Here is a 576,716-nt window from a genome sequence, read left to right on the forward strand (position 1 = left end):
CAGGCAGGGATGTCAGTGAGCAGTTGGACAGACACATCTGGAATTCCCAAGAGATATCTTGGCTTCATAGCCATAAAGGACTCAGATTATTTCTTCTTCTATACTTTTTGGGAGCCATGTTATCCATTATTCAGAAGCATGTTCTGAATGTTCATGTCATTATGTTCATGTACCTAGAATCAGTAACAACTGATAATCAAAATGATGATCCCCAACTTCCTAAGATCCTCAGATACTTCTGATTGATCAATACAATAATACAGCTTTTGCTTTAGATAGGATGTCTGTTTTTGTTTAGATATGACAATTGATCTTTTAAACAAAGATTTCATTTTATTCTTGTGTATGTGCTCATGAGTCTCAGTGTATGTGTCTGTGAGTGAATATGTGCACATACATGGGGTGCCTTTGGAGATCAGAAGAGAGTTCCAGATTCTCTTGATGATGGAGTTACAGGGTTTGAGAGCTTCCCGACATGAGTGCTGTGATCTGTATTCTGGTTCTCATGATTGAGCAGCAAGTATTTTCCACCATTGAGACATCCCTACAGTCTCCAACTGAATATATTTCCACAGCTTAGATGGTAGATATAACCTGAAGGGTATGTACTTATTTTTAATTTGTGTGTGTGTGTGTGTGTGTGTGTGTGTGTGTGTACATGTATGCATGTTCAAAATCACATATTTGGGTGCTTGTAAAGGCCAGGAGTCAGGTTAGGTTGTATCCCTGGATCCCACTCCACCTTCTTTCTTCTTTTTCATTTTAAAGATAATCTCTCACTGAACGTGGCGTTTGATGGTCTGCCTGGATGGGCTGGCCAGCAAGCCCCGGGGATCCTCTTGTCTCAGTTTCCCCAGTGCTGGGATTACAGGCCTGCACCAGCGCAGCTGGCTTTTATGTGGGTGCCAGGGATTGACCTCAGGTCTTCATGCCTATGCAGTTTTTCCAACTGAATCATCTCCAGTCTCATATTTTTGTTTTTTTGTACATTCTGATCACATATATCTGGCAGGTACAGTGTAGCAATCCAGCACATATTCATTCATGAAGCATAGCGATCAAATCAGGGTAATTAGCAAAATGATCACCTCAAACATCAAGCTTTTCTTTGTGCTGGGAATATTTAAAATCCATGGCAGACATTTGAATTCACCATACCGTTCACCAATTTCATCTGCACATAAAGAAGGCACATATTTAGAACCAAACAGGCCTGAGCCCAAATCTCAGGGCTGGCATTTTTCTGTTGCGGCGTAGTTTAAGTTGTCCTCGTCCTCACATCTGGTCGGGAATCCTCACATGGTCCTTTGAAGTTATTGTGACATTGTCTTTCTCAGAAGTGGTCGCCTACCAAACATGCTCATTCTGCCTGCTCCTGCTTTCCCACAGCAGCGTGTTTAGACATAATAGTGTTTGATAGATGCTTATGGATTCATCACTTCGACTCTCATCAGAGTGGAAAGAGGGTCTGCCGTTTTGCTCTCCAACTTTTCCGATTTTGTATTTTCCCAGCATTTATCAAAAAAGGCATGGCATGATATTTGTCTTATGTGTGCATGTGTGTGTGGTATTTCATGTGTGTGTACATGTATATGTGAGTATATATGTATGCATGCCTATGGAGTACAGAGGTGGACAGCAAGTGTCTTATGCCATAGCTCTCTGTTTTATTCTTTTGAGATGGGTTCTCTTACTGAACCCAGTAATTTCTGATTTAGCTTGATAAGCTGGCTGCCCAGAGAGCTGAGGTAATCTGCCTTCCTCTCCCTCCGTACACAAACTCAGGCCCTCATGCAAGCACTTTACATTAATATGTTATCTTTTTATTTTCTGCTCTGAGATGACAGGAGCTTGCATTTTTCCTACTCCTTTATCCTTAATGTTTGGTACTGCTTTGGGTCATGGTAGTGTCTCGAGAACTGGCTATTCAACAATCAAGGAGCGAATGGATGATAGGAACCATGTCACATCATAAAGTGGAATTTTCAGGACCTTTACCCAAATCACCTAGAAAAATCTGCCATACAAAAGAAGGCAGACCTGACATTATTTCCAACAGTGAGGTTTTAGAAATTAATTGATTTTTCTGACTCAGTGTGAGCTTAAACCATTTATCTGAAGGCCCTACAATATATTCTTTGAATTATTTTAAAAGGAGAGGCAGGAAAGACGAAATAATGAGTCTGACAATCTAGCGCCTTGTTCCATGAGGTCGTCCTGTTTATCGCCTTTCAGCTCCTCTGCTTCTTAGAGGGAACAGTTTGGTGGTCCTTCCCCCACCCTAGCTCATTGGAGAAAACAGAAGCCCTGCTTGTTGGTGATGGTGACGTCACCTCCTTTTAGTTCAGCAGTTGCCTGCCAGACCTTCAAAGTCAAGTGGCCACCTTGTCCTCACCCTGATACCCCACCCGTCCCTGCAGCAGCAATATTTAATAATGGGAAGAATACAAAGACTGGCTGGATGAATCACCATGGTGAGTGGCCAGCCAAATTGAAATCTCCTTTAACAAGAAGGCCTTGAGCTACAGGAATAAAAACACATTTTCTTAATTTCCAGTTTTAATGGTCATGCTCTGCATTTTCAGGGGCAATGTCTGTACTTCGTTCTTCCTGTAGGATGTTGTAAAACACGCCCAGGGTCAAAATTGTTTCCTAACTCAGTGTTCTGCAAACTTTAAACTGCAAACTTTGTGTATCACATTGTGTGTGTGTGTGTGTGTGTGTGTGTGTGTGTGTGTGTGTGTTATGCCTGTGTATGTGTACTAGGAAGGTAGAAGTTGATATAATGTGTCTTCTTCAATTATTCTCTACCTATTAAAATTTTTTAGTGTGTGTGTGTGTGTGTGTGTGTGTGTGTGTGTGTGTGTGTGTGTGCCACAGTGTGCATGTGGAGGTCAGAGGACAACTTGCCCTAGTCAGTTTTCTGCTTCTACCACCTGGGTTCTGGGGATCAGTCTCAAGTTGTCAGGTTTGGTGACAACTGCCCTTAATCCAGGAGCCTTCTCGCTACCAACAAGGTATTGTTTGAGACAGCTAAACATGGGGCTCAATGCTTGGGCAACAGTGCTTGTGCAGGAAGTTCCAGGGAGTCTCCTGTCTCTGCCCCTGGATCACTGGGGTCCCAGGCTTGTGCTGCAGTGCCTGGCTTTTGTGTGTGGGTGCTAAGTACTGAACTCACGTCTTTGTGCTTGTCGGACAAGCCCTTGATCAATGACGCCAATGACGCGCTCCCCAGCCCCTTGGACGTCGGGATATTACCTTCCTTGGTTTCTTTGCCCTGTCCGCAACCACCTGTATTATATTTCATTTCTGTGTTTTCTCACTTTTATTACTCCCAGACATATTTCTATGCTCATATTCTGTAAAATTAATATCTCTGGCATGGGTAAAACTGCAGGGAAACAAGTTCTCAGTGAATGTCAGCAGCCTCTGCTGTCTGCTGATGATGCTAAGGCTAAGACTTTGTAGATAAGCGAGAGTGCCAGGTGTGATGTGGTAGACGAATGATGGATGCCAGCAGTGTCTTTCCTTTAGAATGAGTGAAGTGAATTCAAGGAAGGCTTAGCTGTGTCAAATACCTAAGAGAGCATCTTAAGGGGAGAAGGACTTATTGGACTCATGATTTCATAGGTTTTGGTCCATAGCTGGCTGGCCCCGTGGTGAGAATGAGGATTGTGGCAGAAAGAAGTCAGAGTGAAGCTAGTACCTGACAGAGGCTGAGGAGCAGACAGGATTCTTGAGCTGGTGGGCTCCTCCACTCCCCTCTTCTTCGTATCTAGGTATCGTTGGTACCACCCATATTCAGGGTGAGTTTTTGTCTAGAATCATCTCCCCAGACATACACATTATTGTGTTTCATTGATGTCCAAATTAAGTTGACAGCAAAGATAAACCATTTCAGAGCTCCTTTTTGGAGGAGGTCTGTTCTGTACTGGGTTTGTGTAGACAGTTACTTAAGATAGGAAACATGCATATATAGAGGAATCATACACACATACACATACCATGTACACACACACACACACACACACTCCCACACAGATAAATATCGAAGGTCATGAAACCTAAATATTGTACTACTTCATTTTCCTGAGTTTGATATGTCATTGCACTGTGTCAGATGTAAGCATTCAGCAGCGTGAAGGACAGAACTTTCTGTCCTATTTCTAGAGCAGCTTCCTAAGACCCACGTGACTTCAAAATAAAGTGTTGAAAAGGAGAGGACGCTGCCCACACTCACAGTGTAATCTGTGCCTGCACATCACCTAAAATCAACCTATGCACCCTTGCTTGCCTTGCACAAAGCTAAGCTTGTCAGTTTCCAGAGCTGTAAACTGGGAAGATTCACCTATCAGGCCAATGGGATTATAAAGGGCATGTATGGCCAGAGCCTGGCATCCGAGATTTGAATCTCACATTCATTTTCCCAGTACAGAGACATTGACTAAAGCCTTGGCCTCTCAGAGGCTGAGTGTTGGCTTAGAAAGGGAAGTTAGCATGAGGATGGGATATGGCATTTTCCAGAGGACTGCTCAATAATTCCTGGTCTCATTTTCCTCCTCCTTCTTCCATCTTTCTTCCTCTTCTTCATCATCACCATCCTCCTCCTCACATGATTTCTCCGGGTGCTCACTTGGCACCTGAGACTGTGACCATGTTTGGAAACAGGTTCTTTGAAGAAGTGAGATCACACTGGAGGGGGACTGGTACCTCTGTAACAGGACAGTGAGGGTGTCATGGAAATGGGGGCGCAGAGGAGGAGCACAGCAAGGACAGATTAGTGTTATCGCCCTCACAGAAGAGCACTGACTAGCAAGAGGGAAACAGCTTTGACCCAAAGAGCAGTTCTCTGGAGACTGACTCTGCCAATGCCTTGGCTCACCAGTCTTCAGAAAGAAATTTCTATAGTTTATAAGCCCAGTTCATGATACTTTGTGACAGACCCCCAAATGGACTGAGACATTCAAAGAATGACTGACTATTCCTGCTCAGCATAGAATTAAATTAGTCACCTCTGGGATTATAATGAAGTTCTCTTCACCACCCCATCTTAAAAACATCACCATCATTAAATCATGATACTGTAGCTGTTATGATCTCAGAGCCACTGTACTCCAAACACTTCCTGAAAGAACTGAAGTCCAAAGAGAAGTGATCTCCCCAGCTACAGCGCAATCCCACAAAATCTTACACCCCAACCACCCAGCAACACGAGTAAAATAATAAGTGCTGCTGCCCCCAGTGGCAGAGATCGGCATTACAAACTATCACAGCCCACATATTCCTGTTATTTTAAATAGATGGAAGATGACTCATTTTAAAATACAGACATTCCTGAAGTTAAATTCCTTAGGAGAAATAATAAACCACAAACTACATAACTTCTCAGAGGGAAAGTAAGGTTAATTCTTTAATATATTAGATTTAAGTTTATGATTAGTGTAACTTGGCTTTGGAACATTAATCACTAATGGGAACATATTTCTTTCAGCTGATTATACATACATATATGTATATTTTACTGGGTTAATGCAATAATATTGCACATTTACAGCTAATATTTTTCTACTGGATTTTAATACACTGTAAATATACTTAAATAAACCAAAAGTAATATATACACCAACAGAAACTTTAAAAGTCTCACTTCCAATACATATGTACAAAACACATCTGAAGTTTTCCCCAAAGATATAATTATAGTTTTGAGATCTATTTTTTATACTCACATAGCTATGTACCAGCAAAGTGATAGTAACCCAGAGCAACCATTTTTAATATGTCTCAGTGAGGAATCTTTACCTTTTTTCATCTTGCCCTGAACTTCATAGCCAATGCTCATGTAAATTTCAGCAATATTGGGATTAGAAAACAGGGTATTCAAACTCCCAGGCTCAGAGGTGTAGTTAATTGAGACATGGATTCAAGTGATCTGCTTTGGGGAATACCGTGGGGATGGAACCGATTTAAGATTCGTTTCTGGAGTGCTCATTAGCTGTGGCTCCTCAACTGCAGACAGGATTATCATGGCTTGTGCCATGTGCTTGTCAAATGTCACCAGAGACAAGCAGAGATCCAGCTACACTTTTCCTCCACCCAGCAACAGCAGGAAAATGCTCTTAGCCCAAAGGGAAGGACAAGTTCATATTGGTGCTGTTGTGTTTGTGTTCAAGAAGAGAGAGGCTGAAGACACCGATATCTCTATGCCAGGCAACTACTATGTTTACTGTATGTGTGTGTTGATGTGTGTGTGTGCGCGCACATGTAGATGTATGTGAGGATATGTGTTTATATGTGTATGCATGCATGCATATATGCAGTGATTTCTCATTGAAACACACTAACATGGCTGTTGAGGCAGTCACCAGAACATGATCGTCAAATCACCATGTAGAAAATTGGCTGCTGTTGGCAGAGTGCCAGCCTAGCATACAAGAAGCCCTGGGTTTCATTCTTAGCACCACATGAGCTGAGCATGGTGATGCATGCCTATAATTCTATACTTGGAAGAAGGAGGCAGAGAGGTCAGAAGTTCAAGATTATCCTCAGCTACAGAGAAAGCTGGAGGCCAACTAGAGGCTACATGAGACCCTGTCTCAAGGAGAGAGAGAGAGAGAGAGAGAGAGAGAGAGAGAGAGAATTGGCCGCTGAACGAATAGTCAAGGTCACACAATATGTAAGCAGAGAAAATGGAATTTGAACTGTGAACCACATGACTTATCTACACATCTAGCCTAGATTCTTATCTTCCACACTGTGTTTTTATTATTAATTAAACTTATTCATTTATTTTGCATCCCAACTGCAGTTTCCCTCCCTCTTTTCCTCCCATTCCCTTCCCCCATCCACTCCTCCTCTGTTTCTGTTCAGAAGGGGGCAGGCCTCCCATGGTTGTCAACAAAGCGGGCATATCAAGTTGAGGTAGGACTAAGCTCCTCTCCTTGTATTAAGGTGTTGTTTTTAATCCTTTTTATTTTTCAAAGAAGTTATGAGAAAACAAGTGAGACTTACATATACAAACACGCTTTCTCCATCTCCATCTTCATTACCAGTAGAGGCTTCTTGTCTCCCCCAACCAAGACATGGCAGGGGGTGGGGCAGTACAAAGGCATAGGGCAAGAATATAAACAAGACCATTGGGTGAGAAGAAGGACCCAGGGGCCCTGTAAAACACACAAGCCCGCGTCCACGTGTGTGTGTGTGTGTGTGTGTGTGTGTGTGTGTGTGTGTGTGTGTGTGTCCCAGCCTCGGGCACCCTCCCACTTTGAGGGAACAAAGCAGTTATATTTCTTTTCCTGCTTGATATTCGATCTTCCCTGACGTCAGTTCTGCTCAAACTCCCTAGACAACTGGCAGCAGTCCCTTTAGGGTGAGTGCTAAGACTGTTACCAAAAAGGAAGGGAAAAGAAAGAATCTGTTGAACAATTGTCTTCTGCCAAACTTCAAAAATACAAGGAACTAATTGCAGGTGACAGGATCCCAGTGCCTGAACCTCTTTAAGGAAAGGTCGCAGGTGTTGGGAGGGTTCTTGAGAGCCATCTAAAGGGGGAGAAGGTTGAGTCAGAATAAAAACAGAGCAGGGAACCTTCCCAGCTTCCATTGAGGGTGATAAGAGGCACAGTCTGCTAACAGCACCCCAGCTTCTCCAAGAGCAGGGGATGAGCTTATGTGTTAGTCTCCCATTGCTGCGGTGGCAAGTAAAGCCATGCAGATGGGCTGGAAGGTTCTGGAGGTCAGAGGTCTGACACTGCATGTGTTGGGCTAGGACCCCAGTCCATTTCTCATGTCTCCCTCTGATTCTCCTACTCTGCATCCCTCGTCTATTTATAAAGGCCTTTGAAAGCCTTCTGCTCCTGACACCCATGCCCTAATGAAGGCCACATGGTTAATAAGATATCACAGCATCCACAGTCTTCATCCCCCTTGCTACATGTTTATGCATAACATTCAGGGATTAGGGCATGGCTACCTTTGGGGTGGGCACTTGTTATCTTGCTACTCATGATGTGTTATGTTGATGGAAACTTGTCAGGATGTAAAATACTCTGGAGACAAATCTCTGGACATGTCTGTGATGGCTTTTCTACTTTAGGTTCATTGAGGTGGAAGTCCCACCCCACCTGTTGGACCAGTTAAACAGGTGGTCCAACATTCCCCTGTCTCTGCTGCCTGAGTGCAGATGCAATGCCATCAGCTGCGCCACGACTTTCCTGCCGTGACTGATGTACCCTGGAACTGTGAGCAACAGTAAAGGCTTCCCCAAGTTGTTTTTGTCAGGTATCTTATTGCAGTATCAGGCGCATAACTAACAGAGCTTCTGCAGAGGCATGCAGTTACATTAGTCAGTCAACAATTCCAGGTGCGGAGGGTGAGGAGAGATATTCCAGAAGAAACTGTTGGAAGGAGTGATGCATAATTCCAGGGGAGGGAAGGGCTGCCTAGCAGACACAGAAGCAGACTGCCAAGATCAGAGTTAAGGCCAAAGCTTTCTTTGATGATTCTTGCTGTCTACATGTTCCACCAGTTGGTGAGTAAGAAGCCTGAAGAAAGGAGAATAAAATGGATTTGTATTGGTGTGTGAATTACCCTGAAGTTTCCAAAGTCAGCTATTCCCCCATGGCTTTTCCCTTTGACAATGTAGTGTGGAATTCGTCCCATGGCTGGCTGAGAGCGCCATCACATTCACATTTCCTTGAAGACAGCGAACAACCTAAACTAAGTGCTCTCCATCCTTCAACATCTTGGGTGTCAAGCGTCTCACCTTCATGACAAAGGGACAAATGTGCTGACAGTTCCTGGCCAGAGAAAACACTTCATTCTGTGAGCTGGGCTCGGTGGCGAAGGTCTTTAATCTCACCAGAGGCAGCGGGATCTCTGTGAGTTCAAGACCAGCCTGATCTACATAGTAAAACTCTGTCTTGGTTAATTAATTAATTAAAAATAAATAAATACTGAGTTGTAGAATCTTTTCTCTCCTACCTTGGCTCATTCCCAGCAGTTAACTAAGAGTTACAGTTTTGTGTGCATGCTCTTCTACATTGTTTTTCATATGCCCATATGTAGGAAAATATATATGAAATTTCATTTTTTTTCCTCATAGTAATACATTCGGACACACAGCTTTACATGGTATTTGGAAAAGATCATTGCCAAAGCTTCTAAATATTTTGATAGGAGCCATAGGCTAAAGTTTCTGTGGAGAAAGTTCTGATCTTATACTTGTTTTTATTACTTCATGATGTTTTCACTGTGCTGGGGATCAATCCCAGTGCCTCATGTATGGGAGGCAAGTACTCTGCCACTGAGCAGTACCTCTGATCTATGCTTTCATCTTGTAAGTGTAGGAAACTAATTAGAAAAACACGTAGAAGCATGTAGTCATTAGTGAATGCCTGTGACTGGGTCCATCCTGTAGACTGCTGGTCTGAAACATGTACATGGGTGTACTGCTCATTGTCACACTCAAGCACAGAGCTGGAGAATCTACCAAGATCTGAAACAGATTCAGACAGCTGTGGCTGAGGTTATCATTGCTGATGCTACTGTTCCTTCCTAAGCACACAAAGGTGCTTGTAGCTTTCTTTTCACCAGGCAGGGCCACACGGGTAGCTCTGGTCGATGGACTGTGGGTAGTAGAGTCAGGTGTCATTATCAAGTTTGAGGACCCAATTGTTGGTGTGAATGCCCAGCTTTGCTCTTCCCCCAGCAATTGTAGAAGCAAATTCTAAGGCCACACCTCCAGCATTCTTAGCATCATAACCATATTTTTTTGAGACAGAGCCTCTTACTGGCTTGGAACTCGATGTTTAGGCTAGGCTAGCTAGCTGGCATGCCCTAGGGATCTGCTCAGTCTAAGATGGACGACTCATCAGTCTCAGCCAGTGCTACAGGTCTGGAAAGCTGCTGGAGAGACTACAGTATTGAGTCTAGATTGAATGACTGAAGAAGTTGGAGTCTGACATCCGGAGACAATGGCAGCAGTGATAATAAGTACTGCTTTATGAGAAGATGGAGCTTATGCACCTCTATATGCTGGCTTCTTCCTCCTCCAGTGTCCTCCCACCAAAGTCTCCAGCCCATTGGAAGGTACCACACACACTCAGGATGGTTGTTTACCACTCTCAACACACATCACTGTCCCACATGTTAATCCTCTCTAGAAAGGCCAGTCCTAGACATCATTTAATCCAGGCAAATTGACAACCTAGACCAGCCATTAATGTTATAGCCTTCCTCCTTCTCAAAGTCTGATAATGAAAGCTGAATTCCACCCCATCATCTTCACAGTTTTGGAGGTTATGCAAGCTGCATACACCATGGAGCTGTAGATTCTAACACGTGGGAAAGAAGAAAGTGTATGCATGGCTGAGATGGATCATGTGTTGCTCTATTTCTGTATGTGGAAGAATCAATCTGTCTTGTGATTGATGACTTGATCCATCCCTGGGAACCCTGATGCCAGAGAAAAAGGCACTAAATGGGAAAACTTTTCTATAAAAGTGTAAGTGTTCTAGTTCAACCCAGAATGTTTTTACAGTTGTCAAAAGAAAGCATGACATTTGAATGTTGAAAATACAGTCACATAGGAAATAATAAAACATGGAAAGTAAGCATTGGTAACCCGAGCATTTGGGAGCCCAGATAGGAGGACTGAGAATGCAAAGGCAGCCTAAGAAATGTAGAAGGACCTTGTCTCAACAACAACACAACAGCAAAGATAAGAGGAGATGAAAAGCGAAACAGTAGTTTGTGGACATGATATACTGTAAAGAAGGTTCACCGTAGTCGTCAAAGAGGTGGACAGATTTGAGGCTGATGCTGCAGGAAGCATGGCGTCCAGTCTGGGGATGGCTCAGCTGGGGAAGTGTCCACTGCACAAGCACAAGGAGCTGACTTTGATTCCACAGAGAAAAGCCAGGCGTGTGCACTTGGAATCCCAGTGCCAAGGAGGCAGAGACAGAAAGATCTTCTGGGAATCTCTGACCAACCGGCTTTCCTGAGTAGCCTTCCCCAGCCCCAATGGGAGATTGTCTCAAAAGAACAAAGTGGACCTCTCTTGAGTGACACTTGGGGTTTTCCTCTGTCCTCCACATGCATATGAACATACACACACACACACACACACACACACACACACGCACGCACGCACACACATGCACGTATGTGCATGCACACATGAACATGTGCATGCATACAGACACAGAGGGAGGAGACACAGAAATTGGAAGAGAGAGAGAGAGGATTTCACATGACTATTCTACATCCCTTTCTCTGGACAAGGAAAATACTTTGGCCTTGCTCAAACATGGTTCACAATTCAAATTAATTTCATTTGAGTCTGTGACTATAGACTGAACCATTCTGTCAAACGATCACTTAAAAAAAAAACACTTCCTGCAGCATATTCATTTATGTAGTGGGTTATAGGGTAAAAAACATTGGTATTAAAAATTGATGTTCACAAATTAGCATAATTTTTCAAGAACCATAATGGCAAAAATCAATCAATGATGGTAACATATACAATTAGGATCCAGTCTCAGAGTTCAAGTCTTAGGGACCCTTCAAAATATACAGGCTCACAGATGGTTTTGGTTGGTTTAAAAATCCCTCTTTTGGGGTCCAGCGCCTACTGCTGTTGCAGAGGATCTGGGTTCAGTTTCCTTTTTCCACGTGGCAGCTCCTTATGCTCTGTAACACCAGTTCCAGGCACTCTGATTCTCTCTGGCCTCCATGGGCACTGCACTGCATGCGTGTGTTACACATAAGCTCATGGAGGCTAAATACCTATACACATAAAATAAACAAATCTTTTTGAAAAATCTCTCTTTTGGGCAGGTGAGATGGCTAAATTGGTAAAGGTGGTTGCCACCAAGCCTGATGACTCATGGTCAATCTCCAGGACCCAAATGGTGGCAACTGCCAAACTTCCACCTACATACTGTGGTGTGTGTGTGTTTGTGCACGCGCGCATACATAAATTAATGTAATAGATATTTTAAAGATGATTTTTAAAATCGTCTTATTTTCCATAGTAAAACTGAAAATGGGCAAGAAAAAACAGCCAAAGAAAGAAATACTTGACACTGAGCAAAAATGACCCATTTAGAGGTCACCAATAATTAGGGTTCCTGGAAGAGTCTATCTTAAGAAATTAACAGAGAACCACAGTAGGCAGCAATTGGCTTTTATAAATCTAATCTTAAAAATAAAAGATCAAAGTTAAATGCTGTTTTCATATTTCAGGATAATGTTTTCTAAGCCACAAAATCATTATGAAGAAAATCAGCACAGATTAGTGGCAATGAAGATGTGTACCCTCCTCCAAGCCACCTCAATAGAAATGTTCCATTTTTATTACAGTACTCTATCGCTACTTTATACATGCCATGCAGGAACACTTCTGGGTCCTTAATGGAGTAGGTAGGCTGCAAACCTCAGATTTTCTTTGTTGTTTTGCCAAGTTAGGCTTCCATTTTAAACTCCTTGGGATGAAATAATCTTTGCCTAAAATGGACAAAAGAATATTCTTAGTAGAGTCCACTGACAGTTCAAGAGGAAAAAGTGCATCTTTGAGCAAATAGTTTATAAAATATACATTAAATATATTTTTTTGCATGTGAATGTTCATGTGTGCTAGTGGGGTGTGTGTGTGTGTGTAAGCTAGAAGAAAACTTTATTATTTTTCGGGCATGGTTTATCTTTGTTTTTGAGTCAGGGTCTCTCATTGTCTTAGAACTTGTTAAGTAGGCTAGTCTAGCAGTCCAGGGAGTCCCAAGGATCTGCCTGTCTCCACTCCCTGGCACTAGAATTACAAAATGCCCCCTGGCCTGGCTTTTCTTATGTGGTTTCTGGGGGAATTGAACTTAGGCCCTTGTGCTTGTAAGACAAGTGCTTTACTGACAGGTAAAGCAGCCCCCCTTTACTATGATGTTTATGGAAGACTGTCATGTGCTCTAGATGTAATCCAGAATTATTGACTGTGTTTTAATTCTGATATTTATTTTTCATGTGACTCTGAAGATTGACCAGGGTGCCTCATGCATGCTAGACAAACAGCTGTGCCAAGAGCTATAGCCCCACCCGCAGTTCTAATGCATATTTTGTTTATCATGCTCATAGATGGAATCTGTGTGCTGTCTGTATGGGGGAGACAGCAGAACCTTTCCCTTGCCTTCTCTTTCTATGTTTCACCTAGCTCATTTCTATGAAGACAAGACAGAGTCATGTGATGGATAAATCAGTATTTGACAGAAACTAAGACAAACAGCAGTTGTTTCAGGAGGAGCTCTGTTACGCAATCCCTTTGAACACACTCATTTTTATGGCTAATGCTGATTTAAGTATCTTGATTCCCCAAGGTCTTTTCAGGGCAATTGATAATGATCATCACTTTAGGACTTTTACCTAAAAGCAATGACAGATTGGGAAGCTTTTTGGTGTGACAACTCTAGTATGGAGTTTGGTGACAGGACCCCCCTAAGAAGGTCTGTCAATAGAGGTTTATTTCTTTTTCATATAAATTAAGTTAGAAGTAAGTAGTGCAGCGAAAGAATGACAGCATAGGTGGGGGCCGCCGTAGGCTCCTTTCACATTCCTTACGAGCTTTCGGTTCACTGTTCAAAGTGGTGCTGTTGCTCCAGCCAGCAGGACGGCCAAAGGGAAAATGAAGGAGCACAAAGAGCAGATGCCACCTCATATGAAGGTGTTCAGAAAACTGTTAGATGCCATTCTTCTACTTCAGGGTTTAATCCCATGGTCATATGTACTAGTCAGGGCCCTCTAGACAGAACTGAGAGAGTGAATATCTATCTATCGATCTATCTATCTATCTATCTATCTATCTATCTATCTATCTATCTATCTATCTATCTATCATCTATCTATCTATCTATCTATCTATCTATCTATCTATCTATCTATCAAGATTTTATTAGAGTGACTTTCAGGCTGTGGTCCAGCTAATACAACAAGGGCTGTGTACCTGCAGAAGGTCCAAGAATTCAGTAGTTGTCAGTCCACAAAGCTGGATGTCTGAACTGGTCTTCAGTATACGCCAGAATCCTGAAGAAGTAGGCTTTAATGCCAGCACATGAATGGACTTTCCAGATAGAACAAGAGTTGGAGCAAACAGACAAAGAGAGAAAAGCTTCCTTCTTCCATGTCTTTTATATAGGCTGCCAGCAGAAGGTGTGGCCCAGATTAATGGTGGGTCTTTGACCTCAAAAAGATTTGCATTAAAAGTGGGTGAGTCTTCCCACTTATAATGATTTAATTAAGAAAAAATCCTTCACAGTTGTAACCAGCAGCTTGAATTTTAGTTAATTTCAGATGTAGTCCAATTGACAACCAAGAATAGCCATCACAAGTCCATCCCTTGACAACTGGGCACACAATCATATCTCCTTAATTTTCAAATAGAAACAATAACCAGGTCATAATTATGCCTAAACATCTCTTGTACAACTGCCAATGTATTATAAATTTTAGGATAAGTGGCACTGTCTCTTAAGGGACATTCTTTTAGTATCTCAAAACTTAAATAAGAGAACCACTGATGTTCTCTTAGTTGATGTTACATCACATAAAAAGGAAATTGAGGAAAGAAAACACAAATATCTGTACAAACACATTCTTAACAAACTATGGCAGAAACACTCATGTCAGTTATAATCCTTGTTTCTCCAACCGCTCGTGGACTTAGCTGGTATTTGTAACCACCCTACTCTACTACCCATTCTGTATTTCCTCCACCCTCGGCAAGAACCTCAGCAGGTCTTGGCTCTTTTCCTGGAGGAGTAACCCATACCTTCATTCCTAAAGGGTGCTGTTGGTTGTTTCTGCTCTTTTTCTCTCTGGGGGGCGCTGTCCCCCAGCTCCCAAATAAATCACACAGGAGGCTTATTCTTTATTATAAATGCCCAGCCTTAGCTTGGCTTGTTTCTTGCCAGCTTTCCTTAACTTATCCTGTCTACCTTTTGCCTTTGAGCTTTTCCTATTCTCTTACTTCTGTAAATCTTACTCTTACTCCATGGCTTGCTTGTAGCTGGGTGGCTGGCCCCTGGAGTTCTCTTTCCTCTCTGGATACTTCCTCCTTCCTCCCAGAGTTTTCCTTCTATTTATTCTTTCTTCCTGTCAGCCCTGCCTATCCTTTCTCCTGCCTTGCCATTGGCCATTCAGCTCTTTATTAAACCATCATGTACTTTACACAGGCACAGTAACACAGCTTCACAGAGTTAAACAAATGCAACATAAACAAAAGTAACACACCTTAAAATGATATTCTACAACAGAAGGGTCTGTGCCTTATTTTAAAGTCCTGCCTGGATTAGGCTGTTGTAGTTTCCTGTTGACTTTAATCACAGGTCATGTTAGCACCAAGAGATGCCCTAGAGGATCTCCTGCACTCCAGACATAATCCTTCTTACCTCCATTGTAGAGAAGCGATCCAATTTCCCCATGGTAATCTGGATTAATCACCTCTCCTAACACTGTTATTCCTTTCTTAGCCTGTTGGTTTAAGGGCATCAGAAGCCCAAAGTGACCAGGGGGAAATCTGAGCTTTCAGTTCAATGGGATGTTTGTTCTGTCTTCTGGCAAGAGTGATCCCTGCTTTGAAACCAAAACTTCTAGGCCAACAGAACCCATTAAAGTCATGGGAATAGCAAACAAAAATTTTTCTAGTGGGTCATTAGTGATGATAGTGAGTGGAACCATTTCCTTTCCCACCCCTTGATTCCTGGACCCATAGATCCTGGCTTGAGGAGAAACTGTACCACATATTGGACACTGATTCAAAACATATAGCACCTTTTGGAGAATGCTGCCCTAGCCCTCCAGGCTGCTGATATTTAGTTGGTGCTGTAACTGCGTCTTCAAAATGCAATTATTCCTTTCTACCAGGCCAGTTGCTTCAGGATGGTAGGGAACATGGTAAGACCAATGGATACCGTGAACATGAGTCCATTGTTACCCTCTCTGGCAGTCATTGTTCTATTGCTGTGACAAGAAACCATGACCAAAGAAACAGAAACTCTTACAAAAGAAAGCATTTAATTGGGGCTTGCTTATAGTCTCAGAGGATTAGCCCATCATCTTTGGGTTGGCACACCTGGCACTGGGGCAGTAACTGAGAGATACATCCTGATTCACAGGCTGAGAAGGGGAGGAGGAGAAACGCTGGGACTAGTGTGAACTTTTTGAAATCTCCAAGGCCACTCCCAGCGACATATTTCCTGCAATAAGGCCACACCTCCAAATCCTTCTCAAATAGTGCCTCTTCCTGTTGGCAAAGCATTAAAATATATGAGACTATGAAGATCATTATTATTCAAACCACCACATCATACTTGCTCAGCAGAGACTGAGATATGTAATCTTTATTCTGCGTGGGTTTTCTCTCAGGCTAGAATTTGGGATGTCTTATCCTCATGAAAGAGAGGGAGAGATCTAGGTTTCTGTCACTGGTTCAAATGAGAATGGTTGTTGGGTTTGAGTGCAAAATGTCCCCTACAGGATCATATGTGACAGCCTGGGTCCCCAACTGGTGACACTATTAAGAGATTCTGGATTCTTTACAAGGTAGAACCAAACTGCAGAGAATAGGTAACTGGAGTCAAATCCTTAGGGATGTTTTGTCTCTGTCCCTTATCACTCTGTTATCTGTCACTCTGCCACACGCTACTGCCATGATGTCCTGTCTAAGCTCATGACATGGACCTTCTGAAACCGTTAGCCAAAATAATTTTCCTTCCTTGTTTTTTTTTTTTTTTTTTTTTTTTTTTTTTTTTTTTTTTTGTTTTTTGTTTTTTCGAGACAGGGTTTCTCTGTGTAGATTTGCGCCTTTCCTGGAGCTCACTTGGTAGCCCAGGCTGGCCTCGAACTCACAGCGATCCACCTGGCTCTGCCTCCCGAGTGCTGGGATTAAAGGCGTGCGCCACCAACGCCCGGCCCTTCCTTGTTTTTTAAGGAATTAAAAAAAGATTTATTTATTTTTATTTTATGTATATGGATGTTTTGCTTAATGAATGCATGTCTATGAACCATGTTTGTCCCTGGTGCCCATGGAAGCTGGAGGAGAACATTAGATCCCCAGGAACTGGAGTTACAGATGGTTATGAGCTGCCACATGGGTTCTGGAAACTGGACCTGAGTTCTCTGCAAGAGCAGCCAGTGCTCTTAATCACCGAGCCATTTCTCCAGTCCCCAGTCCTCCTCCTCCTTCTTCTTCTTTTTTTTTTTTTTTTTAAAAAAAACTTATTTACATCAGGTATTTTATTACAGCCATAGTCTTTGAAGCCAGGCACAAGTCTAGTACTTATGAATTATTTAACTTTACAAAAATCGCCTAAACCTGCATTTAAAAATCTCAAAGATGAGGGTGATACACAGAAACATCATGCTTGTTATACATGGTCCACAACTCCCACAAAGTCTTTCTGTACAACAGTACACTCTGAATCCTGGTATGGATGTCTTCAAAGATGATACATCCAAAAGACTTGAATATTCTAGGGGAAAAGTCTTCAGAGAATTCCTCCAGAGTCACTTAAATCTCATTAAGGTAGAATTGAGTGCAGAACACACTGTATTTGTTCAGTAAATGTGGATAGAAAGAATAAATATATTTAAAGAATACTCCCATGAACTCTTTCAAAGTATTGCATAATAGACATTAAATTGATAAAACATTAAATATAACTAGGTATGTTTTTTTCATTCTTCATTTAAAACTATTTTGAAGGCCCTGGGCTAGCTAGTTTTTGAGAGTTAGTTTTTAAGAGGAAAGCAAGGTCCCTGCTTGTATTGAATCAATTTTTAGTTTGTTGCAGGGAATCTGCTCTTTCCCAAATTTAAAGGTACAATATTTTCACTGTTTAGAATTCTGAAAGCTATGCATCCTGTCTCAAGAGTACACAATTGTGAAAGATGGGCATCTTATCTCAAGTGGGGATATTGAGAAAGCATGGACAGGCCTCCTCAGACTGAGTTAAGACACTGGGTGTGGGACCCCAGCTCCATCTGAGGATTGGAGCAAGTAAAAGAGGTCAAATGACTGTAGTCATGACTCACCAAGCTGGTCCAGAGAATAGGTGTAACAACCTGGATGAACTTGGAGAGCAGCTATGACACAGGTGGACAGAAGAGTCTGAAAGAATCTTGCCTGGCCATAGCGCCCACAGTGAATTTTTCCCATGGGTGTTCCACCTGGCATTAGGATTCTCTATCAAAATAGAGCACGAACACAGCATTCTTAGCTCAGTGATGTCAGGGTGCAGTTGTTGGTAGATCCATATATGCATTTATTTACCATCTATTCATACAATTATTTCTCAATCCACCTGCCCATCCACCCATCCACCCATCTGTCCATCCATTTACACACCAACTGGCACATTCATTCATCTGTTCATCCCTCCATGACCCCACTACTCCATCCACTCAGCTGTCTGTCAGCTCACCTATGCACCCATCCACCCATCCATTTGTTATTCATCTTCCCACTCTGTTGGGATAATCTTTTTTGTACACTGTGTGAAGATGTACCTATGTCCTTCCTCACTGTCTACGGCACCTTCTGATTGGTTTAATAAAGAGCTAAATGGTCAATAGCTAGGCAGGAGAGGATAGGTGGGACTTCCAGGCAGAGATAGGAACTCTGGGGAAAAAAAACTGAGGTGGAAGATTCACCAACAAGATGCAGAGGATTTCAGATATACAGTACTCAGGAGAGGTGATGAGTCATGTGGCAGATTGTAGATTGATATAATCAGGTTAATTTAAGTTTTAAGAGCTAGTTGGGAACAAGCCTAAGCTAAGGCCAAGCTTTCATAATTAATTAAAAGTTTCCGTGTCATTTATTTGGGAGCTGGCAGTCCTAAGAAAGTCTGACTATACCACCCACTAACTCATTGACCCACTAATCCATCCATCCATCCACCCATTTGTCCACTAACCCATCCTTCTATTCATCCATCCATTTATCCATCCATCCATTCCTCCCCTAATCCATCCACTCAGCCATCAGCCAGCCCACCTATTTACCCATCCATCCATCCATCCATCCATCCATCCATCCATCCATCCATCCATCTATTATTCATCTGTCCCTCACTTCAGTGATTTGAGCCATCTCCTCATCCCTACTATAGCTGAAATAAAAATTCTGAGTCCTATTCTCTTTGTCTTTTAAAGTTTATACATGTACTCACACATATACACTATCCATGTGATGTATCTGTATTTGTTTATAAAAGTTGACTTCATTCCTTTTCACTGTTGCCTACTTTTCCATAGGGTATTTGTAATGTAGGTTTCTTTTTTTATTTATGGGCGTTACAAAAGAGTGGGTTTCAGTGTTGTAAGTTTCTACTTACCTAGTATCTGTTTAGACCATGCCCAGTTTTTCACAAAAAAAAGCGTTCTAGGAGTATCCTTTTATAAATATTTTTGCTTATATCTGAGAAATTCCTAGAGGCAGAATTGCTTGGCCTGAAGAGATGCACATTAAACATAAAGACAGTGCCACCAGCAGGCACTTAACCAGTTCCTGCCCCACGGTCTGATGAGTATCTAAACGGAAGATAATACCCTCTGTTAGGTAGAGAAGTGAATCCTTCATGGTTTCAGAGTGCCATACCCACCTCTTCCTCCAGGGAACACAGGGGCTGTTGAAACATGTGATGGTCAACAATTGATAAGCAGGAGACAAAAGCCTTTTCTGTGTCTCCCAGAGCGTGCTGGCACCATCCAGATGGCAGAGATGTCATTGAAGTTGGCTCTAGAACAGTGGACAGCAGCCTGAGACCTATGCCGACTCTAACTGCTATTTCCTTTGTAGGGCCTGTGAACTACAGTGTTTCTGATATTTTAGCAAGACTAGAACAAAGCTAAAGATAGATTCAACATGAAAATAAAGTATTTGTATTTCAAACTTCTTAGGTTTTATTGGAACATGGACCACATTTATTTCTTTGCATATTGTTTAGGCAAACACATATTTACATATTATTTATATGTACTTACAGGTTTATGTTCTATTTGCATATATTTACATATTGTTTATGGTAGATTTGAAAATTTATAACAGAGACCCTATGGACTATAAATTGGATAATATTTGCTTTCTGGTCTTCTATAGAAAATACCTTCCAAGCATTCCTTTAGGACTAGGTTGTTATTTTTCTTTTGCATTAATTACATTTATTTCTTCTCCACATTTTTTTTTCTCTAAATCCTTGCAGTATTTCTTTTTCCCTTAACACTTTTCTAAAGGTAATATTGCAAATTATCAAGGCTTGCTTTAATAGTGAATTTCATTTTGCTACTTGCCAAGTTTCTGAAGGTAAAATATATTTTAAGGAAAATAAAGAATAATGTTTTTCCTCCTCTGGTTGGTCTAAAATTAATTTTGGTCACAATATTAATGCAAAACTAACGAAATTCAGAACTAAGGGAATTTAAAAAGAAAAGGAATAGAAAAATATAGCTCTTAATCTTTCTAGTCCTCCATTTCCCTAGCAAGACTCATTTCATTTTAGGATAGAAACCACAGGAACTGTGACTCCCTCTCATTTGGGATTCATTAAAAGAACAACAAAACATTAGCCTTTTTAAGTCTGAACTGGTCAGAGGCTGACCAGCTGCTAGAAAATTCTACCTCTGAGTTCAGGGATGCAGGAAAGGGCTTTTTACATTCTTTCACTGGCTGGGTCATCAGTTTCTTCAAGGTGAGACGTGAGAGATGATTTTTGTGGGCCACCATTTTTTAAAAAATAGAATGTCTTTATTTATTCTTTCACAATTTCATACATGTAAAACACCTATTTTGATCATATTTGTCTTTCTATTTCCCCCAGGCACAATATATCTCCCTTTCCTTTTATGTCCTCTTCCCAAACCAAAACAAAACAAATAAATAAACAGAAACTCCACTGAGTCCAGTCAGTTTTGCTTGTGGAATGTGGCCGAGCTTGCTGGCTTGATTTTGTGCAGGTAACCATAGCTGCTGTGAATTCATGAGTTCAGTGGCCATGTCATATCCAGAGGACAGCATCTCATGGCACTTGTGCCCCCTCTGGCTCTCACATTCTTTCTGCTCCCTCTTCCACAGTGTCCCCTGAGTCTTGGTAGGGGATGATATAGACATCCCATTTAGCACAAGAACTCAATAGTCACTTTTACTAGTTATTAGTCTCTGCATTAACTCTAGTGTTCTTTGTGTCTAGAGGTAATGTCTTGAGTCTATCTATCTTGAAAAGGATTTTCTGATTTTTTAAATTAGTGTGAATAAAACATGGTGGAGCCCCAGGAGGCTATGGGGTATGGGACAAACGGCCTTGAGCAATCTAGCCACCTTATAGCACCGAGCCCAGAACTTACCACCTGTAAGAAGTCTTTGAAGTTTCAACTTAGGCATTACTAAGATGGACATAATTATTGGCTGGGTTTCTATGCTCAGTACTGAGAAGGCACTGATATTTGAGTCTATTCACACGCTTGGGTGCTTGTCCTTTATGCGGCTCATGAGTAGGCACAACACAAATTATGATCCCATTTTCTTTTCTTTTCTTTCTTTTTTTTCTTTTCTTTTCTGTTCTTTCTTTCTTTTTTCTTTCTTCTTTTTTTTTTTTTTTGGTTTTTCGAGGCAGGGTTTCTCTGTGTAGCTTTGTGCCTTTCCTGGAACTCGCTTTGTAGACCAGGCTGGCCTTGAACTCACAGAGATCCATCTGCCTCTGCCTCCCAGGTGCTGGGATTAAAGGTGTGCGCCACCACTGCCCGACTATGATCCCATTTTCAAATGGGGAAAGAGAGGGTGGTAGATTCAGCCTCAACTCAACAATTCTCTAGGGTGCCTCTTTGTCCTGTACAACTGAGAAGCTAGCAAGGTCCAAATTGGCCAGACTCCCTTGCAGCTGGAGTTCTGATGGATCTGTAACAGCCCTTTACATGGGCTTACGAGTTTGATGTAGAGTCATATAGTAAGAAAGACCTGCACTGTGCCAAGAAACTTCAGCTGAGGAGTTAGACATGCTCCTATGTCTAACTCCATGGCTAAGAGGTGTGTTCCTGAAGGCAGACATCGGAGTGTGGGTTTCTGACTGTCCATCCTCCTCTTCCTGTGACCATCCAGTGCTCCCCTGAAAACCATCCCCAGAGAACAGCCAAGATCCTGTTCTTCCAGCCCTCACAATTGTCTCATTTCAACTGGATTCCATATGTTAAGGTTTTAACCTTTTGCCTAAAATAGAGATTTTTTTTCAGCTTAAGCTCAGATAACATGAGATGTTGAGAAGTTATATTGTTTGTCCCAATAAGAGTTGAAAGTTTATTACTCTTTGAATATTTTGTTTTCGAATCCCTACAGATAATGACTCCATGGGCTCCAGACTTCTCTACTTTGAGTTGTCTCCTTCTGAGCCTCCGTGTCTCATCTTTCAAACCTGGGGATGACCTTTGCTCTGCAAGGGCTGTGGTGAAGACTGAATGACGTCAGGGATACTTCACACTCAGGTCAGACAGGTGGCTTGCAAACGAAAATTTTCACCAGTATAAACCAGTTGTAGGAGAATATGCATCAGCAAGTATATGGGATGAAAAAAAGACATCCTCCGAGGCCATTCAGTGTCTTTTTTTTTTCCCTTTTATTTTATTTTACAATACCATTCAGTTCTACATATCAGCCACGGATTCCCTTGTTCTCCCCCCTCCTGCCCCCCTCCCCTTCCCCTATTCCATCCCCCATTCCCACCTCCTCCAGGGCAAAGCCTCCCCTGAGGTAGACTCAGTCCAGGCAGGTCCAGTCCCCTCCTCCCAGACTGAGCCAAGCGTCCCTGCATAAGCCCCAGGTTTCAAACAGCCAACTCATGCAAGGAGCACAGGACCCGGTCCCACTGCCTAGTTACCTCCCAAACAGATCAAGCCAATCAACTGTCTCACCTATTCAGAGGGCCTGATCCAGTTGGGGGCCCCTCAGCCTTTGGTTCATAGTTCATGTGTTTCCATTTGTTTGGCTATTTGTCCCTGTGTTTATCCAACCTTGGTCTCAACAATTCTCGCTCACATAAACCCTCCTCTTTCTTGCTAATTAGACTCCTGGAGCTCCACCTGGGATCAACGCCTTATATTTAAGGCAACTCCGTGCGCGCTGCTCTTAACATTCAGTGTCTTAAATTCCTCATTCGACTGTAGCATTTCTGTGGCTGGCAGTGGTACCAGTTTTGCTCCTCACAGTCACTCTGGGGTCTAGGATAATGTAACCATGCCCCTATCTCCTTTGTTGTTGTCTTTTCCTAGACAGGGTTTCTCTGGGTAACCCTGGCTGTCCTGGAACTCACTTGGTAGACCGGGCTGGCCTCAAACTTTGAGATCTGCCTGCCTCTGCCTCCCGAGTGCTGGGATTATTGGTGTGCACCACCACCGCCTGGGTAATGCCTCTCTTATATGCTCTTTGATCAGAGAAGCTCTGGCAGAATGGAGAAGAGGGTTATTCAGACATATATCTTAGCCATGATGAGCTGGTTGGATGGAGAGAACAAACAGAAGTCTGGAAATAATAGACATCCCTGCGCCTTGGTCTCTCTTACCTTCTTGTACCCATCTTCTCTCAGGGCTGGTGTACTCTACAGGAACATGAATTCACATCTGTTGTTTTCTCATTTATCCTCACTAGATACCAAAATTAGAGCACAGTTCTTACCATGATATCATGACTGTATTGGCTATTTACTGCCACATAACAAATAATCCTGGATGTGCCAGGAATCAAAACAGTACTTCGTGACCTGTTTCTGTGTTGATATTTGCATATCCTCTGTGGATGTGTACCTGTGGGCACACGTGCTTGTGGAGGGCAAAGGTGGACATTGAGCATCTTTCTTTATCACTTGCCACCTAAGGTCTCTCACTGAACTTAGAACTCACAGATTAGCTAGACTGGATGGCCAGGGAGCTCCAAGAATCCTTTGCTTCCCTGGTGTTGGGAGTATAGATTGTGTCACCATACTCACCTTTTAAAGCAGACGATGGGGTTCCAACTTCAGTTCCCCCTGCTTGTGCAGCAGCATGCCTCTTCTTTTGACCAGGAACTTGGGAGTGACTTAGCTGTTCACATCCTGTGAGGATTTGGTCAAGGAGATCAGTTGGTTGGGTCTTCTGAAGTGCTGGCTGTTGGTTGGAGACCCCAGTTACCTCCCATATTAACGTTCCTATGCATCTACTGGGGTGCCCTTCACACACGTGGCTGCATTTCCCTAGTGTGTGATCCATGGGAGCAAAAGGAGGCTGCAATGGTTCTCTTTGACTTTGACTCATGTTCTATGTTGCCATTGTCCCAATATTCTTGCTCATGGTCTGTGAAAGATTGTGACTACCAGGAGGTGGGGAACCCTGGAGTGGACTGGTGGGAGGCTGGCTACCACCACAACCTACTTATTTGGTTTTATTTCCTATGACTTCACAGGCTTCTTATCATACCCACCTTCCCTCTGTCCTGATTTGAGTGTGTTCCAAACCCAAGATCTTTGCTTCTCCTCTCTACCTTAATGCCCTTCCTTCACATAGAGCATTGCTTCCTCCACACATTCAGGGTTTCCTTCAAGTGTCTTTTAGTGATTGCCCCAACCTAATATCTAACATTGCTTTTCTCTGTGATCATTTCAGGCTGATGATTATCACTTTATTCTATACATTCTGCTCCCTCTCAGACACTGTCCTGGTTGCTTCTTGGTTTACTTGGTCTATGACCTCTTGGGCTCCTAGCTCCCTAAGAGTATCCTTCCCTATTGGCTTAGCCATCAAGAGCATCCCTAGCACCTTCAAGAAGGTCCCACCCAGGCCACAGCTCAGGAACCATCTCTAGATGCCTAGTGGGAGAATAGCTTCAGTCTCCACCTTGGGAAAACTCCTCAGATTTCTTTATATGGTTTTTCTTATAGTGGACTTGAACCAGAATCTGACTCCGGGTTGGCAGCAAGCTTCCTGCCACCCTGGGATTCTGCAAAGCAGACCTTGTCTCTCTTGAGAAGTGGATAAGGCAGTCCAGGTAGCAGGCTGGGAGGATACCTTGCTCCAGAGCTTGCCTGGAGCTATACCTCCACTCCCTTCTGCCCAGAGCCTTTTGGGTTCTGATGATGATTATTTGAAAGAGGCACTCTTAACTGCAAGGGCTGACAAGGCCTTCTTGGCAGGAGACCCATTAACACTGGCCTAAATGGGAATCACTTGGAGAGAGGGAAGCCCCAGGGACCACTCTGAAAGCTTTAGCAGAGCATGTGGCCTTCTGGGGTCTCTGTGGCTTCCCCAACAATTAAGTGGGCAGCAGGCAAGACTGCTCACTTAGCACTGTAGTCTCCTCTCGGAGCTGCCGTGGAAAAGACAAAACAAGCATCTGCCTACAAGGCTTCTTCACCTCTTCTCTAACCTCTTCTCTCTCCTCCCTCCCTCCCTCCCTCCCTCCCCCATTCCTTCTTTTCCCAGTTTTCTTTTATCCCTCCCTTTCTTTTTTCTCATCTATGGCAAAAGCAAAAGGTTTATGAATTTTCTAGCTCCTTAGCTATCATCTAGACTTCTGGCTCTGCCTACCATATCCTTTTCTTCTGTGCCTCTCCTGTCTCTAAAATATGAACAATCGAGCTGACCTACTTTCACTTCATAACCAGAGGCAGTGGAGCTGTGGGCTGGATGTAGAAGAGGAATAGGCAGAGGTGTCCAGCTGGAGACAGCTGTGGGAGCTCATAGGCTTACCTGGCCAGGCTGCTGGTGATTTCTTGTACATTTGGAGTTTCAAATGATGTGCACACTCTGAACATCATCACACGCCTGAAACTTTGGAGCCGGAGCATGCTCCAATAGCTCTTTTGATATGCATTGAGCAGGAAGTGCGATCTCTATACCCCAGGTGCTACTCTGGGCCTGGTGTTTACTGTTACCAGGAACTGTGCTGGGTCATGTAATAGCAGTAACCATTGTGAGAGCTTGACAGGGTGAGCACAGTGCACACATGTCCCTATCTGATTCCCCGGAGCTCCCGAGATGGGTGTTATTCATGACTGCTTTTCAGATGAGAGACCTGAAGCATAGACAAGTTAAATGGCTCAGGAAATCTGAAAGTTCCCACGTCATACTGCTTCTCAAGTTTAGTTCTTGCCAAAATTCTGTGAGGTGAGAATCCTTATCTTACACTTGAAAGCAGGGAAGGCGGTAAAGAACACACAGCCCAGCAGGAAGTGCACTCTTCAGTAATCCCTGTGTGTGTTATGCTGGGCTGGAATGTGAATGAAAAGAAGGAGAAGAGAAAATAAAAGAATAAAAAAGGGAAGGACATGCTTGAACCTAGGTATGGTGGAGGAGGAGTTTATTGTAGATGGAAGGGAGAGCATAGCCAGAGGCAGGGACCTCTGGGACAGTCCAGAGTGGACATGACTAGACTGAGCTGGGCCATGTGAGGAGAGGGGAAGGGAGAGAGAGAGAGAGAGAGGAGCCACCAACCAAGAGGGACAACCTGGGCCGAGAGAGGAAAGTGTAAACCAAAAGGCCAGGTGACCAAATGGCTGGATTATATAGGAAGGGCACCTGGGGGAAGGGCAGTCTAGCCCTTGAGCTGGAGAAGTTTAGGGTAGGGGGGTGGGTTATGCCAGCTAGGAGGGTCCTGTAACAGGTAGAGACTGAGGGGTGCTGAGAGAACCTGGCGGCCAGGTCCATTTTGACATGTTAATGGGCACCTCAACCATTTGTCCCAGGTTTGAGACCTAACAGAATGAAGACAAATGTGACACCATATAAAAACTTCTAAATTTATTTATTTTATAGGGGTATGGTAGTGTATGCGTATAATCCCAGCATTCAGCAGGCTGAGACAGGAGGATTACTACACAGCAAAATTTTGTCTCACAAGTAAACAAACAAACAAAACAAGCAAATACAACCACTGCCAGGAGACTCATTATCATCCCACAGTGGCCTCCCATGTATTTCACTGCTGCCTCCTTTTAGCCAGCCACACTTCTAAGATATAGATATGGCATGTCCCATCAAGATGAGAAGCCCAAGTCCCCACTCTGGAGTGTAGGGTGGCTTTGTGATGTAGCAAAAACCACAGCGATAGCCTAGAGCTAGGGAACCTGTGGTTTTGACTCTCTAGGAACCCCATGAGCTTCAGGTGGTGACCCTGAGCTGACCAGCCACATCAGAGATACAAGGCTCACCCAGTCGCTTAGCCAACCCCTAGAATGGCTGTGTGGCTCTAACTGTCCCACCTTAGAGGTTCAGAGCACTGGTTGCTCATCCAGAGGACCCAGGTTTGGTTCCTAGAACCTGTTGGTGGCTCCCAACAGTCTGTAGCTCTGTTCCAGGGCATCTGATGCCCTCTTCTGGTTTCTTTGGGTGCTGTATGCATATATAGATACATGTGGGCAAAACAGTCACACACTTAAACATTTTTTTGGTAAAGATATACTTGTAATCTTCCTTTGGGCCATAAGACTATTGAAACAATGGACCCCAAGTAATTGGAATTTCCTTAGGAACCTTGTGCTGGGAAAAAAAGGCTGAAATGAAGCCTGGCCAGCCAGAGAGGGAGCTTGTCTTCCAGGAAGAGATTTGTATACAGTTCTGACTGTGAGTCCACCTTGTTGGAAAGACTGGAACTGGGTAGTGATTATCGGAGGACCATACATGGAGCAGGTAGCAGGTGCATACATGGACCATACATGGGGTAGGTAGCTCTGGCTACCTCTGGTCCACTATTTAAAAATAAATCTCATGAAAGAGCACTAAAGATGGACTTAATGGGTGGGGAGTCAAGGGACTTGTTTGTTCCTATTCCCAGTGTGTCTCTGTTCTCTGCTTTTTACTAATAATTTGTTTCTTTAGTTGGTCTCTTGGGGCTAGGTGGCTGAATGTAGCTTGACAATGTTGCCAGAGCCCTGACTCTGATACTAACAACCTCTGGTAACATTCAATTGCCCCGGTGTAGATGCCTGGGTATAGATGTATGAGTGACATTCAGTCCCCTGGGTATAGATGCATGAGTGACATTCAGTCCCTTGGGTATAGATGCATGAGTGACCTCCAACCAAGATCCAGCCAACCCAGCTGAGTGAAGCCCAGAATGCTACAGCTGTGAGCGAAGCTGCTGATCCCCAGACTGTGCCCTAACCTAGCATTGGCTGTTAGGATGGGACAGAGGAGAAATGGGTTTCTCGGTGATTCTGATTCATGCTAAAGTTCAAGAACCACTAAATCCAATAATTGACGTTATTTAAAGCACTAAATTAGAAGATGGCTCATTACTCCATGGATGGGAGCTGACACAGATGTAGGAAATTAACTCAACAGTGCCCTTGAGATGCTTAAAGTTCATTAGGAGACATGACATGCCCTTCGACTTAAAGGGTTTCAATGTAAAAGGAGAGGCATTAAAAACCATCAACCAATATCAGATGGCATGATACTAAAGATTATGAATGCATATTTAAATAGGTGTTTACTGTGTGTATGGCTATGGATGCTGTGCATTTGTTATTTCACCTCGTTATCATAAGTGCCATTCAATGTGGGTGCTGTTTTTATGTTTACTTTTCAAATGAGGACACTGGGGCCTAAAGAGATAGGACCTTCATCTGAGGCATGAAAGCACCCCAGATTTTGGTCCAGGTGTCTATCAGACCCAGAAGCCAATGCTCTTTCATGACCCAGGATTAGAACCACAAAACCTGTGTTCTGGACATTTGGAGCAGTACCGTTCCAACTCCGGGATCTGTGAGAACTTTGATGAGAGAGAGTCCCACGGCACAAGTGTGAAGGCCACCTTGGGTGTCCATCCTCACCTTCTACCTTGTTTGAGACTGCATCTTTCACTTCTGCGTATACCAGGCTAGCAGACCGTGACTTCCAGGTATTCTTATCTGTCTCCCATTCTACTGTGGATGTGAGGACTATGGACATGTGTATTACTACTTCTGGAGTTCAGATGGTTTGGGGATCTGAACTCATGTCCTCAAGCTCAGATAGCAAGCCCTTTACCCCACTGAACCACCTCCTCAGCACCCACCTTGTTTTTTGAGACATGGTCTCTCGTTGGCCTGAAGTTGGACAAGTAGGTTACGCTGACTGGCAATGTTGCTTCAGGGAGTTGCTGCTCTACCACTATACCTGGCCTTAAAAAACCGTGGGCTCTGGAGACTGAACTCCAGTTTCTGTGCATGAAAGGTGAGTTTTTTATTAATTAAACTATTTCCCTAGCCTAAGGAAAGGATGGATGGAGACGAGTGCGTAAGCAGACTTAGGAGGAGCGGGCTGTTCCACGACAAGGGAGCATTTCAGGGGAAGATGGCGAAAGGCGTTTAAATTCAGAGCATTGGAAAGATCCAGCATTAATAATCTTGTCAGCAGAAAGGTGAGGAAAGGTTATTTGAAATATTAAATGATTAAACCCAGCAAAGGTCTCCTGAATTTTGGGTAATGTAGCCTGTACTGACTTTCTCCATGGTGTGACTGTAAATGGGTTGAATGCACTAGACTGGAAAGGCAGAGGAAATGTTTTGCTGTTGTCTTAATCTCTCCAAGTTTTTATTTAGATGTTATTTCTTAAAGCAGATTGGGAAAGCACAGTTTTTTCCTGTGGTCTTCTCTTTTCAGACCAATAGCGAGAGAAGGAATATGTCTGTGGGCATCTCCATTATGTGCTCAGCCTTTGTCCTGTCTGCTTCTGTCTCCACTGCTGAGGAATTTAGCAGTCCAGCTGGATGAGAATCTACCTGGCCTGAATTCTAAAGACCGTTGGTGATCAGGGAAGTGAAAAATCGGTGTAGGCTGGAGACAACAGGAGGACCTTTAGGGGTAAGTCATCACCAGCATAGGAAGAAAACATTCCAGTTTCTAACCAACAGTCTATTGTGACCAGCTTTAGTGACAACTAGGATATATCTTCATTCAATTTAGAAAAAAGTAAGGGAATAGCCATTGCCTAAACATTTCTTGGCACATCTTTGATAAGAAATGGCCCACACATTTCACCTCTTGGATCAATTCTGCCTGGAACACTTTCTTAAGGATTTTGAAGCTCTGGATCAGCGAATAATGTCTGCTACAGGCATGGGAGGAGTCAGGGGAACACCCTTTACATATAACTCCCCTCTTTGCATTTTTTTTCTCTGCAAATTATCACATAATCTGTTTTCATGTGCCCAAGTACTAAAACCTCTAACTGCTTTGATTGTTAAGACAGAAGCATATAAAAGGAGCAAACATAGCAAATGTTTAAAAAGAGAATTTTCTGGAGCATTTCTGTTCCTGGAATTCTAATCTAATGTCTTATACTTCATTTGGAGGCTTGTCTGTTGATTACTCTATAGCCTAATAGATGACAATGTGATATAGCAAAATACTGAATTCTTAATGACTCCATGTAAATGTCAAGCTATATTGGCTTGCATAGTATTGGCTGAGGGTCTATTTCAGCTAAAAAGGAAATGGTCATTGAAGGATGTGATTCCATTATGATAGCTATATTAGGTGATTCTAACATGCTCAATTCTAACTAACTTTTAGGCTTCAGGGGATGGAGACTGGGGGATGAGTGGATCTCATAGGGTATTTTTTCCCTTTCTTTAAAAAACATCTTTTATTTTTAATTATGCATACATATATGTTTCTGTATATGGGTATGTGCATGTGAGTGCAGTGCCTGTGGAGACCAGAAGGAGGCGTTTGATCACTTGGAGCTGGAGTTACAGGTGGTTGCAAGCCTTCTGACATGGGTTCTGGAAATCAAACTTGGGTCCTCTTTAAGAGCAGCATGTGTTCTTAGCTGCTGATACATCTCTCCAGCCCTGAGTTTGACAACACCAAGAAGAACAGAGGTAGAGGTGAACAGGGCTTCTGTACTGTGGAGCTCAAGGGGGTCTAGTTCTGTTAGGGTGATTTGGGGACAAAGTCTCACTATGTAGCCCAGGCCACTCTTGACCTCAAGATCCTCAGAGGCACCTTTTACAATACAGTCACCTGTAACAGTGCATGATGTCCTTAGCATTTTTTCTCTTCCACTGAGGCTCTTCTAGACTAAGCTAAGTTTATGTGTCAATTTTCATTCAGTTCAATGAAGACTATGAACAGTTACACCACAAGAAAGTCTCACCCAAGCACAAGTAGCTTCTCTAAACCCCAGTTGACTTTCCACATTCTAACACCTCCTTAGACCATGAGACCACATGCAGCTGGGGCAGAATTACAAATAGCTGGCGGAGGGTATAGGACAGAGAGGCTGAGATTTCAGGTGAGAGTCTGAGGAGCTTCCCTCCAACAGGCCTGATCATGAGGGTTTCTTTCAGGCAGTCACAGCTGTCATGAAAGACAGACGTTTACACACAACCTACCATCAATTTTGTGTATATGCATGCTTATTATGAAGAATCATCGAGACTGAGATGTCCCAAGATCTGGTGTTTACAAGCTGGTGACCCAGGAAAGTCAGTGTTATACTTCCAATTGGATGGCATGGAACAAAACAGCCCAAAGCCCCCAGTGTCCGAGTCAAACAGGTAGGCCTATAGAGACAACAAATCCCTCCTTTCTCTGACTTTAAGACTATTTGTGTGTAAATGTGTGAATGTAGGCATGCATGCTTCATGGTGCATGTGGAGTCAGATTGTGACCTCAAGCACCTTCATGTTCCCGCTGGAATAGCTCACTGTGTTCCCAGCACCATGTTTAATACTGGAAACAGAGATCAGTAAGAGTACTAGCACAGGGAGGAGGAAGACAGACAGTTATAAAGCGCCACGTGTAATGGGACCCATAAGAGTCCCTGGCATTTAGAAGGTGCAAGCAGAGGGCATCGGCCTGGATGAAGTTAGGGGCCCAGCAAGAAACAGGACTTCCCAGAGGGTTAAGCTGAGCCTTATAGGATGGTGATGTTTTATGCAGGAAACAAGATCCAAGAATGTTGTCCTAGGCAGAGAGCCAGCAGGGCTGAAGGGTGTGAAAAGCTGTGAGTCCTGGGACCTTGGAGCTCCATCGGTGTCACCAGATGGGGGAAGTAGGTCAGTGTGTCTGGCAAGTGGACTGGGGTACTCAAGAGGACTCTGGAAAACTATGAAAAACTTGGGACTTTATCCTGTGGGCACTGAGAGGTGACCAGAGGTTTCAAGCATGACTGACATTTTTCCTTTTAGCTAGTCTGTCCTCGTGAATGGTGTAGAAGATACAGATGAGTCACAGAGTTCCTTGCTCTTTTATGCAAAGAGATGAGGGGAAAGGAGAAAAGCTAGGGAAAATCCCTAGAGCATTGGCCTCATATAACACCGAAAGCTAAATCCTGGAGCCAGAGCAGAATTTTAGATGCATTCTGGAAAGTCTGTGACTGTAGCAAGATGATCAGACAGTGATTTATTCAGTGTTAAACACAGAGGCAGGGTCTCCCTACAGCCACCTTTCCTTCCCTTTCCTCCCTTCCCTTCTCTTTTCCTTCCCTTCTTCCCTTCCCCTCTTCTGTTCTCCCCCTCCTCCTTTTTTTGGAGAAAGTATCTCACTAAGTTACCTAGGCTCACTTTGAACTCACAACCTTCTAACCTTAGTCTCCTGAGTGCTGGCTTAAAGGCGTGCACCATTATGCTTAGCTCTCTGTAGTTCCTGAATGAATATTTGGTGAGTGAGACCCTAAAGAAACCTATTGAATATTTGTGCACATGGTCATCACTCAAAATATTCTCAAAGCAGAAACAGACTAAACATGCCTCATCAGTAGATTAGATAAATATATTGCACATACAATATTCGATACAAAATTCATACAACAGAATACTATGTAGCAGTGAAAGGATGTAGCAATGGGAAATAAATTAGCTGAATAAAATTCTAGTAAGCCAGGACTTTGTTATATCTCTAAACTACATTCAAAATTAGAAAACACGTTTGTTCATAATCAGTTCCTTTACCACTATAATCCTTCCTTAAGACTCGTTTAACACACACACACACACACACACACACACACACACACACACTCCACATCATATGTAGAACTGTGGCTTTACAACATGACCCAATTCTAAAGAGATCTGGACACCCTAGTAGCAACTGTTTGATTCCAGATGTGATGCTCAGGAATCTCTCAAGGAATGGTTCTTCACATTTCTATTGATGGTAGATGTCAGGGCCATAAAAGGAATTGAGTTAGTTTTTCCCAATGCCCCTGGGAGATGAGGGCATCATTAGCCCCTCTGGAGAACCACTGTCATAGAATAGGGCTATTCAAGAGCAGTAAAATGTGTATCGCATGCACAATTTAAAGTGCTCTAGGAGCTGCATTAAAAAGTAACAAGAAAATTGGTAGCATTTGTTTTAATACTGAATGTTATTTGGTCCAGTATCTTTAAAAACAGAACATTTCAACATGTCATTAATGTTAAAAACCAGAACATCTTACTTTCCCTTTTCAATATGATGTGTATTCTACACTGATGGCATTCATCAACTTTAACTTGCTGTTTCTCAAGTCTTCAGGAGCTGGTGGAGCCCACAGCTGCCACATTGGACCAGGTAGTGCTCAAACATGAATGAGATGCTGTGTGGGGTCTTTTGTCTCTCCGCAATGTTGCTGAATCTTCAGTGTGTAGCACACAGAACTCCTAGGGTTTGAATGATTGAGCGAAAATCTGATCTGTTCATAAGAGAGATGAAGAGTTTACACTAGATGGGGTGAGGCATTTTAACAGAAGTGAAGGCAAACCCGGGAACCTCAGAATAATTTATCACACTGGGTGAGGGCTTTAGTATACATGGCAGGATGCTATGAAACTGGCTGAAGAGGCCAGTATGCTGGTGGGTAGGTGAAGTGCCAGCCTAGAAACTTCCCAGTAAGGGCTGGAAATGGCTCAGTGAGTAAAGTGCTTGTCATACAAGTGTGAGGATCTGAGTTCAGATCCCCAGACCCAATGTAAAGGCAGATAGTAGCACATTTCTGTAACCCCAGCGATCCCACCATCCAGGAGAGATGCAGAGACAAGAGGGCCAGGTAGCCTGGTGCATAAAGAAGTGGACAGCAAGAGATGCTGTCGCAAGCAAGGTAGGAGGGGAGGATGGCATCTGAAGTGGTCCTCTGACCTTCATGCTTGCATGGTGACATGTTTGCCCATACTCACACTCACACAGTAACTTTCTCTCCCTCTCCCTCTCCCCCCCCCCCATACACACTGGTTCTTTTCAAAAGAAGCTAAACTTCCCGGTGAGACTTGGAGATTATTCCTCTATCACACCCCCTCCTCCGTGTGGTTTTGATGTTCAGATCATTGTTACATTTGTTGTAACTGTTTTCACCTAAGATACTGTGTCAAACTCCTGTCTGGCCTAAAAAGGAAACATTGCCTCCCTGTACCTGCATTTGTTATTACCCTTTTTAATTGGCAAACACCATGTTCTCCTGTGGATGCGTGGGCAGTTCAGTGTGTTATTAAAAGGAGATGGTGTTGTGCTTTTTACACACAACATGCTGATGTCAGCAAACTGGCATCAAAGGATGTAGTGGGGCCAATGCCCTACAACTTTCCTTGTCTCCCGGGGTCTTGATGGACTTTCCAAATTAGGCTCCAAGTCCTTTTGGGTCTGGCTCCATACTTTTCCCCGTTGTGAAGTCTGAACATTACAGGTCTGGGACAACTGTTTGCGGAGGATGACTCTGGCATTTTTCACAGACCCCTTCTTTTTCCACCCTCCCCAGAAACTATATAATCAGTTATCTAAAGATGAACTCATTTTTTTTCAGTCCAAGTAAAAAAATACTGTGCTCTGTTGACAAATACCAAGGGAGAGAGCTAACAGTCCTAACCAGAGCACACTTTCTCATCGAGAAATCATCTGTATTACAAGCGGCTCTTGCTTTCCACCAAGCCTGCCATTTGGCCCTGTTCCTGTCAGCACATCTGCTCAGTAGATGTTACACTAACCTGTTGTCTCCCCAGAGGATTAGCAGACATGTTCTTCTGAGGCTCTTTCTAATGTCAACCTTTTTGTTGTCTAGGAAGCAGTGACAAGCTGGGTTTGCATTATCAGGCCAACTCGGTGTGAGAAAGATTAACCCCAGCCATACCAAGAGGATCCACCCTCCCATCCTGCTCTGTCCCTTCACTTCATTCTGGCAGGAAACTCTCCAGCGAGGTCAGACCAGAGATGGCTGAGGCTTTCCAGCTTGGTTTAAATCAAAATCACTTCTGGGGGTTGACTTACCACACAACTGTTGTGCATTTCTGGGGAGGGAAAAAAGAAGGAAGGTGGCTTCTCAGATGAACAGTCACGTGTTCACCTCTAGAAGCAGAATGCACACCCAGTACTCCCTGATTAGTAGGAATTGTTTTCCTGCTGACCCATGGGCTCAGCCACAGGACTGGTAAAGGACATAGATTTTTGGATCTAGTGACCATAAAGTTCTCTAGTTTGCTTGACATGTGCTTGCAAAACATTCTTCTCTTCTGCTTGCAACAGATCCTCCCCCCCTTTCTCCTCCCTCCCTTCCTCCTGTCCCATCAGTACTGGGTATTGACCCTAGGGCAGTGATTCTCAACCTTCCTAATGCTGCAACCCTTAAATGCAGTTCCTCATGTTGTGGTGACCCCTAGCCATAAAATTATTTTCACTGATACTTCATAAGTGTAATTTTGCTGCTGTTATGAATTGTAATATAAATATCTGGTATGCAGGATATCTGATATGTGACCTCTGTGAGAGGATTGTTCAACCCTGCAATGGAGTCGAAACCCACAGGTTGAGAATTGCTGCTCAAGGGCTTTGAATGTGCTGGGCAAGTGCTCTCCCATTGAGCTGCATCCCCAGTCCTTCTTAGATTTTATTTTGAATAGGAACTCATAGTTGTTCAGGCTGGCTGGAGTTAGTTTTGTAGCCTAAGCTGGCCTTGTCCTCTTGCCTTGGCCTCCTATAGATCTTGGGTTACAAGGATAAGCTGCCATACCTGGCTCAGAATATTTGTTTCTTGGGGAGAGTCAATTTGCTTGATTTAGATGGAGCAGGTGCTGATATCCTTGCCATGGAAATTACATATCCCTCAGAAAGCATGTAGGGGCAGGGAGATGGCTCAGTTGGTCAAATGCCTATTGTGAAATGAGCAGCTGAGGTCAGACCATCCATGTAAAAATCTGGATGTGGTGACACAATGCCTGTGATTCTGTTGTTGGGGAGATAGAGGCAGGAGGCTTGCTAGATTGATGAAGCTTCTCAGCTAGCTAGTTTTGCTGTGTCGACAAGCTCCAGGTTCAGTGAAAATAAATTCTCTCAATCCAGAAAATAAAGTGGGAAGCGATGGAGGAAAACACTTGTCATTGATCTCTGGTCTCTATGTGCACACACACACACACACACACACACACACACACACACACACACACACACACCCCTTTTAAACATAAAAGAAAAAATGAAGTTCTCCTTGGATAACTAATGTTTGGGAGACAGTGAGACTCTGGGCTCTGTGAATTCTCACATCTGTCTGCTCTTGTTGCAAAGATGGAATTGCTGTTTTGTGGACAGACCACTCTGCAGTCATGAAGGGAAGTATCTCCCAAAGTCCTTCAGAAGGATTAAGTGAGGTAAATACATAGTCTTACTGAGAGGTGTGGCTCATACTAGGGCACTCCACCAGACAGTCACCTTCCTTCATATTAAAGCTGGGGACCAGAAGGATGTCCCAAATCAGTGACTTAAGATGTTAGACTTTTGTGAGGTATTTCCAGAATGCAGTACTGGGGTCCACTATCCTGTCTCAGAATCTGTGAGCAAGGGTCAAGAGTCAGCATTCTCTTTAAGTTCTTTGATTGAATCCCACACAGGCTAAGATTTATCATTCACTGGATTGATCCACTATTCTTCAAGTAAGGTGATTGTACGAAGATGGTGTGTTATTGAGTACTATTTCATTCTGATAACGTCAACTTAATCTAAGGGAACAAAGAGCAGCTTGGTATATTCCTTCATAAAACCCTAAATACAAGGTCAAGTCTGGTGCTGGCTGGAAGCAGGGAGTCAAAGATTCTCTCTCTGGTTTACATTTGTTATCCTGCCACTCATGAGGATGAGACATGCGGATTGCTGCAATTTAAAGGCCAGCCTGGGCTATGTAATGATTTCTAGGATAGCTAATGCTGTCTCAAAAACAAAAACAAAAACAAAACAACTTTCTATGTCTCCTTCATGTCCAGACTTATCTCCAACTTGGAGTCATCAATGGGCTTTCCAATGAATGACACTCAGAAACAGCTGTGTTCTTCCCTTGTCTTCATGCCAGTTATCCTCAAAGATAGGGCTGTCTCTTTTTCTTGACAGAAAAGGTCTTTGAATGATAGCATGTTGCTGCAGCTTAGGTCACATGCTGTTGTAGCACTCTAACCACTGAGCTTACAGCCATTATCTTCATAAGAGAAACTATGATGGCTTTGGAGAGACCCTGGACATCATGCCTGTGGACTGACGACTGTCTCTCATAGAAAAAAGAGCTGGGGAAGGTCACTGGATCTTCACCTGAGATTCTAGCCCCTCCATCTTCATCTCTTGTTGCATGTAATTCTACCATAATTACAAATGGCCTCATGGTCTTGGGAAGAGTTGGGGTATATAGGTGTGGAAAATTACAAAAGAGGAGGATGCCATCTGTGCAGCTGTGGGAAGTCATCATCCATGCTGGGTGCTACAACTGCTCTGAAGTCACCCATACTCCCCATCCCTCACCCGTGCTCCTTAAATGAGCCTAGTAAACTCACTGATTTCCCATGATGTACTTTGGTTTGTCGATGCTTTTGTGTAAGGACATCTATTTATTGTTCCCCAGAGAAAGTGTTCCTGCTTTACCTGCCCATCGTTGAACCAGAAGGATATAATTCTCTTACTGTTATTGACTGGACAAATAATTAGCATTTTTATGCACTTCATCAACTCACTGATGGACAGTTAGTGAATGACAGGTATTGGCTTCATCACATGATCTTGATATAATTTCACAACGAAAGATTAGGAGGCATCAAACATAGCAATTTTTTTTTTGCATCCCAAGAGTACATAAAATAGACATAGATTTGGCTGAATTTTTTTCTCATAAACATTTTCTCATTCCATAAAGTGAATAATTTAAGATGAAGAATACTTTCTTCAGGCTCCATCCACCTCTTTTTTTTTCTTCTTCATTTTTTCCCAGTTGTTGTTTGTTTTTGTAATTTTTAGAGACAGAGTCTCTTGCTTGGCCTGGAGCTCACCAATTAGGATAGCTGGATGGCCAGTGAGGCCAGAGATCTGCCTGTCTCCACTTCCACAGTGCTGGGATTACCAGAGTGTGCCACAAAACCAGGCTTTTTTCCATAGGCCCTGGAGGTTGAACAGCATGGCAAACACAGTACTAACTGAGCTGTCTCCCAGTTCTAGTCCTCTCTTTTCAAAGTGCATCATGCCTCCCCTTCTCCTCTGCAGACTCTTCTCCAAGAGCATTGTGATGGCGCTTGAAGCCCAGTGGGTAAGTTAGCCTGCTTTTTCCATTTTAGGAGCTTTAGCATTTTGTCTGTGAAGTCCCTTTTGCTGGGTAAAAGGTTTAAGGTTCCAGGGAATGAGATGTGTCTGTCAGGGGGCCAGTATTCACCCACTACTCTGCCTTTCTGCATCCAGGTCACCCAATTTCCAGCAGAACACCCTGTCTCTCCTAGTACAGTGCTATGGTTTGAATATGGTTTGTCCCCCACATATGCTGAATGTGCTGTCTGCATCTGGGGTGGAGCTTAGCTCAAGGAAGTAGGTCACTGGAGGCGAGACTTTGAAAGTAGCACCTGGTCCCCACTTCATTCTCTGCTTCCTATTTGCCATGAGGTGAAGGGTCTCCTCTGCCATGTGATTCTGCCACGATGATGTAGACACAAGTGCATGGGGACAAATAACCATGACCGGAACCCTCTGAAACAGTGAGCAAAATCCATCCGTCTTCCTTAAATTTGTTTGTGTACATGTTTGTGCACGTGCACGCATGCACCTGGAGTTGACATTAAGTACCTTCCTTAACTGGTCTGCACCTTAGTTTTTGAGATATTCAAGTTCACTGACTGGGCTAGATGAACTGACCAGCAAGCCTGAGAGATCTTTCTGCTTCTGCTTCCCCAGCACTGGGAATAAGGCATATATCTTCATGCCCACTTTTCTGTGGGTACTATGAATCCAAGCTCAGGTCCTCATGTGTAATGGGGATTTTACTCTACCCACTGACTCATCTCCCTGGCCCTTAATTTGTCTCTGTGAGACATCCTCTCACAATGGTGAGAAAGCTAACACACAGCATCCACTTCCTATAGTATAGTTGTCTCTCCTGGCGCAGGACTGGTTATATAGTCAACACTCTTCTTCCTCAGGGCATATGAGAAGACTACATTTTCAATTGTCCTTTTGTTTTCAGATTTGTGTATCGTGGCTGAGTTCAGGTAATGGAATATAATGCCTGAAGCCAAAGTGCTTCACTTGACCCTTTATTGCTCTTGATTTCTTCCACATGGTTTGAAGCAAGTGATTTTAGGATGGTGTAGTCATCATTTTCTGTGTTAAACCACTGAGAGTGTTTATCATAACACGTGACTTAAGTTGGCTAACACTTCTGGTTTGTATCTCATTACTACCTGATCTCCAATCCCTAGCATAGTACTTGGTGCTAAGTGAACAAACATTCAGTAAATGCTTGCTGAGTAAGTAAAAGGCAACTGGATTTTGGGATGTGAAAGGTGGGGATAATTAGAGTGAGGCTAGGGAGACAAAACTGTCATCAAGAGAATTGATGAGAGCTGGAACCATAGTAGAGAAAGGGGAAGAGAGGCCAGAGAATGGATGGTGATGAGAAGGAAGAGAAGGGAAAGGAAGGGAGGAGGAGAGAGCAGAGAGAAGAGGAGAGGAGAGGAGGGAAGTGGAGGGGAGGGGAGAGGACTGGAAGGAGTGGGGAGGTAAAGGAAACTGAAGTCTTGATAAATATCTACAGAGAATTAAATTAATTTGGTGATTGGAAGAAGTTAAAACACTGTGGCATCCAAGACCTCCCTATCTACTGCTAGGATGCATGCAAGTATATTAGTGCTTGGAATTTTCAAACACAGATAGACTCCACATATATGAGAAAACATGACAGTTGTCTTTCTGAGACTGGCTTACTTTGTTTAATATGGTAACTTCCAGGTCTGCCCATTTTCCTGTAAATGACAGAATCCCAGAGACCAGGCAGCCTTGGGAGTCTGAAGAGTATGTTTTGCAGTCGTAGGTATTGGTGGGATTTTGCCGTACAGAGGTTGATCCTAGTAACAGCTATAGTCATTCACACATATGCACACCTCCTTTGGTATAATTTTGTAGCTCTTCCATCAAGAGCTGTCTATTTCTGCACCCTTAGACTCTGAACAGGCAAAATGGCTTGCGTTGGCAAACAGAATGGGGCAGAAGTGAGGCAGGGCCTGTTCTAAGTTTGGGTCTCAACAGGACTTGTGCTCTTTCTCAAAAGCTGCCCAGCCACCATGGGACAAAGCTCCCCTGGATAAGAGGCTCATGGGATGGAGACAGGTTCTCCCAACTGAACACCACTCCAGGCCAACCAGTACCTGCCAGCCTGGCTCTCCACAGCAAATGCAGCAGTGAAAGGCAGCTTGGCAAGACCAACCCAAGGTCCTGCCTGAAGAACTGTCCATTCAATGGAAGTGAGCTTGCAAAGCTGTAAGCTTTGGGGGCGATTTGTTAAATGGTGGGAACTACTGGTGACCTGTCATGAGCCTGTGGGTGACACAGCTATGGGGATTTCATCTGAGCTTTTTCCTGGGGACACACACCATTATTTTAATGATCCCAAAACCTATTTCAGCTTCAGGGAACATCTGGAGGAACTTAAATTATTCAAATAATTGCTTCGATTTACTACTGTCAGGCCCTTAACATAGTAGTCAGGTTCAGCCTACAGTGAACAAAATTTGGGGACTTTCAACTCCAATTAACAGTTTTACTAACATTTCCATGTCAATATTTTTAAGGCTAGGCAAGTTAGACTAGCCTAATCCATGAGGTCTGGATCCCAGTATAAGACTCTGTCTTGAAAAACAAAGCAAGGGCCTAGGAGGACTCAGTGGTTAAAGTGCTAGCTACACAAATGTCAGGAGTGGAGTTTGGTTCCCCTGGTCCCACGTAAATGTGTGGCCTGACCATAGTTCTGACTTTTAGGGTGTAGAGAGAAAGGATCCCTAGAGCAAGCTGGCCAACCAGGCCAGCCAGATTGGGGAGCTCTGGGCTTAACCGTGAGACCAGACCTCAAATAATAAGGTAGAGAGAGACCTACACACACACACACACACACACACACACACACACACACACACACACAGAAAAAACAAACAACCCCAAGATGGACAGTACTTGAAGAGTGACACCCAACAGTGTCCTTTGGCCTCCTCATTCACGTACACATGGATGTTCACACCTGCACACACATGGATGTGCATGAAAACACATAAAAAGAATTTAAAAAGCACTCACATTTCTATACCAGCTCTGATAAACACTAGTTGCTGGAACTTTCACAGGTAGTGAACTGTAGCATGAATATAATGTGCAGCAACCCAAAGCAGGTACTTATGAGCACATTTCATTAGACTTATCTCAGTATTTTAGGGACCAGTGGAAAGCTCCCACATATCAGCAGTGTGCTTTTCGCTTGTGTCTAGTGCCATTGGTCTTGCTGTGCTCCTGTGAATGATGACATACATTAACTGATGGTTGCTTAGATGTCAACCTGAGAAGCCTCTCTCCTGTCTATTAGAGCTAAATATTCATTTTTTTAAAATAGTTTTTTAATAGCTTTTAAAAGCAGCATACAAATGGGTTCCAGGTCACGTCAATTTTTATTCCTGTTTTGGTTCTTGCTAATCCTCATCTCCACATGCTCTTTTCTACGTATCTGTAAACTCGACCCCATTTCTGCCTGAGTTCAGCTATACCATTGTACCCAGAGTAAAATGAAAGTGCTAGGCCTTTTGCTCAAAAATCACTCCGAAGCTGGGCATGTTGGTGTACATATGCAATCGTAGCCCTTGGGAGGCTGAATCATGAGGAAGCCTGCATTACAGTGGATCCCTCCTCACCCCCTCACTGCAAATTTCAAAGACATCTGCAGGGACTCAAACTAAATGTGGGGTCCCTTTGGGCACAGAGGTCCCACCTCAGGACGCCAGGCTCTGTACTGTCTACCTCCTCTCTAGAGACTATACAGTGCTGGAGGGGAAGGGCCAGTCTCCACCTCCTTGGGTTCTATGTAGGTCTGACATCTTACACCCTTAGTTTTAGAGAGCACTCCTTAAGAACTTCAGAGTCTCCCCCCTCACAGTGCCTGGCATTACACAAATCGTCCAGGGTCTGGCCATCCTTGGATATAGAGATCATTCTTTGTTTTCTCTTTATTTGGAAACACAGTCTTGCTATATAGTCTAGCCTGGCCTTGAACTCGGGACCCTGCTTCAGCCTTCTGAGTGCTCAGATTACATCCATGTGCCACCATCCTTACTCCCTATTTGGTAGAGGAGAAAATCAAACTTTGGAGAGATTAAGCAACTTTTTTTAGAAGCAGGAGTTTAAAGCCAGTCTGAGCTACATAATGAAACCTTGTCTCACTTGGTCCCCACATAAATCACTGCAAATTTCAAAAGACTTCCAGCCAGAAAGAGCCGGAATTTAAACATAAGCGCAACATCATGATTTTGGTCTTTAATTGGTTTTAATTTTGTCCTTCAGCAGACATTTGGCAATGTCCATCAAAAGTTTAGTTGTTACAGTGGGGTGAGGGCATGGTGCTATTGGCATTGAGTGGGTAGGGGCTAATGATACAGCCCAAAGTCCCACAGTGCACAGGATGCCCTCATGACACAGGTGTGCCCATTCCCAAATGATAGTAGTGCTGAGACCAGGAAAAGCAGTTTGAAACCAAAGTCCACCTCCCCAGCTTTAGCTTTCAGTATCAGACACTCCATCTCCTTTTCTTTGTTGTAAATACTACAGTGGGTTTATTTTTCTCAAATTGACTTTACATTAAAGAGTTTAGAAGAATCAACTACACTCTAACACTTCTACCTATGAATTCATTTGGCGGATGTGCTTTTTTCCCCCCCTCACACGTAATGAAACAAGTGAGACACTATTGACAAGTGAAATCTCCATGGTGGGGACCACCACCAGTGCAGGGAATCCACACTTCGACCTTCTTCTGTGAGGCTCCTTTACCTCTCCAGACACGGAGAGTAAAATCCATCAAATGTGTGCTCTGGAAGCACACAAGGCTTGCTAAATTTGCCTCTCTGTTATCTCTCCCCCCTTTCCCCTCAAGGCTAACAGTTGCTTGGAAACCTCTTTGAAACCGTAAAAGCCACCTGATGAGGAAGATTAACAAACAACTCATCCAGGCAGGGCCACAGTGCAGATCATTGAATCTGCTGCATGGCTTTTAAACACTGCTTTCAAGGCAGTCCCGGCAGCCTCCTCTGTCCGTCCCCTCTTGAATTGTTAGCGGGTACAATTGCATGCTTGTTGTAGTGGGTACTAGAGCCGAAAAATTGAGGCCAGAGCCAAAGATATTCTTTTTTAGATATCAAAAGGGCCTGTGCTGTAAAATTATGGCATCTTCATCTCTTTTTTAGAAAAGAAGACTTCATGAATCCTTGTGACGTGGTCACGTGGATTTGTTCCTGAAGTGGTTTTGGGGAGAAATTCGTTATAATTTTTCTTTGTCCATGAACTTGCCAGGTGCTTCAGTGAGCAACTTTATAACCCCCTGCCTCCACATAGAAGCCTTAAAAGAAATACCCTTTTAGTCATGTATGCCAAGCAATCATACCCCTATCAGGAGGTAGTGGCTATGCTTGCTAAGTTGACGTATCCAGTGAAAATGGGCATTTTCCCCTCTCTTTGAAGAGTGAAGAGAACAAAGATGATTCTCCCAAATATTTTTCAAAGGCTTGACACATAGGCTGGGGCAATTCCAGCAGGCACAGCCACTGCAGGGAGGGAGGGAACCGAGTCAGGAGAACACCCTGGGGAATTGGAGGAGGAGGCTTAGGTAGGGTTCTTCCAGGAAAGAGGCAGGCAGGGTGGATCTCAGGCTGCTTCCTTCTGAAGCACAGCTCCTGCAATTTTCTTGTTGCAAACAGGGGGCAGTCTCTATTAATTAAAGCTGGGAGCAGCAGCCAGCGAGTCCGAAGTCCTGAAGACAAGGCTTGTGCAGAAACTGGAGGCAGGTCCTGAAGTGGACTTTCCCATCCAGAGTTTGCCTAGGGTATTTAAAAATCATGTTTCAAAGTGTCTTAAAGCCCCCAAACCTTACAATAGTGTGTGTGTGTGTGTGTGTGTAAGGTGTGTGTGTGTGTGTGTGTGTGTGTGTGAACCTGCTTTTCTATGGGGTCATTGTAAAGGATGCCCTGATGCTGGTTGGCGAGCACCTAGGTGGTAGACAAGGTTGGGGACACCTAGGTGGTGGGCAAGGTCAGGGAGAGCAGAAGCCTATATTAGCAGCTAGGCAGCTTATTCCATTTTTGGCTTTACCACTTGCTGGACAGAGCTCACAACTTCTTAGATCCTAGTAAGCCTGTTGGAAGGTCCCTTCAAAATCTGAGAGTAGGCATCTCTCAGCCTTACAGAAGTCATGCTGGAAGAAACTATCATTCGTGTTTTGATTATTCCTTTCTCTTTAGGTCCCAGACAGAATGATTTCTCAAAGAACTTTGTCTTTCTCTCCGCTTCCACCCCGTGTGTGTGTGTGTGTGTGTGTGTGTGTGTGTGTGTGTGTGTGTGTATTCCTGTGGGTGCAGGTGTGTATATACATGTGTACCAGTGCATGTTGAGGACAAATAACAACCTTAAATGTCATTCCTCAAGAGCTTAATTTTTAAAAGATTTATCTTTTTATGTGTATGTGTTTGTCTGTCTGTGAATTTATGTGTACCAAGTATATGCAGTTTCTGTGGTGGCCAGAGAGTGTCACATACTCCAGTTGTAGGTGATGTAAGCCACTTGATGTGGGTCCTGAGGACCAAACCCGAGACCTCTATGAGAGCAGTAAGGGCTCTTAACTGCTCAGCCGTCTCTCCAGCCCCTCCATCTTGGTTTTTAGGACTGCTGTCTCTCTCACTGTCTGGAGATGCACAGCTAGGTCGGGTCAGCATGTCCCAGGGATCTTCCTGTCTCCCTTCTCCAGCACTGAGAGTGTATCCACTGTGCTCTGCTTTCTCATGTAGGCTCTAGGGACTGAACTCAGGCCCTCATGCCTTTGTAACAAGCACTCTCCTGATTCAGAACTTGTTAAAAATCTCAATTAACCAAAAAATTAGCTAACATAGCTCCTAAGTAACTTTTGTCTGTGTGCTGGGGAACACAGATAACCATGGCCCTTTTAGTCATGTTGTTTACATGGCAGTGCTTGGAGACATTAAACATACAAATATATAACAGAAGGTAGATTGAGTATCCATTAAGAAGGTACAGGAAGTGGCTAGGCCACAGGCTCTGGAAGCAGATTTTTTTTGAGTCAAATGTCAGTTCTAGCATTCACTCCACAAACTACCCTGGGATGCTTTTTTCATTGCTTTGTGGCTGAGTCAGTTTCTCCACTTTGCTGTTGGGAATATTAACCAAGAGGCAGAAAGTAAATGGGGCCACTGGGCCCAGTGATTGCTCCACAAGCCCCCAGGTTGTCTAGTACTCAGTTAGTTATTGATTTTTAATAAAAGTAAGCTGAGGGGCTATGCTGCAAGCCACAGATAAGTGTCCGTTGCCATCAGCTCTCACACCAACACTTGTGTTTGTGAGATGGACAAGATGGCAGGTGTGGGCACCTCCCACCCTGATTCTGAGATCTCACTGTGAGGAAGCTGACAGTCAGGAGTCTCACCCCTCTCCCACCTGGGGAATGGGCTGGAGTACATTCCACTGCAGTCAGTCTTGGCTCTAAGGCTGGCGTGGTCTACCAAGGTGGCCGGGTGTTGCTTCTGTAAATCTTATTCCAAACACCAAAAGGTGCAATTTATTCAAAGGAAGGGGGAGCTTAGCTAAACTCGTTGATTTGGAGAAAACTTGCTCCACAGTCCCAATAAACCCTCCCATAATTTTGCAATCAAGGGGATCCTAGCATACCATTTTATACGTGGCCCAACTTCTGGGTCCTTTGAAAATGTCACCAAAGAGTCCTGCAGCTGAAGTTAAACTGAGGAGAGGGCAGTGAAAACATTGTTTCCATGTGAATCACCAGCTGACAGCAAAGAGCATACTTAGTTAATACAATTAAAAAACAAACGCCAGGGAGTATGAGGATAGAAATTTAGCTTAGCAGCTTTGATGCAAATCCTGTTTTTAGGGGCTACTGAAGTCAAATTCAGACCAAGGACAGGAAGAAGTAGGAGAAACGGGAGAGGGCCTACAGCAGGCTGGGAGGAATCTGCCAGGAGAGAGAGAGAGAGAGAGAGAGAGAGAGAGAGAGAGAGAGAGAGAGAGAGAGAGAGAGAGAGAGAGAGAGAGAGAGAGAGAGAGAGAGAGAGAAGAGCAGATTTGGAAAGGCTGAGAAGAAATGCTGAGAGCTAAGGAAGCAAGCTCCGTGAGGATGTCGGGGAGGGGCCCCGTGGGGGACAAGGGACAGCCTGCTCTGGAGACAGTCGCGCTGGCTGCAGGAAAGACAGGATGGCTGAGGATGAGTGCCCAGGCCTTGCGCTGCGCCAAAACTGACAGCGCAGAGGCGCCGCCGCGGTGTGCCCTCCTGTGGAGCTCAGAGAACGCTGCGGGGGCGAAGAGGGACAGAAAGCTGCAGGTCCTAGGAGCTAGGCGAGTTCCGAGGAGACACCTTCCTGGACGAGCCTTGGCTTTGTCCGCTGGTCGCCTCCCCAGACCCCTAGGCTTCTTTAGTGAGTTCCCAAGCCCTTCTTCTGGGATGCTTATCACAGCCCAGGTCCTGGGCACTTCACCCACCTTCCCAGTTCAACCTCTGTCTTCTCTGTCAAGGGACTCGCGCCAGGCAGGAGGGCGCAACCACAGGAAGGGCAAGGCGGTCCCTGCCCTCCCGGGAGGCAGAGGACGATCCTGTCTACACTGCATCTAGTGTGTCTTGGAGTATGCAAGCCATCTAATCTGTCCCGATTCTCCCCGAGTCACCCCTTCCCTGATCGACAGATTGCAACCGCAGCTCCTGCGCACGCACCTTTGGGGTGGGGGGTGGGGTGTGGGGTGGGGGAGCCGCGGGCGGAGCCACCTCTAAGCCCTTGCTAGGGGTGAGCCGCACCTTTCTCCCCAGAGGGTGCCAGAGGTCCCGACCACGGTTCTCTCCACCTGCGGGGAAATCCTGGCTGCTCTTCCGAACCTGGCGGCTACGGAGCTCACTGCTTCTACTAGAGCACTCTCTGCACGCCCCCCCACTCGCCCCCGCCCGCCCGAGTCACCTCTCTCCGCGCCCCCGCCCCTTTCGAGCTCGCGCCCGCCCCCCCGCCCCCCCCCCCCCGCGCGCCTGCTTTACCCGCCCTCCTCCCCTTCCCCCTTTCCTCTGGCCCTCCCTTCATTCCACAAGTGTCGCTTCGCTCTCTCCAGCGCACTTGGCGAGCTGGAGAGGTGAAGAGCATCCTGCGAGCGAGCGGACGTGGGAGCCGAGTCCCGGGCGGCGGGCGGAGGGGAGTTACGGACACACCGACTCTCCCTGGTTCTCCGCCCCCGCCTCCCCCGGTGGCCCGCAGGACCTGCACCCCGCGCTGGCCTCCGCTCTTGCTTCGTCCCCGCCCGGCCTCGGCGCGCTCCTCCCCGGCCAGCCCCCTTCCTCGGCGCGCGTTGCGCTGGAGGCGAACGCAGGCTGAGCCGAGCGCAGTGGCCGCCGACCACTGAGCGCCCCGCGCCGCCTCCCTGCATGTGCGGCCAGCGGCGGCCCGCAGCCCCCGCCAGCAGCCTCGGCAGCTTCGGCCGCGCGTCCAGAGGCGGCGGCAGCGGCTCCAGCGGCGGCCGAGCGCTCCAGCCCGGGCTGGGAGACACGATGCGCCGAGTCCTCCGGCTGCTCCTCGGCTGCTTCCTCACCGAGCTGTGCGCCCGCGTGTGCCGGGCGCAGGAGAGAGCTGGGCACGGGCAGCTGGCGCAACTGGGCGGCATGTTGCTGCTCACAGGGGGCAACCGCTCCGGGGCCGCCTCCGGAGAGGCCGGCGAGGGCGTCGGGGGCTCGGACGCACCGCCGACTCGGGCGCCCACGCCGGACTCCTGTCGGGGCTACTTCGATGTCATGGGCCAGTGGGACCCGCCGTTCAACTGCAGCTCAGGCGACTTCATCTTCTGCTGCGGGACTTGTGGCTTCCGGTTCTGCTGCACGTTTAAGAAGCGGCGATTGAACCAGAGCACCTGTACCAACTACGACACACCGCTCTGGCTCAACACCGGCAAGCCCCCAGCGCGTAAGGATGACCCCCTGCACGACCCCACCAAGGACAAGACCAATCTGATCGTCTACATCATCTGCGGGGTGGTGGCTGTCATGGTGCTGGTGGGCATCTTCACCAAGCTGGGGCTGGAGAAAGCGCACCGGCCCCAAAGGGAACACATGTCCAGGTGGGCTGCCTCCCCTTCGCCCTCCTCTCGTGGTCTACTTTCCTTTCCCTCCCATCCCCAGCATCCCTAGCCATGGTCCCCCCCACCCCAACGTTTCCGATTGGGGGAATGTCACCCAGGACAACAACTTTCGCTTGCAGTATGGAACAGAGGCACTGGGCTCAGTACAGGTGGGGTTGAACGCCAAGTATGAAAGGGGAGGGTCTCTTTCTCTCTCGCCCACCTGCTGTTCCCTCTCACCAGAGATGGTGATGGGGCTTGAGACACACAGCCGGGTCTCCAAACTCTTGGGTTTTGGGGAAGAGGATCCATTGATTCTAGATGCTCCTCTCTAGGTAAACAGAGGCAGGCGAACTTGAAGCGCGGGGGGGGGGGGGCGTGTGTGATCCCTTGTGCGCGTGTGTGATGGAGGGAGGGAGGAAAGGAGTGCGTGCCTCCTGCAACTCGTACACTAGCGAAAATGAAGCGAAGCGAAGGAGAGGGAGCGTGGTGGAGGGGGTGAGAACAAAAGCCTCCTTGGAGCCGCTGTGCTTTCTCAGAGCTTTGATGGCCCTTGATTAGAACCTCATCTTTCCCCTTGGTCCTTTTCTCCTTCACCATCTATCTATCTTTCTGCTGCGGCCATCACAGCGCTGCGCCCCTTGCCTGGTTTGGAGCTGAATCCAAGGCCACGCTCCACCTTCCAAGCACCTTGATTCGTCAACTTTGCCTTTTGCTTTATTATGCAAGTCCCAACACTGGCAAAGTCGCAGCAGATGGGAGAGAAAGCATTTGGGAATTAATGGAGAGCTATTTGCCTTTTTGTTTAACCCCTTTCCCAAGTGTCTAAATTTATTCCCAGAACTCAGTAACTTTGGAGGAGAAGGATTCAGACTTGAGCCCAGAACCCGGGGAAAGATGAGGGGTTAGTGTGAGGTCTGGGCAAGAGAGATGAAAGGAGAATGACCACGGGCCAGCTAACAGCGGGATGGCTGGAGCAAAAGCCGACTTTGAGTCTGGGCATTGAAGTCACCATGTTCTCTTCACCCTCCAATCTACTCCCACCCCCACCCTGCACTGGGGTCATGTGTGTGTGTGTGTGTGTGTGTGTGTGTGTGTGTGTGTGTATGCGTGAGTGCGCACGTGCATGCGATCCATGTACATGCCTAAAAATCTGAACAAAGAGACCCACCAAAAATAGGCAAAGGAACATCACCACCTCACTAGTAATTATTTTCTATTTATATGTGGAAGAGTATCCAATGGATCTTCCTTTTCCCAGAGAGAAAGAATTTGGAGGGGAAGGTGGGGAAGTTCTGATCAGTTTGGGTTAATGGGGAGGTCTACTAGATGGTGAGGTTTTGGGGGCACAAAAGTACGCTCCCAGGAGGTCCAGGAAACCAGGGCTGACCAGACACTGACCCAGCCTACCTCCTGTTACCCCAAGGTGCCCTGTCAACTAAGCTTCCAGGTGGGTTCGCTTAAGGAGAGTACTATCCAGGGAAGTCTCCATGTCAGTGTTAGGGTGAGGGTGAGAATGGATGCAGGCAGGTCTGTGACAAGTGTATCGATATGTGGGGATTAGTACTCAGACACAGGTAGGCTGCCTGGCTGACACCTTAACTGGAACTGAAATCTCCACCATGCCTTTTTGCTAGGTTCTCAAGACTCCCTTTTTGGGATTTGGTGGCATATCTGTGGGAGAGATCTATGCTACAGCTTGAAGCTCCCTTAAATTGGGTGCTCTGGATAAACCAGTCCTCCACTGATACACCGGGCCTCAGTGGGGACCTCATTTCCCTGTCCTAACCCCCCCCCCCCCCCCCCCGGCAGCTCTTTTGGAGGAATTGACTGGAGTTTTCCTGCAAGTTCTTGGCAAGGTCTGTTTAGAGGCAACATCCAGGAGTACTCAGTGCTGGAATAGCAGCACCTTAACTCAGGCTCTCCCTGGAAACATTTTGGCTTCTAGAATGCAGTGAGTGCCTGGCTTTGGAAAGGGAGAAGACTTGATTATGTTCCTGGCAGCTTCTTAGGCGTGTTTTTCAAGCTTGCTGCTGTTTGAGACCACCTGTATTGCTTAACATTCCTGTTGTCCCCGGGGGCAACCTTTGACTTTAAATTAGAATATGGGATGCAAGCCAAGTACTATTGGGCTGGCAAAGTTCTCTAGGTGATTCTAATGCTCAGCCAAACACTCTGAAGGAAAAAGAATGAACATCTGCTGAGTACAGGGACTGTGAGGTGTGTGTGTGTGTGTGTGTGTGTGTGTGTGAAAACTCAGTTCTCACAGCTAGCCTATGAGACAGCTATTACTTTAATTCCATGTTCACATAGGAGAATGCACAGGTGAAGTGGCCTTGCTCAAAGTCACACAATTAGGAGAAAGTTGTGCCGTGCATAGTCATGCTGGGTCAAACTCACTTGCACCTGAGGCATATGTTTTAGGTCCAGTTTCAAAATCTGGGGAGCTTCCCAAGGTGCCGACTTTTAAGTTCTTGCTTTGGAGATTGGAAGTCAGAATGTTTGGAGTGGGACCCAGACATCTTCTTTAGCAGCCTCTTCAGTGAATATGAGATCCGGGAGAAATACTGGCCTTGAGTTTGGAAATATTTTACAAAGGTGGGAGGGGCAGAGTTAATCGAAGAGCAGAGCACAGTGTGGCTCTCTTTGCATCCTGTAGCTTGTTCTCTCTACTTGTGTAACCTTCCTATGGCACCAGGCTGCCCCAGGTCCCTCCGAATGCATCACATGCTGCTTATGTACTTAATCATTCGGAGCCCAGTGTGGCAATGGCTCATTAGCTTTTGCCTGATGGTGCTAAGAGATCCTCCAGCAGGGACCAGTGCACCAAGCTTAGTAACAAAGAGGCTGCTCTGAGGTGAGGCACATTCCAGGTGAAATTAGCCTGCCAGCCACAGCCTTTTAGTGTCTGTCAGGAGCTGCAGGATGCAGACATGGGTTTGTTCTCCTTTTGCCTGGGAAGCACCTTGCCAAGGACATTCAGGTGGTGGTGTCCTCTGCACACTTTATCCTGTGATGAGGAAACTTGTGTTTTTTAGGGAGGCCCCCCAGCATGTCAGAATGCACATTTGGAGTTCTTGACATATGGCCTGCTTCCCTCTGGGCAAGTGAGGGTGGAAAAGAAAGAGGACAGCCACCAGGAAGGGTGGGGAGAACCCATGCCATCTTGTAAGGACTGTACAAATGCAGGGACTAGGGAGGTGGTTCAGTGGGGAAGAGTGCTTGCTTTGCAAGCATGAGGACCTGGGTTCAAATCCCAGCACCCACACGAAAAGCCAAGCACTGTGGCGAATGTCTGTAACCCTAGCACTAAAGGTGGAGACAGGTGGATCCCAGGGCCTCGCTGCCTAGCCAGTCTAACCAGTTGGTGAGCTCCAGGTTCAGTGAGAGACCCTGTCCACAAATGTAAGATGCAGAGGGTATTCAGACATTCACCTCTGGCTTCCACATGCCCCCCAGTCAAGTGCACCCCTCTTCCCCAACAAACATACGGCACTCTAGAAGGGGAGAGGGAGGGAAGGCGGATGAGAACTGTGGACACAGCTCTGCAGCATCATGAGAGCAGCCACAGGCAGCCCCTGCTTCTGGAAGAAGTGACTGCAATGGTGGCTGGCTATGGCCTTTCAAAGCTCCTGGGGAGATATTGTTTGGTTTGCAGGGTGTTACTATTTATGCATCTTGAAAGTTTTCTGTGTATTGTTTCAAGACAGAGTCTGTGTGGCTCAAATTGGTCCCCAATTCATGGCCTTCTCACCCAAAATTCCCAGGGAATGGGTTTATAGGTGTGTGCCACCATAAGTTTCTACTATGAGAAAATTTAAACATTCAAAAACCTTGAGAATACAAGGAACTGTAGGGCATCCTTTGCTTGATCACAGCCTGTCACCCTTGGCACTATTTATCAGGGCTGGATAGGAACCCCTGTGGTGGGAACTGCCTTGCACATTGTAGAGTGTTTGGCAGCATCCTTGACCTCTACGTACTGAGTAGATGATACCCCCTACACATGCCATGATAATAAAAAATGTTACTAGACACTGTCAGGTGACATGGAGGAGTAAAATCCCCCACTGAAAACCACTACTCTTAATTATACTAGCTTTGCAGTTTTGTCAAATTTGCTTCATGTCATGCTTTCTATTTCTTTTTACCTTTATCCTCCTTCCATTCATCTCCCCACTTCTCTCCTCTTCCTCCCTCCCTCCTTTTCTTCCTTCTTCTTCCCTCCTGCCCTTCCTTCTCTCCCTTCCTCTCTTGTCCCCCTTCAGCTGAACCATTTGAAAATTAGTTGCAGACAGAGAATTCAGTCCCCACATACTTGCAGCATGGGTCTCCTCAGACCAAGAGCATTTCCCCACACAATTTCCCCGTGATCATAACTTAGAAAGAGAACAAAACTGCCACACTGTCATTATATGTCCAATCATATTAAAGTCTCCTTCTTATCCCAAACACCCTTCAGAGTTTGGCTTTAAGTCTGGATCTGGTAAAGAGGTGTTGTATTTGGCTGTGAAATCTCTTCAGCCCCTGATATTCATACTATTTTAAAACCAAGTCCAAGTCAGTAGCTAGTACTGAAAAGTGGGATTTCTCAGAGAATTCCAATTTCTAATTCCTTTGGCCACTTTGGAGATCTGGTAACACCATACCTGCAGTTTTCATGTAGCAGCTACTTTGGCTGGGTGGTGACTACTATCCCCTTTAGAGAGCCCTTCCAACTTACTTTATCATGTCACCTGTAAACCTGGGAGAATCAGAAGGCCTGTGTGAATGGCACGTGCTCCCAGCAGATCTAGTGAAGTCTCTTAATATTTGTGTGACCTTGAGAAGGTTGCATCACCTCTCTGAGACTCCAGTTCTTATCTGAAGGTTGAGAATTCACAGAGGAGCAGACAGTGATTAACAGAGAGCCTGTCTAGAGTCACTACCCAGCATCCTTCTAACTGGAATTCCTTCCCCTTGTCCACTGAAGGAGGTGACATTGCAGCTTGGACCACAGTGACCAGTCTGTATTCTGTGGCAGTGGCTAAGTCTCCTAATCTCTCTGGGTTTGCGTTTCCATCTGATCAGTGAATCTGGCAGCCTCTGAACAGGAGGGATGGCTTGTGTATGACTAGGTGAAATGTACTGCGAAGTGCTATCTGGGGGATGTCGAAGAACCCGTGTTAGATTTGCAATTTTGCCACAAGCTTATGTGTAAATTTTCATTTAATTTCACACCCCTCCCCCACAAGGTAGTTTCTATGCCAGTCTGCCGTTTACGGAGGCACAGATTGCTTTCCAAGAGGGTGAACAAGCACCCAGTGAGCTAGAGGAGTCTGACTTCAAACCCAGACAGTCTGAAGCAGGGGTCAGGTCCTTGGCTGCTAGGCTGCACTGCACTGGAGTACGGACCCGCGGGACCTCTAGTTTTCTCATATCCCAAAGAAATGCTCAATGACCCCCTACCCCCACCCCAAACAGCACCATGCACCAGGGCCTGTTCTGAGAGTCAGTTTGAGATTACATCTAGACAGGTTTATGTACCTGCCCAGGCAGGGTTAGACTTTTTGATGGAAATGTTGGGGAAGCAACCTTGAGGGCAGAAGTTTATATTTGACGCTCTCTCCTCTTGAAGTCAGTAGGAAATACATGTTGTTTTTCCCACCTTCAAACAATAAAAAATCCAAGCTAGAAAAAAATAAATCCATGTGGACAAATGACAAAGCAGTGTCCTGTGTGATTTTCAAAAATGGGTTAGAAGAGCCATGGTCCTTTACCAAGATATGACATCAAGTGGCAAATGCCCCCTTCTATTGGCCTTTCCTGTGGCCACACCCCTCCTACTTGCCCACCTTTCTGCACATCTGTGGTTATTTCAGTGCTTTCCAAGCTGGAGAAGCCCATGTGTGTTGACCACAGAAGTCTCTATTTTTCTTGCAGGACATGTTTGCTTCTCTTTTGGGACTGAAATCAGCTTTACAGAGCATAACTTACTTAGTCAAATGCACACATTTTAATTGTAGAGTTTGATAAGCTTTGATATTTGCATTGGTGTAACTACCACTCTAGAAACTTTGATTGTGACCATTGTCCTTGTGCTCTGAACAATGAATGAAGTTTCTTGGGCATGAGGTGGTGCTCAGGAAGCCCACTGATGTGTTTAAAACTCAGGACATGAGTTTGGACTATGGCTTTGTTGTTAGAACACTTGCCTAACATGCATAAGGCCCTGGTTGAGCCCCATCATTGCAGAAAACCAGGCATGGTAGTGCATAACTGTACTCTGGAGTGGGGTGGTGGTGGCAGGAGAACCAATGGTTCTGGGTCACCCTTAGCTACAGAGGAAATTTAGGGCCAGCCTCTAATTCATGAGACCTTGTCTCAAAACAAAATATACCAACCAAAACCAAACAAGCAAAGAACAAATCTTCTCCTAAGTTTTGACTTAGACTCCTGGAGGCTTTCAGGCAAGATACCAGGACTGGTTCTCTGTTTGGAAACATTGGCATCTTATATTTGCTTTCTTTTCAGAAAGAAAAGTGATATTATGTTTTCATTTTGTCCCACAGACAAGCCACCCTTATTCTCATCTTGGAGCTGTTTCTTTGGCTCACGTTCCTATTAGATCTCAAGTGGCATGTCCTCACCTTCAGGTTCCAGCTATGTATATTGCTTTCTCCAGGAAGCCCTCTGACCTCTCATGCTCAGCTTCCCCACTCTTCCACATACTCCAGCTCAGTGCTCAGTGTTGTTTTCTTCCCTTTGTAGCATGGTCTCAAAGCAAGTTACTGATTTATCAATTGATTGGTTTATTATCTGTCTCTTTTCATTATCATCCACAATAAAGAATGCAAGGACAAACATCCCATAACTTTGTCCCGAGTCCCTAATATAGAGAGTTCTGTTTCTGGCATTCTATTTTACATGGCATAACCCACCCCATCCATCCATCCATCCATCCATCCATCCATCCATCCATCCATTCATTCATCTGTCCATCCATACATTCATCTATCCATCCATCCATTCACCCAACCATCCATCCACCCATCTATCCATTTATCTATCCACCCATTCATTTATCTGTTCATCTATATATCACGCATCCATTTATCCATTCACCTATTCAAATATTCATGCATCCATCCATTTATCCATTTATTTATCCATCCATCTATTCATCTTTCTATCCATCTGTCCATTTATCCATCCATCCACCCATCCATCCATCCATTCATTATCCATTCATCTTTCCACCCACTCATTTATTAATCTATATATTCATCCATCCACCCATCCATACACACATACATACATATATTCGCCTTCCATACATCTACTTATATATTCATTCTCCATCCATCTAATAGATAACTTATTGAATCTCTACTTTCTGGCCAACAATGAGCTAGAACTATGAGAGGACAGTGACAGACACAGATGTAATTCTTTCCCTAACAGAGCTGTTAGTCACATATTGGAGGGACAGATCACACACAATGAAATGTACAAGAAAATTGATACTAAGCTGAAGCTTGAAAATTGCCAGTATTCAATCATTTTTCAACCTCAAAGACAATATGTCAACCCAACTGTTATGAACTTGGTTAAGAGTTTATATGTGTCAGGGGTAGGGAGGCAAAGTGTGGCTGCTTTTGTGAGGAACCCTAATGATACAGGATGATCCAGGAAACAGAATCAATATATCAAAAGTTTTATTATATAAAACTATCAAGTCCAAAATTTTCCAACCTGCTATCTCAGGTCAATCCTGAAGGCTGACAGAGAGGATGCTACAGAACCAGAAAGGACCAATGCTCAAGTTCCATGGCTGTCTGGCAGGAGAATTCTGTTAGTTGGGGGAGGATCAATTTTTTATTTAATTCAGACCCTCAAATAACTGAATAAGGCCTACCCACATTACAGTGGGAAATCTACCTACCTCACTTTACCAATTCCATGTTTATCTCATCCAAAAGCACTCTCTCAGAGGCACCCAGAAAACAGTTTTGTCAACATCATGACACAATGTAGCCAAATTACTAGAGTACTTATAGCATCAGTACCTGTAGCAGCTTGATGCTCATTGGCTGGTTTAAGGGCATTTATAATATTAGGTCATATCTTAGTTATTGAACCAGAATTTTCACTTTAACAAGATTTCCAGATAATCATGTGTCCTCTACAATCACACTGAAGCTGAACAGACACCAGAATCATGTGTCAAACCCTTAAGTGTTGGTTTGTTTTGTTGGGATGAATAGAAGGTCCTTTCCACTGATTCGTTATAGGTTTTGACACATCCATACTTAAAAATGTTTCAGTATGTAACCCATGATATGCTCATTTTGTTAATTAATATATGCCAGGACCCATGAACAAATATGAAGTGTATTGTAAAGCATGCATAAGAAAAGTTTTGTACTGTGTAGAAGGTGGGAAAATAAACATTACTTGAAGTCTGTAGTTAGTTGTGATGTCTTCCTGCTTCCACTAGCTACAATTCCAAGGCATTGTGTATACCAAGGATGATGTTCCTCACACACAAATAAATCCATGCTTTGAATGTTCTTCTTGAGAGTTTTGATTTTTTTTCTTTTTGGATGACTTTGTTTGGGTCTGATAGACCAATCCTGTTTTAACTTTATAAACAGCTAATGGAGAGTAGAGTTCTTTCCTCCTCCTCTTCCTTTTTCCCCCTCTTCTCTCCTCTCTATCTCCCTCTCCTTCCATCTCTGTTTCCATCTCATTCATCTTGTTTCCCTTCCCCCTCTCCTCCCATTCCCCTTCCCATCTTCCTTCTCTCTCTTCTCTCTTACCCTTTTCCCTGTTCTGTTTCTCATTGGGGATTCACTATGTAGCCTAGGCTGGCCTTGAACTCTGCCGTGTAACCCAGGGTAGCTTCACAGTTACCATATTCCTGCTTCAGCAGGAATGCCCATCGCTGGGTTACAGGTGTGCACCCCCACACCTGGCCTGCCATGTTGTTTCTGTTACTTGCTTTAGCAGCCCTGCCTTCAGCCTGTGCTTTTCTAGAGGAGAGCTCTTCATTTAGCCACATGCCTGCTTCATGATGATCAGCCTGATCTAATGTTTATAACTGATTGTTTATCTTCCCCTTGGGACACATATGGCTGCAGTAAGGGTCCTGGTGAGGGTGTCTCTGGTGGCTGCCTCCCCTGGTCTTTAGTCCCTGACTCCTGCCATCTGCTGTGTGGATCCAGTGCAGAGTGGCATCAACACACAGGATTGAATTGTTTTCTCATCTTAATGACTAAAAGCCATACATGGGCATTGTCTCTCTCACCCCAGACCATTTCATGCATTTCCTGCAGTGACCCAAGCATGCTGTTGATGCTCTTCATCCAGAATGTGGAGATCTCTAGGTTCTGGTCCCACTGCATGCCTTGGGAAGGACAGCTCTGGGAGACAGTTACCTTGCCACTCTGAGGCTGGAGTATCATAGTTCACAGTACCCAGAAGCTGCAGAGGGACCTGTGCCAGCCACGGTTAAGGTTGCCACTCCAAGCCCTTGCTTTGTTGATCCTGGAAAGCTTGACCATTTTGGTGCTTTGGGGGTGAACCTGTGGGGAATTTGATGAATGTTATGACTTCTTTGCTCAAGAAAAAAAAGGCACAAACAAATTTTCCATTCAATTCCAGAGGAATTCAGCGATCCTTTGAAGCCCAGGATGAAGAGCCCGTTTAGAAGTGAAAAAGGCAAGTTAGGTTTGCAAGGCCCTGTCCTCTGTCTCAGAACTCCCCTTCCCTGAAGCCTTCCTGAGTTTCAGACCATGCCTATTGCACAGGGGTAGGAAAGGGCGTGAAATTTGATTTCAGACATTCAGGACTGGGACTCCACTCACTCCTTTAGTGAGTAGCGGAGCTCATGTGGGCAGTTCCTTACCCTGCAAAATGGGTTGTGACAATCTTTCCCTTGTGATGTTCTTCCCTCCCCCATTTGCCCTGTTACAGCTTTATTAGCTTGCTTGCCTAGTCTTCTGTATGTCCTGCCTGATATGTTATTTCCACCACCTTCCTGTGAGCGAGCTAGCTTTCTGTTACTACAGCAAACATCTGAACTAATCAACTTACACAGAGAAAAGGTTCATTTTGGCTTACAGCCTTGGAGGTTTCAGGTCACACTCTGTTGACCTTGGCGATGAGGCATCATGTCTTAGCAGGAGCATGTGATGGAGCACAGCTGTGCAAACAGTGAGAAAGGAAGACACCAGGTCCCACAGTACTTTGAGGACATGCCACCAATGACCTGAAGACCTCCAACTATCTCTGACTCTTAAAGTCCCCGCCATCATCTACAGTGTCAGGATGGAAACTGAGCCTTTGACATGCATCTTTGAGTCCAGATCCAAGCTACAGCATCACATGACCAGCACATCTCTGCTCACTCAAGTCTCACCTCTTCATAGCATGTTGTCTTGGCATCTCTTCCCATTTCTCCCATTAATTTACTTCTGAGCCACTAAGTCTAATGAAGCACTAACTGCTTAGCAGTCAGTTCTCGCACAGACTCTGCAACCATGATTGTACCTTTTCTTTATGGATTTGTCTATTTGAGACATTTACTGTAAACAAAACCATAAAACCCAGGCCTTTTTGTGTTTGCTTTCTTTCACTGGCCATAAGATTTTCAAGTTTAATTCATGTTGGGGCTGGTGTCAGATCTCCCTTCTTCCTTTTCATGGCTGAGTCATATTCCATTTCATACACCACATTCTGCTTATTGGCTGATGGGCACTTGGACTGTTTCTACTTTTTGACTGTTAAGGAAAATGCTGTTTTGGCACCTGGCTCTGTTGGCTGCATCCTTCTTTGTTTGTTTATTTTAGTTCTTGCTTATTTTTATTTAACATATTTATTTTTATTCTCTCCCATAGAGTGTAAGCTCCAAGAAGTCCACGACCTCTTTCAGCTTGTGCAGTGCTGTACCCCCAGGGCCTCATGTCATGCATGGCACACTGTAGACAATAAACGTCTGTTGAATGAACAAATATGTGCGAGCTCTTGTTATTCTCCTGTCTTTTAATGAATTCCATCCTGGCCCCTGGCCCCCACAGGCCTCTGGCTTACTGCCCTGGGTCTCTCTCCCTTCAGACTGCTCCCTAGACTTGGTTCTCACCATAGCCTGTCACCACAATCAAACCTTTCTCATATCGCTTCCTCTTATCACTCTAGCACAAACATAAAATTGAACTTGAGCACATAGTAGTACATGGGGAGCTCTTTCAAAAGCACCTCCCATACACCCCAGCTCTGGGTTCCTAACCCTCTGCATTCCCATGGATCAAGATGGTTTAATCATGTTCCTGGGTGCTGCTAGCTGTGATCATCACTGCCGTGGCAGGGTTGACTTCAGCAGATAGGCTCTGCTGAGCTCCTGGGAATCTGCTTCCCCTTCCTCTGTCTCCTTTGATGTATATCTCGAGAGTCTACTTGGCTAGGAATGTCTGGGTGTATCCCCTAAAAACATGGTGACAGGGCTTGCAGGTGTGTGTCTCTTCCCGGCCCAAAAGTGGACTGATATGAAGATACCAACCAAAGTGTTGGTTCCTGGGATTTTCATAATAACAGATGCATCTACTAGTTTTCACAGAACACTTCTATGCTTGTAGTTGGCACCCCTGTGCCCAGTTGGTTCTTCTGCCTTACTAGTGTTGCATGTGGAGACAGCCATCCTTTCAGGTAAGTAGATACAGGACTGAAAACACTGGAGCACTCCTGTTTGCAAGATGTGAAATCAACTGACCTTAAGCATTCCCCTACGCTTGAACAAAGGGGAAGCCAGAAGGCGGTTCAAGAAGACCACATACGTGGAGGGATTCACATGCACACTCCTGTACTACACATGTTTAAGGGCATTTGTATATCTCTAAATACACATAAGAGGGGAGCTGTGTTGGTAGGTCTGACTTGAGGGTGTGACATCTGTTTGACTGTTATCTCTGCTCTGTTCTAACTGCAAACACAGCTTACATCTCATTGTGAAGGTCATCGATATCAGTTGGACTGTGTTCCCATCCTCTTAAAAAGAAAAAAAAATAAGTAAAAAGAAAAAGTTGACTGAAGTCTCTGTGCTGCACACTGGCTGTGTGACCTTGAGCAGGTTAACTCACCTCTCTGAGCTTTTGTTTTCTCTTCTGTAAAGGAGTAATACTTGTAAGCCCATGAAAAGGTCTATATTCTTTGGCTTTGGTAAGGGATGCCATCGCTTTCTGTGATTAACCTAGTGATTAGCTTATGGCAAAAACTGACACTAGGCCATTGCTAAGTAGGAAGTGTGGGGCATCTGTTTTAGGCATAAAGAGAGAACTCAGTCTCTGTGGTGGAGCTACACTGCATGAACTCTTCATGAACCCCCTCAGGTGCTCCATCGGGTAGACAACCAGTTACCTGTGCACAGAGTGACTTTGTAACCTCTGATTTATGCTTCTGTGTTTTCCTGTCTACCTCTAACTGGAATGGCAGCTCTCTGGAAGGGATGGCTTTGTCTTTTGTCCAATTGGGCAGTGCTGGGTACATGGCAGGTGCGTGCTGTCACATTGCAAATGAGCAGAGTCTGTTCTTTGTTCCTCTAGAGCCCTTGCGGATGTCATGAGGCCACAGGGCCACTGCAACACTGACCACATGGAGAGAGACCTTAACATTGTCGTCCACGTGCAGCATTATGAAAACATGGACACAAGAACCCCCATAAATAACCTCCGTAAGTACTGGTGCACGGGCCACTTCCAGTCCCACTAGGCAGCGGTAACATGGTGGGATTTTCTGGGGTGTATTTGGATCAGTGAAGAGCGACTCAAGGATGCGTTAAATTTTTCTGTTCGATGTGATGCTGAATTGGCACCTTAAGAGTTGACTTGGTTGTGTTCTCTGTTAAATAGTGATCCACTTAGTTGGTTTTCTATTAAGTACTAGATGTCTTGATTGGTTCATCGTGTTTGATCTATTGATCTATTTACCTGGAGATCATGTTTGATTTAGGTTGTTAGCCTGCTAATAATCCATCTTATTAGTTCATGTTGATTGGATTGTATGAACTACCTGTTCATCGTGACTGGGTCACTTGTTTACCAATTGTTTTGCCTTCAGAGGTTGACTAGATGTTACTTTTAGGTTTCATATTGCTTTCAATGAACAAGTTTGGAATTTTATCTTTTAAAACATAAAATGAGCTTCACAAAGACAACATATAACACCCCTCATATGTGTGTATAGTGGGGGATGTTGAGTCCTGGTCACTATGATTTGGGATGAATATGCATCCTTCTACAATAGTAAATTCAGTTCTCTTGTTCTCTCAGGAAAAAGGGGCAAGGTGCTTCTACCATTGTGTTTTAGTAGCTGTTCTTCCTGAAACAGAGTACTCTTGGGGATCCTGTTCTATTCCCATGGGTTTCCTTCCCTTCCAAAGCTCTGTATAGACAACACACACCATGGAACTAATGTTTTATTTAGGATTTGGGGAACAATGAAACTGGATTTTGACAAACGCACATTAGTATGGTGATCATTTCTAGAGTCAGGTTTTCAGGTCACTCTACCTCAAAGCAATGTGAAAATCATGGTTGAAAGCAACAGACACAGTCAGTCAGAAGGGTGCATCTAACCATAGTGGATGGGAGGTTCCCAAAGACAGCAGAAACTTTGGGGCCATGCACTTTCCCAGGATGGGCATCCTTTGCTGAAGCTCACCCACAAGCCACAAGGCTTGCTCATTTGCTGAGACATAGTTTCAAATTGCTAGGTGACATGAATTCTCTGATTTTATGATGATAATTTTTCATGGTTTTGGAAATTCTTGTACTGTGTTGGCAATATCAATTTGACATTGACATGGTTAGGAAAATGGGCCATCCAATGGGATGTTTCAGGTTTTATAATATTAAATAACTACATATTATTTACTTGTGAACTGGATTATAATATGGTATTAGAAATCACCCTACTGCAATGCAAAATACACAAGCATTTGAAACTTTATGTCCGAATCCCACAGACCCTGGAGATAAGCGGTAGCAACTGTGACAGAGCAGTTGCTGTGTCTGGTCCTGCTCTGGATGGAAGCGAACATATGCTCTTCCCAAGTCTGATGAATGTGAACCCCGAATGTAAGCAAATGGAGGCCATCAGAGCAAAGACCTGGGATGGAGCTTCTGGCCACAGAGGGTGGGTTAACAGGTTTTCACACAGAGTCTCTGTCTCAGAGGTGATTTTGAACCACACTGGAGTTGTTCATTGAACAACAAACTTACCCAGCTTTCCTTGCTTGATAGGCAAAAGGTCAGGGAAGGAATGCTAATTAGTTCTGCTTAAATAAGGGACTTTTGTTTAAAATTGTGCTGAAGGATAAGTGATTGCTGGGAGGTGTCTGTCCAGGGACTGGGTACTCAGGTGTCTGTGAGAGGCCACTTGGATGTATGTATGGTTCTTCTTTGGGTCTATATTTGTGCCTTGATGATCTTTTTGAACAGTAGGGCTGGGGTCTAGGCCAGCTTGGGTGGGATGGCATCACATCAGTGGCCACATTCCCACTCTTTTTCTTTCTTTTTTTGCTTTTTATTTGGAAAGCAGGATTTCACTTACTAATGCCGAGGGTACCCTTGAGATCTTCTGTAGCCTAGGCTTACATTGAACTCTAGATCTTCCTGTAGCTGGAATCCCAGGCCTCACAAGGCCTGGCTTTGTGGCCTTTGACATCAAAGAGAACAACGCAGGAGAATGTTCCTGGTAAATCCCAGTAGAGAATTCCACTAGTGCCATCACCAGCATTGTGTCCTTACAAGAATTGCTTTGGACATTGGTTTCATTTAATTCTGCCAGACTGACCCAATCCTTCTCCCCAAAACATTCTTGAGAACCTTTGACTAAGAACAATAGGGAGTATGTAGCCTTGTAAGTTGAATTCACATTAGAAAGATAAATTGTATGCAAAATAATAGTTATCAGTAAGAATGAACTTATTTGTAATGAATTATTTATCTTTTTATTGATTTATAGAAACTTTTTATATATTATAGTCACCTAAAATATGTATGTTCAGAAGATGGGGTGATTTTTGGAGTTCCCTGAGAAGTTAGAACTACATGATTGATATTAATTACTTACCAGGGCCTTAACAAGCTGAGCTGTTACAGAACTCATTTTGACTGATGGAGAAGAAACAGGAGAGGAATCTGTTCTGATCAATGGACAATTAGGCCAGCCCTTCATAGAATTAGGACCTACCTAACTGAATATAAAAATACTCCCTGGGCATTGTGGGAGCTCAGTGACTTAGCACTGTGAAATGAGAAGACAGATGTGTGCATTTGTGACCCAGGAAGGAGGGTCGGTGCATTTTTAGCTTGGTCTTCACTTAATATTCAAGTTGCTGGATTTGACTGTGGATTTGATAGTCTATCTACATGTTCTTTTCATCTCTGCTCAACAATGCTTCCAGAGAGAACTAATCTCTGAAGGGACCCTGGCCAGCTTGAGCATGGCAATCATGGCTCTGGCAGGCCTTGCCTTTCTCTCCCCCTTCCCTCTGCCTTGCTGAAAATGGTTAGATTACATTCCTAAAGCTAGACACCAAGGCCTATTCTCTTATTTGGCCACTTCCTTCTTCTGAGGCTGACTACCAAGGTCCAACTATCAAAGTATTGAAGTCCAGCAATCAATAGACCCCTTTGGCTCACCTAATTAACATGCCCAATCAATTAAACACCCATCCTAACACAGAGTTTCCCGTTTACCTTTATAAACTGCCATTTATATATGGGACACTTCAGTCTCCTTGCTATAAAGAGCAGTCCTTTGTCCCTTTGGGACAAATACTCCTTCTCCTTGTTCCCTTCCCCCTCTCCCTTGTCCTCTGTCTCCTGTCTTTGTCTCTTATTCCCTGCCCTTTGTCCCTTGTGCTCAGATTTGTCCCCAAGTGGTCTTGGCATGTCCTGAGCTAATACGGATGCCTTTGATTTCTATTTTTAATTCTCTCATCATCTCCCCTTCACCTCCCCCTTCTTCCCCCTTCTTCCTTCCTTCCTTCCTTCCTTCCTTCCTTCCTTCCTTCCTTCCTTCCTTCCTTCCTTTCTTCCTTCCTTCCTTCCTTCCTATCTATCTATCATCTATCTGTCTATCTATCATCTATTTGTCTGTCTATCTATCGTTTCTCTGTTACACGAGTTTGTGCAGATGTGCTTACCCATGTATCTGCATATAGAGGCCAGAAATCAACATTGGATGGCATCTTCTCTCTTCCTTCCTTATTTTTTGAGGCAGGGTGTCTCATTGAGTCTGGCCCTTTCCATTTTGGCTAGGCCAGTAATCCCCCGGGATCTTCCTTTTTCTACCCACCTGCACTGGTGTTAAAATCCTAAAGGTCCAGTTTTTACAGGGGTGCTGGGAATCTGAATTTGAATCCTTGTGCCTGTGCAGCAAGCATATTACCCACTGGGTCATCTCCCCAGCCCTACAACTACTGCTACTACTTATTATTTTTTACATCATAATCCAAGCAAGTGAGATTTCACCCAATACTGAGGACAAATAGTGACTTAATGTTTTAAAACATGGAATCCACAACAAAGAAAAGGCTCATGTTCTGGTTCTATCAAGCCTGCTTCCCAAATAGATTCCCAAACATCTCTCATAAACTAAGAAGCAGAGTCAGTGATGCTGGTCCCTGAGCCCACTCATTTGTCCATGTTCACCAAGGTTGTGGTGGGATGTCCTACCCTTGGCTTTTGGAAAACTTGGCATAGATGTTCTCAGCTTTTTGTAATATGTAGTGAGCAGGGGATTCCTCAGCCAGGGCAGGCAGAAGGTCGATCTAGACACCAGTGTTTAAGAGCTAAGTATATGTAGTACAGTGTTGAGTGACTCGGACAGATGGCAGTGTAAGTCCTCAAACTCATTGTCATTGTTAGGACAGGAAACTGAGGCTTAAAAGCTTTAATGATGGAACATTTGCATAATTATGAATGAATAGAACTGCACTTTTCTCCCCTAGTGCTGGGGGATTGAACGCATGTCATCACACATAGTAAGCAAGCCCTCTACAACTGAGAGCTTAGATCTCTCTGTCTTTCTCCCTCTCTCTCTTTTTGAGACAGGGTCTTGCCTAGCTGCCAAGGTTGGACTTAAACTCACTATGTAGCTCAGATAGTTGTCAAACTTGGGATCCTGCTGGCTCATCCTCCGTAGTAGCTAGGATTACTGGTCTGCACCACTGGGTCCCACTGAAATGGAGCCAGTGAGGCCCAAGGGCTGTGGTTAATACCGTTTGATCTCTCCTTGTTGCAGGTGTTTGCAAAACTTATGGGTGTCCCTCTAGGAAAGGGCCCTGTGAAGGGTGTGCTAAAGCTCCTTTGGTGCCTCAGGAAAGAGCCTCATCCAATTTGCCGTCTTGTAGTGAGGACTCCTTTAGAGTCCTTGACATTTACTGAGCACTTGCTGTGTGCCAGGCACTGTGTTAAGTACTGTGAATGTTAAGTTAACTCATTCGTACTCAGAACAACCCTCAGGTAGCCAAGCCCATCTGCCTCTGGCTCCTTGTCCCTGCTGTGCATTGTGCCGAAGCCTATTGTTCCTATGACTCCTCACTTGGCATGCCTGATTCTAAACTGTCTCCTCAGCAAGATCTTCTTGCTTATCTCTGGCCTCCAGTCATCGACTGCTCCCATCTCACCAGGATTTTCTTTATAATACATTGTTCTATCTGAAATTGTCTTGTTTTTTTATCCATCCGTCTCAAAACACAGAACAACTTCGAGGAAAGTACTGTGTGTGTCCACCGTCATCTTCCCAACACTGGACCATGTCTGCTTGCAGCAGGAGCTCTGTGAATGTCTGTCCAGTGTAGGTGGGCATTGCTATTCACGGTTTATGGGTTAGAAAACTGAGATGGAGGAAAGTTAAAGAATTCATTTAACATTTTGACTGACTGAGATTTTTAAATTCCAGAAAAATGGAAATTTGTGGAAGATGAAACAAAATTGGAAAAATACTGGAAGTCATTGTGTCTGGGTGACAAAATACCTGGAGTTTGTCCCTTTCTCACTATGTGTGTAAATGTGTAAATTAGGAGTTAATGTTAAAGCATCTGTCTGTGACATCGCAGTGACTAAACAGAGAAGCCAGGATTCACACCTGGGTATGTGCATGGTGTGAGCTGCCTCCTGGGGAGATTCAGGTGTCAGGAGTGGGGGCCGCATTAGTGACTTCTGCATATGTGTGACCAAAATACTGACAGAAGTGACTTAAGAGAGCCAATTTCTTTTCCTGTGGCTTCAGAGAGTTTCATCACTGTGCTGCAGGGAAAGCATGCAGAGAGGCTCAGTCCATGGTGACAGGAGCACACAGAGATGGTAGTGTATGGCAGCTGTCCACTGGGTGGAGGAGCAGGAAGCAGAGTGAGGCGGGAACAAGGGCAGGCATAGCCTTCAAAGGCCTTCTGACAGCTAGGCCAGTCCCCAAGGTTCCAGAGCCTCCCCAGATAGAGTCGCCATTTGGAGAGTGTTCAGATGTGAGCCTTAGGAGGACATTGTGCTAGCACGATAAGATCAACACCAGCTGCATTCTTGATGGGGGTACAGGGCACACAGATGTTGGTCTCTGGTTTGTGAATCTTCTGGGACCAGCAGTTTGACCAAGGTAGAGGGTATTCTTGGATCCTTTTAAGTGCCGGGTGGGACAGATTCTGCAAGCAGGAGCATGGGAATTAGAGGAGGAACAGGAATGCACTTGCTCAGGTTGTCTCTGTTTCCCTTGTATTTAAAAAATGTACTATGTTCATAGATACTTGCTGTATCAATGCATGTATAAGTGTCCAGCACAAGCTCAACAACAACCCCAGTGGAATGCACAATAAGGAGGACTCGTAGGATTTTAAGCTTTGAAGGAACTTGGCTTATTCCAACTCAGGTGAGGATTTAACTCTCTTATGATGTCACATACACAAACTTGTTCCTGAACTCTAAAAAATTTTCCTGCTATGGAAAGGCACAGTGCTTCCATCTGACTCCAATGGCCCTGGGACATGCACTGGTGTGAAATAGCTAATGAAAGTGATCTGTGCTAAATGTGTTCAAGTGGCTTTAGCTTGAGAAATGTACTTGTCTCTGGTGTCAGTACTGTTGATGAGTCTCCGACACTGGGAAGCTGCTTATCAAATATGTCTAGCATGACATGAGTATGAGGCAATGTAGTGAGAAAGTGGAGGGTCTGCACTTCAGAGAAGGAGAGCTAGAACCTGGGCTTTGTCTCATCACTTACCAGCTGTGCAAGCTTAGAAAAGTTAATAGAATTTTCTGAACCTCTTTTCTATTCTACAAAAGGAATAAAGTAATATCTACCACACAAGATTACTGTGAAGATTAAATTTATGAGCCCATATAAGGAGTGTAGCATGCCTGGATATATAAATATCAATTGTTGATATTATTTCTTGTACAATGAGTGACTATTGGTGCTACAATTATCTGTTCACTAGAGAGCAATGATGTGGACTGAGATGCATTCAGTGGACAGTTGTTCACATTGTTTCTATTCTCTGTGTTGGCTGACAGCACAATGTGTGTGTGTGTGTGTGTGTGTGTGTGTGTGAGAGAGAGAGAGAGAGAGAGAGAGAGAGAGAGAGAGAGAGAGAGAAAGAGAGAGAGAGAGAGAGAGAAAGAGAGAGAGAGAGAGAGATATGTTTGTTCATGTACATAGTATGTGCTATCAACAAAGAAACAGAGCCTGTACTAGCTAATTTTATCTTAACTAGACACAAGATAGAGTCATCCAAGGAGGGAGTCTCAACTGAGAAAATGCCCCCATAAGACCGGACTGTAGGCAAACATGTAGGGCATTTTCTTAACTAGTGATTGATGGTAGACAGTCCAGCCCATTGTGGGTGGGGCCATGCCTGGGCTGATGGTCCTGAGCTCTATAAGAAAGCAAGCTGAGCAAGTCATAAGGAACAAGCTAGTAAGCAGCTCGGTCCATGGCCTCTGAGTCACCTCATGCTTCCAGGTTCCTGCCCTGCTTGAGTTCCTGTCCTGACTTCCTTTGATGATGAACTGTGATGTAGAAGTGTAAGCCGAATAAACCCCTTCCTTCTCAGTTGCTTGGGCCGTGGCGTTTCATCACAACAATAGTAACCCTAACTAAGAGAGAGCCCTAAAAGGAAAACAAAAATCACCTTAAGTAAGTTCTTTTCAAAACTTTCTTCTCATGTGTCCACATATGCTGCCTGATCAGCTTTGCACTGCTTTCCCAACCAGCTATAAGACTGTAAAGAAAGCCCAAACCTGCTTGAGTTTCAAAGATGCCAAGTTTGTGCTCCTTGCATGCCCGGGAAAGCCTGTCCTTGGACACGATTCCTTTGTGAGAACATTTCTGTCCTCATGTTGGATGAAGGGAGGGGATACACTTACTGTGGGATTGACAGGCTCGAAAGAATCACAAGTGACACAAACACACTTGCGTGTCACCTACCAGGTGTGTTCATTTCAGCAACAAAGAATCAATGAAGAAACCAGCTTAGGGGCTTTGAGTGACCTGCCCCGGGTCATAGGGACACTCAGCAAGGAGTTTAGGCTCTGGACATAAACTCATACAGGGAGGTGCAAATCTTACACTCTGGCCACACCCTTTCTCATGCCTTTCCCAGGGGCCCTTGCTGCTCAGTTTATCAGGGTTATGTTTCTTTTCTCTTTCTTTACCTTACTGATTGATTCCCTCTAAGAATTGCAGCATTCAGTGATCCTTATCTTTGAAAAATAAACGCACTTAAATAAAGTCACCAATCTTGTTATGGAGCACCAAATATTTCTGACAGTTGTTTACTTCCTATAATTAATATTTCCTTTGAATCAACTTTCAACTGGCATTTAAAAAATTCCCTCTATGTATCAATGGGAGGTAGAGGTGTGGGTGAGGAGGCTTTCTGTATATCCTCACAGCTCTTACAGGACTCTGAGGGGGATAAAGCTATGGAAGTAATGATGGGGCTGCTGGAGGGTACCCTGGGAGCAAACAGGAGCCCCCACAGAACATGGGGCAACAGAGGAGCCAGGGCAGCTTCCCTGAGAAACTGATAAAATTTATTTATTCTGTAAGGAAAATACTCCCTAACAACTTTACAAGAAAACAGAGGGGTCAGGGAGTGGAACACTTTGGTATTGTTTGCCTTTGATTGAAGGGAGAACTTTGAGTCACAGAAAACTGTTTTTTGAAAGGATTTTATTTTTCTATTGCAAATTGTATAAAGAAAGGAGCTTTTATTTGATTAGGATCATAATAATTTTGGTAGAAAAATAAGAATAAGAATGCTAAGTCTGACAAAGGAAGCCTAGGTTTCAGAGTCAACTATCAAGCATTTAATCCAGACTATTTTCTGGTTTGAGGGCTCTCTTCAATCAATCAGCCTGGTGTTTCTCTCTAGAGGAGATTAATGTTGATCTTTTGCTTCTTGGAAATTAACAATCAACAAAAAATAAGTAATATACTTAATATCATGATACATACATTAAAATAATTTACAGTAAGGTTTGAGAAAACCTGCCTTAAAAATCCCTGTAAGCATTCTCAATAAAGTTAATTACAAGTTGAAAGGAAATCTCATTACATTAGCCTGAGAATTACAGTTAATGAAGCTGAGTGTAATCACAATCTGAATATTTCATTAAATGGAGATTCGGAGTCATTAATTCAGGTATTCAGCCTGGAGTCTTGAGCTTACATCGACAGTGCTGATGTATTGCTTGCATTTTATATATTTAAATCTGGATCCCTGGACCTGTGGAAACACACCCATCCCAGCCCCAGATCTGTCCCTGGTGCTGAACCTCTTGGCTGTAGTTAACCTATTCAAGCCACTCAGCCAAAAAACCTCTCTTGGGTGATTTTGGAGCTGAGGTGAACTTTAGTGTTGTCTTGCCTTTGCTGTGTTTCTGACTTCAGAGAGGTGAGGGAATTTACAGAGGAGGAGCCCCAGGGCTCTCACAATGTGCTAAGTTTACAATTTTTCCAGTAAAGGAAATTAAGAAGCAATTACTAAATGTTATCTTTATTGTGCCATAAAAGATGTGGACACTTAAATATCAAGCATTTAGGCAAGAGCTAGTTTTCATAACAAAAACCAAGCTTAAACTGGCCTTGGTGGCACCTGCCTTCAGTCCCAGCATTCTATAGGAGGACTGTAGGTTCAATGCCAACCTGTGCTAGGAAATAAGACTCTGCCTCAACACCCACCACTCCCACAAAACAAAAAGTAAACAAAAAACAAGCCACAAAGCCTAAACCAAGTGAAATTAGCATCCCATAAAACTTATGTTTCTATGAATTTACTACTCTTTTCCTTTTTATCTATCTATCTATCTATCTATCTATCTATCTATCTATCTATGTATCTATCATCTATCCATCAATCTTTTAATTAATTGAAAATGAGATGTGGGTTTGTGTTTTGCCTGTTTGATACTCATCATCAAATGAGTATTTGTTATTTACTAAATTCTAGGCATTATGACTTGGGGTTGGTTATATAAAAATTATCACTGTATTTCTACACTGTATCTATCTATTGTTGTGTGATATTTGTACACTATGTGAAGATATGTTGCTGTGATTGGTTTAATAAAGAGCTGAACAGCCAATAGCTAGGCAGAATGTATAGGTGGGACTTCTGGGATGGGAAATACATAGGGCATCTGGATCCTGTATGGTGTTTTGTTGACTCTGAATTTTTTTTTAGGAGGGGGCGAGCCCCCCACAGTGGGGTTCACAACCTCACTGTTCTTTTTTTTTTTTAAGAGATTTATTTATTTAAAGATTTATTTATTTATCATGCATACAATGTTCTGCCTGAATATGTCCCTGCAGGCCAGAAAAGGGCACCAGATCTCATTACAGATGGTTGTGAGCCATCATGTGGTTGCTGAGAATTGAACTCAGGACCTCTGGCAGAGCAGCCAGTGCTCTTAACCCCTGAGCCATCTCTCCAGCCCCCGACTCTGAATTTTTTAAATGCAAATGTACAAAAGCCACTGGCTACTGAGAGACACTAGATTATGGAAACTGCTAAATTAAACCAACCTATATATTAAAAAAAGGTCTTAACTTCAAAATGAAAGTCAGAAAATATGTTACATTAGGGGAGAAGTTATACCTTTGTTTCCACAGGAAACAAAAAGTTAGGATTCTCTTCAAAATTAATGAAGATCAACTTTGATTAGGGGAGACTTCCTGAAAATCTTGGTTACAGACATTAAAAAAAGAAACCAAGAAAGAATACAGGACAGATGATGTATATGCCAATCCCTCTACATGGGAACAGCTCCAAGACTGGTTCAGACATGATAAATCTTGTTGGCTACAGAGTCCTCATGACTTATTATTACATGCCATCCTTTCATATGGCATGGATAGAGGTTTGATTATACAGTCCAAATGGATTTATAAAGTTGACAGATGCCTTTTACCTACTCAAACACGGAAGAAAAAATTATCTTTAACTTACTTGTGCACACCACACATTTCATAATTGTGTTAGTGTACACACACACACACACACACACACACACATGTATGTATGTATATTACCTTTAAAAGTTGGTGTGTTTTCAGGGGAAAAAGGATAAGACACCAATAAAGATAAGTAACCCAGGTGATCCTGCCTCTCAGAATGCCTCTGTTGTAGTTTCCTCAAAATTTTGTATCCATAACAGCTTCAAAGCTGCTAGCTGAGATGGTCCAGCCTCACAAACTATCCAGCCAAGATTTCATATAAGCTCTACACTTTCCCATCAAACAGAGACTAAACAAAAAAATAATATAGTTAGCTCTACCAGGACTTGACAATTATTTCAATTTTCTTAGGGCCCCCTAAAGATATCATCATTCTAAGACAGCAGAAAACAGTTTAAGAGAACATGACACCCACATTCCAAAGAGGTGGGGTGGGTGGTTTTTAGTTATTCAGTAGGTTATTGATGTTTGTCATCATTTAGGGGATTGGTCACAAGTAGTTATTGGTTTTTAACTTTTTTTTGGGGGGGGGGGCAGGGTTTCTCTATGTCGTTTTGGTGCCTGTCCTGGATCTCACTTTGTGGACCAGGCTGGCCTGGAACTCACAGAAATCCACCTGCTTCCGCCTCCTGAGTACTGGGATTAAAGGCGTGCACCACCACCTAGCACAAGTAGTTATTGGTAATGGTCAAAAAAAAAAAAAAAAAAAAAAAAAAAAAAAAAAAAAGCTGAACAAAGGAAATTGGATTCAAGGATCTCTTTCTGAAGGGAAAAGGGGGGATATAGTATAGAAATGATGGGATAAAAGGGTAGAATGTTGAGTCTACATTTTAACAACCACTAGTCTCAAATATGCTATATTGGTATGGGTTTTTATATATTGATACAAATTTAAGGTTATTTTTTGTTATACTGTATATATGTTTCTACTCTTGTTTAAGGTATTATACCTATGTAGCTCATTTAAAAATGTAATGTAAAGTTCTAATCCTTTATTAGGTAATTAATAAAGGGTAATTAAGAAATGCAAGTTGGCAATTAGTCATCTATAACAATCAAACTTGTAATCATGTTGGTATGTTTTCAAGGTTAAACAAAGATATATTTTAGATAGGTTGATGATCTTCAAACACTTCAGAGATCTACAGAATATGGCGTTTAAAATGTTTTATTAACATAAAGCTTTTCATGACAGCAAGACATGTCTGCTCATGGCAGCACCAATTTACTTTAAAAAAAGGATGATGGGCACCAAAGAACCTTCTTATGGAGTTTGCCTTCAGTGTGGCAAAGCTAGCCACTGGGCAAGAAACTGCCCTTTCCTCAAACTGGACAAGCAGAGCACAAAAGAAGCTGACTGCAGAGCTTTGCCAAGACAAGGTAGGACAATCCTTCAAAATTCATGCTTCACAGAAAAGTCTGTCAGGTACTCTAAGCCTATAGTTCAAAGACAGATTCCCCAACATTACTGACTGTCCAGGCAGCCAGATGTCTCTGTCATTTCTATAGTTTTGGAAGTTGATTTCTCTGAACTTGCTGTTTACTCAGGTAATATTATATCCTTCTTGGGTCTCTGAAGGAGATTTAAGACTAGATAGTATGCAATTTTCCTTGTTACCAAATTCAGGAAAAAAAAAAACTTATGTAAGAGATATAAAGTTTATAAGGTTGAGAAACATGAAAGCTTAGATTGTTTACCTAAGAAGATGTTTTTAGGTTTAAAAGGCTATTTTCATGATGGTAATATAAATTATGGTTTATATATGGTATAAAACTTTAAATTCATCAAGAGAGTATTTTCTTCAAGTATGCCAAATACAAATGAACTGGACATTGTGAATATAATTCTTACCTGATAATTGTTCATATTGTATATAGTTTCACTATGTTAGAGTTAAAAACTTTTCCTTCTTATTTAGACAAAAGGGGGAAATGTTGTGAGATAGTTGTATACTGTGTGAAGATATATTGCTGTGATTGGTTTAATAAAGAGCTGAACAACCAATAGCTAGTCAGAAGGTATAGGCGGAGCTTCTAGACAGAGAATGGAAGTAGGAGAAGATGATTGAGGTGCACAGGAGATGCCAGGAGACACAGAGAGGAAACAGGATGCACAAGATGGAAGAGAGGTAACGCCATATACTAGAATGTAGATAAATATGAATGGGTTAATTTAAGTTATAAGAGGTAGTAGGACAAGCCTAAGCTAAAGCTGAGCTTTCATAATTAATAAGAATTCTCCATGTCATTATTTGAGAGCTGGCTGGCAGGACAGAGAAAGACTCATTGCAATCTTTGTATCTGGATAAATTTAATAATTAATCATTTATCAATCTATCTGGGTATAGTTAATAGATACATATACATATTAAACAAGATATGAGATCTTCTTAAAGTTACATGGCAAAATTTGTCTGGTCAATACTGCTTTTTAAAAATAGTTTTTGAATATTTAAGGTACAGTGAATGATCACAAATACATGCTGACTTGGCAGTTCCATGGGGATCTGGAAGTAAGGGTAGACATTTGCAGTGATGTGTACAGTGACTCACTTGTTGTTAGAAGGAAGCCCTTTGAGATATTCAAATAGTCAACATTTTAACAATGTACTGAATTACCGAGAGGCCTTGAGTTGGAAGTTGTGTGGAGGCAGAGTGGAACATTTACTGTTCACTGTTTCACTGTGAACACTTTTGGTCTGATGATAAATTAGAGGTGGCCAGGCCCAGATGCCAAGCTCTTAATTTAAATCATGCTTTAACTGTGCCAGAATTGCCTCCACCCAACGGGACTTACACTTGCTGTTCTCTTTTCTTGCTTCTCTGTGATCCTCCGAGGGCTGGCTCCTCCTCATTGTATTTCCGAAACCTTTGCTGTGGTTTGAATATAGAATCTACCCCTCTCCCCCAGGCTCATGTTGAAGTCTCAACACTCAATCTTCACCTTGTGGCTCTAGTTTGGACAGTTGTGGAACCTTCTGGAGGAGTGGTCTGGTGGTTTGAAAGAAAATGGCCCCCAGAGGGAGCAGCACTAATAAAAGGTGTGACCTTGTTAGAGGAAGTGTGTCACTGTGGAGGTGGGCTTTGAGGGATCATATATGGTCAAGCCACACCCAGTGAGACAGTTCACTTCCTGTGCCTGCAAGATGTAAAACTCTCAGCTCCAGCACCATGTCTGCCTACAGGCTGTCATGTCCCATAATGATGATAATGGATGAACCTCTGAACTGTGAGTGAACTATCCCAATTAAATGTTTTCCTTTATTAGAGTTGCCATGGTCATGGTGTCTCTTCACAGCAAAAGAAACCCTAACTAACATAAGCAGCTTAGCTGAAGGAAGTGATCTTGGAGGTTTAGGTGCGTTGCCACTTCCTATCTGCTCTGTGCTTCATATTCCATCAAGATATGAGTCTCAGCTGACCACTGTTGCCCCATGGAGCTGCCTGTGGCCCCCATTTCCCTTCAAGATAAATGGCATCCCTTCAAACTTTCTGGCCCAAAGAAACTCTCCCTTGAGTTGCTTCCAGCCCAGTGTGTTGCCACAGCAACATGAAAAGTAACAAACACCTGTCCTCTCTTAAAATGCCTGCTCTGTGCAAAGCCTCTGTGTAAGCTGCCTTGCAGGAACTTGCTCTGGGAATTTACCATTTACCTTCCTCACAGCTCATGTCACTGTCTAAATTCATCTCTCTTCCTTCTTCTTTCTCTCTCTTTCCACCAAGATGGCAGACACCAGGGTGCTTTGTCTGACTCATTCCCTACTGTATCCCCAGTACTTGGTGCACAGTAGGTGCTTCTAAATAATTGTTGGGTGAATAAATGTCATCAGATTACAGTACTAGGCGTATTTTATCAGATGCATTGCTCCTACTGTTTTTCTTTGTAAATCCTCTGGAGTTTTGCTCCTTGTGTACCACATTTTCACATTATATCTGAGTTTAGTAAATATTAAGTCTTGTGCCAAGAAAAGTTGTTGTGCACCTTGAAGAGCTCATGAGTCTGTATTCTGACATTGCTGGCAATTAGGAAATGTCACACAAAGGCAGTGTTTCCCAAGTTCAATCTGCTGATCCAATCACAATTGATTTTTTTCAGTAGTATTTCCCTCAATTTCATTTTGTTTCTCTGCCTCACGATGCTCTATCCATGCCAGTTCTCGATCACATTAGCGTCAAAGCAAACTAAAGAGGGAATTGGGTGTGTTTAATATTTATGAAATGACTATGTTGTGTTGATATGAATAATAAAAAAAACTTAGCTCTGGAGAGGCAAAGTAACCTTAATAATCCTCTACTTAGGATCATAATATTGATTTTAGTGTGTTACCAAACAGACTATCTGTGACAGCTATGTTTCACATTTAATTATTATAGTCTGCTGCAGGGAGGTGGTGGGTGCATACCTTTAGTCCCAGCACTCAGGAAGCAAAAGCAGGTGGATCTCTGACTTTGAGGCTAGTCTGGTGAGTTACGGGACAGCCAGGTTATACAGAGAGAGCCTGTCTTGAAAAACAACAAGAAAAGATTATTATAGTTTAAAGGAAGTTTAAAACTCAGAGGGTGAAGATGTATAGATGAAGGAAAATGAAAACCCACAGCATACACACAGGTCAATTCTGAATCTTTGACCAGATCATTGCCCAGTGGCAAGTCCTAAGCCCTGGTTAGCAGTAGTAAGAATAGAATGTTTAGCAAATGGCCTATATTGCTGTAGATCAATGGCTCTCAACCTCCCTAATGCTGTGACCCTTTGATACAGTTTCTCATGCTGTGGTGACCCCTAACCATAAAATTATTTTGTTGCTGCTTCATAACTGTAGTTTTGCTACTGTTATAAATTGTAATGTAAATATCTGATATGTAGGATATCTGATAAGTGATCTCAAAGGGGTCAAGACCCATAGGCTGAGACTCCCTGCCATAGATAGAGGGAGGGGAGAAAATCCTTCTTGAAGGAGTTTCCCTGTTTTGTTTTGTTTTTGAGTTTTGATTAGCACATACTAATTATACATATTTGTCTTGTAATGGCATTTTCTTACATATCTGTACTTCTTTGACCACGTTCACTGCCCCTTAACCTCTCTCCTCCCTGTCTCTCCTTCTGATTCCCTTCCTCTCCCTAGCTAGTCTCCTTTAATTTTCACATCTGTTTGAAAACCAATTAGTTTAATCAAGGTCACTTATAGGAGCATGGGTGAGAGGTTGTTCACGGGAACATGGGTGACTCTGCAGTGTCTACACCACCAAAGAAAACGTCTCTCTCTCAAGTAGAGACTTTCCTTGTGCTTTGATCTTTGATCTCTGTGTGTCCCATTGCAGCTGTTCATTTTTTTTAAATCAAGCAGCAGATGTATGTAAACCATCGTATAAGGTATACTCAGGTGGAAAGTGACCAACACTGATAATGCATATTGGTTAGCTGTGATATGCTAGGAGTTTCAATGTATTACCTCATTTATTCTTTTCAATGCTGCAAAATGGATGGGTTTACCCATATTTTAAAGATGTTTTAAGGATCTTTATGTTATATATAAGCAGACATAGACTCTATAGTTAATGTCCAGAGAGAGCAGGATTCAGGTACACTTTGGTCTGACTTCCAAGCCTGGATTCTTTCTTCCATCCGAAGTGGAATGGACGTTCCAGTATGAGTGCTGTCACTGATAACTGGTTATAACTGCCTGCAGTGAAATACTGAAAATGTATTTCAAGACTGTATTCAAACCAAGAGTGCATTGAGAGTTGTGATTGCTTAGTCATGCCTGCAGTGAGAGGGCATGAATGTTGTGATTGGTTAGTCATGCCTGCAGTGAGAGCAGGATAGGTTAGTTCTTATGTGCCATATATTTTTACTCTTATCTCTGTTACATATATGAGAAAAGACCCTCAAAGGACAAGCGATTTTGTAAACCAAGTGAGATACATAAGATATGGTACAGGGGAATATAAACCAAATTGATAGATCAAGAAGGCCTCAAGTGTGAAGTGCGTAACATATGGTGTTTGGATATATAGTAGGCAATTAGCATATCTTTGCTTAATGAATGAGTGAACATTCAACTGAATAGTTAAAAATCTGACAACTTCTGGTTCCTTGAGATCGTCAAGAGTTCTGCCATTTCGTCAAGTCCAAGTGCCTTAAACCATCCATCAACACTATTTCCTTAGTTTCTGATCAGAATGCTAATCTTGATTTATTTTCAAATCACAGTTGATGTAAGGGGAATTTCATCTCTTTGTAGTCTTGCAAAGCTGCTGTAGAAAAATGGAGAGTTCATACTGTTCTGTTGTAAAATTATTGCTGTGTGTGTATTGTGTGAGGAGCGAGTGTCCATGCTTCAGGGGATGTGCGCAGGCCACAGAATAGCTTTGTGGTGTCAGTTTTCTCCTCCCACCCTTTATATGGTGTTCTGGTTTGATTTCATTGCTGTGACAAACTCCATAACCAATGCAACTTAAGAGAGGAAAGGATTTATTTCATTTACACTTCATGGCTATAGTCCATTAGAGGGGAATCAGGGAAGAAATTAAATCAGGAACTGAGGCAAAATGTTGCTTGCTGACTCACTCACAGGATCATGTTCAGCTAACTTTCTTATATAGCCCAGGACCTCCTACCCAGGGAATGGTGCTGTCCACAGTGGGCTGGGTCCTCATGAATCAATTAGTAATCAAGACAATCCCCTAAAGACATGCCCATAGGCCAATTTGATTTAGGCAATTCTTTACTGAGGCTTTCCTCTTAGATGGCTCTATTCTGTGTCAAACTGACAAAGCTAACTAGGACACAGAGGTTCTGGGAATTGAACAGGTCACAAGACTTGTATGGCAAATGCCTTTATCCACTGAGCCACCTTGCCTCAGTATTCATTATATAGAGAATAACTTGTGTATTCCAAGTTTATTCATATCTTTTTATTGTATTATCTAAGATGCACTGTACTGATAAATTAAAAACAAACCATGTCTTTGACTTCTAGAACCTGTATTTCAGTAAGGGGAGACGGTCTGGTGGTTTGAAAGAAAAATGGCTCCCACAGGAAATAGCACTATTACAAGGTATGGCTTTGTTGGAGTAGGCATGGCCTTGTTGGAGGAAGTGTGTCACTGTGGGGGCGGGCTTTGAGGTCTCCTATGCTCAAGCTGTGCTCAGTGACACACAGTTCACTTCCTGTTGCCTGTGGATCAAGATGTAGACCTCTCAGCTTCTTCTTTGGCACCACATCTGCCTGCACACTGCCATGTCCCACCATGATGATAATGGACTAAACCTCTGAACTGTGAGCCACCCCAATTAAATGTTTTCTTTTATGAGAGTTGTCATAGTCATGGTGTCTCTTCATAGCAATAGACGCCCTAACTAAGGCACTCTCCAAAAGGCTAATAGATAAAAATAAATGAGAAATGATACTTAAGATAAATATGGGGTAAAATAAATGAAGTGATGTAGTTAAGCCTGGCAATATTCCTGTGATGAAGTGACAGTGAAGGACAGACTCAGGGGTGAATGGGAAGGGACAGCAAGGATGTGAAGAGTGGGTGGAGAGGTAATCCTAGTCAGAGACTGCAAATGAGCAAAGCTCCCATGGCAGGAACACAGTTCACATTCTTTGTTAAGTGGGACTGTAGTGTGATGAGGAAGGGAAAAGGTTCTATCAGTAAGTGTGGGAAATGCTACTCAAAACTGAGAACAGAGTAAAGTACCAGCCATAGGCCATAGGTGAATATTTAAAAAGTGTAGTGTGATTGTGTGTGTGCACATGCACATGCGTGTGTGTGTACGTATGCGTGCATGTGCATGCCACTGCATGTCTGTGGAGGTCAGAGGACACTTTTAGGAATCAGTTCTTGCCTTCCACTTCATTGAGGAAGGCTTTCACTGTGTCCTGCTGCTCCACTTCACCAAACGTGGCCTTGAGTGGCCTTGATGGTAAAACTTAGGCCTTCAGACTTGTGCGGCTGACTTCTTTTCCTGAGCCATCTATGTGTAATTTTTGAACCCCAACTAAGTCTTTCACTATTGGGTATCTACTGTGCCTACATGCTTGATCTCGTCATCACTTGCTTCCCAGTGGCTGTGACATTAAACACTACACCTTAGAAAAATTCTGCAAAACTAGAGCTCTTTGGGCAAATAAATGAGAGACTCTAAGAAAAAAAATGCAACAAAGCCATTTGTAAGTGTGCTTATTCTAGTTTTTCAAGCTGATATATCTATTAAACATCTGGTGTGGTAATTATTGATATCTGAGGGAAGTAATATTCTGAGAGCCAACTTTGAAGAATGTTCATGGATTAATGCTTACCTGGCCCTACTTAGTCACCTCCTATGGTGATAAACTCATTACGTCCCAAGGCAATCCATCCTGTTTCCAGGCTGATTTCATTGACAAGGAATTTGCCTTATGCCCATTCCAATATTCTCAGCCAAACCCCTTAAAACGGCTTCCAAAGGAAGCCAAAGCTAAAGCCATTGGTAAATCCCTTTCCTCTCCTCTCTGTTGCCCAGTAGCCTTTACCCTTTAAGGCTCAGAGTCACTAGTCCATGTCACAGTGTTGGGTTACAAGCAACAGGAATCAGTTCTACAAAAGGTGAGGGAAAAACCTAACATTTGGAAGAATGTGGGTTGGTTCATAGGACTAAGAAATATATGAGTGTCTCAGCTTGGGGAGGCAGGGACACAGGCACTACTTTCTGTCATTTGTCTTCTCCTGTCCTCTTTTTGAGATTGTTTTATTACTTAGCACAGACTGATTTTGAACTCACTATCCTCCTGTCTCAGCCTCTGGAGTACTAAGGTTACAGGATTACAGACATGCACTGTGCTATGGTTTGGACATAGAATGGTCTCTGCAGGTTCATGTGTTTGAACACTTGGTCCCTAGCTAGAGGCACTGGAGGTAAGAATGTAGAACCCCACCCAACCCTTGTTCTCTCACTGCTTCCTGACTTTCTGCTTCTGCTGCCATGATGGACTGTATCCCTTCAAGCTGTAAGTTAAAGAAGCCCTCCCTTAAGCCACTTCTTATCTACATGACCATGTTCAGCACCAGGTATTCTAACCATATTTGTTTTTCAGAGCTACCCTGAAAACATGAATCACTCCAATCATTTTTCTCTCTTTGTGTCCATTTAAGTTTAAGGGCCTAGAGAAGGGCCTCACTGCTCCACACTGAGTCACATCTTCAACCCTTGTCCTTGAGAGAGGTAGATGTTTTAGGTGTTAGTTTTGCTGCATATAAGGATGGAAGGAGAAGTCTATAGAAAGAAACCAAGGTGATGACCAGAAGAAGCAGAATATGGGCTTCTGGATACTTCAGGGGGAAGCCAGCAAAGCCCTTTCTCCTGAATATCTATTGTCTGGTATTAATTAGACTTTGACATCTCTCCAAGTCATTTCCATACCATTCAGTTTCACTAATATGACAATGCTGTCTGCATGGTTCCCACGGCATGTGCCTCAGCCCCTGGAGTGCTCTTGACAATGGGGATGTGTTTCCCTGGGGCTTTATTAGACAAGCATGAAACCTATGGCATGTCTCCAACAAAAACTGGCTTGCATGATCATGAGGATAGGTAGCCAAGTAATCATCAGGGAAGGATTGGCCGTGCAATATACTGAGAAGGAGGTGTGAGCCCACGGAGAAGCTTGTTTGCAGGAAGCTGCTAACAGATTGAAAGAACTTGCCTTGTTTGGCCAGAGGGGACTTTCATGGGATATGAGGACCTATGGAGAAAGATGTGTGGAAAGCCTCAAAGACAAAGTAGAAAAAGTCAGAACTGAGATTTGGGGAATTCTTGCCCCAAGTCTGACAACCCTTTCTAACAAGGGTCTTGTGAGATTGTTGGGGTGGTAAGGAAAAGAGACCTTTAAGATAATTTGGAGAAGTGCTCCAGCAAGCTTAAACACAGCTGTCACTACCTCACCCATAAAGTCTTTGTTCCAACCCTTCACCAGAGCCTTTTGAGGGTTGCTAGGAAACCAGGGATGCTTGAGCAGTTGTGATCTGATTACAATAATCTTCTAGGTTTCCATGGTTGGAGGAGGAGCCAGGCTGGCCTGGTGCTGTATTCTCTTACCTTACTATGGAGTACAGTGAGCCATACGTGTCTTTCAGTTATGTGAATTCAACTCTGTGATCTCAGTTCAGGGATGAGGAGAAGAGAATTGGTGGTGGGGGGAGTAAGAGTATGAGCTTGTAACATAAATAATTCAAGTGTTCCTGTCCCTCTTCCACACAATGAGCATATGCTAGAAGTGAGACGGGAGACATGCGTCTGCTTCTGCCTCAGACACATTCACTTCCCACGAGCTGCTCTAGAGTGTGATTCTAGCATTTAAAGATATGCATTTTTCATATAACTTGGCCCCCAAATACAAGTTAGTTACATCATCTGGTGCTTAACCAAGAAACAGACATCCCGAGGAATTTGAGCAGCTCATGACTGTAGCTGCCCCTTCTTACCTCAGCTCTCTGCCTAAGATGGGGCTCCCTGTCCTATTCTGTGATATCCTTTCTTGGTAGCCATGGGCGGTGCTTTTGCCCATTTGCAGACTTGCATGGTCTCTCTAGGAATCATCAAGGCTTACACATTTATTCTGTGCCTGAGTGTTTTCTCTTGACATCACAGAAAGTGCTCCCAGGTGCCTTCATCTAAATAGCAGACCCTCTGTGAATCACAGTCTTTTCAGTTTACCACTGACCTGTGTTCAGATTTGTTGGAGTTTTAGATGGTTTTTTGAGCTTAAAATTTCCCAGGATAGCTTCTCTTGGCTTTCAGGATTGTCTTTTGGCCAGTAGTTTGTTCATTTCTGTGTAATCCATCTTTAAAAATAAATGTATTTGAATAGGTCGATGTGTACACGCAGGAAAAAAAGTCAAGAATATAGGCCAAATGTTGAATGTCCTCCATCCTCCATACCCTACCTTTCTTCTCGAGAGCCACCAATGGGGATCAGTTTATGGGCTGGTCTTCCAGAGATAGCCTATGCATTTGTTAATGTTTATGAACATCCCTGCACCTTGTTTGACTTCACTCTGTAGGGAGCGTCTTACTTTGCTTGGACTTCCATAACTATGTACCACAGACTAGGTGGCTTAAGCATCAGAATATTTTTATGTAATGATCGTGGAGACTGGAAAGGCAAAACCAAGGTATTGGCAGGTGGGGTTCTGGTGAGGCTTCGTAGAGACAAGAGGAAGAAGGAGTTTTATTTCTTTCTTGTAGTTTCTCATTTAACTCACATCTGCTCACAATCCCTAAATACAGCAATGTTAGGTACTAGGCCTTCAATATATGAGTACGGAAGCAGGGTATAGACATTTAGTAGTAGACGATGGAGATGCTTATCTAGCCAGTAGGTTTAGGCAAAGATACATTATTACCTTTCCTGGAGACTGAACTGATGATGCTGGATGGCTGGTACTGGATAGAATGTTAGAAGAGGAGGGATGCAGAATCCAAATCTAATGGTGGATATCCTGGAGGATGCATGGGGACCTCTGTAGGTGGGCACTGCTGGTTCTCAGATTATGCTAAGTATGAAGAGTATGGACTTCATGAGCCTTTGACTTTTTGGGGGTGATTGTGAGGGGGACACCTGGGTTAAGATGTGGAGCTCCATGTAGGAAAGGGAAGGAGAAAGCTATCCTTGTTACAGTCTATACATTTTGGCAAGTCAGTTCTTGGTCTTTAGAATCCCAGGACCCCAGAGAACCCGAGGCCACAGTGGGGCTGTAGATGCTCTCTCACAGTTCACCTCTGGTATGTCCCCCTTTTAACACTGCCATCCCCTCCTTCCCTATCTTGAGACCTCAGGCATGGAACTGCTCAGCTTGTTCTCAGGCAATCTTTCTACCCAGGGTTCATTATTCCTTTTCAGTGTTCCATTCACTTCTGATCTCTCCACATTTGCTTATGGTCATCTAGTTCTCATTCTGCCCTTCGGTTTTGTGCCTTTTGACTCTCATGGGGATGTGTGTTTTTCTTTCTCACTAGAATGAAGACTCTATGAGGGTGCTAACCACTTCTAAGTGTTCCCCACCATGTCTAGCATGTACCACACTCTCTGAAAACACTGGGTGAATGCTCATTGGGAGAACACATTCTCTTGTGGCTTTGGGAAGAAGAATGCAAAAGAGAGGAGAGGCCCAGGATGTTTTCTTCTGAAGGTCATTCATTGTCCCAGCACATTTCCTCTCAGGTTTGTTGTTAGTGGGATGCACCTTGTGTTTGCACTGGGCATACTGTATGCTTGTCCCTTGGCACTCATTGGGAGTTGGTTGTCCTAGAAAATGAATGCTGCAAATGTTCAAATTTCTTATACACAAAATAGCAGAGCATCTGCATATATCCTGTGTAGGTTACTTATAGTACTTAATGACATGATTGCTACCATCTTAGCTAGAGAATAATGACAAAAAAAGCATTATATACAACTTTAATGTAGACACAACTCATGCCTCTCTCCAGTATTTGGTGGAATTGATTGACAGAATCTATACATGGGGAGAGCCACTGCACTTTGAATGGAATTCTGCAGTTGACCAATGATTGTCATTTACTTATTATAGCTCTCATTCACATAATCAGAGACGTTGTCACTGGTATAAATAGTTGTTTTGGGGATTTGAAATCCTAAACGTGTCTAGTTTGTGCTTTCTTCCTTTTATCCACTGTCTGCATGTCTCTGCCATTATTATGACAGTCAATGGAACATTCCAGAAATGATGATAAATATGTGGTACATAGCACTTACCCAATGTAGAATGGGGAACTATGAAAGTCCTTTTTTAATAGATGTTGCCACAGTAGAGCCCTGTTCTCTTTGGGCAGCAATAGAGGTCTGGAACTCAGGCTCTGCTGCTGCCCAAGCTGTGGCTGGAGCCCAGGCTGTGGCTAGAGCTCAGGCTTTGTTGATGCCAAGGCTATGGTTGGAGCCCAGGCTGTGGCTGGAGTTCAGGCTTCGCTGGTGCCAAAGCTATGGTTGGAGCCCAGGCTGTGGCTGGAGCCCAGGCTGTGGCTGGAACTCAGGCTTTGCTGGTGCCCTGGCTATGGTCGGAGCCCAGGCTGTGGCTGGAACTCAGGCTTTGCTGGTGCCCTGGCTATGGTTGGAGACCAGGCTGTGGTTGAAGGCTGTAATAGACACATGTTTATTAGGCTTAACTCCCTCCCATTTGATTCTGATGCAGATGGTCATGGGCAATAATTTGAGAGATGTTGCATTTCAAGTTCTATATGGCCAACTAATTCTTCCTATAGGGTAAGTAGTAGATAATTTTGGAGTTTTAAGAGTTGACCATCCTCAATATCATATTTTTGTAGTTCCAAGGATTGAACCAAATTGCATGCTAGACAAGTGATCTTCCCCTAAACTCTGTCCCCAAGACAAACCCAACACCACATATGGTTGGAGTCCTCTGTGGCCCTGCTGAGAAAATAAGGAAAGCTTGGTTAGATGAACTGAACCTGAATAGGGGATTCTGGCGAGGATGGGTCTGTGATACTCACTGTCAAGGTTATGAGGCAGAGGCTCATAAGACAAGGGGCTCTGGGATTGGAATCTCTGGGGTTGACTCTTTGCTGATGGAGTGACCTTGGGAAAGCTGTGTAGGGTTTCCCTCTTCCTATAGGAAATGGAGTTATTACTTAGTGCCTTAGATCACTGTGAAGACAAAAGAAAATAATGCATGTTAAACCCTTGGCACAGTTCCTAGGGTAGCTAAGACAAACAAACACACCAAAAGGAAAAACAAAACAAAGATCCTGTCTTCCCCAGTGCCATTGTAATAACATTGTGTCTGAAACCTGCCCTTGTCTGTGGAACTTAAGTGAGGCACGTTATTGGAATGGATTTTTATCAAGTATAAGGGCACAGTGCAATATTTTTTTTTGTTTGTTTGTAAGGACAAGTAGCTTGGAACAATCTGTTACTTGGGCTGGAGCCATCTGAGATACTCAGTGTGGTGACAGCCTGGTGGGAACGTGAGATTGAAACAGCTTAAATTAATCACAAGCAGGAGCTGAGAAACAGGGGCGCTACAGAGGACAGCCCCTAGAGTTTGCCGGTCTATCTGTATAACACTTCTCAGACCTGGAGGGCAGAAGGTTCCCAGCTTCTTGAGTTTCCCTCTGTGGTAGACAAGAGTAGACCATCCAGAAGTTGGTGCAAAGGGCTGAGAATTAGTAGCGGCTAGTGTGGGGGAGCAGTTCCTACAATGTTCAGTTGTAGAGAGACCCCCCCCCTACCGGAACATGTGTGCTCAGACCACATCATCTCTGTCTAACCCCACAGAATCAAGTGCTGGTTGGAGGTGAGTCCCTTGGCAACTCCAGCAGAATCTATCAACAGCAGCCTTGTAAGTCTTAGCAGATTTTCCAAAGGATGACCATCAGTGGGGTCACCATCCTTGCTGTGCTCAGCATTTTTCTTGTTGTTTTGATACAGAGCCTCATGTCACACAGGCTGTCCCTGAACTTACTCTGTAGGCAAGAATGCCCTTGAATCCATGATCCCCTACCTCCACCTCCTAAGTGCTGGGGTTATAGGCTTGTGCCACCATCGAAGTCAGTGATTCTTGAATTCTAAGCAAGCACTCTACCAACTGACCCACACCCTCAGTTCTCCACTCAGTGTTTCTCTCTACAAAGCCTACCATGCTTTGAGAAGTACATTCCGGGGAAAGAACTTCCTGAAGATTCTCAAATGTTCCTACCTCATGCTTCAGGAGTACAGTGTAATTGATCAATTTCCCACTCTGCTTGAAAGAACACATAGAAAATTGAAACTGCCGAGACCCTCATCTCTTGCTGCCCATTTGGCATCTTTCATGGATCTTGGACTATGTAGGACATGTACTTTGTCAGGAACTTGGAGTTCCTGGTGACAGAAACCTAATGTAAAGAAGAATGTGTTGGGCCACGTCTGACCTGTAGACACTGCTAGATCTCCACTGTTTCCAGGACTTTAATTTTGTCTCTTCATCTATAGATATTGATTTTGCATAAATTATGCATTTTCTCTTGACTTAATTTCTGGACAGTTATTTTTCTGAAATGGCCATGTCACTATTGGTAGCCAGAGATTGTGGTAATTTCTAGTGATCCAGAGATCCAGGGGAGGAAAGAGGATATTTCTTCACAGCTGCATTGAAAACCACAAAAAGTTTATGACTAGCCTGTGGGAAATAATATGCACCAAGGGAAGCAGTGCTCTGATTGGCTAGTTATGGGTGAGGTGGTGGAGCCATTTGCCCAAATCTCACAGGCAGAGCAGGGTCTCTATGTAACAGGGAGGTGGTGTGTGTGTGTGTGTGTGTGTGTGTGTGTGTGTCTGTCTGTCTGTCTGTCAGTGATATTTAAAGGGTAGATCTTCAGGAAGAGATTCTAACCAGACAACAATGACAAATACACACATACCTCTGTACTAATTTATATTTTTACTGTGTTCAATGTGTGATTGTTTATTTATATTTTGCTCTCTGCCTGAAATCCTTTGTGAAATGAGGTGGAATAAATAAATGATAAGATGTGTAAACAGACTGGATAAACAAGTCAGTGCATCGCTCCATACAAAAGGAAGGAGGGGTTGATTAAAGATGAGCAGAAGCTTCAGAATTTGCAGTGAGTTGACTCAGAAAATTTTCTCCAAAGACTCAGGTTTTAAAGCCTTGGTCCTTAATGCAAACTTCAAGCTGGGATTTTGTGGAAGTCATCATCAGAACTGTGATCCAGCAAATAGATCAGTCCATTGATGGATTTGTAATTTTTGGCATTGTTGGAAAGTGATAGAAAATAAGAGGTGTCTGGTTGCTGGAGGAAGTGGATTCCTAGTGAGGTGCCCTGGAAGGTTGTATCTTGTCTCTAGCTGCCTCCTTTCTCTCTTTCTCTCCTTCACTCCCCCACCCCCTTCCTGTTTCTTGACTATCAGATGAGTAACCTCCTCTACCATATGCTGCTGCTGCCATTACCATGATCTCCTGAATTTGCCTTAGGCTCAAAGCAATGAAAGTATATGACAACTGAAACCTCTGAAACTGTGAACCAAGCCAAACCTTTCTTATCAGTTGCTTTCTCAATCATTTCATCATAGTAACAGAATATATTTGATTAATGCAGAATATATGAAAGAAAGGCAGTTGTCTCTCGTTGCACACTGCACAGCCAGGACCTCTGCGATGAGCATGGCTGTTGTGAGCTCATACCTAGCATGGCGGCACATAATATCAGCACTAGAGAAACTGAGGCAGAAGGATCATAAATTCAAGTCTAATTGTTTCATTGTTATACAATGAAACACTAAAAAAGCTCCCCAAACCCCATCAAAGAAAAACAAGTGTATTCCTCCATTTGTAGATGTTTGGGATGGGGGTGGTTCATATTGTGTATCCCATGCAGTTCAATACCAAGAACTAAGAGGGAGACAATATCGTGGAGTTCATATCTTTCTCTGCCATACTGCCTGATACTTAATAGATGTTTAATAAAGGTCTTTGACTAAATGAACTGGCCCACTTTGAACTTCTTTATCTGTGCTTTCTTGTCCTCTAGACAACTACATTCTTAATGAGTGCACATGGGTGTGCACATGTGGATATGTGTGTGTACATACATGTGTGGGGGTGTGCAAGCAAGCATCATCTTCAGGCACTATCTGTTTTCTTTGTAGGCTTTCTTAATGGTTTGGAACTTGCCAAGTAGACCAGGCTGGCCAATGAGCCTCAGAGATCTGCCTGTCTCTGCCTACACAGTACCACGATTACAAATACATACCCCCAAATCAGGCTTTTAAAATGTGGGTTCTTGGATCAATCTCAGGTTCTTGTGCTTGCAAGGTAAACACTTTGTTGACTGAGGCATCTCTCCGTTCTCCAGTTTCTATTTAGGAGTATTAAACATAATTGTGTGGGCTTACTCTCAGATGCACACCAAGCACTTGCATGTCAGCTTTTGAAATCTCTATTATTTTTTCCAGGAATGCTGCTGAGCCCAAAGCAATGCTTTTTTTTTTAAATTTAAATTTGTAGTTCTGGGATATAAACGAGAGCCTTGTGCACACCAGGGAAGCCCTCTGCCCCTGTCTGTGAAAAGCCGCCCGTTTTGCGGAGCTGCCAGGGTAGACTAGACTGAAGCAAGTAGGGCCTGGGATGCTACAACAGACATGGGTTCGAAAGCCTCTCAGGGGGCAGATCTCTGTGAAAGCATCCTGTGGGTTTTCTTGGAGTCCAGTCTCCAGCCGGAAAGTAGCAAGGGACCCATGTGCTTTCTCTTTCCTTTTCTTTTTTATTTATTCTTCTGTCATATATTACAGCTGGACCTCAGTTTCCCCTCCCTCCTCTCCTCCTAGTCTCCCCCCACCCCCACCTCTACTCTCCCCCAGATCCACGCCTCCTCCTTCCCCTTCAGAAAAGCGCAGTCCTCCCAGGTATATCAACCAAACACGGCATATCAAGCCAACCGTGTGCTTTCTCACATCTTCTTGCTTCTTAGTATGCCTGGAAGAGTTTTTTTTTCAATGTCCACATGCTGGCAGGGCCACCTCAATTTAGTTCCCCCAGAAGCAGACAGAGTCTGAGACAAGGATTCGAGAAAAATTCCTTTATTTGGGAGGTGATCTCAGGAAGTACTATTAGTGGGGGTGTAAGTAATGGTGTGTTATCAGGGGATTACAACCATTGAGAGCTTGAGTTCTATACTGCTAGAGAACTATGGGGAGGGGCCAGAATCTATCCCCAGGGACAGGAAAGCAGGTATACCCGGAGGAGGTATAATAGCACATCAAGGGGACATGATGCGGGACAGACGCTTCTCTCTAAGGACTGGGTGGCTGTATCTGGGGGGTAACTAGTCTGTGGACAGAAGTTTCTCTCTAAGGACTGTGTGGCTGTATCTGGGGGTAACTAGTCTGTGGACAGAAGTTTCTCTCTAAGGACTGTGTGGCTGTATCTGGGGGGTAACTAGTCTGTGGACAGAAGTTTCTCTCTAAGGAGTGTGTGGCTGTATCTGGGGGTAACTAGTCTGTGGACAGAAGTTTCTCTCTAAGGACTGTGTGGCTGTATCTGGGGGTAACTAGTCTGTGGACAGACGCTTCTCTCTAAGGAGTGCGTGGCTGTATCTGGGGGTAACTAGTCTGTGGAAAGAGGCCCCTGGAGGCTCATTTGCAGGGAAAAATTGCATTTAGAGCCCCAAACTTTCTTCAGGGGAATGCACAGTCTGGGGTGTTTGAACAACAAACACATTCAAACGCAATTATTGGAACCATCGTAAACCAGTCTGGTCACTTCCGATAAAGATGTAAAGGACAGTTTCTGCCTTCACAGGAGCACCAGGAAGAGAAAAGGCCATTTCCATTCTGGATGCGGATGAACAGTAAGCAAGATATGATGTGATTGTTCCCAGGGACATTGAGATGATAGCTCTCACAATCTATAGACTATTTTAAAATTCAGTGTTAACTATCCAATGCCTTTAGGATAACTCATTGTCACTGGGCCAATTTAAGTCTCATTAATCACATGAAGGAAAGAACTTCCTGCCCCTTGAAGCTGGTAGTGACCAGCTGTGAGCTGGAGGGATGTTTCCCATAAATGAAACTCAAGTGGTCTAATTATGCAAAGATGGGAGCAAGAAAGATCCTCCTGAGTAGGGACATTATCTTGACTCACAGTTGTCAATCTCTGGCTTTGCTGCTGTGCTTAGGGCTACCTGAACTTGTAGAGCTGGAGGATTTTGAAGATCGTGGTGGGAATCTGTGGGTTGCTTTTGAGGACACATGAAGCTGACTAATGACCTTTAAGGTAACATAATCTAGTCTCTATTTATTGGTCTCTCATTTATTGAGAACATACTTTGTGCCAGACAGTAGACTGACCACTTTGAATACAAATTCATACTGTTTATAACACTTCCATGAGTTGTGGGTCCTTGTCCTTTTTATAGATATAAAAATTGAAGTTTGGAGACGTTAATGTTAAAGAGCTGTGATTGGGTCTGCTCATTTCCAAACCAAACCAAGCTCTTTAACTATTGTATGACAGTGTGTTCAGTTGATCCAAAGCTTATCAGTAAAGGGGCAGTTTTCTGATGTTGGAAAACAAGGATAAACAGAAGAAAACCAACAACCATCCATTCTAAATGCCCAAAGAAAGTTATTGATGATGCTATTATGGCATGCTGCTGACTTAGCATGTTTGGGCTGTTCTAAGTATAAACAACACAAGCCCACTTGACAGCAGTGAATGCTGACATGTCCAAGCTCTAGTGCCAGCATATTTGGTGTTGGGCAAGGCCTGCTTTCTCACAGATGGTGCCTTGTTGAGTTAGGCATGGTGGTGTGTGTCTGTGATCCCAGCACCTAAGAGGCAGAAGCAGAAGGACTGTGGGATTCAGGCCAGCATGGAGTATACCGTGAGACTGTAGACAAAAACGGTGTCTCCTCCTTATCCCGCCATTGTGGAAGGGAAATGCATGCTCCCTCAGACCTGCTTTATAAGGCTGTGAATGACATTCGTGAGGTTCTGCCCTCAGTGTCTAGGAACTTCCCAAAGGCCCCACCTTTTAATGTCGTCACTTAGAGGGTTAGGGTTTTAACAGATGAATGACAAAATCATTCATATCATAACTAAAATCCTTTTGGTATTAATTTTCATGGTCAGATTTGGAAAAAAATCCCATATCCACACTATGACTTTTGTCTTGTTTTTCCAAATGGATGTTATGCCTCAATCATTTCATTATTATTGCATATACTTGCAAATATTACTGAAAACTCTATAGTATGTTATTATACGGCTGTATATGCCTCTTCCCCTTCCCTCCCCTTCCTCCTTCTTTCCCACCCCTTCTCTCCTCTCTCCCTGCTTTCTGTGTTTTCCAACTCCTCCATTTCCCCCTTTCTGTTCTGTCTTCTCCCTTGCCCTCCTCTCTCTTCTTTTCTCTCCCACATCTCTCTCCTCAACACCCCTCTTACTTCTCTTTCTTCTCATCTTTTATTATTATTATTTTATTATTACTATTATTATTACTTGTGACTGAGAGATAGAATTTCACTATGTAGCTCAGCTAGCTTTACTCTCCAAATTCTCTTGCTCAGGAGTTCTGGGGCTGTAAGCATGCACCATCATGCCTGGCTGTTATGGTTTCTTTATATTTAAAATGTGGATAATATTTTCCACCTTATAACTTTGTAGAATAATAATAGTTAGCAAGTGTCTGACATATGCTAAATATTCAAAAAATATTTATTCCCTTATTTCTCTGAACCCAGACAAGTCCCTAGAATCAGAACCTGAAATGGGAATTCTTGTGCAAGACACTTCCTTGGGAGAGCTCTGGAAGGGAAGGATGGTAGTAAGAGAGCAGGTGGGGGACCAAAGAGGCAAGGTCTTCAATGGAGTTCAACCTCAGCCTGATCCATGGAGAGAGCTGAGTATGAACTTTACCAGTTACCAGTTTGTGGACTTATGCCTGTGGTCATCAGTTGTGGGTTCCTGATGAAGACAAGGATGCGAGACCTTTGCATAGGGTGAGACAACTTTTCTTTAACCATGGATGACTCAAGAGTGGATCTTTCCAATATGGCAGTCCAAAGCCTCTTGTGACAATGAAGGGGCTGTCTGAGTACAAATGTGCTTTTGATATAAAATACACATCAGATTGTGACGGCTTAGTATGAAAAAGTCAATGTGAACATCATTATTTTTGTGTGTATTTATATATGTGTGGGTATACATGTATGTATGCACATGTGGAGGTCACTAGACAATCTTAGGTGCCATATTTCATGTAATGTGAAAAAATTTTCTACTTTTTTTTGAGACAGGACCTTCCCCTGATCTTAACTTGACAATTAAGCCAAGATGTCTGGCCAGTGATCCCCAGGAAGCCTCGTGTCTCTGTTCCTTTAGCACTGGGGTTACAAGCGTGTGCCACCACACCAGAAAAAAACACACACAATGACAACTGTATCTTTCTTTTAAGGGAAACACACAGAAAAACATAAATTGAAAGTGGTAGATATAGAAGATGTGTAAAAGTAGCTACCAGACAAGCTGCCCAAATATGTGTGGCTCCTTGGGATAGAGGAGGGGTGTGGCCCTTAACTTCGTCTGCCTTCCTTCATCATGAGATCTTAGCTCTGTCAGGGCTGGGTCAAGTTTAGAAAAGGTTTGTATATTTTTTCAGGCTTCCAAGACAGAGAATGCAGTGTGGAGGAGAGAAATATATGATTGCTTTGTTTCCAGCACATTTTCTCAGTGCCTGAAGATTGTCTTCAGTATTTGATTTCAAAGAGATGAACTCCATGGCATAAGGGAAGCTTAGGCAGGAGTCTTCTGAGCAGTGAGGCCTTGCTGATGAGGAAGCAAACAGCATTGTACTAGGTGCAGAAGTTGCCCCATATGTAGAGTAGAACAGAAGAGATGCCGAGGAAACATGGGAAGAAGAAGCAGGAGTTCATCTGCTTCCCATGTGTTATAAACTGAGCTTCCCTTGGACAGGGGTTGCAGGGGGTGACCCTTTCACTGTATGTAGGAAGACACGCATTTTCAAGTTATGGATAATGTTGGTCAGGGTCCAGGCAATGGGTATGCAGAAGGAGGGGATGCTAAGTAGAATTGCCTGCAGCAGCTGGAACAAGATGCTGCAGGCCAGCAGGATGCCGAAGCCGGCAGGATGCTCTGGCTATTCATCACTCAAGTGCTGGGGTTTTCTTGTCTATATGCCTCTCCCCTCCACATTCATCCTTCCAGCTTCAGGACCCCATCTGGGTGGGGCTTGCCTTTATATCTGTGAGCTCTCCTAACCTTTTCCATGTGGGCTCTGGGGATGAAACTCAGGTCCTCACACTTGAAAGGCAAGTGACTGAGCGGCCTTCCCAGCCAAACCTCACTAATTTTTGTAAGTGGATTGTGTGTTGTCACAATAATACCTTGAATATACTGGGTTAAATAAAACATTTTATTAAAATTGACTTGTTTCATTTTGTCTAAATGTGGTTGATGGGAAATTTTGCTTCATGGCTCTCATATCTCTATTGGACAACATCACTCTAGAACAGGAGTGACAGGTCACAAGCTTTTTAATAAAAAATACTTCAGAGGGAGAGAGGGCAGCTTCTGTGGACTTGGCAAATCCTTTTGTCTCTGTAGTTCCTCAGCCCTACAGTCATGCAGAAGAATCAGACACAGATCAAACATAAACAAAAAGATATGGCTGCATGTCAATAAAACTTTATTTACAAAGTCACTGGATCTGGCCCCTAAGCTCTAGAAAATAAATTATGGAGCTCTGAGCAGTCTTGATATGGGCTCCTAGAGACCTGTCCCTGGCCCTGTGAGCTAGTCTGGTGGAAGAATCTAGGGGAGACATTAATAGTTCTTCTCACTTACCCAGTGGGTTAGGCTGGCTAGCTAGTGAGTCCCAGGACTCTACTTGTCTCTGTCTCCCTAGCTCTGAGATTCCAAGCATATGCTACTCTACTCAGCTTTCACACAGGGATAGAAATCAAGTCCTCATGCTTCATGGCTAGCACTTTGCAGACTGATCCATCGTCACAGCCCCAGAAGGCTTTTCCTAGTATTTCCTGTCTTTGCCTTTGACCCCTAGATACTTTGGTTAGCATTAGGAGGAGGAACCTTTAGTCCTGGTAGCTTGAACTATGAAATTCTCTTCAACAGAGGCTAAAGATAGGGAAATACACAGAAGGAAGGAAAACAAAACCAAACATTTACTCCCTTCTCAGAACTGGAGGGGAGGAACATATGTATGTCAATATGTCCCCTGAAGATGCTGCTTGGTATCCTGAAGGTCTGTGAGAGTGGTCTACTCTGGAAAATGGTGACATTGTCTTGAGGACTTAAATGATTTTTAAAAAATGACATATCCCTACAGCTTTTTGCTAACACAAACATAAACATGGAGTTTTTCAATTGAGAGCAATTAACATAGAATGCCTTAGGCCAGGAAATAATTAATACAAAATTCTGGAGAAACTGCAGCTCCATGGCTCATGTTTTTTCAAGGTGGAATTGCTTTATCGAGATGATTTGGTAGTGTCTAGAGAACTTTCTGTGGCTTTTAGGCTGAACTCAAATCTCTCCACTGGGTCTGTGTATCTCCTCTGGCTGTCCTGTGGCACTGTCCTTCCTTGTAGATGCAGAGAACTTCCCAGAGGGCCTTGCAGCAGTGCATGGTTAAGTCTTCTCTAGCTGTTACTCATGGTATTTTAGGATGGCCACCTTCACTGCCACTGTCCTCCTGTCAAAGTCTTTCTGTCCATTGAGTTGGAACTGACATCTCCTTCTTGCTTTTCACAAATGTTCACTGGACTCTTACCATGTGCTGAGCCTACATGGGTCACCCACAGTGCCCAACTTGTACACTGATGGACATGTGAGCCAGAAACAGTGCCCGACTTACATACTGGTGGACATGCGAGTCAGCCACAGTGCCCGACTTACACACTGGTGGAGAGTAACAGTGAACAGGTAAATAAAGTATGTAAGGTCAGGAGTGATAAGGGCTGTGAATAAAATAAAGATAGGAAGAGAAATATAGTGATGGTGTTTGTGGGGTGTTCCTCTCAGAAAAAGCAGGCAAAGAACTTCTGGAGGAGATGTCCTCTGAGGATGCTTGAAAAAAACACAGTGGAAGCAGCAGCTTCTACAGTGCCTCCCCTCCACTGCCTCTCTTTGGATCCTTCACAGACATTCACTTGTTAACGTCTTGATCATGCGGTGAAGCAGCCAAGACCTTCAGGCATAGTGAGATTCAGCCTTCTTCCCAAGGGCATCTAGGTCATCAGTGTCCAGATGGGATTGGAACCCAGGAGCCTGGCCTCAAGTGCTCTTAGTTAACTATAGACATAAGAGCTATGTTAGCTGTACTTCTTGTTATGGGAAAAGTTGGAGAGAAATGGCCCAGCACAGGGAAGCTTTATTTTGGCTCCTGATTTCGGGGTGAGGGAGATCAGTCCACATTTGGATGGCTCTGTATTTCCGGGTCTGGTGATATCAGGGGGGTCAGTCCACATTTGGCTGGCTCTGTATTTCTGCATCTGAATTGAGGCTGAGCATCATGGATTGAAGGGCATGACAGAACAGAGCTACTCAAATGTCTGCAGGAATGTAAAGAGAAGAAATAGGAAGGGGCCGGGGCGTGGCACTTCCTTCCACAAGTGTCCCCTGTGACCTACTTTCAGATAGACATGACTTCCGAATTTCCATCACTTTTCAAAAATGTCATCACATTATGAACCCACTGATGGCTTAATTAGTAACTGATGATTTCAGAGCCCTACGACCCAGCCATCTCTCAGTAGTGATACTCTGGGACAAAGCCTTCAACCTATGAGCACTTTGGGAGTAAATTTCACACTCAAACCATAACAAAGGCACGGCTTATTGAATATTTGATCTTTGACCTATTGTTATCTTTCACTCCTAGAGGGTCACAAATGATCAGGAAACACTGAGCATGTTTAAATAAGTCAAGTGAAGAAACCAAAAGGAAGGATCCCACCTACCTAAATACAGCTGGCAGTTTTGAGAACATTCCTCCTCTTTCTCCTCCTCCTCTTCCCTCTCCTCCTCCTCCTCCCTCCCCTCCCCCTCCTCCTCTCTCTAACTCTCTCCTTTTCCTCTCATTACAAGGTGGAATCACACAGCAATCCCTCCCTACCCTGTGATTTCTCTTTCAGGATTTATGCTTCTCCAGAAGTCTGTAAACGTCTTTCAGCAGCTCGTAAAGCCTTTCTCTGTTACAGTCACTAGAACCATTTCCTGAGAATTCTTAGTGTGCTTGGGCTTTGTCTCAGCCTGGTCAAGATGCTGTATCAAAACAGTGTAGACTGACATTTATTGATCACAGTTTTGGAGGCTGGAGTGCTGAGGTCCAGGAGCCAGTATAGTCAGGTTCTGGTCAGGACCCTCTTCCAGGTTGCAGGTTGGCAACTTCTCCAGTGGCAGAGAGCAGAGAGGCAAGCAAGCTGGCTGGTGTCTTTTTAAGGACACCCATTCCATCCATGAGAGTTTTACCCTTATGACCTCACTTAATCCTAATGACCTCCCCAAAGCCTCACCTCCAATATCATCACATAGGGATTTTGTGGAGACAAATAGCAGTTCACAGCAGACTGCTATAATGCAGGCCCATAGATTAGGGCTGAAATAGCAGGTGTTTATTATAGCTCTACCCTCCTTTAACATAATTGTCTCCAAAGCACCATCTTGAAGTACTGTCACATTGCAAAGTAGGGCTTGCATTAGTGACAGACACTGGGCACAAGTGACCTAAGGGAGGAGGGTTCTGTTCTGACCTGCAGTTCAGAGAGAATTTTGTCCATCCTGGTGGAGGCAGAGGTGGATCTTTCCAAGCTAGAGGGATCTTGGGGTGTGGGTTGCTCACAGCTTAGTGGATCAGGATTATACCAGAGTATAACCCTCAAGGCCAGCATCCTGGGTCTGACAGCTAGATCTGACTTCTCAGAGGTTCTACCTCTCCCTCAAATAGCACTATTACCTCAGCTCACACTGTCAGAGCTTCAGCATACACATTTTATGGAGTAGAGGGGAGCAGAGGCATTTGGTCCATAGTGCAAGTGCAATTTGAGATTCTCTTTGTTTTCTTAAGATTTGTTTTTATTTGTGCATGCATGTGTGTGTGAATGTGTGTGCAAGTGCATACATACATTCATACATGTGTTTGTGTGTGTGTGTGTGTGTGTATGTGTGTGTGTGCGTGTGTGTGTGCACGCTGGTGCCCGAAGGGGGTGTTAGATCCTCTGGAGGTGGGGTTAGTGGTGATTTTAAGTTATTTATTTGATGTAAGCTCTGGGAATCAAGCTTCCATCTTCTGCAGGAGTAGCAAGCGTTCTTAACCACTGAGCACTCTTAACCATCTCTCCAGCCCTGAGCATCTCTTTTGTTGAAGCTGGAGTAGAGGACCCACATTCTGCCCAGTACCTTTCTTTTCTCATCCAGATCCACTCCCGAATCACCTCTCTGAATCTATCAGTTCCCAAGAAGCATTATTTGCAAAAATTCTCTGATCTAACATGGTTGTACGAAGTGCTTTATGTAAGTGTCTTATCATTCTTCAGATGTATCTGGTACGCCACTGTTGGGCATACAGATTGCTTCCATTTTCCACCATTCTAACTAAATTACAACAGACCTCCCCGTACTGCAGTCTGTGTGGACCCATGATGGCTCCCCTCAGGTAAGAGCTCAGAAGTGAAAATGACTTTCGATTCCTGCCTTGTTGAAATCTGGGGACATGGTGAGCTTCATGGCAGATGTCCTGGGCTACACTGCTGAGGCATGCTCTGTTGCCAGGTCAAACCCGTGCTTTCTGATAATGCTATTTTATATTTTCAATCACTTTTTACAATCTTAAAAATCTTTTTCTTCTGTTGTCACACAGTCACAGCATGAAGTTAGTGGAGAAGAGATGAATATATCTTCAAAAAATTGTAAAAGCATTCTGAGGTTCAAAGAGGTTAAGTGACTTTCTGAAGATTTCGTATGTAGTAAATGGAAGTACTAGAACACTACAGTCAGCTATTAATGTCAACAGTGCTGCATAACAAATATCCCACCATCTTTGCAACTCCAGGAACAGGAAGGAGAGTTGTCCCTTGGCACTCAAGGGACATTAGTTTTAGAATACCCTTTCAATATTAACAAAAAGCACAGATGCTCAAGTCCCTCTAAAAGATGCTATAATGTTTGCATATAATCTATACAGTCCTCTTGTAAACTGAAATTGTCTCTGGATTACTTAAAGCATTTACCATAATCTAAATGCTATGGAGAGAGTTGTTATAGTTTATGGAATAACATAAGGGGAAAAAAAAACATATATTTTCAGTGCAGATAATTTTTCCCAAATACTTTAAAAAATAATATTTTTGTTTATTCTTGGAAAATTTGATACATATATACAGTGTATCTTGATCATATTCACCCCATCTGCTCCCTCTAACTTTCCCAGAATTCCTCCAACACATCTCTCTCCAAACTCTAATTAATTAATAGTCTACTGAGTCCCATTAGTGCTTCCCATATGGGTGCAGGGTCATCATGGGCAACCTACTTAAATTTTTATTACATTTTAAATTATTTTTTTATGTGCATTTATGTGTGGGCTTTCACATGCCATGGCACACATATGGAGGCCAGGGGTTCTCTCTTTCCTGTGGGTCAGCAATTAAACACATGCAATCAGCCTCACAGCAGGCACCACTACTGCGGAGCATCCCACTTGCCCACAACCTTCTCTTGGCTGAAGGCTGGATGCTTCTGAAGGTGAAGAATTTGAAGATAGGCAGGGCCTTCTGGAGTTTGCATCCTCCTGTGAGTTGGAGGACTGGCTTTACTTGGGATGATTTCAGACAGACCAGTATGGCCAGGCATAGAGGTCAGGGCAAGAGTGATACCAGCTGACATCAGCAAGGAAGAGCTGGGGCCACAGCCGACCCACCACAGTAAAGGAAATTGATGTCTATTTCAATGAGAAGGCATGAGAGAGCTTTATGTAGGAGAGACATGATCTGATTTGTGTTTTAAGAGCTTATTTGGGTTGTATGCTCAGCCCTGAATTCCTGTGATTGTTTATAAAAGAGATCCTATAAATGTTTTATTTAGTTAATAATGAATTTGGGCCCAATGATGAGCAGCACGGTGGGAGTCCTAGTCCGTCAGGGCGGTGCTGAGCCAAGTGCCTCTCTGAGTGAGATTCACTAGTTCATTGATTAAATCACAGAATGGTTCTACTCACTGAGAAAATACTTGCTGAGTACTTCCTTTTCGGATGGCAGTGGGAAGGACTGGGGAAGACAGGCTGCATATTCCCTGGAGCCATCACGTGGAACCCTGGTCTCAGTCTGAAACACAAATCCTATTTGGTCTTAAGAATAAAACCCAGAGCCAGATAGCGAGGTAAATGCTGAAAGATCAGTAAAGGAGCCAGCCACTAGAGAGACTTCTTACCTCTACCGAATCCTCAGCCTGACAATATCCTGTGTCCATCAATCCTCAGACTGAAATGCAATGAGTGCCCAGGCTCCTTGGTCTCTGTTTTCGGGTGTAATCACCAGGAAAGAAGGGAGCAATTGTTAGAGCCAGCCATCTTCCATGAGTTTCCTGAGCTCCATTGTGTAGAAGAGAAAACTGAGGTGTGGAGGACCTGGCTGGAGGACCTGGCTGACTTGTTTAGCCAGGTAGACCAGACCCCATCCATGCTTCATTCCCACACTCACCTAAATACAGGGTTTGGAAAAGAAAACTAATGATGCTTATTTTGAATTAAAAAATGCCCTTTTCACAATTAAAAACCAACCACATAAAGTGAATTTACATTGAAAATTAACTGTTCACGTGGAAAGGTTCCCCTTCAGGAGTAAGAATCATGGCTTCTAATTATATAGTAGTCAGTACTACATATTTATGGAATCTTTGCAGAACTGTGTTATAAATAGGTCAGGACAGGGCTTGCATTCCCTGTGTGTTTATTTGCCTGTGTGCCTGTTGGCATTTGGCCCTGATCTTGCTCAGCCTTGAACTCTAGTTATATTCTCTTATGCAAATGAATCATCTCGTCAGGCTGCAAGCGGATACTTTGTTTATTATTCTCTTCCTCTCTGTCCCGGTCTGAGGCAGTGCTGGGTGCAGGGCACTGGCTAATAGATCATTTGTTCTTCTCTCTCTTCTCTGTCCAGGACCTCTCCTCTGTCTCCTCCCTTTGCCACCCCTCCCCATCCTTCCTCCTTGTCTGCCCCTCTTCTTCCCCTCTCTTTTCCCACACGTTCTTTTTTTTTTTCTTACCTCCTTTCCCTCCACAAACATCTCTACAAAGCACTTAATGCTTTGTTGTCAGAGATTCAGTGACAAGTCCTGCTGAGACACTAGGTAGGTAAGAGCACATGGTATACAAGTGTGAGGACCTGAGTTCAAATCCTCAACACCCACAGAAAAAGCTAGGCATGGCTGTGTGTGTGCCTGTAATCCCCGCACTGTGGGAGGCCCAGTCAGGCCTCCCACACCAGTTGGGCTTGCAGACTGCCAGCCTACCTCCGGGTCCAATAAGAGACTCTGTCTCATGGAAATAAGGCAGGGAATTATGGAGCAGGACACCTGGCATTCTTTCCTGGCCTTCATATGTGTCATGAGAACATGCACACACCCTGCCCCCTGCAAAGATTCAGTGATGATTTAAATGGAGCATGGTTACCATTAGTAGTTCCCATCTATGATCATTTTCAATGCTCCTTAGTCTGATACCGATGGTGTGAGTGAGTGTGTGTGTGTGTGTGTGTGTGTGTGCATTCATGTATGTGTAGGTACGTATGCAGGTGTCCATATATTGAACAAGTGGCTTCAAGTAGTAGGCTCCTATATACATCTTGTCAAAACCATGACGCTAGTAACAGTATGCCGTCAGTGTCTTCAGACAGTTGTCTAGAAAGTTGTCTTAGTTGGAGGCTGAGGCTGACTTTACTGAGCACATGCTGTCTGCACGGTGCCAGCCATGCTCCCACACTGAGCATTTGTCCTCACAACAGCTTGTCCACATCGCGCTATGAGCAAGACAGTGGAGGCCAGGGAGGGGAGATGAACTCTTCAAGGTCACCTTTGGAGGACACCTGTGGAAAGCCATTTTTAATATGAATGCTACTGTGTGTGTCTGTGGGGACAGCAGAATGACCAAAAACAGGGTTGAGGAGTCCTGGGGGGGTCCTGGGAATAAATCTCTGAAGGCTAAACAAGTAGGTGAAGAGAGATGGAGGCTGAAGAAGGGGGTGAGTGGAGACCTCACAGACTTCAGAATTCTAATGAACAGAGTCCCACCCTCCTGCCTGAGAGCCACCTGGGAACCAGCCTCCAAAAGCACAGGAGTATACAGCACTAGAAGTTTCCCTTCCGTTGCTGCTCTCCGGTGAGCCTCGTGCCTCACAGGTTCAAGCTTCAGCTGAGCTTGACTGCTTGGGTCAGCTGTGACTGCATGCACTTGCCCAAGCTAGCCTTTCTTGGCCAGCAAATTCCATCTTCCAGCAAGGCGAAGACAGAACACCAAGAGGCCAGAGCCTTGGCCTGGGAAGAGTAATTAAAATAGGATCAGTGTGGTGAGGTTAGTGCAAAGCTCCCAGCGTGGAGGCCTCTGGCTGTGGCTGGACTTGTTTCCTGAGGCCTGGCACTCTGCCTGTCTGGCCTACATAGGCCAGGCTCTCTCTAGACAGATGGAGGGCAGTGCTATCCATCACCTGACTGCGGTGTGCTGGGGTCATACTGTTGTCATTTCATATACAAGGACACCAGTTTTCAAGGCAACATCCCTAGAAGACAGGTAGGGGAAAATGAGGCTAAAAGAGGCCCCATGAATAGTCAGACAGAGTAAAGCTCCTCCCCAAGTCTGTGGTCTCTGCTCCTCTGAGTTTTCTGAGGTTACTTGCTGTGGTGGTTTAAAAGAAAATGGCCCCCAAAGGGAGTGGCACTGTTGGAGATGTGGCTTTATTGCAGTAGGTGTGGTCTTGTTGGAGGAATTACATCACTGTGGAGGCAGACTTTGAGGTCTCATGTATGTTCAAGTCACAGCCAGTGAGACAGACTAACTCTCAGCTCCTTCTCTAGCACCATGTCTGCCTGCGTGCTGCCCTGCTTCCCACCATGACCATAATGGGCTAAACCTCTGCACTGTAAGCAAGCCACCACATTTTAATGTTTTCCTTTATAAGAGTTGCCATGGTTGTAGTCATGGTGTCTCTTCACAGAAATAGAATCACTAACTAAGATAGAAGTTGGTACAAGGAACTGGGGTATTGCTGTGATAGGCATGAACATGCTTTTGTTTGAAGGAATCTGGACGTTAGGACTGTGGATTAGAAAAGCAGTTGAATGCTTTAAGTGCTGCTTAATGGACCATCCTAGTAGGAGCATGGAAGACAGTGGTGCTGAGTGAGATTTGGACTGCAGGGGCCTGGATGAAGAGGTTTCAGAGCAGAAGAATGTTAGTATGTGACCTAGAGACTGGTCATGTGATATTTTGTTGAAGAAAGTGGCTACCTTTCGTCCTTGTCTGAAGTCTGCCTGAGGCTAAAGTGAAGAGTTTGAATTAATTCTCTTGGCAGAGGAAATCTCAAAACAGCTCACTATAGACTCTGTTGTGCTAACATTAGTGGTAACTCTAAGGAAGATTTCTAATGAAAAGGAGCAAGCTGAGTAGAGTAAATTACAAAATGTACAATTTGAGGAGAAAAGGGGCACCAGGAAGTGGAATGGAGCTAAGTCCTGTGTTCAAGGAAATAAACAGATTAAGAAATGGAATAATGGGAGTCATGACCTCAGGGCTCCCACCCTGCTAAGTTTCCAACTTGTGAAAAGGAATTAAAGAAAAGCTTAGAGCTGGGTGTGGTTGTGCATGCCTTTAATCCCAGCATGGGGGAGGCAGAGGAGGCTGGAGTATCTGAGTTTGAGGCCAGCCTGGTCTACAGAGCAAGTTCCATAATAGTCAAGCGTGGGCAGTAAAGGAAACCATCAAAAACATAAAGTTGATGAAGATATAATTGAATGAGGGGACTATGTTCCAGCCCCTGTAAGCAGCAGAACTTGGCAGCTTCAGCCACTGGTTCTGGAGTTAAGGATAGAAGAAAGGGGCTATGGAATTTGCTTCTGCAAATAAGGAAAGCCACTGAGGTCAGGCAGGTGTCAGGGGTGTCCCTAAATGGAGCCTCAGAGAGGCCATTGCATGAAGCTGTGAAAGTGAAGTCTGGATTGCCTTGGAGATCCCAAGATGCTGGAGATGCCAGAGTTGTCGGGTAACTGCCAAGGAGAGCTGCTAACAGAGAGTGTAACTGGCCTAAGAGAAAGAAGTGTGTTGTAGTCAACAAAGCTGAAAGGAGTTGGAGATCTGGAGAGAGTTTTGCCATCAGACATGGAGATGCAGAGTTTGGAGTTTGTCCAGCTGGTTTTCAGTCTTTCTTTGGTCCAGTATTTCCTCACCATCCTCCCTTTCCTCCCTTTTGGAATGGTAATGTGTATCCTGTGCCATTATATGTTGGAAGTATGTGATAAGCTCTTTGATTTTGATTTTATAGGGGATTACAGTTAAGAGATCACATGAATCTCAGAAGAGACTTTGGACTTTAGACTTTAAATAAGCTTGAGACTGCTATAGACTATGGGGACTTTTGAAGTTGGACTGAATGCATTTTTGCATTATGATATGGCTAAAAGTCTATGGGGGACCAGGGACTGGAATGTGATGATTTGAAAGAAAATGGCCCCCATAAGGAGTGGCACTATTAGGAGGTGTGGCCTTGTTGGAGTAGGTGTGGTCCTGTTGGAGGAAGTGTGTCACTATGGAAGCAGGCTTTGAGATCTCTTGTATGTTCAAGCCGTGCCCAGGGAGACAAGTAACTTCCTGTTGCCTGTGAGTCCAGATGTAAGGACTTGCAGCTCCTTCTCTAGCACCATGTCTGCCTGCACTCCACCATGAACTGTCTGTCTACCCCTACAGTGACACACATCCTCAAACAAAGCTATAACCCACTCCAACAAGGCCATACCTCCGAATAGTGCAATTCTCTATGGAGCCATTTTTTCAAACCACTGCAAGAACTGTGAGGCATACATTTCTGTTGTTTAAGTTACCACCTTATTTTATTTTGCTAAAGCACTCCTAGCTGGCTAAGACAATAGCCATGTGCTGAATTACTACTTGGAGAAAATATTTCTCCCAGCAGGGCTTGACTGGTGCCCATTTGACCATGTTGGGCCATCTGGCTTCTTTGTCCAGGGTCTGGTCTCTTTAATCTCTTACAGTCTAGCACATTCCCTCCACAAGGGTGCTAGGAGAGGACTACAGGGAGCATGGTTCCTATGGCTTGCTTCTAGTCTTTTCTGTATGCTACTTGAGGCAACCCCCTCCCCACACTAAACCCCTTTCTTTGTGGGTCATACCATTGTGCCAGTTTTTGCTGCAATTAGAAGCTAGTGGCAGTCATTTTGTGGGTACCACACATGCTATGTCTTCTCAATTGTCAAATGATCATGTGTTGTGAGTGAGGTCATGTGACCTGTAAGGAATGTGGGACATATCATTTTAGGACCCAGTATCAGGACAGAGGGATATAAAATATAAAAGTAAAGCAAAACCAAACCAAACCAAAATTTTCCCAATGAAAGCTGGATTTCAGAGGTCAGAGGTATAGACTTCCTTGACCTTACAGCAGGGATGTGCCTTTGGCCTTGCATTGGTGACTGTGAGTCACTGTGATAGACACCTTATGGGGAAGGGTCATTTTGGATCATGGTTTCAGAGATAGGTTCAGTCCACCATGTCAGGAAGTGTGTGGCCATGATGGAGTGAAATGCATCTGTTTGTTCACATCATAGCTCACTGACAAGCAAAGAATTCAAGCTACAGCTGTGGACCCTTTAAAGACCTGCATTAGTGACTCATATCTGCCCATCAGGCCCCATCCCCTGAGGCCTCCTAAGTCTTTTAAACACAGTACCACAAACTGGGGACCAAGTCTTCAAAGATGAGTGAGCCTCATAGGGAGATACTTCAGGCATAAATAACCATAATGTTGAGGTGGATGCAATAAAGGCATGAAGGAGAAAAGACTAGAGTAGAGGAAAGTATTCTGTGTGTAATTACAAATAATTATAATTAGCATTAATCAAACACTTACCATGTGCCAAGTGCCTTAGTGGTTTTCATATTATCTACTGTTGATCTTCCTAATAATTCAAGGTGATAGCTCTTATTATTTCCTCCATTCTGCAGATGGGGAGGGCCAAAGTAGAGTCATGTAACTAGCTCATGGTTACAGGGAAGTGCCACCGGGCTCCAAGTCTTCCTCTCTCTTGCTCCCATGGGCATTTGAGGTGTTATAGTGATGGTGATTTCAAGCTGAGATGTGAATGGCAGGGTGAGACATCATGGCCCTCAGTGACACGAGGCTCACCTCAGGTGAGGCCCTTAAAACAAGTTCTAACGCATGTTCTGGATGTTGGCACCATGAGAAAACTCATTTATGTAATCCCTTCCCTCCAACCTTCTTGGAGTGGGCTTCAGAAACTCTTCAACTCATAGCCTCATAATTAACTCAACGAAAACCTTCCTGTGAACAAGGAAGCCTCAAAGGACCACAGTCTAAGCACTGAAAAATCACCGCTCTCACAGAATGCATTGCTGGTCTCTGGTCTACCCCAGATATATCAAGAATTAGTCCGTTATCAGGTCTAGCCCAAGACTCATAGTTTGAAGACAATGAGGAACCACAGTACAGCAAAGCCATTCTTAAAATGATGTAAGAATGTGTACATTGTTTTCAAGATTTAAGTCCTTGGTACACAGTGGACACTAAATAAATATCTATTACCTGACCAAATAGAAAATGTACCAAACTAATTACATACATCATCATAGATATAATATAACAGAATAAGCCATGGTACATTAGTCATGGCAGTTTCCTCCATTTAGCAGTAGGCTTAATAATAATGAGAGAAAAGAATTTATTGTCTATGTAACCAAATGTCCAAAAGTATTGTGGGGTCCCAGAAAGGTTTGATCTAACAATGTCAGTGTTGGCAAGTCATTGTTTTGTCCTAAAAGCTCAGGTTGAAGGAAACTTATGTGAGGATGTGTTTATACAACAGCTCTCTTTGAAGTCTGGTGCTGTGGCTTAGTCAAGGGTATTGTTTTACAGACACACAATCTGGTTCGAGATGGAAAGGATTCACCAGATTGCCCAGATCTTCTGTGAAGTGCAGATGGACAGTTAGAGAACATGACAGGGTGAGGTCATTCTTCACTGTGTTCACCTCAGAGAAGTCACTGAAGCTTGCCATGAAGCCAGAGACAGAACTTCTGCCCTGTTTATAGTTTGGTATTGTCAGAAAACGCTCAACTGGGTATGGCATCTTTTAAAGTTGTATAGAAATGTGTGACTACATGTTTTAGCCATGGGAACTAATAAACTTAATAATCATGGTGATTAAAAAAATAGGAGTCTGGGATAATTCATTCACATATTCATCCGTATCTATATCAATATCCGTATGTATATCTATATGGATGTACATCTTTCGCCTTCAGAAAGGCAATGCCAGCATCAGCATCAATGTTCATGGTTGTGGGCCTGTACTTGGGTGCACATGCATGTGCAAGTATATGTGTATGGATTCGAGAGATCAACCTTAGGTGTTATTCCTCAGGAGTCTTCTATCTTATGTTTCAAGGCAGGGTCTCTTACTGGGACTCGAGATTCATTAGGCTGCCTGGCCAGTGAGTCTTGGGGATCCTCCTGTCTCCCCCTTCTCAGTGCTGGGATTAAAAGTACACACTACCACATCTGGCTTCCTCACATGGGCTCGGGACCAACTCAGCTCTTTAGGCTTCAGAGTATAGAGTTTGCATACTGAGTGACCTCCCAAAACCCTCCAGCATATCTGAATCTCTGTAACCCACCCTTTCCCCTGGCAGGTCCCTTCATATTCCCTGGCAGTTTTCCTCCTATTTCTTTCTGTCTCTGTCTCTTAAAAGATTCTCTGAATGAGAGAAAACTTGACAGTTGGCTTTCTGAGTCTTGGCTTATTTGGCTTAACAGATGACCTTCATTTTCATCTGTTTTCCTGCCAATGGCACGATTTGTTCTTAATGGATGAACAATATATCATATATCCCATTTTAGTCAACCATCAGCTGCTGATGGGCCTCGAGGCTGATTAAAAAAGTTGTCTCTGCTAAAGATGGGTGGGTAGATATCTCAACTGTAAGTGACTTTGATACCTTTGGGTATAAACCAAGGAGGATACACAAGGCTTCCTTCTCCCTCTCACCTCATCTTTGCCAACTGGAGATCTAAAATTCCAAAGCCCAGAGCTATGTATGAGCACCCTACATCAAGTAAATTACAATTGTTTGGGTGTGACCTAGCCATTATTCTGAAGTATTCCAGGTAATTTCAGTGTAGACTACTTTGGGAATGACTGGCCTCAACATTCATTTCCAGGTGAGCAAATAGCTATATTGTGATGTACTAATGTAATGGATTACCTTGCCATGACTGTAGTGGATGGACTGTGCCAGGAGACACGAACAAAATGTTGTCTGCAGCATTATTCATAAGAGCCCCACATTGGAAGCAACCCAAACATCCATCTATAGCTGAATGGGTAAATAGACTGCATTGTAAACACAAAATGGAGTATCATCTATCAACCAGAATGAAGGGCTACAATCACATATGAATCTTAAAAACATACAGGGAGTAAAAGAAGCAGACACTGAAGTGTGCAGCTGTGAATCTCAGGTTGTGTGAAAGCCAATAGAAGGGAGCCTGTAGACATCTCTGTAAAGGCAATGTGGTGTTTGTTGCTTAGCTCTGCCAACACAGCCATAAACCAAAGACATACTAGCGAGGGTGGTTGTGCTCGAATAAAACTTTATTCATAAGAGCAAGTGGTACATGGAGTGAATCCACAGCTCCTGGTGTATACTTTTTGCTTATGTGCATTCAGGGGCAATGGGTTCATGGTGAAAGGTCTGTGTAACTCATTACTAGGTGGAGGCTCCTGAATGAAAAGACATGTGAGAGAGTTGCTGGGACTCTGGAAATTACTTTAAAAAAAAAAAAAAACCCTGGGTACTGATTATTCACTTTGTTGACATTTATCACTGTGTATTTATGAAATAGGTGCTTTTCTCCAATGTTCCCTAACATTTGTTTTACATTAGAAGAGACCAAATGAGTGAGCTAGAACTCAGCATTTAACTCAATTATGCAAAAACAGTAACTCTGGGACCTATATTAAAATGTAAAACTACATTAAAATTACAGTAAATAGGGACCATGAGCTAGATTAAGTTAAAAAAGCTGTATGTGAGAACAACCAGCACCAAGTTTAGCTAAGTGGGGTCTTGGGGTCAGGAGTGAGGGAGGAGATGCGGCTTGATGGGTGACTATATTTATTTATCCACTTGTTTGTGCCAATAAAAATTGAACACAGAGCTTCATATATGCTAGACAAGTGCCCAATCACTCACCTACATCTCCAATCCTTTTTTCACTTGTTTTGAAATCTGGGACAAGGTCTCATTCAGTTGCCCAGGTTAGCCTTGAACTCATTCTAGTCTGGACTGGTGTTGAACATGTGGTTCTCTTGCCTTGGCTTCCTCAGTGTGTGGGATTACAGGCCATTACCCGCAGGCCCAGCTCGGCTTCTCACTTGCTGAGTTCAGTGAGCCACAGTCAGGCTTCCCTGGGTCACTTTTTATTTTCCTTCCTGTATCAAAGTTACAGTAGAAGAAAGAATACCTGTGCGTGTGTATGTGCATGTGCATATGCGTGTGCGTGTGCGTGTGCGTGTGCGTGTGCGTGTGCGTGTGTGTGTGTGTGTGTGTGTGTGTGTGTTAAAATGGACTCAGAAGAATGCAGGCCCATGAGTGCGAGTTCCTGATGAACAGGTGGCACTCATGGGATAATTGTTGATGAAAGAAATGCTCCTCCTTTGGAGCAGTTGTGGATTGGCGGGGGAGTACAGGCTCCACAGCAGCAGAAGCAGAGACTCTCTCCCAGGGGACCCTGGAGTCATGACAGGAAACTTAGGCACTCCAAGGATTCCCTTTTCCCCCAGTCTTAAGACATGCTCATATTTTGTCTCTGTGGGGTGTGTGTGTGTGTGTGGTGTGTGTGTGGTGTGTGTGGTGTGTGTGTGGTGTGTGTGGTGTGTGTGTGTGTGTGTGTGTGTGTGTGTGTGCATGCATGTTTGCCTGCCTGTAGGTATATCTGTTGGTGGGTGGGTTGCATGCGCATGTGTACATGTGTGTGATGGTGGTGGTGGTAGTGTGTGTGTATGTGTGTGCATGCATGTTTGCCTGCATGTAGGTACATCTGTTGGTGGGTGAGTTGCATGCACATGTGTACATGTGTGTTTGTGTGTTTATAGGCTGGATGTGTTTGTCAGGAGTCTTCCATCTAATTAATTGAGGCAGGGTCCATCAGTTGGCCCAGAGTTGGCCACTATGACCAGTCTGGCTAGCTAGCTCTGGGGAGCCTACAGGTGGGCCAGTATACCTGCATTGTATTTATGTAGGCTCTGGGGACCTGAACACCAGGCCTCATGCTTGCTCAGCCAGTGTTTTAACCATCAAGACATCTTGCAGGCCTAAGACACACCTATTTTACAGCCTGAATCATAAGTCTAAAATCTTGAGACAGATATTTCAAAGATGGTACTCAACAAGCTCATGCTTTCTCTCAAAAGGTCAAGGTAAAGAGAAGGCTATAAGGGCCCTTCTGCTCACTGGTCTACAGGGCTGCCTAGAAAACACCCTTGCCTTTGTCAGCAGCTAGAAAGTTGAGATCACTTCTGATCACAGACAGAGAAGGAGGCTATGTGAGAGACAGGGGCTGTGCCCTGCAGGGTTTGGGAGGCAGGCAGAAACCCCTTTGCCTGTTGGCTGACTTCCCAGACTTGCATGGGAGAAAAATGTTCCCATGAAGCATGAGTCAGCCTCTGAAGCTCGGGGAGGGGCCAGGAGGGAGGTGCAGCCTCATTTGATGCATAATTGGGGAGGCAGGCTTCCTCCTTGTGCTCTGGGAATGCTGTTGCTTAAAAGATTCATGAATCCCCTTACTCACGCTGGGCTGTCGTGTAGATCACTGCTTCCCAGGAGCCCGAGCACCAGGGGACATGCTTGGTGCCCTATTTTTTTCACTTTCATTATTATCAATGCCATTATCATTGTCTGGATCTTTGAAGCAATTAATCAAAGCAGCCAAAGTGCAAAAAGTCTTTGGAGAAGAAGTGGAGAGGAAGCCCATACTCTGCAGACTTTATTCTCTCTGTTTTGGCCCAGTGTTCAACTCGATTTAGTTGGATCCATGGGGTTATTTCTATTAGCCATTTCTTTAGAGAGTTATTCCATGGATTCTAGGCCTGACTTTGCATTATATTTAGCTTATTTATTCCATAAAGCAGCCTCTTGAGTTTTTCTATGCCAGACACCATTCTAGACAATGGGGACATGGTTGTAAATAAACTGTATGTATGTGTTAGAATGCATGTGCTAGTGTGTATGTGTGTGCATGCATGGAGTGTGTGTGTGTGTGTGTGTGTGTGTGCTAGCATGCATATGCTGGTGTGTACGTGAAGTGGATAACAAGATAAACTAATACATAATTATGAATACTTTCACTAGTTGTAAGCACTGGTGCTGAAAAGGGAGAGAGTTCAGGGAAGGTGCCTGAAAAGAGATCCTCTGAATTAGGACATGATTATTAAGAAGAAATTCAACAAAAGAGTGGAAGAGGGTGCCAGCCATGGCTGCAAAGATCCTGAGGCAGGAAAAAATGTACAAGTTCTAAAAGTTCATTGAAAACCCATGTGGTAATGATAAAATGAATATGAATTATAATAACACATAATGAGGTAAAGATGCTGGAATGAGGGCTGCAGAGAACAATTTTACCGACCCCAGTAAAGAGTTGGGCTGGTCCTCTGAGTTAGCTGTGTTCAGTAGAAGTTTCCATGGTGATGAAAATACTCTACATCTGTTCTGTTTAATGTGGCAGCTACTAATTATATACAGTTGTTGGTCAATGGACACCTGATGAGTGCAACTTGGAAAATGAATTTTCATTTTGTTTAATGTTAACTTAAACTTGAACAACTGTATGTAACCATGGCCGTCAAGTTGGATAGTGAATGCAGCAGGAAGTGATTCAGGGATGGTGAGAAGTTCAGAACAATGGATTGGAGGATTGCGTCATTTTTTTCTGGAGAATGCAGAAGCAGTAGAAGCACCCCCCCCCCCCGCCCCCCCCCCCCCCCCCCCCCCCCCCCCCCCCCCCCCCCCGCATACAGCAGGTAAGCAGCTGATAAAGATCCATTCAGTCTGCTGAGTGCTCAGCCCTAAACGGGACATCTAGATCACTCCTCCCTGCTTCAAGTCTCAAGGAACATTTTCCAAGATGGGGTGGAAAGATTTTCCAGGCCAGAGGTCACGGGGACTGCCATGAAATGGTGTCTTGTGAACATGATCGGGCCATTGCACTCATGAGCTCACAGCAGCAGCTCCTGTACCAGACCCAGTTGAGGGGAGGTGCATCTTGTTTCAGCATGGAGGCTTCCTGGTTAACTGGGCATGGAGAGATACGGTTACTTTCCACTCTTTTCTTCTTGCAGACAAAATGCACTCGGAAAATCTGTAGCTGTAGAGGATGGCTGTGAACTGTGTAATTTACACCTGTGTAAAACATTGGTTTTTTGCAAACACTTTACCAATGAATTACTGATTCCTGAACAATGTTGATACTTCAATATTGCTGCGAAGATCCTTCTATGTAGGGGTAGTATTGCTGACTTGGATGCAGTGGAGAGAAAGCTGAATTGGGGCTTTGGTTGTGTGTATTCTCGTGGAAAGACCCTAACAACTGGCTCTGTGTCCCTGGGAAAGGCTCCTTCTTTGTCCAGATATTAGTTTGGCTGTTGGTATTTTTCAAGTGCCTTTTTGGACTCTGGCATGAAAGTGCCCTTGCTATCCTTATCCTGCAGAACTAAAATTGAGGAAGTGGAACTCAGAAAAGGCTGAGGTCCTAGAGCAGTGGTTCTCAATCTTCCTAATGCTGTGACTCTTTAATACATGTTATGTGACCCCCAACCATAAAATCATTTTGCTGCTACTTCATAACTGTAATTTTGCTGCTGTTATGAACTGTAATGTAAATATCTGTGTTTTCCAATGGTTTTAGGTGGTCCTTGTGAAAGGGTTGTTCTACCCCCCCCAGGGGGTCTTGACCCACAGGTTGAGAACTGCTGGTTTAGGTGGAGTCTTTTCAGCAAAAAACAGTTGGGATTTATTGGTGGTAAGCAATGGAGACCCAACAGTTGCCATTATTAGCAACCAAAGAATGTGACTTGACCAGGACTGGGACCAAGGCCCCTGTAGTGGGCAGTGGGAAGCTGGCTGGTGTCAGTCCTTGTGCTCATATGCTCCAGGTTGACATTACAGGGCAGAGACGTCAACAACCCCTTGGCTAGGTGAGAGCTATCTTAATTGATTCAGCCACTAAAGTGTTATCCAGTGTAAGGGGGGCATGGAAACCATGCAGGCAAGAGTGAGTGGGTCTTCTGCAAACTGCTTGTATTTATTTAAAATGAAGAGTATAGCTCACAAATACACAAAAGTCATACCTAGGGATTTCCAGTTCTAAGTGAAGTCTCCATTTACTACAGTTTTCCACACAGATTTTTTAGGTTATTCTGTGTAAAAATTATTTCAAAACCAGGACTATCTATACTGATCTTTTTTTCTATAGCTTAACTCAAATCTATCCATATCTAATCAATCTATATTTTTATTTACTGCTTTTTATATCATCTATAGCTATCTGAATCTATGTCTATATTTACATTAAATTTTTGGCTTGCTGTGTAGTCAACCGAGATTCCAACATCTGTGTCTTGTTAGCCAACATGCAAAATACTTCCATCTATCCATATAATAAATATTTGCTGATATCTTTGTGATCAGGAACTGTGCTCACTCTTATGAATCAAAAATCATACAAGATACATTTCTCAGATCAGGGTTAAGTGCGTACTGTCTTTTTATTGATACTTCCACTAAAATTGGGTCTAATGCAAGAGAGGGATGTTAGTTGTTTAAGTACAGCTACAATAACCCCAAGAGTAAAATATCATGGAGCACTCAGATAACAGTTATTGACTCTGTCAGGATAATTTGATTTATGGAAGTTACATGGACCAGAGAAAAACATTAATTGAAGGACAAAAGGCTGTCCCCCTGGACAAGACTAGTCTAACACAGAGTAGATAGGATGTGAGAGTTTAAACTACAACTTTTGAGTGGGTGGGGTGGGGCAGGCATGGGTGGATGATAACTAGATATTTGGTGAGACTCTTGGTTACCCGGGAAGGACATGAAGGCATACATAGTGGCCAGAGTTATAAAGAAGGATAATAGCTTCATTTATTGGAACAGTGTTTTTGTCAGCGAACATGAAACCCATAGAAATTTCCATTTAAACTTTAATTCATCACTAAATTTGACAGCTCAGCGAATCCCAACTAACCACAGTCTTACTGTGATTCTCAATTAGTCTCACTTGGCAACACTCTGGAGTCAATCACTAGTGGCCTTCCAGTCTCAAATTTCTACTCATTACTTTAGCAAAAGAAATCATTAACTTTTGTTGAAGATGGTCCTTCAGATTTCCTTCTGTCCCTTGTGAATGTTACCACATGCATATCACATCATCTTCAAGAGGAAGTGTTTGAGACTGAATATCCCCTGTGTGTGTGCATGCATGTGTGTGCATGATTGTGTGTGCATAGGCCAGAGATAATGTTGGGTGTATTTCTCAAATATTTCCCACTTTGTTTTTCTGAGTCAGAGTCTGTCAATCAACCCTGCTCTTACTGCTTTGACTAGAGTGGCTGGCCAGCAAACCCTAGGAACTCAGGTCCTCATACTTGTGTGGCAAGCATTCTACTGCCAGAACCATTTCCCTAACACCTTTTATTAGATACTTATTACTTTGCTACCATCTCATTGGAACCAGAGGCATGTGGAAAGATGCTTAAATCCTCTTAAATTTAGTTATGGTTAGATAATTGGACCAAAGATCCAGTCTCCATTCTCAGGATCTCCCTAAATCATTTTAAATCTTCTAAAGTGTGCCTATGACTTTCCACTCCTCTGATATAATGAAAGCCAGTAAAATATCATTAAGAGTGAGACTGCCCTGGTTTCAGGCATGGCTCTGACTTGAATGTCACCTTAGACATAAAAAGTAAGACAACATGTGGAAATAGCAGATATAGTTGGGACTTTGGGGATGCTCAGTGGTAGGCCAGGCTAGGCTTTCAGGAGGAGATAGTTCTGAGGACAAACACAAGACTGCGCAGTTTCTGTGGAGGAGGAATCATTGGGAGTAGAAAGGACAGGGTAAGCAGACAGTGTCTTTGACATTTTCTTCCAGCTCTCATGTAGTTAAGCATAACCCTGACTTGCTGTTGCCAATGACATGTGGGCACATGCCTTTAAGAGCTACTGCAGAAGACAAGGCTTTATTGTCCCCTTTCTTGAAGAGTAATAATAGTGGAGGCTCTTGTGGACTTGGGTTTTGATAGAAGATAGTGGATTTTGAAGATGTAGAAATGGAAGAAATGGTCCTGCTCTCATAGAGTTCATGACAGAAACATTGGTGTGGCGTAGCACACAGACTAACTTGGGAAACCAGGTATAAGATGTTGGGAAACTGACACTTAAGCTTAGTTGTAAAGATTGAGAGGAGGTCAAGTGGGTGAATAATGTGAAGGATTTTGCTAAGGGACCATGTGTTGAAAAGACAGATGAAAAAGAAAGAGGGGAAACAATACAAGTGCTTGGAAACAAGCTGATGGCACATGATGCTGTTCTTTAGAAAACAAACAACTTGGAATTCCTGCATGTTGTCTATATCTAGACCATAGCATCACTGACTACCATTAACCAAAATGGCACTGTTGACTTGCTAAAGCTCCTTGTTGTTTATATCTAGACCATAGCATCACTGACTATCATTAACTAAAATGGAGCTGTTGAACTGGTAAGGCTCCGTGTCATCTATATCTAGACCATTGCATCATTGACTATCATTAATCTCAATAGTGCTGTTGACCTGGTGGGGCTCCTTGGACCACTGGCTGTTTATTCGGGCAGGAAGGCACTTGATTTCTGCCCCCCAACTCCCAAGAGATCATTCCTAAGTGTGGCCTTTAAGTCAACTTACCTTGAGAAGGAAAAGAGCTATGTAGTCCAAAGAGTTGAATTTTATTGTAACTCACACATGTGCATTATTTGAAGTACTTAGACTTTAATTATGCTCCACATGGTAAATAATATTTTTGTACTTGTCAGTTTGTATCCAAACCCCAAACCAAAGGCCCTCAGCAAGAATTACCACTTCCTTAAACTCTCATTAAACAACCATAAAGAACAGTGTCTGTTTCTAGAATAAAACACTGATGTCTAATGTAAATGTAAATGATGATGTCATGAGCAGCTCTGGAGGAATTTCTGACCTTCATTTACAGTTTGAGGTCAGTGGAGACCATTTGGTTTTTCTTAAAACCACATATCTAGGAAAGTGAGACATTTTCTTTTAATTTTTTTCTTTCCATTATGGTATAAGAGAATCTCTTCCTTATATACAAAAAATAAAACCAAACCAGAATGAGGAGTGTCTGATGGAATGACTAGAGGGTTGGGTGTATGTGTTTGCATCCATTATTAACCATAGACTCTAGGAGCTGAGTGCTTACATGCTCGGCATTAAATTCTTTCTGTATATTGCAAAGTTTGCATGAGAGGACGTGGGGGAACAAAACCATAAGAGACAGGGTCTCTTTGAATCACAAGCTGCTTCCCGCTCTGTTCAGGAAATGCTGGGACCTGATGAGCAATTTTGCTGTGTCTACACATCTAATCTGTGTTAAATTTTCAGATGCCACCCTCCCCTTTCCTGTTGCCGTGGCTTTCTTCTTTATCAAGTCATGTGTAGGTTCCTGGCACACCCTCTTTGTCTGCTTGCTCTGTGTTCAATCTTTCAAACTGTTGTCAAAGTAATTCGCTATCTATTCCATAAGATTGTGCAGTACCTGTTATACTCAAGACACCCTTACAGGAGCTGGATTTTTTTAAATTTAATTTTGCATCATAGGCACATAAAACTGAATGGCTCATAATCATGTCACTCCCTTATTCCATGTAGGACTTACTTTTGTCTAATTAATTGTGTTTAATACTTAGAGTCATATGCAATGAATCAAAAGCCCAAACATGAACACTGTCAGGCATCTCAGCACATGGCTCATCATCAGCAATCAATTATCCATGTCCTTCAGATGCAGTATTGCCTCTGTTGCATTACCGGATATTTGTATTTTTATTTTGGTTGCTTTTTGCTCTTTGAAATGTGTGCCCTGCTGCACAGTATCTTTTGGACATCCATGTCTTTTTCTCCCATTTACTAAAACTCATCTGTAATGGCTGTTGCTATACTTCATTTATTTTGACTGCAAGATATCCATCTTAATTTATTTCAGTATGTCTCATTTTTGTTTTGTTTTTTTTTTTTTTTTTTTTTTTTTTTTGGAGACAGGGTTTCTCTGTGTAGTTTTGTTGCCTGTCCTGGATCTCACTCTGCAGACCAGGCTGACCTCAGTGTGTCTCATTTATTGCTTTTTAATCATTCCTTTCTTTTTTAAAAATGAAGGTTCCCATTTCCCTTCTGGTGAGGTAAGAACTTAGTGTGCCCTACCCCATCCCTTGTTTTCCCTCTCCACTGTCTCATCCATTACACCATTATCTTGACATTGTGTAGACCAACAGTTTTTGATTTTTAATACACATTGTCTAGGGTATCTCATAAGACCACATCATCCATTCCAGCATGTGCTGGGTGCATGCTTTCTGTCCCAGCATGCTGTGGGTGCATGCTTTACATCCCAACATGCTGTGGGTGCATGCTTCCCAAGCTGAAGCAGTACTGATGCTGCTGGTTCAGGAAATCTGAGCAGAGTCTATAAACTGTGTGTCTGGGCTTAGGATGGAGCTGAGTGGTAGAGAACTTGCTTAGCATGCACAAGAGTCCTGGGTTTGATCCTCAGCATAGTAAAAATGTGTTTTAAAAACAACAACAAAAATTCTGTGGTTTTACAAGTGTATTTTCTCTTTTTTGCTTGGCCTTGGTTATTATTCTTTAAAAATAGCATCAAATTTTACCAAGGCATTTGATTTCTTTAATCTACACACTTAGACTAATTCCTTGCAGGTGTCTTTCTTTTGATTTAGATAATATCCAAAAGTGTGTGTGTGTGTGTGTGTGTGTGTGTGTGTGTGTGTGTGTGTGTGTGTACATGTATCTGTGTTAACATGGAGGCTAGAAGAGAATGTTTGGCATCTGGCTATGTTACTCTTAGCCTTATTGCCTAAGATAGAGTCTCTCATTGAATCTGGAGTTAGGCTGGCAGCCAGAAAACACGGAGATCTTCCTGTCTCCACTCTCCATGACACTGGGGCTACTGGCAGATGTGCAGGTACCCTGGCTTCTACACAATGGCAGGAGATTTGAACTTTGGTCCTCTTGCTGGGGCAGCAAGTGTGCTTGCCCACTGAGGCATCTCCTCAGCCCTCGAAGAGTGTTTTAATTTGAAATTTTCTATGACAAATATCTGAGATATTCTACATCTGAAAATATTTTATCATAGTTTCATATTTGAATGACAGCTTAAATTAGGGATAATATTTTTGCCCTACTTAAAAAATTCCCTAGAATTTATAATTGTTGCTGATGGAATATTCTAGGGTCAATCTGACTTTCCACTAAAACAACACCAAAACCTTGGCCTGCTTTCTCCCCCTCGAAGCGTGTAGTCCTTTCTTATCTTTGATAAACTTTTGCTTTTCTTCCAGTCCATCTAGGTGTGTATTTTTCCTAAGTTCTAGTCTTTGGGACTGAAAATAAGTTGGAGAAATATTTTATCTACTTACTTAAGGTCCTCATTCCTTCTGATTTTCACTCTTTTTCTGGGAATCTATGGTTGTCTTTCTCGTGTATCACTCAGCTCTTCATTTTCTCTGTCTTATCACTTCATCCTTCTGGAGGATTTCCTCAGTTTCACCTCCCCGTTGACCAACTCATTCTTCAGCTCTGTGTATTCTGAATTCAGTCATCCATTCCTTGTGATCTTTATGTCACATTTTCATTTCTGGATGCTTAAACTTGCTTCTTTGAATTTTTTCTTATTTTATATTGTTCAATCATTACTTAAAAATCTTCGATAGAAGAATATTCTATGTTTTAACTCCACCTGATCTAATTTTTACTTTTGTTGGACTCTGTCATTCATTGTGTTGTTTCTCTTGGAAAGGTTAATTCTTCAAATAGCTTTTTTAGGAGCTGTGAGCTAATTTTGCCCGAGAGCTCATTTTGCCATGGAGGTATTAGACTTCTGTGATGGTCAGTGTAGATGGTTAAGGCCTGACTTGTCAGTTCTGGTGACTTCAGGGCAGGAAGGGTGTGAGTACGGGGAGGCAGAGCTCCCACACGGCTGTCCCATCATACCCGAGAGTCTCTATCTGCCCTGATCTATCGCTGGCAGGAGAGCTGATTCTGGCTGTGGGGACAGCGCTGCTTTTCTTGGAGTGATGGTGGGCCAGCAGCGAGGACTCTGCCTGCAACCTGCCTCTGGTTTCATGGATTCTCCAGATGCCCTAGAAATCTCTCATCAGCCTTGTTTCCGCAAAGGTCAGTCATGGTTTGTTTCTGCGAGGTTTCCTCCAGTTGACCAGTTCTTTCTGCAGATGCATCTGCTCCCTTTTCATTTGTCTAGGCACTGTGTTCCTGGGTTCTGTGATGAAGGCAGCAGCGGTGGGAGGAGCCAGAACCACAGTTCGAGCTCAGTATCTTGCTCACAATCAGAATTAGAAATCCTGATCTTCAGCTTGCTGGGTCTTTGTTGTAGAATTGTGTCCTGACTCCTCAAACTCACGTTTGCACCCCTTTACTCCTTACCTCACCCTGTGGCTTCATTTGGAGAAAGGGTCTTTAAAGGAGGCCATTTAAGTGACGTGAAGTCAGTCGCTCTTACACTGTATGGTTAGCACCCTTATCTAATCCACACAATATAGAGGAGAGAGAACAGAGAAGAGAAGTGAGACAGAGTCAACCTGGGGCACCTCACCGGGGCTTCTAAGCCTCAGGAATTGTGCGGAAGCAAGCCTCCATCACTGTGTTACTTTGTTCCTGAAGCTTGAGTAAATATTCTTTCTCAAAAGAAGATAGCAGATCCCTCCTCTGCATCCCAGCTCTCAGCGCTTCCATCTACTGCTGAGCTATGGAAGCTTGTGGAGTTCTTACATAGGCCAGAGATGCCCATGGATAGGTTGACTGGGGAACCATTGAAGGGCTTACTCAGAACCACAAAGCCAGTTGGTGTTGGGACCGGTATCATGTCTGCTTCTAGGGTTGACAACTATCAGATTCAGCTGTCCAACTTGGCAGCCAACTGCCTCGTGTAACAATTTAAATTGATATTGATTAAATTAGATAAAATTAAAGATTCAACTCCTGAATCACACCACACGAATGCCAAGTATTTAGTTCGTGGCTGCTGTGTTGGACAGTGCAGATTAGAACATTTCCATCACCATGGAAAGTTTTGTTGGGCAGCAGTACATTGGATTGTATTGCTACTCAAGAAACCACATGTTCCTTTTCTGAGCACAGACTGTTGCTCATAGCCTGGCTCTGGCCTACCTTTTAAGTCTTCTTTCTGGAATTCTCTTTTGCAGCCTTTACCTTCTGTTTTTATCCAGTGTCCCAGAGTTCCCCCAGTGAGGTAGGCACTGGACTCTTCTGCACATGGATGCTTCTCTGTCAGACTTGGTTCCCGCAGCCCTGTGTTTAGGCTGTCTCTTTTAACTTTCGAGGTTAGACCAGGTGCCCACTTCTGCAAGCTGGGAGTGGTTTTCATTATCTTACCTTGTTAACAGCACTCATCCTGCTGGGTGTGATGGCGTCCCCAAGTGTGTATTGGGCAGTGTGAACTCTTGAGGGTGGTGTAAGCACTCCTTCCCAGTGAATCCCCTGGCACCTGAGAAGGTATGGTATGCATGCAGAAATGAGGCTAATATAGGTACTTAACTCTTCCTTATCCTCACACACCCATTTCACAGTCACATTATTCTTACCCTATATTCTAGCTACCCCATTATCACAGAAGAAGGGGTGAAAAGGCAGTCTGTCTCTTTAAGACTTTGAACCAAGGATTGATGAGACGGCTTAGCTGGCAAAGGAACTTACAGCCAAGTCTGACTACCTGAGTTCATTCCTAACCCCTTACATGATGGAAGGAGAGACAACTTCAGAAAGTGGTCCTCTGTCTTCCACATAGGCACCATGGTATGTACTCTCGCCCTGTTAAAAAAAAATTTAATAGCAATTTTGAACCAAAAGACACTGGCCTTCTTGGCAGGTGGCCTGGGTGCTACTGAATGCAATGATGGCTAGTGGTGGGCTCAAGTCTCCTGGGGATGCTGTCCTCTGAGTGTTATTTAGAAGCAGATTTGGGGAGGTTATTTTGCCATTCTGCAAGCTACTGAGGCAGGAAAAAGGCAACCCACAAAGACTTTCAGACAGACATATGGGAGCAGGGAGCAGAGTGGTTCAGACAGCTTATATGGACAGTGCAAGGGGTTGGGACTTTGGATGACACACTGAATCCTAACTCTGACTTGCTTGCTGTGTAAGCTTGGAAATTTCCTAGAACTTTGGCTTTTGGCCCTGAAGAATGGACAGGTTTGTATTTTAGGATTTTCTCATGTATATAGCATAGTTTCTAGGACACAACAGGGCCCTCAGTAAACAATATGCTGCATGTGGAACGAATTGCAGAGACTGACTTGAGTCCTTAGCTCCCTGGCTGTTGATTTTTAAACTCCGTTTTCTACATTAAATTCTTCTGATAAGAATTCTCTTGATCTGGAGCTGTTTGACTCATCTTTTTCTTTTTTCTTTTTTCTTTTTTTGGTTTTTCGAGACAGGGTATCTCTGTGTAGCTTTGCGCCTTTCCTGGAACTCTCTTTGGAGACCAGGCTGGCCTCGAACTCTCAGAGATCCACCTGCCTCTGCCTCCTGAGTGCTGGGATTAAAGGCGTGCGCCACCACCGCGCGGCTCATCTTTTTCTGGTGCCTGATTTAGGTAATTCATGCTCCTTGGCTGTAGCCATTGACTCCTGTTCATGGCCTCTATATGGTTTCCTACTGTACTTGCTGCTGATATACTTTTTATTTAAACATCTGATAATTAACATAGATTCAAGAGTTCTATTCCATGTGGGGTTCCTCACATGGAATTTGGCATTCATCCTGGCTTTTCCAGCCTGAGGTCCCTGGCCTTCTAACCAATTTTCCCTTGTCAATTCCTTGTCGGCACAGAAATTTCCATCTCTTTAAGCTTCCTCTGTTTAGCATTTTTAGCATCAAGGAAATGAGCAGAGGTACTGTGCAGCAGAAAGAAATGAAAGACACATTCAGAATATGCAGTGATAAAAAACGAAGCCCTTGTAATGTTTTCAATCATGCTTCTTATAGAGGACCTTACATTAAACCTCAGCTGCCTTTTATCTTGTCCCCAAAATATGAGCTCAATTTTCTGAAGTTGGGAGAACAGTCAAACTCCCTCTTATTTATTGGTGTGTGTGTGTGTGTGTGTGTGTGTGTATGTGTGTGTGTGTGTGTGTGTGTGTGTGTGTGTGTGTGTGTGTGTGTGAATAAAGCTGGAGTTTCATAGACAAATTACTCGATTATGCACTTCTCTTTAGAGGTGGGAAATTGGATACTTTCCCTAGATTAAAGCCATATTTAAGTAATTGACTTCTGTAAATGGTCCTAGAGATAATCTTCAGAACATCAGAAAAATATATATATTCACCTAGATAGGAGGGAAATTGGTGCTGCAGGATTAAAGACTGGAATTTGAGAAAATGCTCTGCTCTTTGATAGGTACAGCGGGTACCTGGGTGGACTGTGCACATGGTTTATCTAGATTGCCTATGATTTCTTTGAAAGACTTCTTTAGGCTTTGCCTCTGACTTTTCTCCTGTGGCTACTGGGCAGAGATTCCTTCTGAATTGACGTTTTATGTGAAAGGCTCATGAAAATTAAGAAGCTAAGCAAATTTCCAAGGTTGAGGATGCTCCTAAAACTTACAAGATTTATAGAAAAGCTGCATGCATGCTGTGCAAAGAGCTCCAGGGACTCGGTTTTGGTGAGCCATCACCCATGCTAGGGAGGGCTTTTCAGTGGCATAGCTACTTTTCAGTCGGCCATGCTCCTAGAAGGAACACCAATAAGCTAATTGGTTCACCAAGCTCAAACCGGGGGATCTTTTTGGTGTTGCTCCATTGTAGGTGCTGTCTGGGGTGAGTAGACATTTGTTTGTGTCTCCCCAAGAAACTCTGTTCAGGGATCTCCCTGGGTAGTCAGAACCAAGCCAGGGCACTTAACGACTGTGGGGTATGACAGTCTAGTTCTCTTGCCTCTCCTTGTAACAAACTCTACAGCACAGTGTGGGTTCAAGAGCTCTATAAGGAACCAAGCTGAGGCTGAGACTTGCCCTAAAATTGTTCCTTGCTTGGCTGGGTCCTCTTCCCTTCCCTTCCTCCATCTCTGACTCTCTGACTCTCTTGGACTGCCTCCTGAATGACATGAATTGTAGTGGTTCTACCTAATGATTGTTTTCTGGCGATATTTGTATCAAAGATGCACTATTGTTTTCTACACATACATTAAAATATATTGTGCTCCATACATATACCACTTGTGTTTGTCAATTAAACAATAATCAACTAGGACAAGGAAGGTAGCTCAGTTGGTAAAATGCTTGCCTTGCAAGTGTGAGGACTTGAATTCAACCCCCAGAGCACATGTGGAATGGACTGGGCATGATGGCATGAGCTTGCAAGCTCAGGACTGTTGAGTCAGAGGCAGGCAGATTTCTGGGGCTCACTGACCATCCCAGCCTAGGCTACTGGGTCAGTTCAAGCTGGTGAAAGACCATTACTCAAGATAAAAAGAAGGTATGTGGCCCCTGAGAAATGATCTTTGAGGTTATCCTCTGTAAACTACACATGCACACACACAGGTGTATATCCCTCACATGCACCTGCACAACATGTGCACACATGCACACACACAGATCAATCAGTCATGAGATGAGATGAGTGCTGGAAAGCACTGCACTCTGGAGTCTGCAGACTTGAGGGTTATTGGAATTTCTTAGTTGCTTCACTCTGGGAAGACTTCCTTAGATTTCTTAAACTTGCTGGATCTCTGCGCATCTATAAAATGGGGTAATTCTGAGCACCTTGAAAAGGTGCTATGAGGTTGGACAAACTGTATGCACGCTCTCTGATACATGGTAGGCACTCTGTACATTTAAGTTTTTATTACAATTTGACATTGAAAGGAGTGAGCCTGATGCTCAGAGGGCTTCCAAAATGAATGATCTCCTTGGAGAAATGCTGAGCATCTGGGTAGTGCCTGTGCTGAGAGGGCTGCAGCTCTTGCTGCCATAGTTTTCCACCAGTGGGAGGTTTGCGTTGACTCTTGTCTGATGTTGTAGACAGTGCTGGCTCTTGTCATGTCTTCTTGTGCTTTTTTTTTTTTTCATTTTAGCAGTTTCCAATCCTAAGTTTTCTGGGGCGTTGACTTCCAATAGCCAGTTCAAGTTGTGCTTCTGCAGTGCATTCTCAGGTCACGGGAGCAGCTTTTCTTGAACGACGGGAGCTAGAAGGGGCTGGGAAGGGAGCTCAGCCAGTAAAGTGCTTGCTTTGAAAGCATGAGGACATGAATTCCAGGTCCATAACCCATGTCCAGAACCTGCTTAAAGAAAAAAAAAGCAGGCCTGGTGGTGTGTGCTTATAACGCTAGTGCCGGGGAGGCAGAGCCGGGACTCAGCCAACCTTGCCTTCTTTCTTGATGAGCACCAGGTCAGTGAAGGATCCTGTCTCAAAAAAACTAATGGTGAATGGTGCCTGAGGGATGACACCTGAGATGGTCCTTTGCTCTTCATACGTACACATTTGCATGCACACACAGATGTGCATTTACACACACACATACACACATGGGGGAGAGCTGAAAATGCCTGAAAGTTTGGACCCTGCTTCCAGACAGCCTTTGATTGGTGATTACCAGGTGCAGAAGGATGCAAACTTGACTTTGTCATCCGAGATCAGATCAGCAGTAAGTTACCTTGCTCTCTGGAGCCCGTTGTTAGATCAGACTGAGCCCATCATCTGAGGACTTGCTTGAAGTCCCAGCCTTGCTGACCTTTCTTCCTTCTCTACTGTGTCCTCTGCCTCCTGCTATCTCTTGCTTGCCATGTGAATTATTTTTTTAAATGAGCCACCGACATTCAAACCCCCATTTTAGTTTCTCTCTAGGAAACCTGATCTAACATGACTGGGGTGCATGAGTATGCCCACACTTTAATGAAAAAAAATTGAGTACTTGTAATCAGAAAATAGCCGGATGCCCAAAATTTGCACCTGCTACCCAGGGCCTCCACCTGCGTTCTCTAAACCTTCCATGGCTTTTAAATTAACTTCCAGACTGTTCTCTAAAGCTGTGATCATGTCTAAATCTGGTGTGCAGGCATCCCCATTATTTAGGTTGCTCAGTATTTGCCTATCATTATTTCAAGTAACCATGGTCATAAAGAAGAGTAGTGTGTGTGTGTGTGTGTGTGTGTTTGTGCATAATCACATGCAGGGTCATAGAGAAGTGTGGCATATGTGTATTTGTGTGTACGTGTGGATTTATGTATGTGGAGTTGGGAATGGCAGTCTTGCTAGTTTCAGTTCATAGTTGAGTGATTTTCTCCCAGATAGCACAGCCTGTCCCTTATTCTACAAAAGCCACAGATAGGTCTGTCTGCCCAAATGTTCTGATCTGGTTTCTGTTGGAGGTCACCAGGAGTCTTTTCAGCTTGAGAGGTGCCTGGGATGACCCAAGGTCCTGGGAAAGCAGATGATCAGGTGGAACTGTCACAGAGAAATGGCTTTCTCTCATCTACTGTCAGGAGAGGCCAGGTGAGAATGAGGGGTTCAAGACCCCGATCATGCTTGGAGATTCCTGTTCTCCCTTCCTCTCCCTCATTCCTTCTTTTCTTTACTCTTTCTTTCTTCACTGCTTCTTTTCCTCCTTTTCCATGTCTTCTTCTTCTTCTTCTTCTTCTTCTTCTTCTTCTTCTTCTTCTTCTTCTTCTTCTTCTTCTTCTTCTTCTTCTTCCCTTCCTTGTTCCTATAGGGAGAGAGAAAAAGAGGGAGAGGTATGTTAATACAGTGGAAATGCACATCTCAGTCCTCAGGCAAATGTGCTGTGGATCTGCCTGGTGATGTTGATGGAGAATCCAGGTGAGGTGACATCAGTAGCCCAAAGTTCTCAGTCTAGATTCTGGATGAATCTTCTCTTTGGGAGGTTTGACACTTTTTCCAATTCAGAGAATTAGATTGTCTTCTCAACATCTATATATCTGATTTCTTAATTTTTGTTATGTGTCAGTACCTGCATATATATTCATGTGTGTGCATGCATACGTATGTGTACACATACATGTGTCTGTAGAGGCCAGAGGTGGATGCTGGGAGTCTTTGTCCATTGCCTTCTGTCTTAGGGTTTCTATTTCTGTGAACATACACCATGACCACATCAACATTTAATTGGTTCTGGCTTACAGTTCAGAGGGTTAGTGCATGGTCAGCATGGTGGGAGTATGGCAGCATGCAGCAGACATGGTGCTGGAGAAGGAGCTGAGAGTTCTACATCCAGATCCATAGACAGCAGGGAGAAGATGAACCACACTTCCCCCAACAAAGCTGCACCTACTCTAACAAGCCATACTTCCCAATAATGCCATTCCCTATGGGCCCATGGGGGCCAGGTTTCTCAAACCACCACACCTTCCTGGTAATTTTTGAGGCAGGATCTTTTCCTGAATCTGAAGCTCACTGACCTTACTGACTCAGATAGCCTGGCTGGCCAGCAGGCTCAAGGGATCCTCTGTCTGTTCCTCCTCAGCACTGGGATTACATACACACGCTGCTGCTCAGGGGTTTTATTTATTTATTTTTTAACCTGAGACGTGAACTCAAGTCCTCATGCTTGGATAACAAGCACTTTACCAACTGAGCCTTCTCTTCAACTCCTGATAGCTACTAAACCCTAACTGCATGTCAGGCCCGTGGCCCTAAGGATTTCCTTATTTACTACCCCCAAGTCTATGAGGGAAAAGCTGTACACTGTTCCCAATTTATAGGTGGAAAGACTTCAGCTTACATTGGCAAAGGAGCCTGCCCAGGTTCATCTGGCTTGCATGGTCTGGGGTTAAATCCAGTTCATTTTGCTCCAAGGCCTGAGCACATAGCTATGAACACTCTGCTTCCTCTTTCATTGGACAGCATCATACTCAACTGAAATGTACCAGTCTTCATATCTGCCTTAAAGTTGGGGCCCGGGATTGTGTTTTATCATCTTGGTCTTCTAAGCATCTCTTAGGCCCTGGACCAGGTGGATAATTTCTAAAGGGAAGAAAGAACTGTGGTTAAAAGCATTATGCTGAGACCAGAGGCCCCTGAGAATTCTTAATAGAACTGAAAAGTTCTCAGTCAACCTTTGTGTACTTGTTGATTAATCTGTACCATGTACAAACTCCTGGGGCTGGACAGATGGCTTGGTGCTTAATAGACTTGCTGTTTTTGCAGAGGATTGGAGTTCAGTTCCCAGTACTCATGTGGGGTGGCTTACAGCTGCCTGTAATCCCAGCTGGAGGGATCTGACACCTTCTTCTGGCCTCTGTAGGCATTCCCACACATATGTACACACCACACATAGACAATCACATACACATAAATAATTAACAAAATGAATCTGTTTTTTTTCTTTTTCTTTCTTTTTTCCCCCTGATTTTTGAGACAGAATTTTTCAGTGTAACAGTCCTGGCTGTCCTAGAACTCACTTTGTAGACCAGGCTGGCCTTGAACTCACAGTTCTGCCTCTGCCTCCCAGGTGCTGGCATTAAAGGTGTGTGCTACCATAGCCTGGCTAAATAAATCTTTTTTTTTTTTTTTTTAAATAATGATCTAGAAGGACTAATTCTACTTTATTCTAAGTCTGTATTTGGATTAACTTTTTACCAGCTGAATTAGAAATGCCATTTATTCATTACTTCCCAGAAGCTCCAGGTATCTGAAACACTTTACACATAGTAGGGACATTGTCCATCTCCTGTAAACACAGACAGGAAGGCATCAGTCCATGAAAGTAATCAACTTGGTCTCTAACAGTTACTGAGCAGTGGAGCCAGGATTCCTCTTCAGGGGCCTTATCTATTGTTGCTGTCCCTGAACACAGTTCTGTCTCTAAACATATCAAGGTGAGAGATGCAGGTAGGAAAACAAACTCACAGAACAACACAGCAAGATCTTGAAGCTGTCTCTGTTCCCATGCTGCATGCCAGTGGCTGCACCCAGGCAGCTCATAGGTTCTTCTCCAGTGGATTTGGACTTGTGGTCACCCAACCCTGAGTGCGAATGGATGGCCGCTCACACGGAAGCATCTCCAGGTTAGTCCTGGTGCTTCTTCCGAAGGTGATGTTTCAGAAGTGTGTGCTATGAGGCAGTGAAAGTTTTCATCACTGTTGACACATCAATAATTTTGATTTGAAGCTTGTTCACCAACCTGTCCAGTCAAAATAACATTTTTACACAGGTTGGCCTCTTTTGCCAGGTGGATTTTTCATCTCTCTTTATCCTCACTGAGTTCTGCTCAGTGCCAAACTCCCAAACTCAGCCATCACTCCGTGTCAGACCGTCTCTCCCCAAGATGAGGGAGAAGCTCCTGGCTTGCTCTTCTGCATGTTTTTAGCTGTAAGTAATAAAAACATTATTGGAAAAGGAATGTCAACCAATGAGAATTGACCTTCTTCTGGATGCTAAAATCTGTCAGGCACCTCGGCAAGCATGTACCATCCTTGTCTTATCTGGTTGCTGTGATGGCCACCAACTTACCTTGTTTGGTAGATGAAGTCCCAGTGACGAGGAGGTTAAAGTCTTAAGAACTAGACATCATCAACGCTAGAGTTTAAAAGTCAGACTTCTAGACTAGAATCATTTCTCTGAGCTTACAGAACCACTGGATGTTTTGAGAAATGGAAATGAAAACTGCCTTTTACCCTACTCTCTTGAGGTAATTAGAGTGGACATTAATTTGACTTCTTTTTGGGGGGCATTTACTTTTCTAAGAATATATGCCTATTTAAATTATTTTAATTAAAAAAACAAAATTATCATTTTTATTATGATTAGGTTTTCATGTCATTAAATATTCCTTAAGAGCAACATGTTCAACAAATCTATTATCATCCACTACGTTAGCAGATCACAGATTGTTCCTTTTGCTATGCTTGGGTGTTTTGGTGATTTGGAAGTTTTTAATCTTGGGTCAGTGACACTTGAGTCAGGTTTTACCCAAGACAAGTAGCATATGGCAGTGTCTAAAGACTATTTTGGTTATGGTAACTGGGGCTGAGTAGGAGGTCTGAGAAGCAGAGATTGAGGTTGGTACTGAAAACCCTCCATTGCTCAGGACAGTCCCCACAGCTGCTGAACATCCTCCAGTGCTCAGGACAGTCCCCACAGCTGCTGAACATCTGAACATCCTCCAGTGCTCAGGACAGTCCCCACAGCTGCTGAACATCCTCCAGTGCTCAGGACAGTCCCCAAAGCTACTGAACATCCTCCAGTGCTCAGGACAGTCCCCACAGCTGCTGAACATCTTCCAGTGCTCAGGACAGTCCCCACAGCTGCTGAACATCTGAACATCTTCCAGTGCTCAGGACAGTCCCCACAGCTACTGAACATCCTCCAGTGCTCAGGACAGTCCCCACAGCTGCTGAACATCCTCCAGTGCTCAGGACAGTCCCCACAGCTGCTGAACATCCTCCAGTGCTCAGGACAGTCCCCACAGCTGCTGAACATCCTCCAGTGCTCAGGACAGTCCCCACAGCTACTGAACATCCTCCAGTGCTCAGGACAGTCCCCATGAAGAGCTAATTGTCTAACCCCAAATGTCCATAATGCTGCCACTGAGAGTCCTTCTCTGCAGACCACTACCATGCTGAACATATTCCATTTTTATACCAAACATGTTTGAGCTGCCATGATTTTCTTATGCTGGTATTTCAAGAATTCCTTCTTTTCTTATCCTTATTAGAGAAATTCCTTCTTTGAGGAGATGTAAACATGTAAAATGTGTTTACCTCTTCTTCCTAGATTCCCAATGTCGAACCAGACTTCAGTTTCACCAAAGTTCCACCTGGGGAACTGGTGAGATGGGTTTATTGGGCTTAACTACAGAGCATGGGGGAAGGGTTGCTTCCAGGAGCATGGCTGACCTCAAAGCAGCTGTAATGGAGCATTTTACCCCGCATGGATGCTGCCATCCCCATAGCGATGCTGATGGAGCCCTCGTCTGTTAACCTTTCACAGCCTAGATACACTTGCCCCAGCAGAGCTCCAAGACCAGCTGTAATTATGGCAGAATTCCATAAATAGCTGCGGGATGACCTGGAGTTTCCAGAGAGGGTCCAGTGACTCTCTGTACCTGCTCCCCCTGTAAAGGAACAGCAGTCGTCCACAAAGCTGACCTGGACGGCCTCTTGCAAGTGGTGCATCTGATCTCTGTTTGTCTTGGAGTATAGTGTTCTACAACAGGTGGATTCCTGGAAAGGGAATTCTTCAGTGATTATGATCCCCTTTAAAGATCCTGAGGCACACAATACCAAGTTGTTTTCTAGCTATGGAGAGAGGTTACTTTTCAATGCTATTGTGTCCTTTTCCCAGTCTATGGAGCATGGAACATCATTATCTTATAGGCTTTTCTTTCTTGGTGTGTGTGTGTGTGTGTGTGTGTGTGTGTGTGTGTGTGTGTGTGGTGTGTGTGTGTGTGTGTGTGTGTGTGTGTGTGTGTGAGAGAGAGAGAGAGAGAGAGAGGTGTATGTGTGCCATGGCATGTGTGTGGAGGTCAGTTCTCTCCTTCTTTGTGGGTCCCATGATTCACACTCAGGACATAAGGCTTGGCCATCAAGCACAAGTACCTTCGCCTGCTCAGACATCACTAGGGTGCTATGACCCTTGATTAAATTGAAACAAAAGGGAAAAAAGCCTTACAGCTAGCTCTCTTGTTTTGATTTGCGTTTTCTTTGATGATTCAGTCGAGTATCTTTTCATATGCTGATTAATTGTTTATAGTTCCTCTCCAGTGAATTATCAGTTCATATCCTTAACCTATTTTTATACTGAAGTTTTAGGAATTTTAATTGATTGGTGGTAAAGTTTTCCCTTCAAACCCTTAAAAAAAAAATTTCAAAGGCAGCTCTGAACATCACTCTTGACTCGTTATGAACAATGTGCTAAATGTGTTTAGCAAGAGCTGTCTAGTAGGATGATTATGGGTTTTGGGGAGTCTCTTCCCATCAGATGAGAGAGGTCACTGTGAGCTGATAATATTCTTTGAAGATAAAAACACCTTCGCCCAGGTGTAAACAAACATACCACTTTACGGAAGGAAAGATGGAAGCGGCTGAAGTTTGGACTCTGAACTGCAAACAGAGAGCTGGGAAGTTCAAGTGTGTTCTCAAACTGACAGAGCCCTCCTCTCAGGCACAGAACAGTTCTTGTGATTCTGAATAATTACTCAATTAACGTCACTCCGTTCATCTCTGTAGCAGAGTGGGTTGGAAGAGAGGAAGGAGCCATGTCAACCTTCTCTCCACAGGAATTCAGAAGTGCATATGCCTCAGGATCACAGTGGCTCTTGGATCCTATCCAAGTCCCTGTGTCCAAAACTACCCACTTTGTAGCCCTGACCACACTTGAGATTTCAGGCAGATATCAATGGACCATTTTTCTTTGATTATTTAGACATTTATTTCAATATGCATTTGAAAACCCACCTAATATTAGCTTAGTCTTTGTGTGAAAATGAACTCAGGGATATTATTGCTCAGGGTGGGAGTAAAATAAACATTAAGTAAAAACAATCTATAAGAGTATCTCTATCTGAACGAATGCTTGACATACAGCTGGCGCTCACCAAAAAATATTGAGGTGGTGTCCCAGAGTGTAGCTCAGGCTAGATTGAAGCTTGCTATGTAGTCCAGCTGGCCCGAAGCTCACAGTCTTCCCACCAGTCTCCCGAGGGCTGTCATTACAGGCATATGCTACCACACTGATTCTAACAAAGGCTTGTTGAGTAAAAGAATAAAAACAAAATTCTTCAATAAGTGATAGTACAGGTGGTTCACAGATATTCACAATAACGGTATAAAGGAGGCAGGAGAATGGATTGGAGAAATAATCTTGCCAACACCCATGTGTTTGGATATGAAAATTATGTCTCACAGAAGGGAAAAGGTTGTCTAAGGTCATAGGGCAAGAGCCAAGAAGTAGGCCAGATCCCCAATTTTTCTGTCTCAGGGACATAATTCTTACAGCTATAGCAAAAAGTCATTTGGCAAAGGATAAACAGCATCCTGAAGTTTCCCAAGGGCATGCCTTTCAGTGACTGAAGGTGTACTGACTGCTGCCATGGACCAAGCAAGAACTGAGCACTCCACATGCAGTGTTGCTTTGGTTCCTTTGCACATTACTATTGAGGAAGCATGAGCGTGATTATCCCATTTCATAACTGGGGAAACTGAGGGACAGAAAGATCATAGCAATCAACAGTATAATATAGTATAGTACAGTTAGCAAAGCATGGCAAATAGTATAGCATAGCATATAGCACAGCACAACATAACATATAGTATAGCATAGCATAGCACACACTATAGCATAGCATATAGCACAGCACAACATAACACATAGTATAGCATAGCATAGCACACACTATAGCATAGCACACACTATAGCATAGCACACACTATAGCACAGCACACACTATAGCATAGCACACACTATAGCATAGCACACACTATAGCACACACTATAGCATAGACAACACTATAGCACACACTATAGCACAGCACACATTATAGCACAGCACACACTATAGCATAGCACACACTATAGCACAGCACACACTATAGCACAGCACACACTATAGCACACACTATAGCATAGCACACACTATAGCACACACTATAGCATAGCACACACTATAGCACACACTATAGCACAGCACACACTATAGCATAGCACACACTATAGCACAGCACACACTATAGCATAGCACACACTATAGCACACACTATAGCACACACTATAGCATAGCACACACTATAGCACACACTATAGCACAGCACACACTATAGCACACACTATAGCACAGCACACACTATAGCATAGCACACACTATAGCACACACTATAGCACAGCACACACTATAGCACAGCACACACTATAGCACAGCACACACTATAGCATAGCACACACTATAGCATAGCACACACTATAGCATAGCACACACTATAGCATAGCACACACTATAGCACACACTATAGCACAGCACACACTATAGCACACACTATAGCACAGCACACACTATAGCACACACTATAGCACAGCACACAATATAGCATAGCACACACTATAGCATAGCACACACTATAGCATAGCACACACTATAGCACAGCACACACTATAGCACAGCACACACTATAGCATAGCACACACTATAGCACACACTATAGCATAGCACACACTATAGCACACACTATAGCACAGCACACACTATAGCATAGCACACACTATAGCACAGCACACACTATAGCACAGCACACACTATAGCACAGCACACACTATAGCACAGCACACACTATAGCATAGCACACACTATAGCACAGCAACAACACTATAGCATAGCACACACTATAGCACAGCACACACTATAGCATAGCACACACTATAGCACAGCACACACTATAGCACAGCACACACTATAGCATAGCACACACTATAGCATAGCACACACTATAGCACAGCACACACTATAGCATAGCACACACTATAGCAAGCACACACTATAGCACAGCACACACTATAGCAACAGCACACACTATAGCACAGCACACACTATAGCACTAGCACACACTATAGCACTAGCACACACTATAGCACTAGCACACACTATAGCACTAGCACACACTATAGCATAGCACACACTATAGCATCAGCACACACTATAGCACTAGCACACACACTATAGCACAGCACACACTATAGCATAGCACACACTATAGCACTAGCACACACATATAGCACACACTATAGCATAGCACACACTCATAGCACACACTATAGCATAGCACACACTATAGCACCAGCACACACACTATAGCACTTAGCACACACACTATAGCATAGCACACACACTATAGCACACACTATAGCATAGCATAGCACACACTATAGCACAGCACACACTATAGCACACACTATAGCATAGCACACACTATAGCACAGCACACACTATAGCACACACTATAGCACAGCACACACTATAGCACACACTATAGCACAGCACACACTATAGCACACACTATATAGCACAGCACACACTATAGCACACACTATAGCATAGCAACACACTATAGCATAGCACACACTATAGCACCACACAGCACTCACACACTATAGCCACAGCACACACACTATAGCATAGCACAACACTATAGCACAGCACCACACTATCAGCACACACTATAGCATAGCACACACTATAGCATAGCACACACTATAGCATAGCACACACTATAGCACAGCACACACTTATAGCACACCACTATAGCACAGCACACACTATAGCACAGCACACACTATAGCATAGCACACACTATAGCATAGCACACACTATAGCACAGCACACACTATAGCACACAGCACACACTATAGCATAGCACACACTATAGCACACACTATAGCATAGCACACACTATAGCATAGCACACACTATAGCACCACACTATAGCACACACACTATAGCACACCACTATAGCATAGCACACACTATAGCACAGCACACACTATAGCATAGCACACACTATAGCATAGCACACACTATAGCACACACTATAGCATAGCACACACTATAGCATAGCACACACTATAGCATAGCACACACTATAGCACAGCACACACTATAGCATAGCACACACTATAGCATAGCAACACACACTATAGCATAGCACACACTATAGCACACACTATAGCACAGCACACACTATAGCACACACTATAGCACAGCACACACTATAGCACACACACTATAGCACAGCACACACTATAGCACAGCACACACTATAGCATAGCACACACTATAGCAAGCATAGCACACACTATAGCATGCACACACTATAGCATAGCACACACTATAGCATAGCACACACTATAGCACAGCACACACTATAGCACACACTATAGCACAGCACACACTATAGCCACAGCACACACTATAGCACAGCACACACTATAGCACAGCACACACATATAGCACAGCACACACTATAGCATAGGCACACACTATAGCACAGCACACACTATAGCATAGCACCACACTATAGCACAGCACACACACTATAGCACACACTATAAGCACAGCACACACTATAGCACACACACACTATAGCACAGCACACACACTATAGCACACACTATAGCACAGCACACACTATAGCACAGCACACACACTATAGCATAGCACACACACTATAGCACAGCACTCACTAGCATAGCACACACTATAGCACTAGCACACACTATAGCACAGCACTCACTATAGCATAGCACACACTATAGCACAGCACACACTATAGCACACACTATAGCACAGCACACACTATAGCATAGCACACACTATAGCATAGCACACACTATAGCACAGCACACACTATAGCATAGCACACACTATAGCACAGCACACACTATAGCACACACTATAGCACAGCACACACTATAGCACAACACTATAGCACACACTATAGCACACACTATAGCATAGCACACCACAACTATAGCATAGCACACCACTATAGCACAGCACACACTATAGCACACACTATAGCACAGCACACACTATAGCATACAGCACACCACTATAGCATAGCACACACTATATAGCACAGCACACACTATAGCACACACTATAGCACACACTATAGCACACACTATAGCATAGCACACACTATAGCATAGCACACACTATAGCATAGCACACACTATAGCACACACTATAGCACACACTATAGCACACACACTATAGCAAGCACACACTATAGCATAGCACACACTATAGCACACACTATAGCACAGCACACACTATAGCACAGCACACACTATAGCATAGCACACACTATAGCATAGCACACACTATAGCATAGCACACACTATAGCATAGCACACACTATAGCATAGCACACACTATAGCATAGCACACACTATAGCACAGCACACACTATAGCACACACTATAGCACACACTATAGCATAGCACACACTATAGCATAGCACACACTATAGCATAGCACACACTATAGCACAGCACACACTTATAGCATAGCACACACTATAGCACACAGCACACACACTATAGCACACACTATAGCATAGCACACACTATAGCATAGCACACACTATAGCACAGCACACACTATAGCACACACTATAGCACAGCACACACTATAGCACCACACTATAGCACAGCACACACTATAGCACACACTATAGCACAGCACACACTATAGCACAGCACACACTATAGCATAGCACACACTATAGCATAGCACACACTATAGCATAGCACACCACTATAGCACACACACTATAGCATAGCACACACACTATAGCATAGCACACACTATAGCACAGCACTCACTATAGCACAGCACACACTATAGCATAGCACACACTATAGCACAGCACTCACTATAGCATAGCACACACTATAGCACAGCACTCACTATAGCATAGCACACACCTATAGCACAGCACACACTATAGCACACACACTATAGCACAGCACCACAACTATAGCCATAAGCACACACACTATTAGCATAGCACACACTATAGCACAGCACACACTATAGCATAGCACACACTATAGCACAGCACACACTATAGCACACACTATAGCACAGCACACACTATAGCACACACTATAGCACACACTATAGCACACACTATAGCATAGCACACACTATAGCATAGCACACACTATAGCACAGCACACACTATAGCACACACTATAGCACAGCACACACTATAGCATAGCACACACTATAGCATAGCACACACTATAGCACAGCACACACTATAGCACACACTATAGCACACACTATAGCACACACTATAGCATAGCACACACTATAGCATAGCACACACTATAGCACAGCACACACTATAGCACAGCACACACTATAGCACAGCACACACTATAGCATAGCACACACTATAGCATAGCACACACTATAGCATAGCACACACTATAGCATAGCACACACTATAGCATAGCACACACTATAGCACAGCACACACTATAGCACACACTATAGCACAGCACACACTATAGCACACACTATAGCATAGCACACACTATAGCATAGCACACACTATAGCATAGCACACACTATAGCACACACTATAGCATAGCACACACTATAGCATAGCACACACACTATAGCCATAGCACACACACTATAGCACAAGCACACACTATAGCACACACACTATAGCACAGCACACACTATAGCACACACACTATAGCACAGCACACACTATAGCACAGCACACACTATAGCATAGCACACACTATAGCATAGCACACACTATAGCACACACTATAGCATAGCACACACTATAGCATAGCACACACTATAGCACAGCACACACTATAGCACACACTATAGCACAGCACACACTATAGCACACACTATAGCATAGCACACACTATAGCACACACTATAGCATAGCACACACTATAGCACAGCACACACTATAGCACACACTATAGCATAGCACACACTATAGCACACACTATAGCACAGCACACACTATAGCACAGCACACACTATAGCACAGCACACACTATAGCATAGCACACACTATAGCACAGCACACACTATAGCATAGCACACACTATAGCATAGCACACACTATAGCATAGCACACACTATAGCATAGCACACACTATAGCACAGCACACACTATAGCACACACTATAGCATAGCACACACTATAGCATAGCACACACTATAGCACAGCACACACTATAGCACACACTATAGCACACACAGCACACACTATAGCACACACTATAGCACAGCACACACTATAGCACACACACTATAGCACAGCACACACTATAGCATAGCACACACTATAGCACAGCACACACTATAGCACACACTATAGCACAGCACACACTATAGCATAGCACACACTATAGCATAGCACACACTATAGCATAGCACACACTATAGCATAGCATACACTATAGCACAGCACACACTATAGCACAGCACACACTATAGCATAGCACACACTATAGCATAGCACACACTATAGCATAGCACACACTATAGCATAGCACACACTATAGCACAGCACACACTATAGCACACACTATAGCACAGCACACACTATAGCACACACTATAGCATAGCACACACTATAGCACACACTATAGCATAGCACACACTATAGCATAGCACACACTATAGCACAGCACACACTATAGCACACACTATAGCATAGCACACAGTATAGCATAGCACACACTATAGCACAGCACACACTATAGCACAGCACACACTATAGCACAGCACACACTATAGCACAGCACACACTATAGCACAGCACACACTATAGCACACACTATAGCACAGCACACACTATAGCATAGCACACACTATAGCATAGCACACACTATAGCACAGCACACACTATAGCATAGCACACACTATAGCACACACTATAGCACAGCACACACTATAGCACAGCACACACTATAGCATAGCACACACTATAGCATAGCACACACTATAGCACAGCACACACTATAGCATAGCACACACTATAGCACACACTATAGCACACACTATAGCATAGCACACACTATAGCACAGCACTCACTATAGCACACACTATAGCACAGCACACACTATAGCATAGCACACACTATAGCACAGCACACACTATAGCATAGCACACACTATAGCACACACTATAGCACAGCACACACTATAGCACAGCACACACTATAGCACACACTATAGCACAGCACACACTATAGCACAGCACACACTATAGCACACACTATAGCACAGCACACACTATAGCACAGCACACACTATAGCATAGCACACACTATAGCATAGCACACACTATAGCACAGCACTCACTATAGCACACACTATAGCACAGCACTCACTATAGCATAGCACACACTATAGCACAGCACACACTATAGCACAGCACACACTATAGCATAGCACACACTATAGCATAGCACACACTATAGCATAGCACACACTATAGCACAGCACTCACTATAGCACACACTATAGCACAGCACACACTATAGCATAGCACACACTATAGCACAGCACACACTATAGCACAGCACACACTATAGCACAGCACACACTATAGCACACACTATAGCATAGCACACACTATAGCATAGCACACACTATAGCATAGCACACACTATAGCATAGCACAGCAGTAAAGGTTACAATAACCTAGTTTTTGTTCCCATCTTGGATCTTTTTGCTGTTTTTGTTGTTGTCAAGACAAGGTCTCTCTGTTTAACTTAGGCTGGTCAAACTCATGGTCTTCTCACCACAGTCTTCCAAGTGCTTGGGATTACAGGCATGTATCATTATTCCCAGCTCCATCTTGGAATTCTTCTTCTTTTCTTTGTTTATGTGTATATGTGTGTATTCATACATGCATGCAGGTGCCCACACAGTCTAGACACAGAGGGTGTCTGCTCACCTGGAGCTGGAGTGACAGTTGTGAGCTATCTGATATGGGTACTGGGAAACAGGAAGAACAGGAAGCACATTTAATAGCTGAGCAATTTCTCCATTTTCCTCATCTCAGATTTTTTTTAGAAGTGCAGTTCACGCACGTGTGTTTATAACTCCTCTAGAAGAGATTACATATTTCAGGGTTGAGTGGAGAAGAAGATGGAGCATTTGCAGTCTCTCATCAAGGCCCCTTACCTAATAAGCATCTGGTAGGACTAGACATTTAAATTTTAAGGAGTAGTTTGCTGCTTCTATGGTGGGGGGTATGGTGGATCACACTAGAGATGCATTGGTCTAAGTGGGGATGTCTCAACTCTACACCGAGTGTCTGTTGAGCATCCATCCAGCATCCAACCACACAGAAGTGATAGGCTTGGTTTTCAGTCTCCCTGAGCTCTCCCATAGCTCTGCTTGCCGCAGTTCTGCCTTCTCTCATAGAGCTGCCAAGCTGCGGAGGTTATCTCAAAGCCATCAGATGGATCTAAGAGGTAGAAGATCAAAACATGCTTGCCTTCATTTCTGTTTACTTGTTTACAAAGAAAAAACAGGCCTCAGATGACCTAGCAAGAATTTTAATTGGGTGGCTTTATCTTATGTATCCATGTGAATGGTGCCAGTGCTGAGCACGCTGGGGCTGTGAGCTGCCTTCCTGCACCTCCTGCTTCGTAGTGGTGGCCACTGTGCATCACACAGCTAAGGTGTGGGCAGACCCGCAGAAAGCACCAACCTTGGTCCCAGGGCTTTGGAGTTGTACTTTGGCTGGTTTCAGCAAGGCTGGTTGTGTAACTCCTAAGAAACTGAAGGAGGGAGCTGGTAAATTCCCCTGACTCCCAGAGCAAACAGCTCAGAACCCTGGATGGATCCAGGGCACAGAGGAGCAGTAACCATGCCTCATTTAATTTAAAGCCAGGAGCTCAGGTGCATTTGCAATAGTTTTAACCCCCAAATTGCAAATTTGTGGCTTAGAAAGGGTGGATTTGAGGTATCTGGTATATTTTTAAAATTGAGTTAACTTCCAGCCTGCAAAAACTGAGAGGTATCATTATCAAGTTCAGAGTTTTGGCTTCTCTTGAAAAAACTGAGAAGGAAAAACAAACAAAACAAAACAATACTAATAACAGCAAAACAAAACAAAACAGCATCCCCTCTCTCGGATGATCTGGCCTTGCTGGGCTAGAGCTGAGTAGCGGTTGTCTCCTTTAAACAAGGCTGTGTTCCTGTTTTCTGCCAGCTCTAACCCCCTCCCTGAGCTGGGTGCTATGGCTGAAGGCTAGCTACCATACGCTATTTTCTCCAAGCTTGTTTGACTTGCTTAGTTTACCAGCAAGGCTCCAAGGCAGTCACTGCCTTGCATATGTCCAGGCCATGCCATCACCTCACATTTGGGTTTGTACTGTGCTTTGTACTGTGGGACTTAAACTCAGTTGCCCCACTTTGAATCCGTAGTTAGCAACCCCTAATCTCTGAATCCTGTCCCTAGTTTTTGAGTGTTTCTCAGGGTACCTACAGAGTTGAAGGGGAGGCCCCAATCACAGGCCTGTTGAAGACCCTTCCATCATTTACCTCTTCTTTGAGAAGAATGGCGTATGTTTGGTTTGTTATTTTGGAGTGCTTAATAACAGTGTGATTGCGGGGTGGGGTGGGAGTTTTTTGCTTTAGAAAAGTTCAGGAAGATGGCTGCCAAAATTAGCTTTATATAAAGCACCCAGTGCTGAGTCCTCTGGGGATAAAACCACTCAGCTTGCTTATAATTGCCTTCTGAAGCCATCAACTGCCAAATCTTTAGCCTAGAATTTGTATGAATCAGTATAATTTATATACAGTGAAATACACATATCATAAGTATGCAATTAATAAATTTTGACAGATGCTTTCCCCATTCGACAAGCTCCTTTATAATGCTGAAGATCATTTCCCCGAATCCCCACATCCGCTTGTGTCCTTTGTTAGTCGCCGTCCCCAGAGGAGTCCAGTGTTCTGATTCCCGTGGCCATAGATAGTTTTGCATGTTCAGGAACATGCCACATGTGGAGTTCTAGCATCACAGTGCTTTGTGTTTGGCATTTATTTATCTCTGTGTTGTGTCCCTTTTGCTGGTAAGGTGTGAGAAAATGTCTACTTGTTCTAGGTCGGGCACCATCATCAGATAAGAATGACTCCACCCAGGTTGGATTTGGTAAAGTAGCAAGTTCACTGAGGTCACTTACTGGAGTATTAGTGAGGGTTTACCTATGGAGCGTGAATGATTCAAAGGCAATTTCATCAGTGAAAAGCCCACCCTGCCTAGGTGATGACTCACAAAACCTACCTCCTTGCTGTTCCTACACAACTTATAGGCAGCTCACTAGGTTGCTGGGTTCCTTTCCATAGCAGGAAGACTCTGCTGCAGTGTAGGAACCTTGTTTTAGGGACTTCCTGAGACTTGGGAGTTGTTTACTTCCTAAGCCTTGTAAAATTTGTCTTAATGAGCCTCCCTTCAAATTGGAATTTTTCAATATGGAAGAATTTCTACATCATAATTTGTCTCTTTGATGAAAACCCATTGCACTTGAGTATGTCTTTCCATTGTCAGTAAAAGGGAAAACCAGGGACTATGCCTATGTTTTGTTCATTTCTCCCTACTACCTGTGCGCAGATGAAAGTGCTGTTTTTTGTTAGTTAATGTGTCTCATTACCTTGAATGTCATATTTTCTTAGACTCATGTATGCCTAATTTGTGTTTTATACATGTAAGACAACGTGAGCAACATTTGCAAGGTTAAGAGTTTGTTTACATATACTGTTTTGGGTGGACTATAGCACTGTAGAACAAAAGACTGAGTTGTGGAATGTCTCAAAGACATTGACATTTATTTCTTGCGACATGATGGTCCAAGGCAGGTGTTCTTGTCTGGTGAGCAGCTCTTCTCCATGTGGCAATTTATGACCCAGGTGGCTTTTAGTATGTGGTTCTGCCATCCCCCAGGGCAGTAGCTCACAGGCTTCTATTCACTTCTGGTTCTCAAAATGTTGCTCACTATTCTTTTCATAACAGCCAGTGGTAAACCAGCACCATTTTTAGATAAGCATTTTTGAGGAGTTGCTGAGCATTTGTTTTATTCAATCACTGCTTAAGCAGATCTTCATGATCTTCAGGAGATTCTTATTTGTAGTAGAAATGTCCTTCAAGGTCACTGCCAACACAGAACTAGTGAGCTAGAGACACTCTTTCTAGTGGAAATCCAAGGTGAAGCTCCTTTGAGTATTTGGTGACATTAAAAATTATTTATTCTTTGACAGTTTCATATATGCATATATATATTTGGATGCCCGTAACTCTCCCTTATTCCCCACTCACTCCCTTTGAATCCATGTTTTTCCCCCACAAGTGCCCTTATTTCATATCATCTTTGTGTGACCCACTGAATTGAATAAGGGGTGCCTACATGAGCATGGGTAGGGGGGTATTTATTGGAGCACAAGCAGTTTATCAGGGGCTACATCACTGAAGAAGAAAGAATCCCCCTTTCCTCAGCAGCCATTAACTATGAGCAGCTCATCAGGGAAGGGCAAGGCTTCCTGAACTTGTCCTCATCCATGATGGAATGACAGGCTCATTGCATAGGTCTTGGGCAGGTGACCATGGAGGCAATAGTTCGTGAGTGCAATGGCCATGGTCATGTCCAGAAGACGGCATTTCACTGCACCCCTCCCCATCCTCTGGCCCCAACAATTTTTTCAATTGATCAATGGTAACCTAGTTCCATGTGCACTTCTGTGTAAAGGCATCTTGCTTAATAGGTGTTATTGATTTATGAATTGAGCTAATAGCCCATACTGTAATTCATGCCTGAGAAAGCTTATCCAAACACACATGTAGCCTCTGTGTGAGACACAGTACAGCTTTCTTTGAGTAGCACTGTGCTTAGAAACAAAAGGAAATGAAAAGATCTAAAATTGTGGACCCTAAGTATATCCTGAAAAAGGTCCCTTGAATAAAGTATGAGTTCTAAGCTGGGTGATGGTGGTGCACGCCTTTAGTCCCAGTACTTGGGAGGGAGGCAGAAGCAGATGGATCTCTGTGGGTTCTCGGCCAGCCTGGGCTACAGAGTGAGTCCCAGGAAAGGCCCCAAAGCTATGCAGAGAAACCTTGTCTCAAAAAAACAAAACAAAACAAAAAGTATGAGATCTAAAATGAGAAGGCTCAGGCTTAGATGGCTTCTTCCAAGCTAGGAATGGGAATGTTGGTTGAGTCATATTTATTTTTACCATTCTGCATATCTGCTTTTGAATGACATGACTTCAAGTATTGACTTTGAGGTTACAGATTATTTGTACTGTGTGAGTGAGTTCACAAATGCAGAATACAGAACACAGAAGCTAGTATACTTGTTTGTAACCATAGCAACAATCAGACATCATTTTTTGTAAAGCTATGACATCATAAAAATATGGTGATGGATGTGGAACCTTGGATGACCTTGAGCTAATACATGGTCCTGACAGATGCTACTCGGTGTCCTTAAGGACTTTAAGGGTCTGGAGAGATGGCTCACTGGTTTAGAACACCTTCTGCTCCTCTAGAGAACCTGAGTGCAGTTCCCAGCACCCACATCAGGTAACTCACAATGACACCCTCTTCTGGCCTGTGTGGACACCTGCATGGAACATACACACACACACACACACACACACACACACACACACACACACACACACACACACACACAAATAAAAATAAGAACAAATATTTTTTAAAATAGCCTATGCCACAACTGTGAGTTTGCTGTGTTGAACCAGCAGGGTGCCTTGGGATCCACTTTGGGAACTGCCTGTCAGGACCCTGAGAATATCTTATAACACCAGGGGAAGGATAAAGAAAATCTTAATGATTTTCTCCCCAAAATCAATGTCTATAAATGCTCAATATATCCTCCTCCCAAATTTCTTGGCCAGGACTAGTGACCTAGCCACATATAGTGTTATGGAAGCTGGGAACTCCAGCATAGCTGTGTGCCCAGCGAAGAGAGAACAAGCTTTAGTGATGGTCAAAACAGTCTGCCATCAGCCTCAACCTCACATCTGTAGGGGGATATTTTGACTCTCATGTTTTTTGATTACTATAAGACTCTTTTATGCACTAATATTATTTAGTCCTTGGGTGCATCCTGTACAGTATGGTTCTTAACCATGACTTCTTAGAAGTCAGTCCCATCAGAGGTTTGGGGTTGAGCATATATACTTTGGATCAAATTCTGATTCCTCCAGCTATAGCTTGCTACTGTGAGCAGTCCACTATAATCCTTTGGGTCTGGTTCTTCCATTTCAGAAGGGGAAGTCTTAGGTCAGTTTCCCTAGAGGCAAAGTTTGAGGTAGAGGCTGACATGCAAGTAATCACAGGATATTTATTGCCTTTGGCAGAAGCCTGTGAAGAAAAAAGGAGGGCAGGGCAGGGAGGAGATTAAATAAGGATATTGTTTAGAGACTGGCTAGTGGCCGGCTGATCTTATGGCTAACTCTGGTGTGTAAATTGCACCCTGGAGGCTGTCTGAGTCTGAGGCAAAGGACAAAGCTCTTGTGTCAATCTTTGGCTCTAGGTTTCCCCAGAGGTGGAGAAGCAATTCCTTGGAATCTCTGAGTAAAGTCATTCCAATGGCCCTAGAGAAGGTGCAAGAATTATAAACCACCGCTACCACCACCACCACCACCACCCCCCCCACCACCACCACCACCACTACCACCACCCCCACCACCACCCCCACCACCATCTCGTCATCTCCATCTGTAGCGGTGGGTAATGGGAGGTTTGGTGGGACACTGGTATGCCTGGAAAGAGGGCCACAGAGTTAGTGCATAGGAATGGCTTACCAGAGCTCTTGGGTCAGAGAAAATATTTGAAAAGGAACAGTTGCCATTAGTATTGCAATAATTCCGATTTCACAACCTGATGCCTAAATTTAGACCCTGGGTACATGCTATAGGAGAGGGAAAGACTTAAATTCAAAAAGAAAACATTTTTCTAGAGAGCTTGAATGTAAAAATGGCCAGAAAGGCACTGGGTAACTGCCTTCATCTTATGCTGCCTCCACTGTACCTGTACATGTGTGAATGTGCCTGTGTACATATTTGCACATGCATGTAGAGGCTAGAAGTCAACTTTGGATGTTCATCCTCATGAACCATCTGCCTTGATTTCTTTTGCATGTATGAGTTGTACATGTTCATTTGTGTGGGAGTGCACTTGTGTGAACCTCCATGTGGTGAAAGAGAAAACTCAAAATAGTGGTTGATTACGTAGAATAGGGATGCAACAGCTGAGGGAACTTTTGCTCTATGATTGATAAAGCCTAGGGTCACATAAGCATGAACAGTACTAAACTCATCAAATAAAATACTTAAGATTTGGCACTACAGGTTAAATAAATTTTATCTCAGAAGACAAATATGTAAACAGATGTTAATGAAATGATAAGCATGCTAGTCTATGTGGGGAAAACTATACTGATACCTACCATTTACTTTAAAATGCATAAAAACATGGAGCTAGCCATAAGAGTACATGCTTATAGCCTGAGTCCCTGAGAGACTGAAGAGGCGGATTATGATTTCTAGGGCACCCTGGGCTACACAGTAAGGTTGTGTTTCAAAAACACACAACAACAACACAGCCACCAGAGCCATCACCTATTAGATTGTTAAGTGAGTAGAGGGATAGATGGATAAAGAGGTAATAAAGCAAGATTGGAGTGTGTTGGATATATTAGTTAGGTTGTCAGTGGGGTTTTCATCTGTAATGTGCTTCAAATTTTTATGGTAAGGACATTGAGGAAAGTTTCAATGCCCAGGATTCTCCTTCAGAGAAAAAGGATCCAAATGACCTGGAAGGGGCTCTGGTCATCAGTGTTTTGTTAGACTCTGGGGATTGAGAACCATTGACCCCCATAGATAATAACATGCATATCTTATGAAGTTCCTACTATATGCCAGCACTTTTGTATAAAGGATCTCATTGAGTCCTCACAACTGGTCAGAGACATGTCCCAGGTTTGATGTCACATGGCTACTAAGTGGCAGAGCCAGGCTCATGGTGACTTTTTGTTTATCCACTGACACATACTGGGCATGTGTGCTGGCTAGTTTTGTCAATTTGACACAAGCTAAAATCATCATAGCAGAGTGAGCCTCAATCTAAAAAATGCCTCCGTAAGATTGGGCTGCAGGTAATTTTTCATAATTTTCATAATTCGTGATTGATCAGGGAGCACCCAGCCCATTGTGGATGGGGCCATCCCTGGGCTGATGGTCCTGATATCTGTAAGAAAGTAGGGCAAGCAAGCCATTAGGAGCAAACCAATAAGCAGTACTCCTCTGTGGCCTTCTGTGTCAGACCCTGCCCTACTTGAGTTCCTGTCCTGACTTTCTTTTATGATGACCTGTGATGTGGAAGCATAAGCTTCTCCCCAAGTTGCTTTGGTTTATGATGTTTCATCATAGCAATAGTAACCCTAACTAAGGCAGCATGGTTTAACAAACTGGTGGAATTTCCTTGCCTTTCTTTTCAACCATTCCAGACTTTAGTTCTAGTCATCCTCAAGGCTGCGAAGCCACCTAACCAGTTCATTCGGTGGATGAAATGCTGTATTTCAGATCCAGTGCTAGGATCTGGTGATGCACTGTGACAAGGTCATTAAGCTCTTCCCCCATCCTAGAGCTATGCTTTCAGGGATATAGAAAGGGGTCAGTAGGGAGTGTGGGTGGTCCAGGAACCAGGTCCTGCCTGTTTGGGAGTCAAGACAGCAACTTTCAAGTCAAGGCAAAAGTAGGATCAAAGGTAAGGCTTCCATGGCAACCAGGACCTGTTCATATTCTCTTGTTGGGTAAGATAAGGAGGTTTCTGTTTTATTTTAAGATTCCTGGGGAGGCAATGGAAGACCTTATAGGAGAAAGTAATGTAATCAGATTGATCTATGAATTAGTTACTCTTATATTGCTATGGTCAAACACCTTACAGTGACAAGAGAGGAATTGCCATTCTGGCCATGGTCTACACTGAAGAGTGAGCATTGGCTGCTGTTTGAATGCAGCGAATGGTACTGTGCTGAACCTTAGGGCTGGAAAGGCCATCAGAAAGTCTTTTTAAGACACTGGCCTGAAATACAATGAAATTGAAGTTGGCGATGGAAGCACACTTTCCTCAGAGGGAACAGCAAGTGTAAAATCTTCCTTGTGGGAAGATTTCAGATGAGAAGCAGCAGTGTGGCTGAACTAGAGGGACAGATGGAGGTTTGTGCAATATGTTGTAGGGTGGGAAGCAGGGACACACCCTGCAGATCTGACCATCTTGGGATGGCCTTGGGACTTCAGACTCCAGCCATGAAGAGTCATGTCAGGACTTCAGGTCGAAGAAAATTGTGCAGAAACAAGTTAGAAAACGGCCAAATCTAGATTCAATTTGCATCTGTCTGCCCCAGACTCTGTTCAGCTCCATCGCCCTCTTGTCACAAGGATGGGGAGAGTCCAAATATTTCAAACACTGGTGTATTTCCAAGATTTAGATATTTGGGCCATATCTAAAAACACCAGCTGCTGTACTGGCATGACAACGTTTTTCTATTGTAGGGCAGAGGACATAAGAGCAACCTGTAACCACCACTCTCAACAAATAACCACACGAAGTTAGAACATCTACTGCATTCTGTGCAGCAGGGCTAATAAATAGGTTTCGGATGGACTGTGCACCAGCCACATGCGCCTTATGATTTCCGTCACAGGGGGGTCCAGGGCAAATGATGTGTTGTGCATAGCAACGGGCGAGGAGGGCCGGACAACATGGAGCAAGGCTGCATGTTTGCAGCACAGGCTGCACGTTTGCAGCGCTTGCCCAGCATGGGAAGGTGTTGGAGTGGAGGACTCCGAGGGGCAGAATGTATCACTTCTTCAAGCCTGCCTCATCCCAGCTGGAGGAAGATGGCCAGGTCCGTGACCAACTTTTCTATATCAGAGAGATCTAGGGGGGAGGGTGATGTGGACAAGACTCAGCAGGGAGTCTGGGGTGGTCAGGAACTAGGAGCTGCCTGCTTGGGAGTAAAGACCTACATCTACCAAAGTCAGGGCAAAAACAGGGTCAAAGGTGAGGCCTCCATGACAGCCAGGGCCTGTTCTCTTGTTGGGCTAAGAGAAAGATTTTTTATTTTATTTCAAGACTCCCTGGGGAGCCATGGGAAGACTTTATACAGGGTAAGTGGTGTAACAAGATTGATTTATGAATTAGTTACATTTATATTGCTATGGCTAAATGCTTGGTGGAGACAAGAGAGGAATTCTTTATTTTATCCCATGGCTCCAGAGGGTTCAGTCCATTTATTTGCTGTTATGTGCTTAGGTAGAACACTATGGCCATGGAATACCATGGTAGGAGAGCTGCTCACTTCATGGTGGACAAAAAGCAGAGAGACAGGGAGGGGCTAGGAATGAGACATATCCAAGTATCTGCTCCAACTAAGCTCCACCTCCTGAGTATCACCTGCATGTGTATGAGCCCTTTGTGGGGCACGTTGTACCCAAAGCACAACAGCCTGCATATTTGGCTCAGAGTGGACCAATCTAGCAATTTAAGTTTAATTCAGTGAAGGAGCTTAAGAGTTGACACCAAGATGCTAAGAAAGAGATTAATGGAACACAGAGGTAGAATAAACAGAAATGGGTGGTGTTTAGTTAGGAGGGTGGGAGAGAGGGGTAACAAGGAAGCTTCCTGAACTTCTGGCTGGGGCTATAAAGACCCATGGAGGGAGGGCACTTAAGGCCCATCTCTCTGAAGCTGGGTGGATGGCTCAGTGGGTAGTGTTTGCTGTACTGAGTTAGGATTCCTAGACCCCATGTAAAAAGTCAGGCTCATCTGCAGCCCTGGAAAAAGGGCAGAGTGAAGTGGATCCAGGGGCTCACTAGGCAGCCAGTGTAGTATAAATGGTGAATTCCAGGTGAAGTGTGAGATTCTGTCTCAAATAATAGAGAGTGAGAGAAGAATCCACCTGATGTTAACCTCTGACCTCCACACAGGTGAGCATAGACACACACGTGCACACACATATAACACCTCCCCAGACTCATTTCCCTGAAATGAGGGGAACTGTTTTTGAAATTGGTAGTTCAGAGGCATGAATGGCTGCCTCATTTTGAGAAACTGTTAAGTTCAGGATGCTTGGGAGACATCCAAATAGAGATGCCAAGCTGTTGGATGTATGAGTCTGGAGTTCAGATGAAAGGTTATTGTTGGAGATTTAGATTTGGGAATTCTGGAAGGTTATATTCACTTATGAGATCAGTTGCTAGGGAGAATAACAAGAAGAGGGTGGATGTGTGTAAAGGGCGATCTAGATTTATAAAGCACCCACTGTGTGGGGGACCATATTGCAAGCAGTGCATGGCTGGATGCTCATTTTATGAGTGAAGGAGAATGAGGCGAAGAGAAGTTTAGTCACCAACACAAGGTCACCCAGCTGGTCAGTGACAAAGGAGGTAGATTTAAATCCACATTCTTTTCTGCTCTGAGAAAACACAATCCTCATGTTCTGTAGATTCTTTGAGTGGTCCTGGCATAGACTCTTCCTTGGAAACTCTGAGGACTCTTTTGTCTCTGTCTTCATCCACTTAGTGGGTCCTTTTGATTGGTCAGGTCTGGGTCATGTACCAACCTGGGAATCCCTGAAGCTGCATTCTGTTGATGTCCTCACTTACCCCCATGGTTGGGGGGTGAAGGGGCAGGGAAGAAAATATCAAGGAAGGCGACAAGGTTGGATACTGGCAAGAGCTAAGAAAGGGTCTCATCACACACAGACACTTGACACTCAGGCACCAGAGTGATGCCTGAGATTCCTGGTGGCTGCCTATTTGGAGGTACATTGCCACCTCATTGCAACTCTTGGGTGACCTTGGCTATCAGCAGAGGAAGGTCTGAAGCAGTGGATTTTTTTTTTTTTATTTTAGAGAGTGGAGCACAAATGTTGGAGTCCTTTGTGATTTAAAGTCACCCACAAAGGCATATGTCTCCCAGCAGTCCAGAGCTACAGATGGTTAGTAAAACACACACACACACACACACACACACACACACACACACACACACACGAGAGAGAGAGAGAGAGAGAGAGAGAGAGAGAGAGAGAGAGAGAGAGAGAGAGAGAGAGAGAGTAGTGTTTCAGACTGTTTTTTATATTGGCTAACATCATCTGTGCAAACAGACTCAAATTAGGGAATCTGCAGAATTTGAAAGATAAAAGCATCTCTGTCTGATTTCTTCCCTTCCTCCCCAAAGGAAGGGGTCAGAGTGATCTCAGCAACCTGGGGGCGCAGGTAATGTGGTTAAGTAACCATCCTTTAGCTTATTCTAAACCTGAAGTGGGAAGAGTAAGCAGGATCCATTATGAGTGAGAATGAACCTGGAAGGGAAGAGGGTCTCACTCCACTACACAGCCACCTATCAAGACATCAGTCTGCCTGTGACACTTGGTCAATATTTATTGAGCACTTTCTCTGTCTCTTTGACTAGTGTTTGAGAGCAAAGAGAATACCAGTGAAGCATGATACGGAGATTCTGTCCTCAAGGACTTTGAAAGTCACTTGGGGATGTATCCATCCATCCATCCATCCATCCATCCATCCATCCATCCATCCATCCACCCACCCACCCACCCACCCACCCACCCACCCATCCATCCATCCATCCATCCATCCATCCATCCATCCATCCATCCATCCATCCATCTATCCATCCATCTGCCTACCTACTAGGTATCTTATTGCAGTATCTTTCATGATGCTTGGTTTATAATAGGTGCTTAACTATTATTTGTTGGATGGATAAGCGAGGGAAGAAATGAGAGAATGACCTGTATTAGACCCCCATGAAGAGAGTAATCTGCCTTCAGATGTTTGGAGTAGGGTAACACAGCCACAGCCACTATATCTGCTTCCTTTACCTCACTAGCTACATCTGCTGGATGCCGTTAACCATCCTCGGAAGTCTCGTTATCACTCTACCCATCAACTCCTTTCTCCTTTGTCTCTAGTCCACTTCTTGGGCAATTAAATGTAGTAACTCTTGTTACTTTGTCCCTACCAGGGTAAATTCAACTCTTTCGGCATAATTGGCCATACTTTCAGCACACTGTCTGGTTTTGTTATGCTGTGAACCCCCTCAGATCCCTCACTCACTCCACCAACAGGTATTTGTGGAGTGCCATTCATGTGCTAGTCTGTTCCGGATGGAAGTGAATGTAACAAGCAATGCAGACTGAGTCTCTGCTCTCAGGGAACTTTAGTCTTTCAGTCCAAACTCTCTGGAGCTCCAGCCTCATGCAGCCAAATGTGTACTTGTCATTCTCTTAGGTTCATGTGCATGGAGTCAAAGAGGCAGAAAACCAGAGCTGGCCCCTCAGAGTCCCAGCATTTTACTCATTAACTTCTAAAACTTTAAAATCACACATGGTGAGAATCAGACTCCCTCCATATGTAACACTTAGTGTTAACTTGACACGTTCTAGAATCTTCTGAGAAGGGAATCTCGGTGAGGAACTGTCTAGAGTGGGTTGTCTCTGGGCATGCCTGTGAGAGCTTTTCTTCATTGGGTTAACAGAGGTGGGAAGAGCCACCTTCAATGTGGGTAGTATCATTTAGTGGGCTGAGCCCCAGACTAGGTGAAAAGACTGAGCTTGAGCACCATGCATGCATTAATCATTGTTCTCTGCTCTTGATGTGGATGTGGGGTGACTAGCTGCTTCAAGTTCCTCATGCCGTAGCTTCCTTGCAAGGATGGGCCATAACCTGGAATTGGAGTTGGGAGCCAAATAAAGACTTTTTCCTTTAAGTTATTTTTGGTTTTGTTTTGTTTTTAGTCGCAGCAACAGTAGTGAAACTAAACCAGTCAAGCCCTTGGTTCAGGAGATGCTGTCTCAGGGCCTCTAATCGTCAAGTGTCTGCTTGAATGGAATCCTCCCCTCTATGATATTCTTGCTAACTTCTTTGAAGAGTGTTTTTATTGAGCACTTACTTTGAACAGCAGTGAAACAGAGAGACAAAGACCCTATTGTGATGTACTTTACATTCTTGGGTGGGTGGGTGGAGTAAACACACACACACACACACACACACACACACACGCACGCACGCACGCACGCACGCACGCACGCACACGCACACGCACACGCACACACACTGATTTTAGTCAGTGTTCATTTTTAAGGAGATCTGAACAGAACAATATAGAGACAGTGACAGTGGGTGAAAAGAAGGGGTGTTGTTGGCAGACATTTAAGGTATCTCTATCTTTGAGGTGACCTTAGAGAGGAGAGCTGAGTTATGAGGGTGATTCAGATAGGGGGAGTCCCAGGAAGAGGCTGTGTACATTGCAGCGATGGAGATGGGCTTGCATAATCATGTTGAAGTAGGAGCACCATGGGTGTGGCCACAGCACAGTGAGTGAGGGGGCGGGGCCAGACAGGGCCTCACAGCTGGGAAAGAGAGGGGGCGGGGCCAGACAGGGCCACACAGCTGGGAAAGAGGGGGTGAGGCCAGACAGGGCCACAGCTGGGAAATGGTGTGCTCTCATTTCTTTCCAAATAAGTACCGAGAAACTGTCCAGTCCTCAGCTTTCCACATATGGAATGCTACTTCTCCTTAAGTGGTTTTGCATGTAATCAGGTCTCAGAGAACAGGTTGGGGGCTGAAGTTCTTGGCTACACATGGCTTCCTGAGGGGACCCGGCTGACTCTGCTCAATGCTTTTGCCAGCTTCCTGTTGCTGGTTGCACTACTTACACATCACTGCTGCCTTGTGACAGACAGCCCTTCGCCCTGGTCCTGCAGGGCTGGGTCCTGTGCCACCATCAGCCACAGCCTGACAGAGAGCTAGAGACAACTTTCAGAAGGGTGTGTGAGCTCTGTGACAGCCTCTGTGCCTGTCATCTCCATGGCACCCAGGCAGGGGGACAATCTAATTAGGCTATTTTCAGCATCCTAGAGGGAGGGAGGGGCACAGGGAGACAGGGAGAAAGGGGCCTGCCTTTCTTACCCTTTCTCTTTCCTCTCTGAAGCTATTATTGATTAGGCAGGCAGAGAACCACGAGGCAGGACCTTTCTACCATGAGTATTAGGATCAGAGGCAGCTCTGCCAGCCTGTGGTGGGTCTGTGAGCAGCATCAAGGACCCACAGGGTTGGTAGACTTCCAAGGGACCAGTGCTAATGAGCTGCAAAGCCTGTAGCTTTGGTCGGGAACAGGTCCGCGGCAGGCTGTCTGTCCTTTACTGAGGCTAGCTGACACAGGCTTTCTCTGGAATGGCTCAGAGGAGCAGGTGACTGGCAACCCTTTGTTTCTTAGCCTCAGGCCTATATTGGCTTTCTAGGCCTTTGTGTATGATACTCAGAGCCTTGGGAGGAAGCTGGGCTTTTGTGTGGCTGGAGAATGTGGCCTGTGGCTCTTAGAAGTGACCAATGGACTGAGGACTCAATGGAAACCTATTTGCCTCTAAATCACAAATAGCTCAGGATCATGTCCGGTTTGCTCAAGCCATGCCTCAGCATTTAGGACTTAACTAGATGCTAAGTACTCTACCAAACATTCCACCCATGAGACTATTCTGAATTGCTCTGAAGGGCTCTTCTTAATCCCTAAGGTACCACCTTCATATACTCTCATCGGTTTCTGACTCACCCGTCTGCTAGCTCTAGGTTAAAGAGACTGGGAAGGGTCCATTAGTTCAAGAGATTGACGAGTGTGGTAGTCACTGTTCTCATTGCTGTGATGGGTACCTGAAAAAAAGCCATTTAAGAAGGGGAGGGTTCATTTTGGCTTATGGCTTAAGGGGATATAGTCCACCCTGGCCAAAAACGTGCCATGGTATGTGGCTTAGTGGAGGCAGAGCCTATGGCAGCTGCTTGTTACACAGTACCAACCAGGAAGCAGAGAGCTCGGGTTAGGGTCTTGGCTGGACTACCACCCACAACTCCCACCCCTCAACTACCGCCTCCAGCCAGGCTCCTCCTTGGAGTCCACACTACCTTCCTAAAACAGTAACACCAGTAGGATCAAGTGTTCAAATACACTAGCCTGTGGGGAGGTCTTACATTTAGACCGAAGCAGACAGGGGAGTGTCTTGACACTGTTACCACCGGTAGGAATCACCTAGGCGCCGGAGGACATCAGCAGAAATTGGCAAAGCACAGGGTGGGTGCAGCTGGCTGTTATCACTGTGCTAGTTTTCTGTCGACTTGGCAAAAGCTAGAGTCATCAGAGAGGAGGGAATTGAGAAATTGAGATGTCCCTCCATCAGATCGATCTGTATGCAAGCCTGTAAGGCATTTTTTTAATTAGTGATTGATGGGGGAGGGCCCAGCTTACTGTGGATAGTGCCACCTCTGGGCAGGTGGTCCTGAGTTCTATAAGAAAACAAACTGAGGAAGCCAAGAGGAGCAGTCAGTAAGCAGCACTCCTTCATGATCTCTGCTTCAGTTCCTGCCTCCAGGTTCCTACTCTGACTTCCCTGGATAATGGTCTAAATGCTTTAAGATGAAATAAACCTTTTCCTCCCCAAGTTGTTTTTGGTTATGGTGTTTATCACAACAATAGAAACCTACTTCGACAATCAGCATTTCACAAATGAGGAGACTGAGGCTCAGAGAATCAAAAGAACATATTCAAGTGAACACAGCTGAGTTAAGACCCAGCATTGGAGCCCCCTTCCCAGATCACAAACTTAAATAGGACTCTTGGATTCAGGACTGAATGTTGTCTTTAATAGGCTAATTTGAGTTGTGAATCTTATTCAGAGGGTGTCTCCCAAGACTATTCAGCTCTCCACCCCTCCTTTTCTTTTGGCCATGCTTGTCAGCATCCTGGACAGTACTGTGGGAATGGCCGCTGGAAGCGATTAAGCAGAGCAAGTGGAATACCCTTGGTTAATGTGATTATAGCTTTCATATGTGCATCAACAGGAACTCTGCAACAATCCAGCCATTGGTTACTCCTCTGACCTCACCCATGTGCATGCTACTCTCTGTGTCTATACCTAGCAAAGGATGGATATAAACAAGTGTTTTATATAGTTATATAGTTAATGAACCTTCTGTGACATAACATCACCCTCAGCATCAGCATCATCAAAGCCACCATCTATTTTGGCTTCAAGCTTTGCTCCAGAGTTGACACACCACAGCCCACATGCCAAATTCATTTGTCTTTATTTGGTTATTCAATTAATTAATTTTTTGTTTTTTGTTTTTTGAGACAGGGTTTCTCTGTGTAGTTTTGGAGCCTGTCCTGGATCTCACTCTGTAGACCAGGCTGGCCTTGAACTCCCAGAGATCTGCCTGGCTCTTCCTCCCAAGTGCTGGGATAAAAGGCATGCACCATCACTGCCCAACTCAATTAATTAGTTTTTGAGAGAAGATCTCATGTAGCCCAGGTTGGCCTTGAACTTATTATGAAGCCAAGGATGTGTTGAATTTCTGATTCTTCTGCCTCCACCTCCTGAATTCTGGAGTTGCAGGCATGTGCTGCTGCAACCAGTTTATGTAGTGCTGGGAATCAAATCCAGGCCTTCATATGTGCTGTTCCAGCATTCTATCAACTGAGCTGCATTCCTAGTCCCTGCAGCTTATTAGTCTACACTTTATTTTTAAGCCAAGACTTATAAGCATCTGGATTTGAACAATTGGGGCTGTGATGTCACTGGCAGGAGGAGGGACACGTGGTGATACATTTTAGACATACATCAGGGAAATTAAAAACTGTAGCTGTCAGGCTGGTAAAATGGCTCAGTTGGTAAAATACTTGCCACACAAGCATAATGACCCCGGTTCTTTCCCAGAACCTACATAAAAATCTTGGAGTGGTATCTGGTGCTGGTAAAACAGTGCTGGGGAGGTGGAGACAGGCAGGTTCTTGAAGTTCCCTGACCAGCTAGTCTAGCCTACTTGGCAAGCTCTAGACTAGTGATAGAACCTGTCTCAAAACCCTAAGGTGGATGGTGCTTGAAGAATTATCTACTGGCCTCCACAAGTGTGTGCACATGGATGTGCATGCACACACATCCACACGATGTAGCTTCTGAAAAAGAACAGTATTGTGAGGCATTCCATGGTATTAAGTTGTGGAGCTCACTACCTATGATGGGACACCTCACACAGCCTTGAGGCAGGGGGAGGGGCTTGGACTTGCCTCTACTGGATGTACCTCCCCTGGGAGGCCTTGTCTTCTTGTGGAGGGGGAGTGGGGAGTGGGTTGGGAGGGGGAGGCTGAGGGGAACTTTGATTGGCATGCAAAATGAATGGAAAATTTTTCTTAATTAAAAAAAAGAATTCCAAAGTACATTTTGAGAACAGGAGCCTGTGAATGGGGTTTATTTGTAAGGAGTACATGACCCAAGGACCCCTCCCCCTCCTCAAATCATGAGGTCTGGAGTTCTGTGCAAGGCCCTTCCTCTCCTTTACCTCATAACTGCGTTGTCTCAGACTTCCTTTCTGCAATTATAATGTGTGATGGTTAGTTCTAATTGTCAACAACTAGTAACTTACTCTACAGTTAGTCAGCAGTTCTAATGGACACAATCCAGAGTCACTTGGGAGGAAGGCTCAGTGAGGGAGTGTCTTGATCAGACCAGCCTGCGGGCTGGAGAGTGCTGGCAGAGACTGAAAGTGAGCAGCTGCGGCATTCCCGGGTTTGTGTCCAGTGTTTCACAAAAGAGAAAAGTGTAAGCTATGCACAAGTGTGCGACTCAAGTGTGTGTGCATTTATTCTCTCCCTGAGCTCTACTCCCCTGGTAAGTTGCCCAGCTGATGCTGCCTTGACTTCCCCACAGTGATAGACTGCAGTCTCAGATTGTGAACTAAAACAAACCATTTCTCCACTAAGTTGCTTTATTATCTCAACTACATCAAATGAAACTAAGACACCACTCACTTGTAAACAGGAAGTTGACACTCAAAACTGCTAAGTCATCTGCCAAAAGCCACAACTCCTATTTGATAATCTGGGGTTCCTGTTGAGATTCTGAAAGTCCTACTTCTTTAATCGGTGTTGTTACCACCATGGTCATTGGTAATAATACTTGACTGATAGTCCACTCCCTGGTTAGTCTAGGCTGGTGGCAGGGAGCCGTGGAGACGCTCTTCTGCCTCTGCCTGCTTAGAGATGGGATTATAAGTGTGTGTCCCCAGGGCTGACTTTTCACATGGGTTCTGAGGATCAGACTGAGGTAGAGCCGCATGCTTACACAGAGAGAATTTGACTGACTAAAATACCTCCATAGCCCCCTCTAAATACTAAAGTATTATAAACAGCCTTTCATGCAGCCCAGGTTATCCTTGAAGTCACTATGATGTGAAGGCTGTCTTTGAACTTCTGAACCCTTGGCCTCCTCCTGCTATGGTCATCAAATTTTAATTGTAGACGTAAATACTATCCATTGAGTGCATGCAAGTACAGAGTCCTAGACATCCACTCTCAGAGCCAGATCCCATAGAGGTACATCATCATTGCTTGCAAGGTTCTGATTCAGATGGTCCAAGAATGGAACTTGGGAAAAGTCTGAACTCCTTCACGTGTGTATTAGTCTGTTTAGGCTGCTTAAGAAAAAGGCAGAGACAGAGCAGCTTAGGCAATTGCAATGTATTTTCTCAAAGTTCTGATTCATTTGATTTGGCTCTGGTGAGGGCTCTCTTCGCTGCTTGCAGACAGCCACCTGCTTGGCTTTTCTTTTGGGAGTGTGTACAGCTGCTTCTCTGGTATTTCTTCTTGCAAGGGCTCTTAGTCCAGAGCCCTCCCACTTAACCATCATGGCTGCCTCAGAGATTCCATCTCTGGATTCAGCTACCTAGCTGAAGAGCTGGAGCTTCAACACACAGTTTTAGAGGAAATGCAGTCTATGGTAATATGGCACCTGAGGCTCTTTAGGATGTCATCTCCACAGACCCATGTATCTACAGCAGCCTTTGCACAGAATGGTCCAGTTATAGTAAATGATAACAGCCCCTCTATCTTGGAGGGACAGTTTTCCAGACTTCTTCAGGTACAATTTCTAGATACTTGCCATGTGAATTGGATCGGATCCCAGATTCCCATCATTCACTCCTCCTTCAAAGAGTTACACATAGAAATCTTACTGTCATCAACTGTGATTACCTAATATCTCTCCAGTCCTTGGCTTTATTAGTGATTGGTAGTGGGTCAAGAAGTTCAGACCTAGAATAGATTTCTGTCCCGGGTTCTTTGAATCAGGATTGGCTGGATGTGCTGAAGAGCTACACTTGCTTCATGGATAATAATGATGGCCTACTCCTACCACCTCCACTGCAAGGATCAAAGGTGTTGGACCTTCCTTACACTCAACATTGACTGTCAACCAGGGCTTTCTTAGCATCTCCTGTTTAATAGCTAACTCAGTATCTGGGGACATAGTCTATTATTATCACTAATTTTTGCCAATGTTGGTTTTTGCCCTCTAGTAAGTCATAGATGAGTTGCTGCTTAATAACTCATGATACACAGGAGGATTCACATTCCTTTCCTGAACACACACAAGCACATATGAACACAGACACACACACACACACACACACAGACAGATATACACAGACACAGACAGACAGACAGACAGACAGACAGACAGACAGACAGACACACACACACACACACACACACACACACACACACACACGGGAACAGGGATGGGGAAGTGGAGAGAAGAGGAGAGAAAAGAGAAAGACAGACAGACAGACAGACAGACACAGAGTCTAATCAGTGCTGTGGCTGAGAAGTTCTGCTCAAGGAGCATCCTGGTGAGGAAGTGATTGCTGTGTAGAGATAGAGGTCAGAGGGTCTTCCACACCTGGAAATGAGAAGTAAAAATGGGAAAGAATGTATGGCTTCTAATAGGTAAAGCTCAGTATTATGCCCAATAGAAAAGCGTATTCTAGACAATTCTGAGTCATCGGGTTAGCAGGAGAGGTAGGGAGCCTGCAAGTGAGGGAGATGTGGCCCAGGTACCTGAGGGGAGAGGACTCATGAGCATCTTGGGATGCTGTAAGAAATTGCCGCATTCTGCATGGATTTAAAACAATGGAGGTTAAGTAAAATAAAGGTGGTGGCAGTACCACACTCTCCCGGAAGTCTTCCAGTGACCCATCCTTGCTTCTTTTCACTTTCAGTAGCTCCAGTTTCCCTGACTGCCGGGTATGTGACTCCAGCATCTTCCCTGTCTTCAGGTGACCTTCCTTCCCGTGAACCTGTGTGCCTCACAATCCCCCTGCCTCAGCCTTCCAAGTACTGAGATTGTGAGCTTATGCCCCCATACCCTGTTTCTTTAACTTACTTTCCCGAGGACAATTGCCATTGGACTTAGGGGCCACCTCAGTGAGCCAGGGTGACCTCACCTCAAGATTTTGATTACATTATAAAGGCCCGTTTCCTAGATAATACCACAGTCATAAGTTACAGATGTAGCATTTTGGAGCAATGCTTTTCAACCACTACAGAAGGGAGAGTGGAGGGGCTGGGAGAAAGTTCAGTCAGTCTTTGCTCATGAGCACAAAGGCCTGAATCAGACCGCTGCACTCTGGGAAAATGCTGGGGGTGTGCCCTTGTGATCTCAGCACAGGGGGTTAAGACAGGTGGGTCCCTGAGGCTCACTGGCCTGGCAGTCAGTGTGTAGTGAACTCCGGGCCCTTGAGGGACTCTATTCCAAAGGAGGTGGGCGAGATTCCTGAGGGTGACCCTGGAGAACGACATTCTCCAGTTTCCATGTGCAGGAATACTTTTGCATACTCCCCCCCCCACCCCGCACACATACAAGCATGCCTTAAAAAGACAGGAATCTGCAATATGATTTACCAATTGATTTTCAGGAAAAGGAGATGCCAACGAGAAGAAAGTAATAGACCAGGAACTGTACTCAGGCTCTTTATTCTCACCTCCACAAATCCGCACTAACATGTAATGGACTACGTCTCTCCATTTTAAAGAGCTAGCAGAGCAGCAGCTGAGGTGACAGGGATGGAGTGGAATCTGATCATTTGCTCCAGAGCCTGAGTCTTTCTGGGACAATGGGAATATCTGCACCATCTCTGACCAGCAGCTGCAGGAGAGGCCAAGCTCAGAACATCTATTTTGAAACAGAAGTTATCATTGCTCTTCCTGGGCCTCCCCCAGCCTGGTGTTCAACTGCCTGGCTCTAGCAGCTGGAACCCAGGTGCTGGGCAGCCCAGCTGGCCCAAAGCCTCCTGAGGCAGGGGTGCAGTGGCAGACTTTGGCTGGTTCAGATGCAACATTCTTCCTGACATCCTTGGCCACTTGGCACTGTAGGGGAACCAGAAAAAGAGTCAAGGGTTAGAATTTTCTCTTCCTGCTGGGGCTGCTGGAATTGGTGGAAAGCAGTCAAGATTTCTTTTTAATTAAAACATTGCCTGTTTTGTTACCTTGCATATCTATGTGTGTGGTCTCTGTATGCATGTGTAATTGTGTGAAGAGGCCAGAAGTTTTCTTTTACTCTCCCCCTTATCTATAGAGGCAGACTCTCTCACTGAACTGGGAGCGTGCTGTTTCAGATAGTGTGGCTGGCTAGTTTGCTGTGGTGATTCCCCATCTCCACCCTGACCGCTGGAATTACAGGCACGACAGGCAGGTACCACACTCACCTTGTCAGTTCTCACGCTTGTGCGGCAAGTGCTTTGCCCACTGAGCCGTCTCCTCAGCTTTGAACCCACGGCTTTCTGCACGCCAGTGACCGCGCTCTCTCTCTCTCTCTCTGGCCTCTTAGCAGGGTTTTCTGAGAGGTAGTGTAGAGTGTTAGGAAGAGCAGACCAGGGTGAGAAAACCTGAATTCAAACACCACCTCGGTCACTTATCTGTTATTATTACTGATGTGTATGTGTGTACGTGTAGGTGTGCAGACGCACAGGCCAGAACACAAGCCCAGGGCTGTTCCGCAGGTGGCACTCACTTGCGTTCCCAGACAAGGTCTCTACAGGTCTGAAACTTGCCATGTAGGCTAGTCTGGCTGGTCAGTGAGTTCCACCCCCCTGTCTCTGCCTCCCTTGTTGGTGGCACCCTACTTGGCCTCCCCCCCCCCCAGCAGGTTCTGGGAATCTAATGCAGGACCTCATGCTTGCAAGGCAAACGCTTCACTGGCTGGGCTGATTCCCCATCCCCGCTTTGCTGTTTATGTGCCGTGTGGTCATAAGTGAGTTACTCCAGTTCTCTGAGCCGCGGTTTCCTCCTCTGTAAACTCATCTGTGCTAATTTCTTCTTACAAAATACACCACCTTAAGCAATGCCCATGCCCTGCTCGCCCCTTGAGGGCATGTGTTGGAGTACCCCGCGGCTCTTGTGATGTTTCCCTGTGCCCAGCCAGGCTCTGTCTCTGCTTGCCTGGATACAGCAGCTGTGAGACTGGAATCCCATGGCTGGGCATCGTTCATCAAATGCAGATGTGGCGGCCTCATTGCTCAGGGAGGAGACAGATTCTGGAGAAGGGGTGTTTGTCGTCCACAGCTCTGGGTCCTGAGTGACTCACTCTACCAGGGCTCTTCCACTTACGTAGAGTGAGCTAAGTTGTGCGGGTGCTTTAGCCCATGTCTTACAGTAACCTTGGCACTGATGCAAAGTGTATTTTAAGAGTATCTTCAAAACTCAGTGTATTATCATCTCTGCTTGGCACTGTTCCTCTGAACCTTTGCATGTTTGATGTCCTTCCTCTCTAAGTTTTGAGAGCAACCTACATTTCTTTTTACCATAGCCCCTGCAACACTGTATTACAATGGCCTCTTTATGAGACAGGAACAGATCTGAATTCAAGGACTAATGATTCCTTGGTCCTCAGACTAGCAGCAGCTGCAGCATCCTGTAGAAACATTGACACAGGTTCTGAGAGCACCCCAGACACCCTGCAGCAGAAACCCCAGGCCTGTGGCTGGCAAAGATGGTACCCAAGACCTTGTGCATGCTAGGCAGGTGCTCTGTCAGTGAGCTATACCCACAGCCTTATTTTTACTTTATTTATAGATAGTGTCTCACTAAATTTCCCAGTCTGGCTTTGAATTCACCTTGCACCTTGTAGTACAGATTCTCCTTAAGCTTGATCCTTCTATGTCAGCTTCCTGAGGAGTTTGGACTGCAGGCCCGTGCCACCAGACCCCACTGGGATGGCAGGCCTCCGTGAGATCCTGAGGGCTGCCAGAGCTTCAGAACCTCCGACCTAGACCGCTAGTCCTTGAGTGTGGCTGTGCTCTGGAATCCCTGAGAAGCTTTGGTGATTGTAGATGCTTTCATCTACACTCTGGATGTTCTGATTTTTTTTTTGTGCAAGGGTGTGGCCTGTCCACTAAAATTCTTCAAAATCAGAGGTTTTTGTTTGTTTATTTTTGAAACTGTATTCTAATTACAGCATTTCTCCCTTCCCTTTCCTCTTATGTATACCTCCTTACTCTCCTTCAAATTCATGACCTCTTTTTCATCAACTGTTAGTGCATGAAAATATGTATTTGTATATGCATATATATTACAAAACATAACCTGTTGAATCCATATACTGTTACTTGTATGTGTGTTTTCAGGGATGACCATTTGACACTGGACAACCAATTGGGGTGTTTTTTCCCTGGGGAAGGCCACCACTCTAGATCCCAGCTTTACTCAGATGCCTGTAGTTCTTTGTGAAGGGTTGAGGCATCATGGGCTTTTTCCATGTCTGGTTTGGTATGCTCATTATTGCCCTTTTTGTTCAGCTCACCTTTGAATGGTCATGTTGGTGAGACTGTGTGGGTGTAGTTTCTGACTAGGAGACACAACCATGTTTAGCAAGTGTAGGGACCACCACCAAGGAACCTCACTTGCTGATTAGTTGGATGTGGCTGCTGAAGGACTGCTGGGCAGTTGGTAGATGACAGTCACAATCTGGTCTCCTGTAACTGCCTGTCACTTCTCTTTGACTTCCATTGTATTGTGGTGAAAACTTAGCATGAGGTCTGTCTTCTCAATCTGCTTTCTGTGACAGGTGACCTTGAACTCCTGCTCTTTCTGCCTCCACATCCCATGCTGTGATTATGGTGTGTACCACCATGCCTGGTTTATACCATTCAGGAGATTGAACCTACAAGTGCATGAATGCTAAGCACACACTCCAGTACCTCAGCTGCCCTCAGCTTCTTCTTAACATCTTTCAAATATTTCCTTTATTATTTATTTATGTATATGAGTCTAAGTCTGTGTTCCGGTATGTGGATACATATATGTGGATACGTACAAAGGTCCAAAGAGGATGTCTGACCCCTCGGAGCTGGAGTTATAGGCAATTGTGAGCCACCTAATGTGGATACTTTGGGATCTGAACTTCAGTCTTCTGCAAGAGCAGTGAGAGTTCTTCCACTTTCTTAACAACTTTTACAGTTTTTGTAAAGGTATAATTTAAATAAGCATTGCTAGTTATAGGGGCAATGCAACGTAGGAGGGGACCTTGTAAAATTGAGATTTTATATTCCTTAATCAATAATTATAACCCAAACCCCGACCAAATTCCCCTCCACATTGTTTCTATGAGTTTAGCTGTTTCAAATGCCTCATAGAAGTGACATGTAAGAGTCATTCTTTTATTATTAGTTTATTTCATTTACCATATTGTCTTCAAGTTTCATTTATGTTGTAGTGCATAACAGAATTTCTTCCCTTTTTAAAAAGCTAAATAATTCTCCATTGTATGGATCCAACACAATTTATTTATCCATTCATCTGCTGAGGTGCATTTGGGTTGTCTCCATGTCTTGGATGCTGTGAATCATGTTACAGAGAACATGGACGTGCAGGTGTCTGTCTGAGATCCTGGCTTCAGTTCCTTTGGCTATACCCTGGAAGCAGGATTCCTGCATCACTTAGTATTGCTAAGCTTCTTTTGGACAACTTCCATCTGTTTTCTGTTTACAAGGGTCAGTCCTTAACCTCTGGAATCCTTCATTTCCTAAAGGTAATGTAGTAATAATGAAGATCTTTTCATTCATTGTTCTGAGAATTAATTATATGGAACATGTCAAGCATGTGATACAATGGAAAATGTCCAGTCACCTCTGGCAGTATTATTTCCATTTTACTAGAGAAGGATATGACACTGAGGAATTTCATTTGGTGAGTGTGTGTGAGCATTTTTGCATGTCTGTGGTGCACACTATTTACATGTGGATGCCAGAGGTTGATGCCAGGAATAATTCTAGAATAGTCTTTCACCTTATTCATTGAGGTAGGGCATTTCAATCAAACACAGACTCATCAATAAGGTCTTGCAAGGCAGCTTGCCCTGTCTTTGCCTTCTGAGGCTGGAATTATAGTCATACTAGCAGGACCACCAACATTTAGATGGATTCTGGGGATCCAAACTCCAGTCCTGGTGCTTACGAGCTAAGCTCTTTAACCTCTGAACCATCTCCCCAGTCCAAAGTCAAGGGTACAAGGGGAGGGGATGCCAGAGCCAACACTTTAGAGTTTAAGGTTAGAAGCTACCACCTTACCTTTAAGGCACCAGAACTTTTGTGGTCTGGATGAAGCCTGAAGAGTTTCCCCTCAGTTCCGAGTTATCCTGGAATCTTTGGAGGCTATATACCATCAGTTGAACAGCGAAATATGTGGGATCTCCTGACTCCCATTCTCAATATTACGTTGCCCAGTGTTGGGTACAGAGTGCCCATCTTTCCTTGGACACTGTGATCAACAGTATAGCTGTTACTACTGGGAGACAGATTCCCTGGTACCCTTTCAGTTACTCTTAGTAGCAAAGTCTTGCTTCAGCTTGCTTCAGCAATTAGTACTATTTGTTGAATCAAATTGGAAAAAGTTTAGAAAGGCAGCCAGATATTGGTGCTTGAAAGAGGTTCTTAAAAGTCTTATTTATTAAAATTCAATATATCTTTAGTATGCTGCCCAGCAGCTCCGTTTTGATGTATTACCCAAGAGAATTGAAACTTACATCCACATGAAGAATCTACACACATATTCACATGCATTTTATTCATAATAGTCCAAAGCTAGTAACAACCCCAAATGCCAATCAAAATGCATAAACAACCCATGTCACAGCCATACAGTGAAATAAATCTCAGCTATAGAATGAATATCCTTCTACACAAAACATGGTTGAATCTCAGTATTGAATGTATTGAATCTCTGTATTGAATGAGAGAATGCAAACACTGAGAGTATATACCGTGCAGCTGCATTCAGGGGAGACTCTAAGAGGGGAACTGTGCTCACATAATGCAGCCACCAGGTGTGAAACATCTTTCTCAGGTGTTGGGCTCTGTCTCTCAAATGCCTTGGTGTTCCTGGCTAGATGCAAGTGTCACCATTCATCAAGCTATGCGCTCGGTGTGACTCATTTTAGTGAGTTAAAAATCATGCCTTGGTAAAGCTTAGCTGAAGAAATCTTGGCTCTGCTAACTTCTGATGTCCTCCTCAGGCAGACAATGATAGCTCTTGGGGGTTTATGCAGTCCAGCAACCTCCATGGAAAGAGAGCTTCTTCCTAGGTAAAAGTCACAGCGTAGACTACTCTTGCAGCAGCAGAGATCATGTGACATTCTTTGAGCCAATCGTTGTGCCTGGATGTGGTGTTGAAATGCTTGGATTGGTCAGGCCTAGGTCATGTTGGGCATCCCAGTGTATTGTCAGCTCTTCAAAAATGCATGGGATTTGAATGGGGAAGGAGTTGTTTTCCAAGAGTGTGAAAAGGTTCTTCCTGATAGAGGAATAGATGTGAGATAGAGGCTTTCAACTCACATCTTCCTTGGAACCTTCCTGCTAGGAGCCTTCTCCTGTCTTCTTACACTGCAGTATCACATCCACCATTTTTCATCACTCTTATGATTTTTGCCAGCACATAGGAGTAGAAAGACAGAGGTACTAGACTTGGTGTGTGTGTGTGTCTATTAATTTCAAATCTCAGGTCTGCCTCTTGCCAGCCCTCTGACCCTAGACAATGTATTCAACCTTTCCAAGAAGGCTCAGTTGCCTTCTCTGTGAATGGGGTGTGTGGAGGTTGTTATAGGACCAACCTCATGACACTACTGTCAATGGGCGATTCACAGCAGGTGTTTAGACTGTGCCTGGGAAACAGTAAGTACTTGTTGGATGTTTCTTGGGTCCCACCAAGCCCCTGCAGTCCTGTGGTCCACTTATAAAATAATCACTCAGAAGTTTATATTAATTATAACTGCTCAGCCATTAGCTTAGGCTTATTACTGACTATCTCTTACACTTAAATTAACCCATAGTTTTTACCTATGTCTAGCCATGTGGCTTGATACCTTTTCTCAGTTCTGCCTTGTCATCTTGCTTCCTCTGTGTCTGGCTGGCAACTCCTGACTCAGCCCTCCCAGAATTCTCCTTGTCTGCTCACCCCACCTATACTTCCTGCCTGGCTACTGGCCAATCAGCATTTTATTTTTCAACCAATTAGAGCAACACACATTCACAGCATACAGAAAGACATTCCACAGCAAGTACTTAGCCACTGTTATCAGTTATATGGCTTATTGCCAGTTCTAGTATTTCTGGAAGACTTTATAGAATGTAGCATTTACCTAGAACCAAGTGCAGCAGGTATCTTTGACACATTAGTACTTCAAGCATCAGAGACGTTAATTCCATCCTACCCAAAACCTCCCATGTGTCTTGAGGGCTTGGCTGGGCATGACCTCTTACATGGGAGCTGGTCTGGAAGATTCAGGGAGTTGATACTCCTGGAAACAGAGCTAGACTAATGGTGGATGGTCAGCTTTCTCGCCCCTGGAGTGAGAATAATCCGAGGTACCCAATGCAGCTTGTCCCAAAGCTTCCCTCAGTTGTTCGTAAGTGTTAGCTTGACTGACTTCCCTATTTAGTCATCAAGGAATGACACTACTTGGAAGGGATTAAGAGATGTGGCCTTGTCAGAGGAGGTATGGCCTTGTTGGTGGAAGTGTGTCACTGAGGGTAGGCATTGAGCTTTCAAAAACCCATGCCAGGCTCAGTAGCTTGCTCTTTCTCTCTTCCTGCTGCCTGTGGATCTGGATGTAGAACTCTCAGCTCCTCCAGCTCCATGTCTGCCTGCATGCTGCCATGCTCCCTGCCATGATGAAAATGGACTAAATCTCTGGAACTGTAAGCCAGCTCCAACTTAATGCTTTTCTTATAAGAGTTGCTGTGGTCATATGTTTCTTCATAGCAATAAAACACTGACTAAGACATCACCCAAACTTGATTTCAGAGGTGGCTCCAAGAGCATCCATGCTGAGATCTGGGCACCATAAGTGAGTTGCAACACCACATTGTCCAACCTTAGCTAGAATTTTATCAACACTGAGTCTCAGTGAAATGCAGTTATCTCCTGTGCACCAGAGAGCAGACTGACAGTTCTTTAAGGCTTTGATGAATAAAATATGGTAGAAAAGAATTAATTATTCCTTAATAAATGCAGCTTCTGGATAGGCAAGCTCCATGAAAATATTTATATGACAGGAATGCAGTGAGGGAAGTGAATACCAAAAGATCTTTTTATGGTAGAAAGGGAAGGAGTCATTGATGGGAGTTCTCGGCAGATATTAGTTGTGGACTTGAATATCTTGGCTCCTAATGAGGGTTATCACTCTGTGTCTGAATGACTAGCCATTGCAGGACATGTGGGCAAGTGACTTTGCAAAACTGCATGGCTTGGAAAGCCTTTCCTATGTTGATGGTGAGAGGGTGGTTTGACCACATAGTGGTTAAAGATCCTAGGGGGTATCATGGTTCCCATGGATCTTACTTCAGGCATGTTGGAAAATGATCCACAGTTCCAGATTTAAATCCCTCTTCAGTTACTGTCTTTTGTATGACCTTAGTAAGTCCTCTGCGTGCTGCAGGCTAAGTTTCCTCCCCATGTCCAGTGAAGTGTGTTGGATGAATGCCAACAGCATGCATTGGGAGCTGCATGAGCTCTAGGCACAGTATGTTCATCTTTTCATGTTCAGCCAACACATCTCACTGTTGAGGTGAATGAGTAGCAAAGGACATGGATCCCTTTTAGATGAGCTCACTGGGGTGGAGTGGGTAGCACAGCATTGGACAGAGGAAGAAACTGAGGCCTGCAGAGTGCAGAGGACTCACTAATGTCTCGGGTGTGATAGACCACCACTCCGGAGACTCGGTAGGTCTTATGCATATGTCAGAGGAGAACTTGGGGTTCAAATGGACCATTGAGCAAAGCATGTAAGCACGGGGTGACAGATGGACACTAGTCTCTTAGTTCCACCACTCACTGACTTTTTGAGCCTCAGTACTTTCTCTTGTAAAATGGAAAAACTAATACATTAGGCTCATGTGAGGATTCTATGACAACATGTGTTCAGAAAACTTGGATTTGTTCCAGTGAGATTGATATAGTAGAAAGCAATGTGAACATAATGTAGATTATTATTCACTTCACTTGTGTGTAACTTCATTAAGTAAAAAACAATTGGTGACTGCAGAAAACTTCTCAGTGGAACTGAGTGGTGCAGGAATAAAAAAGCGCAGTTAGGGACAGGGCTTGAACAACCGCTACCATCATCTGAATCATGAATGACTCCCATCCCCTTCTAGGGTTACAACTTTCTATGTAGTTTCCTTTGCTTCACAAAATTCATAACTTCTAGCCATCCCTCAGGACTGGCATTCAGAACTCAGCCTCAGGCTCTCAGGCTCACACAATGTTTATGACGTAGTTATGTGTTTTAAAGCCACTTGACATGTGTAAAATGGTGCTGCCTTTTTTTTATTATTATTAGGTTCTTGGTTCTTTTTACTATGCCACTGATGAAGCTTATGAATGCTATGCCCCTAAACTGATTTTCTCACAAACCTTGTAATGTTTATTGTATGGTTTTTGCAGAGGACATCAAGTTTAGGGCTGCATATGTTACACCAGGGCAGGCCAAATGTATAGTTAAAGTACCTAGTAGTAGTGCTCTGTGCAGAGTATTGGAAGTACTCTTACATCTCTGCTTTTCATCCTTATGTAATCAAACTGGAAGAGAGCTGACCCAGGCCTCTGGACTATTAGTGAGAGGAACTTCTCCAGCCTCCTCGTTTGAAAAGAGACTCATGAACTGTCTGGAAGGATTGTGCAGGGTGACCTGGGTTCAGAGAGTTCATAGTTAGAATTTTTATAAGAAATAGAAAACTCAAATTGACATTTGCACAGACCAAAATAATTTAATATGTGAGGAAAAATTATTGCATATTCTCTCTCATATGTGGACTCTAGACTCAAATATATACATGCAAGCAGAATGGAGACTATGCAAGGAGGATGGGGGAATACATGTGAGCAAAGAACACTGATAAATATAAGTGAAAATGTCATTAAGGAATGCAGTATTTTGTATGCTTGCTAGAAAATATTTTCTTTTTTTTAAGATTTATGTATTTATTATGTATACAGTGTTCTGTCTGCATGTATGCCTTCAGGACAGAAGAGGGCACCAGATCTCATTATAGATGGTTGTGAGTCACCATGTGGGTGCTGGGAATTGAACTCAGGACCTCTGGAGGAGTAGTCAGTGCTCTTAACCTCTGAGCCATCTCTCCAGCCCCTAGAAAATATTTTCTAAAAAGAAATTTTAGGGAGCTGGGTAAATACTTCAATGGTAAGCATAGTTGCCTAAAATGTTCAAGGCACCAGGCTCAGTTCCTAACACACACAAAATAAGACAGGATAAGAAGAACGTACTGGCTTGGAACTACTGGATTCCCTAGGGATCTTGCTTCAGTTAGCACTGGATCTCGGAACTCGTCATGTACTGTCAGCAGGACCTTGTTCCCTTCTCCAGCCTTCCCTTCCACTATGTTGTCTTCATTTTCAGGCAAACTTACTTCTTGTGAAAACCAGAGGGCGGCCACTAGTTCCTGGCTCATTGCACACACCTCAAGTCTAATGCAGAGAAGGCATCTCTCCTAGTCTTCTCTGCTGAAATCTTGGGCTGAACTGGTCTAGCTGAGTCATGTGTTCATCTATGGGGTTATAAATGCAGCCCCAGGAAGGTGATACTTTTGCTTGGCTTAGGTGACATACCCTACCCCCTTAGAATTTGGTTATGGCCGGGCGGTGGTGGCACACGCCTTTAATGCCAGCACTTGGGAGGCAGAGGCAGGCGGATCTTTGTGAGTTCCAGGCCAGCCTGCTGGTCTACAGTGCGAGATCCAGGAAAGGCGCAAGCTACACAGAGAAACCCTGTCTTGAAAAACCAAAAAAAAAAAAAAAAAAAAAAAGAATTTGGTTATGGTCAGATCCTGTGCAAGTGGTCTAGACTAAGGGATTGGGGAGGCAATTCTCCAAGAAAAATTTAAAATATTGGGATCTGGATAGGGAAGAAGGAATATTAGACAGAACCAGGAATCACTACTGTAAGAAGCTCTCAGGACAAGGCATTTTGGAGCCATTTGGATTTTACGCCCTGTTCCATTTATTTTCTATTTTTTTTCTGAAGCCTTTCTTTCTCTTCACAATGGGCAGGTGCTGTCAACCCTACACTCCTCAAACTTCTCCAGGGCCAAAGAAGGGAATGTATAAGCCAATTTCAAATTCTTAAGTGATGATTCTGATGCTGCTTGGACCAAGAGCCCATCTGCATTGAGAACACCAGACTGTAATACTGCTCTAACACGAATGTGCCAGCCCCCCTTGTTAGGTCCATGGATGGAGAGGTGGATTTGAATTGTCTCTGTGAGTGGGTCATGCTTCCCAGCAGGGACCTGTAGTGAGTCAGACCTTCTCAGTTCCTTGCAGCTTACCAGTGACTGTTTTCAGGCTTTGAGTCCAGCGTGGGTTAGGCCACAGTTGAGGAAAAGGAGCTTCTTTATACACTGCCACCCCAGGCCAGAGCCTCCACCTCTTCTGAGCCTGCACCCCAGGCCAGAGCCTCCACCTCTTCTGAGCCTGCACCCCAGGCCAGAGCCTCCACCTCTTCTGAGCCTGGAGGTGATGGGCTTAGCTACCAGGAGACAGTGCATTTGGCAGGACAGAGAGAAAGAGAGTGGAGCTGGGAGTGCCATCAACATGACATAACAATGACCTAACTTCTAAGCTTTGGTCTCACCTTCTGGCCCTGCCAGACTTGCTAATGAGTGGGTGTGCATATGCAGCTGACAAAAGTCAGGTCACCAGGATCTTCTTTTGTTCTTTTCCCTCTGAGATAGGAAGCAACTGATTACAGATGTGCCACCTTGTCCAGAATTAGAGTGCTAAGACAGAAGGGATGTAGGGAGTAACTGGATCACTTGGAACTTGGTTTTTTTTTTCTTTCCTTAAATTAAATGCCAGACCCAGCTCCTCCCCGTGAACACACGATTTCCCTGACTTAGGAGATTTTATCCCCAGAGAAGTGGAAGCTATCTCCCCACCTGTTGAGTCTATCTGGCCTTATGGTTTTCTTTTGGCCAAAAGACTGTGGTAGGACAGTCTGCCAGGCCCAAGTCTAGAGCCAGAGGAGCTTGTGTGTTTCTGCTTTCTGTCTTGCACTTCCATACTGCCAAGAGAACACTTCCAGACTAACTTGTTGAAGGATGAGAGACATGGGAAGTGTGAGCCAGGTCACTCATTTGCACCATCCAAGATCATCCCGGATCAGTCAACAGCCAGCCAATCCTAGACCTGTGAGGGAGCGGAGCAGACACTATGCAATCCTTGCCAAACTTACCGATCATTTTTAAGAAGCTATACTATCTGGGGATTGCTTTTAAGGCACTGTTATTGAGGCAATAGCTGCCTGGTGCATTTTGGAGGTGGCACATCTAACACATACCACAAGGATCTTGGCTTCTGCTCTCCTGACAACACAATGAAGTGACTGCATTGCTTCTCTTTTCTAGACAACTGGAATGGGAATCATAACTTTTAAATGACCCACAACTAAATAGTTAGGGGTTAGTTTGAGATAACAAGACAGGTCTTTCCAACTAATACCACTATGCCCACATGTCTACTATATATCTTCACACCCAGCGCCCATGTTGGAAATAGGTGTTAGTCCAGCGAGTTAAATTCAGAGAAGGGGATGTTCTCATAGGCTGCATTATTTTGGAGTTCATGTAACTTCCTCTACCATGAAGATCTTGTACTGTGATTCAAACTAGACTTCAATAGGCAAAGATGTAAATAAGTATCTCAGTAAGGAGGACATATCAATGACGTATGAAGCCTGGAAAAGATACTCAGTATCATTAGCCATTAGGGAAATTCAAGTTGAAACGGTGGCAAATAACTGCCTGTTCAAATGGCTAAAAGAGTCACATCATCCAGTAAGGGTGGGGATGCAGAATTCTCATACAATGCAGGTGAAAAATGCTACAGCCAAAAGGAGTTTCATGGTTAAAAAAATGAAGTTAAACTTCAGCTAACCATGCCTCAGATGGAATCCCAAGTTCTTTTCTCATGATAAAAGGAAACTTCTGTCCACACACAGACTTGTACACTAATGTTCAAAATCATAACAGCGGGTGGACACAACTCCCCAGTCCATCTTTATGTGAATAGATAAACTACTTGTGGCATAAGTCACAACACAAATGAGTACATTGTTGATATGTGTGCCAGGGTGGATGAGTTCAAACACATTGCACCGAGAGAAAGAAGACAGGCAGAGAAGAATGTATGGTATGTAATCTCACTTCTGTGAAACCTAGTAATGGTGAATCAAATCTTTGGTATCAATAAGTCAGTGTCGTTAAGGCTGGGCATGAGAGGTCCATCGAGAGGATGTTCAGCAGGGTGTTTGTAGGGTACTCTGTTGCTGGTTACACTGTTCACACGCTTGTCCAAAGCCGTCAAAACACACCTTCTGAGTGCATTTGTTGATTATAAATCATACTTCAGTAAAGGCCCCCTTTTTTTTTCCAGAGCCCTAAAATTATGTCTTCTGGGACTCACATGGCTAAGAATTACTGAAAAATGATGAATGGACTGACTTAATCAGTTCCCTAGAGCTGGGAACAGAAAAAGACCCAACTGCCAGAGGACTGTGGTCAGCACCTGGCCATAGTAAATAAGGAAAGGCAAGAGGAAGCCTCTAGCATAGATCTTGGCAGTAGAATAGGTGCTTGTTAAAAGGAAGCTTCAGAAATTCTCTAATGAATGTCTACTAGGGGCCAGATATCACAGAAGGCCCTATTTAGATGTATTATTTCATTTTATGCTAACTAACGACTTGTAAATTAAAGGCTATTATTATCCTCATTTTGCAGTTGAGAAATTAGGCGTTGCCCTCTGGTGCAATTTTCTATGTAAAAGGATAGCGGGGAATAATGAATCAAACACACACACACACACACAGAGAGAGAGAGAGAGAGAGAGAGAGAGAGAGAGAGAGAGAGAGAGAGAGAGAGAGAGAGAGAGAGACAACTTTTAAGATTGAGTGCCAGGTTCTGAAAGGGAAGACTCCTTTTGTCTCTCCTGGGTAACTGAGTTCTGCTCTCAGGCTATCTGAAGGAAGTGGTCAGCAGGCAGGTGAGTCAGGGTAACATGCCAACATGGAACTAGTATGGGTGTGTCCCCAAGTCTCTGAAAGATCATCTCTCTAGGCATGCGCAATGTCTTGTCAGACAGACTCTCTTCCCCTCTTAGTTCTCTTAGGATAGGAACAATGGTTATGCAACACACTGTGCTGACTTCTTGAGGAGCACCTGACCAAGGTAGGGAGGGGGCAGCTGCAGCAGGGTGGGGTGCAAGTTACAGCTGAGAGGCCCTAGGAAGCTGAGGTTTGGAGAAGGATTCTGGGTATGGGAACAGGACGCAGAGGAACTCTTCTTAGAAATGATGTGTAACTCAATGGATATACTTATTGATTACAAATCCTATCTCAGTGAAGTTGATTTTGAAAAGAGACTAAGGTGATTCTTCTGAGAGTCATGTGGCTGAGATGTACTAGGGAGTGGTGTGTAATCAAAGGTGCAGACTGGGAGCTCACCTGCTGGGATCGTTTCCTACCCACACACGTATCAGGTGACCTTCACTTTTTGCTTGGACCTTGGAGGTAGTAGGCAAATGGTTTTCCCACTTCCAGCCTTTCCCAATTTGTGTTGTGCCTGCCTCTCTCTAAGCCCATGCATGCTCCCCATCCTCCATCTCTGGTCAATGTGCTAAACATTCTTCTGCACTGAACTCCCTCATGTGAGTTTCTCCATCACTAGGTCTCATCACTCTCTCCCTTCCATTCTCCTTCCTGATGCTCTGGTCCTCCCTCATGTTAGCTAGTGTGCATGTCTGGTGAGCTGGACTCGGAGCTTCAGGAGATTCTTCTGTCTCCACCTGCCATCTTGCTGCAGAAGTCCTGGGCTTACAGACACACACTCGCATGTCTAACTTCATGAGGTTCCAGGGATCTGAATGAAGTCAAGTCTTTATGCTGTCCAGTGAGCTTCCTACCCACTGAGTAACTCCCCAGTCTTTGTGCAACATGTTAAATGACTAACATTTGAACTGGAAGGATTGGCGGGACAAGGATAGTATATAGGTAGGTAGGCAGACAGATACTTTTGGGGTTATATAAGGAATTTAAGGCTCAGAGAAGCTAAGTATCAGCTTCACACAGCATCACACAGCTCTCCTTTCACCCCTCACCTTCATTATTTTCAGAAAGACATGCCTGCTCATCGATGCCAGGGCTTGTTCATTTCCCCAACTCAGAAACTCTGCAAGTAAGGATGTGGCACATGCAGAGCCCAGAGAAAGATGCAGTATAATGTGGGCCCTTATTACATTATCCCTCGGAAGATGAATTGGAGCTGCCAAGCATTTGCCTAAATCAATAAACAGTGTGGCATTAACGAGTATGAGGTTCATTTTTCCTTCCCAAATGAGGAACAGTTGGTGAACTCGGAAGGCACAACCCTACACACCTGTTCCTCTGCACTGACCGCCAAGAGCAAAAGCTGAATTAAGCAGAAGGCCGTGGAAGAGCCTGCTCTGCAGCCTGGAGGACCAGGCTTGGGGGTGGGACCTGACAGCTTCCAGCTGTGGGCCTGAACCTCCTTTCCTAATCTGGCAAAGAGGCCTGCTGTCCCTGTAGGTGGCCGGTGTGCAGCACACCTCTCCATCCACTCACCACTCGGTCCTTGCTGGGGGACTTTCATGACCTCCTGACAGGTTTTTCTATTCAGTTCTGCTCTTCTTGTGAATGACAGCCCTTTTGTGCTGCCCTTCAAATGCTGATCACTGCCTGTCCCTACTCTGCTCCTTGCCACCCCTCTGCCCTGGGGGCCATCTGCCTGCCATCTCCCTGCTGGGGCCTGCAAGGGGGGTTGCTCTGCCCCCTGTCTCCTGGTTCCTCTCCCTTACTCTGCCTTGAATCTTCATTCCAATTACCTTGGCCTCCTTTTCGGCCCCCAAACTTACAGTGCTCCCCTCCACCTCAGGATCTATACATGTCCCATCATTAGGCACATCATTTTATTCTCTCAGTGTTTGTGTGGCTATCTTTATGTCATTCAGGTTCTTGTCAAATGCCGCCTCTGGAGATGGTCTTCGTTTCTACACAGCTTCCTGCTTTTGCCAGCCTGTCTCTTTTGCATCTGTTTAATTTTTCATAGCATTGATCACATCCCAGATGATCTCATTCATTTGTACATCTCCATGATTATGGCTTGACTTTCTCATTAGAATATAAACCCCAAGAGAGCAGGCCTATACTCTCCCTTGCTCTGTGTAGAATTTTCAAATTAAGAAATACTGAAAAGCTACTTGGGAAGCCTGTTCCTTCTCCCTACAATATTGTGAAGGGCAGATCTCTCTCTCTCTCTCTCTCTCTCTCTCTCTCTCTCTCTCTCTCTCTCTCTCTCTGTGTGTGTGTGTGTGTGTGAGTATTTAATCTATGTTTATCATTATTTTGCTGTGTTGGGGCTGGAACCCAGGGTTTAATGCATGCTAGTCTGATGCTCCATCACTGACCCACACTCTGAGACTAACACATGCTGTTTGTAGAGTCATGAGCAAACATTGCTTGCCTTACATTGTCCTGATGAACACTGCAAGTCTTTCCTGGGGCTGGCCTGAGTTTGCTGGCACTACAATGAGGATCAAGAGATACAGTCCCAAATCTCTCTTCCTCCAATAGCAAATGCATATTCTGTGGCCTGAACTCCTGGTCCCAGCAACTGCCTGTGCCTACCACTCTCCTTGATCTTGGCGCCCTGTTGCACAGAGTTGTGCATTTCCCGATAGGTCTCAGCTCCGTGTCCACCACGAAAGCCTCGTTGTCCACACTGGCTAAGGCGGGCTGTTCCTCAAATCCTTCTCTGCTATGCCCCCAGAACACATCACTCAGGGACACCAGTCCTGGTCTCTTCCAACCCCATGTCTTCCAGTCATGGAGCCCAGAGCTTCTGGATCTCACTTCACTGTGCCTCTTCTTGCCCTTCCTTATCCAGCATCCCTCACCGCAGACAGCAAGAATATCTCATTTCTTCTTGTCTCACACTCCACAGGTGAGTCCAGTGAAGCTTAAGTCCCAGGTAAGAAGGGAGGGTGTGTGCTGAAGATCCACTCATGGAACTTCATAGCCTCAACACAGGATTTCTTTAACATCTCTCTGAATGTCTACCCAGGGGGAGGGACCCAAAAGGATATCTTCTTGAAGTCTCCATTTCAGCTTAGAGAATGTGGTCACCTACATGGTGCTCCTAGATAACTCGTGAATAGGAAGAACTTGAACCCACAGGCCTGGATTCGAATCCCACCTTATATCTGGGTGATTCTGGGGAAGTTATTGAACCTCTCTGGTTCTTGGTTTGTTTTCTCACCTACAAAATAAGGATGATGATGATGATGATGTGTGTGTGTGTGTGTGTGTGTGGTGTGTGTATTTGATATGTGTGTGCGTGTGTGTGTGTGTGTGTGTGTATATGTGGTGTATGTGTGTGTGTATGTGGTGTGTGTGTATGTCTCTGTGTGCATATATGGTGTGTGTGTATTTGATATGTGTGTGTGTTTGTGGTGTATGTGTGGCATGTGTGTATGTGGTGTATGTGTATGTATCTCTGTGTGCATATGTGGTGTGTGTATTTGATATATGTGTGTGTATATACAATGTGTCTGTGTGTCTGTGTGTATGTGTATAAGCAGGTGTAAATCCCAACTTCAGGTGTTGCTCATCATACACTACCCTCTTTATGGCTTTTTTTCTGAGTTCAGGGTCTCTTACTGGCATACAGCTCACCAAGTAGGCTAGGCTGGCTGACCAGCTATCCCTGGAATCTTCCTGTTTCTACCCCCAGCACTGGAGTTCCAGATGTGCATTGCCACATCCATCTTTTCCCCATGAGTTCTAGGGTCTTGGAACTCAGGTCGTGATGCTTGCATGGCAAGAGCCTAACTGAATGCCACCTCCCTAGCCCTGGTGGTGATGACTACACTGCTCATTGTGCGACCCAGACTGGCCTTGAACTTCAGGTTCTCCTGCTTCCGTCTCCGAAGTGTGAGGATGTAGGTGTGCACTTCCACACCTGGCTACCAAATGATTGTTTTATGAAGCAAATGATTATAGAATGCATACTGAGTGTGGGCCACGTGGCAGTGAGTGAAATAAACATAAACCTTACAACAATTGGGAACTGATAAATGCTTTGAAAGTCAAGCTCACAATTGTTATGCAAAGACAGGACTCATGAAAGTGGGGTGGTGGTGGTGGTGGTTCTCAGACCTGAAGTTTGAGGCAGATGCAGCCAAATTAAGAAGCTGCGGAAGGATTCCTAAGCTGAGGGGATCCCTCACTGTGTAGGGTGTCAGTGAAAATGGCTGTCCTCTCCTGACTTAGGACTGTCACTGTGGCTGTCCCAGGACGAGTCAAGGGTGACAGCTGACGACCCCTTTAACCTTTGTTGCAATGTTTTCTCTCAGTTTTGCAAGTTTCAGTTACAGTTAAAGCCAAAGGTATTGATGTTGGCTCTCACCCTCCTCCATTTTAAAGGCAGTGGGAGTTTTCAGTGTTGCATTTTGTGTGCCTTGGGGACCAAAAACATATATTTCATGGGCCACTCTACATTGTGGAGCATGAGACAAAGCCTGTGATTGGACAAGCTAGATAAGCAATGATAGGAAGACACAGTAGACCTCATGCCTCAGTTTTCTGATCTCTAAAATGGGGACGGGAGTGCAACCTGCTACTGGGTCATTGCAGAGATTCAAAAGGCTGTTCCTGTGGAATGAAAGTTTAGAAAATGCATTTAAGACAAAAGGGTGGTCAATGTGAAAATGTCAAGGTGATAACCTATTGTGTACAAGTACTTACTAATTACTGTCCTAAGGCACTGACGTATCTCACAGAATGCTTACTGGGAGATGGGTATTGCCAGGGATGTGTAAGTTCCCATTTATATGGCGAACGGCAGAGTGAGGGTTGCTCTGCTTGTCCTTTATAAATAATTTCTGCCTTTTTGAAACAGAGTTTCATGTAGCCCAGGCTGTCTTCAGACTCACCATGTAGCCCGTGCTGGCTGTTAACTCCGTCTTCCTCCTCCTCCTTAGTACTGGGATTACAGAATGACCCACCATGCCTGGTGCAATCAAGGGCTTTTGACTGCAAGTATTCTGTCTCCAGAGCCTGCCCCACTCACACACAACCTCTCTACTTTCGTTTGCATTAAGTAGTGTAGAATAATTGTCTTGATGAATGACTGTGCACTCAGGAAATACTTATTGAACATCTACTATGCACCCTGCTCCATTGTAAATGCTGGGGTTACAATGACCCATGGTAAATCTCCCACAGAGCTTTGGCCTGCAAGTTAGAAGTCAGCACACAGAGACACGAACCAGATCATTTCCGACCCAGCTAAATACTGTGATGGAAGTAAAGGCAGATAATGGGATAGAGAATGGTCAGGGAGCTTTCATGCGTCTGCCCCCATGTGGGAGGCTGTCTCATGCCTGTGAATGATAAGCTAATGGTGTCACTGTAAGGAATCCCACCCAATTTGAAGATGGTCAGGCCTGTGGTGTCAGACCTCCACACGAGTGTGCACAGCAATGTTTACCATAGGTTGTTGTTTGCATAACTCTCTCTCACAGTGGGGCGTGGAGGAAGTAATCACCAAAGTCCACCAATAGCCTATAAATGCTGTGATGCGAGAACATTACTGGGAACCATGGTCAGATGCAAAGCAGATTTCTTTGTGCATATTTTTTCAATGATGTGTTTTTTACATTGTGTGTATGTGTGCATACGTGCATGCACGTGCATCATGGTGCATGGGGGAAGATCCAAGAACCACTTGTTAGAGTCAGTTCTGTTCCTCCAAACAGAAGGATTGAACTCAAGTTGTTAGGCTTGGTGGCAAGCTCCTTTACCCACTAAGCCAGCTCACAGCCCAGGGTAGACATTTATGCCCCTCAGTTCTTTCTGAGGGGGGGGGAGGGAAGTTTTTCTCTGTGACTGTGTTTATTGCACAGTCTTGTTGTGTCCAAGATGGATAAAACTGTAGACTTCTAGTGGTATTGGGTCTCTAGGAAAAGAGGCTGTGAGTCCAGCTTCAGGTCTATAAGACTGACAAAATGTATTCCCATTGCTTTTAAATAGGAGAGGCAGTTTGGACACAGAAGCCAGACTTTCTGAGCACAGAGCTGTGACTGAAGGAGGGGCCATGTGATGCAGAGGAATCCACAGGTTTCTCGGGAGACCCAGGATAATAGAGCTATGGTTCCACATCTTCAACTCTCTTTTCTCATTTTTCAGAAAACGGGAAGTTAACCAACACTCCATGTGAAGTAGTTTCACCAAAGAAAATGTCTTTCTACTCCCCTACTGTCTAAAAATACTCCATGGCTCCCATCATTGAAACAGAGCAAGCTAAACCCCTTCCTGGATGTGAGATCTGGTTCTGCTCTGTTCTGACAGATTACTTACCTTGCTTTTACTATTCAGCTGTTTTTTAATTCTTGTTGTTTGGTCTCATCTCCCCTTTACCTCCAAGGCTTGGATGATGTCATTTCCTCTACCAGAACAGCTGCCTGGCCTTGGCCTGGCTGGTTTCCTCATGTGCTTCCTACTGTAGTGGCAACCTTACTCTGTTATGCCTTGTCAGAATTTTAGGTTAGAGTCCCCTATGCTGGGCATAGAGAAGAAACCCACTGAGGGCATTAGCATGGCAGCCAGTGCTGTTCTGTCCAGTGGCCTGGTTTGGTATCTCTTAAAAAGATAATCACAGGAGTTTGGCAACTTCCTCCACAAAGACCTCCCCTTCCTTTGGGAATCAGGGATTTCTGTCTCACTGTTTATTCTTCAAAACCTCCATCAATCCTTCTTGGTCCCTCTGTCCACCATGGCCAGAAGGCTGCTTGTCATCCCCTGAGCTCACAGTGTCCCCTCCATGACAGAGAGAAATCAGGAAGTTCTCAAAGCCTTTTAGCACAGGGGTAGGGCCTCCGGCCGTAGCTTCTAATGCTGAACCACATCTAGATTGGGGCTAATTTTCTATTTTTATTTTTAATAGGTTTTCTTAGGCAACAAAAAAGAAGTCGTCAGTCTAGCTGTTTGCTTTGTGTTGCGCCAAAAGGCTTTGTGTGGTCTGTAGACCCAAGGTCTAGGGATTACTGTTTGATGGTGACTTTCTAGAGGGTGTGCAGGAATTTGCTTGTATAATGATTTTTGCCCTGCAGAAAACTCAGACATGCAGAAAATTCCCAATAAGGCCACTGGAAAAAAGTGACAAGAAATAAACATTTATCAAGAGCTCCCAGAGAACCAGAACCTGAGCCACACTCTTTACATCTTTTGACTCTTTGAGGCGCACACAAATCCTGTGGGATTAATAGGATTCATGTTATTGAATAATACCTAAATTGCTAAAGTTTATCAAGTAGTTATTGTGTCCCAGGCCTCATGGTTAATATTTGGAGCATGTTATCCTGTGGAAATGATTGTTCTCCTCTGTAAGGTGGGCTTTGTTAATGTCCCTTTGTGGACAGAAGATCTGTATTACCGATGTTGAAAACAATTCAGAGGTTTATGTGTGTGAAGTTTGGAGTCATACTCTGTCCACTAGACTCCAAAGTTTATTGTTCCAGTGTGTATTAGTCAGTGTTTTGTTGCTGTAATAAAATACTTGAGAGAGTCAACCAAAAGGAAAAGGTGTATTTGTCTCATGGTTTCAGAAGGTTCAGTCTCTGATCACCTGGCCCTGTGGCTTTGGGACTAAGGTAGTGCCATCCACTGTGGCAAAAAACAGAAGGCTGCTCACTTCACAGCAGCCAGGAAGCCCAGGAAGGGGAGGGCCTGGGTCTAACACCCCCTTTGAGTGCATGTCCCCAGTGAACTTGTCCAGACCTTGACTTTAAAGGTTCCACCATCTCCCCATAGCCTCACCAGTGTGGGAGAAGCCTTCAACATATGACATTTGGGGGCAGTCAGGAGCCAAACCATACCATGCAGTCCCCAGCAGTTCCACTTAGTGTCTAGCTGAGCGGGGATTTTCTCTGATGATTTCACAGGCTGCAGTTTTAAGGTAGCATTTATTATGGAATAACTGATTCCATACTTGTTTTCATCTCTGTTGTTTTGGTAATGACGTGTCTCACACGTGGTGTGATGCTGAAGTAGGAAGCTTCCATCTTTCCCCCTTTTGCATAATTCAAAATCAGCTTGGGTCATTGGCACCTCTGATCAGGATGGGAAGACAGGACATCACTGACACTGAAAACCAATCCAGGCATCTCCAGAGTTGACAATTGTTAGTGAGGTCCTGAGACATTGGCATAGCTTATGGACTTTCAACATTAAAAAAATTGCATTTAGCGTGCTTGTGTGAGTGTGTGCATGTGTACTCACTCACCCGGTGCCACACACAGCACATGTGTAGGTCAGAAGACAGCTGTTGAGGATCAGTTTTCTCCGTCCACCATATGTGTCCTGGGAGGAGACTCTCGGGTCACCAAGCTTGGCAGCAAACACCTCTACCTGATGTGCCATCTTGCCTGCCCCTCATGTAGCACTGGAAACCCCCCAACTATTTCATGGGTTAAAGAATACAGAGAATGCTAAGAAAAGCTTTGGAATTTAGAAGAATCTCATAGTAGTTAGAAGTCATGGGATCTAATCAATTGAAAACTCTTTTTCCTTAAGTCATGGGTGTTCCAGTGTGTTCAAACTCATTTTATATACCAGCTCACTTCATTATTAGCTTATATTCATGCACAACGTAGTGGGCTGTATTACAAAGTTCCAGTTTGTGTGTATCTTGTCTTTTGTTCTTATTCACCTTATCCTCTCCCACTCCTCTCTTCCCTCCTGCTGGTCCCCTTTTTCTTCCCAATGGTTCCACCTCTGCTTTCAAGTCATTTTCCAAAAGTCTAGAGTCCATGTCTGAATGAAATCATGTGATATTTGTCTTTCTTGGCCTCACTTATTTAACTTACCATGATCATCACTAGGCCCATCCATTTTTCTGCAAATCGCATAAGTTTGTTCTTCTTAATGGTTGAATAGTAATGCATTTTGAAAATAATTTGGTGATATATTGTGTGTCCTAATAAACTTGCCTGAGGATCAGAGGACAGAACCAGCCACTAGATTAAACACAGAGGACAGGCAGTGGTGGCACACACCCTTAATCCTATCACTTGGGAGGCAGAGATCCGTTTGGATCTCTGTGAGTTCAAGGCTGCACTGGAAACAGAGCAAGGCAGTGGTGGCACACACCTTTTATCCCAGTACTGGGAAGCACACACACCTTTAATCCCAGGAAGTGATGTCTGGGCAGAGAAAGGTATACAAGGCACGAGGAAAACAGGAACTCACTCTCTTTAGGCTGAGGATTTTGTGGAGGTAAGAACTAATGGCTGGCTGCTCTGCTTTGCTGATCTTTCAGCTTTTACTCTGATATCTGGCTCTGGTTTTTTGTTTTTTGTTTTTTGGTCCTGCGCTCATTGCATGATTTGGCTGTTTGAAACCTGGGACTTATGCAGGGACGCTTGGCTCAATCTGGGAGGAGGGGACTGGACCTGCCTGGACTGAGTCTATCAGGTCGATCTCAGTCCTCGGGGGAGGCCTTGCTCTGGAGGAGGTGGGAATGGGGGAGTGGGCTGGGGGAAGGGGAGGGGGCAGGAAGGGGGAGAACAAGGGAATCTGTGGCTGTTATGTAGAACTGAATAGTATTGTAAAATACTATTAAAATAATAATAATAAAAATCTAAGATTTGAACAATATATGCTGCCCAAAATATAGCACTCTTTTCATCTGCTGTCTGTTGTGACCGTATAGGCTGATTCTACAGTGCGGCTGCTGTGGATAGTGCTGCAGACAAGGCTGTGTAGACATTTGTTGTTTATGACTTGGAATCCTTGGCTTATAGAGCCAGGAGTTATAGCTGGGGTTTATCTAGTCAACTAAATATAGTCACTCATTTAATGTTTATTTCTTCTAATACCTATTGAGTTTGTCACGGAGCCTATTAAACACTTTGGCCATTCAGCCAATATTTTGGTGTAATGTCTGATGTGGTGGATTATCAAACGGAAAAGAATACTCAATTGAAATTTAATTCTCATTTTAGACTCAGCAGGCACTAGCGAGCAATTATTGATAAATCTAATAATAATAATAACATATGAACATCATTCTGAGTGTGTGTGTGTGTGTGTGTGTGTGTGTGTGTGTGTGTGTGTGTGTGTCTTGACTTTCAAGCTTGGTCTTGGCATTTGCCAAGGTAGGTATCTAAGAGTGATGGAAATCATTCTACATCTTTGAGTGAGAAAGCAACATGGAAGTAGAAGTGTTTCAGTGGGAGGAAGGGGAAGGAGACAGGGTACTGGCAGGTAAGAAGAACCAAAATTCATTATGTACTTGTATGAAACTCTCAAAGGAATGCAAAATAATGAAATGGAACAATGTGGATGAATATTATCAAACTGTTATAGAATAGAAAAAGCACACTCAGGCCCAGTTATCAGTTTTCATCCTGGCAGGTCAACTACCATTCTTAAAATTTGACTTTTCCCATCTATAAAATAGGCAGGTTGACCAGATGACTCTACATTTGTTTTCTGATTGTTTACTCAACTCCCAGCCCTGTGCTCACAGTAAGCAATCATTTCTTTGCTTCTGCTCTGATTTGAAATGCGGATGTGTCAGAAGATGACCTAGTTTGGCTTTGCTCCTCACACTCTGGGGAGGAATGTCCTCCTGGTTGTTTCCATGCACTGATTTATTGGTTATGGTGAGGGGGACACAATAGTGGGGCTGGATGCTTGCATTGTCACTGAAACAATGGCAGATCTTGACAGCATGCATTTCTTCTCTATCTGTGGCATAAATCTTCTCTGTCAAAAGGAGAAAATTAGACAAAAAAATTCTTGAAATGATAATGAGCCCTTCTTAACTTCCTGCTGCTTTTCTTCCTAGGGCTGTGCAGTCAAAATGTCCCAGCATCATCTTCCATCACTTTGGGGGCTTTTTTTAGCCACATGATCCTCATTTCACATGATGCTCAAATTAGAGAGAGATATCATGGGTTGGAACCTGCCTAGGACCCCAGACCATGTATTTTTCCTTCAGTATTTGCTTTCTCATTTGTTCCATGCTTATATCTGTCACTCTTTAAGGGTAGAAGTTATACATCTTATCTATATGCCTTGAAATTATCCTAAGATAATAATCTTGTAGGTCAGAAGTTCAAAGTCATCCTTAATTATATAGTGAGTTCAAGTCAGGCTGGGACCCAAAGACAGCCACCGAACACAAACAAGCAACAAGCAAGCATGGCTAGGTCGGAACATGGAGACTGAGGTGGGAAGTGTGGAAGTGACTTTAGCTTGCACTTTAGTAGCCAGTTCAAAGCCAACCTGTGCTACACAGTGAGACTCTGTGTCAAAAAGGGGCCATGGATTTGAAGGGGGTCAGGGAGGGGTTTATGGGAAGACTTGGAGGGAGGAAAGAAATTAGAGAAATGTTGTGACTAAACTATAATCTCAAAAATAAACAATAAAATGTATTAAAATTGAACTTCAAAAAGATTTGGAAAAATAAAAATTCTTTTCAGTTATCAAAAATAAAACAAACATTCCCCCTGTAAAAACAAAAACAAAACAAAACAAAACCAGAATAGATCAGACCAAACCAAGGCAAACCAAACCAAGCCATGAAGGTTCTTCTAAATAATAATTATTGTTCCCCATTTTATTTATTTATTTATTTTTGATTTTCGAGATCCACCTGTCTCTGCCTCCTAAGTGCTGGCACTAAAGGTGTGCACCACTACTATCCAGCCCCCAAATATTTTTTATTTTGTTCTTGTCTGCTCTATTGCCAAGAGAAAATACTATAACCAAGGGAACTTATAGAAGAAACAGTTAATTGGGGGCTTGTTTACAGTTTCAGAGGGTAAGTCAGTGATCATCATGGTGGGGAGCATGGCAGCAGCAGTCAGGCATGGTGCTGGAGCAATAACTGAGAGCTTACATCTGATCCATAAGTTGCAGGTAGAGAGAAACAAGACTGGGCTTGGCATTCCCAGTGACACACCTCCTCCAACAAGGCCACACCTCCTGATCCTTCCCAAATAGTTCTACGAACTGGATATCAATTATTTAAACATATGAGCGTATGGGGGTTATTCTGATTCAAACTACCATAGTTCCATTTATATTCTCTTTTATTTCAAAATTAATTTAATAATTTGAAATATCTTGCCCTATATAAAAACACTTTTATGTAACTGAAAAAGAAAAACCAATCAAACAACCAAACAACACTGCCATCATGATTTCTAATATTGTGAATAATGTTGCTGTGTTTGAAGCTGATGGAGAAATGAACACACACACACACACACACACACACACACACGCACGCACGCACGCACGCGCACATTGATAGCAAAATGTCAAAGTATCTTGTGATATACTATTATAGATATTTCTCTATAGCTCTATAAGTGTGTGTGTGTGTGTGTGTGTGTGTGTGTGTGTGTGTGTGTGTGTGCGCAGATACATGTGTAGGAGTGTGGACTTATGTATGGAAGCCAGGGGACAATCTCAGTTGTTGTTCCTCAGGCTCTGTATACTTCCCGCCTCCCTACCCTCGCCCATTAATTTTGGATACAGAATATCTCCCTGGCCTGGAACTCATCATGAAGATAGTAAGTTCCAGGAATCCTCCTGTCTCCACCTATCCAGAGCTGGAGCTACTAGGGTGAGCTACTATACCTGACTTTTAAAAAATTTCATGAGAATTCTAGGGGTCAAACATAGGTGCCTGCTTGTAAAAGAAGCCCTTTACCAAACTAGCTGTCTCCCAGCCTGTAATTCCATACATACATACATACATACATACATACATACATACATACATACAATATATAATTTAGCAATCATCATTTCAGAACCTAAAAATGGGTAAATTGGGGCATGGAGAAGTCACCTAAATAAGCCAGTAGTCAATTAGAACTTAGTCCTAGTAATGTCCAAGCTGCTTTGTGGACATCCTGTCTCCTAAAGATAGATCAGGAGAATCTCAAGGTCAAGTGTCCAGCCACATTGATTCTGTTGGCTCTGGGTAACAGCATGCACTGAGGGTTTGTCTCACCTCATCTTAGCTGTGTGACTCTGGACCTCAGTTGTGCTGTGTGGGAAATGGGGCTGCAAACGGTCCCATCTGAGAGCACCATTAGCAGACTCTAGGAGAGGATGCTTCAAAAGTGTGCTTAAGAGAGTGTGATCTGAGGGGGTTGGGGATTTAGCTCAGTGGTAGAGCGCTTGCCTGGCAAGCACAAGGCCCTGGGTTCGGTCCTCAGCTCTGAATTTAAAAAAAAAGAAAAAAAAAAGTATGCTATGTCTTAATCTTTGCCGGGCGGTGGTGGCGCACGCCTTTAATCCCAGCACTCGGGAGGCAGAGGCAGGCGAATCTCTGTGAGTTCGAGGCCAGCCTGGGCTACCAAGTGAGTCCCAGGAAAGGCGCAAAGCTACACAGAGAAACCCTGTCTCGAAAAACCAAAAAAAAAAAAAAAAAAAAAAAAAAACAAAGAGAGTGTGATCTGGGGACATGATTGCTTCTGCTTGGTGGGGTACAGCTTTCAGTTTGGGGTTCAGAAAAACACTCTAACACTCATCTACATGATTTCTGTTTTTTTTCCTTTTCCTTTTTCATTTGTTTTACTTTACAGAAGTTAGTTGGCATGAGCATCAATTGTGAAATAGGAAGGGTGATTCTGGCAAACAAGTGAATGAAGAATGGTATTGGAAACCATCTGCATTTTAAGAGGTGAAAACCACCTTAAATTCCATTCCAACATACCCCCAAACAGAGCACATACAGCTTTTATGCTTTCAAAGCATTGAAATGATTTAAAACTTCTCATTACAAGCCATAGATCCTCATAAGGGGACTAAGTGAGCACAACTCAGCTACACAGGATGGAAACCCTCAGCCACTGTGAACCAGTCTGTGGCCATGGAAAGAAGGCAGCAACATGGTGTCCACCTGCAAGTTAGATCTGATCTCCTAAGAACATGATGCTTCCTTCAGTAAGTCGGGGCTTTTCTCCTACCCTTTCCTGCATATACTTCCTAGGCTGGAGATGAGATGACTTTTCTGACATGGTTCTTGGTAAACATGTCATTTGAGCCCTGTGGTTCTAAAGATGATGAAAGACAGTATGTGAGAGAATGCAGGGATGTGGCATGTAGCCTGCACCAGGTATCATCTAGTGAAAGCTTTGCAAAATGGCCAGTAGGAAAGTCTACACTTGTTCCCTCCTGGGTCGATGAGGAATAAATCAACCATGTCTTTTAGATGTTCATGGCTGACAATTGCTCTGAAATAATTGAGTCTTAATCTTTGGAAGAAATGTACCTGATAGACAGACCCTAGTCACATTACTTCAGTGAATTGAAACACACATGCATTCTCAAATCTCTCTGTCTCTCTGTTCACATGAATGTGTGTTGTGCATGTGTATTCTCTGTATGTGTGGGCTCACATGAATATGTTGTACATGTGTGTTCTCTGTGTGTGTGGTTCACATGAATGTGTGTGTGTGTGTGTGTGTGTGTGTGTGTGTGTGTGTTGTGCATGTTTGTGGAGGCAAGAGGTGACTCTCAGATGTCCTTCTTCTTTGGGCACTGTCTCTTTTGTTTGTTTGTTTGTTTGTTTTAGGGGAGGCTGTCTCACTGATCTGGAGCTGGCCAGAAACTGGCTCAACAGGGAGCCCCAGGGAGCCACCATTTCCTCTCTCGAGTGCTGGGACTGCAAGTGCAGGCTGCCATGGATCTTGTGATTGTTTGGTTTTTGTTTTTACATAGGTTCTGGGGCTTGAACTTGGGGTCTCATGCTTGCAGAGCAAGCACTTTACCAACTGAGCCACCTCCCGAGTTCTGGATTCAAGCCCACAGTCTTGGACAAATCAGCAAGATTGGAGGTCCTGCCAGCACCACCACCCTAGCCATCAGTTTCTCTTATCCTCACCTGGACCACAAATCCAGGCTTGCAGGAAATGCTACTGGAACCAGGCTTTGGGTTCTGATACTGGTCTTGGGCTAGTCATGGGATCCTCAGTGTTGACTGTGGAAATGGTGATACTCCTTTTTACCAGAGAGGAAAGGCAAGGGATGGAGAGCCATGAATGTTGGGACCCCTGCCTGCTTTACAACAGGTGCGCTTCTGGCCCTCAGTGACAGTTTCTCCATCCCTTTTTTTCCCACCTTTTTGCGTGGCATTGAAGTTTCCCCAGCAGTAAACGATGACTTCTATTTTAAACTCCCTGATATTTCTGGGAATGAAGGAGGCTTGTAAGTCATTTGACTACACGCACAGCCCTGGAAATTCTCATTGGTGAATCAAGGAAAATGCCTTTAGTTTTCTCTCAGAACTTCCTTTTAAAAATAGCTGGTGAATTGGACTGGTTTTCAGGGCAACAGTGGGATTTTGCTGGAGGGGGCTTGTGGAACTCCCCAGACATGCCAAAGAAGAGGGAGCACAATGAATGACCTGGCTTGGGACACATCTAGAACAGGAGAAATATGTCTAGTGTGCAGCCACTCTGGCCTCTGGCTTCACTCACCTTCATTTCCCCTTCGAGCCGAGTTCTCTGCTGTCTGCCTTCCAGCCACACTGACCTCGTTCTGAGGCTTGGAAATGTCCACGCTGCCACAGGACCTTTACCTGTGCTGTTCCCTACAGTCTTCATTCATCTTTCTAGCATAATCCTAGACACTCATAGCTTAAGGCTTTCCTTCACTCTCAGAGTATCTAAGTTCACACACGCACACACACACACACACACACATACACACACACAGGGTCCCAATTTATACACATACATGAACACACACACATACACTCACACAAACACACACAGAGGTACACATACACACACACACACCAGAGTATCCAAATTCAAATACACACAGACACGCACACACATATGCGTGCACCATAGTATCCAAATTCAGATCCACCCCCCAGTCATATCAGAGTGTCTGAATTCACACATACACATACACACAAACATCAGAGTGTCCAAGTTCACACACACACACACACACACACACACACACACACACACACACACACACGGTGCATGACTGTTACACAGTAGGAACCTCCTCCCTACAGTTGTTCGTCTTGATTTCCAACTTGCTTGGACTGAGAAGCACCAAGAGATTCAGTAAAGCATATTTCTGCATGTCTCCTGAGACTGACTGAGGGAAGACCTGCCCAAACATGGCTAGCACCACACCCAGGTGGGGACTTAGCAAACCCACGGTGCTCCTGTCCTAAGTGATGCAAACTGCTTTGCTCCTCCACATCTTCCCTCCATGATGGACTGAAGGCTCAAACCATGAACAAAACACATCTGTCCTCCCTTAGGGTATCTGTGCCTGTGTAGTCACAGGAGACTCGGCACTAACACGGCCTGTTTGTCCATCACACAGTACTAGGTCAGTTAGAAGTTTTTCTGTACTGTCTATATCATACTAGTTTATATAACACATGTAAAACCATGTGAGATTGCCTCTCTGATGTTGTGGGATATTTGTACACTGTGTGAAGGTGTTTTGCTGTGATTGGTGTAATAAAAGCTGAACATCCAATAGCTAGGCAGGAGGTATAGCAAGATTTCCAGGGAAAGGAAGAGGAGGAGGAATCTAGGTGCATGAGAGAGAGAGAGAGAGAGATGTCAGGAGATAAGGAAGCAGCAGGATGGGCAGTACATGACAGAACGTAGATTAATAGATACTGGTTAATTTAAGTTATGAGAACTAGTTAGGAACAAACCTAAGCTAAAGGCCAAGCTTTCATAACTAAGAAGTCTTCGTGTTGTTTGGGGGGCTGACAGAGGACAAGAAAGTCTGTTTACATTCAAGTTATGCATACCTGACAGCTGTGGGAATCTCGGCTCCCTTGTGATCATGTGTGCAGGAAGCAGAGGTGGGGTGAGGCACCTAGTCCCTTGTTCTAGAGTCATGATTGTAACCTCAGCACTGCTCTGTTTCTCTTAAGCTCAGTGGGAACAGTGGCCCTTTGCTGCTGAGTCTCACAGTCAGATTCCCACCAGCTACCCTGGGGTGCATGATGCCTCTCTCCCTGCTACTCTGGGGTATGGGAATGGCCCCTGGCTGCACTTCTGCATCTTAGGGTTGTGACCTTGGTGATGCCTACAGGAAAGCTTCTTGGTAGAATGAGTCAGTGCGCCATTATGGTGCACAAGAGCTGAGCAGGACTCTAAGTCCCCCTGACACACTGGGTGTGCTTTCCCCTGGAAAGATACTTATTTTACATCACTGTCACAAAATATCTGATCGAAATAACTTAACAGATAAAGGGGGGTTCCATGGGGGAGGGGCTCATGGTCTCAAAGGGATCTTAGTTCATTGTGGTGGGAAAGGCAAGAGTAGCTCCATTTGTGGCAGTGGGAACCCAAGGCAGTGTCTTGGTCACATGACAACAGACAGGAATCAGGGTGGGTCTAACCTTCTAAGTCCCACCCCTAATGCTCTATTGGTAAAATTATTAAGGCCACTTCACGTAGTTAAAAGGGAGGCTTATTAGTGGCATAACTTACAAATGAAGGGATTGGTAGGTTGCAGGGTCTGGGGAAGGTGTGTGTCACAGTCCCGCCGTGTTCTCTGGAGAACTCTGCTCGGTCAACCTCCATCGTCCAGGGTCCAGGAACAGAGAGAGAGTGGCATCTGGATCTCCGGTCTTCAGGGCCCTCTCTTGGCCCCGCCTTGTAGGCATGGCAGTTACCAAAGCCTCAATGGGGGTTGGAACTTCCAGATCAAAGCTGGAATGGCTACCCACTACAATGCTCTATTTCTACCAGCTAGACTCCACCTCTTAAAGGCTCCACAGACTTCAAAACTGTTCTGAGATGGAGATCCAGCATTCCAAACAAACGTGAGTGTGTGGGGGATGTTTAAAATTCAAATCATAACACTGAACAGCAGAGAAGTCACTAGAATTCTGAGGATCCTACAAAATCAGTTTTCTATTCTTGTTTCTCAACCAAGGAATTTTAAAAATATCATTTATGAGCAGGTGAAAGTGGCTGAACAAGCAACTGTTTGACCTTCATATGCCTAAAAGATGCCTATGAGGGAGGGTACCACCTGCACCTCCAGATTCTCACTGATGCCACAGCATGTGCTTCCCAGTAATAGACTTGTCTTCTTCAGGAAGGGGAGCCTGTTGGGTATGAGTTGGACTGTGCCCTTGAAGGATCTATTGGGACTTCAGCTCGTCCTTCTCTTTCTTTGCTTCTGACCATGGCGAAGTGGTCAGCTCTATTATATGTGTGCACCTTGATGCATGGCTATGATGGATGGGAGGGTGAGGTTTGGGCATGGACTCATGGCAGATGCCCAGACAGTGTTGGATGAATGAATGATGAGAGATGAAGGCTGCAGACTCTGAATTTATTATGTCAAAGAACTGGTAAGCCAGAGAAAGCACATACACAAGTGTCACAACGCATGATGGAACATGTTGGGGCATTCACTTTAATCCAACAGACTTCAGTCGAAGGTGAGAAATGCACTTTCTATGATGCAGACAATATGCGATTTGTTTAGAGAAGGCCTAGGGGGTGTCCTTATTAGCTTTCACTAATCTTGAAGGTCTGGGGCGGGGAGGTCCTAGTTACCTTTTACTGAACTTGAGACAGCCCAGTGTTGCTTGAGAAGGGAGTGGCAGTTGAGGGGTTTCCTAGATCAGACTGGGCTGTGGTCACGTCTGTGAGGAGTTGTCTTGACTGTTAGATCAGATTGGCCTGTGGTCACGTCTGTGAGGAGTTGTCTTGACTGTTAGATCAGATTGGGCTGTGGTCACATCTGTGAGGAGTTGTCTTGATTGTTAATTGGTGTAGGAGGGGTTATCCCATCGTGGAAAGCACTATTTCCAGGATTGATGGGCTGGGCTATATAAGAAAGCAAGTCAATGCAGAGCCTGTCAGTAATCAGCAAGCAGTGATGGACTGTGACCTGGAAGTGTAGCCAAATAAACCCTTTCCTCCCCTTAGTTACTTTTGGTCAGAATGTTTTGTCACAGTGACAGAAAGGAACCTGGAACATGAGTCTTGGGGGACTAAGAAATAAAAATCTCATTCTCTAAATCCCTAATCACTCCTCTGAGCCAGTGTGATCTCTGTATGTCTTGGCATGCTAGCATTACATGTAGACATGAAGGTGAGACATTAGTGCAGGAGGGGTGCACATGGTGAAGACTCAGTTGACATTGATTATGGAGAGCAGAGCTGGATAGATAGTAAGCAGCTCTGGAACCAGACGGCCTGAGTGCAAATCCAAGGTCTGCTTTCTAAGAGGTCTGCGGTATTAGTTGTTATTGCACTTCTTTGTGCCTGAACTCCTCCACTTAAAAGGCCTTTTAGTTTGGGGATAAGAGGCTAGTGAGTTATGTCCCATGGGCTTATGAGACCAAGAGCTGTGGGGCTCCATGGGCATTGGCTTCATTAGGTGGGAGGAGCCACTTGGAATCACAGAACAGTGTTCTTTGACTGGGAAGGTTAATACTCAAAGTTACTCTGAAGAAGTGAGGAGGAAGACAGAGGATGTTTGGGGTAGGGGAGTTGGACAGGTTTGGTAGCAGATTGAGGACAGGCTGGTGACACACTAAGAGGCTAGCATGGTAGAGCAGGGCTTCCTCCATCACTCTGCAACAGCAAACCCAAGGACTTGATTCAGGAGCCAAATGTCATCAGCACAGTGGGCTGAGCAGTTGTAACACCCCACTCAGGGGTGGGTCCCACACAGCTGAGGCTTACAGGGCTAATCCTCCAGTAAGCTGCCTAGGGACAAGTCTGTGACCTTGAGATGCCCTCTCAAAAAGGCAAGCAAATAGATATTCTTAGGATATAGCAGCTCCAGGAGGCAATGTCTCCAGGGTCCCTAATTTCCTGTTTCCTAATTGCTAGAAAGTTTCTGAAAGTGCAGGTTGTTGGGGCTCACCTCAAGTCTGTGTAATCAGATTATGGGAAATAAGAGGTGGGATTTCACATTTCAATCCCACAGCTAAGGGCATCTGATAGCCCCCCGCCCCAACTTGGGCTCTGCAGCTCCACCTCAGATTCTATGTCAAGTGTGCCCTCGGAGGCACTGCAGACCCAGTTGTGCCCATAAACATGCCAATCTTGCCTCACAGAGACTCTGACTCACGAAAGCTAAGAATGGGGCGGGCACATGAATTTTAAATTGAAAAATAAACAAAAGATGTTTCCAGGGACTGGATTCATAGCAATCTGATTTTATTACTTCCTTGGCCTACAATACTCAAGAGTTTCACCATACAAGTTGGAGGCCTGGCCCTCGAGATACTAAGTCTGTGACCAAGGGAAGGGATGGTTCTTGAGCTGGGTCAAAAAGTCCAGTCCTTCTGTCTGTCACTTCTCTACATCAAAGCTTTCCCCAGGCCTCGCTTTGCTGCTCTGTAAGATGTGGACAGTGATGCACACTTGTGGTGTCATGAGAAGGAAAAAGGGGAGGAATGAAAAGTACCTTGTTAACTCAAGGCCAGCTGTTGCCTTTTGAATGTAAAATGTCTCCCATGGGCTTGTGTGTCTGAGCACCTGATCCTCAGCTGCTGGTGTGTTTTGGGACATTGTAGAATTTTTGGGATATAAAACCCAATTGATAGATGTAGAATACTGGCCATGGTTCTAAAGGGTTATAACCAGCCTTCCTCCTGGTCCATTTTTAGACAGAGGAACGTGTTTTGCCACTGTGATGGAGAGCTGACAAGTACAAGCTACTGTCCCTGGACATCAGATGGTATATTCTCTGACCCTGGTTGCATGGCTCAGGAAGATGGGTCCTTTCAGTTCCTGATGCTTCTGTATCCATGAGGATCAAGGAAACTAGCACATAGGACAGGCAGGGCTCAGCTGTCATCCTGCCACTTGGGAGTGTATTCTGTAAGACATAGTAAACACAAGGGTGATGCTCCAGGCTCTCCACACAGGGCTTGCTGTGGCTGAGTGAGACCTACTAGAACAGGCTTCTGAAGGCTCTGCATATGCTCTGTGCTCCAGCCAGAGATATAAATATGCCTCACACAGCGTTCAAAGAATCATTCTGCAGCCTACTCAGATGTCAAAATAATAACTCGGTAATGTAGGCAAGGAGGTAGTTTTGATGACTATTCCTCATCTGAAGTTATATAATATTCTCTCTCTCTCTCTCTCTCTCTCTCTCTCTCTCTCTCTCTCTCTCTCTCATGTGTGTTGTTATTGTTGTTAAGTGATCTAAAGTTTACTGAGTCCCTAAGGTCATAGGATGCCATCAAAACCTTTGAACTGGGCCAGTTCACGAATTGTCTGTATTCAAAGGAACTTGAGCATAAGGGCATACTAAAGAATACTTTAGGGGTAGGTGATATGATGCTATGTGGGAGAAGAGGCCTACTCCATGGTTACTTGACTCAACAGACTTATTGAAGGCTTTGAACAAGGGACAATGCTAAATACTGGGAGAAGAGACTGAACCACCAGGCATGGCCCCTGTTCTCCGAGCTTGCAACCCATTCAAAGTGTAGCCCCAAACACAAGGAGCCAGCCATGTACTACAGTCATTTCTAAGTGTGGTATTTTCTGCAAAGAAACTGATAAATGGGGTAGCAGCTGCCTCGTGAGGTCCCACTCTTCCTTGAACAGTTGATGGGTGGCTGCGGGAGGGAGAGTAATCTTCCTTAATGATGTGGCCCCTCATAAGCTGACCAAACTTCAACAGCCTCACCCCTGCTCATGCAACCAACCCTAGTTAAACTTAGTGGGCCAATGACATAGAAAGAACATGGAAGTAAGGGGGGACTTAATTGAAAGAAGGGAGGTTTCAACAGCAGAGGGAGGGCCAAGAGAGAACAATGGGGGCATGAGTTGGAGCAAAGTATATGAATATAATTATCAATAAAAATGTGAAAAATAAATTAAATGGGACAAGAGATGATGGGCTCGGTGTGGCTGCAGAGGTACCACTTAAGACTCCAAGGCTAAAAACTTCACTCTATTGATGAGTGGGGGAGGATCACCATAAATGATGATCCCTCATGACAAGTGCTTGTGGTTGGAGAGAGCTAACGATGCTCAGGAGAAAAGGGGAGGGGAGATTGACAGAGGGATGTGCCCAGGCAATGCTAACTCTTGTTATTTTTATTTTTCCCAAGTCTGTTACAGCTATGATTGCCAAATATAACCCAGGATGCCCAGATAAATTTGAATTTCAGATAAACAATGGGTGAGAGCTTAGCCTGAGTCTGTCCCAAATAAGGCATAGGACTTAAACAAAAACAAAAACAAAACAAAACCCCTCATTGTTTATCTGAAATTCACACTTAACTGGATGTCCTATATTTTATTGCTAATTCTGGTAATCTTAGTTGTAGTGGCCAACTAACTCCATGCACACTGGGAAGTAACAGAGGCACTTAGGTAGATTTTATAAACAGACAATGCTTTATTTTATGTTTTCTGTCTTGGTCTTGTAGGCCTATAAAGAACTGTCTGACCCTGCTGCGTAACCTGGAACAGGTTGCTTAACCTTCCTGTCCCAGTTGCCACACCTGAGAAGCAGGGTCCTAACTTGGATCTTCTGTACTGAGGGCCTGTCTGCAGAAGGTTTGCTGTAAAGAGTACCTGGGGTTTGTTATTTGAGGGCATCAGCAACTGCAATCCTCACGGCTGCTGAGACCAGGACACCCGGGGGGGGGGGGGGTTGCCTACCAGGGGAGATGAACACTGCTGCTCTGTTCTTCTGCCCCAGGCTCCAGTTCAGACAGAGGCCGCATCCTAACCGATTCTGTTTGTATTTACAATCCGATGCTTCATTCAACACGATTTTTTTTTGGGGGGGGGGAATTACTTCTGATTTTTAAACCTTTGAGTTGCATATTATCTTTTCTAATGACTGAGATTGTGGGAGCCCTCATGCTTTGGAGTCACTGGCTTTTCCCTGGTCCTGATTCCTGGGAAGACAATGGTGTCTGGGCCAGACATGCTCACCTGGGTGTGCTTCCAGAACCATTGATTTCAAGCTAAATAACCTTGAATCAGTTTTCCTTTCTGTAGAATAGATGTAATAGAAGCATGTCTCTCAGGTAACTGTCATTTATAGGGAAAAAAGGTCAGGTCAAGTGCTCAATTTCATGCCTGGCGTTTTCCAAAGGTGGATGGTGCCACTGTATTAGAATCTTTGTTTCTCACCTGTAAAACAGAGACCTACTACCTTCTTCCCTGGTGACTCTTTGGGGGGACATCAATGAGACATGGAAGCAGAATGTGCATGTGATGTGGCTCCTTCACAGGCCTCTACATCATCCACACCAGGAAGACAGGCTATTCTTTATTTCTTGTGAAGCTTTAATTCCATGTTGCCACTACCAGCAGGAAGGAGTGATAAAATTTAAGTAAGAGTGTCCATGCCATAGAGGTTGTGACAGAGACACAGGCAATGTCATGAGGGAAGGGAGTCAAGAGGAGGCGTCACCTGGGAGACCATGACCATCAAGGGCCTGGAATGTTTTTGCCTGGGGAGAAAGCAGGGATTTCCCTATAGCCGGCTAGTCCAGTAGCTTTTGTCTTCTCTGGCCACAGAGCTGCCCTTTGTCTTTGACTTTCCACTTCCATCTGAGCCTTTGCCTCTATCCTACCCAAGAGAGGACTTTGAAGCTTGTGGCTGTTACATTTTTCACTTTTATCTTATTTATTTAGTTAGTTCTGCGTTTGATCACTCCAAAGTAGACCTTGATGACAGTCACTTCCACATATCCACGGGCAAGTCTGGGTCTTTACCTGTGGTATAGGGATTGTAAATGCTGTGGGTATTAGGATAAATGTTCAAATAGGAGGGACTCATGGGAATTAGTGGCACAGAACCTTCCTCAGTGCTAGCTGTGGGATCTAGCCCCAGTGAGGAAACACTGGGCACAGGGAAAGCTTTTACAGACTTACTGGACAAGATCTCAGTGAGCCCAGATCAACAGGGCCTCGGGTATATGCTAAAGGGCAGCTGAATGAACCTCAGGTTTAAATATGGCTTCTCAGCTCTCTAGATGAGTGATGTGGGCAGCTGGTCTCTCCTCTAGCCTGGTGCCATTCTGGTGAGGGACACATGTTTATTTGCATCTTTCCACTTGGACTTGCTTTCTGCAATCTATTCCCTTGGATGAGGCCAATGTGCTCTTTCCAGGAGGTGAATCTGATCACATGATTGCTCTCCTAAAGCAGATGCTCTGAGGGCTTGCACTGTCTTCAGGGTAGAGGCTGACATCTGCCATACAGCTAGGACTCCATCTTCACTCTGCCTGCTGCTTCTGCTACAGCCTGCCTCCATTTAGGTTTTGTACAGGCCTTCTTGCTCTCTACTCAGCTCATAAGCCCTGTTCTTGTCTTCCACCCTCTGCTGTCCTCCCACCAATTTCCCCCAACCTTCATATCTCACTTAGACGTCACCTCCTCAAACCCACGGACACTGGCATTTGCCATGCAAACTGATGTCATCTTTTTTAATTGTCTGCCTTCTCCAACACATTGCAAAATCCAAACTAGCTGCTGTATGGCCAGTGTTCTGGAAGGCTCTAGTGGCTGCAGGGTTCAACACTGATGCTCTGAGACCAAACTCCAAGGGCTAGAACTCTGGGTCCATGACTGAGCTCATGGGAAGCTTATAGGCTCATGGGACATGATTTTTACCTCCCTGTGCCTCCGTTCCCATATCTGATATATCTGCCATTGAAAGATAGTTTTCACTTTCCCATACCTCAGTTCCTCTATCCATACAATGGGCCAACTGCACTCTCTATATAGATAAAATGAGACATTGCACATGCAGTGGTCCCTGACATCTAGAAAATGTTTTTAAACGCACTTGTTGTCAGGCAGGGGAGAGGCTCAGTGGTTAAAGCACTTGCTGCACAAGCCTGGGAGTGGGAGTTTGGATCCCCAGCAGCCAAGCAAATGTTGGTGGGGATGTTGCCTCTTTTCCACTGTCTTGTCAACTTTAGAGGTTTCCCAAGAGAGAGTTCACACACAGACACACACTCATCCTCACTCACCTGCTGTTTGGGATGTAGGATAGTCTCCTTAAAGTACCAAGCCTCAGGTGAACTTTGAGGCAGTCAGAGCAGGACAATTGTCGGCTGGGGAGTGGGGCTGGATGCCTTTGCACATTCTCCATGTGTCCCCACTAGAAGCTATACAAGTCAGTTTGGAAGATAGCCCAAATTCTAACAAATATTGTGACTGGTCCATTGAGAAACCTGGCTTCCAGAGTGACTCACAGTGGCAAAAAGGTTCTAGGGTGTGTGTGTGTGTATGTGCGTGAGTGTGTGCATGCGTGCATGTGCGTGCATACGTGTGTGTGTGCGTGCGTGCGTGTGTGTGTGTGTGTGTGTGTGTGTGTGTGTGTGTGTGTATGTGTGTGTATGTGTAAATAAGTACCACTAAGTGTGCTCTTACAAGGCAGGGTGCAATGACCCTAAGAATTGTTCCCCATTCATGTCCTAGAACCTACTCCATAAATGAGGGCATCAGGAAGTGGAGCCAGCAGGGGCTAGGTCCCAAGGGCTCCATGTTGAGATAGCACATGTTCCCTTTTAAAAGAGAGGTCCTTTGTGTCATGTGACTTTATTGTGAGAAGATGCGGTCTGTAAGGAATGGGCCCCAGGGGCAGAACCTGCTGGCTCTTCAGCCTTCAGCTTTCCAGCATCCAGAACAGTGGGATGAAAGTTTTTGGACTGACAGGCCCCTGGCACACGGCATTTTGGCACAGCAGCTTGAATGAACTAAGAGGAGGGTGTCACTGAGAAATCCTACCATCTGGGACCTTCCTTTTTATAGTATGGTTTTAGCCATTTTTCTTAAAAAGATACCAACCTGTGTGTGCTTGCATGTGCATACATGTGCAGAAAAAGAGCCAGAGGTGACCCCTCCTTCCTTCTATCACTCCTCATGCTGCTTGTCCCCATGCCTGTCCCTCTTGCTTTGTCCCTCTCTGAAGGTCTCTGGGCAAATCTTTCTCTCTTTCCTCAGCCTCCCCTCTCCTAGCACCCAGTCTCTCTGAGTTGGCACAGGAGTGCTGGTTGCCTAGGTAACCAGCACAGGGTGAACACATGTGATTGGTCAGGCTGGGACCTGACTCTGGGTTGGTGGGCAGATTTTCGGGGTGATTCTCTCTTGTCTGCAGTCTCTTTGGGGGGAGGGACAATCTCAGGAATATGTCAGAGACATGCATGTGCCTTGGTGGGCTGGGCTTCTCTGCTGGGGACGGCTTTCTTGTCCTAATGGGGATATGAAGTTACATAAGGAGGCCCGGAGCAGGATTTGGAAAACAGCAGGAGACTGGGGTGGGGGTGGGGTGCTGTGATCCTCATGGCTAACACCTAGAGAACAGCCACTTTCTGTGTATCAGCTTTCGCAAGCCTGGGCATAGGTGTTGCTTTTCTCCCAGTTCTACAGGTGAGGAGGGAAGCTGAGGAAGAATAAGTAACACCTGGCAAGCAGAGGGTGTGTCTTGTGGGGTCTTCATTTTTTTTAAAAAGACGTGTTCTCGCCGGGCGGTGGTGGCGCACGCCTTTAATCCCAGCACTCGGGAGGCAGAGCCAGGCGGATCTCTGTGAGTTCGAGGCCAGCCTGGGCTACCAAGTGAGTTCCAGGAGAGGCGCAAAGCTACACAGAGAAACCCTGTCTCGAAAAACCAAAAAAAAAAAAAAAAAAAAAAAAAAAAAAAAAAAAAAAAAAAAAAAAAAAAAAGACGTGTTCTCCCAGGCTGGCCTTGAACTGGAAATCCCCCTGACTCAGCTCTCTGGGTGCTGACTTGTGGGGCTCTACTGTGCTCAGTGTCCCTCCTGCACAGTCCACACTTAACCTGATCCGGTTCTCATCATCCGTTCACGGAGCTCCCAAGTTTCTGGGAGTGGATGTGTGACACCTAAATAATTCTTTATTTAAGAACAACAGGGGAGGAGGGGGGGATGCAGCTCAGTAGAAAAGCTCGCTTAGCATATACAGTGCCCTGGGTTTGATTCCAAGCACCACAGGAGGAGAAAGGGAGAAGTAGGGAGGGAGAGACAGAGGAAGAAAGAGAAATGACAAGTGTCTCTGGAGATGGGTAGATGGTAGTTAGTTATACATTAATATACTTAATGCCACCACAGAACACTCAGGCCTATTCAAGATGGCTAGTTTTTTTTTTTAATCACCACCACCTCCTCCTCCTCCTCCTCCACCACCACCACCACCACCTCCATCTTCATGTGTGTGCGTGGACTATGCGTGTGTGTACTTACCGCTTATGGCTTATGAGTGGATGTGTCCAGAGGCCAGAGCTACAAGCCGGTTGCTTTTCTGTCTTTCCATTTTATTTTCTGTGCACTGTCTCTCACTGAACCAGGAGCTCACTGTTTAGGTTTCTGCTAGACTGGTGGGCCAGCAGGCCCCTGGATCTGCTTGTCTCCACCCTTAGCCTACTGCTGGGTTTCCAGGCATGACCACACCAAGCTTTTTACATGGCTTCTGGGGGTCTGAACTCAGGCCCTCATGACTGTTTAGGAAGCACTTTACCCACAAAATGGTCTCCTCAGTTCTGTTACATTTATTTTACAAGTTTTAAAGATAACTCAGGGTCAGATGTGCAGCCAACTAAGTATTGTGCAGCTTTGATTCTGTAACTTTCTTTTCCAATGTGAAGGATAAGAATCATCCAGTGAGGACTTTGGGGCCCCTTTCTGAATGCTGACACTCCTCCAGTCAACATATAAGCCTAGGCTATTTCATCATGTCTCTCTTACATCAGGAGCAGCATGTCTTTTAGCTCCATCTCACAGGCAAAGTCTTGGGACATCCCAGAGCTTGTACAGCAGGTACTTTAACCACTGAGCCTCTTCCCAAGCCTGCGTCCACGTGGAGGTCACAGGTCAACCTTGGATTCTCCTCAGGCATAGTTCACTTTTTTAGCTGGTAATATATATAGGGTGTTTCACTGTCCTGGAGCTGGCCAAGTAGATTTAGCTAGTTGGCTAGCAGGCCCCAGGGATTCTTCTTCCTCTGCCTTCCGGGTGCTGGTGATCAGGCGTCACCATCCTGGCTTTTTATGTGAATTTTAGGGATTCAGCCTTGTGCTTGTACTTTGCTGACAGAACTATCTCCTAAGAACCAAGACAAGATTCTTACACCTACTTTACAGAGGAGGAAGCTGAGGCTCCGAGAGAATGATTCATCCATGTTCACACTGGTAGCAAAATGCAGAGCCACGTCTTACAAAGCTCCACCTCTCCCTTTATCTTTCTTTTCTTTTTTAACAACAGGACTTGCTGCCTCCTAAGGATTAATTGGGGTCACTGTGGATAAGAACAGGAATTTATTACATGGTCAAGGTTGAAAAATGGGGGCAAAGGGTCCTTGTCATCTTTCCTAGTTCTGTTCAGGGAAGATGTCTGACACTTGCTCGATACTGTGATGTGAAATCACTTGTCTGGGGAATATTTGCTATGGTCCTCCAGGTGGAGGTCTGGGCCCATAGAATCAGCATCACATGGAGATGTGTCAGAAATGCAGATTCTCAGGCTCCACTCTGGACTTCCAGAGTCAGAATATCCAGCTGTGAGCCTGATGCTGATGGTGAGCAGTGAGCACCTAGGAGCGCCTATGGATGAATGTGACCTTACTGGAAAAGAGGGCCTTTGGTAATGTCAGTGTGTGTGTGTGTGTGTGTGTGTGTGTGTGTGTGTGTGTGTGTGTGTGTGTTGACACAGGCTTGTGCATGTGAAAGCTGGAAGACAACCTTAGCGGTCATTCCCTAAGTGTGCTGCCCTCTCTTCTTGCTTTCATTCTCACCTTCTGAGCCTGGAGCTCACCAGTTAGTCTAGGCTGGGTCTCCAGTAAGCCCCAGGGATCTCTCACCTCCTGGAGCTCACCAGTTAGTCTAGGCTGGGTCTCCAGTGAGCCCCAGGGATCTCTCATCTCCCGAGCCTCAGGACTGCAAGCACAGACCACCAGACTAGGTTTTGTTTTCTGTTTTTTAACTTGGGGTTTGAGCAATGAACTCAGGCTCTCATGCTCCTCAGCAAGCACTTTACCACAAAAGCAATCTCCCAGCCCTTCTGATGCTCTGCTGTGACAAGAGTCACAAGATAAGGTAATTATGGATTAGGATGAACCCGAAAACCAATCAATGATAAGTGTCCTTCTAAAAGAAGAAAAGGAGTGAAAGATGTACCAGTGAAGAGGGGGCATGATCAGAATGGTGTACCCGCAAGCCAAGAAATTCCAAGTGTTGTTGGCAACCATTATGCAACACTAGAGAGGTAAGAGAGCAGGTTCTTCCTTGGAGACAGCAGAATGAACAAAAGCTTGACTTCAGACTTCTGGCCTCTAGAACTATGTGGGAGTAAATGTCTGCTGTTTATACCTCTCACTTGAGGTCATTTGTTATGGTCACCACAGAAAAGGGAGCTAGAGCCCCACAGGTGACTGCACTATGTGACAAAGTTTGAGAATCAGTGGTTCATAGTAGGACTTTTGCAAGCAGGGAGATACTTTAGACCTATCCCTTGCCTGTCCAGTCAGAATCAGCCCAAGGATATACATTTTTTATAAAGGTTCCAATGTGATTTGCATGCATGCCTGAGAGTTGAGAGCATTTAGCCTCAAGGGGTGTTATATTTTGAGTATATATATCTTTTATCTTGTATCCCAGTCTGGCCATGCCAAGCCAAATGAGACATTCTTTAACCAGCTTCCCACACTCACAGGGATGCTATTCTCATTGTGAGTTCTCTCTGCATCTGTGCACTTGGCAGGGGAAGAAGTGAACCTGTTGTATGGTGGAGGCGCATGCGCCTGTTTAGGACCCTGTACTGGCCCTTTTGCCAGCACACACTGGCACAATATCAAGGTTAGGTGGTGAGGTCAGCAAAGCCAGTGGGCATGCAGCTCCCCTCCCTGACCTGCATGTGAGAGGCAGGACCTCTGATGAAGCTGGGTAGAGCTATGGAAGTTTTCTAACCACCTGCTTAGATGGCATCATGAATTCAGCCATGGAAGGTGTGACATGCTTGTCAAGTTCCCATTATTTGCTGCACTTTAATCTCAAGAACCTGGTGTCAGCTTGTCCAGCAGCTGGATAGCAAGAGAAACCTGCCTGCCCCTTTGGACCCTGATGCCAAGAAATTCTGAACCTGTTCTCTGTAAGCTCAAGGGAAGATTTTTGTAATCCAAGTTGTTCTCCTGGTCCTACAACTTTCAAGAACTACAAAGAGAAGGAGATACACTAGGCTGGAGAGGGTGTCCACTGAATCTGTGCGCCCCACAAGGAGATACTGCTGATCTGAAGACCTTAGGCTGGAGATGCTGGGGGATGCTGTGCAAAATAGCCCACTCTGTGTCTCTCTTGAGAATGCTGGTTGTTTTTCTTTATGTAGGGACTTTTTTTGTATCTTTTCTTAGCCTCCATAAACTCTGTCTACCTGGCTGTACTATTGGTTCCCATTTTACAGAAGACTAAATAAGACCCAAAGAAAAGCTAACTGCAATGATCACACATGATTGATCCACCTTAGGTCTTTGAAATTTTGGGACTGTTGACAGTTTGGGCCAGAGCTGTGGAAAACTGTCCTGTGTGTTGTGGGCTACATGGTTGGCAACATCTGTGGTTTCTGTACTGCAGATGTTAGCAGCATTCACAACTCAGTTATGACAACTTAAAATGTCTCTAGACATTGCTAAGTATTCACTGCGGAGAAAATGGACTTGAGAACCAATGGTCTAACTTCAGACACTGCATTTAAATGATGATCAGTGGATGAATGGATGAAGAAAATGCACACACACACACACACACACACACACACACACACACACACATGTGAGAGAGAGAGAGAGAGAGAGAGAGAGAGAGAGAGAGAGAGAGAGAGAGAGAGAGAGAGAGGTGGGGAGGGAGATGGGAAGGAAGAGGGAGAGAAAAATACTAGTCAACTATTAAAAGATGGAATCCTGACATCTGAGTCACCATGGGGAAGCCTGAAGGACATTACATGATTCAATCTAGGCACAGACAAATTTCATGTTATCTCACCCATATGTGAACTCTAAAACATAATTGACTTCATAGAAGTTCAGAGTAGATGAGTGTTTTCCAGAGGCTGTGAGAGAAGGAAAGAACAGAGACTGGAGCTAGGAAGAGATACAATAGGCTCAACATTGCAGTTAGACAGGAAGAGTAAGTTCAGAATCCTGTATACAGAGTTAATAGCAATTCATTGTACATTTCTAAAGAGTTAGAAATGAGAAAGTGTTTAAGGTCATGGATATGGGCATTCCTCTGACTTGAACTTTATGCAATGTGCAAATGACTAGAAATATCATGTTGTATTTCACACATATATAAAATTATGTGTTCATCAAAAAATTAAAAAGCAAAGTGAATAGGTAAAAATTAGGGTAGGAGATAGGAGAGCATGGTATAGGAGAGAATATTGAGAGGGATAAATAACACTAAAGATCTTTAGAAAAAGACATATGGAAATCTACCTACTACTGTAGAAGCTTCCTAAGATAAATGTATATATACATATATAACAAGAGTTTAAATAGAATTACTCTATAATGGGATGGTAATGCCCGTACTTGACACCATAGGCTAACAAACAAAAATCCTGGTGCCTGGGGTGGGTTGCCTCTTTTGGAGTTTTTGAACAGTGAGGTCTCATGAACACCCAAAGGTTACAGGATATTGCCAGTGCTATTGGTTACCCTCCAGGATTGACAATAAAACTGTTGCTGCAGACACCACATGGTTGAGTCATAGAACATGCAGATATCAAGCTGGCACTGACCTTGAAGCTACATCCTTACTAGATAACTTTTATAATACTGGAAGGTGCTGTGCATGCTTCTGGAGAAGGAAAGTAGTTATCACTATTACCTAGGCATGAATACCTTGAGTTACCGATAATGACTGACCCAGCAAGACATGCTCCCTGGTGGCACCAACATTCATGAGAATAACCAATCACTTTCTAATTGGATTTACATTCCACTCCACAAGATGAAACCCATAACTGCCACCACTTTGGGCCAAGAATTTGTGGCTAGATAGGTCACAGATCCCAGGGGAGAACCCATGAGTATTATTTTGTTAAATGGAAATAGTATTAAACCAAGTCTTAATGACATAATTATATCCATAGATTAATGCATTTCTCAACATTTATCAGAAAAGCTTTTACTTGCAGTAGCTGTTGATTAACATAGAGACCCACAATTGGCCAAGAATACAAGATTGGAGAATGATCAGCCTTAAGTGGGACATCTACATTCTCCCAAGATTCTGGGATCCTATTGGAAGAGGGGGCGGAAAGACAGAGGCAGTGAATGACTACAAGGAAACAGTGTCTTCTGGACACAGCAGGGCAGAGCATGTGACAGCATGTACAATTCCTGTGAAATCTCAGGCCATACCAAATCCCAGCATGGGAAGTCAGGGAGGCATAAAGTCCCAGCCCTAGCAGAGGATCTATAGGCAATTGGCAGCTTCTGGGAGACCGAGAGTCAGTTTCCTTTAAGAGTGTTTACCCTGGTGTCACCCATACTCCAGTGGAGGCCACATATCCAAGAATATATGACTATCATAAATAGGACTTGATGGGTGAGAAAGATACAAAGTTGGTTGTGTACAGAAGTGGGTAGATCATTAGGGGATAAATATGATTAAAACTCATTATAGAAACTTCTCAAAAGATGAATAAAAAGATAACAGGACTAAAAGGAGATACGGGGGAGAAATAGATGGCTAAGCAGTAGCTCCAGGGGACCAGCTTTATTGAACAAAGCCATAATGGTCGAAAGGACAAAATATACATGGTTGGAAGTCAGAAGTCCTTATAATATTTGGAAACAATGTTTAGTTCTCTTGCATATGAGAATGAGAAAGAAAAGTAGTATATGTACTCAACTGTTTGCCAAATTTTATTCTAACTGGTGGATGGATTCTACCTCAATTCATTTCATCCTTAGTCAACTCATGTTGGGGGTGAGGTGGAACTCGATAGTGGGCAGTAGAAGTTGGAGTGTATAAACACCTCCAAAAAACTTTAAGATTGATTAAGGGAGTCCAGAAGGGTGAGTCTGGCTAGCCTTCCTTAGAGGAGGTACAGCAGGGGTTAGAACTGAATTACAGACAAACCAGGCTTTGGGGGAATTATTTAACCTCTCTGAGGCTCATCTTCCTCTTCTGTAACTCAGGGCTAAGATAACACACTTCAGATGATGGAGCCATGTGAAATTTCTAACCCAGTTTCTGGCATGCAACAGACAATCTATGCCATCAGGTATGATTGAAATTCCAAGGCCATCAGAGTATGATGAGATTCCAGGTTCCATTCAGCCTCTGCTTTCAACTGTGGGGAAAATATAAGCTGACTCTTTCCCAGAAAGAACTCGGGGTGCAGGGAGAGTACTTGGTGCAGTGTTTGAGCTCTTACTGCACGTTGTTTTTTCTTGCCATCAGCATCTGCATTGATAAACTAGAGGAGCATGGAGGAAAAGGTGGGTCATCAAAAACGACAACAGGAAACCCATTCCACTGTTCAGTGATTTGAACTGTGCAATTAGCAAATTATATTCCTCCCCCCCCAAAAAGAGTTTTAACTAGAGGAGGCCGGCGTGCCAATCACAGCACTGCTTAGACAATGTATCTCTCCTGGAATACACACTTTTTCTATCGACAATGCTCACCCAGTCTGGTGGTGCTTGCATTCCCTTTGATTTGCTTAATTTTAATGAGACATGAGATCAACATCAGAAAAGCAATTTCAGAGGGCTCTGGTTCCTTGAAAAAATTCCGTTGTCATGACATCATTTGGTTTATACAAGGGAGAAACTTTCCTGGGGCCAAAGCCTTATGTAATACCAGCATTCATATGTAGTGCTTAAAACAATACGTACATTGTTTTATATAGTATACCTACACACACACACACACACACACACACACACACACACAATCAAAGCTTAAAAATCCTAGGAAATGCCTTCTGGGAGAGCTAACTACACATTTGTGTGCATTGATACAGCAGAAACCAACTTTGCTTAACATGACCGAAATGAGAATGTACTGAATGTCTAAGAGAAGGGAAGGAGAAAGAATCAGAAGCCAGGGAGACTTGGTATGGTTAGCAGGACAACTGGCCAGCCTTCCCAACTCCACCCCTTGATGAGCTGCAGCCTTGGTCTCAGTCTTGTTTCATTGGATAAAATTCTGGGAAGTATCCCTGGGGTTTGGACCCCATGTCTGTCACTTTGGGGTAAGGACTTAGGGTTTGGAAATGTCTCCCCAAAGCCCCTGTATTACAAGCTTGGAGTTCATCCTCTCATTGTCTTTAGAGAGAGGGGATTAGTGAGTGAAAATTGGGTAACTGGGGGACTGTCCTTGGGAATGCTGGTCTCTTCTCCTCCATCTTTGTTTCCCAGCTGCCAAGGAGCAAGCAATACTGCTCCACCACACACTGCCAACATGATGTACTGTGCCAGCACAGGCCCAGAGTGGCTGGGACAAAGAACTGTGCACAGAAACTCATGAGCTTGGGAACCTCTTTTATATTGTGTGTCTCAGGTGTTACACTATGGTGACAGGACAGTGAGACTTGTGGGTAGCAGTGTTATTAAGGGGAAGGAGGGGTCTTAGCAGTAGAACAGGCATAAGAAGAATGGGGGAGGGCACGCTGATATGTGGAAACTCAACTTTCTTTAGCTGTCCCTTACCAGAATGTCCAGTTAATAGTGGGTAGTGGTTAATTAACATTCAATTTAGTGCAAGTGATTGATAAGGCGAGGGCAGCTGTCAGTCAAGATAAAACTGGCTGTGAAAGGAGGCATCTTCGTCATCTTGAGTGGCTGTGAGAGAAGTGTCACAGATGAAATGGCTTGGACAACATTTATTTCTCACAGTATTGGAGGCTGAAGGTCTCAAATCCTAGAAATCAAGATGTGGCAGATGCAGGGGCTAGAGAGGGCTCACTTCCTGCTTTGAAAATGGCTGCTGCTCTGTTGTATCCTCAAATGATCAATAGTATGATCACTCTCCTATCTCAGAAGGGTACTAATCTCATTTACATGGGCTCCATCCTCATGACCTAATTCTCTCCCAAAGGTACTGCTTCCAGCACCATCATGGCTACAACCTGTGAATCTAGAGAGGAAGCTAAAATGTTTAGACTATAGCATTAAATTCTGGAGGACTGGGATTTTAAAGACTTTCTTCAGTTTCATTTTATTTCATCCAGGCATTTCATATTGTAGCCAGGAATGGATATAGAATGGACTTCCAAGGGCCAAGCAGTTTAACAATTGGACTCTGCAGTTGGTTAGTACAGAGAACAATTCTTTGTCCAAACTGAAACCCAAAGCTGTGGGAAAGGACCAGTTAGAAGATGAGGTGGGAAAGAGCTTTACAGCACTTTTCATCATGGTGTAAACAGCTCAGGCAGGGCTGACTGGCCAGTCTGCTTGGGCAGTGTGACTCAGGCAAAGGAAAACGGCTTGAAATTGCATTTTGAATTATTTAGTAGAACATGAGGTGGGAACTTTCTGTCTGCAAGAGAAGATAGACTGTAGCAAACCACAATGCATGGTTTTTATTCAGGGTGGCCAGTCTGTGCATTCCACACCTCTCTCTGCTAATCCTGCATCAAGGATCCATAGTGATCTTCCACATCATGATCCTCTATGGGTGGCTAGAACCTTCGATGGGACTGAGTCCTATCTATACTATGTTTTTCCTGTACCTACAACACCTACAATATGTTTCATTTGTAAATTGGCAGTAGTGACTAATAATAAAACAGAAATTACAGAATACTATGACAAGTTTTATTTACTCCCCCTTCTCCTTCCTCCCTCCCCTTCTGTTAACTGCTGCACCACAGCAAGCCTTGTTACTGACTTTAGGTAGCTGAAGGTACAGATACCAGAGCTGTGGATAATGGGGGAACTGATGACTGTGTGACGTGATCTCATCAGGATATAGTACTTATCCCCCGAGTAGAATACATTTCAGACCATTCCTACAGCAATGTTTCTTGATACATTATCAGGTATGGTGGTTTGAAAGAAAATGGCCCCCAATGGAAGTGGCACTATTAGGAGGTATGGCTTTGTTGAAGTAGATATGGTCTTGTTGGAGGAAGTGTGTCACTGTGGAGGTGGACTTTGAGGTCTTATATATGCTCAAGCCATGCCTAGTGTCTCAGTTCACTTCCTGTTGCCTATAAGATATAGGACTCTCATATACTTCAGTACCATGTCTACCTGCACACCATCATGTCCCACTATGATGATAATGGACTGAACCTCTGAACTGTAATTGAGTCTCCCCAATTAAATGCTTCCCTTTATAAGAGTTGCTGTGGTCACGGTGTCTCTTTACAGCAATAGAAACCCTAAGATAGAGGGTATGTAAATGTGTGTGTGTGCGTGTGTGTGCCTACGTGCATGTGTGCATGTGTGATTTTCAGTGGTGATGGGGAGCATACTTTATTGCCCCTAATCCTGATTCGGGACTAATATGACAAGTGGAAACATGGCCTGCAATGGACATTTTACGATATTTTGCCATTCTTGGGAATTACCAATAACTCATTAGATAGCTGCCAAGGCCACAGAAGAACAAGAAATCACAGCAGAGAAACCCCAAGAGTTGAGTTGAGGGGTCAAGGAAGCTTGTGGGGACCAGCTCTTGGAAGCAGATGTGAGATGCTAACCAGAGACACTGAACTCCCTTGAGAATTTAAATAAAATAATTTAAGGTTTTTCTTATTGTTTAAAAGAAAACTCCCTAATCACTCTGAATTAAATAATTTATGTGATTTATTGGCAAAAGCAACAGAAAAACTGAGAGATGCTTCTTAGTGTAGGAATGTCTTGATCAAGCAATTCAAAGACCTGATTACCTTCCATAAAGCTTGCTTTATATTCAGACACTTCTTGGCAGGTCATCACAGAGCCGTGGTGTCTTTTTATAATGGAAGAATTTCCATCTTCATCACACACTGTTCGGAGAAGAGTGAGTACCTCTCTAGGTGACTTCTGCTCAATTCTCAGGATTCTCTTTTCTCTCATGGCTCTGACTAGGGTAATGCACTAATCTCTGAGCTAGCTGCTGGCTGGGGAATGGTTTGAAGGTTAGTGCTTAGGACTGAAATGTCAGTGCTGCCCAAGCTACATGGCTGGGATTGAGTAGAAGTCAATTCTCCAAAGGAGTAGGGCATGATGGAATGGAGAGAGAAGAATGGATATTGGAGAAACAATACATTTTTTTTTCACAAAAGTAACTTGTACATTTAGGTTGGGGCTGTGTATTGCCTAAGAACCACTCCTTAAGTGACACAGGAATTAAAGACCAGATGGAAAGTTCATGGTGTGCACAGAGTACCAAGGTGCACTTTTTAGAGGAATTCTTTCTCTTCCCAATGGTGCCCATCATCCTTCACTGGCTCTTGGAGTGGAAAGTGGTTTGTCCAATTTTCTGCCGGACTGTTCCTCCCTGAGAATTTCTCTTTCTAATTTCCATCCATCTCAAACTGGAGGTGTCGGGGTCTCCTGAATGTCCTCCAGGACTCTAAGATTCAGGATCAGTCTGCCAATAGGCAGTGGGCAGTGTGTGTGTGTGTGTGTGTGTGCGCGCTCTTATTTGGTTGGCAAAGACATATGGGACAAAGAGGTATTATTTCTCCTCTCAGCATTTCTTTTTTTCTTTTTTTGGTTTTTCAAGAAAGGATTTCTCTATGTAGTTTTGCCCCTTTCCTGGAACTCACTCTGTAGCCCAGGCCTTGAACTCACAGAGATCCTCCTGCCTCTGCCTCCCAAGTGCTGGAATTAAAGGCATGCACCACCACCGCCCAGCTCAGCATTTCTTCATCTCTTCAAGGTTCATAGTTACTTCATGGGGCTGAATGGCTACTTTACTAGATGCCTTAGTTAGGCTTACTATTGCTGTGCTGAAACACCATGACCAAAGCAACTTGGGGAGGAAAGAATTTATTTAGCTTATACTTCCACATCACTGTTTATTACTGACAGAAATCAGGACAGGAGCTCAAACAGGGTAGGAACCTGGAGTCAAGAGCTAATGCAGAGGCCATGGAGGGTAGGTGTTTACTGTCTTGCTCCTTGTGGCTTGTTCAGTCTGCTTTCTTACAGGACCACCAGTCCAGGATGGGCACCATCCACAATGGGCTGGTCCCTCCCTCATCAATCACTAATTTAAAGAATGCCTTACAGGCTTCCCTACAGCCCGATCTTCTGGAGGCATTTTCTCAGTTGAGGTCTCTCCTCTCAGATGACTCTAGCTTGTGTCAAGTTGACATAAAACTAGCCAGAACAGAGACATTGTAAGACTCCAGCTCATACAAGTTTCTCATTATATTAGCGTTGTATCTCATCTATACAATGAGCATAAGAGTGGATTATTCAGGGCTTGATGGATATCACCAGAGATGATGTGTGCACAGAAAAAGTGCCTCACTTGTGTTTTTACTGGCTTCCTTGGAAGCAGCCCTGAGGGGGATTCTTCCTCAAGTCAGGGCCCAAGCTGCAGCATAGGTTTGGTTTTCTATGTTCCCATGTCAATTAGTCAATGACTGGGCTGAAGCAGTGGTCTGCAAGGATACCTGCAGGATAGCCAGCTCCCATTCAGTGGTCTGCAAGGATACCTACAGGATAGCCAGCTCCCATTCAGTGGTCTGCAAGGATACCTGCAGGATAGGCAGCTCCCATTCAGTGGTCTGCAAGGATACCTGCAGGATAGGCAGCTCCCATTCAGTGGTCTGCAAGGATACCTACAGGATAGGCAGCTCCCATTCAGTGGTCTGCAAGGATACCTGCAGGATAGGCAGCTTCCATTCAGTGGTCTGCAAGGATACCTGCAGGATAGCCAGCTCCCATTCAGCCTGATGTTAATTGTCCACAGAAGATAATTGTGAACCATGAGCAGCCAGTTTTCACACTAGCTGGGGATTAAGGACAGCTGCTGGTGGAATCTGGGCAGGGGGCCAATGATGGCCACTGACTCAGGATGGATACAGTCTGGTGGCAAAAGAAGGTAGGAGGCAAGATTTGGTATTAACTCCAGTTACAGGTATGCAATTGAAGTGGATTCTTCATGCAACTTGCCCAAAGCCACCTTTCAGTGGCAGGCATTTGACAGGGAAAAGGGGGGAAAGAAAACTCCCTGCACCTTACAGTGAAGTTATTTTCGTTAGCATATTTTTATCAAAAGCAGAGACATGTCTTCTGGATCATCTGGATCAGCTCAATCTAAAACAAGGAAAATTAAGTTCACAAAAGACAAGCAGCCCAAATTCAGAGCACATGCCAGACTAGTATGTATACATCACACATCCATTCTTTTTTGAAGTTGCTTTTTAATTTGTTTTAAATTAGCATATGTTACTTATACTTTATTAGTTTTATACATGTATACAATGTATTTTGATCATACTCACTCAAGTTGTTCCCTCATTTTCCCTCCCACTGATCTTAATCTTCTAAGAGATAAATGGCCATTGAATGCCTAGCCATAAATTGGACATTGATAATACTCCCTCCATGGCACGAGGTACACTGTGGAATAAGGGGAAGACCAGGATAGCTCACATCATTATGACAAACAAAATTAATGTATGTATGTTCTCACAACCCAGAGGTCATGATTTTATATGTGGTGTAAGACAGTTCTTTATCCAGTGTGGTCCAGAGAAGCCAAGAGGTTGGACACCTCTGCCAGTGAGTGAATTAGATGAAGATGAGAAGTGGGTGTGAAGAATGTGTGTGTGCATGTGTGTATGTTGGAGTTAACAAAGTAAGACTTGTATTTTTATGTGTTGTTTTCTATGGCACTGGGACCTCATGCTTGGTAGGCAAGTACTCTGCCACTGAGATATATCCCAACCTAAATCTGTAGTTTTAGAAGTATAATTGTGACTGTGGTGGTATGGGGATGAGCAGGCTTAGCACTGTGGCAGGCCTAACTGACCCTGGCCTTTTGCCATCACATAGAGCTCCAGGATTAATCTCTAATGGTATAGAAAAGCATCATGGTAAATGTTCAAAAAGGAACTGTAAGTTCTAGAAGACGTGGCTTCATGTTGATAAAGGCTAGGGTCTGAAGCCATGTGTGACTGGAATTGCAGCTGACACTTCCAGGAATGTTTTGAAAGACTGTCCACATGCACCAGGGAGCTCCCCTTGGCCAAAGTTCATGGCTAAGAAAAATCTGTGGTGAGAAACAAGAGAGCTAGATCTGTGTTCTGTGCTGGTAACTAAGTGGGATAGAGGTTTTACTGTGGGAAACTGAGGTATAAATTAATCTACAGCCAAGAGACAGCTGACTAGCAAGGCTCCTTTAACATCGACATCCATGGGTTCCTAGAACTAATGAAGAACAAAAGTGCAGTGCAGACCTGTCACCCTAGCTACTTGGGAAGCTGAGGCAGGAGGATTAGATGTTTGGAAACAGCCTGGGCTACAGAGAGAGTTATGGCTAGCCTGAGAAACTTAGTGAGACCTTGTCTCAAATAAAAAGCAATAAATAAATAAATAAATAAATTAAAAAAAAAAGAGGGCTGGGAATATACCTCAGTGGAATCCCCGGGTAGCAGGTGCATGACCCTGTGTTTTATTCCCAATACAGAAGAAAAACAAACACTAACAAAAAGATGTGCTGCTTCCACTCACTCACTGGGCAGTGCTGGTTTTGGTGCCCCCTCCCCATCCCTGGGCCCCAGTATGTCTATCTGCGAAGTGGGGATGTTGGTATAAGACATTACCCCACAGGTCTTTGGGTGGGGTTGGCTCCATCATGCATGACGTGGCAAATTTATTGTAAAACTGAAATAGTAGTCAGCAGAATGCTGCTTAAGCATTGGTGTCTCAGGGGAGAATGCTTACCATGAGTTTTGAGGAAACCCATAAAGGGGGAGATAGCCCATGAATATTAACTGCCATAGATTTCCAGACAAAGGCTTACAAGAACAGTTCACTGTTAAAATTCAAGGTAAGGTATGCACTTGTGGAAGATGAAGATAGGAATGGATACATCAAAGGAGGCCCAGAGAAAGCCCTGTCTGGAGATGCTGGTCCTCTTGGCCAACACTGGGAGGCTGTTACTTCAGGGGAGTCCTGGCATATTTTCCAGGAACTCAATTGTGCTTTGAGCGTTTCCTCAGGAGTTGGATAATTTACTTCCTCAGCTTGCTTAGCCCTGCTCTTCCTCTGTGCATCCTTAGCAGGACCTCTCTGCCACACTGCAGTACTGTGGGGGATATAAATAGTGCCAGGGCAAACTAGTTCACATGGAATTGTTGCTGACTCAAAGGTTCACTCCTCTGGCAGAAGGGAAGTGCCACAGGATTTAAAGAGGTGTGGTTCGTCCCCTTCTGTTTGTTCCCCCCTCCTCTGTTTGCTTTTCCCATCACTTTGCCCATCTCTGGGCTGGGTCCAGTAAAGAATGAGAACTGTGCAGACCAGTCTCCCATCTTAATGAGGATACCAGGGCCTGGCATCTTGGTACTTTTCCATTCTCTCTTTGTCCTTTGCCATGACACCAGCAGAAGGGATTCTGGGAAAGAAAAATTATCACAAAACAGAAGAGAAATCAAAGTATGTCAAATTCCTCAAATATGCTCCTTTGATTTAAGACGAGGGTAGATGAGTTTGTCCCTCTTTGGAATGCCATGGGACAGTTGCTAACATGCACCCAAACTTCCTATGTTCTGAACATGACTTTAAAATAGACCATTAGACAAAATAAGCTAAGAAACAATTTAGTGCTAAATGTACCCATTCTTATAAAATCTGCTATTTTTGAGTTGAACGTTGCAGAAATTACTGAATTTGCATTTAATTATTTTAATAGATCTTGTTTACAGATGACTAGGCAAAAATGAGAGAGACAAAAAGAGAGAGAGAGAGAGAGAGAGAGAGAGAGAGAGAGAGAGAGAGAGAGAGAGAGAGAGAGAACAACTAATTCACTTTGACTGCTTTGGTTCTAACTGTGCCTAAAATAAAAAACACACCCTGAATATTTTCTCAGAGTTGGAGGGAAAGCTGACTTTAATTCCTTTTTCTCTCAGTGTCCAGACCCTATTAAAAGAGATTTACATTTTGAAATTGAGGATTGAATATTCTCCCCAGTGAAGGACTTCTCTAGACTTGTCTCCTAATTGCCTCATAGACTTGTTTTGGGTTTTTAATGAGGGATAAAGTATAATATAATAAATAAGACTATGTATTGATGTTCAAGCCAAACTGGGTTTTAATTCAAGTTTTATTTCTTGTTAGCTGGGTGTCATTGGCAAGTCACTTAGCCTCTCTGAGTTCTGGTTAAAATGGAGACATTAATTTTACTGTGTAAGAGTGTTCTAAAATCAACAATAATGTATACACAACACAGGTAGCAGAGTCAGCACCTAGCACACAGTAGTCCTTGGTAAATACACACACCTTCTTCTTTGGATGTGATCCATCATTTTCTTCCTCCTTGGCAGAGCAAATGTGCTGGGTTCAGTGTGGTTTGTCAAGCACTTCTTGGCTAGGGAGAAGCGCAGAACTTCTTGAGTGTCCAGACTTGCTGGCAACTTCCATGTGGAGCTTATTTCTAAGGAGGGTTCATTTTCATTTTATCACTGGGGGATAGGCAGACCCATTAGCCTATAACACACAACTCATCTTCGTGCTTTCAAGCTAAGCTGAGAAGTGGGCACTTGGACTGATTCATTTCTACACTGGCTGAACCCTGCATTCAATAAAGGTTGCATGTCTTAAATTAATGGAGAAGGAACTTGGACTTCTAAGTGTGGTATATCCAACATCCAATCACACTGATGTCCTAAGTTGATGAATGGGATTTGATGAGAGATTTCCTCTCAATGTAAGCCTAGCTCATAGCATGTACTCAGTGCACTGTGTTATATATTTTGAAGACTGAAGATAATAAATTCCCATCCTTAGGGAGCTTGCAATGAGAAGGTACACAATCAAGCTAATAGTCATCTATTGTGTTAATTATTCCTCTGCTTGATGTAACCAAATATCTGACAAGAAGCAATTTAGGGGAGGTGACATTTATTTATTTTGGCTCACAGTTCACAAGAACATAGTCTGTAATGGTGGGAAGGCATGCTGGCAGAAGCTTAAGGCATATGGTCACATGGCATCTGTATTCAGACAGCAATGAACATCGGTGCTCAGATCTCTATCTCCTTTTTATTTAGTCTTAGACATCATTCAATGGAATGGTGCTATTCACATTTAAGGTGGGTCTTCCCACCTCAATTAACTAAATCTAGAAAGGTCCTTAGAGACAAGTCCAGAGATTTGTCATCAAGGTGATTCTAACACCAGCATCTACCATGGTCCCACGAAACAGATGGAGGTTTTCAAGGAGTGCTGTGAGAGGCTATCTAATATATCTGGGCCTCTTGGGCATTCTGGATGAGACCAAAGCTGTATATTTAAAAATGTAGAAGATAGGGACATGTTCTGGGCAAAAAACATGTTGGACAAGAGTTGTAATCACCCACGTGATGGTCTTATAGACTCCCAAATCAAGTCAAGGTATAGTCCATGTTGGAAATCTACTCCCCAGAGTGCTTACTATATGTGGATTCCCTCACTTGCTCAGTTCCATCCTTCCTTGATGTTCCACGAGGACTGCAAACTTGACCTGACCCTAGATATTTGCATGTGCTGAACCTTCCACCTGGAATTCTCTTTCTTGAATGTTTTTTATGGATAGATGAATTCCTCCTTTCGTGGCACCTGTTCAGAGGGGCTAGCCCTGACTGCTGGCCTTGTTACATTCTGTTGCTATTTGCAGTGCTGATGATGGGACCAAGAGACAAGCACTCTACCACTGAACTGCACCCCTAGCCAGCCCTTTGACATCTCTTTTAAAGTGAACACTCTTCCCTACATTGTACTTTTATACCATTATATTTTTATTTGGACAAAATTCATGCCCTGATCTCTTAATCTAGAAGTTCAAGTCTATAAAGATAGGCACTGAGTCTGTTTTATGGCATTATGCACTGTAAACGCTGGAGAAGTGTTTATTAAATGTCATGTGTGCAAAGAAAATGATGAGTATACGAATCTCTATTGAGAATCCCTTCCTGGTCCTTAGAGACTATCAAAATTATATGGGAAGAAACTGAGGCCCAAGGGGGGAAAAAGGAGTTTCACAGGTCACAAAGGAATTTTCATTAGGTCTGGCCTTGAGCCCAAGACACTTGACCACTTGGCCAATACAATTGCTTATGCTGGACCAAACATGCTATGGGATGGGTCACCAGCTGGTGGTACTATGTGATCACACAATCTTTAAAATCATTAATTTGGGAGTATCCTTCCTACATAGAGTACAATTTAGAAGGAGTGAGTGGGAGTTTTAGAAAAGGGTACAATGGAACATCTTGGTAGAGTTTATGCTACTTCATTGGGCTGTCCTTGACCAATGGCGAGAACCTTGTGACCGTTTGTGTCAGAGCCGAGTCTGATAGTGATGTCCTATTCCTTCTAACACTAGTACATGATGGGACAATTGTAATCAGTACTGAAAGGTTACCATGTGTGAGCCATGATGCTTACTTCCCTCACAGAGTCATTTTCAATAACGTGAATTTAGAAGCATTGCTAGCACCTGTTTTATAAGGAAAATGCGGCTCCCAGAGTTGAAACTATCTATCTAAGGTTTTGAATCAGTATTGTTTGGGTTCAGAGCACAGACTTTTAATGTTGATGTTGAAGGATTATGTAAATATGGTTCAAATTTCAGTCTGCGATATTAGAAGCTGTATGGCCTTGGGTGAAGGAAAAGTCTGAACCTTGGTTTCTTCATCTATAGAAAGGGAGTGGAAATATGCTCCTTTGCTGTGAGCATGGGGTTTAGACACAATGTATTTAAAGAGCTAAGTGGATTCCCAACATCTAACTGGTGTCCATGAAGGCCAGCTCTTACAGCTAATTCTAATTCAGGATTAGCTTCCCTGAGTTGCTGCAGTCCCATTCTAAAGTCTAAGAAACTCAAAGAGTCACCATTTTTCTCTGACTGGTTAATTCTTTCTCATGCTTTCTCTTTTACTTTATAAAATTTAGGGCTGGAGAGATGGCTTAGTGGTTAAGAGCTAAGAAGACCCAGGTTCTACTCCCAGAACCCACAAGATGGTGCACAATGGTTTGCAGTTTATTGCAGTTTCAGGGGGACCAGATGCCCTCTTCTGGCCTCTACAGGTACCAGTCACACAAGTGGTGCAGACATGCAGGCAGGCGAAATACCCAATATATAAAAAATAAGAATAAAACCTTTAAAATAAACATTTGAGTCTTCTCCATTGCAAGGAAAGAGAAGGGATGGATTTTCTCTTTGGGAAACACACAAACCATACCAAGTCTCTACCTGCAAAGGAAGAAGTGTGGAGAAAGTGCCACCTGGAATTAACCCAAGGGACTTGACTAGTTCTGGGAGTTGCTCAGTGCCGGAAGTCCACTCACTCCTCTCTGTGGAACAGCTGCGAGTTCTGTTACTCTCAGACTGGAGACAGAACTCAGCCTTGAGTTAGATGGAACTGCAAGGAGGATAGCAGCTCTGGAAGCAGGTGGACTTCCGCACTCAACGTTGCTCAGTCCCTCTTCAGCTCAGAGATTTTGATCAGCATCCTTTTCATCAGTTTCTTCATTTGCAAAATAGGATTGTTGGGTAGGCTACTGCCCTTCCTCTTGGTTACCCACCATAATTCTTTGGAAAGACTCTATTGTTGAAGATACTGCACGTAAGGCTGTAGGACATGGACAGATCAATCTCAAACCAACTAGGAAGTGTCTCCCATGCTGGCTAGCTTTCCTAATGCTCAAAGGTGCTGTGCAGGCTGCTGGGGGAGAAAAGACACTGATCTTACCCCATGATGGACTTTGCACACTAAAATACTGACCTACCAGGCAAGACTTGCACACTAGTGCAATGTTGGCACAGCTGTTATGTAGTACCTAACTGCTTTATGTTTAGATTGGAGCTAGTTCCGTAGGAGGAAATTTCATGTGTGGTACTGTAATCTTGGTCAAAAGCCCATGACTGGGGATGCCACAGGCCTTAGAATCTATTATTGTTATTTTGCTAAATGACCGTGTTGTCAAATTCCCTTCTAAATATCTGAGTTTATGTACATAGACCTAGTCTTCTTTCAGCCTTGGACAGGGGAGCTTACATTTGTGGTGGGCATCATTCAATGCAGAGATGCATGACTGGTCGAAGTGCTGAGAACAAAATACTGTTTGGCTCTAAATAGGACATCTGTATCAGTTCTTCACTCTGCCAAGGCTCAGGGACCACTTGAGGAAGAGGAGGAAGGAAGGATGTAAGAGCTGGGAGATGGGGGGAGTGCTGAGAAGTGCTGTTTTCTAGTCACGGCATGGCCACCACACTCATAAACCCCACAGCATCGGGTTATCACTACAAGATCAAGCCAGTCAAAATCCTGGCACAGATGGCGCAGGTGCCCTTCAGGCTCCACCCCTTCCTGAGGAGCTATTGGCAGGTGTTGGCTGCTGGGGGCGGAGAAACATTCGTTTATAAAGCTGTGGCTGCTGATAGGCTTCCATGATGCAGGGGATGGAACATATGGGCAGCAAGCGCTAACTCGACTTAGTGAGTTGTCAAAACAAAAGGAAGAAGATGGAGGGTGAGAGAGGGTGTGCTGAGGAGAAGGAATACAGGGGCTGTTAGAGTGAAATAAGGGTGGATATGATCAAATTCAGTATTTATACCCTGAAATTCTCAAGAATAAAAAAATTGTTTTAAAATAGCTTAATTGTAAGTAATAGAGAGCTAGATACAGTGGCACAGGCTTGTTACTCTAACTTCCAGGAAGCTGAGGAAGGAGCTGGCAAGTTCAAGGCCTATCTGGGCAGCAGAATGGGTTCAAGGATAACCTGGGTAACTTAACAAGACCCTATTTCAAACTAAAGAGTCACAACAGCTGGTAGAGCATGTATGTTCAACCCCCATCACACAGAAAAGAAGGTACACAGAGGAATAAATACCAGTTAAAGTCACATATGTGTAGGGAGCTGTTATGAAAAGCTGCCGAGTCTGTCCAGAAAATGCTCATGCAAGACTCAAGGGCTGAAAAATATTATTCTAGACCTGCAGTTGTCAATCACTGGTCTTCAGGCCAGATCCAGCTGCCACCTGTTTCTGTAAATCAGTGTTACTGGAACATATCCACATCCATTCATTAATGTGTCATCTATGGCTTATTTGCTGTTACTGTGATGGAGCTGAGCAATGGTGACAGAGACTGCGTGTTCCACAGCGCTCTAATATTTACTATCTGTCTGAAAGCCTGACGATGCCAGTGATGAGAAACAGGAAAAAACCCTATACACATGTCTCTGTCCTTGTGGGACACTCTTGAAGCAGGAAAACAAAGATCGATAAAGTATATGTATTGCTTATGTGTATGTATGTGTGTGCGCATGTATATATGTGGTGTATGTGTGTATGTGTGGTGTGTATATACCTGTGTGGTATATGTATGTGCATGTGTGGTGTGTATGTGTGTGGTGTGTATGTGTTTGATGTACATATGTATATGTGATGTGATGTGTGTGTGTGTGTAAAATGTATTGTGGTATGTATATGTGTGTATATGCATGTGTAATATATGTATGTGTGGTACTGTGTATGTGTGTGTGTTCTGGGTATTGAACCAAGCACTCTACCATTGGAACGATATCCAAATCTTTTTATGTTTATTTTGAGACAGGGTCTTGCTAAGCCACCCAGGCTGGTCTTTAACTCTCCATGTCATCCTGACAGCCTGTGAGCTCATGACTGTCCTGCCTGAGTCTCCTGAGTAGCTGGAATAACAAGCTCTAATGTATGTTTCATTATCATATCTTAATTATACATACTAATGGGTTTCGTTATAACATTTCTCTCTCTCTCTCTCTCTCTCTCTCTCTCTCTCTCTCTCTCACACACACACACACACACACACACACACACACACGATGCATTTTGATCACATTCACTCCTCTATTATGGTCTTTTATCTTCCTCTTACCAAGAATTCCTCTCTCACTTCTAACCAGCCCTGTCTACTCTCGTGTTTATTTTCGTGTCCTCAGTAAGCTTTATTAGGGTGGCTTGTGGAAGTATGAGTGAGAGATTATTTCCAGAAGCATGGGGATCTTACCAGTGACTACACTGCTGAAAAAATAATTTTTACCCTCTTCCGGCAACCACCAAATGCCTAGAGAACCTTAGCGAGGGAGGAGCCCCATAAGTCTTCCTGCTTCCATGTATTATACAAACAAACTGTGTAGGAGTGTAGCATGCATGATGGGGAATAATAAATGTGTAGCAAAGGCAAGGATAGGCTGGGGAGGGCCATGGTTGTGACTGTGCAAGCTGACGGGGTGACTTCAGACTTTAGTTGAGAACCTGGGAGTATGTCCAGAGATGAGTCCTCCAGGCAGAGGGAACTGTACAAAGATCTTGAGGTAGATGCATGCTTGATGCAGTCTAGATGCAGTAAGGAGGCCTGGCATTAGGGAGAATGAGAGGGGCAGTAGGTTGAGGATCCCCATCTGATCCTGGGCCTGGTGGCACTGTCATTGTTTTTGTAACATGGTTTATCTGTAGCCCAGAATGACCCCAGACTCACAGCTCCTCCTGATTCAGCCTTACTGAGTGTGGGGATTGCAGGCCTGAGCCGCCACAGCTGCTTGGTGGCGCTTCTGAATGAGCTGAAAGTCACTAGTTTGAGTGACTATGATGTGACACAGGATCACACTTGACATCGCACAGGGCCTCTAGGGCTTCTGGGAGATGTCTAATTTGAATATCCCAGAGAGTCTCCATATGAATCTCTGAGCCATCCATTCTTGCCTGTTTCCCTTCTTAATTTCAACAGGGCCAAGAATCCAGACACCAACAGAGGCCTGGCCGGGTGAGACACAGCAGGAAGCTGTGGGGACAGAATACAATAAAGAACACACTGTCCTTTAAGGGGGAGGGACTGGTGAGATCAGTGTCACCAGAGCTGAAAACGCCTCCAGAAAGCAAGAGATGGAGGTTTTAACTTAACAGCTTTAACACACTGGCCGGTAATTTAACCTGCATGTTTTAAATAGCATGCAAAACAAATGTGCCCTGTCTTTTCAGCAAATATCTTCTTAGTTTACTGAATTCAAGAATCTGGTGTTCACTCACATGTGTATACATGCATATCTATGCTTATATGTGTGCATACACAAGAACCTGTGCTCCAACTGAGACCTGGCATTAGAAAATCATCTGTTAACTTGAACAGATATGTTGTGACTTGAACATACTTAGAAGGACTCTGTAGTTCTGTGCAGACCCCTCAGAGGGTATAAACACGACGTACCAGCATTTGACTCTGCATGTCACTTTTGGTTTCTGTTGCCTAGAGGGTAATTTTACAGCACCATGTTGGTCACTTTTTGCTGCTGTGATGAACTATCTGAGCAAATCAACTTGATACAGGAATGTTGGCTTATGGTCTCAGAGGTTTTGCTCTGTGGTCTGTTGGCTCCATTGCTCTTGGATAGAGGTGCTTCAAAACGTCATGGTGCAGGATCAAGAGACAGAGAAAGAGAAAGTGGAAAGCATGAAGTGGGGGCGGGGGAGTGGAGAAAGGATCCAGGGACAAGATCTACGAGGCATGCCTCCAGCGACATAACCCACTTCCTATCATCATACCCACCTCCTAACAGTCCATTCGGCTATGAATTCATTGATGGATCCATCCAATCACCTTTGATAGCGTCATCAGCTGGAGACTAAGGCCTTTATCACTTGAAGTGGGACACTTCATATCCAAGCCATAACATCATAATTGACTTATCTTTGGGGTCTGACAGCTAAACAGTGCTATCCAAAAGACTGAGCAGTTTAGGACTTATGGTCCCTTCTCCAAGCCACACACTAGGGGACAGGGCAGCGCAGATGTCCTGAACACCAGAAATCCATACTGTGCCTCTGTAAGTGGCCCTGCTTGAGAGTTCATGCCTGAGTCAGATGGTGAGGCATTTATCTTTCATGTTTGGCTTTTTTCATCTGGCATAATGTCCTTCAGGTTCACCGTGTCACCAGGGATTATCAGAAGTGGAGGATGTGCCTGAAAAACGACCAGATTTCAGTTATATGAGAGGAATGAGTCTTGGATGTGCTGTAACTGGTCATGGCCCCTGTAGTATGATATACTAGAGACAGTAAACATTAAGTCTTAGTCCAAAGAAGGTGGTGACTATACCAGGTGATGGACATGTGAATTATTATTTTTGAGTTGGTCATATCACAATCTGAGTGTATGTTGAAATATCAAGTTGTACTATTTAAATATGTATAATTTTTATTTACTAATTGTACCTCAATAAGGTTAGACTGAAAAAAGCTAATCCAAACAAACAAAAAAACTAACAGAAACACTGACTAGTGCTAATTCATAAACTTGAATCACTCAGGCCAATCTGGGCAGCCACTGGGTTTTTCATGGGTTGTAGTATATATAAAAATGTCATCATATCATATAATACATGTATATAATATATATACTTTTTGTGTGTGCACATGTGTGCACATGTATGTAAAGACCAAGGTCTTTGGCTGTTCTCCCCTTTCATTCACCTGACTGTCAAACACAGGGGCTCTCACAGGCCTGGAGTGCATCGAGCAGGACTGACTGGCTGGCTGGTGAACCCCAGGGCTCTGCCTGGCTCTGCTCCCCAGTGTTGGCATTACAGGAGCTTGCTATCATACCTCGCTTATTCTATGTGGGTGCTAAGACTCGAACTCAGGTCCTTGTGTTTGCAGAGCAAGCACTCTACCTTTTGCCTACCAGCCCCATATATAGACATATAAAATGTCTTAGTGAGTTGCTGGCTTTTAAAATTCATAAGCTTTGACTTGGCTCCTTTGGGTATGTATTCAGAAACAAGATGATGGGATCATGTAGTATTTCTATTTTTATTTCTTTAAAGGAAGCTCCATACTGCTTTCCAACATCTGTATCAGTTGTCACTGCCTCCAACAGTCTGTCAGGCTCTTCCCTGTACCCTCACAAACACTTATCATCCCTTTTTCCTGTAAGAGCTGTTCCAATACTTGGGAGGCACTCTGTAAAATTGTCATTTTATTTCAGTTAAAAATAAATAAGGAAACACTAAGTGGAGGGGAAAACAGGATTTCTTTCTAATTTCCAGACTTGAGCCACCAGGAGATGCTGGCCACCCCAGGCCTCAATTCTTGTGAGTGTTGGGAATGGCTGCTCCCTTGGAGAGTCTGGCGTCTGCCTCAGCGTCTCCCTGCCAGGTCCAGGTCCACGTCACTCACTGCACCCCCTTCCTGTCCTTCTCCTCCTTCAGTTTCTGAGTTTGGATCTGTTGAGGGTGGAGCTCCAGGTCTGCAGCAAAGCTCTTCTGGGGCTATGTCTTGTCTCAGAAAATCCATGCTTGATCCCAGGCCTCAGAAAGCTGAGTCTGTTCTAATCAAAGGCTAGTTGTGACTCCCCTGCTTGCTGTTGCCCTTCCCAAACTGTTGATCCATAGCTCAGTACCTGGGCTTGAAGCAGAGCTGCTTGGAGGAGGCATTCCCAGCATGTTGAGGGCAAACCTCCTGACCAAGGTCCTGGGGTTGATGGACTTCGTGTCCACCAGGCATGTCTGTCCTCGTCTGCTGGTCCTGATCTCAGTGGCTGTGGGAGCTGCTGCTTCTGTGAAATACTGGGATACAAGAAAGAGGACAGATTTTCCCTCTGTCCTTCTGATGCCCTAATGTAGCTTTCTTGGGCAACTTGGTCACATGACAAATTGACAAAGTCAAGCCCACAGCTGGGACTCTGGAAGCATTTCAGCCATGGTGTCAGAATTGATTTTCTTCCTTTTGTCCTTTCCCGGACTCCCTGCAACTCACCCGTTTCTCCAACACTGGGATGCCTCACTGATTCCTCTTTATGTGTGGAGATAACTCAGTCTTTGTGGGTTGTATTGCCTCTGTTAATTCCCAATCATGTGGCATCCAACACAGTCACTGCTGGGGCCCAGAGTAATAATAAAGGATTAATTGCTCATTCAAATCCCAGATTTTCATTCTTCTCTCTCTCTCTCCCTCTGCAGATGCATAAGCATGCCTGGCATATACATATGAAGACCATAGGTCAACTTTAAATGTGTTCCTTGGTTGCTCTCCACCTTACTATTTTGAGACAGGCTTTCTCGCGGAGCCTGGGGCTCACTAGTTTGACTAGATTAGCTGGCCAGTGAGGCCCTGGGGTCACGCTCCCTTTCCACTTCCCTGTGCTGGGATTATAGGTGTGCTGCTATGTCCAGCTTTTATTATGAATTCTAGGGACCTGAAGGCAGGTCATCATGCTTGGACAGCAAGCACTTTACCAATGGAGCCATTTCTTCAGCCCTTGGGCTGACTTCCTTTCCTTTCCTTCCCTTCCCTTCCCTTTCCTTCCTTCCTTCCTTCCTTCCATTTACATGTACAAAGTGTGGCATACTTACATCATGGGAACCATCAAAATAGCAATCACCTCCACAAAAGAAAACCTCAAGAGATGGAAAGACTCACTGACAGTAAAACAGGTAAATAACATTGTATCTGCACAGGAAAGATTACATAAATTAAATTGAATAAATAAAGCCAGATTATGAACAATCTATAGGACATGATTAATATGAACATAGTAAATTACATAACGTAATAGTGAAAAAGATGATTTACTCTCATATATGTAAGAAATATTTTAAGTTAACATATTTTAAAATACAAAATAGAAATTTCCAGAATGAAAGGATCACCAATATCACACCCTAATCATAATGTAGCAAGTTCAGAAATTAAAAAATAAAATAAACAAATCAAGTGAGTTCTTGGAAGTTCACATCACAATATCTGCAACTCTTCATCACCATCACATTGACTTTTAGATACTTTGCTTCAAATTCAGCCTCGTGTGTTTTTGTCATGTGCTTCCTTTTCCTTACAGTTCTATTTCTTTACATTTAGAGCAACCCATGTTTCAGTTGGTTTCCTTATATTACTGGATATACCTAGCTGCCCAATAATCCTGTCCCAACCCTACAATGAGATTCAAGTTTCATATGGTAAAAAGTGAACTATAAATGAAAGCTAATAGTATGTAGTTTGCAAAAGAAAAACATTCAGTTCACTATACTGTGTTTGGGCAAGTGAATAGAAAAAGCACGCACATTATAGAGTGTAAAAGGATGCTGTAAAGATTCCTGCTAGCGATGTTAAGGGGTTTAAATGGGATAGATGTTGTCAGTTCATGGTTAACTCATATTAAGCAGTCAGAGTATCAGGCTGCACAGTTCTGCACTCATGTGGTGTGGAGTTCCTGTAAGGCTTTGAGGTAGGACACAGTAATGTTTAATAGCAGGGCTTGGGTGGGATGGAGATGGTGCAGCAGCTTTGGGAAACAGTTTGGCAGTTTCTGAAAATGTTAAATATAAACTTACTATGCAAACCAGCATTTTTTCCTCCCAGGAATCTACCCAAGAGAAATGAAAACATATGTTCACACAAAGACATATCCATGAATATTCATACAAACATTATTCATAATAACTCCAATGGAGAAACTATGTAAATGCCAATCAGGCAGTTAGTGGATAAATGAAATATGGTATATCCATATAGTGGAATATAATTCAGCAATAAAAAAGGTTATGGGATAATAATGCTTGATGTAACATGGAGACTCTCAAAAACAGTATGCTAAGTGAAGGGATTCAGATGTGTAGACTATACAATTATATTCTGAATTCTCCATAAGAGACAGCTATGGAGTTACAGAAAGAAGGTTGGTGGTTGTCTGTGGCTGGAGATGGAAATGAAGATTATCAGCAAATAGGTGTGAAGGAACTTCTTGATACCTTGAAAGCATTCTGAAACAGAAAGATGATGGTGACCAGAATCCTATAGCAACATTCAGGTTTTATTTATTTATTAAAATATACAAATATATTTTTCAGTAAGTGAATTTATGGTTGCTATATAGATTGTTTCCCAATAATGCTTTTTTTTTGGGAGGAAAATGTATGGGTTTGTGCCTCAGATGACTTTAATTTGAACTCTTAACCTGCTGCTCACCACCTGCACCAACATGGACGACCTCATTCTCTTGAGTCCTGGCTTCTTTATCCAAACAGTGGGCATAGATACGGCTTCATAGGATTATTGCAAAGCTTTGAATTGACTAAAGCATGAATAATATTTAACATCAACAAAATACAGAATTAGTGCAATTAAGATGCATTAAAATGAGCATTTCTGTGCTATGTGCTCACCAAAAGTTTATTTCTGTAGTTATTTTCCTGACTGCTGAACCATCCTTTATATTACACACATTTGGAAGTGTAGCTTGAGTTTTCCTGCCTTGCCCACAGTCAGGACAAATCTCTGTCACCCGCCAGTCCCACAGCCGCTCAAACCCAACCAAGTAAACACAGAGACTTATATTGCTTACAAACTGTATGGCCATGGCAGGCTTCTTGTTAACTATTCTTATATCTTAAAGTAATGCATTTCTACAAATCTATACCTCGCCACGTGGCTGGTGGCTTATCGGTGTCTTCACATGCTGCTGGTCATGGCGGCGGCTGCAGTGTCTCTGGTCATGGCGGCGGCTGCCTTCCTGTCCTTTTATTTCTCCTCTCTGTTAGTCCCGCCTATCCTTCCTGCCTAGCCACAGCCGATCAGGTTTTATTTATTGACCAATCAGAACAACTTGACATACAGACCATCCCCCAGCACAGCCAAGTGCAGACCATCTCAAACACCTGCACTCAGGCCCATGGTCCTAATCATCCTCTATACGGACCTGCTGGGTAACACCACAAGGAACCCAAGAAGGGCTCCCACAGGACATACATTAACATCCCACAGCAATTAAGATGCATTAAAATGAGCATTTCTGTGCTATGTGCTCACCAAAAGTTTATTTCTGTAGTTATTTTCCTGACTGCTGAACCATCCTTTATATTACACACATTTGGAAGTATACCATGCATGGAATTGTGGCTAGCAAGGCAATTGATTTTGTTGATCTTGGAGAGTATTTCTGAATGTGCATCAAGTCAGTAGGTTGAGGGTGTCTAAGATGGGAGGAGATGTAGTGTGGTTGTGACAATTTGCACCTTTAGTCCCACGAGAGTCCTTTCTAACATGGTTTCAGTCCACCATCCTCACTTGCCCCTGTTCACCACCACAGCCCTACCCTTCTCTGCAGGCTTCTGGGCTCCTGCTTCCTATTTTTGCAAAGCTTCTTGTACAGAGGCTCAGAAAGTCAGGGGAGGGGCAGGCTATCCCCGTGGGGCTTCCCGAAGCCATCCAATTAGACTAGTGCAGGGAGACTCCAGAGCAGGAGGGAGGGCTGGGCTTCTGCCAGTGCGATGGCTGCAACTCTAAGGAGAGAGAAAATAGAGTGAAGAAAGGGAGCTAAACTTTCCAAACAGCCAGTTTCATTGTGGGCCTGGCAGTTACTTGGCTGTCACGAGGAATCAGCCTCGCGTGCAGGGAGAGCTGCCAGCGGCAGAGAAACTCCATCCTTCCCTTGTGCTGACAGAGAACTCTGGCTTGGGGTACAGAGCTTCAAGGCTGGGAAACCAGGAACCAGAATGAACCACACAGTCTGGGGTGATATGTTGGTAATTAAAAAATGTTTTTAATTCCTTGAGAATTTCATGCAAGGTCTTTTGATTGTCATGGTCTGGTCTCTATCCTAGACACCTTTTATACTTGTATTTTAATTGCACCTAGGATTGATCCTTCATGTCCCTCATCCTTCTGCCTCTTTTTCTGTCCCTGAAGCCTGTCCCTTGTCTTTTTTGTGCAAGCAGAGGTGAAACTCGTGGCTCAAGGTCACACAGATGGTGACCTCCACATCTGGAGTAAGAACTAAAGACACATCATTCAAGAGATCAAGTTCTTGACTATTAAGTTCTACACCTCCCATTTTTCTGGAACTTTCCGGAATGTCAGCACATGAGTTTGCATTGAATTGGAATTGCATTCTGGCACACGTAACTTTCTCCTTTGTGTGATGTGAAGATCTTCCACTTTTCATCTCTGGACTTTCCCTGCCCAGCACAGAACCTGATGCAAGTTTGGTGATGCTTAAGTTTTGGTGTAGAGATCACTACCCCACTTCTTAGCTCAGTGGCATTGGGAGAGCAAACCAGAGCTTTCTAAACCACAGTTTCTTTATTAGAGGATAACCCCCCCACCCCAGTCAGGGTGTTTGTGAAGATTTGGTGAGGTGATATGTGTTAGTATTTGCTGTATACCCAGTCTATGGACCCAACTGTATTCATTCTCGATGGATACAACAATATGAAGTTGATTTTAACCTCCAGTTCCAAGGACAGCACCATGACTTTGACTTGCATGGTCAATCAGAATGCAGAATTACCTAGGCTACAGGGATTGGTTCAAAGGTCACTGTGTGACCTGGATGGGCCAACTTATGCCTTTTCTGGGACTTCAGTGAGAAATACCAGGAAGAGGGACATTGCATTCTTCTGAGATGATGACTTTACCAGCCATCTGCACAGTAGCTTGTTGTTGCCATCAGACAGGAGAGGGCTTTCCTCAGGATGAAGAGGCTTAGAGAAAAAGCTAAGAGAAGCAGAAGGGACAGAAGAGTTCTGATTGTATGGCTTCAGCATCTAGATCATGCTTGGACTCTACAACAGCCATAGAAAACAAAAGGGTTTGTTTTTTTTTTCATTTTTTTGCTCATTCATTCACTTTTCCTTTTTAAAGATAGGATCTCATGTCACCAGGGCTGGCCTACAACTCTCTATGTAGCCAAGAATGACCTTGAACTTCTGATCCTATCTCCACCTCCTGCATGCTGGGATTGCAGCCATACACCACATGCCCATTTTGATGTGGTTCTGCCGGGTGAATCTAGAGTTTTATGCGCTAGACAAGCACTCTGTCAACTGAGCTACAGTTTCAGTTTGCTGCTTGCCTGAAAGCCTGCCTCCCTTCTTCCTTCTCTTCCTTTCTTTCTTTGTTATTTTTGCTTTGAGCTGGCTGAAGTTGATTTTTGTTGCTTGTGAGTGACATTTCTGTTTTATATAGGTATTTAAAAATGGCAAGTTTTATCTTTGTTTAAATGTTCAGTGAGAGGAAATGGATGAATAACATATACTCATATAAAGACAAGATCTGGGAGATCTCTTCTGGCCTCTGTGGGTACTAGGGACACAGGTGGTGCACAAGCATATACTTGCAGGCAAAACATCCATAAGCAATCAATGAATCAGTCAATAACATTGCAACAATCTGGAAATCAAAGTAAAGAAAAGTAAGCATGTCTAGAATTCACAGGGTAGAAAGTATGTCAGGAAATTGAGGAGGATGCTTCCCACCCCTCCATGGCCCTGCTCCTCATCCTTGTCCTTCTGGGATACTGGATTGCCTCCTCTGAGAGCTCGTCTCCTAGGTTGGTGATTTGTCTTCTTCCAGTGTGTTTGGTTTACCAAGCTTTGGTTCTGCATAGACGGAAATGACCACATTTCTGAGAAGACTTATTGAACATTTGAGATCAGCGTTCTTAATGACCTACAAATGAGTGAGTGCAAGGGCTTATGGTCATGGACAAAGGCAGAGCTGGAAGAGCCTCAGGTGAGGTTCATTTCAGCTCTCAAGCATGGTAGCTGGCCACCCCAGGCTTCTCATGGTATGCATAGGATGCTTCAGCATAGCAGACATCTGCTCCTTTTCTGACTTTTATGCTCATTCATATACACAGGGCTTCTACTCACACAAACCTCTCCCTATTATGTCTGAGATTTCTTGTGGCAGGCCTAACGTATGTTTGGTTTTTGTCAACTGCACTAACTGTTAGGATCCTGCCCTCACTCTTCCAGGTTCTGTCATCTTACCTTATCACGGGGCACAGGTGACTGCATACCCGCTGTGTGGTCACACAATCCCCGCCTTAAAAAGCCAGACACAGACCCCCACACTCTCTTTTCTGAGTCCTCTCTCTCTCTCTCTCTCTCTCTCTCTCTCTCTCTCTCTCTCTCTCTCTCTCTCTCTCTCTCCTCTCTTCTCTCTCTCTGCTCTCGCCATCTTCCTTTCTCTCCAGGCCTGGTTTCTTTCTAATAAAGCTCTTTCTAACTCTGGTGGTCGTGGCTGTGGCCCGTGACTTTTCTGCTGGTAACCAGCGCCACCAACCAGTGCCATTTTACTATCACTAACTTCATAGTATTCACTATGTTTAAAAATCACAAAGCAATGAAATGCTTGGAGTCTGGAAGCACGTTATTGAGATTGAGCACTTTTCTTGTAGGAGTGCTATTATGGAGGTTGCTGTGAAGATTGACCAAGAAGATTGGGGCCAGGTCATCAGGAATCTTAACTGCCATGCAAATTCATTAAAGGCCATGTTCTGGATGGCTAAATTCAAGGCGAGTAGATCATTTGAGAAACTAAAGGATGGCAGTAGAAAAGGGTGTGAGGTCCAGTATAGACCAGAATGGGAAGGGGAACTATGAGTTAAAGTCTTGCTGAGCATGGTACAAGCCCTAATCACAGCCAACCCCAGTGAAGTGAGTAGGTTGGATTTTATGGTTTTTAAAGGTACTAAGCTTGGAAGCTGTGGTCTTATGGTGTCCTATTTTGTTAAATTCACACTGCTGTGGGATGGTCTGTATGTCAAATTACTCTGATTGGTCAATAAATAAAACGCTGATTGGCCAGTGGCTAGGCAGGAAGTATAGGTGGGACTAACAGAGAGGAGAAAAGAAAGAACAGGAAGGTGGAAGGAGTCACTGCCAGCCGCCACCATGACAAGCAGCATGTGAACATGCCGGTAAGCCATGAGCCAAGTGGCAAGGTATAGATTTATGGAAATGGATTAATTTAAGCTGTAAGAACAGTTAGCAAGAAGCCTGCCACAGCCATATAGTTTGTAAGCAATATAAGTCTCTGTGTTTACTTGTTTGGGTCTGAGTGGTTGTGGGACTGGAGGGTGACAAAGATTTGTCCTGACTGTGGGCAAGGCAGGAAAACTCTAGCTACATCACACTTTCAGTTAAGTAATACTTATGGAACACATGTCATCTGCCAACACTGTGAGAAAGAGAGAAAGCCCTGGATGCTTTAGTGTGTATTTTTTTTTTCAGGAGAAATGCCTGTGTCATATGTTACATGGTGATCAGAGCTGTGATCTCAATTTTGATTTGATTCAGAGACACCTAGGAGATTAGTAATGCACACTCCTGGGAGTGTCTGGAAGGGTGTCTTCAGAGATAATCACATCATGAGGAGGCTGACATTATCAGCAGTTAAATCCATTAGTGGATATAACTAGACCATTGGGAGATGGTAGAGCTGTGGAAGGTGGGGCTGGCTGGAGGAAGAGTGTTGCTGAAGGCATGCCTGGAAGGCAGTAGCCTGCTCTAGCACCTCTCTGTACTCCTGCTCCCTGGTTGACATGAGATGACATGCTTCCTACACTGCATGCTCCACCTGCCTTGATATTATCATTTTATCTCAGGCTCAGAGCAAAAGGGTTGGCTAACCTTGGATCAAAACTATGAAACCGTGAGTTGGCATAAATCTTACTTGCCTCTCCTTTCACATCGTCACAGCAATGGAAAACTAATGAGAGACAGAAGAGAGGTAGTGTAGGAAGAAGAGAAAGTAGGAGAGGGGATGTTGTTGAGGACAGTAGGCTAAGACAGTCTCTGAGAAAGAAGCTATTGTTCACTCAAGACACAAAAGCATCTAATTCCTAATTGCCAGGAAATGTTGATAATGTGATTCTAAATGGGACAAAACATCTCATAGGATTCAGAAAGCAGATTAGGACAGAGAAAAATGGCTTTTTGCCACTAGGGAAATCTTGACTTTGGTCCAGTATTTATTTATTTGATCAGAAAACTTCACATCATGACTGGTTATATTTTTGGTTGTGAGCCTAGCCTTTAAGGGCTGAGCCATCTCTTCAGTCCCATGACTGATTATAAGACAAGCGAATGTCCTGACCCTGGTGGATGCGCCTTCCTTAGGTGTCATGGTTTGAATTTGAAATGTCCCTATAGACTTTTGTCTTTACATGCTTGGCTTCTACCTGATGCTGTGGTTTTGGAGTTGGGGTCTTGTTGGAGGAAGTGGGTCATTTCAGGGCAGGTCCTTTAGGGCTATGCTGTCCCCACCCACTTCCTGTACTGTCATCTGTTTACTGGCCTGCAACGGTGAGAGGTCCTCCCACAGGCTCCCTCCACCATGCCTTCCCCATCATGGTGCATCATTTAAGTAAATCCTCTTCTTTAACTGGCTCCTTTCAGGAACTTTGTCCCACAACACAAAAGTAACGAGTGTACCAGATACTGTGGAGGGTAGGAATTTGCCATGTTCTTCCTGAAATGTAGTCTTCTTCTTCTTCCTCCTCCTCCTTCTGTTTTTTTGTTTGGTTCCTCCCAAGTGCTGGGATTAAAGGCGAATGCCACCATCACCTGGTGTAGTATTCTTAATAAAGCCTTCTAGAGTGATCTGAGCAAGGTCACATTGAATGGGACGAGTGAGTCTGTTCTCCCCAGAACAGGTACATAATAATTCAGGGTGTGTACTTGGCTATGTGGACTCAATGCCACAGTTGTTTAGTTCTCACCCACCACTCACCATTCCCTCCTTGCCTCTGCCACTACTCATGCTCAAGGGTAGATGCTTCATACTCACATAACTCATTTGGTTAGAAAAAACCTGGATACGCCTGTGTGCATGCACACACACACACACACACACACACACACACACACACACACACAGAGAGAGAGAGAGAGAGAGAGAGAGAGAGAGAGAGAGAGAGAGAGAGAGAGAGAGATATGTCTATAACTCCCTTGTTGTTGGGAAGCAAACACAAGAGGATCAACAGAGCTTTTTGCTCATTGCCATAATAGCTCTAGGTTCAGAGAGAGAGAGACACTGTCTCCAGGGAATGGGTAGAGAGTGATGGAGCAGAACAACCAGCATCTTCCTCTGGCCTTCACATGTGCATGGATGTGTGCTCCCGCATACACATATACACATATGTGAGTACATCACATTGAAAACACAGTACAACACACACACACACACACACACACACACACACACACACACACACACTAGCCCCAAATGGAAAGAGCCTCAAATGTCTACCAATGGGTGAAATGGTAGGCTGTCCATATAATGGAATATTATTCAGGAATAAAAGAAAGGCCCCATACATGTCTTTGTGTAGACAAACATTTTCATTGTGAGGGTAGGCATCTGGTTGCAGATGTTTGTATAACACACTAGGTTGTATTAAACTGAAAAAGGAGCAAGTTTATGCTGTGTCAGAACATCCTTTGGAGCTGGACATGGGTAGGGCGTGCCTGTCATCTTAGTTGGAGGCTGAGAAAGGACAATGTGAGTTGAGACCAGCCTGGGCTATATAGTAATTTCAAGGTTAGCCTGGGATATAGACTGGCCCTATCTTGAAAACAAGACAAAAATACCATACAAGTTCTCCTATCCTTATCAGAAGGCTCTGTCTGAGCATCCCTCATGGCCCAGGGCGCTCTCTGCACAGCTGCAGCTTGGCCCAAGACTAGAAGTTCATATCCTTCCAGCTTAGCCATTTGCTGGAGCAGTTCCACCCACCAGCCACACTTCCAACCACCACCTTCCTGCAACAGCCACCCGAGGGAACAGGGAACACAAAGACTCATGTGGCATCTGAACTTGGAATTTTCTCCATTTGGGATTGATGCAATGGCAGCAAAGAACAACCGCAGTTTTCCCTGCTGAAAAGGGCTTTTCATGCAAGGAAAAAAAAAAGATGAATGTTGAGCTAGAAAGGTGAACTTTGGAACTGGCCTGAAAAGTGAAGAGTGTTTGCTTCTCGTGTCCCTGGAACCAATGAGTTGCGTGCAGCAGCGGGTTTTAAGTCTCTGACTGCTTGGATCTTTGGAAATGTCCAGAGGCTTACAGAATCGAGACTTGAAACGTAAATAAAAATCAAAGGTGGTTGGAGATGTGGAAACAACCTTCCAAGAGTGTGACAGGCCAATGAGGCCAGCCAGCCAAAGAACTGTGATAATCACAGAGTGACATGTGACCTTGCTCTTCCCTTGGGAGCCCAGGGAATTTGATCTCAGACAGATGCTACTGAGCTGAACCTTTGCATATCTAAAGGAGCCATTTAAATTGAACAGGTGCCAACATTACAGAGCTCATTACTAGTGACTGATTTTCCCTAATGGGCCTGAAGGCATTAAAATAATATCAAGAACTGGGCTCCCAAGAGTTATGTTTAGCCTGTAAGAAAAGCACCCCATAAGGAGGCATGGAAAAAACCTTCCTCTCTCATTTGTGGTCATCTCGAGCACCAGACTACATGAGTTCAAATCTCAGTTGAAGAAGATCATTGGTTAATTTATTTGCCTTCTCTCTGTGTTTGTTTCTGTGTCTCTGCAGTGGGGCTGATTATAGTTCCTCTCCATTGAAATCATCTATGTAAAACACGTAGTGTGATGCAATTTAAAGTTTAAACCATTCTACCAGGAGGTGAAATTTGAATCTTGTGCTATTCCAGATAACCCCAGGAAATTCAACATTGCCACCCCCTAAAGATTTTGGTTGTGTAATGTGTGGCAGAAGTGTGTCAGAAGGTGGGAGGGAAGGAGGAAGGAAGTAAAAGAGGGAAGGAAACAAGAATAAATGAAGGAAGAGAAAAGCGTGCTCTTGGGTGGGGACCTGGCCTTCAGTGCTCAGGCTGGACTTCAAAGGGCCTTTCACTTTGCATTTGCAGATGTAAGAACTCAAGTACAGAGAGGTTGGGGACCTCATCCACACACAGCCAGGAAGTGCATCTAGGATGCAAAACTGGTTTCCCTGACTTAAAGTCTTCCCTCCCTCCCTCCCTCCCTCTCCTTCCATCCCTCCGTCTCTCCCCCTCCCTCCTTTCCTCTCACCCTCTCCCTTCCTTGGGTCTACAGGCTTGCACCACCACACATGGATTGCCATTTGCTCTCTAAATGTGAACCCCAAACTTAAGCCCAGATGGTCCCACAAGGAACAAACAAAGGAATAAAAGGTCTTAACTTCTTGTTTTTCAGGAAGTGGGCTCTATCTTCTCTGATTAATCAGACACTAAGATGCTGAATAAAACTTCAGTTCTTGCTGAATTCGAAAGGCAATCTGGTGTTTTGGTTAAGGAGCTATTCAATGTAAGTGTATTGAGTTGAAGTATGAGGGGGCAAGGGAGGAAGGAAAGGTTTTGGGTTTTCCTGATTTCTGGGGCTTTACCAGGCTCCATGTTCCATGTGTATTCAACCTTTTGAATCTGACATGACATTAATTGTTTTCTACCAAGTTCACACTCAGATTTGAGAACTTCATAATCAACTTACAGAATACAATGCCCCCAAAATTAAATAAGTAAGTTTAGGACTTTTGTGTTGGGTCACATTCATAGCTATCCTAGGCTTCTGCAGCACACAGACCACAGGTTGGGCAGCCGAGTGAGACTTTTTGTCACATGTTTTCTAGGACTCCACCTTACATTAGGTTTACTTCTAAGCACCTGAGCAGACAATTCTAACTGCAGCTCACATGGAGGGCCATGGAGGCCATGGCATCTTTGTTTGTTTTGTTGTTGAGGTTTAGTTGCTGTTGTTTTTGGAGATAGGGTCTTTTGTAGGTAGTCAAGGCTGGCTTTTAACTTAGTGTATAGCTGAGGATGACCCAATGTTCCTGTCTCTGCCTACCCAGCGCTGGGACTGCAGGCATCCCATGGTTCCCAGTTTCATGCAGTGCTCGCAATCAGACATAGCAAGTACATTTCCAGCCCAGCATTGAGATTTTTATACAGCAAATTTTAGAGATCAATACAGGTTGATTGTTCTGTATTTGTTGCTGCCCTATCTTTTGGTTGGATGCTTTCCAGTAATCATAATATTGATATTTTGGACTCCTTCAGAGAACATAAAATGTACCCTCAATTCACAGTTCCAGCTTATATTGCAAGGGTAAAAGAATATGGGGCTGACATTTCCCTTTCTCTAAACCCAGTCCCTCTTAGGATCTGGGTCTCTTTCTACTGCCATTTCAGCTCAAGTCCTTGGCAGTAGAGCAATAAATCTGAACTCTGTTTTTCAGACTTACATTGAAAGTCTTTTCTTTGTTGTAGTGATGGTGGCTCTCCATGGGACAGATAACAGAGCATCTGTTGTGGGTTGAGGAAGAAGACTCTGCCAGCCACTTGGGCTTGGAGCTAGGCAGAAGTTGCATTCTAGGAGTGCCCCCAAGGACAGACCTGTGAAGTCCACACTCCCCATCCTCCCAGGGTAGGAAAAGACCATTTTGGATTTTTGGAACAGAGCTTCTGAGTTAACTGGCAGCCTTCCTCAGAACTTGGCACTCACTGGACAGGAATAGACATTGAAGCCCTGGGAAAATTGTCTTGCTTGAGAGGCTAAAGCTCATTATTATGTTGGGTACAAAGGAATTTGAGCAGCAAGGTCAGAGCTGATGTGCTGAATGTTCATCTGCTCCAGGGACCAAGCCCAGGAACTGAGAATGGCCCAAATTACCGGGCTTATTCATTTCTGTTCTCTGGCTGTGTTCTTGGAAGCCATGGAAGAGGAGGAGCTGAACACAAAAGCAACTGGAAAAAGGCCCAGACCCATATTTTAGGGAGGAAAATGGCTTTGTGGCCATAGACAACAGGTCATCTAATTGAATTCCCAGTCAATATAGACTCCCTAAATACCGTAGTGGGAATCACTAATCTATTCTGTCATTTGTTCATTCTCTCATTCGATGAACACATCCCGAGGACAATGCTGTCACCTGGAATCATGCCTCATCATTCCGGGGGTTACCTGTGTCCATTAAGATATCCATGGAAATAAATATCTGTCATTCCAAAAACACCTGGACTTGCTAAGTAAGCAAAGTCATGTTTTTCAGACTTCCTTCATTCACCATGATCTTGTTAAGTTAAAGGTGTTCATTTTGAGGAAATTAAAAATAATACAGAAACTACAAAAAACTAGACAATAACCACTCAGGTTCTCACTCCTCAGGGTTGTCCATGAGAAAGTAGTGCTTGGCTACATAACCAAGATATTATTGTCTGAACATAAAAAGGTGTATGCTATATAATGTTTACGTTTTCTCCACTCCTTTGAATCTCTATCCAGGCCAGGATAGCTCTGGATATCTTCTTTCTTCTGTGTGTCTAATTTCTCATACCTTTTAACTTTGATATTTTATGTATTTTGATTGGAGTAAATTTATCATATTTACACTTAATTCTGCATTTCACTTTTCCCCACTCAATATTATGGTTTAGGATCTTTTATGTGTTAGTGTCTAGTTAAGCATTATATTTGTTTTCATCTGTTGGTAAGTTTCTCTCTCCTTTTTGTCCATCCATTCATTTACCTATCAATCTATCCATCCATCCATCCATCCATCCATCCATCCACCCACCAATCTGTAGCATATCTGTTTTGCATTGTTATCATAAATCTCATGATATGGTAACAGTAACGTCATCATATCTGAATATCACCTTTCTGACTACTTTTCCATTTTGCACTCACTCACTCACTGACTCAATCACTCACAAACTCACTCATTCATCCACCTTGCATGTCTCTTATAACAGAATGATACTCAATATATTTGACAACCCATATGCCCCAGGAAGTAAATAACAAAAACTGTGAGACAGCTCAGTCACATGACTTCCCCACACTGGTTCATACCCACTAACAATGCCTTCATGTGTGAGCACTTCAGTTTGCAGACCTATGTGTGCTGTCCATGCAGGTGTTCCTGTGTCTCCGATTCCCTCTGACCACCTGTAATCTTTGCTCATCAGTGGTTACAGAAATGTTCAGATCAAGTTCAAATACCAAATCTACATGTGTAACTCTGGCCCCCCAAGACAGATTTTCATTTTAATTATCTGCCTTTCCTCATAGCTGGGATTGTATCTGCCATGCTGTTTGTGAGCTGCGTCCTTCTACACACTGGCTTTCTTATAGCTGGCACTGAAACTTACTTATTTACCTCTCTGACATTATTTTATGTCTATCCTTCACTCAAACATGCACACAAGCCAGTACGTGAGGTATTTTGTACACCCTGAGCAGGTCAGCAAAGAATGAATGATGGAATCTGCCTGGAATGGAGGTTTCATGGGGACAGGTATCAGGGACACATCTGGGAAATATCTTAGTTTCTTGGTTCATACATGGCTAAAATAAATGTCAAGCCATCAAGATTGTTGGACAAGGGGATTTCTCAGATGCATGTTACAATACAACTACAGCATTTAGTAGAGAGGCACTGAACACACTGTGTTAGGGAAAACACCCTGGAGATGGATACACGTACTTGTCTATAGGCTGATTTTGTTGTATGCTGCTGAGAAGACTTAAGCTCATAGTGTAGCTTTGTAGCTTGTGTGTGTGTTTTTAAGGATCTTTATGAACACAGCAGGCTTTTATTTGGGTGATTACTGTGAGCTGGTGTGGTGGGCTGAATGGTGACCCTCAAATAGGACTCTTGTCCTACAACCTGTGAATGTCACTTTATTTGGGGCAAGGAGGGTCTTGAAAACTGAACCAAGGACCTTGAGATGAGGAGTCCACATTTGATGATCCGCAAGCTCTAAATTTAGTGTCATTATAAGAGGGAAACAGACCAGTGAGATACCAGGAAGTAAAGGACATAACATGACCATGTGCAGAGAACCCTGGAGCTTAGACAATGTCAGGGATGGACTTTCCACTAGGACCTTCAGAGAGAGCTTGGCCCTGCTGACACTTTGATTCCAGTCCTTCTAAAACAGAGAGAATAAAGTTCTTTTTCCCCAGCCATTCATTTTCTGGTAATTTGCTATAACAGGCATAGGGAACTAACACTGTCAGTTTCTGTGCTGCATTCTAGGTATGGAAGAACTTCATATTGCAGACCCTTACTGCAATATTTATAAGAGTTCACTGTCCCCATCTTGGAGATGCTCTATTAACCAAAAGTCTTACAACGGAGCAAGCTAGCCTGGCAATGGAGGCAATTTCTGTGTTACACAGTAAGGGCAGATAACCCAGTGTGTGTGTGTGTGTGTGTGTGTGTGTGTGTGTGTGTGTGTACAGGGTGTGTGCACTGTGAGTATATAGTGTGAATAGTTCTGAAAAGGGAATTTTAGTAGACAGCACAGAGGCATGAGACAGCAGGAACCAAGGATGGGCAATGATTCTTTGTTCTAACTTATGGAAGTCCAACAGGCTCTCTGAACCCCGTTTCCAAAATAGTGGAATGCATAAAGTTCACCTGGGGTGGGGGAGCTCTTGATTCTGACTCAGCTTATCTGAGGTGGTCCAGAGATGCCACATGTCTTGTGAATCCTCAGGAGTGTGGAGGCTGCTGGTCTGCAGATCCACACTGGAGAACAGGACTTGCTTCACTGAAGTCTAGAGCATGTTTACCAGTTTCTCATTGGATTTGAGCTTCCTCTGGGGAGAGCCAGACCCCTGACTTCCGTCTGTGAAACTAGTTGCTGGTGGAGTGGTGGTGCTATCCCATAGGTTTAAATGGTATGGATTTTAAAGCCGAAGTCTTCAGACTTTGAGTCCACTGTTGTTTTCAACAATTCACCACATAATTTCGTTATGACAAACTTCTCTTTACTCGGTTATTTATGTCAGCTGGTAGCTGATATGACACACAGGTTGACTATTAGTTGTTTATAGTATTCATATATTACACAAAATGTTATATAACCATAAAATAATATATAAGCTTCCCAAGAGGTGTGGACAGCAATCTATTTGCTATTGCTTCCAGAGGAAGTACCCCATAGCTCTAAAGATGAACTGGGATTCTCTTGAAATATCTTTCCTTCTGATCAGAGCTCTGGGGACTATAGTGTGGAAGTCATGCTTAGCCTGAGACGAACATGTTACCAAGTTCTCGACAAGCTAGTTACACCAGACTAGCATTGAACAGTGGGAGGAAGCTAACCCTTTGTCATTGTTGAGGGTTGAACAGGGTTTAGGCCCTGGGTCAGTCCACCTTCACAGAAGAAATAGCCAAGAGATATCTTTCTAAAGGAGGGTTAATGGGTGACCTAAAAAACAAGAACAAGAGACTCCAGCAAATGTGTGACCAAATCAGAGAGATGTGTAGAATGAGGATAGGGTAGCTTAGGGGCTGGGCCATGAGAGTGAGACAATTGTCATAAGAGGGGAAGGTAGATGTGAGCGAGCCTTCAGGTAACATTAAAGGAATGGATTAAAGAAAGGACAGGTACAGACATGTAATTAAATGTATAAATATTTCTAATAGTAGGCCACGCCAGCTAGGATACAGAGTTGTTCCTACCCATCCACGAACTCCCATGGACTGAGATGCAGAGAGAGCTAGCAAGTTCTACTCCAGAGCCTCGGAGCCCTTTGGCTGATCTTTCAGGGCCTGGCACTGTGGGGCTTATAAAGTGGAGATTGTATATCAGACATCTGTTCTGTCCCTACAACTTCGGATAAAATTGATGGTCGTTGTGCTCCGTGGGGCACACAGAGAAACCATACTTGGAGTCTCCAAGGCTCCCCACATGGTAGTATGTAGAGGACACTGGGGACTTGGAGAACATCTTTTTACACATAAATATTTATGTCAAACAGCTCTGCTAAGAAGGCGGAAAATAAGACGTGAAAACACAATGAGACAGAGAAGCCTGGATTCTTGCAAATATTTATGAGGGAGGCAAATGGCCCTAGCAGTTTGCAAGAAAACTAGGAAGGAAAATGCACAAGATGCATGAGTTGCCTTCTTAGAGCAAGGAGGTGCCGAGGTCAGAGGATAGGGCTGCTGGGCTGGGGAAGGAAGGGGCTGGGCTGTCTCATCTAAGTGATAAATATCTGTAGAGCAGGCAGTTCCTAAACATGGGAACTCATTCATAGGTATTACTAGTCCATTTCATAGATGACCAGAGATTAGGGATTCAAATTATCCAGGAGAAGTAGAACAAGGAGGGTCAGAGAGAATGGGAGGCCAGAGGAGAGGCCCTGTGGTCTGCAGCTGCAGAGGTCTCTCTTGTCTACAGTGCCAGTCTATGCAGTACCAGTGTCTAACCTGTCCAGTTTGGGCTGGGGATTCTTGGGATGGGTGACTTTGATGATCTCGGATCATCTGTTTTTGTGTCTTTCTTATAACAATTTTCAACTGAAAATCTATACATTAAATACATGAAACCCCTAAAAGATTGTCTAAGAATGGTGATATCCACTAAGGCCATTTTTTTCCATGAAAGGGGTCTGCAAACATCTATAGCAAACAATAGAATGTGAATCACATGGGGTGGGAATAAGGAAGAGTAGTAGTATTGTTATGTCTTAATATCTCATTTTGCCTATTCCTGTTCAATATTCTTGCTATGATCATAGACACACACACACACACACACACACACACACACACACACACACACACGGCAGGACTATATAAAGGACACCTTTAGCATTTGTTCTTTTAATCTCAGTTTCTCCTTGGTAAAATGATGATAGCAGAAGTATTCCATGGGATTATCATATGGCCAAGTGATCATCCGTGTAGGATACCCAGTGTGGGGCTGTCTGTCCATGTCAGATGTTACTGTCTAGGTTTTAACCAATGTCAAAACAACTGGAGTTTACTGTGTAGACACTGGATGATCTAATGTGTACCATGCTCATAGTAGGCTCAGTAATTTTGTCACGTTGCTTAAGAGACAAATAAACCAGCATTGACATTGGCTTTGACGGCAGAGGCTTCAACTGGCATGCGGTGCCACTGTAAGGGGTCACCAGCCGTTATAGAATTTGTTATTGTTCAGCCAAAGGTCCTCTCCTGCTGTCCTTAGGATGTGACTGTTTCTTGCCAAGTTGCCAACAACAATTTTTGCCTTCAGTCAAAATTTATCTTAGAGTGACACAGAGCCTCATCCTCCCTAAACATAGGAGAAATTGAATGGAAAACAAACAAAGTAAAAAACAAACTTCACAATACAGGAACTAGACTAGATGGAGTGGTGAAGGAGAAAGCTATCCTCCAAAGATGTTTGGGTATTTTCTGAAAAATGAAGTTGTAAAAGAGATATATGGCTTGCACCTGTATTTGAAAGTTTAGTCCATAGTGTTTTAAATCCAATTTTTATAGGAGGAAAATACGCCACCTTGGTTTTGGAAGGATACTGATGCCCATGGACTGACTTGGTGGCTCACATTGTGCTTTGTTACTACAGTGCACGTTTCCTTTGAATATCCCGGTGATAGTGCAGAGAAGTTATGATTTCTGCTTTGTAGATGGAAATTAAGTCAACTAAACATAATGCAACTGAGCTTAAAAGCAAGAATATCTGTCTAGATCTCAGTCTTAGGAAGGTGTGTGGAGGAGAGAAAAATGAAAGAGACATGATGGTAAGTGGATCATTAGAATGTGGTCAATTTGATTTTCTGCTCTACTGGGAAATGGGGGTGGGGAGGAGAAAAGAATAGACTTTGTGATTCACTAAGGACGGACTCACTCATTTATCTGAGACCTGTGATTGGCTTGAGCCATGGATGCAAAGAAAATTAAATCTTGAGTATCTAATCTGATCCATTAGGAAGAGCTGCTTGGTGGGAAATTGATTAATGGTGCCTGTTAGGGATGTAAAATGGGAAATAGCGGTCTAGCTGCTGTGTCTTTGATTGGCACTCAAGGGGCGGGAAAAAGCTGCTCTCAGAAACAACGAGACAGTGCCTTATTGAGCAGCACAGATAACAAGGGGGGAGTGAACTGCATTCTTGTTTGAACAAAGACACAAGATGAATGAGAAGAATTACTCAGCAGCCCCCGAGGATCCCGTGAGGATGAGTTTCATTTGAAATACTAACAGATGATGAAGAACTGGCAATTCTTCAACTGCCCTCAAAGGAAGTCACCCAGTCTGGGAAAGAGAGAGAAGCCCCACTTCTAGAAGGTTCGTCGCCTTAGGCCCACCAGAGCTGAAAAGGGACCAAATTTCACATTCTTACTTGTATTAATTCCTTGTCCAAGGCATCGACAAACCGACACATGCAACCCAAGGAAGAACAGCTGTGCTCTGGCTCACCGTTTGATTCCATCATGGCTGGTGGACTTGGTAGACTTTCAGCACCAGGAGAGTATGGCAGGCACACTTCACATCTTAGGAACTGACCAGATCAAAGCGGGGAAGTAGAACTGAGCTGTGACCCTCGAAGGGCCACCTCCAGTGACCCACTTCCTCTAAAGTCACCACAATCTCTAAATCAGCATGGCCAGCCAAACACCAGGTATATAGACACTTAAGCCTGTGTGTGTGGGGTGTGTATTTCACATTCAAACCACACCATGGCTCCATCACATATGAACTGTGGAGATTTACATATTTATTTCTACATTCTCACCTCTAAAACATGACCACTGTTCTTAACCCCTGGTTTTATTCTGAGGTCAAAATGACAAAATATTATCAGAGCCCTTTGTACATAGCACCTATTCAATATGTAGTTAGTTCCCTTTCTGCCCACTCTATTGAACCACATAGCTGAAAAATTGTCCCATTGGTGAAGAAAGGCCTAATCATGGGTCCACTGACTCAGACAGAGCCCAGCTCTTAGTATGCAGGTGTCTGAAGTGCCCCTTTCTCTTGACTGAACTTCAAGGCCTGTTTCTATTAATGGAAACTGTGTTCCTAATGCCACCCCTGCTGCGCAGTCAATTTACCTCTTAATGCCTGGCAGGGGCAGTGTGCAGAAAGACTGGCAACATTGTTCACACTGTTTAAAGGTTCCACTGTGTGTGGAAGATTGTCTAAATGGGGGGATAATGAACAATCACTAAATCAGAGCTTTCTCAAGCTGGGAAGAGAGAAAGACTGTGGAGAGAGGTTGCCGCCTGACCCACTGTACTAGCCAAGACAGGGAAGCAGAGAGTCAAGTCCCTGTTCCCAGGGAAGACTGGATTTCTTAGAGCATGAAGCATTTGGAACCTGTCACTATTAGAAATGTAGCCAATTACTTTCCAAGGGATGGTGGGATAAGGCAAGGACAGGAAAGGTACTAGCTTGGACTCCATCAACGACAGAAAGTGTAAAAAACTAAACCCACTGATACCAACTGTCAGCTAGACTGACCTGTGTATTTACTACTGACTTCCTGAGAGTGACTTCCAGGATGGGCTGAGGTGTTCTGGTGGGGAGAGTGAGCATCTCCAATCCCACCTCTCAGAGCGTTTGCTTCATTACCAGTGAAAGAACATTGATGTCACACATCTCAGAACCTGTGATGAGGGCCAGTCAGGACATTTAGGAATCATCAGTACCCTTGCTGTATCCTTGTTTTGTGGCAGATAAGATATTGCACGAGGCTCCATTTTGTCCTTCAATCCTGAACTCTCAATGGTGTTGTCCACACTTGTAAAAACAAAACACAGAGCTCCATAGCATGATTATTTCTTACCCCAGGGGCTGGGGAGGTGATTTGATTGGTAAAGCAGGAGGGACTGAGTTTAAACTTGAGAACACACGGAAAAAAAGCCAAGCTTGATGGTGTAAGCCTGTGAGTGTTGCTCTGGGGAGACAGACCACCGAGCTCATTGGCCTACTTGGCAAACTTCAGACCAGTGAGAGACCCTGCCTCAAAACCAAACAAAGTGGACACACCTGAGAATGACTCCTGAGGTTGACCTCTGGTGCGCACACACACACACACACACACACACACACACACACACACACACTTATGTAGCTGGAGGGCTTCTCTCCAGGTTCCCAAGCCCCGCAGTCCCACAATCCACTTATAAAATAATCACTCAGACGCTTATATCACTTATCCACAGCACACTTAACCCCAAATCTCAGAAATAGGAGCCTAAATATGAATGATTCCAAGTCTGGCATGTGCTTTTCTCTTCACAAGATTTCTTGACATGAGACACTTGCTGTGATAAAGCCACTCCTGTGATAAAGGAAACGTGATGCAAGACTGTGTCAGGTGCTCATGGAATATTTACTTATTGTTTATTAGTTGATTCATAGAATACTGAGCACTGATTTGCTTCCTGGGTAATACTGGACATTGACTATTGATTGGCTATTGACCCAGGATAGAGCACAAAGAGAAAATTACCTTCTTTTTGTCTTAATACTTACTCTGACCCCAGAGATGGCCATTGATATGTGAAATTGGTGGGAGACGAGCAGTGGTCTGACTTCATGATATGTCCAGGACAGTGGCCTGCTTTTAGGGTGTCTTTCTATAATAGGTGGGAGCTCAGTGATCCATCATGGTTGGTGAAGCCTGGGTGAGTCCATGTGTGTGGATGGTGACATTTTCAGTTTTGCCAATGGAGCAGAGGATGTCTTAAGAGCAAGCATTTCCAAAGATGCTTCTCTGTGCTCTCCCTGCTCTGATCTCATCCCATTATCTTATCACAAGCCTCATTACTTCTGGAGTTGTGTTGTTATCTCTTTGCTCTCCCTCATCTGAGTGTAGGTTTCTTGAAGATAGATAGGCTAACCATTGTGTTACACATTCTCAAATGCCTGGAAAAATTACAGATTTGATGAAGAGGGAGGGAGAGAGAAAGGGCAAGAGAGAAAGGGTAGTGGGGTGGGCTCAGCTTCTGCAGCTCGAAGGACTGCAGTTCTCAAATTCTTGTATTAAATGCTTTTCTCAGTCTTGATTGAACTGGGTCTGTGGACTGGACCTTTCCTGGGGTGCACACATGGCTATTTTGAGTTCTGCATCATCAAGATAATTAGGTGCCCAGACAAAGTTTAAATGCTATTAAGGGTTGGGTGCATACTGGCTGGTCCTGGTGATTGGGTCACTTGGGGACATAGCCTCTGCTTGCTGCTGAGTTTCTGAGATCAGGGCTTGGTAGGAACAACTGGGATCTCTGGGCCAAATGGAGAGGAGGGTGGCACATTTTTGAGCCCCTTCTGAATGCCAGGTGTTTGACAGAAAATTCCACATGCCTAGTCCTATTTAATTTCATCCCTGTCTGATAAATTCTGCTACTCCCATTTTATGAAGGAGGAAAAACTGGCACATGCTTCAGGTCTAGTAGCCAGGACACTAGATAAATTCGGTTTTTGTCTTGCTACTGTGACAGAATACTCAACAAAATCAATTGAAGGAAAAAGAGTTTCCCTTGGCTCACTGTTTGAGGGCATAGCTTGCCACTGCAACCATGCCTCACTGTTTGGGGGTACAGCCCACCACTGTGCCCATGCCTCACTGTTTGGGGGTACAGCCCACCACTGTGCCCATGCCTCACTGTTTGGGGGTACAGCCCACCACTGTGCCCATGCCTCACTGTTTGGGGGTACAGTCCACCACTGTGCCCATGCCTCACTGTTTGGGGGTACAGCTCACCACTGTGCCCATGCCTCACTGTTTGGGGGTACAGCCCACCACTGTGCCCATGCCTCACTGTTTGGGGGTACAACCCACCACTGTGCCCATGCCTCGCTGTTTGGGGGTACAGCCCACCACTGTGCCCTTGCCTGCTTTGAGCTTGTGCTTGTGCAAAGTCACTTTTATGATGATCATAAAACTGATACCCAGACAGAACTTTGTTTTTTTTGTTTTTTTGTTTTGTTTTTCTCAGAAGTGCAGACTTGTATATATGCACTGGGTGTATTTTTGCAACGTTTCTGTGGTATGGATTGTGATTCATATTGCCCTCAGGTTGCTGATACTTTTTTTGCCTGTGCATGTTTTCTGAGTACTTTTAGGTATGATGCTGTTTGAACCAGAGGGGTAAATGGACACAAAGTTCTTTACTTTCATGGCATTTCTACTCCAGTGACCAAATGCATAAAGAGACATGGAGAAATTTTTGAAATATTAAGAAAAATCCACAAAGTCACTGTATCATTGATGTTTATTTCTTATTCACTCACTGAATGCTTCTCCATTCAGTCAATCAGGGACTTGTGCACTTTCTCTCTTCTTATTCTCTCATTCTTTTTGGACTTTGATATGCTCACCTAAGTCCAATGTGCCTGACCAGCAGACAAAGAGGGTGGTGAAGCTATGATGTAGGTGGGAGATCTTTCAAAAGGCCAGGCACAGTGGAGGAATGTGACTCTACTATGATCCCGCTGAACGTTAACAGGCGCGACTCTATCTAATGGCAAGGGAAGCTGGTAATGTGGTCCAGTTTCCAGGGAAGAAGAAGTAGCAGCCTCTGCTACCTGTACATAGTGATGGTTGTGCCAATGCTCTGCTGAGGGTCATTGCTGTGGCTCCTTTTGGAAGGGCTCAGAAAAGCTATGTGAAAGAGGACACATCCCATGTAGGCATGCTACTTCCTTACTGGTCGCTAGTGTTCAGTAACCTGAGACTTGCCTTTTTTGTACACTACCTTTGCCCTCTTTTACTCCAAGTCCCACTGGAGCCTCTAATCTGTGGAGTACTCTGCTTATGTGCTTTCTCCCTCCCTCTCCCAAGTGAAGCTCTTCTATGCTTGTGATTCCCCCAACACCTTCCAATGGCCATTCCTGACTAGGATCCCAGAGAGCTTCTCATATCCTTGAAATATTCTCAGCCATTAGTAATGGTCATAACGATGGAACTGCTTGATTTGAATGACTCACTATTTTCAAGGATCCTTCTTGTACTGAAATTCCTTGTTCATGATCCATTTCCTTTCCTCATGTTCTAAGGGCAAGGCAGAGGCCTAGGCATATGTATAAAAGCATAGCTCGATGGAGACCCACACAGCTCCTGGAACAATATGGGACAAGGATTTGATGTAGCTAGTGAACAAATCAGTCACCCATGGAAGATATCTTACTTAATAACCCCAGCAGCCTTAGGAACGAGTCAAGATTTTCCCTTCTATTCAGAAAACTGAGGCTGGGGCCGGGACTTTTGCTGTGCAAGCATGAAGACCCGGGTTTGGACCCTAGAGCTGTGTAAGGGGTCAGGTGTGTGGTCACTCCTGTGTGTAACCCCAGCACTGTGGGTGACAGAGACTGGAGGTCACTGGAGCTTGGATACCAGCCTGTCTCCTGGCTCAGTGAGAGACCCTGTGTGAAGGGAGGAGAGAAAGTGATAGACCAGAACACCAGATATCTTCCCCTCGTTTCCTTATGTGTGTATACCTGCATATGAAAAAAAGATAAAAAGAGAACTGAGAGTTAATCAGTTTAATAACTGTCTTCAAATCACAATGGTGATGACTATTTGTACATTCAGCTGTACTTGAGCATCTCTCTCTGCCTCCTGTCCTTTCTTCTGTTCCTCCCTCCTTCCTTTCCTCTCTCTCTCCCTCTTCCTTCACTCTGTCATGTGCACCCCCATCAATTTATGTCACCACTTTGGTACTTATTTTTCTTAGCACTTTCCCAAGGTGTTTTCCTATATGTGATTTCATTAGAACAGCATATTTTAGTGTATCATCTAGCGTACTTATGAATCTTGATTTTCCTAATTTTCAGAGTTTTAAAAAATCTGTATTAAGATATTGGTGGTGGACAAAACTTTCCTGTCCAAGATCAGTGGGTAAACAATTTGGCTCACAGCCATGTGATTTCTATTGCAACTTCTCCACTTTGCCATGGTAGCACAATAGTCACTCTAGGTCGAACATAAAAGGTGAATGTGGCGAGTGTGCATATGTGCTGAATGCATGTACATATTCCCTGTATATATGAAGACCAGAGGCTGATGCTGGGTGTCTTTCCCAACTGTTCTCTAGCTCATTTTCAGCTCCTGGAGGCCACTGGCAGGCTGGCCAGCAGCTGTTGGCACCTCTCCCTCTCCTCAGTGCTCAGATTGCAGCTGCACACCTGCCCTTTCTCACGAGTACTAGGGGTCAGACTCATGCTTCTGATCGCACAGCAAGCAGGCATCTCTGCAGCCTCCTAAAAACACTTTCCGTACAGAAGCAGAGATGGCCTGATTGCTCGTGAGCTGCAGATTTCCTACTTCTGCTTTGTCTTCCTAGGAACCTGCAACGGGCAATACTAAAACAGAAAACCCTGATGTATAACCAAGTCTTAGGAACTCACTAAAGTCCCATAACATGCTGGTGGGTGTGTCACAAATCACATCCCTGTTTTTTCTTCTTCTTTCTGACACAATGTGCTTTCCACTCTGCCACTCTCATGTTAACCATGACAGCAGCAGAAACCCAGCTCATACTCAGAGATCTGACAGCAAATGCTAGTGACTGCTCACACTCCCATCCACAGTGCTTCCTTCCACAAAAACCTACAGGAGTGTGAACCCTCTGCTTCGTTTGCATTTTAATCTCTGTAATGAGCTCAAGACACTGTGTCTATTGCTCCAGAATCTTGAATCCCCAATTACCCCAAGTCCTCCAGAGTGGGGAGGAATGTACATTTGAAGCCAACAGTGTTGAGACTGATAAGGGCTCAGCTACTCTACAACTGAGGGCCTGCAGGTGTCCTGTTTTCCTCATTAGTAGCATACAGTTGGTAATTGTACCTCAGAGGACATTTGAATGTGGATGAAGACAGCCAGAGTGTATATCACCCAGGAGACTGCGTGTCTCCTGAGGGCTGTTCATGTTTTTTGTCATTATTATTTTCCAACATCATATAACTTAATATTTTTCTGTTGCTAACTTCTAGTGCCTCTCATACAGTGTATGTGTCACTATTTACATTTTTGGTTGCATAATTTCTTGTCATGGGCCTACCCTGAACATTTTAGGGGTTTGCAGGATCTGCGACCTGTACCCAGAAGGGTGAGTAGCAGCTTCTTTCCATGGTTGTGACAATTAGAACAATGTCCTGACATTATCAATGTTCCTTAGAGCTAGAGGCCAATTGAGAGGGAAGTTCAATGTTGCTCCCCCCCCCCCGCCCCCCGGTGATTGTCTAGTTGTAGCATGCACCTTTCTCATCAAGTGAAAAAGCTAAGAGGCAGTGAGGAAAGACACTGAAAGCAACTGAGTAACTGAAGGTCTTTGGAGAAAACTTCAGGAAAAATGTGGGAAGGTTGAAAGAAACATTTCAGATTAAAGCCAGACATTTGGGAAATGTCTTCTGGCCCAGACTTCTAGGCCTTTGTGAAGACCTGGGAGGAACTCCGGGGCACACTTCACAGCCATTTAGGGAATGTGTACGAGTCACCAGATAAGAGCACAGCAAAGAGAAGCAAAGCTATCATTTGCTCATTCAACAAGCCAAAGGCTACTTTCCTAGTTAAGGAAGCAAAAGATGAATGAGATGGGCATCTCCACACTGCAGAAACGTGTGAAGTAACCCGGGGAGGCAGACAAGTAGACAATAAATGAGTCTGAAAGCCAAGAGCCTGGTGGGTATTACACATGTCCTTTATATTTCTGGACCTTGATGTTTTAATAGATTGTAAATGAATTCTGCATTGATACAGAATGCTGGAGAAACAATTCCCATTCTCTGTCATGGAAAAATGCCCATAGAATTATCATCAAAAGCCCAAGGAACCGCACTTACTCGTCCAGGCTGTACATGGTGTTCATTCCTCTCTTTCCTGAAAGAACACTAATGTAGTGAGCAGTGGTTTCTGAAGACTTGTCCAATTGACAAAGAGGTCTTGAGAAACGTGGGATTCTAAGGACTTCCTGACTGTGCCTGTGCAGACCTGGTGGAGAGATCATCAGGTTACCTGTGCAGACCTGGTGGAGGGATCATCAGGTTACCTGTGCAGACCTGGTGGAGGTATCAGGTTATGAGTGAACCACAGCCCTGTGTGTCAGCAAGTGGGTGATTTGCTTTCTGTCCCAAGTGCAAAGTCTAGCCAGCTGGGTTGGCTGAACTCCCTACCACTTTTTGCCCATAATGCCCAAGGGAGGCACCATGCCATGCCAGGCTATAGACTTTGCTGTAATTGAAAGTCATGGAAGTAATTCAGCTGCATCCTCATCATTTCCATAATCACTAGTTTGATAAACTAGTTCATTCACTCACTTAGCAACCATTCTGTGCTATATCAAAGAGGGGTGGGATGTAAGTACTCCACCTTGTTAGGGAAGAGTATTTTATTGTTAATATTGTTTAGAATTACTGCCACACAGAAAATAAAATCTTAATGATTTTATAAGTGTTTCAAAATTTTATACTGGTAATATGTGCATTTTGTGGTTTCATGGGGAACAGAGCTCTCCAGCTACCGTGACTTTCATACACCACTGCTACTTTTCAATAAGCTTCCAATCTGTGTAAGTACTTTGTTAGAATTGGAGCATGCACAGTCTGTCACAGGATTGAAGCACCAGATTACCTGGCTCTGTCACTGTCATGTACAGACTAAGTACTTAACCTCTCTGAGGCCTCTTCTCATTTGTAAAATAAAAGGCATAAGTAATAGCTAATTTAATTTATAAATCAAATTAAATAATGTGTATGAAGATCTTGCTAAAGTGCTCAGCATAGGCTAACACTTCATTGTACACTAGTTATTATTGATCTTGAGTAAATATTTATTAAGTTTTAATTGGCTAGTCTATTATAGTACTAAGCACCAGGTGGGGATTTGCAAAATAGTTCTTACCTGGGCTAATAGAGAACACAGGAGGATTATTTCTTCATACTGAGAAGAGGTGAGAAAAAAATGCAGAGTGGACACTGAGATTGAATATTAACTGTCTAGTAACACTGCTAGCATCCATCTAACCACAATGTGTTTTGTCAACTGTTCCCTAGGTCTTGGTGGGCAAAATCACTCCCCTTTGAGAATTAGTGCTATGGAAATTCTTCTAGGAGAAAAATGGGTTTTGTGTGATGGGAGTGAGCATAAATGTAAGATATGTGACTGGAGAGATGGCAATCATGGCTGGCAGGTGGCAGCCTCATGCCTTAGAGGTGATGGGAGATGTTTCAGCCTATCCAGGGTAAGTTCTCATACCCTAAGGATGTTAATGTCATCTTAAAGCAACAACCGATGCACACAGCCATGGTGAAGTAGCCATTGATCTCCATGCTCCTTCATGTAGGAATCTGCACCAAAGAAGCAGATGCTCTGTTGGCCACTCTTCACTCTTGGCCAGAAAGACAGAGGAGAGAGTGTCTCTTAAACTTCTGCTTAGAAACGACTCACATCACACTCACCAATGTGTCAACAGTTAAAGTAAGTCAGTCACATGTCTGACCCTCTTGTCAGTGACAGCCTGATATAATTCTTCTTCTCTAGTGAAGAGCAGCACATGTTTTGAGCAATAATTGACTCTACCAGAGCATGCCATGGTCAGGTCTGGATGAGAAGAAGCAAAAGTAATTAGATAAGAAAATGTCAAGCCCTATTCAAACACCAGCTCTCATTATTTTGGAAAAATAGAGATGTGCAACCTGGATCCTTATTATTCAAAGGACTTGCTGCCTAGTCGCAAGGAGTGTGTTCAGCAGGGAGCTACAGCTGTGCACTCTTTTAGGGATTGCCTCAGCTGGAGATCTCTGCATCATCGCACTCTTCCTGGAGTATCCAACATTAGTGAGGAAATGAGGCAGATACACAAGGGTTCCACTATTTTCTCCTGAAAGAGGAAAACCCTAATGGGCACCAATCATCCTACAGGTCATTGCTGGGTTACCCCAGGCTTTTCAGACCAGGTTCAAGTTCAGTTTCTCCCTCTGGCTTATCCTGTTTATCCCTCTCCCTACAATGGGTGTTAATTCCCTGTGAATACCCTGAACTTTAAATGTTATCACAGCTTCTGCCTATGGAGACTAGCCCATGACACTGTTGTGATGCTAAAAATGACACTAATATATTGATGTAATAGACCATAATGTCAACCATAAGATAGAAGTTTTCATTATGTTATGTCCTCACTATAGGCTAACAAGAGGTAATAACCAGATTGCGAATTAGTAATTAAGCAACAGATCATTCCCTGGGGTTTGGTCTGAGAAAAACACTGTTTTGGTCTTTATTGATTTTGTGTTCCTGGAGTAAATATTGCAGGGCTCTACTATAAGGTTCTGTGGGATTCAACCAGAAGCTAAGATATGAGCCCCTGGCCATATGGTACTGAGAGTTCTGGCCTAGAAAGAACTTTTAAGAGAACCCAGGGGCTTTTATTTGACAGAGCTTTCTAGAAGATCCGCCATGAATGCTTACTATTCTATGGTACAGTTCTTTTCTGAAAAATGAATGCAATTTCTTAGGTGCCTCTTTTAATCAGAGTATAGTAGACAAGAAGCTGTGTGTCAGTTAGGGAGCCCTTTACCTAACATCTCCTCAATAGTGGGAAATTCTTTTGTAGCATGTGAATGACAATATTTAGCCTACATAACTATCTTGAGGATTAGATGAACTTAATAGATTCTTAGATTAATATAATTTAATTATATATAATATATAAAATTAATACTATACAATATTATTTATATATACTTAGTAGATAAATATATAAATATAATAGTATAATAACATAATATGTAACTATAAAGTAAGGGCATGAAGCTTGTCTTTTAGCTTTTGGTTGATTCCCACAGAACCTTATAGTAGAGCCCTGTAATATTTACTCCAGGAACACAAAAATCAATAAGGACAAAACAGTGTTTTTGTCAGACAAAACTCTAGGGAATGATCTGTTGCTTAACTACTAATTCTGCAATCTGGTTATTTCCTCTTGTTAGCCTATGGTAAGGATATAACATAATGAAAACTTCTATCTTGTGGCTGACATTATGGTCTATTATACCAATAATTCTGTCTGTCTATCTATCTATCTATCTATCTATCTATCTATCTATCTATCTATCTATCATCTTTCTACCTATATACCCATCCTGGCAAAGTGCATGGCAAACAGAGAGGCTCAACCAGTATGTATCTCCTCCCATATAAAACTTCCTTGTCAAGTAATACTTCGGCATAGACTCTATTTATTTAGGGTACATTTTACTAGCCAATCTATACCACGTATAGCAAACTATGGTAGTCCCTCCTGCCCCTCATATCTAAAAGACGTTTATTTTGACTAATGTGTCATGTTTAAATGTAAGTTAAATGATTAGGAGAGTTTCTTTGTAGGAACAAGCTCTACCAAGTCAGGGGTTTGGAAAGCTGAGGAGTTGAGTTGAGATTTCCATGAGAGGATCAGGGCTGACTAGCAAAAAGTGGTGAGTGATTAATGATGTCTGTTACAGGAGCAAAGTGACAAAGTGGTGGCGCACAATCCTTGTGGCATGTTGATATATCAAGAATTTTCATCTCTATGAGAGACACTTTCTTCCTAATGATTTTAAGTTACTGGCATCTCAGAAGAATACTAGGGGAAAAGTTGAAGGAAAGAGATGGTAGAACTCCAGATGTCATGTCTGAATATGTCAGAAGTGTTCAAGCCTGTCTAAGGTTTGGAAAGTGAGGCCTAGTTCAGAGCTGGCAGCGAGAGTCTGGCTTTCTCGGTCTGTCCAAGAAGAATGAAATAAAACATGTCTGCCAGAGTTGAACTGGAAGACAGACAGTGCCATCTATGGCAGACACTGTTGCATGGAGATCCCATAGGAAGCGGTGATCACTGTCTGATGTCATGAGAAAGATACTGGAGGGGAAATGATGAACTGAGTTGGAGCAAGAAAAAGGTCATGTGTTAGTGAATGGTGTTCAGGTGGTCACACTGAGGAGACCCATCAAAGAGAGCTGAGTCTTCAGATCTGGGACCAGATCCCTGACTCCCCTCTTTGGCCATGTGTTCTTACTCCAGCTGAATCCACCTCCACACTACTCTAAGCTTCATTCCTCCTTCCAAGCTGCTGCTCCTGTGACATTTTTCTGTGTATGGTCTCATGGCTAACTCTCCCTTCCATCTTCAGGACTAAGTTCAAGTATTCACATAGATGCTATTTCTCAAATGTTTTTATGACTAACCCAGAGAATTTGGTCATTGTATGAATTTTCTAAGAAAAAAAATGAATAAACACCTACTCACCTCAGTCAGGGAGCTAACAACAGACCAAAGTAACAATTCCAGAAGAATTAAATTCTGTGAGCTTTCTTACAGAAGTATGGGTGAGGAATTCCCTAGGCACATGTGCTCTTAACTGCTAAACCATCTCTCCAGTCTCTGTCTCTGTCTGTCTGTCTCTATGTCTATGTCTCTGTCTCAGACTCTGTCTGTCTCTGTCTGTTTTACCCCCTACCCCCAATCTCTATTCCCCAACAAGTTTAATCTGTGCTGTCCATATACCTATGGCTGTGTGGCCATCCACTGCAGTGTGGTTAATCTACCATGGGTCACACCACCCTTAAAAGAGCTTTGTCTTCCTTTCCTTTCTTCATGCCCTCTCACCTCATTTTCTCTCTTTTTCTCAACTCTTGAACTCCCTCCCTTCCCCATCTCATCCTTTTTCCTATTCCTCCCCTTCCCTCCTCTCCTCTCCCCCTTCTCTTCTCTCCTCTTCTTTTCTCCTCATTTCTCGCCATCCCTTCTATTATCCTTCCTCTAAGAATTTCTTATAGGATGACAACAACTTTAAATTATTAAGAAGAAAATGCCTCTTAGAGATTTTAAATCCCAGTGATTTACATACGTGTTTGAAAGAAGTATCAAATTCTAAAGGACTGTTTAAAGACAGGAGTATGGGGTAGAATAATCCTTCAGTTTTCTACATGCCCAATTCAGCCTAGGGAGATTGGCTTTCCTATTGGCACATCATAAGCAATTATTGGTAAAGGAAGAGATGATGTCAGGAGAAAGAGAAGAGAGGGAATGAAGGGAATGGGGTAGGTAAGGACAAGGAAAGGCAACAGGAAAGGGATGAGAAGGAAAAAAGAAAATGAGATGAAGAGATAGGAGGGGGAGGAGCTAAAAGAAGGGAAGGGTAGAAAAGAGTTGAAAGTGATGCTCTGAGGTCACAGAGGATGGTAGCAGCACTGGAGTGATTGCTTTGTTTCTCTCCTCCTTGCTCAGCAGATACTGCACCTTCTATTCAGAAGGTGTGATAGCCGCATGTTCTTCTCCAGCTCCCCTCATTGATGCACGGTGTTCCTCTTAGGATGTCTCAAGATGCCCAGTAAGCAAAGGCAAAGCTGGCACCATGGAAATAAAATCTTCAAGTAGAATAGATTTGACAATAAAGATGTTACCCAATAGGATCCTTATGACCTGCTCATACGAACAAAAGAAGAATGGTTCATGATCAGGGCATGTACTGTCACATAGGCAAGAGTTAATGTGCATGGAAAAGCCCTGTCTTCCTAACTGCCTCTCCCCATGAGGCATCCAACTAATCTCCAATGGTTTATCATTTCCAAAAAGTATTTTGTCCCTGACAATTTAATACTTCTGTAAGCGAGCAAGACAAGTGAGGATAGAATTCGTTATTTGATATGTATGGGCAAAACAAAATTAAAATTGTCACCCTGGGACCACAGAATAATCAACTTCTGCCAGTCACTCAGCAGGCCACCAACTCTGGCTCCAGCGAGGTCTCCGGTCACGTCTGTGCTCTTACAACGGTCCCCCATCTCTAACATGACTGCCCAGTGTGGCTCTTCCCTTCTGATTTGGCTGTTGAGTCTTAGTCAGTCCTTTGGTGAATAGATGACACTCCTGACAGGTAGCCCAAGCATATCTCCATTTATCAGTAACTCAGTACCTCCACCTGACAAAGGTTTCTTGCAACCAGTTCTGTGGGTCAGGCACTGGGCTGGGCAGAGGCTTGTGACACGGAAAGATATCCTCTGCCCTAGTGTGCTCCTTGTCTGTCTCCACATGCAAATAGACACATGTCAGCCAGTGTGTGAGTGCATTCACAGAAACATGTGTGCCAAGGTAAAGAGAGACGGTTGGTGGGAAGGTTTCCAGTGGGTTTTGAGTGAAACAACCAACAACAGAATAGGTAGGTGAGGAGATACTTATGACTATGAAGGTGCACAAAGACCCAGTCATAAAGCTCTACAGCATGTCTGGGGACAGGGAGACATGCAGCGTTATCTAGAACTACTGGAATATAGACAGGGAAGAAGAGTGGAGACAACGAAGGTGGATACGGACATGGGACCAGACCACGAAGCCCCGCGTGTTACATGAAGGGCTTTCTCAAACCTCCTCTTTCAAAAGTAGCCACAGTAAATTTAGAAGACAAAACCTAAGGAAGAACCTACTCACCCACATTACATACGAATCCTCCTATTTAAAACAGTAGCCAACACTTTCACTTGTCTCCTTCAAGTCTTTGTTCTGTGAGGACTTTTACTCTGTGGGGATGATGACAAGGGGGAGTTTTCTAAAACAGAGTGGCAAGTTCAACCTTGCCTGGGAAGCAATCACTTCCCTAACTGGGCCAAAGTTTGGGCCCTATGCAAAGTCTTAGTGAACAGGATCACTTACTGTCCTTTAAAACATTTATTTTAGAATGGATGAAACATTCAGAAAACTTGAAAAAGGAGTGTGAAACCTCCTTTGCACCCTCAACCTGGTTTCCCATTTAAGCTCTTCTCATTAATTGAGATTTACGGACATTACCATTTGTCAGTTAAGTAAGAAAACAGACAAACCACAGAACTCTGTCTAAAACTACAGGGTCCACTTGCCTCTGTATGCCTCCCACATTTTTAAGAGCTGTAGTCCTGGATATTGAGAACATAGTACACACTGATAACACTGGAGGGCCAGATCTGCTGAGGACATGGTTCACACTGATAGTGCTGGAGAACCAGATCTGCTGAGGACATGGTTCACACTGATAGTGCTGGAAAGCCAGATCTGCAGAGGACATGGTTCACACTGATAGTGCTGGAAAGCCAGATCTGCAGAGGACATGGTTCACACTGATAGTGCTGGAAAGCCAGATCTGCAGAGGACATGGTTCACACTGAGAACACTGGAGGACCAGATCTGTTGAGGACATGGTTCACACTGATAGTGCTGGAGAACCAGATCTGCTGAGGACATATTCACACTGAGAACACTGGAGGACCAGATCTGCAGAGGACATGGTTCACACTGAGAACACTGGAGGACCAGATCTGCTGAGGACATGGTTCACACTGAGAACACTGGAGGATCAGATCTGTTGAGGACATGGTTCACACTGATAGTGCTGGAGAACCAGATCTGCTGAGGACATGGTTCACACTGATAACACTGGAGGAGCAGATCTGCTGAGGACATGGTTCACACTGATAACACTGGAGAACCAGATCTGCAGAGGACATGGTTCACACTGAGAACACTGGAGGACCAGATCTGCTGAGGACATGGTTCACACTGATAGTGCTGGAGAACCAGATCTGCTGAGGACATGGTTCACACTGATAGTGCTGGAGAACCAGATCTGCTGAGGACATGGTTCACACTGATAATGCTGGAGAAACAGATCTTCAGATCTTCCATACAGAAGCAGGAAACTAACTCAGAATGCATGAAGACTCCCCACAACCACCTTCTAATCTACCTCAATGCCGCTGTAGCACTCACTTGATGTACAGTTCTGAGCTCAGCCTTGAACCTGTGCCTGACTGGAGAATGTTTGTGGGTCTGACTTTTTCTTGCTTTGGCATGGACTATGTACAGTGATCACCCATAAACCAGTGTCATTTGGTTTAAAATGGGGTGTCTCACATGAGGAGGCTAGGTGGTTTAGCCATAACTCTGCATTAGGACTCTCTTAACCCACAGCAGGAGCAGCCTATGTGTTCTCTTCTCTAGCTCCTGAGTGTGGGGCTCTCAAACCATGATGCCTGAGACAAGCAGTTTATCTTTTTCAAAAAGTTCATTTGTATTGATTTCATGCATTTAAATTTGTGTGTGTGTCCATATTTGCACATGTACATATATGCACACATGCGTGTGTGTGTGTGTGTGTGTGTGTGTGTGTGTGTGTGTATGTGTTTGTGTTTTACAGGTGCAGACTTAGTTTGAAGGGCTGCCCCTGGAAGACTTTTCAGCTTATTTTGCTTGACAGTGACTTACAGAGACACATAAATACATACATGGAAGAAATAATTTATTAAACAGAGAGTTACAGACAAGCCTAAAGGCATGCTGGGCCTGGCCTGTGGTATGGCTCCAAGAGAGCAAAGGGTAGGCTTTGACTGAATGTATGGGTCATTTATGTAGCACTTGCCTTTCCCATGTTCATATAACCTGAATTTTTTTTCAGCTTACTTCCTGAGTTGAAGGAAGCCCAAATGGAACAGGCTTTCCAGTCTTCCAATGCCTTTTATATGCTAATCTCTGGAAACTCCTTCTCTACCCTGTTCTCCAGTCTCCTGCCTCACATGCATGTTCAAATGTATGCCCTTGTATGCTCATTCAGGTGGAGGCCAGAGGTTGACACCAGGTGTCTTCCTAATTGCTCTTGGAAAGTCACCTTATTTATTTATTATTTTAAACCTTTTAATTTTTGATAATATCATACATGTATACAATGAAACACGACCACATCTAGCCTTTATTTCCCCTTCCTTCTCCTCCATGTTCCAATATATCCTTCCCAACTTCCTATCTTTGTCTTCTTGTCTGTCTGTCTATCTCTCTGCCTGTCTTTCTTTCTTTTTTTTGTATTTTATTTTTTTATTTTACAATACTATTCAGTTCTACATAATAACCACAGATTCCCTTGTTCTCTCCCTTCCTGCTCCCCTTCCCTTCCCCCCAGCCCACCCTCCATTCCCACTGCCTCCAAATCAAGGTCTCCCCCGAGGACTGGGATCGACCTGATAGACTCAGTCCAGGCAGGTCCAGTCTCCTCCTCCCAGATTGAGCCAAGCGTCCCTGTATAAGTCCCAGGTTTCAAACAGCTAACTCATGCAATGAGCCCAGGACCTGGTGCCACTGCCTAGATGCCTCCCAAACAGATCAAGCCAATCGACTGTCTCACCTATTCAGAGGGCCTGATCCAGTTGGGGGTCCCTCAGCCTTTGGTTCATAGTTCATGTGTTTCCATTCATTTGGTTATTTGTCCCTGTGCTTTATCCAACCTTGGTTTCAACAATTCTCGCTCATATAAACCCTTCTCTTTCTCACTAATTAGACTCCCAGCGCTCCACCCGGGGCCTAGCCATGGATGTCTGCATCCAGATTCACTTACTCAATCCAGATTCACTCACTCATAGGAGGATGCTAGATGTGGAACAAGGATGACTGGACTGCTACTCACATCACCAGTGAGGCTACCTGGAAAACAAGACCCCAAGAAAGACACGGAGAAATGGATGAGATCTACATGAACAGCCTGGACATGAGTGGGGGCAATGAAGGGCGAGGGTCGAGGGAAAGAGAGCGGGAGATCCTAGCTGGATCAAGAAAAGAGAGGGAGAACAAGGAATAGGAGACCATGGTAAATGAAGACCACATGAGAAAAGGAAGAAACAAAGAGCTAAAGAGGCCCACAGAAATCCACAAAGATACCCCCACAAAAGACTGCTGGCAATGGTCGAGAGACAGCCGGAACTGACCTACTCTGGTGATGGAATGGCCAAACACCCTAATAGTTGTGCCATAAACCCCATCCAAAGACTGTCTTTCTTTCTTAACTCAATACGTCCAGTTAATGCTGCCCCTGTGTGCATGGATGTAGTGTCATCCACTAGAAGATTCTCAGCCTTCCTAATGTTGTGGTGAACCCCAACCATAAAATTATTTTCATTGCTATTTTATTCTATTTTTGCTACTGTTATTAATTATGATGTAAATATATGTGTTTTCCAATGGTCTTAGGTGGCCCCTGTGAAGTCATCTGACCCCCAAGGGGGTTGTGACCCACAGGTTGAGATCCACTTCACTAGATCATGGCAAACCTATTAGTGGTCATAGTTTCAAACATGAATGATTCTCTCACCACCCCCAGAAACTATCCACTGCCCATAGCACCTCAGAAGGGGTGGGGCCTACTATCTAAAGATAGCCTACTTTATCTATGCCAGAAGTCTGGCTGACTTGATTTTGTGCAGGTAATCATAGATACTGTGAGTTCATGATTGTGTTATCCATCTTCAGTCTAGAAGACAGCATTGTAGAGCACTGCTCTCCATCCTCTGGTTTTCACCCTCTTTCTGCCTCTGCTTCTGTGGTGTGCACTAAGACTTGCTGGTGCATTGACTGAGCACTCAGCCTCTTATTTTCAGCACTCCGACCAGCTGTGTATCTTTCCATTGATGACTTTCACTGCACACAGAAATTTCTCTGACTAGAGAGCAGCTCAGGCCTACATATGTCTCAGCTGCTGTTCTATTGCTGTGAGGAGACATCGTGACCAGGACAGCTTATGAAAGAAAGCATTTACCTGTGGGCTTCTTACAGTTTCAAAAGGTGACTCCATGACCATCATGGGGGGAACATGACAGCAGGCAGGCAAGCATGGTGCTAGAGAGGTAGCTGAGAGCTTACATCTTCACCCACAAGCAACAGGCAGAGAAAGAGAGAGTGAGGCTGGGCCTGATATGGGCTTTTGGAACCTCAAAGCCACCCCAGGTGACAAACTTCCTCCAACAAGGCCATACACCCTAATCCTTCCCAAAACAGTCTCACTAAATAATGACCAGGAATTTAAATGTATGAGCCATTTTCATTCAGACAACCACAGTGTATAAAAACATATATATTTAGAAGGCAATTTGACAGCACGTCAATTTAACAAAATGACAGTAGCATGCTCTCTCTACCCTAGGGGCATGACTCCCCTAACTTTTGACCAGGATTACAGTACCAGGCATGAGATTTTTTTCTTGAAGTTGGCCTCAAATTATATCAGAAAGTGGTGGTTACTGCATAACACTTGTGCCCCTCCAGCTCACCTTGCCTGGAAGGTCAGTCTTGCAGCATGAAGGGTTCAGTGCTAGGTAAGATCACTGAAGTCTTTTATTCCCCAGTAACCAACAGGATGAAAGTTTCCTCGTTAGTTTGAGATTGTTTTCTCTATGTATTGCAGCCAAAGTGTGTGTTGTCTTCAGCAATGGGGTATTATCATGAAGTTATGATGGGTAACCAAGGGTAAAGGTTCTAGCTTATGTTGTTTGGAGACCACTGGGGCCTCTCTGACCAAAATCTCTTGAGGAAGTATCCCATGCTTGAACTTGATTTTTCCACATCTTCTGGAACTGACATTGTTTACCATGCATGGTAATACCTTCAAAATATTTTTTATATAAGTCATATTTTGAAATGATCTCTTTTTTCTTCTTCTTTTTAAATTTATTCTTCTCTCATACATTACATCCTCACTGCAGTTTCCCATCCCTCCCCTCCTTCCAACATCCCCACCTCTCCTCTCCCCCAGATCGACTCCTCCTCTGTTTCCCTTCAGAAAAGAGTAGGACTCCCAGGGATATCAACTGAACATGCTGTAACAAGTTACAATAAGACTAGATACAAAACTCTCATATCAAGGCTGGACAAGGCAACCCAGTTAGGGGGAAAAGGGTCCTAAGAGCAAGCAAAGGAGTCAGATACACCCTCTCTCCCACTGTTAGGAGCCCCACAAGAACACCAAGCTACACAACCATACCACATATGCAGAAGATCTAGCTTAGAACCATACAGGCTCCATGATTGTCTCTTCAGTCTCTGTGAGGCCCTATAAGCCCTGCTTAGTTGATTCTATGGTCTGTGTCCTCCTGGTATTCTCAATCCCTCTGGCTCCTACAATCCTTCCTTCTATGGAATTCCCTGAGCTCTGCCTAATGTTTGGCTGTGGGTCTCTGCATTTACTCCCATCAGTTACTGGTGAAACCTCTTTCTCTGATAATAATGGGCCAGACATGGATCTATCTGTATAACAGAATATCATTAAGAATAATTTTATTGACCTTTATTTTTTGTCAGTTATGTTTGGTTCTATTCTAGGTCTCTGGGCTATCCAGCCTCTGGTTCCTGGCCATGCAGGCAGTGTCAGACATGGACTCCCACTCATGGTGTGGGACTCAAGCTGGACCAGTCATTGGTTGGCTACTCTCACAAATTCTGTGTAACCATTGTCCCAGAACATCTTGTAGGCAGGACAAATTGTAGGTCAAAGGTCTTGTGGCTGGGTTGATGTCCCATTCCTGCCAATGGAATCTTTGCCTGGTTATAGAAGATGGCCAGTTCAGGCTCTCTATCCCCCATTACTAGTAGTCTTTGCTAGGGTCACCCTTATAGATTTCCATATCACCCCCAAAGTGCTCCCCAGTTCCAGCTATCTCTCCCAGTACCCTCTCCCTCCATCCCTCCCCCCATCTGATCTCTCCTGTTCCCATCCTCACCTGCCCCCTAGTCCATAAGCAAAATCTATTCTATTTCTCCTTCCCAGGGAGATCCATGCAGGAACCCCACATACACACCTTGAGCTCTCCTTGTTACTTAGCCTCTCTGGGTCTGCAGGTTGTTGTAGTGTGATTATCCTTTACTTAACAGCTAATAATCTACTTATAAGTGAGTACATACCATGTTTGTCTTTCTGGGTCTCAGTTACCTCCCTCAGGTTGATTATTTTCTAGTTCTATCCATTTGTCTGAAAATTTCATGATGCCAATTTTTTTAACAGCTGAGTAATACTCCATTGTGTAATCTTACTAGTTAGTGAGTTTCCATAAAACTTTTTAAAAAAATGGTTCCTTAGTTTTGGTTAATTAACCACTACTCTCCTTGCCTCCCCCATTTCCCCACCTCCACCCCTACTTAATCCTTAGCATTCCCTCCTCTTATTTCACATGGGGTCTACTATTCTTCCACTTTAAAAAAATGAGATTGTAATATAAACTTTGTTTCTATTTCCTCCCTTTAAAACTCGCCCATATACCCTATCTGTTCTTTATCAAATCTGTGGCTTCTTTTTCCATGAACTATTATTGCATGCATATCTGTATTTGCATATGCATATATATTCCTAACTGTAACATGTTCTATCTGTATGTTACTTGTATGTAAACTTTCAGTGTTGACCATTCAGTATTGGACAATCAGTTGGTGTGCTCTTCCCCTGGGGAAAACCACCTCTCCTGCTTCCAGCTTTTTTAAGTTGTATATAGCTATTTGTGTAGGATTGAGGCCTTAAGGGATTTCTCTTGTCCACTTTAGCATGCCCACTGGTGTCTTCTTGTTAAACTTGTGTTTGGGTGGTCATGTTGGTGAAACTTTGTGGGTTCTGTGTCTGACATCACTGTGAGACACAGTCTCACAACAAACTCCCTGATCCTCTGGCTCTTACAATTCTTCTGTCCCATCTTCTGGAATGTTCTCTAGGCCTTATGTGCAGGAGTGTTTTGTAGATGTATCCATTGGGACTGGGCTCCACCACCCTGTATTTTGATTGGTTGTAGTTTTCTGTAGTGGCCCCTGTCTGTTGCAAAGAGAAGTAGTTTCCTTGATAAGGGATGAAGACTACACTTATCTGTGGATATAAGGACAAATGTTTACAGATTACTTTAGGGATTATGCTGGTTTAGTAAAGTAGTGATCGTAGATTGTTCTCTAATAACTATGACTTCAGTAGCACTGAGCAATTATCTAGGGTCCCGGTACCAAGCATGGTTTCTGTCCAGTTGAGAGGGTCTTATGTCCCAGGGTCTAAGAGAACTGTCGGCTATCACCAAGGTATGTGTATCACTACTGCACCCTTAGGGTTATCGTGCTTTGTTGTTCATTGATGTAGTTCATAGGTGTCATAGCTGGTTAATATTGTTGGTTACTTCCCTCATTTAGAAACTTATGTGGTGCTTTCTGGAACCATTGACCATGCCAGCCTGAATATGCCTGATCTCAGATGCTATGCAGGGTTGATCCTGATTAGTACTTGGATAGGAGACAATTTATTTTTTTAAGCTGGTCTGCGAAACAGTAGGCTTTCATGAGGCTTTTCATATTGCCTTCCTTGGGGTGAGTCCTCCCTTTCATCTCAGGGTCCCCTTGATACTCCCAGGCCCCTCCCTGCTTAAGACATCCCACATCTCTCATTCTACCTCAATACTTTAATCTACTATTCCTCTTCCCTTAATGTGTCCACCCACTCCCCCGAGGGCCCTTTCTGGGTTCTTGGCTTTCATTTTTTTCTCCAAGTGAAATACAAAAACACATCTCCACTTTAGTTTTTGAGACAGGGTTTCCCACTGAACCTAGAGCTCACCAACTGGTCTAGACTGACTGGCTGATAAGCCTGGAGGATCCTCCTATCTCTTCCTCCTCGGCACTTAAATTATGGGGGTGTACTACAATGCCCACTTATTTTTAAACAGGGGAGCTGAAGGTTTGAACTTAGGTCCTAGTGCTTACCTATGGAACCAAATCCCCAGTTAGTTTAGCTATTTTAAAGGTTTTAAATTAACTTCAGCTAGGTTAATTCCTTGTAACTTCTAAGTCTTTTCCAGCTCCACTTGTTTTTCACACTGTGCTTATTAGAATCTACATTATCATGTACTCCCATGACCCATGGCAAGGAGGCCTTGTGACAGTTAATTTTCCATGGTGACTTGACTGCATTAGAGGCACACTTGTGGGTGTTATGGGGTTAACTGAAGGAGAAGACCCACTCTAAAAGCAGATCAAAAAAAGTGGATCAGGGCTGGGCAGGTCTGATCAACATAAAAGGAGAAAAAGAGGAGCTCAACTGGATGCTAGTTCTCTCTATCCTTTGTGGCTTCTGTGATGAGTGATGAGAGCTGCTCCCCCCCCACCAAGCTTTAATGCTGCATTTGGGATTCTCTGAATCTATGAGCCTGAGTAAATCATCCTCCCTTAAGTCGATCTCTTGACTCAGCAATGCAAAAGTAGTTCATACAGACAAGAACACACAGGAACCGATGGTCGGCAGCATTTCAAGTCTGAGGACTAGAGTCACCTGTAATTGCCCACCTCTCCTGTGCAGCCCTTAGGTGGTGCATTCTCTTTCCTTGCCAAATAGTCTGTATTTACCATCATCTGGCTCAAAATGCTTCTGTGTCTTGCTTACCCCAAGTTCATTATTTTATTGCCACCTCATTATTACCTTTATTTTATTACTATCATATTATTTCACTGATGGGGGATGTTTCCATGGTGATGCAGAAACCTTACCATTCTGAACCCATCAAAAGCACATTAGCATATAAGTTAGGGAATTCTTTAGAGGGGACTTGATTCCTTAACTCCCATTTTTATGTTTTTATGGGAGAAGACATATTGAAGTCAGTGGCCATGAACTTTAACAGCATGTGTAGGTGGAGAGAAGGTCTCAGTTTCTGCTTGGGTATTCTAATTAGCAAGCCGTAACATAACAATGAAAACAATAAACTAACTCCATGGTGTACTGCCAATCTTTCTGGAATTCAGAGCCTGTCAGAAAAGACTGATGTGGAGGGAAGGAAATAGTTAAAACAGTAGGTGATAATGATTTTCTGTGAGGCAGAGAGGCCAGTGGGCCAGTGTGTGGGTCTTCAGTGGGAAGCCATGATGTGTCTGGTCACCATGCACCAGTTATGTCCCTCTTGACTTGATTCAGCTTCAGAAACTGACTCCAACATGGTTGATATGTCGACACCATGAAAACTTATTTGTTCACGATGAGGAAGAGCCAGCTATCCAGCAGGCAATGTTAAGGTATACAAGTAGATTCTTTCTCACAGGATGAACCACATGGGCATTAACTGAGAATCCAGAGGTCTCAAAGGATGCTGTAGCAAGCTAAGTCTGGTCCATGAGAACCCATTAGACACAGCTCTGTCAGAACATGTCTTGAATGACTTTACATTGAGTGACGGAGCACTTGCAGCTGGCCAGGTTGTGGGGGTGGGTATTTATGCTATGGTCATCGGCAGATGTTGCCACTGACATCACTTGATCATTTGTTATGCCCTGGAAACCTAATTGTTGGATTTATCGCCACACCACTGTTATAACATGTGTGTCATAAAATATGCCCAGACTGGATAGGTCATTAGTGTGCGTGGCTGGTCTGTTTGTACACTCTCTTTACTTTGTGGAGAGCTGGGGAAGAACGCCTCTGAGAGTTTACTATTCCACCCAAGCCTTGGAGATGAAAACGACTTATCTAATTCTGTAAGTTAAGTTACCTAGTCCTGGTTGGTTTCCAGGTCACCTGCTATCATTCAATAGATCTTTAGGTTTCATGTTCTTTGGAACCACTTAACTGCTGGTCATGTGTACATTGTTAAGGTAAGGGGTCAAGAGATGAAACAGGAAGCCAATGTAAGGAAAAGCTGCTGTCATTTAATGTGTTTACAAAACAATAGCAATAGATTTAGTGGAAGCTTGAAATTTAGGCCCAAACTGGCCTTCTAAGGGACCTCAGGTCTCGCTTTGGACACCCAGGTGCAGCAGGAGCCACTGCTAAGTGGACTTTCTCTTCTTAATAGAGATATGGTATCAAAAATTAACTCTCTTTCATTACTGAAAATGAGGCTCCATCATCAGCTTTCATATTATAGAAAGAGAGAGAGAGAGAGAGAGAGAGAGAGAGAGAGAGAGAGAGAGAGAGAGAGAGAGAGAGAGAGAAATATAGGCAAGGTGGGGACCTAGGCAAAGTAAACAATTATTTTTGATTTATTGATCCCTGAGAGAAGACTGAGTTTTTGGCAGAACACAGAGCATCTTTCTTAATTAGTGTCATGATTTGGGGGCAGTTATTGACAACAGTTTTTCTAGCTTTATTGTTTTTGCTAATGTCAGTTATTTTTCCTCTGCATTCATCACTGTAAGCAAGGACCCCTTTGGAGGGAGCAGAGTGAACAAGGACTCTTGGTCTCTAATTGGGACCCCCACAGAAGGGTATGGAGCCCAGCATAGGGGAGTGGTGGACTCAGGCTTGATTTTCAAACCTCAATTTGAATGCTTAGCAGACTGAGCCAGGCATGCCGTCTCAGCTATGATATGGAATACCTGCCTTCATGATTGTCAGGAGGGTTAAAGGTGAGGTGTGGGGCACATTGTGTTGTCATGTGATGACTGAGTTATTAATCATCATGATGACTAGACAGCTGAATTTCTGCAATCAGCTGACAGATACAGAATTCATTCACCCAGGACTGGAAGGGGGCATGTTTAACTTCTGTTGAATCCCCAAAGAATGTGTTAATCTTTTTTTAATTCATTTCAGGTCTATGCCAACCCCCCAAAATATTGACAAAGTTCCTCCTCCTGAAAGTGCAGAAAGTGGTGATGTGGGATAAATGATGCAAAGCCACTGAGCGCTTAAAAGCTGTGACTCATGACAGTAATATCCTGGGGTCCCAGGGTGAAATAATACTTACTGAGCACCTACTATGTGTCAGGTAGATGCTGCTCTGGATGCTGAAAGTTTTTCAGTAACAATGACAACAACAAAACCCCCAAACAAACAAAAAAAATGCGTCCATTCCCATGGATCTTGTTTCCTAACACACCAGTAAAACTAAGTGAAGATGTTCTGTTTGAATTGAGGAGACACTGGATGACACAGTACCTTAGCTGAAGGCATTGTTTTTCATTCAGGAAAAGAAAGGGGCCCCACCTAAGTCCACCAGGAAGACATTAGGGGCATAGTGGCTAAAGCCAGTGCGGACTGAGACCGGCAAGTGAGAAAACATGTCCTTCATCCCTTCATTGAGGGAGGGTTGTCACACAAAGCAACGGAGACTCAGAGACTCAAAAGTTGCTCAAGACCACACAGCTACACAGTGACAGAACCAGGTTTCAAACAGGTGCCTACCCTTGAATTTATATCCCTCTCAGCTGTGGCTTGAAGTTTCCAAGGTGCCATTCTGTCATGCTGGGGAGGGTGTGATGTGGAGAAGGGCACAGGGAGAGTGAAGGCAGAGGTGGGACCTTTCCTTCAAACTCTCCGCTATTCTACATTCCGGTGTGAGTTACTGGTCAAGGTAGCTGGAGAAAGGCCGATTTTAATTTTAATCCCAAAGATTTGCTGGGACATGAAGACTCTAATCTTACTGAATTCCCTAGAGCCTATTAGTGCCCCCAAATCCATAAAAAATGAATGTATTTATTAGGATATCCTTGATTGCAACTGGCCTTTCTGCAGAAGGAAAGAGAGACTTAATTATTGAGCATAAAGGTCCATGTGATAGTTCATTTTCATTGTCAACTTGATTGAATTGAGAGCTGTCTAGGCATTAGGGAGGAACTTCTCAGGGCTTGTCTGTGAAGGTGCTTCCAAAAGCGGAGAATGAGCATTGATGAACTCATGAATGCATTGACCCCTCAGTGAAGTCACACTATGATGCATTAGTGACACGTGGTGAAAGGTGTGAGGTGGGACCTAGTTGAAGAAAGTAGGACACTGGGGGCAGAGCCTTGGGGACTGTATCTGGCCCTCTGTACCCCCTTTCTGTCTTTATTACCATACCACATCATATCATATCCTCCCCACCATGATAGATTGACACCTTCGAAACTTTAAGCCAAAACAAGATCCCTTCTCTTAAGGTGTCTCCATCAGGTATCTCTTTTAAAGTGGTTAAAATGCCGACAGTAAGAGTGGTGTGCATTGCTCTTCTGAGGAACTGTTGCCTTTGAGCAGCAATTAGTAGATGAGTGAACCAGGCTCTGGTGGGATAGAAAAATGGCAGGGAATTAGCAAGCAGCTGGGCCAGGTCATGAAATATCTTGAACACTATGCTAAGGACACTGGGACTCTGTCCAAAGCCTATGGGGAACCACAGAAGATGTGTTACATAAACACATGGCTGAAGTGGGTGAGAGGTAAGACAAGATTCTAAGCCAAGAAGAGGAAAGCTCTCCCCAAGGTCAGACCACAAAGTAGTTACAAAATTGGAACTAAAAACTCCAGGCTGATACACACCTTCCAAGTCACTCTGAATTTTCTTTCTGTTTTTTTTCAAGCTTTCAAGTATTTTTCCTTGTATTGAAATAGATTTTTTCTCACATAATATATTCTGATTATAGTTTCCCCTCCCTCTACTCCCCCCAGGTGCTCCCCACCTCCCCTCCCATCCAGATCCACCCACTTTCTCTCTCTCTCATCAGAAAATAAACATGTTTCTGTGGAATAATAATACAATATGATATGATATGATATGATATGATATGACAAGACAAACACACACACACTGGAATTAGATAAAACAAATAGAAGGAGAAGAGCCCGAGAGAAGCCACAAGAACCAGAGACTCACTTCTTCGCACACTCGGGAATCACATAAAAACACTAAGCTGGAAGCTTTAATATATACACAGGACCTGGTGCAGACCCGTGGCAGGCCCTGTCCATGCTGCCTCGGTCTCTGTGAGTTCATGAGCTTTGCTCACATTGGTTTAAAGGACCTTGTTTTCTTGGTGTCCTTCATCCCCTATGGCTTACATTCTGCCTCCTCTTGCTCAGGGTTTCCTGAGCTCCCAGAGGAGGGATTTGATAAAGACATTCCGTTTAGGGCTGAGGGGTCCAAGGTTTCACTCTCTGAGTGTTCCAAGATCTACTGTCAGGCTGTGATCTCTGTATTTGTTCCCATAGGCTCTGGGAGGAAGCTTCTCTGATGATGGCGACGAGCGAGACACTGATCTATGAGTATAGCAAAAATATCATTGGGAGTCATTTATTGCTATGGGTTTGTTTGTTTGTTTGTTTAGAATAATAGTATTTAGTTTTTCCATAGGTCCTGGGCTATCTAGTCTCAGGTTCTTGGTCATGCAAGTAGAGTAGTACACGCGTTCCTTCTTGTGGAGTCAAATCAGATATTGGTTGGTAATTCCCGCAAACTTTAGGCCATCATTGTCCTAGCATATCTGGCAAGCAGGACAGCATTGTAGATCAAAGGGTTTATGACTAGTTTTGTGTTCATGTTTCTCTTTTGGTAGTATGCAAAGTACCTTTCTTTACCAAAGACACTAGGAGAAAAAGGTGAAGGCTTTATGTAGGCACCAGCTCAACTTCTCCATGTTCAATGGATTGTGTAGGTGTTGTCTCCAGCAATGGGGCCTCACCATCAGTTTGTAGAGAGCAACCTATATTCTTGATAACAGCCTGGGTTGTTTGGGGGGTTCCCATGGGACCCCTTTGGCCAACAATTCAATTAGATGTAACTTAGTCTTGATACTGGAAGCTACGTGGTGACAAGAGATATCAAGTTGGAGCTCTGTCTCCCCCATTATCTGGTGATTTCATTTAGATTGCCTTCATACATGTATATATTTTAGGAAGCTTCTACTGTATTACTATTCCTCAAATGGCCCTTAATTTTGTCTGTCTCTCTTTGTATTCTCTCCTTAATTTCCCTCCTCACTTGATCCTATCACTCCAGCCCAACACTGCCTTTCCTTGGCTAATCTATTCCCCTTTCTTAATGAGATTTATCTGTTCTTTAGTCCTCTGCTCTATACCTAACCTCCATGGTTCTAATGATTGTAGCTAATACCCACATATAATACCATATATTATATGAATATGTGAATAAATACCATATTTGTCTTGGATGATTTTTTTTCTAGTTCCATCCATTTACCTGCAAATTTCATGATTTATTTTAAACAGCTGAGTAATACTCCATTGTGTAAATGTACCACATTTTTTTTTATCCGTTCTGCTTTTAAGGGACATCTACATTGTTTACAAATTTCTGGCAATTGTAAATAAAACAGCAATGAACATGGTTGAGCAAGTGTCTCTGTAGTAAGATGAAGTGTCCTTTCAGAATATGCCCAAGAATGGTATAGTAGGATCTTGAAGCAGATAAATTCTCATCTTCCTGAGGAACCAACACACTTATTTCCATAGCTTTGGAAGTTTGCATTCCCACCAGCAATGGAGGAATATTCCTCTTGCTCCACCTCATCACCAGCATGAGCTGTCGCTTGTGTTATTCATCTTAGCCACTCTGACATATTTAAAATGAAATCTCAATGTAGTTTTAATGTGAGTTCCATGATGGCTAAGGATGTTGAACATTTCTTTAAGTGTTTCTCAGCCATTTGAGATTCCTCTATTGAGAATTCTCTATTTAGATCTATACCCTCTTTTTAGTTGGATTTAGTTTATTGATGTCTATTTTCTTGACTTCTTTACATATTTTGAATATTATTCCTCTATTGGATGTGTAGTTGGTATAAATTTTTCCCATCCTACAGGCTGCCACTTTGTCAGAATGACAGTGTCCTTCATTGTATAGAAGCTTTTCAGTTTCCTGAGGTCTCATTTATTAATCATTGATCTTAGTGCCTATGCTAGTAATGTTCTGTTCAGAAAGTCTTCTCCTGTGCAATTTGTTCAAAGCTTTTCTCCACTTTCTCTTCTGTCAGGTTCAGTGTATCTGATTTTATGTTGAGGTTTTTGGAGTTGAGTTTTATGCAGTCTGACACATATGGATCTATTTTGATTCTTCTACATGCAGATATCCAATTTGACAAGCATCATTTGTTGAAGATGCTTTATTTTTTCCCAGTGTGTTTTTCTAGATTCTTCATCAAAAATCAGGTACCCATAGTTTTTTGGATTTATGACTGGCTCTTCAATTTGATTTCATTGATCAACATGTCTGTTTTGTGCCAATACCATGCTGTTTTTATTACTATAGCTTTGTAGTACAACTTGAAATCAGGAATGGCGAGACCTCCAGCAATTCTTTTATTGCTCATGATCGTTTTAGCTAACCTGTTTGTGTGTGTGTGTGTGTGTGTGTGTGTGTGTGTGTGTGTGTGTGTGTGTATGTGTATGTGTATGTGTGTTTCCTTATGAAGCTGAAAACTGTCTTTTCAAAATCTGTGAAGATTGTGTTGAAATTTTGAGACCGATTGCATTAAATTGGTAGATTACTTTTGGTAGGATGGCCATTTTTTGCTATGATAATCCTATCAATCCATGAGCATGGGAGATCTTTCCATTTTTCTGATATCCTCTTCAAATTATTTCTTCAGTGACTTAAATTTTTTATCATATAAGTCTTTCACTTGCTTGGTTAGAGTTACCCCAAGATATCTTACATTATTTGAGGCTATTGTGAAAGGTGTTGTTTCCCTGATTTTTTTTCTCAGACCATTAATAATTGTAATTAGAAAGGTCACTGATTTTTTGTGAGTTAATTTTGTATCCAGCTACTTTTCTCAAAGTATTTGTAGCTGTAGGAGTTTCCATGTGGAATTTTTAGGGCCACTTATGTATACTATCATATCATCTGCAAACAAAGATACTTTGACTTCTTTCTTTCCCATTTGTATCCCCTTGATGTCTTTCAGTTGTCTCATTGCTCTAGCTAAGACTTTTAGTACTATACTGAATAGGTATGAAGGAGAGTGGACAACCTTGTCTTGTTCCTGATTTTAGTGGAATTGCTTTGAATTTCTGTCCATTGAAGCTTATATGGGCTATAGGCTTGCTATAAACTGCCTTTATTATGTTGAGGAATATCCCTTGTGTCCCTAATCTAAGACTTTTTATCATGAAGGAGTGTTGGATTTTGCCAAAGGCCTTTTCTGAATCTAATGAGATGATTATGTGTTTTTGCCAGTTTTTTATATGGTGGATTACATTATTATGTATGTTGAACCATCTCTGTATCTCTGGGATTAAGCCTACTTGATCATGGTGGATGATCTTTTTGATGTGTTATTGGATTTTATTTGCAAGAATTTTATTGAGAACTTTCGCATCTATATTCATAAGGGAAATTTGTCAGTAATTCTCTTTCATTGTTGGATCCTTATGTGGTTTGAGTATCAGGGTGACTGTGGCCTCATTGAATGAAATGGGCAATGTTACTTCTGTTTCTGTTTTGTGGAATAATTTGTGGAGTATCAGAGTATTTTAACTCTTCTTTGAAAATCTGGTAGAGTTCTATGCTAAAAACATCTGGCCTTGAACTTTTTTTGAGGGGAAACTTTTAATTATTAATTCTATTTCATTATAGTATGTTTAAATTGTTTATGATTTAACTTTGGTAATTGAGAAAATTATCCATTTCTTTTAGATCTTCCAATTTGATGGAGTACAGGTTTTTAAAATATATCCTTATGATTTTCTGGATTTCTTCAGTGTCTGTTGTTATGTTCCCCTTTTCATTTATAACTTTGGTAATTTAGATCTTCCCTTCCAATTAGCTAATTTGGATTAGGTTTTGTCAATATTATTGATTTTCTTCAAGAAGCAACTCTTCGTTTCATTGATTCTTTGTAAAAATTTTTTGTTTATATTTTATTGATTTTAGCTCTGAGTTTTATTATTTTTTGCTCTCTATTTCTGGGTGTGACTTCTTTTGTTCTTCTAGAGAGTGTGGTTGAATTGCTAGTATGAGATCACTCCAATTTTTTTTAATGTGGGTATTTATGCTATGAATTTGCATCTTCAAACTGCCTTCATTGTGTCCCATAAATTTGGGTTACACTGTGTATTTATTTCATTCAGTTTTAGAAATTCTTTAATTTCTTTCTTGATCCTTTTTTTATTCCGTAGTGAGTTGTTCAGCTTCCATGAGTTTGTAAGCTTTCTGTTGTATCTGTTGTTGTTGAAATCCAGCTTTAATCCATGGTGGTCAGATAAGATGCAGGGTGTTATTTCCGTTTTCTTATATTTGTTGAGACTTGCTTTTTGTCTGAATATATGGTCAATTTTGGAGAAATTTCCATAAGGTTCCATAAAGTTCCATAAGAAGAAGGCATATGATATATATGCCTTCTGTTTGGGTGGAATGTTCTGTAAACATGTTAGGTACATTTGGTTTATAACATATGCTAGCTCCAGTATTTCTCTGTTTAGTTTTTGTCTGGAGGATGGTCTGTCCATTGGTGAGAGTGGGGTATTAAAGTCTCCTGCTATCAGAATGTGAGGGTCAATATGTAATTTAAGCTGTAGTAGTGTTTCTTTTATGAACTAGGGTGCCCTTGTGTTTGGGGCATAGATGTTAAGAATTACTTATGCAGGGACGCTTGGCTCTGTCTGGGAGGGGGGAACTGGACCTGCCTGGACTGAGTCTACCAGGTCGATCCCGGTCCTCAGGGGAGACCTTGATCTGGAGGAGGTGGGAATGGGGGGTGGGCTGGGGGGAGGGGGAGGGGGGCGAGAGGGGGAGAACAGGGGAATCTGTGGCTATTATGTTGAACTGAATGGTGTTGTAAAATAAATAAAAAAAATATAGATTTAAAAAAAATTACAATGTCCTCTTGGTAGATTTTTCCTTTGACGAATATGTAATGTCTTTCCCTATCTCTTCTGGTTAGTTTTGGTTTGAAGTCTATTTTGTTAGATATTAAAATGTCTACACCAGCTTACTTCTTAGGTCAATTTGCTTGAAATAACTTTTTCTAACCCTTTACTCTCAGGTAAAATCTATCCTTGATATTGAGGTGTGTTTCTTTGATGCACCAGAAGGGTGGATCTTGAATTTTTTCATGGATTCTGTTACTCTGTGCCTTTTTATTGGGGGAATTGAGGCCATTTATGTTGAAAGATTAATAAGCAGTGTTTGTTGATTCCTGTTATTTTGTTGTTTAGGTAGGTGTGTGTGTGTGTGTGTGTGTGTGTGTGTGTGTGTGTGTGTGTGTGTGTGTGTTTTCCTTCTTGATTTGCTGGTCTGGAGTTATTTATTCCATATCTTTTATTAGATACAGTTAACCTCTTTAGATTGGAGTTTTCTTTCTATCTCCTGCTATACGGCTGAATATGTAAGATAGATATTGCTTAAATTTGGTTTTACTATGGAATGTCTTATTATCTCCATCTATTGTGATTGAATGTTTTGCTGGGTATAGTAGTCTGGATTGGCATCTGTGATCTTTTAGAGTCTGCAGCACATCTGTCCAGGCCCTTTTTGGTTTTAGAGACTCCATTAAGAAATGAGGTATTATTATAATGTGTCTGCCTCCATATGTTACTTGGTCTTTTTGCCTTTCAGCTTTTAATATACTTTCTTTGTTATGTACATTTAGTATTTTGATTATTATGTGCCAAGGAGAATTTCTTTTCTGTCCTAGTCTATTTGGTGTTCTGCATGCTTCTTGTGCCTTGGTAGGCATCTCATTCCTTAGGTTAGGGAAATTTTCTTCTATGATTTTGTTGAAAATATTTTGTGTGCCTTTTATTCTTAGATTTTACTTTTTCATGGTGTCCCAGATTTTGTAGATGTTTTATACCAGGAGTTTTTAGATGTAACTTTTTTTTAAACTGAGGTATCCATTTCTTCTATCATTTTATCGTGTCTCTGATGCCTGAGACTCTCTCTTCTATCTCTTGTATTTTTGTTTGTGAAGCTCATCTCTGAAGTTCCTGTTCAAGTTCCTAGAGTTTTCATATCCAAATTTCTCTCAGTTCAGGTTTTCTTTATTGATTCTATTTCCACTTTCATGTCTTGAATTGTTTAGTCAATTTCTTTCTACTGTTTGTATTTTGATAGGTTTCTTTAAGAGACTTATTCATTTCCTCTTTAAGGGCCTCTATCATGTTCATAAAGGCTGTTTTAAGGTCTCTGTCTTGTGGCTCAGCTATGTTGCAGTACTCAGGGCCTGTTGTCATCGGGTTGCTGGGCTCTAGTGGTGATGTATTGTCCTGGCTGCCATTGATTATGCTCTTATGCCTGATGTCTAGGCATCTGGGTTTGCCAAGATTGTGATTCTTGGTGCTGATATCTGGACTTTTCTTTGTTGGGTGAGTGTTTTATTCCTTAGTTTCTGTTGCCCTCTCTGGTTCTTAGGAGAGTGTGTTGGCTGTATGTGTTGGCTGGTAGGAAAATTTTCTGATAGTTGTGGTCACTGTGGTTCCAGGAAAATGTGTTCCTAGGTTTTGAGTGCTGACACTTAGGAATGGGGATCAGCTAGGAGAGGAGGCTGAGGCAAGCCATTAGGGAGGGAAAAGATGTGTTCCACCATGTCTGCTTTGTCCTGTGGGAATGGGGGCAGAGAGTAAGGAAACCCCACAACACCTAGTCTGCTACAGAGCTGGGAATGAGTCTGGGGGATTGGGTCTAGAGGAAAGGAAGGAGATTGAAGGTCTGAAACTTGCCTATCTGCTTTACTTGCCAACTTGATTTTCTGTTAGGCTTGGTTGGCAGTTTTTCAGAAAAAGCTTGCTGGTATTGGGGCCTGGGATAAAATAGAGAAAAGGAAGTTTGGAGGGGAAGATCTATGCAATCCACAGGAGATGAGGGTGTCAGGGGAAGGAGCAGAGGGGTGGTGAAGTTCCGAGTTAGCCTCCTGCTTCCTGGCTAGGGTCACTGAATTTACTTAATTATTATGGGAAGAAGTAAACTGAACTTTAAGGCTTCTTCTCAGGGTAAGATCCTGCTTTGTTTTGTTTCTACTTTTGACTATTTCTACGAGATAAAAAGCAAAAGTCTGCCTCTAGATCAGAACATGAGAGAAGCTCATAACTACCAAAAATGCTACCTGACCTAAGTGTTTTGTGTCTGACCAAGCCAGGGCCCTGGCTTCTAATTACAGATGAGAGTAATGGTGGAATGCCCTGGAGAACACCTTCAGACACTTCTCTAGGAATGCTTGAAGGGGGATCTAGAATGTTCTAAGCATCAGGCCAGGACATTAAGGACTCTCTGATCATTTTTCTTGATATCAGACATGGTGTGTGTGTGTGTGTGTGTGTGTGTGTGTGTGTGTGTGTGTGTTCTCCCACATACCTCTACATCCCTTCCAATATACGCCAGACACCTGCATCTTCTAGGTACTCTGTTTGCACTTATAACACACTACACTGCTTACAAACCTTGCTCCCACACTCACATACTCAGCTATCTATGTTCAGGCACATATTCTTCACACTCACTGAAATATGTACACTACAAATTCACAATTACAAGAGAAGATGCAGTGCTCTGTGTTCACATGGTCTTTGCACATGCCTGCAAACATGTTGGCACTACATGCTATGTTTCTTCCACAGCGTCGCATCGCATCCCATCCCAGCACACACACACACACACACACACACACACACACACACACACATAAAAGTCACATGCTTTTAGACACACCTGTGGGAAAATCTTCTTACCCACAAAATATGTACCTGGCATTCAAGTATCCTCCAAAGTCAAGTTAAGATTCATGCCAGTGCCAGATCACTACAGTAAACCTCAGATCACCTTTATGCTATATTTCTGTCTGTCTGTTCTCTGTATCTATATTTACGCATACTCCCTATACACGCACATATCCTTATTCACCCATCCACCCACACTCCACATTCTCATTCACACACACGATTCTCTCTCTCTCTCTCTCTCTCTCTCTCTCTCTCTCTCTCTCTCTCACACACACACACACACACACACACACACACATGCACACATGCACACACACACACTATCTCATACACAAATATCCTATTCATTTTCTTGAGATTCCAATTCAATAGTGAAATTTGCCTAAAGCCACGTATAACCATAATCCAGGATCTCTCTCTCTCTCTCTCTCTCTCTCTCTCTCTCTCTCTCTCTCTCTCTCTCTCTCACACACACACACACACACACACACGTGGTGTGTGTATTAAAGCTTAAAAAGTTTATGAGAAAATAAAAATTTATTTGCCTGTTTTTAGCTCCCCAGGGTTTTAAATCTGTCCCTATTCCCTGCTCAAGCAGCTTCTGGTGTTATATAACTTGAGCAGCTCTGACTCCTGACGTCAGTGCTTACTCTGGTGATGGTGACTGACTGGCTGACGAAAGTTCAACACCCTTTTATCCCCTTCTCCCCAGAAGCATCAGGTGCAGGTGCCCTAGAGGAGGCAAGGAGAGAAAGTTACTGCTGTGCTCAAGGGGTAGACTATGGATGTGTGTGGGGTGGTGCTTTCGGCAGGTTCTCTCAGCCTCCTTGGTGCATTGACCCCTGCTGAAGAGCAGACCACTATGTGAAAAATTATCTGTCCCTGCCATTTGTCCCTTCACAAGTCATTTATTTATCATCTATTTATTTGTTTATTAATTTTGAGACAAAGTCTCCATGTGTAGCCTATGCTGACCTTGAATTTAAGATGTGCCTGCCCCAGTCTCCCACATGCTGAAATTACAGATATGCCTACCACACCCAGCTGTATGTTTTCTGAATGTTTGGGTGGGGGGGGGGAGGGGACGACCCCCACTGCCTGTGCTACAGTTCTGAACCTGGAGCTGAAGGGCAGCTGGGAAAGAGCTGAGGGATCCACAGAAAGAGACTACACGTGGTTCTCGCTGGGGGTTGTTGACATCTACTACAAACTCGCAGTTGAAGAGCAGATGCCATCCTGTGCGTTCATGTGGCCATAGCCCATGTCCTCCTGCGAACACGGCAATACTACATTTCATGCATGCTCCACAGTTTCCACCCACTCCAACCACCAGCACCCATAGCTGTAGTCACAGGGTTACTGGCTTATTAGAACCCACCAGGCAGCGGGGATAGAGATCCTCCTGTATCAACAGGTACAGTGGCATGAGGTAGGAGTCAGACACATGGAATCTGTGCCTGAATTTACGTACAGCTCTGCCATCCGTTAGCTCCTTGACCCTGTGGTTGTTTTACTTCTCTGAGCCTCTATCTCCTCTAAAGTGGGGATTGCAGGAGGGTTGTAAAGAGAAACTCTCGAGAGAGCTCAGCACAGCCTGGCCTAGAGCATGCGGGAAAGTCACCGTCTTAACTCTCTCAGAAGCCAAGGTCATCTGCTGGTCTCACTCTGGCCACGACCACCTTCTAAGAAAGCTCATTCTCACAGTTTCTGTTTGAGGGCCATGTGTTACTCTTTACCCACCCCTTCGACATCTAAGCAGTTTCGGGTCGTGTTCGGGCCATCTAAGTGTTACGCGTCTTTTCTTATGCTTTCGTATGTCTAAGCCACCATCTCCCCCCTTGTCGGTTCCCCAAGCTTCTGTTCACCTTTCAACACTAGGCTCAGGCATCACCTTTCGTGATGTCGAGCACAGAATTAGGTCCCATTGTTAAAAAAAAAAAAAAATGATTTCATTGCCAAAGAATGGTAGGCAAACTTTCTCACCTCTGTGCTACCCCACCAAGTCCTGAAATTAGGTTTCTTTGCCCATTCTCTCACTTCTTTTGATACCCTTCTTCTTCCTCCTAAACCTCATCCTTCACCATTCAGCTGAATTAGCTTTCTTTAGAAGCTGTGAGGAAGTGCTAAGGAATAAGACTCACAGCAGCCTCAATGATCTCAGGTTGCTCCTAGCTTTGCTACCCAAGTGCATTCTGGGGGCTGTCATCATCACAGCTGGAGGCTTGACAGAGGATTCATATTTCAACCATACCTCATCCCTAAGAACCAGAATATGAATGTTAATAATGACAGGATTCATTTTCTATAGCAAAGATGGGGGAGCTTTGTCTAGGGATCTCCTCCCATGCACTGATAGAGACAGACAGGTCAATAAGTCAGGTGAATACATGACCATGGAGGAGACCCCAGATAGGTAGCTTATCTGAGATGCCATTGGGAATCCAGTCTTGGCCTGTCCTTCTCATTACATCCCTGAATAATCATTCTTTATTTCACATTTTCTGCAATCTGAAATGATCTCTCAGACTCTGACCCATTTTTCCCTCTAAGGGAGAACTAGTACACTCTGGGTTGCTTTGTCTCTGGTTATTATTTATTTCACTTGCATGTAGGTTTTATTTTTATATCGTTGTTAATACAAAGAGGGGGCTCTACAAAAAGAGGTGGCCCAGAGTGATACCCACTCCCTTCTATTTTCAGAAGATCACATCCTCTCTCCCTTTGGCTGAACAACAGCAAGCTTGCCTTCCTATGGTCACATGACCATAAGGATTCTGTCACTGTAGCCTACTTGTTTTACTGGTATCTTTATATATCTTATCCACCCAGACATATTACCTCAAATCCCCTCAATTAGTATCTATTGCTACTGTTTTTATATAAAGCACATTTCCAAATTTACATGGCTGCATAATTAAACCTTTACAAACACTTGAACCAAATGCATTTTAGATGCCTATAAACTTGCCAGAAGCATTTCTCTCATTCAGAAAAACAGATTCTGCACACCAGCACATGTCATTTGAAGTCCTTCTCACCTAACTCTGATCTGATAAAAAAAAAAAAGAGGGGATAACTAGGCTGGCACTTAGGAGGCATCCATAGGAAAATTTTCTTCAACAAATAAATATATAGGACCTGAGGGTACAGAGAATCTAGCCTTTTTAAATCATTGTATCCTGGTGGTTTATGGAACATAATAAAGTTTAACTGGATTTTGAATGAATAAATGCCTGGAACCCATAATCAGTTCTGCAGACTTTGTCTCCCAGAATCAGTGTGGCTTCCCAGACTAAATAGTAAAAGAAAAGGATCAGGGAAATAAGCAAAGAAGAACCATGAGCTCATGCATATCATAATATCATATCATCATGTGGCCTTTCCTTTATGCATCATGCATAAATAAAAGGAGGCTAGCTTCAACAATAGAACCTTGAAAATACCCAAAGCTGCACAGAAGAAATCTACCACTCCCTAGAAATGTATTCTGGCTGAGCTTTTTATTTCAGACTCACCTTCTGTCCCCTGCCAATAAACCTGCTCTTCTCTGCATGAGTTGAGAGAGGCTGTCTGTTCATGTGTGTCTCTAGTCTTGGTGGCTGTCTCTGCTTTTCGTCCCATTTTACTGCAGTGTCTGACTATATCAGGGCTGATAGACTGCCAACAACAGAGCCCACCTGTGGACAAATGAAGCAGATCCAGACTCTACTAAGAGAAATTTATAGTAGCCCCCACAACACAGGAAATGCTTGAAAACCAGATTTTAGAGGAGAACAGATGCAGAAATCTGGAAGTGGAGGGTTCTTTCAGTGTGCTTTGTCATTGAGAATATTGGACTTCAACTGTTTCCAGTTACTGGGGCTATTCAACTCAAGAGTTCAAATCTCAAGGCCTACCTTGGGACTCTGTGTTTATTCTGTGGTCTTAGTGAGGATGGGAAACCAGTTTGAAGGATTAATTGTGTCAGAATAAAGAATAATGGATGTTGTGGTAGGTAGAATAGTCCCCCAATGGCATCCTTGTACTGACTACTAGGAACTATGAGCAGGTTATGTTACATGGTAATGAAGAATTAAAATTGCAAATAAAATTAAGACTGCAGATCAGTTAAATTGAAATAAGGAGATTAACCTGGATTATCAGGGCAGGCCAGTAGAATCTCAAGGGTCTTTTCAATGTAGAAACAGATGGAAGGATGTCCAAGTGTCAACTGACAAGATGGGCGGGAATTGTGAGTCAAAGAATATGGCATCCTCTAGTGGCTGAAAAGGGCAAGAAAATAGGTTGACCTAGTCTCTAGAAAGGAACTCAGATCTATATTTATTCCATTTTCTTTATTATTTGATTTCATTAATACATGCTGGGCAAGCACTCTACCCCTGAGCTACTACCTCAGTTGTCTTCTACATTTTATTTTGAGACAGGATCTCACTAAATTACCCAGACTGGTTTTTGAACTCACTTTATATCCCAGGCTGGACCTAAGCTCTGAATTGCAGGCCTGTACCACTAGGCCCAGTGTTCTGTCTAGTCTTTGACTTTAGCCTGGTGAGACCCACTTTGGATCTATGACCTGCAGAAGTGTTTGAAGCCACTAAATTGATGGGTGGCAATTTGCCACAGCATTGAAAGGAAATGAACACAGATATCCATCAGGAGAACAACATGTGTCAGAAACAGAGTGTCCCTGGGAACACTTTTTTTTTTCTGTTGGGTTTTAATGGTGCAGTCCATGAGGGGATGGAAAAGCATAGCATTTTCTCAAGGTGTAAGCCAGAGCAGATGCATAGACAGTGGATACCTCCCTAGGTCTTGGCTGTCTCTGACAGTGTGTAGAGTCAATTTATCCGATATTGTTCTAGAAGTTAGTGGCAGAATGCCAGTGTATGAATTTCTAGGAGGGATGGAGTCTCCAGAGCTTGCTTTGCATGGATTCTTTAGATGTGATAAATGATGTGCCAATTTCACCCCATTAGAAACTCCCACAAGCAGAGAAATGTGGCTCTCTGGAAGGAACCAAACCTGATGTTCCAGGACATCTGCCAGTCTTCTCTGTAGCATGGAAAAATATTGTACTTAATGATCATTCGTTGTGACTACACTTCTGCTCTGGGGAATGTGGTACTTTTTTCTGCAATGTTTGGGAACGAGGCATCTCTGGGTATTGGTCTCTGCCCATCAGAAATCAGTGTTGTGATATAATTACATTTGTGAAGCAGATGGATCATCCATGAGCACGTGGCTGAAGCTCCTGTCACAGTTAGAGGAAACAGATCTGAGGGTGGGGTGGGAGTGGGGGTGTGGCTCACTGTGCCTTTCTGTTCCCAGATAAGAGCCACTTAGCTTGGGCCTCTGATGTTTTTTGCAAGGATGTTGGCAGGGATATAAATCCAAGGCTTGGGGAAGGAAATTAATATTTATTAAGTACCTAGAGTGTGCTGGCCTATTTCTATACTTGTCTATTTAATATGTACACTATTATTATTGTGTGTATGTGCACAGCATATCTGTGTGTGTGCACATGTGTGCAGATGCATGTGCAAGCCATGACAAATGTGGTAGGACAGGTGACAACGTTGTGGAATCAGTGCTCTCCTTTCACCTTTTACATTGGTTCTGTGGTTCAAACTCAGGTCACCAGGATTATAGCAAATGCCTTTAACACTGAACAATCTCACCAGCCCTCATTTAACATTGAAGACAAATCTAAGAAACAGTTTGGCTATAACTGTCTTGTATGTAAGAAAACTAGGACTTGAAGAAATCAGAGTTAGGGGACTTACAGGTATTTTTAGTGCATCCCACTAATTTTATCTAGGTTCTTCTAGCCTGCCCACAGAATTTTGCTGGTCTTTATGCTTCCCAAGAAATACTTTCTCTGAGTTTTGAATGAGACATGCATCTTTCTTAGCATAGTTAAATATGAGTAGAAATGGATTTCTTACACATGAAAACCTGGAGAACCAATACTCAATTTTCTGTGTACTTTCTGCCTCCATTATGGTAATGGGATGGGCCCAAAGAGATTGGTCTGTCATCTGGTTCTGGCCATAAGAGGGGGCACAAAGATCCTGCTCAATGTGTGAGAGTCACAAATTCTGAGTGAAGAAGTACTGATCATTGTCTTGAGCCACTCACTAACCATTTCAAGATTGTTGGTTGGGCAGCACCACTCTCTGAAACAGCTGCTAAAGAGAAGAATTGAAAATTGGTCACTTGGTTAATTTGGAATCAAATTTACACTTTTGCATCTAGTCTGCATGGTATCAAGGAAGTTATAGTTTTTATTCACGGTCTGTGTAGAGAACTGACATGTCAGATGCAGATGTCCTCATCCAGAGTTCTCACGGGATGTCATAGATCTCATACTTTGTAAGGGTCACTTATGTATCTCCAAGAAGGTGGCAAAGAAGGGGGTTCCATCTCTCTTTCTACATCCTTTACAACATACATAATGCTCATATCACAGATGCTTTTTTATTTTATTGTAAAACTAATATTTTACTAATTCATTGAGAATTTCATACAATAGAGTTTGATCATATTTATTCCTTCCTCCAGCTCTTCCCAGATTCATCCCCACATCCTTACCCACCCAACTTCATGTTTTTTTTTTTTTTTTTTTTAAAAGCCCTTCTAGTACAATTTCTATCACCCAAATACTTTTGGGTGTCTGGCCATTCCCTGGAGTGTGGTCATATCCTTAATGAAAACTGATGCTCCTTCTTTCAAGGACTTGAATTGCCTATGTATTTCCAAGAACACAGGTGGGGGTTGGGCATACTGCTTGTATGCTCACAGGTGGCTTTTAGATAAATAAACCAGTTTCCTCAATACTTAATTTTTCTCAGTCAAATATTGTAAAAGTCAATTGGGGGTTCCTGTCATTACACTAATATGGGATATCTGCAATGCTTTACTATCTAAGCCCATGACTTGTAATGTGGGTATGCTGCATACAACACAAAAATTGTATATACACAAATAAAATAAACTTATAGAGACTTCTTGTAAAAGCATTCTGGTGAGTTATCACACACACATACAGCATACATTCACATGCATACACATAAATAAAAATCAAAATTAATGATATTAAGTATTTTGTGGTAGTTTATTTGAGAAGGTATTGGGTTAAGTACCCACCCACTTATGAGATGGGTTTGGAGAGGAAAAGAATAATCCTAACCATGGTCTAGACTCTGATTCTTCTCATCTAATAGTACGTTAATTCTATGTTCCAAAAAGGAAAGAACCCTATTTCTTATTACATGAATGCTCATCTTTCACTCTTAAGGGATCAAGATTCTGTACCCCACATGACAGCATGGAAATCCCCTAAAATAATCAGTTCCTCTTTGCTCATTAAGCTAAATCATAGATGCTTTTAAAATATTTCTAGGAGGAACTACTAGAACAGCACCGAGGGACTGGATAACAAGTAAATGAGTTGAAAGATGAGTAGTGGGACAAGAAGAGCCAAGGCAGGGAGGCTGGGAATGGAAGAAGCTGGTCTGTCATGAGATGAACGGTAATGGAAGTAAGGTAGGGTGAAATGCATTAGACTGGCTTCCAACGGGATAAGCTGGACTTTGAATGGAATACCTTAAAATGAAGTAGACTGGAATGGAATGCACTGGAAGATGAGTAGGATGGAATGAAGTAGATGGAAAAGAATTGTTTGTTGTTTTAAAAATTGTGTGTGGTTGTGTTTATACACATTTTATGTGAATGCACATTCATGTACACATGGAGGCCACAAGCTAACATGCATGTACACCTGTTTCTCTGTTTTATTTATTTATTTATTTATTTATTTATTTATTTATTTATTTGAGACAAGATCTCCCATGAACCCAGAGCTAGTCGTTATCTCAACGGACTGGGCAGTGAGCTCCAGAGGTCTACCTGTTCCGGTCCACCTTCCTTCCAGCACTAGGGCTACAAATGCAGATCACCATGCAGAGCATGGGTGGGTGGGGCTGCACTCAGGTCCTCAGGCAGCAGCAGGTGCTTCACTGACTGACTTTTTGCCCCAGCCCCCAATTATTGTTTTAAAGGCGTAGAATAGAAGGAAATGGTTGGGGTGGAAGGCAACAGTTGTTCTCTAGTTCTCTGCCCTCCTATCACTTCTCGTCCTGGGACTGTTTTTGCTACTGTAAGTAGTCAGAATAAATTTGAGGAAGCAATGCCATCGTTAGCAGCATGTCTTATGTCTAAGGGGAATAATTGTGATTTCCTCATTAGCTCCACCAGACTGCCTTAGAGATTGGCTCTGGCCTTCAGAGGTGGGGGGTGGAAAGAGAGAGGGAGAAAGACAGAGGGGAGAGGTCAGGGTGGATGATGGCACAGGGCTAAACACTGCTGTTCCAGGGGACATTTGGTCAGTTCCAGTTGGCAAAGTGCATCTTACTGGATCAGTAGCTTTTGACCTCCCACTTTCCTTTCCTCCCTGACCCTGTTTTGTGTCCCCGTATAGTAACAAGAGGCTTTCTCTGCTTTATCCCTTCCTCTCCCAGAGTGAGAGAATGTGCTTGGAAACAGTTGCCGAGGGAGCAATTTTGTTTTTGAAAAAGAAACATTAAAAAAAAAGAAAAATGTGTTTGTGGGGATGCCAAGCCAGAGCGAGCCTTATTTAAGAGAGTGAGGTGGTGGGGATGTGTTTACACAGCAAGAAAGCGCAGGCTGGGCGTCTGCTGTCTCTGAGTGGATGGCATTTTGAAAGAACTTTATGATCTATCTGTTAATTCATTGTTACTGCTTCCAGTCCAGGAGAGTGTGCCTTCCTGGTGCTATTCATGTAGCTTGGGTTAAGCAGCAGAAAATTGACAGCCAGTCTGAGCCTGTGCTTTCCTAATAGAAATCTGTGGACGCACGGCCCAGGTATAGCCATGGTGCATTACTGGGTGCATCCACACTGCTGGGAGTGCGGATTAAATGGGGTGATGTGTGTAATATGCCTGGGATAGAGCCAACTACATAACAAGCTCTAAACAAGAGCCCACATTAACTATATGCCCAAATACATCTGTTCACCATCCTGTAAAAACTCATTGATAGGTCTAATTGTGTACACACAAGTTATATCTTGCAAAATTGTATACACCAAGAGCTTGGCCCACCTATGATATGTTGACACAAGGAGGTCTATTTAAATCCATAACTACACATAGATGTGCAGATGTGCTTGTATATACACAACTCTACATTGCATGTGCACCAAAAGATAAAGTAGAAAAATGGAGCTGAGTATTTGTAAATACAATTTGCAAAGTTCCCGTGAAAACATAGCTGAAGGCATTTGAAATCTTGGTCAAAAGAAGATTAGAAATGGTTTGTGCTTCATGCTTTCATGGTTCCAAGTAATTCTTTTATTCCTGACCCCCTTACTGTACCTAATTTTCATCTGAAATGCCTATCCATCCATCCACCCACCTATCCATCCATCCATCCATCCATCCATCCATCCATCCATTCCACTAAGATGACTTGTGTACTCACTCTGTTAAACATAGTGCTAGGCATTGTGCCTGTAAGACAGACATGAGTCTATCTTCTTAGAGCTTCTAGTCTATACTGACATTGAGCAAATTGCTTGATAATATGTATGAATCAATTTACAACTGCAGAATGCTATTGTATATATTTTAATTCTTGATCAGCATAGACTTTACAGTCTTAGATTTTGAAGCTGGAATGGCTGGAGTCAAATGCCAACTCTGCCATTGATTTGCTATGTCTTGGCAATTTACATAACCTTTCATCACCCCAGTTTCTCATCACTAAAACAGAGGTCACAGAAATTCACATGCAACAAAGTTTGGTGAGGAATGAAAGGCCACATCATGAGAACATTTAAAACAGACTGTGACACTTATTAAGTATTGTATATTATTACTAAAATTGCTCTACTCAGAAAGCCCTTTGCACTTGGGGGTATAACCCTGAACTGCACAGAGCAGTTCCTGTGATTGGATGATTGTCATCACCTCTCACTTCCCCAAAGTGAGGGCCCTCCCATACTCTGAATCATTCATCCTCCTCCCGGTTCTCCAGGACCTGGTGGTGAAGACAGCTTTGACCCTTTCTCTGAGAAAAAAAACTTTCAGCAAACCAATGGGACACAGCAAGTCTCCCCCTCTACTTGTCTGTTGTGGATATTTTTCTCATTTGACTTACTACTGGAGTTTGGATATGGGATTCTTGGAGCTTCAAATGTTCTAATCTCGAAGATAAAGTCCTTTCTGTGCCTCATGAGGAAAATGTGATGACAGATTTTCCCTGGTGTTCCCCCCACCTCTCCAGACTCAACAGCATTCAAACCCTGCTCTGTTTCTTACCAGTTGGGATTATTTGTCTTCCCTGAAGTAGAGCCAGCTTGAGTTCTTAGTTGCAAAGCAAAGAAACAAATTCTAAATAACTGTAGCAGAAAATGAATGCATGGAAAAGGTATTAGGGAGCCACAGAATTTTTAGGGTGTCTGAGAAGCTAAGGTTGCAGTTCCTGAACTGTCCTCCGATCTGTGTCACAGAAGATGTGCTGTGAAGCGGTTCTGTTCCCTCTGCTACACACTCAATGTTGTTACATGCTTTCACTTCTAAGATGGCTTCATCACCATCTTTGTTTCTTGTGCCACTAACTCCCATCTCCAAGTCTAGGGATGGCATGTCTGGTTGGCCAAGCCTGGGTCTTGTTTAAGCATGGGAGACTGAGAAAAAGATAATCTCTTCAACTTCTTAGAGAGTGATTATTTTTCTTCAAGACAGACATACGAGATCAGGCAGGGAGGGGGAGGCGGGTAAGATAGGGAGACCCTTCCAAACATTTGTTAAGTGATGAGGATGACTAAGATGCAATAGAACAGAAGCAGACTAGACCTTAACTGTTAGCTTTACTATGGATATCTCCCATTAAAATTTGGAAAACAAGACCCATTTCTAGGAATTCTTGTGATAATTACTTAAATTTAGGTTTGGTGCCTAGCACATTGTTTGTGTTTAACAAATTCTCCTTTTTTTCTGGAGTAACTACAGAAACCAAACCAGGAAAGTGAAAGGGGACCATGAATGGGGCAATAGAGAGAGGAATATCAGGGTGCAGATGATTTGAAGGGGAAATGGGTAAACACAGGGGGCACTTTAGTTATGGAGAGAAACATGAGGGAGGATTAGCAGTAAGAATGTCTGAAAAGGTCATAAGAAAGCATAGTATTTATCTACTTAAATTATATATAATATATATAAGTCTGTGTGGACATATTTATGTGTAGTTTAAGTGAAAATTTACTATTTGCTGACTGTCCCTTCCCCCCAAACAATAGATGATCTAAGGGGAACCCTAACACCAGACATGAGAAACTCCCTTTTGAATTGTTGGTCAGGGTTGTCCAAGAAAGTCCCAAAGCATTGTAGGCTACTATTGTTGCCCCCCAGAGGTGGAAGATAAATACTTATTGCTCTAGATATCATGTACTTCAAACAAAGGGCCTAAAGGACCTGAGCTGGATTCCAAAGGACCAGAAGGCACTATGCAAGCTTCGAAGGGATGGAATCAATCACTAATCTTACCCAGCAATGTTGTTTGTGAACCACAACAACCACTAGCATGGCAAAAAAACAAAACACAAAAAACAAACAAACAAACAAAAAACCAATGGGTGTGGTAATGACACACATACCTTGGCAGTAACCAACAGCTCTCTAATTAGACTAAGACCTGCTCAACAAGAGGGAAATCACGCCTGCTACTGGAAACCTAGCCAACTACCCAGGGATAGAGAAATCACGAATCTTTGAGGAGAATTTACAATTAGCACTTTTCTAAACCAGCACAATCCTTAACTATGCCATAAATATTTATCCTTATACCCACAGATAAGTGTCTTGCCATCAAGACACCTCTCTTTGAAACTGATGAAGACTATGACAGAAAACTACAACTGTTCAAAATGCAGGGAACAAGAGATTGTGTGGTACCTAGTCCCAACTGATGCTCCCACAACACAAATCCTTCCCTTAAAGCTCAAAGATTATTGTGGAAGAGGGGACAGAAAAAATGTAAGAGCCAGAGGAACAGAGTTTGCTGTGAGATTATGTTTCCTAGAAATGTCAAAGAAACTACACCCATGAAATCTCATCAGTGTGGCACCTACACAAGACCTGAACAGTGGTGACGGTATTATATATGCACACTCTAGACAAGGGATACTGAAAGTGGGATAGATCATCCCTCGCCAATTAGTGATGGCAAAACAAAATGGTCAGCCTTGAAATCATATACATACAAGTAACATTGATTGAACAGAGAAGGTTATATTTACATATTTAGGAATACACACACACACACACACACACACACACACACACACACACATCAATAGCAACAATTAAAGAATTGAAGAAAAAGGCCACGAATTTGAATAAGAGCAAGAAAGGGAAGCATAGAAAAGGTTGGCTGGAGGAAAGGGAATGATGTAAATATAATTTCAAACATAAAAGTATGTTTTAAAAAATTCTGGGTTTCTGTTTTAATTTCTATTAGGTGCCTTCAGATCTAAGTGTCCAGGAGTGGTTCTCAGAGTTTCCTCAATCCTAGCTATGAAGAGACTAAGCCTTCCTTCCATGATGTAGATTTATCTCCAGAAGGTTCTAAGAATATTTATTTTTGATATAGAGTCGAGTTTAATCCAACTCCTTCAAAGAGTTTAGAATTGGGAAGGTCTTATTCTGTAAGACTAAACAATTCATTTGGAAAGTGGCAGAAATGGTTATTGGTTCATTTCCAGAGCATCTTGCTTTTCTCTTCATAAACATTTGCTTCATTTCTGTTCCACCAAAGCCTTCTTTGGAATAAGGTACCATAGGCATCAGATACTGACAGAAATGTCTCTCTTAGGGGAAAATACACACACATGGAGATGTCCAAATTATTTCACTGTTGTCCAAGGCCTAGGTTCAAGTCCATGTCCTCAGTGCTCTTCACACCATCTAGATTTGAATGGTTCTGGAGCTCTCACGGCCTCCTCTTCACCATCACTCTTGTTCTTTTTACAGCAAGAATTTACTGAGGGTCTGTATCACAGTGGAAACCAAGTGGATAATAAAATAAACAGGCTAACTGCTCTCAGGGAGAGGTTGAGAAAGGAATAATTTTTTATTGTGTGAAATATGACATAATTTAAATAAACTGCAAAGTCCATTCAAATAAAGAGGTAGGTAAATCAGGACCCATGGGAGGAAGCCAAGGTATACATGGATCGTTCAATATATGTGAGCTGGTGTGTTCTGGGGACCAATACAAAGTTACCTGGCTAAGAGCCATGGGAGAAAGATGGCAACAGAAAGTTGATTAGTCCCTAGGGTCCTGGCTTATGCAGTCAGCATCTACAGATGTGGATTGAATCTCTTGTTTTTTTCCACAAATACATCCAGGGATACGCATTACTAACATGTACCATTTACTCAAAAAGTACCTAACTGTTGTTGGCTGACATTCATCCTTATTAGATTGCCCTAGTCTCTTCAAGTGAAGTTCAAATCAAAAGTCCTATCCTAGCTTAGGTGGGATATGTTTTCGTGGGGTGTGTTTTTCCAGTGCAATCCCTTCAGGATATCTGAACCCAAACATAGAGTAGGAGGACCTACTCTATCAGATGGGAATTTCTCCTGAGGTCTCTTTGGAGTCAGTTTTTACATTCCGCTGGACTTAGTTTAAAGACACAGCCTCTGAGCCTGATGTTTAGCAACCTCCTTGTCAAGTGTCTACACAGACTTTTAGAAAACATATGCCAAGATCATGCTGACAGAGACAAGTGGTATCACACGGCCCCCTCTAATCCTTTAGCCTCTGGCTGAGATGGGCTGGGGAAGAACTCAACCTCCCCTTAACACCACTATTTGCAAAGAACCAGATTCCCAGCTTCATGGTGGTGATGGGTATTGAAATGACCCATTTCTCTTCTTAGCCCCCTTTGTCCTGAAGGAGATTGGAAGGTTGGCATGTCAGCTAGAGCTTTACCAGTAATTTACTGGAAACAGGAAACCATGAGTAGAACTAAAAATAAAAAGTTTTCAAAGAAGCCATGGACATGCTCAGACTTTTCTGTTCTAGCCGTCTCCGGGAATTTCTTCAGAGAGAACCATAGGCTACAGCATTCCATGATGCCTGGGATTCTGGACAAGTCTGTGGGAAAGAACTTTTCTTATATCAATGGGACACTCTTTGTGACTCCACCAGTTATCTCTCTTGCTTCAGAGGCCTCTATGCCACCAGACTTTACTGCCCATCAGAGACCTGGGTCCTGACAGCATTGTTGAGCAATGTCTCTTAATCAACCTTCTTATATAATCTTGCAGCATTCTTCTGAGCAGCACTGGACCAGTTAGTTATTGTTCTTCCTTTTAGTTTTGTCTTTCTACATCTTTCCTATCTCAATCTTGAACGTGTACTTGAAGCTAAGATGCCACATGCACATCCTTTTATAGGTAGTGGGTCCTTTGAACAACCAATGTTCTGAGTTGAATAAGCATGAGGAATTTGAACTCTGTCATGAAAAACACTCACTTCTTTTTATTTTTCTCCTATTAGTGCAGGAGTTTCCCAAGATTTGGGGACTTTAAATGAAGGGCAGTAAAAACACATGATAGCAGAGCTGGCCTTCAAGTGTGGCTGTCAACAGCAGATAAATTCACTTATGATCCACGATGCTCCAACACAAATCTTTTTTTTTTTGGTTTTTTGAGACAGGGTTTCTCTGCGTAGCTTTGCGCCTTTCCTGGAGCTCACTTGGTAGCCCAGGCTGGCCTCGAACTCACAGAGATCCGCCTGGCTCTGCCTCCCGAGTGCTGGGATTAAAGGCGTGCGCCACCACCGCCCAGCTTCCAACACAAATCTTAAAGTAAAGAGAAAGACAGGTGTTTGGGCTGGAGGCAGAAGAGAGCTTTCACTTGTGGGGACAGAGCACATGCACATACATCTCAGGTTTTGGGAGACTAGTTGGCATAGAAGAAATAAGAAGAATGTGTTTTTAAGATTTTTTTTGAGTGGGAGTAGAATGGTGTAATTCTTTCCTGTGAAACAGGCAAGGGAAGCATTTGTCTGGGTATAAGAGAATTCAGACATGAATTCAACAAGATACTCAGCTGATTCTAACAGGACTGTCAAGGAAAATGGCTGTGAGAGGCAGGGGTGTTCTTTTGTACCTCACATTAGCATCAATCACTGTGCTGGGGAGAGAACATCTTTCATGCATGGAGCTGACATCTAGAATAGTAAACCAAGTTCCATTAAAACAAGCCTGAGACCTGTCCAGATTCTTGTCTCTGAGAAAACCTGATGGTAAATCACAGACCCAGGAAGAAGTAGGTCAGCTCTGGACCCTGACAATGGTTAACCACGGGGTTCGTTATGACGCTAACTTTAAGTAGTTGGTGGCGTGCAGTGATTGGCAGAGGAGCAAGCTGAAGAGGACATTAGTAACACAGACGTTAGAGACTTAAAAAAGATTTACATTGCAACATTTGGAAGAAGAGAGTAAATGTAGCCATTTAGAGAAAACGGTACCGGGTCCTTTGTGTTTCATCACACTGGAATCAGACATCCTGTTGTTCAAAGATGGTTGCTCCTAATGTGAATCGATGAGGTATTTTAAAAAATAATTCATTGTATTTCTAAGAAGAAAATTAAGGGAAAGGGGAAAGGAATAAAGCTATTTTAAGCCATTGTCTATCATTTTAATATTCAGGATTTATTTTATTTTAAAGTATGTGTGTGTGTGTGTGTGTGTGTGTGTGTGTGTGTGCACGCACATATGTGTGCCTTTGGAGGCTAGAGGTGTGGGATCCCCTGTGAGCTACACTGTGGTGCCGGGAACTGGACCTCTGCAAGAGCAGAGTGGGATCTGAACCGGAGCCATTTCTCTAGCATCTGTCATACAAGAGGCACATGCCTGCTTGAAGATCATGGACAGAGCTGGAGAAAAGTGAGCAGGCACTTCACACTCTGTTTCCTATGACACTTCACATCCAGGGTCACAGTAAAGACGCAGTCACCAAATGTGGATGGGAGGACCCACCGGGGCAAATAAATCTCAGTATTTTAATGGACTAATCTTCATTCCTCCTTGGGGACATTTCTTAATATCTCCAAAACCAACTATATTCTGCTTTGCAAAGTTCTTTGGCTATTGCCATTTAAAAAATTTCTGTATTAATTTTTTAAAATACATACAGGAGGAAGGGGAAACTGTGGTTGATATGTAAAATAAATAAAAAATTTAATTAAAACATTTATTTATGTGTGTGTGTAAGAGAGGGAGAGAGAGAGAAAGAGAAATAGAGGGGAGCTTGCCACGCATATAGGGGTGGCCATGGAAGTCAGAAGAGAACATTGGATCACATGGCATTACAGGCCATTGTGATCTGCCTGACATGGGTACTGGGAACTGAACTTGAGTTCTCTGGAAAAGCAGGAAGCCCTCTTAACCACTCAGCTATCTCTCCAAACCCTCTGTATGAATTTTTGAAAAGAATGCTATTTCTATTTTTAAAAAGCCTGTTTAGATTGTGATTTCACTAAATTTATAGATCAGTTTGGAGGATTATTGACAGCTTAATTAATCTTGTGTCTATTTATGAATTTCTATACATTTAACCTAAGACCTTAAAAGTATCTCTTGATAAGGTTTTGTATTATTTGAACTAATTAATTAAAATTTTAAATTTCATATATGCATACTATAACATTCCCCTCCCCCAGTCTCTCCTGTGTCTCCCCATCTAGCTCCCTCTCAAATTCACAGCCTCTTTTCCTTTAGCTGTTATTGCTACATATGTATGTATATATAAATAAATATATAAATATAACCTGCAAAGCCTCCATATAGTATTCTTCATATGTAGATGTTTTTAGGTAACCAGTTCTGGGACTTGTCTCTGGGGAAGACTGATTGATTCCCCCTTTCTCAATAGTCATTAACTGCTTGTAGCTCTTCATCGAGGTATGAGGCCCCATACACCTAGCCAACTACCTATGGCTGCTGCAGCCATGTAGAGCCTACTATTACCACTTTCCAAACCAGTGTCATCTCTAATGGCATTCCAAATACTTATCCTTACAACCACAGGTAAATGTAGCTCCACCCTTATCAAAGAAACTTCCTTTTGCAGTGGAGACCACTGCAGAAAGCTGTGGTGGTATTGTGTTCCCCAAAATATTGTGTACTCTAATAAATTTATCTGGGGTCAGAGAACAGACAGCCACTAGATACAAAGGCTAGAAAATGGTGGCACTCACACCTTTAATCCTAGCATTCCAGAGATAGAAATCCCTCTGGATCTCTGTGAGTTCAAGGCCACATTGGAAATAGCCAAGCACGGTGACACACGCCTTTAATCCCAGAAAGCCAGCCTTTAATCCCAGGGAGTGGTGGTAGAAAGCAGAAAGATATATAAGGCGTGAGGGCCAGAAACTAGAAGATTTTGGCTGGTTAAGCATTTGGCCTGGTTAAGCATTCAGGCTTTTGAGCAGTAATTCAGCTGAGACCCATTCTGAATGAGGACTCAGAGGCCTCCAGTCTGAGGAGACAAGACCAGCTGAGGATCCGGCGAGGTGAGATAGCTGTGGCTTGTTCTGTCTCTCTGATCTACCAGCATGGACCCCAATAACTCGCCTCAGGTTTGATTTTATTAATAAGAACTTTTAAGATTCCTGCTACAGAAAGCCATAGCTGGTCAAAATGCAGAGGGCCACTGATAATGGGGTACCCACCCTCAATTGACACAACTCCAACACAACCCCTGCACCTAAGGGTGTGAGGCTTTCAGTGTATCGATCTTGCACATTGTCAGACTTATCCCTAAGTATCTGTGATGCTATTTGTAAACATTTTCTTGCCTTTTCATTTCTATCAGCTCACTACTAATCTATAGAAGGGCAATTGATTTTTGTATATTGATTTTATGGCCTATGATCTTGTGAAAATCAGTTACTAGCAGTAATTATTAGTTTCACGTAGATTCTGAAGAAATGATTGGTATTTAAAAATAGATTCCAAAGGATTTTTTCTATACAGGTGATGTTTTCACTTGCAAATAGGCAATTTAATTTTTTCTTTTCACTGGGTGTGGTGGTGCACACTTTTAATCCCAGCACTTGGGAGGCAGAGCTAAGTGGATGTCTGTGAGTTCCAGGCTACCCTGGTCAACAGAGCAATGTCCAGGACATCCAGAACTACAAAGAGAAACCGTGTCTAAAAAAACATAAAACAAACAAATACACATTTTTTTTCTTTTCACATGTGTCCCTCTCCCACTGTGGCTTTGCTTTTCTGTATTAGAACTGCATTGGATCAGAACATAGACACATAGACCTCTATTTCCTGATCATACTGAGAAGGATGGGGCATCTGTAAAAGTCATTAATATCTAAAATGAGTTTGAAGAGGCTTTCCTCTGTGTTCCACTTTGCTGCAAGTTTTACCTAGTGATAGATGTTGGATTTTATTCAATGTTATTTTTTCCCCTGAATCCATTAGACTCATGGTTTAGAGTTGCCTTTTAGACTGTTAGTGCTAGGAACTGCCCTGAGTGTCACATGGGAAACCAGCCTTGAGTTTATGAGATGGCCACCATTTGGTCATGATACACCTTTGAAGTATATGCTGTTAAGTAACCTGTATGGAGAATATTGGTCAATAGTTTCCTACAGTTTTGTTTTGTCTGATTTTGTGATCAGCACAAGCTGTTTTCTTACAGTTAAGATATGAGGCAGTCCCTCCTTTTTGATGGTGGAAAGGATTTGTTGCCTCTTGAAATGTTCCTGTGGGTGGCAGCTGAATTCATTCACTGAGGTCTTCTCACATGAGCATTTCTGCTGTAGATCACTCTGCATGTTCTGAGCAAGTGCAGCCTACACATCTTGTATGTTGTGCTTCTCTTTCTCTTCAGCACAAAACACATCCTCATTTTAAACTCAGCTTTCCCCCCTTTGATTTATAGTTTTGTTTTTACAATTGTATTTTTGTTTTTAAATCCTGTATCTGCATCGAATTTCATGGGGGCTGTAGTTCCTTTCTTCCTCGTCCCTCCCTCCTTCTCTCCTCCTTTCTTCCTCTCCGCCCCCAGTCTCTCTTTCTGACAAAGTCTTATGTGGCTCAGGCTATCCTTAACTCTGATCCTCTTGCTTCCATCTCCCAAGTGCTTGGATTACAGGTGTGCTCCACCACAACTGGCTGTCAGCATACACACTGTATGACATAAGCAGACACTTCCTTGTTATCAGTTTCTGTGTGTGATTCTGCATCACACAATAGCCTTGCATGACATGGACACTTTAGCATCTTTGATCTATTTCTGAGGCTTCTGTGATTTGACTCTGGGCTATTTATCTCTGATAAGAATGTTCCTTTCTCCTTTAATCACTCTGGCTATTTTTAAGGGTTTTGTCTATGTCATTGGTTTTCAACAATTTGGTTTTGATTTGCTTCCACATAGTCTTGTTTATGTCTCTGGTATTTGTATGTTAGTCTTCTTGGATCTGGAGTGTATAGTTTCCATATTTTGAGAATATTAACTATTCAGGTATTTTCTATTTCCTCTTTTCTGTTTCTCTCCAGAGATACCGATTACATGCATATCAGGATACTTAGTATTTCCAAAGTTCAGTGGTACTATTTTCTCATTTTACTGTCTTTTATTTAAAAAATCATTTTTATGGGATGGGAAGAGGGACAAAAAGGTAAAGGTGCTTGCCACCATGTGTGATGACCTGAGCTTGATCCTCATCAATTCACATGGTGGAAGGAGAGAACTGTCTCTTCCAAGGGGGCTGAGCAATACACAACAAATAAATGAAAAATGTCATACCCACCCCCACCCCCAATACTTGAGCCTAAACCCAGGGACTTCAGCATGCTAGATTTATTGTTGGGCCACATACTCTGTCCTTCATTGCTTCATTTTAATTAATTATATTATATTTTTCAGTTCATCAGCATTTATTGTCCCCTTCATTGTGTAATCTTTGAAATCACTTCAGTATATTTGATTATTTTGTGTATTTTAGATTTTAATACTGTCTTGAGCTTTTTAATAAATCTTCACTTGTGATGCTCAGTATTTCCTCTAGTTTTTGAACATAGAGAATTCAGTTATAATCACTGGTTTAATGTCTTTGTTTCCTAATTCTATCACCTACATCTCTTTAGGGTGCTTCAGTTGATTGATCTTTATGTTATATGGCCTGTTTTCACTGCTTCTTTGTGTGCTTGGTAATTTTTACTGAGTGGAAGCCATTTTATATTGACCTTGGTGTTCAGGGACTGTTGCTTGCTTTTTTTTTTTTCATGAATATCTTAGCTTTTCTTCTAGGATGCATTCAAGTTGCTCAGAGACATTTTTATCCTTTTGGGAACTGCTTGAAGGCATTGTTGGTGAAGACCTTAATAACATTTATGCTAAAGATAATTTCACCTCATTACCAAGCAGAATCTTTCTGGGTTTTCCAGGCTGTGTTAACAGGAGTATGATATTTCCTGACTGAGCTCTAGGGATTATTTTCTGTCATCCTTTCTGGTGGCTCTTTGCTCAACCTTGTATGTTTCCCCATAAGCATGTCTATCACACTTCAGGCACTGTGCTATGCTCCTTAAGAACATATTAACAGGAGCAAAAAAATAATAAAAAACATTACTATCAATTGAGTACACAATTCATGATAGGCACTGTCCTAAATTGTTTTGTTTCATTACATGACTTGGTCAAGTCACCCAGAAATCAACAGAAGTAGGATAAGACACAGTCAGACTCCCCAGCCCCTCTTGGCATAACAACTTAGTGTCAGCTTCTGGGTATACTCTGGGGTAAGGAAAGGAAGATGTCAAACAGGACATAGGAAAATGTACTTTTTTTTTTCAATTTATTCTTCTCTCAAATATTGCATTCCAACAGCAGTTTCCACTCCACTACCACCCACCCCACATCCCTTCTCCTCCAAATCCAGTCCTCCTCTTTTCCCTCCAGAAAATGGCAGGCCTCCCAAGTATATAAACCAAGTTATAATAAAACTAGGCATCTCCCCTCATATTAAGGCTGGACAAGGCAACCTAGTAGGAGGAAAGGGATCCCAAAAATCAGGCAAAAGAGTCAGAGGCAGCTCTTGCTCCCACTGTTAAGAGACCTACAGGAACTCCAAGCTACACAACCATAACATATATCCAGAGGATGTGGGGTACTCTACTTTCAATGTCTTAATTTAGCAGGGAAAATTCTGGCTGTTAGCTGGTAGTATGGCAATTCTGCAGTTTTATGGGTATTGCTGCTCAGAACAAAGCAGAGGTAGTAATGCCATGCCATACCTGGATGTAGTTGATTAATAAATAGTGATGTAGATCATGGTGAAATGGGACAGTAACCATGTACATGACAGGGTTCAGAAACGTCATATGAAACGTTATCCAATATACCAGGAAATGGAGGCTGAAGCATCTGCTGGTCTCACACATGTTGAATGGAGGCAACACATCACTGGGTCTCTCCTGTCTTTAGTCAACTCACAGTTCCTCATACATTATCCATGTCCACAAACAGGCATCCAGGAGACCCTCTATAACATGCTGATTGGTGAGCATAATCCTTTTTGCTGTGACTTTATTAATGTGGTTGGGGGTTATGGAGTAGTTAAAATGTTGATAGATATGGCTTCCAATAAATCATGTCAACAGATCTTTATAAAATCTATGGGATGTTTTTAAATCAGGCCCCAAAAGCAGTGTTGGTTCCATGTTAGTCTCAGTACAACCTCTAAGATAATAATAGGTATTATCAATCTGAGCCTATGATTCCCCAGCCACTGGCTTCTCCATGGGAAGTCATCCTCATAATGATAGCTATGATTTGCCAATACCTTGTGTTTGCAGGAGATTGCCCTCAGGATTTTGTGTATGTGTTCCTTGATTCCTTGATTGAGTTACTTCCCATTTCATAGAAACAACATGCCCAAGACTGAGCTCTCTCTCCTCTCCTCTCCTCTCCTCTCCTCTCCTCTCCTCTCCTCTCCTCTCCTCTCCTCTCCTCTCCTCTCCTATCCTCTCCTCTCCTCTCTCCCCTCTCCTCTTCTCCCTCCCCTCCCCTCTCCTCTCTCCCCTAGCTCTTGATTGCAAAGAGTTTCCAGACATAAGAAACAATGGGGTCAGAAACACAGAAGCACAAACAGTAACATGTAGTTGAGAATCCTGCTTACCAGCATGTCCAGATCCCCTTCACACCTCAGACTTCTCATAACAGATCTGCTCATGTTCTTCCCTGCATGTCTTGGCACATTTCTTTCAACTTGGGGTCGATTTTCTGCTTTATAGCACTGCCAACAAGGCAAAATTGCTGAGGCGTTCTCTGATGTGTTGAATAAAGCCCTTTTCCCTATTTCTTCTAAACTCTGTCTTTTCTTGCATCATTTCCCCAAGAGCCTCAGGATTCATAATTATCTACTCTGTTATCCTCTTTTCCTCCACAAGTAGGTACTCCTCATGTGTGTGTGTGTGAAGCTCGCTTTTTTTTTTTTTTCCTTTTTTGAAGCAGGGTCTCTCACTGCCCTAGCTTTTGCCAAGTAGAATAAACTGGTTAGTCAGCAAGTTCCAGGTTCCGCCCCTTCTGTTTCCCTAGCACAGGTCTTACAAGCATGCATATCCATACTTGCCTTTCATTATGTGGGTTCTGGGGATCTGAACTTGGTTCTTCATGCTTGCAAGACAAGTGACCCATGGCTACCAACTGAACATCTCCCCAGCCCTGGGGATGGTATTTCTGTCTACTTTGTCTAACTGTTCTGTCTCTGGCACCTCCCCCAAATATTGCAGGGATAATATCAAAAGTGAAGGCAAAGGATCATGGGGTATGATGGAAAGGAGCTACAAGAGACCTTCAGCAGGTAACTTTGAACGAGGGGGCTGGTGACTAACAGAGAGAAGAGACACAAAAAGAGACAGTGGCTAGAACACTCAGGATTAGTTTTTTGTCTTGCTTTCTTCTTCTCAGCTGTCCTTCTCAGCCTCTGGTGCAATTGTCTGTCCTGCTTCTTGGAACACTCTCATTTCTTGTTTTTAGTCACTGTTTATCTGTTTGGTTTCCCAGCCCTTCAGTGTTAATCTATGTGTATTGAGCATTGCTCTTTCCAAGCAATTGGATTCTCATTTTTCAAGTTTCAGCTTATATGTCTGTAATAAGTACCTTTTCTAGTTTCAATGCTTTGACATTTTGGGGACTTGTTGACCCTGGAGGGACTGTCAATACCATGATCAGTGCATTCGTATTGATAGGAAAGGACTTGCATCAAAGAGGCCTTGCATATGCAAATTAGAACCCTTATTCAACTATTACCTTAATTGGGCTTCTGCTCTCAACACCCTAGTGCCAGGTACACTTAGGGTACCCCTGTGCATCCTAGCTCACTAAATGACTCAACTAGTCAGTCCTAAACCCACCAATCTTGTCTTGCCAATTTCTTCTTTGGAAACGAGAACAAATGCTCTTTTCATTTCTCCACATTTCTGCTTCTAATTAATTGACCCTGATGTTTTCCCACGTGACCCCCTTTGACATTGTATGAAACACTTCCTGTAGGGATCTGTGAGGATGGTAAGAGAGCTCTCAGTGCAGACAGATCTTGATCAGCTGGCCTTGTTATTCTGAATAATATTAATTTTAAGGGAGCTATGCTTTAAAGAGCCTTTCTCTCAAACACTGTTGGTTTCCTACATGGAAAGTGCCAGCATTGTAATGATCTAATTTTTGCATTCGTTGTCTAGTTATTTACCATGTTTATTCTCCCACTAGGCTTGTTGAGGCTTGGAACCACGTATGTCTTAATGGTCTTTGTATCTCTGCTGCTTTGCACATGAAAGATGCTTAATAACAAATGTAGAACAGAGAGACACAGATTCTCTAGGGGGTTTCCTTGTTAGGCTAGGCAAGCAGAGATGAGCAAACTTTCAATTCAATAGTTTAACACAGTAAAACGTTATTTCTTATACAAAGTCTTCCATACATTGGGCATCCCACCTTCATCTTGCAGCCAAACATCCAAACATGATCTCTGAAACTACCACATTAGTAGCATGGAGATGGTTTTCAGTCACTTCTACCCATACCTGATTGACCAACATGTAATCACATGGTCCCCATGGATATAAGCTAAAGAAGCTTGGAAATGTAATCCTTCCAATGTGCCTCAGTTACAGTAAATCATAGAGCATGAGCTTCCTAATACATGGTATAAAGGAGACTAGAACCCTTGACCAGAAGACAATCCTCTGCTCTGGGTTCCATAGGCATCAGTTTTTCTATTTTTCTATCATTTATCTGCAAGCTAAAGGTTAAGGTGAGAACATGGAAGTCAGAATCAGGTGTGTGGTGTTGGGTAAGTCATATCTCCCTGGTCTGAGCCCATTTTATCAGTAGGAATGGGCATCAATGGCTTTCTTCCAGAGTTGATGCAAGCATCAATGATGATGCATGCATAGGATCTGGAACAGAGGGCTCAGTGACTGATTGCCTTCATTAAGTGGCTGTTTCCGTCATCCTGGTAATTATAGCAAACCTACAGCCACAGACATTAACAAGACAGCCTTTGGATTTCCATCTCTACATACAGTGACCTGACAGAGGACCTCAAACCTGTTTCAGAGAAGAGAAAAATATCCTGCCTTATGTGGGCTGTTTCCTCTGTCTCCAGCTTGCCACGTGGTGCCCCCCTCCTCTGGTTAGAAGGTCAATTACAGTGCATCCCTTTTCCAGGGTAATAAGTTTTTAATGTAGACACAATTAGTGAATAAGCAGTTGATTAGTTCATTATGAAAACACCGAAAACAACACCATTTGTGGTGGCAGAAGCTCAAGGAGGACAGATCTGTTCCCTTTTCATGCTATCAGCTGGGTCAGCAAGCCAGGAAAGGGAATATAGTTTACCACAATATTAAGCCCTTTTAACACTGAAAGGCCATTATGTTAGAAAAAATTCCCCCTCTGGGGTATTAATTAGGGAGACAGAGCTTTAAAACCTCACGATCCTATTAAATTCTTCTCTTATAGCCATTTTCATGAGGAATCCTTAATGTGAAAAGTTGATGAAAAGCTCAGCTGAAGAAAGCACAAAATCTCAGAGCCATTGATCTGTCGTTTTCAGAGGAGACAGAAAATGGAGAACACTTCATCACGTTCCTGGTGTTGGGTGCTGAAAGTAATTGTGTGCAGCCTGACCAGCAGTTAGAGAGCAGCACAGCCTCTGGGGAGTGATCCCTAGGCTTCCCCAAGGCTGACGATGGCAGATGATAGCTCTGGATGGAAGCCCATGCTGTTCCAGCCCAGGACCACTCTGTTCTCTTGGGGATCTCCTGGATTCCCTGCATCTTTGGCTGGTGTGGAAAATCTCATTCGGAATTCTTGTGCATGTGTTTAAAGCTATAGGCACTTAAACATATGCAGCCAATGGTTCATTGGTTCACCAGTGTAACAGACAGTGATCACAAATTGTATACTGTGGCAGGTTCAGGAGATTGAGGTGTGAGTGGGTTACATAAGGTCTCTGAATTTTGAGACTCCTAGTGTAATGGGGGATATCCCTGCACCAAAAAGTCACAGCGACCGCAAATGAGATTGATGTAACAGATGGAGGACTTAGGCAGCATCAAAGAGGGTGGAGAACAGCTCTCTACAGAGCTGACGTGAGAAAGGAGGTGTTCAGAAGCAATATGAGTGGATGAGTGAGGGCCTTTCCAAAAGAGAAAATGGCCCTTGCTGATCCCAAATGAGCATAAGACAAAGGATATTTAGAATATAGTAAGGAGGCCAGGTAACTGAAAGTGTAGTGAGTGATAAGAGAATGCCTGGAACAAGGGTCTGAAGAATAGCCAGGAGCTGTGTGGACAGGAGGGATTGTCATCTTCATCTGGAGAGAATAGATACCACCATTAGCAGCAAATGACGTGGCTGCCCCTACATGTATGTGAGTACACGGACACATGCTTGTGTTAAAGCTGAAACACTATGAGAGTCTGAATGGATCGCTTCTCTCTCTGATCCTTTCCTGATTCATGAAATGGTCCTACTGGCAGGCTTCCAGGATTTCACTAGCTAGTGCACAAACCCACACAGCCGAAAATGCTTAGTGCCTGGAGAGTTCACAATGGAACATTTCCTTCGTCCTCTCTTCCCTCTCCACCTCTCCTCTTCCCACTTTCTGCTCCTTTCTTCCTTCTCCAATTTCTGCTTCTCTCCTCCTCTCATCCCTCCTCAGTTCTTCTCTTCCCCATCCCCTCTTTTGCCTTTATAAAGTGAACTAAACACATGCCTCATGTCTTTTAACCTTTTGGACTTAGAGCTTTTTCTTTCTAAACTGGGACCTCTATCTTGCTTATTTCTCTTATTAAGTCAATCAGTACATGAACAAGTATTTAGTAGATCACTTTATGCCTGGTTTCCCAAGCTAAGGGCTTGGGTTCTCAGTGTGTACCCACATCTTAGCTAAGGGCTTGATTGTCAGTGTGTGCTCACATATTAGTTAAGGGGCTGGATCCTCAGTGTGTGCTCACATCTTAATTAAGGGGCTGGGTTCTCAGTGTGTGCCCACATCTTAGTTAAGGGATCTGGATCCTCAGTGTGTGCTCACATCTTAGTTAAGGGCCTGGGTATGGATATGATCCATGGTACATAAGGTGTTACTTAAATAAAAAGGAGTAGAGACTAAACTGAAACAACCTGGCTTGCTGATCACTCTTCCTCAGGGAATGTGTTATTGAATTCAGTCACAGCAGAAATTGATGTGCATGATTTCTTTAAGGATGTATAATACTCTTGTTTTTGGATTTTACTATTTTTCTTTCTGTGACACCACCTATGGATTCTCAGTTTCTTTTTCTGCAGAATAATCTTGAAAACATCTCCTTAGCATCCCCTAACGTTGGCATGAACAGTGATCTAGTGATCCCAGTGACAACTGGAGTCTGATCTTGCATCTATTCGGACACGCAGAAAAGTGCTCGCAGCAATCATAGGACCTAATCACAATTCACTTATCTTGATGGCTTCGTTTTGTATTTATTTTCAGTAAACAATTTTGATGTTAATTCCTAGTGGGCCACAAGAGAGGAGGCGGGATTTTAATGAATTGGTGATGAAGTGGAAATATTGTGAAATGCCGAATAATGTATTTTGCTTGTCACCTAATTACTTATCTGCTGCCTAAGAGCACATTTCATAATATCTTACTTTCTGTTCTGTTCATCTGGCAATAAAAATTCTTCCTTGCGATTGTTACGTGCTCCCAAGTAAAGACCAGCATATTAGAAGTTCAGCATATAACGAGACTTTAATGACCCGATAATGTCTTTTATGAAACCAAGAAAGGGATTTCTTGTTCAGTGAAAATACGTTTTCTTCTCCAAGAGAATATTGAAAAAGAATTGTCCATCAGTCAAAACATAGGTACACACACATACACACACACACACACACACACACACACACACACACATACACACACACACACACACACACACACACACACACACACACACACACACACACACACACACACACACACACACACACACACACTTTCTCACTTGCTCCCAAAGCAAAGGCTTGTTAAGTTCTGGTCATTAGCAACCCTGTTTTCTCTCTCTCTCTCTCTCTCTCTCTCTCTCTCTCTCTCTCTCTCTCTCTCTCTCTCTCTCTCTCTGTGTGTGTGTGTGTGTGTGCGCGCGCGCGCGCGCTTCTGTGTCAATTACAGAGGTCAGCCTCTAGTGTTCTTCCTCAGGCACCTCCCACTTTATTTTAGATGAGGACTCCTCATTGGTCTGGGGTTGCCAGATAGGCTAGGCTGACCAGAGAGTAAGCGCCAAAGATTCACCTGTCTCCATCTCCTCAGCTCTGGGATTACAAGCCCACACTTCCATCCCAGGTTGTTTACATGGATTCTGGACACTAAACTCAAGTATTCATGGTTGTATGACTCACAGCCTGAGTTGTTTCCCCAACCCCATATTGTGTTACTTTTGTTCTAAGAATGCTATAGAAAGAGGCAGAAATTTTGGCTGAGTCCCAGAGAAACAATGTCCCTTGCATTCTTTGACAACGTGCTTTGGAAGCTACAACATGGAAATGACAAATTGAGATACACATAACATGTGGAGCTCCCTATTCACAGATTCTGCATGTCATCTACTTACCAAGCTGCAGAGCCTGTGTGGCACAGTGGAATCCAGCTTGGGGCGGGGCAGGTAGGTTTCCTGGTAATGGCTGAACTGAAGAGCTTAAGGACATTAACTAGAAGAAGAAATGGGGGAAAGGCTCTGAGAAGCATAAATAGCAAATTAGAGTTCTGCAGATGCCACAGTCTGGCTCCAACAAGGGTGGCTTTACTTAGGGCATTTAACCTTCCAGGGTCTCAGTCTCCTACCTCCTCCTAGATTTAAAATGAGGAATTAGAATAGATTATTTCCAAAGTAATTTCTAACTGTGTTTTATTGCTCCATACCTTCATATAGCATCTACTTACACAGGACTTAAAAGTTTTAAAAGTAAATTTAAATTCATTTTTAACTAACACATAAAATAGAAAATTATACATATGAATGGAGTCATATATAATGGCTGTTTCTTTGCTCTTTGAGATAAGGTCTCATCATGTTTCTAAGGCAGACCTGGAACTCACTATGATTCTAGGCTGGCCTTAAACTCATAATCCTCTTGCCTCTGTGGAATATTGGTATTGTAAGTGTGTATCACCATGTCCAGCATGTGCATGTTTAGATAAGAGTATATATTATATGATGCACTACATTAAAGTAAACAGTCATTCTACTGCTAAACCACACTAGAGCTTCTTGCTATGGTCTAAATATAATTCAATAATTCAATACCAATTTGTCAGCCTTTCTCTATCCCTCTCTTTCCTTGCAAATATCACCCAATTTCATCTACCCTGTTTATTGACCACCATTTTACTCTCAAACTTTCTGAGATTGAGGTTTTTAGAGTCCACTTATAAGTGATCATTCTTGTCCTTCTATGCCTGGCTTAGTTCACTTAACACAATGACCTCTAATTTTATTCCTGTTGTTTCAAAGGACAGAAATTCACATATTTTTAAATGGCTGAAACTTATTTCACAGTGTGTATGCCACATATCCTTCTCTGCTACTCTGTCATTCCAATTTTAGTTCCTATGTTACCAAAGTGAGCACTGTATATTATACTCATTCTTCATCCATTCATCTGTGGATGGGCACTGAGGTTTTTCCATTTCTTGGAGATTATGAATAACACTGCAGTGAACACACGAGTGAAGGTATCTCTCTCTTCAACATACTGATTTTATTTCCTTAGACATACACTCTCGAGTGAGATTGCTAGATTATATGAATCTAGTAATATTTTTCTAGATTTTTTTTCTGTTCCTGTTTTGAGAAAGCATCTTGGTATTTGGCCAGACTAACCTAGAACCCATCTTTCTGCCTTTGCTTCCCTAGTGCTGAGAATACAAGTATGTACTGTGTACAAGATAATTTGTTTTCTATTTTTTGCCCTTAATTGTAAAATCTGCTCACATGACAACTATTGTAAAATCTGCTCACATGACAACTTCCAGACTTCTGGTTGTTTACTTAATAGCAAATGGCTTTCCTTGTTCCCTGGCCTTATACTGGGTTCTAAGGACACAGAACTCTTTCCTCCTCATGTGACCTGCATACATCCTCTCCCTCTATCCCTGCCACAGTACTTGAGCTTTGGGCCCATTGGTGGCTTCGGAAAAATATGGTAGGTAGCATGAAGTAGTACAGAGAAAATGGGGGCAGAGCTGGGAGTGAGGTAGGGAGTAAGACATTTGAAAACTTGATGAGAAAGAATTGGTAGAGCAGGTTAGTGCTGCACTCAGGGGTCAGGAGACAGGGATGTCCAGGAAAACAGTTGGACTTGAACTGCTGAGTGCTTACACCAGTGCTCAGGCTGTGCTTGTAGAGCTGCTTACTCAGGGGAAGCTCTCTATCTCTCCTCCTTTACAAATAAAGGGGCCAGATAGGCTATGAGAATGTGAGGGCACACAGGGACCAAGGAACGATCTTCACCATCCTTGGTCAAAGGTCCTGAGATAAGTAAAGGGAGACTTCTCATGCCAAGAAAAGCCACCTTGTGTCCCAGTCCTCAGTACAGGGGACTGCAGTGCAAGACCTGCTGTGGAGTAGAGTCAGCTCGGTTCCCAGGTCTGTATGTAGGATGATCTAGAAAAGAAGAGATGCAGCCAGGCAGTGGTGGCGCACGCCTTTAATCCCAGCACTCGAAGGCAGAGCCAGGTGGATCTCTATAAGTTCGAGGCCAGCCTGGGCTACAGAGTGAGTTTTAGGAAAGGTACAAAGCTACACAAAGAAACCCTGTCTTAGGGGGAAAAAAAGAAAAGAAGAGATGGGAGCAGGGAGAAGATGGTAGAGACTGGCTGGTAGCTGTGACATCCCAGGGTAGGAGAAAGGGTTCCTGCTCTATTGCCTGAGACTGTAGCTATTAGCCAGAACAAGGACATGGCAAATGTTTACAGTGATTGATGTGCTAATTGCCTTCACTTGATCCTTATACTCAGTGTGTATCCACATTATATCTCATAAAGGTGTAAAATTGTCGGTGAAAATAAGATAAAATGGTGATTCTTCCCATGTTCCAGAGATTTAAGGGTTTCTCAATTTAAGGGTTAAATTGAGAGAAAATATTCTTGAGGATGGGGAGTTCTCTGGGTTGGATGAGAGAGCTGATATTGGATTCTGAGGTCAGCATCTACCCAGGCTTAACTTCACTGCTCTCCAGTTGACTGTGATGGCCTGTGGCCAACAAGAGGTGAAGGGCTTCCTCAGCTGGTCTTTAAGGGATTTGGGATTAGCTCCAGTGATTCTCAGCGGGATGCTGAGAATCCTAGGAGGGATATGTTCATTTCAGGAATTAGCGTTTCGGGGGAGGGGTGCACAATGGTAGCAGTGGACACGGAAACATGGCTCCTCTTGCACTTCTGAGCCTGAGAAGGTCCAACACCATTTTAATTGAAATACAGTGTATAAATAAATCAAGCAATACAGCAGTGAATGAGCAAAGCCATACAGTGACAAGACTTGGGTTTTAACTTTGAACCTCAATCTCTCCCACTTCCTCTTCTCTGCCCTCTCTATGATGTGTAATATAGTGTATCTTTTAAAGTAGCACATTCATTTCTCTTGTTTGTATTTATTTTGCTTAATGTTAAAGCCTCACCCAATTATGATATTTTTATTCAATATGTCATACTCTTATCCCTGAGGTCACATCTTACTTTAGAGAAGTCTCACATAGTCTCTATGTGTGCTTGTCATGGTGTTGCTTGTGGTCATTAGTTCCAGTGGCTTCTGCTACCCAGTTTGGTTCTTGGGTGCCGTGAGCCGTTGCTCCTTACTCCTGCAGAGGAACTCAGTTTCCACTTTGGCCTCTGACTGTATGAGCCACAAATCTTGCCATGTCTTCTTTCCCTGATTCCAAGGCTTGTCCAAGTCTCCAAGTCTCCTGTCATCAGAGCCTGGGTCTCACAACTTAATGCACTTAATGGCCAGTTACTGCACGTCTCATGGTCCAGTTTCCTTATGCCATTCAGCCCCAGGTACTTCTTGCAGACACCGTGAGACCCAGCCCAGGGCAGCCAGGTGGACCCAAGTACATGGACCTCCAGTGTCACTTGTATCTGACTATAATATTTCCCCTAATGCCCGGTAAAAGCAACTTAAGGAAGCAGTTGTTTTGGTTCACAGCTGGTTTACTCCATCACTGCGAGAAAGTCAGGGAGGCAGCAGCTGCCTCATTGCAACTACAGTCAAAAAGAAGAGACCAGTGAATGTACAGGCCTAGCTAGCTTTCCTCTTTCTGTGAAATTCAGAACCCCAAACCTGGGAATAGTGCCACTTACTTTTAGGGTGAATATTCTCACCTCAGCTTTTATAATGAAGATAATCTCTGCCAGGTGTGTCCAAATGCTAACCTATCCTAAACAATCCTTCAGAGATATGTAAAGAGGTGTGTCTCCTAGGTGATTTCTGATCTTGTCAAATTGATTAATTAGCATTAACCATCACATGTGCTGAGGGTTCTAGATTCAACCCAAGCATGGCACTTCTCACTTGTGGGAAGACTGATGCCCAGTGAATCTGTGAGCTGGCTTTTGACTCATCACCATTTTTTCCCCACAAGTAAAATATAATTACAGGCTTATTGTTACATTATAACCTCACTTGGAGGAGTGGGTGGTAGGGTGGGCCGAAGCTCAAGACAGATAATGGCCTCACAGATCCATGGCCCTCAGATCACCCACGGTTCTTCTCCCATTCTGTTCTTAATCTGCTGTTGAGACAATATATGAGCCATGGTGCTGACTTGATGTTATTCATCTGTGTGGTTACTCCAAAGCTGGGCAAGACACATGGATCCAATAATAGCTTTTTATTTCCACTGTTGATTTTTGAGGGCCCAGGGCTGGGGATCCTCCTCATTTTCTTACTTTGGAAAGTGTGACTCTCTTTGCATTTCCTTTTCTCTGCTCAATTCACCATCCCAGGGTGTGTGTGTGTGTGTGTGTGTGTGTGTGTGTGTGTGTGTGTATGTGTTCCTCCACCAAATCCTGAGATGTTTTGGAAACCTACAGGTTAGAGAGATTGGCATCTTTAGTCTACGATGAACAGTGTACAATGCTCTGTCTAAGAGAACACACAACTCATTTAATTAATGGTTATCTAGCTGAAATTTTCTCTCCTGTAACTTAGAAGTCCTCATGCCTACTGGGATAGAATTAAACAAACACTGGTTTGTAAAATGCTTGTTTGTATCAATACTGTATTTAGAACCTCAAAAATTAATACCTGGGCTCTTTTGTAGTCTGACCCCACTATACAAACTCCTCTCAGAGACTCTGGCTGCCTCTGAGCATCTGCATAATAAGGAAGTGCTTATTACACAAAAATGGCTTGGGGGAAATATTATAGTCAGTTATTTACAATATCCCACCACGAGTGCATTAGGCATGGCTGTTAGCCAACTTCTTCTTTAAGAATAATCTGGCAGTTCTAAGTAGGCATCCATTTGTATGATTTTTTTGTCTAATTTTTGTCTTGTCTACTGGACTGTGAACTTTAAGCACTGAGGACTACTTTTTCATTGATATAGTCTCAGTGTCAGGGACAATGTCTTGTACAGAAAGATATTCCAAACTATTGTGAATGAATGAATGAGTGAGTGAGTGAGTGAGTGAGTGAGTGAGTGAGTAAGTGAGTGTCAGGGACAATGTCTTATACAGAAAGATATTCCAAACTATTGTGAATGAGTGAGTGAGTCAGTGAATGGGTTTATACTGAGATTCTGTGGAGAATAGAGAGTAAAATATATTTGAACTTAAAGGACAAGTCCAAGCGTAAGAAAGAGATCCTGCTATTCTTCTCAGGGTGCAGGGTGTCTTTCTACCCATGGGTCAGGTTCAAGGGTAGATCAGGGAGAGAAAGTCTGTAATTCTGAGGGCTGGCTCTCATGTTACACATTTGCTTAGTGGCCATGTCAAAGCTTGCCTTGTCTTCAGGTTTATTTTCATTTTTGTTTCATCTGTAAATTTTTGAAGGGACTGGGAGAGCCTTCAAGCTCATGGCTTCACTATCTCCTGGAGAAGAATCTACGTCTTAGCAGAAGCATCACTCTTTGAAGGTTGCTTCCTCAAATCACACCCCAGCTCCTGACACAGCAGATGGAGCTGTGCCACCCACGACCGACAGATGAGCCTCATTTAATTCTCAGCATTTAACTGCTTGCTATGTGGCAGAATCGTGTAGCTCCAGGTTGCTGGGAGAGCCTACCTCTTTCTCAACAACTCAGACAATGTCCTACTTCCATGTCTCTGACCCTACTAGAGTGTAGGAAAATGGAAGAGAAATGCCAGCCTCAGATGTGTGCAGCTATAGATGCACATTTGGGTGTTGCAGTATTGCCTAGACAGTGGGACTTGCTGGGGAGAAGTCAGGCACTCATTATTCAGCTTGGTTTATTTCCAGATTCACCTTTTCTGCAGCCAGTTGGCTTCTTCCTTTCTATCCTATTCAATAATAATTTCTATAATTCTAGAAAGGCCTGGTATTATAAATGTAAGATACCTTAAGAAGAACAGCACATTTTTCCTATTTCAGTTGTGACATCTAAAACACTTATTACTTAACAGTAATGGCTCCCTCAATCCCACTGCTGTTGTTGGCTGCTATGTCCTAGGCATAAACATCTTTGTATGCTTATTGTATTCTTACAACAGTGTTCCTATAGGTAGGTACTATGATTATCATTTCAGCTGAAGAAACAAAGAAATTATAACTGCTAAGAAAGTATGCCAAGTGATCCAGCTACTACAGGAAGAACCAGGACTCATGGCTGAGCATACCCACATGGCTTGCTTTCCATTTCCAGTTCTTGATGGAGACTCCTCCTAATGAGCATGGCTCCTGTCCTTGGCTCTGACCATGGTGGCCTGAGAAAAAGAGTGGGTTATAAAAGGCAAAGAGCCCCTCCCATTCTCATGAATGAAGACTATTGAGGTTCACCATGGAAATTCACAGATCATAGCCCTAGCAGAAAGTTTAAAGGATGAGATGAAGGTATCAAATGTAAAAAATTCTATGATCTTATGGTCAAGTTAACAGATCACCCACTACTGCTTCCCTTTGGTAGAATGTATGTTAAAATATTACCTTGGATACAGGATTGGATTAGTGGGATAAAACTTAAAATTGTTGTTGTTCGGGTCTTTTTCTTTGAATTGGTCTTGGCCCAAGATATTGAGGTCTTTGTAGTATGAGGGAGACTTGGGTGGCTGGAAAACCCTGTAAGTCTAAGAAGAAAGGTCTTCTGGTTAACTGTATTCTTAACTTAGATGTACCAGAAACTGTGCTTCCGCAGCTCCACAGAACTATTATGCCATTTACAAAGTGCCTGACATGTTTATTCATGACATAGCATGCTTATCACTTCCATATTTTAACATTAAGTTCCCATGAAAAGGCTAATCAGGGCATTTGTTAACTTTCTAACTTCTAAGATGGTCAACTCATAGCCAAGAGGGAAGACATTTTCCACAGTGAGCCCCTGCAATATTGCCCCTGTCTCAGATCACCAAAACTTGGACCAGATAGGCAGGACACTTATCCTCAAAGCTGTCTGACCATGGCTGACTTTTGTGCTTAGATTGATAAGATAAACTGGCTGAATAAGAGCTTTGACTCAAAAATATTGGGAGCTGAGAATATGAGAATCTAAGCTGCCCTCATGAAGTCAGATGACAGACGCCCTGTAGAAAGATATAAAATCCCAGTCTCAAGAAGCTGATATGGGAGCTATTTCCTTTTCAGGTAGCCAGTTACCATTGCCAGGAGACAGCTGATTGAATCTAGAGCCAACTGGAGTAACATTTGGGGTCCTTGACCATCATCAATTCATTATTTGATTCCTAAAACTTTCTAAGATGTTACCATGGGGTAGAAGACGTTGTGCTGAGCACAGAAATTATTCTAGGAAGGAGAATAGACCTGTAGTTTGCACATCTGGTGAAGGAGGGAGCATCAATAAATAGCCACACAAGTAGATATAATTTCATGAACTATGATCATGAAGGAAAAGGAAAGGGTGTTGTATTGTTATCAATTTGTCATTCTATAATAGTTATAGTAACTAGTAATTAATTGCAACAGTTTGATGACTGCATTTCTATGAGGAGGTTAAAGAGTGACTTTTCAAAAAAAAAAGATACAAGGAGAGTCAAACACATTGAGTGAGAAAGCATTCTAGACAAAAATAATTCTAAACAAAAAGTTAACATTATGACCGTGTGTGTGTGTGTATGTGTGTGTGTGTGTGTGTGTGTGTGTGTGTGTATACACATGAGGCCTCAGATTTCTGGGTGCACTGTTTGGAGTCATGGGAAAGTAGGGCAGCATATCTGCAGAGGAAGCAGCTGCTAAGCGCTCGAGACTGTTACCACGGTGTGTGGTTGTTCAGCATGCTATGATGCGAGGGGACTGGTATGCTGGCGTATGTGCACTGCACATTAGTCTGACTAGTGGGAGGTCTATATAGTGGGTGTGGGAAGACAGACATATCTCTCTCTAGAAGAAACAATGGTGGTTTGGTCTAGAAAGAGGACAGGAGAAAGAGTGAATCTGGGAAATATTTTGGAAGGAGAACTGGAGGACATCTTTAGATTACCTTCTGAATATTTGTGTTTGTGCCCATAGGCCTGAGCTGATCGCATTCTATTCAGAGAAGCTTCTGGTTGCAATCATAACTGGTCAAACTACTAAGAATAAAATATGGAGTGTTACCCTCTAAATGAGACATCTGCATCAATTCTAGACCCCTTAGCAAGGCTCAGGGAACATGGAGGAAGAGTAGGAAGGAAGAATGTAGGATCTGGAAGAAGGGGGTGTGTCCTGTGGAATGCTGTCTACTAGATACGGCATGGCTCTTGCAGATATGAACTCAGCAGCTGTGGTATAGAGAGGAGCGTGAACACACACACACACACACACACACACACACATACACACACACACACACACACACACACACACGGAGAGAGAAGGACACACAGGAGAGGAGGGGGTTAAGTGGGGAGTGGATTTTATTATTAAAATCCTGGAGAAATTAGAAGGGAGGATGGGTAGGATAATATTGCTTGTATTCTCAAGAACAATTTTTAAAAATAAAATGTCCTGTGATAGGCATTTCAGTGTAAAGTTGAGAAACAGAATCATAGTTACCTACAATTACTTTAAGAGACTCAGAAAAGAATTGGGAGAGACAATAATAAGAATTTTAACAAAATTCGTTCTATGCCATCAGCCATAAGTATGGTGCCATGGGGTATGAATAGCTGATGTTGGATGGCAAGAAACACCACTGGAGGTGGTGGCCGGTGGCATTGGGACACTTCACCATGCTGGGATGTGGAACAAGCATAGAAAACAATATAAAGCAAACAACTGATCTTGGGAGATCGAAAGTTTGACAATAAAATTTACCCAATCTTCCCCAATATTTTGAATTTTCCTTTACTCTTGTGGGATTATTTTTCCAGGTATTTTTGAGAATGAGCATGCCATTTGAGAAAAGTATTATGACTTTTTAAAAAACTGTACTCATGTATTTAAAAAATACATGAAGATAATGTATTTTCATCACGTACACCCCTCTATCCTGCACTATTTTATATTTTGATGTGCACGTCTACATGCCAGCACCCCCCATGTATGCACGTCTGTCTGTGTCTGTCTGTGTGCTTGTGTGTAGGCTAGAGGTCCTTTAGGCATCATTCATTTTTCCCACTTTTATTCTTGAGACAGGGTCTCTGCATTCTTTGGAACTCACTAAGTCAGACTGGCTGGACTGAACCTCAGGGACTCACCTGTCTGTCTCCCCAGTGCTGGGATTACAAACAAGAGCCAACATACCTTTTTTTTAGTGGATTCTAGAGCTTGAACTCAGGCTCTGTGCTTGCACAGCAAGGATTTCATTGAGAAGCCATTCCCCTGACCCTCCTCTTGGTTCAGAGACAAAGCAGAGTCATCAGAGGGGTTAATGCACCTGTCTCATATCACTTAAGCAAAACTCCGTGCAGACCTTGCTGTCAGAGCATCTGTTTGCCTGGTGGTTTAGAAATATTTAGCTGTATGAAGACTTCCCTGTTCTCTGTAGCTCTGCATTCAGACCCCTTGTTCCTCTCTACTCCCCACCAGCTTTTGTGTGTTCTTTCCTCCCAATGTTCCACAGATTGGCCACAGGCAGCTTTGACTAAAGCTGATCCAAATGCTTTTATTGGTTTACCGCAAGCAAGCAAGCAAGCAAGCAAGCAAGCAAGCAAGCAAGCAAGCACCTGATACAGGATTGTCTGGAGATCCTACCCAGTCCTGTATCAACTGTCTTTGCTACAGACATGCTGTGGATCACGTAGTTATCATCTCACATTCAGGGGAGAAACGTACTGTGTTATTGCCTGAGTAGTTCAGTATCCAGGCTTTTTGGGTAAGCTAAGCCCGGTTTTCTCATTTGTTTTATTATCTTCCTCTTTCCTCCTTGTTCTTGTCGTTTTCAATCCTAGGCATCAAATGCTCCTTAAACAAAGGATTTATGCACTATGCACATACTCCAAAAAAGAGAAAAAGAATTCAGAGCATCCCAAATTCCTATATTGGTAAACCAATATATTAATCCCTGTGCAGTTTCTTTGAGCAAAGTCTGACTTTGAGGTAAAATACAGTGTCTGAAATATTGCCTGTTACAAAGCAGATATCTGAAAACAGTCCCCTTCCCTTTCTCCCCTATAAGAGAATTAAGTTCCATGTGAGAAGCTAGGGCAGGGCAGGTGTGAGGAAGAAAACAGACATATTCCATGGTCTCAAAGAGGTATGGGAAAAAGAGCTGTCAAGTGAGTAACGAAGAAAATGCACTTCTGGATTGAATTCTACTCGTCCAAATTCATATATAGAAGTGTGTAGTTTCTAATGTCACTGAATGTGACCTTATTTGGGAACAAGGTCATTGCAGATAAGATGAGTCCCTGCTGGAGACTGGTGCCCTCACCGAAACAAGGGATTCAGATGAAGCAGGTGCATAACATGAAAGGAGAAAGCTGCTCTCTATAAGCCAAGGATATCAAGATGCCGTCTATCCAGGCTCTCCCTCACCAACTTTAGGAAGAAGTATATCTGCTCACATCTTGATCTTGGACTCCTAGCTCCCAAAACTGGAGGTCGATATGTTTCTTCAGTTAACACCATCCAGTTTTATAGTCCATTGTTACATAGCCTTCCAGGCTAATCAAGGAGCTCACGAGCACAGTTACACATCACTCTGCAACAGGGATACATTCTAGAAAGCACATTGTTGGGCTATTTTGCTGATGTGCAAATATCATTGTGTGTACTTATACAAAGATGACTACAGAACCACTGAGTGATATTTTATAAGGTCACTGCCATATGCATGCCATATACATATATCATTGATGTAAATATTAATGTAATATAATACTGTCTTGCCTGATGCTGTGGAAGCGAGGCAGGTCTCTTGGAGGATGTGACACTCAAGCCAAGAGGTAAAAGACAGTTCAGCATTAGTTTCACAAACACAAAGCAGAGCATTTTATGGACTAAATGGCCTTTTAATATGTGGTTAATTGTTTCTTTGTAATCTGTTCTAACATGTGTGGACACCTGATTTCTAGTCCCACAACATATTAAGGCTTAAAATAAAGAAGGTCAAAAGGATTGACTACTGCTTGCTCCTGTGACTGACAGAGAATGACAACCAGGACAAATGGAGACCACAGAATAAGAAGAGTCATAGGAGAGGGGACAGGGAGAAGAGATGAAATGAAATCACAGTACTCGGAGGCTGATGAGCAAAGGGGCAAGTGGCCACTTCTAGAATTCTATCAAGAGCTTAGCCGAGATGGCTAGTATGAGCATTGAACAATCCTTTGTATGCACGTGATGGTTCTGAGCTATCAGTGGCAAGTTAAATACCTGTCTTAGTCCATTTCCTTTTGCTGTAACAAAATACCCAAGACAGGGTAATTTATAAAGGAAAGATGATGAGTTATCTCAGGGCTCAGAGGCTGACAGCCCAGGATTGGGCAGCTCTGTCTGGCAAAGGCATTGTGTCATATGTGTTCATGGCAGGAAACAGAAGGGTGAGTGGATGTGTGCAGAGACAAACCCTGCAAAACCAAAGGGGCAGATGCCCTCTCTCATGGTAACTAACAGTCCCATGAGGCCTTCATTAGTGCATCCTAGTGTTCTAGTCATCTCCAGAAGTTTCATAACCTCTCAATGCCATTTTGCTGAGGGATCAATTCCACCATCAGTTCCACAGCATTCCCATGATTGCATGGCAGAGACAATCTGCTTAGAGGTGATAACAACACATTGTGGCAAGAAATGGTAACTGAGTTCCTTAAGCATATACACAATGGTACTTCAGATTATAATTAAGCATCTCCTCTTGTTTTTGCTGTCTTTGTTACTTTGTGTGTTTGTTTGTGTGTGTGTGTGTGTGTGTGTGTGTGTGTGGTTTTTTTAAGAATATAGACAAAGAAGATTCTCTATCTTGTGAAGCCAAGCTACACAGCCCTCTCTTGCACTTAAAAAAATTATTTCTGTGTATGTGATTTTTATTTTGTGTGTTTGCTTGAGCTTATGTGCACCATTTGCATGCAGAAGCACATAGGGGCTTAAAGAGGCCATTGGATGCCCTAGAACTGGATGGCTGTGAGCCACCATGTGTGTGTTGGGAGCTGAACCCAGGTTCTCTGTAAGAACAATGAGCACTCGTAAGCGCCAAGCCATCTCTCCAGCTCCTCTCTTGCACCTTCATGAGTGCTCTTGTCTGGCTGTGTCACAGTTTTCATTGTGTGAATTATAGCTTGTGCCATCAATCAGGTCTTCTATCATGTAGCCCATGTGCCCCCAACCCCAGAAAGTGACATGAATCTCTGTTCTCCAGGGCTGACATAAAACTGGCCACAAGTGAACACTAATTAAATAGTCCACAACTCTAGGTTTAAAATATTCCCTTCCTAAATGGTCAAAATAAAATAAAGTAAGTGCTTGCATAATGTGGAGATGTAACCATGAGGGCAACATGAGCTGCTTCTGCCAAAGGTTTTACTATTATGCATTTTCTCTTTTTCCTCCATTGTGAATTGGTAATTTTCCTTCTGCTACTGAGACTCACTCTCTTTTTGCATGAATATTTTCTGGTGGGAGAGTAGCTTCCTATGTCCTCTTTTCACAAATTCAAGGTAATTTTGACTAGCTTTTTTTTCTGTGCTTGTGGCCAAAGACAAATCTACATGGTATTTCAAATAATATAATTTTCAGGTTTTCCCCTTAAAAGATTTGGAAAGGTTGAAGAAGAAAAGCAGAGCTAAAAGCCAGGGTTCTGCTCTGACTTTGAATGTCCATTTTCTTTGCTGTTGTTGTGATAATTACCTGAGCAATTGGTGCCTGCAGGGACATCTCCTGACCTTTCTCTCACAAAGGTTCAGTTTTGACATAGCCGAAAAAATAATTCTGGTTTGTGTCTAAGCATTCTGAAACCTAACATCCTTCTTCTCGTGGCCTCTTTATGTTGCCTTGATTTTCTGCGTAATTGGAGGCAATAAAGCTTTGGTTACTGTCGGGGGTGCCTGTAATGATTCACCTGTGATACCAAACCCATCTGCTTCATGTCTGTAATCCCTACAGCATCTCAGGAGGGAGCTGTTATGGCCCCAGTTTGCAGGTTAGAAGGCTGAGGTCCATAAACACTTTATGACATACCAAAGGTGCTATAGGTAGATGAGTAAGCCACAGTTCAAATCTCAAACTGCCTCCCAAAGTGCATTCGTATGTCATTCTATTATCCACATGGTCCTATACAGAAGCCAAAGTCTGAGTCTTGTGCATAGTGTGTTGGAAAGGGTGGGAATGAAGGGAACCATGGCCTCTGGAGTCAGATAAAAACACTGTCCTTCTCAACTGTGGAAAGGTTTGAAAGGAATTTTATGAGTATAGTATAAAAGCTAGAACCCACCCACAAAACACAAACCCTGAAGATCTGAAATACTAAAGTCTGTGTCAAGGAATGAATGTGTGAATCTAACAAAGAGACAAGGGCACAGGGGAACTCCACAAGGACACTGGGTTTTGTAGAATGGAGGACTCATTCATTCTGTGAGTAAAATTTAAACTCTGCTATCTGGATCAAGGAAGAAACAAGCATGGATCTGGACAGGGCATGGTCTGGGCAGGGCATGGGTCTGGACAGGGCATGGATCTGGTCAGGGCATGGGTCTGGACAGGGCATGGGTCTGGGCAGGGCATGAGTCTGGACATGGCTTTTCTCCTCTGACTGGGATACTACATGAAGAAGGAAAGGGACTGGAGACAGGAGCCTTTCTGTCCACACAGAAGGCTTAGTGCTATGCTCGCAGCAGCCCGGCTCAGTGGAAGAAACACTGCAGAGACAAACCTGAAGGGAAATCCTGCTGCTATCGTGACAAGCTGGTTTTCTTTGGCCAAGTCACTGAATATGTCTGAGTTTTTTGTTTTCTTTCCTCTGTGTGTGCTTGTGTGAGGGTACATGGATGTGTGCAATTGTGCATGCATATGTGTGCATGTGGAGACCAGAGTATATGTTCGGTGCTATTCCCCTAGGTACTGTTCATCATTTTATTGAGACAGGGTCTCTCACTGGTTTGAAACTTGCCAAATAGATTACACTTGCCAGCTAGCAGGTCCCAGGACCTGTCTCCAGTTCTCCAGCACTGGAGTCACAAGTGCACCTCCACACCTGGCTTTTTCATATGGGTTCTACGGATTGGATTTAGGTCCTCATGGTTGCATGACAGGCATGTTATTATTAAGCCATCTACCCAAGCCTCTCCCTGAGCTTTGATTTCCTTATCTATAAAATGATATTAAATAATGTAGAGAAATGTTTTTACATGGTTAATGTGCCTTTTATTTAGCCTTTTGGGGTATATGACCTATGTCTGAGTGGACTGTGGTTTACATGAGCTTGAGAGAGAAAGGAGTGTAGGGTGAAATGGGAGGAAGTTCACTCTATTTGCCTGTGTGTGTCAGGTTCAATGACCAATTTCTGAGGTAAAACCTGAGATCTCAGGCTATGTGCTATCTCAGAATCATTGAGCCAACTAGGCAATCATTTGGTTAGCTTCTACCACTGTATTGTGTGTGTGTGTGTGTGTGTGTGTGTGTGTGTGTGTAGGTGGTAGTTCATGTGTGTACATGTGGAAACCAGAAGTTAATGTCAAGTAACTTTCTCATTCACTTTCTACCTTACTTTTTAAGGTATGATGGTCTCTCATTGAGCCTGAAGCTCACTAATTCAGCTAGCTGACTAGCCAGCAAGTACACAGGATTGTCCTGTCACCACATTTCTAATGATGTGTGAGTTCAGGGACATTGAGCTCAAGCATTTTTTTGGGTCATCTCACAAGCCCCACGTCACTGTTTCTTATATTAATTATCCACAAGAGTGCAGAGCTTTCATCTGTGAACCCTCCCTGGAATCCCAAACAGGAGCTGTGCAGGTGACCTCCCTCTGATGTTTCCCTCAATTCATCCATCATCCCCACTTTACCTGAGGTTGAAAGTTCGAGGATGGGGAAGTCACGTGACAGAATCTAGTCTTCTTTGTCTCTCTTGTTTCACCCTTAGGCCCTTCAAGACTCAATGCAGCTGAGTTTTAGGTGTCTTTCTTCTCTGGTCCATCTTCATTGTAACTCTTTTATCCTGCCAACCATGTCCTGCCTTTAATATGCTAGTGAGTGGAGATGAAGGAATTGGAGGGGGGATACCCTCCAAAGATGATAGCCTGGCTTAAAAATTATTACCTAGCTGTAAAATGAGATTTAAATGTCAGAAATTCGAATGTCAGCTCCTAGAGAGACAGTAAGGAAATGGCTGAGACCATGGATTCCTAGAGTCAGGCTGCTAGGTTCAGGATGGCTCCACCACTCTCTCGGGATTTCATGTGGGATTTCAAAGCCTCCCTATGCCTTGATTTCTTCCTCTGTGAAATGGGGCAGAATATGTAGATACATAGAGGTTCCAGGGAAAAGTGGATGGATTCATACATGAAGACTGTCTCATGTTTCCTTTACCTTCTGTATTTGTTATGTGTAGGCGGTGCTTTCCTGTTCTCCAAGTTTGTTACATATGGGCGGGGCTTTCTTGTTCTCCATCTTTAGTGTCATTATGGTCCTTCTCCCTTGGCTGTGCACCTCCTCATAACCCTAAATTGCCAGCTATACCCAGCATCTGCCAAGCATAGATTCTTCAGAGCAAATAAATAATAATAATTGACTCTCTCTCTCTCTCTCTCTCTCTCTCTCTCTCTCTCTCCCTCCCTCCCTCCCTCCCTTCCTCCCTCCCTCTCTCTCTCTCTCTCTCTCTCAACAAAAGTGAAAACAATGCAGTCTAGTCGAATGCCTTCAACAATGGTGCCAGGGAAGTGGACCTTCATATGGTTCATGTGTAGAAGTTTCGATATCTGTTCCCCTCCCTGTACAGAGTGGATCAAAGACTTCCATGTAAGATGGGAAACTTCTACACTGCTGGAGCAAAGCAGAGAAAACACTCTCAGATGTAGGCACAGGCAAAAGACTCCAGGAGCTCAATACCAAACCTGACAAAGCTCTGTGCAGCATGGGAGACAGTCAGTAGAGTGAAGAGAGCACCCAAAGGATGGGGAGAATCCCTACCCTTTCTCCATCTGACAAGGCATTAACATACAGAACATTAATGAACTAAAATAAAAATAAATACCAAAACCCAAATAATTTGATCTATAAATTAGCAAATTAATTGGACAATTCTCAAAAGAAGTGTTACCAATATGACTGCCCAAATATGAGATGAACAAGAAAGACACCAGTGGACATGTCAAAGTGTGTATGGGAAACTCCATGAGGCCTCATCCCTACAGGTAACTGAGAAAAGCTGGGGAGAGGTAGTCTTCCCCAGGGAAGAGCACACCAATTGGTTGTCTAGTGCCAAACAGTTGGCCCCTCAAACACACATAGAGGTAGCATTATATTGACTGAACATGTTATATTTAGGAATATATATATATATATATATATATATATATATATATGTGTGTGTGTGTGTGTGTGTGTGTATTATGTGCGTATGTATACATACATATATGTATGTAGTAACAATTAGTGAAAAAAGAGGCTATGGATTTGAAGGGGAGGGTTATATGGGAGGGTTTGGAGTAAAGAAAAAGGAAGGAAAATGTTGTAATTATATTATAATCTCAAAAAAGTAAATGGCCAATAAAAGTATGAACAATGTTCGGTCTCCATAGCCATCAGGGAAATGTAAATCAAAACTGCACTGAAATCCCATCTGACTCCAGTCAGAATCTCACTATCAAGGAAACAACAGCAAATGCTGGTGAGGATGCAGGAAAAAGCAATCCTTGTTCATTGTTTGGTGGGAATATAACTGGTGTAGCCCCTTTGGAAATCAGTATGGAGGTTGCTTAAGACACTAAAAAAGGAACTAAAATTGATCCTGCTCTATTAGTCCAGGTATAAACACAAAGAAATCAAGGTCAGCATGCCACAGAGATGTAGCTGGAGTTTTCTCCAGCCCTACCCAGGCCCACAGCCTCTCACACCCAAATAAACACATAGAGGCTTATACTAATTAAAGCTGTATGGCCTAATGGCTCAGGCTTCTTGTTAGCTAGATTTTACATCTTAAATTAACCCATTTCTATAAATCTATACTTTCCCATGTGGCTCATGGCTTATCTGTATCTTTACATCTTGCTTCCTCTGTGTCTGGCTGGTGACTCCCGACTCAGCCTTCCTGTTCCCAGAATTCTCCTCTCTGCTTATCCTGCCTATACTATACTTGCTGCCTGGCTACTGGCCAATCAGTGTTTTATTTATCAACCAAATCAGAGCAACACATTCACAGCACACAGAGTGATATCCACAGCCCAGAGGGCCTGCACATCCACATCCATTGTAATATATATATATATATATATATATATATATATATATATATATAATGATATATATATATCCATATATCAATAATGGAGGGCAAGGGGAGTCAGGTTTAATATCAGGGTGGAGAGCTAAGATAAGCAGGTAGAGTGATGCACTTGACAATGGATCATAGATAGGGACATCAGAATGAATGCATGCACAGGCTAATACTGGTAAAGGTGGTTACATATATAGATATTTATAGATATGTGCATATGTCTATGTCCTCACACATGGAAATATTCTTGTTCTGTCATCAGAGTGATATGAAAAGTAACCATAGCTCCCTTATACACAAATTTTGGTGTCTAATACTTTTTTCCAGCAAAATGAACCAGGTCCTTGAAGAGATGGATGATCCTTGGGCCAGGACAGGAAATATATAATATGATCCTAGAAATATATTACTAAGAAATAAACAATGCCCCCCAAACATAAAAAGATGAAAGTATAGCAAAGTGGCAAATTGAGGAAGACAACAAAGCAAAGTATTTTGTGGTATAACCCAAGGCATGCAACACTTCATGTGTCTGCAATGATAGGAATGAAAATGGAATGGAGAATGAGATGAGTTCCAGATGCCTCGTGTATTACATCTCCACTGAGGAGGTGCAGCATCCACTCCTGCTCCTTAGGTGTCGACGATGCACATCTGCTTCCTTCCAGAGAGTAAAGGGGAGGAGAAGTGGAGAAGGTCACCAGTGGAGAAGCCCAGTGAGCACTGCCAACTGTGTTGGTTATAAAAAGGAACATCTCAGCAATAAGTCATCATCTTGTGCGTCCTTGATGTGCTATGATGACAGCATCTGCCTCTGTGCTTTTCCTCTCATGAGCCAATAACCCTGACTGAATCACAAGGAAGACATGAGACATATTTCTTTTAATTGACATTAGACAAGGTGTCCAACTGACCATGATCCTCAAAACCATCAAAGACATAAAAAATGTACAGTCTAGCCAGGCAGTGGTGGTGCATGCCTTTAATCCCAGTACTAGGGAGGCAGAGTTCAAGGCCAGCCTAGGCTACATAGTGAATTCCAGGAAAGGTGCAAAGCTACACAGAGAAACACTGTGTTGAAAAACCAAAAAAAAAAAAAAAAAAAAAAAAAAAAAAAAAAAAAAAAAAAAAAAAAAAAAAGGTCTAAGGAAACTTTCATGGCCAAAGGAGATGAAGGAGACATGATTTAGTTTAGTGTGGTGCTGAAATGGGATTCTAAAAGGACATTAGTAAGGAGTGAAGGGAACCCTAACGAAGTGTGAGCTTATGTTAGTGACCTATCAATATTAGCTAATTGATTGTAACAAACATCCCAAAAGGACATGTTCATAATAGAGAAACTGGGTCGAGGGCAGTAGTGGATGTTTCTGTACCATACTGTAAGTATTTTAGTAGATTTAAAACTACTTACATTAGTGTCTGGAGAGATGGCTTAGCACTTAAGAGCACTTGTTTCTTCGGGGGACCAAGGGTTGATTTGCAGCACCCACCTAGTGGCTCACAACTGCTTGTAACTCCAGTTCCGTGGTATTGACACTCTGTCCTGGCCTCCTTGAGTATGAGGCATACACAGGGTACACATATATACATGCAGACAAAACATTCATCCACAGAAAAATTTTAAACATCTACCTCCAACAAAAGTTAACAGAGGCTGAGGAGACTGTCAGTTAAGGAAGTGCTTACCTTACCATGTGAGCACCAGGCCCTGAGTCTGATCCCTGTGTCTCTAAGTAGAGAAGATGGGCTGAGTAGCACGGACCTACAGACTGGGGAGCTGGAGACAGGATGCTCTGGCCAACCACTCAAGCCAAATCCATGAGCTCCAGGTTCATTGAGAAGCCCTGTCTCAACAAGTACAGCAGAGAGCAGTGGACAACGACACCTGATGCTGACCTCTGGCCTCTGGCCTCCCCATGCACACCCACACCGGCATGTCAACATGAACATGCACACAACCCTTGCTGGTTGAGATGACAGTGCAAACCAGGGAGATAGCATTTGAGAAGCTAGTTCCTGAGTATCGTCAAAGCAGCATGCTTGGACCCTCTCATATATTTCCATGCCATTCCTCCCTATAAAATGTTCTGGGGCTCTTTCTGTTGTCATTCCATCCAAATGAACCACTGGTCATCATTTGTCTCCCACACAGAAGCTCAGCACAACCTCTCTGTGCTTGTAACTGAGCACTTTTTACCCTAACTGGCATGATCTGAATTGCATGCACTTTATTTCTGTTGAATGACTAAGATATACCACATAATAATGGTACTTCCAAGATGGTTACCTTGGGGTAAGAATACTAGATGCCTCCAATTAGAGTAATTATGCCCCAACTTTCTTTAAAAATGACTGTCAGGTACACGAGGGCCCTTTCTGTCTTAGGAGAAAAGTGCAGGGGTGTCAATGGCGTCCTGCATGCTAATGGAGGTTGTTGATGGAATATGGTTAATGTCATAGAACAGCAAAGGCTCTGTAGTCTTTTTAAGGGCTATAATGAGCTGTAACATTATAAGGGTGTGGAATTTTCTTGTTGGGCTGGACAGAATCTGTTCCTATGCAGGTGCATGAGATCTCTCTGAGCTAAGCTAGAAGAGAAATCCAATCACCCTTCCATGAGAAAGACACCACTAGTGCTACTGCATTCCTCTATGGCCATAACTCTGCAAAAGAAATTATGCCTGCATACAGTATAGATGTAGGATAAGTGTGTATTTGTACACACAGCTACAGATAACATATACACGCACACATTTATACTTCTTTTCTCATCTTGGCCATAATCTCCCATGCTTTGCATTCTTCACAGTGTTGGTCTGTTTTTCTTATACATTAGCCTGGGGTTTCCTTTCATAGACCTGTTTTGGGTCTCTTTTGCTGGGCACATTTGGGGAAACTTAACAGATAACAGGCTATGAGGTCTAACCTATCTTTTTGTCTAGGAAAACTCAGCCACCAATGTCTGTTTAACAGTTCTTTATGGCTTCCCTGAGGGTTACAATTTTAATATTTCTGAATATCTGGTGCCTGGAAGCTAGCACAAAATGGCTATCTAAGTCTGCCATGAAGTCACTTCCTAAGTTGCTGAATGTGAAGCAGAGTCATGACTCGGGGCAGCCTCGTTTCTTCTTTAGAGAGGGTTCATTTTAGTGGGCCCTCTCTGTCATACCTACTTATGTTCAATAACCACTCAGTGCCCTAGAGGTAACACAAAACTTAGCAGAAATAATCTAAGAGCAAATGCTCTGTAAAGGAATATTAAGTATTCTGTTTAATAATATAAAAGCTGTCCCAAGATGTCCTGTGAGGAGCATCTCTACAGGCTCTTTCCTCCTTTAATGAAGTGGTTAGCATTCCCTGGTGAACTTAGAAATAGGATTTTCGGATAGTGATGAGGGTCCAGGATGCAGGGGAGAGGGGACAGAGGACTGACTTTGAGGGTGTCCGCTCTAACTGGATGAGCTACTGTTTGAAATCTCTTCAGTGGGGGCACAAAATACCTGGCACTGAGTCATTAGTCAGTTTCCTGGTGGCCTTGGGCTTCCCTTATGCACCACTCAGTCTGTCTTTGAAGCTTTATTTTATCTTACTTTTAATTGGCACACAATGATTGTACATATCCAGGGGTAAAGTGTGTTACCCTGATACATGGATTACACCATGTAACAATTAAATTATGGTGATCAACATATTTGTAACCTCAATCATTTATCATATCTTCATGGTAAGAACACGAAAACTCCTTTCTTTTAGATTTTGTAGCTAGAAAATCCATTATTGTTAACAGTCACCCTACTGTGAGATGAATACCAGAATTTAGTCCTTTTATTTGACTATAAAAGTTCATGTTTGCATCTGTCAGCAAACCCCTCTTATGCCTCCCCCGCTGCTTTCCACCTGGAAGTTTCTAACGCAGCTTGGCAGGGGCAAGAGAATTGCCATGTTGACACAAACCGAAGTCCCACCTGAGAGTTGAGTTTTTAAGAAAGATCCTCAACCAGCAATGGATGAGACTTGCTATGTAAATACAAAGGGAGCCCCATTGTTCCTGTGGTGACATATTGTGAAGGAGACACTCAACACCATGCAGTAGAATCCCAGAGTGGGATTCAACCAGTTCACCACCAGTGTATCTTTCTTGGTCTCACATTCTTTGCTTCATTTCCTCCTTGCGTCTCCTGCCCTTCTGCTGTAAGTGTTTCCTCAGATCATACACAAATGTGCTTACATTTAAGGCTTTATCTCATGATTTCTAGGCAAGCCCACACTCAAACAGTTAATATGATTGGCAGCTCATCGTATGACTCTGATAGAAATGAAGAAGCATATTAAAGAAAATGGTGACTCTAAATTTATAAACACAGTGGCTGTAAAATAAAAGAAATCACATCACACATACAAAGAAACACAGAGAGCATCAGGCGATGACAGTGTATGATGAGGCTCTTTCTACTGGACCAACATTTGGGAAAATATTTGCTTGGCCTGACATTTCTAGGAGTAGAAGACACCCTCTGGAGGTGGGATCTGCATAGGAAAATGTAGGAGCATCTCAGGGTCCAGGGCATAGTGAGAGCCATATCTTATCAACACCTTTCCTCTCATCACTTGTTTGTCTTGGGAGTCAGTCAAAAGCTACCACAGGATACCCTACCTCTTTGGATGCCAGCCTGAGGCTGGATTAGATGGTTTACACTTCACAACACTCCCTCTAGACATTTGGGTTTATGTGATTGCCCAGACATGTGTAGTGATAAAAACATATTCCCTATATTTATGGAGCAGTTATTGTATCCTGTCTGTTTACAACTGGGTTCATTGGTTTCTGAATACAAAAATATCCGTACATATCATGAATTGCATCTTTTAGATGCAGAGCCTGAAGTAGGAGTTCAGTTCATGGCTCTTGGTGAGTGCTTTTCAGTGAATACACACACACACACACACACACACACACACACACACACACACACACACACACACGCACTGGGAAACATAAATGGAGCACAGTGGCCATGCAAGAATGAAAGCGTCAGGTAAAGTGTAGACAGGGATAATCAAACAAAGACCTTGAGCCAAACCTGGTGTCACCTGGTTTTGAAAATAAAATTTTACTGAAATAGACACGACTGTTTCTTTGTATAATATCCAGGCTAGTTTCACCCTACAATGGCAGATTGAGTAGCTGCAACAGAGACCTGCAAAGTCTAAACCATCTGATCCTTTATGGAAAACCCCAGTCCTAAACCTGTCCCAATCCAGGGTGAGTCTTGAGCACCCACTGTCTCTCCATAGTCAGTCCCACCTTGAAGCAAGTGGCTGCACTCTGCACTTGAATGACAGGGGGCACCGGTTGCAGACCACTCAGGTGTTGAGGGTGAGGTGTGTGAAATGTACCAAGTCCAGCATGGTGGCCCCGTCAGCTGAGAGCAAACCTCTGCATACCACAGCTGGGTGAGCTGTCGGCAGCCAAGAGCTGCAGAAGCTGGGAAGTGAGTGTGGATGCCAGCTAATGGAATCACACGAGGTTGCCCAGCATCTTGGTAGCAGGGTACATCTTGATGAACACAGGTGCTTCCTGAAGCTGGAGACATCCCACCCGATCCCCTGGTTGAGGCTGAGCCCTGATTGACTCTCCTGGATTGACCATCTCTCTCCACCTGAACTTCATCTCCTTGCTGTCCAGGTGAAGATGGGGTCTCCCAACGAGCTGCTTGGGCTCTGCCAGCTGCTGCTGCCACATCTTGTTCTACTTCCTTCATGCTGTACTTTCCAGCCATGCATGTCGAGAGACTAAGGACCTCTCGCCGGTTCTTAGTCTGAACCTGAACCTGCCATCTTCCCTTCAGTGGCAAAGCCACCTGCTACTTCCTCTGCCTGTAACTTCTTCTCTGTAGTGCCTTTCCTCATCTGCCACACCTGACTGATATTCTGCTTTTCCTTCATATTTCATCTCAATGCATTGAAAAGTCAAACTTTCTGAAAATTCCCTTTCCATAATTTTCAGTCCCTCCCAAGTAGTCAATATTCAATATGTGTGCTTTGTAATCTTTTGTTTAGCTTATGCAAGCAAACCTTCATGTGAAGAAGCAGGCACCTTTTGTTTTGTAAGATAAACACTATAACATTTGTACTGCCTCACCTGCTTCCTGTCCAGTCTCTGGAAACTTCCTAGACATGTAGTATGGATTTACTTTAAAACCTTTATCCCCCTAACAGTTTCATGAATGCATATTGTGAAATATTTTTGTGAATTCCCATAATAGTAGTTCAGTTTTTTTCAGTTTATATTAAAAAACAAAACACAATGAAATAGTGCAAAAAGCATTTCTGAGCAAAGATCCTTACATTGTGGCAATTATATATTTCTGTAGGCTTGGTTGCCAGAGGTGACACTGTCTGTATCACATATACATGTCCTGTAAATGTCAGTACAACATGCCAGCTCCTTTCTGCAGGTGTGGCAGCTGATTAGGTTGCACACAGATCTCAAGCTTCTGAGGCCTCTGTTCCCAGCACTTACACCATCCCTGGCGGCCTACAGTCCTCCCGTTTGTCAGCTTTTTTGCAAAGGGGTAGACTTCAGGAGCTCTTAATTGAATGTTGCTGAAGTCGAACATCTTGTTGCACAAATCTTGTTTGTTCTTGTTTGTGTGTGTGTGTGTGTGTGTGTGTGTGTGTGTGTCAGGATTTATACATCAGTGCACACACATGCAGAAGCCAGATATTGGGTATCACCTCTCTGCTCTCCACTATATTCCTTTGAGACAAAGTCTCTGGTTGAATGAGAAGTTGGGTGTTTCTGTTAGGCTGAGTGGCAAGCTCCAAGGGTTTGCCTTTCTCGGCCTACTAGTGCTAGAACTGCTTGCAGGCATGTACACTCCTGTCTTCTTGACATAGGTGCTGGGATTGGAACTCATGTCATCCACCCATTTCCTCAGCCCGCAAATTTTGTTATCTTAAAATATTTATTTTAGTTTTAATTCTGAGTCTCTATGTGTCTGTGCACATGAGTACAAGTTCTTGAGTTGGCCCAAGATGTTGTATGTCCCTGGAGCTGAAGTTACAGGCATTTGTGAACTGCTAAATACAGGTGCTGAGAATAAAACTTAAGTTCTCTACAAAAGCACAATGGATTCTTAACCATTGAGCCATTTCTCTACTGTCCCCACATACTGTTTTTTTGTGTTGTTTGTTTGTTTGTTGTTGTTTTTACGAGACAGGGTTTCTCTGTATAGCTTTGTGCCTTTCCTGGAACTCTCTTGGTAGCCCAGGCTGGCCTCAAACTCACAGAGATCTGCCTGGATCTGCCTCTTGAGTGATGGGATTAAAGGTGTGCGCCACCACCACCCGGCGATACTGTTTTGACAATGCAAGTAGCTGTTCAATGATAGAAACTTGGCATTTATCATTCTGTCTGATGCTCTTCCACTCATGTCCATAGTCTGGGGAGGATTTTAGGCTGGAGGGATGTGATGGCAGTGGAGGTGGTTGGTAGGTCCTGCTCTATTTATGACCATCTCTTTCTCTTCATTTTCAGACACCACCCAGATGAACAATGCAGTGCCCACTTCTCCTCTGCTCCAGCAGATGGGACACCCACATTCATACCCCAACCTGGGCCAGATTTCTAATCCATATGAACAGCAGCCTCCAGGCAAAGAGCTCAACAAGTATGCCTCCTTGAAGGCAGTCGGTAAGGACATCCTACATGGATCTGTTTTCTTCTCCCTCCTCCTGTACTTGGCTTCTCCCTATGGACTTATTTTTTACTCTTATTTTCTTATTAAACCTATTTCTCTGCTTTTCTATCATCTATCTGTCTGTTCATCATCTAGCTATCATTTATCTGTCTATCATATATGTGTATATATATTAACCAATTTATGTATGTATCTACCTATGTATATGCCTATGTTTGTGAGTATTTATGTGTGTGTATCATTTATCTATAACTATGTATATGTCTATGAAACTATCATCTATCTATGTATATATATGTCTATTTATGAATCTGTCATCTATCTATCTATCTATCTATCTATCTATCTATCATCTCTCTATCTACCTATCTGTCTATCTATCTAGAATCAGGACTCCCCCAGTTGCTTCTTCTGAACCAGTTGAGTCCTGCCTTGCTATGTGGACAGTGTGGTCTTCTGGGGCACCTGTTTACTTAGAACTCTTTCCTGGGGATGCTCATGTGGTCCACTTATGTTTAATCCCCTTTAGCATTCCCCATCTTCCCTAGGTAGTCCTCAGAACCCTCAGGTGTAGAATCTAGTCTATTAGTTTTAGCAATGTCTTGACTTTTAAAAAGGTAACCCCCATCACCCACACATCCCCTGCCAACTCCAAGAAATGAATGTATAGCATAAATGTTTGCTCAGGTAGCCTTTCTTCTTTAGAATGTGGCATTTCCTGGGGAAAGGCGGTCTAGACTCTAGAGCTACTAGAAATGTTGTTCTTACCAAGTGTGCAATATTACATTTGACTTCTTAAGCATGCTGTCTCACTGATCCATGGAAGAAAGCACAATTAGCACTCGATGACTGGATTAAGAAACCTCAACTAAAGCAGTGATTCAACAGAGCCAATAGAGCAGGAAACAGCTGAGACTGTGCAGGCACCTCGGTCACCCCAGTACCCCTCTCCATCCCACTTGAACAGAACATGGCACTTTGCTCTCAGACGCATTCCACTAGACGAAGTCACAGTCACAGCAAAGTCATCAATCAGTTCCTGGTTTGTGTTTGGTTGGGGCAACTCAGGTTCTCAATGTGCAGATGATCCAGTACCACCTGAGTGCAGTAAACAGTACCCGGGCCCAGTGCACCTTGGGGATTTTAACTGAGCTGGGTGAAGGTGGAGTTCAGACATAGACATTTGAAAAAAAACAAAGGAGGCTGGAGAGATGGCTCATTGGCTCTTCTAGAGGGCCCTGGTTTCATTCCCAGCACCAACATGGTGGCTCATAACCATCTGTAAGTCCAGTTCCAGGGGATTTGAAACCCTTTTATGGCCTCCACAAGTAGCAGGGATGCACAAGGTACACAGAGATATATGACTAAATACCCATGTATGTGAAATTTTAAAAGTCTAGATGTTTCTAATATGAAGCCAAAACCGAAGACTCCTGACTTGGACTATAGCACAAGCCAGCATTCAGAAGACTGGACCTCAACTCCACTGTTTCTCTTCATGTCCTCTCCCAAATCTAGTGCCTGCTTCCTACATTCTTGCTCACTCTAGACACAGAAAATTTGTTTCCTTCTTGTTACATCCTGTGGGTTTTGTTTTCTAGTCCTGTTTTTGAGGAGAGGTTTTTAAGTCTGCCTTTTCATTTAACCTGCCCCTTCTCTGAGTTTATTTTTTGAGGAGCTGAAAAGAGCCAGACAGATATGAACTCAAATCCTGGCTCTACCACATAGCTTCTACCATGTGCCACATTCAACCCCCAGGAGTCCTCAGTTTTCCAGTTTATAAAATGGGAAAACAGAGACCTTTCAAGTCAAGACCAAACAAAGTAAGTCCCATCATTCACAATGTCTCTTTTTCCCAGATCACCACTCTCTTGTGAACAGCCATGCTGACTGACTCCTTTCTTGGTTCTATCTTCTCTCAGGCTCAGCTTGGGTCTCCCTGAAAGGTCTTCATCATATTCTTTAAATATTCTCCTTACAGAAGACTCTTCTCCTTCACTAAAAGATTGGCTACCAGGATCTTTGAGTCATAGAACAACTCCCTTTGCCTAGAATTCCATTTGATTTATTGGGAGAGCTCTTTCTGCTGTTCTGGCCACTTACAGGACTTACTCATTTATTCTCATATAGTTTTGCTTCCAAGAAACATTGGATAGGTAGAGGATGCCACAGATATACTATCTTTTCTAAGCAATTGTTTATCTTCTTTTCTACCAGACCCTCAGTAGAGATGGGATAATAGAAACTCTTTGATTGATTCAGCTATGAAATATCCTAACCCCAGAACTCAAAGTTCAGACACCACTATGTGGCTCTGATATTTGTGGTATCTAAGGTTGCTAATGATAATAATACTCATAAAACAATTGTATTGGTACCTCACATAAGGCCAGAGACAGGCTAGGTGACTAATGTTTGTATCAGAAGTTGAAGAGCTCCTGTTCCCCAGTTGCCTAGGTCTTCAGGATGGAATAATTAGAAGAGATTGAGCCAAGTATATAGTGCCAAGGTCACATGTTTAATAGACAGACACCGTCTTCTCTAAATCTCCTACCTGGTAAAGCTTTCCCTAGAAGTTATCCAAGTCTCATGCTTTATTTCTCTGTCTCCCCCAGCCCCTGGGGAAAAGAGAAAACACCCCCTCTTATGTTCTATAGCCATCGATTTTCTTGATTCCCCACTGTTCTTGCATACCACGTGCATCCTAAGCATCCACATTTTACAAGGAAGGGAGAAGTACTATTGCCCAGGAGAGCAGGTGAGAGTGTCTTCACTGCTCACACAGCTGCAGCAACCTGCAAATGCTATTCTGGTCCCACCTCTCTTTCTGAACCCTGCAATTCGGTGATAAATAACATCTGTTGTTTATGGGATTCTTCTTTAGACATTAAAAATAATCAACCCAGATGTCTTTTATTTCTTTGAGAACTGGTCAAATTATTCCATGCAACCCATTTCTTTAACTTAGACCTTCACACAAACCAGATCCTTAGTAGCTCTTAGGGTAAATAATTGATGAATGTTCCAACACAGCTCCTTGATCCTCCCCGAGATTTCTGCAGGGTTGCTTTAGACAAGAAATGTCTGCAGAGCATTTGGAATGAAATTTTCAATATGAAAATATGTTTGACACTCCCTATGTAACCCTTTCTTCTGCAACCAGGAACTGCTGAAATATTTTTTGCATGAATGAATGAATTTGCCATTGGCAAGAATCAGAGACTAGCTGGATTTTAAGAAATCATCTTTGTATCTTGTAGCAAATGGAAGGATCTCTCTTGGGATTTTTGCCCCAGTCTAGTCAATGGCTAACAGGCTTCCCTTCCCATCCTTAGACAACTGTGGAGTTCTTGGGATTGAACTGAGTGATGGGTGATCTGGTGCATCGCCTTTGAGTGGAGTGTCAGTTTGTTGCTGACAGGTGACTCCCCAGGACGCCAGCATCTGCCTGCATCAATGAACTGCAAATCCCATAATAAATGTTCTTTCAAAGGTTCTTTGTTAAGGTGTAGTGCAAACTTGCTGTGAGTGGGGAAATGCATTTCATTAGAGGATCATTACCACCCAGGGGCCAGGCTGTTTAAAATGATTGGCCACCCCCTGGAGCCAGGCTCACTGTGTAAAAACTTCCAATCCAGTGGACAAGGGAGGCCTAGCCAATCTCTAGTGTTAACTGCCAACTTAGAAAAGATCCCTAGAAAATAAATCCACCTTGAAAGCTTTAATATCCAAAGTATCAGATGCTTATCTACCAGGAGCTCCATTCTAGTCCTGGCTCTGCCCTTACCTAGCTGTGTGCTGCTGAGCCAGCCCCTGAAATGCCTAGATTTCTACTTCATAGGATAAGCAAGGAGCAGAACTGAGTGGTCCCCAACGGCACTCTAATTTTTATAATTGTAATATTAAACCATTCCACCTCTTCTAGTTATCAGAATAACTGTGGTGCTGAAACATCACACACACCTCCTGCCCGTGCTGGTGGGAGATCAGATTTTAAAAAAAGATCATAAGCTTCTTTTTAACTCTGATGTAGATCCCCAAACCTGTCTGCCTTTGTCTCTCCTTCCGTTTTTGCTGCTTTATTGAAATTGCCCCTTTCATACTTCGAACTTTCTTCTTTTAGACTTCAGGGTCTCAACACATACCATTTGGTCATCTCAGACATGTGACAGCGGACTGGCCTGTTCCCAGGGGCTCACTGCTAAGCTATTGGCAAAAAAATAGTACAAAGGGGGAAATGTCAGGCACTAAGCCACACAAGACTCTGTAGGGGAAAGCATGCTGGAATGAAATATCATTCATTCATTCATTCATTCATTCATTCATTCATGTGTTCATTTATTTCTTCTCCAGATACTAAATTTGATGTCCCTTGACTATAGGTGACACTGAGGTATGGCTCTGGCCAACCCCATCTACAGTATCACAGCACCATGTGGGGCATTTCAAACTATCAGTGCCCTCTGTAAAGCCAGTGGATTGAAATGTGATAGTTATCGTGTCAAGTCAGAACCTGAGGTGACCAGTGAGAAGGAAGAATATGCATGAAACTAAAATTGGTCAGGACTGAGTTTTAAGTCCCGACTCAAACATTATAAATGATTTCAGAAACTATCAGGTTTTTGGTCTCAGTTTCTCCTGTGTAGAGGAATTCATAACTACATACAGTGAATGGCTCAGATGGAGCCAATAATTCGGCTCAGGAAAAGTTCTTCATGTGTAGTAGCTTCTACAGCCCATCACATTTTTCCTTCCAGAAGCTCTGCCTGTCCGTCACTCCCTGCTAGTTCCCCAGATATATCAGGACCTTGATAGGCATGCATTTGGATCTGAGGGAGAGAGCAGAATCCATATTCTTTACATCAGTTTGGGAAAGATATACATGCTGCAAGTTAGCTCACATTAGGGATCTGGTAAAAACACAAACAGGAAGGAGAACAAACAACAGATGGCTTTTCTGCAATCCTAACTATCAGCAGAGCCAGCCCAAGCCGCTTCACTGTCTCCACCTAAGTCTGCAAGAAATGGGGTGCAGATGCGTGAGTGCTACCATCCACCAAGGAGGACGTGTCACTCACCTGACTCCCTTCACAGTTTGGAGATGTTTCCAATCAAGGTTGCAACTGAGAGATGTGCCTTATAGGTTGACATGGTTATGTATTGCCCTTCCATGACCCAAGTCACCGTGTACTGGGCAGGTATCTGGTGAGGACAGCTGTGCCTCTTCATAGCACAATGTTAGTAAGGCAGAAGTGTCCCTGAAGGTATCCTTCAGAGAGGGAGTACTCCTATCTCTAGAGCAGGGAAAATGCCATCCTGTTATGATTCTCAATGGACATCACACATGAACAGGAAGTTGCCTGCAGTCTGATATTATCTCCCATCTGCCCTGATCCATGGTCCTAAGTTTCTGAGGTTTCCTGTAGTACCTGTTTGGGAGCCCATGCACCCGTCATCTTATTAAATATACTCATTGTTAATGGATTCATAGAAGAAAATTTGTTACTGCCTGGTCAGCCCTCTACCCTGGCTTGGAAGCTGGGGAAAGGTGACAAAAGACTGGGTCCTGCCTTAAAGGCAAACTGAGAAGTTTGATTCGTGGGGAGGATGACTTTCTTGGAGCCTGTAACTTGGGGGTTGGTCAGACTGGTGTCCAGGAGCAAAGGAAAATTTGGGGCGCTATACCTATTTCCAGATGACCCTCAGTTGCGGGAGAAGACACGGCAAAGCATAGCAGGCAGGGCAGTGAGCTTTAACGCACTCCTGCCATTCAAGTTCCTCTGTATGAGTGATGAGGGTGTAGGGTTCGGATCCCAGGGGGTACATGGCAAGTTGAAAGTTCTTTGGCATACCGGGGAGGCCAACCAGAAAGGTTTAAATAGGGCCAAATCTATGCTCTATAATTCTGGTCACAGGCTGTTCCCTGAATCTCCTCTCAGCTGGCAGCCTGTTAGGTCTCTGGAAATAGTGTAGAAAGTGTTCAGGACTTGGTCTGCCCAAGTAGGTTCCTAGGAAAGAAAAGAAGAGCCAGAAGCACTCACTGATTGGTCAAGCTTTCAGCCAATGGGACAAGGCTTTCATAGGCAGAGGTTGTCCCACTTTAAATTAAACTCAATTTTACAAAAGACTGTTAATGAAGGAGTGGGGTACACTCAGAGTTCTTCACATATTTGTTGATTTTATGAGAAGTATGTTTATATTACGAGAAGCTCTGTTAATGAGACCACTCCCGCAGGGGCTACTGGGTACATCTGGAATTAGATTTGGAAAACCTGATTTATAACTCAAATTCCCGCCTGTTCTATAAAGCAATGGTTTACTCATTATGGGATTCTCAGAGAACAAGCTTGATCCCTTTTGCTTCGGGGGGATTTCCCTACTTAAGGAAAAGTGACTCTGGAGAAGAGTAAATTCTCTCACTCTTTCAACAGTATCTTTCACACTTAGGCATTGTGGTGAAGCAAGTTGTACACAATGCAGCATTTAACACCATGGGCAGGAGGGCATGCTCTGATCATGGGCTTGGAGCATGACTGAACAATGATGCACCCTCGTATTCCAGAAGAATATCTGCAACAAATGGGAAGCAAATTCCTCACCTTCTCCACTTGTGTCCGTATTAGTGAAACCGACCTTCCACAGTGAGTTGAAACTGGAACCAGACTACTGTTTAATACTCCTTCCTCTGCTGCTGTTGCCTTGGGTGTTCAGGGCATGTCTCTTGATGTCCTGTTAGGTCTTGGAGGAACAGGTACATATCTATTGCAAGCTCACCCTGGTTCCCTCCTTGTCCCCTGGGTCCCCTGAGGCCGGATTCCTTGGATGCTGTAGCTCAGACAGCAAACACTAGGGATGTGAGGGTACCACAAACATGGGCTTCCTGACAACCAGATCAGCATCTCTTGATTGTTATTTTTTTAGGAAATTCTGATGGTGACTGGGCAGTGGCGACACTTAAGTCACCAAAAGGTATCGTATTGCTTTTTCTGACTCTTTATCCAGGTGTTGTCAAACTCAACATTAAATAATGAAGGGACAGAGAGTCCCAGTGTTTGTATGTGACCCAGTTATATGTGTGTCTTCCCTGACTGGTACCTATAAGTCTGTGTAATCTCTAGTGTAGAGGTGTGTCTTGTAGCATGTGTGTGCACATGTGCATGCACTTGGATGTGGTGTCCATGCTTAGGCAGTCATTGGACAATGTGCTATGCCTTTGCTCACTTCCAATTATTTGTTGTTTTATGGAAATTCTTCTGTCAGACACATCTCAGGAAAGGTAAATTCATCAAAGAGACTATAAAAGCAAGGTGGCAAAAACAAAACACAAGAAAAATTAATTCTGGAAGTATTGCTGGTGTACATGGGGATGAACATAATCCTTCTGGGGAGATTAAATACAGTCAAGTTGTTGATCATAAGTCTGGGGAATTGGCCTTTTAGGGAACAGAATTTGTTTTCAACTTTCCCAGCAGAGTGAGCAGTGGGGCTAAGGAATTTTCTGAGTTGAGTCTTTGAATTAACTACTTGGGTGACTAGGTCAAGTGGTGGCTATAATTAATGTATTAATTCCCTACTACATGCCAGAATTCTGACCCTTCACATTTATTAATTCTCCAAACACTTGGCTGAGTATTGTCATACCTATTTAGAACTTGGTCATGGATGTCCAAGTGAGGAAGTCACACTTGTCTAAAGGAATTCGTCCACTAGAGGAGGTACAGTGAATTGAGAGTATGTATGATGCTAATGGACACATTGTTCCCTGGGGATGGAGGGCAGAAAAAGCTGTTTTCAGAACCAACATCTTCTTCATTCCCTGTCCACTGCTGGATCCTACAGTAGGAATGCAGTATCTGTCCCAAGAGGTGGGGGCAGAGCGACAATGCAAACACCTAGACAAGGGTGTCTTTTTTGCATTCTGACTTCTCAATGGGAACTCCATTATGGAAATCTGGGCTGGGGTTGGGGACACCAATTACAATGCTCTTGAACACAGATAGTGTTCAACTGGTGTAGGTATAGGATAGGGAGAAGAAAGTGGAGTCGAGAGATAACTGGGGAGCTGCAGGATACATGGGCAAGTGGGTACGACAGGGATAAGGACCCCTAGGGAAATGGTCTTTGCATTAGGAGGATGTGAGCACCTGCTGCTCGGGATACTTTGGTTTGCTAGGTCTTGGGTGGAGCTCCAGGAGTGGAGTTGCCCATAAGTTCCAGAGTGCTGCACTGCTGACCTGAGCTCTTAGCACTGCTGCTGGACAGACATCTTGCTGGGAGACAAACACCCTCGAATGAGGACATGAAATGCCTCCCAAGACTTAAAGAAATGAGGAAGAAATTTGACAAATGCTCCAGAGCTCAAATACAATTTGGATTGGAATCTGGGGATACAATAGTCCCACCCTGAGGAAGAGGTCTGTGTTTAATGAGAATCCCCTTACTACCAGGTTGTTGACTTGAGAGAGGCAGATTTCAGATCCTGCATTGGATAATAATTGTTCACAAGTCAAATCCCATTTTCAGAAATGCCAACAGTTTAGAACATGACAGACCTACTAATTTGAAAGGCATACCCCTCCTTCTCCTGCCTGTGAAAAACTAAGCTATTAAGGTCCCATGACAGCCCTAAGGAAGCAGTATGCATCTTGGCCTTTATCAGTCTGCTGTGGCCTGATCCTTTAGACAGTATTTCAGGCCATGTCAAAAGCAAAGGCTTGAAAGCTGTTTCCTTCTCGATCCGGAGCACCCTCCCTTCCTCTGCTTAGTGCACCTATATTTATTTTGCCTTGTATGGGGAGGAAAAACAGAAGGCCAGGGCTAACTTCCTTTGAGGTCACTTGTCTTTCTCAAATGCCATCCATTCAACTTATAGAGAAGGCATGAAAACAAGACTGGTGATTTGTACAGTCATGCTCTTCTTCTAAGGAAGAGACAAGCTGGGTCAGGCTTAAGACTCAGAAACACAGGAATTCCAGTCCTGCCCTTTATTGGCTGTTCTTGGTACCTTCAGCCAATCATTCAACTCCTCGACCTGGATTTTCTTCCAAGTACTAACCAGACCATACCCCGCTTAGCTTCTGAAATGAGACTTGACAGGCATGTTCAAAGAAGCATGGCTATGAACTCTAAGCCCTGATTTCCTGGCCTGCAAAATGGAGATAATCATACCAGATACTTCCTAGATGACTGCAAAAATGAACTAATGCTTTAAACACATGTCATGTTCCCTGGCGCAGAGAAAGTGGTGAGTGGCTGCTGGTGATTACTGGTGCTATTTTGCTATTACCACCAAGTGAGAAAAAGTCTGGGGCTCTGAGGAGTTCCATGCCAATGAAAAGTGCTTCAACTTTGGTTAACTCATTTCTCAAACAGCCTTGACATCAGGTCTTTTATTTTAAGATAGATCAGTTAACATCTTAACAGCCAATTGCTCCAATACTGTTGGGGACCCATGTTTAGAACATAGGGAGAACTTTTGAAAAAGGTAGGGACTTGGTCTCTCCTAGAGAGTTTGGGTAAGAAATTGTAACTGTGATAGCAAAAATCCCTGTAGATGCCTGCTTCTTCCTGATGCCTGTGTCAGTTTTGATTCACCTTGGGAGAGAATTGTGTCTGCTAGGACAGGAAATGGCACGAGGAAGTGGCAGACATCACAATTATCTTTCAGTACGTAGTGTTCTCCATGGACATCATCTGTAGGGGACACTGATGTTGATCCACTGTGATGAACCCTGGGAATTCCTGGCCTGTTTGTGGGAAAACCACAACAGGAAGACAATACCTCAAGTCCACAATCAAATTGAAGCCAGTTTTTGGGAAACTGTTCTTCTAAATGAATATGGGTCTTCTGGAGCTACAACTGGCACACATAATTTGAAGGACGCTGCCAGAAGGCTGCTGTTTTCACTGGAGTTTGCCTCTGTGTTCTTACTCAAACCACCGACACTCTGAACTCCTGTTTCCACCATCGCTGAGATAGAGGCAATTGGAGTGTCTACTCTCCATGGGCTTATGAGGCAGCACAAGCAAATGTCTTAGCACAGGACTTGGTAACAACAGGTCCAGAGTATGCACAGAAGAGGCCAACGGTCCAAAGACCTCTGTTTTGGAGATGATTCTTAGTAATGGTGAAGGTGACTTTCAGAAGCCGATACTCAGGTAAGGACCTGGGACCCCCATCCCCATCTCTCTCAAGATAACCAAAGGTTGTCTCAGGCTACACAAGAAAATTACATCTCAACAGGTCACTGAGACCACAGACAGTGACATAAGGGCTTACCCTGAATTACTGGTGATGACATGCAAATGTAAGTCCTGGACCCACCCACCCCTAAGGACCTGGGCCTGTAAGTGTGTGTATGTGGGGAGGGTTGCCAGCACATTCTTTTTTTAATATACCTTGTAGATGTAACCAACCGTCTTATTAAATAAGAAACACAGAAACAATGTAAAAGAGAAAGTCGAGAGGTCAGAGCTCAGAGCTAAATCTCACCCTTCCTTCTGCTGTCCCAGCTTCGCGAAAAAAGAGACCTACTTCCTGTCGGTTTGTTTTTTTATAGTATGTCGTTCTACCTTCTCATTGGTTGTAAACCCAAACACATGACTGCCTCGTCACTGTCTGAATGTACAGCCCCCTAGGTCTTAAAGGTATATGTCTCCAATGCTGACTGTATCCCTGAACACACAGAGATCTTATGGGATTAAAGGCGTGTGCCACCACCGCCACACTCTTGCTATGGCTCTAATAGCTCTGACCCTGAACACACAGAGATCTTATGGGATTAAAGGCGTGTGCCACCACCGCCACACTCTTGCTATGGCTCTAATAGCTCTGACCCTGAACACACAGAGATCTTATTCTTGTGTCCCAAATCAGAATACCTTCTGAATATTCTTAGTTTATGCCACTTTATCTAATACCAAACCCTAAATGCAAACACAAACACATAATTGGTGCCTCAGAACACCAATTTTCACATGCCATCATTTTCCACAAGATGCATTTCTTCTCATAATTCAACAACTTTTACTATATATCCTCAGAAATGCAACTATTACCACAGTCAATTTTAGATCATTTTCATTAGCTGAACAAAACAAAACAGTCCCTTAGCTGTGTTTCTCCAAACTCCATCCTAGGCAGCAAACACATGCATTTCTGACATTTGCTGGAAAATATATATTCCTCATGGTAATTAAAACCACATCACAGTTAAAAGAACAAGGGGGTGGGGGCAATCTTACAACTTGTTTCCTGCTCTGCATCTTATGGGCTACAGAAGAGTTACTCGACAACCAAGATGCCCAATATCTCTGGGTCTTAATTCCTTTACCTACCACACAGAAAGACCAATGGTACCTTATTGGTCTTACTTCAAGAGCTTTTAAATGTGATCATGGAAGTGAAAGGCTAAAACATTATCTAGTCCATAGTAGGTGCTAAAAAAATCCTAGTTACTTCTTTCTCCCAAGAGATGACTATGCCAGGTGTGTCCCACACCTGTGATCCCAGCACTCTGGAGACTCAGGGAGGAAAAGCATAAGTTTTGAGCTAGCCTGATTTACACAGTGAGACTATCTCTTAATAAAAACATAAAAATGAATAGGGAAAGAAAGAGGAAAGAAGGAGGAAAACAAATGTCTCTCATTGACAGTCGTTCTTCTAAGGAATGTTAGAGGAGGCAAATGTAAATGTTTAATTTGATTATATCTTCATCAGAGTGCACACAGCCTGCAGTTCATGCTGGTGAAACGCTCACCCAAAGGCAGCCTTAAGACATTACTTCCTGATACCCTAGCTTTGGCAATTTCCTGATTTGGGTTATTAGTTTGGTAGCAACTAGTAGGATACAGAGCAGGAGGAATGGGGTAATGAGAGGAGTTTTTTTTTTTTTTTTTTTTTTAAATAAAACTCAAACCCCACCCTATCATCCATTCTGCACCTTTGAAAGCACAGGACAGCCCTAGAGCATTGGTGCCTGAGGACCCACAGAAATGAGCCTGTGGAGAGCGCTCTCTGGCCTTCATAAAATGTCATTACATCAAGATTGCAATGAACAGTTTACTAGTTTAAAAGTGTGTCACTCTGAGTAGAAGCCAGCCAGAGCTACACAATGCAGAGCGGACATGTGTGGTGCTCACAACTCTAAGTAGACACTCCGCATAAAGTTGTTGATAACTGCGTATTACTAAATGAAGAGAGGCAAAGCACTCGAGAAAAGCTTGTCCTTTTCTTAAAACTACTGAAACAAAACAGGACAGGGAAGTAGAAAAGCAGCCAGAGGTGGGCAGGTCTGTCATCCACACACAGGCACTAGGAGCAGTGAGAAGGATCCAATCTGGAAACTCAGGATTCCTCTTAGAAGTGAGTAAAAGACCAGCTCACACTTACATCTGTTATCTGTCATCATGCAACACCCTGTAACAAAGGGGCTCAGACCTCACAGCTCAGAACTCACTGGTCTCAGCAATTGTTCAGATGGGGACTCTTGGCATCGGTGATTTGTGGGAGATGGGAGGTTTTTCTGATCTCCGCTGAGTTCACTCACAAACAGATGGCTGGACATTGGCTCATCTAGGCCGTTTTGGTCATTTGTTCTGGACTGATCAAAGCTGCTCAGCTCTACTAGTCTTGTCTTAATGAGGGAGCTTAGACAAGTCCCAGTGACGATGGAACCAGAGAGCAAGCAAACCAAGCAATACCAGCCTCCATCTTTGTCCTGTCTGTGAATAGTGTCAGCCATGGGGATGAGCTCAGAGCCCAGGGCAAAGAAGAAAACACGAACTTTTCTTTCTGAGTTGCTTTCTTTCTCTTTTCTTTTTTTCTGGAGGAGTTTAATGTCATATGGAGAAAAGTCACTGATAGAAGGAAGAGCAAAAATTCATTAATACCTCCAACTACTACAGCACCCCAAATCTTACCAATGGACTTTAGATCGCCCCATGAAGAGACAGTAGAAGGTGGTGAGTGCAGGGTGTGGGACAGAGCCTTTGTCTTCCTTGCTTCAGTTTAAATGTGTACATTTCACCAGCATGGAGGTAGACCAGAAGACAAGGCACATCCTGAGCTTTTGAGAAGAGCTATGTCTGTGTAACAGCAATGCCGGACACACAGGAAGGCAGTGAACAGACACAACCCACTCTGGGCTGTATTGTGTCAGAGGCTCTGTGGTTAGCTCTGCCTGGAGCCCAGCCCTTGCACCTTTATTAGCAGCCTTGCTGAAAATGGAGACTGCCCAGCCAGGCAGCCTGAGGGAATCAACAAAGGGTCCAGCATTGCCGAGGACCACAAGCTACAATAAAGCAGTTTGTGGTACAGTCTGGAGAGCTTGGGGTGAAGCCCAAGCCTGGAAGGACATTCTTCACCAAAGGCAGCTAGACTTCCTGCCAGGGCCTTCAGGGTTAAGGTGGGAAAAGACCAGGCACCAAAAGCACTTGCTTTTTTGTGTTTGATCTTTTCCTCTCTTAGAGAGGCCTCCAGCAAGAATGATTCGGTGTTCCACGGTGAAAGCATCATTAGGACCTGACTCAAACACAATCCCCTCTTGTTGCAAGGCCCTGAACCAAATAAATGGACTAACTCGCCCTGAAGACATGTCTTCTTATGTCTACCTTGGCCCTGCTGAGAGGTCCTTAGACAGATCAGGCCTCCTCTGCCTTTCCTGTTCCTGCCTGCTGAGATGCCTGGGGAACCTGGACAGCTTCACAGTATGCACTTCAAAGGATTAGAGGAGGCCATGAACAACCTGAATGGCCCACCTTGCCTCTTACTTTTAATTTAGCTTGTGAAGGAGGCAGAAAAAAGGCAAAGACCCAGAAATATTTCTATAGAAGTTAAAGTAAATATTGCTTTACGTCACTGAAGGCTCTACAAATACAGTGGCTTAAGAGAAAGAAGTGTTTCTCTGGCACATCACCCCAAGGGTCCACAGGCCCACTAGCCGCAGCTATGGCACCCTGCTGTGGCACCATCCTTTGCACTGTCAAAGTTGGTTGGTATCATACAGCGTGTTACTCAGCTTTCTCTCACTGTGACAAAATGCCCGAGGGATATCTTAAAGGAGAAAGGGTTTATTTTTGTTGCGGATGTTTTGTTTATGGCCACTCGGTCCTGTTGCTTTGGACCTGTGACACTGCTGTATCCTGGTGGGTGGAAGGGTGTCAGGGTCCTAATTCTACTTCCTAAGGTTTCCACTGTCTCTCAATAGTGCCACCAGCTGGTTAGAATTTTTATTGCTTAGACAAAATACCTGAATTCATAGGTTCAGTCCGTCATGGCAGGGGAGAGTGGTAAAGCTGGGCAGTTCACATTATGGTAGCCAGGAGTCTGAGAGGGAGGGAGGGAGAGAGAGAGAGAGAGAGAGAGAGAGAGAGAGAGAGAGAGAGAGAGAGAGAGAGAGAGAGAGAGAGAGAGAGACCTATTTTCAGCTTAATACCCTCAGATTCACTACTGTAGCCTTTCAAGACTGGGGAAATATGCTGTGGCTTTCAGGAGCTTCGTGTGAGACCCACAAACTACAGTTTGACTCCTTGTTGTCTTGGAAAGTGACTGCTGTGCATGAGGTACTGGGTTCAGTATTTGAGAAACAGCAGTGAGAACAGGTACTACCTTATGTTCTAGCCAAAGGGAAATGCTAAGAAAGATAATTTTATATAGCAATATGAATGATGCACATAATTGGGGATTATCAGGGCAAATGTTTCTCTTGGGCCAGCCAGAGGACTGTTAGGCAGAAGTAGGCTTTGGTCAGAGGGCTGAAAGATGAATTTAACCTAGTATAAAGTAGGAGTGAGGTTCAAGGGCCTTGTCATACACTTCTGTGTTCAAGAACAGAAAGGAATCATATATACTGGGTAGAATGGTGTCCCCAAGATCATGTTTACTCAGACTGTGAACACGTGGAAATAAGGTCTTTGTAAATGCCACCAGATTAAAATAAGGGCACAGTGGATTAATGTGGGACCTAGCATAATGACTGAGGCCATACAAGAAGAGATAAATCTGGAAATACAGATTGAGAAGGTGGGGCGGGTGGAGATTGGCCATCTAAAGCCAGAAGCTATGAGGCAATGGATGCCCCAAATTGCCAGAAACCAAGAGACACTAGAAAAGGCGACGCTTGGAGAGGATGTGTGGTTCTGCCACCATGGTAACTGCAGACTTCTGACCTCTAGAACTGAAAGAGAATACATGTCTGTTGTCTAAAGCCAGTCAGTTTGTGGTACCCTGTTGCAGCTGCCTTGGAGGAAAATACATCCTGTGATGGGTTTCTGTCAGTACGGAATAGAGGAGTGTGCACAAAGATCAGGATTCCAATCATGCCACTTGGGGGGCTCTGCAAAGAATGTGGACCCTATGTTTAAACGTGATTGGAAGATTAATTGCTATATTTCATCATATTATTGAACCAAAGACAGAGATCCAGGGGGGATGGTGCAAGCTCTGCGGGGCATTCCTTCCCACGAACCCATCCCTAGGAGTCATGAATAGCCCCAGGTGAAAACAAGCTGTTAGAAGCCTTCCTGGGGATTCTTTGGGCCCAGGGAAGGGAAGTAGGTGGGAGGCCACCCACTGAGCCCCTCGGATGTGCAGCCCATCTCAGGAACTGGTTAGTATCTCCACACCACTTCCACAGATGCAGGGTTCCACCACAGCCGCATCTGCACACTGTCTGCTGCTAATTAGGAGAGAGACAGATGGAAGAAGGTGCAGTTGTGTTTTACCACCCTGGCTCCTTCAAGGCAATTAGGCTCATTAGTAGGAAAGTACCTTTTTCTTTCTTTCTCCCCTTTTCAGGTATAGAGAAAATCAAACCAGAGAGTTCTAGTGCTGCTGAAGGGCCAGAGCATCTGTTCCTTGGTCGGCTTGTCAGCCATCTGCCCATGAGGTAGTGGGGCTGATTAGGTTAATGCATTTGCTAATGGGGCTTACAAGACTGCTCAGTGAGTGTTATTTCCTTCACTGGGTGCTTTGTCATCTATTAAAAGAGGGACCACACATGTAGTGTGTCAAGTAAGCAGCCCCCATCTCCCTCCACAAAGAAGAGACCAGAAGTACTGTAGAGGGTGCGGACTTCATGAAAATTGCATTGCCTCTAATCACCTCTTTGTGGTTGAAATAATCTTTAAAACATCATTTGGAGGTGTCTGTTCTACCCCCAGGTACTAAAGCTATATCTGTACTTCACTTCTCTAAAACACCCCAGGGTCCCATGGAGGAATTTGGTCAGTCACATCAGTTGCATGGATGAAACAGTCTTCCCTATGGGACATTAGACAACAGTGGTATAAGTTTGCTTTCCTCCCTGTACCACCAGAGTATTTCAGTTCCCCAAAGCTATCATGCTTCTTCCCACCACAGGGTTTGCAGCATGCTGGCTGCTGTGTAGCAGTTACCAAATGGTTCCAACACTCAGGGCTCAGCACAGCTGCCACTTATTGGAATCATGATTCTGAGCCTACTTCTGGTGTGACTGGATGCTCCAGGCAGGACTTACCTAGGCTGACTGTGACTGTGTTGTCCAGGAGGATGCTCTCACTAGATATCTGTAACTGGAAGGCTGTTGACTGTGTTGAATGGGAGTAGGAAGCTTGTGGGTTTCTTATCCTTTAAGGATAAAAAGTGGGGTTCCACACAGAAGGAGGCTCAAGCAGCTGCTCCCAAAAGCTGCTACAATTTAGTCAAAGCAAGCAATAGAGCGAGCTCAATTCCAGGTGTGCAGAAATAGACTGTCTCCTGATAGAAAGAGTTGCAGAGGACTACGGTCAGTCTTGTGATACACTGAAGAGTCACTCACACCTTTGCATGTCACCTTAAAGATAGTTTCTTTGTGGAAACCTCTCCTGATCACTGCTCATTTTCTGTATGTCCTCTCTTGGAGTAACTGGCCACTTAACCAACATGCTAGGTAGGTAGTAAAGGAAAGAAACCACAAGGAAGCAGATTGGTTTGATGGATGCCCACTTTGGGCCCACTAGGTTGCCTGTACAGAGTAAGTGCTCAATAAGTGTGTATTGATTGTAGTTTTGTGCTCCTCCAGTCAGGCAAGAAGTAGGTAAAGTACATATATTGAGAAGTTATATTGTGCTCTAGGAATTATTGTACGTAGCATATATATCACATATGCTTTATTCCTTATAATAAGTCTGACAGTATTTAGTGTTCTCCCCATTTCAACCTAAGGAAACAGGTACAAGGTATTTAGTGGCATCTCTATGGTCTGTCTGATTTCAGAGTCTACACACTTTTTTAAAAAAATCTATTCTACATTTCCCAAGGTGTTTCCAATACCAGGTTCACCAAGAGACCAGTTCCAGTTGGGTATGGAGGAAGCCAAGAGGACCCACCCATCTTCCCTAACAGCCCAAGGGTCTTACTTCTCTTTATAGTTTTCTGAGAAGGCCTTCCTCTTTCATGACTGGTTTTTTTCCAATTGTAAAAATGGGAACTTGTGATGATATATTGTATACCGTAATAAACTTGCATGAGGATCAGAGGACAGAGCCAGCCGCTAGATGAGACATAGAGGCCAGACAGTGGTGGCACACACCTTTAATCCTAGCACTTGGAAGGCAGAGATCCATCCGGATCTCTGTGAGTTCAAGGCCACACTAGAGACAGAGGCAGGCAGTGGTGGCACACATCTTTAATCCCAGTAGTGGGAAGCACACATTCCTCTAATCCCAGAAAGTGACAGCAGGGCAGAGAATGGTATATAAGGTGTGAGGAAACAAAAACTAAAGTAGTTCAGCTGAGACCCTTTGGGGGAAGACTCAGAGGCTTTCAGTCTAAGGAAACAGGATAGGCTGAGGAGTTGGTGAGGTGAGGTTGGCTGTGGCTTTCTCTGCTTCTCTGATCTTTCAGCTTTTCCCCCAGTATCTGGCCCCAGGCTTATTATAAGACCATCTAAGATTCGAACAACAGGAACCTTTGAACCATGTTCTGAGCAGACATTGGGCTTAGTCTAATGTCTGAGGAGTAGGTGTACACAAGTGAGCATGCTAGATCATGACCAGGTACATAATGAAGGTAAGTGAGATTTTCAGTCAGAGGAGATTGGGAGGCAAAAGGAAAGGGAATTTCTCCATCTTACTCTTGACCAGGTGTGCTCCTCTATGCTTTATGGTATTTTGCTTATACACTCACCATTGACTATTTATATGCCCAATATTTGCTAAAGACCAAGCTTCATGTTGTTATGACAGGGAAGACAAACACAGACCTGGCTTGACCCTTGTGGAGTTCTAGAGAGCAAGATAAGCACCAGGGAATGAAGCGTAGATCAGCTGTGGAGTGGAGCAATGTCAAGTGCCTGGGAGAAGAGCATGTTTTGGAAGGATCCTATCCAGAGGTCTTCAAGTGGAAGAAGTCAAGGATACCAGTAGTGTGTTGGGAAGCCATTGCTCTCTGATTTTCTAGAAAAACTACCTGTGCCACTGTGATAGGATGGTCCTGGAGTTCCCAGGTCCAGCTGTGGGTTAGGATTGATTGCATGGACTTAAAGACAAAGGGTATCTGGACTGGCCTTTCAGTGATTCTGATTAAACATGTTTGGAGATGGTTCTGGGTACCTGAATATTTGTCTCTTTGATCCCATGTAGCTGCTTTTATTACCAGGATTGATCTACTAGCTGTGGGTAACCTCAGTTGGGTCATTTCCCATGTTTGAATTTGACAGTCCCCTAGTTTGTATAGCAGAATCCATGTACAGAAGTCAAAATGCCCATCTTTTGTATAGAAAATCACATGATGAAAGTATGTGGAACTGTGGTTTCCACATCTATAGCTTCACATAGTATGAATGCTATAAGATGTTAGGTGTGAGCAGCAGAGGTAAATGAACAACAAATACTTCTTAGTGAGATGCAATTTCAAAAGTGTATTGTTAAAAAATGAATCTAAAATTATAAAGAATCTTAGAAATAAAAATTACGCCCAGTGGTGGTGGCGGTGGCGGCGGCGGTGCACGCCTGTAATCCCAGCATTCGGGAGGCAGAGCCAGGCGGATCTCTGTGAGTTCGAGGCCAGCCTGGACTACCAAGTGAGTTCCAGGAAAGGCGCAAAGCTACACAGAGAAACCCTGTCTCGGAAAAAAAAAAAAAAAAAGAAATAAAAATTACAAGATAAATTTAAGAGTAAATGAATGAAAAAAGAGGAATCATCAGTTTATTGGATAAATATGGATCTAAATAAATAAGGTCCTACCTCTAGGTGAAGAGCTACAGGCATTGAATGGCTCCTGAAAAGGGAGAAACAATGTTCTCCAGGACAAGTCCCTTGACTGGTTATCCATCCAGTCCCAAGTGCATGTACATATCAGCAACATTAAGAGAAATCATCAGATTACACACACACACACACACACACACACACCATATATGTAACAATAATAATCGAAGAAGAGGGAATCTGAAGGGGAGAAATGGGGTAGGGGAGAAGAGTGTAAATGATGTAAATACAGTACTCATTTAAGAATTTCTCAAAAAACAAATGCAAAAAAAAATATAATGAAGTGAGGAGGAGGGGAGAAATGGATGATTCGGTGAAGGACCGTGTGTGGTCAAACAGTGAAAGCTGGCTCAAGTCTTAATAGTTGGTCAAATCAAGAGCCTTATCAACATTTATACTCTTTGGAGAAATCATTCTACATTGGGTAATCCAGATCAGGAGTCAGTCAACCTTTTCTTAAAGGGCTGAGCAGTAGACATTTCAGGTTCTCCAGCCACTGATTGTCTGTCACAGTAACTCAGTTACACCAGAGCCATGGGCCATAGGTAAATGGGCGTGGCTTTGTTTTCAAGAAAACATTATTTACAATAACAGATGGTAGCTAACTGCAGTGGTGCCCCGGGCTACAGTTTGCTACTTTCTGGTGCAGATTAAGAAAATGTGTTTTAGAATGTATCTTAATTGAAAAGATTTGAGTAAAAAGATTTTCATTTAGGTTTTATTTGTAATAGTGTAACATCGGCATAGCTTAACTTTTCATTGATAAAGGGATTAAGTTTGATAGTTGATGAGAGTCATTAAGATGTTTGTTAGTTAGTTATGGCAAGCTAGGGGATGCTCCTAGACATTACAAGAGGAAGTAAAGCTGTGTTGATAGTAGTGGTGGCCAAGATAGATGTGCTGAAAGTGCTCAACACACTGAATCACTTAGCCATGCACACAACACCATGAAATGCACTTGTTTTGAGTATTTTCTTTATGCAGAAGTAGCTAGGGGTAGAATTTAAGACAGCCAAAGTTACACTGCAGGCCGGTGGCAGAACCGGGATTTGAGTACTATACCAGTTAAAGGTTAGAGCAAAAACAAAAGCAATCATACAAATGAGTAATAATCCAGGAGAGCATAGAGAAATGGCTCGGTTGGTAAAGTGTTTTCTCCACAAGCAGGGACACCTGAGTGGAGACCTAGAAACCACATTTACACAGTCAAGTTAGTGGCATGCTCTCAAAATCCCAGTGCTGGGGAAATGGAAACAGGAGAATTCCTGAGGTTCTGTGGCTGGCCATTGGGCAGAATCTGTGAGTTCTGGTGAAAATGAGAGATCCTGCGTCAAAAACCAAGAGAGTAATTCAGAAAGGCAACTGAAGTTGGTGTTTGTCCTCATGTGTTCCCCCCAACACTTACACATAAAACCCAGAGGAGGCCAGATGAAGATACATCTGCCAGCCAATACTGCTATTCTTGAGTGGTAGATGATTAAACATTTCTCAACATGTCCAGTGTTTTCTTTAGTGAGGATCATTATTTTAGTGATGAAGAAGCAACACTTGAATGTTAGAAAATCCAAGGTTAGGGGCAAGTGGTGTGGACTGCGATGGGAGATGTGTTTAATTGGGATCGTCTAGATGTGTTTAATTGAGTGCATCTTTAAACCTCTTGTTCCTGCTCTGGATTGTGAAAAGGCCATGGTGCCACGCTTGCCTCTGTCTTGTTCCAGGTGGAGTCCCGATGTGTCTTGTTTGGATTGTCAGCCCATTTTTGCAGTATTATCAAACTGACCAGTCCAACTCCCTAACTATCTTTTCTCTCTCCCCTGTCTCTGCTCTCTCTGTCCATCCACCCACCCCACTGTGCAGCTGACAAGGTCAATGATGACTTCTACACCAAGCGAAGGCACCTGGCGGAGCTGGCTGCCAAGGGAAATCTCCCTTTGCACCCTGTCAGAGTGGAAGATGAGCCCCGGGCCTTCAGCCCAGAGCATGGGCCTGCCCAGCAGAATGGACAGAAGTCGCGAACCAACAAGATGCCCCCTCATCCCCTGGCCTACAACTCGACTGCCAACTTTAAGACCTGGGACCCCAGTGACCAGTCTCTCCGGCGACAGGCTTATGGCAACAAGGGCAAGCTTGGCATAGCTGAGTCAGGCTCTTGCGACCCCTTGGGGACTCGCACCCAGCATTTCCCACCCACACAGCCATACTTCATCACCAACAGCAAAACAGAAGTGACTGTCTGAGCTTTCACTTCAGGGAGTATCCTGGAGACCATACTCAACTGAGAGAGGCAAAAAATCCCATCCCACCTACACCTCCCTGGTCTTGCCCAAATCCCTAGCAGACACACACACACTCCGTTCTACAGGAACCAACCACAGACCTACTCGTGATATGGAATCATGCTTTTCCTGGTCATGCCTAATATGCTCCAGCAGGCAGCTGAGCAAGACCGAAGCATGGACATTCAGCAATACAGGAGAGGGGAAACTTTCAGCTTCAGGCCCAAATTGTGGGGGCTCATTTTCCTTTTCCCCCTAAACTGGAAACTGAAATCCATTATAACAAATATATATAAGTAGCACAATTTAGACAAACTGCCCCTGGAGCACACTCCCCATGTTCTGTCTTTCTTGGTAAAAGGAAGAGGGTGGGCACACAGGCAGGGGTAGCTTCAGAGTGCTTGGGGAAGAATTTGTTCACATCACAAGCATTTCCTAGTCCCAAGAAGTGATGCAAACACAGACTAGTGAGGAGTGTGAGGCAGTAATGGACCCTAAGCATTACACTGATGGAACTTTGCATACCATGGAAGCTGAAAGCAAAAAACTCACAAAGTAAATAGTCTCTAAACCCACTGTCAGTGATGGGAAGAGAAGAACATTCTAGAGAACTTTCTGAAAGACCATGATGTTGTGAGGGATGAGCCTTTTGTGAGGGTCCAGAGAATAATAAAAAATGAACTTTTCAAGTGACACATAAAATGAACAGCATATTAATTTTGTCCAGGGCTTAGAAAATGTGCAGTTGGAGAGTTAACAGGAGGTGTGAAGGGTGAGAAGTCTCCACTTCCTGGCGTTTCTCCTTCACCTCCAAGACCTGGACAATGACAAAAATGTCCTCTATGAACTGTCTGTCCCCAACGTCCTCCCCCCTTCAGCGTGTCGCTGCCGCTGCTGCCAAACTTCAACTGCTTTGGAGTGAAAATGTCATAAGCGTGGGTGGTGCCTTCAGCGTGGTGTTGTTCAAGTGCCGGTCTTGTTTTAAGTGACTCTTCTGTTCTCTTAGCCTTCCTCCTCCTGTTTTCTCTACAGTAGTGATGTTCCATCTTCCCTTTGTAGGGTGAGCCCAGCCAATTAATACCCTTTGAAGGGGCTGCTACAATGTCAGGGGGACCTAAGGACACCCCCAGAATCCCCACAATCCCATCAGATGACCTCCAGAGATATTCTGTGCCATCTTTTCCTCCCTGGACTCTCTCAAAGTTGCTTTACAGATTGGTTCCTAGAGCTAACAGCTATTGGGTCTCAAGAAGGAGGGTCCTGCTAAAAGTCCTTTGTTTAGTGGAAGTGCAGACATGTGCATGGAGAAGCAAGAGAATTTTGTTTAAAGAAGAAAGTCTTCAAATAGGTCCTAAAGATCTTAGCTAATTAACAAGAACCTTCCAATGACTCACAGCTTTTTTTGGTGTAAAAATCTAGGTGAAAGTGAGTTGGAGCATTCCATGTGATGTTCTGCCTCCTGGGTCTCTCTGACATCACAACATCAGCACATCCAAATATTATTCTCCATGTTCCAAGTAAGTATGAAGAGCCTGGAAAAACCTTTGACCTCTCTGGGGCTGTCTCCCATAGGAAGCATGGGGAATCTGGCCTGAGCCTATTCAGCTTTCTAAAAATAGTACTCTGTTTTTATTTACAGAAGAAATTCTGCAAAGAACACACTCTATAAGATTCCCATATAAGAGGTGCAGAGAAAGGCAACACAGAGGTCAGAGGTCAGAGTAAATGTTGAGACCCCAGCACTCTCCAGAGGGGAGTATGAACTGCTGGCATGCACATCTCTCTTTGACTTGAGTTAGTTCTACCCTCCAAACACAACATCATCTGGAGATTACCATCACAGTATTGGTATTTAAGTGGATTCACTTTTAAGCAATGTTATTTGAAAAGGGAAACATCTGTCTTTATCACATATAGAACCCCAGCATCAGTTACCATGAATAGACAGTAAGTATTATGGAGAACAGGAAGGTCTCAAAGATGAAACTCTAGTGAAGGCCTGGTCTGGTCTCTTCTCTCTCAAAAAGACATTAGTGTTGTTAAAGATGCTGGTACCCAAGACAGAGTTGCCTTGGAATAATTGAGTGAAGGGGAATGCAGATGAAAAGAAAATCTTATTTTAAAGTTGGTGTTAAATATGCTACCTCTATGACATACAATCTGCATGTACTAGTAACATACTTCAAGAAATACTGGGTTGACCTACCTGAGAGATGCTTTCCAGGTCAAGTTCTGCAACCCTTTCCTTCCTTATAGCTCGTTTTCCCTCCACTCACGTCACTTCCCCTTTATCTAATTCTAATTTGAGGGTCTTTCTGGATTCCTTGTCTATAGTATTCTATTTCTTACTCATTCTTTTTTTTTCACAGTAGACTTCATCCAGTGAACTTGACTCTTAGGTCTGCAACTGTAGGTTTGACTTCAGAGATACAGTTTGGCCAATAAGATGTAGCATATACTTCTCAATAATGTGAGCTGTGGACAACTCACAGAGCACTTGTCTCATCACTTCCCACTTGACTTTGGGAGAGGAACTGAGGAGGGACAATTAGACAGGCAAGATCTATTTATTCTTTGGCTTCCTCTTGGGAGGTTGGATAAACCTTCTGATACTTCAAGGGAACATGACCTGTAGGACAGTTGATGGCTGCCATGTGACAAGGCTCTTGTGGCCAGCTTGGGGGAGAAATAGAAGAGAAAAATATGATTATTAAAACCATTCTCTCCTCCGTCCATATGATCCCTCATTTCTAACTCCATGGGACCAGAATCTGGTTTCCCTCACCTTCCTGGAGTGTCTCAGCCTCCATCCGCCTTGGGCTCTGCCTGGAATTCCCATCTAATCTTCCCCAGTTTTTTTGTGTGTAAATGGAGCATATTTTATGTGCAAATATTTTAGTAATTGTATGTTCTGCAAGTAACCCTGTGTTAACACTTGTCACACTGCAGAGTTTATGATACAATAACACTTCCTACAATGAAAAAAAAAACATTTGTTTGTTTTCTAAGAATGTTTATTTGTAAACATATGTATTCACTATATTAATATGAATTTCTTACCTGGCAATAAACTGATTATATGTGATGCTCCAGGTGTCTTCTCATCCTTCCCGATACCTACAGCCTGAGCTGAGTTTCTACCAGGTATTAATGAGCCTTTGAGACTCACAGTACTGATCCTCACAGGGAGCTGAGGCTCCTTGCTGTCAGCAACTTAGACAAGATTTCCAAAGATATTGTTTAGTCTTTGTGGTAAGTATGTACATGTCAAAGTTCACTCTGAGTCCTTACATATGGCATTGCTGTGGCTCTTTATCATCACTAAATTTGCATTAATGGCAAAGAATCTGGTTGCACTTCAGAAATTTGCATCTACTAGTAAGCAGACTGTAGTAGGCATGACTACTGACAGGACGGAATAAGGCTCCCTCCTGCCCCCACTTATAGAGCTGTATTTCCTGGCTGACTTCTGTCAGCACTGAGCAGAAACCTGTAGAGTATGGCTCCTCCTGGAAGAGGTTGAAAGTCTGAAACACCGAGAGAAAGTAATTCACTTAAGAAGTGAAGGTGGACTGGCAAGATGGCTCAGCAGGAAAAGCAGCTTGTTGCCAAGCTTGTAACCTGCTTTTGATCCTTGGAACCCACGTGGTAGAAGGAGAGAATTATCTCCTGCAAGCTGTTATCTGATCTCCACAAATACCTTATGTTATGTATGCAATGCTCCATACAAATAAATACAATGAAAATGAGAAACAAAGATAGGATCTTGGGAGGGGATGGAGAATATGACAGGAAAACTAGCAAACAGGGGACCTTACTGATGGGTTTTTGCGGCTCTCTTGCCCCCAAGGAAAAGTCATGACACACAACAGAATTCACTAGCCAGAGTTTTATCAAGACAAAGAGAAAGGGATGGAGGTGACCAGGCCTCTGGAAGGACACAGTGCGAGAAAGAGGGTGGGGGACACGGCACTGCCTTATAAAGGCCAGGGCGCACCCGAGCACAGGCCCATGTGGCTCTTCCGTGTGTGTGTGTGTGTGTGTGTGTGTGTGTGTGTGTGTGTGTGTGTGTGTAGATCACTTGGTCACGTCCACACAACTATGTGACCGTGTAACCGTGGGGCATGGGGCATGCAGGATCTATGACCCAGAAATGACTAGGCAGAGATGACTAAGCGTCCTGCTGGGCATGCATGACCATGGGGCGTGGTTAGAATTCCTATCACTTATCATGTCATTTGTCAGATAGCTCAGGCTTAAGGCTGTATATAAACTATTTTTTCACCTTTATTGATTTTATTTTTAAACTTAAAAATCAGCGTATAATGTATCAGTTAGTGTTATGACGTTTGGGGACAGAGTGGGCTTTTTGTGGTTCTCCTAACCCCATCTCTCTGCCCCCTTGGCCTTCCTTGCGGTTCCCAGTCCCCCATATCTTTTCCTGGGTTTGCTGTGTGTGTTGTCTTCATCTTTCGTCATCACCCAATGTTACACTCACACGTGTACATTATAGGCTGACACCCATGCAGGGAAGAATGTGCAGTTTTTCTTTTCTTTGTATGGATCATGTTTAATGGTGTACTCTCAAGATCTGTGTGTTTTCCTGCAAATTAATGATTTCATATATATTTATAGCTGAGTAGTATTCCATCAGTTTTATGTTGCACATCTTTTATTATCAATTTATCTTTTAATGGGTATTTCGGGGTTGATTCCATTTCCTTGCTCTCACTAATATAAACTCTATAAGAAAGTATTGACAGGTGTGGTGGTGTGTGTTTTACAACCAGCACTCAGGAGGCAGAGGGAGGTAGACCTATGAATTTGAGGCCAGTCTGGTCTATATAGTGAGTTCTAGGCCATCCAGAACTAGATAGTGGGTGCCTGTCTCTAAAGGAAGAAGAGTATTAAGCACACACTCTCAGAACTCCCCTATCCAAGTCTGATTTGTATCATGTATCAACTGATTCCAGGGACTTCCCATGAGGAAACAGTTCTAGGTTGACAAGTACAAGAACAGAAACATTTTCAGTATGAGAGAAAGCCATAGCCCAGAGGTGTTGCTGGAGGGCTTCTCTCCAGGTTCTATCAAGCCCCACAGTCCCACAATCCATGCATGAAATAATCACTCAGACACTTATATTACTTATAAACTGTATGGCCGTGGCAGGCTTCTTGCTAACTGTTCTTATATCTTAAATTAACCCATTTCTATAAATCTATACCTTGTCACGTGGCTGGTGGCTTACCGGCGTCTTTACATGTTGCTTGTCCTGGCGGTGGCTGCAGTGTCTCTCCCCCTTCTTCCTGTTTCCCCAATTCTCCTCTCTCCTTGTCCCGCCTATACTTCCTGCCTGGTCACTGGCCATCAGTGTTTTATTTATATAGAGTGATATGCATAGCCCAGAGGTGCACCAATTGGCAACCAGAAGTCAGTCATTGTGCCCTAGCTTCAAAGGTGCAGAGATGCCAGCGCTGGGGCAGGAAAGCACAGTGGCTACTCACATGCAGAGACTGGCAGTCCTTCTGGAATAACACACCCAAGGTGGGGATGTTCAGGAAGGCTCTCCCGGGAGCAATGGGGAGTGTGGATCACAATCGGCCGTCACAGTCGGGGCCTTATCCTTGATTGGGAGATCACCCACTGACAGAGGGTTACTTGGTATCACACAGAACAGAGCTAGTAAAGTCTGATACAGAGCCCGGCAGTCACAGGCATATGGAAGAGAAGAGTGCTCTTCTGGCACTTGGACATGTTCAAAGGTCGAGTCACCAACCAGGACACATTGGAGCCCTACTGATGGAGTCATGGTACAGAGAATTATGCCTTTGTGGGGAGAGACACACTTCTGTGTCTTCAGCTACCTGAGTTAAGTCACAGCTCATAAACAGCAAACGTGCAGGTGTCTTTGCAGAGACAGATATCACTGAACACAGTGTCTTGGCACATACCCCTCACCAGCATTTGTTTCAGAGCTGCAGTTCAGAGATGTATCTAAAACTGGAGCAATTTATTCAAATCAGTTCATCAAGTGATGAAACGAGGATTTGAACTCATGTCTTTGCTTGCTCTGCCAGCGGTTCTCACTTGCATGAGCATGTGGATCAGTGAGGGAGCTGGAGAAACATGCTGGTCCCTAAGCACCCCTGCAGTGGGTAGATGAAGTGGGTGTGAGTTAGGGCAGCCAGTACGCAGAACAAGTTCCTGACCATTTCAAGGCTCAGGGTGGAGCTTGAGCAGCAGCACACTGGTTATCTGACCTCTGAAACTCTTCCCAAGACTTCAGGATTTAGAGGAAATGGAACGGCACTACATGCATCCAGAGAGGGAGCCTCTGTAGGTGCGTCCTTTGGCTTCATGACCAGCCTTGGAAGCTCTGCCCTGTAATAAATAGACCTGGTGGGCAGCAAGCACTGTTGACTCCAATACTGGTCCACTGTGTTCCCAGGTCCGGGAAGTCACTTTCTTTAGGATTCTATTAGGAAGTTTGGGTTAATCTTCAATCTTGCCCTCTCACCTGACTGAGCCTTCCCTGCAAACGTGGAACCATCAGCAGAGTGAAGCCCTTCTCACTTTGATTTTCTTGCAACACCAAAATGGTGCCTCATGTCCTAGTAATTCCCAGTGTTTTGAGTACTTGTTAGGTACTTGGTTCCTACCCAGTCACGGACTCAGACAGACCCTCTTCCCCTACTCCTTTCTTCCTCTTCCCCTCTTTCTTCAGAGTCTCTGGCTTTAAACTTGGAATCTTCCTATGTTTGCTTTCTTTCTTTCTTTTTTTTTTTTTCTTGGTTTTTCGAGGCAGGGTTTCTCTGTGTAGCTTTGCGCCTTTCCTGGAACTCACTTGGTAGTCCAGGCTGGCCTCGAACTCACAGAGATCCGCCTGCCTCTGCCTCCCAAGTGCTGGGATTAAAGAAAGGCGTGGGCCACCACCGCCTGGCTTTGTTTGCTTTCTAAGCATTAGAATTTCTAATATATACTACTATGTCTGATTGGAGACCTAAATTTCAGTGCTTTTGGTGCCTTGGGGTATCTAGTAAAGCCTGTAGACTCCTTGCTCAGAATGATATTTTTCAATACATAAAACTAATAGAATTCCAAAGCTCATTATCTTACAATACAGTTATGAAAATGTTTTAAATCTCCACATATTTATGATGTAAAAATATATGCACTTTTAGCAAATGTACTAAAACAGAATGCCTTGTGGTCAGTTTCTAAGTCATGACAGCACAATCTTTTCCCCCCAAAGGTCCATTTCATGTGTATGAATGTTTTGCCTGCATGTATGTATATATATATATTCACCATGTGTGTGGCTGATTCTAACAAAGGTCAAAGAGGGTGTCAAATCCCCTGAAACTGGAGTTACAAGTGTTTGTGAGCTACCATGTGGGTGCTGGAACTGAATTCAGGGCCTGTGCAAGAGCATCAAATGTTCTTAACCACTGAGCCATCTCTCCAGGCACTGAGCACAGTGCTTCATGCTTTCTGTTGCAACTGTGACTTAATTCTCCCAGTGACACATGGCACTGGTGTTTGTGTCTTTTTTTTTTTTTTGCTACATGTATCATTTGAGAAACATACATTTCAATTAGAGCCTTGTGAAAACAACAATCTCCCCATTTAAGTTCACAAGCCCACTGAATTCTACCTACAGATCTCTGAAGGGTCTATGATTAGAAATAAATGCCCTTGGATTGGCAGATTTAGGAGACACAGAGCTACCCCTGACTCCAAGCTTCCACAGTCTTGCCCTTAGAATAGAGATAACTACTGGCTGTTATTGAGAAGAAAAATAATAACAATATTAGCTCAGGGCTTGACACTTGGCAAACACTTAGGCATTTTTGCTATCATAATAATAATTTCAATATGTGTCTACTTTACCCTATGAAATAGTATTTTATTATGTTCCATTCATAGAAGAAAACACAAAGGACCAGAAATGTTAAACTCGCTCAAGTAACAAACAACATCCCAGTGGCAGAGCTGATATGTCCATTCTCTATTCACAGATGACCAACAAAAGTCTTGGTGCTTACAATTTCTGAGTGTCTGAGCGGGGAAGGAACAACAGGAGGATCCTGGGACCAACAGACAGTAAACTAAGAATCTTAAGTTTCTTTCAGATTCAGCCTCAAACTCTTTTTAATTTTTTTTTTGGCTGGGTCATTACAAATTTTGTTCTTGCAGTTTTCAACTTTTAATTGGAGTAGTCAGTCCATTTAGATGTGATACAATTGATGGTAAGTTAGGACCTACCTTTGCAATCTATTTGTTTTCATTTTTATTTAGTATTAAGAGATTTTATATTCATTTTATATAGCAACCACAGATTCCCTTCTCCTCCCTCCTCCTGCCCCCAGGCTTCCCCCCAACCCACCCCTGATTCCCACCTCCTCCAAGGCAAGGTCTCCCATGGGGAGTAAGCAGAGCCTGGTATGTTCAGTTGAGGCAGGTCCAAGCCCCTCCTCCCTGCACCAAGGCTGCACAAAGTGTCCCACCATAGGCACTAGGCTCCAAAAAGCCAGCTCATGCACCAGGGATGGATCCCGATCCCACTGCCTGGGGGTTCCCTAACCAGTTCAAGCTAAACAACTGTCTCGCCTATCCAGAAGGCCTAGTCCAGTACCATGGGGGCTCCACAGCTATTGGTCCACAGTTCATGAGTTTCTACTAGTTTGGCTGGTCATCTCTGTACATTTTCCCATCATGATTTCAATGTCCCTTGCTCATAGAATTCCTTCTCTCTCTCATCAATTGGACTTGTGGAGCCCGGCCTGGCACCTGGCCGTGAATCTCTGCATCTGCTACCATCAGTCACTGGATGAGGGCTCTATGATGACAGTTAGGGTATTCAACCATCTGATCACCAGAGTAGGCCAGTTCAGGCACCCTCTTGTCTATTGCCAGTAGTCTAAAATGGGGTCATCCTTGTGGATTCCTGGGACCTTCCCTAGCACTCTGTTTCTCCCTATTCCCATGATGTCTTCATTTATCATGATATCTCTTTCCTTGCTCTCCCACTCTGTCCCTGTTCCAGCTCAAACCTCCCATTGTTCCCCTATGTTCTCATCCCCATCCCTTGCCCTCCATTACCCCCAGTTTGCTCATTTGTAGATCCCATCTATTTCTCCTTCACAGGGCAATCCATGTATCCTTCCTAGGGTCCTCCCTGTTAGCTAGCCTCCCTGGAGCTGTGGATTGCAGTCTGGTTATCCTTTATTTTACATCTAGTATCCACTTATGAGTGAGTACATACCATGTTTGTCCTTCTGAATCTGGGTTACCTCACTCAGGATGATTTTTTCTAGTTCCATCCATTTGCCTGCAAATTTCATGATGTCATTGTTTTTCTCTGCTGAGTAGTACCCCATTGTGTATATGTTTATGTACCACGTTTTCTTAATCTATTCTTCAGTTGAGGGGTGTCTAGGTTGTTTCCAAGTTCTGGCTATTATGAATAATGCTGCTATGAACATGGTTGAGCATGTGTCCTTGTGGTTTGATTGAGCATTCCTTGGGTATATGCCCAAGAGTGGTATAGCTGGGTCTTGAGGTAGATTGATTCCCAATTTTATGAGAAACTGCCATTCTGGTTTCCAAAGTGGTTGTACAAGTTTGCACTCCCACCAACAGTGGAGGAGTGTTTCCCTTGCTCCAAATCTTCTCCAACATAAGCTGTCTTCAGCATTTTTGATCTTAGCCATTCTGACAGATGTAAAATGGTATCTCTGAGTCGTTTTGATTTGCATTTCCCTGATGACTATGGACATTGAGCAATTCCTTAAATGTCTTTTGGCCATTTGAGCTTCTTCTGTTGAGAATTCTCTGTTTAGCTCTGTAGCCCATTTTTAATTGGATTGTTAGGTATTTTGACATCTAGTTTCTTGAGTTCTTTATATATTTTGGAGATCAGCCCTCTGTCAGATGTGGGGTTGATCTTCCCCCATTGTGTACATCCTCAAACTCTTGATCATATTCCATGCTGTGTCATTAAAAATTGTATCAAATGACTCTGAAATGAAGCCAGAAATGTGCTGGAGTAGGCAACAAAGGACAGACAGCTCCTGTCCTTCATCTCTCTGTGAGAAGAATGAGAATATATATTCTTCACTTTTTGGTGCTATAGCAAAGGATCTGAGAATGATGTCAGTGAGGAAAAAAGGAAAAAAATTGGTTCCTGGTGTCAGAAGTTTAATTTCATCATGTCAGAGAAGGTGTAGTGGGGAAGATCAGCTCACATCATGGCCATCAGGAAGGAGAAAGACAATGGGGAGAATAAGGAGGAGAAAGGAGGGAAAAGGATGGGAAGGAGGGGAGAATAGGAAGAAGAGGAGAAAGGAGGGGTAGGGGAGGAGGAGAGAGACCTGTGCTATTGGACTACCTCTTTTCCCTTCATTTCTATCTAAGTCCCTAGACTATTGGATGGTACCAACCATATTAAGACAGGTCTTGACTCTTTGGTCAGTCCCCATTGGAAACACCCAGAGGTAGGCTTTACTAATCTCATAGGTACATCTTAATTTAGTCAAGTTGATAGTCAAGACTAATGAACTCAGAGAGGAATTTGGGAGACGCAGGAATGATTTGAGCCCCAATCAGCATTTTAAAAAAACCAAAACCCTCCCAAAAAAACAAAACAAACAACAACAACAAAACACCAAAGTGTTGTTATAACAATGAACTAAGAACCTACAAAGGTATACAAACTTAGAGAACATTGTGTTCAATATTTTAAAACTTCATTCAGAAAAGACTGCATGCTCCAGGCCTTGGGTTTAAAAAAAGTACCATGTTCTTTGGCTTTGGATGAGACATGAGTGAACTTGGTGTGGTGCCTTTTCCTCTAACTCTTTGTCTGCTAGCAGCATCATGGAAAGACCAGAATATTATTTTTTGTTTAGTCTATATATAATTTTTAAAAAAGCAGAAAGAAAATCAATTCTTCCTTAGTGAATGTGGCTTGTTGGGTAGAAAGTTTTTTTTTTCTGATCTAGAAGTTTATAGAGAATAAAATAATAATTAATGAGGCACATAATGGTTTTTAAAAGGCTGAGAACTCCTGGATCTTTTATTTTGCATACCACATCCTTCTCCCTAAACTATCAATTTAAAATACATATCTCATTCTGGACATACTGACCCACCACCTACGCTTACTCATCTCACCCCACCCCTGCCCATCTCCTGTCACTGTCATGTCTTTGTGTTTGTGTTTGTTTTGACCCACAAAGTCTGATCAGGGCTTCCTACATGGGCATGGGTGAGAATCTAGCCACAGGAGCATGACTAATTCAAGAGTGGCTGCAGCAATGAAGACAGTAACTTCCTCTCTTGTAGGAGCCCTTAGTTCCTGGGCAGGGCTGGGTCCTGTGTGAGCCCCTTGCCCAACTGTGGTTAAATGTATAGAGGCTGAATCCTGTGAAAACTGTGTGAGTTCATGGGTGCCAGGACCACGTCCTGCCCATAGGATAGTGCTTCATGGTCCTCATCTCCACTGTCAGGTTTTCACACTCTTTCTGATCTCTTTAGTGATGTTCCTTGAGCCTTGGAGAAGGTGATATGGGTGTGCTATTTAAGGTTGAGCACACAACTCTCACTTACACATCACCAGCCATTATTTTCTGTGTTGACCACCATTCACAGAAAAGAGAAGCTTCTTTGATTCAGGGCTGAAGATAGCACTAGTTTATGGGTAAAAACACAAATTATTAAGAGTCAGTTTGCCAACATGCCTACTTACTACCATAAAATTACTAGAATCACCCCTAGTGCCAGCTCTGAGCCTTTGAGCAGGTCTACAGTCCTGGACATAAACTCCCTCCATGGAGTGGGCCTCAGATCTAGTCAGAAATCAGCTGTTTACTTCCACACTGTGTGCCACTACTGTACCAGTAGGCACAGCTTGCCTGGCAAGTTGGTATTGTAATGTTTAAGGTTCAAAACTAAGAAAGACCCTTGCTGATTTTACTCCCCCAGCTGTCCCTCTTCATGAAAGCTAGCCAGCATGGAGGAAGCTTCCAGCCCATTCTCAGTATAGTTTCTCTCTGTTCTGCAACCAATGTATGATGTCTTTAGCAATAAAGTCTTACCATCCAGTTCTGGTAGATAACCTAGAGCAGTACAAGGACCACAACGTAAGAGCTCATTCTGAAGCTTGTGGAGGGAAAAGTAAGAAGTACAATTCAACTTCCAGGCATAGGTGAGGTCTTTCAGAATACGACTCTGGTAGTACAGAGAATAAGAGCAACAATTGAAAATGGCATCTTATGAAACTGAAATGTTTCTACACAGCAAAGGAAACTGTCAATCAGACAAAGAAGCAGCCCAGAGAAAGAGAACATTTTTGCAGCTATACATCTGTCATAGGATTAGTATCTAGGCTGTAAAGAGAACTTAAAGCAAACAAAATCCTGAAAACAAGATATCAATTAAAAATATGTTAGGGAACTGAGCAAAAATCATGAGAAGAATAAATACAAATGACTAGTAAACATTTTCAGAAACTGTTCAACATCGTTCGTCATCAGAAAAATGAGATTTCGCCTCACCCAGGTCCGAATGGCTTCACTGACAATACAAATGACAGCAACTGCTGGTAGCGATGTGGGAAATAGGGACCCATACACTGTTAGCGTGTGAATGAATGCAGCCTCAATGTAAATCAGTCTGAAAGAACAAAAACTGCAACTACAATGTGACCCAGTTATAGCACTCCCGGGTGTATACACAAGGATTTCACATCCTACCGCAGAGATAATTTCATATCCACATTCATGCTGCTCTATTCACAATAGATAGAAAATTGAACCAGCCTAGATGTAGATCTACTGGTGAGTGAATAGAGGAAATGGGGCATATAAACACAATGAAATTTTGTTCAGCACCAAAGAAACCTGAAAATTACCAAACTTGCAGGAAGCGGATGGAACTAGAAATACTATAATGAGTAGGTAATCCAGGCCCAGGAAGCTGAACACCTCGTGTTCTCTCTCATGTGTACATCACAGTTTCAAAATTTTAGTTTGTTTGATTAGCTTGGAATGTTTGCAGAGACTTGAAAGTGAGCAAAGGGCCATGGGAAGAAGAGGCCTTAAAGAAGATAGAACACATTCTATGTGAGCACAGGAGGGGAGTCCTGAGAGCGATAAGAATTAAAAACCAACCTGTATGAAAAAAAGGAGGCCCGAGGAATCATTAAAACTAAGAATGTATGGAGAAGTCATGTAAAAATCTACTACTTTAAATGATAATTTCAAAACATTTTAAAAAGAGTTTGAGCAGGTAGGCACCACATATGGGTAGATAAAGCCAATCTCAGGAGCCGTGAGTTGATTTAATTAAACATCACCAAAAAGTACTTTTAATGTCCTAAACATTCTTAATATAAATTTAATAGATACACTTATTTTATTATTAAAATGGAAATTTTGAAATAAAGACCCTTAAGAGTAAAAAACAAAAGAAAGAAGAAAATCTTTGTGTTAAGTTTTGGGATATTTCCCTAGGAACTGTTTGCCAGGAAGGCTCAAAAACCCACAAAGCTATACTTTTGTAAAAAAAAAAAAAAAAAAAAAACACATATTTTTATAGTATCTGAATAAGGCTTACTCTGTCCTGTCATTGAAGTCTCTAATGAGATCCTGAATCAGGATGAGCAAGGGCTGGAGTTTCACCTGAGGGCTCAATAGGGAAAATATACTTCTAAACTCTCAGAGCTGGTGCTCAATCTCAGTTCTCAAAGGGCTATTGGGCTGACAGTTCCTAATTGGCTTTTAGACAGAGGCTATCATCAATTCCTTGCCATGTTGGTATCACCAGTATGGTGGCTTGGGGACAGGGAGGAGAAAGGGAGGGGTAGGGGGAGATAGGGTTAGATAGGTAGGTAGGTAGGTAGGCAGATGGATGGGTGGGTGGATGGGTGGGTGGGTGGATGGATGAGTGGGTGGGTGGAAGAATGGATGGATGGATGGATAGATAGATAAATAGATAGATAGATAGATAGATAGATAGATAGATAGATACATACATACATACATACATACATACATACATACATACATAGTCAGAGTGTCTACTAGGGAAACAGAAGTCATCATCTTTTCAAGTATAATGGCAGAAGTGACATCCTTTCAACATTGTCACAGTCTATTGATCAGAAGCAAGTTGCTGAAGGAGAAAAGATCACACAAGGCGCTGAAGAGCAGATGCAGGAGCTACTCATAGGACCTTGGAGGCTGTCTGCCACAGATAGTATCTAAGACCCCTTCATTCCTGAAGCATGAACACACAGAGATGGTTAGAGCAGCAGCCAGCCAGCCAACCTGGGACCAGACTTTAGCCCTTCATTTGCTCATTCCTTCATATGCTGCAGGCTCTCTGTGATAATAGAACCCATCCCTCAAGCTCTCCCTGTGAGACCTTCACTATGGAGTTAGAGTGATACAGATTGTTGAGTACATATCCAAGAAGGACATTGTATGGAAGTTGTGGCTATAGTCACAAGAACTATGCTTCTTGTCCCTTCCCATCTTCATGAGTGTGGGAGGGAACTATGTGTCTGTTTTTGAACACTTTGAGATCTAGCCCATTGAGAACTTCCAGCATTCATCCAATGCTCTTTTCAGACTGATGCTTGAATGTCAACACCCAGGCCAACTTGGTAAGCCCTTCAGTCAAGCAGTTTCTGAATGACTTTGTGGCTATGCACCTTCCATTGCCACCATTTCTACCACCCCCTGAGTTTCTGTGTGCAACGTGCTTTTCCTGTGTTCAGATATGAGATTTTAGGGACAGTTAGAATAGCCAAAATTCTCTTAGCAAAGACAAAATTATACCTGGCACATAAATGTCACTCAGTAATCATTATGCTACCTCCATTAACATCACCATCCATGCTAAGAACTTCAATGCTTTATCTTCAACCCTCCCAGCAACTCTGACATTAATAGCTCTGTTTTATGGATAAGGGAACCAAGAGGCTAAGAGACTTAGTACTGGAGTGATCATCTGAATTTGGGATTGCCTGATTCTGCCCTTCCAGGCACTCCACTCAAACCTCTCAATATTGCTGGCTATACTTAGATTCAGTTAATGGGGGAGGGGACTTTGTAAGAGAAGAATGTCTTCATCATCAGCCTGGCATCTCACTTATTTTCTTGTCAGATTTCAAATCCATACTCATACAGTGTTGTACAGTTCAAAGAAAGTGTTTCACATCAAGAAATGTCATGGTTGCTGAAATAATTTTGTCACATCCTCTTGAAGTTTTCCTCTTTGCCAGTTCAGAGGTTTCACTTAGATTCAAATTGTATAATGCCTCTTTGAAAACCATTATAAAAAGGGCACCTCGCTTTTTAAAACCCCAACATCCAAACAGAGCATTCATTGTCTCCATCTTAAAAGGCAAAAATTGGGAAGACAGAAGATGCAATTTAAGCTGTGCAGGTGTCTTATTTTCTCGTAATTTGAAGTTGTTTCTGATGCTGTTATTTTGTTTTCATGTTTTGAAGACCTTTTTTCAAAGGCAGTTGAGCTGAATGTACAGTGATTCTGTGAGTTAGGTGTCTGCAGAATTCTCAAGCACAACGCACCCAAAGCCAATGCTGTGTAGGTTGTGTTGGGAAGGCTTCATCCTCACTTTCATTTCTTGACATAGGTTTTAGAAGAATGTACGCGGGTAGCATGGCCGAGCGGTCTAAGGTTTTAGAAGAATGCATTTCTTGAGGAGTCAATGGAATTTTCATGTAAAATGTAGAGAACATGTTTCTGCTCATCTCTCCTTGTTTAGTTATTTAGCCCACAGAGTCTACTTAGGATTCTCCACGGAATGTGCAGGACAGGAATCCCTTGGTTACCTACTTCTTTCTCCTCCTAAACATAGGGAACATGGGCAGTGGGTAAGTATGTGCCATTATGGGAAGAGGAAACAGAAAGGTAGATAACCTTGGATTTGAATCCGTTCTTTAAATTTCTAGTGTGTAAACTGAGAAAAGCTATTGAGCTTCACAGTGCCTATATTTTTCTCATCTCTAGAATAAATACAATCACACCAATCTTTTTTCCTTAGAGGACTAGAAAGAAGACACAGAAGAGCATCTAATCATGGTGGGTGTTCAACAAGTCAGGGCTGTTATTAATATGAAATATTCATGTACCGTTGATTCTGACCCACTGACAGCCAAGCTAATGGGGTAGGTTGGTTTTTGCATTTCCTTTGTGTCAAGGTCATCAGAAGGATGCAGAGATGGGGAGGCATATACAAGGGAGGAAGATTGCAGGAGAACAATGGCAAGGGAGTGAACAACAGCATGGAGGAGAGGAAGACTCTAAGCAGGGGCCAAATCTTAGGTGACCTCACATGGGGAGTGGCAGAGGATGGCTCTTCACCCAGGGTCTCGAGCATTCTTCAGCATTTTTCACCCATTGGTCAAAGAGATGGGAAAGTCAAAGGCCCTGCAGAGCCCCAGCTACTGAAACAGTTAAAGGGACACAAAGCCAGCAAAGAAGTCCACAGAAGAGGAGACTATGAGGACATCTAGGTGAAGCATGTTAGTCCAGACTCAGTCCCAAAAGGATGAATTTTCCTTGGTTCCTAAATGCAAGAAATTTGGAGAATTTATCCATGAGAAATATATATAGTGGAAAACATGTAGGGTATGGTCTTAGGGGTCAGCCTAACTTAAGGTGCTATCTCAGACCACTTGCCTATTTATTTACTGTTTGTTTTTGTTTGTTTGCTTGTTTTTCAGTCTTAGAGATCAAACCCAGAGCCTCATGAATGGTAGACAAGTGCTCTACCAACTAAGCTATACCCACAGTTCATATTTTAGAACCTATGTGTCTTAGTCAGTTTCCTGTGGGTGTATTTGAATACCACAGTTTGGTATAGCATAGATAGTGGAGTTTTGTTGGACTTATGATTCCGGGGTTTGGAAAGTTCAAGGTCACAGTGTCTATGTCTGTCAACAGCCTCTATGTTGAGTCATAGTTTGGCTGACAGACACCCAAACATGTGTGAAACAGACTAAAGAGTCAGGAACATGGCCTGTTATCAGCAAGCCAGTCCTGTGGTGGTTCCCAGGAGCCCTTTACATGGAGCCCTCAGAATTTAAGTATCTAAGGGCCCCATGCTTCACAATGATTACAGTGAAAATCTAAGACCCATTTTTAGAGGGGACACTCAAGCCATTAGCATTGTACTACTTCGCTAATTGATTTTTTGGGAGGTATATGAAATAAAGATAACAACACACTTTTAAAAGTTTGTTCACGTGTAGAGATATCTTTATGTTCATTGATTTATTTGACAAATATAGAGAGAATTTGCTCTATGTCAGACTCGGGGCCAATCATTGACAGACTGTAAGGAATCAAACACGGGCCCTGCCTTTTAAGACTTTGGCAAGACAGGGAGGGGGTGGTGACACACAAATTACAAACCCTGTGTCCTTCCTTCACATTTGCTCACTCGTTCTCCTTCCCTTTGTCTCAATTGTTTCTTCTCTCCCTCCTTCCACACCATTTCATTCCTACCTCATTTCATCTTCACATTTCTCATTTGCACCCTCCCTTCCCCGCCACATACTTAACTAGTTTAGTATACCCACAACATCCAATTTCTGCACTGTAAAGCCCTTGCCTTTTCCGGAAGCTTCCCAAGCTCTCTTGAAGGTTACACATTCCATGAGGCTTGAGGGGATTCAGTTCAACTGCTACCCTTATCTGTGGTAGACAGAGTCTTGGAGATAACGGCAAACTCTCCAGAGGGTGGTGAGGGTGAGGGTGCAGATGGTAATTGTGGGAGAGCAGTCCTGGGAAATGGCCAATCAGACTTATGGTTGTAATCACATCAGCAGCAGGGAGTGGTGGGTCTGGGCCACAGAGGTGTAGAGGTGAATTGCCTGCTATTTTGCAGGTAAGTGGAGTTCCAAGAACATTAAACCACAGCTGGGAAGGCATTCTTGGTTTTAATTCCAGCTCTGGATCCAGCTGTGTGATCTTAGACCTTAGATCTTTTACCTTACTCATATAGTTTAGAAGTGATTCTTGCTGATAGTTTAGGGCAGCCCTGGTCTTCTTCCCCAGGGACCCTGCCTCTATACATTCCTTCTTCTTTCATCTCTTCTTATTCTAGTTATGACATCTAGTAGATGGAAACCAATTTAGTATTTTTCATCCCAGGATTCTAGGTCATGATTAGATTTGGGTTGGAAAAAAAAAAATCTAAATCCAGAAAGCTGGAATCAGACTTGTTTGGCTATAACCATTCAACTATTATTAGAAAATTGAGGGCAGTTTCTGCAGATGAGAGATGAACTCCACAAACTTACATAGAATGGCATGTCTTAGACTTGAATCATATCATTTGGAAGTACTAGGCATTTCAAGAAACACCTCAGAGATTCCAATGTAAGTTGTTGGAGACAACTGTTGAGAAACACAGAGACTTGAGCTTGTCTGCCACTAGTGCTTTGCCAGCTTCTCACTTAGCCTGTTAGGGTACATGAGCATCTCTGCGCAGTGAGGCTCTTCAACGACACCCCGGATCACTGCAGCACTTCTTTGAGTACCAATGAAATTGATGATGTGCAAACCCTAAGAGGCTTTAGAAGAAACAAACGCAATTGTCCTTGTGTGGTGTAGTATAGCTTTGCCTGAAGAGACATGGACTACTGTCTATTCACCCTAGACAGGGCACCAACAGCAGACCAGGGCTTGGGTCTCTCAAATCCAGCCTGGTGAATCGGTAGTCCATTGAAGTTATATGGAACGGCACATGTGAAAGGCAAGCTACAAGAGCATGTCGACTCATGGGCAGCTGTATCATCAAAAACAGAAACCAAACAAAAGCAAAAACAAATTCCATCCCAGTATCCGGTTGAGTTACAAACCCTGGAGCTCCCCTGTGCAACTTGTAGACAGCTCCTCAGGAAAGTTTCCTTTGCTCAGCAACTGAATACTATGTATATAACTTCAGGAAGGGAACCCTTGTAAATTTATCAAGCTTTCTGGGCCTCCTAAGTCTCAGGAGCTCGAGTCTTACAAGCCTTCTGCTTTCCTCTCAGAAGGAATATTTTCTATTTAGAGGGAAAAATCTCAGAAATATTCCATAGTTTATTCCTGCCCTGATACATTTTGCCCCTCTCCTATGATGGTTTTTGAACTTTGGAAGGGGAGATTCAAATTGACAGTTCTGTGTCTTAGTTTGACCAGTGATGAGCCTCCAAAGAAACCATTACCCACCACAAATATGAATTTCCCTCTGTGACCAACGTTGATAGCGTAAGTCCTCTTTGAGTACAGTAACAAATGTCTAGAAGCCTCAACAGACAGTGCACTTTAAGAAAACAACAGCAGTGCCTGTGACTTCCCCAACCACAGGTCTGGTTTACAGTATCAAACACGGATTTCCTCCTGTGAAGCAGGTCACAAGTGTAAGTAGAAAGTGGTTGGTAACAACCACAACAGCCGTGCCACTATTGAAGCAGTGAGAGCATCCTATTTGGCACTCAGTATCTACAGCTGAGCAGGACTATGGATGAAATTTTCACCAGCAACCTACATAGTGCCTTCCTGAGCTATAAAAGTTAGCCAGCAGGAAGAGAACTTCTAGCTCAGTTCCAGTTTAGTTTCTTGTCACTAAATAATGCAGTTTGCTCACCAAGGTCTTGCCATCTAGTTCTGACATGTAAATAACAACAGCAACAGTAGTCTTTACTGTTTATAAGACTTCAAAGGTTTCCATGGCCCACAACTCATTGGCAGGTAGCTCAGCCCTGGCACTTGATTTTGGAAGTGCCTTTCCCCATACATGTCACGTAAGATATCTCTATTCGTACACTATAGCTGCTGTCTTTACTATTGTTCCAGATGTTTCTCCTGGCTTATGAAATACCAAAGGGACCCCAAATTTACAAGACACTAAATAGACAAACCTCTGAAGGTTAACTATCATCTTTTCCAAGCAAGTGTCAATTGGTCTTTAGTAGCTAAGGGAGCAGTTTAAAACTTAGAAAGGTTCCATAGAGCATGAGGAGATCCCATTGTCCATATCAGTTGTCAATTGCTTCACTAAAATAGCAGCGTTGCCTCTAAGGGTAAGAATGGAAGACACTGCCTTCCCCCACAATCAGGATCTTCTCCATGAGCCATCCATACTTCCCATCTCTGCACTATTGCTCACCTCCTTGTCCTGATGAGCTCATCCAGACCAAAGGCTATGTGGAAGCAAGGCCATTGTCTTGCCTGCTGCATCTACTGCTGGAGCTGGGTCCCCAGTTCTCACAGCTCTGGGCAGCTCCTTGGCCGTTATATCTCTGCTGGCCATGCATGGCTACAGAAAGGGGCCCAGGCTGGCTGAACAATCCCTACTTACAAACTTTCTTGCAGGGAGAATGTGCACAGCATGCTTAGGGAGGTTACCTCCCACTTCTACGACAGTATTACTATTTTTGTTTAACTATGCTGCGGCCATTCATTCTTATTTTCAGATTTTTGATTAACTGTTTGTACAGACTCTAAGCTCTCCAAGAGGTTGACTACCAGTACTTGGCTTTCTGTCAACTTTTTTTTTCCTGTAAGAACAATTCAAAACAAATCTTTCCACGTTTGATTATGAGTGACTGTGGTGATATATTGTGTACCCTAATAAATTTGCCTGAAGGTCAGAGAACAGAACAAGCCACTAGATTAAACACAGAAGCTAGGCAGTAGTGGCACACATCTTTAATCCTAGCACTCCGGAGGATCTCTGTGAGTTCAAAGCCATCCTGGACTACATGAGATTGACTCAGTCTAGGAGAGAAACAGAGCCAGGCAGTGGTGGCACACACCTTTAACCACAATACTTGGGAGTCACATGCCTTTAATCCCAGTGCTAGCAAAAAATGAGACAGGAAATAATATGAGTGGGCTGAGAAAAGTATATAAGGCATGAGGAGAAAGGAATTAAAGTCTTTCGGCTAGAGGCTTTTCAGCTAAGGAAGGCTTTTGCAGGCGTAGGAATTGGTAAGGTAATGGTGGTGGCTTTCTTGCTCTGCTTCTCTGATCTTCCAGCTTTCACCCCAACATCTGGCTCTAAGTTTTTTTTATTATAAGACCATTTAGGAATTCATGTTACAAGTGACCTGTTCCATCTACTTTCCTGTTCCTCTCTTCCTCTGGAACACTTTGATGCCTTACAAACACAATTTATATGCTGTCTAATAGCACATCCCACAATGACATTTAGCAAAGCTACCAGAGCCCTATATACCAGCCCCGAGGTCCTGGCTGAATAAACCATATTTAATTCCCCCATGCATAGAACCCTATTAGAGCCCATGCACTAGGCATCGCACATGGCCTTCCATACACCCGGTTCTTTCGGTGCTCATCTTCTGTTGTTTTTTAGTCCCTGTATTTATGGAGACCTCAGCCAGCAATAACCTAATGTCCCTAGTATGAGCCAGACCACCAGAGGATTGTTTTCCCTCACATTGTCTTAAATTATGCAACCTCTGTCTCAAAGGGGAGGAATGGTAGTTTTAGTCCTCAGTTTCTCTGCTTTCAGGGCACTTACACCAACTATATCCGCATCCTTTCCATGTCCCACAGCCTCACAAACTGGGCTGTGACAGGCTATTTCATTTTCAATTTAAAAGTTCTTCTCAGTTCAAGCAGTTCAGAGGCAGAGTATTATTCCCTATCAGGGATTTTTTTTTTTCTTTTACTGTATTAAATGTCAGACTTAAGAGGTGGGCTTTACCATTTCCACCTTACTCTTCCTCCATTACCTAATTACCCCAGAGGTTCCAAATGTTTGGACATTAGGAAGGGCTTTTATATACAAATCGACTCTTTAGTCTTAGTCCTTATGGACCACCAGATGCATGAAGTGGCAAGACATCTCCATATCATCTTTTCCCTTTTCCCCATATTACCATATTACTTTTCTGCCAAATAAGAGGCTATTGTGGAAGATATCATCCATGCATATTTTATTGTCATTGTAATGCCTCACTTATGCAGAAGAACTTTCTTGGGAGATAGCTCGGTTTCATGTCTGTTCCCCACAGCAAAAGCCATACAGCTCCCACCAGTACCTGCCTAGTGCATGCAGTTCTGGTGCATGCTATTCTCAGGGTCACTGCTATTGGGGGTATCCCCTTACTCTGGTATACCTCATTGATTCAGGAGGTGTGTAGAGGACAATGGCTGGCATGGGATTCCTCCCAAGGATAGTCTACCCACAAACAACTCAACTTTGGTACATGTTTTATAATGCGTAGCCGGCTGTCACTAAATCAAGGCAACTCAGCATTCCATACAATATGGAGGAAAGGTAGTTTGATGTTAATGTCAACTGTCAATATTACACTAATTGGTGTGGAAAGACCATCTTAAGTGTGGGCAGGAATACTCCCTGAGCAGGAGATCCCTGACTGCATGAAGTAGAGAAAGATAACTAGCCTGCACACATTCAGTGCTCTTTTCTGCACAACAGTGTAATGTGAAGATCTGCCTCAAGCTCCTGCTGGTGACTTCTCTACCACAATGGGTTGTGGCTAAGTAATCCTGTTCATCCTTACACTCAAAACAACGAGTTAACCCATACAGAATATGACAGTAAACAGCTCCTCACCCATCTCTTGTATCATTAGATACCCCTTGAGCCCCATTTTACCTCCTCTTGGTGAACTATATTTTTAACTTTAGCCATGGCTGTACCTGGCCAGACGAGCTGTAGAGTACCTGCTTTTCTGACTGCAATTCTGCTTCCAACACCCGGACAGTCTTTGAGCAGCTCTGTTCTCTAATCACTGAGTCCTTTGCATCTTATTGTATTATCTTACCTGCTTATGTCTAGTCATACTATCTACTTTTTTCTCATTGGAATGGAAGCTCCTGGAGTGTGCCAAATTTAGATTATTGCTGGTATGGCCAACATCCACCATAGTGCCCACAACAGGGCAGGTATTCAACAGGTCTTTCTAGACATCATGAAAGCACAAAAGAATGATGAAATGGAAGTGTCTTGGGGTTTGAATGATAAAGACACTCTCTCGTCTACTATAATAACAGTTCCATCATTGCTTATGGGAAGAGATGCTTAAAGAAACAAGATGGCTGACCTCAAAGGCTTCTTAAGACCATAGAATATCCCTCAATGACCCAATTCTGTGGGTAGCCCCATGATGTTCCTTAAAGAAAGGTCACTAGCATTTCTAGTGAAGGCAGAACTGAAGTTTGTGTTCTGGTTTACACTGCTCATCCTGGAACAGTCTCTTTAAGCTTCTCCTTTTTTCCTGGGTCACCTGGTAGCTTTGAAGGAAATTGCTGTTGTGAGCACAGCTACTTACACCTTTCCCATCTGGGTCCTTTTCCCTCAAGAACTTGTTACATGACCTTAAGAATATAGCTGTATGAAATACACACAAATATTTTCTAATAATAAATCATATCAAGCTACTTAGAAGTAATTCTTTGATATATATACAGTCTTCCAATTCATTAAAAATGAATGCAAGTTTGCATACAGATGAGAAGGATGTACTTGTTTGGTTTTTCATAAAGAATTCAATATTGGCTGAATATTTGACACTATAGGATGTAGCATGTTTTTAACAATTTTCAGAGTTGATACATAGTTTAGTTTTATAACTGTCAATAATATGAACATAATGACATAGTACTAAATGGCTGAAGTATGTTTAGAACTATTTTAGAAATTCTTGCAAATTCTGTTCTAACCTCATTCATTTAGTGATTTTTAAAATAAAACTCAAGTGAGCTACTCAAACAACAGTTTTTTAAATTAAATATTCTAACAAAATGCATCCCAAAGATATAGTAATTAATACTTTTATGCTGAGGAATGGTGGTACGAGAATATTAAAAGTCATTGTTGTCCATAATTACAGCATTGTCTTTCTGTAAAAGCAGAAGACTTTGCATCTACTGTAAAAACCCAGCAGTTCATAGGTATGAGTGTCAAGTGTGAGCAGATGTGTTTAGGTTGCCTTCATCCGCACTGCTCAGTGCCAAGAGCACAGGCTGTTTGATCAGAGGGAACTGCAGTGGGGATCACTGCTGCAGACTTGATTTTTGAATTAAGTTTTCATTGTTGCTTGTTAAAAAGCCTTCTACTGTTTCATTTTATTATTGCCTTCTTCAGTTACCTAACGTCATATGGGGATATGACTACACCCTATAGCAAGCCCATGTGTAACCACCTTCGTCCTGAGCCTCTTTTTCAGCACTCTTTCCTACACCATAGCCCATGCTCATATACTATGAGAGTCCACTACTTCTGGAGTTTGGAGAAAAACAATGTGGGGGCCATCCTTTGGCAAGAAAATTATGAAACACCTTATAAGGTCAAAGGGAGCACAAGAGCACCTCATCTAAACCCCCACAGCACTCACCAATTTGAGAAGCAAGTGAGATAATATGGAAAGTTACTTTTCTTTTCTTCACTTAAAAAAAATAATCCTCTCACTTCTTTTTCTCCTGGGAGATTGAAAAGTGTGTTCTCACACATTTCTCATTACCAGAACTTAATGAGAATTCTAATTAGGGCTACTGCACACTTGGGTAGTAGTTTTCTAAATGTAGCTCTGGATTTTTATCTGTCAGGCTGCCAGTCTTTTGCATCGAGCCAAAGATGTCCACAATAATAATGATGATAATAATAATAATAATAATAACCAACAGCTATCATTTATTGAAAATCTACTATCTGCAAGGCAATTTGCATACATTAGCAATGGTACACACACATACACAAATCATATGAGGTGGGAGGTATTAGTACTAACTTTAGAAAGAAAATGAGCTTCAGAATGTAAGCTAAGCAGCCAAGAATTGGGAGAGCCAGGATTCTACTCAAGTCTGTTCTCTGATAGAGAAATTTCCTTGTCTAATCACCACAAATCTTGGAGAGAAAGAAAATAAGACAATGGGACTTGTTCCTATTTCCAAAGTGGCCACTGATTGCAATCAGAATATTTGTGATAAGTAACTGTGTTTCAGTTTTGATCTCTGGGTTTTCTGAGAGTGATGTTATGGTTTAGGGAACCCCAGGAGACTCAGACACCCAATTAGAAGGTCAGTAATAGCAGATCCAAGAATAGACTGCTCGTTCATTATTCGTGTTATTCCCATACTTTCCCATCCATCACAGGGAGGACTGTCAGCAATTATCATGATTCTTTCCAGAAAGGGGACTCTTGGCTCAGATAATCACCTCATGTAGCTCCTAACCGTCTCAAAAGCATAGTTTCTTGATGTGACATCAAAAAAATCCTTCTGTCTCTGGGGCATCAATGACACCTCAGTGGACATCTTGGAGGTAAAGCAAAGAACTGGATGTTGACAGGGGAAGGTCAGTTCCTTCTAGGCTTGCTAAGTGCCAATCTCGTTTAACAGGTATAAACAGAGGTGACATGGCCTTGCTATGAATCAGTTGGCTAGAACCGGGTTAGGAGGATCAGACTGGAGGCAGCACAGACTGAGCATCAGGATGTCTTTCTTCTCCATTCAGAGGGGCCTTTTGGACATGCTTTCTCCCTCCTTTCTCATTCTGCTTCTGTGTCTTTCTCCTCCAAAATTTCTTTTTCTCCATCCCTCCTCATCTAATTTCCCTACTCCCCAAGCATGTACCCTTGCATACTTAAGCATGTATGTGGTGCTCGAATGCATGTGCGCGCACGTGTGCACACGTTTTCTGCTTGAGCTTTTGTCTTAGTTTGTGTTTTATGTGCTTCTTCACCTTTAAAACCTGCCCCTTCCAAACCTGATTGTTTTGCTTTGACTTTCTTTTTGTCTTTCTGTTTTGCAGACTCTGCCTCTCTTGTCTACCTCTTAATTCCTCTCTTCATCACCTCTCTTCCACACACAGAAAGAATGACCATCTTTCTCCATTCAGGTCACTTCACATTAGGCCACCACAACTGTCTTCCATCCCTACATTTGTTGTCTCTGAGAAGATAGCATTCAAGTTCAGAATGTAGACTCATCTCATGATGCTAGAAGTTGCTTCAGTTTGCCTCTTCTCCACTTTTCACATCCAATCTGTTTCCAATTTATGCTGATTTAACATGCTACACATTTCTCAAGCCTTAATCCCACCTCCCCATCTCTACTGCTATTTTATTCATCAAAAATATTGTACATGAAATTGGTTGTCTGTAGTTCTGGAGACAAACAGCAGAAAAGACAGTGTGAGATGTGACCCACCCATGGCAAAAGATGGTCTCTGTCTTTGTTTACATTTGCATCATATGGATCCTGGGTTGTCACAGAAGTCTTAAAAAATTTAAAAGGCACTTTAATGGCTACTTCCATGTCAAGTTGACACAGGCTATAGTCATTTTAGAAGAGGGAACTTCAATTGAGAGAACATCCTCACTAGATTGGCCTTAGGGCAACTCTGTGGTGTATCGTCTTGATTTATGATTGACGTGGGAGGTCCTATCTCACTGAAGGTGGTGCCATCCCTGCTCAGGTAGTTCTGGATGGTAGAAGAAAGCAGATTGAGCAAGTCATGGAATCTAGCAAGTAAGCAGCGCCCCTCCAAGGCCCCTGTATCAGCTCCTGCCTCCAGGTTCCTGTCATATTGAGTTCCTGTCCTGACTTCCTTTGATGATTTGCTGTAATGTGGAACTGCAGGCTGAAGTAAATCTTTTCTTCCACAAGTTGCCTTTGCTCAGTGTTTATCACAGCAATAGAAACGCTAAGAAGGGTTACCTCTCTGTAGTGAAGAGATGCCTGATGACTGTCTCTCTACCTGCCTAGCAACCTCTCCAGTCCTTTACTGTTACTGACCATTTTATGTTCTGGGAAAATTCATGTTGGATTTCCTCCATTCCTCCACCTGTATTTCTGGGTTAGTCCTTGGCTCAGTCCAGAATGAATTCCTTTCTACATGTTGTTAATTAATTTTCCTTGTTCTTCAAGACATGGATTAGAACTTCCCACAGCCTTTCTAGCCTGGCTCATCTGTTTCCTCTTCTGGCCTGAAATACCATCATTGAAAGGACAGCATACAGAGTTGTAATCATCTGCTTAGGAACTGCCCCTGCTGGGAGCTTCTTGGGAACACTGCCCTCTGTGCATAGTAACCATTACCATCTTAATCAGAGCAGTTAGGATTACCAGCAAGACAGCCTCAAGATCTACTGATGTTTCCTCAGAGAAAGAGGGTGGAGAAGGTTGTTAAAGCCTTGCCTGAGGTTTCAGTCACTCCTTCCTGCATCTCCATCTTAGTAGTTTGTAATTCAGCCTCAGCTATACATGGCCTTGGGGAGTATTTCTGAATAGAGTCTGGGAGGTCAGTTGAGGAGGACTGGGAGAGAGTTAATCTCCACAGCTTTTGGGAGGTACCCACCGAGGGTGAGCTGGGGACAGTGGTTTGGGGGGCACCCATGCTCTTGTAAATAAATTCAATAAGCTCACTAATCTAGACTTGGGTGGAGTCCTTGCTTTGTTCTATTGTTGATGTCCTTCCTACTCTGAGGAGCAGATTTTGTTCATGTCTCAACAGGAAAAGTTCATGCAACAAATCTCCTTAAAGATGGATTTTTCTCTGAATCCACATTGCTTGAAATATGGCATAAAGGAAAGGAATTGCAAAAGACCTGAATGGGAGAAGAGTGAATACACGAATGAATGCTGGTTTTACTGTATCATGACACCTTCCTGAACATTAATGACAAGGGCTTACCAAGTATGAAGGACACTTTGTGGTTGGAGGTCTTAGGGACTGAGGTCCTTCCTTGGTGATAGGGATGTCTCAAGCCCTTGAGAATCTAACTAAGGTGGTGATCCTTTATCCAGTAAACTTATGACTCTTGAGCCTATATATCAATTGATCTAATGTGCCTTTGGACCCAGTGCTAAGAACTCCGGGGAGCTGGGAGTGGGTGGTACACACCTTTTATCCCAGCACTCGGGAGGAAGAGGTAGGCAGATCTCTGTGAGTTCGAGGCCAGCCTAGTCTACAGAGTGAGTTCCAGGACACCAGGGCTCTTACACAAAGAAACCTTGTCTCGAAAAACAAAGGGAAAAAAAAAAAAGAACTCTGAGGAGAAGGCTCAGTCAATGAAGTGTTATGCAAGCATGAAGACCTGAGTTTGGATCAACAATACCCACATAAAATTCTGGGCATTGTGGTGGTTGACAGTTGGGTCCCTAAAGCTTGGTTGCCATCCAGTCTAGTTGAATTATTGAGCTCCAGATTCAGTGAGAGATCTTGTCTCAAAAATTAAGGTGGTGATTGAGTGAGACGCCAGACTTCTACTTTGGTCTCCACTCACACACACACATGCATCTGCCTACATACATGTAGACACTTGCATGAACACATACACACACACACACACACACACACACACACACACACACACACACACATACACACACACCTCCAACTCTAAAACTGATATGAGTATAGAAATGACCTACCAGGAAATCTATGCCCATTTAGAAAGTTTTGTAGGAGTGGAGATAGGACTAGAGTCCTGTGTCATCTCCCTCTTCATCCCCCACTGTTATAAGGACACCACCCCCAAGGGATAACATACCCCACTCATGCCCAGAAAGTTTGGCCATTGGCATAGAAACCTTCCCAGAGAAGGTTTCCTTTTTAGCACTATTGTTACTCTATAAGATGCTCTATTACAACCCAGGAGACAGAGTTGGGGATGCTGCACATGGGGTAATGAACATAATTAAGCTGGTCTAAGTAGCATCTGGTATTGGTGAAATTATTAAGGCCACTCCATTAGTTAAAAGGAAGATTTATTTAGTGGGTAACTTACAAATGAAGGGATAGGTAGGTCACAGGGTCTGGGGAAGGAGTATAGCAGTTCAGCGCTGTTCTTTGGAGCTCTGCTCGATCAACCTCCACCGTCTAGGGTCCAGGAACAGAGAGCGTGCTGGCCCATCCTGATCTCGGGTCTCTCGGCACCTCCCTTGCCCCCGCCTTGTAGGTGTGACAGTTACTGAAGCCTCAATGGGGGTTGGAACTTCCAGATCAAAGCTGGAATGGTTACCCACTACATCTCCCCCTTTTTGTCTAAATAAGAAGGTTCTAACTTAATACAAGACTATATACAACGGAATGGTTATCAAATATTGTCCAGGAATAATGAGGGATAATGACCTAGATAAGATGGAACTACAACCAATGTGAACAATATCAAGCAAGAAACGCATACTAAAATCCAGAGAAGTATAGAGCATAGGTAAATGGCATGTTACAAAGATCATTCTAAAAGGTGTCCTATCCTAAAGAACCTGAATCTAATACTTAATATGTTCTATCTAAGATATTATATATACTAAGTTGTAACTATAACTGCTAGTCTTCAATCCCATCAAAGACCTGAGAAGGAATATAATGGTACCTGAGAAATGGTAGATGGATGCAAGCAACTTTCAGGAATCTTGCAAGAGTAGACTGAGACAGCTGGCAGCCTGGACAGTCACCTAATGTTTCTCAGCATTGTTGGTGCATTCAAATTGGCTACAGGCCTAGAGTATCTGACAGACTATTTGCAGAAGCAGGAATTCTGAAAGACCATCTTACCCTGTCTTGGCAGAGTACAGTGGTCGCTTTCCTTGTGTCCCGCTTGTCCAGAAAGGACAGCATTGCATTTGTACTGTCAGCAGTCGAGGCAAGGGCAGTTCTTTGCCCAGTAGGCCATTTTGTGCCAAGAAGACAAATTTCCAAATGGAAATGTCTTTGAAGCCCAACATTCTCTCGGGATCAAATTGGTGTAGCCAGAAGCAATTGTGTCTCACATCAACAGAATTCTAAGTTATTTAAATGCCATATCATCTAGGTCTATGAAGTGTTTGAAGATTACCTGTCCATCTGACCTATGTATCTGTAAATCTGGATAACTTAACTAATGTAACTATAGAGATGACAAGCATAGGTGACTATAAATCTATAAGTCTTATCTACCGAAATAACCTAAGGACTAAGGCTTCATGTAAACAAAGTAAAGAGTCTATAAGCAAATGTATGGTAAAGAACGATGACCTCAAAATTGTGACAATACACAAGATATTTATAACAGAGGTAGGAATATATGTGCAATATGCAATATGACAATAATTTTAAATATATATCAATATACCGAATATCCTAAACAGAAGTAGAACATACATAAAGTATGACAGATATAAATTTACATTTGTATCAATATACAAATATTTCAAATAAGAGTAGAAATATATGTACATTATGACAAGTCTAGCTCTGTATTTGTATCAATATACAAATTATCTTAAACAGGAACATAAAAATAGTTTATATTTGTATCAACATATAAGAATCCATAACTGTAAATTACAGTGCAAATTAAGGCTGCTATTTTACTAAATTTGTTTACTAGTATATACAATAATCTACCATAATATCTTATACCTATCCACTTCATTTCTTCTTTTCCCCCTTTTTTTTAGAATACTGAGTCTAATATTTTATTCCACCCCCAACCCTATAACCATCATCCATAACCCTGAGAATTATGAAACCTAAGGGAGAAGGGATGTCGTTTCCTTAGAATTTCTTCCTGTTGTTTAGGGGGTGATGTTATCTCTGTTGGGTACTGTGAGAAAACTTAGATAGTTAAATCTCAGTTAGACTAACTGTAGGTTTTGCAGCAAGTCTTAGAGTAATGGGTAATAAGATTGTCTGAAATTCTGGCAAGAAGTGTAGTATGATGATTGCCATGGCATCATTCTGGCTTACTTCTTATTAATTACATACAAGTTACTTAACCTCTGGGACTCTCATTCCAGATCAGTAAGATTGGCCTGACAATAACAACCTTACAAGGTACTGAATAGAAACCCCAGGGGTGGCAACTAAGGGTATTTCTGGTTATTACATGCTCAGCAATCATGCTATTATAATCACCACCATCATCACTGTCTCTAGAACTGAGATCTCTCGATCTGTGTGACAGTAAACTCTGTGTGTGTGTGTGTGTGTGTGTGTGTGTGTGTGTGTGTGTGTGTGTGTGTAGTTTCACATGTATGTGGGAATGTATTTACAAGCCAGAAGCCAACTTTGGCTGTCGTGCCTCATGATGTCATGTACCTTAACTTTTTTGAAGTTTATTTGCTTTCACTTTATGTATGTGGGTATCTGGACTATATGTGTATCTATGCACCAAGTGCATGCAATACCTGCAGAGGCCATAAGTGGGTATCGGTTCTGTGGAACTGGAGTTATAGGTGACTGTAAACTGCCATATAGATGCAGAGAATCAAACCCCCGTCTTCTAGAAAAGCAGCCAGTGCTCTTACCTGCTGCGCTATGTCTTCAGCCAACCTGCTGAGCAATCTCTCCACCTCCCACTTGTCACTTTGTTTTTGAGACAGTGTTTCACTGTCCTAGGACTCACCAATTCGGCTGCTTGGTGACTGAACCTTGGTGACTATACTGGGGTTGCAAGTGCATACCACAGCAGCCAGCTTATTGCCACATGGGTCTGGGGAGTGACACAACAAGCTCTTTGTCGATGGCAGCATCTCCCCAGACCTGGTTCATTATCCTTCTAACGGTATTTGGGTGTGTGTGTGTGTGTGTGTGTGTGTGTGTGTGTGTGTGTGTGTGTGGTGGAGGACTATCAGCTGCTGTTTCCTGGAGACATTATTACACCAGTTTAAATATTGTGGTTCTGAGAAACAGCCCAGGTGTCATTTACAGAGTGCCATCTCCATATGGTACCTCTGAGTGCCCCCATAAGCACTTATGTAAAAGCCTTATAATTTAACCTTTTCAGTTGGAAAGCTAGCTCCCTTCCCCCTTGCCGAAATCTGCTCATTATGTTGGAAGAAAACCCAGTTTAAATACTTCATTTTATTGGTGACTTAAGCCTGTGTTTGTCATTTTCTTTGCAGAGATTTTAAAAGCAGCCTGTGCAAATAACAACATCATGACCAGGCTTCTCAGCATGCCCTGTTTGGATGGATAGTTTTGCAAATGGAAAAAAAATGCACTCTCTTAATTATAAGTGGTTAGAATTTGACTAGAAAATCTTAGCAGCCCAAATGCCAGGTAATTTAGTGTTGTTGACATTGTTGGGAGATCTGCCATTCACTCCCAAATCCTAGCTCCTCTCCCCTCTTTGGAGCAGTAAACATTTGATTACTTAGATTATTCAGAGTAAAGAAGATGCCATATAAGTACACTTGCTGGTTCATTAGGGAGCTGGTGGGGTATGAAATGATCATTGGGCAGATCTATGTTCCAGTACTGCCATTGCCAATTCTTAATGACCTGCCCTTTGTGAATTCAGCAGGATCTTTATAACAATAGCCTAGAAGAGGAAATGGAAATAGCCCAAGGTTTCCTTGAGGGTTAAAAACCAGGCTCTGAAGTGTATTGCTTAGTAAGCCCTAAGTCTCATCTACCTGTCATCTATGAAATAATATTTGAATAGTTACTGGGTACTCAGCATGTTTTTTTGGAAATGAGGATGTGATAGAGTACAAGACTATGTTGTCTATGCCCTTGAGGGATCTCTTGGTTGTCTGAGATAGTCCATAAAATAATGGTATTAATTCATTCTTAGTCCACAAGGTTATTGATGATTTTTATGATTATGATACTAATGGTGGTAATGATAATTATCATGATTTTTGTGATGATGATGATAACAATGGTGGTGATGATACTTGTCATGATTGCAATGATGATGCTGATGGTGGTGTTGGTATTGATGCTGTTGTTAGTGATGATGATGATAGTGATAGCTGTGATGATTTTGATGTCGTTGTGGATGATGATGATGATTGTGGAAATAGTAACACCAACAATGATGAGTACAGCATTCATATTTCTTGCTAGACACTGACATGAAGCAACTGGGCTGAGGTCACTTGGATGGTAAGTATCAGAGTCTAATTTATACTCAATTCTACCACTCCAGATCTGGAGACTCTTACCAGTTTTTTCTAGTTAATGGGGCTGCTTGAGGTTTTTTTTTTTTTTTTCTGAAATTGACCAATAATGAATATTGAGCACCAAAATCTTATAGTATAATAAGGTTCATCATAGTCCTCCTTATAACCCAACACACTGTTTTCAACGTTTTGTGTAATGACTTGAATAAAAAGCCATGTTTGAAGGTGTAGTCTCAGTATGTGGTGGTATTTTGGGGGGCTGCAGAAGCTTCAGAAGGTGAGGACTATTCAGAGGAAGTAGATCACAAGAAGTGTGTGTTGGAAGGTTATATAAGACCTCTAGTTCCTTCTGTCCTCTTTGCTTCTTCTACCAAGAAACACGGCAGAGGCTCAGCTACACTCTCCTATCATGATGATGGTCTGCCCAACTCATAAGACCAAGCAACTATGTATCAAATCCTTGAAAACCATAAGCTCAGAACAGTCCTTTCTTCCTAAGCTTTCATCTCAGGACTTTGCTCGTGACAATAACAAAATGGCAGACACATTTTGTACCTTCTTATTGGAAGAAGCTGATGGAGCAGTAATACATGTGTCCAACAGACAAGGGCTGTGGTCATCACTACTTTCTGTGACCTGAAAGGATATATGGGCTGGTGACCATGGCTTTCATGAGCCTCAGAGGACTGCAACAAAGAGAATGAGAATCATGATACAAAATTACTGATATATGAATGAATCTGTGGCCAAATTTCTTAGGAGAAGAAGTAAATTACTCCCCAGGAATCAAAACATCTCTTGCCTGCCTTCTTTGTTCTGTGGCTGAGGATGTCAGTGGTTGGAAGTCTGCTGGCAAAACTAGCCTTCAGGCATGTCACAGTGCAGCTTTAATATCAACAACACAACAACAGCTTCAAAGCAGCAGATAGATAATATAGACATTAATTAAATCAGTCAGCCCTGGTGGCCCCCTTGACAGAGTCTTGGAAAATGGAGATAAGAGGCAGAAGTTCTTTTTGAGGTTTAGACTGAGGGGAAACAAGACTTCCACCACCCTCAAATGCCTCCAAACAATCTAGCAAAAACAACAGGCTGTCAATCACCAAATAAAGAAAACTAGTTCTGATATGCTCCGTGCCTGAAAAGAATGGGGTGAACACCAACAACCTACTTAAAAGGCAGAATTCCAGATGCTGGCATCCACGCAGCCCTCCAGTCAATTCTTATTTCTGTCTTTTCCTAGACACCTTGATGACAGCCAGCTCTTCCTTCACTCTGTCCATACGGGGGTCCTTTTCTTACCTAATGCCTAGTAGCCTTGTCCAGTAGGCCAGAGGATTCTTAAATGATAGACTCTCTATCTTCCTTAAAATTTTTTAGTTTGCCCGATGATGAACTTCTGTAGCTTGGTCTAGTAAACAAGTTTTCAAAACCCAATTGCTGAATGAATGACAGAAGGAAGGATGAAGAGATCTGGGCCACACCGGAACTAGTAGGTCATTTGGGCGTGAATGGAATGTTACTGCTGAATTTGTTGAGGCTGCCCAGTTGAGGAATATAAAGCCAACTTGTGCCCATTTAGTTGAGGTTATGGATGGCACATTGGCTTCCTCTCTATTCTCTTCCTTCTAACTCACCTTCCTGGAGCGCCATACCTTGAACTCCCACAGCCATCAGATAAATATCTCCATCTGAATATACATGCTTAGATACCCATGTTTGGTGGCCTTAAGCTGCCTTTCAGGATAACTATTTCCACCTTAAAGATTCAGTTTTTCTTGTCTCTTAACTCATTTCTAGAGTCTTCATCATGCCATTTCCCACAACCTGACCGACCTATGCCATCCTTTCTCACAAACGCCTTCCTCAGCTATTTCCTCTGGGGATTGGAGCTGACAAGGACCATCATCTGGGGAGTTTATGGTCACAGTGTTTGTGGCTAGGAGCCACAGACTCTATTATCAGGAACCCATAATTCCTCATGGCTATACGCAACCTCTTTTTAGTGACTGTACCAGTCCCTATCTCCTGGGTTTGATCATGAACTAGATTTATGTAAGACACCATTTTTAGGCAAGGTGGTATAAGGGTATATAAGATCTGTCTATGATAGCAGAACTTATTGGGAGTCTATAAATAATTCCAAATAAAGAGTCTGGGATGTGTAAATAGAAAGATATTGTGTATACACTTATTTATTCTCTAAGAAAATCATCCCTTTTCTTCAACTCTTTAAATATTTTGGAGAAAGTGTGGTGCTATGTAGCTCAGACTGACCTTGAACTCATGATCCTCTTGTGTCTGCCTCCTGACTGCTGAGACTACATATGCCTGTCATTAAATGCAGCATAAAAATTCCCTTAAAGTGGGTTTTTATGTGTACAATTATACAAACACTGATATAACCAGAGATACAGTTTGGCTCTCTGAGCCCTGGTATGTTTTGTGGCTGGATCCAGCTGTCATCATTTACATAGACTTCCAGGATACAGCTGAGGAAGGAGGGAAGGGGGGGATGCTTTAAATCCTCAGTGCAGAGGAAAATTGGCAGAATACCCCTTGCTTTTCTGACCAAGGTTGTTTGAAGCATCCAAAATTCAATCAAACCTTTGCTGCTGGTGGTATTTCTCTTCTGTTTCACTGTGCTAAAGAGCTGCCTCTCTCTTGTCTCTAGCATTGAGTTATGCTGCAGAAGATTCTCCTAACATCATGCATTGAATGGATGAGCCCTGGTATACGAATAGGAAGGAAAGTTGAAGAGTGTATTTACTTTTGATACTAGTCACAGAAACCTCACCTTAGTCCAAGACTGGAAAAAGAATTCAACCTCATGTATGAAAACTAAATTATGTTCCTAGAGACCATCGGAGACCAACTAAAAAGCATCTGAGAAAGGGTAATATTCATTGTATTTCCTCTCCTCTCCTCTTTCCTCCCCTTCCTTCCTTTATCCCTCTTCCCCTTCTTTCTCTGCTCCTCTCCCTTCTCTCCCCTTCAAATATTCACCAAGTATATACAAGCATCAGAATGTACAGAATGACTTGGCAGAGTGGTCCATGTTTGTAATGAGGACACTGAGCAGAAAGGATTGTGAAATCGAGGCTGCCTGTGCTGCAGAGCAAGACCCTGTCTGAAAACTAAGTAGACGGAAAACCATCACAGAACATGGGGCAGATGCTGCAACTAAAGAAAGGAAGGAGACATTGGTTCTCCCCAGAATGGTGGACAGTTAGTGTGGGAGAGAGAACCTTCTGGGTTCAGAGGCAAAAGATAAACCAAAGGAAGGTTTTTGGAGGGTTTGTTTTATGAGAATAATGTACCCACCTCCAGAGAGAGCATGCACAGCGAGAGAGAGCACAGTTCAGGGAGACCACAGCACAGTGAGAGCACTGCACAGTGAGAGCACAGCTCAGGAGAGCACAGCTCAGGGAGAGCACAGCTCAGGGAGAGCACAGCTCAGGGAGAGCAGAGCTCAGGGAAAGCACAGCTCAGGGAGAGCACAGCTCAGGAGAGAGAGCACAGCACAATGAGAGCACAGCTCAGGGAGAGCACAGCACAGTGAGAGCACAGCACAGTGAGAGCACAGCTCAGGAGAGCACAGCTCAGGGAGAGCACAGCTCAGGAGAGCACAGCTCAGTGAGAGCACAGCTCAGGGAGAGCACAGCACAGTGAGAGCACAGCACAGTGAGAGCACAGCTCAGGAGAGAGAGCATAGCACAATGAGAGCACAGCTCAGGGAGAGCACAGCTCAGGGAGAGCACAGCTCAGGGAGAGCACAGCTCAGGAGAGCACAGCTCAGGGAGAGCACAGCTCAGGGAGAGCACAGCACAGTGAGAGCACAGCACAGTGAGAGCACAGCACAGGAGAGCACAGCTCAGGAGAGCACAGCACAGTGAGAGCACAGCACAATGAGAGCACAGCTCAGGAGAGCACAGCTCAGGGAGAGCACAGCTCAGGGAGAGCACAGCTCAGGGAGAGCACAGCACAGTGAGAGCACAGCTCAGGAGAGCACAGCACAGTGAGAGCACAGCACAGTGAGAGCACAGCACAGGAGAGCACAGCTCAGGAGAGCACAGCACAGTGAGAGCACAGCACAATGAGAGCACAGCTCAGGGAGAGCACAGCTCAGGAGAGCACAGCTCAGGGAGAGCTTTCCTACTCTTCCCAGTTCTTCCCAACATCCCCTCCATCTGGGCTCATTCCTCTCTATCTGTCGTTAGAAAACAAACAGGTATCTAAAGGATAATAATAAAATATAGTACAATAATAAAATAAAATATAATAAGATAAGACAAAAACAAACTAATAAGAATAGGACAATAGAAACACACAGAAGGAGCCCCATGAAAGATAAGAAACAAATCGAGGAAAAGACCCACTCATTCACACACTCAGGAATCCCACAAAAACACAAATCTGGGAGCCATAACATATACACAAAAGACCAGCAGGGTAAAAAATAAATAAATTTAAAAAAATTCTGAAAAGAAAATTAAAACAAAGATGAAAAAGAAAAGGCCCTGATGTGATATTAGGCGACAAAAAGAGGCCACTGAGTTCATTTTCTCATCTACTGCTGGGCATGCAGTCCCCCTGGAGAGTAGTTTGTTTCCCCCATGAGACTCCATTGGAGAAAACTAAATTTTCATTTTCAAGTGGTTATCAAGAGATAGCTTCTGGGCTAGGGGTGAGGGCATTTGTCCACTTCTCTCAGCTCTAGGACCCCATCTGGTGCAGACCACTGCAGGCCCTGTGCATGCTGCCTCAGTCTCTGTGAGGTCATGTGTGTGCTGGTCCCATTGTGTTTAGAAGGCTGTGTGTTCTGGTGTACTCCATCTCCTCTGGCTCTGCCAAAGGTTCTCTGAGCCCTGAGGGAAGGGATTCGATAGAGACAAGGTCTGAGTGTTCCAAGGTCTTTCACTCTCTCTATAATGTCTTGCTGTGGGTCTCTATGTTTGTTTCCATCTACTGCAAGAGGAAACTTCTCTGATTGTGGCTGAGGGAGACACTGATCTATGAATACAGCAGAATGTCATTAGGAGTCATTTTGTTGCTATGTTCCTTTAGTAGAAGAGTGGTATTTGGTTTTCTCCTAGGTCTCTGGGCTGTCTAGTCTCAGGTTCTTGGTCACCTAAGCAGTGTCAGGCGTGGATTGCATCTCTTGGAGCGGGCCTTAGGTCAAACCAGACATTGGTTGGTGACTCCCACGAGCTTTGTGCCACCTGCCACCCTTGCACTGGTATATTTGAAGGCAGGACACCTAAAAGAGGGGAGACGAAGTCCCAACTGGCCATCTCTTGCCACCAAATAAATCTTCCAGGACCAGGAATAGGTTAACATCTAACCGAGTTTTTGGCCAAAGGGGTGCCATGGGATGCCCCTGAAAACCCAGGCTCTTGCCATGGCTGTAAGCTGCTCTCCACAAGCTGACAGCAAGGCCCAGCTGCTGATTACAACACTCATGTAACTACTGAACATGAACACAGACAAGTCGAGCTGGTACCTACATGGGGCCTTCGCCACTACAATCTAGTGTTCTTGGTCCCAGAAGACACTGCATGCTACCAGTGGAGAAATGTTAGCAGAATTGATGTTCTTACATTATGTATTACATCATAGAGATGGACCCAGTTCTGCTCACCAGACATCCATCCGGTAAGAAGGTGAGTGTGCTGTGCTTTAGTGCACCTTGTTTAGGTTGCCATGCTCAAGTGACCGATCCCCAAGATTTGTTATGTTTTTGTCTCAGAGCAATGGTTTACCCATACTTAGAAGTGTCAGTCAGCTTTCTAGGGAAGAGTAGCAGCCCTTGCTCTTCTGTCCCCCGTCTCCCTTCTAGGGCCATCCCTAGAAGCAAGGGCTTTTTATTTATTATTAGCTCTTTCTTCCTGAAAGTTAGTTTTGTATTTTGAAGCATGGGCACAGTGATTTTGTTCAGTGTCATTTATTGGTTTCCTTCCTCAGGAAGATGACTGAGCTCTTCCAGTCTCGGACTAAGATCAGGCCTGTGGCTTGTCTAGGCTCTAGAGAAGGTTGTCTTTGCTGCCAGCAGTGTCAACAGGTTCAGACACACAGCAGCTTCACACAGGCACAGGCCTAGGCTATGCTTCTCAAGTGGAATTGCTCACAAGGCCCCAGATATCCCAGAGTGCTGGTTGCCATTGCAAATGCAAAATAGATAGGTAAAAGCAAAAGCTTTCAAGAGGCTTCATTCTTGGTCTGAAGTCCAAGGCTATCTCCGGGGACTGCTGGAACAGAAATTCAGTAGGTGGTTGTGGGTGGAACAGGGAGGAAAAGGAACATCCGAAGAGGCCTCTGCATAACTCCAAAAGGGAAGGACCGGAAACAGCCACTCTGAGGAACAAGACCTTAATGAGGATAAGGAATTGTGGGAACAGCAAGGGATTATTACGATAAATACTGCTGAGGCAAATGGTGGTTTGCAATTTAGCAAAAGCTCAGGTTAATCCTACATCAGAGTCAATCCTTATAATAGAGAAAAGAAAAGAAAGCCTCAAACTTCCAGAGTAAAAGGCTGATTGTTTTAAAATACAGAACAAAATAAAATTGAACATTTATCAGAAAAGACTGAGTTGACTACATCACAAAATGCTGGATGGGTGGATTAAATTGTATTTAGGAAATGTTTTTAGCTTCACAAATCTTAAAAGTAAGTAAAATGGGATCATTTTCTAGGCAAGAATGACAAACTGAGGCTTGATAGTTTTAACATAAAGAGCTTAGAAATCAGTAAGATTCTGAAAGCTAAAACAGACAAGAAAAGAAAAAGACCAAAAAGAAAAAGAAAATAGCTTAAAAAAATAAGGAAAAAAAAAGCAGAACATAAGGAAAGTGTTCAACCTTGTTGGTAATCAAAGGAATAAAAATGAAAATGAGACACTATTTTCAGATGGAAAATGTGTACCATTTCAGAGAGGGAGAGAGAGAGAGAGAGAGAGAGAACTGACTGGGATGTGGCAAGATTGAGACTCTCATAAACCGCTGGAGGCATGTGAGTAGCTGCTACTGGCCTTTCAAAAGCAATTTAGCAATGTCTATCAAAAGCCTTAAAAATATCCATGCTTTTTAATTCAATGAGTCTACCTCCAGCAATTCTAAAGGCAGCCAGAGATTTTTGGTATTCAAAGAAACACCCCCCCCCACACACACACACACACGCACTTCACTGTGGTGATATTTACCATGGTGGAAAGAACAATGTATTCTAACCGTGTAACAAGAGGGAGCAGTTAAGAAAATGATACAATCCATTTGCTGCTTGTGATAAGCCATTAGGAGTGAGTCAGAGCAACTTGGGTCTGTTCCCTGCTCTATTTTCTCTGTATCTCCAAGAATACTGCTTACATTTCTATAAAATTGAATTAATGGGGCCCTGGAGGGTGGTGGTGAGAATCTGGCATGTTATTTGATACATGGCCCCAGGGGTCTTTTCTTTAGGTAGCACCTGGCACTGTTCTCATGGAGAAACATCCTTGTTTCTCAAAGGATTCCTATAGCCATGGAGGGGGATGTAGGACCCCACACTCTTGACCTCCTCACCTCCCAGCTTGTCTCCCAGAATATCCCCAGTCCAGTGGGAACTGACTAGCTGTTTTTTGTAGTAGGCATTGGTGGTGGGTAAGGGCCAGGGAGATTCTGAAATGAGTAAGCCATGCCTTATGTTCAAGGAAAAACTCCCCCTTGGAGAAACTCACACTGTGCAAACTGCTTTGCAGTACCTAATGTTCTACATATATGAGGGAGTGAAGACACTCCCTTGATAGTGTTAATGGTTTTGTTTCCTTCCTTAATGTCAACATATCTTCCCTTGTAGCATGGTGGGCACGGTTCCTCATGATTTTTCTTTTCTAATGAGCTAGAATGTCTTTATATCTGTCCTAGTCCTTTAATTAAAAAAAAAGTCAACACACAGCTAGAATAAAGTAGCAATTGTGGAAACCACTGTCACTAATTTTTCCATATACAAAGTTCTAAGTCCCTATGATGTGATGTGTCCGAGTGGACACATCAGACTGGTTAGACACACATATCTGTCATTGTACATATAGCTGTTAGCACTCCAAAGTGGGTTCCAAGCAAAAGATGACAAAGGGAGCATTCCTGGAAGACTCACTTTGTGAGGACAATGTACCCACATCCAGAGAGCTCAGGATGCTCATCCAGTGAGAACACCATCTCTGCCCCCCTCCCTGCTGGCTTGGATGGTGAGAATCTACTGATAAGAAGGGTCCAGCACTGCTCACAGGACACCAGTGTGCTGTTGTCATGGTCACTGACAGATTCCTAATATGTGGTATTTTTTTAAAATCTCAAAACAGTTTATCTTTCCATTGTTCCACTTGTCTTCAGGTCTCCCCTCTTGGGTCCCTAGAGACAAGGCCTGTACAAGGCTACTTCTCTATTTCTTTTTTTGTTTTTTGAGGCAGAGTTTCTATGTGTAGCTTTGGCACCTTTCCTGGAACTCACTCTATAGCCCAGGCTGGCCTCAAACTCACAGAGATCCACCTGTCTCTGCCTCCCGAGTGCTGGGATTAAAAGTGTGCGCCACCACAGCCCGGCTACTTCTGTATTTCTAAACATTCACACTAGTATGTTGCATTCTTTTTTGCCTCATACTATTTATTGATTTCATATTTGAAAATATAAAGATTTATTTCTCCTACAGATGCCTATAAAGGGTCTCAGTCCTCGGCAATCACTGATTGAGTGATAGGGTTTGAGGGAGACAGCAGTGAATGGGTATAATTAAAACATATTGTAGAAATCTATAAAAATTCAAAGAATACATTAAAATATTATTTTAAAGAATCACAGGTTAAAAACAAAATCTGTCTGCTAGAGTTAGGAGACAAGCAGGAAGGTGCATGCCAAGTGCTGTGGCTCACAGGAAGTACAGGAGGGTCTGCTAAGAAGGGGAACCCAAGAAGCCTTTCAGGAAGTTTTGAGCCTGAGCTGACCTCAGAGAAAGGTATAGACCTGTGGGTTTATACAAAGCACTGCAGGGCTTTCCCAGCAATCTGCATCCCTTTGGAATACAGAGCATGCCTTCCAAGTCAGAGAACCCTAGGTTAAATCCCAGCTGGAAGGCTTGGGAGATGCCCAGTTGATAAAGCCCTTGTCACCCATGTAAGAAAGGTGAACATGTTGGCATGTACTCATAATCCCAGTGCTTGGGTGGATAGAGACAAGATGACTCCTGGGGCTTGGTAGCCGGTGAGGCTATTGAATCTGTGAGTACCAGGTTCCAGAGAGAGACACTGTCTCAAAGGCTTGGGCAATTTCTGAGAAAAAAAAAAAACATCTGAGCTTGATCTTTGGCTGCTATCCACATATTCCTGTACATACATGGATTTGCACAACTTCCCATAAACATTTAAAAGTTAAAAGACAAAACAAAACCAAAGTATGGTGGAGATGCTACTGACTCACTCAGAACTTGACTTTCTGTTTATGAGAAATTAGCAAGGCAATGCTTTCACCACATATCTGGGCATGCTCAAACTCTTAGTGGTCATCCACAGGCCAAATTTCTCTTGAGATGGCCATATCCAGGCTCATTCTGTTCCATGACTACTTGTTCTGTTTTCTCTATTAACAGTGAGCCTCGGCCAAGCCCTGTATTCTACTGACTCATTGTGGTCATAGATATTGCTCCCTTCTCCACACTTCAGTTTCCTATCTAAAAGACATAGGCAAGACAAAAATGCCTTCCTTCAGCTGAAGTGCTCTATTCTGTTCTAGCCAAAAGAAAGAACACAGGCATAAATTCTGGGTGAATGCATGAAGCAATGGCAGAAATAAAACTGTAGAGATGGTAGCCATCTGTCACTCAAATTAGTGCTATAATTTGACTAAGGCCATAAACATTGTATATAGTGGTCTTAGATTTAACTCAGGGTTGGGAGTAAAACCTACACATGTGCAGGCACGACGGACTCAGTGGACTTCACATCAGGAAAGTTTCTCAACAGCAGGGTTGACACTTGCCCAAAGAGAGCTTTTATACAAGTGCTCTGTTAGGAGACCCCGAGAGGATGACTCCATTATCACCACTCTACCTGCCGCAGTCAATTTAGCCAAGTCACACATTGGAGGACGTGTTTGTTGGGCTCTGATAAGGGCTTAAAATGGAGTAATGCCCTGCCTTGCTCACCAGACTCCAACCGAATCCAACTGTTTATTTGATGAAAATTCAGCTTGCCTTTCATTTGCATTTCCCCTGGAGGTGAGGGGCTGCAGGCTGCAGGCTGGCGGAAGCAAACCTGAAGAATTTAGAGCTTGAGATGAATGCTTTACTCAGATGCCACAGACCCATTAAGGAGGGGATCACGACAGGGCTGCAGCTCTCCAGGGCGCCTCCACTGGCTTCTTTGGAAGGAGGCCTTTCTTTGGTATGAGGAAAGGACTGAGAAACAGAGTGAACCTTCCTAATAACTGTGAGGAGAGTGAGGAAGGCAGAAAGAAAATGAGGGAGAGTGAATGAGTTCTGCAAGAGTGTATTTACAAGTAAATTGCACTTTCAAGGGAGTGTAGAAACCTCTCTGCAAAGAAGCAAGATGGAGGGAAGCCAGCAGATTGTAGTACAAAGTACACAGGCTCTGGAGTTAAGACTGGAATTGAAGTACTGGATCTGCAATTAGCAGCTGGATGACCTTGGCCAATTAACCCATCTGTGGATCAGTGTCTGAAATAAAGATAATAATATGCTTCTGTGATGGGTGACTGAGCAGGCAGTGCCACAGTGCGCTGAACCTCTCTCTTCCCTCTCGTTAATCCAGTGAAACAGGCAGTAAACAGAAAATGAGAGTGGGCAGAGCATCTTGGAGTCAGGAAAGCTGGAAGAACTCATCTTGGAGCAGTTGAAGGTCACAGTCCCCACAGAGGGAGCTGGGTTAGGAGTCTCACTGAAAAAACAGATTAAGGGGTCATGTCTTGGGTTTTGATGGGTAAAAGAAACAGAAAACTGACCTTGAAAAGGGAAAAAGTGGGAGGAGCCTGAGGAGCATCTTGGATGGATGGCAGAGGCTTGGTCCTAGCTAGCTGTTCAAATGAAATGCTGTACCATGGGACTCATGTTTAGGCAGATCTTGGCCAAGCTCTATTAAGAAACAATAAGACCAAAGCCCTACAGCACTGATCCAGGACTGGGATGTGGATGCTCAAAGAGGATCATTCTGCAGAACAGTGCCTCCAGGGAATTTTGACAGCCAATGAATGTCCTGAGACCTCCAAGCCCATTCAAAAATCATTATGTGTATTTGGTCCTGAGAACCATAGATGAATATTTGTTTAAAAGTCTTTAGTTGGTTCCAGCCTGAAGCTGTTCTCAAAACTGCTGCTATGGTTTCCCTGTGCACAGCTCTGTGAAGTCACAGGGAGCTGGAATGTTGTCTGCTCACTCCATGAGTCCCTTTTCCAGGACAGAAAGGAACAAAGTCCTGACACACGAGCTCACCGATGGACGTCAGATACATCATGTGGAATAAACAAGAGCAGAGGAGATAAGACATCCAGAAGGCACATGCACATCTTTGTGTTTATGTATCTAAAAAGTGTGGTAGAAGGAGGGAGCTAACGAGATACATGACTCAATGGGTATGAGCATGTGCTGTAAAAACAGGAGTTTGAATCCTCAAAGCCTATATAAAAAGTTGAGAGTAAGAGGATAGGGTTCACAGTGTCTTTCTCTGGCCCCCATGCACTTGCATAGGCATACGCACCTACACATATGCATACTCATATATCACACACACCATACTCTCACTGTACACTCCAAGGGGATGAAAGGGAGGGAGGAAGAAGGAAAGAAAGAAGGGAGGGAGGGAGAGAGGGAAGAATAGGGAGGGAGAAAGAAAAGGAGGGGATGGATGGAATAAGGGAGAGAGGGGAGGTAGAAGGGAAAGAAGCCATAGAAATCATGATTAACTCAATACTGTGTGTTCATGAGCGTGTGTGTGTGTGTGTGTGTGTGTGTGTGTGTGTGTGTCTGTCTGTCTGTCTGTCTGTCTGTCTGTCTGCAAATGTTCTCAACCAATTTATAATGGTAGCTGTAACACTTGGTTAAGCTATCAACTGTACTGAAACAGGTAAGTTTCCTAAGATAAACAGAGCTGCCTATAAAGGCAATGTGACAAGCCAGCAAGAAGCACACATGGAGCCAGGCATGGTGGCACACAGAGGTTGAAGCCCAAGGATTATAAGTTCAAAGTCATTCTTGAGGACATAGGGAGTTTGAGACTAGCCTGGCCTATAGAGAACTGACTCAAAACAAAACAAAAGCCGTGGTGGTAGACGGTACACAAGCAATTGTCCTTCTGATGTGAGTGTAAAGTCAGATAACTACCTCATCCTTCTACTGTTCACCCTAAGTAGAACTCATAAAATCTAGTTCTTTCTGGTGTAAGTCAGTGGGCAGGCGGGTGGGGTGGTATCTTGGACACTCTCATAGAACTGGTAGAGCCAACAGTTATTGGAAAAATGCCAGCAATGCCACCATGTATATGTGCTGCCAAAGTGAGCACAGCAATGCCACCATGTATACACAATGGCTTTATAGTTCTGTAAGGGCTGGTGTACTGGGCACATGGAGTTGGAAATACTGAATTCCACTGTCTCCCTTTTGATGCACTATTACGCTGTAGTTCTTCTCTCTTCTTTCCGAGGATGCACTGCCATGAAGAGTCTCTCACTAGGCTACATGTGTGTTGAAAGGGTCCCCCCCCCCAGCCTTTCTTAGCATCTGTGTCCTTTAACAGTCCTGCAGACTGTCTGTGCTGACTCGCCTGTGCCCACCTCCATCTTTCTCCCTACAGATTTACACTCTTGAGAAAACCATGTGACTGCTTTTGCTCTCATTGTCTGAACTTGTCAAATTGTAGAGTAACCACAGTGGAGATACTGTGCCCCAGCCACTAGCTGATTCATCAGAATTTCTACTATATTCCTTTGGACCCACCTTGTTCTTAGCATTAATAAGGACCCAATTTTTACTTCTGTGTCCCCTGCATGACAATAGAAAATACCCCCACCCTACTGGTAGAGACATTTCAATAATACTGGGGATTATGTGAAATCCCAGTCTGCAGCAGTGTGGCTGTGTCAGTGGGTAAGTCTCTTAGCATTCAAGGTTCTTCAACTGCTAAATGTGAAGGCATTAGCAAAATTCAACCAGATTTTTTTCAAACAAAGAGGGGCCAGGCTCAGAGGAGAAGCTCAGTGAATTTCTCATTTTCTCCTTCAATCCTCCTAAAATTAAGAACCTCCAGGACTGTCACCCATTGTCAAATTCACAGTCACTCATCTTTCTGAGATCATAAATGACAGTCTTGTAGGGCTATCAATCAGGGTATCAGATTCTAGTAGGTTGAAGCTGAAAATATCAATGTGGAAACTGAATCTTCTAAAATGTGTGTGTGTGTGTGTGTGTGTGTGTGTGTGTGTGTGTGTGTGTGTGTGTGTGTAGTGTTCCTGTGTACCTGTTCACATGTACTTATGCATGTGCTTGGACACCAGGGGTTGATATCCAGGTGTCTTCCTCAATTGTTCTTCTCCATCTTATATTTTGAGGCAGGGTTTCTCACTGAACTGGGTCCTCACCAATTCAGCTGGACTGGCTGACCATTGAACTCCCAGGAATCCTGTATATCTGCTTCCCCAATGCTGAGACTGCAAGCTCAACTGTTACATCCTGCTTTACACATGGGGTGCAGGGACTGAAATTCTAGTCCTCATGCTTGGGGGCAAGTGCTTTACCAGCTAAGCTGTCTGCCCAGGCTTCCCAAGCAGTCGTGTTTAGGAGTAAATAACTTGCTGTGTGCCCTTGAGAAAGTCACTCATAGCCTCTGCCTCTTTTCATCTTGACAAAAGTAAGGGATTTGGCCAGACAGAGATCTATAACACATGCCATTAGCTTGCTTATTTCTCACTTGAAGCCTCATAAATGAAAGCATTAAAAATGCGTTTCTGCTCATCCAAAGTTGTCTTGGCACCTGATGAAAGAAGACAATGGACTGATCATTATCTTAAATTGTCCCTTTTATTCATCAGTGTATTTTTTCCTTCTTCTTCTAATTTGATATCCTGGCTCTTTCTTTTCCCATATGAATTCATTTTAATGTTCTGGGGAAATTTCCAAGTGCTATATACAGCAAGATTGTTCTGCCTTAATGTCTGCCTTTATGGTTTGATTACTGATATATATACTTAGGAAATGGACTTTATGCTGCTAATGTAGTCTGGGGGGAAGGTTTCTTCAAAGAATAAATATAAATATGATTTTTGAAAAGTTTTCTTTCCCTTGACAAATAGCTGAAATCTTTTGAAGAGGCTAGTCACTCCTGTAGTTTATAATGCAAAGGTTCATAAAATGGTTTTCTTTTAATTTTTAATTAATAAGCCCTGCTTCTAACAGCTGTGCAGTGAAGTGGTTGTTAATCCCCCAGGGAAGAGATAATGGGGGCAGACAGAGGGGAGCCAAATTACCCCTGGCTGACCCTGAAAGGAGGGAGGAGAAAGTTTCTGATTGGATCAAGTGATCCGAATTCCCCAGCACACAGCCTGTCCGAGAAATCTTAGTAGCTGAAGAAGTCAAGGGCACTGAGCAGTGATCTCCATCCTTCTATGGAATTCCCTCCAGCAAAAGACATCAGCTAGTAACGATCAAACACAGGGAGCATGAGCCAGCATCCCTCTCTGAGTTGTGGCCACAATTATCTAATGATGCAGTGGCATGTGCCACTCACTATCTGGTCTACCTTCTCCACCATGGTAAGACACATGATCACATGTCTCAGGCAGCCTGACCTTGAGTTGCCTCTAACTTGTACTGCATACAACTCAAAATAAGAAAAAAAAATGTAGCCTCCTCATGATTACTGTGAAGGTCAAATGTGACAGTTCTTCAACCCGTGCTCCTGTGGCTGGACAGGGCTTTGCACAGTAAGCACATTTCTGCTCCTTAGGAGCTCTTTGATTTTGGTAAGAATCTGAGTAAGAAATGTCCTGTGTATTTGAATACTTGGTGTCCCCACTGCCCCCATCCCAAGGAAGGCACTGTTTGGGGAAGTCATGGAACTTTTAGGAGATGGAGACTTGCTGAGGGAAGTGTGTCACTTGGGGTAGCTGGCAGTTGTTCTCAACCCCCCAAATGATGCCACCCTTTAAGACAGTTTCCCATGTTGTGGTTACCTCAACCATATCATTATTTTCATTGCTACTTCATAATTGTGATTTTGCTACTGTTATGAATTGTAATATAAATATGTGATATGCACAGGTTGAGAAACACTGGCTTAGAGGGTTAATAGCTTTGTCCCACTTCTAGTACTGGCTTTCTACTTCCTGGGTGCAGCTCAGATGTGACCTCTGAGTTTCCTGCTCTTGCTGTCTGCTCCATACCTTCTCTTCCCAGATGTGACCTCTGAGCTTCCTACTCTTGCTGTCTGCTCCATACCTTCTCTTCCCAGCCAGCATGAATTGCTTTTGGTCATGACACTTTATCACAGCAACAGAAAGGCAACTACTATATTAATAAAGCATGTGTCTTATAGACAGACATCAATTAGTGGTAGTCCATACTTTTGTTAAAACCCATCTTCACAGCTTACATGCTGAGGCTGTTTGCATGTTGTGTAACTGCTAGTGTGATTTGAACCAGCTTTCCCATCCACAAACATGTTTATTTTTACCAGATGGTGTGTGTGTGTGTGTGTGTGTGTGTGTGTGTGTGTTTGCTTTCCTGATTTGTATAGGTTGAACAATAGTATTGCATTCAATTTCTTTCAAAGGAGTCTGCCTGTAGTTTAAAATGAGCACACAAACTAAAGTTTTAGGGTTTCAGAACAGCATTTTCATAATTTGCTTGTGCCAGCCTTCCTTCACTGCCATGGCTCTACCCCGACTCTGTACCCCAGCTGCTTTTCACTTTCATGCATGATACACGTGCCCTGCTACTATCCCCATTTCTCACCTCCCATCTTGTAAATAAACTTCCTTACTTTTGAGTAGCTTAGATTAATATAATTATTCTGCAGACAGCATAAGACTATAAGAAAGGATAAGATAGGTCCTTATACTAGACTCTAGTGTCCTTTACTACTAGTTAATGCCTTACTTTGTATGGCACATTTGTCACAGTGTATACTTCATTAAGGAGTCAATGTTAACATGCTATATATAGTTCTAACAAGCACTCATGTTTCATTCGAACGCCCTTAGTTTTACTCCATTGTCCTATAAAAGTAGAATCATTGTATACATTGTTAGATTCCATTAAATAAGTTGTGTTGAGGATTTGGGCTTCTGTTTTCATGAGAAATATTACTCTGCAATCTACCTCTTAGAATGCATTTAATGACATGCCGACCTCTTAGAATGAGATGAGTTAGGAATTTCTCTTTATCTCTCTCTCTCTCTCTCTCTGTGTGTGTGTGTGTGTGTGTGTGTGTGTGTGTGTGTGTGTGTGTGTCTATGTGTCTGTGTGTCTGTGTCTGTCTCTCTCCCTTATCCTCTACTGACTGTGGAGAATTGGTCTCATTTCTGTTTTAAATACTTGGAAAAGTTAACCAGTGACATTGCATGAATCTAGAGATCTATCTTTTTTTGAGATGTTTACTTCCTGGTCATTTAAATGTTTAGTGAATATAGGCTTCTTCAAATGATCTCTTTTCTTTGTTTTAATTGATGGTGTTTTTAAAGGAATTGTTCATTAAATCTAAAGTTATCAAGCCTTCAGTTGTGGAATTGAGTTGTTTGGAGCATCCCTCTACTGTGATTCTTCATTAGCACTAATTGTACAAGGTAATGGATTTCATTGTGACATTTGTATACATTCAACATAGGCATGGATCACAGATACCCCCTTTACCCTACCCCTCCTCATGGTCTCCTTCTCTTTCCCAATAGCCCTCTTTACATTTTGTCCTTTTGTCTCTAAATTCTAAATATGATTTTTAAAAAGAACATGATAGTTGTCTTTCTGAATCTAGCTTATTTCACCTTGCAGTTTTCTGCTAAACTACATAATTTGTTTTTCCTTATGGTCAAACAAACTGTAGACCATTGACCTGTGCTGATTGTATAGCGTGACTTTTGTGAACAATGCAGAGATGAAATATCTATGCACACATCTCTGTGGCATGCTGACTGATGCCTTCAAGGACTGCCCAGAAGTGCATGTCTGGATCTCTTAGTATGCCCAGAACTGACATCATGGCTGTATGAGAACATTCCCAGAAGTTCATGGCTGGATGAAGATAAACCCAGAAGAAGCAGCATGGCTGGATTGCTCAGTAGCTCTATTTTAATGTTTTGAGGAATATGTGTGCTAATTTCCATTGTAGTTTTACTAACCCATATTCCTACCAACCATTCAAAGGTGCCCTCCTCCACAACAGTTCTTGATTATCTTGGTTATAGTTTTTAAAATTATATTTAGCTTTTAATTCCCATTGGATTTGTATTGATAACCAGTCTTTTATTTCTGATATTAGTGATTTATATCTTCCTTTTTTTCTTGATTAGCTTGGTGTGGTAGTTTGAAAGGAATTGGCCTCCATAATCTCATAGGGAATGGTACTATTAGGAGGTGTGGCTTTGTTAGAGGAGAAGGCCTTGTTGGAGGAAGTGTGTCACTGTAGGGGCAGGCTTAGAGGTTTCCTATGCTCAGGATACCACTCAGTCAACTTCCTGTTACCTGTAAAATGTAAGACTCTCAGCTACTATTCCACCACCATGTCTGTCTGCACACCACCATGCTCCTCATCATGATGATAATGGACTGAACCACTGAAACTGTAACGAGCCACCCCAATTAAATGTTTCCTATATAAGAGCAGCTGTGGTCATGGTGTCTCCTTACAGGAATAAAAACCCTGAATGAGACACTCGGGTAGTTTATAAATTTTACTCATTTTTCAAAAACCAAACCTTGCTTTCCTTTTTTTTTTTTAAATGTTTCACTGAATTCTTTTAATGATTGCTTTTTCTCTACTTGCTGTAAGCTTAAACTGCTTTTTCCCTATACTTTCCTAAGGCAGAAGCTTAAGTTTATTTTGAATCTGTTTTCCAACTTACATATTTTTATTATAAAAATTCTTCTACATACTACTTCCTTAGAAGCACAAGAGCAGGAAGTTGCATTTTTGTTTTCACCTAGTAGTTCAAAGTATGTAACCTTTTCTTGACTTCAACTCATCTATTATTTAATAGTATGTTGTTTATTTTCCATTTATCTCAGAAATACCCTTCTCCTCCCCTCCCCTTCCCTTCCTCTTCTTTACCTCCTCCCCCTCTTGATCCTCCTCTAACAGGGTCTCTAGCCCAGACTGGCCTCAAATTAGTCACAGATGACCTTGAAGATTTTAACCTCCAACTTCCACCTCAGAGTGCTTGGTCATAGATGTGCACCACCATGCCCAAACTATTTAATGTTTTAATAAAATCAGATTCATTTTGACAAGATTAATGCATACTGTATGTGTATATTGAAACATCACACTAAGCTTTATTAATATACATATAAAGATTCATTTTGACAAGATTAATGCATACTGTATGTGTATATTGAAACATCACACTAAGCTTTATTAATATACATATTCATCAAAACTAAAATATAAACTGTTCTGACTATTGATGGTAGTGATGAGTACAAAGCACCTTGGGTGTGTTTGCTGCCACTGAGAAGTCCATCGCAAGTGGAGTGATGGAAGAATTAAATGCCACTAGAACACCCAGCAATGTCACTTACTTTGAAATATAAAAATAAGTTCACCACTTGGAAATTTGTTGATACCTTAGTGCACACTATACATCCTACCTTGGTGAATGCTTCATAAGCCCTTAAAAAGAATGTGCTCTGCAGTTTTGAGTATACTCTTCTGCAGACATCAACTAGGTCAGTTGGCTTACAGTGTTGTTTGAAGTTTTGTACCCTTGTGAAGAATTTCTCACTTCCTCTATTAGCTGGTGGGAGGGGTTTGTTCACACCTCCAAATATGATTTAAGATATTTATTTCTTTATTTCTGTCAGTTTCTGCTTCATAAATTTTAATATTCTGGTATATTCATGGTGAATTTTATTGTTGTTGTACATCCTTTTCATTTCTTTATGACTCCTTGTCATAAAACCTGATATTGGTAATGGCTTTTTGATGACTGTGCTGGGGATTGAACCCTGTGCACATGTGAGGCAAGTGCCAGCCCATAATACTCCTTTTAAATATGGCTTCACGCTTTTCTATGCACAGTTTGCATAGCAAACATTTAAAATGTCAGTGCTGTACACTTCTCTGTGTATGTATATATGTATGTGTGCATGCATACATTTACTTATTTATTTAGACACTGAAGGTCGACCCCAGCATCTAAGCATGGGAGGTAATCACTCTACCCATGAGCTACAACATCAGGCCATGCACTTCTGTTCTGAAATGTGTTTCTTTAAGATTGAGTGTAGTGAGTTATTTATACAACACTTTCCACCACCTCCTTAATCAGACATGCCTGTGGGGATTATCTTAATTACATTGTTTGACAAGGGAAGGTCTGCCTATTGAGATCCTCTGGTGGCAAAAGACCATGGAAATATATAGCAAGTGACAACTAGAATTCAGAAGGTCAACCTGTCAGAACTAAGGGTTCTGTTAGAGGAAACCATGCAAGGCATTATGAGATTACTGCCTTTTGAATGAATTGGCTATCTCTTGTTGTAAACTTCTTGTGCAATAACAGCTATGATTCTCACCATTTACTGTGCATTTCCATGTAATGTGTACATGTAATCTCATGACTACATCTCAATTTTATGGGCTCACATAATTGTGGATAGTCTAGAAGATGGTTTCTTATTTAACTGTACAATTTTTATGAATAGAAACATATTAAAATATGCTTCATACTAGATCCATTGTTCCACGTGGACTGTAGACACTTAGAGGTCTTCTTCTCTATCTTTAGCCACTGACAAGGTAAATATTGGCCAGACAAAGTGTCCTCATGGAACTTTCACAGAGCAGAATTGCAGGTGCCTGGCCTTGCTGTATCAAAACTCTTCAGAAGAATTATAGCATACTAGAAGGGATACTGCAGATGTCTGGCCTTGGTATATCTTAGTCCTTCAAGAGAGCAATAGCACCTATGTTGCCTTAAGCTTCCTCCACCAGCACCTCCCCACTCTGATTCAAATAACAATTAACACTGTATTTATTTCTACAGCAGTTTTTAGTGCAAGATTTTAGGCTCAGTAGACTAATTATATACAGGTCCTGAGATTCAGGTGACTAATAGAAAAAGGCTATTAACTGACTAACATGTCTGGATATTATTAATCACATAGAATAGTAAATTTATTCTTTGCCTTTTCCTTAAATCTCTCATTGGTTTAATTTCTTCCCTTGTACCCTTGTAACTATCCCTTTAAGAGATGAGCCAGAACTTTTTACAACCTACAGCTTTTGTCAATCACCACTTAAGCTGACCAAGTCTTTGCCAAATGTGACTCTTATCAGAATGCTTGTCCCTGAGAGTTTACTTTGTAGTTTTTAACTGACAAGTTGTTAATGAATATATATGCTTAGGGGAACAGAAAAGAAGGAGGAAGATGAAAAGTCCAAGATAGATATTGGAGAACAGCAAGAAAAGAATTGATGGAGAAGAACAAAGTTGAGGATGTGAGAGAACAGCAGGAGGGACTGAGAGCAGGAAGGACTGAAAGGATCTAAGTATGAGAACACAAAAGAAACTGTGTAGATACAATTTGACATAGAAGAATAAAGTGAATGGACTAAAGAACTCAGTGTGCTTAGATTCATTGAATATCCCTCAGATTAGTATCCTTAGCTGCTTGTAGCATCTTTTCTGGACCCTGGTAGAAATCTCAAGGCAGGCACTTGGGGGGAATTTGCTACTTAGCCACCGTGGCCAGAACCATTCCTTGAGTGGTAGATTCTGGACCATATCGATGGAGAAAGGAGCTGAGCACCAGCATGCATTCATCCCACATCCTGACTGTGGATATGATGTGATTATCTGCTTGAAGCTCCCCCTGTCTTGACTTCTCTGTCATGATGGAATGCACCTTAAACTGTGAATTGAAATAAGTCCTCTCTCCCGTAAGTTGCCTTTGTTAGAGTATTTTATCACAGCAACAGGAAAGAAACTAAGATGCTGATGATTTCCAGTGGTTGCTCTAGGTCTATGAATATACCATTTTAATTTATCTGCATGTATATACAATGAGATTGTAGGCTTTCATTCTTCATGCTGGATAACTTCTGTTTGCTCTTCCCCCACCCCTACCCCAGCCACACATTACAGTTATTCTCTGGATCACTTCCCACATTGCTTCTTCTCCTTATGTCTGCTTCAGAGTCTGCATTTCACACTTCATAACTGTTACGTTAAGAGTGAGATTTCATTACACAGAACCCCTCTGCTTTAGGTACTGGTCTGTGTGATTTTATTTCTATTTCTGTTTTAAATCCTACTTTACAATGATGCTTTTGTTTAGTCAGTGTTTTACAAAAATTATGAGAAAAAGCATCACATTTTATATTTATTTTCTTACCATCTCTGTTGCTCATTAGTTTCTTGTTTGTTTGTTTTTTTTAACCAGTAGAAGAGAGTTCCCCTTGCTCTGTTTAGTTTTCTTTTGGCTGGAAGGATAACCTTTCTATGTCTTGCAATACAGTCTGTGTGCAATGTATTCTCCCAGGTTGCATTTATCCAGGTTGTAACACCTGTGTTGTCTTCTAACTCTGAAGGTTATTTTTGTCATATTTAGATTTGTGATTATCCTTTCCTTCCATTGTCTGTCTTCTATTGGTTCAGGGAAAAGTCACTGGTGTTTCCTATCTTGCATCCTGTTTTTTTGTGTATCTCATGTGTTTGTTTTCAGACATTATTTTTCTTAAATTTGTTTTCTAGTCTAGCCATTATATTCTTTTTGTTTTCCTTTCTGTTTGTGTTTTTTGCTTTCTGTGGCTGTTACTGTAATAAAACCCTAACTGAAAGCAACCAGGGGAAGGAAAAGAAATGGATAATTTTCTGGATAGGTACCACTCACTTAACAAAGGCAAACAGCACCCTGTTAGATTTTCCAATTTTGTGTAGTAGAGGTTTTTGAAGTATGACCTGATGGTTCTCTGGATTTCCTCAATGTTAGTTGTTATGTCTCCCTTTTCATTTCTGATTTTGCTAATTTGGATGTGCTCTCTCTCTGCTTTTTTGTTAGTTTGGATAAGGGCTTGTCTTTCTTGTTGATTTTCTCAAAGAACCAACTCTTTATTTCATTGATTCTTTGCATCTTACACCCGTTAGAATGGTTAAGATCAAAAACACTGAAGACAGCTTATGTTGAAGAGGATGTGGAGCAAGGGGAACTCTCCTCTACTGTTGGTGGGAGTGCAAGCTTGTACAGCCACTTTGGAAAGCAATATGGTGCTTTCTTATTGGAAATCAACCTCCCTCAAGACCCAGCTATTCCACTCTTGGGCATATACCCAAGGAATGCTCAATCATACCACAAGGACACATGCTCAACTATGTTCATAGCAGCATTATTTGTAATAGCCAGAACCTGGAAACAACCTAGATGCCCTTCAACTGAAGAATGGATAAATAAAATAAAAACGGTACATATACACAATGTAGTACTACTCAGCAGAGAAAAACAATGACATCATGAAATTTGCAGGCAAATCCAGAACTAGAAAAAATCACCCTAAGTGAGGTAACCCAGACTCAGAAAGACAAACATGGTATGTACTCACTCATAAGTGGATACTATATGTAAAGCAAAGGATAGCCAGACTGCAACTCACAACTCCACGGAGGCTACCTAGTAAAGAGACCCCAATTCTTAGACACAGGGATTGCCCAACGACAGAGAAATAGATGATGAGATCTACATGAGCAAACTGGGGGTGGGGGTGGGGTAATGGAGGGCAAGGGTCAGGGGAAAGAGAGCTTAGGGGAGAGGGAGGTCCCAGCTGGATCAGGAACAGTGTGGGAGAATGGAGAGAAAGATACCATGATGAATGAAGACTCCAGGGGAATAGGAAGAAGCAGAGTGCTAGAGAGGTCTCCAGAAATCCACAAAGATATCTCTACTATGGTCTACTGGCAATGGTCAAGAGAGTGCCTGAGCTGACCTGCTCTGGTGATCAGATGGCCAAACACCCTGGTTGTCATGATAGAACTCTCATCCAGTGTCTGATGGAAAGCAGACACAGAGATCCATGGCCAAGCCCCAGGTGGAGCTCCAGAAGTCCAATCGGTGCAAGAGAGGAGGGATTGTATGATTTTGAGATATTGAGACCATGGTTGGAGGAAGCACAGGGACAAATAGCCAAACTAGTGGAAACACATAAACTGTGAACCAATGGCAGAGGAATCCCCATGGAACTGGACTAGGCCCTCTGGAAAAGTGAGACAGTTGATTAGCTTGAACTGTTCGGGAGGTTCCCAGGCAGTGGAGCCAGGACCTGTCCTAGGTGCATGGGCTGACATTTTGGAGCCTGAGGCCTATGCTGAGACACTTTGCTCAGCCTTGGTGTAGGGAGGAGGGGACTGGATCTGCCTTGGCTGAGTCTACCAGGCTGGGCTGACTCCCCAGGGGAGACCTTGCCTTGGAGGAGGTGGGAATGGGAGATGGATTGGGGGGAAGGGCATGGGGGGTGGGGGAGGGAGCATGGGGGAATCTGTGGCTGACATGTAAAATTAAGTTAATTGTAAAATAAAAATACTATAAAAATATGTAAGGTTTTTTTTCTGCTCCAGTATTTCCCCCTTTTCTCTTTGGGGACTTGAAAAAATATTTCAGATTATTGTTCCTCAGATTCCTGGAGGTCTGTTGACTTTCTTCATTTTATCTGTTCTTTAGGATAAATAATGTAATTATGACTGTGCTGGATAGTTTTATCCAGTGAACTTGACACAAGCTAAAGTCATTTGAGAAGAGGGAACCTCAGTTAAGAAAATGCCTCTACAAGGGCTGTAGGCAAGCAAGTCTGTAGGGCATTTTTTAAATTAGTGATTAGTGGGAGAGGGCCCAGCCCATTGTGGGTGGTGCCAATCCTGGGCTGGTGGTCCTGAGTTCTATAAGAGAGCAGGCTGAGCAAGCCATGAGGAGCAAGCCAGTAAACAGCACTCCTCTGTGGCCTCCGCATCAGCTCCTGCCTCCAGGTTCCAGCCCTGCTTGCTTTCCTATCCTGAGTTCCTTTGTTGATTAAATACAATGTGGAAGTGTAAGCCAAGTAAACCCTTCCTTCTCCAATTGCTTTGGTCACAGTGTTTCATCACAGCAGTAGTAACCCCCACTATGACAAGTTGGTACCAGGATAGTGGGGTATTGCTGGGACAGACATGACCATATTGTTTTTGGAAGGATTGTGGAAGGACTTTGAAACTTTGGGCTAAAAAACAAAAACAAAAACAAAACCATTAAGTGTTAAGAGTGCTGTGAGGTGTTCTGTAGAAGCTTGAGAGATTAAAAAAATCAGTGCAGATGGTGGAGGCCTGGCTTGTGAAGTTTCAGAGGGAAGCAAAGACTCAACCTAGCCTTTTGTATGGGGAATCTGTGGTGTCTGGTCAGCTGGAGCTGAAGAATTTGCTGTGACTAACAAGAGACCAGGACCACTGAAGAAAAACCTTTGCTTTGCTGGGACAATGGATGCTGGTGAGCTGGGGCTGAAGAATCAACCTTCATTAAGAAGAGAGCAGCACCACTGAGGTGAAGTCCTCTGGAAAGTGTTTCCAGGGTCACACACAGAAGCTGTGTTCCAGAAGAGGCTGAGGTTGCACCTCCTGTTGGTAGATGGACTTGGTAGTATAAGAGTCATCGAGGTGGTACTGGTTGGAAGGTGTGAGGGTGTCATGGAGAGCAGCTGAGGCTTGGCACTGTATGTGTGACAGGGCTAGAATCACCAACTGGTGAAAGTACAGCCCAGTTGTGGCAGATGGAACATTTAGGAGATGCCAGTACCATGGGTGACCACCAAGAACAGCAGCGGCAAAGGGGTGGTGCCAGTCAGAGCCTAGAAGACAAGTTGTATGTGCTGTAGAGGGCAGAACCAGAGAAGTGACCCAAGCCTCTTGGAGGAGCCCAGAAGATCCTGAGTCATTTTCTTAGTTAGGATTACTATTGCTGTGACAATTTTTTTTCCTACACAGTGAGTTATTACATTTCAGCTATTGGACTTTTAATTATTCTACATTTTCATTTGATCCTTTCTTATTTCTTTATCACTGATGAGATTTCTTACTCACTCATGAAGACCATATTTTCTTTTAACTCCTAAATCATTTTCCCATACAACCGTCTTTTACTATCAATACAGAATCGATTGCAAGGCCTAAATTATCAATGCTCGTATTTCTGGTACAAAATAGCATGGTATTTGCACATGACTGATACAAACCCATGGGCTTTAAATAGTCTTTGGTTACTTACCACAGTGCAACATAAATGTCACTTAAGTACTTTCTTCATCGCATTTAAAGAGGATAATGGCAAGAATCGCCTGTACATGCATAATGGCAAGAATCGCCTGTACATGCACAGAACAGACACAATTTCAAACCTTTCAATGTTTTTAGCCCTTAATTAATTGAGTCTGCAGTCCATATGTTGGTGTAACTTGTGGATATAGAGGACTGACAGGATTTATGATAGTTGTTTAAATTTTTCATCTGCTCAGCCCTACATTTGGATTAGTTCAGGATCAAATCAGAGTGATGGTTTTATTTTTCTTGATGGTAGATCACTTTTTAACTTGTTTTTGTATATTCAGTGCATTTTAAGTTCATGCTGAATATGTTAATATATTGCAGAGTGTGGTGATATTTTATTTGTGCATCCCCAAAAAGCTTATCTGGAGATCAGAGGACAGGGTGATCCACCATATTAAACATAGAGGTTAGGCAATGGTAGTATACACCTTTAATCCTAGCATTCTGGAGGCAGAGATCCATCCAGATCTCTGTGAGTTCAAGGCCACACTAGGAACAGAGCCAGGTGTAGTTGCACATGCTTTTAATCCCAGCACTAACCATAGAGGCCTGGAGGTCTGAAATAGGAAGTGATAGAGCTGGGCTGAGAGAGGAAGTGATGTAGCCAGGCAGAAAAAGGAAGTGAGATGGCAGAACACAGAAAGGTTTATAGTTGTGAGTATACAGGAAGTAGGTCTCTTGGCTGAGGACTTCCTAGCAGTAAGAACATGGCTGGCTTCTTTCTGCTTCTCTGATCTCTCAGTTTTCACCCCAATATCTGGCTCTGTTTTTTTTTATTATTATTATTAATAAGACCATTTGGCAAATTGTCTTACAACAGAGATGGTAGTCTTCTTGTTCAGGCAGGAAGCTCTCCAACAAGATGACGACCATGAACCTGCATATTTGGATTTGCACTTGACTAGTATGAGCCCAATACAGACTTGTCTGCCATATCTTCCTGGCTCACTCATCTCCAGCTCCCCCTAGATCTTATTCAAGCTTGCTTTCAGGTGTCAGAAGGGCAGATCATGGGTCAGTCCTATTTTAGAGTCTGCTCTTAAAATAAAGGCATTCAGTCTCAGTTGGATTACAAAATGGCATGGAAGTGTTCACAAGCTTTCTCCACTCTGAGACCAGCGACCCCCACGTCTTTGCATTCTTCCTCCAGCACCCTAAGCTCTTAGTACCATTTTCACCCCATAGCACCTACTCTACTATCTGATAAGCCTGGAGATATCTCACTTCAGTGATGGATGTGGAAGGAACGCTCCACATCAAAGACAATATGCACATTCATGTCTTTGATGACATTATCAATTTATTAAATAGAGTCCAAGTTGCTTTGTTGCGAATGGATGTCAGATATCACTCCTGACCTTGGCTTTTGCACATTAGTGGAACTGCTGTGCTCTGACAAGTCTTTGGTTCTCTGCATCATCTTGGGGAATTTTTTTCTAAGCAGAGAGCTGGACAATCATAGAACTTGCTTGAGAATGCCCTGTCTTTCAGGGATCAGCTGTCTCTTTTCCACTGCTGGCTTGTGTATTACAATACCCCAGCCCAAAGCAGCAGAGTTTAGCACTTCCCATAACACATAGAATTCAGATGAACTCACTAATATGTGCTCATATGTAATGTTGCTTTTTGTGGTTGTATTTTAAATAGTTCCAAACATACTCATATTCTGTAAAAATACACTTAAATGAAATACTGGTCAGTGAGATGGCTCAGTGGGGAAAGGCACTTGCCGTGCAAGCCTGATGATCTGGGTTTGACCCCCAGAAACCACATAAATGTGGAGAGAGAGCTGACTCGATAGATTCATCTTCTGACCTCCACTCATGTGCCAAGTCACGTGTACACCCATGTCATGAACACGTACACATAATAATAAATAAATGAAATACTATCAATGACTATGTAGGAAGTCTAAATTCCTCTTAGGAGGCCGGCGAGATGACTCAGCAGATGAGAGCATGTATTGCTCTTACACAGGCCCTGAGTTTGGTTCCCACTACTCATGTTGGGGAGCCCAGAGGCACCAGGAGCCACAGTTCCAGAGGATCCAATGTCTTTGCCTTCTGTGCATACTTGTAGTCACACACACATACTAATCTACAGACACACATAATTAAAACTATTTGATATTTTCTTTCATTCTCTGGATGGCTTACTGAGTAACTGCTGAACCTACTAAGAGTATGCATTCTTTCCCTTGGTGAGACCCCACTATATTTGACCTGTTTTTTTTTTTTTAATTAATTTGTAATTTTTAAATTAGCTAGTTATGCGAGAATTTTTCAGGTAAGTATTCCAGTCAAGTTGGTCAAGTTGTTTTTAATATTCAGTGTTATCCATGCTGTACAGACCATCTATCTTTTACTTATTTATTTTTTCATTTTTTATTATTTCATTTTATTTTTCTTTATTAAGGAATTTTCCACTCACTTCTCATGCTATCCACAGACCCCCCTCTCTCCTCCCATCCCCCCAGTCCATTTTCCCAAGCCACCCCGTATTCTCACATCCCCCAAATCGAGGTGTCCATAGGGAGTCAACAGAGCCCAGCTCACTGAGCCTAGGCAGGTTCAAGCCCCTTCCCACTGTACCAAGGCTGTGCAAGGTGTTACATCACAGGCACTGGATTCCCAGAAGCCTGCCCATGCACCAGGGACAGATCCCGATCCCCCTGCCTGGGTGCCCCCCAAACAGATGGAGCCCAAACAACCATCTTCTGTGTCCAGAGGGCCTAGTCCAGTCCCATGGGGGCTCCACAGCCACTAGTCCACAGTTCATGGGTTCCACTAGTGTGGTCCATCATCTCTGCACATCCTCCCATCATGATCTCAACATCCCTCGCCTGCAGTATCTCTCCTCTCTCTCATTTGGATTCCCGGAGCTCAGCCTGGTTCCTGGCCGTGGATCTCTGTATCTGCTTCCATCAGTCACTGGACAAAGGCTCTATGATGACAGCTAGGTTATTTGCTAGGCTGGTCACCAGAGTAGATCGGTCCAGGCACCCTCTGGACTACTGCCAGCAGACCAAGGTGGGGTCAACCTTGTGGATTCCTGAGAGCCTCCCCAGTACCCTGCCTCTTCCTCTTCTCATGATGTCCTCATCTATCATGGTATCTTCCTCCCTGCCCTCCCACTCTGTCCCTGTTCCAGCTTGACCCTCCCATTTCCCTATGTTCTCATCCCCCACTCCTCTCCCTCTGCCAACCCCCCACCCAGTCCATACATGTAGATCTCATCCACTTCTCCTTCACAGAGACCATCCATCTTCTAGTTCTTAGCTTGGCAACCTTCATGTCTTGGTTCCATTATTGTGGCTATGAATACCCTGGCCAAAGCAACTCTAAGGAATGGTTTATTTGTCTTACAGCTCCAGATTAGTTTATCACCGAGAAGAAATGAGAGAGGATCTGGAAACAAGCAGTCACATCCATGGTCAATAGCAGAGAGAGTTTCTTGTGTTCAGTCCCCTGTCTACTCTCATGGTTCAGGAGCCAAACCTAGGGGATGGTGCTGCCCAGGGCAGATCTTCCCACATCACCTATATCAAGAACCCCACAAACACACCCAAAGGCCAATCTGATCTAGATGATCTCTCAGTAAGATTGTCCTGGGGAGGGGGTCATTCCAGATTGTGTCAAGTTGACAATGAAAACCATCACACTAGTTTTTTTTTTTTATTGTTTTGGGGAGTTATTCCCCCACCAGCCTGTTCTTTCCTACTGGTACGACAGTAAAATACATTTTTTTGGTTTAATTTGTTAACTGTTCCTTACACATTAATAAGCTTCTTGTCTTTTGAATGCTCTTCTACACTGTTGGATTTCTTCAGATGAGTGGTATTTATTGGTTGTTGTTTATAATTATCGATGAAATTCAAATTGAATGATATTGCCATCTGGGGAGCAATTCTTTAGCCCAGTAATTATTCAAAAATTTCAAGAACACTTTCTGTTCTCTTGGCAGTGACTGCAGATTTAGATCATGGGAGATCTTAATTCTGTTTCTGTATTTTCTTTTATCTAATAAGATAAGGGAATGGAGGAAGGTTGGGATTTCCTCTATGTTGTGTCTATAGAGAATCATTTTATTTTGAATATGTGTTCTTGTTTGTCCTTCCTGGAAGCTAGAAGTTATCTGGGTCACACTCTATGTCTGTAGCCATAGATTCCACTTTTAGAATCTTTGGGTCTAAGGTCTACATGCAAGACATTTTCATAAGCATGATCATGTCATATGAAGAGATTCTGATGTGCAAGGTCTGGATTAACTACCCTATCTTTTAATCAGTTATCCTTCTGATAAACAATGACTCTTTGTTCTTTAACCCACCCATCATTTTCTTTCCCAGCTACTTTTCTTGCTCATTGTGGTGACTCAGCATTCTTACCATCTTTCTAATTATGCTAAGAATTGCTTTTTTAAAAAAATTTGTGTGTGTGTGTGTCTGTGTGTATGTTTTGGTGTATGCATATGTGTGCACATGTATATTGGGGATGTGCTCATACACACACATGTGGAGGCCAAAGGATGACATGGATATCTTTCTCTAGCACTTTCCACTTTGTTTTGTTACAGTGTAGCTCACTGAACTCAGAATTTTCTATTTCAACTGGACTATTTCTGCTCCTCAGTACCAGAGGTTGTGCCCCAAAGCCACAAAACCGTGTGTGGTTCTGGGACATGAACTTGGGTTTCCATGCTCATACAGTGTAGCACAAATATTACATGATCTTATTAATAAAAACAAACCTGAAGCCAGGTATTGGGGTGAATGCTGGAAGATCAGAGAAGCAGAACAAGCCACAGTTTCCTCACCTTGCCAGTTCCTCAGCTGATGCTATTTCCTCAGACTGGAAGCCTCTGAGTCCTCATCCAGAATGACTCTCAGCTGAACTGCTGCTGAAAGCCTAAAAGCTTAACCAGGCTCTAGTTCCTCGTCCTCACACCTTATATACCTTTCTGCTTTCTGCCATCACTTCCTGGGATTAAAGGCTCATGTTGCCATGCCTGGCTGTTTCCAGTGTGACCTTGATGTGTGTGCCACCATTTTCTGGCCTCTATATCTAGTGGCTGTTCTGTCATCTGACCCCAGATAAGTTTATTAGGATGCACAGTATACTGGGGGACACAATATATCACCACAATGCAACAATCACCTTGCCCTCTGAGCCATGTCCTCAGCCCCTGTGGATGGCTTTAATATATGTCTGATTCTCTTCTTCCATCCTAGTCATACACTTTAAACCAGAAGTGTCTGCTGACAACTATGCATCCTGTTTGGAGCAGCCACTCTCTCCAAACATTTTCTTTATGGTTACATTTATTTGCCAGTGTAAAATTGCAGAGCCAAGATAAACTAATAAACTAAACATATAGGTTTGAGTGAATCCCGTGTCTGGGTAAAACATAACACCCAGTGTTTGCTCACAGCGAACAGTAGGAAAAAACACCCTGAATCTGTATTCAAGAGCAGAGAAACCACAAAGAAGCACACCATCTGCAAAATCCATCTGAAAGCTTTGATGTGCATCTATTTATCACATGAGGATAATCAATGACTTCATTTGTAGATCAAAGTACCCCAGAATGACAGACATTGACAAGTAGAATAGATTTTCAAGACGTTAATGAAGCTAGCTCAAAGCCCAAATCAACTTGGCCTTGCATCTAAAGTAATGAAAATGACATTTCAAAGAGACCTCACAAGCAGATTCTAGATGATCATGATGTGGTGTGTCTGGGGGAGATTGTTTTACTTTTAATTTTATTTAGAAAATGTACTACTTCTAAATTAAAACAAAATTACATCGCTATTCCCTTTCTGTTCCCTCCCTCCAGCCCCTCCCCAATAACCTTGCCTATGTAACCCCCCACTCTTAAATTGATAGTCCTGTTTTCAGTTGGTTATTAATACTACAATACACTATATGTATATACACACATATGTAAGTATAGCTTGCTGAGTCTGTTTTTAATTGTTTCTGTGTATATAGTTTCAGAGATGACTACTTAGCATTGGATAGCCAATAAAGAGGCTCATCCCTGGGAGAGTCTAATTCTCCCTCTCCTGGCAGTCATTGCTTGCCTATAGTTCTTTGTCTAGGTGTGGGACCTCATGACATTTACCTCTTCCACATTAGTATGTTTGCTCACATTGTCATTGTTTCAGTTCCATTTATGCAGCCTAAGATTTTTTAGTTTTATATTTATTTCTGTGTGCAGGGTACACCTGACGTGTGTGTGTGTGTGTGTGTGTGTGTGTGTGTGTGTGTGTGTACAACTTTAACATCCAGGGAGTCTGTTTTATCCTTTCCTTACATGTGTCCTAGCCACTGAACTCAGTTGTCATGTCTGGGAGCCAGCACTCTTACACGATGAGCATCTTACAGGCCTTTTACTTTTTTACAGCAATAAAAGTTGAACCGAATGGATTCTGACTACTGTGAATCTGGATTTGGGCGTGGGTCTGAATACTTTTGGTATATGGTTTTCTTAGTACTCATTGACATATTAATTGACCAAGTATTAATTAAGCATTCAAAGTAGGCTCCAAACATTCTCCCATCAGCAAGTTATTCACAATCTAGCAGGAAAGAAAAAAATGTAACCCCTAATTTATAATAGCATAAAGTGGTCCTACAAGAAAGTTAATATTCTGGCCTACAAGAACCCATGAAAACTCAAATAGATTGGAGTGTTTTATGGAGGGGGATCCCCCAGAGAAAGAAATAAATGTAAACTAGAAGGAATAATGTGAACTAGCTCACTTGACTATGATGAGACAAACAAAATTAGAAACTTTCAACTATCTGGAGACAATGCTGTACATGATGTAGTCCAAGGGAATGGTAACTAAGTCTCCATTGATGAAGTAAAAAGTATGAACAGAAAGTAGCAAGAAATGATGTTGGGAAGGTATACTGTGAATATGTGTCACTCTGATTGGTTGATAAATAAAGCTGCATTGGCCCATTGGCAAAGCAGTTTAGAGGCAGGCAAGAAATCCAAGCAGATATATGGAGAGAAGAAAGTAGAGGAGAGGGAGATTCCAGCTACTGCCAAAGGAGCAGCAAGATGCCAGCAGACCATTAATGCCATGGCCATGTGGCAACTTTTAGATTAATAGAAATGGATTAAGTTATAAGAGCGAGCAAGAAGCCTGCCATAGGCTACACAATTGGTAATTAATAAAAGCCTCTGAATGATTATTTTATAAGTGGCAATGGAACCACAGGGCTAGGCTGGAGCAGAGAAACCTTCTGGCTACATTTGACACCCAGATATGGTAGCAAGAATTTCTACCCAAAACCTAAGAAAGCTTTTTAAAAAAAGATTCTAAAACAGAGCTAAAAACAGCTTCCTCATTGTGTCTCTCAGGCAAGCTGCAGTGTGCAGGCTTGAGCTACAGCATGGCGGATTTTTGCCACGGTACACAGAGGTATCTCCAAGCCATACAGCACACTGCATGGTGGATTTAGCTATTGCTAGTACAGAGCCCCCCCCCCCAAAAAAAAAAACAAGGTTTCTGGGCTAAACGCTGCTGGATGAAGGCACAGACCCACTGCTTCCCAGACTTGGTGGTAAGCATGGATCCCAGAGTGGGCGGTAAATGTACCTCCACCATGTTGGGAAGCTGAAGTGGGGAGATTCAACAGTCAAAGTCACCTCACAGCTTAACAGTTTAATATCTCTCCTGGTCAGAGCAGGATTATAGATTCATAATATGACAGATTCAGATGGAATAAAACTCTAAATGGTTTACAGTGTGTGTAAAAATGTACGTAGGCTTGGAAGAGAGAGGAAAATGAGTATATGCAGTTATATAAAGAAATGGATACTTTAAAAAATAAAGTCTTTAAAGAGACAGTAAAAGTAATATAAAAGTTAAGTCATGTAAAAATAAAAATTACACAAAGAATCTAGATACTATATATTATTATATTATCTTTGGGATTTTTAACTGCAGAGAAACATTTAATTGTAGGGACTACTCAGTTAAACCGATATGTGTATTTTAAAGGTATCTTGACTTCAAAATCCATGTCTAAGGATATGTTACTTTGGAAAAGAAGTTCTGCTTTTGTTTCCACAGAAGATGAGAACCTGTGGATTCCTTCCAGATTAATATGGTTCCATCAAGGAAGACCCCTTAAGAGGGCTCCAGATGATCCAACATCCCCAGAACAGCTTCAAGGCAACTGGCTCAGAGAATGCAGCCTCACAGATTACTCCAGTCAGGACTTGACCATAATCCTAAATTTTTTTTTTGTGTCTCCATAAGACTACTAGTGCCCCCAGTCAGCAGGAAGTAGCCTAGAAAACTATGCCCACATTCCCAAAAAATAGATTATGGGTGTTTGTCTTTGTTTAGGGATTGGTTACAAATTGTTATTGGTCATAGTCGATCTCTTTCTAAAGAAAAAAGGGGATATGATATAGACACGATAGGATAGAAGGGTAGATTATTGAATCTACTTTTAAAGAGCAACAACTTGTTTGAAATGTTTTACATTGCTATAGATTTTGGTTTATTGATACAAATTTTAATTTAATTTTGTTATACTGTATATATTTCTACTCTTGTTTAAGGTATTATGTTTATGCAACTCATTTAAAATTGTAATGTATAATTAAGAAAAACAGATTAATAATTAGTCATCTATGATAATCAAACTTATAGTCATGGTAGTTAAGTTTTCTAGATATACATTACCTTTGAGAGAAGGTAACAAGCTAGATAATCTTCAAACACTTCAAAGACTTACAAAATATGGCATTTAAAATGTTTTAAAAACTTAGATTTTTCTGGACAATGAGACATGTCTGCTCCTGGCAGCACTGATTTACTTCAAAGAGGAAGATGTGCATCAAAGACACTGCATATGGTGTTTATCTTCTTGACAACGATAGCCATTTGGACAAGAAACTACTCTTGCCTGGACTACTTGATAAAATGTTGTATCGACTGGACATGCAGGACCCATAGGAAAATGACTACTATATTTTGACAACACAAGGTTAAATGGTCCTTCAGATTCCTGCCTCACAGAGGAGACTGCCAGACATTCTACAGGACACACGAAAAAGCAACTGAGAGACTTGAGGCCTAGGAGTTGAAGATGGATGCCCCAGCATTACAGAGGAACTTTGGATGACTATCCAGGCAGCCAGCTATCTCTGTCATTTCTAGAATTATGGAAGTTGTTTGCAATGCACTTCCTGTTTACTTACTTAATATTGTATACTTCTGGGATACATCTTTGATGAAGTTGAAGACTAGATAATTATAGTTTTCCTTGGTTAAGATGAAAGGTAAATTTGATATGAAAATTTTGACTCACAGAAGTAAGATAGGTGATATTTTCTTTATTTTTTGTGAAATACAAATAGACTAGATAGTGTAACTGTAATTCTTCCTTGATAACCATTCTATTATATATAATTTTACTATGTTAAAGTTAAAACCTTAAAAAGGGAAGTGTTGTGAATATGCGTTGCCCTGATTGGTTGATAAGTAAAGCTGCATTGGTCTATGGCAAGGCAACTTAGAGGCAGGCCAGAAATCCAAGCAGATATATGGAGAGAAGAAAGGAGAGGAGAATGGATGCCAGCCACTGGCCACCAAAGGAGCAACAAGATGCCAGTAGACTGGTAATGCCACAGCCATGTGGCAACTTTTAGATGAATAGAAATTGATTAAGTTATAAGAGCTAGCTAGCAAGAAGCCTGCCATAGGCTATATAATTGGTAATTAATAAGAGCCTCTGAATGATTATTTTATAAGTGACCATGGGAATGTGGGGCTGGACAGAACTGAAGAAACCTTCTAGCTACAAAGGTATATTAGTTTATCTTTGTAATTGCGATAAAACTGTGCTACTTTGTAAAGAAAAGAGTTTTGTTTAGCTGCCAATTTTGAGGCTAGAAATGTAAACAACATATTGCAGGCTCTAGCAACCATCATGCATTGTGTCATGGTGGGAGGGTACGAGTCTCTCTGGGTGTTTGGTCTTTATCCTTCTTCTCATAAAGCCATCAGGATTCCATCATGGGGACAACTTCACCCAAATTTAGTTATTTCATAAAAACCTTACGTGTACACTACAGTTGATTAAAATTTACCCCCTTGATGATACTAACATGACTTTGGGAATTAAACACTTATTGAGGAGATAAGCCATATTCAATAGTAGCTGAAAGTACCTGTGAGTCAGGCTATGCACAGGGTTCTGTTTCTGTTGTTTCTGGCATAGGAAACATCATGAGCATGTGGTTCATTTGGAGAATGGAGGATGTAGGTGTAGAGGGAGGAGCCGATAGCAGAGGGCAGAACTGGAATCATGGAGACAAATTAGAAGAGTGTGGCAGAAATTTAGATGGGCGTTGATAAGTACTTTTGTGAAGATGTTGTCATCAAAATGGTAATAAAGGGAACAGGTCACGAATGATCTAGAACTACGTGTTTTATATAATAAAACCTGGGGAGAAGGGTGCAAACATTGGCATCTCTCAAGCTACTCAGGGAACATAGGACAGTTCACAGAAACCAAGGGTGTGGTGGACATAGGCACAGAGGAGGAGCTTTGAGAGAAGGTAATATGCTGTTTTTAACTTTTTGGTGTGTGTGTTAAGTACCTGTGCACACACACACATGGAGGCCGGAAGTCATCATCAAAAGTCTTCCACAATGCTTCACATCTAATGAGACAGTGATTGTTTGAGACAGTGTGTCTTCACTAAACCCCAAAGCTCAGCAATTTGTTTCAGTTGGCCAGTCAGCAAGCACAAGAGATTTCTCTATCTCTTTCTACCCCTAGCACTGAGGTTACAGATTCGTGGTGCAGTGACTGGCCTTTAGATGGATGTTGGGGATATAAACTCAGGTCCTCGTGCTCAGGTAACAGATATTTTAACAACTAAGCCATCTCCCCAGCTCCAGCTCTGAATTTTGAGTGTGATAATCAATGGTGCTATTGAGCCACAGAAGCTTATGCCCTTCATGTGTTAGATCTGAGTGGAAGATTTTATCTAGAGGCAAAAATGTGATAATGTTAACTGAAAATAACAAACAGGTAAAAGCTAACTGAGATAAGAGCACCTAACAGGTACATAGACAAGAAGTTATGCGGACTATGTTGTAAACAGAGGTAGAGTTTTTCTGTCCCAACTGCCCAGTCCAGTATAAACACACAAAAGCTTATGTTAACTGAAAATGCTCAGCCAATAGCTCAGGGCTATTATTAATTAGCTCTTTTAAATTAACCCATTTCTATTAATCTATGTATTGCCACATGGCCTGCAGCTTTACTGGTCTTTTGGCATCTTGCTTTTTGGGCAGCTTGCTTCAGTCTCTCAACACAGCCCTTCTTCATCCCAGTCCTCAGTTTGATTGTCCCACCTAACTTTATTCTGCCTTGCTATAGGCCAAATAGCTTTATTATTAACCAATGAGAGTAATACATATTCACAGCATACAGAAAGATTATCCCATAGCACTGTGTTGTTTTTGTATCAGTTGATTTTGGGCAAATATTAAAAACTATCATGGATTTGACTTAAATAATAGATATTTTTCTCATTTTGGAGTCTGTCATTTCAAGCTGGGTAGCAGCATAATTGGGTTCTTGTGTGGTCTCCTTGTTCCTTACTTGGGAGGAAGAAGCAGAAAAGAAGAGAAATACAGGGAGGGAAAGACAGAGAAAGAGAGAACAAAACAGAATAGAACAATAGTTTCTGAGAACATTGAGTTTTAGCATTGAATCTACAAGCTAAACACAGGAAGCCCCTTAAGGCATACAAGCGGCCAGACTCCTCCCCTGCGGGTCACAACTGCCAGGTCCCACCCACAGAACACTCCAACTGCCCTGAGGGCTGGACCCAGCCCCTGCCCTACAGAGAAAAACCCAAGCTCTGGACTTGAAATCTTACCAATCACCACCCTGGAAAGCTTCATCCTGAAAAGTTCCACCCTCCTCCCCAAGAAACTCTATATAAACACTGGCTTCTGCTCAGTTCTCTGCTCTTTCCCACTCAAGCAGTAGCAGCCACCCTCTTGGTTTTTTCCCTCCCAATGAATCTCTTGTATGAGGTTTGCTGTGTGGTGCAACTTTGTGGTATTCCTTGGTGCCCGACTGCCAGGATACTTGCATCTGAGCGCTAAGACTTCTAAAAACTCTCAAATGTGTACTTGGCCACTTGAGCTTTTCTAACTTGGAAAACACACAGCACAAAACCTGCCTTTTTCTGGAGCTAGTTTGAGCTGTGCTGGATCTCTTCCTAAAGTCTGGAGAATCCTGACTAACACTGAGATTTCTGGTGTGGGCACGAAAGCACAAGTACTCTGATTTGAGGACTTGGTTAAGGGCAAGAAAGTAGAGAAAATAAGTGTTAGAAGGCAGATTCACTCACCTGGAAAGCATTTCCTTCTTTCAAGGCTGGAGATTTGGGGTTGTATTATGGTTATGGGTTATGCTGTATGTGTAGCTGGCTGCGAATAAATTGCTTCCAGATGAAAGGGCCTGTTTGTGGTCTGACCTAGTCTATACTTCTATAGTATTGCTTTTATGGTAATAATATTGAATTTTTGTTTAACATGATGAAAGGGGGAAATGTTCACTTATAGAAGAGAGTCAAAGCACATTGGTTTTGGAGGGAATAAAGTTGTGAACAGAATTGCATCTCCCAGAATTGCACCTCCCAGAGTCTTCTCTGCCATCCTTTGCCATGATGGACCCTCATGCTCAGCATTAGCTAGGATGAAAACACCAGGCAGGAAGTGGCACACCATTGTTAAGACAATGAGGATGGAGGCTGGTTTAGAAACAGACTTCCACACCAGGGAACTTGGTAACTTCTGTCACTGCTAGTTACTTAGTGATGTGGCCTGTTGCCCAGGATGATTAATCTGAACTCAAACCCAAATAAACCATGAAGGGGAGTTTACTGTGAGATAAGCTGTGAGTGGCAATGTTATCCTTTAGAAAAAGGGAGACAACAGAATGATATGAAACCCCCTAGCTCCCTCTCACCAGCTTCCAGCTCATCATGGTAAACTCCACACACTTCACAGCAAAGAGCAAGGAGGATATGCTTTCAAGTCACACCACTGAGGACTCTTAGAGCTCAAAGAGGATTTTCTCCATCCACCTGCTGGCTCTGCAGATGAAGGGCTGAGGTCATTTTACTTGTTTATAAACATCCAGCAGTTGGTGACTGTTAGAACTGGACATCTGTGTTTTGATGTGTGTCTGGTCTTCTCCTTGCATCAGGGTTCTGATTACACGGCTACTGTCTCTCCTGTGGAGGGAGAGGAAGTTCTGAGCATGTCCTCAGAGTGTGAGCTTAGACCCAAGAGAACTGAGTTCATGTCTACTGTTGATTTGTTCTCGAGCTGCAGCAGGCTGGCTGCTGACAGGCTTCCTGTGCTATGCTATGTGGCTTCTCACTCATCTTCAGTAGATGATATCTGTTTCCTTGTGTGGTGCTCTCAGAGCAGTAATTCAAGGCTGAAGATAGCTACCACAGACTCTGAAACCTACACTGCAAATCCTGAAATGGTCACACTTTCTAATTTCTATGGAAATCAATCTAGATTCTGATGAAAGGGGTGGTGAAGGTTTTTTGGGCTAGAACTTTTGTTTACTGCTATTTTAGTTTGTGTGTGTGTGTGTGTGTGTGTGTGTGTTGTGATGTATGTGAGTGTGTGGGTATATACAACCTGTGTGTACATGTGGAAATCAGAGCAGGATATCTTGGCATCTTCCTCTATTGCTATTCAAGTGGTTACTTTGAAACAGGGTTACTCAGTGAAGCAGATACTGTCAGTATTTTGGCTAGGCTGGCTAGCTAGTGAACTCTCAGGATCTGTCTATGTCCCCTAGTCCTGAGGTTACAGGTACAAAGAACTATGCTTGACTTTTTATGTGGTGATGGAGATTTGAACTTGGACCCTCCAGAGCAAGAACTATTATCCACTGAATCATCTTCCCAGCTACTATTATGAATGTTTTAAAAAACTAAAAATTAAAAATTTTCAAATATTGAAAAAAATTGAGACAGGATCTTACTATATAGTCCAGACTGGCCTAAAACTTACTTTTGTTTTTCAGGCTAGCCTTGAACTTGTGATCCTCCTGCTTCAGCTTCTCAAGTACTGGATTACAGACAAGCACCACCATGTCTGGCTGACATAGAACTTGTTCTTGCTTTAATCTTTGCAAACTGAATCTACCTGGCTAGAAATTTGAAGTTGACACAGGAATAGCAAAATAAACACACTGACTCCCTTACACAAACATACTTTGTGTAGTTGGCTGTTTTCAAGCTGCTCATGTAGTCACAATGAGTTTTTTGTGCATGTAGGGAGGGGGTCTTCATGGAGAAAATATAAGCCTATGTGTGTGAACCATGTGATTATACATACACACATATATCAGTATATATCTTAATACAATTTGTAAGAATCCCAGTTTTAATACTAAGGTAATCTCAACTGAGAAAATCTGGGTTCAAAATTAGATGGAAAGCTGGAAAATGGAAGAGTAGAACACTAATACAGACCAGGTACAGGGTGAAAATGGGCACTGTTCTACCCTTGGCCAGCAGTGATGGGCAGGTTAGGCACTATTCTATCCTTAACAGCTGTGATAGGCAGGTTACAAACCTGCCTTTGAGTTTCCTCGGAGATACCACAGGGGTCACAAGCACATGAATTCTGCTGAAGAGACAGAGAAGGTGGCTGACAACAGTCGTAACTGCAGCACTCCTCATTGGACTCCACAGTCTTCTTACGTATGAATCTACGTCTTCTCTTTCTTAAGCTTAAATGGGCTTCCCTATATTTTATTTTTTCCTACTTAGTTCCTTATGATCTCAGGGAGTGTGTGTGTGTGTTTGTATGTTCATGTGTGTGTGTGTGTCCATGTGTGCACATGTGGAAACCAGAGGTCAGTGTTTGATGTCTTCCTCCATCACTCTACTCCTTATTTTTTGAGGTAGGTCTTTAACTGAACCTGGCGCTCACTGATTGGCTATGCTAACTGGTCAATAAGCCCCCCAGTATACTTCTGCCTATGTCTCTTCAGTAATGAGATTGCAGGCATGTACACCATGCCTGGCTCTTTTAAGTGAGTGCTAGGGATCTGAACTCAGGTCCCGTGATGGTTGGCTTTAATGTCAATTTGCCACAAATTGAATCACCTGAGCAAGAAGCCTCAGCTGAAGAATTGTCCTGATTTCCTTAAATGACATGTGGGCAGTGCCTCTGGTTGCAGACAGACAGAAGATCATGTGGTAGAAGGATGGACATTGGCCTTGTGCTCACATGGCTTTCCCTCTGGCTACTGAGTTGATCGGCCCTGTTGTTGCAGCTGCTGATCCTTTCACTGACATCCAAACTAGGATGTCCATCACTGACAGAACCTGCAGCTCTTCAGGAACTTCCCAGGTGTCTGGTGCCAGGATGGACTGCTGAGGCACCTGGCCATACGAACTGAGCTGACAGCTTCTCCTGAGACAGCCGCTATTAGTCTACTCTGAGGGCTGAAGTGCCCAGCCTGATGAACTGAGAAACTACCAGGTTCTCAGCCTCTCGGGCATGAGACAGCTGTTGTTACTATTGCAATATTAGCTTTTTAATAAATTCCTTTGTTATACAAATATATTCATCCTATTGGTTCTGAGCCTCTAGAGAATCCTGATTAATATAGCTCCTTGTGCTTCTATAGAAAGCACTTTTTAAAAACATTTATTTTCTATTTTGAGATTATAATATAACTACATAATTTTTCCTTACCCTTTCTTTGCTTCAAACCCTTCCACATATCCCTCCTTGCTTCAAACTCAAGGTGTGTGTGTGTGTGTGTGTGTGTGTGTGTGTGTATGAGTATCATATATATGTATGTATATATAATCTTTTCCTCAGACTGTCTAGAGTTACTTTTTATATGTATATGTTTTCTGGGCTGACCATTTGATATTGGATAACCAACTGCCCTGACTTTCTCCCTGCTCTCAGCCTTCCTTACTTGTCTGTAGCTCTGTGTATAGGGATGAGACCTTCTGAGCTTTCCCGAGTCCATGTCAGCATGTCTATTGGTATCCTCATTCAACTCATGTTTGGGCAGTCATGTTGGTGAGACCTTATCTGTGTAGCTTCTGACACTCCTAAGTGACACAATCTCACAGCAAACTCCCAGTTTCTCTGGCTCTTACAGTCTTTCTGCCCCTTCTTCCTAAATGATCTTACAAAAGAGAACTGAACTACCTTCCAGCCTCTTAAAAGTGGTTCCCTGTCCATGGTTCTGAAGTTGCTTGCCATGGTAAACGCTGGTCCAGATCGCTGAGAGCCTTTAGGTTGTGACTGACAAGAGGTTGGAGATGTGGAATGAGAGAGCTGGTAATTCTGTCTACTTCTCCAGAAGAGACTCTGGTCTCCACTCTGCTCCTACCTTTGCTTTCTATCTGGTGTATGAAGCTCATAATTTCCTTGTGCTCTGAAAACTTTATTGTGTTTATGTGTTGGTGTATGTGAAGTGGGATTGTGTATGCCACTCTGATGTATGGAGGCCAGGGGCAGCAGCAATGGTTACTTCTTTCATCATGCTGGTCTTAGGGATCAAACTCAGGTCATGACTGGTGACTAGCGCCTTTACTCACTGAGCCATCTCACTGGCCCCTTGGTACTGACACTTAAAACGGAGTCCAGTGGAAAAGTTTGAATAGTTTTCATCCTTTCAATTGTTTCTCAGCTTTCCAGTTTGCACAAAATTCTCTCTTTTTTCTAGTAGCCTTCATCATGTGACCAGGCTGAGGACTATCTCTCATTCCAGGTTTGGTCATTTGTCTCCTACCAGATATAATCAGCTTCTCAGATAAGAGGGATTAATCCCAAAAGTTTAATTTCAAAACAAGGGCAGGAAGAGGAGATGAGAGACTCGGAGACTGAACTGTATACCATGCCCTGATGGGCTGTCCAGAAAGTGAATTCAATCAAAGTCCACTTTAAAAGTTGCCAACAAGAAAAATTCCAGCTAGGCATGGTGGCATATTTCTGTAACTGGAGAGGCTGAGGTAGGAAGATTATAAATTCTCAAGGCCAGCCTGCACCATATTGCAAGACTGCCATGAAACATTAAAAGCAATAAAATAGTAAAAGTTCTAAGCTACCCATTTTGAATGCAGATACATCGTAAAGTAAATTCTTGCCTAAATTAGCAGAAAATCCACTTTTGATCTCTGTTCAGAGAGAAGAAACACTGCTCCCTAAGCAAACAAAGACAGAACAAGAATAAGAACACACAATTTGCCCAGGTATTTTACTCTTCAAACTCTTCTTCCCATTGTCAATAGTTACTGCAGTTACAGAAGCAGATTCAACAGTCTCTGCATGCTCTCCCCGAATGAAGCGAGAGCCCATCATCATATATGTACTGGTAATATGGAAGTAGAGGTGAAACTGTCTGGAGAGTGAAGAGGAGTGAGTAGTGAGGGCAGGGGTGGAATACTGGGCGAGTATATTTGTTTAAATTACAAGTCATACTTACATGAAAATGCTCTTCTGTAGCAGAGAGAAGGGATAGAGCAGAGGGAGGAGGGAGGGGGTCTGGATCATCTTTATCTCTGCCAAAGGATGTGGATGCCCTGTGTAGATGAATCCTGAGACAGACATCTCCTCACCTGCAAAGCAGCGCATTCTTTCCATACAAAGTTCTGATCACTGAAATGATTCCTTCCATTAAAACCAAATCCATCCCTGAGGAACTATTTGTTCCAATTCTGATACCTTGATCTTTATCCCATAAGTCAAAATTAATCTCCATATGAAAATATTTCAAACATTTGGTGACTGTAGTCATTCTCTCATGAGTCTTCTTCTTCTCCTCCTCCTCCTCCTCCTCTTCCCTCCTCCCTCCTCCTCCTCTTCCCTCCTCCCTCCTCCTCCTCTTCCCTCCTCCCTCCTCCTCCTCCCTCCTCTTCCCTCCTCCTCCTCCTCCCTCCTCTCTCCTCCCTCCTCCTCCTCTTCCTTCTGTTTTTGTTTTCCAAACAGGTTTTCTCTGGGTAACTTTGGCTGTCCTGGAACTCACTCTGTAGACAATGTTGGCCTCAAACTCATAGAGATCCGCCTGCCTCTGCCTCCTGAGTGCTGGGATTAAAGGCGTGTACAACTACTGCTCAGCTCATGAGTCTTCTTAAATCAGAATCTCACTATGTTAAGAAAGAAACCCTAGCCCTTTGTGTTGTTTTTCATTGTAAAGGGAAATATACATGCACATATCTCCCACTCAACTGTACATGTGCATACATATCCACATACACACATGTTCATATGCACCTATGCATGAATACATTCTACATATACACATACATACATACATGTACAAATGCATATGCACATAAACATTCACATACAAAGACATCCACACACATGCATCATGCATACACATGCACACATTTATACATGCACAGATACACATGCATGTATATATATATATATATATATATATATATATATATATATATATATCCCTGCACATATGCACTTCCCTTGAGATGAGAAAGCCTTGATGTTTATGGACTGTCCAATTCTCCTTCCCACCTCTTCTGACTATCAAGCAAAGGTTGTGTTCTCTGCCTATCCATAAATCTCCTAACTGACACAGTGGAAGAGCCATGAAGAAGTCACCTGCACTCAGTGTCTGAGCCTCTGGGGTTGAAATCCAGACAGATTTCTCAGCCACGGGTCATCTGAGATGAGTGTGGTAGCGCAGGCCTGTGAGCTCAGCCACTCGAGAGGCTGTGGTAGGACTGCAAGTTCAAGGCCTGCCTGGGCTTTAGGGTCAATTCAAGATCAGACTGTGAAACCTAGTAAAGTCCATCTCAAAAAGAAAAAGTAAGAAAAGACTTTGGATACACAGCTCAGAGCAACTGTCTAAATACACACAAAGTCTGCTCAATCCCTGGCATCAAAATGAGTAAACAAGTGAGCAAATCTCACCACCATTAAAAAAGGAAGCATGGTCCTAGTTCATGAGACTTGCTGAAGGACATTTGGACCGCCCCCATTTCCCAGCTAATGTGAATGGGAACAAGTGAACACGGGTGAGGAAGTGTGGAGCACAGGAAAGGCCTTTGGGCCTTTACCATGGCTGCTACAGCTGGGTGTTGTGGCACATTGATTTTAATTTTTTGAGAATTCTCAACACTGATTTCCACAGTGGCTGTACCAGTCTAGACATTTCCATAGTCTGCACTCTGACAAACAGTGAATGAGGTCCCTTTGCTCACAACCTCTGCAGCTTTTATTGTCAGATATTGATCTTGGCCCTTTGGACCGGGGTAAGATGAAATCCCAGAGTTGCTTTAATTTGCATCCCCCTAATTGCTAAAGATGTTAAACACCTTTTGAGGTATTTCTTGGCCATTTTTATTTTTTTATTGAGAACTCTGTTTAGACTCCTGGCCTATTTTTCATAGGGTCATTTGTTTCCTTGACTCTTTCTGTTTGTTTTTTTTTTTTCTGTTCTTTGTGTATTCTTGATACTAATCTTCTATTAGATGTGTAGCTGGGAAAGATTTTCTTCCACTGTATGGGTTTCTCTTAACCCAGTTGATTGTTTCTTTAGGTGTATGGGAGGTTTTTTAGTTTTATGAGCTCTCATTTGTCAATTGTTGGCCGTAATTCAATATATATTGTGTCTATATATACACAGCGGAATTCTATTCAGCTATGAAGAACAATGAAGTTATGAAATCTACAAGTAAACAGCTGAGTCTATAAACAATTACACTGAATGAGGAAACCCAGACCCAGAGAGACAAATGCTGTATGTTTTCCCTCATCTGCAGTCCTATCTCTAAAATGTAAGATATTACAAAGTAATGAGGATTACCACAGAAAAAAAGAAAACTATAAAGGGACCAGGGGGCTGGGGCTTGAGAGGAACAACAGGATGCATGTGACATGAAGGGGAAACAGAGAAATGGGGAGGAGATCAATGCAGAAATGTAAGAAGCGGGGAGAGACAAACACAGAGGTTGTTTGATAAAGACTTAGGGAATCATAAAATTTTATATTTACCTAAAATTATATATAATACATGTATAAATACACACATTATATACACATAACACACATATATACATGTGTGCATACATACATAAATGAAGCTATGACACGGACTGACAGCACTCCCCAGAAGAACCACAGACTAACAAAATCCAAGTGCCAGTCATAAGAAGAGACACTTCCTTCCAGATGGTTGACAAGGGTATAAATGACCCCCCACCAAGCAATACTAGGGTATTGCTGTTACCCTTGGATGGTTCTCAGAGGTTGAAAGTAAGCTCTGATTGCTGAAGACATTGCCTGCTTAGGACACAAGACTGGGGTTATTTGAGCTGGAGCTAAACTGAATGCCTCCTTCTTATGATCTAGCCTCCATAGTACCAGAAAGTACTATGTAGACTGCTGAGAGAGGGAAGTAATTAATAGTTCTTCCCAGCTGTGACACCTATGATCCACAACAATGACCAGCATGGCAAGATATCCATAAAAGTACAATAATGGCATTCACGTGCTAGTGGTTACCAACAGCTGTCTAAGTGAACTGAAGGCCTGTTCAACAGGAGGGAAATCACGCCTAGAACTAGAAACCTAGCCACCATCCCGGGGCTAGTTAGGTCATGGATCTTAGAAACATCTACTACATCCCAAACAGCAAAGGCCAGCTGAATTCCTCAACTATATTCTAAATCTTATCCTTTTACCACAGATAAGTGCATCTATCACCCATTTTCAAAGATGCTCCTCTTTGCAGCTAATGGAGACCACCACAGAAAATCACCACAACACATCAGTGTATCTCAGGGAGCCCAGCTCCAATGTATATATCTGTAGCCCAGATATAGCATCTATGATGTGGGGAACATCAAGAGAGGGCATGTGTAAAGACTGTGAGAGCCAGAATTCCAGGAAGTCTGCTGTGGAAGAGTCTCTCCTACAAATGACTGCATACACAAGACGAGACCAATGATACTATCAACAGACATGATAATGCCTAAGGGAGAAAAACCCATAGGGTCCCACGAATACAAAGTGGTCAGCCCTGAAGCCACATACACACAAACAACAAATATGGCCTCAGCAGGTGGTGTTTATGTATTTGTAACAATAATAATCAGAGAGAAAGAAGCTGCCAATCTGAGTTGGGACAGAACATGTGAGGGATTGGAGAGGGAGAAGGAAGAGGGGAAGTGATGTAGTTGTATTTTAATTAAAAATCATATTTTAAAATTAACAAATAAAAATTTAAAAAATAAAGAGTTAAACAATAACAGAAAAGTAAAGATTGATAATCAAATATATACAAAGTAAGAGAAGAGTGCCTGGTTTTTATTCCACCTCTCCCCTTATTTCCCACCTTACTCTTAGAGTGTTAATTTACCTTCAGCAACTTCCTAACGACTGTCCCTGCCTCTGGTCTATTCTTATTTACATTCAGTCCCTTCTCCCACTCTGCAGGCAGAGCAAAGTGTTTTTCCTTATTCTCTTCTGATTTGTTTTAGTGTGAAGTCTATTTAATAGAGATTTAATAGAAATCTAGACTGGATTTCTGTATATAGCTCTGGCTGTCCTGGAACTCACTATGTAGGAAAGTGACGTCTATTATTTGCTTGGAATAATTTTTTCCTCCTTTTTGCTTTCAGGTGTTTATACCTTTGAAGGTAAGATGAATTTATTATAGACAAAAGGCAAGTGGATTTTGTTTATTAATTCATCCAGCTGAATTTCATCCTGTGCCTGGGGAGTTGAGGGCATTTGTTTGTAAATCCATGACAATAGGGGTGGCTTAGTACCAATGCAGAGCCTACTACTGCTAATTTCTTGGCACCAGGAGATCTATGAATTACATGGGTGGGATATTGTTTCCCTCTTCTGATTTTCCCATGTGGCTGAAACTAAATGAAGCAAATTAATGATACGTTTCCTCTCCCCACCCCCTCTAGACAGGATTTCTGTATATAGCTCTGGCTGTCCTGGAACTCACTATGTAGACCAGGCTGACCTCGAACTTGCAAAGATCCTCTGTCTCTGCCTCTCTAGTGCTGGGATTAAAGGTGTGTGACACCATGCTGAGGTATGTGCTGTTTCTAAACTGAGGCCATAAGAGGTTTCCCATGTGTTTGCTAAAACTCTTCTGTGTTCTTCACCAGAAATGGGAAGGGGAAGTTTTGCTGGGTGTGCAACGTTGGAAGAAGAGAACTGACAGACAAACCGCATTCCACAGTAAGTCAGAAGAGCTGAAACAACCCACAACAAATGCTGGCAAGGACGTGAGGAAGGGAAACCATTCACTGTTGGTGTGATAGCGAACTGGTACAGCCACTATTTAAATAATTACAGCAAATTCTCAAGAATGCTAAACAAATCCACCACATGACCTGGCTATGCTGCTCCTTGATGTGTGCCCAGGCCACCTTCTGCTCCACAGCAGTGCTGCTTGGGTCACAAGAGCCAGGTGTCTTAGTCACACCTCCTGTGCTGAAACACCACGACAAAAGCAACTTGGGAGCAAAGGGCTTATTTGGCTCACACTTCCATATTGCTGTTCATTATCAAAGGAAGTCAGAACAGGAACTCAAATAAGCTGGAACCTGGAAGCAAGAGCTGATGCAGAGGTCATAGAAAGGTGTTGCTTACTGGCTTGTTCCTCATGGCTTGCTCAGCCTTCATTCTTACAGAACCCAGGCCTGCCAGCCCAGGGATGGCACCACCCACAATGGCCTGGGCCCTCCGCATTGATCACTAAGAAAACTGCCCAGCAAGTTTGTCTACAGCCTGATCTTATGTGAAGGCATTTTCTCAATTGAAGATTCCTCCTTTCAGATAACTCTATCTTATGTCAAGCTTGCATAAAACTAGCCAGCACACCAGGAGATACAAACAAATGCCCTTCAACTATTTAACGGCTTATGAAAATGTGGCACCTATATAAAATAGAATACTATGCAGTTGTAAAGAAAAATAAAGTTTGCAGGTGAATGAATGGAGCTATAAAATATAGTGAGTGAGGAAAACCAGACTCAGAAGACAAACACTGAATATTATCTCTTATTTGAAGATTGTGGTGGTTTGAATAAGAATACCTCCCCCCCATAGGATCATATAGTTGAATATTTAGTCACCAAGGAGTGGAACTCTTTGATAGGATTAGAAGGATTAGGAGGTGTGGCCTTGTTGGAGGAAGTGTGTCACTAGGGGTGGGCTTTGAGCTTTCAAAACCTCATACCAGGCCCAGCCTTTCTCTCTGCCCACAGATCAGGTTGTAGCTCTCAACTACTACTCCAGTGCCTGCCTACCCGCCAGCATGCTCCCTGCTATGACAATGGACTAACTTCTGAAACTGTAAGCAAGCCCTCAATTAAATGCTTTTTTTATGAGTTGCTTTGGTCATGGTGTCTCTTCACAGCAATAGAAAAATGTCTAAGACAATGACTCTAGCTCCTAATCTTTAGACATGAATTATAGCCTGGAAAAACTGCAAAAAGCAGGATAGTAAAAAGGATGTGATGAGGAGGGGGAAGGAAGCTCCAGAGAGGGGAATAGTAAGATACAAAGTAACGCTGTCTGAACAGTACATTCAGGGTTGACTTCTGGAGGCGCTCTCTCTCTCTCTCTCTCTCTCTCTCTCTCTCTCTCTCTCTCTCTCTCAGAAGACATTTTCTAAGATTCTAAAGCTTGTGTAAATAGAATTACAAGCCACACCTTATTGGTACGAGCTGACACCTCTTGGGACATGTCGTCTTGCCGTGTGTGAGGTAGGAGGGGCATGATCTTTCCTCACACACACCCTACTTGGTAACTTGAGAAGTGATATCTGGTCCTTCTGCCACATCTGCACTAAGAAATCCAGTGTGTCTGTCAGCATGCTGTCAACAGAGATATAGGTGAATCCTTTCCTTTATTGAAAGCCTGTAGAACCCCACACACACACACACACACCATCTCTTCTTCAATTTGAAAGAAAAGAGTTATGAGTTCCCCCTATGTAAAAATCTCCACTCATCATCTTTTTTGGAAGAAACAGATGCTAGAATTTCTGAAGGTGGGAAAATAAGTGGTTACATCCTAAAGTTATAAATTTTTAGCATTTTATGTAACAAATCCTGGCATTATTTACCCATTTATATTATCTAGAGGGTTGTTATTTGCTGAGTCTTCTGTTCCCTAAAGAGTACATGAGTGTATGCGCACGTGTGAAAACACACACACACACACAAAGGGGCAGGGGATATCTCTGATTCACTTCATTAAACAACACACTGGGAATGTGGGAGATGACCCTGAGTGTGAAGAGGGTGCATGGTGCATTTCTGTCTGTTGAACTGATTATCACATCCATGGTCATAGGGGACATGGCTTATTAGAGCCTTTATGTAACTTACAATATTACTTCCTTATTATGTTTAACACATGCTCATTATTTTTTTAAAACACCTGAGAAAATAGGTATTTTTATTTTTTTCTGACAGCAATGCCCTCACCAACTTGACATATAGACTTCCATGCATCATGCAGAATTACTCTGTACTTCATATTAATACACCTATGTGTATTTTCTTTTCCTGTGATAAATGCCAGGGCCAAAAGTAACTTAGGAAGTGAAGGGTTTATTTTATCCTATCATTCCAGGTCACAGTCCATCATTGAGGGAAAGATGGGCAGGAGCTCAAGAAGAAACTGAAGCAGAAACCGTGGGGGATGCAGATTGTTGGTTCACTCACTGGTACTCCCAGAAAGCTTTTTTTAAAAAATACAGTTCAGGACTACCAGCTGGACAGATAGTTCTGCATACAGTGGGTTCAACTCTCAGCCAATCAATACATCAATTAATGATCAAAAGAGTTCCCTTCAGATATAGGTCACAGGACAATCTAATCTGGGCATTTTTAAAAATTGAGGTTCCCTCTTCTCAGGTGACTCTAGTTTGTGTCAAATTAAAGATAAACACTCACCAGCATGCCTATTTATGACCAGTTCTAACTGCACAGTGGTAAAGATGAAACGCCCCCATGCCTCTCCAATAAAACCAATGTTTGCTTATAGTTTAAGCCATTCCCTGTGGATGGAACTTGGGCACCTGACAATGCAATTGAGAAGAGCTGTCCTAAAGGCTTTCTTCATCATTCTTTGAGTTTCATATTATTACCTTTGAGCCAACAAATGCTTGGAGTTGGGATTTCCGTTTGTCTTTGGAAGACATAAAACAGACAAGGGAGACAGTGCCTGGAACACAGTGGGCATTTGAAATAGGACAGTCAGAGACAGTTCCTAGACAGGTACCTGAATAGAGTGATAAAGAGTCATATTTACATTTAAAGGATTCAGTAGACATGAGATCCTTAGTCAGGAAAGGCACTGGCTTCAGGAAAAACAGTAAGACAGTTGGAATGACTGTTGTCTTCAGCTTCTGGCAGTCAGAGCAAGACAAAGAAGTAGACCTCTAGGTGCCATTGAGCTCAGGGATGGAACTGGCAATTCTTAGAAGTCCTCTGTTGAACAAACCTGTGCAGACACAGGAGGTGAATTTAGTGGACCTGTTCAAACCAATGACTTGATGCTCTTCACTCTATGTAGTAAGTCACCATGTTTTCCAGACATGACTTTGCAGATGCCCCAGAAGCTGAGGTGGTAGAGACTGTAATGGATCCTACTGACCAGGAAGAGACTGACCAATGTCCCTGGGAGACAGTCTTCCTGTAAACTCCAATAGTCTGTTCACGGGAGTCATGGTCATATGAATTATCAGTGCCAACATTGTTATCAGTAATAACATAACTCACAAATACTGAGTGTATCCAAGGAAATATGCTAAAAAGCTTTAGCTAGATGATCTCATCCATAGATTCCCTAAACAATTCAGATGCTATATTGTCACTACACTTATTTAGGAGCTGGAGTCAGAGTTTAGCACACTAAGTGCATATAAGTAACTTCCCCTGGATCCCAGCACTCAAAAAGCTGCAGATATCGAATTTGAACCCATTTTTTTCTAACATAGGGCTTATTAACTGCCACATTGTGCACTCTCTAGCATTGGTGGGGCCCTACAGGTCAGAGCAAGCTCATACTTCATCTGGCAAAGTGCTGATATGCAGGCTTTGGAAGAGCTTTTCGCTTAAGTAGGCCCTTGGGAAGGAGGGCCCCAAACTTCCATATAGCACATCCTGGTGCCCATGCTGAGGTCTGGCCCAATTACGGCTTTCAGAGCAATGGGAAGTTGGTCAGAAGTGCACGTGCAGCTTCATTCCATGCAGCGCTGGGTTCCGGTTACAGGCAGAGAGGGAAGTTGTCTGTGTGGGGTGTCTGGAGGCCTGTCCCTGGTCCACTTGACTTAAATGAGCAGTCTCACTGGTTCCACTCAGAGCTGACAGAGCAGGGCAAGGGCTGTTGTGCAGAGGACTGACAGGAAGATACTCATGAGTGCAGGCTAGTGACTTCCTGACCATCTCCAGTGCCCAGCTGAGCTCTGCCTCTGCCTTGTCTACACAGGCCCTCCAACAAATATACTGACATCACTCCTTTGATTGCGCTGAACTGCTTTGTGCCAAGGGCCTGAAGATCCCCAGGCCCAGAGCCCCTCAGCATTGCCTGGCAAATGCAGCTGCTCTCCCAAAGGAGCATTTGGATCATGAAGACTTTGCAACTCATCGGCTCTTGACAGCCTCCTGAAGTGGGTGGAAACCTTTTCTCTCCTTTTTGGAGCAGCTGAGGCCTTTAGATGTTATGTAACTTGCCCAAACTCATTCAGCTGGTATTCAGGAGATCTGGAGTTCCACCACTGAGGTGGGCTGTGGAGCTCCACGGGTAGAAATGAATATGTATGCTGATGCCCAAGTGCTGACTGCTGTGTAACCAGGCCTCAGTGTCCTCATCTGTACCCCGCAGACGCTACTCCAGGTAGAGTGTGGTTTTCCTGAAGAGAGATCACCCTGAATCATACCTTCCATCTTCACCTGTATCCAGGTCTCCCCATTTCAACACAGCCCAGCTCTTTTCCTCCTCCAGGATGTGAAATTGCACTTTGATACAAGTAAAATGAGATGTAAGATGCTGGCAGGAGTAAGAGCAGAGCTCAGCAGCAGGCTTGCTCACTTTTCTCCCTGGTACTCCTGCATCTCAAGATGTGCTGGCTTCCTGGACCAGCTCCACCCCCAGATTCCATTTGAATAGGATGCCATGATGCAAGGAACTGCAAGGGGAAGCCAGCTCCTTTTCAGCCTGATCCTTTGGGGAGCTCCCCTGCAAATGTAACTCCCTCTTCCACTCTTTACCCTCAAACTAGCTAGTACATCTTGGGTCCTCCAATGAGCCTCCAAGATGGCTCACATCGTGCCCTACCTGCCCTGTGGTCTGTGAGCCCCATCAGCAGAATGTGGAGCCGATCTCCTGAAAGTCCCATTGTGAACTGGGCATCGGAGCCCCATTAGGACAGACTTGGTGAGAGCAGCTGCAAGCAAAGGATTTAATTTGAAGGGATCGATTCACCTGAATCCTGGGATTCATTCTGATGTGCTCCGGGGGAATGGAATCAATTAATGTGCCACATTACCATCTCTTGTCTTGACTCTCTCCCTGCTGGCCTCCACTGAGGGGGAAACTGTCCAAAGGGACCAAGTTTCAATTCAGAGAAGTGTGGATTTTGCCAAATACAAAAAACAAGGTACTCCTAGGCCCTGAGATAAGATCTCTCCACGTGTCTCTGTCTCTCATCTCTCTACATTCTCCTCTCCCCTCTTCCTTACTCTGGTCTCCCATGCTCTCCGTTCCCCCTTTACAAGCAGCTCTTCATTTCCCCCTTAAAAATGCCCTTTGACACTTTCCAAGAGTTTGCACACCTGCACATGTCACAGTCAGATTCGGAACATCTCACAGACTGGTGCTTGGCATGCTCGGCCCAGCTGGTGTGCTAGTTTGCAGGTTATGGCACCTTCTAGGCGAGTGGCCTAGCTGGTAGAAATAGTCACTAGAGCCTTTGCAGGTGAACAGCCTGGCTCCCAGACCCACTGTTCTCTGCTTCCTGGTCCTTCAGGATGTGAACAATTTCCACTGTATGCTCCTATTGGCTTGGATTCTACCATACCTTCCCTACCATAAAGGATTCAAACTTCTGAAACTGTGAGCCTGTAAGCTGCTTCTGCCTGGCACTTCATCACAGTGATGGGAAACTAGTGTAGCACAGGAGGGTCTTCCTGGGTACTTCAAGCTGGAGTTTACAAGTGGAAAAGACTGTGAGGACGTGTAGTGCAAGGTGTCTCAGAGCCTAGATGGCACTGACGCTGGATCTGTCAGGGCTTTGAATACCCACGAAGGATAGCTGAAGCCCTGTGGACCATATTCTCTCCACAGAGGTCAAGATCATGATGGGGAAATCTACAGAGACAGCTGAACCAAGCTCATAGGAACTCATGAATTTTAGACCAACAACTGTGGAACCTGCATGGGACTGGACTAGGTTCTCTGCATACAGAAGACAGTTGTGTAGCTTGGTTTGAAGGGCCCTTGGCAGTGGGATCAGGATCTATCCCTGGTGCATGAGCTGGCTTTCTGGATCTCATAATCTATGGTGGGATGCCTTGCTCACCCTTGATGCAGGGGAGAGGGGCTTGGTCCTGCCTCAACTGAAGGTACCAGACTTTGCTGACTCCCTATGGGAGCCCTTACCCTTTTGGGAAGTGGGTCAGGATGGGGAGGCTAGTGGGGAGAGGGAGGAGGGCCGAGAGGGGGATCTTTTGTTGTTATATAAAATGAATAAAACAAATTCTTAAATAAATAAAACAAGAAAGAAAAAAGATGAACTTTGAGTGAAGACTGAATACTTGGGAGGGACTTGGAATTAAACAATAGATTTAAATCACTCTAATTATTGACCCATGGAAAATGTGAAATAAATGTTTGTTGCTTTAAAAGCCATTACATTTTGGGATAATTTGTTACAAAGGAACAGACGATAGTACAGGAATATTTTCATATTAGTGCCTTTGCCAGACCCTTGCATGAGAAAGGAGAAATTAAGAAGAATGAAACATAGTTCCTGCCCTCATAAGTGCAAGAGATAGTAAAAAATAAGAGAGTAGTACTTAAGCAAAACTGCGAGCATGTTCAAGGGACAGAGGTAGAGAAAGGATTCATACATAATGAAGAGTCCCAGGGCTTTGAAGTATAGGTAAGAGTTAACTAGAAAAATGCTGAAAACAATAGAGCTTTGCACTGATGAATAGCCTGGTAAAAGGGTAACAGATGGGAAACAGGAGTTAGGTTCTCACTGGTAACTAGTCTGTAGGAAGGGAAGTGTCAAGGGCAGCCTGGATTTGTTTCTTTTTGTTTGGTTGGTTGAGCAAATGATTAATTGTTTCATCAACTGAGCTGGAGAGGAGAGGAAGAGGACTGTCAAGAGCAGGGAGCACCACTGTCCTTCAGCCTTTTGTTTTAAATTGTGAATCACTATTAGACTATACATACACAAAAATACACATAAAGGCATGCTCAGTACTAGTTACTGCTATGTAGTGAATTACTCTAAACCTTAGTGATTTCAGATAAAAAAGAAAAGTGAAAAGAAACTAAATAAAACTTAATTGTTTGAAGATTGGGACTCTCACATTCTCAGAGTGGCTCAGCTGCTCAGGAAATCTGCAGTCAAGAAGGTAGATGGGGTTTCTATCATCTGCAGGCCTGAGAGGGGCCAAATCCTCCACTTGCAAGATGGCCACCCATGCTGTGGCTCTTTCCAGATCCTTTCCACAGAGGATTCTCCCAACAGCTGCTCCACAGGGTATCCACCCTCTCCCAAAGCAAAGCATTCCAAGAACTGGAGAGTGGCTGTGAGCTACTAGGTTTAACACTGTACTCCTAAGCCCTAAGGTATCACTTCTCTGTGTTAGAAGTGAAGGACATGAAACATCTTAAGATTAGTACACACATAGGGATACCTGCATATGTACATGTGGAAGTCAATAGCATCTGTGGCAGTGTAGTAGTTTCTGAGTGCTTGTGAATGAAATAGTTACACAGTATGCAGAAGTGTCATCATTTAATGTATTACAAATAGAGTCTGTCGTATTAAGGAATAAATGGGGAGTTGATGGCAGGCTGGCTTGGGTTTGAATCTCATATGCATCCATGCAAACTCAAAGTGGTCATTTATCAACTCCAAATACCTGCTTCACCATCTGTTGCATGAGAATCACAGCAAACCCCTGAGCTCAAAGAGGATCCCACACCTTGATGCAGAACTGACAGTTGCTGGAATGTGGTAACCATTTTTTTAAAACATTATTTATTGTCATTTAGTAAACGTTTATCATTTAAATGAAGAGGAAACATTCAGTTCTGAATGTGTTTTCCCATATTTTCTGCTACTGTCTTTCCAGGCTCATGGTTGAAGTTTTGAGAATTCAGAAGCTCAGGGATGAGCTATGATGGGCCCTCACCATCTGAAAGTGGTGAACTTTCTATTGTGAAAGCTTGAGAAAGCAGTCTGATCATGTTTTCTGTGTAAAAGTCCAGAAGCACAGAGGCTGCTGCTAGCCCTCAAGATGACAAGGAGACATGATTAATTGCTTGTCTGTTTCAACAATTAGCACTTATCCCTGCAGACACCTGATTACAATGACTAATTAGACGAAATTTCTTCTCAAAGCCTTTGGAATCACAGTTCTTATGCAATAAAGCTCTAAGCCTTTATTGAACGTCACTTGGTTTTTTTTCTAGCTCATTCTCTTTATAGAAATCAATAGAGAAGTCAATAGGCTGTTCACGCACCTTTAATGGTGGAGGAGATGAACAAAACACTTGTTTTACATTTTATAAGAGTGACTTGAATTATTCTTTTACATTTAAAAATGACTACCTCTTTTATCTACCCATTGATTTGAGTTTCTTTTTAGGGTGAGTATATGTATGTGTGCACGTGTTCATGTGTTCATGTGTTTGCAGAAGCACATGCATGTGCAACATGTGTGTAAGGTAGCAGTTAAATTCAGCCTTCATTCCTCAGACACTGCCCATCTTGTGTTTTGTGAGAAGTTTTCTCACTAGCCTGGAACTCACCAAGTAGACTAGGCTGGATGACTAACAAGGCCTAGGGATGTCTTAGTTTATGTTTTGAGCACAGGGATTGCATGTGTATTTTGCCATGCCCAACCTTCACATGAGTTCTGGGAACTGAACTCTTGGTCATTCTATGTGCAAGGCTAGTATTTTACTCAACTCAAACTGAGCTAGCAACCCAGTTTATCCAAGCATAGATTCTTCAGGAACCTTAGGGACTTCTGTCTGTGCTGAGGCGAGGATAGCTGGTGATGCTGCCAGCAATTATAGTTGGATTTCACTGTAGTTCAAGGAGTTTGCATTTATAAAGCACAGCCTGGGTGCTGGCTCCTCAGACTAGATTGGGAAAGCTTGTTTCTGATCTTACTGCATGCCCCATTTAATACTTGTGTGCCCTTTGCTCTTCCATGACATTCTGTGTGTGTCTGCTAACACTAAGATCTTCTTAGAAAATAATTGTTTGGAGGTTCTACAGACCCAAAAAAGACAATGAGGAAATGAAACACAATATCTCAGAGCTACTTTAACCTCCAAACATCAGACTGGATGAACTTTTCTTTTGTAGTCATCAAAGCAGTCTTTGTTCCAGGCCGTCCTCTTGGGAAAGAAGAATTTTGTGGTTTTATTTTTCTGGATTCTTGTGAGTGTGACCATGTGGTTGAAACATCTTGTAAATTTCAGAGGACATGCAAGTTGAGGGGGAGTGTCAGGGCAAGAGATTGGTACACACAGTAATGGGTCCTGGTCCTCCCCCATCCTTTGCAATCACAACATTAAGGGTCCTGAGGTCATGACCCCCATTTCATTTTATTCAATAAAAATGGTGAAGACCAAGTTGGTTACATAGTTTCCAGTAATCTTTGGTCTCAGAGAAAACAATAACCCCACCAAATCCCCTCCACACCGGTCCACTCTGTCTCACTCCCAACAGAACACAGGCATAAGCGCATCTCAGACAGGAGATGAGGCATGATATAAAAGAAACAGTCATTTGCAGCTGAGAATTTATGTTGCTGTCATTGTTGATTCAATAGATATTGAAACTGGTTTCTGGGTGCTGAAATCTTTTCATGGAGAAAGTGAAGTGTCAAAATTGGGGCATGACCCCATTCCACAAAACTCCAGACCAAATGGCAAAAGAAAATGAAAACAAAGGGCAAAAAACAAGCACAAAACAAAACATAACATTCAAAATACCAAGTGGGGATGAAATAAAACCTGCAGACTTCCTCCTAACATGTGCTATAGTTGTAATTAAGTTCAAGAACTAGAAAGGGTTTTGAAAGTAGTGGGTTGTTCTTATAAAGTGTTTAGGAAAGATAAACTGTCTCGAGAACAATTGAATGAACATGTAGATATTCATTTCATAGCCTAAAAACTAAACCACTATAAACCATAGCCTTGTCAACTGTAGCCTTCTGTGTGTCCCATCCCTTCATCCCACTCTTAGCTCAAAGATTGACTCTCCTTATTTGTATTTGCCTTAGAATTGTGCCTGTTCAGCAGGGGTAATCTAACTCAATAATGATATTTGAAAGAAAAGTCATTTTGTAGACTTACATGTCATAGACACTAGCCAACCTTGAAGAGGTCTAACAGGGACTGGTAGATTATAATCTTGTTTGGAATTTTCCATAAGTATTATCTTTGCTTTTGTACTTTAGTATCCAACATTTGTGCGAGTTTTTTCTCAAGATGATTTTGAGTTGCAGGTGATGAGTATTCATGTGTAAGTCAAGTTTGAGATACAAAAAGGAATGGGCCAAGTCCCAGAAAGAATTTCTTTTCTCTTGTCTCTGTTACTGTCTGTGTGTTGGCTTGATATTTTTTTCCTATGTTGTCTTCCTCCGTACCAAAGGTATTCATAGAGCTCTTAGACTAAGAGTATATATAACACTGAGGGTCCTAAGATCAATATATAAATAGATGCATTTATGTATGTATGTACAGAATAAAACAGTCATGCAAGCTTTCCCAGAAAAAAGGTATTCATAGAGATACCACACATAAAATATAATATATAGAAAATATGAATCTACACATATCATAATATGTGTTATGCTTTATATGTGAGTATAACACTCAGATAAATTTGAATTTCAGATAAACCTCCAAATGTTTTTTCTTAAGTGTCTTTTAAAATTTTTGAGTATACCTATCCTAAAATATCCATTGTTTATCAACAAATTCAATTCAAGTGAGAATCCTCTATTTTATCTGGCAACCTTATATAACTTCCATAAATACATGTCTTCTTTACCACTCGGTCCCTGGGTGGGGTAGGAAGTGGCCCAAGTTCCATGAACTCCTTTGAGCCATGCTAATTCAACAGAGCTGATAAACAGCAGTGGCAGGGAAGTAGAGAAAGAAGGAAGATATGAGCAGAGAGATGCAAGATGCCCACTCCAGAACACTAGTGTTCATGCACCTTTTAGTGAGAGGAGTACATGTTCTTAGAAGTACTTTCCCTCTACATCACAGAATTTCCCTACATCACAGAATTCTGATAATAAGATGAAGCAAAAACAATCATATCAAAGTTGGGAACAGCAACTCAACAAGAGGAGAAGAGTCCTAAAAGCAAGCACAAGGGTCAGAGACCCACAGTCAAGGGTCCCGTAAAAATCTAAGCTAATGGTATGAAAATACTAAGCTAATAGTATACATATGTATGTATATATACATAATGGACCTGGTGCAGACCCATGTAGGCCCTGTGCTTGCTGCTTCAGTCTCTGTGAGATCATATGCACCTTGCTCTCCTGGTGTCCTCCATGCCCTCTGGCTCTTACAATCTTTCTGCCTCTTCTTCCATGGGGATTCCCTGAGCTCTGAAGGGAGGGATTTGATGGGACCTCCCATTTAGACTCTCTCTCCATGTAATGTCTGGCTGTGAGTCTCTGCATCTGTTCCCATCTGCTGCCAGAGGAAGCCCCTCTGATGATGACCGGATATAGCACTGATCTGTGAGTACAGCAGAATATCATTAGGAGTCATTCTATGATACCTTTTTTAAATATACCAGCAATGTTTGGTTTTACATTGGTAGGTCTCGGTCTATCTAGCCTCTGGTTCTTGGTCACCCTAGTAGTGTTGGGCATGGATTCCTACTCGTGGAGTAGAACTTAAGTCAAATCTAATATTGGTCGGCTACTCGAACAAGTTCTGTGCCACCATTGCCCTAGCATATTTAGCAGGTGGGACAGATTGTAGGTTAAAGATTTTGTGAGTGGGTTGGTGTCCATGTTTCTCTTTCAGCAATCTACAGAGTACCTTCTGCAACAAGGAGACTAGAATGTAAGGGTGAAGGCTCCATGTAAGAACCACCTCAACTTCTTCATGTTCTATGAGCTGTGTGGGTGTTGTCCTCAGCAATGGGGCCCCATTGTCAATGCTGTGAGTTTGTGGAGAGCAACCCTTTGTCTTAGCAACAGCCTGATTTTTTGGGGGGTGGGGATTTCCATGGAGTCCTCTTGGCCAACAACTCAATTGAATGTAAACCAGTCCCACCACTAGAATCCTCACCTGGTGACAAGAGGTGGCCAGCTGAGACTCAGTATCCACCATTACTAGAAATTCTCACCAGGATCAACTTCTTAGAATCTGGAACTTTCCACTGCACTAGGTTTCCACACTAATCCCCCAAATACCCCCAATTCTAGCTGTCTCTACCTGCACTCTCTCCTTCATCCCCAACCCCCACTCCATTTGATTCCACTTGGTCCTGTCCTCAACTGACCCAGTCTGCTCATAAAATCTATTCTATTTTCCTATACCAGGGAGATCCATGTATTCCCCCTAGATTCCTCCTCTCTGGATCTACAGATTGTAGGGTTTTGTAATCATTTATTTAATGGCTGATATCCATACATAAGCAAATACATACAATATTTATCTTTCTGGGTTTGGACTACCTTATTCAGAATGATTGTTTTTGTTCCATCCATTTGCCTGCAAATTTCATGACATCGTTTTTTTTTTTTAAACAGCTGAGTAATACAACTTTGTGTAAATGTACCACATTTTCTTTATTCATTCTTTGGTTGAGGGACATCTATGTTGTTTCCACCTTCTGGTTATTGTGAATAAAGCTGTAATGAACATGGTTGAGCAAGTGTTCTTGTGGTAGATTGAAGCATCCTTTCGTTATATGCTCAAGAGTGGTATAGCTGGATCTTTAGGTATATTGATTCCCAGCTTTCTGAGGAACTGTCATATTAATTTCCATAGTGGCTGTAATAGTGTGTCTCCATCAGCAATGGAGGAAGGAGTGTGACCCTTGCTCCACAACCTTTCCTGATGAGCTGTCATTTGTGTGACTGATCTTAGCCATTCTGACAGGTGTAAGATGGAATCTCAAGTAGTTTTGATTTGCATTTCCCTGATGGCTAAGAATGTTGAACATTTCTTTAAGTGTTTCTCAGCCATTTTATTTTCCTTTATTGAGAATTCTCTTTTTAGATATGTACGACATTTTTAATTGGGTTATTTGGTTTTTGACATTCAATATTTTGGGTTCTTTATATATTTTGTATATTAATCCTCTATCAGATTCGAAGTTGGTAAGAAATATTTTCCCATTCCATAGACTGTTGTTTTGTCCTGTGCATTAAAGAAGCTTTTCAGTTTCATAAGATCCCATTTATTGTCAGTCTTAGTACCTACACTATCAATGTTCCATTCAGGAAGTTGTCTCCTGTGTCAATATGGTCAAGGTTATTTCCAATTTTCTCTTCTATCAGGTTCCGCAGGTCTGGTTTTATGTTGAGGTCTTTGATCCATATGGACTTGAATTTTATATAGGGTGATGTGTTATGGGTTGCCCTATCTGGACATCCCTTAGGGGAGGGGGAGAGAAGGCACAGCATCAACAACACGGACACCAGGAGTCAGGTGAGAAGCAAGCAGCAGACCCATTTATTGCAGATATGGGGCAAGCCTATACACCCCCTCCGGATTTCACATTGGCAGCCAGAGACTCTCTTAGTTGTGTTGTCTCTTTCTCATTGGCCCCCAGCATTCTAATGGTCATGTGTTACCAATCACCAGGTGTAGCAGCAGACTCCAAGTTGCCTCAGCAGGAAATAGCTAGCACTCATGCCTATGCACACTACCCAGAACAGGGCAGCTGCAGTTTTATCAGGCTAGTTGGCTGCACTTCTCCTACAGTGATGAATATGGATATATCTGAATTCTTTTACATACAGCCATCCAGTTAGAACCATTTGTTGAAGATGCTTTCTTTTTTCCAGTATATTTTTCTGGCTTCTTTAAAAACAAAAACAAAAACAAAACAAACAAAAACTAGATGTCTATATGTGTGTGTATTTATGTCTGAGTCTTCAATTCAATTCCATTGATCAACATGTCTGTTTTTTGCCAATACTTGTGGTTTTTCAGTTTTAACACTATAGCTCTGTAGTATTACTTGAAATCAGAAATGGTGAGACCTCCCACAATTCTTTTATTGTTCATGGTTGTTTTAGCTATCCGGAGTTTTCTGTTTCTTCCATATGAAGCTGAATATTGCTCTTTCAAGATCTGTAAAGAATTGTGTTGGAATTTTTATGGGGAATGCATTAAATCTGTAGATTGCTTTTAGGAAGATCGGCATTTTTACTATGTTAATCAGACCCAGACATTAGCATGGGAGATAGTTCCATCTTGTGATATCTTCAATTTGTTTCTTCAAAGACTTGAAGTTTTTATCATATAAGCCCTTTACTTGCTTGGTTAGGGTTACCCCAATATATTTTATATTATTTGTGGCTATTGTGAAAAGTGTTATTTCCTTAATTTCTTTCTTAGTCCATTTATCATAGTGTATAAGAGGGCCACTTATTTATTTATTTATTTATTTTGAGATGATCTTGTATCCAGCTACATTGCTAAAAATGTATATCAGGTGTAGGAGTTTCCTGGTAGAATTTTTAGGGTTACTTATGTATACTATCATATTTGCTTTAGGATGGTCTGTATGTCAAATTGCTCTGATTGGCCAGTAAATAAAACACTGATTGGCCAGTGGCCAGGCAGGAAGTATAGGCGGGACTAACAGAGAGGAGAATTGAGAGAACAGGAAGGCGGAGGGAGACACTGCCAGCCACCACCATGATAAGCAGCATGTGAAAATGCAGGTAAGCCACAAGCCACATGGCAAGGTATAGATTTATAGAAATGGATTAATTTAAGATATAAGAACAGTTAGCAAGAAGCCTGCCATGACCATACAGTTTGTAAGCAATATAAGTCTCTGTGTTTACTTGGTTGGGTCTGAGCAGCTGTGGGACTGGCGGGTGACAGAGATTTGTCCTGACTGTGGGCCAGGCAGGAAAACTCTAGCTACAATCATATTATCTGCAAATAAGAATACTTTGACTTCTTTCCAGTGTGTATCCTTTTGAACTGTTTCACTTGTCTTATTGCTGTAGCTTTAAGTACTAGTTGATTAGATATGGAGAGAGTAGCACCCTTGTCTTATACCTGCTTTTAGTGGAATTGCTTTGAGTTTCTTTCCATTTAATTTGATATTGGCTATAAGCTTGATGTAAATTGCCTTTATTATGGTCAGGTCTGTCCCTCATATTGCTAATCTCTCCAGGGTTTTTATCATGAAGGTATGTTGGATTTTGCCAAAGGCCTTTTCTGAATCTAATGAGATGATCATGTGGTTTTTTTCTTTGAGTTATATGGTGGACTACATTGACAGATTTTTATGTGTTGAACCATCCCTGCATCTCTAGGATGAAGCCTGCTTGATCATGGTGGATGATATTTTTGATGTGTTCTTGGATCTGATTTGCCAGTGTTTTATTGAGTAATTTTGCATCTATGTTCATAAATGAAATTGGTCTGCAATTCTCTTTTCTCTTTCTTTGTTGGTCTTTGTGTGATTTGGGTATCAGGGTGACTGTGGCCTCATAGAATTTGACAATGTTCCTTCTATTTCTATTTTGTAGAAAAATTTGAAGAGAATGGTATTAGCTCTTCTTTGAAAGTTTATTAGAATTCTGCACTAAAACAATCTGACCCTGGCCTTTTTTTTTTTTTTTTGGCTGGGAGACTTTTAATGACTGCTTCTATTTCCTTTAGGGGTTATAGGTCTATTTAAATTGTGAATCTGATTTTGATTTAGCTTAGGTAAGTGGTATCTATAAAGAAATTTGTCCATTTCTTTTAGATTTTCAATTTTGTAGAGTACAGGCTTTTGAAGTATGGTATAATGACTCTGTATTTCCTTGGAGTCTGTTGTTATGTCTCCTTTTTCATTTCTGATTTTGTTAATTTGGATATTCTCTCTCTGCCTTTCAGTTAGTTTGGATATGAGCTTATCTACTTTATCGATTTTTCTCGAAGAACCAATTCTTTGTTTCATTGATTCTTTGTAATGTTCTCTTTGTTTCTATTTTATGGATTTTAGCTCTCGATTTGATTACTTCTTCCCATCTATTCCTCTTAGGTATATCTGTTTTTTTTTTTTTTTTTTTTTTTTGTTCTAGAGCTTTGAGGTATGCTGTCAAGTTGATAGTATGAGATCTCTCCAAATTCTTCATGAAGGCACCTAGTGCTATCAATTTTACTCTTAGCACTGCTTTCATAGTGTTCTGTAAGTTTGGGTATGTTGTGCATTCATTTTTATTGAATTCTAGGAAGCCATTAACTTCTTTCTTTATTTCTTCCTTGACTCAGTGATAACTCAGTAGAGAGTTGTCCAGTTTCCATGAGTTTGTGGGCTTTCTGTTGTTTCTGTTGTTGAAATCCAGCTTTAATCCACGGTGGTCTGATAAGATACAGGGGCATTATTTCAACTTTTTTGTATCTGCTGAGACTTGCTTTGTAGCCAAGTATATGGTCAGTTTTGGAGTAGGTTCCATGTGGTGCTGAGAAGAAGATGTATTCTTTTGTGTTTGGACGAAATGTTCTGTAAATATCTGTTAGGTTCATTTGAGTCATAACATTTGTTAGTTCTGTTATTTCTCTGTTTAGTTTCTGTCTGGATGACTGGTCCATTGGTGAGAGTGGTTTTTTTTTTGTTTTTTTTTTTTTTTGTTTGTTTGTTTTTAAGTTTCCCACTATTATTGTGTGGAGTTCCATGTGTGATTTAAGCTTTAGTAATAGTTCTTTTGCAAATGTGAGTACCCTTATATTTGGGGCATAGCTGCTCAGAACTGAGATATCATCTTGGTGGATTTTTCCTTTGATTAATATGAAATGTCCTTCTCCATCTCTTTTGATTAATTTTAGGTAGAAGTTTTTTTTGTGTGTGTGTGTGTGTGTGTGTGTGTGTGTGTGTGTGTGTGTGTGTTAGATATATTAGATAGCTACACCAGCTTGCTTCTTAGGTCCAATTGATCAGAAAAACTTTTTCCAACCATTTACTCTGAGTAATATCTACTTTTTCTTTTTCTTTTACGATTTATTTATTTATTATGTATACAACGTTCTTTCTGCATCTATTCCTACACCCCAGAAGAGGGAATCAGATCTCATCATAGATGGTGTGAGCCACCATGTGGTTGTTGGGAATTGAACTCAGGACCTCTGGCAGAGCTGCCAGTGCTCTTAACCTCTGAGCCATCTATCCAACCCTCTATTTCTGATTTTAAGATGTGTTTCTTATATGCAGCAGAATGTTGGATCCTGTTTTTATATCTAATCCATTAGCCTGTGTCTTTTTATTGGCAAATTGAGTCCACTGATATTGAAGGATATTAATGACCAATGATTGTTAGTTCCTGTTATTTTGTTGTTGTTGTTGTTGTTGTGTGTGTGTGTGTGTGTGATGCTTCTTTGAGTTTTACTGGTGTGAGATTATCTATTACCTGTGTTTTTGTTAACTTCCTGGGGTTGAAGTTTTCCTTTTAGTACCTTCTGTAGGGCTGGGTTTGTACATAGATATTGTTTGAATTTGACTTTGTCATGAAATATCTTGTTTTCTCCATCTAGAGTGACTGAAAGTTTTTCTGAATATAGTAGTCTGGGCTTACATTCATGGTCTCTTGGAGTCTGCAAGATATCAGTCCAGGCCCTTCTGGCTTTTAGAGTCTCTGTTGAGAAGTCAGGTGTGATCCTTGTAGGTCTGCCTTTACATGTTACTTGGTCTTTTTCCCTTACTGCTTTTAATATTCTTCCCTTACTCTGCATGTTTAGTGATTTGATTATTATGTGCTGAAGGGATTTTCCTTTCTGATCCAATTTATTTGGTTTTCTGCAAGCTTCTTCTACCTTTATAGGCATGTCCTTATTTCAGAAAAATTTTCTATTATTTTGGTAAATATATTCTGGATTTTTTTAGATGGTTTTCTTCTTCTTCTTCTATTCCTATTATTCTTATGTTTGGTTTTTTCATAGTGTCTCAGATTTCCTAGATGTTTTGTGTTATGAATTTCTAGATTTAACATTTTCTTTGACTGATGAATCTTGTCTTCAACACCTGAGATTCTCTCTTTCATCTCTTGTATTCTGTTGGTGATGCTTATATCTGTAGTTCCTGTTCACTTACCCAAATTTTCCATTTCTGGGATTCCTTTCATTTGTGTTTTCTTTATTGCTTCTATTTCCACTTTCAAGCCTTGAACAGTTTCCTTTATCTGTTTGCTTTTCCTTGGTTTTCTTTTAGGAATTTATTGATTTCCAATTTTTTGTTTGTCTTTTCCCCAATTTCTTTAAGGGATTTATTCATATCCTCTTTAAGAACCTCTATCATCTTCATAAAGCAATTTTAAGGTCATTTTCTTGTATTTCAATTGTGTCGAATTGTTCAGTTCTTGCTGTTGCATACTGCCTTTTCTGTTATTGATTGTGTTTTTACACTGGCATTTAGATCTCAGGATTTGGCATGATTTTAGGTCTAGGTGTTGATTCCTGTGTTTTGTCTTTGTTGGATGAATGTTTTGTTCCTTGGTTTCTCTTTTCTCTCTGGTCTTCTGGCCTAAATGGCCAAGGGTTCTGGTGACTAGCATGTCTTCAGGTTCAGTAGGGTGTCCCCTCTGTATTTTTTTGGGCTGTGGGTCTCTAGATCTACCCTGGCTTCTGTATAAGGCCAAAGTCCTTTTCCAAAGTTGTAGACCAGGATATGGAGCCCAGGGAAGTGGGTACAGACTAGGACCCTTAGATCTGATATGGTCTCTGGGAGATCTCTAGGACCAGCCTGGCCTCTAGTACAGCTGTTGGCACTGTGGTCCCTAGATCTGGCCAACACTCCAATAAAGTTGAATTTTTCTGAAGTTGTAGACCCAGATCTGGCCTGGACTCTAGTAAAGCAGAAGTTTTCTTCCATGGTTGTAGACCAGGATATGGAGCCTGAGGTGGGGGGTTGGGGAGGCAGGGGCATGTGTGTGCAATCTGGGATTGTTGGGCAGGCTTTAAGGAGTCTTTTTTTTATTTCTGTCTTGATCCATTCATTAGAGCATCATTCAATTTTCATGAGTCTGTAAGCTTTCTGTTGTTTCTGTCATTGTTGATATCTAGCCTTAATCTATGTGATCTGATAGGATGCAGATAGCCATTTCAATTTTCTTTTATCTGTTGAAACTGCTTTGTGTCTGAGTATATGGTCAATTTTGGTGAAAGTTCCTTGAGGCGCAGGGAAGAAGGTATATTCTTTTCTGTTTGAGTGAAATGTTCTGTAAATATCTATTAAGTCTATTTGATTTATATTATCTGCTAGCTCTTTAGTTTTTGTCTGGATGAACTGTTCATTGTAGAGAGTGTGGTATTGAAATCTGCCACTATCAGTGTGTGAGAGTCATTGTGTGACTTAAGCTGTAGTGGTGTTTCTTTTACAAATGTGGATGCCCCTGAGTTTGGGGCATAGACATTAAGAATTGAATGTTATCTTGGTGGACTCTTCCTTTGATGAGTATATAGTATCTTTTCCTATCCTGATTCATTTTGGCTTGAACTCTATTTTATTAGATATTAAAGTGACTATACCAGCTTGCTTCTTAGGTTCATTTGCTTAGAGTTTATTTTTTCAACCCTTTATCCTGAGGTAATATCTGTTCTTGATGCTAAAGTGTTTCTCGGATGCAGCAGAAGGACGGATCCTGTTTTCACACCCATTATGTTGGTCATTGTCTTTCTATTGGTGAATTGAGACCTTTGATATTGAGAGATATCAATGACCAATGATTGTTGATTTCTTTTATTTTGTTGATATTCATGAAGGCAGGTGGTGGTGGTGGTGGTGGTGGTGGTGGTGGTGGTGGTGTGTGTTTCCCTTCTTTTGATTTTCCTGGTATGAGATTATGTGTTTCCTGTGTTTTCATAGGTATAGTTAGCTTCTTTAGGTTAATTACATGTTCTAGCATCTTTTGTAGGGCTGTATTTATAGCTAGATATTGTTTAAATTTGACTTTATCATGGAACATCTCATTTTCTTCATCTATGGTGGTTGAAAGTTTTATAAGGTATAGTAATCTGGGCTGGCATCTGTGGTCTCTTAGAGTCTGAAGCACATCTGTCAAGGCCCTTCTGGCTTTTAGAGTCTCCATTGAGAAGTCAGGTGTAACTCTAATAGGTCTGCTATTATCTGCTACTTGGTCTTTCTCCCTTGCAACTTTTAATATTCTTTCTTTGTTCTTTATGTCTAGTGTTTTGATTATTATGTGTTAAGCGGACTTTGTTTCTGGCCCAGTCTATTTGGTGAACTGTATGCTTTTTGTACCTTGATAAATATCTCCTTCTTTGGGTTAGAAAAATTTTCTTCTATGATTTTGTTGAAAATATTACCTGTGCCTTTGAGCTGAGATTTTTGTCCTTCTTCTATTCCTGCAATTCTTAGGTTTGGTCTTTTCATAGTGTCCCACATTTCCTGCATGTTTTATGTCAGGAGTTTTTGGGATTTAACATTTTATTTGGCTGACATATGTATTTTTTCTATCATGTCTTCATTGCCTGAGGTTCTCTCTTTCATCTCTTGTATTCTCTTGCTGAAGCTTGCTTCTGTAGTTTCTGTTTGAATTCCTTCATTTTTCATTTCCAGAATTCTCTCAGTTTGTATTTTCTTTATTGATTCTGTTTCCAAATTTATGTCTTGAACAGTTTTATTCATTCCCTTCAACTGTTTGTTTTTGTTTTCTCGGATTTCTTTAAGTGATTTGTTCATGTCCTCTTTAAGGTCCTGTGTCATCTTCATATAATTGGTTTAAAGGTCTTTTTCTTATTCTTCAGCTGTGTTTGAATATTCAGGACCTGCTGTGGTCAGAGAGCTGGGCTCTGGTGGAGATATACTGCCCCAGCAATTATATCTGATTGTGTTTTTACACTGGTGTCTAGGCATCTGGATTTGGAGTGAATATAGGTTTCAGTACCGATTTCTGGGTCCACAGAGTTGGAGTGGGTGGGTGGGGGCAGGGAAAGTTGTCATAGGTGTTCTGCTACAGAGCCAGAGATGAGACTGAGGGATTGGATCTGGGAGAACAGAGAGAGAAGAGAAGGAAGGTCGGTAGGCAGCCTGCCTGGTTTTCTGGCAGGCACGGCCTGTGGGTTAGCAGGGGGTGCCGGCTGGAGTTGGGGGCTGGGAAGTTAGGAGAGGAAGGTCTTCGGGATCCATAGATGTGGTCAGGAGGGAAGGAAGTCTGAAGCTGATGTTCTGTTGCAGTGCTAGAGAGCAGGCTGGAGGATTGGTTTGGAGGGGGCGGGGAGCAGAGTGGGGAGGGTTTTCAGTTAGCTAACTTGTTTCCCTGTAATTCTTGGCTGGTGTGTTCCCACTGAATGTCTGCTGGTGTGGGAGCCAGGGACAATGCGATGGGTTGGGGAAGAAAATGATTATGCTACTTTGGGGATGGGGTTAGAGAGGGAAGGAAGCCTCAGTGGGTTTCCTGCCAGAGCTGTGGATGAGACTGAGGGAATTGGATCTCAGGAGCAGTAGGAGAGGCATGGGCTCACTTTCAGACTACTTGTTGCCCTGGAAGGAGCTGCCCTTGGGTTAGCAGGGCGTGCCTGCTGCGGTTGGAGTCTGAGCAAAGCAACAAGTGGGAAGAGGAAGCTTAGAAGGGGAAGATCTGGAGAGTCCAAGGGAGGGGGCGGGGAAAGCCGCCTCCAGTATTCTGCTACAGAACCTGGCATGAGACTGGGGGATTGATCTGGGGGAACAGAGAGAAGAGAAGGTCTGCCTGTTTTTTTTTTTTTTCTTGTTGTTGTTGTTTATTGGTTGTTTTTTTGTTTGTTTGTTTGCTGTGTGTGTGTGTGTGTGTGTGTGTGTGTGTGTGTGTGTGACTTTATTCTGAAGCCCACCACCAGGTGTGATTGATTTTATTCTGATGCCCACCACCAGGTGTGATTTTATTCTGAAGCCCACCACCAGGTGTGATTGATTTAATTCTGAAGCCTACCACGAGATGTGATTTTATTCTGATGTCCACCACCAGGTGTGACTGATTTTTATTCTGAAGCCCACCACCAGGTGTGATTTTATTCAGATGCCCACCACCAGCTGTGATTTTATTCTGATGCCTACCACCAGGTGTGATTTTGTGCAAATTCTTTCCTCTGTAAACAGCAGACTTGACAGAAACAGACACTACTTCACAAGATTGCTAGGAAAACTAAATGAGCTAGAATATGCAAGGCTGCTGGTTAGATCTTGAATTACATACCTCACTGTTCTCTTGAGACAAGTGCATGCCCAAGGGCTTTGAAGAAGAAGGCCCATATAATTGAGGTAACTGTCAGGAAAACCTCAAATGTAAGTGGTTAAAAGTGATTCCTGCAAGGGTGTAAAAGGCTGATGGTGGGAGGGTCAGGGGATACTGCATTTCATCATTGGAAAGGAAGCAATGTTTATGAACAGTCTGCAATAACATGGAAATACTTCTAATTGAAGTGGGAAGTCTGGGAGCAAACTGTGTACAAAGCATTCACAAGTGTACGAAGATGGAAGGATAAACAAACATGAGGCTGTGTGAGGGAAGGGCTGGAAGGAAGCATGCCAAATATCTGCAGCTCTCCGGGTGGTGGGAGACAGATCATTTTATTTTTGTCACAACTTTCTTTATTTCAGTATTTTCCTAATTTTCTATACCAAACATGCACAGCTTTTACTGTGCTGAGATAAACTATACATGAAGCTTTGTGTGGAAACCTCTGTGGTAGGGACCAGGGAAAAGGGAAGGTGTGGCTAGGAGGCAGAGGCCATGCCGAGTAGTCTCACACACCTTCCATAGATTTCTAAGTTCCACCTCCCCTCTGGAAGCTTATGGTTCATTCTAGGGCAGTTCTCTACACACTGAGGGAAATCCCTTACTCTCTTTACTTTACTATTAACAGCTTCACTGAAGGAAAAGTGACATATAGAACCCTCCTGTTTAAATCTACATACTTTGATGAACATGGATGCATGCATATGCCCATGAAGCCATCATCATGTCCAAAAGTGTCCCTTCCCTCTCTCCTCTCTGTCACTCTCCCTTCTTTTTTTCTTTTGTAGTAAGAATATTTACATGAATTCAAAAACAAGAAGGCTCATAAAAGCATGAGTCAAGTAAGGAACTGGGGAGATGGCTCAGCACTTAAGGTCATCGGCTGCTCAGAAGGGGACTCAGCACCCACATCTGGTGGATCACAACCTCCTGTAACTCTAGCTCCAGAGTACTGTATGTCCTTGTCTGGCCTCTGTGGACACTTGCACACATGTGGCATGCATAAAGAGACATATACATAGATAAAAAGTAAAATTAAAGATTAAAAAGCATAGAATAAAATGGCAATTACTAGGAACACAGTGGGAGGAAATCAAGGAGCTCATTGCTTTGCATGAAGTTCCAGCCCCCAAAGATGATTCTAGAGATCTGCTGTAGAGCATGGTGCCTGTAGTTAATCATGCTGTTTGGGGCATTACAAAAATGTGAATCTTCCTTACCAAACTCCTTATTCTTTGCACCTTGACCTATGACCCAAATTCCAAACCTGCCTGGTCATCTTGAAATCGCAAATAGTACACTCATGTTGAAGAGAACATGTCACAGCCACAGGTTGAATTGGGGAAAAATGGGTCTTGGAATTAAAGAGACCTACCACTCATTTTATTTTTGATATGGTCTGAAATAAACCCCTTCTAGTACAGGACCTACAAACATACTTAGAAGAAACTATCCCACAGCAGTAAGCTTCCATTGTTAAAGGGGAAGGATGTAATGCCTTGCTTCCTAGGGTCATTGTGAAAGCAAGAGATCCTATGTTGAGGACATGGTGTGACAGCACAAGGTACATGCTTTTTCTATGGAATTTGCAACAGTAGCCTTTATTTTTGTTTCTCCATACCACAGGACTGGGCTAAATGCATCACATACACTGTCCCATTCAAGCCTGCCATAGTTCTTCCATTTAGAGAACAATTTTGATCTAATTTGGGCTGCTATCTGGAATTACAGGTAAGAACGTGTCCATGGAAACACAGTGTGCCATGGTCCAGCTGTATTTGGGCAAACTAGGTAACCTCTAGAAGCACTCATCCTCTTATGAAAGGTTGGAAGGTTCAAAGGATGTGCACCTTATATATGGCCTGATCAACTCCATGTAGCCTTGGCTGACCTGGAACTTGCTATATAGACCAGACTGGCCTCAAACATACAGAGATGTGTCTGCCACTCCTTGGCATGATACCTTTAACCCAGAATTAAATTTTTGGATGCACACTTCATTGACCAGTGTCTAGGATGTAATAGACTAGGCTATTTTTTTAGTCGTCATTGTGACATTTCATAGCTATGTCTCATTACACTTCCTTTGCTCTTGTTTATCCCCCAGTACCCTCCATTCTGCTTCTCACTCTAGCTGATCCTCATCCTCTTCCAAAACACGCTCTCCTCTGTTGTCAAGTGTGTTTCATTACTCTCCCTTCTTCCCTTCACCACTCTGTGAGCCTCTTCTCCCTTCCCAGTTTCCTATGTCTACCTTCTCTCTCTCTCTCTCTCTCTCTCTCTCTCTCTCTCTCTCTCTCTCTCTCTCTCTCTCTCTCTCTCACACACACACACACACACACACACACATACACACACACACACTTATACTTTACACATGATAGAATAATGTATCTGTCTTTCTGAGTCTGGCTTACTTCACTCATTATATTTTCCATTTCCATCCATGTTTACTGAAAATGTCATAGTTCCATTTTTCAGCTAAATAAATTCCATATGTGTATATACATTTTCTTTCTTTAACCATTCAAGTTTTCTGATAGCTAAGGGTGTTGAACATGTTTTCAAATTCCCTTTGACAGATATCTATTCAATCCATTAGCCCATTTATTGATTAGATTTAGATTTTTCAATGGTTAAAATGTGAATTTTTTTAGAGTCTAGATATTGATTCCTTGTTGGCTGTATAGCTGACAGAGATTTTCTCCCATTCTTCAGTGTATCTGTTTACTCTGGTGGTTAATTATTTTGCTGTGTAGAAACTTGAATTTCAAGAAACAGCATTTGTCAATTCTTAGGATTATTTACTGTGCCATTTGAGTCCTTTCAGAATGATCTTCCCATTGTCTGTATCTTCAAGTAATTTGACTTTGTCTTCCTTTAGCAATTTCAGTGTTTCTTATAATGAGCTTTTTGGGGCCACCAGTCCCCAAATTATGACACAGACTTATTATTAGTTATGAAGACTTGGCCTTAGGTTGGACTTGTTTCTAACTAGTTCTTATAACTTAAATTAACCCATTTCTATTAATCTTCATGCTGCCACATGGCTTGTGGATCTTTCCTCTCCTCCTGCGTGTCCTGCTTCCTCCATGTGTGGTTGGTTACTCCACCTTTCTTCTACCCTGAGACCCCTCTGTCTTCAGAAGTCCTGCCTAAACTCTTCCTGCCTAGCTATTGGCCATTTGGCTCTTTATTAAACCAATCACAGAGACACATCTTCACATAGTGTAAAGGAATAGTCTGCAACAGTTTCAGGTTTTGTAGTTAGGAATTTATTTCGTTTCTAATGGACTTTAGTGCAGAGTGAAAAACATGGATCTAGTTTTATCCTTTACATGTGGATATCCAGTTTTCTGAGCACATTTGTTGAAGAGGATTTTTTTTTTCTTGATTCATGCTTTTGGCATTTTGGTTTTTTAACAGTGACTATAGCTGAGTTGGTTTATCTCTGGATACTGTGTTCTGTTCTGTTGATCTGTGCATCTGTTTTGTGTCAGTACCATGATGATTTTGTTACTATGCATCTTCAGTACAATTTGAGGGCACATATTATGTTCCCTCTATCATTGCCTTTTATTCTTAGGAATTGCTTTGAATATTTGAGGTCTTTTGTTTTTATATGAATTTTAAGAGCTTTTTCTAGTGCTCTGAAGAATGTGATTGAAATATTGATGGGGACTGCATTGAAACTGTAGATCAATTTCAGTAATATAACCCTTTCAGGGTATTGGTTGTGCCAGTCTGTCTATCAGTATAGGAAGTATTTTCCACACCCTATTGTGTTCTTCAATTTATTTCTTCAATGTTTTCATTGTACAGTTATTTTGCCTATACATCATTAGGCCTCACTTAGGAGTTTGCTGTTTTGAAGTATTGTGAATAGGTCTTTTTCCTCTTATTCCTATATCAAAAAGTATTTATGCATGGTGTATGCGTGTGTATGAACATGTATGTGCAATTGTGGAAGCCTCTATCACTCTTCACCATTTCTTGTTGGGACATGGTCTCTCATTGGGACCTGAAGCTTGCTGTTTCAGTTAGACTGGCTAGCTAGTGAGACCCTGGGATCTGCCTGTCTCCACATACTCAGCTTTGAGGTCTCAGGCACAAAATGACATATGCAGTTTTTCTGTGGGTGCTAGAGTCTAAATCAGGTCCCCAGGCTGCCATAGCAGGCACTCTACCCATTGGACCACCTCTTGGGCCCCCAAAGGGGTTGTATTGGGCTATGGAAAGGCTACTGTTTTTATATACTGATTCTATATCCTGCTATTCTAATGAAAATGTTTATCCAATCTAAGAGTTTTCTGGTGGAGTCTTTAGGGTCTTCTAAGCAAAGTATGTAACATGCAAATGGGAATAATTTAATTTATTTCCTATCTGTGTCCCTTTGATTTATTTCTCTTGTTACATTGCTACAGCTAATATTTTGAGCATAATATTGGATAGAAGAGGGTGAAGTAGCATCATCAATTCCTGATTTTAGAGACAATACTTTACATCCTTTCCTTCTCTGGCTATGGCTACCTGTCCTGGATTGAATTCTGCTTGTTTGTATTCTTAAGATTCTTGATAATTTCTATTAGTGGTATTTAATATCTTCACGTGACATCTTACTTCCTTCCTCCTCTTGTCAGACAACCATGCAGCCAGGACTGTGTTTACCCTGGCTTTCTTCTCTGTCGCATCTCTGTGTCTTGTTCTAGACCAGGGTTCACTGTATATCTCTGGATGACTGGAACTCATTATGTAGACCAGACTCTCCTTGGCCTCACAGAGATCCTGCTGCCTGTACCTCTCAAGTGCTAGAATTAAAGTATGTGCCCCTATGCCTGGCAGTTACTTGTCTTTTTCTCTGTCTCTTTCATGTAACCTATCACTAATTTGGGAATTTCTAAGTGCCCCCCTCTCTTTTTGGAGTAGATCTGTTCTTGTTTTTGCTTTATTCTAAATCTTCTCTTTCATTGGATGGTATGGAGGCAGTTTCTTGTTCACTATCTTTCATTACACAGAACATGATCATCATCTATTGTTATTATTATTATTGTTCTACAGAAGTCTGGGAAAGTTGAAGTATTTGCACAGGCTTATATGGAAAGAAGGTCACATGCTTAGGAGTAAGGATGGGAAAATAGGTTGATTAGACACAATCACTTGCTATCTTGATGAATGTGACATTTTGCCTCTCCCATGTCAATTCTTTAGCACAAGTAAATGCTGACAAAAAATTTCCAAATGAGCTTCCTGTCCACTAAATGTTGAATAAACAAGTCAAAATTTAGAAAAATAAACATTAGAAAGTGTCATTATGATAATAAAAATAAGCAAGAAGATTCAGAGGTGCTATTGTGAGGCCAAGCTGATATATTGTTGTGTGGCCATGCTAAAGCTTAGGAATGGCATTTGTAAAAGGCTTACCACCGGTCCCACAGAGCCTGAGCATGCAATATCCCATACACATCACTAGGTTCACAATCTGCATGGCTTGCTGGGAGACTGGAAGGCACAGGTGGAGGGACTGATGGTTTTGTGCTGTAAATTGTGCACCAGAGGAAGAATATGGTTGCAAACATTGCCTGGAACCACAGAGAGCTGTCCAGGGTGATTTATTACAGCCAGAGTTTCGTCATTTCTTCTCGCCAAGGTGATTCTGTAGGAGGAGAGCCCAGAGTGTGACCTCTCCACATGCTGTATGGATCCAAATCTTCGTATATACCTTCAGGTCAGACTCAAACTCAAGAGAAATCTCTTCTGAACTTACATTTACTAAGCCTTGATGATATGCTAAGAGCTGGTAATAAAAACAGAGGGAATAATTCCTGGTGTTTTAAGCTTTTATAATATTCCAGACATACTGTATTATTGACTAAGATGCAAACAAATAATTTACATTTTTATTTTATGCACCACTGAGGGAAAAAGAGAACTCAGTATTCTATGGTAATCTGTCAATTGTAAGCCACATTCCAATTCCAGCAATGGTAACATGTAGATGTGCTTTTTAGGTGTGAAGAAATGCATCATTGGCTCATCTGGTCCTCTAATCAACTCCACAAACAAGCATTAATATATAACTCTTCCAAAAATAGGAAATTAGTGGCATATTAAGTGGCCTGTTGGAAATTATAAGGTGAGTAGAACCTAGATTTAATCCTAGACAGACAGATCTAGGTTTGTGCATCTCCTGCAGCCTCCCTCCCTCTCCCCCATTCTGAGGCTGGACTATAGTTTATATATATTTTATTTTCATATATTATATCATCCCTTTCCCCATAGACTGAAGCCCAAGCTGCTCCCAGGCTTAGAAACTCCTCCCTGGAGCTTTTCTGAATGAGGAGTCACTAGTCTTGGATGTCTAAAAATGACAATGGCTGCATAAGCAGGAGGAATACTTAGGATCGTGGAAGGAGATAGCTTGTAGAATGGTTCAGAAAGTGGGATCCAGGGCAACATCAGAGTCTAGATAACAAACATGTTCAAGCGTTGGATTGAAGGAATCTGTATTAACCATTTCAGTTCAGGTGTCTATATTTGTTTGCAGTTTGAGTCTACCTTCCAGAACCAACTGGCCAGCTGGGGATGCGGAATGGTGGCACCCTGAGAGGGAATGTAGGCACTGCGCATGTTCTGCGGCCACACTGCTGTCTTTCAAAGCTGGCCTCGGCCAAGTTGGATGGTTTGGGGCACATTACTGAACCTCTCTGCTTTTGCTCGTTCATCTGTGAAGCTAGGATCTCTGTGGTTCCATTTCACAGGGCAGTTGGAACGATATGCCCAAAGATGAGTACCTGCTTATAGCTGATATCTGAAGACTGTCAGTGCCACTGACCCTTTTGTGTGGCAGATTCCAAAGTCTATGGCTGTTTGTCATAGATCCTTCCTGATTCCTAGTACCTAATTAGTCATTTCCCACAGAAATCACCTGGAGTTCCTAATCATGGATGTCTCACATTGGATACCCTGAACTGCTACTTGGATGCAAAAACATCACAGATTTTCAAATTTTATCTGTAATATTTAAAGTCTGACATTGGTGTATCCTTGGATCATTTCCAAAGCTATCTCACAAAAATCTTACTTTATTTGATCTGCTATTTATAACCTGTGCACTCAGCGCTGTGGCACCGTCTGTGATTTATATGCAAGGAGACAGGCCCGTGCCGTTCCTGAGCTTATGGCTAGGTCAGGGTTTCCCACTGCCTGCAGCACTAACTGACATCTTGCCAGTTGTTCTTGGGCTGTTCTGTATATTGCAGGACGGTTTACAACATTCCTGGCCTCTACTCCCAGATTCTAAAAGCATGTTCTACCCTCTCCCTGCTATGAAAATTAACAATGCCTCCTGACAATTCCAAAATCCCCAGTTGAGAATCACTATGCTAAAAGAATGCCAGCTCCATGGGACCCTGGATGTATCTCTCTGGTGCATGTGCCAGTTTGCAGGGCGTAGAGGAGTAGCAGGCACATTGCAGGAACTTAATATTTGCAAAATGATCAAATAAACCCAGGTCATAGCAGTTGTCTGCTGAAAACAAATGAACTAGAAGATCTCATTTCTGAAATCCTTACCACCTTCTAAACCAAGCTGCAGTGCCCAGGCTGCTGCAGAAAGCCCTCTGTGGTGTGGTTCTAAGTCTTCCCTGCTCACATTCCCCTTTGGATTCAGGTGGTCTCCAAAGACTCATTTCGCTGTGTTTATTTTGGAAAACAAATTCAACTAGTGGTGAGAAAGCTCACTAGCCAGCTGCATTCCGCCTGCTCCAGGAGATCCACTGGGAGAACTCTCAAGCAAATATTTCAGTCATCAAAGTGACACTACAAGGTAAACCTTACATGAATAAGAGATGATAATACCGTATCACACAAGAATAAAGATGGCTCTCCTTGCCTGACATGGATTTGAAGTGGCGCAGCTGCTACTGAGGTTGGAAGGGAGCCTGACATCAAGGGAGCCTCTGTGTTTGTCTCTCTCGTCTGTCCTGAGACAGCGGTGCTAGGGATCACTCAGAATCCTACACGATGCTCAGTGTCTCCCTGAGTCTCCAGAAACCTCACCCATGGCTCCTTCTAGTCCTTCCTGGCCTCAGCATGTTTCCAGGGGGTCCTGGTCTCTAGATGGGGGAGAGCTGCTACAACTGGCCAGGAGGGAGAAGAGCATGCATGGCTTTCCCAGCAGGGATGGTTTCTGTTCGAGCTCTAGTTCTACATTTGTTTTCAGTTTTGATTTGAAGCAGAGCCAGAAAAGAGAAAATCATGAAGATGAAGCTTTAAGATGAAATTCAAGGTTAGAGAAAATGGGCTCAGAGATCAGGATTCAGGTTCCAGTTTATACTCCTCTCTTTTTTCCCTCCATCTTTCCCTCCCTCCCCCCTCCATTTCTTTCTTTCCCCTTGTAGCTGGGTAACCTTGAACATGTTGACTCACCTTTCTGATTCTTGTTTATTCCCCCTGTCTTAATAACATCAGACTATTAAGACAGACATTGCCAAGCACAGTACCAGGAGCCGAGCACACAGACAGCTGCTGCTGTTCTCTTTCTCTTTGTCATCAGTGATGCATATGACCTCTGGTGGAAACAGCTGGGTCTGTCCTGGAACGCTTCCTCTGAAGACTATCTGGTATCCACAGAACATGCAAAGCAACGTCAAACCTGAGGCCAATGACCTCCTATCCTTGATTTCTGAAGGGATGCTGGCATGCTGGGTAAGACTATGTTAAAAGTAGGGCTATTTCTCGGCAAAGACTGAGTTTTCACTTGAGGTTCGATGCACTATGCATCCATTGTGCGGCTACCTTTCTGGGTCTCTATTTCACCAACTGTATAAGGAGAACTGAAGTTGGTTATCTCTAAACTATCTTTTTTTAATGTTCTGTTCTAGTGCTCTGCAATGAAGCTCTATACATTGCTAGAAATGAGTTAGCAAGAATGGAAACCCTCAGCCAGGCTGGGTATTGAGCTCTTGAAATGTGGCTGGTGGAGGTCCTGAATGCTAGAAATAATGGAAATGTGACAGAGTCCCTGAAGGTTTTCTAAGCTTTAATTTTAATATGTTTTAATTCAAGTGTAATTAACCAAAGTGGCTAGTGATTGTTATGATAGACAGTAGCACCCTCAGATTCTGAGCATTCACAATAAAGATCATGAATGGAGACACTGTCCCCAGATCACAACCGTCTTGTTGAAATAGATGGCATTACAAGGATGTGACACTTCATTTCCAGCACCAGCAGTCTTTGATAGCTGTGGACCCATGCATCATGTCACATCACAGCTGCCTCTTCAGGGCCTTTCATAGTGCCTAGGACATAGCTGGTGACCAAGAATACATCACTGAGTGAATGAATGAATGAATGATTTTCTCTCAGAATGCTTTCTGTTGTCACCTATTATGTCCCTCAAATTTCCCTAAGAGAAAATAATTCTGTCAGCTTTTGCCTTTTGCTGTCCATAATTTATCACCGTGGGAATTGGTATTGAAATAAAAAGTTCAAAAATACCCTGACTGTAGAGGAGAAATTAAAGTCTATAAACCAACAAGGGCGTTTTTCTATGTTTGTGCTTTGTTTCTTTTTCTATCTATCATTTCTCTCTGTTTTTGTTGTTGTTGTTTATTTGTTTGAGACCTGCACATTGTATGTAGCTGAGGATAACCTTGAACTCTTCATCCCCCCAACTCTATCTGTATTGGCTGGTTTTGTGTGTCAACTTGATACAAGCTAGAGTCCTCAAAGGAAGGAGCCTCACTTGAGGAAATGTCTCCATGAAACCTAGCCATAAGGCATTTTCTCATTTAGTTGTTGATGAAGGAGGGCCCATGGTGGGTGGTGCCATTCCTAGGCTGCTGGTCCTGGGTTCTATAAAAAGGTGGGCTGAGAGTGAGCCAGGGGAAGCAAGCCAGTAAGCAATTCCCCTTCATAGCCTCTGCATTAGCTCCTGCCTCAGGGATCCTGACCTGTTTAAATTTCTGTCCTGACTTCCTTCAGTGATGAACAGCAATGCTGAAGTGTAAGCCAAATCAACCCTTTCCTCCCCAGCTTGTATTTGGTCATGGTGTTTCATTCCAGCAATAGAAACCCAAAGACATAAGTTGGTACCAGCATAGTGGGGTAGTTCTTTGACAAACCCGACTATGTTTGGGGGAGGATTGCAGAAGGACTTTGGAACTTTGGGCTAGAAGAGCTATGGAGTGTTAAGAGTTCTGTGGGATGTTCTGGGGAACTTGGAAGATAAGAATGTTAATTAAGAGCAGTGCAGAAGATGGAGGCCTGACTTTTGAAATTTCAGAGGGAAGATTAAAGACTACTAGAACTGTTTGCTATTTTGAATTAAGATCCTGTGGTTCTTGTTAGCTGGGACTAAAGAATCAGTTGTGGTTAACAAGATACCAGAACTATTAAAGCAAAATTTTGCTTTGCTGGGATACTTGATGTTGGTCAGCTGGACCTAAGAAATTAGTGGTGACTAAGAAGAGACCAGCATCACTGAGGTGAAATCTTCTGGGAAGTGTTTCCTGAGAGTACAGAGAAGCTATGTTCCAGAAGTAGCCAAGGTTGTACCTTGTGCTGGCAGCCGGACTTGGCGATGTATAAGAGTCACCCAGGTGGTACTGGTTTTAAGGCACGAAGAGGGTCATGGAGATCAGCTGAAGCATGGAGCTGTGAGAGGCTGGGAAAGGCCGTAGGTGCAGGTGCAGTCTCACTGGTAGTTGAAGGTCGGATTCAAGGGGTCATGCAAAGAAGTTGACGTTTGGTGCCATGAAGACACCCTATGAGAGGCTATTGGTGAAAGTGCAGCCCAGTTGCAGCAGAAGACCCCAGCATTTTGGAGATGCCAGTACATGGGATGACCATGAAGAGCAGCAGCAGCAGTGGAGTGGAGCCAGCTGGAGCTAGAAGACAAGCTGTGTGTGCTGCAGAGGACAGAGTCAGAGAAGCGACCCAACCCCTTTGCAGGAGTCCAGAAGATTGTGAGTGAATCCCAGATAATTGAACATTGAGTTGTTTATACTCTTAGAGTTTGGTTTTGCTTGGTTCAGATTGTGATGGTGCCCTGGTTCATCCCTCTTGAAGAAGGTATTTAATTTTGATTTTTAAAGGAGCCCACAGATGAAAGACTTGAACTTTTAAAAGAGACTGGCTATTTTAAAGAGACTGAAATTTTAATGTATTTGAATTTGTAAAGATTGTGGGACTTTTAAAGTTATTTATGATTTTAATGTGAGATCTTGGGGATGAGTAAGAATGGAAGGGTTGTGACTTAATAGTGATGTGTTTGTGTGTCTAGTTGACAAGGGGTCAATTGTACTGGCTGGTTTTGTGTGTCAACTTGACACAGATGGAGTCAACAGAGGAAGGAGCCTTAGTTGAGGAAATGCCTCACTGAGATCCAGCTGGAAGGCATTTTCTCAATTAGTGATCAATGGGGGAGGGCCCAGCCCATGGTAGGTGGTGCCATCCCTGGGCTGCTGGTCCTGGGTTCTATAAGAAAGCAGGCTGAACAAGTCAGGGGAAGCAAGCCAGTAAGCAGCACCCCTCCATGGCCTTTGCATCAGCTCCTGCCTCCAGGATCCTGCCTTCTTTGTGTTCCTGTCCTGACCTCCTTCAGTGGTGAACACCAATGCTGAAGTGTAAGCCAAGTCAACCCTTTCCTCCCCAGCTTGTCTTTTGGTCACAGAGTTTTGTCACAGCAAAAGAAACCCTAACTGAGACACTACCCCTCCAGTGCTCAATTACCAGTGTTTAGCAGCACACATGGCTGTGTATTGCTACATGAAGTCTGTTCCCTATGTATTCAGGTGAGTCTGTGTTCTCTTACTAGTGTGTTTGAGCATGGATGTATGTGCATGGATGTATGTATGTTATAGTCAAGGTACATATGACAAGAACAGTCACAATAATGTCATCTCTACCAATTAACATCCACATGATCATTGAGCAATCATTCAATGTTTTGGAAAGCTCTGTCTATGAAATGTGCACAATGAAAGAACTGTATCTTTGTGGTAATTAAGATTTTTCTAAGTAACTAGTACAATAACTGACATATGATGAATGTTTGTTAAACACTTGCTAAACACCACAAGAGAGCTTCAATTAGTGTATATATCATATATCTGTGTACTGTATTTTCTGAGAAAATTCATAGCTTAAACTCTTCTTAATTCTCATGGTGATAATGTCTGCTATATAGTCTATTATCTTTATTAAACAGATATGGAAATAGCCTTGAAAAACCTGAAGGCCTTGACTGAGTTCAGTCAGCTACATCAACATATCTGCCTGTGTTGAAGAATAATAGTAATGACAATATTGTGAACTAATAGGAAAAGATAATTGAAAATGAGCTGAGCCTCAACTTCAAATCCAGTTTTCCTCCATGTCCCCCCCCCCCCCCCCCCCCGCCTCCACCAGTGTCCCTAGGGCCCTGGAGCCATAAAGTCCCAAAGTAGCCAGACATCTGCCTAATAGTTTTCCGTCCTTTTCTCTCTTAGCAGCTAATTCAGCAGGCTTATTATGGCTCCAGGCTTGGAGCCAGCTAGAGCCTTCTGAAAACAAGGCCATGGGTGGGGAAGTAGGGAGTGTCTTCTTTCCCATACCCCCTTCCCGGTGTAAAATATATACTGCAGATTGATGAAATTTAGCCCAGGAGTCCGGGGGGCTGGTCCAGGCTTATGTGGAATATAGGAGGCTAGAATTTTACTCTCAAAGAGTAAATAAATAGCACCAAACGGAGCTGGACAAACGGCTCAGTTGGCAAAGTGCTTGCCATGCAAGCATGAGCATATGAGCTTGATGCCTAGAGCCACATAACAAAGCCAGGTGTGGTGGTGTGCCCTTGTGATTCAGGAACCACGGGGTGGATACAGGTGAGTGTCTGGGGCTTATTAGCTAGCTGGACTAGCTGAACCAGCAAGTTCCAGGTCGATGGGAGAGACTGTCTCGATAAATGGGGAATGATACCTGAGGCTGACCTCTGGCATTTGTACATGTGCACACAAATGCACACGTGTGCACATACATACATGCCCACCTGCATACTTGAACATGCACTCTCATATGTACACAAAACAAAACAAGAACAAAGGAGTAGCAACAGCCACCTCTGCGATGAGCTCCTCTTAACTTGTCCTTTCCCACCTTGGTACATAGGTGGTTGCAAAGTTGGGTTCAAAAGGAACAAAATTGAGTAGGGTGAGGGAATCCAGAGCCCCAGTTGCAATATCAGAACCACGAATCCTTGTCGATCAAAACCATCCTGCAAAGCTTTCAACTCCTGTTTGAGATCACAGAAGACATCATACTTTTCCTAGAACCTAAGTGCTGGGGCTGGAGAAGTGGCTCTGCAGTTAAGAGCACTCACTTCTCTTCCAGAGGACACCAGTTCAGTTCCCAGCACACATATGGATGTTCACAACCTTTTATAATTCCAGTCTTGGGGATGCAACAAGCACCTCCCCCAGCCTCCATGGCATTGTATACACATGATACATGGACAGACATGCAGGCAAAGCACACATACATGTAAAATAAAAACAAATACATTCTTGGTTTTGTTTTGGGGTTTTTTTTTTTTTTTTTTTTGAAAAATTTGAATGTTGCTGCACAGACTGTCTTACATGATATTGTTCCAAGATCTGGACCACAACTGGGAGAAACAAGTATGCAAGAAGGGGACTTCTGATCGAGTCATCGTGGGGCCCCAGCATCTGCTGTGCTTGCTTCTGAGTCTGGAAAGAGCTGGGGATGCAGTCCAGTGGTCAAGCACTTGCCTGACATGTTTACCACCCTGGCTTCCAACCCCAGGTCTGTAACAAAACATAGCTGGATTGTTTCAGCTCCAATCCTTGCTTAGAGGCCTTAGCAATGTTATTTAATTTTGTCTTTGGCTTCCCTTTCGGAAAAGAAACTAATAATGCTGATATTGAGAAGACAATTAAGGACATAATCTATAGAATACATTTAGGATGGTGCCCAGCACCAAGTAAGGGTTCTTGTTATTTTTTTGTTTATACAGAACGCTTTTGTCCAATGATATGCTGGCATTGGTCTCATGGCCATTCCTTAGACTAGCAATGCACTGTCGTAAGGCCTGCACCAGAAGATTCACTGTCTCCCACATCCCTCAAGTGGCAGAACCCCCAGTGATTTAATGAGAGTCCACAAGTGTGGTACTTAGTTATGAAATAGAGCAGACCACACCTTGTCTATCCAGCTTTGACTATTTGCATCTTCTTACTTAGATGGAGGCAAGGAGGCCGACTCTGGGAATTTCTGTTTTCAAGCTTGACAAATAGCCACACTGAGGGGCAGAGCCAACCTAGCAGCCATTCTGCTACCTCTGATAGGAAACCTTCATGATAACACGTATTCCTAACATTATAAAGGGAAGGCATAGATGCTCTAGATGCAACATGCTAGTTCGAATCCTGGCTCTGCCGTTCACTAGCTAGTGGTTTCCTCTCCCTGGATTTCTGTGGGGGTTTGTTTGCTTGTTTTACTGGGGACAGAATCTGGGGACTCAAGCACACCATGCTAGCACGCTACCACTGAACTGTATCCTAAGCTCTTTTCATTTTTAAAGACTTGGACAGAGCACCTCACTAATATAAGAATTCTGTCCTTAATTACGTCATCAGCCTGTGACGGTGTCCCAACCTAAAAAGCTGGTGAGCCCTCTGTGTGCCCCCTTTCTCTTTCTGCTCTCTCTTCCCATCTGTCCCCTCTCTTTCTCTCTCTCTCTTTCTCTTTCTCTCTCTCTTCCCCCTCTCTCCCAATAAAGCTCTAAAAAGGTAACCATGACTGTTATTCTTTCATCAGCATTCTCCTCCACTGGCATATCTGCAGCGGGCAACAACTAACTTACTCAAAATGCCACCAAGCTTGTTCTAGCCAGTGAGGACCTTAAATCTGTGATTCTGCTTCTGCTACCCAAGTAGCAGGTATAACAAACCTCCTGCACCAGATCCAGCGCTACAGATTTTTTTTTAAGTCTTTAAGAAAATGGTGTTGAGGCTGGAGAGGATGGCTCCGAGGTTAAGAGCACTAACTGCTCCTTCAGAGGTCCTGAGTTCACTTCCCAGCAACCACATGGTGGCTCATAACCATCTATAATGAGATATGGTACCCTCTTCTGACCTGCAGGCAGAACACTGTATACATAATTAATAGAGAATAGTGTTTATCCATGGACTAGAGCTTTATTATCAGCTACAGTTTTGGTCACAGTAGCAGGAGCTGGTTGTTGGTCCTTCGAATACAGTCAGGGAACAGGAGTGTTTTGGTGGGAGGCGGGCCAAGCAAGCACTTGTTTAACACCCTGTTCTCCAATGGACCTTCACAACACAAATGTCCTGAGTGTTACATTAGGACCTTCCAAGGACTCAGTGGTTAAGAACACTTGTTGCTTTTGCAGAGGACCTGGGTTCTATTCCCACCAGCTCCATGGTATCCCACAACTATCTGTAAATCCTGTTCCAGGGGATCCAGTGCCCTCTTCTGATCTCTGCAGGGCACCAGGCATACATACAGAGTACATGCATACAAGCATGATGCTCATACACAAAATAAAATTAAAGCTAAAATAAAATAAATACATATTAAATCTGAGAAACAGAACCAATAGGCAGTATTTCTGTAACTGCACGTGACTGTTACTTCAAATTGTCAACTTGATACAACCTAGAACTGCCTGGGAAGACACTCTGGAGAAGAGGTTGCCTGGACTGGGTTGGCCTGGAGGCATTCCTGTTGGGACTTTTTCTTAACTAGTTAAGAAGAGGTGGGAAGACCCACCCTGAATATGAACAGCATGATTTCATGAGCAGGACTCTGAATGGAATAAAGGTGAATAAATTGAGCTGAGCTGTGGTGATATATTGTGCACCCCAATATATTGTGTACCCTAATAAACTTATCTGGGGATAAGAGGACAGAGCCAGCCATTAGATTAGACATAGAGGCCAGACAGTGGTGGCACACGCCCTTAATCCTATCACTCTGGAGACAGAGATCTGTCTGGAGCTCTTTGAATTCAAGGCCATACTGGGAACAGAGTCAGGCACTGGTAGCACATGTCTTCAATCCCAGCACTTGAGATCTCATGCCTTTGCTTGAACAAGGCTGTGGCTTGTTCTGTTTCACTGATCTTTCAGCTTTCACCCCAACATCAGGCTCTGGGTTGTTTTTATTAATAAGACCTTTAAGATTTGTGTTACACTGAACAGCAAACATGCTTGCATTTATTATCTTTGCTCTCGAGTGGTTCTGATAGGACTCTCCAGGTTTCTGCCTTGACTTCCTCACAATGATGGACTGTAAACGGATATTGTGAGGACAAACAGTGTTTCATTTAAGTTGAGCTTTGTCAGGGTGTCTTATCAGAACAACAGAAATGGAACTAAGATGCTGTGCTAACTACATCTTTCTACATATCTGTGTCTGTCGTCTATAGCTGTAGTCATCCATGTGCATATCTGTATCCATGTTCATAGCTACATCTGTACCTATTATACAAATTGGTTCTTGTAATTATGGTGTCTCTCATCCTACTATCTGTAAGGAGAGACTCAGGGAAGCTGGTAGTGAGATTTCAGTCAGAGTCCAAGGTCCTATGACCACTGAAGCCAATGGTTTAAGCAATAGTGCAAATGCAGGAATAAATAAACAAACCAGCTCAAAAGTGCCAGACAGAGAAAGAAATTCTCCTCTAGCCTGCTTATTTTTCACTTGTGCTTCCAGATATGGCCTACTCACACTAGGGAGGGCAATCTTGTTTCTCTAGTCTACCTGTTAAAAGACTACTCAGAAACCCCTTCCTGGACACACTGAGATTGTTAAACAAAATACCTGGACTTGCTGTGACTCAGTACAGATGACAGGAAATAACATAGCAGAGTGATTTTATTTAGGTGTCAACTTTGGGATAAACGATGGTTTATCCCAATGATTTCCACTGTCTTTATATCACTTCACTAGCATCAGAATCCAAGGGAAGAATCTGATAGGCCAACAGCAGGTCATGTACTTGCCCTGTGGTAGTGAGAAAAGTTGACTTGGGAGAGATATCCAGCACAGAATGAGAGTTCCACACATGGGTATCCATTGTTATTATTTTTACCTCTCTCCTTCTGTGCCATTATCAGTGAATCATCCTAGAATGTCTTTGCAATCCAGTTATCTTGAAAACAAACTCAACACCCACCCGACAAATTTGCTTCTTCTGCAGCACCAGTATCTCCGATTTGGGCGTGAAGCAGCTCAATAGCAGTCATTTCCACTCTTGCTCTAGTGTTTCCCAATTCATAGAAGGCTTGCCTCCAAGGAAACACCAGGGGTGATTACTGGGAAAGTAACCTTCCAGACTATTTTTCTCAGTACACAAAAAAGAGCCCCTCCAGCCATTCTCTCTAATTTAACCACCACGGGGATCTACAGGGTCCTTGTCAGGGAGGAAGAGAGTCCAAGTGGGGCCTGGAAGGGATGGGGTCTGTTGGAGGTGGAGCCTATTCTTTTTGATTAGTAAGATCAACAGAATCCGAGAAAGGAAGATTTTGCCTTTCTTTGCACCTCAAGGTTGTACCCACACCCTTGGTTTATCTGAACACATCTTCCTCACAACAACACAATGTTCACACCTTAGCTTTAAAGATACAATGGAAAGACTTCCACTTTTGCAGTGTCTGAAAGAAGAGAACATCTGCCCCTCTCCTTTAACACACTTCTGCTTGCTTCTTCATCCTCCAAATCCACCAGGGTTCTGAGGAGGTGATCCTCAGCATCACCTCCCTGAGCTCCTGAGGAGGTGATCCTCAGCATCACCTCCCAAAGCTCTTGAGGAGTTGGCCCTCAGCATCACCTCCCAAAGCTCTTGAGGAGATGGCCCTCAGCATCACCTCCCAAAACTCTTGATGGGGTGACCCTCAGCATCACCTCCCTGAGCTCCTGAGGAGATGGCACTCAGCATCTTCTCCCAAAGCTCCTGAGGATCAGCATTACCTCCAAGAGCTCCTGAGGAGGTGACCCCCAGCATTACCTCCCTGTGGCGACCCTCAGCATCACCTGCCAGAGCTCCTGTTCTTGACACATCTTAAGAAGATTGGATTAGATTAGAAAGAGAAGAAAAAGATCCAGGTCCTCTGTTGTGATGTCCCGACAGAGTGGTGATAGTAATGTCTTCCACAGCCCTCCCTATTTCCTAGAGCATTTGGCTTCATACACCACAAATCCTTCTATAAGAGGCAACCCCCTGCACTGAGCTTTGACCAAAATCCCTGTCATAGATTTCATTGTTGATACTATTTCTTCATCCTTTGATCTAGTCCCACCTGTTGTCTTTTGCTTTTTTTATTCTAGTAAAAGAGGACAAAACAATCCCTATACCACAGTTTGAGTCTAGCATATGATTCTTTTTTACATTTTTCTTTATTAAGAAATTTTCTACTCACTCTACATACCACCCACAGATTCCCCCCTCCTCCCTCCTCCCACCCTCCAGCCCTCCTTCCCTAGCCACCCCACATGCCCACATCCCCCAAATTAAGGTCTCCATGGGGAATCAGCAGAGCCTGGCACACTGAGCCTAGGCAGGTCCAAACCCCTCCCCACTGCCACCAAGGCTGTGCAAGACGTCACACTACAGTTACCGGGCTCCCAAAAGCCTGCCCATGCACCAGGGATGGATCCCTATCCCCCTGCTTGGGTGCCCCACAAACAGTTCGAGCCAAACAACCATCTTCCATATCCAGAGGGCCTAGTCCAGTCTCATCAGGTTCCACAGCCACTAGTCTACAGTTTATGGGCTTCCGCCAGTGTGGCCGGTCATCTCTGCACATCTTCCCATCATGATCTCGACGTTTCCCCCACTGCAGAATCCCTCCTCTCTCTCATCGATTGGATTCCAGGAGCTCAGCCTGGTGCCTGGCTGTGGATCTCTGCATCTGCCTCCATCAGTTACTGGACAAAGGCTCTGTGGTGACCATTAGGGCATTCACTAGCATATGATTCTTTAGTCAATAGAATTCTAGATATGGAATTGTGTCATCATTATCCAAGACCTCGTGAGTTTTTTTCTTGTTGTTTGTTTTGTTTTTGTTTTGTTTTTGAGACAGGGTTTCTCTGTGTAGCTTTGTGCCTTTCCTGGAACTCTCTTTGTAGACCAAGCTGGCCTTGAACTCACAGAGATCTGCATGAGTTATTTTTTATTTACTCTCTTATTTGAGTTAAATGCCCAGGGCATCTTGTTGGATGAAAGCCATGTGGAGCAGAGTAGAGCAGAGCCTTGCCTTTCATCCCTCACCAACCCTTAGATACAGAACTAAATGCTTGTTGGTTCATGCTGCTGAGATGACTGAGGGATGTTGGTTACATGGTAGAAGTAAAAAAAAAAAATACACATTTGGCTTTAAGAAGCCTTGATTTCTGATCTTCACACGGTTGTATTTGTTCTTTTTTCATTGTTAAGAAGTAACTGAACTCAGGAATGGTTTGCTCTGGCTTATAATTCCAGGGAATGCTGTCTGTCACAACAAGGAAGACTTGGAGACAGGAGCAAGAGGCCAATTGGCCACACTGCATCTGCAGTCAAGAAACAGAGAGTGAACAGGAAGGGAGACAGGCTATAAAATTTCAAGGCCTCCCCCCAGGGACCTACTTACTCCAATGAGGCTCGACCTAAATGTTCTCACAATCTTCCCAAGTGCCAAACACATGAGCCTGCTGGGTATATTTCACATTCAGAACACAGCCTGACCTTGAGTAAAGACCTGAGTAAAGGTCTGCTTTACTTGGCTTTCTCATAAAAGAACTGAACAAGATGATTCCTAAGTTACATTGAGCTCTGAACCTAGGCAATTATCAGTAACTCCAATAATCATCTTTGTGGGTCATTATCAAGTATCTCTGTGCTGAGAGATTGTTGCATCATCATGCAGTGACGGATGGTGTGTCAGGTGAGTTAGCCAACCCACATTCATCCCTGCAACAAAAGTGTGCATCTCAGTCCTGGGCATGTAAAAGTCCCCAGCTGCCATTGGCTGTAGAAGTGACTAAACTGCTGAGGGGACCACCCAGAGGCACACTAAGATAATCAGAAAGGCTGTCTTCTTTCTTTCCTCAGAGGCAGTAGGGTATGTCAGGTCGTTCAAGTACATTGTGTGAGCTGCTCTCTATTGATGTAACCAACCTTCTTATTAAATAAGAAACACAGAAACAATGGAAAAGAGAAAGCCGAGAGGTCAGAGCTCAGAGCCAAAATCTCACCCTTCCGCCTGCGGTGTCCCAGCCTCCCGAAAGAGAGCCCTATTTCCTGTCCTGTTCGTCTATTTAAAGAGATAGAACAAGCCACAGCTATCTCACCTCACCAGTTCCTCAGCTGGTCCTGTTTCCTCAGACTGGAAGCTTCTGTGTCCTCATCCCAATAGCTCTCAGCTGAACTGTGTTGCTCCAAAGCCTGAAAGCTTAACCAGCCAAATGCTTCTAGTTTCTGGGTCTCACGCCCTATATATCTTTTTGCTTTATATCACCACTCCCTGGGATTAAAGGCTGGCTTTCTGGGATTAAAGGCGTGTGCCACCACCGACACACTCTTGCTATGGCTCTAATAGCTCTGACCCCCGGGCAACTTTATTTATTAACATACAATCAAAATCACATTTCAGTGTAATTAGAATACCACCACAGCTTTCTGTGTGGATGATCACTTAAGGTGTGTCATACTTCTGTTTTGTGTGCATGGAAAGCATATGCATGTGTATGGATGTGCATGCCTTGGGAGGTCAGAGAGAAATGTAGGGTGCCCCCAAGTATTTCCTTTAATTAAGGTTCTTCACTGGACCCAAAACTCACCAGGTTAGCTAGAATATCTAGATAGCAAGCTCTGGTGTCTGCCTGCCCCTGCCCCCTAGCACAAGGGTTACTAGGCATGCTCTGACATGCTTGGCTTTTCCACATGGATGCTGGAAATTTGGACTCAGCTCCTCATGCTTGTACAGCAAGCAGTGACTTCTTGAATTTATACAATGTGTCAAAGTATCACTGACACATTTTATTTATCCATTTATGTATTTTGTTAACCAAAAATGTGGAGCCAGGATATGCAAATTACTTTTTAAAGTGAAACTTAAGTCCCTTCTCTGTTACAGTTTCTTAGACCTCTTTCCAGAGAAGCTAAGTGACTGTATGCTTATCATTCTTTTCTATTCTGTTCCATGTATTAATTAATGGAGCACACTTCTGCATTCTTTTGTATTTCACTCGACTCACTTAATACTCAAGAGTTGTACATATTTAATGCACATAGCTCTTTATTGACACTTATTGGCTATGTATTACACTTTCTTTTATTGTAATGTTTGATTCATCAGTTTGTTTTCCTTTATTAAATTTATTGTTTGGCAATTTCATACAGGTATATGATACATTCTGATTACATTCACTCCTACACCCTCTCTGATCCCCCTCCTGTGCTGTGGGATGCTCTGTATGTCAAATTGCTCTGATTGGTCAATAAATAAAACACTGATTGGCCAGTGGCCAGGCAGGAAGTATAGGCGGGACTAACAGAGAGGAGAATTGAGAGAAGAGGAAGGTGGGAGGAGACATTGTTAGCCGCCACCATGACAAGCAGCATGTGAAGACACCGATAAGCCACGAGCCACGTGGCAAGGTGTAGATTTATAGAAATCGCTTAATTTAAGATCTAAAAACAGTTAGAAAGAAGCCTGTCACGGCTATGCAGTTTATAAGCAATATAAGTCTCTGTGTTTAGTTGGTTGGGTCTGAGCGGCTGTGGAACTGGCGGGTGACAAAGATTTGTCCTGACTGTGGGCAAGGCAGGAAAACTCTAGTTACACTCCTGCCCTCTTCCTCCTGAAAAGACTCCTTCTCACTTTAGTGTCTTTTGTGTTTTTTGTTTGTTTGTTTGTTTGTTTTGTTTTGTTATACAGTAAAACTGCCCAGGGCTACCCACCAGTGGCTATATCACTGAAAAGAATGACTTCCTTTCCAGCATCCATCCAGGACAACAGTGAATGCATGAGCCCCTCCCATATCCATGGCAATGTTGACAGGCCCAGTCTTGTACAGGCCGATGCAGGCAGCCCCAGCTGCTGTGAGTTCATGATTGTAATGGTGATGCCATTCCCAAAAGGTGTCAGTTCAATGAAGCTAGTCCCAGCCTATGCCAGAGCTCAGCCCAGTGAGATGACTGCCACCATCATGAGTGACCACAGGCATCAAACAATCCATAATTCTGAAGAGGAGGGGTTAACCACAGGAGTAGAAAGTTGCATAAAGAATCACAGTGTGGTTAAGCACCAGGTAAAGTGAGTTATCAGACTTAGTGGCCCACAAGTGGCAAGTGCGCTGGGGGTGGGGGATGGGGAGCAGAGAAATGGGAGAGGCAATGTCTCTCGGGCTGTTTACGTAGAGTCCTGTGGGGTTCCTGAGAGCTAACGGAATGGAAAACATTGATGGCTGGAAATAGAATTGTGAACATCTGCAGGAAAAATGGGAAATTTCACCTTAATAGATTTTTTTTCAAAACGTTTTAACTTTTCTCAAAAAAGAGCTATTTCCCCAAACTCTTCTGCTTCTTCCTATGTTCTCACGTCTTTAAATACACCAAACACGATAATTTTATGAGCAAATCACATTATACAGAATACATTTTTAAGTCTCGAAGCTTAAGCTTCATAGTGTTATTTTTTAAAAATAGAGGACTGCATACATGTCAGTTTTCCACATAGCTGCTTCATCTGCCTGCTTGTATCACGGTACATTTTCCCCTCTTTGTTTCAACATTTTGAAAAACTGTGCATCTGTAATTGAAATTCCTCTTTCAAGATGACCTCTTCTCTCTCTGGACATGACCTAGACACTGTAGATTCCATCCACATTGCCTGTTTGTGGTGTGATTTTCAGTAAGCCTTTGGTTTCCTCTCTGGAAAGCAAAAACCTTAATAACACTTATCCCACGTTGAGATGATTACATGTAAGGACTGCAGATCTAACACTGTGATCTGTGCATATGAAGGAGACATTGCCATCTATTCCTAACTCCTGATACCCTTCAGAAAATGCCTTCTGTCAATCTTGGACAAGGATCTCTTACTAATCAGGTCAGGGAGGAAATTAGATAGTGGTGCTTAGGCGGATATCAAGAGAGATGACTCTTGGAAGTAGTCAAAGAAAAAAGATAACATTGGGTAGAAAAAATAGAAATGGCCTCTATAGGTAGGTGAAAGACAGGAGTTTGGGAAGAGGTAATTGTGTGTGTGTGTGTGTGTGTGTGTGTGTGTGTGTGTGTGTGTGTGTGTTTCTGTTTTTGAGAGGGGCTGGCCTCAAACTTACTATATAACTGAGGGTAATTTGGAACTCTTCTGCCTCCTGGGCACTGGCATTACAAGTGCATGCCACTCACCCTGTTTTATGCTGGGGATTGAACCCACAGCTTAGGGAATGCTTGGCAGGCACCCTACCAGCTAAGCTACATCCCCAGTCCCAGAAGCACACCTGTAAGATGACCATTTATTTTAATTTGTCTGAGACTGAGAAGACTTCCCAGTTGTGAGGCCTTCAGTGATAAAACCAGGAAGATCTTGACAAATCAGAACAAGTGGGTCACTCAATGTCTTCATCTTTGGGAAGTCATGATGAACCTTCCCAATGCCCTTGAAGAGTGAGTGGACTGGTGGGTTTCTTGCAGAGAAATCTACATTTCTTGCTAGAAAAATATTGAAAAAGCAAGTGAAAGAACATGAGAGTGAAAGCAATCACAACCAGGAAATGAGTCAACTACACTAACTGGATGAACGATTTCTGTTGATCTCAAAGAGTCACACATTCCCAAAGAAGCTTCAAATATGATTTAAAAGTATGTTTGGAGGATAGAGAGAAGAATCAGCAGTTACAAGCACTTGCTGCTCTTGCAGAGGACCTGGGTTCAGTTCCCAGCACCCATGTGGTGGCTTACAACTGTCTGTAACTCTAGTCTAAGGAAATCTGATACCCTCTTCTGGCCTCCATGGGCACTAGGTATACATACAGTAAGTACATTTACATGAAGGCAAAGCACACCTAAAAGAACAATAAATAGATATTTAAGAAAATGTATGTTTGATAACCCAAATAAGGAATAAGATCTCTCCACGAAAGCATCCAGGAAGCTGCACTGTTCAGATGGACCTCTGCTTTCTCTCGCAGACCCCAGAGCAGCTGCACTTTCCCTTTGAGAGAGGGAGAAGCAGCTGGGCATAGAAGAAATTTCACAGGGTATAATCCAGAGGGGCTTTCCAGAGCCCCCATGTGGGACAATAATGAAAGATGTCATGAATGACTAGGGGTTTGCCTCTGAGCATCCACATGTTCTGTCCTGGCATCCCAGTCCTCAGAAGGTGGTATATGAGAGTTTCCTAATGCCTCTCTTTGATGAAACAATTTCTGCTATATTTTTTCTTGTTAAAACTCCACAAACTTATGGCAAAGAATGAATTACAAAGGCCTTGCTTCTCAGTAAAGCTCATGTGGGTCTTATCAGGAAGATGCACTTTTGTGTAAGCCCAATGACTTGACTTCCATCCCATGACCTAACAGGTACTAGTAGAGGGGTGACTCTCAAGAGTTGTCCTATTCACAAACACTGTGTCATGCACAGATAAGCACACAGACAGACAGACAGACAGACACACACACACACACACACACACACACACAGATATAGATAGATAGATAGATAGATAGATAGATAGATAGATAGATAGATAGATAGATAGAGGCACACAACACAAATAAAAATAAAGAGAGAAGGAAAGGAAAAAGTAAAGTTCATCTTGTCTAAATCCCAGCTGTCCCTGGCATAACGGCAGTCACAGAAGCCACAGAGACACACCTTCCCATCATGCTTCCATATCTTCACACACATCTAATTCCACCCAGTTTTCCCAGTTATACTCACATGTCCAGTTTGCAGAGTGGAAGCAGTTTGGCAATTTGTGGATCACAAAGCCAGTACAACCTCGAGTTTCACAGCAAGAACAGTTCTCACCATATCAACGACAATCAGTCATTACTTTTAAGTTAGATTTTGATTGATTGATTTCGTGTGTATGTGTATTACGTTTATGTATGTAGGCAAGCTCATGCCCCAGTGTATGTGTGAATGTCAGAACACAAGTTGAGGGAGTTGGTGCTCTCCTTTTACCATGTGGGTCCTGGGAATCAAACTCAGATCCTCAGACTTGATAGCACGCTGCTTTACTCACTGAGCCACCCTGCCGGCCCTCCAGACATTCAGAATAGATTGTGCCTTGCATTCCTCTTTCTTACACTTTTCATGTTTCCAATATCTCTGAGGATAATGTCCTCCTGACAGACATTGGTTCATCTGTCTGAACTTCAGGCCAGTGTTGGTCAACAGCCAGCTTCATGGACACATGTAGCAGGTGGTAGGAAGAAACGAACCCCTCCTTCTGACTGCAGTCTGGGCCCTTCTAGTAGAGGTGTCATTTCTAGGCTTTACTGTTGGGTCAGCAAGAATTTCCCCTCTGGGGCTGTTGTGAGGCAGAAAGAAGCCCCATCATACACTGAAATAAATGGGTTCGTTACAGCAGAGTGCTTAGCAGGAGCCTCACACACTGGGATCAGCAAACGGAACCTACCCTTCCCTCCTGGAACAAGACGCTGTCCTTCCATCTATGGGCCAGGAAGCTAAGTATTCCAGAAGCCATGCCAATCACTTGATCTAGGATTCTTCAGAGCCTCCTACAGAGAACTCATCTAACAGGAGTTGGAGATGGGAATATTTAAAGCCGTCTGAGTTGGAGATGGGATAACTAAAGCTGTCTGACTGGTCTGAGGCCCAGTCTAGACTTTCCCCATGACCCCTGTTCTCTGAACCATCAGTGAATGCTACACAACCTGCCACGTTGAGTGCAGCATTGTTCATTCTACTGTATTTAAAAAAATCCATCTCGCCACACATAAACATGGAGGCATCTGCACACATATGTATGTATAGTGCTCACACATGTGTACACATGCACACACACACACACATACATACACACACAAACACACACACACACACACACACACACACACACACACACACACACGAGTCCTTATCTCAAATGACAAGTAAACAGCAAATAATAAAACATACTGCACCTGGGCAGGTAGACCTGCAGATAACTTCCAGAATTTTGCCAAGAAAAAAAAAAATAACACATTTTGGGGTGGGGGGAATCAGGTTTTGGACACAGTTGGCATCTAGGATAAGATCTGCCTTGGTTATACACATGCAGTGCCATATGGAACAGTTCCTCACCTATAAGATCTGACCTCATAGTGTTTCTAAGAAGTTCCATGACAGCTGAACATAGTGGTACATGTCTGTGATACTCAGGAGGTGGGAAGAAGATGAGCACAGGCTACATACGTGTAGAGACCTTGTTTAAGGAAAAGAAGGAAGAAGAAAGGTAGGAGCGAAGGAAGGAAGAAGGGAGGAAGGTGAGTATGTTGCACAGTGTGGCTGCCATAGTGCCAGGCTGAAGGTAGAGGGAATCCTCTGAAGTGCAGTCAGTAGTGATCTATTAGAACCATGCCTCAAGACTGAGACTTTCCTTTCCTTCAACCTCAGTATCTAATTGCATGGATCATTACAGATGTTAGAAAATGGCAAAGACTTTAATGACCTGATTCCAGCTGCTCAGAAAAGATGGTTGAGCGGGTCATTTCCCTTTGCAGTGATGAGTGATCACACCATGTGCATTTGAATGATTTGTCAAGTGGCAATGGAGATGTGTGCTGGCCTTCAAGTGCGTGCTGGCCATCAACATGATGTGGCAGCAATTCTAGAAATAGTGAATGTGAGGGGAGTAAAGCTTTGTGTTAAACACAGACTAACAGTGGCATGGGCTGTCACTCCCCACTGGGTACCCAGGCAGACACTGCTAAACAGTAGTGAAAGTCTTTCTCAGTGAATTTGAACTTAGAATCTTACCTCAAAACCCTTGTTATTATCACACAGTCACAGTCAGTCTTCACACTGAAAAACAGTTGCTATTTCTACCCCAGGAAAATGGAGCAGAGCTTGAGGGATATGTCTCTGGAGGGGCAGTCACCCACTCTGGGTTTAAACCCAAATCTGAATTCCAACATCAGTTCATATAACCTTATCACCAAAAAGTGCCATGTGAGGCAACATCAGACAAAAAAATGTCTCAGCATCAGTAAGATCAGTTTGAATCTGATCTGCTACAGACCTGCTTAGTGACTGTCATAGGTGACTTTAGGACTAAACACAGTACAGTTTAAAATGGAAGGAAAAGTGGTACTTTAAGGATGCAAGTCGAGTTATGAGGAGAAAAGATAAGAGAACAAGAAACGAATGAGACTAAGAACTAGTGCTAACATCAAGGAAGGGCTGAAGGAAATGTCTTTAGAACAAGAAATGGAGCTGCTTCATGACTGCTGGGGCTCCAAGACAATGCTGAGTTCAGTGGTGGGACACCATTGTTTAGTGAGCAAGTACCAAGTGCCGGGGTCTCTCCTAGCCACTTCCATGGGCATTTTATCATTCATTCTTCATAATAACCTAGGGGGTGAAAAGTATTGTCTCTGCTTTACTGCTGAAGACAAGGAGAATCTAAAATAACAAAAAAACCATGTAAAGCTACAGACATATCCCATCACTTTCCCTTTTCCTTTGTATCATAGATGAAGATCCTACCCTGGGTACTTAATTTTTTTCTGAACTTCATAAAGATTTTACTATTAGTGAAATGCAAGAACAGCAATCATGAAGACTTGATAAAGCTTGCCAGGTCTGAAGGCTGAAATTTGTAAATGACATTAAGGACTTCAATACAGACTCTAAGAGATATCCAGACTGGAAATATCAAGGATGACTCTTGCCTCTAGGATTGGGAGCTGTTTATAGCACTGTGTCTATGAGAAGTTCAGAGTCTGTCTGGATCCCCAAGCTGGTGCGGCTCAGTGCCTCAGCCCTTGGGTAAGGTTCATTCATGTGCATGGCTCCTGATGTGAAGATGCCTGGGCTGCTCTGCATAAACGAGACAGTTGTGTAGCTTGATATGCTTAAGGGCCCCCTGCAGTAGGATCAGGATCCATCCCTGGTGTGTGAGCAGGCTCTTTGGAGCCCACTACCTATGGTGGGATACCTCACACAACCTTGAGGCAGGGGGAGAGTCTTGGACCTGCCTCTACTGAATGTACCAGGCTCTGTTGACTCTCCTTCTTTTAGGAGGAAATAGGAGGTGGGTTAGGGGGAGACTAGAGGGGTGGGAGGAAGGAAGAGGGGAATCTGTGATTGATATGTAAAATGAATTATAAACCTTAATTTTAAAGAAAAGATGCCTGAGCTGGAACCTGACTCTACTTCTCCTGACTTCTGCCATGCTTTTAACTCTATGACTGCTGTTGAAGTACAGCAAGACCAGACACACTCAAGAAACTGGAGTCTCATTGCCATTTGCAGTCATGGTTCTGGGGAGAAACACCACCTAGAGCCACCCAGGAAGCACCAAGCGAAGGCAGGCAGATAGGGGTGGCTTTTGCTATGGGTGAGATCTCTTATTGCCATATTTGTGGGGAGGTCAGCAGGCTTAGGGTGGGCTCCACTGCTGCATGTTTTAGGGACATCGAGCCTGCCCCGTGGTACCTGATCTGAGATAGGGAGAATAGATTCGCCTAGGATATGATGTGCTGATAGAGAGGTAGTTGGGGTTTGGATTGAAGAGCTCCATGGGAAGAACTGACCAGCCTCTGTCCAGAGCTGTGTCTGTGAAATAGGGATATTGAAACCTGTTCTTTGGTATTGTGTGAGGATTTGTAAATTGGTATAGGAAGTGGTCATTAAAATGTGTCATTCTTTAATAATGATGTTGTTAATGAAGTCATTAAAATCTTAAGGCCCCTTCTGCATACAACCCAAGTGTTGTCATGCTCAGCACCCTCTTCCAGAAGCATGAGTCTACTGCCACCCTTCTCAGCCAAGATGCTCTGATCTAGGGATTACAACTGATTGGACCATGGAGTCTATCTGTTGCTCATCCATTGGTTGGTCAATGACCATTGAGATCTCCTGATTCAAAAAGAAGGTGGCTGAGAAACATGTTGGCTATTAACAGAGCCAATAAGATTGATTTTCTCTAGGAAGTGGACTCATTAAGACAGAAGGTGGGTTATGAAGTTAAGAGATAAAAGATGTTGAGCCACTGGTCAGAGAGAAAGCTGGAGAGAAGAAAGCCAGATGGAGTAGGTTTAGAACTCCTTTTTGAGTTCTGATTCTCTTCCTAGTGCCTTACACCATGTTTTGCCTTCTGTACAAGCCCTCTGACTCCTTTTACTGCACACAGCAGACAAAACATATATATCTATAGGTTTTGGAGAATTAAATAAATGTCATGCTAGGTGATGTAAAATTCAAGTTCAACTTTACATAAAGCCATTGGGATGTCGTGTGATCATTACTCTAGCTCCCTCCATAACTTGTTCTGAATCAGCCACTCTTTCCTTATCTATGAAATTGCCTAGGCAGCCTCAAAGCTTCTGCAATAACATGAGGTTCTGATACTTCATGTCTTCAAGGCTTGCTGAGGTAAGTTGAGGATTGGGTTGTGGGCTCCAGTAGGATCCAAGCAGAGGCATCCTGCTTCCTTCGGCTTCAGTAAAATCTATCTTGGTACTTCAATAAAATCTATCTATGCCCTCTATCTCCTGATGCCCAGAGAAGAAATAGAGACATGCAATCAGCCAGAGAAAGGAGGATAAATATAGCCTTTGTCAGATTAATATCCCCAGGATTACTCATGACTCTTTGAGAGTGAAGCAAAGATCATGTGCCGCCTGACAGCCACCCATCTGGCCCGAGAAGACTCGCCATATGGATGGTTCTCGCTAATTATAGTTAAATACTGAAGGGAGGGGGTTCCAGTGTGGTAGCTCCTGAGACCAGAAGTTCCCTGATTCCCCCTTTCTGGGAGCTCATGGAAAAGTTTGAATAGTTACTGTTCCCAGGCTTCTCCAGATGCTTTCAGGTAGACATTTAGCCTCCGCAGAACTGACTTCCATCAAACTCAAAGGAAGAAAAGTAACCCACATCTTTCTGTGTTAAAAAAACATCAGTAACAGGGGCTCCTGTGCTAAGATGTCCATCAAGATTCTGCATCATGGAGGAATCCAAAGAAGCAATTGATAATTTGATGAAGCTACATTTTGTTGCTACCAAGGACCTGGATCTTTTTCTACTGCCTGGTGATTTATGTGAAAGATACAAGGAAGGTTGTTACTATTTGCTAGTCTCAGGCAAATGACACTCAGTGAGTGAATCAATCCAGTTCCAGAGAAGAATTTCCTAGCAACCTAAAGCATTGTTTTCTTAAAATAAATGCAGATGGCCTCTGCCCATCTGTGATGGATAATGTGACTGTCTGCTTGAAGGGACTCTAGAACCATGGAGGAGGCAAACTTCTGTGCCTGTCAGTGAGGGGTAACTGAAATGGGAAGATCTACTTCAAATGTGTATGGCATCAGTCTGTGGGTTGAGTCCCAGACTGAATAAAAAGGAAAAGTAGAACTGAGCACCAGCACTCATCTCTCTGCTTCCTGACTACGGAGACAATGTGACCAGCTGCCTCGTGCTTCTGCTGCTGTGCAGAATGTCCCTAATGCGATAGATTGACTGTGAGCCAAAAATAAACGCCCCTCCCTCCCTTGACTTGTTTTCATCTTGTGTTGTGTCACAGCCAGAGGAAAAGTGAATAACACACATCCAAGGCCGGGGATTTGATTCCTAGCAGAGAGGAGGGAGGCGGAGGAGAAGGAGGAAATGGCAGGGAAGGGCAAGAGAGACCCGGCACCTGTACTTGCCTTTGAACAATTGCTGAGAGTCATCGGTTTGGGTGGGTGAAGGTACATGGAACACCCAGTTCATGGGTGAAATCACTCGGCACTTCATTTTGCCTTCACTCTCTGTCTGTATCTGGACCCCATTCTTTAATGACAAATCATTATCATCCTACCAACACCACCAAAGTAGGACATCCTTCCTGCAGAGATTCAACCTTTCATGGTCTCAAGTCAGATCGGTGATGAATGTGATGAGAATGGAGCAGGTGATCAAAGCCGCATGGCACTCTCAGCATTCATGAACTGACCTAGCTTTCTCACAAACGTGACCATAAAAAAAAAAAAATACTAAAACAAACAAACAAACAAAAAAAAAAAAACAATGAAAATGAGGGGGAATGAATCCTGATGCTGTAGATTCGGGGAGACAGCAGGATGTGGGAGGGTAGTTCATTAGTGGGAGAGTGTACGCTGTATGTCAAGGGGCCACCTCTGTACAGCCAGGATGCAGTTACCACTTACCAATGAGTGATGAATGGACATTTGCAGAGATGCTCTCCACCAGGGTATGTGAGTGGAATTCTCCATTTATTCATGTTGCAAAATTTTAATGAACACTTGGAATTTCTAGTACTTTTTAAAAAGGCATTATTTTCATTATGGCTATTCTGAAATTATAGGATGCAGTCCCAGTGTTCCCTAGAGGCTCCTGAGGTAAGCTGACTGAGACAGGCTTGGAATTTCAAACCTATGATGTCATTTGAATTCAGCACTACTTGAATCATTTACTGTCCCTCAACTTCCCTGCCTCATAGCACATGCCATTGTGCTCAAGCCCACGCCAGAGATGATAACCATAGCAGGTCCTTTACTTACCATCTACATTATTGTTCTTTTGCTTTCAACTGAACCCATGATGCATGCTTTAAAAGTTTATTTCTGGCCCCACAGGTGAGCGAGTCACACCAGCAACAGGCTGAGAAGATGGCTCTGCCTCTGTCTTGCCACCTTACTCTTGAGTTTGGTTTCTCTATTATATCTTCTGTCTTTTTCTGCTTAGTGCTTCCAGGGCATGGAGAGGCTGTGTCCTGGGTGATTCCATGGAATAATGAGAATTGTGTTTTCTGCATTTCTAGCATCTGTGGTCTTACCAGAGTCTCATCTGACTGGTACTTGGTTTCTATTCCCTGGGTGGTTATACTGTAAGCAGAAACTCCCCCAGTACTTTGAATGCATGGTACAATGAAAAAAAATTGTGATAGTAGAAGAATAAAGAACACATTGTTTTCCTAAGCGTGCTTGGGCTAGATTTAAGTCAGACTTGGTAATCTGGCAATTTAATAGGAGGGAAAAACCTTCATCAAACTTCAGAAAGTACATGTGTAATTCTTGGCTACTCAGTACAGGGAGTTGCAGAGAGGGATTTTGATTTGCAGGAGAGGGGAGAGAGGGGGAAAGAGATAAAGAGAGAGAGGAAATGGCAGTCTGAGAGAGAGTGGCAGGGAGGAAACCAGTGTCACCTGTTACCCTGCTGATCCTCCTCTTGCAATTTATGGAGACTGTCAGCTACTAACCATCTAAATAACTCATGTCCAGGCCAGGAGCTTATAACTGAAGCAGAAAATGCCAGAAATCAATCCCTTGTTGTGACATTGTTTTTTCTGAAACTAGGACACAGCCTAGTCTGTCTGGGTGTCATGGAATCGGAAGCAGCATGAGTCCAGGCTGATAGGTACTTAACTATATTGATATCACAGTTTGTTCTGGGTAAGGATCTGACAGGTCACTCAAGAGGAGCTGAAATGGAACTGGGAAACATCCCAATAGCAAGGACTCTGGGACCTTACAACACCTTGCCTGGAATCCTGATTCCTCTGGGACTGTCTGTAGGATTGTTAATTAAAATAGATAGTGTCTTATGGTTTATTTTTAAAGTGTATACAGAATTATAATCAATGAATGCAGGATCAAATAATGGCTCATTGGGTAAAGTATGGATGTTCATGCCTGATGACCTCAATTCAATTCCCAGAACCCAGATAAAGGTAGAAGCAGAGAACCAATCCCACAAGTTGGCATCTGACTTCTTTACCATGGCACATGTACCCCACACACATCATGCACACATATACACACACAAATCATAAATTTAAATTTTAAATGGATCATGTATGATGGTTTCAGTGATATTTTTCCTCTTTGGACATATATATTTGGAGTGAGGTGGGGGTGGAGAGGAAGAGGGGAGATGAGGAGCAAGAGGAGGAGGTATATTTGGAGAAGAAGGAGATGGAGGAGGAGGAAGGAAGGAATGAAGGAGGAAATGAGAGGGGAAAGGAGGGGAAGAGACAGGACATGATCTTTAATCGTCTGGACTCTGAGGCCAACCAGATAGGTGTCAATTTATGTCTAACCTACATGCCTAAGAGTACCCGACATACACTCTACCTTCTCAGAGGCTTGCTGTACTGACTACAGAGGAGTAGTACAGAGCTTTAGCTGTAGGTTGTTATCTGAGTTGAATGAATGGATATTTAGAACAGTTTGTGGCAAATATACCCATTTTAGCCCACCACAGAACTGTGTGGTTATAGACTAAGCATTCTTTGTATTTCTTTCAGAAGTTATAGATAATAATAAAAATAATTACTTATTTAATAAGCATGGCTGTGGGGTTTGGGAGGAAATATTGAAGAGTATGTAGACAATAGTATGGTGATATATTGTGTACCCTAATAAACTTGCCTGAGGATCAGAGGACAGAGCCAGCCACTAGATTAAACATAGAGGTCAGGCAGTGGTGGCACACACCTTTAATCCTAGCACTTGGAAGGCAGAGATCTGTGTGAATCTCTGTGAGTTCAAGGCCACCCTTGAATGAGATTGACTCAGTCTAGGAGAGAAAACAGAGTCAGGCAGAGGTAGCACACAGCTTTAATCCCAGTACCTGAAATCTCATGACTTTAATCCCAGGAAGTAATATGGCAGGGCAAAGAAAGGTATATAAGGTGTGAGGAAACAGGAACTAAAGACTCCTTGGCTGAGGCCTTTCAGGTGAGGACTCAGAGGCTGTCAGTCTGAGGATTCATGGAAATAGGATAGGCTGAGGAGTTGGCAAGGTGATGTTGGCTGTGGCTTGCTCTGCTTCTCTGATCTTTCACCCCAATATCTGGTACAGGGTTTTTTTTTTTTTTATTAATAAGACCACTTAGCATTCGAACAACACAATAGGACTTGTCATTCCTGATTTGAAATGCGCTCAATTTTCTTTTTGCCCTCTGTAAAATGGGGACAATAACCATGTACTACTTCTTCTTGGGATAACACTGGTGTTGATAGGAGACTGTGACTTACCAGCCTGGGGCAGTGGGACCTTTAGGTTTACATGGCAGCAACTGTGCAGCCATGAGTGGATCATCGTTAGCAGAGTCCTTCAGGTTCTCCTTCCCTGAAAACTCGCCTTAAGGTGGGTTCTCAGCGACTGTTGTTCTCTTATACAACCTGGTCCTCCTGTTATATGTCCTTTGACCAGGATCAAACTGGACTAATCTGATTCACTCTTTGAAGTTGTAATAAGAAACTGAGTTATTCCTAATCATAAGCAATAATTTGTCTATAGTGATCCTTTTGAAAGGAAAATCTGAAAGTCACAACATGTACATGGCTTCCTAATGTTCTTGAAATAAGATCCTAGCAAGTCTTACTTGAGACACGATGGACATTTCAGGTCTCATCTCATTGCATGTTAGTTTTCATTCCAATGCTACAGACATGCTGGCCCTCTATGGCTTTGGAACTCAACAAGTGTTCTGGCTAGTGTTATATCAACTTGATATAAGCTAGAGCTATTTGGGAAGAGGGAACCCCAATTAAGAAAATGCCCCCATGAGATTCCCTTGTGGGAAAGCCTGTGGGATATTTTCTTGATTGATAACTGATGGGGAGGGTCCATCTTACCGTGGACAGTGCCACCTCTAGTCTGGTGGTCCTGGGTGCTGTAAGAAAGCAGACTGAGTAAGCCATGGGGAGCAAGTCAGTACACAGTGCTCTTCCAGGTGTCAGTCCCTGCCTCCAGGTTCCTGCTCTGTTTGACTTCCTTAGAGGATGGACTGTAAGCTGAGAAATGATATAAGCCCTTTATTTCCCAAATGGCTTTTGCCATGGTATTTTCTCACAGCAATAGAAACCCAAGATACCAGGTGTATCTTGCAAGAAGGTCTTCATATGTTCTGTTGCCTTATGTTTCTGGTATTTTAGTGGACATATAATCATGCAAACCCTCTCACATCTGCTCCATTAGGACAACTTTGTCCATTTACCTTTGCACTATGTACTTTCTATAACATTAACCACAACTCCAATTATACATCTGTATGTGTAATTATTTGATTGGTGGCTAGATCTCCCAGCACATTCCATACTCTCCTGGGATCAGGATCAGCTTTCTTTTCATCTACTTTTGTATCCTTGGCACCTGGCAAGGTGCCTGACTCATAGACTATGCACAATAAATCTTTGTTTAGCCAATGGTGAAATCCAATAATGGCCAGAACTACAAGTTGAGAGTTCACAGTGCAACTCTGCTGAGATTCTCAGGGCTGTGCTCTCCTCCAACCTTCCTAGTGCATCCTTCTCTGCACATTTCCCGTCCATTCAGTGAAAGACCCTCAGCACCATTCAATTCAATCCCTACACTTGGTGTAATCTTGGATAAGTGTGTTTCTCTTATCTGCAACCCCGTTTCCTCTTTCATAGGAGTGTAAGATGGAGATGGAAAAAGTCCTGAGTGTTATACTGAGAGGATTCAAAATGAAGATGAACAACACTGGCTACAATAATGGCCACAGCTCTGGAAAATACAGAGGATGTTTATAGTTTATGACCAGTTATTTATATCCTGACTTCAGAGACTCTCCAGGTTGGCCAGAAAGTACCACTTTAGTTATTTCTAGTCCTGATAGGGCTTATCTTCTCTACTTATACTGTAATACTTTCCTTAAACTTCTGAATCCAGCCCTTCACTTTAAAAGCTCTTTCCTCCTACAAAACCTAGAGTGAATTAGTCACCTAGTCAAATGTAAATTGTTCCTCAGAGGAGACGAAGCATTGAAAGCATCGTGTGAAGACCTCATCTATTCACCATAGAGACATTTTGATTTCTCTTAAAATGTAAAAAACAATCCCAGACTCTGTGTCTGCTCTGGATTCACCATTCCTCCCCACAAACCAAGTCCTTTTCAACGATCAAACCAAACCAGTATCCACAGTGGCCACAGCCTCTGGTGTGCCTCTACTGTTTTCCTCTTCCTGAACTCACACAACCAAACCAAGGGGTCCACCTACCATTGTGCTAACTGTGTGTGTGTAGATGCCTGAACTCACACAACCAAACCCAGGAGTCCACCCACCATTGTGCTGTGTGTGTATAGACAGAACAAAATCCTTGACAAAACAGCCAAAAGTGTGGAACAATTGCCTTGGCTCATGGTCTCAGAGTCCATGGCCACTTGGCACAATGTAATTGGGAGAATATCAGGACTGAAGAGTATGTGACAGAGGAAATTATTCACCTTACTGTCAAATATGAAGCAAGGAAAAGGATACAGAAAGGGGGAAGGCCAAGAGCACACCCCAGGAATTTACTTCTTCCAAAGATCCCCCTCCTACCTTCTACCACCTCCTAATGACTTCAGTATGTCACAAAGCCTTGAATGATTGACCCATTCATTATATCAGGGCCCTCAGGACCTACATAGCTCTCTGGGAAGTTCATCCAGACACACCCACAAGTGTACTTCACAAATATGCCATGCATTCTTAATCTAATCATGTTGAGAATGAGAATGAATCATCCAACCATCCTACAAAAATGTCCCCCCAACCTGCCTCCTTCCTCATTGAGGTCATCAGGTCTGAGTGCCCTGACCTCCCCAGAGCAGCTAAAGCTTTTCTCTGGACTGACCTCTGCCAGTCTGCTCATCTCTGCAAATGCAGTTTCATAACATCTGCTCTTGCACCTCCTCTGTAATTCAACTAGCATTCCAGGGCACATTTGGAACTTACTGTCACTAAGCTCTGCCTCATCCATCTACAGACTTACAGCATCCAACTCCCTACTTCATGACCACCAATTCCTGTCCTTTCAGGCTGAGTCTACTGACCCACAACCTTAGCTTCACTGTGACTTCTGTCTGTTTACACAGCTACTCTTCCCTTTTTGGAATCCTCTCACTTTCCTATTCCTATTATTACGCTATTTAGATCTCCTGGTACATTACTAGCAAGAACTACTTCCAAATGCCATGTACTTAGGCATGTGCCTTGTATCTGCCATACTTGTCTGTCAAAATCCACCCTTAGATGCAGCAAATCACATGCCTTCTCTGCACTACACATGAGCAGCTAAAACCAGCAGAGAGAATGAACTAGGATGCTGGTTATAACGTGTGCTTTCTCCCAGTGCACTTGTGTTGGTGCTCTCTAAGATTTAGTCCAGCCTCATAAAGCTGTTGGAATATTAAGAGTTAATGAATGCACAATGACTAAACTATTCCCTGCCACACAGAATGCTCTCAATGAGTTACTGTTACTGGTAGTAGTGCTGTAATTACCATTAATCTACTCTCCACTCAGCTGATTCTTCATACCATGCTCAAGTTAGAAGTTGGAGAAATTAAGATGAGACTCCCCTAGTCCTGTTTCCAAGCATCTGGGCATCTCCACTGATCTTCTTTCTTCTCTCTGTAAATTGTTTCTCAACTTCCAAAAGTCAACTCCTCAATGTATGATCTAGACTTAATATATTTCCTTTGGCAGTTTCATACACATATGCACTGCCTTGTGATTATGCTCACCTCCATCCGTTATTGTCTGCTAGCTCTCTTTTCTTCCATATGAACCCCCTCCTCTTCCCAACTAGCCCTTCAGGGATATACCATCAATTAAAATGACACTTTTTCTTCCAGCAACCATTAACAATCACTTTCTCTTCCAGAAGGTATGGGGCTTCATGGACACCTCCTCTATCCATGATGGGTTGTGGAAGGATCCCAGTCTTGTTCAGATGGCTACAGTTGCTGTGTATCTTTAAGCTTCTGGCGTGTTCCTATCTTCCCTCTCTCCCCCTTGTAACATACTTAAATGCTAGTCATCTTCTGGACTGATGTGTAAATTACTATTTTCCATGCCCTGGGCTCAAGACAATCCCTCAAATAAAGAACTGAATGCATGTTTGACAAAATTGCAAGGGATATTTAACCTCTAGGTGGATAAAGATTTGGTCTAGAAGGAGAATAACCATCAACTTTAAAATAAAAAGGGGTAATCCCATAATTAAAGTGCTAGTTGATTCAGGGTTTTATACTCTGACAGCCATTTCCTTCAGAATTGCAATTCATTATCTCCAAAGCAATTTAGTTCTGGTGCTTAAATTTCCAAAGTATAAGAACTTTCCTGGCAGAAAGGGTAACTGAATTAATTGCATTAGGCACCATGATCTTTAATTAGATCAATAGGAGAGCATCCATAAACATCTTGGGAAGTGTTTGCTTCATTGACTGTGCTTTCCAAGGAGCCCCAGCATCAATACTAATCCATAAGAAAATGCTTAGAAGAACATGGTGGCTTAACAATAAAAGGATATTTTGGTTGAAATTAATCATTGTTGTCATAATGCAAAAGCAAAAACAAATCAACTTGCAAAACTAATCTGGAGCATTAAAGAGCACGCCCTTCTCTGCCACAGCCTGAGGATTACACTGAGTTCCACATCTCATGACTTGTTAATGACAGAGACCAGTGACAATTTTATCAATGTATGCTATTACTCAAAGAAAAGCTCTAGAATGATTTCATTGAAAATGTTATCTCTTGGGAAGCCCACTGGGTGAGTCACAGATGGAAAACAGAGCTTTTCTGTGTTTGCTGGCATTGTGAGGAATGAGAAGGGGTAGGGTTTGTTTTGGACCTAGATGATAGGTCAATATTTGGTTCTCAATGAGTTACTGGTTTTATAACAATCCATCTTTAAAGTGGTGTGTGTGTGTGTGTGTGTGCGCGCACACACACACATGTATGTGATACCACCCAAAGAGAAAGAGTGTTGGGCATAAAGATTACTTTGTACCAGGAGTGGTTCCAATGAAGGTAAAATGATAACTACCAACGTTCTTTTTAAAAATTTCTTCTTCCTTCTTTCTTTAGATTTGTTGGAAATTTCAAAATTATTTTCTAACAATCACATCTTTACAACATATTTGCTCATGGTATAGCTACGTCCAATTATGATAATGTGGTAATAACACTGATAGTAATGGTAGCCATGGAAATGATGGTAGTTGCAACTACAGTAATGTAACTGCACTTCTTACTAGATTTGTATCATTTTCTAAGCATATGCTAAGAACCCATGGCAGATACTATTATTCTTGGGATTTTATAAATGGAGACAGTCAAGGCACAGAAAGATGAAATTCTATGCTCCAAGATATGCAATCAGTAAATGACAGAACCCAACTTCAAGCCCATGAAACACACCAAGTCCTATGTTCTAAAAGAGGCACTACAATAAGGAACTTGAAGGAGGCATTAATTCTCACGACTTCCTTGATTAGAAAGTAACAACGGTCCTTTCTTCTGTTTCAATACACAAAGACAAAGGATCAGAAATCTTCAATGCATATGGAAACTGGAAGGAAGTGGCAAGAAACCAGCCTTGGGAGTCACACAGCTTTAAGTGACCCTCTCTTCTGTGGTATGTCCAATGGCTCACACACCTGCTGGCTTGGCTAAAAGTGGTAAGAAGACAGATTAAATCAGCTGTGATGCTCTCAGACTATGAGATGATGGTTCCGATAGCTTTGTAGAGAGCATGATAGTCCTGCTCAGGCATAGTTTATCCTAAATCTTTGGAGGTCCCCAAGTCTACTACATAATTACAGACTATCATACCTCTTCTACTAAAAACCCTGTTGGCTGACAGTTCAGAATAAGAGCAGCAAGTCACCACACACAGACCCATTTTCTTTCTTTCTATTTTTTTATTTTTTTTTCTTTAATGGAAGGAAAAGGTTCATTCCTCCTCACTCATGCTGTGTTATCAGACTTAGTCAGTGAGAAGCCTCTTCATTTAGTATTTTTATTTTCTTCTCACTCTACAACAATGATTCTCAACCTGTGGGTCATGACCCCTATAGAGGATGCATATCAGATATTTACATTACGATTCCTAACAGTAGAAAAATTACAGTTGCCAGGTGGCAATGGAATACTTTTATGGTTTTGGGGTCACCATAACGAGGAAATGAATTAAAGGGCTTGGCATTAGAAAGACTGAGAATCACTGCCCTACAAAGTTACATACTAGTGCACTAAATATATACCCTCTAACTCAACTACCTTATTTTATATATGTTTAAAATGCACTTATACCCTTGAAAAACACAGTGCTTGCTGTTTGTGTCTGAATGTTTTCAGTTTGCATAAATTAACATTGTGCTATAAACCCCAGTCTGCTTCCTCTGTCTCTTCATCCCATGGACTCTGACATTTATTCCTGTTCTTCTATGTGATATGGCATGTACATCTTTGGTTTGGACTGCCTCCATTCATTGACTCACAAACAACCAAACTAAAATAGTGTATTGTACTTACTTTCCTATTAATTATTTACTCCTCTGGTGGAGTGAGTGAAAAAAATATAGTGTCTGGTATGTATTTTCACTTCTTCCTTATTAGAGGAATTTTGTCTTCTCACTTCATATCCTGGAACAGATAGGAAGCAAGATCTAAGCTTCAGATTCATCTTTCCTCAGATCTGCCGACAATCTACTTCCCAGTGAAATCACACAGTGCAAGGTCAGTCCACTTACACTCATAGACAACCTGAGAGTATGTGAGTGTGCTCGGCACCCACATGTCTCTGCTTTCAGATAACAGTGCAAAGAAAATAGCTATTGTAAGAACAGGCAAGAAAGGAAACTTGAGGACTTCTCTTAAAAGAACTTTTCATTTCTAGATAAAGAAACAATACTAAAGTGGACCTAGCCTAGCTATAATTTTGGAGTATATTATCAATGAATGGCATAACTTATGTTTTAGATGATAGTGATATATATTAAACTAGTTGCTCATTTCTAGAACAAGTATTTGGTTCCTTAAAAGAAAACCCACCCCAGTGAGGCAAATATTAAATTTCTGAAGCCTGGCACTTGCTTCAAGAGATTGTTACATGGAGAGATGAAATGACCACCACCAATCAGTGAGCTTCAAGGCAGCCATCAACTTAGACTTTCCCATTGCCTGGCACTCACTGCATCTCCAGGATCCACAGTATTAATAGCATGATGAGCTAAAAAACAGAGATCTCAAAAATGTACCTCTGAGTTCTTTAGGAAATGTAAATCTAGCCTAGAGAAAGAAGCGTGGTCTAGAGAAATGTCTTAGCAGTTAAAAGTGCTTGCTGCTCTTCCAGAGAACCTGAGTTCAGTTCCCAGCATCCATTTCAGGTGACTCACCTGTAATTCCAGCTCTAGGGGAGCTTGATGCACTCTGCTGGCCTTCACAAGTACCACAAGCAACACACACACACACACACACACACACACACACACACACACACACACACATTTATAAAAACTAAAGTGGCTGGAGTTATAGGGAACAGAATCTGCAGGTATGAATGTGACATTACCAGGGCCCAGGATCCTGAGGACCCCAGAATAGAGACAGAAGACAGGTGCCATGGATCATCAGATCAAGGATCAACAGGCCCACTGCTGAAATGTCCAATTCATTGACAGCTGAATCATTTTTTTTTTTTTTTATCAAATGTCCTTTTAGTTAATGTGACTTGGCATTCAGCTTGGAGCTGGACCCCTTTACACATCTTACCATGTCTGGACATAAACACCAGCAGCTAATGCACACATATTCTGTATTTGTCTCCTAGAATGGTGCTACTATATAGGTGATGTGTATCTTGCCAGGATGATCTTAGAATCATGATGACTTGTGGATGGATCTTATGGAGTGCTGGTCACTTTTGCTTGATAAAGAAATAAGTGGTCTCTTTTCTCCTTGGTTTGGGAGGGAGGGACTCAGTCATGAACTAGCCACATAGAAGTTAGGAGGTCTGTTAGCAGCAGCATCTGAGATGTTAATGTGTCAGCTTGGCTGGGTTACTCTCACTTTGGCGCTCAGGAACCCTTGCTTTCATGCCCTTGGGTTTCTCTTCAGACTCCAGGGCTTACACCATCTCAGGCCATCAGCTTGGACTAAGATAGAACCGGTTTCCTTGGTTCTAGAGCTTGGAGTTTGCACTTAGCCACACTAGTTCTCCCTGGTTCTCTGGCTAGAACATGGTTTATCCTGGGACTTCCCAGCTTGCAAATCGGCCTCTCCTAAATCACTTCCTCTCCTTCTAACTATGCATGTATTCTTTTATATGTACATAATTTATGTATTTTGATATATCATACATATTTACTTATTTTATATATCTATACACATTCTATACATATCTTGTATATTCTTATGTGTATAGCATATTCTTATGTAACATATGATCATATATTTATGTATATCTTATGTTCTTATATGCTGCAGATAGTCTTATACATATTTATATATTCCTATACACCTATGCATATGTACATACACAAAGACATGCATGTTTTATGTATATGTGTATTTATATTGTATATCTGTATATGCCACCCACTACTATTCTCTGTTCCAGAGGAGGCTACCTATAAGGCAGCAAAAAGACTTCTAGACAGCTACAATGTATCCATTTTTACTAATACTGCACCTACACTAATAAAGACACATAGTCTGGCCTCTATTTCTGTCCAGACTCAGGTTCAGCCTCAGATAGCCATGTTTGGGACTGCTGAGTTTTGGTTCTGCATCCTCAGTGCAGATGTGCACATGAGATGAGCCTTAGATGACCTTTGTAGCCCAGAGTCCCTCCAGGTGAGCCTTAGATGACCTTTGTACCCCAGAGTCCCTCCAGGTGAGCCTTAGATGACCTTTGTACCCCAGAGTCCCTTCAGATGAGCCTTAGATGACCTTTGTAGCCCAGAGTCCCTCCAGGTGAGCCTTAGATGACCTTTGTACCCCAGAGTCCCTTCAGATGAGCCTTAGATGACCTTTGTACCCCAGAGTCCCTTCAGATGAGCCTTAGATGACCTTTGTACCCCAGAGTCCCTCCAGATGAGCCTTAGATGACCTTTGTACCCCAGAGTCCCTCCAGGTGAGCCTTAGATGACCTTTGTACCCCAGAGTCCCTCCAGGTGAGCCTTAGATGACCTTTGTACCCCAGAGTCCCTCCAGGTGAGCCTTAGATGACCTTTGTACCCCAGAGTCCCTCCAGGTGAGCCTTAGATGACCTTTGTACCCCAGAGTCCCTCCAGGTGAGCCTTAGATGACCTTTGTACCCCAGAGTCCCTCCAGGTGAGCCTTAGATGACCTTTGTACCCCAGAGTCCCTTCAGATGAGCCTTAGATGACCTTTGTACCCCAGAGTCCCTTCAGATGAGCCTTAGATGACCTTTGTACCCCAGAGTCCCTTCAGATGAGCCTTAGATGACCTTTGTACCCCAGAGTCCCTTCAGATGAGCCTTAGATGACCTTTGTACCCCAGAGTCCCTTCAGATGAGCCTTAGATGACCTTTGTACCCCAGAGTCCCTCCAGGTGAGCCTTAGATGACCTTTGTACCTCAGAGTCCCTTCAGGTGCTCCTAAGTTGCGCTCATTTTGAGAGAGAAAGTGCAAGTGCTGACATGTGAACTTTGAATGATTAGTTTTACGATTTTTCTCCTCATTGCACAGAGACCTTCTTTATTCTTTCAAAATGTGTTTGGCCACATCTGTGCAGGCAAGCCATGAGCTCATGCAGACCCACCTTTTCCAGGGCACACAAGGCTGGGTATCTTCTACCAGCTGTGCTTCCTAGAGCTACAGAAAGCTTTCATATCTGCCCAGCAACAGCAATGGGCACTTTGTGCTTAACATAAACAGGGACTATACAGACGCCTTTACATGGTTATATTTTAACATAAATTTTCTCAATTCATTTTTGTGAAAATTCCTATTCTACACATGAGGAAGTTGAGAACCACGAACTTGCCTCAAGGTGATACAGCAAATAGATATTTGAGCAGGAGTTACATCCAGACCTCTGTCACATAAAGCCCAGTTTCCTTCATCACTCCTTATACTGTCCTACCAGGCACTGTTGTTTTCTGTTCCAAAGGAAGTCACTACAAATGTCTTCTAGATGGTCACTATCAGCATCCCCAGGGCAAGAAAAATGGGAGCTGACACCAAGAACTTGTGAATTGATGTAAGATAAAACAGAGCAAGCAGCAGACAGGGCACACCCTGTGATGAGTATAATCCAAGGATTGTTGATAGATAGACAAGACAAAAGACAGCCGAGGTTCTGCTACACCTCCCTCCCCCGTTCCTTCTAGATGCTGAAGCTTTAAGAAAGAGAAGTCAACACTCACTCACTCACTGCGTGTATCCTTCAGTACCTAGTCACCAGGGGAAAATGCATTTCTTCTCCTTCCGCTTGGAAAAATCACATTGTGTGTTAGGATAATTATGAGTCACCCTTTGATCTGTCTCTATATCTACAAAGCATAAACAGCGTCAGCTGGTAATGTCTGACTGCTTGGATATTTCAGGTTTATATTTTGAATAACACAAGGCTTGGTTGCTAACATCAGTAAATAATTTACTCTAGTCTGAAATAAGAGCTCCAGGCAAGAAACGTCAGATCAAACACAGGGAATGGCAGTAGGAGAGCAAACACACTGCTCTCCTAGGAAGACTTTTTCCAGCTTCACTGTTGCAAGGAGGGAGGGGGTAACAACAGGATGTGCATCCACCAAGCTTCTTCTGGCTGTATCTCCATCTAAAGGCTTTGATGGCATTGAAACAGTCTGGAAAGGGGGTGTTAGTTGAAAGTACGGAAAACAGATGCAAGGCTGCAGGATAGTCCCCTCAGACTTTGCACCTCCACATTTTCCCAGCCCATGGCTCAGTCATACCTAAACTGAGTAGCAACACTCACTTCTTCTCCTTTAGAAGTTCATCCTATGGAGCTGAAGAGATGGCTCAATGGTTAAGAAGACTTGCTGTGTTTGCAAAAGACCTAGGTTCCTAGCATCCACATGATGGTTTACAATTCTCTGGATTGTCATTCCAGTTCCAGGGGATCTGGTATAAGCGTCTGGCCTCTGCAAATGCCAGGTACACACATATATGCAGACAAAATATTCATACACATAAGACAAAAGTAAAGAGAGCTTTTAAAATATCCGTCCTAAGCATCAGGATGGTAGAATAGTGAATGAAGAAAGCATGTGGTCTGGTTGCCTGTTTTCATGTACCTGAGGCAGAAGAGACACCAACAAATGGGATTTCCTAGGCTATGGGGCTTTGCTGTATGCTTCTCTCTCTCTCTCTCTCTCTCTCTCTCTCTCTCTCTCTCTCTCTCTCTCTCTCTCTCTCTCTCTCTCTTTTGAGACAGGGTTTCTCTGTGTAGCTTTGGTGCCTGTCCTGGTTCTCTCTCTCTCTCTGTAGACCAGGCTGGCCTGGAACTCACAGAGATCCATCTGGCTCTGCCTCCCGAGTGCTAGGATTAATCGTGTGCACCACCATCACCCGGCCTGCTATATGCTTCTTGATAACAGTGAGTGAGAAGGCAGGATCTGCAGTGGTTTCATCATCAAGCTCAAGTCAACAGTAAACAGTGTAGAATACACAAAAAGCTGCATGAACATGTTATCAGTGTTTGCAGCTGAGAAAGGGCAGGTTGGTTCAAGGCAGCACCTCCTTGTTAGCATATAAACCTGATCTCAGTGGCAATTTACAGGTGCTGTATGGTCCTGAAGATTGGGAGAATCGCAGTGTTCCTCTGTGATGGATACAACTCTTTTGAAAGAGAACCTTCCTTTTTCAGACAAATCTTTACTAAGTGGGGAGGGTATCAACTGACCTCACTCCATTTGATTGGTCCTTACTATATGAGAGGCTGGGATGAGAAACATTCATTTAGGAAGAAGAGACCATAAAACTCTGTTCTCTTTTCAGGCCTCTCAGGACACATTCAGCAGAGTTCCAAGTGCTTCAGCCTGAGAATGGGAAGCTCTGATTAAGAGGAGAGGGGAAGGCCCCTCCCCTGCATAATGCTTGGCTTACATCAGATGGTCAAGGGTTATGTGTTCCAGGTGTCAAGAGCAGCTGTGATACCGTTGCTGTTTCAGCATAGCAATGAGATGCTCACAATGTAGTTGACAGGCCTAGAAACAGAGTGTTTTCAGGACCAAATGCTGTTAGAAGAACCCCTCAGAAGAAAGAAAACAGAACAAAAGAGCTCAGTGGGCAGTGTGCAGTGCTGAGTAAGCAGATTACAGACGGGATTTCTCAATTCCTCCTCAGGGGCCAGAGCCTAAAACTCTAATAGCTCTTTACTCCTCGAGGTACAAGTTCTTGATTGAACTGAGAACTGCAATTCCCACCCATTGGACTCTAAGTGGAGATGAACGCCCATTTCAGATTCTTCATGGCTTTAGTGTTCTTTATTCTGCCAACAAATCTACTCTCTTTTTAAAATGTGTATTTTTAGGTCCTGGTCTGTACAATTATAAGTCAGCAAAATTCCAGCCATTAGTGCTGGGGAGAATAGGGCCATTAAGGCCATTTCCATTCTTGCTTTAATAGACTTCTTTGCTGAAGGCTGACTACATGGAGGGGTGGCCGACTGTAGATTATGTCCAATATGAGTCTCATACCCCAATTTAACACCTAACTTTACCCTATCTTATACCTATGTCATACATTAAATGACACTGAAAATATTTACACATTTCAGGATTTCTGTAAAATCTGAAGTTTATTATTTACTTCTCTTTTCCTAACAGATGTTGTGGGTTCTCGGTGTCTTTGTTATCCAAGAAAAGAGATTCACTACACATTGGTTCCCAACTTACTGGAGTCTAGTGAGACACAACACTCCTATGCATGCTATAGGATGCTGATTCAGAATACATTGGTAGGTAAGAGACCACTGAAAGGTTCCTAATGAGCCTGGGCTCTGGAGTGGGTGAGAGTCTCATCTGTGTACACCCCACTTGTAGAGCAGCTGAGGTGGCCTGGGAAGAGTCTTCTGCCTCACGATAATGGAAGTCATGCAGCTAATGCACTGGGTGGTGCATTTGGGGGTGAGGGGAACTGGACCAGAGCCTCTGCTGTTCCAGCCAGTTCTATACTGTCTCAGAATTTTGCATTCCCTGTGTGCTATACCGTTATCCCTGGGAACTACAGGAAAGAAATGGAGACAACTAGGTCAGGCCAAGACCACTCAGAGAACTGTCCTGTACACAGGGCTCAGTGCTTACTTGCATTGCAGCTGAGGCTCACCTACAGAGTCCCAGCCCACGCCAGCCACAGTGTGTTTCTGTCACCAAAAAAGGTCCTAGCTCACTCATGCCACACATAGGTGGAATTTGGAAGTACAGCAAGTTCATAGCAGCTGCTCAAAGTTTAGCCAATGGGAAGTGAGTGTCAGCCTTGGGCTTTTAAGGGGAGCATTCTGGGCCCTAGTCTACCTGGCTCCTCAGAAGAACACCCAACAAGATGATCTCTCCTTGCTCACGCAGCTCCATCACAGCTCCATCATTAGTTTTCTGTCCTGATCTTCCCCTTTGCACTACTCCCAAAATGCCAGTTCTTTTCATGGAAAGTACCTGCACTCATGTCGCTGTGGGCAGACACTGGTAGACATTACATGATGTAAAGAGTCTTTGCTTCTCTAATATTCTAAAGCCTTCATTTTTCATAAGGAGGGAGAAATGATTCAATGTCACCCCCAAAATTTATAAAATTCAGCCTCCTCTTTTCTCATCTGGCTCTCACCCTCTCTTTCCTCTTATTTGTGGAGATAATGGGACTACTTTTTATTTGTGCTTTTATTTTGCTTTGACTAAATCTGACCCCCACCAGGACAATCTGTTTTAGTTAAGGGCACCACCATCCCTTAGCTGCTTGCAGCAGAAATCAACTGAAGACATCCTTATCCTCTCTAGTCCATCACTGAATTTGAACTTGAATTTTACCTTCTTCTCTCTGTTGAGAATTTGTTTTGAGCTCAGTATGTTATAATCATTACAAGCTTTACCTCATTTTCAGCTCCTTAGCAACAGTGCAGTTTTCATTCCCACTTTCAGATGACAAAATCAAGCCACAGAAAGATCAAATTGCCAAAGATTCTTGGTGTGAGTTCAGGGGATCTGGCAAGTGAATCTTGTCCCTCCTTTTAGGTCCTGATATCTTCGGCACCTTCATGTTCCCAAGGCAGCCCATTCACACTGCTCTCACTGACAAACATCTTTAGGCATCCCACTCTGCTCCACCATCTCATGACCTTTTTACTTTCTCACATGCTGGTGTCCCCTCTCTTTCATACTAATGATTTATTGATTAAATGGGCCTTCATGTGAACCATTAGTTTCTCTCTATATATTTTTAAATATTTTTATTTTATAATTAATTTAAATTTACATATCAGCCATAGATTCCCCTGTCCTCCCTCCTCCCATCCTCCAGCCTTCCCCCCTCAACCCATCCCCCATTCCCACATCCTTCAAGGCAAGGTCTCCCCTAGGGAGTCAGCCCAACCTGGTAGATTCAGTTGAGGCAGGTCCAGTCCCTTCCTCCCTACACCAAGGCTGAGCAAAGTGTCTCAGCATAGGTCCTAGGTTCCAAAAAGCCAGCTCATGCACCAAGGGCAGGTTCTGGTTCCACTGCCTGAGGGCCTCCTAAACAGTTCAAGCTAATCAACTGTCTCACTTACCCAGTGGGCCTGGTCAGGTTCCATGGGGGCTCCTCAGCTATTGGTTCATAGTTCATGTGTTTCCACTAGTTTGGCTATTTGTCCCTGTGCTTTTTCCAATCATGGTCTCAATATCTCTTGCTCATATAATCCCTCCTCTCTCTTGCCAATTGGACTCCTGGAGTTCCATCTGGGGCTTGGCCATGGATCTCTGCATCTGCTTCCATCAGTCACTGGATGAGAGTTCTATCATGACAGTTAGGGTGTTCGGCCATCAGATCACCAGAGTAGGTCAGCTCACGTACTCTCCTGACCATTGCCAGTAGTCTATAGTAGAGGTATCTTTGTGGATTTCTGGGGACCTCTCTAGCACACTGATTCTTCCTATTCCATGGTGTCTTCATTTATCACGGTATCTCTTTCCTTGTTCTCCCACTCTGTTCCTGATCCAGCTATGACCTCCCGCTCCCCTAAGGTCTCTTTTCCCCCACCCTTGCCCTCCCTTAGCTCCCCTCGCCCCCAGTTTGCTTATGTAGAGCTCATCTATTTCTCTGTCACTGGGTGATCCCTGTGTCTTTCTTAGGGTCCTCTTTACTAGGTAGCCTCCCTGGAGTTGTGAGTTGCAGTCTGATTATCCTTTGCTTTACATCTAGTATCTACTTATGAGTGAGTACATACCATGTTTGTCTTTCTGAATCTGGGTTACCTCACTCAGGATGATATCACTCAGTTCCATCCATTTGCCTGCAAACCTCATGATGTCCTTGTTTTTCTCTGCTGAGTAGTACTCCATTGTATATAGATACTACATTTTATTTATCCATTCTTCAGTTGAAGGGCATCTAGGTTGTTTCCAGGTTCTAGCTATTATTATTATTATTATTATTATTATTATTATTATTATTACAAATAATGCTGCTATGAACATAGTTGAGCATGTGTCCTTGTGGTATGATTGAGCATTCCTTGGGTATAACTAGGTCTTGGTTGATTCCAAATTTTCTAAGAAATCAACGTATTGATTTCCCAAGTGGCAGTACAAGTTTGCATTCCCACCAACAGTAGAGGAGTGTTCCCCTTGCTTCACATCCTCTCCAACATAAGCTGTCTTCAATGCTTTTGCTCTTAATCATTCTGATAGGTATAAGATGGTATCTCAAAGTCATCTTGATTTGCATTCCCCTGATGACTAAGGATGTTGAGCAATTCCTTAAATGTCTTTCAGCAATTTGAACTTCTTCTGTTGAGAATTCTCTGTTTAGCTCTATAGCCCATTTTTTAAATTAGACTGTTGGTTATTTTGATGTGTAATTTCTTGAGTTCTTTATATGTTCTGAATATTATCCCTCTGTCAGATGTGGGGTTGGTGAAGATCTTTTCTCATTCTGTAGGCTGTCATTTTGTCTTGTTGACCATGTCCTTTGCCCTACAAAAGCTTCTCAGCTTCAAGAGGTCCCATTTATTAATTGTTTCTCTCAGTGTCTGTGCTACTGGTGTTATATTTAGGAAGTGATCTCCGGTGCCAATGCGTTCAAGACTACTTCCTACTTTCTCTTCTATCAGGTTCAGAGTAACTGGATTTATGTTGAGGCCTTTGATCCACTTGGACTTAAGTTTTGTGCACCATGACAGATATGGTTCTATTTGCAGTCTTCTACATGTTGACATCTAGTTATATCAACACCATTTGTTGAAGGTGATTTCTTTTTTCCATTGTATAGTTTTGACTTCTTTGTCAAAAATCATATGTTCATAGATGTGTGAATTAATGTCAGAGTCTTCAGTTTGGTTCCATTGGTTCACATGTCAGTTTTTATGCCAGTACCAAGCTGTTTTTATTACTGTAGCTCTAGAGTAGAGCTCGAAGTCAGGGATTGTGATGCCTCAGAGGTTGTTTTATTGTATAGAATTCTTTTGGCTACCCTGGGTTTTTTGTTTTTCCATATGAAGTTGAGTATTGTTCTTTCCAGGTCTGTGAAGGATTGTGTTGGTATTTTGATGGGGATTGCATTGAATCTGTAGATTGCTTTTGGTAAGATTGCCATTTTCGCTATGTTAATCCTACCTATCCATGAGCATGGAAAATATTTCTATTTTCTGACATCTTCTTCAATTTCTTTTTTCAGGGACTTAAAGTTCTTGTCATACAGGTCTTTTGCTTGTTTAGTTAGAGTTACCCCAAGGTATTTTATATCATGTGTGGCTATTGTAAAGGGTGATGTATCTTTGATTTCTTTCTCAGCCTGTTTGTCAATTGTATATAGGAGGACTACTGATTTTTTTAAGTTAATCTTGTATCCTGCTACATTGCTGAAGGTGTTTATAAGCTGTACAAGTTCCTTGGTTGAATTTTTGGGGTTACTTATGTATACTACCATGTCATCTGCAAGTAGTGAAAGCTTGAATTCTTCCTTTCCAATTTGTATCCCTTGGTCTCCTTATGTTATCATATTGCTCTGCCTAGAACTTTAAGTACTATATTGAATAAGTATGGGGAGAGTGGACAGCCTTGTCTTGTTCCTGATTTTAGTGGAATTGCTTTGAGTTTCTCTCCATTTACTTTGATGTTGGCTGTTGGCTTGCTGTAAATTGCCTTTATTATGTTTAGGTATGTTCCCTGTGTTCCTGATCTCTCCAGGACCTTTATCATGAAGGGGTGTTGGATTTTGTCGAAGGCCTTTTGATGATCATGTGTTTTTTTTCTTTCAGTTTGTTTATATGGTGTATTACAATGACAGACTTTTGTATGTTGAACCACCCTTGCATCCCTGGGATGAAGCCTACTTGATCATGGTATCTACCATGATGTGTTATTGGAGTCTGTTTGCCAATATTTTATTTAGTATTTTTGCATCAATGTTTATAAGGGAGATTAGTCTGTAGTTCTCTTTCTTTGTTGCATCTCTGTTTGGCTTGGGAATCAGGGTAATTGTAGCCTCATAGAAGGAGTTTGGTAACATTACTTCTGTCCCTATTGTGTGGATCAATTTAAAGAGTATTGGTATTATCTCTTCTTTGAAGATCTGGTAATATTCTGTTCTGAAACCATCTGGTCCTGAGCTTTTTTTTTTTTTTTTTTTTTTTTTTTTTTGATTGGAAGACTTTTAATGACTGTTTCTATTTCCTTAGGGGTTATTGGTCTATTTCAATAGTTTATCTGGTCTTGATTTAACTTAGGTATATGGTACCTATCCAGAAAATTATCCATTTCTTTTAGATTTTCCAGTTTTGTGTAGTAGAGGTTTTTGAAGTATGACCCGATGATTCTCTGGAGTTCCTCAATGTCTGTTGTTATATCTCCCCTTTCATTTTTGATTTTGCTAATTTGGATGCTCTTTCTGCCTTTTGGTTAGTTTGGATAAGGGCTTGCCTATCTTGTTGATTTTCTCAACCAACTCTTTGTTTCATTGATTCTTTGTATTGTTCTTTTTGTTTCTATTTTATTGACTTCAGCTCTCAATTTGATTATTTCCTGGCATCTATTCCTCCTGGGTGGCTTTGCTTCTTCTTGTTCTAGGGTTTTCAGGTGTGCTGTTAAGTACTAGTGTGAGATTTCTCCAAATTCTTTATGTGGGCATTTAGTGCTATGAATTTTCCTCTTAGCACTGCTTTCATAGCATCCCATAAGTTGGGGTATAGGGTATATTCATTTTCATTGATCTCTATGAATTCTTTAATTTCTTTATTTCTTCCTTGACCCATTGGTGATTCAATTGAGCATTATTAAGTTTCCATGAGATTGTAGACTTTCTGTAATTTTGGTTGTTGTTGAAATCTAACTTTCAACCATGGTGGTCTGATAGAACACAGGAGGTTATTCTAATATTTTGTATCTGTTGAGATTTGCTTTGTGGCCAAGTATGTGGTCAATTTTAGAGAAGGTTCCATGGGGTGCTGAGAAGAAGGTATATTCTTTTTTGTTAGGATGGAATGTTCTGTAGATATCAATTAAGTCCATTTGAGTCATAACATCAGTTAAGTCCCTTATTTCTCTGTTAAGTTTTGATTTTGCAGATCTGTCCAGTGGTGAGAGTGGGGTGTTGAAGTCTTTCACTATTAATGTGTGGGGTTTTATGTGTGATTTAAGTTTTAGTAATGTTTCTTTTACATATGTGGGTGACCTTGTGTTTGGGGCATAAATGTTCAGAACTGAAACTACTTCATCTTGATGGATCTTTCCTATGATGAGTATGTAATGTCCTTCTTGATCTCTTTTGATTGATTTTAGTTTGAAGTCTATTTTGCTGGATATTAGGATGGCTATACCTGCTTGCTTCTTAAGACCATTTGATTGGAAAGACTTTTTCCAGTCTTTTACTCTTAGGTAGTATCTATCTTTGAAATTGAGGTGTGTTTCTTGTATGCAGCAGAAAGATGGGTCCTGCTTTCGTATCTATTCTGTTAGCCTGTGTCTTCTTATAGGTGAATTCAGTCAATTGATATTAAGGGATATTAATGATCAGTGTTTCTTAGTTCCTGTTATCTTTTGGTGGTAGTGTGTGTGTACTTCTCTTCTTTGGGGTTTACTGCTGTGGGGTTATCTATTGCCTGTGTTTTTGTGCGTGTATCTGACTTCTTTAGGTTGGCATTTTCCTTCTAGTGCTTTCTGTAGGGCTGGATTTATGGATGGGTATTATTTAAATCTGGTTTTGTCTTGGAATGTCGTGTTCACTCCGTCTATGATGATTGAAAATTTTGATGGGTATATTAGTCTAGGCTGGCATCCATGGTCTCTTAGTGTCTGCTTTGCATCTGTTCAGGTCCTTCTGGCTTTCAAAGTCTTCATTGAGAAATCACATGTTATTCTGATGAGTTTGCCTTTATAAGTCACTTAGCCTTTTTCCTTTGCTGCTCTTAATATTCTTTCTTTATTCTGTAGGTTTAGTTGTTTAATTATTATGTGGCGAGGGAACTTTTCTGGGAGTCTAGTCTGTTTGGTGTTCTACAGGTTTCTTATATCTTCATAGGTATTTCCTTCTTTAAGTTGGGAAAGTTTTTTTATGATTTTATTTAATATATTTTCTGTGCCTTTGAGTTGGTATTCTTCTCCTTCCTCTATCCCTATTATGCATAGGTTTGGTCTTTTCATGGTGTCCCAGATCTCTTGGACATTTTGTGTTATGACTCTTTTGGCTTTGGTATTTTCTTTGACTGATGAATCCATCTCCTCTATTATATCCTCTACACCAGAGATCTCTCTTCCATCTCTTGTATTCTGTTATTTATGCTTGCATCTGTGTTTTCTGTTTGTTTACTCAGATTTTCTATTTCCAGCATTTCCTTTGTTTGTGTCTTCTTTATGGTTTCTATTTCCCTTTTCTGGTCTTGAACTGTTTCCCTCACCTGTTTAATTGCTTTTTCATGGTTTTCTTTAAGGGATTTATTGCTTTCTTCCAATTTTTTATTTGTTTTTCCTGTATTTCTTTATAGAGTTCTTCCAAATTTTTGTTTGCCTTTTTCTCAATTTCTTCCACTTTTTTGTTTGTCTTTTCCTCAATTTCATTTTTCATTTTTTCTTGAAAGGCCTCTAGCATCTTCTTGATGTTATTTTTAAGGTCACATTCTTCTGCTTCTTCTACCTTGTGATATTCGGGTCTTGCTGTTGGAGGAGGGCCAGGTTCTTGTGATGCTGTATTGTTCTTTATGTTGTTGTGTGTACTTCTGCCTTGATGTCTGCCCATCTCCTAGTCTAATAGGTATAAAAGGTGCCTGTGTCTGAGTGACTTGCTGTTGGTCCACTCTGTGTTTGTTGTGTCTGTGTCTCAGGGGGCCCTTCTGGGACTAATCCTAGCTCTTGGTCTAATTGGAGCAGGCAGATTCTGTGTCTCAGGGAGCTGCTTTTGGGTCAACCCAAGCTAATTGATTCTGTGAGTCATGGATCCATTCTTGGTCTTATCAGGGCTCTTGTTCCAGTCAGAGCTGACTGATACTGTGTTTCAGGAAGCCTCTCTTGATCCAATGAGAGGTGGCAGATTCTACTTCTCAGAAAGCCACTCTTGGTCTAATGAGGGCTGGCAGATTCCCTGTCTGCTGAGGTTACACTTGGTCCAATGACAGCTCTCTCTCTCTAGGCTGGATGAGAGCTGGGGGTTGGTTTCTAAGCTTCAGGAAGTGGCTGGGGTCTCTGGCAGGTGGATATGGGGGCAGTGCATGTAGATTGCAGGGTCTGCTGATGGGTCTTGGTGAAGGGAAAGCCTTCCCACAGGAGCCCTGCCTGCTGGCTGGTAACTGGGGTTGAGTTGAGTGGGTGTTCCCAGGGAACAGCTGGGACCCAAGGATGGGTCCTAGGTGCTGGCCTCACTGGGTATGAACAGAGTCACTCACCTCTAGGCTGGATGGCTAGTTTCTCTATATATTAATGTACAGATTCACATATAATTGTTCACCATTGCTTATCATTAGTAAATACACATTAAAAAATTTTAAGTGTTGAAGCCAGAAATGCTGAAAATCAAGCTTCATTCAGCTATCACTTGCTAGTTATGTGGCATTGAGAAATCCACTCAGTGTTTCTAAACCTTGGTTCCATATCTGTGAAGCATGGATTGAAACAGTTCCTGTACCATAAATTTGTGGGGAGAAGCAAAGGAGATAACGTCACATATTCAGACACTCTTCTAGGTCTCTGCTATAAGTGTTTAACACTCTGTATTAGCACCAGCAATAATGATAGCTGTGGTATTAGTAGTAATAGTAATAGTTACATCCTAACTCAGTACATTAATTTAATCTCTAGGTAACTTTACCACTGGCACATGAATCCTGGCCCCGTCCTCACTGTGATGTCTTAGATATAAAATCTAGCCTTTCCACTGCTCTCTACACATCCAAGTACTGACAAAAACACTTCAAGGAGGCATTTGTGAGCCGATAACTTGTATTTGGATTACAAAGTACGTGGTGCCGATGTGGAAGGCATCCTAATTAAAGTAATAGGAAAATATCCAAAAGAATTTCCTATTATTGAAATGTTTGGGTTCTTGAGGCTAGAGGATTGTATTGTCTGCTTCACCCCATCTTGTGTCTTAGCCTCATATTTTGTCACAGGTTGTAGGCTTCTCTCTTTCATGGGCTTCACCTCCCCACTTTATTTCCATTGCTCCCGTTCTTCCTCTCCCCAGTCAGTAAGAGCACTGAGGTCCATCTTCTCACTCAGAGCTGCATAGACTTTTCCTTCATTGCCTTGGCCCCCATCCCCCAAAGTCCAGATATTGACTTTTCTTCAGCCCCTAAGTGACTTCTGGGAATACACTTGGCAAAGTGCTCAGCTTGCAAATGTGAGGGCAGATGTGGCAGTGGGTGCACCTGCGATCACAGTGACAGTGAGATGTGAGGCAGCGGCAAGCATGCCTCTGGAAGCTCACTGGCCAGCTGCTACCCTGCTCTGTGGTTATAGACCAATTAAAAACCATCTCAAATGAAATATGGAAGGCACTTGAGAAAGAATTCCTGAGCCTACAGCCTGTATTCCACACATGTGCATACACATATACACACATGATCATGTACAAACAGAATAAATAAGTAAATGAATAAATAAAAATCCAAGAAGCAAAACAAACCCCACTACACAAATCCTTGATAATCCACTCCAACTATCTAAATGTGTTCCTTATCTTTACTGCTTAGCACACACTGATGGGTTTGGGATGCCTTTGATATTTGTCTGATCTTCCCCTGTAAGAGCTATGCTCAAGAGATCTTTAATGGAATATGAAATTCCAGACCAGAATCTGGGGAGGAAGAAGCAATTGTGTTTGATGTACACACTGCAAGGAGGAAAGAAAAGGGATTGTCTCTTTACCTTAGATGTTGGGTTGTAGAAAGACAAGAGACAGCCTAAGGAAAAAAAGAGGCAAATTGAGAACAAGCAACACAGGATGCTCCCATTCAGTATTCACTCAACTTGCACAATTTCCAGGGAGTGTGTCTTTCAGTGAATATGCAAGCTGGTTCTTTTACCCAAATATAATTAGCACCATTCAGTATTATTATTCAAAGACAATATATCATATAGACAATATTAAACTGACAATACCCAATTATAATGAACACCAGGGAATATTTTTATTAAGGAGACAATTTGATAATAAGCAGCATCTGAAAGATTGTTTCCGATTTCATTTATTCTTGGATTAACTTCTGGAAGAGTCTTAATCTTTCTCTGTGTCTGAAGAATTGTGCTCTTCAGTGGATTCATCAGCTCTGGATAATGCAAGTGACAGTTTTAATGGACACATCTGTATTTGGCTAATTTTCTTTTGTTGGTGTATGCTATTTTGAGCATATTGCTGGGAACATTAGGAGTTCAACTCTTGTACTCATGGTTAGAATGAGAATATGAACACTTAACAAAGAATAACAGAGCAGGAAAAGTAGACTAAAAAAGCATCATGCATTTCTATTTAGAATAATCTAGGGAAACTGAGTCCAAATAGTTGGAAACTTGGGACAACACAACTCTGTTGCCAAAAGGATAGTTATATTGAAAGTTAATATCTACCCCACACCAGCTATTCCATATTGTGCTGAGTGATTTATGCACAAACATTTGTTTAGCCTTCTCTAGATGCTGGTGAAAGACATAGTATCATGTCCAGGAGACAGCCTTGGAGAGCCTACAAAATACCCACAAAGTCACACTTGTAGTAAAGGCTGAATCAGCCTTTGCGTCCAGGGAAATCTGCTCCAGACTCATATTCTTAACCTCTACATAGCACTGCCTCTAGCAGGGAGGACCTGAGATGTGAGGAGAATGCTGGTTTACCTATGTTGTATACATATGGAAGACACTCTGTGCCTGGCATGGTGTTAGCATTTAGCATGTGTTATCCTATTCAATAATTTCAATGTCCATGTTTAATGGGTTGCAGAAGTGTTTAGAGCAACATGTTCTGATTGTTATAAATGGAGGTATAATTCAAGAATGCCTTCTGAGTTTACAACTGTCCGTTGGAATTCACAAATCTGTAACTCTAAAGAAAAATGGGACAAGAGTGGAATAGATCCTTAAGCCAAGAAGTTTTCTCCAAGTACAATTTCATCTCACAAAAAGAAAACCTGTGTGAAACTTTCTAGATTGGCGTGTGTTGAAGTGTATAGAGCCCCTGCTGTGGCGTTGGTACCACACAGCGCTGCTAGCAGTAGCTCCACAGTCCAAAACTCATGTATTACTCATGGCCACGGGCAAGATGCATGTACGAAACTTCCACCAGTTATGCATCAGTGACTTATATAAATTAAAAAAAATTGTAATTACTCAAAAATCAGTGCTTTGATTTAATATGGTGTTGCACCTCTTATCTTTTCATTGTTTGTTGTATACACAGACTCAGCACTTCTGTTTAAGAAAAAATGGGGCTTGGAAAAAATTAATAAATAAAAAGAAGAATGAGGCTTGTTTCATTAGTGGTGGTGGCACTCTTGTTTGGAGTACCGGGGACTGAACTGAGGGTTTTGTGACTTCTGGATAAGTGCTCTATGCTAAGCTATACCCACAACTGGGAGTGTTTTCATATATATTGTAAACATTCAATAAACACACTTTGAATCTTATTATGCTTGTGATTCTCCCAGGAATCTTGTTAACACATAGATTCTGACTCTGGTGGTACCATGGATTTATTTCAGGTTCCAGGCAATCTCAGTGTTTGTAGCCCCTACACCCATGTTTAATAGCAAAGATGTGATTGTAAATAGCTGAGTTAATATGTGCAATGGTTATCACTGATTGTCAACTTAACAGAATATAGAGTCACTCAGTAAACAAGCCTCTGTCATATCTGTGAAAGGTTTTCTACCCTACGTTAATTGAGGTGAGAAGACTTGTCCTGAATGTAGACAACACCATACCATGGGCTGGGGATCTAAACAACAATACAAAAACCCCACCCCAAAAGAAAAGAAAGCCAGCTGAGCATCAGCATTCATCCATTTCCACTTCCTTACAGTGGATGCAGTGTAACCAGCATCCCTGGCTTGCTCCTTCCTCATGCCTTTCCCACCATGGTGAACTATTCCTTCAGACTGAGCCAAAGAACCTTTTTTCTTCAACTTCTTTCATCATGCAGCTTGTCACAGCAACTAGCACAGTACAGAATGTAGCATGTGTATACAGTTCATCTCCTTTTTCAAAGAGCATGCCCTAACAAAACATTTATCAAATCAATTCAACAAGTAGAACTAACTAACAAAATCTAAACTCAAAGTTTTTAGCCAACTGCCAGAGTAAACTTCTAAAGGCATTCAACATTTGCAAACAACCACTTAAGTGATCATGCTTTGGGGAAATACCACGTGCCGAGTATGTATGAATGCTAGACACCACACAGTCATGCTGAGCTTTAAATTAAGGCAAACCACACATAGAATGGGAATGGAAAAAGCCACCCATGGTAACATTTATTGTACTCTTACTTTTTAAAAAGTTGGACACATTACAGATAATCTGTCATTTTTGCCTCAAAAAGAAAATAAGAAAATATTATTATTGTTCCCATTTGCTCACATTCATATTGTCCTTAAGGTAGAGATTTTTGAGCAATTTGTGAATTCAGTTGACTTCCTAATATTAGAAATGAAAATTGTTGTCCTAGTACTAAAATGAGATGAATAGTAGTCAGAATAGAGGAGAAATGAAGATCTTTGTCAACACACACACACACACACACACACACACACACACACACACACACCTCTAAGTTGACCTCCTTTCTCTAGAACTTGGGCTGAATACACAGATCTCCTCTGACTAGCCAGGGCACCCCATCTGGCTCCTAGTTTCAGTTCAAATCCATAATGTTCTTACTTAGAACCTTCTATAGTTCAGAAAAGCTCCCCCCAGAAATTTACAGACTGGCTTCAAATAGTTAACAAGATCCCTCAGCCAGCCCTTCACCAGGCTGAGATTAAAAAGAGCCATTCCTGAGTAGAGGGTGCTCTTAGGTAGAATAGTAAAAATGGTCTTGAACTAGGTTTTTTCTCTTCTTGGAATTCTAGAGCTATCTTTCAAGACAATAAATAGAGGGAAGAAGGACTTTAAGGAAATTTGGTTGGCATGGATTGTCTCCTATCCAAGAAGGTAATACAACCTCTCATGTTTCTGAAAACATGCATTCACAGTATCACTTCTCCACTTAGGATCAGAAAACAACTAAAGAGTCATGACTTCTAACCACCAGGAGAAAGGCCCATGCAGCCTCAGCAATGAAGTGTGTTATGTAGGTTTTAAAACGCATTTGTGTTGAGTGGTGAGGATTGTTATAGGAGTGAGAAAAAATGTAAAAACAATTTCTGGATTTGTCTTAACACCGAGGGATCATGTATTTATGTATTTACTTACTTATTTATTGAGGCCCATACAGATCTCCAGCTTACCATGTAGCTCAGAATGACCTTAAACTTTTGATTCTCCTGCTTCAACCTCCTGAGTGCTGGAATGGAATTCCACACATGATCCACCACAGCTATTTTATGTAATGCTAGGATCAAAACCAGAGCTTGTTTGGCTAGGCAAGTACTCTGCCAACTGAGCTACAACCCCAAATGAGAGGAGACTTTTAAAAGATGTACACAGGTGCTAGGAAAGTGATGGATTGCTCTGATAAGAAGCAAATTCTCTTGTCAGTTCTTGTTTGGGTGGAAGAAAAGTGGTAGGTTAAATTATACATCATCAAAATATATTTGGTTAGAAGAGTAGCCTCCAAGACAAGATTTGCGCAAAACAAAATCAAAAGAAATTTTAAAAATTTGAAAAGATTGGGATATAGGAAGACAATGTTAGAACTACCAAAGTTATTTATTTTTACTTAGAAATTTAGAAGAAAAGTCAACTTTACTAATGTTAAACATGATTGACAAGAAGTAAATTCATACTTTCTAAATGAATATGCACGTGGCTGGTGTATCATCAAATAAATTCATACTTCCTAATTGAATATGCACGTGGCTGGGTTATCATCAAATACTTTTCCTAATAGGAGTGTGATTCCATAAGAGTAGCATCACTGATGTGAATATATGGATTTCTAAATGTCATGCTGGTAGAAAGAAACTGTACCAGGATGTATCAAAAGAGTATAATAGTTATGAAATAGAACATTAAACAGCTATTAAAGCGAACAAACTGTATTTAAATAGTCTCAAACAAATGCCAAACACTACATAATGTGCTAATTCTAATTCCTTTCAGGACAAGCTTAAAGGACATATAAATCAACACTGTGCTATTTATTGAAATTTACAAATAAGTTTATCACTAAGATCCCAGAACTTCAGAATAATGTCCCACATGGAGGTGAACACAAGGAGTTTAAGATGAAGGGAGGATTACAGAGCAAGGTATGAAACTAAGATCTTCATTTGACCTAGGAGACAGGGTGCTGTTTGGGTTTGTTAAATGTGTCTACACTCTGCTGTTCATTCAAATTATATCATGATAGTCACTGCAGCAGCAGCTGAGGGGAGTGTGTCCTGAATCGCAGCGCCCGGGACCACAGTGGGAAGGTACAGAACATCCTGTGATCCCAGAGGTAAGGTGAGTTGCAAGCACACTGTCCAACCAGGAGAAGCAGGAGATCTAGCCAGAACTAGATTGGCTATTGCCACCTCATGCTAGGGGATCCCACCTCATGCATCCTAATGAGCAAAACCATGTGGTCCTGTGAAATTTCCAGGAGGTGTAGGTGAGCTTGAGAAGTATATGAAGGGGGACCGCAGCTAGACAACAGGACCGAAAGCTCCGGTCCCCAGTGGCAGACCACCAACACTTTTAATCAAAGTTGATCCTTCAGCAGGCCAGCTCAGTTAGAGATTCTGACTGGGACCATGACTTCTGCACCGAAAGCTCCCAGCTGATGTCAGCACGCACACGCTAGGTTGAGAACAGTGGGCTCTGTTACAGAACTTAGGCTCCAGAGCCAGGGTCCCTGTCTGTCTCACTCCTCCTGGCCTGGTAACAGCCAGTGCTATATGTGGCCAACAGCGGCACCTTGCCTGCTTCCCCTCCCCCACCTCAAACAGAAACCTTGATAGAAAAAGAGAAAGTCAAGGGCCCCTCAGGAAGCCATGTGATATGATGGCTCTACTTTCAAACTTAGGAAACAAGAACTCCCAAATGGGAAATGTGTTGCCCAAAGACAAACAGATCATTAACATCAGGTTTCAGTTTTAAACACTAATTTCTTGACATCACTTTGAAACTAAAACTTAATATTGTTCTAGTAACAAGGGTTCATTTGCTCAGATGACACTGTTAACCTAACTGGCTTGAGAATGTACTGCTCTGCAGACCTTATTTTTAACACAAACTATAGTTATTCTAACTGTGAAATCGGTGGCTTCTTGAACGTGCAAAAGGTCATAAAAGCATCGTGTCCATGTGGTTTCTGAATGCTCACACTGTGATCCAGTTTCTCACATGAGTTTATTTTACTCTTAGAGAATGTTTGATCAGCAGTAAAAAGGCTCTAATCTGCACTTTAATCTACACTCTGCTTGAATTTGTATACTCTAAATTATTGGAAGTCAAATTAATAAGGTTCTGAAGGGCTCTTCAGTCTGACAAGGGCTGGTGATAGGAGGGCTCAATAGGTAAATAGCAAATTCTAACACTCACTGGTCATCCTTCTCCACACTCGAAATAGCAGGGTTGCCAATTTAGTGGAAGTAAATGCAGAGCACTAAACAGATTTGAACTTTAGATAAATAATTTTTGAGATTTTATAATAATTTTCTATATTGTTTGCTGATTTTGACAACTCTGCCAAGGGAATTAGACCATTTAATTCTTGTTGTTTTCCAGCTGGGCTTCACTATTGTTTCCAAAGCACAGACAAGTAGATGGATGCAGTTAGTACTGGGTCACATGCAGATTGACAAAGCTCTGGCAGAGTTGGGTTTGAATAAAAACCTTGGTCTCCAGAGCCTGTGCATCTAACTGTGGTTACATATTGCCTCTCTTAAGAAACAAGGTCATTTGACTCTCATTCAGTTTACAGTAATATCATGTGTGATTCCTGTGGTCAAGTACTGCCTCTTGGGAGGAAGTAAAAACCTATAGTAGCAACACATCTGTGTAAATCATTACTGCTTCATGGGAACAATAAATTAATTAAGACAGATAATTGGGTTTCAACATGGCTGAGCAACTGTAGAGTTTCCTAAAATTCCAGAGGTCCATCCTCCTCCTCAAAGATCCTGATGTTGTCAGTTCAAGAGTGCATCTTTGTCACGTACTAACTGATGAGCCTGCTGTTTAAAAACCCCACAAAGAGGTCATTTTCATGCTTCATGATTATCAGCCCTTGATACAGTTTAGTGTCACCTAGGAATGCTGTAACCTACCTGCTCTGTGATGGAGATCCCCGAGGATTTCCATCACGGCAGCCAAAGCTGAGTATCAGAACTATAGACCTTCCTGACTTCAACCTGACTTAGTGATAAGTGAACACACAAAATGATGGCTGAAATCCCAATAAGGTTACAGAAGGTTATACATGTGCATGCACATGCACACGTGTGTGCAAGTGTGTGGTTATAGAAAAGACTTGATATCTGAACACTCAGTTTTATAGTAGTTCATTCAACACATATACCAAGAACCTACTGTGGACTTGGTGGAGAGATACGCAGATACATGCTTGGGAAACAAGATGGCAGTCAAGAAAACTGGATCTCTGTTCCCAGTCTGAAGTCCCAACTTCTCAAATGTGAAAATCCCCCCAGTTGTGTCCATTTTCCTTTGTTTTTCTTTATGACTAAATATTTTCCATGTGTATACATCACATTTTCTTAATCCATTAACCTGCTCTTGAGCACCTAGGTTGGTTCCATATCAGCTGTTGTGAACAGTACTCAATAAGCTTTGATGTACAGGTATCTCTATGATGTGTTGAGTTGCAGATCTTTGTAGTACATTAGGTCATATGGAAGATCTATTTCCTCAAAATAAACCTCCATTCTGAATATCATGGTGGCTTCACTAGCTTATATTCCCATTGTGTAAGGATTCACTTTTGTCCCACCCTGGTGAGCATTTGTTGTCATTGTCTTTCTTAATGACTGCCAATGTGACTGGGGTAAAATAGAACCTCAACTAGTAATGATTTACACTTTACATCATGCTGGTGTCTAAGCTTCCATCATGCAAATCCTTGGAGAGTACATGCAAATCAAATCAAATCCAAGCCACATCAAATAGCACCTTCTTACTAGAAAGGGAGCATGTACCAGCATGCCTGTCCCAGCATGTGAGTAACTGTAGCACTCAGAGATAAGGGCCACATTGCTAAGATTTGGAGCCTTTGATACCACAGGGTTTTGACCTCACGCTAGTCATTCACCCCAGTTCTCAGCAATCACTAAGCACCATGTAAGATAGTAACCACGTCAAACATGGACCATTCTTCAAGACAACATGAATGATCTCAGTATATTTTCACAATGAACAACTTCAAGATGGCCCAGGAAGAAATAGGCTACAGACTTCTCTGCAAGGTATCTCACACAAAATAGTATTTCCTAACATCTGATGTGATAGCCCCAAGAGCCCTTTGAAACAATATCTTTTCTGAATTGTCTTCCCCATATGAAATTTTAATTTCCAATACCTGTTTATATATTGTAAGTTTCCCTTAAGTATTTAATTATTATGTGTGTATATCACCTTATAAATAAAACAGCATGCTTTTCTCTATCTTAGAATCAATTCTTGTTCCCTTGGAGGCCAGAACACTCCGATTTAGAATGCAGGCCTCAAACCTTAGATAGCATCACCTTCCTATATTTCATGGCTTCATTATGTACAAAACACTATCAAGAGTTCCAGATAAAACCAAGCATTGGAAGAAAAAACACAGCATGTACACAAGACAGTAGCATAGTTGGTTGATATAATACAGTTGAGCTATGAGCTGATTGAGGTTTATACACCTCCAAAAAGACATTTTGACACTCTGACTTCCCAATACCTCAGAATGTGATCTTATCTGGAGATAGGGTTATTACAAAAAGCAATCAATCAAAGTGAAATCATTAATCCAATATAACCAGTATTATTATGAAAAGGGGATACATTGATACATACTCAGAGAATACTGCACCAAAGGAAAGGAGATGTAGGAAGATTCAAAGACTAGCAGGGATGGACAGATCATGAAAATGCATTTTGTTTTAAAATACTATGATATCGTGTGTGATAACTTAAAAAATAAAGCAACACACACACACACACACACACACACACACACACACACACACACACACACACGGCTTTGCTGTCACTAATAAAGAGACCTTCATAATCCAGGAGACATGCCCAGAATATATCCTCCTTTTATACATTTGGAGAGAAAACAGCCTTGTCAACACTTTGATTTTTGTACTTCCACCCTCCAGAACTCCAAGGCAGTAAGTAAATTACCATCATTTAAGACACCCTGTATCTGATATTTTGTTAAGATAGCTTTAGGAAACTAATGGAGTGAAAGAAACCCTCATTCCCTGAATAGATCCCAAAACATTGCAACAGTGAGTTATCATGATAGAGTCTTAGAGCCCCCTTTTGTTAAAACAGACTCTTCAGTGTAGATAACCAATGGTTGACTAAATTCAGGGTGGTTTTGCATCAGTCTTCACATTGCCTCTATCGCTTTGGTCTAAAATACAGGGTCAAATTCTTGCTCAGCTCTGCACATAGACATGTTGACTGTTTAAGGAACTTCTAACAGCTGGAAATACAAGGCTGGTTAATCCTAAATTTTTCTAACTTTTCTTAATACTTTTCAGACTGAAGATGCTATGATAAGAGAATTTAAGATATTTTAAAAATCTGGAAAATGAGTCTCTTAGACAGATCACTCCCATGAGAAAAGACTAAGGGTGCCCCCTCCAAGCACATCAGTCATCTCTCACTAGGACAGAATTGTGCCCCTGAAGTACAATGACTCCCTGGAGCCGGCACCCCCTAACTCAGAACCAGACTGAAGTTTGACCAAGCCTACTTTTCTTTGTATACACCTTGCTCCCTTATCCCAATCCTTCCCTGGTGTAATTGTGGGTTTCTTGTTAGTACCCCCAAAGGCAGACTGAAATATTCATTCTTTTTCTAGAATGGCTAAATTAATACATTCCTGCCCTACTTTTGAGCATTACTTTTCCTATTTGATTTTAGGGTTTTAAATCAATCCTGATCTATGGGTCTCCCCAAAGTTAAGCTCTTCTATAGTCTAGTGTAATTTGTTTTTTTTTTCTTCTTAACTCTTAACTCTTTGGGGGCCCACCACCCAGCTCTCAAATAAACACACAGAGACTTATTCTTACTTATGAATGACTGGCCTTAGCTTGGCTAGTTTTTAGCCAGCTTTTCATAGCTTAAATTATCCTGTCTACTTTTTGTCTCTAGGCTTTTACCTTTCTCTATTCTATGTCTTTCATTACTTCTTACTCTGTAACTGGCTGTGTGGCTGGCTGGTCCTTGGTGTCCTCCTTGCCCTGCTCTCCTTCTCCTTCTCTCACTCCTCCCTCTTCTTTCTTCTCCTCCTATTTATCCTATCTGCCTGCCAGCCCTACCTATCCCTCTCCTGCCTTGCTATTGGCCATTCAACTTTTTATTAGACCATCGGGTATTTTAGACAGTCACAGTAATACAGCTTCACAGAGTTAAACAAGTACAACATAAAAGAATGCAGCACATCTTTGCATCATTAAATAATTGTTCCACAGCATAAATGAATGTAACACACCTTAAACTTTACTCCACAACAGTCTTGTATTAAGATCAATCCATGCAAGTCTATTTTATGGATAATAGGGATTTATTAAGATATAAATTGAGGAAATACATTCATGAATACAGAACCAAGTAAACAGCTGAAGTCATCCTCTGTTCTGACTGGGAGCAAATTCACCTGATGGTTCGATTAGACCAAGAAGCAGGTACAGAGAGAAGGAGCTTGTGACCCTTCTCCCTTAACTTTTTAAGAGGTCGTGTACAATGGCAGAAAGCACTGTCTCCTTTTAACCCTATAGCCCAAGGTCATGGGCAGAGCAAATACCACTCCATTTCCCCTTCTTGTCTAAATAAGAAGGTTCTAAACTTAATGCAAACTATATACAATAAGAATGATTATCAAGTACTGTCCAGGAAAAACAAAGGGTAATAACATAAACAAAAATGGAACTACAACCAACAAGAACAACATCAAACAAGAAAGACATGCTAAATGTCCAGAAATGTCCAGAATGCAGGTAAATGACAAATTACAGAGATTACTCCAATATATTGCTGTCCTAACCTGAAGATTCTATATCTTAAAACATCTTATCTCTAATTCTTATTAAAACATATTTAATATGTTTTAGCTAAGATATGAGAAGATTTTAACTATAACTATCTAGTCTTCAACAACATCAAAGACCTGAGAAGAAATATAATAATACCTGAGAAAGCAGAAAATGTAAGCAAGCAATTTCCAAAATTCTTGTGAAAATAGATTGAGACAGCTGACAGCCTGAACAGTCACCTAAAGTTTTTCAGCATCGTTGTGGCATCTAACTCACCTACAGGCCTAGAATATCTGACAGACCATTTTCAGAAGCAGGAATTTTGAAATACCATGTTACCCTGTCTTGGTAACGTTCAGTAGTTGCTTTTCCTTGTGTGCTGCTCATCCAGAAAGGACACCATTCATATTATTAGCAGTTGAGGCAAGGGCAGGCCATTTTGCCCAGCAAGCCATTTTGTGCCAAGAAGACAAACTTCTAAACATAAATGTCTTAGAAGCCCAACATTCTCTTGGGATCAGATCAGTGCTTACAGGAGCAATTATGTCTCACTTCAACAGAATTCTAAGTTATCAAAACATTTAAATGGCATATTCTCTAGGTCTATGGAGTGTTTGAAGATTACCTATCCATCTGACATATGTTTCTGTAAATCTGGAGAACCTAAATAGCGTAACTATAGAAATGACAAGTATGGGTGACTATAATTCTGTAAGTCTTATCTACTTAAATAACTTAAGGACTAAGGCTACACATTAACAAGGTAAACAGTCTGTAAGCAGATATACTGTAAAAGGACAATGCCTCAAAATTGTGACATTGCACAAAATATCTTAAACAGAAGTGGAAATGTATAGTGCAATATGACAACAACATCCTTAATATGTATCAATATACAAAATATACTCAACAGTTGTAGAACATACATACAGTATTACAAATACAATTTTACATTTGTGTCAATATACAAAATATTTCAAACAGGAGTAGAAATATATGTACAATACAAGACATATAGTTTTGTATTTGTATCAATAAACAAATTATATTAAATAGGAATATAAGAATAGTTTACATTTGTATCAAATATACAAGAATCAATATCAGTGCAAATTATCTAAGGCTGATATTTGCTAAATCAGTTTACTAGTAGATACAATAATCTACCTTAATATACTACAACTATCCATTCTCCTTTTTCTTTTCTGAAGGAGAATATTGAGCCTAAATTTTATTGTTCCTAACCCTATAACTATCCATCCATAACCCTGAGAAAAATAAAACCTTTGAAAAGGGGCATCCATTTCTTAGAATTGCTTTCTGCTGTTTAGGGGTGATGGTATCTCTGTGAGGTCCTGTAAGAAAGCTTAGATATTTAGGTTCCAAAAGGACTAGCTGTAAAGTCTGCAGCCAGTCTCAGAGTAATGGGTAAGATTGTCTGAGATTCTGGCCTGAAGTGTAGTATGATTGACCATCTCATCTTGGAACTGTCCTGAAGAATTATCAGTCCAAGGCTGATCATTGAGTAATGTTCTTAGGTACCATGGCATCTTTCTGGACTGAGTAGAGTCTCTGTTGAGGGGCCCCATTTTCTTTCTAGAAACTTCAGAGATTGCTATTAGAAAGACTTATTTTTCACTGTGGAAAACTTGAACATTATTAATATCAAAATGGAAAGTTTGAATCTTAAGATGACATGACATGTGAGGAAGGATTCTGAGAAATCAAGAATAAGCATGGAGGGAAATAGAATCTTGATAACAATGGTCCTTAGATTATTTGTTTTCTTCTGTCTCACACCAGTTGGCTCTAATATGAGACAGAATCTCCTACTTTTTTTTAGCAACATGCTTGGGTTTAGAGAAGGAGAGAGCCACATTCCAACTGCAAAGCCAGCTTGATTTGTAATTGAATTGGGACCACAACTTTTCTAGAGTTAAAGAGATATAGATGTTAGACAGTGCAATATTACCCTGTAGACTGTATTAGGACCAATAGGTCCTTCTTTTCTGCTATAGACATCTGGGTGTCCAATGCCTTTTGATTTCTTGAAGATGGATATATTATCCCTTAAAAACAAAACAAACAAAAAAAACTTCCCTGACCCTTGTTTGTTGAGTTTTTCTTACAACTTGTAGAGTTGTCACATTGGTGGATGAGCTATTACTTATCATCAAGGGGTTTATCCTGTTCAAAGTGAATTTTTATTTATTTTGTTGGTATCCATAGCTTTTCTTCTCCTGCAGAAACAAAAGTAAAACCCCTTCCCCAATGTAGAACATATCCTGGTTTCCATTCCAAGGTCAACACATTTTTGAAGTAAATGATTGGTTTAACTCAGGAGTTTTTTCTGTTGTCCAATGTCTCTCCACAGCTGTTGTCCCTTTCACATCAGCATTGAGAAAATTCAAGGTTAATAAGCATTATGTAATCTATTTCTAGGAGACATTGTTACCTCTTTCTGATTATTTAGCATATGCTTTAAACTTCAGTTGGATCTTTCCATGACTGCTTGGCCTGTAGGATTGTGTGGTATACCTGTAACATGCTTTATATTGTAATAAGCAAAAAACTGTCTCATTTTATTTGAGACATATGCTGCAGCATTGTCTGTCTTAATTTGTACAGGTATTCCCATGATGTCCATAACTTCTAATAGGTGTGTAATCACAGAGTCAACCTTTTCAGAATGCATAGGAGTTGCCCATTGAAATCCTGAATAGGTGTCAATGGCATAGTGTACATATTTTAATCTTCCAAATTCTGAAAAATTAAACACATCCATATGCCAAATTTTATTTCTTTGTATACCTTTAGGATTGATTCATGCAAGTAATGGAGTTTGGCTATAGAAGGAACAAGTAGAACATACTTTTGCAATTTCCTTGGCTTATTGCTAAGTGATAGAAAAGTCCTTTTTCAAGCCTTTGCTATTTACATGGTGTTTCTTACAAAATTGTGAGGCTTCTATCACATTACCTATTAGTAATTGATCAATTTCAGCATTACCTGTGCTAGAGGGCCTGCAGACCCATATGGGATATATATATTTCTGGTGATTTCCTGTAATTGTATAGTGAAGTCAATTCTGTGTTATCAGGAATAAATTCAGCAGACTGAGAGTCAGTAACTATATTGAGAGGTTCTGTGAAGCCCATTAGTACCATAGAATGGCATACAATTCTGCCTTTTGTACAGAATTGTAAGGGCTTTGAGCCACTTTACTTAAGTCTCCTAATTTATATCCTGCCTTTCCTGATTTATTTGCATCAGTATAGAATGTGAGGACTACAGAGATTGATTTTTGCCAAACAATGTGAGGAAGGACCCATTCAGTTCTTTTTATAAATTCTATTCTCTTGCTTTTGGGATAACAATTGTTAATCGCTCCCAAAAAGTTACTATAGGCTGTTTGCCAGTATTCATTATCTTTCCATAAAGAGGACATTTCCTCATTATTTAAAGGTATTACAATTTCTGCTGGGTCCATTCCTATCAACTAACAAAGTATTAATTTTCATTTTAGAATGAAATCAGAGATCTTTTCTACATAAGTCTTTAACTTCTTACTTGGTTTACATGGTAGAAATATCCATATATTATCTTCCCTCTTCATCAAAATCCCTGTGGGGGAGTGCCTGGAGGGGAGTATGACCAGAATGCAGTTAAGTTCTGGATTAACATGATTCACATTTGCTTGTCAGATTTTCTTTTCTACTAGAGCCAATTCCTTCTCAGCTTTGGCTGATAATTCTCTTGGACTATCTAAATCCTTGTCCCCTTTTAGGGTATAAGCCAAATTTACTAGTCCATCTTTAGTTATTCCAATGATAGTCTATAAGTTGGAAATGTTTCCTAAGGTCTGCAGTTGATCTCTCCTGAGTTGTACCTTTTTGGGGGTCTAATTTGTTTTGTAGATCTATCTTATAGCCTAAGTAATTAAAAGAATTTCCTCTTTGTATTTTTTCAGGAGCAATTTGTATTCCCCCACAAGGCAAAACTTTCTTTACTTCTTCAAACATGCTTTTAAGGTACCTCACATTGGATCTACTAAGACATCATCCATAAAATGGTAGATTGCAGATTGTGGAAATTTTGCATGAATTATTTCCAATGGTTTTTGCACAAAATATTTGCACAGGGTGGGGCTATTTAATATTACCTGTGGGAAGACCTTCCATTGATATCTCTTGACTGGCTGGGAATTATTATAAATAGGTAATGTAAAGGAATTTTTCTCTATCCTTTTCTTATAGAGGTATGGTGAAGAATCATTTAATTCAATAACTATAATAGGCCATTCTTTGGGTAATAGAGAGGGTAAGAGCATCCCATTATGTAGGGAGCCCATAGGCTGAATTACTTTATTTATGGCTCTCAGATCTGTCAGTATTGTCCATTTATAAGAATTCTTTTTAATAATAAATACAGAATTCTAAGGGCTGGTAGATTCTTCAATGTGTTGAATACTTAACTGCTCCTGAGCCAGCTGTTCTAAAGCTTGTAGTTTCTCTTGTGTCATAGGACATTGTACAACCAAGGCAGGTTTATCAGTTATCCATTTTAAAGGTAGGGCCATTGGTACTTCTGAGAGTTCAACATCAGTTGTGCTCTGTTTATGTACAACCTGAATGATTGATGGTTGTTTTTTTTATAGTGTCTTATATTATTACTTGCACAAACATAAGTTGGTCTATATTCCACTTTTGAAATTGAAGGCATTTTAATCTGGGTACTCCATTGTTGTAACAGATCTCAGTTTCAAGGATTTACCGCTACATTTGCCACATATGGCTTCAACCTTCCTCTTTGTCCTTAAGACCCTATGAATTCAACCAATTTTGAACTTTGTTTTACCTGAGATAGGGTTCTAATCCCTAGAAATTGTAATCTACCTCTTGAAGAGGTCAATTCGGATGCCATGATTTTGGTGTAATTACAGTCACATCCACAACTGTGTCTACCAGTCCTTCCAGGACAATGTTGTTAATTCACACTCTAAGCTTTTGTCTTTGTTAATTTATGGAAGTCTGCCAAAATATTCACTTTATTGTGTTTTTTGGAATGTTTGATCCATCTGTCAATGTTGTTCTAGCATCCAGTGCAATATCATTCTTTACATTAGGCACTGGGTTTTTTAATTGTCCTGGGGAGGAATTTCCTCTACTGTAAGGTTTGGACCATGCTCAATTTGGGGACCTGCAAGAGGCTCCCCAAGTCATCTCCCACTGGTAGAGGGTTGCCTTATATGTCTCTTGTTGATCTGCATTCATTGGTCCAATGTCGGCCTTTGCCACATCTTCTGCATAATCCAGAATGTTGTGGTTTCCTGTTTGGGTTATTTCTATAAGAAGCATTGCTTCTAGGAGCATTCTGTGTACAATTTCTTCTTATATGATCTGGTGTATCACAGCTAAAACATTTGATACTTTGAGGCCTCCTTCCACCATTGAAAATCACCTCCTCTATCCAAGCCTCATTACCATAGTTAAGAGACTCAACACCATTTGTACATTGAATCCATTTCTGCAAAGATGTTGACCTGAACTTTAAAGGTGTTAAATATTCTTTGGTATTCTATATTAGCATTACCAAAAGCCAAAGATTGAGTTAATACTTGTCTTAATTCTTGGTCTGAAACTCCATTGTTTATAACCTTAGTCAATCTTTGTAAAAAAAAAAATCAGCAAATGGTTTTTTTTTTGACCCCTCGAAGACCTTCATATATAGCTCAGTTGGTTTCTCTGGTTCTGGAATTTTTTTCCAAGCATTTAAAGATGCTGGATGGCATAGGGATAGTGTATGCTCATCAAAGGTAGCTTGTACATTTATATCAGTGTCAGTCTTCACCAATAATTTTATCTTGGGAGATCTCAAACCCTCTAATTTATATTACTGCTCAAGGGCCTTAGCTGCTTCTCTCAACCAGCTTTTCCATTGTAACTGCTGGCTATATTCTAACACAGCTGAGATTAACTGATTTCATCATCTGGGATAATTCTATTTCTAGAAGACCACGTATTTAACATCTGTTTTACATATGTTGAATGTATGCATAGGTAACTGCAGCCTCCTTAATGTGTTTTAAATCCCTCATGTAAATAGGTTGCCAGATATATTCTACATATTCTTCAGGATGTGTACATCTGCTGTCTTCTCACAGATGGTGACCAGATAAGCCATTTTATAAGATCCACCTGGTGATGTTATTACTTGTTTGGCTTTGCCCTTCTGCTTGTTAGTTTCTTTATTATCCTTACTGAGAGACTCTTCCAGATCTTGAAATTGATTAATTACTACCTGTTGAAGTGTTTGAACCTCCTCTGTTGTAAAGGTTTCTGGAGATTTTATGGAGTCATACAATTTTTTATGTTCATCAGAAACATATGATTCCCAAAACTTTATTCTGTCAATTAGCAATGATCTTTCCTCCTTAGAAATTATCTGAATGACATTAAGATTACTCTGAAGAGTTGTTATTTTATCCATTAATTATTTATATTTTTATCAATAGAATTAAATCTGATTGTCCAAATATTGTTAACAGACTGAAGTTCTTGTGGTAAATTAGTAGATCTTGTGGTAAATTAGTAGATTCCAAAGAAAAAAAAATTGTCTTTTTAAGTCCTCATTACCACTCTGCAGAGCTTGATGTTTTTGTGGTAAATTAACAGATTCCCTAGAAAGAATCCTTCTATTTAAGTCCTCATTACCACTTTGTAAAGCCTGTATCAGTCTCATTAATATCTCATTTTTGCTATTATTATTAAGCCATTTTTCAATAATAGGAGATTAATCACTATGCTAATTGCTAGTATGATGAACATTGTATATGTCCCAGAAAGGTTGTATATATCCTGTAAATTTTCATTCATAGTACAAACAAAAAAGTTTTTAAATTCCTGAGTGGTGAAATTGCCATTTTTTGAGATATATTCAAAAGTTGTAAAGAAAAATTTTATTAATTTGTTTATTTATTAATCTGTTTAAGGTGTAAAATTATTGAGTAATTTTACCTCAGATGAAATCCTTGAGAGCTGGTTCTAACAGCCCTAGGTGTTCCAGATGTCCCAGTTATTGCGATGGTTTTTGGATGGAGTAGCGATGTTTGGTCAACAGATATTTCAGGTGTCGGAGATGTAGTGTACAAGGCAGGTCTGGTGCAAGCTGACTCAGCTCCCTGAATGAGCTCTCTGAATCAAACACTAACCCAGGCAACCTATCTGTGACTACTGGGCAGAGCTGCTGGGATCACAACAAATGAAGCAATACACCAAACAATTAGAAGCACTGCCTGGGACACCTGCAGACACTCCGTGGGGCTGGCTGTGTGTGCTGTGGCGGCCGTGTGTGCTGTGGCGGCCATGTGTGCTGTGGCGGCCATGTGTGCTGTGGCGGTTGTGTGTGCTGTGGCAGCTGCACACAAAAGGGTGGCAGCAGCTGCACTGAACAGTTTTAAAAGAAAACGAACAGTCTGCTGGTAGTCTCTGACTGATCCGGGTTGCCACAAGCACAGAAGTAGAAAGGTGCCTAGCGTGAGCACCTTTCTCTTCTGATGCAATGCTCTATCAGCTGCAGAATGCACATGATCTGCCTGGCTTGGGCATGAGCTTCCTGGCCTACCAGCTTTGCTGCTGTATGCAGTTGGTCACCTGAGCAGTTAGTTCCTGGGGTTTGGGCTGTGTGTGAGCTCTGTAGGGCGGAGAAACTCACCAGCGGCCTCTTGTGGGCATAAGGGTTTGATCATGTAAGTAGCCCCAGTGGGGCATGTGGGCCTCGGATCTGCGTGGTTGGTTGGGACCAAGCGGCTCAGGGGTGCTAGTGAGGCAGGCTTGCAGCAAGCACATGAGCCTTTGAGCAAACCTGCTGCCAGTGCATGGAGGCTGTGGGCAGGAGCCCCAGGGAATGTGGAGTCTTTTTGTCATGTGGGTGCCATTTATTACCATCAATCCACATGAGTCTGTTTTGTGGATAAAAGGGACTTATTAAGATATTAATTGAGGAAATACATTCATGAATACAGAACGGAGTAAATAGCTGAAGTCGTCCTCTGTTCTGACTGGGAGCAAATCCCCCTGGTGGTTCGATCAGATCAGGAAGCAGGCAGGAGAGAGAAGGGGCTCGTGACCCTTCTCCCTTACCTTTTTAAGAGGTCACATACAAGGGCAGGAAGCACCACCTCCTTCGGGCCCTACAGCCCAAGGTCATGGGTGGAGCACATACCACTACAGTCTATGGCTCTTGTAACAAGCTAAGCATTAAGGAACCTGGGATTTTATTTTAAGTCTTCCTGGTAAAGGTGGCATTTGATTAAGATCTACAGAGTGAGTGGCTTATTACAATTACTTTTTATTGCTCATTCAAGTATATTTTGTATGTTGACCATTTCTGCTCCATACCCTGCAACTTTTCTCTCTATTTCCCTTTCTTGTTAGCTCCTTTATTCCCTAGAGTTTCAATTTGTGGTGTGGCAAAACTTTTCTTGGGGAGAGATGAAACACACATGCCTACTCACCCCAAACAGAGTCCACTACAGGCCAAAGTATGGGTACCATCAAAGTCTAGATACCTACCAAAGTCCAACTTGGTGAACCAATGAGTTTTATAGGGAATACTTATAGACATATAGGTGAGGGGTAAAAGGTCCAAGCCCACTTCTGGGTTTAAAAACCTACCAAAACCCATCAATCTCTGAGCTCAAAATCCCATCAACCCCTAGACTTGGCTTGAAATCTCAGCAATCCCCACCTCTAAAATCTCCACCCTGGAAAACTCCTCCCCCCAGAAACTTGGTATAAAGCCTGTTCAATTCCATGCTGCTTCTTGCCTGAGCAGAGGCAGCCAGCTTCCTGTGTCTCTCCCAGTAAACCCCTTGTGTGAGGTTTATTGTGCAATGTGACCTTGTGGTTTTCCCCTCAGAGCTACAACACTTTTGTTGGGGAAGCTTTTTCCTTCAGAGCTTTAACATTTACATTTGTCTCATAACACAGAAAAGCTATCCTGATACCTGTGCCCCCCCTTGGGGTCTGAGCCACACTAGGACCCTACCCCTCATTTCTAGTCCACCTACAACAGACTCACCTTCCAGCTCACTGATCGCTTGGTACCCCATCCACCAGTCACAATTCAGTAAGTTCTCCCCTTCAGTCAGTGTAAATACTTCTCTGAATCCTAGGAAGTGACCACTGAGTGTCTAGCTCTTCTCTTGTATTCTTGGAGGCAGAGGTACACCAAGCTATGATCTTTAGGCTATGCTGGCCCTCTTCACCTGATCCCATCCCTCCCACACTTAGAGCTGAGTCTTGCAGATTCCTCATTCCCAACCAGGCTATTGGGCCCCTTTTCTGCCTTCTCCTATCTTTCCTTAGGAACTTCTCATAATCTCATAGTGACTCTAAGCCCTTGTGGCTTTTGAAACTCAGTTCCCTGACTGTTTCTCATGGATGAGACCTTATGATGATGAGAACTCAGCTTTCCATTGCCTCTAGGTTAACCTTTGGGCCTCATTGAAAGCCCTGGTACTGGTACTAGACACTAAGTCCCCTAATAATGCTATTAGCCATGAACCCCATTGAGTGCAGTGATGACCCACTGAATGGCTTGATCCTCATTAGGTCTTTTCTGAGTCCTGGGGATGCCCTTAAACTACAGGCTGCAGTAATCTGTCCACCCCACCCCTACCCCATGGAAATATGTCTTCCCTACCCTCTCTTCCCCCTTGGGATGCCTTATAGAAAATTTCCATCCTCTTCACCTGAAACAAGACGTGAAGGGCTCCAAATTTATTTGATTTTTATAATCAAATGTGGCCTCAATATCCCTTAGATAACCACTCCAAATGGCTGATTAATGACACCCTAGATTGTAATATTATTCAGGACTTTTACAAATACTGGGAGTGATCAGGAAAATGGAAAGAGATTTCCCATTTCCTAGTTCAAGCTTTCTCTTTTCTCTGCTTTTTTTTTTTTCATTTGGTATCCACTCCACACTGTGTAAATGTCCTGTCTTTTAAGTTATGTTTGATGGATCTGTGTTACAAAATGGGAGCTGGGAGCTGGACCTAGCAGGAGTAAGAGAAAGCAAAGGAATAGGCCAGCTGCAGCATGCACACACTCTTCACTGGCTGGTACTTCTCTCAGCTCCCTTCTGCAGATTACTGTGTCTATAGCCAGGACTCAAAATTTCCTAAGCCTTATTTGTTATCAGCTTACAGGATTCCATTTTTATAAGGATTCAGATGTCTTCTAGGTTTGAGTGGCATTAGACTGTTGTTTTATGCTGTCCCACTTCAATTCAAAGCTGGCTCTAGAGTTGGGGTATGGCTCCCTCTCCTCTAGACCCAAGCATGCTTGTTTAAATGTTTCCTCTAAAATCTCTGTCCCTGTCCCAGGTGAGCCACCCGACTAAATGACGGGGAAGGGAGGACAAAACAAAATAAAGGGATAGCCTATTCCCAATAGGGACTATTGTTACTTGTTGCTCAAATCCTAAATGGTCTTATAATAAAAACAAGAGCCAGATATCAGGGTGAAAGCTGAAAGATCAGAGAAGCAGAGCAAGCCACAGCCACCACCTCTTACCTCACCAACTCCTAACCCTGACAGAGCCTCTGCAAGAGAGTGAATTCATGTCTTCTCCCACCTTATATTTCTTTCTCTGCCCAGCCATATCACTTCCTGTTTCAACCTTCCTAGTGCTGGGATTAAAGGTGTGTGATCCCAAGTGCTGGAATTAAAAGTGTGTGCCACCACTGCCTGGCTCTGTTTCTTTTTTAGACTGGTTTAGTCTCGTGTAGCCCAATGTGGCCTTGAACTCAGAAATCTAGACAGATCTCTGCCTCTACCTCCCAAGTGCTAGGATTAAAGGTGTGTGCCACCACTGCCTGACCCCTGTGGCTAACTCTGCAGCTGGCTCTGTCCTCTGATCTTCAGGCAAGCTTTATTCCTTAGATTACAAATATCACCACAGCTACTCATTTCATATTCTTTTGGTTTGGGCTTAACTCTCTAAAACTTTTGTTAAAGTATAAATCTTATCTCAAGATATGTAAGACTACCATGTGAACTTTCTGCGCGTCAAGATTTGTAATTGTATTGGGTATTATTAAAAATCCATAAAATCTATAACAAAGGGGTTAAAACTCTTAACAGTGGGGTTGATAAACATCTATAGAGAGGTAATCTTAAAGGAAGCATTTGGTTTGCCACTGTCTAAGTTGCTATCCCCCATGTCAGGATGAAGGCAGCCAAGTGGCTGATAGCCATCTTTGCTAGGCTTGAAAGGGCTGGATTTTGCTATTTGATTTCACACCCATCTTGGTTGAAAGTAATTACTTGGTATTAGCCAACCAAAACAAACAAACAAACAAACACCAAACAAAATCCCAACTCCTCTTAGTTTTGAAGCCCAGACCAGATGATTCATCCACTATTTTTGATCATGCTAATGAGCTTCCCCTTTATCAGCCTCAACCCACAGTCCCTTTTCTCCTTCTCTGGACTCTTTGGTCTCTCTTTCTTCCTCCAAATCAAGGCTACCCAATCAACCCTTCCTGACACCTACTTTCATCCCACCAGCAGACTCTAGTTCTCCAGCTACTTGCTCTCTTCTGCCATGGGGCCCCTTTAGCTTCCCCTACCCGACCTAAACCAGCCACAGTTCTCTTTTTGCAGGAGTTTCTGGGATAGATGGCTTGGTTAGGATAGGAGTCCCTTCTCATTAAGTGAACTTTCACAAATATCAAAGAGATTACTAATTCTTCCACCTTTATTAAACAATTCAACTACATTACTCAAGTTTATAACCCTACTTTACATCGTGTTTGTATGATTCTCACCAAGAATCTTCTTCCTGCTAATTGCAGGTGAGTCTGGGACCAGGCTAGGGTACATGCACATGCAATCCACCAAACTAGTGCCACCTACCAAGACAGGGCTGAGGCAAGGCAGTCCTTGACCAGGACCCTGAATGGAATTACAATACCCCAGGGGCATCCTTGCTAGGGATCCATCTATAGCTTACCTCACAGCTGGTCTCCACAAGGCTGCCCTAAAGCAGTAAATTATGAAAAATTCTAAGAGGTCATCCAGGACAAACACAAAACCCATCTCAATTCCTAGACTACCCCACAAAGGCTCTCTTACAATATACCAGTCTGGATCCCAAAACTCTAGATGGGAAAAAACACCTTATGACCTACTTCTTCTCCCAGAGTTTCCCTGATATTAAGGCCAAACTTACACATCTAGAGAAAAGACTCTTGACTCCAGAGGCAGAAGTCTTAGCCATGGTCTTCAAAGTAAACCTTAGGAGTAATGAAAAAGCCAGAAAACAAAAATACCTGATCCTAACTAAGGCTTTTCAGCTAGCCATAGCAACCGCCCAATCTCCTTTACCTCCCAAAACCTGAGGAACTCTGGATCCCTGCTTCAAATCCAGCTAGAAGGCTCACTGGGCCCAGATCTGTCCAAACACACACAAACCATTCTGATCATGCCCATGATGCTATCAAGAGGGTATTGGGCTGCTGACTGTCCTTATGTCCCTTGTGGCGTGGGGACATCAGACCCAGATCACCCTCCAGCTGACCTCCTGGTCTCACCATGGACAACTGAGGGAGCACAGGTTCCTTTGGCCCAACTACTACCATTTGCAACAGGGAACCTTGGGTAGTCATCACAGTATCAGAGCAATAAATCTCCTTGCTTCTGGACAGGAGGGCCACCTGAATCAGTCCTGATGGAGTTTTGGGGACACAGCTCTTCTTATTGTTCCCCTATTGTTGGGGTAGGGTTCAGCCTTACCTGCCTCAGAAAATACTACCACTTAGCTGTATTTTTAGAGGTATTCCTTTTACCTACTCCTTCCTAGTGGTGCAAACCTGTCCCATTCCCTTGCTGGGAAGGGACCTCCTAGCCAAAGTGGGAGCCTCTATTTCCTTCTCCCCCCCCCCATCAGCTTGATCCTAGGCATGCCAGTCTTTCTCCTCCTCCTTTTCTTCCAAGCAACACAATCTGATACATCTTTTCCCTTACTAGCCACCCAAGTGGATTCCCTAGGCATGAAACCCCTCTATAGCCAAACAGCACCCCCATCTCATCATTCAACTACAAAACTCACCAAATATATAACCCAGGTTCAATACCCAATATCTCAGACATTTTAAGAAAAAAAGTCTCTATGCCCCATATTTCCCCCTTTAATACTCCCATACTCACAGTTTTAAAAAATATCCAAACAGAATGTACCACTTGGTTCAGGATATTTGATTTATCAACTCAGCAGTGGTCTCTCTTCTGTGGGAGGCCATCTCCCACCTTTTCAATGGTTCTTATGAGGAGGAAAGAGGGATAAGAAAATATTAGATAGAAAGATAGTGAAGAAGAGAAAGACAGAAACACAACACAGGATAGCTTCGGGAGAAACTGTGTCAATACCCCAATGAACTTTTCCCAAAGGGCTTTTTATAACAATGCCAGAGTGCCAGGCAAAAGACCTCCCCCTTGCTAGATCAAAGCACACCACACAGCCAAGTGTAGACTCTTCCAAATACTGGGTAACCACACCTGTGGTCAAATCATCCCCTTATGTAGCCCTGCTGGATAAAGCAAGCTCAGATTCTTGGACCCTGAGTAAGTTCTCACTAGAAAGCCTCTATGAGTCTCTACAGCTTCCCCTTCTTAATATTTTAAAGGGACCCTCAGACCCCTTAGATAGACTATGCCTGTCTTAGGTCATCTTCTTTTTCACTAATCAGCCTTACCTGTCATGGAGATACACTTTCTGCCAAGTGTACTGTGTCTTAGGCTGGCAGCTAGCAAGAAGAACTTACCAGTCTCTGACTACCAGCCTCTGGCAGGTGTAACATGAATCTTAAAAGGCCTTTTAATTAAAAAAAAAAAAAAAAACTCAAGAGCCAGATATTGGGGTGGAAGCTGCAAGATCAGAGAAACAGAACAAGCCACATCCAACTTCACCTTGTAAATTCTCAGCCAATCCTGTTTTTTCAAACTGGAAGCCTTTGAGTCCTCACCTGAATGGATCTCAGCTGAATTGCTGCTAAAAGCTTAAAAGAGCTTCTAGTTTCCTGCCATCACTTCCTGGGATTAAAGGCATGTGTCTTTCTCAAGCAAGACATGAGATCTCAAGTGCTAGGATTAAAGATGTGTGTCACCATGCATGGCTGTTTCCAGTGTGGCTTTGAACTCACAGAGATCTGGATGGATCTCTGCCTCCAGAATGCTAGGTTTAAAGGTGTATGTGCCACCATTTTCTGGCCTCTATGTCTATCTAGTGTCTGTTCTGTTCTCTGACTCTAGATAAGTTTATTAGGATGTACAATATATTGGGGGACACAATATCACCACAGGCAGGGGAAAGTACAGAGCTTAGCTCAATACAGCTCTAAATCAGGTCCCCACTAAGTGCTTGCAAGTACCTGGAACAACCACATCAATACTCCTGCTCTCTAGGGCTGCCACATCTCCCAATAAAGGAGTAGAGGATCACCAAAATAAAATGTTTTTGAATGGGTCTAAGATGTCTATAGTGGCCTCAGCTGCACCAAGCCCTTTTTTAAATCAATAAACTCTTCATGCAATGGCATCAAATAAATCAGTAAACTCATGATGCAACTGCATCAAACCTAAAGACTCTCTTAGCTTCACCAAACCATGGTTCATAAATATCAACAGGTTAACATAATTCTAGCATGAATATTACTATACACGATTACAATTCTTATAAACTTACATCCAAAAACAAACTCTCAATAGAACTATTTACACTTTACAAACTTTAGCAAACATCAAAAAGTGATGTTTAACAGAACTATTTACATTTTATTCTAACAAGACAGAGGGTACATGAATTGTTAGTCACCATAGTTAAAACTGTAGGTGAAATAAAAAACTGTTCCATTTCTGAAGTTTGCAAAAGTTCAAAAAGTCAGTTCTAATACCAATCCCAAAGTTCAACTGACAGCCCAAGATCAGGGCCTGGCTCATCAGCTGCCCTGAAGTCTTTGTATAACAGTCCAAGTCATAATAACTCTTAAGCAAACAGTTCCATATATGAAGAGTTCCATAATCCAAATTTGTTGCAGCTCCCCTGAATGCGACAACTCAACTAAATTCAAACAGGTGCCTCTGAAGCCTCACTCTCAGCCACAGAGGTACTTTCAGTTAGCTTTCCCTAGGCAGAAACTGTTCCAGGGCAAAAGCTGCTAGATGGCTGAGGAAGACCTCTTTGTACAGCCTGCATAAACTGCCAGCAAACAAACTCTGCAGCATTTTTACCATCCCAGACTGTCTGTGCCTCCCATTTTTGGGACTGTCTGCCTAGAGACTCCAGCATTCTGAGACCCTGTGGGTTCTCTCATGCCTTGTGCTTCAAGGCTAAATGCTGCCCTGCTGCTATGAGCTACAGTCCTCACGCAGACCTTCTGGGTCTGGGAGGAAGCCCAGCCACAGCCAGTTGAGGCTGCTGCATCCCCAGCTCCATCACCTGCTTTGCTGGAGGTCTCTCCTCTGAGTGCTGCCGTGCTTACATGGCCAAACGCTGTTCCCAGGGTAGCTGCATGACTCTGCCTCATTCTGTTGCTGGGAGATCAGACTGGCCTAGCTTACAGTGTCCTTGATGTTCAGCCTGGAGCATGACTCTGCATCACCTCAGCATTTCTTGCTGCCATTCCACGCAGGGGCACATCTCAGCTGTCCATCTGTCTGCTGCTCCTCCCATAGCATCTCTGCTTGGCTCCTCGCTGTGGCTTCTCAGCAGAAAACTTACATACCCTCACTGCTCATGCTGCTTTCTCAGAATCTTCTACTTCTGCAATGATGCCACAAGGGTCTCAGCCACTGATACCTAACTGGTACAGCTGCTCTCAGACCACCAAGTCCACAGTAGCTGCATGGGCCTGAATGCTGTATTTTGCATCCCAGGTCCCATGTGTGCTGGGGGGGGGGGACTCCTCTTACCCCAAGTGGCTTTCTTATTAAACCTTCATCATATTCCTAGACCTAAATCTTATTCTACCCTAATATACCTAAGCCTACACTTTTCAAACTAAACTTCACCAAACTTTTTTTTACAACTTTAGAAGAGAGAAAAAGAGAAATCTGGACATAGACAGAAACAGAGAAACATACTTGCTGCAGCCTAACTTTACTTTGCTTTATATTTACAATTTTACCCCCAAAGAATAGAATACCACCACCTAATCCTTAATTCATAACTGGACATGTCCAGCTGCTTCCACATTACCCCCTTCTCTCTCTTACTTATTTCCTCTGTACCCATCATCTGTGGGAGACCAACTCTCACCTTTTCAAGGATTCTTATGAGGAGGAGAGAGGGATAAGAAAATATTAGATAGAAAAATAGCAAAGAAGAGAAAGACAGAAACACAGGAGAGTTTCAGGTGAACCTGGGTCAATACTCAATGGCCTTTCCTATTTATTCAAAGGGGCTTTTTATAACAATGCCAAGAGGCAGGGCAAAAGACCTCCCCCTTGCCAGATCAAAGCACACCACACAGCCTAGTGTAGACCCTTCCACATACCTGGTAATTATGCCCATGGTCAAATCATCCCCTTATGTAGCCCTGCTGGGTAAAGCAAGCTCAGATTCTTGGACCCCGAGTAAGTTCTCACTAGGAAATCACTGTGAGTCTCTACCCCTTCACATTATAGTGACCAATCCTTATACTATCCTCTCCATCATCCCCTCAGGGACCTCTCATTTTCTTGTTCTAGATCTCAAGAATGCACTTTTCCCTTCCTCTTGATCCCAGTCACAAAATATCTTTGCCTTCACTTGGACTGATGCAGACCCTCACCTTTCTACCAACTCACTTGGGTAGTACCAGAGTAGGACAGCCCACATCTATTTGGCCAGGCTCTAACTTCTTGCCCCTTCCTAAATCCAAGCTTATACAATATGTAGATGATTTTTCCTTTAGAGTTCATTCCTGTCAAGGATGACACCTCTACCTTATTAAACATTTTGTCTGACCAAGATTATAGGGTTTCACTTTCTAAGTTCCAACTGTCTACTCCTCAGGTAACTTATCTGAGATTAGCTATTACTCCAACTCACAAGGCCATTACTCTAGATAAGAAACATCTAATTCAGCCACTTTCAGTTTGTACCACCAAGATGAAGAAATTCTGTCCTTCCTAGGGATGACTGGCTTCTTAAGCTCTTGTATTCTCTCTCTCTCTCTCTCTCTCTCTCTCTCTCTCTCTCTCTCTCTCTCTCTCTCTCTCTCTCTCTCTCCACCTGTCCCTTATATGAGGTGGCTCTTGACCTCTCACATGAACCCCTCCTTGTACCCATTACCAAACAATTTCATAAGCTCCAACAGGCTCTTCTTCAGTTCCCAGCCTTACATCTTCCAAATTTGACTCACTCCTTCTCACTCTGTCATAGAGAAGGAGGAATATGCTCTCAGGATCCTGAGTCATCAATTGGGACCTTCCTCTTAGACCATTACATACTTACTTAAAAAAAATTAGACCATACTATCCAAGGATGGGCACCTTGCCTACATGCTCTGGGTGCAGTCAAACTTCTTATGTGAAATTACAAAAAAAGGTTAATCTTCGGATCACTCACTACTTTTTTCTCTTTTCACCACCTGTCCCATCTCTTAACATACAAGCGTCTCCAAACACAATTCCACTCCTGAGTTCTCTCTCATCAGGTAGCATTGGTAGAGGATGTCACACTTACCTTTCAGCCATGCCATGTCTCAACATTTTAACCAACTCAAGTTGCTGCTTTGACTCTCTTAAGGCATGCATGGACCTTCTGTTTGTGCTGGCTTCTGCCATCCATCATATTTGGTTCCAAATTCTGGAGTCCACCTCTTCAGCCACTTCTTCCCTCCACCTGCTCTAAACATCCATCTCTCCTCACCTATTTGGTGAGTGTCTTCTCACTGGCTCCTAGAGTCTGTTATGCCTTCTGGGGCCCCACCACATGGACAACTATCTAGTTACTAAGACACTTGCTCCTCGGCCTCTATTGGAACCCTCCCTGTTTCCTTGTCTCTTCTCCTCTAGGAACTGCTTGCTAAGTCCCTCAGTTTCCTTAATCCCTTCTGGGCCTCTGTGACCTTGTCCCTCTTGTCTCTCAGCTCCTTTCTGGAATTCTCACAGCTCCCTTATGCCCTCCTGGGCTTCTCTTGTGCCTCTTAGCTCCCACTTGGAGCTTATAGAAACTCCCTCCATCAGAATTTGTTTTGTGACACTTCTTCTCTTCCTCCAGGGATTCATATTTTATTAATGCTTTGCTCTGTCACTACAAATAGCTTGGCCTGAGTACAGTTGAATGGCCAAAATTGGCATGCTCAATTTTTAAAAATTAATTTATTATTTTTATTATATCCTAGCTGCTGTTTCCCCTCCCTTCTCTCCTTTCACTCCCTCCCCACCATCTTCCTTCTCTTCCCCCCATCCACTCCTCCTCTATTTCCCTTCATTAAAGGGTAGGCCTCCCAGGTATATCAACTAAACATGGTACATTAAGTTGCACTAAGACTAGGGGCCACCCCTCATATTAAGGACAAGGTAACCCAGTATAAGGAATGGAATCCCAAAGGAAGGCAAAAGCATTGGATACAGCCCCTGCTCCCATTGTTAGGAGTCCTACAAGAAGACCAAGCTACACAACTGTAATATGTATGCAGAGGGCCTAGGTCAGTCCCATGAATGCCCCTAGGTTGTTGGTTCAGTCTCTGTGAGGCCCTAGGAGCCCAGGTTAGTTGATTCTGTAGGTTTTCTCATGGTGTTCATGACCTCTCTAGCTCCTACAATCCTCCTCACCCTCTTTTACAGGACCCCTCAAGCTCCACCAAATAATTGGCTGTGTGTCTCTGCATCTGTTTTCATCAGATGCTGGATGAAGCCTCTATGATGACAATTGGGCTAGGCAATGATCTCTGAGTATAGCAGGATATCGTTATGAATCATTTCATTGACTTTTTTTCAAATAATTGCCATCATCCTGAATTTTATTTTTATCTTTTTCATTTTAAACTCTAAGTTTTACTCTAAAATTTATTTATTTATTTATTTATTTTAAAGGATTTTTTTTTATTCATCTTACATACTAACCACAGATCTCCCTCTCATCCCTCCTCCCACTTCCCCCAGCCTCCCCTCCCCAACCCACTCTCCATCCCCTCCTCCAAAAGGGTTATACCCACAATGGGGAGTCAGCAAAGCCTGGTACATTCAGTTAAGGCAGGGCCAAGCCCCTCCCCACTTTATCAAGGGTGAGCAAGGTGTCCAACCATAGGTAATGGGCTCCAAAAAGCCAGCTCAGGCACCAGGGATGGATCCTGGTCCCACTGTCAGGGGCCTCTCAAACAGATCAAGCTACACAACTGTCTCCCATATGCAGAGGGCCTAGTCAGGTCCCATACAGGTTCCACGGTTGTTGGTGTAAAGTTTGTGAGTTCCTACAAGCTTGGTTCAGTTGTCTCTGTAGATTTTCCCATCATGATATTGACCCCCATTGTTCATATAATCCCTCCTCTCTCTCTGACTGGACTCCCAGAGCTCAGCCCAGTGCCTGGCTGTGGATCTCTGCATTTGCTTCTATCAGTTCCTGGATGAAGGCTCTGTGAGAACAGTTAGGCTATTCACCACTCTGATTACCTGAGCAGGCCAGTTCAGCACCCTCTCCACTATTGCTAGTCGTCTAATCTGGGGTCGTCCTTGTGGACTCCTGGGAAATTCCCTAGTACCAGGTTTCTCTCTTACCCCATAATGCCTCCCTCTGTTGAGATATCTCTTTCTTGACACTCTGTCCCTCCCTCAGCTTGACCATCCCATTCCCTCATGTTCTCATGCCCCATCCCCTCTCCTCTATTGCTCCCCCTTATCCCGAATTTACTCACAGAGTTCTCATCTGTTTCCCTCTTCCAAGGCAATCCGTGTGTCCTTCTTCTGGTCCTCCTTGTTTCCTAGCTTCTCTGGAACTGTCGGTTGTAGTTTGGTCATTCTCTGCTTTGCACCTAGTATCCACTCATGACTGGGTACATACCACGTTTGTCTTTCTGAGTCTGGGTTATCTCTGTCAGGATAATGTTTTCTAGATCCATCAATTTGTGTGCAAATTTCATGATGTCATTTTTTTACAGCTGTATATATACCACAGTTTATTTATCCATTCGTTGGTTGAGGGACATCTAGGTTGTTTCCAGATTCTGGCTATTATGAATAATGCTGCTATGAACATAGTTGAGCAAGTGTCCTTGTGGTATGATTGAGCACCTCTTGAGTATATGCCCAAGAGTGGTATTATTGGGACTGAGGTAGATTGATTCCCAATTTTCTGGGAAGTTGCCATATTGATTTCCGTAGTGGCTGTACAAGTTTGCACTCCCACCAACAGTGGAGGAGTATTCCCCTTGCTCCACATCCTCTCCAACATAAGCTGTCATCAGTGTTTTTGATCTTAGCTATTCTGACAGGTATAAGATGGTATCTCAGTGTCATTTTGATTTGCATTTCCTTGATGACTATGGATGTTGAGCAATTTCTTAAATGTCTTTTGGCCATTTGAGCTTCTTCTGTTGAGAATTCTCTGTTTAGATCTGTAGCCCATTTTTTAATTGGATTGTTGGTATTTTACTATCTAGTTTTTTGAGTTCTTTATGTATTTTGGAGATCAGGCCTCTGTCAGATGTGGGGTTGGAGAAGATCTTTTCTCATTCTGTAAGCTGTCATTTTGTCTTATTTACTGTGTCCTTTGCCTTATAGAAGCTTCTCAGTTTTGGGAGGTCCTATTTATTAATTATTTTATTTGTGTTACTGGTGTTGTATTTAGGAAGTGGTCTCCTGAGCCAATGCATCATTGAATTTTTTTAAACCAGTGTGTTTTGTTTTATCCTGGGTCTCTGGGTTATCCAGCCTCTGGGTCCTGGTGCTCCAGGCAATGTCAGGGTTGGACTCCCTTTAATAGAATGGATCTTGGGCTGGACCAGTCATTGGTTGGTCACTCCCAAAATTTCTTTGCCACTTTTACCTCATCACATTTTGTAGGCAGGACAAATAGTAGGTCAAAGTTTATGTGCTTGGGTTGGTGTCCCAACCCATTCACTGGAAGTCTTGCTTGGTCACAGAAGAGGCAGTTCAGGCTGCGTCATCTATTGATAGGATTCTTACCTAGGTTTACCCTTGTAGATTCCTGGGAATTTCCACTGTACTAGGTTTCTACCTCACCCTAAAATGCCCCCTTTTCCAGTTGTCTCTTCCAGTGTTCTTCCCCTCCATCACACTCCTGATCTCTCCTACTCCCATTCCCACTTGCCCCCAGTCCACCTATGAAATCTATTCTATTTCTCCTCCCTAGGGAGATCCCATCATCCCCTATTGAGCCTTCTTTGTTAATTAGCTTCTCCATGTCTATGGATTATAGCACTTTTATCCTTTACTTTACAGCTAATATCCACTTATAAGTGAGTGCATACCATGTTTGTATTTCTGAGTCTGGGTTACCTCACTCAGGATTATTTTTTCTAGTTCAATCCATTTGATTTCAAATTTCATGATGTCATTGTTTTTAACAGCTAAGCAATACTCCATTGTGTAAATGTACCTCATTTTCTTCGTCCATTTTTCAGTTGAGGAATATTTAGGTTGTTTCCAGTTTCTGGCAATTATGAATAAAGCTGGTATGAATATAGTTGAGCAAGCATCCTTGTGGTATGATGGCGCATCCTTTGAGTATATGCTCAAGAGTGGAATAGCTGGGTCTTGAAGTAGATCAATTCTTGGTTTTCTGAGAAACCGCCATATTGATTTCCAGAGTGGCTGTACAAGTTTTCACTCCCATAAGCAATGGAGGAGTGTTCCCCTTGTTCCACATCTTCACTAACATGAGCTGTCACTTCTGTTTTTTATCTTAGCCATTCTGATATGTATAAGATGGAATCTCAGAGTCATTTTGATTTACATTTCCCTGATGTCCAGGGATGTTGAACATTTCTTTAACTGTTTCTTGGCCATTTGAGATTTCACTGTTAAGAATTTTCTGTTTAGATCTGTATTGGGTTTTCTTTATGTCTACTTTCTAGAGTTTTTTATACATTTTTGAAGTTAGTCCTCTGTCAGATGTGGGGTTAGTGATCTTTTCCCATTCTGTAGGCTGCATTTGTCCTTTGGAAGGTACAGAGGCTTTTCAGTTTCATGAGGTCCCATTTATTTATTGTTGATCTTAGTGCCTGAACTATCAGTGTTGTTTTTTTTTTTTTTTCAGGAAGTTGTCTCCTGTTCAAATGCATTTCAAACTATTTCCCACTTTCTCTTCTATCAAGTTCAGTAGATCTGGTTTATTTTGATGTCTTTGATCCACTTAGATTTGAGTTTTGTGCAGGTTGATAAACATGGATCTATTTGCATTCTTCTACATGCAGACATCCAGTTTGACAGCACCATTTGTTGAAGATGTTCTTTTTTTCATGGCATAATTTTGGCTTCTTTGTCAATAATCAGGTGTCCATAAGTGTGTGTATTTATGTCTGGGTCTTTGATTTGATTCCATTTGATCCATCTGTCTGTTTTTCTGCCAATACCATACTTTTTTATTACTATAACTCTCTAGTAGAGCTTGAAATCAGGGAAGGTGATACCTCCAAAAGTTCTTTTATTGTAGAGGATTGTTTTTAGCTATCCCGGGGTTTTTTGTTTTTCCATATGAAGTTGAGTATTCTTTTAAGGTCTGTGAAGAATTGTGTAGGAATTTTGATGGGGATTGCATTGAATCTGTATGTTGCTTTTGGTAAGATGGCCATTTTTACTATGTTAATCTTATCAATCTATGAGCATAGGAGATCGTTCCATCTTCTGATATCTTCTCCATTTTTTTCTTCAAAGACTTGAAGTTCTTATCATACAGGTTTTTTACTTGCTTGATTAGAATTACACCAAGACATTTTATATTATTTGTTGCTATTATGAAGGGTTTTGCTTCCCTTGTTTCTTTCTAAGTCAAGTTGTCATTTGTATATGTGAGGGATACTGACTTTTTATTTAAATTAATCTTGTATCCAGTCACTTTAATGAAGGTGTTTATCAGGTGTAGGAATTCCCTGGCAGGATTTTGAGGGTCAGTTGTGTATACTATTATATTATCTACAAATAGTGATACTTTAACTTTTTTCCTTCCGATTTGTATCTCTTTGGTCTCCTTTAGTTGTATTATTGGTCTATATAGAACTTGAAATACTATATTGAATAGGTATAGAGAGAGTGGACAACCTTGTCTTGTTCCTGATTTGGTGGAATTGCTTTGAGTTTCTCTCTGTTTAATTTGATGTTGGAAATGGACTTGCTGTATATTGCTTTTTATTATATTTAGGTATGTCCCTTATAGCTCTGATCTCTCCAAGACTTTTATCATGAAGGGCTTTTAGTTTTGTCAAAGGCATTTTTAGCATCTAATGAAATGATCGTGTCTTCTTTTTCTTTCAGTTTGGTTTTATGGTGGATTACATTGACAGATTTTCTTATGTTGAGCCATCCTTGCATCTCTGGGATGTAGCCTACTTGATCGTGATTATCTTTTTGATGTGTTCTTGGATTCAGTTTTCCAGTATTTTATTGAATATTTTTGCATTAATATTTATGAGGGATATTGATCTATAATTCTCTTTCTTTGTTGAACCTTTGTGTGGTTTGGGTATGAATGTGGCCTTATAAAATAAATTTGGCATCGTTTCTTCTGTTTCTATTTTGTGGAATAATTTGAGGAATATTGGTATTAGCTCTTCTTTGAAAGTCTAGAAACTCTATGCTAAAATGGTGTTGACCTGGGATTTTTGGGGGGGACAGCCTGGGAGATTTTTAATGATTGCTTCTATTTCCTAAGGAATTATAAGTCTGTTTAAATTATTTATCTTTTTGTGACCTAACTTTGACAAGTGGTATCTATCAAGAAATTTGTCCATTTATTTTAGATTTCCCAATTCTGTGGAGTGCAGGGTTTTAAAGTATAGCTCAATGATTCTCCAAGTTTCCTAGGTGTCTATTCAGACCTCTACCTTCTTGACTCTGATTTTGATAATTTGAAATTTCTCTCTCTCTGCCTTTTAGTTTTTTTAGATAAGGGTTTGTCTATCTTGTTGATTTTCTCAAAGAACCAACTCTTTGTTTCATTGATTCTTTATATTGTTCTTTTTGTTTCTATTTTATTTATTTCGGACCACAGTTTGATTATTTCCTGCTGACTACTCCTCTTGGGTGTGATTTGCTTCTTTTTGTTCCAGAGATTTTAGCTATACTGTTAAATTGCTAGTATGAGATCTTTCCAATTTCTTTGCATAGTCACTTAGTGCTATGAACTTTCCTCTTAGCACAGTTTTCATCATTTCCATTATGTTTGGGTGTGTTGTGCATTCATTTTCATGGAATTCTATGAAGTGTTTAATTTCTTGATTTCTGCCTTGCCTTGGTAGTCATTCAATATAGAGTTGTTCAGTTTCCATGAGCTTGTAGGCTTTCTGTTGTTTCTGTCATTGTTGAAATCCAGTTTTAATCCCTGGTGGTCTGATAGAATACTAGGAGTTATTTCAATTCCCTTATATCTATTGAGACTTGCTTTGTGATTGAGTATGTAGTTAACTTTGGAGAATATTCTGTGAGGTGCTGAGAAGATTTTCTCTTGTATTTGGATGAAATATTCTGTAGATATGTTAGGTCCATTTGGTTCACACTGTGTAGCAGGAATCTTAACAGTTCTTATTAATAAAATCAAACCTGAGGCCAGTTACTGGGGTGCATACTGGAAGATCAGAGAGACAGAACAAGCCACAGCTAACCTCACCTGGCCAACTACTCAGATGATTTTGTTTCCTCAGACTGGAAGCCTCTGTGTCCTCATATACAAATGGCTCTCAGCTGAATTGTGCTGCTCAAAAGCCTGAACACTTAACCAGCCAAATACTTCTAGTTTCTGGTTCTCATGCCTTATGTACCTTTCTGCCTTCTACCATCACTCCCTGGAATTAAAGGCTCACTTTCTGGGATTAAAGGCGTGAGTCACCATGCTTGGCTGTATCCTTGAACAGATGGTTTTCTGCCTCTGGAATGCTAGGATTAAAGGCATGTGCTACCACTGCCTATCCTAAGTATCTAGTGACTTTTCTGTTCTCTGACCCCAGATAAGTTTATTAGGGTACACAATATTTTGGGGAACACAATACCACCACAACAATGTCTATTAATTCCATTATTTCTCTGTTTAGTTTATGTCTGGGTGATCTGTTAATTGGTGAGAGTGGGGTATTGAAGTCTCTCACTATCCATGTGTGGATGTCTATGTGTGATTTAAGCTTTAGTAGTGTTTCTTTTACAAATGTTGGTGCCCTTGCAGTTGGAGCATAGATATTGAGAATTGAATCATTATCTTGATGGATTTTCCTTTAATGAGTGTAATGTCCATCCCTATCTCTTTTGATTAATTTTTGCTTGAAACTTATTTTGTTAGATACTAGACTAGCTACACCTGCTTGCTTCTTGGAGCCATTTACTTGAAAAGATCATTTCCTAACCTCTTACTTTGAGGTAATGTCTATCTTACGTTGAGGTGTGTTACTAGTACTCAACAGAACGATGGAGCTTGTTTTCACACCCATTCTGTTAGTCTGTGTCTTTTATTAGAGAATTCAGTCCATTGCTATTGAGAGATATCAATACCAGTTATTGTTAATTTCTTTTTTTAGTTATTGTTGATGGCAGTGTGTGTGTGTGTGTGTGTGTGTGTGTGTGTGTGTGTGTGTGTGTTCCTTTTTTTTGGGTTATGCTGGTGTAAGAGTATTTGTTGCCTGTGTTTTTGTGGGTATAGCTAACCTTCTTGGATTGAAGTCTTCCTTCCGTAGGGCTGGATTTGTGGACAGATATTGTTTAAATTTGACTTTATCATGGAATGTCTTGTTTTCTCCATCTATGATCATTGACAGTTTTGCTGGGTATAGTAGTCTGGGCTGGCATCTGTGGTCTCTTAGAGTCCACAGTATATCTGTCTATACCCCTCTTGCTTTTAGAGTCTTCATTGAGAAGTCAGGTGTAATTCTGATAGTTCTGCCTTTATATGTTGCTTTGCCTTTTTCTCTTGCAGGTTTAAATATTCTTTCTTTGTTCTGTTGTTTAGTGTTTTGGTTATCATAGAACAAGTGGTCTTTCTTTTCTGGTCGCTCTATTTGGTATTCTGAAAAGTTCTTGTACCTTTATAGGTTTAACTTTCTTTAGGTTAGGAAAATTTTGGTCTATGATTGTCTTAAAAATATTTTCTGGGCCTTTAAACTTGGAATGTTCTCCTTCTATTCTTATTATTCCTTTGTTTGGTCTTTTCACAGTGTCCCCAATTTTCCTGGTTGTTTATGTCAGGAATTTTTTAGATTTAACATTTTCTTTGAGTGATGTATCTATTTCTTCTATTGTATCTTCAATGCCTGAGACTCTTTCTTCCATCTCTTGTATTCTGTTGGTGATGCTTGAGTCTGTAGTTCCTGTTTGCTAACCTAGATTTTCCATTTTCAGAATTCCCTCAGTTTATGTTTTCCTTATTGCTTCTGTTTCCATTTTCAGGTCTTTAGATTTTCTTTATATAAAGCTGTCAATGGCATTTAAAATAATAATTGGCAATTAAAATAAAACAGTTTTATTTGTTTCCTTCAACTGTTTGCTTTTTCTTGGCTTTCTTGACATTCTTTAAGGAATTTACTGATTTCCTCTAAATTTTTATTGTCTTTTCCTTGGTTTCTTTAGGGGATTTATTCATTTCCTCTTTAAGGTCCTCTATCATCTTCATAAAGTTGGGTTTAAGATTGCTTTCTTGTGCTTCAGCTGTGTTGGAAAATTCAGGGCTTGCTGTAGTGGGATGATTGGGCTCTGGAGGTGACATTTACCTGGCTACTGTTGATTGTGTTCTTACACTGATGTTTACACACCTGGATTTGGAGTGATTATAGAGCTAGGTGCTGATTTCTGGGTTTATCTTTGTTGGATGAGTGCTTTCTTCTTTGGCTTATGTTTCCTCTCTAGTCCTCTGGCTGGAATGGCCTGTGGTTGAGTAGAGACTCTTCACCTAAGTTGCGGGCTGGAATTCTGATGGCTTTGATGGCCTCTGGTCCAGTAGGGGGTTGTTGGCCCAAGTTGGGGGCTGGAGTTCTGATAATGTGGGTGGCATCTGATATGGCCGGGGGTCCTCTGTGTTTAATAAGGCTAGCCTGGTTTCTGGTGGGTTAGGAGGTTTTTGCCTGGCTTTCAGGGAGCTGGCTGGTTTTCTGTGGTTCAGGATGCTGGTCTGTCCTCGTGTGGGGTAGAGGGCTTCTGCCAGAGGTGTATGTTGGGATATGGTGACAAGGAGGGGAATGGCAGTTGGGGCTATGCTGAGCATCTGGGGCAAGGTGGGGGCATGGTGGGGTGATGGCTTACCTGGTTTTCAAGGAGCTAGCCTGGCCTCTGATGGGGTAGAAGGCTTTTGCCAGAGGTGTGGGCTGGGCTATGTGATGAGGAGAGGAAGGGCAGTTGGGGTTATACAGGGTGGATGCAGGCAGGATGGAGGGGCAGTGTTATCTTGGTTTCAGGGAGCTGACCTGGCCTCTGGTGGGTAGGAGGCTTCTGCCAGATGTGAGGGCTGGGATTGGCATCCTCTATTTTAAATGGTGACAACTTCTACCACTGTACAAAAACTGGTTCAAAAATCTCATACTGAACTTGCTCTCTTCTCCTCTATTTCATCCTATCTACACCTGTTTGGCATAGCTCTTACATATGGGTCTTTATCATCCAAGAGACCCCTACTGACTGGACTAGGCCCTCTGCATACAGGAGACAGTTGTGTAGTTGGGTCTGTTTGAGGGGCCCCTGGCAGTGTGTTCATGATCTCCCTGGTGCGTGAGCTGGCTTTCTGGATCCCATTACCTATTGTCAGACACATTGCTCACCCTTGATGCAGCAGGGAGGGGTTTGGTTCTGCCTCAAATGAATGTACCAGGATAGGCGAACTTATCCTGTTGGAAAGGGGGATGAGGAGTGAGTTGGGGAGAAGGTGGAGTGGGGGGAATGAAAGGAGGGATGAGAGAGGGATATGTGGTTGGTATGTAAAATGAATTTTAAAAATTAAAAAAGAGAGACCCCTACTTCTAACCAACAACTTGTCCTAATAGGGTTGAGAAATTGCTTTATACCAAGCTGTCAATGCCAATTCAGTTTGCTATAACTCCTTTATCCATCTCTCCTTCACCATGGCTTACTCTCTATGCCCTGTTTTTTTCTATGACCAAAAGGAATATTACTGTAAAAAAAGTGGCCAGAAACTTAGAGAGGTTACCCATTTTGGTCCTGCAAATACCATGGGACAAATTGGACCACTCTAGTTGCATATCAGCTAGTGAGTAACACTGCCTGGTCACTTTGGAGGGTGCTGGTTGTGTGTGTCCTTCTCGGGCCAAACTCACAACTACCATTTGTGGCCCCACTCATTGGAATATTAAACTCTCTCACCTCATTAACTGCTCTGAGCCAGATACTTCTACAGCTCTTTCTCCCACATTCCTCTCTTTGGTATCACAGATGGCTTTAACTCCTTGGGGACATACTTTATGGGCACACTGGATCCCTCAGACCATAATAATACCTTGACTCTGAGCACTGCCACCCAACCCTTATGGCCAAACATTCACAACACCTAAATTCTCTGTGGCACTCAAGTTTACTACTGTCTATTGACTGGGTGGTCTGGGACTTATGCCCTGGTGTTCCTTTTCCCAAAATCAGAGGTGGTACACAGAGAAGAACTCTTGCCGGTTCCCATCACAGAGCTTATGCAGCATGACATGACATACAGTTCAGGTTTTACCCTTTCTTACAGTCCTGGTTATGACCTCCGCTATCACCACTAGAGTGGTAGGACTGACTACTTCCCTTGCTATTTACCATCAATTTTCCTCTCTGTTTATCCAGTATTTCCAAAGGGTGGCTCATACCATGCTCACCTTTCAGGGTCAAATAGACTCACTGTCTGTTGTAGTGTTACAAAAGAAGTAATGATTAGATTTATTAACAGCAAAGAAGGATAGGCATTGCCTCTTTGGCAGGGATGAATGTTGCTTTTATGTTAACCAATGAGATATAGTAAAAATAAAATAAGATCTGACAACTCCATATGGATCTCCAAAAAAAAGAGGAAGAAACAGCTGGATGCTCTGGCCAGGGGCTCACAAACAGTCCAACATGGAATCAGATACTGCCCTTCTTAATTCACTCTTTCTTTTTTTCTTATTCCTACTACTTGCATCCTGTCTTATAAATGTGTCTAGATTGCTTGAATGATAGATCCAAAAGGTTTCTAACCAGACTTTTAAATCATTTGCTATTTTAGGATTGCTGGTCCCTAACTATGGAGCCAGAGGCCTATGACCTCTGGTTATACCCAGATGGTGAAGGTCAAGTTGTCCCATGGACTTTGACACCCTCAATCATCAGGAAGTCATCTAATGATAATGCCGCCCCCTTTCCCAACCCTTGATTCTTTATTAATAATAAACAAAAGGAGGGAATGTAGGGCAAAGGGTCTGAGCCACTTCTGTGTTTGAAAACCTACCAAACCACCAATCCCTGAGCACAAAATCCTACCACTCCCTGGGCTTGGCTTGAAACCCCACCAATCCCCACCCTATAAATCTCCACTCTGGAAAAGTCCTTCCCTAAGAAACCCTATATAAGCCTTCTCCTGTTCAGTTCCCTGCTTGTCTCACCTAAGCATTTGCAGCTACCCTCCTGTGTCTCTCCCAGTAAATTTCTTGTGTGTGGTTTGTTGTACAATTTGACTTTATAGTATTCCTTGGCTCCTGACTGCCAGATGTCTTTCCCCTCGGAGACTCGGTACCTCTATTGGAGAAGCCTTTTTCTTTAGAGCTGTAACACTTCCATTGGGGAAACTTTTCCATTCAGAGCTATAATACTTACACTTACAGGAGCAGAAATTACCCAAAGACAGCTATATCACCAAGGCCCACAGCTCATAGAGTCGGGAACCTGGAGTATATTGCAATGAGCTTTCAAGCAATTCAACAGATTGGAGACTGTCCTATCCAGCTTAGCTTGGCTCCTCTGAAGGCAATTGTCAGCTTTTATTACTTACACTGTAGGGGAGGGGTCTAGTGAATCTGGTTAGTTTCAGGGACTTCCTGAAGCTATTTTGAGTTGTTTATCTTCCTGTGTGAGGAGCTTCCCTGTAGTATGGAATGTTTCAATCTTAGAGGAAACTGTTACACAACATACTTCTATCTTAATGTCCTATACACATACATGATGTTATGTGCTTATATAGAATCTAGATACATTTATATAGACACATAAAATATCGGAGCTACAAATGAAAGAAAACATATTTGTCTTTCTGAGAATGACTGTATTCCTTTTACTATAATGGGTTCTACTTGCATACATTTTCCTGCAACAGGCACAACTTCATTCTTCTTTATGGATGAAAAAAAACTCCATAATGTATTCATTCCTCTGTTGGCCACCTGGATTGGCTCATACCTATTGTCAATGTGCAATAATTTATGTGCCTCTGTGATATGTTGACTTGGAATTCTTTGTGTAAGTACCCAGGAAGATACAGCTGGGTCTTGTGAGTAGTGCAGTTGGATCACACAGTAGAAGACCCAGCTGTACCACCAGCTATAAGAATGTAAATTGATTCATTTGCCATGGAAGTCAGTGTGGAAGTTCCTCAGAAACTGAAAACAGATAATGTTTTTTTTTTTTTTTCTTAACAACACTGATTTTCCACAAATGGAAGAGATTGGCCAAATTCCCCCACCTTGTTTATTCTTGTGTAACTTCACACTGGTTAGAGTCATCAAGCATCACCTAGCCAAACTCTCTCAGGATAGGGATCAACACCAGAGTATGGTATAGAAATGTAAATATAGATATGATAGGATGAAAGGGTAGATTAATGGACCTGCTTTTAAAGAGCAACAACTTGTTTAAAATGTTTTACATTAGTGTAGATTTTAATTTATTGATACAAGTTTAAACTTAATTTTTTTTTTTTTTTGGTTTTTTTTTTTCGAGACAGGGTTTCTCTGTGTAGCTTTGTGCCTTTCCTGGAATTCACTTGGTAGCCCAGGCTGGTCTCAAACTCACAGAGATCCACCTGGCTCTGCCTCCCGAGTGCTGGGATTAAAGGCGTGCACCACCACCACCCCGCCTAAACTTAATTTATATATATGTGTGTGTGTGTGTGTGTGTGTGTGTGTATATATATATATATATATATACTCTCTTTTGAGGTTTTATGTTTATATAACTCATTTAGATTGTAATGGATAATTTAAAAATACAGATTAATAATTAGTCTTCTCTGATAGTCAAACTCATAGTCATGTTAAGTTTTCTAGGTATACATAGATCTACTTCAGATAGATAGGTAACCTTCAAACACTTCAAAGACCTACAGAATATGGTATTTAAAATGTTTTAAAAATTTAGACTTTCTGGACAGTGAGACATGTCTGCTTCTGGCAGCACAGATTTACTTCAGAGAGGAGGATAGGCATCGAAGACACTCCATATGGAATTTATCTTCTTCTTGGCAAAAATAGCCATTTGGGCAAGAAACTGTTCTTGCCTGGACTGCTTGATTGACTGGACATGCAGGACCCATAGGAAGGTGACCACTGAACTTTGCTTGGCAAAATGGTCCTTCAGGTTCCTGCTTCACAAAGGAAACTGCCAGACATTCTACAGGACACAAAGAGAAGTGACTGAGAGACTCTAGGCCTGTGGGCTCAAGACAGATGCCCCAACTTTACAGAGGAACTTTGGATGACTGTCCAGGCTTCCAGCTCTCTCTGTCTACTCTTGCAAGACTCCCAAAAGTTGCTTGCATCCTTCTCCTGTTTCTTGGGTAATATATCCTTCTGAGGTCTTTGATGTAGTTGAAGATTAGATATAATTTATAATTTCTTTAGACATGATAAAAGATAAGTTAGATATGAAACCTTAGACTCACAAATAAAGAATAGATAGAATATCTGCTTTAATTTTGCCAAATACAAATAGACTAGATATTATAAATAGACTAGATATTGTAACTGTAATTCTTGCTTTATAATTGTTTTGTTATATGTAATTTTACTATATTAAAGTTAAAACCTTCCCTTTTGAAGAAAAAGAAAAGGGGAAGTGCTGAGGATGCTGTGAATGTGTTGCTCTGATTGATAAATAAAATGCTGATTGGCCAGTAGCTAGGCAGTAAGTATATTATAGGTGGGATAAGCAGAGAAGAGGATTCTGGGAACAGGAAGGCTGAGTCAGAAGTTGCCAGCCAGAGACAGAGGAAGCATAATGTGAAAGTACTGGTAAGCCACAAGTCATGTGGCAACTTACAGATTGATGGAAATGGCTTAATTTAAGATATAAGAACTGTATAGCAATAAGCCTAGCCACTAGGCCAAACAGTTTAAATAATATAAGCATCTGTGTGTTTATTTGGGTCTGAGTGGCTGTGGAACCAGGCAGGATTAGAGAAAACTCCAGCTACACCAGAGCAAGTATCTCCCCACACAGCAGACACTTGCAGGCCTCAGGGAGGACCGTTATGCCTCATGGGACAGAGAGGATAGTATTTGTGATGATGACATTTAGTTTTCCAGTTTTCATGTTTTACTTCATCCCTGTTCACTGGCTACAAAGAGTAAGATGGAAACCCAATAATGATTTCCATAGAAGATGGACTAATTTATACCTCCCAATAGATCTACCATGTGACCTGGCTTGGATATTTGCATATTATTTGTACATGGGTGTCTATCATAAAACTACTCACTACAGCTGAGTTATGGAATCAACCTAGGTGTCCATCAGCAAAGAAAGGTAAAGACTGTAGGGTGTATGCACTCAATGAAACTTAATTCCACTAAAAAGAAGAATTGGATCATGCCAATAGCAGGAAGATAGACACAACTGGATATTATGGTATTAACCAAATAAGAAGCTTTGAATGACAAATATGTTCTTTCATTTGTGGATTCTAAATTTTGTATAGATACATGAACTCATATATATGTACACAACATGAAAGTAGAAGTGAAGCTATCTAAGAACAAAGGGGATAAAGGAACATGAGAAAGTGAGGGGGAACAAAGGGGTAATGGGTGGGGAGTGTTTTTAAAATATAGTATATGCTTATCCAGCCTACTACTCTATATACACCAATTTAAAAGAAAAATATTCTGTGTACACTGCCAAAACATTCAACTCAAGAGGGACTTTTTACAAAGAATTCTTTAAAGTAGAACAATTATTAAATTAAAAGGCACTTTAAAAACAGGAACTTTTAGAAAACTCATAATTGCATTTTCTTGTTACAGTGAAGCACATTTTAATTTTCACTAAGAAGAGGTGTCCAGGCCTTGATACACCTTTACAAAAGCTTAACTCATAAATTCTGTCCGCTCTTATAGTGATGAAACATGACTTCATGGCAACACTCTCTTTTGAGACTAAAAGGTATTTTCTAAAACAATTGGGTAGTGTTAAAGTATGATCAGGAAAAGTAAAGCCTTTCCACCCTCCAAAGTACCTCAGCTAAATAACATTAGCATAATCTCCCAGGACTTATTTCTGGACATGTCTCCATGCATATAAAATCCATTCATGCATTTATTCACTCATTTGCTCATTTATTTGATTCATAAAATACATGTGAAGTGTATTAGGTAAAGTTTAAGATATTAGATAATAACAAATGTCTCTTTCAGTGGTTTGAATGTGACATGTTCCCCATTATAGGATATTTGAACACTTGGTTTCTACCTGTTTACAAAAGCTGTGGTCCTTTTAGGAGGTGAAGATGGAGGTGGAGCCTCAGTGGGGAAGTGGGACATTAGCGATGGGCTTTCAGGCTGCATAGCTGGACCCCACTTCCTGCTCATATTTTCTAAAACACAGTGACCAGCCAGCTTCCTGCTGCAGGCTTTACTCCTGTGCCAGACTGCAGCCTCCAGGAACTGTGTGACAAGGAGAACCCTGTCTCCTATGATTCCTTTCTGTCAGAACATTTTATTTCAACAACAGAAATACACAATGCTGTCAGAAAACATCTACTAGTAGGGTTACTGAATAAGAGAGGATGAAGAAGAATGAAGGGCAGAGTAAGTGACAAAGAAGATGACCATTGGTGGCTTCTCTAAGGAGGTGTCCTTTTAACAGAAGCACAGATAAAGGAGGGGCAGCAAGTACAACAGTCCTGAGGCCAGAAGGTGTATGTGGAAAGTCACCATGTATACAGGAGCAAGAGGAAGTGAGAGAATGAGACAAGCTGGAACCAGGGACTTAGAAGCCACAGTGCATGCTCACCTCACTGGGAAACCCCAGGTCAGTTTTTCACACACATTTATGTAGATGTCACTCTATTTCCATTGACATGGCACTGCAAGCCTTCTCTGGCATTTATCTCTGCATTCTAGAATGTTTTGGTGATCTTATCCATGCACTTGGATTCCCTCTCCTTCTTTCTGGACTATTGTACAGATTTTTCAAATGATGCCCAATCATAGTTCATGTACTGAGTTGCAGTAGGGGAGGCTGGGATGCCAGGTGCAGGGATCAGCAAGAGTGATGGCCTTGATGTCTCTTCTTGTAACAAAGCAACTGCCCACAACAACTTCTTCATGGTGTAATCTGGAGCTTGTTTGCAATGGTTCCTCCTTTCTTCATAGCACCACACCCTTTCCCCGTCTCAGATACTAAGAAGTGGTCCATTTCATCCACAGTGGCTCCATGAAAATAGAAAGTATGGGTTAAAGGGAAAAAGCCCAACTTTTCTCCCAAAACTTGACTGGAGCCAATAGATGCTTTGAGATCTGACAGTGGACCAACACTCACTCCTGCTGCAGCCATCTGGGAGGATAACTATTTTACTCAGTCAAAGGTACATTTTGTACTTGTTTATAGTCTACTGACTAAAAAAATTAGGGAGGAAGAAACTGCCTCTTAAATCCTGCATCAGATTAACTTATTTGCTTGGGGGAACTTTGTAATGTCTATTTGGTTTGAGTGATTATTACTGTAGACTTAATCTCCCAGCTGACTAGTCACAGCTCTTGTGAATCTCTATATTGCCATAGCCAACACTACAGATTTTGAATCAAGCTTTTGCCTTTTGCTAGTTCTATAAACTTTAAATGCATTAGTTGATCTTACCCATCTGCTACTGTTGTTGTTTCATTGTTCTTGGGCTAGAACCCAGGACTATCATGTGTGCTAATCACCATGTCACTGGCTGAGCTACATCCCTGCCCTCTCATCTTGAGTGTGAAAAATGCTATTTTATGCAAAATTATCTGATGGAGATCATGCAGTCTCATTAGATGCCACTGTTAGCACCAAGATCATTATTACTCTGTGTCAGGTTTCTTGCATATGTTATCTTTTCTAAACCACACAATAACCTTATATAATATATAACATTATTTCACTTTATTGAGCCTCAGAGCAATATAATATTTTCTCTGAGTTCATGCATCTTCTGGACAGATAGCAGATTCATGTCTCATTGTTTAACCATTATGCTAAGATGCTCATAAAAAAGCAAACTTGCAGTCATAATGGCCAACAGACAAAATAAAACTGTTATGAGATAGCACAATTTTAGGTAGAATTTTATAATATATATTAAGGCTATTTAACATATAAAATATTTATACTGTAGGTTAATTCTCCCTTTTATTGAACATAGTTTCTTTCATCATACAATGTATCCTTATTATAGTTTCCCTCCCTCCACTCCTCCCAGTTAGTTACTCACCACCTCCCCTCCTGTCTGGGTCCACTCCATTTCTGTCTCATTAGAAAAGAACAGACTTCTAAGAACAACAAAATGGAGAAAAATAAAATATAGTAAAATAAAACAAAAACCAGCGCATTGAAGTTGGACAAGACAAACCAACAGAAGGCAGAGAGCCCAAGAGAAGGCACAAGAGCCAGGGATCCACTAGCTCACTCACTCAGGATCCCTTATAAATAATATACTGAAAGCTTAATATGGATGCAGAGGACCTGGTACAGACCCCTGCAGGCTCTGTCCTTGCTACTTCAGTCTCTGTGAGTTCATATGAGCCTTCCTTAGTCGATTTAGAGGACTTGTTCTGATGTCCTCCAACCGCTCTGGCTCTTATGCTCTTTCTGCCTCCTCTTCCACAGGATTCCCTGAGCTCTGAGGGGGAGGGAATTGATGGAATTGATGAAGATAGACCATTTGAGAGTGGGTCCCATTTTTCTGAGGAATCATTGCACTTATTTCCATAGTGACTGTACAAGCTTGCACTTCTATCAACAATGGATGAGTGTACCCCTTATTCCATATCCTTGACAGCATGAGTTGTCATTCCTATTATTGATCTTAGCCATTCTGACAGGTGTAAGATAGACTCTCAAAGTAATTTTGATTGGTATTTCCATGATGGCTAAGGATGTTGAACATTTCTTTAATTGTTTGTCGGCCATTTGAATTTCCTCTACTGAGAATTTTCTGCCTAGACCTGTACCCCATCTTTAAATTGGATTATTTGGTTTTTTGATACCTAGTTTCTTGAGTTCTTTATATATTTTGAATATTAGCTCTCTATTGGATGTAGAGTTGATGTTATGGAGTTTGTGACCCCTGGGAAAAGAGCGTAGGCTCAATCTAATTATAATTAGAAGATTTTTTGATTAACTGCTCATAGGATGACAGCCATAAAGCCAAATCTCAGGCATGTCCCGAAGGAAGAGTATAGGGAAGTGTTTTGTTTTTTTTTTTTTCAAGGCAAAGCCACAGGAACACCTTCAATATCTACGAAAGCAAGCAAAACTGTCATGTTCTTCCAAGTTTAAGTGGTTAAGGTGACTCAAAATAATCTTTGGGTATCTGTATAAGCAAGTTACAGAAGCCAAAAAAGCAGTTAGTCAATCATAACAAGTAAATAGTCACAGCTGTACATTTTGGGGGTGTCACTGAGTCAGGGTTATTAGGAACTTATCTTTCATGGACTGGAGTCAGAGACAAATGGCTAGTGAGTACCAAGGTAGAAGCCTAGCCCCCAAAATGGAGTTTCTTTAGGAATTTCATTGGTAAAAATCTTTTCCTATTCTATAGGCTGCCACTTTGCCCAAAAGACAGTCCTTTGCTTTCAGTTTCATGGGGTCACATTTATTAAATGTTGAACTTCATGTCTGTACTAATGGTGTCCTGTTCAGAAACTTTTCCTGTGCCAATGAATTCAAGGTTTTCCCAACTTTTTCTTCTATCACTTTCAGTTTATCCAGTTTTATAATGAGGTCTTTGATCCATTTGGAGTTGAGTTTTATGCATCGTGATAGGTATGGATCTATTTGCAATCTCTACATGCAGATATCCAGTTTGACCAGCACCATTTGTTAAAGATGCTATCTTTTTTCTAGTGTGTATTTCTGGCTTTTCTATTAAAAAATCATGTATCTATAGATGTGTGGAATTTTGTCTGGGTCTTCAATTCTATCCCATTGATCAATGTGTCCGTTTTTATGCCAATACCATGCTGTTTTTCTGTTTGTTTTTTCACTATAGCTTTGTAGCACAACTTGAAATCAAGAATGATGATACTTCCATCAGTTGTTTTATTGTTCAGGATATTTTTAGATATCTTGGGTGTTTTTTGTGTTTCCTTATGAGGCTGAGAATTATCCCTTCAAGATCAATGAATAATTGTGTTGGAATTTTGATGGGGATTGCATCGAATCTGTAAATTGCTAAACCTACCAAACCATGAACATGGGAGATCTTTCTATTTTCTAATATCTTCTTCAGTGTCTTTTTTCAAAGAATTGATGTTTTATCATACAAGTCTTTTACTTGCTTAGTTAGATTTACCCCAATATATTTTATACTATTTGTAGCTATTGTGAAAAGTGTTGTTTTCCTAATTTCTTTCTCAGTCCATTTGTCATTTATATATAGGAGGGCTACTGACTTTTGTGAGTTAATTTTGTACCCAACTACTTTGTTGAAAGTGTTTATCAGCTATAGGAGTTCTTTGGTGGAGTTTTTAGGGTCACTTATGTATACTATCATGTCATATGCAAATAAAGATACTTGACTGTTTCTTTACCAATTTTATCCCTTTGATCTCTTTCAGTTGTCTTATTGCTCTAGCTAAGACTTCAAGTACTGTATTGAATAGCTTAGAGAGAGTAGACAACCTGATTTTAATAGAATTACTTTGAGTTTCTCTCCAGTTAATGTTGTCTGTGGACTTGCTGTACACTGCCTTTATTGTTTTGATGTATGTCTCTTGTATCCCTAATTTCTCCAGGACATTTATCATGAAGGTGTGCTGGATTTTGTCAAAGGTTTTTTCTGATTCTAATGTAATGAACATGTATTTCCTTTTTTTCCAGTTTGTTTATATGATGGATTACATTGATTGTTTTTTTTTTGTGTGTGTGTGTGTGTGTGTGTGTGTGTGTGTGTGTGTGTGTATTGAACCATCCCTAAATCTCAAGGATGAAGCTTATTTGATCATGGTGGATGATATTGATATTATTTGATTTGGTTTGTAAGTATTTTATTATTTTCATCTATGTTCATAAGGGAAATCGGTGTATAATTCTCTTTCTTTATTGAGTCTTTATGTGGTTTGGGTATCAGGGTAAATATGGCCTCATAAAATGAATATGGCAATGTTCCTTCTGTGTCTATTTTGTGAAATAATTTGAAGAGTATTGGTGTTAACTTTACTATGAAAATCTGACAGAATTCTGTCCTAAGACCATCTGGTCCTGGGCTTTGTTTTGTTGGAAGACTTTTAATGACTGCTTCTATTTAACTAGGGATGATAGGTCTATTTAAATTGCTTGTCTGATCTTGATTTAACCTTGGTAAGTGGTACCTATTGAGAAAATTATCCATTTCTTTTAGATTTTTCAAATTTTGTGGAGTACAGGTTTTTAAAATATGTCCTTATGAGTTTCTGGATTTCCTTGGTGTCTATTATCATATCTCCCATTTTGTTTCTGATTCTGTTAATTTGGATATTTTCTCTTTGTCTTTTAGTTAATTTGGATAAGGCTGTCTATCTTGTCAATTGTTCTCAAAGAACCAACTCTTTGTTTCATTAAGTCTTTGTATCTATTTTATTGATTTCAGACCTGAGATTCATTATTTTTTGCCATCTCATCCTCCATTTGTTCAAATATCTTTTTCCAACACTTTTCCCTAAGGTACTAGCTATCCTTGATGTTGAGATCTGTTTCTTGGATGCAGCAGAAGTGTGGATCCTGTTTTTGCATCTGTTAGTGTCTTTTGTGGGGAGTTGAGGTCATTGAGGTTGTGGTCAGTGATACTGAGAGTTATCAATGACCAATGATTGTTGATTCCTGTTATTTTGGTGGTGGTGGTGGTGGTGGTGGTGGTGTGTGGGTGTGTGTTTCCCTTCTTTTGATTTTGCTGGTATGAGATTATTTATTCACTATGTTTTCATGGTTGTAGTTAACCTCTTTAGGTTGGAATTTACCTCCTAGATCTTTCTATAGTGCTGGATTTGTAGATTAATATTGCTTACATTTGGGTTTATCATGGAATGTCTTATTTTCTCCATGTAAGGTGACTGAAATTTTTACTGGGTATAGTAGTCTGAGCTGACATCTGTTGTCTCTTAGAGACTACAGTACATCTGTTCAGGCCCGTCTGGTTTTTAGAGTCTCCATTGAGAAGTTGGGTGAAATTCTAATGGCTCTGCCTTTGTGCATTATTTAGTTTTTCTCCCTTGAAACTTTTAATATTCTTCCCTTGTTCTGTACACTTAGTATTTGATTATTATGTGCCAAAGGTACTTTCTTTTCTGGTCCAGTCTATCTGGTATTCTGTATGTTTCTTTTACCATTATAAGCATCACCTTCTTTAAGTTAGGGAAATTTTCTTCTATGATTCTGTTGAAAATATTTTCTGGGCATTTGAACTGGGTTTCTTCTCCTTCCTCTATTCCTATTATTCTTAGATTTGATTTTTTCATAGTGTCCTGGATTTCCTGTATGTTTTCTGTCAGGAGTTTTTTTAGATTTAACATTTTCTTTGACTGATGTATCCATTTCTTCTATCATACCTTCAGTGCCTGAGATCCTCTCTTCCATCTCTTATATTCTGTTGGTGAAGCTTGCACCTGTGGTATCCGTTAGAATTCCTAAATGTTTCATTGCCAGAATGTCTCAGTTTTCTTTATTGATTAAACTCAGTTCTGTGTTTTCTTTATTGATTCTTTTTCCATTTTTAGGTATTGTCTGTGTTTTCCTAAATTTCTTTGAGGGATTTATTTATTTATTTCATTTTTAAGGACACCCCTCCTTTTTGGGTATACTTGGTTGATTACTCTTCTGGGTCTGGGTACCCAAGGGCGCCAGGTCTCAAATATTATTAAAGGACCAGCCTTAATAATATTCTTCCCAGGGGCCTAGAAGAGAAACTACGAATGGTGAGAATTATTTTTGGGAAATGAATCTAAGTACACCAAGTTCTTTGTTCATCTACTTTATTCCTCTGGGATAAAATTCTGTTTACACAGCTTCAGTTCTGCTCTCATGCCTAGCTCCTTTCTTGCCTAATTTCTCTCTATATTTATCTGCTGTCCCCTCTATGTTCTACCTTAATTCTCTCATCTTTATTCTGCCTCATCTAGGTTCTTCTCACCTCATTCTTACCCATCTAGTACTTCCCCATCTGGTTCTTCCTCATCTTCCATCTTGTCCTCAAGTTCTCTAGTCAAACTACTTTTTATCCCTCTCAGTTCTCTGTCCTCAAGTTCTCTAGGGTATTCAGTTATAAACCCAAGCAATAGTAATCCCCCCCCTCCAGCCAGGTCACAAGACTTGAATTCCTACAGAGTCATAAAGACAGGTGAGAATTTTCCTCAGGCAGTGACTATTAGGCTTTTTTTATATCCCAAAAAGGGAGTGGTTAAAGGAGGAGGTCAACTGAGAGCTAACATTGGTTAGTATATCAAAAAGAGAATTTACGCCGGGCAGTGGTGGCGCATGCCTTTAATCCCAGCACTCGGGAGGCAGAGGCAGGCGGATCTCTGTGAGTTCGAGGCCAGCCTGGACTACCAAGTGAGTCCCAGGAAAGGCGCAAAGCTACAGAGAAACCCTGTCTCGAAAAACCAAAAAAAAAAAAAGAGAATTTATGTGCTCAGTCTACATTCCTAGAAGTGGCTAGGTAAGAAGTTAGGAGTCTGTAATGTTAGTAAAGCTGTATAAGAAAGTAGGGTCTCACCTTAAGTTTCACAAAAAATAAAGCTATCTGCCTGACCTAGGAGACAGGTGGTATTTCCATAAGGGTATTACCTTAGTTCAGAAGATTGTTCAGCCTTGGATACTTGATAGGTATTTTAGATAAATACACTGTTAGGAGTTCTTGGAAGCACAAAAGAAAATCATTATAGGAACCAGCTAATACATATACAAAAGCTAAAATTTCACTAAGACTTCGTAAGCCATGGCTTGATCTTAGGAAAAGTTCTTGACTTTTCTAAGTAGTAGCTTTTGTGAGAGTAGCTGAATTCCATTGCATTTTCCTATGGCTTGCAGCACTCTATAAGATTCACAAGGGCTGTTTTTAGGTCTTTCTTGTGCTTCAGGTATGTTGGAATATTCAGAGACTGCTGAGGTAAGGTTGCTGAGCTCTAGTAGTGACATATTATCCTGTCTGTTATTTATTATTTTATGCTGATATCTAGCAGTCTGAGGTTGGGAAGATCCTAGGTCTAGGTGCTGATATCTGGTTGTCTTTGCTGTGTTTTGTCTTTTTTGTTATGTTGTTGTTCCTTGGTTTCTATTTCCTCTCTGGATTTTACTAGAGTGTGGTAGCTGTGTGTTGCCTGGTAGAAAAATTTCTATGGACCTGATAGGTGTGGCCACTGGGGAGTCCAGGTAAATTATATTTCTGGTTACTGGGAGCTGAGAGTATTGAGGATAGGTTAGAGGTCTGAGAGGGTTCACAGTGGGGAGGAATGCAAAGGGTTTCACCAGGATATGCTTACCTAGTCTCCTTGGAATTGGGGTTGAGAGTAAAGAGAGGTCATCCCAGAAAGTCTGCTATAGAGCTGGAGATGAGATTAGGAGATTGAATATGTAGGAATGGAAGGAGAGGGGAAGATCTTCAATCAGCCTACCTGCTTCCTGGCAGGAGTGGCATATTGTTTAGCAGGGAGTGTCTGCTGGAGTTGGGAGCTGGAATAAAGCAGAGTTGGGGATGGAGGTTAGGAGGGGAAGGTCTGTGGGATCCATGGGAGATGTGGGCATGGAGAAAGGAAGGCTGCAGTAGATATTCTCTTGCAGACCTAGGAATGGGTTAGAGGATTGCATTACGAGAAAAGGAAGTGAAGGTCTTTAGTTAGCTTCCCTGCTTCCCTGGCCTGCTCAGCTGGTGTGTTCACAGGGAATACCTTCTAGTGTTGGAGGCTGGGGTGCTGCTATGATTTGGTGGAAAGGAACATTGGAGATGATCTTTGTGATTTATTGTGAATGGGCTCAGAGTGGAAAAGGAGACCACAGAAGGTGTTCTTCTGCTACAGGGCTTGGGATGAGACTAGGGGATTGGATCTGAAGGAGCAGAAGGAGAGGTGAGGAACTGAAGTCAGCATAATTACTTCCCTGGCAAGCGTGGCCTGTGGGTTAGCAGGGAGTGTCTGCTGGAGTTGAGCACTGGGATAAAGAAATGAGTTTGGTGTGGGGGTGGAGGTTAGGAGGTCTGTGGGATCCACAGGAGACGGGGCGTGGGGCAGGCAGGGAAGGCTGCAGCAAGTGTTCTGTGATAGAGCTAAGGATAAGACTTGGGAGTTGGATCTGGAGGAATAGGGGAAAGGCGAGTATCTGCAGTCAGCCCACCTGCTTCCCTGGCAGGATTCAAAATCGAGGTGATTCTGTTTCAATTAAAACACAGTTACAAAATAAGTAAGAAAATAAAATGTTAAACAAAAAATAACCTTGTTTTCTTATAATTTTCTTGGCTGCCATCTTGCCTTCCAGGAATGTGTGTACAGAGCTGTTGAGTCCACATAGCTCCTCACCAAATCTGCAGTAGGTGGGCTCTCAGTGCACATGTTGAAGAAACTTACACAAAAATTAATATCCAGATGCCAAGTCCTTTCTCTAATCTTATCAGAAGAGTTCTCACTCTCTGGTTATTAGCATACTTGTCTGACTCCGAGCAAAGTATCTCGTCCAGCAACATGACGGAGTTCATATCCCAATTGACAGGAACTGCTATCAGTCTTGAAGGCATCATACATTAGCTAGTTCTTCTTGTTGTTCACACCTGGGTGTAGTCTAGGGTACAGTGGCTCCATTTCTAAACAAATAAAAGACTAAGCAGGAGTTTTTGTAACACCTAGCCTCTTTTCCAGCTCTAAATAAAGAGCCTTGAGATACTTGCTGTGACTTAGAGCTTGTCATTGTTGTCTCTGAGCCTATGCTCACACATCCATAACATGTGATCAGTGACATGAACAACCAAGGAAGCTATTTTGTGAGCCAAAGTGGTAGCACAATGAAGCAATCTCTACATAGGCAATCATAATAGAGTTCACTGTAGCTTCATATCATTGCAGAATGGCTTCTCTGGGAGCAGATGCCGAGATGGGTTTGGGAAGGCTGTATATTTATTCATGTTCAATCCTTAGGCCAGGAAGGAATTGGAGGCAAAACATTTGGCAGCCATCACCTGTGCAAGAAAAGAGATGAACAGAGACATGTAGAATGAGGTGTATCTAGTAAACTTTTACCCAACTTGGAAACAAGTACTACCATAAGCAGAAAGATCATCATCAGGCCCAAATGGCCAGATTTATCTCTTCCCATTCACTCTGTCATAAGATGTCCTGGGAAGGATGTGATCTCTGACCAAGTGGCTATTTGCAACTAAACAAAAATCTACAGGCTGTCCGCTGGCCACACCCCCCATACCTGTGCATTGTGTCCTGCTTGGAACGTCTTCATAGTACATCTCCATGTACACCACAATTATCAGCATCACTATCATCATATTCAGTGTTGGGGAAGAAATACAATAATCACTTAAAAATATGCTTAAGAGAAGTGGATAAATACCTCCATTTCCCTGCTGTAACCTAGGAACCAATGCCCATCAATCTCACACCATCTCTGAAGAGCACTTTGCAGATGGAAACACGAGACCACAGCAGTGAACTCATTTCTTCAGGGCATATTCCTGTGGACTTGGCAATGCATCAATAGATTGGGCAGAAATAAGATTCACAATACAGGAACGGGGCTTCCCTGAGCAGGCTTTCGCTGACCTACAAGTTACTCCATATTTTTTGGGTCTACTGGTGTCAGTGAGACCCTCAGGATGTTATTTTAATGAATATGTTCTCCAGTGTCAAAACATTGCAAAAGCTGCCTCCCTCTCTGACATTTGCCATATTGGAAATCTTGGCTGGATCACTTCGCCCAACATATAGACACATAGTCCTAAATATACTCAGGCAGACACCCTCATGCTGGGTACAGTCACTCACACACTGACAGACACAAGGACAGATATGTACAGAGCCAAATGTGTATAACTATTACATAATTAATTACTAAGGATCTGCTGGATTCTGAGGATTGGGCAGCAGCATTCTAGAAAATTGATGATAAGCTAGCCCTTGAGCATACATTTGTGGATTTAGTGATGGAAAGGTGAAAATAGTAAGTGAAATATATTGGTGACTAAATGAAAAAAAAAAAAAAAACAAAGAAAAGGAACAAAGGGTGATAGAGTGCTGTAGCTTCCAGGTAGAATTTATTGGACTTTTACTCTGTAGTAGGCACTGTTCCAATACTGTATTTTATATATAATGCTATTTAATCCTTTCATCTGGATACTTCAGTCGTATCTATTCCCATTATGCAGATGTACAAATTGAGCTCTGTGGAGATTAACTTCTTTCTTCCAGGAGCCAATGGTAAAGTTTGGTGTAAGCAAGACAGTCTACAAGCAGAGCCTGTTGCTTATTCACTACACATTGAGCCATATTAGCTCAGGCATGTCCCAGGTTCATGCATACAGGAATGTAGTTACACAAATCCTACATGCATGCAAACAGATACAAATGAATGTAATGAGACATGCATGCCATTAAAAGGCACATGCACACACATACTTCAGCAGATTCAAAAGTAATTGTATCTGTTTTCTCTACCTCAGTTATATGAGTCCATATGGATATGGTATGATGTGGGCTGCAGCTTCTAATCCCTTCATATCCAAAAGTCATGACAGTTGTCTGCATCTCTGTATGAGTCATTTCATACTTATTCCCTTGGCTGACAAGGTAAAATAAGCCGGTAGAAGAGCAGGTGGAAAGGGACAGAGAAGTAACCTTTGAGTCTCAAGCCAGGTTGATGCCATGACTGGGACAGGGATGGAGAAGTAGCAATGGCCACCACTCTGGAGAACATAACTAGCTGGGCAGAAATCTGCTGGTAAGTAACACACCTCATGAACGTTTCATCTTTTCCAAAGAATGTGCCAAATGAGCTCCAACTACTCATCACTGCAAATCCTCCCAAACAGAGCATCCTTTATTTACAGCCTACAGATAATCATTGACACAAGAGTTTGAAGAAGTTATATATTCTATGCAACACAAACCAGCCAACTCACAGTGCTCACGTGGAGGCACAGGGAGGTGACTATGTTACCCAACAGGATCAAACCCTTTGGGATATACACTATTAGAAGTTGAACTTCAAGACTTTCAGTGTAAATTTTTAAAATAGAATTATTTCCCCAGAAGAATGTTGTGCCATTGTCCCTTTAATAAAAGAACTGTTCTAAAATAATATAATTGTTAGAGGAACAAAAGCAAATCCACATCCCTTTTCCATTTCTTGCCTGTTAAAAACTTTCAAATTTTTTTTTTACTTTAAGGCAACTAGAATGTGGTATTTATTTAGCATTTTCCATGCATAAACACTTTGCATACATCACTGAATTCACTTTGCACCCTGACTTCTAAAGACTAGGGTTACTATGCTTCCATTGATCCAAATGAACAGAATGAGGTCCAGGATGCATAGCTGTCTGGGAGCAGTAGCACATATGTATAAGACTAGAATTTGAACTCAGAAATATTTTGATTCTAAACCTTGTATGTCTGACCACTAATCTATATTTCTGCCCCCACTGATAAATAATTATAGATACTGATGTCAAAGTCAGATACCAATTAACACAAGGCTGTTCTTCATACTGGTTCTGTGACCTTATTCATTTTAAAATGTTGATTTTACCCCCTCCAAATTCTAAAAATTGACCTTGCATCCATTAATGTATTCCACTTTAGAGTAAAAATATATATAGCTATAAGACCACACCTGAGTAAGGTAACCATTTGATTTTAAGTTTTCATTGGGTTTAACTCTCTATCTGTCACAAAACCTTACTCACTCATTTATTCACTCTTGGATTCATCAAATACACATGAAGTGCTTGCTATGCAGAAGTTCCTTGTAATAAGTAGAAGGATATAATAAGAAATACAGCAAACTCTATCACTCTCTTTGTGAAACACTGAGAATTATGGGAGCAGCATTTAACAAAAAAGGATTATTAAAGTAAAGCATTTAGCTATGTATTTAAAGTCCATCAGGGGGACATCAGAGGCACACAGTGGAAATTACACAATAAAAACCTCTCCAAATCGGCTGTCTCATAAAAGCAATGAAAATGCCAGTAAAAATATTAAAATTGACTTTTCTAGAACTCTGGAAATTACCTAAATGCTTGCAAAACTATACAAATCTTTTATTAAGGAAAACACTACTAAATATTATTAAGACTTTGTGGCATTGACGTTGCTCTTTTATGCATCCTCAATTCCATGGTATCCTTGGCAACCAGCAACCAGCACACAGGTGGGACCAGAAGGCTTCCGGTCATTGGGATGAGCAGAACTCATTCTGAGCACCCAGAACCCAGTGCCTCGGGTCACTGTCATCTTTGGCTTGTCTTACAGCTTCCTGGAAACAATAACTCACATGGCATGTGTTTACTTGAACTGATTCAAAGCTTTCCACAAGACAACCTTCGCCCTCAAGCCATTGTCAAAAAACAGCGAGGGGCAATTTCTGAACACAGAAACTGCCAGAGGCAGCAAAAAAATTGAACAAATAAAAAGTTGATTGAAAAAAAAAACTTAAAAGGAAAAGGTGAAGAATGGGATGTCTACAGAGACTTTTGAAAATCTACATGTTCTGAAAATCTAGAAGGTCACAGATGTATGCAAGGCTGTGTGCATATCTAGAGATGGGCACATGCTGAGATAAGAACTGAAAAGGTTGTTGGCTGACCCTGATACTCAGTGCAAACAAGCAGTGAGGGCACAGGGCTGGAGAGACAGCACACCAGGTAAGAGTATGTTTGAATGCTTGGTCTCCAGTTGATGGACCTATTTGGGAAGGATTAAATCCGGCCTTGTTTGAGGAGGTGTGTCAGTGAGGGTGGTTCCAAAGAGTCATAGGACTCACAGTGTACCCTCTCTGCTTCCTATCAGGATCAGGATCAGGATGTAAGCTCTCAGCTGCTGTTCCAGTGATGCCTGTCTGCCTGCTGCTACCCCACCCTCACTCTCGCCATGATGGTGATGGACTCCTATTCTTCAAGAACTGTAAACCCCAAATAAAACCACAGCTTAGGGAATACTTGGCAGGCATCCCACCAGCTGAGCTACATCCCCAGTCCCAGAAGCACACCTGTAAGATGACCATCTATTTTAATTTGTCTGAGACTGAGAGGACTTCCCAGTTGTGAGTCCTCCAATGATAAAACCAGGAAGATCTTGACAAATCAGAACAAGTGGGTCACTCAATGTGTTCATCAAGATGAACCTTACCAATGCCCTTAAAGAGAAATCTACATTTCTTGCTGGAGAAATATTGAAAAAGCAAGTGAGAGAACATGAGAGTGAAAGCAGTCACAATCAGGAAATGAGTCAACTACGCTAACTGGATGAACGATTTCTGTTGATCTCAAAGAATCACACATTCCCAAAGAAGCTTTCAAATATTATTTAAAAGTATGTTTGAAGGATAGAGAGAAGAATCAGCAATTAAGAGCACTTGCTGCTCTTGCAGAGGACTTGGGTTCAGTACTACCTGGATGACTCTTACACACCAAGTCCAGCTGCCACCATGAGGTACAACCTTGGCTGCTTCTAGAACATAGCTTCTCTATGCTCTCAGGAAAACACTTCCCAGAATATTTCACTTCAGTGATGCTGGTCTCTTCTTAATCACCACTAATTTCTTAGCTCCAGCTGACCAACATCAAGTATCCCAGTAGAGCAAAATTTTGCTTTAGTAGTTCTGGTTTCTTGTTAATTACAGCTGATTCTTCACCTCCAGCCAACCAGAACCACAGGATCTTAATTCAAAATAACAAGTGACCCTGATAAAATCTTTAAACTTCCCTCTGAAACTTTGCATGTCAGGCCTCTGTTTTCTGTACTTCTCTCAACATTATCTTCCAAGTTCCTAAAGAACATCCCATTGAGCTCTTAACACTCAATTGTTCTTATAGCCCATAGTCCCAAAAGCCTTCCCAAATCCTCCCCAAAACATGGTCAGGTCTGTCACAGCAATACCCCACTCCTGGTACAAATAGCAATTTTTCTTAGTTAAGGTTTTTATTGCTTCAGTGAAACACTGTGACCAAAGAGGGAGAAAAGGGTTTATTTGGCTTACACTTCAGCATTGCTGTTCATCACAGAAGGAAGTCATGACAGGAACTCAAATCAGAGCAGGATCCTGGAAGCAGGAGCTGATGCAGAGGCCATAGAGAGGAGCTGCTTGCTTCCCCTGGCTTGCTCAGCCTGCTTTCTTATAGAACCCAAGACTACCAGCCCAGGGATGGCACCACCTACTATGGGCTGGGCTCTCCACAACTGACCACTAATTTGCCTTAAACCTGGATCTCATCGAGGTATTTCCTCAACTGAGGCTCCTTCCTCTGATGAGTCTAGCTTGTGTCAAGTCGACACACAAAAGCAGCCTGTACAACCAACGAGGTCCCATATAGTCCCTAGACAATGGAGGCTATTGCCAATGCTCTTGGTTACAGTCCTGGACTTGATGGTAAGATTCTATTACCAAACATACCACATATTTGAATAATAAAACACAGAGAAACCTTATCTAGAAGCTTCATTCTTACTGGCTAGCTTTCATAATACTAGAAGGTGCTATACATGCTACCAGAAGAAATTAAGTAACTATCAAGCTTACTCTGTGAACTGTAATAACAGCTAGCTTTACAAGATATTCCAAATAGTGCAATATGGATGTCCCAGGAATAACCAATCATTTCCTGATTGGATTTAATACCTGCTCCACAAGTTGGGACTCATACTTGGCACCACTGCTGGGGTCAAGAACCTGTAAGTAAATAGATCAAAAATTGCTAGAGGAGAACCTACTACTACTTTGCTTGATTGGCTAGTATTAAGTCAATTCCCAATTACTTACTTTTATATGCATAGATTAGTACATCTCTCATCAGAGAAGGTTCTTTCTGCAGTAGTTTAACATAGAGAATCACAACTGGTCAAGCTGTAGAGAAGGAAAGACTGGGAAATTCTCAGCCTTAAATGGACATCTATATCACACCCTTTCCTCCCAAGGTTCAGAAATCATTGCAAAATAGGGGTGCAAATATTGTAAGAGGTGGGTGGTGAGCAAGTACAAGGAAATTGTGTTTTTCAGACACATCTAGGTAGTTGCACATATAGACTTACCACAGCTAAAAGCAACCTTAATGCCAACAATATCCCCATGTGGAAAATGGAGACTGGCTTGAAGTCTCACCCTTATATAAGGAGCTATTTGCAGTTGTTAGAGTTTGAGAAAGTGGGGAGTCATTCTTCTTAAAAGTATATTCCTGATAGGTCAACCATACTTTAGTGGATACCTACATACCTACCAAGCACATATAGGCAGCAATACTATACTTGAGGGGTTTTTTGTGGTTGTTTTGGTTGTTTGTTTATTTAAGGAAGGCACAAAGTTGGGTAGATAGGGGATGGGGATGGATAGCAGTTTGGGGAGGAGAATGAATATGATCAAAATACATTATATGACATTCTCAAAGAACTAATATGAAAATGAGAAAAATAAATGAAATGAGAAAGCTAATCATGTAGTACTTTATAGAGTATAAATTCAAGCCTGTAGTTAACATATCAAGAAAAAAGAAATTATCTCTGTGAAATATCCACATCTAGCATCAAAATTAATGATGAGAGATTAAATGCTTCCCTCCAAGACCAAAATCAAGACACAGATGTCTACTCTTGTCATATCTACTTAACATCATGGTAGAGTTTTTAATCTAAGATAATGAATTGAGGAAAATTAAGTAAATAGCCTCCACGTGAGAAAGAATGGAGCAGAAGTAGCATGTGTCTGCAGACAATGAGGTGATGACTAAAGAAATTCCTAAGTAAATATTTCAAAATGATAATGCTAATAAATTATATGCAAATGTAACCAGATACAAGATAACTATGCAAAAGAACCCTATTCTATTCATACACACTAACAATGAACAAACCCAGAAAGGAAGAAGCTAAGGAAACAGTTCCATTGTCAATGGAATAAAAAAAAATGACTAATACTTAGGAAATGTAACAAAAGAATTCAACAGAAGCCTGAGACACTGAAAACTCTAAAACATCATTAAACACAACTGATGGAACATCAAAAGTAAATACATAGAAAGACATCCTATATTCATGGGTAAGAAGACACTGTATTGCTAAAATGACAATGCTCTCTAAATTTATCTCAAGAGTCAACTTGAGACATATCACAGTCCTAGCTCCTAGTTTTACAACAGTTGCCGAACAGATTTTAAATTTTATGTGGATCTACAAGAGAGTCATGGCAAACATATTAAACAAACAAACAAATAAAAACCATCACCAACCTTATAGGACTTTACACTTTGTGATTTCAGAAGTCACATCAATCAAAACAAACAGGTTTTGGTTAAGACTAATAGAAGAGGCCCCTACTCTGTAGAAGGCTGATGATCATATAATTCAGGAAAAGAAATACTGTAGAAGTAGAATGCAGTGCTGTAGTCATTCAAACTTCTACCCAAGGGGTCTCCATCACTTTGGCTCGCATTCTATTGTTCTAAGCAAGTTATACGACCAAAAATCATATAAGTGGGCTACGATACACAGCCATCCCTTAGGAAGAGGCAGGGAATATTCTAAGCACACACCTAGGTGGTATTTAGATACAGTAATGACATCATTTAGGGTCATAATAAGAAAAACATATTTGGAGACAATTATATTTGCTCTCCCCTCCCAAAAGCTAAAGAAGTGTTAATGTATAACAGATATG

General features: G+C 42.7%; 1 protein-coding gene and 1 long non-coding RNA gene across 4 annotated transcripts; one reads left to right on the plus strand and one right to left on the minus strand.

Moving 5' to 3' along the window:
- Window positions 1–47,568: 47,568 nt before the first annotated feature.
- Shisa9 (shisa family member 9) lies at window positions 47,569–358,152 on the plus strand. 3 transcript variants are annotated; one of them, XM_028890054.2, is made up of 5 exons: window positions 47,569–48,600; window positions 61,179–61,306; window positions 333,401–333,556; window positions 340,485–340,532; window positions 354,649–358,152. In XM_028890054.2, the coding sequence occupies exons 1-5, from the start codon at window positions 47,915–47,917 to the stop codon at window positions 355,026–355,028; spliced, it is 1,398 nt and encodes a 465-aa protein (XP_028745887.1). In that variant the 5' UTR covers window positions 47,569–47,914; the 3' UTR covers window positions 355,029–358,152. The 3 variants fall into 3 exon arrangements, with proteins under 3 accessions (XP_028745887.1, XP_028745888.1, XP_028745889.1); XM_028890055.2 differs by lacking the exon at window positions 340,485–340,532; XM_028890056.2 differs by lacking the exons at window positions 61,179–61,306; window positions 333,401–333,556; window positions 340,485–340,532; window positions 354,649–358,152 and adding an exon at window positions 53,839–55,362.
- LOC114707343 lies at window positions 129,299–129,555 on the minus strand. Its single transcript, XR_003736642.1, has 2 exons — window positions 129,470–129,555; window positions 129,299–129,438 (listed from the first exon to the last, which is right to left on the minus strand). It is a non-coding gene; the product is annotated as an uncharacterized LOC114707343 (long non-coding RNA).
- Window positions 358,153–576,716: the final 218,564 nt, after the last annotated feature.

This window comes from Peromyscus leucopus, chromosome 8b, assembly GCF_004664715.2.
Source record: "Peromyscus leucopus breed LL Stock chromosome 8b, UCI_PerLeu_2.1, whole genome shotgun sequence".
Lineage (NCBI taxonomy): Eukaryota > Metazoa > Chordata > Mammalia > Rodentia > Cricetidae > Peromyscus > Peromyscus leucopus.

What these genes read in the sequence shown, in the direction of transcription:
- Shisa9 (XM_028890054.2), top strand. Translation starts at nt 47,915, where the DNA reads ATGTGCGGCCAGCGGCGGCCCGCAGCCCCCGCCAGCAGCCTCGGCAGC. An exon ending in CAAAGGGAACACATGTCCAG is followed by an intron (nt 48,601 to 61,178) that starts GTGGGCTGCCTC and finishes TTGTTCCTCTAG; the next exon opens with AGCCCTTGCGGATGTCATGA. An exon ending in AACCCCCATAAATAACCTCC is followed by an intron (nt 61,307 to 333,400) that starts GTAAGTACTGGT and finishes CTTCATTTTCAG; the next exon opens with ACACCACCCAGATGAACAAT.